The sequence below is a fragment of the Bos taurus genome, chromosome 16 (genome assembly GCF_002263795.3).
Source record: "Bos taurus isolate L1 Dominette 01449 registration number 42190680 breed Hereford chromosome 16, ARS-UCD2.0, whole genome shotgun sequence".
In the NCBI taxonomy this organism is placed as follows: Eukaryota; Metazoa; Chordata; class Mammalia; order Artiodactyla; family Bovidae; genus Bos; species Bos taurus.
Window position 1 is genome coordinate 57,200,929 of NC_037343.1, and position 406,485 is coordinate 57,607,413.

The window sequence follows — 406,485 nt, forward strand, 5'->3', positions numbered from 1 at the left end:
TGGACAAGAGAATGGCTACCCACTCCGGTATTCTGGCCTGGAGAATTCCATTGACTGTATAGTCCATGGGGTTGCAAAGAGTCAGACATGACTGAGTGACTTTCACTTTCACTTTAAGGCCTTATGGGTGACACTTCAAAGGCAAAGACAGAGACAGCTGTCACAGACTGATATCCCCTTTCTGTCTGAATGTGGCCTCAATAGGTCAACGTGGTAGACCCTTGGCCAGATCCAGAGGAACTGAGGAATATACTACTTGCTGATGATACAACTGGTCAGAGGATGAAGACAAAACTTCATAAGGTGAAGTTAATAATGTCCCCATTGATTGTAAACATTAAATTTACTGAAAAGAATCCATATGCTTTACATTTATGTTGATATGCATAATTCCAAAGAGGTAGGAAATATGGATCTTACAAATTATTCACCAGTATATTGTAATTCAGGTGTGCTATGCTTCTTAAAAAGACAAAATTATCTTTTGCCACATTTGACAAAAAGTTTCCCAGCTCAGCTGTGGCTCAATAAACTTTTATTATTTTTTTGTTATTTATTTTTATTCAAAAGAATTTGTTTCCCTATCACAAAAATTAGATAAGCATACCACCAACAGCAGCAAAGTCCGTAGAGTTACATTGATGGTGGAGAGTTCACTGGGTATTCCCAATGTCCCGAAGGTCAAAAGGAGGAAAAACAGGGGGAAAAAAATACTCAAAACAAATCCAAAACCCATGGTGACTTTGGGGAGAGACACTGCAGGATCTGTCTTCTCTTATTGTCGGCTGCAGATGTATTTCAGCAGGATCTAGTACAATTTAACTTGAGCAAACCCTTCATACCAACTCTAGCACCTAATAGGGAGAAAAAAGAATCAGTATAAAAAAACAGTTTTACAATATAGAAAAAGTTTAATCAGTCTTTATTAAATTGTAAATAAAGAACCAAACCCAGTAATGGTTTCCCAATTGCTAAAATGCCAAACAATTTGAAGGGGTTAGACATTAATCCATTCTTACTTTCAATCTGATAGCTGCATGAACTCTTTCAGGTTAGTTATCTCTACAGTTAGCTAGGGTGCCTTTGAGATAAACTACATAAAAAATAAAGATAAATGACTGACTGATGCACAGCGTGAATATGATGTTTTTGGAATATTATGTTGGTATCTTTCCACAATCATAAGAAAAAATTTAACTATTACTGTTTAGAATTTTAATCTATTTCTTGCATTAACAAGTATCTCAAAATGATCAAGGTATTCAAGACCTAAAATTTAATCTTTCCCTATTGCTTCTTTTATTTTCTAGTCAACTGTCTGGGTGTCAAGATATTTTGTCAGCTATTAGAGTAGCACCTTATCATACAAAAAAAAATTGTGATATTGCTAAAACTAAAAATAAGAAAAAGCAATGATCAGTTATAAAAAGAGTAGAAGAAATGACTGTGAAAGGACACTGAATGTGAAGACAATTATGAGTACTGTCAAAAAGGATCATGTTAGGTAGAGACTGTAATTCTAGGTGGCTAAGAATTAAAGGAGCAACTTATAGCCTGCTGTGCTAAGGCTTGAGTTATACCTGTGTTTCCCTAATGTCTTTACATTTGGCAAGCACGTTACTTTACATAAGAGGTCAGGGCTGCTGAACAGAAATCTTAGATTTATCACTGAGATTCTATAAGTATGTATGTAGCTTTGAGCTTTCTGTAGATACATTAGCGATCCCAATTGCCTCAAAGGCCAAACATGTAGAAGAATAAAGTACAGCTTTTTCAATACAAGCCTTGCCATGAGAATAAAGAGAAACTGAGAGACTATAGAATCACTTAAAATGGAGAGTCTAAGATCTTCTACCATCTTGTATGAGGCTTCCATAACATAGCACTGGCTTTTGTCCATGACTCTCTAATAAGGCTTCCCAAATAAAAGAAAGCAGATACATAAAAGAAGTATGCCATGTACATTCATTTGACCAGCTGATGGTGCTGTCCTGCTTTGCGTTTGCTCCTTTCATCTCTGCAGGACAGTGTGTGAGGCTTGGATTTGCTCTCTTGATTACTGGGTCATTCTCCACTCAGGGTGAGTGGAAGGAAGCCATGGCAAAATTAATGTTAAGTGGCAGGGAAATAGATACATCTTATTTAAAAAAATGCATTTGGATACTTCTATATCAGCAGAGATTATGTGGAAAGAACTGGTACCCACAGACTAAGTGCTAGTCAAACCCATGTAGTAAAAACCCTTCTCCAAGACGACGTTTTGTTTAAAAGCTCGCTGCTTAGCTCAGGGTTTATTTATCCAATGTACTGGGCCTACGTGCTGAGCATCCAATGGTGCAACTAGATAAACTTTTTTATTTCCTTGAGCCCCTAACTACCAAGAAAAGTATGTGGAATACTGTATCTGAATTTGGGAATGAGACGTGAGTGAAGAGACTAAACGTGAAGAGGCTAAATCAAAGTTTTCAGATTATACCAATGGCATGATCACATGATCAATCAACTTTCAACAGAAAAGAAGAATTCCTTTTCTTCCCCTAGCAATTGAGGAAAAATCTACTTGTCAAGATAGAAAAGGGAGAAAAACTCGAGGAAGAGAAGAATACAATAAGAGTTAAAGACATTTTAACATTTGCCAAGTGTCTAAGCATCTGTTGCTGTATCCTGGATCCTGTCCCCTGAATATCCAGCGGGATAGCTGCACTGGGATAACGGAAGCTGAACAGTGAGCGGCCCATGGTGAGTGCTTAGTAGTCTTCATCTGGTTGTCATTCTGACCGCCTTTCAGGCCCTTCAGCATTTGTATAACATCTAACAAGTACTATCATCTTCTCCAAAGTTGCAAGCTACCTATTCTTTTCCCCTTCAATCAAAGCCATTTCCAAGCAGACAGACTCATGATTTGGCATGCTCTCTAAGGCTTAGTACAACTCTATATTTCCATGTTATAGTTACAGTCTGCTATAGCCTAAAAATGGAGATGTATAAAATAGCTTACCTTAATTGTACCCTGACTGTTAGCAGCAATCAGCACATTGGACTCCTGGAAAAGAACAAGAACTTTTAGAGTACAGAGAAGATTTCCTGCAGGGCAGCCCAGGAGAATAATTTCCTCTTCATCCTTCTTTCTTTCACTATACCCAAAGACACCAATACAATCTAAACTGGAGAACCAACTTTAACATGTTTTTAACTATGAATTATAAAATCAAAATCCCATATTGTGAGGATTAGATTTAATAAAAAAAAAAATACAGTTGGAAGCAGCATAGGAAACTTTCAAATGTAAAGAAAAATAAAAGAGAAACAGACTGTCACTAGGAGGAAAGCCAAGAGAAACAAAGACTGAAACAAAGCACAAATAATAACTTGAGAAAAACAAAGTACACGATTCTTTTCATAGACAACTTCCCCTTCATTCATTTTATCCTTAAGAAACCAGTAATTGGTATACATCTCTATGTACAGCTATTTGCTATTAGGAAAACAAAATAAAACAGAATGTGAATATTCATCTGGAGACAGATGGCTGTCTTTCTTTTCAACTATTCTATCACTCACTATATGCATTTTAAAAACCTTGGTGATTGCTTCAAACAGAATGCATGTGGCAACATATTGTTTAAATATTCTAAGCCTTAAGAAAAAACTATTTCTCTGGAAAGCAGAAAGGATGGAAAAGGAAATAGACACGACTGGGTTTACCAGAGAGAATCTCACTGAGTAGGAAGAGCTGGGACATGCCTTCTGTTGTAAAGAGTCTAATAGGCTTTGAGCTTTGGAGTGTATACAGGTCTTTTTGTTTTTCAGAGCAGGCAGTCAGAAGGAAGTAAACAGATTCAAAACTGCCATAGAGACCATTTGACTGATGTGAAGTCCAAGTCCAAATAATAGCTCTCAGAAACAGATAAAGTGGTCAAACGTCACTGAAGGATGGGATCTGCCTGAATATCCTACAGGTTTCATCAGAAAGTGATGAAAAGAAAGAACACTTTTGATTTGTATTCTGGGAAAGTTACTGCAACCAATCTTGAGTTAAACCTTAGTTTCTTTGATGCAAAGCATCTGTGCTCTACCAACATCTCTATTTCTATCATTTAACTTTCTCCTGGCTTGCAAGTAAAGTTACCTTTGAAAACTGTTCACCTGGTTGCTACTGGTATAGGAGGAAAAAAATCATCTCTTCCGCTAATCCCAAATTTGGGGATCAGACTATTTCTTGGATGCAGTCAGTGGTGACAGCATCAATGGTCAGCAGTATCAGGAAGGAATAGAGAGGACTTCCCTTGGATAGGAATCTGCCTGCCAGTGCAGGGGACGTGGGTTCAATGCCCGGTCCAGGAAGATTTCACATACCTCGGAGCAACTAAGCCCATGAGCCACAACTCCTGAGCCCACATGCTGCCACTCCTGCACTCTGTGCACCTAGGGCCTGCGTTCCACAACAAGAGGAGCCACGGCAATGAGAAGCCACGGCACGACCACCAGAGCGTAGTCCCCACTGCCGTAACTAGAGAAGGCCCGAGCAGCGGTGAAGACCCAGCACAGCCAAAAATAAACAAATAAGACATAAAAAGGAAGGACTGAAGCCATGCTTTTTCTGCAAGTGGGCACGGGCATTGCTGATGACAGGGTTTGGAACACAGAACCCTCAAATATGGCACATTGGCATATTGGATATTTCAAGCTAAAGGATTTCAAGAAAATGGCAGAAGCAGGAAGGCTACTCTGCACTTCCACACCTCCTTCCCTTCTCCCCTAAAACAAAATTCTCATGTGGGAAGTGTCCTCCCTATACCAAGGAAAGGAACATCCTTATCTCCAACAACAAAGGAATGCTAAGAACAATCAGAGTTTCCTGCGGCTTACTACTCCTGAGTACAATTACCTCATACTCCCTAACCTATCACATTGCTTCATGACCCCTCACTCTTCAAAAAAACACAGCAGAGAATACACAGGTCTACTTCCCTGGGTCTTCATTTCCTTATGGAGGCTTTCATGTCATGTAAAACATATTAAATAAATCTATATGCTTTCCCCCTGTTAACTTGTCTGTCAGCATTTACAGACCCAGTTTAGGACCCTAAGAGAGTAATGAAAAACCTTTTCTTCCCTGTTGTTCAATTGCTAAGTGGTGTCTGACTCTTTATGACCCCATGGACTGCTGCATGCCAGGCTTCCCTGTCCTTCATTACCTCCTGGAGTTTGCTCAAATTCATGTCCACTGAGTCGGTGATGCTATCTAACCATCTCATCCTCTGTCACCCCCTTCTCCTCCTGCCCTCAATCTTTCTCAGCATCAGGGTCTTTTCCAATGAATTGGCTCTTCACATCAGGTGGCCAAAGGACTGGAGCTTGGGCTTATTTCCTAGCTGAGCATTTCCCTTAAATCAGCACATAAGAGTTGGACCATAAAGAAAGCCGAGTGCTGAAGAATTGATGCTTTTGAACTGTGGTGTTGGAGAAGACTCTTGAGAGTCCCTTGGACTGCAAGGAGATCCAACCAGTCAATCCTAAAGGAAATCAGTCCTGAGTATTCATTGGAAGGACTGATGCTGAAGCTCCAATCATTTAGTCACCTGATGCGAAGAACTGACTCATTGGAAAAGACCCTGAGGCTGGGAAAGATTGAAAACAGGAAGAGAAGAGGACAACAGAGAATGAGGTGGTTGAATGGCATCACCAAATCAATGGACATGAGTTTGAGCAAGCTCTAGGAGTTGGTGATGGACAGGGAAGCCTGGCGTGCTGCAGTCCATGGGGTGACAAAGAGTCAGACATGACTGAGTGACTGAACTGAACTGAACAGCACATATATTCTTGAAAACAGTAACATAGGAAAATAGCATTCACTATCAGAATTATTTCAATATCCACTTTGGGGAATTATCGGCTATCACTGGGACTGAACGTGCACAGAGTTAATACATCCATATGGGGGGCGGTGGTTGCGATAGGGGGTATTCCCAAATCCCTCTTATTTATCTACTCTTTTAGTAACTAAGTTCAGAAATTGGTTGGAGTGAGTTTTAGGCATCTTTAGGGAATACAATAAGTCACTGTGAGCTTCTCAAAAGGCGGAATTTCTGTATGTGCAGCAGAAAACAACAAAAAGAGGCACTGTAGTATAATGTGATTTCTTCCTAGCAAGAACTTTAAACAAGCTGCTTAAAGCTAGATGCGGCAGTCACCAAGAATTGCTCATAACATCAGGATAATGAAAAATTTATGGCCCAAAGCTACCTCTCTTTCTGCCATTTTGGTTCGAGTCATCTTTCAATACAGAAGAAAGTAGAAAAACCTGGTGGAGATGAAGACTCATCCTGAGGGAAATCCACCTCCGCCAATTACAGAGATTATTAATTATACAACATAAATTTGTAATTCTTCAAAGGCTGGAAGAACCTCTGAAAAAACATGGTATATTACCATACAGTATGAAATTGTATGCTCAATATAAGAAAGTTAACTTGAAACACTTTTTCCTGTGGAGACAGATGAAATATCTCATTTACAAATAAGCTAACACAGAGAGTGACTGCCCAGTTGCAACTGTCTTTCAGGACTAGTATATAGGTAACTGAGTCCTAAGAACTTTTAGAAACACTCAAAACTATTAAACATGACAAAAAATAAAAGAAAAATAATAGGTTCACTTCTCAGTATGCCCCTCCCTCCAAAGCAAACAAATGTATTAAAAAGGGATTTAGGATTAAACTGCGGAGAAGGCAATGGCAACCCACTCCAGTACTCTTGCCTGGCAAATCCCATGGACAGAGGAGCCTGGTAGGCTGTAGTCCATGGGGTCGCTAGGAGTCGGACACGACTGAGCGACTTCACTTTCACTTTTCACTTTCATGCATTGGAGAAGGAAATGGCAACCCACTCCAGTATTCTTGCCTGGAGAATCCCAGGGACGGGTAGCCTGGTGGGCTGCTGTCTCGGGTCGCACAGAGTCAGACACGACTGAAGCGACTTAGCAGCAGCAGCAGGAGTAAACTGTCTTTTAGAAAGGCAGATAATAGCTTAAGATAAATGAATTTTTACATGCAAAAGAAAAATAAAACCAGGTATTTTACTTCAGCGTAGAGGTACAGAGGTGATAAGTACAAGGTTATTACTTAGCTTCTGAGTAATTCTTGTTTGCATTTTGAATGACTAGTAATTCTTGGCTGTAGCCTACCAGAGCGCTAATGTAAATAAATAAGTTCTGGCTCAATGTATTGTTTTTACTCGCTAAATAAAATAAAAATGCCAGTCAGTAGTTCTCATTATTTTCTCCCTCTTAAAAACTGGCAGTTTTCCTATAAAGACTTCCTCAAGGTTAAGATAATAACGCTTCTACTATTTTCTTCTTAAGATAAAGAGATTAAAAAAGACAATGGAAAAATCAGCAGCAAGTCTTTTACAAAAGTAGAAGACAAATACATAAGCATATACCAACTTACTGAGAAAGCCGGAGATAGATACCACAGTAACTTACACTGCAACAAAACTAGCATCCACTGGAACTGTTTCTTCTTTGCCAGCTTGCCTACGAAAGAGTTACTAGCTACTACATTAAAATCCTGAGCAATTGAGAATTGACAATTACTTATTTAGCTTGAAACTGGAGGATATAGTCCTAGAGATAGTCATAATTGATTTTAAATGTGAAGTTGCTTACTAGATATATAAATATGTGATTAAGAAACTTCTATTTCTGGCTGGTAACAGCCTTCTACCTTAAACAGGCAGAAAACTGAACAAAATATAAAAGACAGCACTGGACAACAGGCAGAACAGGACTGTGATTACAAGAGGAAAAACGAAAAAGGTCATCCTCCAGTCACCTCAGCTTTCTGCCTGGAGGCCATTTCTGGACACAGAGCAAGGGAGGGGGATCCAAATAGAACAGAGAGGAATCTCAGAAGACCACAGCAGAGTACGGTGAGGAGACAGAGGTGTAAGCATGGGGTATCTGTGAACAGCTGGAATTTGTAGGGCACAGTACCACAGAGGAGAAAGCTACTTAAAAGTACAGTTCCAGGAATCTGTATTGGGTGCCCTTGATTGTACATCAGAATGTGAGCACTGTGTGCTCACAGGGTGAAACTACACAAAGCCAGAAAAATAACAATGGAAAGCGAAAGTACAACTACTGAGAATATGCTAGAATTCACACAGGGTTAGATGTCGGAGTTTAGACAAACCAGAGTGAAGACAACATTCAATGCCCCCACTTAATAGAGTCCTCAGAGGGTCAGGCCTTATCAGTAGGGCTAACCTAGCCTTAAAACAAATGTTCCTCTAGACCAGGGATTAGCAAACTGACCCTATGGACTAAATCCAGCCCAAAGTGCCTGCGTTTTAAGCTTCACTTTTAGTAGAACCCAGCCGTAGGCATCAGTTTACAGTTGACTCTGGTTCCACATCTGAGGATTTAACCAACAGTGGATCAGAAATATTTTTGGGAAAAAAAATCTAGATAGATCCAAAATGCTAAACTGAATTTGCTATTTGTGGCATCATTTGATTTACAAGTATTTACAAAGCATTTACATTGAATTAGATACTATAAATGATACAGAGATGACAAAGTATACAGGAGGACGTGCTAGATTACATGTAAATACTATGCCATTTTATACAAAGACTTGAGTGTCTATGGATTTTGGTATCTGTTGGAGGTCTTGGAAGCAGTCCCCTGTGAATACCAAGGACTGTAGGTAAGTACTGTCTATAGCTGTTCTGGCACTACAGTAGCAGAATTGAGGAAGTGCAACAGAGACCATATGGCCTGTAAAGGCTAGAATCTTTGTGATGTGGTCCTTTAAGAAAGAGTTTTGCTAACTGCTACTTTAGTTATCCTGCTGCTGCTGCTAAGTCGCTTCAGTCGTGTCTGACTCTGTGCGACCCCATAGACGGCAGCCCACCAGGCTCCCCCTGTCCCTGGGATTCTCCAGGCAAGAACACTGGAGTGGGTTGCCATTTCCTTCTCCAATGCATGAAAGTGAAAGTGAAGTCGCTCAGTCGTGTCTGACTCTTAGCGACCCCACGGACTGCAGCCTACCAGGCTCCTCCGTCCATGGGATTTTCCAGGCAAGGGTACTGGAGTGGGTGCCACTGCCTTCTCCGTTATCCTAATAAAGTTTAAAAACCAAGTGTCAAAAGAATCAACTTTGTCTCCAAAAACTCAACTTTCGGTCAAAACAAACTTCAATACTCTTAAAAGAATTAAACAAAATCTAGACACTCAACAATAAAGCATTCACAATATATAGCATTTCAGAGGCAAAAATAGTCAGGAAAAAATTTCAATGAGTAGAACCAGATGTAGAAATGAAAATATAATAGAAGTAACAAATGAAGACTTTAAAGTAAGTATAATTATATTCAAATATTTAAAGGAAACAATGGTCTTAATGAGAAAAGAAATGAAAGATATAATATAAAAATCAAATGGAATTTCTTCACTTGAAAAGGATAGTATCTGAAATGAAAAATTAATTGGATGGGCATAACAATAGATAAGACAGTGAAGATTAAAGTAACAATAAATGTGGCAACACAGGAAAAAAGAATCAAAACTGACACAAAGGCTGGAAAGAAAGAAAAAAATATTAGTATTTACGTAAACCATAGGACAATATGCAATCTAATAAATGTGTAATTGGAATTTCAAACAAAGGAGAAGGGACCGAAAAGGTATATGATGATATAAAACCAAAATTTTTCCAAATGTGAAAACCCATAATCTTGGAAGCTTAATATTCAAGTAGAAAAAGGCACAACACTAATATATTAAGATACATCATAAACTACTAAAAATGAGTAAGAAAATCTTGAAAACTGCCAGAGGAAAAAAAGGACATGTTGTATAAAATAAACAGAGTAGGAGAAGGCAATGGCACCCCACTCCAGTACTCTTGCCTGGAAAATCCCATGGACGGAGGGGCCTGGTGGGCTGCAGTCCATGGGGTCGCACAGAGTCAGACACGACTGAAGTGACTTAGCAGCAGTAGCAGCAGCAGAGAGATCAGAAAGGGGAGTGTCCACATCCTATCAAGATTCACACAGATCCCTTGGAGCCTCTTCCTCATATTAAAATGATGACAGCATTCTGACTCGTGTGAGGTGTGACAGCTCATCGTAGTTTTGATTTGCATTTCTCTAATAATGAGCAATGTTGAGCATCTTCTCATGTGTTTGTTAGCCATCTGTATGTCTTCTTTGGAGAAATGTCTGTTTAGGTCTTTTTCCCACTTTTTGATTGGGTTGTTTCTTTTTCTGGCATTGAGTTGTATGAGCTGCTTGTATATACTGGAAACTAATCCTCTGTCAGTTGTTTCATTTGCTGTTATTTTCTCCCATTCTGAAGGCTGTATTTTCACCTTGTTTATAGTTTCCTTTGCTGTGAAAAAGCATTTAAGTTTAATCAGGTCCCACCTGTTTACTTTGTTTTTATTTCCATTACTCTAGGAGGTGGGTCATAGAGGGTCTTGCTTTGATTTATGTCATCAAGTGTTCTGCCTATGTTTTCCTCAAAGAGTTTTATAGTTTCTGGTCTTACATTCAGGTCTTAAATCCATTTCTAGTTTATCTTTGTGTATAGTGTTAGGAAGGGGTCTAATTTCATTCTTTTATATGTAGCTGTCCAGTTTTCCCAGCACCATTTATTGAAGAGGCTGTCTTTGCTCCATTGTATATTCTTGCCTCCTTTGTCAAAAATAAGGTACCCATAAGTGCATGGGTTTATTTCTGGGCTTTCTATCTTGTTCCACTGGTCTATATTTCTGTTTTTGTGCCAGTACCACGTCTTGATGACTGTAGCTTTGTAGTAAAATCTGAAGTCAGGAAGGTTGATTCCTCCAGCTCCATTCTTCTTTTTCAAGACTGCTTTGGCTATTCAGGGTCTTTTGTGTTTCCATAAGAATGGACACTGGTCAGAATGGCCATTAATAAAAAGTTTACAAACAATAAATGCTGGAGATGGTGTGGAGAAAAGGGAACACTCTTGCACTGTTGCTAGGAATGTAAATTGATACAGCTACTGTGGAAGATGGTACGGCGATTCCTTAAAAAAAACTAGGAATAAAGCCACCATAAGGCCCAGCAATCCCACTCCTAGGCATATATCCCAAGGAAACCAAAATTGAAAAAGACACACGTATCCCATTGTTCACTGCAGCACTATTTACAAAAGCTAGAACATGGAAGCAACCTAGATGTCCATCGACAGATGAATGGATAAAGAAATTGTGGTACATATACACAATGGAATATTACTTAGCCATAAAAGGGAATGCATTTGAGTCAGTTCTGATGAGGTGGATGAACCTAGGACCTATTATACAGAGTGAAGTGAGTCAGAATGAGAAAGATAAATACTGTATTCTAATGAAAATATACAGACTCTAGAAAAATGGTACTGAAGAATTTATTTACAGGACAGCAATGAAGAAACTGTGTGGGTCACAATAAACTGTGCAAAATTCTGAAAGAGATGGGAATACAAGACCACCTGACCTGCCTCTTGAGAAATCTGTATGCAGGTCAGGAAGCAACAGTTAGAACAGACATGGAACAACAGAGTGGTTGCAAATAGGAAAAGGAGTATGTCAAGGCTGTATATGGTCACCCTGCTTATTTAACTTATATGCAGAGGACATCATGAGAAACACTGGGCTGGAAGAAGCACAAGCTGGAATCAAGATTGCCGGGAGAAATATCAATAACCTCAGATATGCAGATGACACCACTGTTATGGCAGAAAGTGAAGAGGAACTAAAAAGCCTCTTGATGAAAGTGAAAGAGGAGAGGGAAGAAGTTGGCTTAAAGCTCAACATTCAGAAAACAAAGATCATGGCATCCGGTCCCATCACTTCATGGCAAATAGATGGGGAAACAGTGAAAATAAATAAACAGACTTTATTTTTGAGGGCTCCAAAATCACTGCAGATGGTAACTGCAGCCATGAAATTAAAAGACACTTAATCCTTGGAAGGAAAGTTATGACCAACCTAGATAGCATATTCAAAAGCAGAGATATTATATTACTTTGCCAACAAAGGTCCGTCTAGTCAAGGCTATGGTTTTTCCTGTGGTCATGTATGGATGTGAGAGTTGGACTGTGAAGAAAGCTGGGCGCCGAAGAATTGATGCTTTTGAACTGTGGTGTTGGAGAAGACTCTTGAGAGTCCCTTGGACTGCAAGGAGATCCAACCAGTCCATTCTGAAGGAGATCAGTCCTGGGGGTTCATTGGAAGGACTGATGCTAAAGCTGAAACTCCAATACTTTGGCCACCTCATGCGAAGAGTTGACTCATTGGAAAAGACTCTGATGCTGGGAGGGATTGGGGGCAGGAGGAGAAGGGGACGACAGAGGATGAGATGACTGGATGGCATCACTGACTCGATGGACATGAGTTTGAGTGAACTCTGGGAGTTAGTGATGGACAGGGAGGCCTAGCGTGCTTCAATTTATGGGGTCGGAAAGAGTCAGACACGACTGACTGAACTGAACTGAACTGAATGAAGAAACAGACATAGAGAATAGACTTATGGACATCAGGAGAGGGGAGGAAAGGGTGAGATGTATGAAAAGAGTAACATGGAAACTTACATTACCATATGTAAAATAGACAGCCAACGGGAATTTGCTGTATGGCTCAGGAAACTCAAACAGGGGCTCTGTATCATCCAGAGGGGTGGGATGGGGTGGGAGATGGGAGGGAGGTTCGAAAGGTGGGGACATATGTATACCTATGGCTGATTCATGTTGATGTTTGGCAGAAAACAACAAAATTCTGTACAGCAATTATCCTTCAATAAAAAAATAAATTAAAAAAAAAAAAGAATGACGACAGCAAAGCCACAGGAAGACACCCTCTTCTTCCCTGGTAAGAGCTCAGCCAATGAGAGACAGGCACAACTCAGCTAAGAAAAAGTCATGGACTCTTGTCTACTGCAGCTCTCTCAGCTTCCTCTCCCCTCTCCAAGAGTTCTCCTCTCCATTTTGCTGGACACTTGCACATGACTCAACATAGCTGCAGACGCTAAATTGCAATTCTTTGATGATCCTGAAAAACTCATTTTTGCTGGAGAAATAGCTGTTTTATGTTAACAATTACATATAGAAGAACAAGGGCACCAACTGTCATCAGAGGTAATTTAAGCCAATAAGACATAGCTTTTTTAAGAGGATGAGGAAAAAACCTATCAACCTAGAAATATTATATAAAAAGAAAGATATTTTGACAACAACTAAAGCTAAGGGAGCAGCATAGATGCACTGTAAAAACTGTTTCAGGAAGTTCTTATAAAACATGAAACCTTAAATCTAAACAAAATGATGGAGAGTGCTAGAAATGATCGATATGTGATAAACATAAAAGATGTTTGCTTTCTTGTTTTTTAATTTTAACAGATAATCACCAATTAAAGCATAAATAATAACAATATATTATGCTATTAAAAATAGAAGCAACATGTCAGCAAAAGTACACAGGATAAAAGGGGTAAAAAACAGAAGTACACTGGAATGGTTTTCTGTAATATAAGTGGTATATCTGATGACAGATTGCGATAAGTTAAACATGAATATTGTAAACCTTAGAGAAACCACTAGAAAAGGAAAAGAAACAGTACAGCTAATAAACTTCTAAAGGAGATAAAATGAATTATAAAATATTCAATTAAAAAATGAGAAACATGGGCACAAAGAACAGATAGGCCAAACAGACAACAAATAGCAAGATGGTAGACAATACCTAACTAGACTGGCAAGTAAATGCAGATGGTTTAAATACTACAATTAAAAGGCAGAGATGATAAGACTTGATAAAAGAGCGAGTTTATGTTGCCCACAAGAAACACACTTTAAAGAAAAACAGATATTTTTAAAAAGAGAAAAAATATACCATGTAAACATTAATCATAAGAAAGTCGGGATGGTTCTACTAATATCAGAAGTAGACTTCTGGGAATTTCCTGGTGGTTCAGCGGTTAGAATTCAGTGCTTTCATTGCCATGGCCCACGTTCAACCCCTGGTCAGGGAACTAAGATCCTGCAAGTCACAATGCACAGCCAAAAGGAGAGGGAAAAAAAACAACCAAGCAAAAAACGCATAGAAAGTAGACTTCAGGACACGAATATGACCAGGAATTAGAGAAACATTCTATAATTAAATAAGAGTCCATTAAAAAAACCCTCAATATGACATATAAATAAAACGCAGCTTCAAGACATATGAAGCAAAAACGGATAGAACCAAATTGAAACGGGTAGCTCCACACTGGCGTGTGCAGATTTCAACACTCATCTGTCAATAATTCAAAGAGCAAGGAGATGGAAAATAAAAAAAATATATAAAAGACTTGAATAATACTATCAGAAACAAATTGAACAAATTAATATTTACATAAAATCTTAAATGGTAAAAATACACATTCTTAAGCTACCTAAAAAGTATATACCAAGACAGACCATGAGCCCAGACTATTAAACATATCTCAGCTCATTTAAAAGAATGAAACCATGTAAGTGTGGACTCTGACCAAACAGACCTAAAGCAGAAATCAGTAACAAGAGACACCTGGAATATTTGGAGATTTTTAAACACTCTTATATGACATAGGGATCAAAAAAGAAATCACAAGGAAATAAGAAGCAATATACTGAAAGATACTGAGAAAACAATATGTTAAAATTTGTGTAATACACTTAAGGGCTTCCCTGGTGGCTCAGTGGTAAAGAACCTGCCCACAGTGCAGGAAACGCAGGTTCAATCCCTGGATCAGGAAGATCCCCTGGAGAAGGAAACAGCAACTCGCTCCAGTATTCTTGACTTAGCGACCAAACAATAACAAATACACCTAAAACAGTGCTTACATAGAATTATATCTCTTTATCCTTGTATTGGTAAAGCAGAAAGTTTAATATAAATGATGTAACAGCTTTTGGCTTAAGAAGCTAGGAAAAAAGCAAATTACATACAACAGAAGTATAAATATGGTAGTAATAAAAAGCAGAAACCAAATAAAATAAAAAGACAAAAATGGGCAAAAATTATTAAAAACAAAAGTTCTGGAAATAAAATTGAAAAATTTCTCCAAAAGGAGAGAAAGGGTAAGGTAATAATATCTGGAATGAGGGGATATCACTGGATATCCTACCGATATTTAAAGAAAAAGACAGTATGAGTAGAAAAAACTTAATGCTAATAAAGTTGACACACAATAAAATAAATGAATTACATGAAAGACAATTCAATTCCAAAATATGACAGAAGACCAAGTCAGAAAACAGAGGAGGAAGGAACACTTCCAAATTCAGTTTGAGTCAAACAAAGCAAAAGATATTATTAAAAAATTACAGACCGATTATCTTTATAAATAGATGTTAAAAACTCTTTAAAAATTCCAGTAAAGAGAATTCAGTCATGTATAAAAAGAATAATACACCATGCCCAAGTGGTTTTAATCCAGATATTCTAGGAGGCTTAAATATTTTTTTTAAGACAATGAATGTAATTAACATTTTTAACAGAAGAGAAAAATCATATAATTACAACAGACATGGAAAATGCATTCAACAGAATTCAATACATATTCATAATAAAAACTCTTAGAAAATTAAGAATAGAAAAGAATTCCTCAAGGTGATAAGGAATACCTATGAAAATCTTCCAGCTAATGTCATACTTAATGGTGAAATGTTGAACTAATTCTCAGACTGGGAGCAAGGGCAGGATGCTTGCTATCATCACTTGCATCTAACCCTGCATCAGAGGTCCTACCCAATGGGCAACAGTCAAAGAAAAGAAAGGAAAAGCATACAGATCAGAAATAAAGAAGTAGAGCTGTCTTTATTTGTAAATGACATGGCTGCCTATGTAGAAAGTCTTTAAAAATCTTTAAAACAGCTGCTAGAACAATATTTTGACCTAGTAGGGCTATCAGCTCCAAGGTCATTATATTAAAATTTATTTCTATAAACCAGCAATGAATACTTAGCAAAGGGATTTTTCTAAAAATATCACTTATAATAACTGCTTAGAGACAACTAAAATATATGTAAGATCTACATGTTGAAAATTATAAACTAACACTGAGAGATATTAAGGAACACCTAAATAAACTGACAGAGATACCATGTTCATGGAGAGATACTCCCATAACATAAGGATGGATTTATGTGCAAGTCTTGGTACACAGGATGACAAACAATTTCTTTTTAACCCGAAGACATAGGTCCCTATTAAACAAAATCAGAATATATCCCTTTCCTTATTTAGTCTCCAAATGTTAAGCATGTTAAACTGATTTCTCCTTCGCTCAGAATAATAATTTTGCAGAAAAAATAGAAGATTTTATATTAACAAATCAAATATATAAACCAAGTGGAAAAGTTCCTATTAAAACTTGACCAAGAAGAAATAGAAAACATGAATCATCCTGTAATGTAAAACAGGCATTACATTAAAAGAAAAAAAAGAAACTGAATCAACTGTCAAAAATTTTTTCTACCTCAGGCTCATATGATTTCACCTACACGTTCAATCAAATATTCAAGAAAGAGCAATTCCAATCTTACACATTTTTTTCCATAGGAAGGAACATTCCTTAACTTGTATTATGAAGCTAATATAACTATGAAATCAAAATTTGACAAGTACGATGCAAGAAAGAAAAATTATAAGCCTATGTTATTCATGAAAATAGATGGAAAAATGCTAAACAAAATAGCAGAAGTCAATTTTAACAATATATTGATATAAGGATACTATATCTTGAACAAGTTGGGCTTATTCCAACAACAAAAGATTGGTTTAACAGTAGGAAAAAAAAATGTTACCTGTTACATCAATATTTCAAAAAGAAATATTACATCAATAGGTACAAAAGAAAGCAATAATACACTTTAGCACTCATTAGTGACAAGAAAACTTGACAACTGAAAATGAAACTTCTTCATAAGGGTATCTACAAAAATCCTAAAGTAGAAATCATATATAATAGTGACATAATCAAGTTTTCCTCCTGGCAAGTAACAGGATAAGGATGCCATATATCAAAACCTCTATTTAATATTCTACTAAAGTACCTGGCCATTGGAATAAGTCTAAATGAACAAAATGTACCAAGGTATCAAAATTGGGAAGGTAGATTAAACTTTCTTTACTTGTGGATCATATTGTTGTATACATAAAAAAATCTGTAACATGAAGAAGTGCATAATTAAAATTGATAAGAGAGTCTAGCGAGTCTGCTGGATTGAGAAATGGGAACAATAATGTGCTATTCTTTAGGCACTGTTGATTCTCTCTTAAAATAAGAAATTAGTTTAGTTGAATAGGTAGAATGTGTGGTAAGAATCGAGAGGAAAAGTGAGTGTCTCCCACCTCTCTGTTCTGAGTTCCTGGAGCAATTACTATGATTGGAAATGATTAGATGTGAAATCTTTCCAGATAAATTAGCACCATTACTGTGAATTTCCATTGTATGGCAAAGCTTTCTTAAGATGTAAGGAAATGTGAGTTTTCTATCAGCTGATTCTTTTCTTGTTTGATTTCAGGATATCAAACAACTCTACCCCCAATTTGGGATCTCACGTTTGTAAAAGTGACAAACTGCATTTTATACTCAATTTTAAGTCCCCTGATCACCTCAGAGAGGTCTTTCAGCTTCTCTTACAAAATGAAGCACCTCCACAGAATTCACTTCTGAGTTCTGGGACATGTTAGTAATTGGCCTTCTGAGTGAAATGGACCTAAATCTCTATCTCTAAAATCAAATTGACAAAATATGCAGGCAAATTATGCTACATAGAGTGAAAGTCGCAGAGTGAAATAAACAGTCATTGTGGTCGGAAACACTTGAATTCAAAGCTCTAACATTTCCAAACTATGTCATCCTGGACAAGTTACCAACCTCTCTGACTCTCAGTCTCTTCAAATATCAAATAAAACTAAGCTAATGAAAACTGAGCTCACAGAGCTAAAGGAAGGAAAAAGGAAGGGGACGGATGGGGTGGGAAGAAAACTGAGCTAAGTGAGTTGTCTTTATGAACAGAGACACTTAATGTATCTGGCATATAGTATACATCCTATAAGGAACTGTTTCTAAGTGAGCAAGGTTTTTTTTCCCAAATAGAAAAGTCAGAAGTGTCCAAAATCATGAGAAAATGAATAAATTGTTTAATAGTATGTTATTAGATTTGGGCATTAGATGGTATTGGTGAATTCTTGCTTCTCAGGTGGCTCAGTGGTAACGAATCTGCCTGCCAAAGCAGAAGACTTGGGTTTGATCTCTGGGTCAGGAAGATTCCGTGGAGGAGGAAATGGCAATCTACTCCAGGATTCTTGCCTGGAAAATCCCATGGACAGGGGAGCCTGGTGGGCTACAGTCCATGGGGTCCCAAAGATTGGGAAAGGAGTACAACAAGGCTGTATGCTGTCACCCTGCTTATTTAACTTATATGCAGAGTACATCATACAAAATGCCATTCTGGATGAATCACAAGCTGGAATCAAGATGGCTGGGAGAAATACCAACAACCTTAGATATGCAGATGATATCACTCTAAAGGCAGAGAGTGAAGAGGAACTAACAGCCTCTTGATGAGGGTGAAAGAGCAGAGTGAAAAAGCTGGCTTGAAGCTTAATACTCAGAAAACTAAGATCATGGCATCGGGTCCCATCACTTCATGGCAAACAGAAGTGGAAAAGTGCAAGCAGTGCAAGATTTTATTTTCTTGGGCTCCAAAAATCACTGCGGACGGTGACTGCAGTCATGAAATGAAAAGACACCTGCTCCAATGCAAACTAGTCCAGCCACTACGGAGAACAGTGTGGAGATTCCTTAAAAACTGGAAATAGAACTGCCTTATGATCCAGCAAGCCCACTGCTGGGCATACACACTGAGGAAACCAGAAGGGAAAGAGACACGTGTACCCCAATGTTCATCGCAGCACTGTTTATAATAGCCAGGACATGGAAGCAACCTAGATGTCCATCAGCAGATGAATGGATAAGAAAGCTGTGGTACATATACACAATGGAGTATTACTCAGCCATTCAAAAGAATACATTTGAATCAGTTCTAATGAGGTGGATGAAACTGGAGCCTATTATACAAAGCGAAGTAAGCCAGAAGGAAAAACATAAATACAGTATACTAACACATATATATGGAATTTAGAAAGATGGTAACAATAACCCGGTGTACAAGACAGCAAAAGAGACACTGATGTATAGAACAGTCTTATGGACTCTGTGGGAGAGGGAGAGGGTGGGAAGATTTGGGAGAATGACATTGAAACATGTAAAATATTATGTAAGAAACGAGTTGCCAGTCCAGGTTCAATACACGATACTGGATGCTTGGGGCTAGTGCACTGGGACGACCCAGAGGGATGGTATGGGGAGGGAGGAGGCAGGAGGGTTCAGGATGGGGAACACATGTATACCTGTGGTGGATTCATTTTGATATTTCGCAAAACTAATACAATTATGTAAAGTTTAAAAATAAAATAAAGTTTAAAAAAAAAAAAAAGAAAGCTATGACAAACCTAGACAGTGTATTTAAAAGCAGAGACATCACTTTGCCCACAAAGGTCTGTATACTCAAAGCTATGGTTTTATCAGTTGTCATGTATGGATGCGAGAATTGGACTGCAAAGAAGGCTGAGCACCAAAAAATTGATGCTTTCGAATTGTGGTGCTGGAGAAGACTCTTGAGAGTCCCTTGGGCTTGAAAGGAGATCAAACCAGTCAATCCCAAAGGAAATCAATCCTGAATATTCACTGGAAGGACTGTTGCTGAAGTTCTAATACTTTGACCACTTGATGTGAAGAGCCGATTCACTGGAACAGACCCTGAGGCTGGGAAGTTTGGAGGCAAAAGGAGAAGGAGGGAGCAGAGGATGAGACGGTTAGATAGCATCACTTACTTAATGCACACGAAAATGAGCAAACTCATGTCTGTTGAGTTGGTGAGGCCATCCAACTGTCTCATCCTTTGTCATCCCCTTCTCCTGTCCTGGGGTTACATAGAGTTGGACCCAACTTAGCGATTGAACAACAACGGTACTGGTGACCTCAGAAACAGCTCTACCTAATGTTCAAAACCTTTGCAAAAGTCCCTGGAGCTAACTCAGCTTCTAGAACTTCATTTTGACAGAAGCTTCTGGAAAAAGTTTTTCCTTATCTCCTAGGTGACAGGGGACCTCACCAAATTGCTTCCATAGAGAGAATAAATGTCCATTATCCCACTTTCAGAAAGTGGCTTCACCATAATGTTTATTATTTTCATGCCATTTATAGTCATCTATCACTATCCATTTATCATCTTTAGGTGGGAGATAATAACTGTATCTTCAAAACAGCTCTAAAGATTTTTTTGAAGTGAATTATATTGAAATACCTTTAAATAAACAAGCTTATAATATGTGAGGGCAACTTTATCATTTTTAAAAGGAAATATAGAAAAATACTGATTAAATTATTTAATAATCTAACTGAACTCTCTACTTCTAATCTCCTCTCATTATAATGCATTCTATACACTGCTACAAAAATATTCTCATGGGATAAGCTCATCTCCTGGTACACTGGGCTTTAGGAGCTTACTAATTCCTACAGAATAGAGCCCAAACTTCTTTTCCTTGGATTATTCTAGACTGTATACTCTGGTACCTCTCTGGCCTCATTCCCCAAAAGAGTTTCTAATTCCATGGACAGAGGAGACTGAAGGGTTATAGTCCATGGAGTCGCAAGAGTCAGATACGATTTAGAGACTAAACCATAACCACCACCCACCTTTTTACGTGTACCACTCTATTAAAAGTGTTCCACACTTGCATTACAGTTTCCCTCATCAACATCTTTGTTCACACTTTCCTCTAACTACACAGAAGGCAGTGTAGCAGAAAGAATATGCATTTTGGAGTCAGGTAGACCTGGGTTCAATTTCCAACTCTATTTCTCCTTATTTGGTTGTGTTGTCTTGGGTAAATCAGTTAACCTCTCTGAACCTCAATTTCACTTTAAACAGACATCAGACAGACCTCAAAAGTATGTAACTTAAAAAGATTTCTAGTGATGATTTTGAATTCAGATAAAACTTACTGTATAATGCCTGGGTGGTAGTAACCAGATGCTGGTTTACAGTCTTCTGTCCAGGTATGGTCTTTCCACTGCCTTAAGCTTTCTGAAACTCTTTTAGTATTTATGAAGACCAGCACAGAAGCCAATATTCTCATAAAGTCTTTTAAAATTCTCCCTATTAGAAGTAATCTCTCCCCTCCAGGGCCAATATTTCCTGGGATAATTCTTTTTTAAGGATGTCTTTCATTCAAGCTTATACCACAGTTATTTGTTTATAAATATTTTGTGTTTACTAGGTTATAAATCATTTAAATGCAGAGAATATGTTTTGCATGCTGCAAAATTAATATCTGATCAATGAAAAACAAATAGTTGTCTAGCTATGTCAATTAATGTATACCATATTGAAGATGACAGAACACTTATTATTTATTGATTAATCATTTACCTTGAGTTTCCCACTTATCTCAATACTTTCTATGTATTTTCTAATTTTATTCCTAAATATTATGTAGAAGATACCATATTCTGATTTCATAGAAGAGGAAACTGAGGCATAAAAAGTTAGTAACCGCCCCCTCCCAACCCAAAGCTTTGGGGCTTCCTTCACAGCTCAGTTGGTAAAGAATATGCCTACAATGCAGGAGACCCTGGTTCAATTCCTGGGTTGGGAAGATCCCCTGGAGAAGGAAATGGCAACTCACTCCCGTATTCTTGCCTAGAGAATCCCATGGACAGAGGAGCCTGGCAGGCAGTCTATGAGGTCACAAGAGTTGGATACAACTTAGTGACTAAACCAACCAACCAACAAATCTTTGCAGCTAATATTTACAGTCTCAAGGAAGGAAACCTAGCAACCATATTCCAGTAATCTTAATCACAACACTACCCTAAGACAGAAGTTAGAAATGACACACACTGCCACTCACCCTTTAGATGTTTAAATTAAAAGCACAACCTTGCCAAATTAAGGATCTAAAAATTTCAGAAACATTTTCTCCCCACAAACAACTTTATGGTCTGTGTTGTAAAACTAAGGAAAGAAAGTTCCTCAAAGATCTTTTCTAGGGGCGAAAAATGCCCAGACATGGGATCCTTAAAATTGAGTCTCGTTAGAACACTATTAGTGACACAGCAAGTGTGAAGTGCACTGAAATACTAATCACATCTGTCCTCCAAAACAAGAGCTGCCCTTGAGGTCACCAGCAACAAGTAATGTAAGTGGTCTGTCCTACACACACTGAATTTTCTTACTGCAGTGTTCACTAAGTTAAAACTGAACATTCATTTCAGTCCTTCAGATAAGAACCTGACATAATGACAAAGATAAATCACTATGTACAACGTACAGTACCTGCAAATACAGTTCCCTAGGGGACACACAATAGTGGGGAGGATGGCTGAATTTAATAGTCTACCTTAAAGATATATATATATATATATATATACACAAATATATATCTTTAAAGACAAATATTAACTATATATACAAAGAAATAAGTATATAAAAATTTGAGATAGTTAGGCTTTAAACAACCACAAAACAATAAAAACAATCTGCTACATTACAATCTTCATTTTATCTGTCAATTCCTTAATATTCTTTCCACAGAGGCTTGTGTCTTATTTGGTGTTTTCTTTTTTATAAACAGAGATATCTTTTTTCAGTTCAGTTCAGTCGCTCAGTCATGTCCAACTCTTTGCGAACCCTTGGACTGCAGCACGCCAGGCTTCCCTGTCCATCACCAACTCCCAGAGCTTACTCAAACTCATGTCCATTGAGTCAGTGATGCCATCCAACCATCTCATCCTCTGTCATCCCCTTCTCCCCCCGCCTTCAATCTTTCCCAGCATCAGGTCTTTTCCAGTGAGTCAGTTCTTCGCATCAGGTGGCCAAAATATTGGAGTTTCAGCTTCAGCATCAGTCCTTCCAATGAATATTTAGAACTGATTTCCTTTAGGACAGACTGGTTGGATCTCCTTGCTGTTCAAGGGACTCTCAAGAGTCATCTCCAACACCACAGTTCAAAAGCATCAATTCTTTGGTGCTCAGCTTTCTTTATAGTCCAACTCTTACATCCATCCATGACCACTGGAAAAACCATAGCTTTGACAAGACGGACCTTTGTTGGCAAAGTAATGCCTCTGCTTTTTATCTTGTTTGCTTGTTGCTCAAAGAGTGTTAATTTCGAGTATGACTGCAGTGTCACGGCAAATAAAAGACCACTCACACTTTAGGTTCTTTTCATACCAAGCTTATAAACACAGAAATAAAAGTTAGGGGCTTTTGCCTCATTTTTTTTCTTTCTTTGAGGTGGGGTGAGAGGGTGGGTAACATCCTATTCAAAATGCATCTTGAAAATTAAAATGGCTTTCCCTGGTCAGGGAACTGAGAACCCACATGCTGTAGGTGCAGCCAAAATAAATTAAAAAAAAAAAAAAAAATTAAAATGGCTTTTGTCCTCAGGTAGGAGTTCATGGACTCTGTGTGGCTGAATTTGGTTTTCCTTCAGGATCCTACAGCCCATGTGCAGTATGGACGAGTATCTCACGTTAAGGTAAATGATCACTCTGGGTAAACTGCAAGACTCTCGATGAATCAGATCCAAACAAAAGTGAAATGGATATAACTCTGAGATCCCAAAACAATAGAAACTCGATAAAAGAGAACCTCTATAAGTGGGTTTAATAGAAAAATACTTTCAAATGAATTTGCCCTTTCAGTTTTTCTGTTTAAGCATGACCCACAGTTGCCTTATGAACATCCCCTTCCTTTCCCGTGAGATGAAATGCAAATATGATGATATGCAGAGATTCTGAGGAGGCTCTCTCCCATCAATGTTCTGTTAAGTGGTATTATTCAATTCTCCAATTTTTGCACTCTTTTATATTTCCTTCATATCATCCCAAGGCAGTTATATACTTTCCTATGGTAGCCTCTGATTTATATACAGAGAGAGAAAATACTCAAAGTGCTAACATTTCATTGCTTTGTCTTATTGAGCTGTAGTGGATTTCCTGACAGGCACAATCATTCTTCCATTAAAACCCATTTATAGAGGTTCTCTTTTATCAAGTTTCTGTTGCTTTTGGATTTTGGAGTTATATCCATTTCACTTTTGTTTGGATCTGATTCATCAAGACAGTCTCCCAATTTGCCCAGAGTGATCACTTACCTTAATATAGACTTTTGTCTATGCTGCATGTGGGTAGCATGTGAGAGCCCACACAAATACAGGCAAACACTGGCTCCAAGATGATCTCCAGTGGTTTTTAAATAAGTGCCATTGGTAAACCAGTTTCTTTTGACCCTGACCTTCCTTTCAGCATGTGGTTTTTCAGAAATGACTTAGTAAAAAATATGTAAATATGTCTGAGAGAATGAATACAAAAACACAATCTATCAATAAGAGGTCCTGCTCTTTAAATGAAAATGTTAACAGTCAGCCTTCCCTGCATTCTATGAAGGATCTAAAACTGAGTGAATTAATTGTTAGAACTGTATTTTCAAGACAGACAATTAATAAAATTTGTTTTCTTAGACTCTAAAGTTCTCATTTTACAACTGTCTCACTTTCTCATTTTACTATCTTATAGAGACAATGAAAAAAAAATTCTATCATCATCACATAACTAATTGTTGAGAACTACAGGCCAGTTACTGTGCTAAGGACTATATATTTCACTTAATCCACATACCTTCCACAGAGGAAGATAAGAGATAATATTTTATCTTCAATTTAAAAAGAATAAAACATGGTCTTAAAGACACTTAATAACTTGTTCAAAGCCATACACACAATTATGAAATAGCGAAGCCATGAATCAATACGTGGAGACTGATAGAATATGTTAATTTTTGGTTTTAGGCATATTGCTTTGTTAAGTTTATTACATGACTGGCCGTGACTTGAATCTATTAACTTAGAAGGAGAAAGGGGTCTTAGGTGAGCATTTGATATGTATGGGAGAACCTCAGCTCTCAGACATTATATATGGATATTACACCTCAAATCTCATATGCCTAGATTCCTAACCATAAGTATGATTTCAAGTATAATACTATATAAAATTATTATATATTTTATATTTATTTATATATTTTTTAATAATATACAAAATTTCAAGTAAAATACCATCTGAGAGAAGGACTTGGCCACAAAAATAAGGCAGAAGGAAGTATACCATAGTCAGTATATGCAGTGGCTGTGCCAGGCTAATAGCCACCCCGCCAACCCAATTTAAGATCTTGGAGATTAGAGTTTATCTATCATAGGGAATGCTTTCAAGACTACTCAGTTAAACACAAATCCTCTCTTTCCCCCGCACTGGTACCCTTGCGTAGGATGATACTGGGTCCCTTTTTAATCCCAAACTATAAGGACTATTATGAACAGAAAAATATAGTCATAATGTATGATTAACAGAATAAAGGGTTATTGCTTTAATATGTTACCTTCATCACACTTTAACTTTTTTTGATTCAGTCAAATACCTACTCTTACAACTAATTTACCTAGCAGGAGGAAATGAATTACACTGCTAATTGAAAGAACTTCTACATTGGTTGGCTTATTACATTTTCAAATCTAAAATTCTTAAGCTTTATAAATGAGTTTCCTAAATAAATAATGAAAATATCCATTAATGTTGAAAATTCTTTACTATCATTCTAAGACAAGGTGTACCAGATATTTTTAGGGCAAAGAAATGGTATTCTAGGTGCTAGATATCTCCTATACTTCATGATTAGATTTAAGAAAAAGTAGCATTAATCACAGTGAGAGTAGCATCAGACATAAGTGTGTATGAAATTCAAATTTTATCTAATGATAAAAGAGCCTAAGGTGATCATGAATATAAATACAAAATAGTAGCTCACTAAATTTTTACCACTGGAATCTGTCTCTACCAAACAAGAAAATTAGCATTCTTTAAACATCATTTGGTATAATATGCTTCTCTCTCTGGGAATATGGCCATGCACACATATATATATTGGTCTAGTAGTATAATTTCTTGGTAGGGCTTCTTTTAAGATGTTTTACCATTTTGAAAGTCTAACTTAATACAGTAAGAAATTACTCAAATTTCCAAGTAGTAAAAAGTCATGTCTCAAGTCTGTTTGGAAAAATATGTGTGTATAGATAGAAACACAAACACATCAGGGAGGAATCACCTAACCACCTATACCAGAGTCACCAGATTATCGTATATCCTCCCTACCTTCAACTTACTTGCTTTCTGTTAAGACCTAATCTTTATATTATATAACTCAACATTGAAAAAAATACCAAACCTGATTAAGAAATGGGCAGCATACTTGATATTACATTTTTCCAAAGATGGCATAAAAATGGCAAACAGACACATAAAAAGATATAAACACTAGTCATCAAGAAACTAAAAATAAAAATCACAGTGAAATATCACCTCATACCTATCAGAATAGCTATTATTAAAAAGAGAGCAAATAACAGGACTTCCCTGGTGGGCCAATGGCTAAGATTCTGTTCTTCCAATACAGGGGACCCATGTTCAATCCTGGTCAGGGAACTAGATCCCACTTGCCACAAGTAAGAGCCAGTGCAGAACAAATAACAATTGTTGGCAAGGATGTGATAGATGCCAACTGTGTAGATGGCAATTCTACACAGTTGATGGGGATGTAAATTGGTCCAGCTACTATGGAAAACAGTACAGAGGTTCCTCAAAAAAAATTTAACAATTTAATTACCATATGATTTAGCAATTCCACTTCTAAGTATATTCCTGAAGGACAAAAAAAACACATATGACCACCCCCCCCCGCCATGTTCACTGCAGCATTATTGACAATAGTCAAGATATGGAAGCAACCTAAGTGTCCATCAAGAGATGAATGAATGAAGAAGATGTGACATACACACACTCACACGCATACACAACGGCCTTGGCTGAGATGTCCTAGAAAGTAAATAAAGAGTGGTGGGGATACCTCTCAAATATATGTGTAAACATATGTTTAGACAGGGTCAGTCAAAAGGCATTCTTTTCCCTTTCGAATTAGATCTGAATAATATTTGTGTTCATGATTCTTAGTTACAGACTATTTTAGTGAAGGGTCTTGAATCTAGATTTGAATTTATCATGCAAAGAAACAGAGCAAAAATAAGTGAGTAAAAAACCATGAAATGGTTCATTACACTGTAGACCAAGGACTTCTAAAGAGCCTAGAAAAATAAGACTACTTATTCAATAACGGTCTGATACAAGAATCAGTCAGAATAACAGATTTGGGATTTCAGAACCACAAACAAGGATTCTCACACAATTAGTTACAAATAAACCCAGCAGTGGCTTGCATACCCTGGTGCTATACACCACACCTCAATGTATTAGAAATGCCACCACAGTTCTTTCCCCTGTTACCATACCCCTCCCCACAACTTACTGCAGAACACACACAATGAAAAATTTAGTACTAAAAATTTAGATTTCAAATTTAGTACTAAGCTAATAGTAGCAAGCTTTTCCATGAAACAGTCATTCCTGAAATTTAGTTATAGACTTACAAGATTACATAAACTATATTTTGGAAAAATCACTTTCTTAATGACAATCAATTCTTAATGATGCATGGAAGCTAACTCTGAATAGCTTCTTCATATCCAAAATATTGACTGACCTTTACTGATAACCCTGGATTAGTTAAGCCGATGTGGTCCCTCAGAAAAATCACATTTCTGTGTTCATTCTACTTCCTGGTTGTGGTTTCCTTAATCAAACAAAAAAGAATCTATTTTTAAAAACTGTAATATACCTCAATCACTGGTTAAGACGGATGCAGAAGTAATCTCACCTGGCAGTCTATTAATAATCTAGTACACTTAATTAGCAGAGATAGTAAACAAAATGGCCAGGAAAGCAGTACTCAGGAGTGCTGGTTTTAAAGGCTGTATGGAGGGGAACGATCAGACTTAGCCAGCTGTCCTAAGCCAGACAGAGACCTCCATGTTAATGTAGGATCACTGCAATTTGTAGACAAAAGGCATTCTTTCATTTGTCCACATGGTTGGTTGCTGCAGGTTCCATTTTTACTGTGTTTCATTATTAAGAAGCGTTTTGTTATCCAGCCTTTTCTATACCAACTTCCAACTGCATCAAATCCTCATTTAAATACACTTCAATACATTCAAATGAGTTATAGAACAAACAACCATGATTCAGAGAACAGAAAAAGAACAATTAAGAAGGTACACTTAGCACAGAAGCTCAAAATGACCCTTACTCAGCAAGAAAAGGTATAAAAAACACGTACAAGGGAGAGAGAATTGAGATACACAAAAATATCACATCATTTTCACCACCCTTCCTTCATTCCAAATGCTTTCCAAAGTCTTCTCCCTTCTCGCCAAGCAAGCCACACCAGACAACTTCTCTCACGTATCAATACCTCTTGAGACAGCTCTTCTGAATAAAGTCTGAGAACAATGTGCTTACAGTGGCATATCTGACAGGGAAAAATGACTCTTTATTGCTGATTAACATAAAGGAGGGCTTCCGAGTATGGAACTGTTCATTTCTAACGGTGCTATTGGATAAATTCCTCCAGGGTACTCTGGCAAAGCTGTTTCAAGAGTTCTGTATTATTTTAGGGATACCATGTAACGAAGTAGAAACAGCAGTTAATTTAAGACAAGGAGAACTAGACCTGCATTTTGGTTCTGCCATAGTACTGGTCAATCCTCCTAGAAACTCAATTTCTTCAAGTATAAAACAGATAATCTTAAGAATTTCAGAGAATTTTTATGATGATTCAAAGAAAACACAGCAACGTATCTAACCAAAAAAGAACTTGCATATTTCAGGCACCAAAAAAATAAGTGGTAGTTATTCTCATTGAAACACTATAACTGGGACTTCTCAGGTGGTCCAGTGGTTAAGACTCTGAACTTCAAATGCAGGGGCCAAGGGTTCAATCCCTGGTCAGGGAACTAAGATCCCATATGCTGTGTGCAGTGTGCCCAAGAAAACAGAAAAAGACACTGTAACCTAAATTTCTTTACAATTAAAGGGCAGTTTTCTCAAATATGAGTATATTACTGTATTATTTTCAGCATCAGATTTATGATCTTATAAAACTGATTAAAAACATAATGCAGGCTTTTCAGATTAAGACTAAATTTTACCTTAACTATAACTTCCCCAGAAAATGAAGTAGCTTTTATCATGGCAGTTGCTGGTGTTGATACTTTTTGCTCTCAAACTAGAAGCAAGAAATATAACTAAGGCAACACTAACGAAATACAACCTTGGAGAAAAATATACTTTTTCACTGGTACAGTGACACCACCTTTATGGCAGAAAGTGAAGAAGAACTAAAGAGCCTCTTGGTGAAAGAGGAGAGTGAGAAAGTTGGCTTAAAGCTCAACATTCAGAAAACGAAGATCATGGCATCCGGTCCCATCAGTTCATGGCAAATAGATGGGGATACAGTGGAAACAGTGTCAGACTTTATTTTGGGGGCTCCAAAATCACTACAGATGGTGACTGCAGCCATGAAATTGAAAGATGCTTACTCCTTGGAAGGAAAGTTATGACCAACCTGGACAGCATATTAAAAGCAGAGACATTACTTTGCCAGCAAAGGTCCGTCTAGTTAAGGCTATGGTTTTTCCAGTGGTCATGTATGGATTTGAGAGTTGGACTATAAAGAAAGCTGAGCGCCGAAGAATAGATGCTTTTGAACTGTGGTGTTGGAGAAGACTCTTGAGAGTCCCTTGGACTGCAAGGAGACCCAACCAGTCCATCCTAAAGGAGACCAGTCCTGGGTATTCATTGGAAGGACTGATGTTGAAGTGGAAACTCCAATACTTTGGCCACCTGATGAGAAGAGCTGACTCATTGGAAAAGGCCCTGATGTTGGGAAAGATTGAGGGCAGGAGAAGAAGGAGACGACAGAGGATGAGATGGTTGGATGGCATCACCGACTCGATGGACACGGGTCTGGGTAGACTCCGGGAGTTAGTGATGGACAGGGAGGCCTGGTGTGCTGCGGTTCATGGGGTCACAAAGAGTTGGACACGACTGAGTGACTGAACTGAACTGAACTGAACAGTGCCTTCAGTATGGACCATCACAGAAACCAGAAACCAGGGAGATGAAATGGGTAGGAGAGGGATAGAAAAACAGGGTTTGGAGCTGGGACAGGATGAAAGGATTTAGACAAATGGCAGAGGCAATATAGAAGACAAGGCAATATAGACACTTAAGGAACAGCATCAGCACAAGTCTAGAGGTAAAAATGGAAATAGTCTGGGACAATGAAGAAACCTTCCCAATAGATGCTTTGTGCTACAAAACAAGCAAACAAAACAAAAACAACAACAGAAATAAGGTTGGACAAACAGAATTATCCTAGATTCTTGAAAACCTTGAACACAAATAACAGTTTAGATAGGATGCCTAAGATCAAACACTTGAGGAAATAAGAGTCATTAAAGGAGCAGAAAGAGGAGTAACAATTAAAAACTATGTCTACCATTCCTCTATACTATTTTAAAGGCTGACTTCCTAACTAATTACTACTAAATTTGGTTTTGAGCTACCTTTGAATCAGTTCCTCTACTATATTTTTTCTATAATTAGAATCGGATTTTTTTTTTAAGGATCATATCTAATAGTGAGGGTAAAATATAATCTTTAAATTAGATAAAGGTATTTGAAGTGAAAAAGATTAAAAAAATGAACATGTTCAGATAATATATTTATCAAATTTTCCTCTAATTTTTAATGATGGCCAAATATACAAGCTGAGTTACACACAAATACTGAGTTTGAAAGAAACTTTTCTGGGTTAATTAAAGGTAACAAGCAATGTTTAACTCCATCTGAATTAAAATAGAGAAATGATTATAAAGATACAATGGGATCAGAAGTAATCTATGGTGGGGGTGGTGGGGGGGAGTGAGAAGAAACAGGAATGAGGAGACTAAATGCACAAATGAATGAGACAAATATATGACACCAAAAGACAGCTTTTCTTTGATGAATAATTGGAACAAAAAAGATTAGACACAATTTAATTTGTGAAATTCAACAAATACTTACAAGGAAAATAAACAAAGAGAAACAAAGCTCAAAACTTGGTATCTCACAGCACTCAGAGGCTTGCCCAGAGAGGGTATGGAGGAAGCCCCTTGCCCCACCACTCCGGCCTATGCCTTTCCCTATGCCTTTTTCCCATTTGGCTGTTCCTGAGTTGTATCCTTCATAATAAATTGGTAAACACCGAGTCAAACCAGGCTGATTAAACATAAGGATGCCTTTGGGAGTCAGATCTTTGACTCCAACTTTAAGACTCTGATTTACCACAAGCAATACAAGAATGTTGTAGCCTTTATTTTTGCAGTGAGAGATCAACTAGAACCTCAATACCCAATGCTTCCCTCACAGTTGGTCTTTATAGTTTCTGAAGTAACCAACTTCCAAAGGAATCCCAGAAGGCCTCCTAATGTGGCTCTTGGAAGGGTGTGAGATGTACCTACTTACTCCTGGGAGATGAACAAGAGGTATCTGGTGGCCACTGTCAGAAACACTTTAAAAACACTTTTTCCCCCTTTCCCAGATGAGAACACTGTTGGAGCTCTATAAATTTCCACAGGTGAGAACAAGACTGATTAAAAGAGGGAATGAAAAATGTTTCTCCCTATAATTCTAGGTTTTTTTTAATAAAATGAAAGAGAATTATGCATTCCATAAGAAAAAACAACAGCAAGTAATGGAGGTTCCTGGGTCTCTCTCCCTCAAATTCTGGCTTAATAAGTCTGGGGTTTAGAAATTTGCATGTTAAATACATACACCAGGTTATTAGTAATTCTGAAGTAGATGATCAGTAGACCATACCTTGAAAAACACTAGTACAGATACTAGAAACTGTCTATACATGTTGAACTCAAGAGAAAGAAGAAATCTGCATCTTTCTATTTTTGGTCAGGGGGCTGGGGAGAGGGGAGTAGAGAGGAAAGATTTACTTGTTTGTCTGTCTCTTTTCATTTACTGAGTGTAAGGCCAACGTAATACCAAGATAAACAGGACAAGACTTTTTTAACCTATGGAAGCTTTTGAGTTCAATAAGAATGATTATACATGTAAAGGTTATTGGTAATATTTTTTACCCATATTATATACATTTATTTGGTTGAAAGATATATTCCATACTGGTATTTGAATTACACTAGTGGCTCACAGAAATTTAGTTAGTTTTAAGTTCACTTCACAAGTGGAAATCTATAAGAATTTAAAATAAGTAAAATGTAATGGGAAACTGAATATGTAAAATACTAGTGTAGTTTATGTATACTAGTAATTGCCTTATTCTTCTCTTTTCAGTCTCCTATTCCCATATTTTAAACTAGTTCATGAAAGTGTAAGTAGCACATGAAATCAGCAGTTTTGAACTGTCTACAAATTCAAGTAACATTATACCCCCAGAGGATTCAAGTAAGTCGGAAGTAAAGAGCAAGTTAGCACAACGAAAATTAATACAGAAAATGCTGATCTTTGCTATAAGCAGAGCCACAAGTTCTTGAACATTACACACTTAGAGATATTTACTGTTTATGAGGTGATGGGGAAAAAAGAGCTGTTCTTTTACCAAAGTTGCTCTTTTACCAAGTTTTACCAAAGTCAACTTGGTAAGATTTTGAGTTAAGGAAAAATATAATAGACTTCCTTGTGAATCATAAGCTCTCTGTCATCAAATGTTCAAAAAGCCTGAAGGATATTAAATATGATATAAATCATTTCACCAATGGGCAAAAGGTAGGGCTAGGCAGTTATCACTCCACTACTTTTGTGATTACAAAACCCAGCACTTTAGTAAAAGGACCTCCAGTCTAATGACATTATAAGATGGAATAAAAAGAGGTATATGAAAGAATAACTGGGCTCAGTGAACTGCAAGGTCAAAGGCACAAAGGTTAAATGCAGAGAAATAAACGTAAAAACCCATCAGAAGTGTTGGAGGATTTATAAGCAATTTGGTGTTGCTGAAGTATAAAATATGCCTATGCAAGTGGTAGGTGACCATACTGGAAAGGTAGGTGGGAAGTCTGAAGAAGGAGGGTGTTGTTAGACATCACATCAAGCTTAGATTTTATTTTATAACCACTGGGACACTACTGAAGGATTTCAAGCAGCACAGGTACTACTGAGAGCTAATTGCAGGGAATGATGAAAACTTGAACTAGTGATAAGTGGAAGAGTAGTAGGAGTAGAAATGGATGATGGATTCAAGATGCACTGAAAAGAAAATGAGATCATATTTGTGCTGAGATTACATACCGAAACTTATTTTACATTTGTAAGACTCCAGTTTTAATGGTTAAAACTTTATATGTGAATAAATTTGATTTTAAATTTACAAAATGCCAAAGAATAGAACTGTGCTTAATAAAACTTAAAAATTGATCCAACATTTTCTATGATATAGTAAATCATAGCAATAGCCTATATTATCGGAATTTCTACAGCAATTCATAAGTAGAATGCCAAATTGGCATGTCTTCATACCTGTCAGCTACATATAAGAAATCTGGCAAAATTTTAGAAAAACTCAATATATGAGACTAAATAATTAGAAAGTCCCTAACTGTTAAGATCAGGTAATGTCACAATTTCTGGATAGCCTAAATATTTTACTCACACTTTTAAAATTCCTGCCCTTGGCTAAATTTATACTGAGACTTTTATTAGAAACTAATTTCAAACAGATGATTCCATTGCCACTACCGATTCAGATACTAAATCATCTTTTTTAATTGAGATACTTAAAGTCAGATTGACTTTCTATACAAAATCTATCCCTAAAGCTTCCTATTTTCATTAGAATCAAAGATCTTGAAGACAAATACAAACATAACTAACTACCTATTCAATTCTCAACAATATGTACATACTCTGTCATTAAAAACAAATGATTTATTTTCTGCCTTGTCTTCATTTTTGGCTTGGCTATCACAGTTCAAACAAAAAATCTATTTTCATCAAAGCTGATCTTCTTATATACAGTTAAAAAAAAAAAAAGACTAGTATAAACAGGCACAAAATTACACGGCTTCTTTACAGCAATTATAATGAATGACTTTTCTACATAATCAAATTATTCCTATGTTCAGCAGTTAATTATTTTTCTACCATCCTGGGACTAGCCAATGTCAACTTCTGATAGCTTTACTTGGAAGAAATGTTGCATAAAATGGGATTTAAGATATAATAGAGTAAGAGATATGGAAGGCACAAACCTCCACAAGGATCACATCAGTATGGAAGACTATTCCAAGAACAATGGAAATTAACGTGGGACTGTGGAAGTAAGATATAAAATCACATATCTTTTCCTCGGATAAACTGCAGGAAACACTTTCTCTCAAACAGTTGCTGTCTTTGGTTAACACTGCTTTAAGTAATTGTTAAATATATTTTTATTCAGTTAGAAAAGAATAATCTTTTTTTTATACTGTCTACACTTCAGCATATTAAACCAATTCAAGCAGTATTTGTTAAAAATGTTTAAGTCAAGGAAATGCTATCCAACATTCACTCTCTTTCCTTCTACTAGTGTTATAAAAATTTATAGGAAATAAAAGATAAACATTCAGAAACCCAAGTTAAATTTTTTCCCATCTTAAAATATTTTTGACACTTTAAAACATGGTGGGGTAATAATGAAAATTATTACTAGGCTAACAGCATCATTCAGAATGCACTCTCAAATTAACATTAATAAATTTCTTTTAAAAAAGCAAAACAAAACCCATAATCAAGTCGCTTAAAAATCTGTGTGATTCTACTCTTCAAAACTGGCATATTTTAGAAGGAAAACCACTATTTTTAAAGAAGCATTTAATGAGAAAAAGAAATTATAAGAATCATTCTAATATAGGTCAAATTCCATTACAGTACATATAAAAAGGAAAATAAAATATTTAAAATATCACCATAGAGACCCACCACATTATTTTGTTGATTTCATTACATTTTCATCATGAAATACCTAATGCAACAAATGTTTTCATAGAAACTGTCCATACAGTAGTGGACACTAAGGTTAAGGAATACTGACACTTAATATAATTTAGAGAAGAAATAAACTACAGGTTTGCTTCCATTTTCCACAGCCTTCTGGTCTCTATTTTCTACTTTCCCACCCAAATCTAGTCTGAACACTAAGGGATGAGTTGGGCACTTAGGAGAGACGGAAGCCACAGTCTTCCTGGAAGGCAGGGTCCCTGCTCAGAATCTCCTTTCCTTCCATGCCCAAGACAGACAAGGATCATTCAGATTGGCCCTCTTCCAGTCAGGAAAAAATTTTAAAGTGTTATAAACCATCCGGCTAGAAGGAAGAAGAAAGGAAAGATAAAACGGAAGGAAAGAAACAGAGATGAAGAAAGGAAAGAAGAAAGAAAAGAAAGATCCCATGTTGTCTTCTCAGTGTTCATTGAAGAATTTAGGATGAGAAATAGTTTGTAAAGTTGGGAAATCAATATATATTAAAGGTAGCTTTTTAAAATTGAATAAAAGAAAAAAGACCACATCTTATTCTTTTGAGTGTTTCTTCGTGAGAAGCATAAGAAGTAGCAAAATCTAACAGACATCAGGTATTCATAATTATAATTATTCCCTCTTTAACAGATGCTTGAGAACCATTAATGCCTCCTGGTTACTATGCATACAAACCTTCAGTGGTAACATACATCATCTGTTTCCAAACCTGACTGTTCATATAATTTTCTATAGAGACCTGGGGAACTTTCCAGAATACGAATCTTTACTCTCTTTCCCACCTCCCCCAAGGTACAGACTCAGGGGTCTAAGAGGAGAGCTGTTCTGTTACATACATTTTTTGAAAAGATTCCAAGGTGATTCTGATGATCAGTCAGGTCTGAGAATCACTGTGATAAATAAATTTTTATCATAGATGCCTTCTGCATTTTAATGGACATAGACTGGCTTTTCATACATGCTTTAGCTTCCCAAGTTTAGTGGAATTTGGTGCTCTATACATAGTGTTTACTAAATCGGAGAGGGAATGCCTATCTCTTGGATAAAAGCATATATAAACTGGAAAATAGATATATTATGTAAGGCTTTTTTAGAGAAGACTGAGTTGTGAAACACTACAAATGCAGTGGAGAAAGGGAAGGACGAATAATAAATACCAATTCCTCCATAGCTGCACGCACTCTAATGTTTTCATTGTTTTTGAAAATGTGCAAGAGCCTGGAGATTATATCCCAAGGACAACATGGTAACTATGAAATAATTATATAGGTATCCAAAATGTTAATGTCGAGAAAACTATTTTTCTTAAACTGATACAGTCTTCATACTACCATTGAGTTTTAAGTATTAGAAATATCTCTCCCCTTTACTCCAGTATCTCCTTGGTTTCAAAAAACAGTATTTAATTAATTATGCAACAAACAAGTGAAAGGACAAGGCTGAAGAACTGTATCATTCATTACAAAAATTATATATTAATTATACATTATGTGCACACCATCTGTTCAGTGCTAGTGGTTTAAAAAAAATTTAATTGGAGGATAACTGCTTTACAATGTTGTGCTGGCTTCTGCTATACATCAACAGGAATCAGCCATAAGTATACATATATCCTCTTCCTCTTAAGCCTCCCTCTCACTCTGCCCCTCATCCCATCCCTCCCCTCTAGGTTATCACAGGACACTCTCAAGCTGAGCTTATGTGCTATACAGCAACTTTCTACTAGCTAGCTACTTTACACACGCGAGTGAATATACGTCAGTGCTACTCTCTCGGTTGGCTCCACCCTCTCCCTCCCCTCCTGTGTCCACAAGTCCCTTCTCTCTCTCTATTCCAGCCCTGTGAATGGGTTCACCAGTACCATTTTTCTAGACTCCACATATATGCCTTAATAAATGATATTTGTTTTTCTGACTCACTTCACTTTGTATAACAGGCTCTAGATTCATCCACCTCACTAGAACTGAATCAGGTAAATTCCTTTTTATGGCTAAGTAATATTTCATTGCACATATGTACCACAACTTCATCCATTCATCCGTCAATGGACATGTTAGTGATATTTTAGAAAACAAAAGCTACTACTAGCAAACATTCATATAATTTGCACTATTTAAAACCCTTTATATACATTAACTTATTTTAACATTATAATGACCCTAGTTGAGTTCAGTTCAGTCGTTCAGTCATATCTGACTCTTTGCGATCTCATCAACTACAGCACACCAGGCCTCCCTGTCCATCACCAACTCCCAGAGCTTACCCAAACCGATGTCCATTGAGTCGGTGATACCATCCAACCATCTCATTCTCAGTTGTCCCCTTCTCTTCCTGCCCTTAATCTTTCCAGCATCAGGGTCTTTTCAAATGAGTCAGCTCTTTGCATCAGGTGGCCAAAGTATTGGAGTTTCAGCTTCAACATCAGTCCTTCCAATGAATACACAGGACTGGTCTCCTTTAGGATGGACTGGTTGGGTCTCCTTGCAGTCCAAGGGATTCTCAAGAGTCTTCTCCAACACCACAGTTCAAAAGCATCAATTCTTCGGCGCTCAGCCCTCTTTATAGTCCAATTCTCACATCCATACATGACCACTGGAAAAACCATAGCCTTGTCTAGACAGATCTTTGTTGACAAGGTAATGTCTCTGCTTTTTAATATGCTGTACAGGTTGGTCATAACTTTACCACAAGGAGTAAGCATCTTTTAATTTCATGGTTGCAGTCACCATCTGCAGTGATTTTGGAGCCTAGGAAAATAAAGTCAGCCACTGTTTCCACTGTTTCCCCATCTATCTGCCATGCAGTGATGGGACCAGATGCCATGATCTTAGTTTTCTGAATGTTGAGCTTTAAGCCAACTTTTTCACTCTCCTCTTTCACTTTCATCAAGAGGCTTTTTAGTTCCTCTTCACTTTCTGCCATAAGGGTGGTGTTATCTACATATCTGAGGTTACTGAAATTTCTCCAAGAACACTTGATTCCAGCTTGTGCTTCTTCCAGACCAGCATTTCACATGATGTACTCTGCATATAAGTTAAATAAGCAGGGTGACAATATATAGCCTTGACATACTCCTTTTCCTATTTGGAACCAGTCTGTTGTTCCATGTCCAGTTCTAACTGTTGCTTCCTGACCTGCATATAGGTTTCTCAAGAGGCAGGTCAGGTGGTCTGGGATTCCCATCTCTTGAAGAATGTTTCACAGTTTATTGTGATCCACACAGTCAAAGCCTTTGGCATAGTCAATCAAGCAGAAATAGATGTTTTTCTGGAACTCTCTTCCTTTTTCAATGATCCAGCAGATGTTGGCAATTTGATCTCTAGTTCCTCCGCCTTTTCTAAAACCAGCTTGAACATCTGGAAGTTCACAGTTCATGTCTTGCTGAAGCCTGGCTTGGGGAATTTTGAGCATTACTTTACTAGCATGTGAGATGAGTGCAATTGTGTGGTAGTTTGAGCATTCTTTGGCATTGCCTTTCTTTGGGATTGGAATGAAAACTGACCTTTTCCTGTCCTATGGCCACTGCTGAGTTTTCCACATTTGCTGGCATATTAAGTGCAGCACTTTCACAGCATCATCTTTCAGGATTTGAAATAGCTCAACTGGAATTCCATCACCTCCACTAGCTTTGTTCGTAGTGATGTTTCCTAAGGCCCACTTGACTTCACATTCCAGGATGTCTTGCTCTAGATGAGTGATCACACCATCGTTATTATCTGGGTTGTGAAGATCTTTTTTGTACAGTTCTTCTGTGTATTCTTGCCACCTCTTCTTAATATCTTCTGCTTCTGTTAGGTCCATACCATTTCTGTCCTTTATTGAGCCCATCTTTGCACGAAATGTTCCCTTGGTATCTCTAATTTTCTTGAAGAGATCTCTAGTCTTTCCCCATTCTGTTGTTTTCTCTATTTCTTTGCATTGATTGCTGAGGAAGGCTTTCTTATCTCTCCTTGCTGTTCTTTGGAACTCTGCATTCAAATGGGTATATTCTTCTTTTTCTCCTTTGCTTTTTGCTTCTCTTCTTTTCACAGCTATTTCTAAGGCCTCCTCAGACAGCGATTTTGCCTTTTTGCATTTCTTTTTCTTGGGGATGGTCTTGATCCCTGTCTCCTGTACAATGTCACGAACCTCTGTCCATAGTTCATCAGGCACTCTATCAGATCAAGTCCCTTAAATCTATTTCTCACTTCCGCTATGTAATTATAAGGGATTTGATTTAAGTCATACCTGAATGGTCTAGTGGTTTTCCTCACTTTTTTCAATTTAAGTGTAAAGGTAGTCATTATTATCATTAGCACTTTAAAGATGAAGAAATTGAAGCACAATGAATTAAGGCACTTGAGCAAGGTCAAAGATCTAGTAAGTGGAAAATCTGATTTGAACCTTAGTCGTTGACTCCATGGTCTTTGCCCTTGTTCTGTACACTATGTTTGTTTCCAAAAACGTTACAGACTAGCAGGGGACAGGAGACATGAACACAAATAATAGTACAAAGCAGTGTATTTATTCATTCAGGAAATATTTTAATGGAGAGCAATTATGACAGATTTAGGTAAAGAAAAGATTTCCATAAGAACACAAAGTTTCAGTTAAAAACATTTTATAATAAATGTCTCATTATATAAAGTTTTATTTGTAAGAAGTAAGAATATATTTTATTATATAACTAAAAAAAGACGCCTCTTCCTAATATAGTTATAACTTTGCATAGTATGGGTGATTAACACTGTTAACAAATTTCCATGCCAAGTCTTGCTGGACTTGGTTTCAGGAAGGGAAATTAGGGATATCATTAGTCTGACATCCTTTACTACTGAGTTATAAAAACTTTCAATATGACTCCTGGTGTTTTAAGCTGCAAGAGGAAAATCCACCCTTAATAACCCTTCAATAACTAACTAAAGCTTTTTCTGAGGATATAGTATATACATACATTTGTCACTTTTGAAGACCTATGAGAGTCTTTAAGTATCCTTTACAAGCTTTGTCTTTCATTAGTAGATATCTATTTATAACTGGTGACTCAAGACTAGATAATTATATATGACGTACAGCCTCAGCAGGAGTCACCGCGGACTCAAGGTCTGCCAAGGTCAACAAAAATATAGTGTCCCTTTACACAGATACGATTATTTAACAGAAAATAATTTGCCTTTTGTTAAATTATATTCAACATAAATTTGAAACAATTTATATTTCATACCAATTGTTTCAGATAAGAGATATGCCACAGAATTGATCCACAGATATAGAACATATATAGTCTCCTTTACCTAACTTTCAGTGTCTGAATAAAGCAGTGATGATAAAAAAAAGATACAACAGAAATAAAGAATAAGACTATCATTCCAAATTTACTTTCACTCTATAGCATTAGTTTTAAGGTAGATGTGGGATGTAGAGGATAATGGAATAGATATAAATTACTAACATCAAATTGCCACAGGACTATAATTATAAAATATCTCAGTTGTATTGAATTTCCTGTTCAAGCAAGAATTTCTTAAAAAAAAAAAGAAAACTTTTCAGTACATAAACGTGAAATTTGTAAAAAATCAAAAGCTAATGTTTTAGAAAACTGTTTATGGAAACAACTAATAAACATTCTTTTACTAAGAAGATTATTTTCTAACTGGCAAAGATACTGGCATTACAGTCCATGTTTTATGGGTATGGTCAAACGCAACACCTGGACTTTCTCTGTGTAAGACCAAACGAAACTGACGGTACTATAAGGCAATCTACTAATTTTAATCAAAAGCCTTAAAGCTATTCATTTCCTTCAAATTAATAAATCCCTAAAGTTCGCTCCTAAAGAATTAATTAGAAATTTAAAGATTTACTAAAAAATATTCAGAAGCATTATTCACAGTAGTAAAAAGTAAAGTATCTTCAGCAAAACAATAGTATACCAGTTATGGTAAATCCTTAGAATAATATGGAACCACTGAAAACTCTCTTTTCAAAATATATTTAGATTTGGGAACTGTTCATGACAAAGGCAAAAGGTAAAGAATACATGATAATATATAAAATATTCACTGCTATTGGGGGAAAAAGTTCCTATGAATGGAAAAAATTACATGTTAATTATATTAAAATGCCCATATTAGTTATTTCTGGATAAAGTGATAACAGATATTTTCTCTTTTTGTTGTTATTCTAAATTCTCTAAAATATACATGTATTCATTACTAACGGTTTCTTTCAATAATAAGCTACTGTAACTATTTGGGGAAGAAAACAAAAATCAAAACCTATGCACAGTTTCAAGATGGTGACAGTATTCTCTGATGATGCGCTTGCCAAGGAAATTCACTGACTTCACACTCTCCTAATATTCAGCTGCAAAAGAACTTTCTTTGGAATCAACTCTAAATTAGTTTAAGGATAATTATTTAAACTAATCATATCACTACTGCCTTTTGGGCTTCCCTAGTGGCGCCTTTTAGGAGGAAGGGAACAAAGAAATAAATGTTATGTTAGTCCATATGAATACTTACTAGAAATTGTGAGTAAATAGAATATTTTAGAAGAAAAGGCTGAAACTAGAACTAACATGAACAGATCCAGGTAATGGCTTGTCCAATAAGTATCAGACAGCAAAAATTACTACACTGGGATACAAGAGGTTAAAATAAATTATGCGATACTTTTCAAGGAAGAGTCACAAAATGAAATTATAGTCCACTAGCCCACCATTCTCTATAATCAAAAGTACATAGCTGACTGCTATACATGGAAATAAAGCAAACCACACTATTTCATAGATTGTGTAATTATTCAATGGAATGTATTCAGATGTTCAATCATATATGGATATACTACATTCAAGTACACAGTTTTAGACTTTACAATTGTTTTTTCAAATAAATGGATAGTAATTTTTTTTTATTACAGCAAGTTAAACATATGATCAAGCTCACTTCATTTATATTTAAAAACCAACCAATGGGGAAATTAAATTTCAAAGTCTAAATAAAAGTAGAGTGGTAAGTGGTAGTCCAAGCAGTTATTTCATACAAATTCCCTCCTTTAAAAAAAATCACGACATTAATACTGAAATAGGCAATACAAATAAGATTAACTCTTGGGGGTTAAAATCCTAAGAATCTGGCAATAACAGAATATTCATATGTCAATAATTCTAAATTACTAAAGTTTAATTAAAATATCTTCAAATGAATTAAAATAATAAAGTAAAAACAAAATATAAAATGAAGACTTCTGCATTCTTTATTAGTATAGAATAAATATTACCATTTCTAAGTGTCCTAGAGAGGACCTATGTTGTATAATAAAAAAATTCTTCTTCTAAAAAAAAGAAAAAAGTATTTTTGATACAGTTCAAACTTATCTTAAAACTCTTGAAAATTTAATGTGGTACAAGAGGTTGTGGCACTCTAACAGTAGAAATGCTAAAGCCACTAACAGAAGAACAAAGGACAGAAGACTCTGACGTGCTTTTAGACATGCTAAGTCACTTCAGTCGTGTCCGATTCTGCGTGACCCCATAGACGGCAGCCCACCAGGCTCCCCTGTCCCTGGGATTCTCCAGGCAAGAACACTGGAGTGGGTTGCCATTTCCTTCTCCAATGCATGAAAGTGAAAAGTGAAAGTGAAGTCGCTCAGTCGTGTCCGACCCTCAGCGACCCCATGGACTGCAGCCCTCCAGGCTCCCCGATCCATGGGATTTTCCAGGCAAGAGTACTGGAGTGGGGTGCCATTGCCTTCTCCAACTTTTAGACACAGGGAAGGTATTAGGAAGATAGAAAAAGAGAAAGGACAAAGTACTGTCCCTCAGATGAAAATAAACAATTTTAGACATTTTCTGACTTTAAATGGAAGGAATTAAAAAGCAAATATTATAAGCCTAGAAGAAAAAGTGGACTTTAAGAACCTACTTTGGAGGTTATCCTATGAACTATAATATGCACCCTTTCTGTCTAATATTAATTAGTTCTTTTGCCACCTTCCTTGACAAAGCAAGGGCTTGAGACAGTTTAACCACATTTATTCTTCTGACTTATTATTGTCAAGTACTTAATTCTATGTGTGTATTATGTCCAACAGACATCATTGCTTTAGATTTACTGCATATTTACCATTTCTATTGCTTCCCATTCGTTTCTGCAACTATGACCTTCCATCTTCTGCATTTTTTTTCCCTTCTGTCTTAAGAATATCCTTTAAGATTTTCTTTAGTGTAGAAAATTTTCTACTGGTGGCAAATGCTTCATCTTATTTATCTAAAAAAGTCTTCATTTACTGGATACAGAATGCTAGATTGGCAGGTATTTTTCCTTTACACACTTTAGATCTGGCTCCATTATCTTTTGATTTCTATTGTTTCATTGAGATGTTGTCAGTCCAATTACCCTTTCTTTGAAGACAGCTTTTCTTTGCTTTCTTTTAAGAATCTCCCATTGTATTTTTTCAGCAGTTTTAATGATGTGTCCCACCACCAGCAAGGGTCACAGGAGCAGACACAATTAGTTTTAAATCTAGCACTTCGTTAGCTTTATAAAAGGATATAAGATAGGATATTCAGTATGCACAGCATCTTCAAAACCATGCATAGCTTCTTGGATCTCTCCCCAAACCACAGAAAGTGAGCACAATTGCCAAGGACAGCTGAGATGCAGGTGGTTCACTTCAGCAAGAGAGGTGCCTTGGTTTCCTGCCAGTCTTATATTGTTCACACTGCACAGATGTAAGGCCAGTATGTCAACTCACAGTTCTCTCAGTTCAGAAGCAATGTAACAGATGAGGTTTCAGAGTAAAATTAAGAGATAACTAGCTCCTAACACATAACATTCCCTATTTGTCTCAATACAGCTTATTTCCACAGCAAAGTGCTATGAGAAGGTGGACCCAAGGTCAGATTTTCATGTAGGTCTATGTATGTTCAGGGTCCAGATCTGATATTAAATCTCTACTCACAATGTAGGTTTCAAGTCATTTATTCTCTGGGGTATGAAAGTTTACTGAATCTCTGCCTTAATGTCTTTCATCAATGATGTAAAGCTTTATCAACAATAATCCTTTCTAATATCTGCTTTGGGGCTTCCCAAGTAGCACAGTGGTAAATAGTCCACCTGTCAATGTAGGAGGTGCAAGAGATGTGGGTTTGAATTCTGGGTGGGGAAGATCCCCTGGAGGAGGAAACGGCAACCCACTCCAGTATTCTTGTCTGGAAAATTCCATGGGCAGGAGCCTAGCAGGCTGCAGTCAATGAGGTCACAGAGTCCAACGTGACTGAGCGTCAACTTTCTTACTTCAACTTCCACCTCCTTTTTTCATCATTTTTTGTCTCTCCATGCTTACTTTTGTATATTTTCTTCTAACTATACTACAAGTTCATTACTTCTCTTTTCAACTGTGCCTCATCTTCCACTCAACCCATTCACTAAGTTCCTAATTTTGGTAATTATATTTTCTTAGTTCTAGAATTTTCATTTTAAAACTACTTTTTATTTCCCAATTGAAATTTTCAACCTTGCCTTTCATTTTGTCAGTATGGTTATTTCCAGGCTATGTCTGATAATACCCAGAGTTGCTGTGATTTTGTTTCTATTGTCCAATTTTTACACTAAATTTATTCATGTCATCTTGCCTTTCCTATGTCTGTTTACATTTTATTGTGCCTAGTTATTACATTTGCAATTTTGAAAAAGAACAAAATTCTTAGGTGATCTTCTTTTGAAGGCCTTCTTGCATAGAGGATTTCATTTTACATCCTGTGAACCCTAGAAATCCATGATAACCTCAATTTACTCAGGATTGATGTGACCTGAAATAGAGTCAGGGGGGCTTATCTTCGACTGGTTTACTCTAGACTAGAGCCCTTTGGGTACCAAGACCAAAGTGAGTTCACCCATATGGTGGCGAGCACTAGACTGCATTCCTTGTGATCCCATGAAGCTACCATAAGTATTCTCAGACATTCCACCAAAACTGGCAAACGTGCCCAGCGGAGAAAGAATATTCAAAAGCCAGGCTCACATTCCTAGACTGCTAATTCTTTTCTATCTTGTTCATTTTCCAATGACTTAAAATAGGTTTTGGTTTTAAAATACATATACTTCATCTAACTTTCTAGTTATACTCAGAGGAAGTATATACTCCAAATCATCTTGAGGAAATACATACTCCAAATCATCTTGTCTGCCACTACCAAAACTGAAGCTGAGTAACAGAACTTTAAACAAGATAGCCTGAATACATCTATTTAAACTGTATAAGAACTCAGAAGTCTTAAAGTACCTATCAAGTAGAATTTTTTTTTGTTAAAAATAAAACTAAGTAAATACCTAAAAAGTTATTTAAAAAAAAGAGACATTAACAGATGACTAACATTTACAAAATCAAGATAATAAAAACAATCACTTCTTCATATAACTTAGGAGAAAGCTTGTACTTTAAAATGCATAACTGAATGATAAGTTTGAGGAAACTTTTTTGGGCAACCTGGAAATAAAACTTTGTTTAGAAATCAAATGTGTTGAAATATTCTCATATAAATGTATTTTGTATAGAGAAATTCTGCCCTGAAATAGTACTTAACTAGGTATGCATATAGGCCACTCTCCTTTATCCACATCAAACTTTTTCCTCCAAATATAATACCAGGTTCAGCTGAATGTTTATTTAGCCTATACTGCAAGTGATTAAAAAGGGAAATGAGACACAGTATGTTTCCTGGATAAATTTCCAGTCCTGTAGGAGAGATACAGAGATAATCTGATAATGATGTAACAGAGGTATGCATATGATGCTATGGGTACACAGGAGAGACATCATGTCAGCATGATGTAACATTTCAATTACTGTTCCTTTAGTGACAATTCAATTACTACTTTCTAAAATGTCTATTTCCTTTGGTGATGTAATACTAAGCAAAAAAGAAAATATATGCAACAATTTATATCTTAAACTTACAAGGCTCACCTGTGTATATATAAACACAGTGCATCATATGAGACACCAAGGTGGAAAAACGGATACAAAAACTCACCCCATCTGGAAGTGCCCTCCAGCACACAGCACTAACAAATTCATTTGTGTCATCTTCCTTTCGGTCTTTGTCCAGAACACTTTTGACTGTGTCGAACTTAAAAGTTAGCAAAGTCTTAGAAAGTCCTTTATAGTACAGGTAAAGAGAGTTGTTCTCACTTCCTAAAACAAAAAAATCCAATAATTATTTTAAAATATCTTTTTTTGTTTAGAATGGAAGAACTTAGTATTAGGACTTCATATTCATAAGTTAACTATTACTCAACATTTAAGTTCAGAGACTAATAATCTTTTATAGTAAAATATGAAAGACCAGAGCACAGGACTTCTTGGGAATCATGTGAAAAAAGGATTCCTAGGAAAAAAATGTATATTTTCCTAACCTAAAGACATTATCATTGTCAAATGATTTAACAATATTGATATAAAAATCATTTTTAGCAGAGGACACGACTTAAGTGACTTCACAGCAGCAGCAGAGAAGAACCAGAAATTTGTTATTACAGTATAATCTTAAAGTACATTTAAAAAGATTTCTGCCTAGAGGGGGAAAAAAAAGTTGTAGCACTTATAAACACAGATTTTAATAATCTACAAAACTCATTTCCCATTTCCTAACAAAAGCTAAGTGGTCTACAAACCTATAGTTTGAACAATCTGTCAAAGTAAGAGATTTGCTTTGACAAGGTTTAGGTTCATACACATGTTCAGTTCAGTCACTCAGTCATGTTCGACTCTTCACGACTCCATGAATCGCAGCACGCCAGGCCTCCCTGTCCATCACCATCTCCTGGAGTTTACTCAAACTCATGTCCACCAAGTCGGTGATGCCATCCAGTCATCTCATCCTCTGTCGTCCCCTTCTCCTCCTGCCCCCAATCCCTCCCAGCATCAGGGTCTTTTCCAATGAGTCAACTCTTCACATGAGGTGGCCAATGTATTAGAGTTTCAGCTTTAGCATCAGTCCTTCCAATGATCTCCTTCAGAATGGACTGGTTGGATCTCCTTGCATTCCAAGGGACTCTCAAGAGTCTTCTCCAACACCACAGTTCAAAAGCATCAATTTTTCGGTGCTCAGCTTTCTTCACAGTCCAGCTCTCACATCCATACATGACCACTGGAAAAACCGTAGCCTTGACTAGATGGACCTTTGTTGGCAAAGTAATGTCTCTGTTTTTCAACATGCTATCTAGGTTGGTCATAACTTTCCTTCCAAGGAGTAAGTGTCTTTTAATTTCATGGCTGCAGTCACCATCTGCAGTGATTTTGGAGCCCCAAAAAATAAAGTCTGGCACTGTTTCCACTACTTCCCCATCTATTTGCCATGAAGTGCTAAGACCAGATGCCATGATCTTCGTTTTCTGAATGTTGACCTTTAAGCCAACTTTTTCACTCTCCACTTTCACTTTCATCAAGAGGCTTTTTAGTTCCTTTTCACTTTCTGCCATAAGGGTGGTGTTATCTGCATATCTGTGGTTATTGATATTTCTCCCGGCAATCTTGATTCCAGCTTGTGCTTTTTCCAGCCCAGAGTTTCTCGTGATGTACTTTGCGTATAAGTTAAATAAGCAGGGTGACAATATACAGCCTTGACGTACTCCTTTTCCTATTTGGAACCAGTCTGTTGTTCCATATCCAGTTCTAACTGTTGCTTCATGACCTGCATATAGGTTTCTCAACAGGCAGGTTAGGTGGTCTGGTATTCCCATCTCTTGAAGAATGTTCCACAGTTTATTGTGATCCACACAGTCAAAGGCTTTGGCATAGTCAATAAAGCAGAAATAGATGTTTTTCTGGAACTCTCTTGCTTTTTCCATGATCCAGCAGATGTTGGCAATTTGATCTCTGGTTCCTCTGCCTTTTCTAAAACCAGCTTGAACATCTGGAAGTTCATAGTTCACGTATATATATGTAGAGATAGTTAATTTTACTGAATAAAGGCCAAATCATTTAAAAATACTAACGGAAGTTCATATACTCAGGAATCAAATGTATTAAAGCACTTCAACAGTACCAAATTTGATTTTCATATTTATAATTTAAATTTGTACAGATTATCAACAATGAGAGTCCTAGAATAACAGATCGAGACTACCCAAACAGACTGTTTATTGAAGGGAACATTATACAGGGGGAAATGAACATCAGACTTAAGAACACAACTGTCTCCAAAATTAAGATATCAGCAGAAATGTCTTCTTATAATACAGTTAACAATCTTATGCTGTTTCACATGGTTGGGGCTTGTGCTCAGTGATGGAGAGAAGGACTAATGCTTTTCTAATCCAAAGAAAATTCAGCAGGCTACCTTCTGAATGTACAGATCATTTCCTGAGTTGGTATGTCATCTATTCCACTGAATGCAATTTTGGTGAAAGATACCTATTTAAAAGTTCCAGGAGAAAGTAGTTTCACTTACCACAAGCTATATAATCTCCATTGGAAGCAAGGCCTACGAAGTTTTTTTCATTGATATGGCCCTTGAAGGAGCGTAGGCAGTATGGCTTCCCTACATTCCACAGCTTTAGCTGGCTGTCTGTTGAACTGAGAGAAACACAAGAAGTTAGAACACCTCTAAGATTTCATGACATGAAACGCATCACTACTACTAATCAGAGGCAATCCAGTTTGGTGGTAGGGAATGCAGACTCTGGAGCCAGATTGTCTGAGTCAGAATGCTCAGTATGCTATTATTTGCTTTTGACCTTAGGAAAGTTAATACAAACTCTTTTGCCTCAATATTTTCATCAGTTAAATATGAAATATAGTTTTTCCTATTTTACATGATTAGACGAATCCTAGAAGAGATTGAAAAAAAATTACATTAATTTATTTAAATGCTTTCAATAGTCCCTGGGCACGTAGGAAGTATAACCATTAGCCATCAATAACACCATATGACCACCATCAAACAATAAGAAAGCTCTATTGGGAGTTGTGTTCCCAATTTCAGTTGATTTATTTTTTCAACTGTTCAATTATATTAGTACATTAAATATAAACTATCTTCACAGCTGAGTTGTACCTACAGGCAAGGAATACTATGAGTGTTTGGTCTATACAGTTTACCTTACTATTATGCAAATGCAGCTGTTAATCAAAAAATAATTGAATATAAAAATCAACACTAATCCTATCATGCAAAGACAGTCTGAGGATTTGAATAAAATACTCAATACTCCTGACTTTTTATTATAAAAATTGAATCATACAGCACATTATTTTTGCAAAGTGCTTCTTCCTCATCCAACAATTTGTTTTACATTTTGTGTGAAATAAACACATTTCTCTATTAATGACTATATAATAAATCATCTTTTCTCTAACAGTCACAGACTAGGGCACCATGCTAAATGTTTGACATACAATGTTTTATTCAAAGAATCACAGCATATAAGTAGTATTCTCAGTTCCATTTCAGAGGTGAGGGAACAGATATTGAAGGTTAAGAATATTTTTAAGGTAACACTGCTAGTAAATAGTAGAGCCAAGATTGAAACTCTTATTTCACAGGCCACATTCCAAATTTCCAAAACTCTATTGCTTCTCATTATTTTTCAACATAGATTTATTCTCAGACATTTATGCTGTTTTTTGGTTTTGGGGGTTTTTTGGCCATGCCATGCAGCTTGCGTAGTTCCCCGACCAGCGTTCGAACCTGGACCCTGGCAGTGGAACTGCAGAGCTATAACCACTGGACCGCCAGGGAATTTCTGACATTTATGTTGTTTTAAATTTTTTTTTCTGCTAGTCAAAGAATTCAGAGGCTGCAGCAACATGTATGCGTAGGATTGTTTTAATATTACTTTTTTCATATTTCCAAATATACTTGTGGGTAAACTTGTCTCACATACTTTTAAACACCAAATATGTTCAAGAGGAAAATCATCATGATTTATAAACACCAAAAAGGAAAAAAGACTGGTGAATATATATACCACAAATCTACATTAAAAAAGGTCGACTAAGATTTCGAATTTATACAGTTAAGCATACATATACTTCAACTTCCTGGCTTCCCTGGTGGCTCAGACAGTAAAGAATCTGCCAATCTGCCTGCAATGAAGAGACCTGGGTTCAATCCCTGGGTAGGGAAGATCCCCTGGAGAAGGAAATGGCTACCCACTCCAGTATTTTCGCTTGCCTGGAAAATCAGACAGAGGAGCCTGGGGGGCTATGGCCCTTTGGGTTGCAAAGAGCTGCACACAACTGAGCAACTAACACTTCACTTCTTACTTCAACTAGTTGAAATCAAACTAACTGATTCAACACTTATAAGTCTGAAATTTAAGAAAGAACATTTTTGCCATGTATCGTTCATATTTGAATCTGAATAAAGTTTTCGTTATTTACTGCCCATTATTACTTCTAAAGAAGGAGACTTTTTGACTGGTCATCATTTTAATATACATTTGTGAACTAATTTTCTGTTAACTCCCCTTAGAAATTCAGCTCTCATTTTCTTTTTTCCCTTTTTTCTTTTTTTTAAATAACAATCAAATTACCTTGTTAAATCAACTCAAATTACCAAGTTCTTATCTAGAGCAACCAGTATGGAGACAGATGTGGTGGGAGATCCCAAGTATTTCACCATGAAATCATAGGGAGATCAAGTAACATGGAATCATAAAATACTGATTCCAAGTTTAAAACAATATTCAATCAAATATTGCTTTAAACCCCAAATTATACTACTGTGCCACAATACAAATATATAAAAACATACAGTGCTCTTTAGTAAATGAAACTCTTCTCATTATTATATTGTAGCAACTGTTGTTTCTCTGTTTTTTAAGGAGCAGGGGCTGAAATTCAATCTGAAGTTCAAATGTTTAAGGGGGCAACTTTAAAAAATATAGCATCATCTGGATTTTCTTCACAAATAACATATAAAAGAGAGCAATACAGATGAAAATACACATGTATTTTAATTAAATAAGTTATAAAATTCTACTATTTTAAGAAAAAGTACATATACCACAGTGTTACTCTTCAGAAAACCCATGGTGACATTACAAACCAGTACACGATGACATGTTAAACTCAATTTCTGAAAAGAGTAATACTCACGCAGAGACGATTTCCTCACCACTCACAAACTTCGCGTAAGAGACAGCTTTTCGGTGTCCTTTGAATACCATGATTGGCTGTTTAGTGTTACGAAGATCATAGTAGTGAACACAGTGATCTAAAAGAAAAACAAACAGAAAAGAAGAAAAAAATGCAGTAAATGAAGAAATGGAAAGCAAAGCTAATTTTAACTTTGAGGGTTATTTTTGAGGGTATTTCATCAATGTTTCAGAAACAATATCCAACCTATAATACTCAGAAAACTAAGGGTAACGACTCATTTTCAAAGATAAGCAAATAGAGTAAGTTTTGTTTCGCAGCTAGGAGAATACGGTTAGTACAAAACAGTGTATACACATATGCCAATGTGAGTGTGAAAGGGAGTCCCACTGATATTTCTTGAGATCCTGGCCCCAGAAATAGTATTAAGAGTTCCAAAACACTGGAAAAATTTTAATGTATCCTTACGTTCTGATGGCTTTAGAAAAGTAATGTAAACATTTTGGGCTTCAAGTTAAACAAAATGCAATACAATTTTGCTTCCCACATTTGCTTTTTAAAATATACTTTCTTGAGATACATTTTCCATATCGTAAAAATCTACTCACTGCAAATACATGGTTCAATGATTTTTATTAACTTTACCCAGTGGTGCAAGCATCATCATAAATCAGTTTTAGAACATTTTCTTCATTCCAATAAGACCCCTCACGCATATTTACCACCCACTACCCTAGGCAACTGCTATATTTTACCTCTATAAATTTGCCTTTTTCTGAAAACTTTTATACAAATGGAATCATACTATATGTAACTTTTATGTATGGATGGCTTCTTTACCTAATGTTTCTACAGTCCATCCACAGGTTTAACTGTGTTAGCAGTTCATTCTTTTCTGTTGCTAAATAGTATCCACTGTGTGGATATACCACATCTTGTCCACCCACTCACCAGTTTATGGATATTTGTTTCAATTTTTTGATTATTGTGAATAATGTTGCTATTAAACACTCACATTCAAATCTTTGTATAGACATTTATTTAGGTCTTATGCAAATACCTGAAAAGTGCAAACTCTGTATCATGTTACAATCTTGTGTTTAACTCTGAGAAACTGACAAACTGCAGGATATCATTTCACACTCCCACCAACACATGACAGTTCCAATCCCATTATTGAGTTCTTTGAAACTCTTGTATACACATCGGAAATGCGTTTTGCAAATATTTTCAACCATTCTGTTGCTTATCTTTTCAGATAAGTACAGAAGCTTTTGTACTTTGATAAGTTTTTAACTTTATAAGGTTCATTTTAACTTTTTTTATAGAACACTCGGTATTGTAAATATAAAAACTGACTAACCCAAGTTCTTAAAGATTTTTCTATTTTTTTTCCCTAAGTTTTATTGTTTTGGTTCTTACATTTAAGTCTGTGATCAATTTTAAGTTAATTTCTGTGTATGGTGTGAAGTAAAGGCCTTAGTAAATATTTTTGCATGTGGATGGATATGAATCCAGTTGTCCCAGTATCATTTGAGACAGACTACTTTTTCCCCAATGAATTGCTTGGCACCTTTACTGAAAATGAATGGACTATAAATAAGGATTTGTTTCTGGATTCTTAATTCTTAATCAATTGATCCATGCATATCTAATCTTCTGCTAGTACAACAATGTCTTAATAAATAGAGCTTTATAATTCTGAAATAGGGAAGAAAAAGTCCTCAAACCTTATTCCTTCTCAAAATTGTTTTGGTAGTTCCTGGTCTTTTCCATTTTGAGTTTATTTTAATTTGAGTTCGTTGAGCTTCCTGGATGTGTAAAGTGATGTTTATTAAACAATTGGGAAAGATCTAGGCTATTCTTTCCTCAAATTTTTCCTGGCTCTTCTCTCTCACCTTACCCTCTGTGAGTCTGCACTGTATGTACTGGTATGTCCGATAGTGTCTCACAGGTTTCCGACGCTTCATTCATTTTTCTCTTCATTCTTTTTTCTCCCTGTTACTTAGACTGAATAATCACTATTGATCTGCCTTTTGAGTTCACTGATTCTTTTGCCAGCTCAAATTTGCTCATGAGTCCCTCCAGTTATTTCTTCTTTTCAGTTACTACACTTTTCAACTACAGAGTTCTGATTTGATTTTTATTTCTATTTTTAATACTATTTGAAAAGATATATTTGTCATATTTCCCCTTAACTCCTTAATTATGGTTTAATTCATTGAATATTATCTATAAAAGCTGACTAGTCTCTATCTAGTAAGCCCAACATATGGAATGGAGAAGGCAACGGCAACCCACTCCAGTACTCTTGCCTGGAAAATCCCATGGACGGAGGAGCTTGGTAGGCTGCAGTCCATGGGGTCCCTAAGAGTCAGACATGACTGAGCGACTTCACTTTCACGCATTGGAGAAGGAAATGGCAACCCACTCCAGTGTTCTTGCTTGGAGAATCCCAGGGACAGAGGAGCCTGGTGGGCTGCCGTCTATGGGGGTCGCACAGAGTCGGACACGACTGAAGTGACTTAGCAGCAGCAGCAGCAGCAGCAACATATGGGATAGTTTTTATCGATTGAATTTTTCCTGCTTCTTGGTATATATCATAAACTTTTTTCTCAAAAACTAGACATTTCAGAGAAATGGATAAAGAAGATGTGGTACAAATACACAATGGAATATTCCTCAAGCCATTAAAAAGAATGAAATAATGCCAATTCAGCAATATGGATGGACCTAGAGACTGTCATACTGAGTGAGGTCCAGTCAGAGAAGGAGAAGAATTCTATGACATCCTTTATATGTGGAATCTAAAAAGAAATGATACAAATGATCAGATCAGATCAGATCAGTCACTCAGTCATGTCCGACTCTTTGCGACCCCATGAATCGCAGCACACCAGGCCTCTCTGTCCATCACCAACTCCCGGAGTTCACCCAGACTCACGTCCATCGAGTCAGTGACGCCATCCAGCCATCTCATCCTCTGTCGTCCCCTTCTCCTCCTGCCCCCAATCCCTCCCACCATCAGAGTCTTTTCCAATGAGTCAACTCTTTGCATGAGGTGGCCAAAGTACTGGAGTTCCAGCTTTAGCATCATTCCTTCCAAAGAAATCCCAGGGCTGATCTCCTTCAGAATGGACTGCTTGGATCTCCTTGCAGTCCAAGGGACTCTCAAGAGTCTTCTCCAACACCACAGTTCAAAAGCATCAATTCTTCGGCGTTCAGCCTTCTTCACAGTCCAACTCTCATATCCATACATGACCACAGGAAAAACCATAGCCTTGACTAGACGAAGCTTTGTTGGCAAAGTAATGTCTCTGCTTTTTAATATGCTATCTAGGTTGGTCATAGCTTTCCTTCCAAGGAGTAAGCGTCTTTTAATTTCATGGTTGCAGTCACCATCTGTAGTGATTTTGGAGCCCAGAAAAATAAAAGTCTAACACTGTTTCCACTGTTTCCCCATCTATTTCCCATGAAGTGATGGGACTGGATGCCATGATCTTCGTTTTCTGAATGTTGAGCTTTAAGCCAACTTTTTCACTCTCCACTTTCACTTTCATCAAGAGGCTTTTTAGTTCCTCTTCACTTTCTGCCATAAGGGTGGTGTCATCTGCATATCTGAGGTTATTGATATTTCTCCCGGCAATCTTGATTCCAGCTTGTGTTTCTTCCAGTCCAGCATTTCTCATGAGGTACTCTGCATGTAAGTTAAATAAACAGGGTGACAATATACAGTCTTGACGAACTCCTTTTCCTATTTGGAACCAGTCTGTTGTTCCATGTCCAGTTCTAACGGTTGCTTCCTGACCTGCATACAAAGTTCTCAAGAGGCAGGTCAGGTGGTCTGGTATTCCCATTTCTTTCAGAATTTTCCACAGTTTATTGTGATCCACACAGTCAAAAGCTTTGGCATAGTCAAGAAAGCAGAAATAGATGCTTTTCTGGAACTCTCTTGCTTTTTCCATGATCCAGTGAATGTTGGAAACTTGATCTCTGGTTCCTCTGCCTTTTCTAAAACCAGCTTGAACATCAGAAGTTCACGGTTCAATATTGCTGAAGCCTGGCTTGGAGAATTTTGAGCGTTACTTTACTAGCGTGTGAGATGAGTGCAATTGTGCGGTAGTTTGAGCATTCTTTGGCATTGCCTTTCTTTGGCATTGGAATGAAAACTGCCCTTTTCCAGTCCTGTGGCCACTGCTGAGTTTTCCAAATTTGCTGGCATATTGAGTGCAGCACTTTCACAGCGAACTTACTTATAAAACAGACTCACAGACTTAGAGACTTATGATTGCTGGGGGGAATAACGCGGAGATGGGATAGTTAGGGAGTTTGGGATGGACATGGATACACTGCTATATTGAAAATGAGTAACAAGGACCTACTGAATAGCACAGGGAACTCTGCTCAATGTTATGTGGCAGCCTGGATGGGAGGGGACCTGGGGGAACTATGGCTTCACTGTGAATGATGACTGCAGCCATGAAACTAAAAGGCACTTGCTCGTTGGAAGGAAAGCTATGACAAAACTAGACAGTATATTAAAAAGTAGAGACATCACTTTGCCAACAGAGGTCCACATAGTCAAAGCTATGGTTTTTCCGGTAGTCAGATATGGATGTGACAGTTAGACCATAAAGAAGGCTGAGCACCAAAGAACTGATGTTTTCTAACTGTGGTGCTGGAGAAGACTCTTGAGAGACCCTTAGACTGCAAGGAGATCAAACCAGTTAATCTTAAAGGAAATCAACCCTAAATATTAATTGGAAGGACTGGTACTGAAGCTGAAGCTCTAATATTTTGGCCACCTGATGTGAAGAGCTGACTCACTGGAAAAGACCCCAATGCTGGGAAAGATCGAGGGTAGGAGGAGAAGGGGATGACAGAGGAAGAGATGGTTGGATGGCATCACTGAATCAATGGATGTGAGTCTGAGCAAACCCCAGGAGATAGTGTAGGGCAGGACCCCAGCACCCTGGAGTCCATGGGGCTGCAAAGTCAGACAGGACCAAGCAACTGAATAACAACAACAACATGACTTGTTGGTTTTAATTACCTCTGGTGGGAGAAATGTGTTTTCCTTAAACTCTTTCCCTTAAAAGTGTTTCTCAGACTGGAAATAGGGAAAATAGTGTTTAAATTTTCATACTCAGTAATAGGACCTAGTACATGTTCTATGCATAGATATTAGCGGCTAAACAATGATAACACTGTTAAGTTTTATCATTGAAAACAAACAAATTTGTATCAAATATAGAAAAGTTTTAAAATTTGTTTCTGGTATTTGAATTCACTTGAAAGTATACACAACAAATTACTTGTGGAATATATAGTTTTATTATCATACTACTGTAATATGGCACAACACACAATCTAGAATATTCAGTGGCTTATAAAATACTAAATAAGCACAAAATGCTAGCAAAATTTCCTGGTTTCACAGTTTACCTGCTTTGGAATCAGTTCCTGTGCAATAAACTGTGTGTTAATCACCAGGGAAATTCAAGGATCTGTTTTCCTCTTCAACTTAGTAGGTGACTTTTTTTACATTAAACTTTTATAAAATTATTCAATCATAAATATAAATTCAGAGGCAATGCTCTGCAAATCTTAATGGCTTTAGAAATACAAAATCAGCATTGCCACAAGAGAAATAAAATGGAGTAGTAATCTATTTCCTAGATTGCTAAGTTTACACACAGGCAAATAAACACCTGCAAAAATATGTGTTTATTCTTTGAGAATGAATTTGCTTCCATCTTCACTGATCTGCTTTACTTCAATCTCTTTTCAAACACTTTTGCTTTAAGGAATCAATGTAAACAATGCTTAAGTAATAACTAATAAACACTGGGGATACTTTAAACTATTTTCATTACTAGAAAGGCAATAAAGCCAAAGTAAAAATAAACCATATGGACAAGTAAAGATTGTAAATAAATCTACTGATTTATTTCAAATATCTAGAAAATAGTTGTCTAAATTAGTGATAGTAGGAAAGAACCAAAAAAGCTTAGACAGGGTTCTTATACATACAGCATTTAGCTGATCATTTTTAAATTTTTAGTAAAATAACCCAATCAGGGGATTTGGTTTTTCAAATGGTAAATTCAATCTGTTTAAATTTACTGTGATCAGATTAGTCAAATGTTTGGATTAACTCTCATCATTATTTAGTTTTTTACTTTTTTTATCCTGGCGTTTTCTGTGGTTCTTCATTTCCTGCCTTGTAGCTGCTGCTGCTAAGTCGCTTCAGTTGTGTCCGACTCTGTGCGACCCCATAGACGGCAGCCCACTAGGCTCCTCTGTCCTTGGGATTCTCCAGGCAAGAATACTGGAGTGGGTTGCCATTACAAACTGAGTTTTCTCTCTTATTGTAGGTTTGAAAGTAGAGTTTCTACTTCTATTCTTTAATGATTTAAAATTTGAGAATGCAGGCATGACTTTAAGGACAAAGTTAATTAATAGTTATACAGACTATATAAAAACCTTACATTGTTTCCATTTCATGAATACTCCTCCAAAACCTAGGTTACATTTTAATTGTCCAAATTTTTACTTCCACCTTTAAAAAATCCCCAAAAATGGCACCCCACTCCAGTACTCTTGCCTGGGAAATCCCATGGACAGAGGAGCCTGGCAGGCTACAGTCCATGGGGTTGCAAAGAGTTGGACATAACTTAGTGACTAAACAACAACAACAACAATAGATGTTAACTTCGGAGAAGGCAATGGCACCCCACTCCAGTACTCTTGCCTGGAAAATCCCATGGACGGAGGAGCCTGGTGGGCTGCAGTCCATGGGGTTGCGAAGAGTCGGACACGACTGAGCGACTTCACTTTCCCTTTTCACTTTCATGCACTGGAGAAGGAAATGGCAACCCGCTCCAGTGTTGTTGCCTGGAGAATCCCAGGGACGGGGGGGCCTGATGGGCTGCCGTCTATGGGGTCACGACTGAAGCAACTTAGCAGCAGTCTTATTTTTCTATTATTGTTGTTTTATAGACTCAATACTAGCTAAGATTTACCCACATATATGAATCTCTTTGCTCACAGGATTTCATTCCTTACATTTTATTCAATTCTTGATATAATTCTCTTCTTTTGTTTATTTCTCTGTGATGGGGTAGGAAGAAGAAGCATCCCATACCATGAAGGCAGTGGTTAGAATTCTCAGAGTCAAATCCTCTACACCACTCAGAGCCCAGGCTAAGATGAAGTTTCCAGAACTGTCACCTTGCAAATAAGCAATTACAACACTCTAGGTACACAGTTCCCAGGTCCACACCATCTGTTCCCTCCCTACTAACTCTTCAACATCCAGAGCCCTGGATTACTGAGGCCAGCAACTTCCCATCACCAGCAGGGAACAGAACTTCAGCTCACATGTCTAATTCTCTGGTTTTTATATTCTGCTTTGTTTGTGACCCTTCACTATTTCAATACTCTGTAAGCTATGTATCTAAAAGAGTATTTTATATATTTTACCTAAAGTAGTGTTTAGCTAAAATATAAATGTTCACTGACAGAGGATTTTCGGTTTATCTAGTCTATCACACGCTGGGCTGGAAGAAGCACAAGCTGGAATCAAGATTTGCCAGGAGAAATATCAATAACCGCAGATATGCAGATGGCACCACCCTTATGGCAGAAAGTGAAGAGGAACTAAGAAGTCTCTTGATGAAAGTGAAAGTGGAGAGTGAAAAAGTTGGCTTAAAGCTCAACATTCAGAAAACGAAGATCATGGCATCCGGTCCCATCACTTCATGGGAAATAGATGGGGAAACAGTGGAAACAGTGTCAGACTTTATGTTTTTGGGCTCCAAAATCATTGCAGATGGTGACTGCAGCCATGAAATTAAAAGACACTTACTCCTTGGAAGGAAAGTTATGACCAACCTAGATAGCATATTCAAAAGCAGAGACATTTGCCAACAAAAGTCCGTCTAGTCAAGGCTATGGTTTTTCCTGTGGTCATGTATGGATGTGAGAGATGGACTGTGAAGAAGGCTGAGTGCCGAAGAATTGATGCTTTTGAACTGTGGTGTTGGAGAAGACTCTTGAGAGTCCCTTGGACTGCAAGGAGATCCAACCAGTCCATTCTGAAGGAGATCAGCCCTAGGATTTCTTTGGAAGGAATGATGCTGAAGCTGAAACTCCAGTACTTTGGCCACCTTATGCAAAGAGTTGACTCATTGGAAAAGACCCTGATGCTGGGAGGGGTTGGGGGCAGGAGGAGAAGGGGACGACAGAGGATGAGATGGCTAGATGGCATCACCAACTCAATGGATGTGAGTTTGAGTGAACTCCAGGAGTTGGTGATGGACAGGGAGGCCTGGCGTGCTGCGATTCATGGGGTCGCAAAGAGTTGGACACGACTGAGCAACTGAACTGATGCTGTTTTTAAAGAGTCATAATGAATCATAATATCTCAATAATAATAGTTCATTAAAAATACTAGTTCATAAGAAAAAACAATTTGGCTTTTCTATTTTACTAGACAGATTTGGTCCTTATGTTTTGCTAAACGATATTAAAACAAAGACAATACTTTAATGCAATGAAGTTCATCAAACAAAGATTTCTATGACATATAAAATATCTTCATTATTTAGCCTTTATCTGCATTTCCATATTCTTGTTTCACCAATTCAGTAACCAGTAAATACTTTTAGCAAGAATAGTTATTCCTGTCCCAGGAGAAGTCAGAGGGGTACACATGAAAACAATCTGAGGAGCAATTCTGAAATGCAAATGCTTGGTCTCCTCTCTTAAGAGTCCAATTCAGTAGGTCTATAATAGGGCCCAGACGTAAATAATGCTTCAGCTTTTTAAAAAAGACTGATACATTTCAGATTTTTAAAAACACTATTTTATTACTATTTTTTTTACAACATATTATATAACTTACTTACTTGTCTACCTTTCTGTGATTTCCTGAATTTTAGGATTATTTTTTATTTTACTTTAATTTTTTATTTTATAGATGGTAACAAATACAAAGTTATTTTAAAAATAAGTGTTCCCCTGCCTTGTGACCTCAGCTCTCTGAGGGGATCAGGAAAAGTTATAATTTTGTTTCTCATAAAGTGTTTTTTGCTTTTAAGATGAAGGTAACATTTTTTTCGGTAGCTTTCTATAAACTAAGCCAAAGTGCTATGTTTTGACAACATTTCCTCATCACATCTATAGAGCACACATTCTTGCACACTTGTAAGAAAACTACACTGACCTGGCCTGGTGTAGTGTTTCTTCTCATTCACACCAGCCTACCAGAGTAACAGCTCAGTCTTTCCTTATTCACTTTGCAGTAGCATCTATAAGTATCTTGGCTAGAAAATTTTAATATGTAGAACAATTTAATATATTTAATAAAAAATTAATATAATTTAATATATTGGCAATCCTGGTCTCACAATCAGTTGTCTCTGTGACATAAGTATCACTATATACCCAGTTAGAAATAAAGTCTGACAAAATGACTCATAAAAGGAATAAACATAGGGAAGTCAATTCTAAGCTGATAGAAGACAAATAATTTATTATTTTGTCAGCAAAATCTCAGATTTCTGCTTGATTAGTAGTCTGAAAAAGGCATTTACTCAATTTTTCTGGCATGGCAGAAGAACTGTAAAACAAAGAGATAACAAGAATTGAAGAATGAACTGGTGGCAATGAAAGGAAATCAGGAAATGTATATGTAAGAGACTCAAGCACGGGCTTGAGAGCCACTGGTAAAGGGGGCATAACACATAAGACTAGAGGAAAACAGGAGAAGGAAGAGGAACAGGACGCAGGGGAGAAGAAGAAGGGCACTGATAGAAGAAACGGAGGCTGGTAAGGGAGGAGAGAGGAAAGGAGAATCACAAGAGTGAAAGATCAGGGAAGAAGGGCAGAACGGAAAAGGGAAAGATGGAGGGGAAGAAGACAGAGGAAGGAGAGAAGGAAACAAAAGAGAGGGAGAGAAAAGGAAGGAAGAGAAGGAAGGGCAGCTGAGAGAGAGCACTAGAGAACATGAACAAGCAAGAGGCAACACATCTATAGGCAAGAAAAAATTTTCTCTGATTCTGAACTACAACCACAGACAGTTCTATAATGGCAGTGTTCTTTTCACACTCATGTGTGAACTTATGAAAAAACCCACATCTTACTAAAACTTCTTCATTTATATCATAAAAATACATATTTCTTAATAACTACAAATGTTCTTTTCATTTAACGTTGTGTGATAACTCATTTAAAGACTAACCAAAGTTAGATTCACTGGTGGTTCAGAGTGGAAAGAATCTGCCTGCAATGCAGGAGACCTGGGTTTGATCCCTGGGTTGGGAAGATTCTTGCCAGGAGAATTCCATGGAGTGAGGAGCCTGGCGGGCTACAGTGCATGGGGTCACAAAGAGTTGGACACAACTGAGTGACTTCCATTTCACTTTTCAATCTAACAATTTTAAAGCATTTAGCACCTGTTTTTTGACAGGTAATAGCTATGAGTAATAGCTACTCATTGATTCTTTGCTGACTACAACTATCTACCTATATCTGTCCCCAAATTAACTAACCAAGTAGACTTCTATGTTTCCTAAATGAATACTGAAAACTATAGCCTCATAAATTTTAAAATCAAAGTCTAAAATTTTTCATCATAAACTTTCAAGAGCTGCCGTCTACAACATATTTAAATAATAACATTTTAAAATATGAATTAAGTATATCTAATGAAATCTAAACATCACAATAGTTTGATGTTGAACATCACCCATTAAAAATACACATAAATTATTATTTAATAATGGAAAACTTTGTGTAATCTTTTCTTTGAATTTTGTTTCATTTCCTTTGCAAAATAAAATGTATCCAGTCGATTTTATACTGTCTTTTTAGACTGTCTTACTTAGCATTCTCTCCTTTGAAAAAGAAAAATGTACACAATACAAACATTAATTTTCTGTGACCAAAATGCTCTAATTGTAAGACATTTTTTCCACTTGAGTTACGATTAAAGTTATCAGTAAACAATTGATAAAAAACAATAAATTTTGATAATTATTAAACAAAAGTAGTATTTTATCAGGGCTTCCCAGGTGGCACAGTGGTAAGAAACCTGCTAATGCAGGCGACACAAGACATGTGGGTTGGGTCCCTGGTTTGGAAAGATCCCCAGGAGTGGGAAATGGCAACCTGCTCCAGTTTTCTTGCCTGGAAAATTCCACGGACTGAGGAGCCTCGTGGGCTACAGTCCATGGGTTCACAAAAGAATTGCACACGACTGAGTAACTAAGCACACAGCACACAATATTTTATTAGAAATACATGTCTTCGTAAGACGGTTGTAGCACAGCCTCTCCCTCTGCTTTTTGTCTTGGTAACTACAAATGAGTTTACCTACTCTTAGAATTCCATTTTTATTGTTGGTATTAATTTTATTCCTATAGTTTCATTTATAAATTTATACAGATACAGTCATAAAAGATGGAAAATGTCATAGTAATGTCATTCAATTTTTTAAATCCCATGTCTGTGCCCCAAATCACAGTCACCTATTGTTAAAAATATTTTTAATGATTTGACATCTTGATTGGACTGTGCCTTAATTTTTTATTTAACACGAGGAACTACAATCATCTACCTTGTTACCTAGTAATTGAGAGTATTTTACAAATCACAATTTTTGCAAAGTAATAAAATGGTTTTAACAACATCAAACCAATGTGCAGAAATACAATACCTTATCCCAAGCACTTGGGACAGATAAGCTTCATAATTCTAAACTTTTCACTTTTTGAAAGGAAATATGAAACACTCCAAATAAGGGTTGTGTCTGCACTCTGTAACCAAATACATTCATGTTTCTACTGGAAAACTTGTGAACAATTACACGAAGTGGGATATATAAAGATAAGCAGATATCTAATCATGCCATCAAATGAAATGAATTTTTGGTATTCAGAACTTCCAAGATTTTCAAATTGCAGATAATGGACCACTGACCAGTATTAATTGTATCTGTTTATTATCCAACTGAAGTAAGAAGATCTACATCAATACTTAGTGCTAATGGCTACTTTGATTTGCTCCCATGGAACTTGAAAATAAGGAACAATGTATACACTTTTTGACAAAACTGAAGAAAGAAGTCCTTTAAAGAAAAAAATAAATTTCACACACTTTCACTGTTTCAAGAAATATCTAAAGTAAAAGAACTAAAACAAAGTACAAAATATACTTTTTCTAACACAATGTTTCACTCTTAACAGAAATATTTTTAAGACAAAGGATGACAGCAAGTTACTCAGTAACATTTAGGAAAAAAGAGTTCTTTGTTAGGTAATCCTGAGGTTTTTACAACCTGGCAAAATGTATCATCTTAAGACTCATAATAATGAGTATGCCTTTCTTCTGTAAAACAGAAAAAAGCTATTATAGAAGCTGAAGAAGACAAGGAGGCACTGGCATGGTATCTTAGGCTTCACTGCCAGGCATACCAACTTATATATGAACTTTGAGGATCTACATAAATTCTGAATGCCTTCTACATAAACCCTGAATACCTCCAGTGTTCCATCAGGGTTTTCTTACTTCAGTTTGGAGACCTTTGCTTCAGATTACATGTCATGTATTTAAGTATGCATTTTCACATGTGAAGATTATAAAGCATACACACAAAGGTAGTAGAGTATTTTTATGTAAAATTTCCCCTGTGATTTCACACAAGGGGAAGCCAGTGAAGGTAATATAATTAGCTAACGTACATTGACACTCAATAATTAACAATTCTTTCATAAACAGAAGATGATTAGAGCCTTGATAATTATGTAGCCTTTATTCACTCAGTATCATAAAATTTCTAAGAACAGAGCATTAATTAGTCATTACCACAAAATTGTGGTATAACAAACTATTCTAAAATTTAATAGCTTAGAGCCATCATTTATTTTCACAGATCTGAGAGACAGCTTAGTGTTGGCTAATTTCAGTAGCACTTCTTTATGAGGCTGAAGGTTGAATGATTTGGCTGGGGCAAATCAGCGCCACTCCAAGTGGCTTTCCTCCTCTCACTGGGACCAGCAGCTGGTTGATCATGTTCTCTTCCTGGTGATGGCAAAGGGGCAAAAGTAAGCAAGCCCAACTGGGAAAGTGCATTTCAAACTTTCTGTCAATTTTATATCTAACATAACTGGAGCCAAAGCAAGTCTCATGGACAAGTTCAAGGTCAGGGTGGGGTTGGTTCTGACAGTGGGAAAAAACTGTTTCATATCAAAGCACATAAGTACACAGAGGAGTAAAGAGCTAAGACCAATAATGCAATTTAATATAAATATTAAAATCTGAAACAAATCTTTCAGCATTAACAATAGCTTAATATTTAAACAGGCCAATTTAATTGGCTCTGCTTTTAATGTAAAATTCGTAGAGTTTAAAACACAGTTTATACAGCTTAAGAGTAATTCAGAACCACTAGAGGAAGAAATAACACTTGAAATATTAAGAGGTACAAGCACTACACATTCATATGTTGAATGGTCACAAAAAGATGAAATAATAATCACTAAACAGAAAGAAAGCTAGCTTAGTGAAACTTTGGAGCTCATGGCTTGTAATACTGACATGGCAACCTATATATGTTTCAAACTAAGATCTCTAGGGGGAAAAAAGAACAATCACATTTTATGTAATTCAATTATGTCCTTTAAGATAATATGTTAACCATGGTCTCTGTCTAATGATATCTGGAACTAAGATACTACTAGCTAAATTTTATTGTCTAGAGCAGTCTTTTGTAATATAGCCTCTTCTCCAATACTTATCCAAATTTTCCCACTAAAGAAATAATATGTAAATTACATGATTCATTACTCTACTGTATTTAGTATATCTAAAAAAACTAACCTTACAAACAAAATGTAAAAACACCAAATAAATGTTCAAGTTCAGAAAAATGATTTCAACTTTTAATGTAAGTATTTCAAAAATATTTAAAGTATTTCATTTGACAGATTTACAATAATCTGCAACAGTAAGCCCTATTCAGAAATAACTTAAAAAAAACAAACAAACAACAACTTCAGGAAAACACACTTTCTGGAACCCATTAAGTAAATCACAAATAACAGGAAGTAAAAATCTTTCTTATTGAGTGAATATTTGAATAAACAATGATACTCATATTTAATCTGGAATTGTTGCTGTTTAGTCACTAAGTTGTGTCTGACCCTTTGCAACGCCATGAACTGTAGCCCACCAGGCTTCTTTGTACATGGGATTTCCCAGGCAAGATTATTGAAGTGAGTTGCTACTTCCTTCTCCAGGGGATCTACCCAACTCAGGGATGAAACCTGTGTCTCCTTCTTGGCAGACAGATTGTTTACCATTGAGCCACCTGGGAAGCCCCATTCTTGCATTAAGCTTATTCTAACAATTCCCTTAAACATAAATGATCATGTCTTTGATGGCGGTTTAGTCACTAAGTCATGTCCGACTCTTGTGACTCCATGGACTATAGTCTGCAAGGCTCCTCTATCCATGGGATTCTCCAGGTAAGAATACTGGAGTGGGCTGCCATTCCCTTCTCCAGGAGATTTTTCGGACCCAGGGATTGAACCAGGTCTTTCTAGTCAAGACAGTAACAGGTAAATTTGGCCTTGAAGTACAAAACGAAGCAGGTCAAAGGCTAACAGAGTTTTACCAAGAGAACGCACTGGTCATGACAGCAAACATCCTCTTCCAATAACACAAAAGAAGACTCTACACGTGGACATCACCAGATGGTCAATCTGAAATCAGACTGATTATATTCTTTGCAGCCAAAGGTGGAGAAGATCTATACAGCTAGCAAAAACAAGACTGGGAGCTGACTGTGGCTCAGATCATGAACTCCTTATTGTCAAATTCAGACTGAAATTGAAGAAAGTAGGGAAAACCACTAGACCATTCAGGTATGACTAAATCAAATCCCTTAGGATTATACAGTGGAAGTGACAAATAGATTCAAGGGATTAGATCTAATAGAGTGCCTGAAGAACTATGGATGGAGGTTCATGACATTGTACAAGAGGCAGTGATTAAGACAATCCCCAAGAAAAAGAACTGTAAAAAGGGAAAATAGTTGTCTGACGAGGCCTTACAAATAGCTGAGAAAAGAGGAGAAGCTAAAGGCAAAGGAGAAAAGGAAAGATACATGTAGTTGAATGCAGAGTTCCAAAGAATAGCAAGGAGAGATAAGAAAGCCTTTCTCAGTGATCAGTGCAAAGAAATAGAGGAAAACGATAGAATGGGAAAGACTAGAGATCTCTTCAAGAAAATTAGATACTAAAGGAACGTTTCATGCAAAGATGGGCACAATTAATGACAGAAATGGTATGGACCTAACAGAAGCAGAAGATATTAAGAGGTGGTAAAAATACACAGAAGAACTATACAAAAAAGATCTTCATGACCCAGATAACCACGATGCTGTGATCACTCACCTAGAGCCAGATATCTCAGAATGTGAAGTCAAGTGGGCTTTAGGAAGCCCACAAAGCTAGTGGAGCTGATGGAATTCCAGGTGAGCTATTTCAAATCCCGAAATATGATGCTGTGAAAGTGCTGCACTCAATATGCCAACAAATTTGGAAAACTCAGCAGTGGCCACAGGACTGGAAACGGTCAGTTTTCATTCCAACCCCAAAGAATGGCAATGCAAAAGAATGTTCAAACTATTGCACAATTGCACTCATCTCACATGCTAGCAAAGTAATGCTCAAAATTCTCCAAGCCAGGCTTCAACAGTACCTGAACTGTGAAGTTAGAGATGTTCAAGCTGGGTTTAGAAAAGGCAGAGGAATCAGAGATCAAATTGCCAACATCTGCTGGATCATTGAAAAAGCAAGAGAGTTTCAGAAAAACATCTACTTCTGCTTTATGGACTATGCCAAAGCCTTTGACTGTGTGGATTACAACAAACTATGGAAAATTGTTCAAGAGATGGGAATACCAGACCACCTTACCTGCCTCCTGAGAAATCTGTATGCCGGTCAAGAAGCAACAGACAGAACCGGACATGGAACAACAGACAGGTTCCAAATCGGGAAAGGAGTATGTCAAGGCTGTATATTGTCACCCTGCTTATTTAACTTGTATGCAGAGTACATCATGCGATATGCCAGGTTGGATGAGGCACAAGCTGGAATCAAGACTGCTGGGAGAAATATCAATAACATCAGATATACAGATGATACCACCCTTATGGCTGAATTAAAGAGCCTCTTAATGAAAGTGAAAGAGAAGAGTGAAAAAGTTGGCTTAACACTCAAGATTCAGGAAACTACGATCATGGCATCTGGTCCCATCACTTCACAGATGGGGAAATAATGGAAACAGAAACTTCATTTTGGGGGGCTCCAAAATCACTGCAGATGGTGACTGCAGCCATGAAATTAAAAGACCCTTGCTCCTTGGAAGAAAAGCTATGACAGACCTAGACAGCATATTAAAAAGCAGAGACATTACTTTGCCAACAAAAGTCCATCTAGTCAAAGCTATGGTTTTTCCAGTAGTCATGGATGGATGTGAGAATTGAACTGTAAAGAAAGCTGAGTGCTGAAGAACTGATGCTTTTGAATTGTGTTGTTGGAGAAGACTCTTGAGAGTCCCTTGGACTGCAAGGAGATCCAACTAGTCCATCCTAAAGAAAGTCAGTCCTTAATATTCATTGGAAGTACTGATGCTGAAGTTGAAACTCCAATACTTTGGTCACCTGATGTGAAGAACTGACTCATCTGAAAAGACCCTGATGCTGGGGAAAATTGAAGGAAGGAGGAAAAGGGGATAACAGAGGATGCGGTGGTTGGAATGGCCTCACCAATTCAATGCACATGAGTTTGAGTAAGCTCTGGGAGTTGGTAATGGACAGGGAAGCCTGGAGTGCTGCAGTCCATGGGGTTGCAAAGAGTCGGACATGACTGAGCGACTGAATTGAACTCCCTTTTTTAATGGTCTGCTCACATTTCCTATGGTCAATGTACATATTCCTAAACAGTGCAGTCTGTTTTGCATGCTCATAAATAGAACTGCAGTGTGTTTTTCTGACACTCTTTCATTCAACATTTATGCTCATTATTCATCCGCATCATTTCATGGAGATGCAGTTCCTTCATTTTCAGTGCTGAAAATGTTCTACAATGTGAATATGCAAACAATACAACTATGTACATTAATTAAATACATGTTTCCCTGGGGTGAGGTTTCTCAAACTTCAATGTGAATAAAAATTATATGGGGAGCCTGTTAAAATAGCTGTTTCCTGTGTCTACCTCTGGAAACTGATTCAGTAGGTGTAGGTCAGGGTGTTAGAATTTGCATTTCTTACAAGCTCCTAGGTGATGCTAATGTTTATGCTTTGAGAAGTAAAGCTGTAGGATATATTTATTATTTCCTTATTTATTTGAAGAGTTTTTCATGTAATATAGACATGAAGATTTTATCACTTATATGTGTTCTAAATATCTTCTCCCAATTAATAACTTTTAAAGAAATTATGTTTTAGGTATTATTTGGTAAATAGAAGTTTTTAATTTTGCTGCAGCCAAATTTATCCACCAAACATTTCATACTTCTCAGTGTTTGCAGTGATTGCTCAATTAGTTTCAAAAAATGAATGATCATGTGCATTATATTAGTAACAGCTGAATAATAAATGCCTGACTTTAAAATATTTCTGCATTTAATGTGAATATAAAATTTCTTGTGAAGTGTATTTTTAATAAAAACCTAGCTAAATGCCACTTACAGGCTGGAAGGCAAGACAGATATAAATAGGTGAAAGATTTACTAGGTGCCTCAAAGTTGCTCTTAAATTCTAGACTATCAAAGGTAGATTTTATGACAAAATAACAGTTTGTTCTTGAATATTGGTGTTAATGCATGCTACTTCCATTTGCATTCACAGAAATTACTTAGAAACTTGAAAACAAAATGTCCTTGACATAGTATAAATAACTGAAACACATGTTTATGAATGCTGTGATGCTAATTAAGATTAAGTAAATATTCAGACACTTAATTTATTTAAATGTGAAGGAAAAGACATTCCCACTGGCAACCACTATATAAAATAAAACACAGACTCTTAGTCTTCAAAAGAAAAAATAACCTTTTTGTTATTTTGTCCAAATCACAAAAATTAGAAAATACTGAAAATGGGGAAACAAATGGTGCATGTTTATATGTATGAAGTGTTTAGTTTGCTGACAGTAACATTGTTTACAGCAACCAAAACTGAAAAGTCTGTTGAAAACACAGTTTAACTAGAATATTTCAGAATTGCTATTTGTTCTAGAAACATTACTCTTTCCCAGTGAATATGTTTATGAGTATAAATATCACTCTTGAATCAGAATAATATGAATTTTACCTTTGACTTACATTAATACCAGTAATTTCTTGGGGTAGGGGACGACACAACTTTAAAGAGTATTACTCAGGAGTACCCAAATTTCCTACCTGTTATCATAATTACAGCTTTAAAATTTGCAAAATGCTTCAAGTTAGTAGTAAGCAAGCAGGTCTACCATTCTATTAAAACCACAGAGTGTTAAGAGTTCTATTTACTTTAGGGTAACAGTGCTCTCTCAAACTGGCTTTAGAGAGGATGAACCGGAGGAAAAATAGTTTTCCTTTTTCTACTCAATAAGAAAACACCATGTAGTAATCTAGTAAAAAGACAACTAATAAATGCCTTTACCCTTATGTCAAAAATTGTGTTCTCTCCTCTGGCAAATGCTTCAGAAAATCTCAGGGCTTAAAAACAGATTTTAAATGGTTTAAAATAAAATCTAAAGCCTTTTTCTCAATATTTAATACAAAAAATATAGTTTAAAACTCTGTAGTCTACTTTTTTCAAGGGGACCATGACCTAGAATTCAATATTTTAAAAGAAGTACTTGCAAACATTTAGTCCACCTTAAGAAATTTTTCATGCTCTAAGTTCTAGTAAAAAAAAAAAAGAAAAAAAAAACTAACCAACCAATCAATGCCCCCCAAAAGCCATCTTTTTATATTATGTTAAAAGGTGAAAGAGCAAAATGATGAGCACAAAGAGAGAGATGAACTCGTTATCAAATGGAAATATAAGATCTAAAAAGCTTAGAATTAGCATTAGGCATCATTACCCAAGTAGGATCCACAGTGCCCTTTCAACCAGGAGTCAATCTGTAATTGGTGGGGAGTTCACATACTAATTATGTATTATCATAACTTCAAAAGCAATGTTTAAAAATGTACAGCCCGTTCCCAACGTCGAATTCATCATCACAAATGATATTTAATAAGCAACCTCATGATAATGATTCTCTAAGTCTCTCAGGGGCAAAATAAATGGTACAGCTGAAGAGAGGCTGATGTTTTATAGTTTAAGGAGAAACATCTAGGTAATAGCCTGCATTCTAAGAAATATTTCAATTCTAAATGAAGATGATTCAGTATCAGTCACTGTCTTCCAGTAATAGTTTGTTTTTGTTTTTTTTTTACTATGATTAAAGGCATTGATTCTAACCCCTATTTCAAAGCCAGGAAAAGTAAGTCCTTAACTCACATCAACTATTCAGCATTATGAAGGATGGGGCAGATGACATTTAGTATCCGTTCCCAGCACCTTATAGAATTTACAGCCAATGGAAGATGGAAAGTAAAAACTATATTGCCCAGATTCTCATGTAGCTATGCTTCTAGATGTGAATCAGATTTCACAATGGGATGCACTTATGTATGATTTGAAAGGTTGGAATTCTGTGGTCATTCTGCGTTGGAAATATCTGTTGCAAGCATCACTGTAAAGATGTGGATGTTCTCTGGAACAGATGCAATACTGTGGCAATTACAGTGTCTGCTACAGAGTCTGCGGCTCTGTGGCAATTACAGTGAATTTTTGATCCTTTGGTTACAGCCATGGCATCACATTCTCGATCTCAACAAACGTTGATCACAACAGTTCCAATGGCCAAGAAAGAAAGAACAGTTCTCCTAGCTTACGTATACTGAGAGTGAGTTAAGAGTCATTCTAGAAGGTTCAGTTTGCATATCTCCAACTCTTCTAATAATCAAATTTGCATAAGAACATTAAAAACAGTGGGAATGTGTGGTGTTCTGGCCCCTGAAGCACCACCCACCACACACAACCCAACATAAACACACACACATACATGCACTTTGAAGAAGGTAACAAATATTTAGCTAGAACAACGAAGAAGAAAAAAGACAGAAGACAGAAATGACCAATCAAGAATGAAAGAAGGAATATTACAACTGAAACTACAGAACACTAAAGGAAGAGGAAATTTAAAGGAATTAGATCACAAGAGAATGTTATGAACAACTTTACGCCCACTAATTAGAAAAATTAAATTTACAAGTTCCTAGAAAGGCAATGACTACCAAAAAGAACTTCAAGAAGAAATAGACAATCTGAATAGACTTATAAAAAGTAAAGAAACTGAACTAGGTAATATAAAATTTTTCCACAAAGAAAAGTCCAAGTCCAGAGGGTTTCACTGATACACTCTGCCAAGTATTTAAAGAAGAAATAATAATAATCCTTAACAAACTCATTCAGTAAGCAAATGAGGAAACAATTTCCAAGTCATTCTATGAGGCCAATAGTACTTTAGCAAACTAAATCCAGCAACAAGTAAAAAGAATTTCACAATGTGATCAAGACGGATTTTTCCCAGGAATGGAAAGTTGCTTTAACATTAAAACAACAACTCCCCCACTTCATATTATTATAATAAATAACATAAAAAACAACACCCCCCCCACCTCATATTATTATAATAAATAACATAAATCACAAGATCATCTCAATATAGGTAGAAAAACCTTAGACAATATCTAATAATATAATAATACATACTTTTCACAACTAGGAATAGAAGGAAACTTAACCTGATAAAGGGTATCTACAAAAACTCACAGCTAACATCACACTTCATTGTGAATGAATACTTTCCCCCAAGATAAAGAAATCCTTTCTGCCAGTTTCATTCAGTATTATATAAGAGCTTTTAATTCATACAATAAAGCAAAAAAGCATTAACATAGTAAAAGAAGAATTAAAATTATTCTTATTCACAGATGATACAATCCTAAATATAGAAAATCTCAAGAAATTCACCTTAAAACTATGAAAAAACAAAACAAAACATGAGTACCAAGATTACAGGATGCAAAATCAATATGCAAAAAACTGATTGTATTTCTGAAGCCTCGCAACAAACAATCCAAAAATAAAATTAAGACAACAATGCCATTCAGTAGTAAAACATTTAGGAGTAAATTTAACAAAAGAAGTTCAAGACTTACATACTGAAAGTTATAAAATACAGATGTTAAAAATGGTTAAAAAGGAGACAGAGGATTATAGACCAATTTATGTTTACAGGTATTAAAAATATAAGCCAAAAAGTCTAGCAATTTATCAAAAGAATTCCACATTAATGCTAAACCTAAATTTTAGGTTTACTCTAGAAACACAAATAAGGTATCAGAAAATGTATAAGCATATCTCAACAAATTAAACCATATGATTATATAACATGATGCTGAAAAGGCACCTGATAATATACTGAATTTGCTCTTAACTAAGAAACAGTTAAATAAATGATTTGAATTTAATGAATGCTATTCTTCAGGGAATTCCCTGGCAGTCCAATGGTTAGGACTCTGCACTTCTACTGTCAAAGGCCTGGGTTCAATTCCTGCTCAGGGAAGTAAGATCCTGCAAGGCATGTAGCAAGGCCAAAAAACTTTTAAAAACCCACAAAACTATTCTTCAAAAGGGGATATCATGAACAGAAAACCACTAAAGCTGATTCAACTAAAGGAAATACATGGGAAAAGTACCTATAATTGTATCATATAACATGCCTTTTAACAAAAGAGAATGTAAAAAATCATTACAAAAGAAAAAAATACAATCATCATTTTTGGCTACTACCAAATATAAACAGATAGCCCAAAGGCTATCTGGTAATAAAAAGTTACCAGATTTAATAAGAACAATGCCTAGATATAATACAAATATTCAAATATCAACAGTTTTTTGTTTTTTACTCTCAGCAAACAGTAGTTAAAGGAATGGAAAAAAATAACAACAAAATTATAGAAACAGAAAAAAATTAACCAGAAAGACCTAAAACCTAAGCAAAAAAAACTAAAACTAAAAATCTCTTTGAAAGATAGAAAATAATCCAAACAAACAAAAAGATATCCCATGTAACTATAGTAAGATGAACTATCTTAATACCACTGGTTCCAAAATTAACTAATAAATATAGGGTAATTCAGATGAGAATACCAGAAGAATTTTTCTAGAACTGGAAAAATATAAATCTTAAAGCTTACATGGAAATGTAAAAATTAACTAAGAAATCCATGATAATTTAACACAGTGAGGACAAAACTGCCTGCCAGACAGTTGAGGCATTTTTAAAGTAGATCCTTTCCAGGAAGGAGAAATTTTAAAGATGTTCATGTCTGGCATTTGTACATATTTTATATTGATTATAAATATGATCATCATTTTTCTATTAAAAATGATGACTAATAGTGTGTTTATAACATTAAAAAACTCAAAAAACTACTTTATCTAAATGACTGATAAGTATTAATTAATGAAAATACCTTAGCAATTATTGAGCATCATATTCTAAGAGCTTTACAAATAGCATCTTCCTTTCATAATCCTCATAAGAGTCCCAAAAGATGTATCTCTATTTTAAGGATAAGGAACTTGGGGAGAGAATTTAATCAACTTGCCCAAAGTAACATTTCTAGTCAGTGAAAAAGAAGGATTTAAATAGAGAATACTAGTTCCCAATGGAAAAGAGCAGCATACTGGGGGGAAAAGGTATCTGCTAATGAAAAGGAATTCTACCCACATATACATGTTCTCCTGGAATTTAACTATGAAAGTATGTTAGTATCCAAGTGAAATACACAGTAAGTTGGAATAAGGAAAAGATGTAATGACAAATTAAGATTTAAATTTACCTTTTAAAAAAGTAATTACTGTGTTCATGATATTGTGCTGCTGCTAAGTTGCTTCAGTCGTGTCCGACTCTGTGTGACCCCACAGACGGCAGCCCACCAGGCTTCCCCGTCCTTGGGATTCTCCAGGCAAGAACACTGGAGTGGGTTTCCATTTCCTTCTCCGATGCATGAAAGTGAAAAGTGAAAGTAAAGTCTCTCAGTCGTGTCCGACTGTAGCGACTCCATGGACTGCAGCCTACCAGGCTCCTCCGTCCATGGGATTTTCCAGGCAAGAGTACTGGAGTGGGGTGCCATTGCCTTCTCCGTGATATTGTGCTAGATTATGTTTATTTTTTTAACCGAGATTATCAATAAAAAAAAAAAATGAATCAAGAATCAAGGAGATTTAGCAAAGCAAAAGTTAAAATACAAGTGTTCACAGAATCTCACCAATTCCTCAATAGTATTGATAAATTGGAGTTTATCAATTTATCACAAAATGCTAACATGATTTATTAATAGAGCTGCCAAACAAAACTACAAGATGCCTAGTTAAATTTGAATTTCATGTAAATAGTAACATTTTTAGATCAGCATGTTCCAATATTGCATGGGATATAGTTTTACTAAAAAGTATTTGCTGTTTAATCTGAAATTAAACTTAACTGGATGTTTCTGTATTCTTATTTGCTCAATCTTAGCACCCTATTATCTAAGAAAATACACAGATTTTCCAAATTTAAAAAAAAAAAAAAAATACAAGTGTTCACTGTTTCAGTAAACACTCAAGGTAGGAAATCAGATAAGAAGACAAAGGAATTAAGAGTAGAGTGATCACATAATTAACCATTCAACCCAGAACAGTTTTGAGAATGAAAGAAGGGCCTAACAGTTATTATAATGGTAAGACAAATATAAACTAGGACTTCCCCAGGCAAACGCAGACATTTGGTCATCCTAGTTAAGAAAAATACTTTTAACAAAAAATTCTTTGGTATGACTTTTTTTTAGTACTTACTATGTTAGCATGTACTCCACAATATAAGATTTAATCTATCTTATTCACTGTCCCTAGATGGGTGCTTTGTACACAGTAGGCACTCAATAACTGTTCAAGGTTTTATAGTAGGTTTCCTTTCATTTAAAAACAAAAGGTTTCCTGTGTCTATACAATATTTTAAGCATCATTATGACCTAAATTTGTAAACAAGCATAAATCCAGGTATGCAAAGACTTAGAGGAACAAAAATAATCAACAAACACATCTTTATGTATTAAACATGGGAGATGCAATGCTAAAATTAAAGCACAGCAATTAATGAGTAAAAATGGTATACTACATACTTCTAATTTAGAGTGCAATAATGAAAACAAAGTTTAAACCTACAAAGAAAGGCAAAACTAATACAATATTGTAAAGTTTAAAAATAAAATCAAATTAAAAAAATAAATAAATAAAGTTAGTCATGAAAACTGACACCAAAAGAAGACAAATCTTTCATTTCTTACCTGCACAGCCGAAAGCCAAATGGTATCTAGAAGAAGGACTGAATTTAACACAGCACACATTAGCCTTCGCCTCAATGCTTGCCACTGAGTTATCCAGGTTGGTAGACCATAGCTTCACTAAGAATAAGTAACAATAAAAACGAAAATAAACAATACATTAGCCAATACTTCTACAAACTTCCTGCTACAGCTGTCTTTTCATGGTAATCTAAGTATTTTGATTTAGTAGGATCAAAAATATTCAAACTAAATGAATAATGTTCAATAAAACAGTATATTTAAGCCAACAGAGCTTAGTTTCAAAGTCAGAAAACCACATAGATAATATATAATGAGAGAAAATATGATCTATTAACTAAAGCATACAAGACAGGTTAAAAAAAAAAAAGTAGTCTGGAAACACGTGTATATTTGTTTTAGCATTCTTTAAGTTGTGTACATGTATGAGCAGGGAAACTAGATGGCTTATCTTCCAACCTATCTAACTTCTGAGAACTTCACACACACATTTTCACATGTATGATATATATATATACGTGTGTGTGTGCATATATATATATATATCACATTGTATATATGATATATACACAAATGTCACTTAAAGTACCTAGAAGCAGTTCTTATTTTATCTTTCACTTAAGAATTCCATGATTTTAAAATTTTATGTGGGAAACAGAAAGAGACTCACAGACTTAGAGAATGAACTTATGGTTGCTGGGAGGAAGGGAAACTTAGGGAGTTTGGGATGGACATGTACATACTGCTATATTTGAAATGGATAACCAATAAGGGCCTACAGTATAGCATATGGAACTCTGCTCAATGTTATGTGACCGCCTGAATGGAGAGGAGTTAGGGGAAGAATGGATACACGTATATGTATGACTGAGTCCCTTTGCTGTACACCTGAAACTATCACAACATTGTTAATTGGTTATGTGTGTGTGCTCAGTTGCTCAGGCATGTCCGACTCTTTACAATCTCATGGACTGCAGCCTGTCAGTCTCCTCTGTCCATGGGATTTTCCAGGCAAGAATACTGGAGTGGGTTGCCATTTCCTCTTCCAGGGAATCTTCCCGATCCAGGGATTGAACCTGTGTCTCCTGCATTGTCTGGTGGATTCTTTACCACTGAGCCATCTGAGAAGCTTTTAAAGTCAGTACTATCTCAATCAATATCCCAGCAGAATTTTCTATAGATACTAGTAACTTGATCCTAAAATGTTTGTGGAAAAACAGAAACTGAAGAGTTAAAATAATTTTCAAGAATAAAGATGAAGGGCTCACACTAAATGATTCCAAGACTTAAGCTACAAAGCAAGACAATGCAGTACAGTAAAGAAGAAATACAAAGATCAATGTAGAATCAAAAAAGTGTCATACTCCTGTATCAGAAATGGACAGATCCAGGAAGCAGAAAATCATAAGAATGTAGTTGAACTCAATAATAAATCAAACTGGATATAACTGATATCTACATATTACTTTAACAACAGTAGGATACACATTCTTCCCAAACTCACATGGATAATTCATTAAGACAGATCACACTCTGGGCCATAAAACACCTTCACACACACACACACACACACACACAAGAAACCATGTATTGCTCAGACTACAACGGATTATATTTGGAGATCAAACAACATACTTCTAAGTAATACATAAGTCAAATAAGAAACCTAAAGCAAAAATTAAGAATATTTTGAACTAAATGAGAATGAAAATATAATTTAAAAAAGAAATCTGTGGGATGCATCACTCAGAGGAAAATCTATAGCACTGAATGCATATATTAGCAAGAAAAATGATCTAAAATCAATAATCTTCCAATTAAGGGAACTAGAAAAAGAAGAGCAAATTAAATCCAAAGTAAGCAGAAGAGAAGTAATACAAATCTGAAGAAAAATCAGTAAGCTAAATCAGAAAGTCAATAGAGAAAATCAATGAAACCAAAAGCTCATTTAAAAAGACTAAACTGACAAGCCTCAAGGTAATCCTTAACAAAATCTCAATGAAGTTTTTTGCAGAAATAGAATAAAACACATTCTAAAATTCATATGGAATCTCAGTAGGCCTAAAAGAGCCAAAACAATCTTGAAAAAGAAGAAAAAATAATGGAAGACTCACTTCCCAACTTCAACACAAAGCTACAGTAATCAAAACAGTGTGGCAGTGGCAGAAAGACAAACAATGGAAGAGAAGAAAGTTCAAAAATAAACCCTCACAGATATGATCAAATGATTTTTAACAAAGGTGCTAAGATCTTTCAATGGGGAAAGGATAATCTTTTCAACAAGTGGTGTTGGGAAGACTGGATATTAGCACGTAAAAAATGAAGTCAGACCATTACTTTATACCTTATACAAAAGTTAACCCCAAATGGATCAAGGCCACAAATGTCAGAGCTAAAACTATAAAACCATTAAAGAAAAAGCTTTATTGCATTGGATTCAGCAGTGCCTTTTGAACATGATGCGAAAAGCATAGGCAATAAAAGAAAAAATAGGCAATCTGCATTTCATCAATATGAAAAAGCTGTGTAGATCAGAGCACACTATCAACAAATAATATATCTGATAAGGAATTAATATCTAAGATACTGAGAGTATGCTTGAAATTCAATAGCAGTGAGAAAAAAATACAATCAAAATGGGCACAGGGCTTCAATAAACTTTTCTTCCCTGGTGGCTCAGATGGTAAAAGCATCTGCCTACAATGTGGGAGACCCAGGTTCGATCCCTGGGTTGGGAAGATCCCCTGGAGAAGGAAATGGCAGCCCACTCCAGTATTGTTGCCTGGAAAATCCCATGGACAGAGGAGCCTGGCAGGCTGCAGTCCATGGGGTCGCAAAGAGTCGGACACGACTTCACTTTCACTTTCTCAGAAGACATACAAATAGCCAATAAGCACATGAAAAAATGCTTGACATCACTATCATTGAAGAAATGAAAGCGAAACAAAACCACAATAAAGTACCACTTCACATCCGTTAAAATCATTTTTAAAAAAGAGGGGAAAGAACAGGTATTGGCAAGGAAGTGGAGAAACAGAAATAGTTGGGTGCTGTTGGTGGGGATATAAAATGGTGCAGCCATTTTGGGAAACAGAATGGCAGTTTCTAAAAAATTAAGTATATATATCATATGACCCAGTAATTTCATTTCTGAGAATATGCCCAGAAGAACTTAATACAGGGATATGAAGAGATATTTTGCCATTCATATTCATAGCAACGTTATTTATAATACCCCAAAAGTGGAAGCAACCCAAGATCCATCCACCAATCAACAAATGAAACAAAATGTGATATATCTATACAATAGATTATTTTTCAGTCTTATTAAAGATGGAAATTCTAACATAAGCTACAACATGGAAAATTCTAGAAGACATTATGCTGAGTAAAATACAACAGTCACAAAGGACAAATGCTCACATACGACACTGAAGAGTGCTAGTAAATTTCACAGAGACGGAAAGGAGAAGGGAGACTGCCAGGAGCTGGTGAAGGGGGAAGGAGGAGTTACTGCTTCAGTAAAACAGAAACAGTTTCTGAAACAGAGTTTCAGGTTTGCAACATGAAAAAAGTTCTACAGATTGACAATGATGAAGACAAATTGAAGATAATTAATGCCACTGAATAGTATACTTAAAATGGTTAATTATATGTGTATTTTAAAACAATTTAAAATCAATAAGTAATTTAAAAAAATCTCTTCCTAATTAAAATTGTTCTGCTAAAATTACTTATATTTTCCTGAGGAAACTAGCCAGTCACCACCTTTGAACAAATATTAATCTTCAGTACAAAAACACAGTACTCTCAATAAAGGCTACCCCATTACATTATTTTTAAAAAGTATTTAACATTGATTAGTGAAGCTCTGTATTACAACATTAAAAAAAAAAAATCAATTATAACACAATGCTCTATTTTAGAAATTCAAAGATAATTTCTTACAGCAATCATGAAGGAAAATGTTACAATCCATATATACTGTGGATAAACAACTTGTTACCTCTCTTTGATCCAAAACTTTCTGAAGGGCAGTCCAGTCACATCATTTCTCTTTTACAGAATAGGACAGCTCTATCATTCAAACTACTGCACAATTGCACTCATTTCACATGCTAGCAAAAGTAATGCTCAAAATTTTCCATGCTAGGCTTCAATAGTACCTGAACTGAGAATTCTGAAATGTTCAAGCTGGATTTAGAAAGGGCAGAGGAACCAGAGATCAAATTGCCAACACTGCTGGATCATAGAAAAAGCAAGAGAATTGCAGAAAAACATCTACTTCTGCTTCACTGACTATGCTAAAGCCTTTGACTGTGTAGATCAGAACAAACCATGGAAAATTCTTAAACAGATGGGAATACCAGACCATCTCATCTGCCTTCTGAGAAACCTGTATGCAGGTCAAGAAGCAACAGTTAAAACCGGACATAGAACAAAGGATTGGTTCCAAACTGGGAAAGGAGTACGTCAAGGCTGTAGACTGTCACCCTGCTTATTTAACTTACATGCAGAGTACATCATGTGAAATGCTGGGTTTGATGAAGCACAAGCTGGAATCAAGATTGCGGGGAGAAATACCAATAAGCTCAGATATGCAGGTGACACCATCCTTATGGCAGAAAGTGAAGAGGAACTAAAGAGTCTCTTAATGAAGGTGAAACAAGAGAGTGAAAAAGCTGACTTAAAACTCAACACTCCTAAAACAAAGATCATGGCATCCAGTCATAGATGGGTAAACAATGCAAACAGTGACAGATTTTTATTTTCTTGGACCCCAAAATCACTGCAGATGGTGACTTCAGCCATGAAATTAAAAGACCCTTGCTCCCTAGAAGAAAAGCTATGACAAACTTAGACAGCATATTAAAAAGCAGAGATATTACTTTGCCAACAAAGGTCTGTCTAGTAAAAGCTATGGTTTTTCCAGTAGTAGTTTATGGATGTGAGAGTTGGACCATAAAGAAAGCAGAGCTGAAGAATTGATGCTTTTGAAATGTGGTGTTGAAAAAGACTCCTGAGAGTCTGTTGGGCTGCAAGATCAAACCAGTCAATCCTAAAGGCAATGAGTCCTGAATGTTCAATGGAAGGACTCATGCTGAAGCTGAAGCTCCAATACTTGGGCCACATGATGTGAAGAGCAGACTCATTAGAAAAGACCCTGATACTGGGAAAGATTGAAGGCAGGAGGAGAAGGGGACAACTGTGAATGAGATGGTTGGATGGCATCACCAACCCAATGGACATGAGTTTGGGCAAACTCCAGGAGATGATGAAGCACAGGGAAGCCTGGTGTGCCACAGTCCAAGGGGTCACAAAGAGTCGGACACAACTGAGAGACTGAACAACAAAAACAACAATCATTGTGAAATAAAGTTTTCAATGCTAGAACTACCCCTGCCTATGTATTCACTAGTCTGCAAGTTACATATTGAAAAGAAGGAAAGGGCCAAGATAAAAGAAATCTGTTACCAGGGCTTTATAAATCTAATCTTGAGAAGAAACAGGCCAAAACAAGACAATAACAGAAAAGAATGAACAGTAAAGACAGATATACACACACATACATACACAAAAATAGAAAGATCAATTAAATGGCAGAAAGAAATATAGAATTTCTGCCTTGAAACATGATGAACTTCATTAAAAGATTTTGGTATACACTCAGAATTTAATACAATTCAGAATGCAGTGATGTCTAAATATTTCAACGAAAAAGTTCACTTCACAGTATATATAAAGGAACTGGTTATAAATACATCACAGTGTGGCATGAATTCAGAAAAAATTATTATAATGAAGATGTAAAATATTCATTTTTCTTTCACTCCAAGAAACATAGGTTTTTGTGCTTATTAGACTATTTTTAGAATAATCAGTAATTGCAAAGGATCACTATGGGTTTCAATAAATATCTGTATTTCTGTTAGGTTTTAAAAGGAATTAAGTCAGGGGAGGAGACCCAAATAGTACCTTTTGCATCATCAGAACCTGAAGCCAAGAGTTTAGGATCCATCAAATTAAAGTCAACACTCCAACATCTCTTCTCATGCTCCTAGATGTAGAAGGAAGACAAAGTAGTCTCAGAATATAGATCTTAAATAAAGCAAAATAAATAAACATAGTTGATACCAATTTATCACTATGGTGGGAGGGAAAAAGAACTGGCTATGAAAATAAAGGAGATGCAAAGTAGCTCATAAACTTTTTAAATATACATTTATATAATTACCACTTTTGGAAATTTATTTGATATATCCTACTGCAAAGAGTCTGAAGAGATGCATCAGAAAAGCATTACTGGAATTACATAGGTAGATGTTGGATAGCATTCCTGACTAGATGGACATGAGTTTGAGCAAGCTCTGGGAGTTGGTGACAGACAGGGAAGCCTGGCGTGCTGCAGTCCATGGGGTCGCAAAGAGCAGCTGAACTGAGGAACTGAGGAAATGCTAAATAATGATTTTAAATTTGTAATTATAAAATGCATGAAGCTCTATAATTATTAAAAAGTACAAATGTGATTCTTGCAACAAGCTCCAATATTTTGGCCACCTGATGCAAAGAGTCACTGGAAAAGACCCTGATGTTGGGAAAGATTGAGGGCAGAAGGAAAACAGGATGACAGAGGATAAGATTGTTGGATGTCATCATCGACTCAATGGACATGACTTTGAACAAACTCTGGAGATAGTGATGGACAGGGAATCTGGTGTGCTGCAGTCCATGGGATTGCAAAGAGTTGGATACAACTGAGCGACTGAACAGTAACAACAACAACAGGTAAGTAGTATTCTTATTTACCTGATAGACCTTTGACCTCTGTCCTGTGAATCCATCCCATAGAATGACGGTGCCTTCATAATCACTGCTGGCTAATAGATTCTTATGATAACTACTCCAACTGATACAGCTGAAAGAAAGGGATATTAAGTTAAGCCTTATTTTACATAAAAATAAACAGCAATGGATACAAAGAATTTGGATGTGGTCAGAAAGATTAGAACCCTTTCAAAATGGTCTACATGAGTTCACAATAATTATTCTGCCCACAATCCATCAAGGAAGAAGGCATCAAATAATTCCCAGATTTTTCAATTGAAACTACCCAGTTACAAACCATAACCACTCTTCACTCTCATCACCAGTTAGAAGACAGATATGGTGTGCCTAAAGTTGCTACTGGCCATCCTTGACACATGAAGAATACACGTGTCGATACGGTAGGTGGAGATAACAGAGGCCAGGGGGGCACACATGTCACGGCAGAGACCAAATCAGACCCTTCAGGCCCCTACATCCAGTTGTGTCAGATCATACAAGCCAGTAAACTAGTCTGAATTGAGTCTCTGTGTTTACAGACAAATGTTGACTAATGTAAGTGTATGACTCAAATTTCAATAAAATGCATTTAACAGAATTAAACTTCTAACACTTATGGTTTCGGCTATTCTCAAATGTTCCAACATTGAGAATGCAACATCTAAAAATATATGCTTTTGGTTAGATATATATGTGCATCACACATACAGTAAAGCTAATGTATATTAAAGGAAAAAGTCACTTAGAAAGCAAAGCAGCTGGCCTAGGTGATTTCCAAGCACATGAACACAAAGCCTTTTTGCTGTCTTCTAGCTGTACTCGTGCTACATTTTAGGCTTTGAAGAGTTTATTTGCAACTTTAGATGTACTTATTAGAATTTCTGGGAGAAATTACATGGAACAGTCAAGAGCCTTGGATTTAGTCAGACCTGAGCTTAAATTCCAGATCTGCAACTTACTAGTTGTGGCTTTGGGTAATTCAGTTCACTTTCACAACTGGTGTGCTCCAAATGGGTTTCAGGGAAGCTTACATATTGACCCTTTCAGCCCCAAGTCCATTGTTTCCAGATTTGAACAGTTTCCTTCTCTTTATTCCAAGGTGCATAAAATACTACCACATTGCTTTATATCTGTCAAGACAGACAAGGTAAACCCTCTAATCCATATTTTCATTATGGTAACATTTATTATGAATTCTTGATATGGGTCAAGTATTGTGCTGAGTGCATCATGTGGATTTAAGTATAATCCTATGAAATAGGTATTACTATTAGAGCCTCTATTTTACAAATTAGTAGCATGATACGGTTAAGAGCAAGATTCTGTTTGAATCTTGGCTACTCCAGAGACGAGCTGTACAACCATCAACAAGTTAATGAACCCTTTCTGTGCTTCAGCTTTCTTGTGTATAAAACAGGGTAATGATGGTCTGCATAAGACACAGAACTTATGATAATGCCTGCCACTGAAGAATTCAATAAAATTATGTCTCACTCATGCTGCATTCTTTTCACTTAGGAATAAAGTATATAAACTAAGTAGATAACCATTATACATTCTCAATGATGAGCACCAGTTATATCAGTCTACCATTTTTATATGAATTAGGAAACAGAAAAGAAAGTTATACAAATAAAGACTACAGTACTTGCTATATTATTAACATTATTAAAGTGACCATATATATTATGTGTCATTCATCCAAATAAAAAAGGGATAAGAATGACTAGAAAATGTTCGAAGTTTTAAACAAATTTACTATTAGTTTCTTGATGTCACTCCCTTTGAAGCCAGTGCCTATGAAAATAGCTTAGGAAGTTTGTTTTAAACATGAAGATTCTAGCATTCCTTTTAGATTTTGTGGGGGCAGATCAGAAGTTGGGTCTAGTTTCTGCAGTTTGAACAGTACTCCAGGTTTAAAAAGCACTCGCTATAAACTCTAACCCTTAATACATGAAACTTAAACATTATGCCCTCACAAAAAGACACATACCATTCTTGTGAAAAGAATTCTTAAAATTATAAACAATTATAATAGTTAGAGATATGTGCATGCTAGAGGAAAAATTCCAGACTTTGAGATACTATTCACTGGGCATATAGTAATCCATGAAACATCATCTACAGTAGAGACATTTATTTGATTGAATGAAAGAAGATTTTCATTTGGCAAATAGAAAAATAGAAAAACTACTAACCCCCACAGGGAAAAAGTGATCAATATCTATAAAAAAGATATTCTGATGTATCTTCTATATATAATTAATAATGTTTATCTCGAACGAATAAGATGTCACATGAAAAGGTAAAAATAACAAACAAACTAATCACAGATACTGCTACATACACACTACATTATGCCAAGTAAATAATGTAAATACCTGATTTTGGAATTGCAGGTCATTTCATTTTCAGGGTAATGAATATCCACCGCATCCTGAATGACCGTGCCATACTCATAGACTTTGATCTTCTTTGTAACTCCAGCAATTGCAAAGTAGTCACAATCCCGGTCAAATTCAATACTAAGGAACGAAGTACATACTTGGGTCAGTAAGACTATTTACCTATCCTTGTGATGTTACGATGAAAACATTTCAAATTTGGTTTTTTCCTTCCCAATTTCTAAAGTGATTCTATCTACAATGATACTAGATCTACTTGAAATGCCTTCAAACTGTATTAGACTTATGGAGATTAAGTCATTATCAAGACATGTAAAATTAAGAGTGGCGGAGAACTGCATAGCTATACAATTCTGAACCACAGATGGTTTTTTGGTTCGTAGAAACTTGACATGATTTTCAATTCATCTTTAGTAACCATATTACAACATACCAAACTGTCAAGGCTAACAAGCTACACTGTAAAAGTAGTGAGGGAAGATTTAATGGTTTGGTATATTAAAAATACATCAAAAGAGAAGAGTCAATAAGCCTTTTCCTTAATTTTAGCTTTTTCTCTATCTACCATTCTGTGTAGATGACAGAATTTCACAATATTTAATGTTGTTTTAATAAATTAATGAGTACACAAGCTGAATTATGACACAACTAAGAAGGTATAACAATAAAGGATAAAATATACATATGAATGGAATCATTAAATAATCATTATGTTTCCTCCAATCATTTCTCACCTTCCAATCTCTGACTTATGAACCACAAACAAACAGAGGAAAACTTAAGTAAAAATTTTTCCTTCTTTTCAAGTTACTTAAGAGAATTCACCTCTCTTACTGACTTTTTATACAAGTTTCAAAATAAGTAACTCCAAAGCACAACACAAGGTTTTATTCATCTTTAAAGACCATAACTTGGAGTCCTGAAAAAGTTATTATATAATCGACAAGAATGTTAAGTAACCTAATGGAATTAAGAGTAAAATGAATCATCACACACATTATTTCTCAAAGAGTTAAATATCCTTTCTAGAAGCTCAGTCATAAAGTTAGAGAATACATAAGAATTATTGATCTTTAACTAATTACATAATAATACCAATAATAGATAATATTCATTGATCACTCACTCACTATAATCACTACACAAACTAACTCCTTAAATTCTCATAATAACCCTATGAAATAGGTATTAATCTATCCACATTTTATATATGAGAAAACTAAGGACTGGAGTTGAGTAACTTGCCCAAAGCATCTTATAAGTTGCTAAAATGATATGGTAGTGCTCCGCATATTTTAAGCATTCACCAAGGGCATACAAATAACTACATGACATATTTTTCTTTATAGATTAACTGTGACATCTTTTTACCAAAAAGTATATGGTTAATTAATAATATAGTAAGAAGCTTTGCTAAGCTGACAATGAATAAGGAAAATAAGTACACATCAAGAATAGTTCCCATAAAAATACATGTTGAGATGCTCACTTTTCATTACAACTTTAAATCCTTGCTCAATTTTATGCAATTTTTAAAGACATTTCATGAAATGTCATTGACTATTGCGGCTCAGACGGTAAAGCGTCTGTCTACAATGCAGGAGACCTGGGTTCGATCCCTGGGTCGGGAAGATTCCCTGGAGAAGGAAATGGCAACCCACTCCAATACTCTTGCCTGGAAAACCCCATGGACGGAGGAGCTTGGTGCAGGCTACTGTCCATGGGGTCGCAAAGAGTCGGGCACGACTGAGGGACTTCACTTTCATTGCAAAATTCAGCAAACATTCCCTTCAGTACAGTATGACTGTGTAGCAAAGCAATAAACTGACTTGCACAACCATTTCAACCTAACTGCTGTCTCAGCTAATGTTATCTGCCCTGTGGACCCTAATGCAATATAACTGTATCGATGGCCACTATTCATCTATCCCAACTCAATTTATACTCACAACCTCACACCACTGAAGAAGAAATATTACTGTGTCTGGTAAAGGACAGAGTTATTGGAACTGAAATTCTGTCCTTAACTTAGGAAATTTTGTTATGGCTGAGAAGTCAAGGGAAAACCAGTTATATTATCTCTAAATATTTTTTCTTCATCTACAAAAACACATGGCTAGTAAATCAAAAATATTCCAAAGGTTGTACTAGTAAAAGTTAACACACTACTTCCAGAACTATTTGTTTTTAATATAAAAAAGTTTAAACACTAACTTATTAAAGACACTACAGGAAGAAAACTGGCACATAAATTAAAATACTGTCAAAAGAATGGATTTGATGATATAAACAAGTAATTAAATCTATTTCCTCTGCTGCTACCCTGTTATTCGACCCAGCTCTCTTTTTTCAACAAAGGTTATTTTTTATCTATATCAGATCATTATTAACTCTTATACATTTTGTTTTGTATAAAAGTTGTTAACTTTTTGTTAATAAAAGTTTCATCTCATTATTAACTTTTTGTTTTGACTTTACTGCTATTGTTTTCTTACATTCTGGTTATGTTTTCTTCTTAATACATTAGTATAACAAGGACCTAGATAGTATCTTTATTTTAATATTCTAAGATATAGAGCCTCTAGTTTAAAAACAAGATTTTAATAGAAATACTGATCAAAAAATATAAAGAATAGCATTATTTCTGATTAAAAGGGAAAGGAAGAAAAACAGCTACCTTAAAAAAAAAATGCAAGCACTTTCACATAATTAAGACTCAGAATTTAAGTAGTTCCAAACATGAGTCATTTGTTCCCAATTTCAAACAGATTTAATCATATCTGTTCCCAAAGACAAACAAAGTCAGACTCTAGAAACCAATCATGGAATAACTCAAAAGAATAATGTAGTTTTCAGACAGAGAGCTTTTCAGAGCTAATTCAAAATAGATGGTCTCTCATTTCACAATACAATATTTCAGCTGCCTTAATTTTTGAAATCTGATAAAACAAACAAAAGTACTAAACAATGACTAGTTAGGCTGAAATAAAAACAAAATAAAAGGTAAACAAATTAAAACACATTTGACGGTGCAATTAAATTCAAAAAAGAACTGCAAGAAGTCTTGTGATACAAAATTCATTTCTGCTATCCACTATCACCAGTAAGAAAACAAGTAGTTTATGAAAGTTAATCAGTTTCACAGAATTTTTTAAATTTAAAAAATAAACATTGAAAAATTATCTGAATGGGGACTTACATGAAAATAAACTGCATTTTTCTTTCACACTTCGAACGTTTCAACTGTTTTTTAAAAGTGATTTATTTAAGCAGCTGTAAAATGAAACTCAGCTGTTTGAAACTGGCTATATTCTTTGTCAAAAGGGCCATCAGTCAAGTGATGAAGCATCAAGGCAACAGACCACACAGGACACCTGATTAATGCACACATCTAGCTCAGAGTAGCACAGAGCAACGTCAACACAACAGTATCTCAAGAGGGGAATTTTGTCAGGGTTCCCACTGTCTGTCATATTTTTTTTGTAATTATAAAATGTATTAGTGAACAAGGTGGATTAACATCCCTGAACAACAGAATCCAATTTATCAAAAGAAAATGTAAAGTAAACAAAATTGTTAAAGGTCCAATTCATTACCATGTTAGTTTGCCCCAGGAGACAGGGGCTGCTATAATTTCAAGGAAACAAAGAAAGGCTCAGAAATGGCCTTTTTTAAAAAATGAAAACAGAAGAGTAGAGCTTTACATAATACAAAAAGGATAAGTAAATGATAACTGAAGATATTCAACTGTGACTTATTTTCAACTCGATCAACAGTATTGGCAAAAACTTCCATAACATACTAAACACTCACTATGTGTCAAGCATTGTTTTAAGCACTTTACATTAAATATATTTAATCTTCAAATCTCCACTGCATAGATAAAGAAACCGAGGTATACTAATGTTAAGTAATTTGCTCAAGGTTTACTGGAAAATTCCAAGTCATCAAGTTTCAGAGTCTGTGCTCTCAATCACTATGCAGAAGTCTTATTTTAATGAGAACAGAAGGGTTAGTCTATAAGAAACACATACAAAGGCAAAATAAACAACAATCATAACATAAAAATGGTATCTCATGGCATACATATGACAGTAGTAGTAATAACATCATAATTCATCCTGTACAACAATTCAAACAGAGAGAGAAAAAAGTAGCCTGGCAGGGTTTATAATTAGTGGGCAAGGTCATTTATTACTAAAATAAGCAAATGCCAAACAATAGGAACAAAACACAACACAGGAATTCAAGAGTCAATGATTACTAAGACTCACTGGGAGAAAATGTACGATGCTTGGATATTCTCATCCATATGAGAATATTCGTATGGGTGTGCCTGCTATCTGCTGAACATTGACCAAGCTGATGGAAAACCAGGATGTTGAACCAAAACACATTTGAGAAATGTGCATTAATACAAACCTGGGCTACTGCAACAGCCTCCTTACAAGTCCGCCAGTCCTGACTTTTATCTTTTCTAATCCATTTGAAGGATGGCTATTAGGGAAAATTTCCAAAAACACAGCTCTGTTCACATAATTATCATTACTTTGTTGTTGATGTTGTTGTTCAGTGGCTAAGTCATTTCTGACTCTTTGTGCTGCCATGAACTGTAGCACGCCAACACTTACTACCATATAAAATTCAAACTTCAACCATTAAGAAAGGTTTGTCACAATCTGGCTTGAAGCTTTTCTTAAAACTTATTTTACTTTTTAAAACTACGTATATAGGCAGTGGTTCAAAAACTGTACAGACAAAAGCAAGTCTCCCCCCCAATTTTACCAAATAAGCACCTGACTGGCCTCCCTAGAGACAATCAATAGTTACAGGTCGTGCATCCTACTAGACGTGAACAAACATGTGGGTATTCACGGTCTTTTTTTTTTTTTTTTAAACACATGGGATGATATAATAGTATCTTGTCAATCATGCTATATCAGTACATATTAGGGATACCTCATTTTTTTCTCAGTGGTTGTACAGAATTCCAACATATGGGTATATCATAAATTATTTAATAAGTCTAATGAGGAACACTTACTTTCTAGTTTTTTTTTTTCTACTGTTAACAACAATACTACAATGAAATAAATACCTTTCTATGCATGTCATTTTTCACATATGCCAGAATATCCCTAAATATACCTGGATTATGAAGGGCTATGTCAAAAATCATACCTTGTTAATATAGTTAAATAAAGCTAAACCTCTCTCCATCCAGATCAACACCACTAATAATTTTGTCTCCAAATGTTTCATTATCTTCTAAATCTAACTAAAACCCAGCTCTTCTCTGAAAATGCTGATTCCTCTGAGGTCCTCTCACGTTCCACATTAAAACACACTTAGATAGAAAGTCAGAGTCCTCCTTGCTATGCACAACTTCCCCAGGTATTCTTCCTCCTCCCTAAAGCCTCCCAGGTCAAAACATCCTGTTAACTTTTATCACATAATACTGCTCCTTATTACTCCTTCTACCAGTCCATGAGTTCTTGGAAATTTTAACTTTTAGCTCAATATCACTCTCTCCAAATCTACCCTTGTCATAATTCTTAATAATTTCAACAATCCCACAGATTCTAATATCCTGGTCTATCAGTTGGACTTTCCTTTCTCCAAAGATCTTTTATTGTGCTCACCTCCACCTCACACAACCATGATTATGCTTTTTCATTACCAATAATGTCATTTCTCCATAACTGCATTTTCACTTTCTGACATATTGCTTTCTGACAACCACTTCCATTCGCTCCAGCTAACTCACTGTTAGCAACAATCCTTCAGGCCTTCAGGCCCATGAGGAATCTAAAAATTCACCACTGTCCCTCCCCTGCCTTGTATATTCCCTTTTCCTTTACCCACCATAGGTTACACAGTGAATAATTAAGATGCCCTCACATATAACTCTACTCCTTTAACATTTTTACATCTCTTTTTCCTTATACCTAACTTCCTTGGTAAAACTCGAGTTAATCTAACTCTCTACTCACTCTACACTTGAAATGGCATGGCTGAACATGGCTAGAGAAAAAAAAATGTTCTGATTATGACCACTATCCTCAAGTGGAGCTCTCACACTGCTCAAGTTTATGATAAATATTCCCGGTCCCATAAAATTTGCTAAAAATTTGTCCCACACTATTTGCTTTAAAAAAAAGGTACATAATTTCTCTATTCTTCTCAAACTTCCCATATCTCTTTCCTCTTAATAACTCTCAGCAGATTATTTTGCTCTCTACAGTTTATCATACACACACACACACAAAGAAGAAGCAGGTAACTTACAATGGCTACCACCATCACATCCTCCACTTACCAGCATATACCCACATACTTTGATATACTGTGCCACCTCTCTGGTCACTGAGTGAAGGATCCACACCCCTAGATGGATCCAACAGGTCTACTTGTACACTGGATCCCAGCTTTGCTTGCCTACTCTAGGACTGCTTCCTAGATTGACCTCCACTGCTCTCCTATATCATTCATTTCTTCCATTCTCCTGGATCTTTTCCACGAGCCTTTCAATTTCAACGTTTTCTTCCTTTAAGTGAAACACAAACAAAACAAAACACCTCTTAGAACCCTAATTCTGTTTTAGCTATCATGCTATTCCTTTCCATTCTGATCACAGAACTTCACCAAAAAAGTGGTCCAAACACATCAATTCCTAATTCCTCTCCTCCCTTTCTCTTTAACCCAATGGAATCAAGCTTTCACCTTCACCACTGAAAATGCTGTACTAAGGTCAACAATGACCTGCTGTCCACTAAATCTGAATTTTTATCTTACCCAAATATCAACAAGAGCTGGTTTAAGCTCATATAGCTCAATATCAGCAAAACAAACAACCCAATCAAAAAATGGGTGGAAGACCTAAACAAACACTTTTTTTCCAAAGAAGACATATAGATGGCCAACAAACACATGAAAAGATGCTCAACATTGCTTATTATTAGAGAAATGCAAATCGAAACTACAATGAGGTATCACCTTACACCAGTCAGAATGGACATCATGAAAAAATCTATACAATAAATGCTGGAGGGGATGTGGAGAAAAGGGAACTCTCTTGCACTGTTGGTGGGACTGTAAACTGATACAGCCTCTATGGAGAACAGTATGGAGATTCCTTAAAAAACTAGGAATAAAACTACCATATCATGCAGCAATCCCACTACTGAGCATATACCCTAAGAGAACCATAATGCAAAAAGACAGATGTACACCAATGTTCACTGCAGTACCATTTACAATAGTCAGGACATGGAAGTAATCTGGATGTCTATTAACAGATGAATGGATAAAGAAGTTGTGGTACATATATACAATGGAATATTACTCAGCCATTAAAAGGAACAAATTTGAGTTAGTTGAACGGAGATAGCTAAACCTAGAGCCTGATATACACAGTGAACTAAGTCAGAAAGAGAAAAACAGATATTATATATTAACAAGCACATATGGAATCTGGGTTTCCCAGGTGCACTATGCAGCTCACCCAAGAGACTTGGGTTTGATCCCTGGGTTGGCAAGATCCCCTGGAGAAGAGAATTGCAACCCAATCCAGTATTCTTGCCTGGAAAACCCCATGGACAGAGGAGCATGGTGGGCCACAGTCCATGGGGGTTGAAAAGAATGGGACACAATTGAGTACTTACGTGCTTGTGCATGTGTACACACACACACACACACACACACACACACAGAATCTAGAAAAATGGTACTGATGAACCTGTTTCCAGGGCAGGAATACAGATGCAGACATAGAGAACGGACTTATGGACACAGTGAGGCAAGGGGGAGGGTACAAATTGGCAGAACAGCATTGACATACATATACACAGCTGCTGCTGCTGCTGCTGCTGCTAAGTCCCTTCAGTCGTGTCCGACTCTGTGCAACCCCATAGATGGCAGCCCACCAGGCTCCGCCATCCCTGGGATTCTCCAGGCAAGAACACTGGAGTGGGTTGCCATTTCCTTCTCCAATGCATGAAAGTGAAAAGTGAGTGTGAAGTCGCTCAGTCGTGTCCGACTCTTTGTGACTGCATGGACTGCAGCCTAACAGGCTCCTCTGTCCATGGGATTTTCCAGGCGAGAGTACAAGAGTGGGGTGCCACTGCCTTCTCCCATGTATACACTACTATGTGTAAAACAGATAGCTAGCAGGAAGCAGTTGTATAGCACAGGGAACACAGCTCAGTGCTCTGTGATGACCTACAGATATAGGATGGCGGGGTGGGAGGAAGGCTCATGAGGGAGGCTCACAGGGAAGAGGACATACATATACTTAGAGCTGATCCATGCTGGTGTACAGCAGAAACCAACACAGCATTGTAAAGCAATTATCTTCTGATTAAAAATAAATTAAAAAAAAAAAAAAAAAACCACCAAGAGCTGACTTAAATGATCACTCCCTCCTCCTCAACACTTTATTTTTCTCCGACCTCACTAGCAGCTCCATCTTAGCATACACTGTTCATCCCTCCTCCTGTGTCCACTTTCATACTCGTATCCCCTAGTTCAGTTCTGGCCCCTCATCTCCTTTGAATCTCCATGGACTTCTTTGGGAATCTCATCTAATCTTTAGGTTTTAATCTATACACTAATGATTACCAAATGTTATCTCACGTATCAGATCCCTCTGTACTACTGGCTCATGCCTATTTGACAGCTCAATTTTAATCTAACAGGCATCTTAATTCATACTAAACTGAGTTTCTGAATCCCCTATCAAGCACTTCCCTCATCTTATTTACTAACCTCGTTTCTCTTTTAATTAACTTTAACGTCAACTCTTTCAGCTCAACCTTCAAAATACATATAGACTGTAACCACTTTTCACTAGCTCACTGCCACCACTCTCATCCAAGCTACCATTATCCCATGTCTATATTATCAAACAGGCTCCTTACTGGCTCCCCTGCTTCCATATTGGGCCCGTACAGTCTGTTTGCAAACAGGTCAAATCACCATTCCTTTGGATCAAAATTCTTTAATGGCTTCTGATTTGGTCTCATGAAAAAGGCAAAGTGAATATAAAACAGTGTAAGTGATTTCCTCTCCTTCTCCCTTGTTTTGGTTACACTGGCCTCAGGTAAAACTAGGAAATTCCAAACCTACTCCCACGTCAGAGGCAGTGCACCTGACAAGCCTCTGATCCTGAAGTGGCCGAATATTTTCCAAATGGAAGCTTTCTACTCTCTATCCCTTACTTCCCTGAATTATCTCCCTCTCTATTTTGCTTTCATAGGATTTACAGAACTTATATCCTATACTTTCTTCTAATATGTTATCAGTTTCTTTTCTTTTTATTTAAATATTCATCCCACCTGGAATTTATTTAAAACCATGAGAAGAAATGTAAATTTGTATTTTTCTACATCATTACTAAGGAAACCCATTTATTTAATAATCTCTTTCCCACATTTATTAGAAGTGCAGAAAATGAAGAGGAACTAAAGAGCCTCTTGATGAAGTCTGTCATGAACTGAGATCTGATCTAATTTAAAGTCTCATACAACTTGTGTTTTTATTTTGTCTTACAGCTAACTAAGGAATTTTCCAATGTATAATGATATTGATAACTACTTAAACGTCATCATGGACTGAACCCTCATCATTATGAAGTGCCAGGGCAGGAGGAAATATGAAGAGAAAATGAAATTTAATGCATCTAGCCTGAATTAAACCTTATTTTCAACATTTACAGCTCCAAGTTTTTAGAACTCTTATATACAGAACAAATTTATGCTTCATACTGTGATCTAATGTGAAAATATCTCCCTTTTGATGGGAGGTTTAGCCTATTTACAGTTATTTATCAAGGACACATTTGCTTTCAATTCTCTTTTATGTTGTGGTATGTATTTTTAACTGCATTTTTAATTAAAAATGTTTTTCACTATTTGATTTCTTTCTGCTTTCTATGTGCTAGTTTCATAAATGAGAACTGTAGTATTTCTGTCTAGTGTCTATTTTTATGACTTGAAGAGTTACCATAGAAAGAAATAAAGGATTGAATGCATCTATTAAGTCTCTAGAGGAAAACAACAGAATGGGAAAGACTAGAGATCTCTTCAAGAGAATTAGAGATACCAAGGGAACATTTCATGCAAAGATGGGCTCGATAAAGGACAGAAATGGTATGGACCTAACAGAAGCAGAAGATATTAAGAAGAGGCGACAAGAATACACAGAAGAACTGTACAAAAAAGATCTTCACGACCCAGATAATCACGATGGTGTGATCACTCACCTAGAGCCAGACATCCTGGAATGTGAAGTCAAGTGGGCCTTGGAAAGCATCACTACAAACAAAGCTAGTGAAGGTGATGGAATTCCAGTTGAGCTATTCCAAATCCTGAAAGATGATGTTGTGAAAGTGCTGCACCCAATATTGCAGCACATTTGGAAAACTCAGCAGTGGCCACAGGACTGCAAAAGGTCAGTTTTCATTCCAACTCCAAAGAAAGGCAATGCCAAAGAATGTTCAAACTACCACACAATTGCACTCATCTCACATGCTAGTAAAGTAACGCTCAAAATCCTCCAAGCCAGGCTTCAGCAATACGTGAACTGTGAACTTTCAGATATTCAAGCTGGTTTTAGAAAAGGCAGAGGAACCAGAGATCAAATTGCCAACATCCACTGGATCATGGGAAAGGAAGAGAGTTCCAGAAAAACATCTATTTCTGCTTTATTGACTATGCCAAAGCCTTTGACTGTGTGGATCACAATAAACTGCGGAAAATTCTGAAAGAGATGGGAATACCAGACCACCTGACCTGCCTCTTGAGAAACCTATATGCAGGTCAGGAAGCAACAGTTAGAACTGGACATGGAACAACAGACTGGTTCCAAACTGGGAAAGGAGTACATCAAGGCTGTATATTGTCACCCTGCTTATTTAACTTATATGTAGAGTACATCATGAGAAACACTGGTCTGGAAGAAGCACAAGCTGGAATCAAGATTGCCGGGAGAAATATCAATAACCTCAGATATGCAGATGACACCACCCTTATGGCAGAAAGTGAAGAGGAACTAAAGAGCCTCTTGATGAAAGTGAAAGAGGAGAGTGAAAAGGTTGGCTTAAAGCTCAACATTCAGAAAACGAAAATCATGGCATCTGGTCTCATCACTTCATGGGAAATAGATGGGGAAACAGTGGAAACAGTGTCAGACTTTATTTTTTGGGGCTCCAAAATCACAGCAGATGGTGATTGCAGCCATGAAATTAAAAGACGCTTACTCCTTGGAAGGAAAGTTATGACCAACCTAGATAGCATATTCAAAAGCAGAGACATTACTTTGCCAACAAAGGTCCATCTAGTCAAGGCTACGGTTTTTCCAGTGGTCATGTATGGATGTGAGAATTGGACTATAAAGAGGGCTGAGTGCCAAAGAATTGATGCTTTTGAACTGTGGTGTTGGTGAAGACTCTTGAGGGTCCCTTGGACTGCAAGGAGATTCAACCAGTCCATTCTAAAGGAGATTAGTCCTGGGTGTTCTTTGGAAGGACTTATGCTAAAGCTGAAACTCCAATACTTCAACCACCTCATGTGAAGAGTTAACTCATTGGAAAAGACTCTGATGCTGGGAGGGATTAGGGGCAGGAAGAGAAGGGGACGACAGAGGATGAGATGGCTGGATGGCATCACCAACTCGATGGATCTGAGTTTGTGTGAACTCCGGGAGTTGGTGATGGACAGGGAGGCCTGGCGTGCTGCAGTTCATTGGATCACAAAGAGTTGGACACGACTAAGCGACTGAACTCATTAAGTCTCTAATCTGAGCAAAGAACAAAATTGCTTTTGCCTTTCTTCTTCCTAGTCTATTGATTACATTGATTATCTTAAAATTTACTTTATACATTCAAAGATATTTTTACCACTCATTTCTGTGCAAGTAAAAAACCTACAAATAATTATCTGAGCATAGAAATGAATCTCATTATACATATAAAGACAAACTAGCCATGGCATTTCTGACTGCTCTACTTATTCATTATAAGTAGGTTCAAGTATCTGACTACTTCATTATATCATCTAATGCAGCCATATCAAATAATTTACATACTAAATATACATTACATTTAAAATTATTTTCCTTTTATCTCTCTCATATTACAGCTAGGGCACTATAATTTTTTAATGTGTATATAGGTTGTAATAACTATTACTTTTACTTCAAAATAGCATCAATGTTCAGTTGAAGTTTATTTGTGGATGCTGAACTTTGAATTTCATATAATTTTTGTCATAAAATGTTATTCTTTATATTTTTTCAATATTATTTATTTATATTTTTTATATTTTCTTTTTAAAAATATAAAGACTATTCTTAGCTTTTTGGTGTACAAAATTAGACAATGAGTCAGAACTGGCTTGCAGGTCTTAATTTACTGACCCTTGTCTTGAATGAATGGATAAACTTGATTCTACAGGCACTAAAGTGAAGCCACATTTAAATTCTGTGTGTATATTTGTATGATTATTTATATTAACCGGCCTTTTTGGGTTTTAATTCCACAAAGCTATAAGATGTTGCTTTAAAACAACTACTTTAAAATTTTTTCTTTTTCTGTTCCCTCTGGCTATCACAGAATAGCTAGGACAAATATGTATACTATCTGACATATATTCTGTAACACTTGTGTGAATGCCAAGTGTTTCACACTGTGATAACATCTTTCTGGGCTTCCCAGGTGGCACAGTTGTAGAGAATCTGCCTGCTAATGAAGGAGATGCAAGTTTGATTCCTGGGTCAGGAGATTCGATCAAACCCAGTTTGATTCCTGGGTCATTCCCTAGAGTAGGAAATGGCAACTCACTCCAGTATTCCTGCCTAGAAAATTCCATGGACAGAGGAGCCTGGCAGGTTACAGTCCATGGGGTTGCAAAGAGTCTGACATGAATGAACACAAAAATACCTTTCTATTCAAAGTATTTAAAATTAAAGACACAACTGGAGGCCCTTTAAGATCAATGTACCAATTATTAAATTTTTCTCATTTAAGTCTATAGCAAGTTATAACTTATACTCACTTAAATTAACTTAGTTATAGATTCTTCATCTATCTTAAAACACCTTTCTATGTACAATATAACAATATCTTATAATAGATGGTGTTTATTAGAGAACTTTGGAAAACTAAGAATAACTTCTGAAACAAAGATTAACAGAAAGATAGTATAAAAACATCTACTAGAGAAAAAAAACCAAGAGTTAAAAAGCGAAATATCTTTTTGTTCCAAAAGTTACTATGATACTGTGTCCTCTTTGGAATGTGTCTGTATTTAGGAAAGTGGAGGGAACCATAGGCAAAGAAAAAGTTTCAATTCTTTACTTTTGAAATTGAAGTAGAAGATACATCTAACTGTTTAGTATCCTCAGGTAGCATTTACAAGCAACCAATAAGAATACAATATTAAATCATTAATTTTATTAATGCTGTGATGCTTCATCAGAAAACAACACAAGTATCATACAAAGAAACTATTCAATACTGCTGCTGCTACTGCTAAGTCGCTTCAGTCATGTCCGACTCTGTGCAACCCCATAGACGGCAGCCCACCAGGCCCCACCGTCCCTGGGATTCTCCAGGCAAGAACACTGGAGTGGGTTGCCATTTCCTTCTCCAATGCATGAAAGTGAAAAGTGAAAGTGAAGTCGATCAGTCATGTCTGACTCTTTGCAACCCCATGGACTGCAGCCCACCAGGCTCCTCTGTCCATGAGATTCTCCAGGCAAGAAAGAGTATTGGAGTGGGGCGCCATTGCCTTCAACACTACAGACGGGTAATCTAAAGTGAAAATGTATAATCTAGGAAAATTTTCACATATAAAATATATGAAAGTATGTTCCCAAAACAAGTTAGCCAGATAGACTTCAATAAATCAGAAATCTACCTATTTCTTACAGAAACAAGTGGACAAAACTACTGAGAAAAAACTAAGAGAAAATGTTTATGAAATGTGACTTTTATTAGATTAATCCTTTCAATTAAAGAAAATGTGACTTTTATTAGATTAATCCTTTCAATTAAAGGGAGGTGGGGGGAGTCAGCCTGCCTTTGGACAGATGTCCACCACCCTCCCCCTCAGTTGCCAGCATCTGAAAATAAAGCAAACCTTCCTTTCCCCCAACCTGGCCTGCTTATTAGCTTCTGAGCAGCAAGCAGGTGGACCTCCCATGCATACCTTTTGGTAACAGATTCGGCACCCAACATGGGGCTGGCCACTGCTGGGTCTCCTGGCTGGCTCTCCTGGGTCTTCCAGGAGAGAGCTGTGGCTATGATAGTGTATTAGCCTGCTGCTTATGGCTAGCTAGCTGTAGGCAGGGGATCTGGGGACATTCCTACTGCTGCTGCTAAATCACTTCAGTCGTGTCCAACTCTGTTCGACCCCATAGACAGCCTCCTACCAGGCTCCTCTGTCCCTGGGATTCTCCAGGCAAGAATACTGGAGTGGGTTGCCATTTCCATCTCCAATCCACAACTAAGACGCTCAGTCGTGTCCAACTCTTAGCGACCTCATGGACTGCAGCCTACCAGGCTCCTCTGTCCATGGAATTTTCCAGGTCTTCCAAAGGAGAGCTGTGGCTATGATAGTGTATTAGCCTGCTGCTTATGGCTAGCTAGCTGCAGGCAGGGGATTTGGGGACATTCCTAGCAGCTGCCAAAACCATCTGAGGATCCTTCCTGTTTCTCCCCTGCTCAGCACTGGCTGCCAACTTAACGCTTTTTCTTGGCGGGATGGAAACTTGCATTTGGGACGAACCGATGAGCTCCAAGACTGGGTAAGTCCACCGGTGTGCATATAGGCAACTTTCCCATTTGTGAGTGGCTAGTGTTATATGGGCATTTTGCCAATGGGTTCTGAGTGCAGCTGAATACTGTTTGTGAGTGCTCATGCTATTTGGGTATTTTTGCCAGTTGGTTCTGATGTTGAGAACTGTTTGGGAAACGGGGTGCTTCCCTGGTGGCTCAGATGGTAAAGAATCTGCCTGCAATGTGGGAGACCTGGGTTCAATCCTTGGGTTAGGAAGATCCCCTGGAGAAAGGAATGGCTACCCACTCCAGTATTACTGCCTGGACAATTATATGGATAGAGGAGCCACGCACAGAATGTTGGGGGGTCGGGGAGAGGGAAGAAAAAGAGAGAGAGTTCTTGTTCTAAAATTTTTATAGAAATGCAAAGAATTTAGAATAACAAACAACTATGAAAAAGTGTATCAAAGTTGTAGGATTTACATTACCTGATTTGAAGGCTTATTATGAAACTACAAAAAATAATCAAGAAGAGTGTAGAACCAGTCAAAGAGCAGACATACAGATTAACACAACAGAACAGAGAGTCAAGAAGCACATTTATACATACTTGCTCAATTGGTTCTAAAGACAGAAGCCAATGGGAAAGGTTCACCTTTTAAACAAATAATGCTTGGAATAAGTGGATATCCATACTGGGGGAAAAACTGATTTTAACTTTTACTTCAAAATCTAAACAAAAATTAACTTGAAATGGATTACAGATTTATACATAAAAGCTAAAACTATTAAAATTATAGAAGAAAACAGGGGATAAAAATCTTCATACTTTGGGACAGGCAAACATTTCTAAAGGAAAGAGCCTAAATCATTTAAAAAAACTAACTAGAATTCATAAAAATTAAATACTTATGTTATTTGAAAGACAGCATTAATTAAAAGGCAAATCACAGACTGGGAGAAAATACTACCAAGACATATTCCTAGTACATAAAAAATTCTCACTACTCAGTGATAGTAAAGGCTGATTTTTAAAAAATGGGCAAAAAATTTGAATAGGTGCTTCATAAAAGATACACAAAATGGTCAATATGCACATTAAAAAGCATTAGTCACAAGGGAAACACATAATAAAACAAGCAAATATCTATATATCCACAAATCAAAAGACTGACAATGCCAAGAGTTATTGAGGGTTTGAGACAAATGGAACTTTCCTACACTGCTGACTGGAATGTTAAAATAACTCAATCACTTTGGAAAATAGTTTGGCAGTTTCTTAAAATGTTAAGCACAAACTAATCATACAACCCAGCAATTTCAATCCCAGGTATTTACCCCAGAGAAATAAATATGAAAATGATATCCAAATAACTAGTATGTGAATATTCATAGGAGCTTTATTCATAATAGTCAAAAATTAGAAAGAACTCAGATGTCCATCAACACATGAAGGATAAACCAACTGTGGAATATTCATTAAATGGAATACTGCTAAATAATTAACTAACTAACAACTGATGCAGAAAACATGGATGAATCTCAAAACATGCTGAGCTAAACAAGCTAGACACAAAGGAGTACATTCTGCATGGTTCTATTTATAATAAACTCCAGAATGACTAAACTACTCTATGATGACAGAAAGCAGATAGCCAGTGGCCTGGGACAGGAGTCTGGAGAATTAAAAGCAAAGTGGCAGTAAATAAAATCTTTTGAAATGTTCTCTATTATTTATTTTTTTTGAAATGTTCTCTATTTAGATTGTGGTTTATACAACTGCCAAAATTAAACACTTTATTGTAAATTGTACTTCAACAAAGGTGATTTTTAAAACTACCCAGTTTGTGATCCTACATATATTAAACTTAAATTATGTAAATAATAGAACAACAAATTTAGTCCTCTCAAGGATGGATCAAAGAACAATGTTTTATAACTTCAAGTGCTATCAACAAAAATTACCTATGCATGTGCGAGAGGAAAGGGGGAGAGAGAGACAACTACTACCAGCACTGGGAAAGCAGCCGTGTAAAGCCGAGTGTGATACAGCTAGTCAGAGCGCAGGCCTGGGTCTTATTTCAGGGCATTTTCCAGCTCCACTCAATAAATCATTTTTAAAAGACACAAACAGGAAACCTGCTGCTGAACCAGTTAGAATTGGTTATTACAAGACTACTAAAAACCGGTGAGGAAGCAACAGTTAGAACTGGATATGGAACAGACAGGTTCCAAATAGGAAAAGGAGTACATCAAGGCTGTATATTGTCACCCTGCTTATTTAACTTATATGCAGAGTACATCATGAGAAATGCTGGGCTGGAAGAAGCACAAGCCAGAATCAAGATCGCTGGGAGAAATATCAATAACCTCAGATATGCAGATGACACCACCCTTGTGGCAGAAAGTGAAGAGGAACTAAAAAGCCTCTTGATGAAACTGAAAGAGGAGAGTGAAGAAGTTGGCTTAAAGCTCAACATTCAGAAAACTAAGATCATGGCATCCGGTCCGATCACTTCATGGCAGATAGATGGGGAAACAGTGGAAACAGTGGCTGGTTTTATTTTTCTGGGCTCCAAAATCACTGCAGATGGCAACTGCAGCAATGAAATTAAAAGATGCTTACTCCTTGGAAGGAAAATTATGACCAACCTAGATAGCATATTAAAAAGCAGAGACATTACTTTGCCAATAAAGGTCCGTCTAGCCAAGGCTATGGTCTTTCCAGTGGTCATGTATGGATGTGAGAGTTGGACTATAAACAAAGCTGAGCACCGAAGAATTGATGCTTTTGAACTGTGGTGTTGGAGAAGACTCTTGAGAGTCCCTTGGACTGCAGGGAGATCCAACCAGTCCATTCTAAAGGAGATCAGTCCTGGGTGTTCATTGGAAGGGCTGATGTTGAAGCTGAAGCTCCAATACTTTGGCCACCTGATGCGAAGCGCTAACTCATTTGAAAAGACCCTGATGCTGGGAAAGATTGAAGGCGGGAGGAGAAGGGGACATCAGAGAATGAGATGGTTGGATGGCATCACCGACTCGATGGACGTGGGTTTGGGTGGACTCCGGGAGTTGGTGATGGACAGGGAGGCCTGGTGTGCTGTGGGTCATGGGGTCGCAAAGAGTCGGACACAACTGAGCGACTGAACTGAACTGAACTGAACTGAAAAACTATAGTTATCACTCAACAATGATGGAGTGCTTACAGGCTGAGTGATAGGTCATTTAGGTTAAGTAACGATGAAGCATATAAAATAGTCAGCCAGTCACCCCTAGGAGATCAGAAAATCTGACACAAACCCCCTTTTCTTTCATAGACACTAAGGCCCCCAAAAGATGACAGAGCTTTAATAAAGTGGAGTAGTACATCTTTAGAGCCTAAGCAAACCCACTAGTTCAAGAGTCAGCAAAACTGTTCTGTAAAAGGGTCAGAGAAGCTGTGTGGGTCTCTCTTCAAACTACTCAACTCTGCTGCTGCAGTTCAAAATCAGCCAGAGACAATATGGAAAGGAATGAGCAAGACTGTGTTCCAATTAAACCTACTTATGGACACTGAATTTAAATGTCATATAATTTTTATGTCATTATTCTACGTCATGTTACTGTACATCACTATGTTATTATTTTCCTTTTGTTTTTTTCAACCAATTAAAAATATAAACACCATGCTTAGTTCCTGGGTCATTCAAAAATAGATGATGGCCACTGCTATATCTAAAATGGATAACCAACAAGGACCTACCTACAAGGACCTTTGCCTTGCCATGGGAAGGAAACTTCCCATTGAAGTTTCTACAGAAACTGTGAAAGGAAACTCTCCCCGACGTTATGAGGCAGAATGGATGGAAGGGGAGTTTGCAGAAGAATGGATACATGTATATATGGCTGAGTCCCTTTGATGTTCACCTAAAATTATCACAGTATTGTTAATTGGCTATTCCCCAATACAAAATAAAAAGTTAAAAAAGAAAATAGGTGAAGGACCAAATGTGAGTCCCATGGGTCATAGTTGGCTGATTCCTGTACTAAGCATAAAAGTCCGTATTTTTCTTATTCATAACATCTTCTTTTATATAAATAAAATCAATAAAATCAAAGCTTGAAACTAAAATTTTTAAAGCCATTACAAAGAAATATGAAATTTCATATTACACTTATGCAAATGGCAGTATGTATATTTAAAATTATTTTTAAAAGATAACAGAATAGTATTATCTGGACATATCAGTCTATTGCTCTAAGTCAGAGTACGTGCCCAATAAACATTAGTTAAATAAATTTTAGAACCAACTTTTGATCCTTTATGAATACAATCTATCAAATATAATATACTCCTTACTATCTTTATATGAACACACTGAGCATAATAAGGTGAACAGCCCTGATGACATTAGCTACCACATTCTATTACACCTCAGTGATCTCTCATATGGCAAACCACGTAACCTCATATTAAATAGAAAACAACCTGCTTTACTTTTTAGCTCCTATTTGCAGTTTCATCGTTTCTTCCCCTTGTCAAGCTAGGTAGCTATCACTTCTTGCTGCTATCACTGAACCTATCTGGAGAAGCTGCAAACCAAGCTTTATTTTCCCCCAAACTTAAGCAAGTACAATGACAACCAGACTTCAACAATTACCATTTCCATCGCAGACTGCAGCAACACATTACAAAAGAGGGGATTTTGAACACAGTGAAGAAAATAGAAGTATATTAATGTCACTTCCTATCTTAAAGACCAAGTAGAGAAAGAATAATCTACAGAAATTCAGAAGAAAAAAATTAAAAGAACCACCTCCAATACCTTCAGGAACCTGAAGTTCAGCCTAAAGTGAACTTCATCTTTAGCATTTTATCAGATTCCTACAAGCATTTATTATTTACTTTTTACCTTGCATTTTAGTTTATTCTACGATTGGGTCAACAAACAGGACAGCCCATTAGATATCAGGCAAATTACCCAGTGTTACGAGCACAGAGATGAAAAAGAATTTCCTGCCAAAAATGCAAATAATTCTCAACCACAATCTCCATACCAACACTCCCTGACTTGCTGTCTATTCTCACAATCCTTTATTTTCAGCCTCCATACAGCTGATTCCACCACTTTGCCTCTTTCTCAACACCTTGCCTATCTTTATTTCCCTCAGTATGCCTTTTAAGTTCCATGGTCCATAAATTTAATCATTTTAGTCATATAATATCTTTTTCTTTTACAGCCAAACATATACGCTAACCACCCTTTCAATGTGTCACTCTGAGATGACATGGAAAAAATATAAACTCTTAAGAGAAGAACTCTCTTTCTCTCCTTGTCACTAAATACACAAGCATACCTGTCTTTGAACCCATTCTCTTCTTTCCCTACTATTATGGAGGAAGTGTCCTCCCTTTAAATGAAGGCAAAGTCTCACTTTGCTTTGGATGCAATCCTGCACATGATCTAATCCTACAAATTATCTCACCGTTCCTCATTCATTAGTTTGCATGGCAATAACCTCTCTTAGTTTTTGTTTTCACCTAAAAACCTCCTTGATCTGCTTTACTGGTTCCTCTTCGTCTACCTGAGCTTTAAATGTTGGAGCTCTATGAGTTTACAACCACAATTACCAACTGTACAAATCCCCATATTCACAGATCTCGTCTCTGTATAATAGAGCCTAAGCATAAGATCCCATGTGCCTCATTACCTTTAAACCTACCCTTCTTCCAGGATCCCTGTCTCTGTAAATGCACCCAAATTTTTCTGCCCAGCTACTGAAGCCTAAAACCTGGAAGTTATCATCCTCTGCTTCAAAGACAACATCATCCATCAATCATCAAGTTCTGTCTACCCTAGGGCCCACATATTTTTAAAACACTTCTTCACCCAAGCCTCACTGACCTCACCCACATAAGCAAGCATCATGTACTATGCCTGGCCAATTTCAACAACTATCTACATATTAGATCTCCCTACTTCCTACTCTTGCTTCTTTCAAGTCCATTCTCCATACTGTACCCAGTAAAGCTTTCCTAGCATTTACTACACTTTATTCTATATATTTGCTTATAAGTTTGCCACTATGTTGTATATCACTCTTATCTGTACTCTCAACATGACAGTATTCATTATAAATACATACAATTAAAAGTAAAACAAAAACAATACCATAAAAAATACAGATAAATATGTATGACTGATCTAAGGATTGTAGAAAAATTTTCTAGATTAAAAAAAAAAAAACCTAGAGCTTAGTTTTTAAAAAATTCAGAAGAGCAAATCTTCCCTGTATTAATATTAAAATGACTAAAATGTGGCTTCCAGTGGGTTATAGCGCACTGGGTCGCAAAGAGTCAGGACCGAATGACTAACCCTTTCACTTTCACTTTCTGGCCATTAGTCCTACTTTTGTCTCTTGGTACCAAACAGAATCATTCTAATTCCTTATCTACTTTGATAATTTGAAAACAGTCATTAGTTTAACAAACTCTATCTAGTCTTTTCCAGGTAAGTAATTTTATCATGAATAGAAGGTAGGATTCTTTGTTGCTGGCTTTTTGTTGATTAGTGACAAAGTTTCACTAGCCTATTAAAATCTCAAATGCTAGCCTAATCAATACTTTATGGTAATAAGCATAAAATGATTTGAGTGTATTGCTTCACTGTACTATTGACAAGCCTCAGCCTAAGCAAGGGCAAAAGAAAATAAACAGGAAAACCAAGAGGAATTGAGATGAAGAGGAAAAAGTTAGGACAGAGGCTTATGGGGTAGGGAGGGTATGTAGCAATTTCTAAAGCTTAAATGTAGACTGTTCCTTATTTCGTCTTTAGACTGTGTCTTGAATTATCACAGAACTAAAACTCATTAACACTTGCTGACAAGCTTGGATGTCTCTATTTTAAGTTGTTAACATTAACTTATTTTTCTGTCAAGTGTCATTGGTGATTTAAAGACTTCTTTTTTAGCCTAGAGATACTTTATTCAAAGGAATACTTATCAGCAAGCAAATATATAAAAGCAGGTGAAGGTTGACAACGGCTGGATCCTTGCCTGCTCTGAGCCCTTCTAGGGCCTGCAGACAGTTTTCCATTCATGCATGCATTCATTCAACAACTATTTACTAATGAGTACCTACCATGTGCCAGACATGGAGATGCAGCAGGGAATAAGGCAGATAAGATCCCTTCCCTGATGAAGCTTCTAGCCTAGAATACAATGTTTTAAATTACTGCTTCAAAAAACTGGTCCCGGGCCAAATTCTGAAGGGGAAAAAAAAAAAATCCTTTGCTCTGCATTTCCACTCCTCTCATTTCTCACCAACCCCAGATGGCCCACTAACTCTTAAGACAGTAACAGAAATATGGTCTGAAAAACAGAGGAATGCATAAGCAGCCCTAAAAATCATACTTCTTCCCCAGGAAACAAGTCACTAATTACCTGGAGACAACCTATTTTTAAGCACAAATTTAAAACTCACAGTATTCTGCAATAAAGAATATATTAAAAGGTATCTTAAATCTGGATCAGCACTGACTGTCATTAAAAACAGAAGTTAAAGCAATCCTTATAACCGGCTACTACAAAAAAAATAAGTATTTAATTTGAATATTTTCAAACTAGGGCAAAAGTGACATTGGAACATCATATCTACATTAAATTAATAATAAATTTTCATTATTAAAGCCAAGTTAGATGTAATTGGGATACAAAGTATCAGAAGCTCACAAGAACTACTTCTTTTGGCTGTCTCAAAAGTAAAGCGCTTTCAGAAACTTGCCCAAGGTTTCAGCAGATCTTGAAGGGACACTAGAACAGCAGAACCAAGGGCCCCGAACGTCTTAGTTCAAATCTTAGTTCCGTCATTTCGTAGCACTGTGTTGACCTTGGACAAGTTAGGAAATTTCTATCTCAATTCCTCCAGTGTAGAATGAGATTAATGACAATGCCTTACTACAGAGGGCTGATATAAAGATTAAAAGAATTAGTGAAACACTTACAATGTCATGTAAAATACTATAATGGTGTCTGAAGAAAAGTAATCAAACACTACATCGCCAGCAACAAAAAAATGCCACGATATATAACCATTTTCTTATGAATTTACTAATGCCTCATGTAATTCTATTTCAAGAATTTGAGAAAATATAAACAAAAATGTTAAAATAATCTCTAAACTACAGATGGAGAATATAACAATTTTAACCAAAACAATCTAGGTATGCATAATTCAAACCACGAATTCAACAAAGAGCCACTGCCACCAAGTATTCAGTAAGTTTAAACAATGCAGCATCAAAGCATTTCCTCTCGGGGCCGCTGAATACCTAATTTAAGAAAAAATGCAAAATGTACCATTATTGCTGTGTGTCAGAAAAGTTCTCTGTCCTTTATATTAACTGTTGATGGTAACCGAGGACTATCTAGTATTCATGAGAATGAACTTCACTTATAAGTCACTAATTTCCATACCTTGTCCATTGTCTAATAGTTGAGATATTGTCAAAGTAAACAAATGCTGCCACCTTCTGGACTAATGAACATGGTGTTACTTTATTTATTTATTTATTTTTTTGGTGTTACTTTAAATAACCCAATGTGATCCATAAGCAAAGGAGGACAAATTTTAAAAGCAAAAGTTTTGGTTCAGCTTTTATTCTCAGTGAGATTTTCACTGCAATAAATGACCAAACACTGGACGCATTTCATGTAATTTCACAGAAAGAATAATTTCTTCTGTAATGCAATGAATTAATGTACCAAATTAACATTATTCGTCATCTCTAACATGTCTCACCTCTCTTTCCCAAAGAAATTAAATGTCCTAATTAGCAAGGAACTGAAAGCTTTTAAAATGAATCTGTTATCAGAATGAATCTTATCAATGATGTGTTTGAATGTGAGAAACTAGAAAAAAACAAAAACTACCAGTGTTGTGAAAGTTTCAAAACCCCTTGATACTATGGATTGTATGTTTCTTTGTATGGATTGTATGTTTCTTGTACGGATTGTTTTATAGTATTTATCAGTTCTGCCTTATGCACTTTTGAAATTGGAAATTTTTCCTTCAGAAAATTAATTCAATGTAAATATGAGAAAAAAATGGACATTTACATGCAAGATGAAACAAAAGCAGCTTTAAGCTTTTTGCTTGAAATATTTTGATTGAAATATTCTGATACAACTAATCTCACTTTTAGTGAGATATTTCCAAACTGAAATCTTAAATTTTCCTATGTAAATGTCTGCCTCAGAAAACACAGCATTCTATGTAAGTGTCTTTCTATGATCAAGGTTTACTTATTTTTTAAAAAACAGAATTACATTAAATCAAGCTAAAATGGCTTTCAGGAAAGAACAGCTTTTATTCTTTTTTGAATACCTATGCAGGTTCAATCCCGGGGTCGGGAAGATGCCCAAGATGCACTGGAGGAAGGCATGGCAACCCACTCCAGCATTCTTGCCTGGAGAATCCCATGGACAGAGAAGCCTGACGGGCTATATAATCCATAAGGTCACAAAGAGTTGGACACAACCGAAGCGATTTAGCATGCATGCATGCAGAAGTGAATAACCAATCCTACATTTTCTAACTAGAAATGCTGCTTTTGTAATATGAAGTTAAGAAGGAAATTTTTATTTTGTTTTTGGTTTTTTGTTCATTTTTAAATGGAGAAGAAAATATAATTCAGGATGAATTCACGATGGTCTGGGACACTAATCAATATTACAACAGATTTCTAACCTGCATTACATTTCAGTTGGGTAGAGCCATATAATTATAGGTAAATGTATACACAACAGGTCAATATGATTTATTGTATAAAAGCACTGAAATAAAACTGAGAGTTCTGAATCCAAGCATCAAAGCTGACCTGTTCATGGCTATATGCCTAGCCTCGCCTATACTAGGTGGTCAATGAATTTTTGTTAAATAGGTTAATTACTATTTTAATTAATTAGTTAAGCAAAACCCACAAACTTCTACATTTTTAAACTTTAATCATTCCAGGGCATGAAAAGGAATGCTTCTATTTTCAACCTATAGAAAAATAAATAAATGTATGATTTTTGTCTTATTTGTTACCAAGTTAAACAAGCTTGAATACAGTAAGATTTAATGTAATCATCTTTTTAGCTATTGGCCTGAATTTCAAGATGAATATTCATTACATAAATAAAAATCTGAGTCATGTAAATGAAAAAGCACATGTAGTTTTACTAATTTCTAAAAAGTTAAAACTTATCAAATTCCTGAACTGAATCAAAAATATCTTTTTTAAGTCTTGTCTATTCTATGAAGAAAATTTGAACATACACTAGCAATTTGATACTTCCAAGGGGCTACTGCTAATTGTGTTAGATGAAATACAGCCCTGTAGTTATATAATGTCCATATTTTAAGACACAGATATTCTTAGGACTGTATTGTTGAAATGACAAGATACCTGGCATTTGCTTCAAAATACTTAAGCCAAGAGAGTAAGAATAAAGAGTATAAACAAAGAAGGTAGAGCAAAATTTGGATCACTGATGAGTCTGGGAGGTGACTGTTACAAAGGATTCCATTCTCTCCCATCTTATGTATATTAGAAAATTTTGCTGAAAAAAATTTAAAGAATGGTCATCAAGATGATGACAACAAAAATAATATAATAACAAAAAGATAACTAGAAAAACCCAATATTTGAAAACTATTAAGTCTCACCACCCTTATGGCAGAAAGTGAAGAGGAGCTGAAAAACCTCTTGATGACAGTGAAAGAGGGGAGTGAAAAAGTTGGCTTAAAGCTCAACATTCAGAAAACGAAAATCATGGCATCTGGTCCCATCACTTCATGGGTAATAGATGGGGAAACAGTGTCAGACTTTATTTTTTTGGGTTCCAAAATCACTGCAGATGATGACTGCAGCCATGAAATCAAAAGATGCTTACTCCTTGGAAGGAAAGTTATGACCAACCTATATTGAAAAGCAGAGACATTACTTTGCCAACAAAGGTCCGTCTAGTCAAGGCTATGGTTTTTCCTGTGGTCATGTATGGATGCGAGAGTTGGACTGTGAAGAAAGCTGAGCGCCGAAGAATTGATGCTTTTGAACTGTGGTGTTGGAGAAGACTCTTGAGAGTCCCTTGGACTGCAAGGAGATCCAACAAGTCCATTCTAAAGGAGATCAGCCCTGGGTGTTCTTTGGAAAGAATGATGCTAAAGCTGAAACTCTAGTACTTTGGCCACCTCATGCGAAGAGTTGACTCATTGGAAAAGACTCTGATGCTGGGAGGGATTGGGGGCAGGAGGAGAAGGGGACGACAGAGGATGAGATGGCTGGATGGTATCACCGACTTGATTGATGTGAGTTTGAGTGAACTTCAGGAGTTGGTGATAGACAGGGAGGCCTGGTGTGCTGTAGTTCATGGAGTCGCAAAGAGTCGGACACGACTGAGCGACTGAACTGAACTGAACTGAGTAAGTCTCAATAATCCATGAGTCAAAATAAAATCAAGTTTGAAATTCAAATGTGTTTTGAACTGAGTAAAAATAAAAAATATCATATCTTTGATACAATTACAATGAACAATCTAATAAGAAAAACACCAGCAACAAAAAAATATTTAGCAATTAACAAAGGTGATGACTGTACAACAGTACTACTAAACATTGCTGAAAGAAACGAAAAAAGATATAAATGAAAACACATCCCATGTTCATGGATAGGAAGGTTGAATATTGTTATGATGTCAGTACTACCCAAAGTGATGTTCAGATTTAATGCAATTCCTATCAAAATCCCAATAACATTTTTTACAGATATATAAAAACCCATCCTAAAATTCACATGGATTTCCAAAGGACCTGAAGTAGCTAGAGAACTCACACTTCCTGATATCAAAACTTACTGCAAGTCTATAGGAGTCAAAAAACATAGATCAAAACAGAGATATGCACTAGTGGAACAGAAGAGAGAATATAGAAATAAACCTTTGCATATATGATCAAAGGATTTTTGACAAGAGTACCAAGCCCATTCAATGGAGAAAGGACAATTTTTTCAACATATGATCCTGAGAAAACTAGATATTCACATGCAAAAGAATGAATTTAGATCCTTCCTTAAAACTATATATAAAAATTAACTCAAAATGGATCAAAAACTGAAATCTAAAACCATAAAATTCTCTTTACAACTTTAGATTGGCAATGATTTCTTGTATGCCACCACAGGCACAAGCAACACAAAAGAAAAAATATGACAAATAAGACTGTAAAATTTTTAAAATTATGTGTATCAACAGACAATATCAACAGAGTAAAAAGGCAACTCACAGAATGAGAGAAAATATTTACAAATCTGAGAAAGGATTAATATTCAGATTAGACTGATTTGTGCTGCTCTACAGCAGAAACCAATACAACACTGGAAAGCAATTATCCTCTAAAAATTCAGAATGTATCAGAAATTCCTGAAACTCAACAACAAAAAAACAAATTCAATTCAAAAATGGAAGAAGCACTTGAACAGACATTTCCTCGAAGAAGATATACAAATGACTAGTGAAAGTGAAAAGTGTTAAGTGAAGTTGCTCAGTTGTATCTGACTCTTTGCAGCCCCATGGACTGTAGCCTACCAGGCTCCTCTGTCTGCGGGATTTTCCAGGCAAGAATGACTAGTAGGCATATGAAAAGACCATCACTAATCATCAGGGAATTCAAATTAAATCTAATCTCAAACTCAATAAATAGCTATGATCAAAAAAACAGAAAACAAGTCCTAGCAAGAATGTGGAGCTAAGTGGTATAGCCCCAGTAGAAAATAGTACGGCAGTTCTTCGAAAAATTAAAAATAAAACTACCATGTGATCCAGCAATTCCATTTCTGAGTATATGCACAAAAGAACTGCATGCAAGGTCTCAAAGAGATATTTTTACACCCATGTTCATAGTAGCATCTTCACAGTAGCTGAAACATGGAAGCAACACAAGCATTCATTGACAGACAGATAAATGTGTGGTGTATATATATATATATATATATACACACACACACACACACATACACATACAACAGAACAATATTCATCTATAAAAAGGGAATTCTGTAAGATGGATGTACACTGATGACATCACCCTAAATGAAATAAGCCAGTCACAAAAAGAAATGTATTGCACCATTCCACTTATATGAGATACCTGAAGTAATCAAAATCACAGACAAAGAAAGCAGAATGGTGCTTACCAGGACTGGGGGGCAAGAAAAAACAATGAGTTATTTGTTTAATGGGTACTGAGTTTCAGTTTTATAAGATGTCAAGTGTCAAGGAGATAGACAGTGATGATAGGTGCACAGTATTATGAATGTATTTAATACCAGTGAACAGTTCACTTGTTAAGATGGTAAATTTTATGTCCTGTGTATTTCCCCAGAATAAAAGAATTTGGGGAAAAAAGAAAAGATACCACACAAAATATTGTGGGATGTACTTAATACAATGCTTAGAGGGAAATTTACAATACAAATTATATTAGAAAAGAAGAAATGTTTCAACTCAGTCACTTTAGTATCTACCTTAAGAGACTAGAAAGATAAGAGCAAAGTACACATAAAGAAAGAAGAAAATGGGAAATAATAAAGTTAAGAGTAGAAAATCAATGAAATAGAGAACAGAAAAATAGAGAGTATCAATAAACCAGAAGCTGGTTCTTTGAGAAGATAAAAATTGCTAAGCCTGACTATTAGGTTGGAAAAAAAAAAGAAACAAATTTCTAAAACCAAGGATGAAAAAAGGAAAATCACTATGGAATATAAAGATATTAAAAGGATAATAAAGAATACTATGAATACTAGTATGCCAATAAACTAAACAACCTAGATGAAATGGACAAATTTCTTGAAAGGCACAAACTAATGTTCAATCCAAAAGAAATGGATAACTTGATTAGCCTTAAATCTCTTTTAAAAATTAGATTTGTATTTAAAAATCTTCCCTCATAGAAAACTCTAGACCAAGACAGCTTCAATGGAGAACTGCACCAAATATGTAAAGAAGAAATAATACTAATTCTTTACAAATTTTTCTAAAAAACTGAAAAATAGAAATATATATATATACATATGTATATTCTTATATATTCTTATAAGGATATAAGCTTATATAAGAATTATAAGATAAATTATAATATTATAAGACTATAAGAACTATATTCTTATAAGAATTTAAGAGTTCTTATATCCTTGTATTTATCTTAATTCTTATATCTTAAGAATATAAGAATTTTTATATAATAATTATAGGCTTATAATATATAAGAATATACCTTGTTATCAAAACCAGACAAAAGAATTATAAGAAAACAAACTGCAGCCCTATGAGGTGGATACTAACAAACATTCCATTTTACAGATAAATCAAGGACTAAAGAGATTCAGAAATCGCCAAAGACCACAGAGAGAAAAATTGGCAGGCAACCTGGATTTCAGAACATAGGCTCTTAACCATAACACTACTGCTTCTCAAATTCAATTAAATTCTAGATACTTCTGCAAAAGAAAATAATACAGAGTGCTGCCCAATACTTACCTAGAAACTATGCTGGAACCATTATAGAGATCACTAGCATATGACAATGTAGCCAAAGGTCGTACTGAATTATATCGAGTGAACTTGGACAAGCATTCCTGAAATTCATCCAACTGGCTTGCAGTTCGACTGTCATCTATATGAAGAAAACAAAATAAACAAATAGAACTGCAACGTAAGTCAAAGAGCAATAACCACAGATTAACAATTATATTCTAAATATAAACAACAACTCATATTTAGAGAGGACTAATGTATTAAAAAGCAGGGACATTACTTTGCCAACAAAGGTCCGTCTAGTCAAGGCTATGGTTTTTCCAGTGGTCATGTATGGATGTGAGAGTTGGACCTTGAGGAAGGCTGAGCACCGAAGAATTGATGCTTTTGAACTGTAGTGTTGGAGAAGACTCTTGAGAGTCCCTTGAACTGCAAGGAGATCCAACAAGTCCATCCTAAAGGAGAACAGTCCTGGGTGTTCACTGGAAGGACTGATGCTGAAGCTGAAACTCCAATACTTTGGCCACCTCATTCAAAAAGTTGACTCATTGGAAAAGAACCTGATGCTGGGAGGGATTGGGGGCAGGAGGAAAAGGGGACGACAGAGGATGAGATGGCTGGATGGCATCACCGACTCGATGGACATGAGTTTGGGTGGACTCCGGGAGTTGGTGAGGGAGGCCTGGCGTGCTGCAATTCATGGGGTCGCAAAGAGTTGGACACGACTGAGCGACTGAACTGAACTGAACTGAATGTACACAAATTAATTAGCTGATCTTTCAGTTTTCATAAAAATTTCTTAGTGGTTCTTGAAAGACACTGTCTCTTTGAACACCAATAAGACCATACTATGAATTCTCTTTCTTTTTTAAGCAATCATTTCTTGCAAAACAAAGGAAAAAAAGTACCTATGATCAAGAAAGGTTAAATTATTTATTAAAATAAAATCCCTTATCAATGGAGAAAGTGAGAGTTTTGTTAGTTTGAAGGAACATATTTACAGGGATACATTATCATGCTCCTGTTTACTAGTCAAAACACAATTTAGATTAAAAAATGAATTTTTAAATAAAAAGCAAATGAAGTATTTGTTCACATAATACATTGAAGTGTTTCAAAACCAATTATGGGATGGGAGTAAAACTGCAACGTATTAATCCTTAATTTTCAAAGTCAAATTTAAAATAGGTTCATGCAAATATCTTGGTGGAACATGGAAAACAGTAATTCCATCCAACAGAACTCTACAAATACTTTGAGTAAAATCCATTTCAGTAAGCTATTCATAATTAAATGACGTAGAATTTAAATCACAAAGTCAGGTTATGAAAGATCTAATCTACTCTTCTAATGAAGAGAGCTAATCTACTCTCCAATGTAGAAACAGGCCTACAACGAAAAAGCATAAATAAAGAACATTGTTTTCTAAAATTGATTAAAGTTTGGACTTGCATTTTCCTTCCCAAAGAAAGAAAAGTAAAGCACACAATTACGTTAGTTAGCCTCCTATATGGAAACTTGAAATAAGCCTGTTACAACAATGTTTTTTTTCATAACTTCCTCCTTATTCTTAGCTCATATACATACATAAACACACACACAATCTTTTAAAGTTTTGTGATTTTCCTTCTCAAATGTTCTCTGAAAATAACAGTAGGCTAAAAGAAATTACACTGTAAGTATCATTAAGCGAAAAGAATTATTTTACTTTTACTATACTATGTGATATATAATTAAGAATTTATTTATCTGGAGATTTCCAGTTATCTTAAATTCTTGACATGAAGAAATTTATCTAACAATTATTATAAAGGAAAATAATTGAGGAAACTAAGCTTCTGTCTGCAATATTTTAAATGTTAAAGATTTAAAAGCTAACTTAACACAGTCATCTAATGACCTACATTAAAAGGGTTCAATTTTGTAGTGTTTCCATTCTGGGAAAAGTAAAAGGAACAAACCTAATTAGCATGCAATATCAAAATGTTATTGGGCTGAAGCTCTTAGTTGACAAAAATTATTCTCAGGAAGTTCAACAAATTATAAATAAAACATAGGTTATTACAGGGAAAAAACGGCAGGGGGGGAAGATATCAACTGTACTACAAAGTAGTTTGGATACAATAGCTAACTGGTTCTTTTTCTAAATTGCTGCTGCTAAGTCGCTTCAGTTGTGTCCAACTCTGTGTGACCCCACAGACGGCAGCCCACCAGGCTCCCCCGTACCTGGGATTCTCCAGGAAAGAGCTCTGGAGTGGGTTGCCATTTCCTTCTCCAATGCGTGAAAGGGAAAAGTGAAAGTGAAGTCGCTCAGTCGTGTCCGACTCTTCGTGACCCCATGGACTGCAGCCTACCAGGCTCCTCTGTCCATGGGATTTTCCAGGCAAGAGTACTGGAGTGGGGTGCCACTGCCTTCTCCATTTCTAAATTAAGACAACCCTATTACTGTGAGCTACTTAATATAATACTAAAAAGACAGTTACTTTAGATATCCATTTAAAATTTGGTTTAATGTTAATCTATTCTTTCAACCTTTTGACATCAATCTCTAAGTACATAAAATCCACAAGCATTCAAAAATGTATATTCTGTAGAAGATTATAATCTTTTTCTAAGGTAGCTGAACTTCTGGCCATCATACCAATTATATTGAAATAATTGTTTTTAAATTTTTTTTTTATAACTTCTGTTGAAAGTTGGTGTTAAACTATTGGGTATGATGGCCAGAAGTTCAGCTACCTTAGAAAAAGATGGTTCAATGCAGGATACAGGATGCTTGGGGCTGGTCCACTGGGATGACCAAGAGGGATGGTATGGGGAGGGAGGTGGGAGAGTGGGTTCAGAATGGGGAACACGTGTACACCCATGGTGGATTCATGTTGATGTATGGCAAAACCAATACAATACTGTAAAGTAATTAGCCTCCAATTAAAATAAATAAATTTAAATTTAAAAAAACAATTATTTCAGTATCTGAAAGCATAGATTTCACTTATCTGGTTGTGAAAAGGTAGGATTCTGTTTGCTTGGTTGGTTTTTGATCAACATCCATATATATCTTCTGGCAAATCACCTCTCCTATTCTAATTACAGATTATTCTGTAAAAGTGTATTCAGTGTCTCTTTTCTGTCTTCTAATGCTTCATAATTTAGCTTCTTTTCCAATTACAATTAAGAATTCAAGATATTAATTTCTTAGTTATCTCTCATTTTCATAGATGAAAATAGAAGCGGGGATGGGGAGTGGGTTCTCAGTTGAACATAGACAAAAGGACAATCAAACTCTTAGGTACCCATTACAAAGAAGTTTCAAGGTCTTCTTCACAGCCAAGAAAACTAGGAGAAACTTCATATTCAGCAATATGTGTCATCAGTGTACAAATTTGATAAGTTAAATTCGAGATTCCTAAAAACTAAGACAACCATGTGTGGAGTACAATACAACCATATCTATTAAGTATAAAACTAAATTAATCTTCCTCCTGATTTTAACTTACTAGTCTATCTTCCTATAAAGCTATATCGCCAAAATAAATTAGTTTGTGATTACCTTTACTATCCCATAGCATGCCTATGTTATAGTTACTTAAAATTATGAATCACTAGCCTTTTCCAATCTCTCTTTACTATCTCTCTCTTTTTAATGTCTGCCATTTACCTGTGGTTGTATTTCAACATCATACCAACAAATAAAATCTGGAAGGCTTAACATGTACCCTCTGCCAGCCAGAATGTAGGTCTCAGACCACTTTCAAATTTACAGCTTCATACTATAGTTTATAGATTATTACAGAAGTTTAATAAGAGGCTTAATTCTCAGACAATACACAGAAAACTTTCCATCTGAATGAAAACTATTGACTACTGACTATGAATTTCAAACACACTTATAAACAAAGCTTGGCTTTCTTCTAGTCTTCACAGGAAAAACGCCATGTTGAATCTATATATTTTGCTTTTGTCCACCTCTAAACCTGAGGCAAATGTGTCCAAAGGTTCTCTCTCTATAATGTGTAGATTATAATACAACCATGCTTATTCAAGAGAAATTCAAGGCCAAATTTTTAACAATTAATAAAATATCATACATTTCTTTCCTTGGTAATGCTCATTTTGAGCAGGTGTATTAAAAATAACATCAACTAATTGAGAATCTTATACAAAGCACTATATTTTATGTGCATCATAAAAAAAAAAAAAAAAAAAAGACAAAAATTGTGCAGGGTTGGTATAAATGTCCCCTCCTCAATGGTGAGCAGAGACACCAAGAAAGGCTAAAGATCAGAGAACTAACAAAAAGGGCACAAAACTATCCTACAGCAGTAAAACTATTCTATCCTACTGTATACAAATCTGCGCATAAGTTATTTCCTCTACTTTGAATATGTTTCTATTATCCTTTTTTAGTTAATTAATACTAGCTTTGATGAAATACAACTTCTCTGAAATCCCTACAGGAATCTTTCTCTTACATTTCCCCATTTTCAACTTGGCATGGCTTTTTCACCTCCAGTTATATTAGTCAATTATTCTTCTCTATTCCCTTAATGCCCTTGGCATATTTATATAAGACCATGTAGCATTAGGTAAATAACCTATTAGGCTATTAGCAAATTACCTGTTGCTTCCCTTCAATAAATTTATAATACTCCTGGACAGTAAAACAAGTTCTTTCATCTTTTTATTCTTAGCACAGATGATAGTGCTTAGAACTTAACAAACATTGAAAAATAGAAGGCAACTGAATGGAATTTATTTTTGCTAGCTACATATTCATGGCTGATTTGTTTTTAACTTTATACAGCTAAGTATATACAGATTAAAAATTCCCAAATAGAGAAAGAGAACAAAAATAGTTATAGAAGAGCAAAGTAATCCAAGATGTCTAAGAACCTCCAAAATGCTGTGCTAGACTATGTTGAAAATAGACAGTTTTGCTTTATGAATAGAACTTTTCATAAATCCAGCATAAGAAGCTAGACATGGACATGAAACATGAACTTGAGATATTTTAAGAATTCTTGAATATGTACCTGAGATACGAGACATCCTTGTAGAAAAGTAACATTGCTCTAAGTCTTCAAAATGAGCAGTGAGTCGTTTTCGTCTTGATGCTAATGTGCTGTTATACCAGGGCTGTTTCTTTGTCTAAGGTGATAACAAGAAAAAGACACGTGTAATTCTGGAACGAAGCATACTATTTTTTCTGCGGAGAATATCTAGATGCTTGAATATTTAATTTCAAAAGTTCACATTAAAATAATTACAAATGGCAAAATCCTGTAGTTCCTAAGACCATATTTTCGAATTCTTATTTTAAAAGGAAAATAGGCCCATTTTACAAGAATAAAATGAGAAGCATCTTTCAACTCTCCAAATTAATGAAGATAGAATCCATTATAAATGCCAAACTTAGAATTTTAAGAATTTGAATATGCATCAACTGTTAGGAAACAATTACCAAAAGGAAACTAATTACTTTTCAGAATTATAGTGCAGCCCTATATATTTTGAGTAATAGGAATAGTGCTTAATTATATAGAATAGATATTTAAATTAGTATTTATTATTAGGTTAAGGGATAGTCAACATGTATATACTAAATAGTTTGATATATACATTAGAAAACCAAAATAACTAAATCTTGTATATATATTTAGACAACAAAAGCAAATCTGAAATATACTAGCATATGAACTCTATTAAAGTCTATAATCCTAAATATATATCCCAGCACTATGTTAACTAAAAGGGTATGAAAACTCTTCTACAAATGGTTTCTATCAATTATGTGTGCGGCACATTAAGAGACAGAAATAAGCTACATACTGAGATCTTTGGATGATACAAGTTAACCAATAAGAATAAAACAACTGCTAATGTATTAAGAAATACTAAGTTACTACCATGAACAAGACACTTATCTAGAGTGAACTCCTGCTACAAGTAGATGGCTATTGTCCTCCAACTAAAAATAAATACTTTTTTTTAAAGAAGAAGTACATTTTAAAGCAGTGTTTGGATCACAAGAAAAAAAGGCTATTTTACTAAAAGATTAACAACCAAACAGGAAGCCAAACTCAGAGAAGTAAAGGTAAACAACACAGAACAATGTAGAAAGGGGGAAAGAAGAGGACAGTCTGAGGACAAATATGAACGAAAGGGCAAATACTAGATCTGGAAAATAAAAAGAGAATTTGAAAACTGGAAGACAAATCTAAAATAATTACCCAAAATGAAGGATAAAAGTCAGGAAGACAGAAAAACTTGAAAGAAAAGAAACATGAAAGAATAATAAGGTTTAAACATGGGCACCCAGAGACCCAGAAGAGAGTAACAGACAGAAGAACACATATTTGAAGAGCTAATGTTGACAATTTTCCAAAACTGAAAACATACATGAATATAGACAGGGAAATTATTCCTATCAAGGAAAAATAAAAAGAAATCCACAATTACATATACTAAAGCAAAACTGTGTTTCTGTCCAAGAGAGAAAGATTTTAAAATCACAAAAACAGAAAAGATAATTCACTTAATAGGAACAATCAAAGACGCAAAACACTTCTCAAAAACAGTAACAGCAGCTAGAACATCCTAAGCTTTGGTTATACTTAAAAAGTTGAAAGAAAATAACCTCAAACTAAAATTCACATCCAACAAAACTATCCTACAACAACAGAATGCTGAGCAAAATGCTTTTTCATCTGAATGAAAGCAAGGATTATCATCAATAAGCCATTTCTTTAAAAATGTCTGAAATTTTATAATTGAAAAGTTCAGTAAAACAAACTAGAAGACTGGAGACACAGAATGAAAGAGAAGCAAGGATACAGTAACCAAGCAAGTGATTTCAAATACTGTTTGTATACATCAGCTATAATATCTCATTTATGGGATTTAAGAATAAGACAGAATAAGTACACCAAAACCCAGCATATAACTCTAAAGAGAGGGCCCGGATACTTTTATTTGAAAATCCTACCAAATATTCATGGAAGATATAACATCAATCTTGCACAAACCTTTCAGAAAACACCTCCCCATTTGTTTCATGAGGCCAGCATAACTGTAATACCCACACCCAATGAGGATACTGGAGGAAGGGAAGGAAAAAAGAAGGGGAATAAGAACCTTCATGAAAACAAGCATCTACAGCAAAATAGCAAATCAATTCCCAAAACATGTAAAAAAAGTAACTCATCATGACTAAATGGAGTTTAGTCCAAGAATGCAGGGTTGTTTTCATATTTGAAAATCAATCAATGCAATTCACCAAATGGCCAAAATAAAGGAAAATAACCATATAATAATTCCAAGAGATGCAGGAAAGACAAAATTCAACACCTATACATGTTATAATTTCTCAAAAAATTAGGAATAGAAGGATACTTCCTCAAGGGCATCTACCAAAATGTAGAGCTAACATATAAGTTGAAGTATTGGGAAAGGGAGGGTAAAAGGAAAAAGAGAGAAGAGACGGGAAGGAAAGGATAAGAAGGGAGAAGGAGAGGAGGGGAGAAGAAGTGAGGGAAGGAAAAGAGAAGAGAACACAAAAAGATTAGAAAAGGCAAAAATAGTTTTGCTGATCACATGATTTTACACAGAATTTCATAAGAATCTACAAAACAACTAGAATTAGTAAGTTTAGCAAGGACTTCCCTGGTGGTCCAGTGGTTAAGAATCTACCTGTCAGTGCAGGGGACATGAATTTGATCCCTGATCCAGGAAGGTTCCACGGGCCAGGGAGCAACTAAGCCTGTGCACCCTAGAGCCCAAGCTCTGCAACAAGAGAAGCCATCACAGTAAGAAACCCATGCGCCGCAACTAAAGAATGGCCCCCACTTGCCTCAACAAGAGAAAGCCCAGTGGGAAAGCCCAGAAGACCCAGTGCAGCCAAAAATAAATAAATGAAAATGTTTTCAAAAATTTAGCAAGATAATAAGAAATAAGGTTAACATACAAAAATCAATCATATGTTTATATATTCACAACAAAGTAGAAAATTTTAAAACTGGATCAATAATAGCATCAAAAAAGAATTAGAAATTAATTTAACAGAAGCATGGAAGACCTCTATATTACAAACACAAACACTGCCAAGAGAAATTTTTAAAAGACCAAAATAAATGGAAAGATATTCATGGACTAGAAAGTTCATTATTATTAAGGTGTTATCACTAGGGTTACTGGGCAAATAGGCTCTCTGATTTTGTTTGTTTATGCTTGTTTTGTTCTGACTTTACCACCTAGCTTTTGAGATCTTAGTTCCCTGACCAGGAATTGAACCCAAGCCCCCATCAATGCGAGCACAGAGTCCTAACCACTGTACCACCAGGGTATTCTCATGCGCTATCTCTGAATTATTTTTTTAAAACTGCATGTGAATCTACAATTACCTTGAAATTTAAAAATCTTTACAACTGTAAAAAAAACTTAGGAATAAACTTACACAGAAGTAAATAAAACCTAGACTCAACTCAATATCATCAACATATCAGTTCTCCATAAGGCAATTTATGAGTTAAAGGCAGTTTGAATAAAGATACCAAGAAGCTTTTTTATGCAGCTATAAAAACTGATACTAAAGTTCATGTGAAGAAACAAAACAGGAAAGAATTTCTGTAAAACACTGAAAAAGAGAAGCTAGGGGGTTGGGGGAATTAATTTCTATCAGACATTAAAACATAAAGAGGTGACAGTGAAAGATGAAAGAGAAATATGTCAGTAGACAGAAGAGAAAGACCAGAAATAAATCCATATACACACAGAATTTTTGATATAAGAAAGGCTGCATCTCAAAACACTTGATCAAAGAAAGACTTTTTAAGAGCACAGGGGACTTCCCTTGTGGTACAGTGGATAAGAATCTACCTGCCAATGCTGGGGACACAGGTTCAATCTCTTGTCCAGGAAGATTCCACATGCCTAGAGCAACTAAGCCTGTGCCCCACAGCTGTTGAGGCCATGCTCCAGAGGCGAATACTGAGCCCATGTGCTGCAACAGTGTAGCCCCTGGTTGCCACAACTAGAGAAAGCCCACGGGCAGCAACAGAGACCCAGTGCAGCCGAAAATAAAAATAAATAAATAAATAAATAAAAAGTGAGCTAGGACAACTAACTAGACATTTGGATAAAGATAAAATTAGGTCCACACCTCAAAACATATACCAGAATAAACTCCAAAGAGAACAAGAGTCCAAACGTAATAAATGAAATGAAACAAGAAAATGTGGATAAATTTCTCTACATCCTAGTTAGAGGTAGACTTTTAGAACTATGACTCAAAACCCAGAGGCAACAAAAGATTGCTAACTTTAAATAATGATTTAGAAATTTTGAACAGTTTAAACAAAAACAGAAGAAAATATAGGCAACATTTATCACAGATAAAGTGCTAATTTTCCTCATATACGAACTACCAAGTCTTAAAAACTGAACAAAACAAATAAAAAACTTTATAGAAAAAAATAGGCCAGAAATATGAATACATAATCTACTAATAAGTATATTAATATACCAGCAGTCATATGATATTTGTTCAATCTAACTCATAATTACAGAAACACAAAACTATTCTGAGATACATTTCTCTCTTGACAGATAAGCAAAATTTTTAAAGTAAAACTCATTCTATTAGAGAAGCTCTGAGAAAGATTCTAGGAGAGCAGACACATTCATCTACTGCTGGGGAAAGTATTCTGAGATATATTTCTCTCTTGACAGATTAGCAAAATTTTTAAGAAAACTCATTCTATTAGAGAAGCTCTGAGAAAGATTCTAGGAGAGCAGACACATTCATATATACTGCTGGGGAAAGTGCAAACTGGTACAATCCTTTGGGGGAGGGAGATGATTTGGCAATATCAATCTCTCTGTCTGTCCATCTATCTATCCATCCACCCATCCATTCATCCGTCTTTGACCCAGAAATCCCACATCTAGGAATTTACCCTGAAGATACTACATCCAATGATATGAAAATATGTATGTACAAATTAATCACTGCAGCACTACTTTGTAATTACAAAATAATGTAAACTATCTCTCTTTAACAAATTGATTAAATAATCCTATGCAGCTATAAAAATAAGGAAGAATTCTATGCACTTCTATAGATTTGTCTTCATGATAAACTGTTAAATAAAAGAGCAAAGCACAGAAGAGAATCACTAGGAAACCCACCCTTTGTGTAAAAAAGAAATAAGAATATGCATATGTATCATGATATACTGGTTACCAACAAAGGGTAAGAAACAACGTAGTGGGAAAAGATAAAGGATACGGAAATTGGTAGAAAGGTTAGAGGGGTGGTATTTATTGAATATGACTTTCTGTAAAGCTCTGACCTTCAAAATCAGGTTAATATTTCATATTTTCAGAAAAAGTTTCTATGTAATAAAGGTAAGGGTTGGTGATGGCACACAAACGGAAGCAAATGAACTCAACTGTATTTCAAAGAAATATTACAGCTAATACTGATGAAAAATTAACAAATCAAATCCAAGTAATTTTTGAACACACTGAATTTTTGTAACTGTATTCTCAGACTAAAGATATAAAGGAATTTAAATAAATATTCACCACTAGTTAGTAGATCTGCTTTCTTAGTAATTTCCATACTAGTTTATGTGCATATATATATACACACACACTAATAAGACTATGACAATAAGTAAAATGTATATTTTGATATGAGAACTAGGTTTCTGTCAGAATAGGGAATTAAAGATATGGAAAGGTTCACTAAAGCTACAATGAACCCTGTGATAGTAAACTGTAATGGGAGGTCATGAGCATGAATCCATAGCTTTTATGACAGATACAGAAACACAGATATGTTACATACATAGATGATTATATACATGATGTTCATCAACTGAATAGTAGAGAGTAATCTCAGTTGGTCTGGGTTGCCCACATGGTTATTTACAGAGCTACTGACTCTTAACCTACACTGCAAAATGTATTGAAATAAAGATAAATGGTATTCCATAACCACAGGCCTGAGAGTTGTTTGGAAAGAGATTGCATCACTCTGTCAGTATTGTTTAGTAATAATAATTGAATTTATGATTCACCTATTTCAGTGAAGTCTGTGAGTTAATAATTGGTCACATAACTAGAATGCACTGCCCATGGGACTAGCTTAAAATAAGAGATCTGACTATAAGCCAAATCTGCACTTCCCATTACTAAGGTGCTTGAGAATGTAAGCAAGTAGTCATTCTGAACCTGGAGACAAAGCAGTTCCTCTGTGACTCAGTGGTACCAGGACAAAGAAGACTGCCTGAAATCTCCACATCCTTTTCAATGAGTGCCCTTCTTCTGCTTGGTTGTACTGTATCCACTGCCTATAATCAAGTTCCACAAGTATAAACTCCTTGATTCCTGTGAGTCCTTTCATCAAACACTTAAGGTGATTAACATGTAATTAATAAATATATAATATGTTATATATACAGATAAGCGTGCTTCCTAGCTCTGTCGACCAAGAAGGCCTACAAGCAATGACACTCTACGAGCAATGAGCATACTTAAAACCCAGGTCTCTGTTTTGAAGTATCATTCTCCATTAAAAGAAAACAGGACTTCTTGGATACATGGCTGATTACAGAACTTGGGCAAGATAAGTACAAGATGATACTGGTACATCTTATTATCTAAGAATGTAAGAAGGTACTTAAAAAATGATAAGAACTTGAAGATCAGCTTGGGGGAATTCCAACTAGCCAAACAGGGAACAGACTGAGCTTCAAAATGATTAACAGAAAAACTTTTAAATCCATGATTCCATAACCATATAAACAAAGAGACAGAAGGAAAGATCTCTCTTAGAATGGAAATCCTAACTAGTAAATGAGGAATTATTACTCAGGCATTAAAAAAAATGAAATAATGCAATTTGAAGCAACATGGACGGATCAAGAGATTATTTTAAGTAAATTAGAGAAAGAAAAATATCATATGACATCACTTACATATGGAATTTAAAAAATGGCACAAATGAACATATTTACAAAAGAGAAACAGATCCCAGACTAGAAAGCAAACTTACAGTTACCAAAGAGGACAGCATAGATGTGGGGGGGCGGATAAATTAAAAGTTCGGGACTATCATATACACATTACTGTACATAAAAAAGGCAAACTACAAGGACATACTGTATAGCACAAGGAACTATGCTCAAAATATTCAAAATAACCTATAATACAAATATATATATACATATATATGAATCATTTTGCTATACACTTGAAACAAAAACACTGTAAATTAAACTTCAATAAAAAATTTAAAAATTAATGTAGAAAAGAAATGAAAAATTATCATTTGGGCAAAAAAATTTATTATTATTTCAAGTAAAATTCATTAATAAATGCTCATATGGGAGAAAAATGATAAATTTATAGCAAACAAATCTGGCAGGCACCACCTTAATCAAATGATCAGAGGTAACATCACCAAAATTGAGCAGATACACCATATCCAGATGTGACAGACTAACAAAGGATACCACACTGGGGGCTGTAGCATTTGTGATAAAAATGGGTAATCAGAATCCAGTTACAACGAAATATCAGACAAAATCATACTGAGGAATGGTCTACAAAATTAATAACTGACACTTCAAAAATGTCAACCTCATGTACAACTGAGGAACTAAAACAATTTAGAGGAGATTAAAGAAACATGACAACTAAATATAACCAGTGATTCTGGATTCACTCTGGACAAAGAAAATTTTCCTTTTGTTATAAAAGAATATCAGTGGCAAACCCGCTGAAATTTAAATACATTGTCTCAGATAATCATATTATATTAACATTAACTTCCTGATTTTTTACTAATTGTACTGCTGCTGCTGCTGCTAAGTCACTTCAGTCGTGTCCGACTCTGTGCGACCCCATAGACGGCAGCCCACTAGGCTCCCCCGTCCCTGGGATTCTCCAGGCAAGAACACTGGAGTGGGTTGCCACTGCCTTCTCCAATGCATGAAAGTGAAAAGGGAAAGTGAAGTCGCTCAGTTGTGTCCGACTCCCAGTGACCTCATGGACTGCAGCCTACTAGGCTCCTCCGTCCATGGGATTTTCAGGCAAGAGTACTGGAGTGGGGTGCCATTGTTATATAAAGACTCTAAGACAAAAACAGGCAATTATAAAAATTCAGGGGTATAAAATAATTACTTCTGGCTTCACCTACATTATATTAACTTTTTATCAATTCCATTTCAACTATAAACATTATTTTTAAGAGTAGCAAAATAGTATACTCAACAGCTGTACCAGTCTCTGAAGCTGTTCTACTATGACTGGGCATATTTATTTTTCCAGAATTTTTGCTTGTATAAATAATATTGGTATATAACTTTTAGATAGTACTTTGAATCATTTCTTATAAGAAATTTCTATGTTTGTCACTACCAAATCACACAGTAGAGTATTATTTTACATGTGAGTGGGCCATTTGGATTTATCTTTTTCCCCATGTTCTTCATCTACTTTTTGCCTGCTGGTGCTTTCATCAAAAACATGGAATTGGTATAAGAAACCTTATTTATTTTGAAGCAATTAAACCATTTGCCTATCAAACTGATAATACCTTTCCCAGTCTGGGTATAAAATTTTGTTTGTGGTACTTTCTTATATACTGTCTCTTTCTTAATTTCAACAGTTCTATCATTATCTAAATCATTATTTAGCTGATCTGAACTCTTACAGTAAAAGATAAAATAGAAAGCCAATTTCCAGCAAATGGTTTCCTGGGTATCGCAACATTTACTTAATCTTCCCTTTTACCACTGATCTGCATAACCACCTTCACCATAGGGTAAACTCTTAATTACCTTTCAGTTAGATTTAAAATTTTTATTGTGCCCCATTTGTTAGAGCAGTGTTAGAATACATTAAAATAACCTGTTGGGTAAATGCCCTTGTAATATACTTCTGAAGCATTCATTCTACAAATAACCATTTAAAGTCAGTTGGTCACACTCTCTACAAACCCTTAAAAAATATTCTTGAGGTTTGTTTTTTTTTTAATTGGAATCACAACCAATTATGGTTACTGGTCTATTCAAATTGTTCAATTTATTAAGAGTTCTATTTTTATTAGTATGTACCAGCACCAAGTTTTTTAATCTACTCAATACTATAACAGTCCATTTCAATTATATATTGAAACATCTTATATATAATCTTCCTTTTTTAATCTCTCTACATTTACCATCTTAAGTTTTTCCCAGTTTCTTGAGTTCAATGCCTGGTTCATTTTGTTTTATTCTCATCTAAAAATGAATCCATTTACTAATATAATTTTTAGGATACTTCTGACCAAAATTTCACAAATTTTGACATATAACATTTTCAAAGCAGGAGTTTTTTAAGTTGTTTGTAGCAACATTTGTATACTCTTTGACACAAAGGTATTCAGAGGAGTCTGGTTACTCTCTTCCAGATTGTCAAAGTAGCTGTTTACTCGAGGTTCTGATTCTGACAATGTAGATGGTGTAATTTATCTTGTTTTAGAATCAATCCAGTTTTCTCAGTGCTCCAAGATTACTAATAATATGTATATCCCTTGATACAAAGTATAAAGTAAGGCAAGTACCCATTAAGCTAAGTTTGACTCATTCAACCAAAGAATAAAAATCCAGAGTCTTTATAATGACTAAGAAAGTTACACACTAAGTGACCTCTGTTATTTACATTTCTTACCTCATTTCTATTTTTCTCCCCCTTGCTCATTCCTCTCCAGTCATAACAGATATCTGGGCTATGTCAGGCAGGCTTCTAGCGCACAGCTTATGTACTTTCTTTCACTCAGCTTAGATCTGCCCAGAGATATTCACATAGCTTGCTCCCTTACCTCCTCTTTGCCAAAGATAATCTGTCTTTATTACTATTAGTATACCTCCAACTAGACTGAAAGCTGGAGAAGGCAATGGCAACCACTCCAGTACTCTTGCCTGGAAAATCCCATGGACGGAGAAGCCTGGTAGGCTGCGGTCCATGGAGTCGCTAAGAGTTGGACACGACTGAGCGACTTCACTTTCACTTTTCATTTTTCACTTTCACGCACTGGAGAAGGAAATGGCAACCCACTTCAGTGTTCTTGCCTGGAAAATCCCAGGGACGGTGGAGCCTGGTGGGCTGCCGTTTATGGGGTTGCACAGAGTTGGACACGACTGAAGTGACTTAGCAGCAGCAGACTGAAAGCTGGGTTATAGCAGTAATTTTTGTCTGCCTTGTTTTTATTCAATAACCCGAGCCCATCATAGTGTCTGGTAAATAGAAAGTACTGGGGAAAAAAAGCCAAAACTGTTGGCTTTATAAGTTAATATTTAAAAGCACAGGTCCTGAAGCCATAATGCCTGGGTTAGAATATCTTAACTTCTGCTTAACTTCTTTGCCCTAGTTTCCTCCTTAGTAAAATAGAAAATAATAATAATAGTACGTATCTCAAGTCCTAAGAATTAAAGTAGTTAATGCTTGTAAAGCACATTGAGCAATGTACATGCAATGCATAGTAGGTAGAAAATAAATGTTCCTAAATACCAATATTACTACTTTAATTATTTCTTGAGCTATACAGTCGGAGAAGGCAATGGCACCCCACTCCAGTACTTTGGCCTAGAAAATCCCATGGATGGAGGAGCCTGGCGGGCTGCAGTCCATGGGGTCGCTAAGAGTTGGACACGACTGAGCGACTTCACTGTCACTTTTCACTTTCATGCACTGGAGAAGGAAATGGCAACCCACTCCAGTGTTCTTGCCTGGAGAATCCCAGGGACGGGGGAGCCTGGTGAGCTGCCGTCTGTGGGGTCGCACAGAGTCGGATACAACTGAAGTGACTTAGCAGCAGGAGTGAACTATACAGTAGGCCTTCCATATCCACAGGTTCTATAAATACAAATTTAATCAAACACAGAAAATATCCACCCCCACCAAAGGAAGAAATTCTGGAAAATTCCAAAATGCAAAATGAATTTGCAGCTGCACTGGCAACTATTTACATAGTATTCACATTGTATTTAAATTTTTTTACATAGCATTTATGTTATACTAGTTATTATAAATAATCATAAAGATGACAAAGTATACAGGAGGATGTGCTGCAGAGGTTTTATGCAATTATACCACAATTCATGTAAGGAACCTGAGCATCTTTGGACCCTGGCATCTGCCACAGCTCTTGGAACCAATCCCTCATAGATACTGAGGGATGAGTATACTTTAAAATCTCCTACCATGTTAAAGTTTTAATCAATTTTTTAAAATTTCTAATAAAGTTTTGCTTTATATAAATATCAATCCTTTATTTATGTCACACAAATTACTACTAGCTTGTGGGATTATATGTTTTATTATGTGAAAACATGTATCTGTCTTCTAATGATTTTTCCCTTGAGTTCTATTTTGATCTGTACTTTACTTTGCCGTTGTTTTTGTCATCTTCCTTACCATTCTTGCATTTGCCAGGCTTATCCTCATCTACTCCTTTGTTTTCAATTATTTTTATGTCAATTTGTTTTAAGTCTGTGTTTTATAAAGAGTATTCCTAGAAACGAAGGGTAAGGACTTCCGCACAATATGTCATATTAGTTCTGTCCCAGAAGCCCTAGCAGGTTTTCCTCAACAACTTCCCCCTCCTCCGGCAGATGCTAAGGTTGGAGTCTCCTGGGAGACCCAGACGACTTCACCAAAACACTCTTTTACTCTGCACATGGTGACTCACGTTAGGCAGACTTCTTCAGTATTCTTTTTATCATCTATAAATTCTTTTTAAGTTTTCCGTACGAGGACAGCTATACGTCAATGGGATTTCTAGTGGGTGGAGGTTGGAGAGACCACAGGCTTATTGTACCATCTCAAACTAAGTCTCCTTTATTACATGCAAAGAGTAAAAACTAAAAAATGAAAAACAAAAACAAAAAACCCACACACAGACAAAAACACTATTCTGAATGTTTTTTTTTCCCACCTAGGTTCAGTTTCTATAATTTCTAACTCATGGAATTTGCTAGAAATTCCAAATCAACGTCCTATAAATGACAATAGGAAAAAGGCTTTCCTTGTTCCTCTATGTAGAATTTGTGAAAGCCCTGCAACCAAAGACCAATAGGAATACACCTGTAGCTGAATAAGTTTTATTACTGCTCATTGCAATGAAGAATACAGCATACTATGGGTTAAGGTAGGAAGATGTTATGTACTACTTATAGGATACAGGCTCATGTTAAGTGATTTGGGGGAGGGTTCAAGGAAGTAAGGCTATGCTCTGGATTGGATACTGTCAAGAAGGGGGAAAATCCTGTGATGGGGTATCTTAATGAATCGTACCTGGGCAAACAGAAAACTACAGTGAGATTAAGGCCGTAACTAGTAGAGATGCAGCAACTGCGTGCATTAGTCAGGACACGGGTGTGTTTGGTATTTTACGTATTTGGCATAGTGACTTTTTCAAATGTGCTCAGTTAAGTTTATGAACTGATCTTGATTTTTGTTTCATTTCTTCCTAGGCCCAGAGTGACTGTGTCCGATGCGGATGTTCTGTGAGATTACATTTGAAAGGAGAACACCAAGGCCTAGCTATGAGTGCCAAGCCTATTTCCAGATTCTGCTTTCCCTCTTCAAGTTCTTAAAAATGTTTCCATTCAATTCTTAAAAATTTCTCCTGAGGGACTTCCCTGGTGGTCCGGTGATTAAGAATTCTTGCAATGCAGGGGACATGGGTTCCATCCTTGGTTGGGGAACTAAGAGCCCATAGGCCACAGGGCAACTAAGTCCATGCACTGCAACTAGAGAAATCTGTGCACCACAGGAGACAGGAGTTTGCTCCCTGGTCGGGGAACTAAGAACCCACAGGCCAGTTGGCAACTAAGTCTGTGTACTGCAACTAGAAAATCCGTGCACCACAACTGCAACTAGAAAATCCGTGCACCACAACAGAAGACTCCACATGACACAAAGAAGACCCGACACAGCCAAATAAATAAATATTAAAATAAGAGAGAGAGAATGAGAAGCCCATACACCACAACGAAGAGTAGCCCCTGCTCATCATGACTAGAGAAAGCCTGTATGCAGCAACAAAGATCCACCACAGTCAAAAAATAAAATAAATAAAACTTAAAAAAAAATTTTCTCCTGATATATCTCATTACGTCTGACAAAAACACCTAGATCTAGTGCATTTGTGGCTCTTCAGGAAGAGATACAAACAAATCTATGAACTTGCCAAATCTAAGCACGCAAATGAAGATAACACGGGATATGTAGAGGCGTTATGCAATCTAATCATAACAGTCATAGAGGCAGTCATCTAAGCAGTTGGAAAAGAAAAACACAAATAAAAGCTGTATGATATGAAAGATTTTCTTTCCACTTTGATAAAAATAACTGCACTATCACATAAATGAATATACAAAAATTGCCTTATTATTTCCTGTTATGAAAAAAAGGAGGTAAAGGATAATTGTAAGAACAGTTTGTAAAATCTGAATAAGATATAGAAATTATATAAAGCATACCAACATTAACTTCTTGAATTTTAAAATTATCTTGTGATTACACAGGACAATATTTTTGTTTTTAAGGAAACACAAATTGAAGTACATAAAGGAACATTATGTCTGTACCTTCTTAAACAATCCAAAGGAAAAATTTTATGTGCATATATGTAAAAGAGAGAATGAGAATGATAAAGCAAATATGATCAAATGTGAACACCTAGATTACCTGCATACAGAATGTAAAGGAATTATTTTTAACATTCTCATAACTTTTCTCTAAGTCTGAAGTTATTTCAAAGTGAAAATTTAAAAAAAACACAGTCTGGCCTCAAAATTAGACTTGACAAATACCAGCATCCCCAAGTCCTAGATGAAGAGAGTAAAAATCAAAATAATCATACAATTAATTAAAGAAAAGGAGAGGCCAGAGTCGATTTTAATAAAGCCTGTAGTTTACCTCCCAGAAAAAAGCTTCATGTTTCAACATAATAACAGGCAATTCATCAATAAATTATAACTTTATCTCCGAGAGAAACAATGTCCTGATTACTCATAATTTGCTCTTACAGTATTTCCTTCCTCTCAAGGCCTAATGTTACTAGCATGCTAAAAAAAATTTTTTGACTCAATCAGTAACGAGCAGATATACAGCTGATTGATTATTCACCAGAGCTATTCAAGCACTAATCAATGCTACAGCACACCAACAGCTGTCTCTAGGATAGGACTCATCTGTGATTTTATAACTCAGGTGATTAGATTTATGGCACCACTAGAACAGATCGTTAGATACATCATTTACCTGAGAACTGCCACTGAAACCTGGAGGTTGGCTGTATTCTGTGGAATCAATAATACTACTGCAAAATGAAGAAAAAAAAATGTGATTTCAGTTTTTACATTCTCTTTAGCAACAGAAAAAGTAAATGTAAAATATATCATATATAAATCCAATATTTGTCAATAATTTATAAGTCAAACAAATACATATTCCATAAATTAAAAAATTAGGAAATAAACAATCTACCCCTTCATCCCACCACCTTAAATATACCCATCTTGAAAACATGTCAATAGGGAATAATCACAAGACAGGCATATACAATTGAAGTATTTGCTACAACTTCATTTTCAGACAGTTGTTTCATTTTCAGTTAAGTTGTTTGAACTCTAAGGAAAAGAGTACTTAGAATACTATAAAAAGAGCACAAGTATGCAATCAAAAGCTATGATGAACAGATCGTGTCATGACACTAGAGCTATGTGCCCTTGGACAAACAGCTTATAATCACTCTGTTTCCTTATCTGCAAAACGAGAAGACTGGAGTAACTAGCTCTATCTATAGTCACTTCAAGCTCTAAAATGCTATGATAACCATCTCATGTGAAAGAAAACTATCAAAGGAATGGAACAAAAAATGGTAGAATTCCAATAATCTTTCTTTTATAACCCAAAATCTATATTCTAATTTCCTCTGCTCTAGTCAAACATAATTTGCTTTCTCTATTGGTTGTTTCTATTTGATTATATTTTCTGTGCATTCTCCTACTTATCTTAGTAAACCTTTTTTAAGTACAGACTACCTTTTCTTCCTAAGAGTTCTACCTTACCATGTCTATCTTTTCACTTCACTCTTCTCCCCCTCCCATCTTTAAATAAATTAGCCTGAGGACTACTAACATCTGAAAATGGTATTAACATATACATCAACAATGACAGATCAACAGCTACTACATTTTTAAAAATTCTTCCCTATTTCTACTATAGAAATGTCTGTATTTGTCCACCTTAATGAAATTTAAGCAATTGAGAGCACCAATTTCAGTGTATCTCTTTACATAAATACACAAAATCATTATTCACTTTAGTCCAATAATCACAAAGGTTATAATATAAGAGGTACTCTTAAAGAGTACAGAGAGGGTGTGAATTTCACCTGTTAGCAGCTAAATGACTCTGGGCAGCTATGGATATTATCTGGCCTCTACCTTCTCCATCTATTAAGTGAGCAAGATATTTGAGAGAGGTGTAAGATTTATTGAGTTAATATTCCTCAGTACAAGGCCAAAAAATGGTAGGTATTCAATAAATTTTATTCTATTAATAAAATTTGTCAATAACATACAAACTTAAATTTTCAAAAAGTTAATGAATCAGAAGGAACTGTTCTCACAGTACTCCAACACATAATAATAGACACTAATTTGTTGTGTTCTTAACCATTCCTATAAGACTCACATAAGACCCTCAAAGCAGCTGCACCATAAATTAAAGAATTAACAGGATCTGGTAATTAATTTCTTCTGATGAAATATTACCAATGCCTACTTTCCTTGAACAGGGTCATGAACTGATATGACAAGATCACATGCTATTTTCAGAATACTCTACACAGGGACTAATACGGCTAAAAATGAGGAGATGCCAGGTATTTAAAATCTGTGCTCCTTCCACTAATGAAACCCAATCCCCTATTTGTATAAACATTAACGAAATTATAAAGCTTCACATTTAGAGGTTGATAGAACAGAACTTTTTCATTTTATGGGAATGTAATTCAGACTTCTTTGATTGCAAGCTGGAACATGATACTGATATCTTAATGTACATAGTGAAATAACACTACATTTCAAATACATGTCTAAAACTAGTACTGATCAGGGTTTCCCTGGTGTCTCAGAGATAAAGAATCTGCCTGCAAATGCAGAAGACACGGGTTCAATCCCTGATCCAGGAGGAAAGAAGTAACTAGGTCCATGTGCCACAGCTACTGAGCCTGTGCTCTAGAGCCCAGGAACCACAACGACTGAGCCCATGTGCCACAGCTATTGAAATCCATGTGCCCTAGAGCCCATGCTCCGCAACAAGAAAAGCCATGCAATGAGAAGGCCACGCACCACAACTCTAGAGAGGAGCCCCCACTCGCTGCAAGTGGAGGAAAGCCCACAGAGCAATGAAGACCTAACACAGCCAAAAACAAATAAGTAAAGTGAAAAAAAAAATAGTACTGATCAGAAAGCATTGAAATTACAGGTTTTAAGTGAAAAGTTGGTAACAATCATTGCAGAATTTGAAATTTAATTTATATTTATATTAATTTATATTAGATCTTAACTTTATTCACTAAGAAAAATTTATTAATGCATACACAACTGCAACAGAAGCAATCTGAAGAAATAAATCCCTTTAATTTTGCTTTTTAAATGTGTCTGTGTATACGTGTGTATAAAGTAAAAGTGATTAGACGACAATATCAGAAAGCATTGACCGGGCTGGTTCCTCTTGATTTTGGTGCTCTTCTACTTCTTATCTCTGAGTTAGCCATAATCTACAGATGGTGATAAAAACAACAAGATTTCAAATCCCTTATGATTATACAGTGGAAGTGAGAAATAGATTTAAGAGACTACATCTGATAGATAGAGTGCCTGATGAACTATGGATGGAGGTTCCTGACACTGTACAGGAGAAAGGGATCAAGACCATCCCCATGGAAAAGAAATGCAAAAAAGTAAAACGGCTGTCTGAGAAGGCCTTACAAATAGCTGTGAAAAGAAGAGAAGCCAAATGCAAAGCAGAAAAGAAAAGATACTCCATTTGAATGCAGAGTTCCAAAGAATAGAAAGGAGAGATAAGAAAGCCTTCCTCAGCAATCAATGCAAAGAAATAGAGGAAAACAACAGAATGGGAAAGAATAGATATCTCTTCAAGAAAATTAGAGATACCAAGGGAACACTTCATGCAAAGATGGGCTCGATAAAGGACAGAAATGGTATGGACCTAACAGAAGCAGAAGATATTAAGAAGAGATGGCAAGAATACACGGAAGAACTATATAAAAAAGATCTTCACGACCAAGATAATCACGATGGTGTGATCATTCACCTAGAGCCAGACATCATGGAATGTGAAGTCAAGTGGGCCTTAGAAAGCATCAGTACGAACAAAGCTAGTGGAGGTGATGGAATTCCAGTTGAGCTATTTCAAATCCTGGAAGATGATGCTGTGAAAGTGCTGCACTCAATATACCAGACAATTTGGAAAGCTCAGCAGTGGCCACAGGACTGGAAAAGGTCAGTTTTCATTCTAATCCCAAAGAAAAGCAATGCCAAAGAATGCTCAAACTACCGCACAATGGCACTCATCTCACATGCTAGTAAAGTAATGCTTAAAATTCTCCAAGCCAGGCTTCAGCAATACGTGAACCATGAACGTCCAGATGTTGAAGCTCGTTTTAGAAAAGGCAGAGGAACCAGAGACCAAATTGCCAACATCCGCTGGATCATAGAAAAAGCAAGAGAGTTCCAGAAAAGCATCTATTTCTGCTTTATTGACTATGCCAAAGCCTTTGACTGTGTGGATCACAATAAACTGTCGAACATTCTTCAAGACATGGGAATACCAGACCACCTGACCTGCCTCTTGAGAAATCTGTATGCAGGTCAGGAAGCAATAGTTAGAACTGGACATGGAACAACAGAGTGTTTCTAAATAGGAAAAGGAGTACATCCAGGCTGTATATTGTCACCCTGCTTATTTAACTTATATGCAGAGTACATCATGAGAAACGCTGGGCTGGAAGAAGCACAAGGTGGAATCAAGATTGCCAGGAGAAATATCAATAACCTCAGATGTGCAGATGACACCACCCTTTTGGCAGAAAGTAAAGAACTAAAGAGCCTCTTGATGAAAGTGAAAGAGGAGAGTGAAAAAGCTGGCTTACAGCTCAACATTAAGAAAACTAAGATCATGGCATCCAGTCCCATCACTTCATGGCAAATAGATGGGAAACAGTGGAACAGTGGCTGACTTTACTTTTCTGGGCTCCAAAATCACTGCAGCCATGATTTTAAAAGACAGATGGTGATTGCAGCCATGAAATTAAAAGATGCTTACTCCTTGGAAGGAAAGTTATGACCAACCTAAATAGCATATTAAAAAGCAGAGACATTACTTTGCCAACAAAGGTCCGTCTAGTCAAGGCTATGGTTTTTCCAATGGTCATGTAAGGATGTGAGAGTCAAACTATAAAGAAAGCTGAGTGCCGAAGAACTGATGCTTTTGAACTGTGGTGTTGGAGAAGACTCTTGAGAGTCCCTTGGACTGCAAGGAGATCCAACCAGTCCATTCTAAAGGAGATCAGTCCTGGGTGTTCACTGGAAGAACTGATGCTGAAGCTGAAACTCCAATACTTTGGCAACCTGATGTGAAGAGCTGACTCATTTGAAAAGACCCTGATGCTAGGAAAGATTGAGGGCAGAGGAGAAGGGGACGACAGAGGATGAGATGGCTGGGTGGCATCACCAACTCGATAGACATGGGTTTGAGGGAACTCCAGGAGTTGGTAATGGACAGGGAGGCCTGGCGTGCTGTGGTTCATGGGGTTGCAAAGAGTCAGACACGACTGAGCGCTGAACTGAACTGAACACACGCTAGCAAAGTAATGCTCAAAATTCTCGAAGCTAGGCTACAATAGTACCTGAATCAAGAACTTCCAGATGTTCAAACTGGATTTAGAAAAGGTAGAGAAATCAGAGATCAATTTGCCACCATCCACTGGAACATAGAAAAAGCAAGAGAATTCCAGAAAAACATCTACTTCTGCTTTATTGACTACACGAAAGCCTTTGACTGTGAGGATCACCTGTGGAAAATTCTTAAAGAGATGGGAATACCAGACCACCTTATCTAAATCCTGAGAAGGATTTATTTAGATAGAAGCAACAGTTAGAACCAGAAATGGAACAACAGACTGGTTCCAAATTGAGAAAGTAGTATGTCAAGGCTGTATAATGTCACCTTGCTTATTTAATTTATATGCAGAGTACATCATGAGAAACGCTGGGCTGGATGAAGCACAAGCTGGAATCAAGATTGCCGGGAGAAATATCAATAACCTCAGACATGCAGATGACACCACCCTTACAGCAGAAAGCAAAGAACTAAAGAGCCTCTTGATGAAGTGAAAGAGGAGAGTGAAAAACCTGGCTTAAAACACAACATTCAAAAAACAAAGATCATGGCATCCGGTCCATCACTTCATGGCAAATAGATGGGGAAACAATGGAAACAGTGACAGATTTTATTTTCTTGATCTCCAAACTCACTGCAGATGGTGACTGCAGCCATGAAATTAAAAGATGCTTGCCCCTTGGAAGAAAAGCTATGACAAACCTAGACAGCATATTAAAAAGCAGAGACATTACTTTGCCAACAAATGTCCGTAAAATCAGTTACAGTTTTTTCAATAGTCTTGTATGGATGTGAGAGTTGGGCCATAAAGAAAGCTGAATGCTGATGAACTGATGCTTTTGAACTATGGTGTTGGAGAAGACTCTTGAGAGTCCCTTGGATTGCAAGGAGATCAAACCAGTCAATCCTAAAAGAAATCAGTTCTGAATATTCATAAGAAGGACTGATGCTGAAGCTGAAGCTCCAATACTTTGACCACCTGATGCAAAGAAATGACTCACTGGAAAAGACCTTGATGCTGGGAAAGACTAACGTCAGGAGGAAAAGGGGACGACGGAGGATGAGATGGTTGGATGGCATCACCAATTCAATGGACATGAATTTGAGCAAGCTCTGGAAGCTGGTGATAGACAGCAAAGCCTGGCATGCTGCAGTGTGTGGGGTCACTAAGAGTTGGACACAGCTGAGGACTGAACTGAACTAAACTAAAACCAGGTTAGAAATAATACTCATGATGAGGAAAATAAGATGATAAAAAAAAAATTTAATGTTCTTGCTGATGACAAGGAGGAGCTCAGCTAAAAACATATGAAAACTAAACTGCTGTTAATTCAAGTTACAAAGGAAATTCAGTTATGCAAGCAGATGTCACAAAACTACTCTCACTTAAAATTGTTTGCTTCTAAAAACAAGGATATACTTTGTAATTAAAAGACATACTGTTACAAATGAACTTATACACAAAACAGAAACAGGCTCACAGACATAGAAAACAAATTTATGGTGCCAAAGGGGAAATGGGGCAGAGGGATAAATTACAAGTTTGGGAATTAACATATACACACTATATATATAAAACAGATAAGCAACAAGGACCTACTATATAAGTACAGGGAACTATACCCTGTATTTTGTAATAACCTGTAAGGAAAAAGAATCTGGAAAAGAGCATATGTATATGCATTTATGTATGTATTTATGTCTATATGTATATGTATGGATGATGTGTATATATGTGTGTGTGTGTATATAGAAACTGAATCACTGTGCTGTACACCTGAAATTAACACAGCATTGCAAATCAATTGTCCTTCAATTTAAAAAAGAAATTTTTAAAAATCTAAATAATAAAAAATAATAGACTGTTAAGTCAATTTCACATGTAAGATACACATATAATAAATAGGAAGCTAAGAGAAAACAGTGATTCACCCTTGGCAAAAATACTAAGTAACTAGTTTTAGACAGCTTCTTTTGAAAACGGAGGATTCACATTTAAATTACCAGTAGGTACAAAATCAACTAATTAAATTATAGAGAATTTTAATATGTAAGCAAAATAAAGTATATTAAGATCATTTAAGGGTGAACATAAAGAAAATAAACTAAATAAATGTTTAAATTAGTAAATTGAATGAATAAAAAAAACAAAAAAAGCTGCACACACGTATGAAATTAGACTAAGTGCTGTCACTAATTTGTTTTTTCATTAGTATAAACTTAAGACAGAAGAAAATAAACTCTACATTTAGTAAACAATATGGGCCTACAGCCAAACCCTGTTCCTTTTCCAGTATAGTTTTCCTGGTAAAATTATTGAATCTGTTTTCTCAAAACAAACACATACTGACCAACATGTAACATGAACATAATCTGACTTATTTTAATAATGATTAATTAAAACAGAATATGTTTTTAATGTTTTTCAATAGCAAAGTCTGTTACTATTTTATTTCCTTCCTACCAACGCAGTAATCCCTAGTATTATAAACAGATCAAAAGCTAAACAACTTGCTTTCTTCAAAATAATGGTCTTCTGTCAGTTATTTAAAACAGATGCACTGAATTTCAAATTAAGGGTAAATCCCATTTACTAACAACCCAAATTTTCACGGCCCTAATTTTTCAGGCACCTTAGGAGATACTAGAAATCGCTCTTCATTTTTGAGTTTTCCTTTCTAATTTCACATACTCCTACATTTGATACAACTATTCAGACAAATCACAGAAAATCAACATGACTAATCTACTGAGTGCCACCATCTACTGAGTGCTTAGTATGTGTCAGGTGTTATCTCTCATTTCTTTAAATGTACTATTACATTGTATTAGTCAAGATAGGTATTATTATCCTTATTTTACTAATGAGAAAACTGCAGTGTACAGAAGTTAACAATAAACTTGCCTAAGGTCAAACTGCTAATAAGGTGTGGAGCTGAAATTTGAACCCAGGCAGTATAATTACAGAATCCTCACCAAAGACTGCCGAAGTAACATGTTTTCTCTTCTTGCAAACTCACTACCCTGTCATTTTTGAACTGTAAGTTTCTACTGATTTTCTTTTTTGACCTTTATTATCAACTCGATGATCTCTAAAACTCTTTTACCTCCCAAGGCTTTATAGGCTCTAGAGTAAGGATGCCCGCTTTAGAATACTGATTACGCTACTATAACTGTGTGATGCAGCACAAATGCTTCATCTCTATGATTCAATTTCCTCATTTGTCAAAGGAAAAGGATATATGGCATCTATTCTGAGGGCTGTATGAGATAATACATAAAATTATAAAACAGTACCTAATACACATATGCTCTACTACTCTGACAGTTACAACTTTTGCAAGTACAAGTCTCCTCTAGGGCAGAAATAATTTCCTGATTTTGCTGCAAATTCAACTGAAAAATAACATGAGATATTTTCTTCTACAGTGTCTTGGATTATTAGAATAGGCAGTACTACTACTACTCATTCATGGCATTTATAAGAATTTCAACAAGGTATTTTACAACAGATTTTATATAAACAAACACTGGTGATTACAATGGCCTTTTCAGCAATATATAGTCTGGATTTTTTAAAATATTGGGCTTAAAAAGATTACATAAAACTTCAATTCCTAAAACCCAGAACTATGAAAATCAAATACTTTGTGTTACTTTTTTGAAGTGAAAACCTGATCAGACTACATTTCATACCATTTACCTCACTGTTAACGTGTATGTTTCAATGGGGAAATTTTAATTTGCTTAAGGAACTGCCTATTCCTCCTCCATCAGTATATGTGATATATGGCATACATACTGTGTTACCTTTCTAAAACTGGTGAAGGTATACGGGCACAGACACAACATTATATACTGAAAGACATCTGACTTCAAAGGGCTCCCCAAAACTCATACAAGCTTTGGATTTACTTGAGGAACACAAAGGTAGTTCGATAATAAAAAACACTGGGCTCCAGAATGCACATCTATAATCTTTAGGGAACAGAGATTCAATTTACTCTTCAAAGAACAGAAGTTATCAGAGTATTTCAGATATACAGGAAAAACTTTTCCCAACACCCTCTGTTCCCTTTTAATTGTAGATGGTTAGAAAGAGTTGTAGTTATACAGTGCATAGGAAGACTGCATGAATCTAATATTATGTTGCCTTTTAAAAGGTCTGTAATTCCACAATATCGCTAAAGTTTAAAAAGAAAAGCAAAGGGGAAATTCACTTTAAAGTTTTCCTTACAAGAGCTTTCTCAGAGAGAAACTTATTGCTGCGGATGTAAAAAGCAAATGTGAAGGAAAATTTCTGAAAGATGGAATAGGTATGAATCTACTGCATTACTGCCTTTGAAAGTAAATAACTTCTTCGGAAATTTTTCAAAAACAGTATAATAAGCTCAAAAGAAAAAGACTGACAAGACAGATCTGCCTCCAATGAAACTAGCAGAAGTCCCAGTTCGTTAGGCTAAGTGCTGCATTTGATTTCTTTATATTCTATTACCACTTATCAAAGAGTGGGAATAGATTACAATTTAGTTGTAATTCATAGGGGAGAGATTTGTAATTATCAGATGATATAGTTACCACAAATCTTAATGTTACAAAAACCCAGTTCTCTGAAATAATCTCAGAAAAAAGTTTTAAAAGCAAAGAAAGTAGAGGAAGCGTTCCAGAAACAGCAACAAAAGATTCACGGGTGGAGGATCTGGAGAATGGGAAAATACACTGGAACTTGGGGACGGGAGAGACAGGTAATGCAGAAACAGAACATGGGGACAGCACATGAAATTCTCTCCTTGCTTCCAGTGATACTTACATCTAAGACACTGTTACAATGTATACTTTGGTTTTCCCAGCCTCTCCCATCCGTGACCTTCCAGAATCAAGGAAAACCCATAATAAGCAAAGGGGTGCAAAGTTCCCTATATGACTCTAACCTGAAAGGGCAAAAAGCCATCAGCAAGAGGCTCTAATCAGAGTAAAATCAGGAATGCCAATAGAACAATTTGCTTCCAATTTTTAAACTTTTCTGGTTTGCTCAAGCCAGGAACATAACTTGAGGCATTTTTGAGACATTATAGAAAGATATGTAACCTAACAAAGTAGACACTAAAATAAACAGAAATCTTTACTCTTTCTCAAGGATGAAATAAGCTTAAGATAATTTAAAAAAATTAAAAAAAGAAAAAAATTCAGTGTTGGACAACAGAGATTTCTTTTATGAAAAAGAAAATAAGCATATCTTACTTAGAGATTTTTAAAACATATCAGTAATACAGAGATATTCACTGCCCACTAACCATACCTTTTAAAGTATAATCCTCCAGGCTAGCATTTGAAATTCTGGAACTCACCTCAGACCTAATGATCAGATTTCAAGGGCATGGTTCAAAAAACTACATGTCAAACAGGAGTCTTGGTTGATACTCAAGCACATGGAAATCTGTCCTATTCACACCTCAGCTTTCAGAATTAGAAAGAACTGCTAGTATCTTCACTAAGCAGTGGCAATTAGTTTATAACAAGAAGCCAAAGATTTTTTTTTAAAGTCCTGACATACCTACTCTACTAATGGTCCTTAGGAAGCATCACTACAGACAAAGCTAGTGGACGTGATGGAATTTCAGTTGAGCTATTTCCAATCCTAAAAGATGATGCAGTGAAAGTGCTGCACTCAATGCCAGCAAATTTGGAAAACTCAGCAGTGGCCACAGGACTGGAAAAGGTCAGTTTCATTCCAATCCTAAAGAAAGGCAATTCCTAAGAATGTTGAAACTACCACACAATTGCACTCATCTCACATGCTAGCAAAGGAATGCTCAAAATCCTCCAAGCCAGTCTTCAACAGTACGTGAACCATGAACTTTCATATGTTCAAGCTGGATTTAGAAAAGGCAGAGGAACTAGAGATCAAATTGCCAACATGTGTTGGATCATAGAAAGAGCAAGAGAGTTCCAGAGGAACATCTACTTCTGCTTTATTGACAACGCCACAGCCTTTGACTGTGTGAATCACAACAAACTGTGGAAAATTCTTGAAAGAGATGGGAATACCAGACCACCTTACCTGCAAAATCTGTATGCAGATCAAGACAGAACAGTCAGAACTAGATATGGAACAGACTGGTTCCAAATCAGGAAAGGAGTACATCAAGGCTGTACATTGTCACCCTGCTTATTTAACTTATATGCAGAGTACATCATGTGAATCACTGGTGATTACAACAATAAACGCCAAGTATAGCAGAGATTTCTTAAGATCTGTTCATAACCATCTAACTTTGGAGATACGGAAAATAGTGTCAGGCTGTGTATGGAGAATTTTCTATATTGTAGAATTCTCCTCCTGGATAAACGGAAATGTTACGTTAAAAACTCTTTAGATGCAGCTGGAAAAGCTGCTGCCCCCTCACTTGTCACACGCCGCATGTTCATGGGGAACCTGGTGCTAAACCACCCACAGACGACCTGCTTCGGTCAGGCTTTCGTATATAGTACAGCAGCTCCCTAGCTGTGATCTGCTCAAAGTCAGCCTTCAACACAAGGGTTCGTAAAAGAAAAAAAAAAAAAGAAAATTTTTTTAAGAAAAAAAGGAAAAATAAGAAGAAATACAAAAAATTAAAACAAAAGAAACTTCTAGATTTATGTAGAAGAGTTGTTTAAAATATATAATAAATTAGCGACCAATCTGTAAGGCACTGAGTTAGACTTGACCATAAAAACATTTTAACTCCTACATTTTAATAAAAAGTTTTCTTGGGGAATTCCCTGGCAATTTAGTGGTTAGGAATCCATGCGTTCACTGCCAAGGGCCCAGATTCGAACCTATCTGGGGAACTATTTATATCTCACAAGCTCTGTGGCACAGCCAAAATAAATAAATAAAAATTAAAGTAAATAAAATTTTAAAAAGTTACCACCCCAAGTAAAATAAAAGCAGTTGAACCAATAATAATTGCAAAAAAGTACCAAAAATGTAAGCATTATTATGTGAATAATAATACCATTGATACTACTCTGGTTGTGGGTCATCTTCCAGTCAAAGACCCAATATGCAGTAATACAGAAGATGAGATCATTTTCATTCATTACACCAAAGAGCCATTATAACCACCATCCACCCTTTCCCCACCACACACACATTTTTTTTTTAATGACCCTGGAGAAGGCAGGGTGTCACTGGGGTAAGCAAAACTACATAGAGTTCTGTGTGAGTTAAAGAGTAATTTCTTATCCTGGTCCAGGAGCCATTACATAATACCAAATTCCTTGAACTTTATCAGTTTATTCAATCAAATTATGAAATTTACAAATTCATAAGGTACTGACCCACAAGTGTATGTCTGTGTGTGTGTATCTATCCATCTATATATATATATACACACACATGTAAGAATATTCTTAATAATAGTTCAATAATTCTAGCATCTCTAAAGTGACCCCTGGCTTTTCCCTTCATTTTGATTTATCTGGACCTTTGTCAAAAATGACAGACAAATGAAAGTTTAAGTCTTAAAAATATCTAATTAAAGTAGTTAAATAAAAACAAAAGTGTCTTATATAAAAGTCTTACCTATAAATTTTATTCTGTTCTATACTACAGAAAACTTAAATAAGCAATTCACAATTTAAACTTACGAATGTGTCTTTAAAAAATGAATTAAATATGATCAATAGCAAGTCTATTACTGGCAAAAGCATTTGAAAGATCAGAGATTCTAGATAAATCTTATTTATTATTTGTTTTGTATTTATTTACTATTTTACCACAAGAAATCAAGAGTTATCCTGCAAATTTAACTCTAGTAACTATCTGGATCATATTAAAGCATATATTCACCTCCAAGCAAACAGAGAAGCTTCAACTAATACATTATCTTTAAACCAGGTTCTTTGGAGTTCTAAAACCAGAGGTTAGCGAATAATAAACAACAGTTCTGAAATACTTGCTTGATTAAAGACAAAGAATGAAGCAATTATGAGACAATTATTTCTAAGACAGAAATCACGTCATTGAGACGCATTTTAAAAATTACAAGCAAAACCACTGGCAATAAATGGCTTTGAAGAAGACTAAAATCTAAACTTTAGACTTTAGGTTTTTTCAGTCTAAGAATATTTTAATCTAAACCAAATTATCACTGTCATTGTTGAGAAGAAGATTTGACTAAAATATTTCATACTCTCGGATTAAAAAAAAATGTCATTTGGCAAAAGCTAAACAGGACTGTGCTTGCCTATCACTCTCTAATTTACTCATAATTTAATACAAAGAGCCACGTAACAAAGAAATATAAGCTATAGTTTATCCTCTGAATTGTGAAGACTTCTTTCCTCAGAATCTAAAGAACTAAAAATGCCCTAAAAGCAGCAATCTTCAGGTTTGAACTAATTCTAATAAGAAAAATTTGCAATGAATGAAGGCTTAAAAGTTTTACTAAATTTAAACTGATTTTATTAAGGAAATAATCACATACTCACCTCCAACTTCACTCACCCCAATGAAGCCTGAGTTTTTTTTTTTAAAGATTAATTAGTTTACTTATTAAGTATACTAAAGATCATGCTTCAATCAAGTTTTCACAAGCTATGAAAATTAAACTACATTCTAGGTGACACATACACTTACTCAAAAACCTATTTTAAGTTCTATTATGTATAAATGCTCATATAAAAATGTGGGAGTGTAAGAAAATCCCAGTGTTAACAGCATTATAGTACAGCACGGAAAATCTACCCAAACTAGCACACACAGTGCAGAACAGGAACAAAGTAAATAGAAAATGTTTTTAAAAACTGGTAGTTAATTCTACCTTGCACTTCCTTCCTCCACTTCATTTTCTAAGGGAACTGGTGTATCAAAAAAGAATAAAGCTCATCCTTGGCTGGATTGTTGGGGATGGCTAGAGGATGAGGAGCTACTTAAGAGAGGAACAGAGGAGTTTCTCAGCAAAAAAATAATATATAAGTAAAGTTACCCTAATAGCCCACTTGGGGAGTTAAATTCAATTCTAAAGCACAAAAATAGTAGGCAAGGTAAAGGGGATTATGGAAGGCCATACAAAAGCGATCTAAGCCAATTTAAATACAATGGAAAGTCACTTAATGATTTTAAGGAAAGTAACATGATGCGATTCCTCACAATACACTGTAGGAGTACAGTTAAAAGACTATTGCATGACTCTGTGAGATACCTGGGGTCTAAACAAGGCAGCTGGAAGAGAATAGACAGGATATGACAATTAAGGTATACAGAAGACAAATTCCTGGGGAGGGAGGTGTAACATCAATACTTATATGTCTTCTGTTTCTCTTTACATTAAATACATAACCCTCACCATAAACCCAAAATCAATGTAAGGGATTTACCCTGAATCCACAAAAAATGAATGAATCCACAAAAACTCTTTTTTAAAGTAAACCTCTTAAAAAGAGACCAAAACATTACAATGAGGAATAAGAACAAAATCTGGCATTTATATAATGATGATAATAATTATTGGGGGGGATTATATTTCAATTGTATACTATTTCTTAAAAATAAAACAAACTTCAATATTGATAGCATAACATTCTTCCCATGTTTAATTCCACATCTTAAGGGTCATTTCCCAAGAATATTCAAAGCTACCATCGTTTTCCCAAGTGTCTCTCTCAAATCTTGTGATAAAGAATGTATTTTAAGAAAAAATCAAAACACTCTTTTGAAGAAAATCATGTTTGCCTGTTTTTCCATCTTTAACTGTGAACCAGTCTAACTGACCACATCATCTGACAATAGTGTTCCATACGATTTTAGTAATTCAACAAAGTTTTCACAGACATCATGAATTCCTACATCTCTCATGGGACTGGCCACTTTATAATACAACCACTTCTCTTCTCTTCCACCAATAAAATCCTATAAAATCCAATAAAAAGTCCACCATTTCCTCTTTACGGATTCTTGCAATATTCCTAACATTCCTCCTAGCTTCCAATTGCAGGGGATTGGGAGAGACAGAAAGTCTAGTCTCTGTCCTCTACATGTGAACCCCATAAGTATTTTATAATCTAAAACAGACCCTACTCAAAACTACCCCGTGACTTTTTATTATCTCTTCTCTTCACTTCATTCATGTGTCAGCTTTCTAATACGTCTAACTTCCTTCCTAGGATACTACTTATATGTCATGTACAAATATTATATTTTAGTTTTTCTTATTTAGCATCTCCCTCAACCTCCACACACACACAGACACACACACACCCAAAGGGAAGTTCCATAAAGGGAGGGACTTTCCAGCTACATTCAACACTTAAAACAGTGCCCAGTGCATCAGAGGCATTAAATTTTAAAAAGCCAGTTAAATGAACATAATACTATATTGTTAATATGTTATTAAATGTCACCAGTGAGAGATTAACAAAGATCAGTGAGAGATTAACAAAGACCAGGGGCTTCCCTCATAGCTCAGATGGTAACAAAGACCTGGCCACAACAGATAGAAAGAAATAAAGTGATATTTATATAGAAATAAAGTGACAGACTTAGTCATAGACATAGTCATAGACAGAGAGTGATATGATAATGAGAATTATCAGTTTATTAGAGAAGACATTGTGATGTGACAACTTTTATTTGCCTGGATGCACTATAATAAATATTCCTTTTACACAGATCCCACGTATGTCAGGAAGTGAATGCTAAGCTAAACTGAATCATTCCCAAGTGTAAAGAAAATAAAATATGGACAAAAACAAACTGAATTACACAGGTAAAGTGACCCCAGAATCACTCAGCACTCATGCGGATTCTCTATAAAACAGTTCATGAAATATATTAAACACACCAGGAATGTTATTTTACTAGAATATTCCTTGTGTCCCTTCCCCATTATCACCCCAAACTAGATGTAAAATGGCTTTCCTGATCTGGCACCGGCCGTGAAGTTAGTGTTATCTCCTGTACTGTCACTGGACTGCTTGAAAATCCATGTGTTATCCTAAAACTATCTGTCTAAAAAGCTTCTGTTGGACCACAATCGTGAATGGATTAGCAGTGGATTAAAAACACGTAAAATTTCTCTTGCTCTGAACACAACAAAAAAATTCAAATTCAAATGTTAGGCAGTAGATATTTCATAAATAGAACTTTAAATTTACATAGAGACCATAGACATTTACCATATTTTACAAAAACATACTGAAGGAGGCCAGTCACTACCACTACTTAAAATCTAGGGAAACAGTCATGAGCAAGATATACGTAATTCCTGCTCTATAGAGAATACAGAAGGGAAGACTTAATTAAATTAATAATGGGGAGTTATAAAGAAACTAGCAGAGATGTCTAAACAAACAGATCTACCTAATTCAACAGGAACAGTGGCAAAGACAAAGGTATTAGTTTAACTAACTTTTCCCTAATATTACCATTTCATTTTCTCAAATTATAGATTTTCAATGTCATCTGATTTTAATTCACAATATTATTCAAAGCTACCATTATTTTGAGAAATCCACCAAACTATTAATTCATTACTGAATTCACAGTATTATAATATTCTACTAACTATCCCTGGCATGAAATTTAAAGCATAAAGGAAATAGATGGGCCATCTGAATCTCATTTCTACATCATGACCAAAAGTAATTTCTCAGGAGTTGTGTTCATTACATGGAAAAGGCTACCAAGGACTAATACCATATCTGCACTTTATAATATAAATCCAAAGCAATTACAGGTTTCAAGCTTTGTACCTGTGTGATGGAGAAGGAGCTTCAAATTGAGGCACTGTGCTATCCTCACTGACAGGAGAATATAAGCCGCTCATTTCCTGGAAGCACAATTATTAGAGTTATAGCCACTCCAAAGAGACGATGTATAAGTCAAAAGGAGCTATTTATTTCTTTCCAATCCCAGGTTTTATCAGTTCCTTTTTGTCTCAACATCCAAATTTCTCAAGGTTTCCTCTCCATAGAGTACAAAAGCAAGGATATCTGAAACTTACGAGACAAGTCTTTTTCATGACATACATACTTAAAGAACTAGAAATTCTTTAATAAATATTATTCATTACTAATGAAGCCATCAAATGCAGAAAAAGACAAATGTAAATATTTTTAATGAGACACACTGTACATTATGTGAACAGTGAACTAGCTAATCATTTTTAATCTAGGTGAGAACCTACTGATAAATATTAAGTATGGCAACTGACTAAACAGACCTTTGTTGGCAAAGGAATGACTCTGCTTTTTAATACGCTGTCTAGGTGTGTGTTAGTCAATCAGTCATGTCCAACTCTTGGCAACCCCACAAACTGTAGCCCTCTAAGCAAGAAGAGTGGAGGGGATTGCCATTCCCTTCTGCAGAGGATCTTCCCAACCCAGGGATTGAACCTGGGTTAGTCATAGCTTTTCTTCCAGGAGCAAGCATCTTTTCATTTCATGGCTGCAATCACCATCTGCAGAGAGTTTGGAGCCCAAGTAAATAAAATCTGTCACTGTTTCCATTTTTTCTCCATCTATTTGCCATGAAGTGATGGGACTAGATAGCATGATCTTCGTTTTTTGAGCTGAGTTTTAAACCAGCTTTTTCACTCTATTTCACCTTCATCAAGAGGTTCTTTAGTTCCTCTTTGCTTTCTGCCATAAAGGTGCTGTCATCTGCCTATCTGAGGTCATTGATATTTCTCCTGGCAATCTTGATTCCAGCTTGTGCTTCATCCAGCCCAGCATTTCGCATGATGTACTCTACACATAAGTTAAATAAGCAGGGTGATAATATGCAGCCTTGACGTACTCCTTTCCCAATTTTAAACCAGTCCATTGTTCCATGTCCAGTTCTAATTGTTCTGTCTTGACCTGCATAGAGGTTTCGCAGGAGGCAGGTAAGGTGGTCTGGTATTCCCATCTCGAAGAATTTTCCACAGTTTTTCGTGATCCACACAAAGGCTTTAGAGTAGTCAATGAAACAGAAGGAGATGTTTTTCTGGAATTCTCTTCCTTTTGCTATAATCCAATGCATGTTGGTAATTTGATCTCTGGTTCCTCTGCCTTTTCTAAATCCAGCTTGAACATCTGGAAGTTCTTGGTTCACGTACTGTTGTAGCCTAGCTTGGAGAATTTTGAGCATTCCTTTGCTAGCATGTGAAATGAGGGCCACTGTATAGTAGTCTGAACGTTCATTGGCATTGCTCTTCCCGGGGACTGGAATGAAAACTGAACTTTTCCAGTTTTGTGGCCCCTGCTGAGTTTTCCAAATTTGTTGACATATTGAGTGTAGCATTTTCACAGCATCATCTTTCAGGATTTGAAATAGCTCAGCTGGAATTCATCATCTCCACTAGCTTTGTAGTGATACTTCCTAAGGCCCACTTGACTTCACACTCTGAGATGTCTAGGTCTAGGTGAGTGATCCATTGTGGTTATCCGGGTCATTAAGATCCTTTTTGTATAGTTCTTCTGTGTATTCTTGCTGCCTTTTCTTAATGGCTTCTGCTTCTGTTAGGTCCCTACTATTTCTGTCCTTTATTGAGCCCATCTTTGCATGAAATGTTCCCTCAGTGTCTCTAATTTTCTTGAAGAGATCTCTAGTCTTTCCCATTCTACTGTTTTCCTCTATTTCTTTGCATTGATCACTTAGGAAGGGTTTCTTATCTCTCCTTGCTATTCTTTGGAACTCTGCATGCAGATGGGTGTATCTTTCCTTTTCTCCCTTGCCTTTCGCTTCTCTTTTCTCAGCTATTTGTAAGACCTCGCCAGAAAACCATTTTGCCTTTCTGCATTTCTTTTTCTTGAGGATGGTTTTGATTACCACCTCATGTACAATATTATGAAATTCCGTCCACAGTTCTTCAGGCACTCTGTCAGATCTAATCCATTGAATATATTCATTACTTCCACTGTATAATTGTAAGAGATTTGATTTAGGTCATACCTGAATGGTCTAATGGTTTTCCCTGCTTTCTTCAGTTTAAGTATGAATTTTGCAATAAGGAGTTTGTGATCTGAGCCACAGTCAGTACCCAGTCTTGTTTCTGCTGACTGTATAGAGCTTCTCCATTTTTGGCTGCAAAGAATATAATCAATCTGATTTCGGTGTTGACCATCTGGTGATGTCCATGTGTAGAGTATTCTCGTGTTGTTGGAAAAGGGTGTTTGCTATGACAAGTGCATTCTTTTGGCAAAACTCTGTTAGCCTTTGCCCTGCTTCATTTTGTACTACAAGTTCTTCATTTTGTACTACAAGGTGAAACTTGCCTGTTACTCCAGGTATCTCTTGATTTCCTGCTTTTCATTCCAGTCCCCTATGACGAAAAGGACATCTTTTTCGGGTTCTATAAAGTTCTATAAAGTCTTGTAGGTCTTCACAGAATTGTTCTACTTCACCTTCTTTGGCATTAGTCAAAGTTACGGTTTCTCTAGCAGTCATGTACTAATGTGAGAGTTGGACCATAAAGAAGGCTAAGCACTGAAGAATTGATGCTTTTGAACTGTGGTGTTGGAGAAGACTCTTGAGAGTCCCTTGGACTGCAAGGGGATCAAACCACTCAATCCTAAGGAAATCAATCCTGAATACTCACTGGAGGGACTGATGCTGACGCTAAAACTCCAATACTTCGGCCACCTGATACAAAGAGCCGATTCACTGGAAAAGACCCTGATGCTGGGAAAGATTGAAAGCAGGAGGAGAAGCAGAAGACAAAGGACAAGATGGTTGGATGGTATCACCAACTCAATACATATGAGTCTGGGCAAGCTTTGGGAGATGGTGAAGGACAGGGAAGCCTGGTGTGCTGTAGTCCATGGGGTGACAAAGAGCTGGACACGACTGAGTGACTGAATGGCAACTGGATCATTACTGTTCAACTCACCAAAGTATAGAAAAACAGGATATATCAGTCTCTACTTTGAAAATATTCTTTGCAAACATTAAGAAAAGTAGCTTTGTTTACTAACTGCTTAAACTCTAACTTTTGATCATTAACTCAGAGGAAAAGGGCTCCTAATAAATTATTGCAGAAATTATGCCTGTTACTTTCTATGTAGCGGAGACCAATCCCATTAACTTAATGCAGCAATTTAAAGGAAAAGCAAAATTTTCATGAAATTGAAAAGCTACTCGAGATGTAAGAAATTCTTGATCTTACTTCCACTCTTTTGATATCCTCTTCCAAAACACTTAACTCCTTCTGAATCTGCTCCAGTTGCTGTAGATTAGAGAGGGGGAAAAAAAAAAAAAGCCTAAACCAAACCACACTGGCATCACCACAATCATAAAGTAATTTTACATTTGGAATATGATTTTTAGGAAATTGTGCACTAATGGTAAACTGTAGGGGTGAAAAACTGCAGATAAAAAGCAGTTTTTATGTTTAAAAAAAAAAAAAGCAGTTTTTATGCAAGTTCCTATGTTAAAAAGTAAATGTAAAGACTTAATATTTAAGAAAATCGTTCTTTGTTTAATAGAATAATTGGCTTTATAATAAAAATATTAAAGATGAACAATAACAATATGATTTAATAAAAACAGATATCCAAAGAACTTTCAAATCACCTCATTTAACTGTCAGCAATTAATATCAGCATGTCAGTTGTTAACCTCATTTTTAAAATAAAAATAAGTCTTGAAGATTAAATTCTACCACCCAAAAGCAATCACAAGTTACCCTCTTATGCATTTTTTAAAACATATTTAAGATTATGCCTCATCTTTGACATTTTGCCTATTGCACCATAACTTTTCTCCATGCCTTTAAAATGCAAACATTTTAATTATTATATTTAATGATATACTTGACAATCGTAAGTAATTCTGAACCATGAGTCTGCATTTTAGATTATGAGTCTGCATTCCAAATTTTATTGAGATTATTAAAATGAAATCATTTGATCAAGAGAAATAGCAACTCTTCACTACATGAAACAAAACTGCTTTCCAGAAACACTATCAGATTTAAATTTCTATAATTATTATATATATGTGGCTGTCTTAATCTAAGCCAAATATATTGAGGCCAATTTTATTTTTTGGCCATTTATTTTTTGTGCAGCATGCAGGATCTCAGTTCCCCAAACAGGAATCAAACCCATGTTCCCCTGTGTTGGGAGCTGAGTCTTAACCACTGAACTTTCAGGGAAAACCCCTGAGCCAGTTTTTAGAATATAAAATAATGATAATGAATATATTTATATAATACTTATTGCTAGGTGTGCAACAGGAAGTATTATACAGGAAAATAAATCACAGAAAGATTAAGTGACTTGCCCAAGATCGCAGTAAGTACACAGCAGAACTGGAGTTGAAATCAAGGCAGCTCCACAATTCATGCCGTTAACTACTATGTTATAACACTACTACTTGAAAATAGGACCTTATTATTTACCTTTATTTTACCTGATAACTAGTAGGGATAAACAGATTTTTAAGCATGTTTTCTTCTGAGGCAATATATAGACAGTTGATAATATATTAACTCAAATATTGACCAATCTTAAACATTTTGCTAAGTACTGTGAAGAACGGGATTTAGAAAACTGTAGCCCTTGGCCTCATGGAATTCAGTCTAGGGAAGAGCTTCTGGGTTGGTGAACATGTAGGTTGGGGAGTATATGAGGATGCTGGGAGAACGGCACACCTGGAGAGGGTATGGACGCTCCATGCCCCTTCCCACATATCTCAGTTCTATCCTTTTACAATAAACTGATGATGCAGTAAGTAAACTATTTTCCTGTTATGTGACCCATTTTAGCAAATTATCACATTCTTGGAGGGGGACATGGGAACCGCCAATTTATAGCCAGTAGGTTAAATATACAAGTGACTTCTTGGACATGCAATTATAATCTGAAGGGGCAGCTCAGTCTTATGGGACTGAGTCCTCAACCAGTGGAATCTGGGGCCAACTCCAAGTAAACAGTGCTAGATAGAATTGACCTGAATTGATTTCCAGGACACTCTGCTTTATCTACAGAGAACTGGAGAACTAGCTGGTGTAAAAAATCACCTACACATTTGGTGGCCAGAAATATGGAGAGAGGTAATGAATAAAGGAAACAAGTGTTGTCCTTTCAGGCATCAATATAAGACATTATAGTATGAGGAAATAGAAGATAAAGGATAACTGTTTTAAAAAGCAAAAGGAACAACTAGGCTAAATTCACTCTGCAAATGTGTTTCATAAACCAGAGAGGCAGAATCTAGAATAAAAGCATAAAGCAGAGACCAAGAATGTTTTGGAAACACATGAAGAAAGTTCATAAAGCTGAACTGTCATTATCTAAATGAAAACAGACCACAAACGGGAATGAAAACTGACAAATTTCTGGATCAAATCTGCCTTAACATTATAGTGACTTTTGGGGGTACTAAAAATAATAATAATAATAAATACAGAAGATGGAGAAATGCTACTTGAGAGCACAGTCCAAGTCATCAATAGCAAGCACTCTCAATACAGTATACTGTATTACAACCCAAAGAAATTATTTAAAAATTTGAAAAGGGAAGAACAGAAGTCTCTGAATCCCTTAAGACTAAAACATAAAAGAATTCAAAAATAGAACCCCCTTTAATTGACATTAGCTTTGGTGCAGTTAGGTATCATTGGCACTCATTTATTTGACCTTCACTATGACTGAATAAGTACTCCTGCCTGGAAAATCCCATGGACGGAGGAGCCTGGTAGGCTGCAGTCCATGGGGTCGCGAAGAGTCAGACACGACTGAGCGACTTCACTTTCACTTTTCACTTTCATGCACTGGAGAAGGAAATGGCAACCTACTCCAATGTGCTTGCCTGGAGAATCCCAGGGACGGGGGAGCCTGGTAGGCTGCCTGTCTATGGGGTCGCACAGAGTTGGACATGACTAAAGCAACTTAGCAGCAGCAGCAGCAGCATGATTGAATAAAAACATGCTGAAGTATTAAATTCAGTATCTTAATTTTGTTTTTTAGAGCTAATTAGTAAATTACAGTTGCCAAGACCTCGTCAATTATCTGAAATATTCAAAACTGAACAAAAGAATACTGATAAACTTCCAGAAAAAAGAAAAGCTGGTTTAAAAAAAAAGCAGTAAGATTAATAATACTATATATATATAAACAAAAAAGCACTAACAATAAATTTAAAAAAAAAAGCACTGTATACTAATTAGAATAGCCAACATCCAGAACACTGACAACACCAAAAGCTGAAAAAGATGTGTAGCAACAAGAACTCTCATTTATTCTTGGTAGGAATGAAAAATTGTACAGCCACTCTGAAAGGCAGTTTGGCAGTTTCTTTAAAAATTATACATATTCTTATAGAAGCCAGTAATCACACTCCTTGGTATATACCCAAGCGAGTTGAAAACTTCAATTCCAAAAAAACACATTGATAGCAGTTTTAGTCATAATTAACAATACTTGAAACAACCAAGATGTCCTTCAGATGAATGGATAAACAGTGGTTCATAAAGACAATGGAATAATATTCAGTCCTAAGAAGAAATGAGCTTTCAAGTCATAAAAAAAACAATGAGGAAATTTAAATGTGTATTACTATGAGGTATATGGAAAATCTCTGTACCATCTTTTCAATTCTTCTGTGAACTTAAAACTGCTCTAAAAAATGTCTTTAAAAAAATAGAAATACAATGAAGTAACTCCTAAAGAAAAAACATAATAACAAAAAATCAAAAGAGAAAAGAAACAACAACATAATAAAATGGCAGGCTTAAACTCTTTTACATTAAATGTAAATGGTTTAAATACAAAATTATAAGACTGAGTCCGGCAGGGTGAATGAAAAACCTCTGCTGTATACAAGAAATTCACCTCAAATAAGTTAGTGATACAACAAAGAACCAAAGATTCAACAGGATGCAAAACGTTCTTACCACACTGCAACTGCAGGAAACACATTCTTTACAAGCACAAATATTTCAAAATTTAATGAACTAACATGTGACAGTGCAAATATCATACTATAAAAACCAAATTATTTTCTGATAACAATGCAATTATAACAGAAATCCATAATTTTTTTAAAAAAAAGGTCTCCATTGGTAGTACAGTAGATAAGAATCCACCTCCAAATGCAGGGGATGTGGGTTTGATCCCTGGTCCAGGAAGATTCCACATGCCACGGGGCAATTAAGTCCATGTACTATAACTACAGAGCCTGCTCTCTAGAGCCCATGAGCCACAATTACTGAAGCCTGTGTGCCTAGAACCTGTGCTCAGCAACAAGAGCAGCCACCACAATGAGAAGCCTGTGCACAGCAACCAAGAGTAGCCCCCACTTGACACAACTAGAGAAAGCCCACAGGCAGCAATGAAGACCCAACACAATCAAAAATAAAATAAGTAACCTCTTTTTAAATGAAAGAATCCCAATACCCAAGTAACAAGTTTATCTATAAATAACCCACATGCCTAAGAAAAAGTATAACGAAAATTAGAGACTACATTGAACTAAGGAATAACAAACAAAATGCCATACCAAAATTATTAGATGCAACTAAAAGAACTATGGCCTGAAATGTGTCTATTATTAAAAATAAAGTCTGCCTACTAATATGTATATCCAAGTTAACAAATTAGAAGAGAAACAACAAAATAAAACCAAAAGAAGTAGAAGGATGGACAATGTAATTCTAAGGAGGGTAATTAAGAAAATGGAAAACAAAAATAAAATAGAGAACATAAACAAAGCGAAAAAGCTGGTTCCTGGATAAAACTCATAAAAGTGATACATCCCTGAATCCCTGACATGACCTGATCAAAACAAACAAACAGAAAAATGTACAGCACCAATGAGCAGAGTCAGGAATGAAAGACATCACTAAAAACTCTAGCATATTAAAAGCTTAGTATTAAGACCAATCTAATACTAAAAAATTTGAAAACTCAGAAGAAACAGACAACTCTTAGAAAAAATATAACATGTCAAAAATGATATCTAAAACAAAAATCTGAATAAGCAGTAAATGAATCAACAAAGTTTCTGCAAACAACAGGTCCATATAGCTTTTCCAGCAAAATCTTTAAATATTCAGCAAAGATATTCATCCTAGATTATACAAATTCTTCCAGAAAACAGAAAAAGAGGAAACATTCTCCAACCAATTTGATAAAACCAACTTTATAACAAAACCGGACAAGATCAGTGTATAAAAAGTTAAAGAACCACCTTATTAGTGAATATAGATGCAATAAGGGAGCCAAAGAGGGCAAACAACTGTCCTACTTATCTAGAATACAGAACATTCAGTGATAAAACTAGAACACTCCTGGGCAAATCAGGACAGCTGGTCACCCTAGGTGCAAAGCTGATAGAGTTTTTAATGTTAAACAAATAATGATCCATTTTAATATAATGAAAAAAAATTATATCATCTCAACTGCACAAAAATTTTGGAGAATATTCAACCCCCACTTATAATTATAAAAAAAATTCTCTTAGGAAACTGGGAATAGAACTTAGCTCCTTGAATGATTAAAAAAATACCTACCAAAAACCTACAGAAAACATCATACCTAATGGTGACACGTCGAAAGCTTTCACTTTGAGATCAGCACCAAGACTAGGATGCCCCGCTATCACCACTTCTATTCATCACTGTACCGGATATCCTAGCCAGCAGAGTAAGACAAGAAAAATAAATAAAGGATATAAGGATCATAAAGAAAGAAACTAAACTGTTATTATTTGCAGATGATGATGTGTGCAAAGAAAATACAAAATAATCTACAAATAAATTATTAGAATCAATGAGTTTAACAAAGTTGCTGGATACAAAAAAAAAGTATGTGTCAAAATCAATTGCATTTCTATATGCCAGCAATAAATAGTAAGAAACTGAAATTAAAGACACAGACATCACTTAGAGTAGCATAAAAACGATTGAAGACCTAAGGACAACTCTAAAATAGATATGTAAGAATAATATCCTGAAAAATATCAAAATTTTGGAGGCCATTTTTAAGGAACTATATATACAGAGAGAAATACCATGTTCAACGGCTAGAGGGCTCAGTATTGTAAAGAGAGCCTCCAAAATTGATCTATGGAGTCAAAGTAATCCCAATAAAAATCACAGCAGGTATACCATGGAAATGTATCAGCTGGTTTTAAAATTTATAGAGAAATACAAAGAGCCATGAATAGCTGCAACTTTCCTAAAAAAGAATAGTAACTTACTTCAAAGTTCTAGTATTTAATACAATGTGGTATTGCCAGAAAGACAGACAAACAGACCAGTGGAGCAAGAGAGATCCTGGAAATAGACCCATGTATGTATGGACACATGATGTATGAGAGACGTGGTATTTCAAAGCAATGGGAAAAGGATGAATTTTTTAATCAAGGATGCTTAGACATCTGGATATTCATATGAAAAATTCCCAAGTAGATTATAGATATATGTATGGAAAAAAAAAATAAAAGATTCAAGCAGACTTCAGGTGGAGAAGAATTCTTTACCTAATAGAAAAGGCACTAATTATAACAGGCAAGACTAATAAATTTGACTCCACTATAGACAGAAACTTCTCTTCATCAAATAACATCATTAACACAATGAAAAAAGCAGCCCAATTAGAGGGGGAGAAAGATCTGCTATAGATAAGTAGATAGATAGATAGAACAAAGAACTTTTATCTAGAATATATAAGCAAACCAGAAGGAAAATCAATGAAATAGAAAAGATGCACAAAGCTTAAACCAAGTACTTCATACATACACAAAAATCCAAATGGCCAATTTATAGTACTGAGTACTCAACCTCATTATCCATCAGGGAAATGCAACTTAAAACCACAAAGAGATACCAATACATATCCCAAGATGAGCTAAACTGGAAAAAGTCTACTGATAACAAGTACTGGCAAGAATATAGTACAACAGGAACATTCCTACAATTCCTGCAGGAAGAGTAACCAATTCAACCACTCAGGCATTGTTTGGCATTATCTACTAAATTTGAAGATGTACATACCCTATGACTTAATAATTTCATTTCTACATATGAAGCATTGAGATATACATTCTAATATATACCTTGATAAGATATATATATAAGATAGTAACATTGTTTACAATAACAAAAATGGTGTGTATTCAATTAATAGAATACTATACAACAACAAAAGGGAATCAATTATAGCCATATACAACACTAGGGATGAATCTTAACACTGAGCCAAAGAGAAGAACAAAACATTACATAAGGCAGAAGTGCATTTATATTAATTCAAAAGAAGAGACTTATAAATTAAAAATACTTAGACTTTAAAACAATAAAGAAAAACAGAGACGTCAGAATACTGACTACCTAAAGGCAAGGGAAAAGACTATCATCTGGAAAGGGTAGGCAGAGAGTTTTACGAGTCCTAGCAAAAATCTATCACTGGATCAGGATGGTGGTTACATGGATGATCGCGCTATGAATCTTTAAACTGTAATTTGTTTTACAAACTTTTCTATGCTTTATTTCGTATAAAAATATTAAAATGCAATATATTTATATTCAAAATAAAACTTCAAACAAAACCAAAAGGAAACCAAGGTCCCTCAAAACTGTCCTATTACAAGGAATTAAAAAGGTACTACAAATGACCAAAAGTATATTTTAAAATTAAATTGAATGAAATGTAAGGCAAATTGTTCAAATGCTGGTACAAATTTGCGCCAAGGAGACTGGTTTTTACATAGAAACTGGAGCCCTCTTGTTCAATCTAACTTTGAAGAAAGAATAGCATGTTCATTTAAAAACATATATTTGTTGAGTGCTGTGGCAGGCTGGCTCTAAGACAGCCTCCAAAGAGTCCTACCTCAGAATCCATAACCTGTGTAATTCCCTATTTGTGTGGGCTAGACCCAAAAATTTGCTTCTAATAGAAAAAACAAAACATTTCTTGAGATGTAACTTTCAAGATTAAGCTACAGAAAGCATGTGACTGCTGGCTTTCTCACTCTGAGGAAGTCAGCTGCCAGGGAGTAAGTTATCCTATGGAGAAGCCCATGTGGTAAGAATTTGGTATCTCTTCCCAACAGCCAATGAGTTAATTTGGATGCATTCCTATCCCCATAGAACCTTAAGATAACTGCTACCCTGGCCAACACCTGGATTGCTTCACTTGGTGAGAAACCCTGAGCCAAGGCACTCAGTTATTCTACACCAGGATTCTTGACACTAGATAGTAAATGTTTGCTGTTTTTAAGCCATTCATTTTGAGGGTAACTTGTTACACAGAAATAAATAATTAATGAAAATGCCTACTCTGTGCCTTGCATATTCCCTTCTCTTAATACTCAAAAGAGAGTCAATAGAAAAAAAATTTTTTTAAATTAAATCTACAATTCTAAAAGCAAGATGTGACACCTGAACAAGTAAGTATGTTAACTCTGAAAAGCAGATTCAACTGCCCTATTGGAAGTTCTGCATAAAATCACAAAGCTAATTTCCAGAGTCTGCAAACTAATCTTGAGGGAAAAAAATCAAAAGCAGTAACTGACCTTCTGGTCAATCTGTATTATTTTATAGTTATATGCTATATCCTTCTTGCCTGAAACAATTTCAAATCTAAATATGTTGCAAGCATCAAGACACTCTAGAGAAGTGTAAAAAATCTCAGAGAGAAAAGAAAACCTTAATAATTCAGATCATAGATAATAATCGGCCATTTCATTTAATCCCCAGTTATCCTTATGCAATGGCACTCCACTCCAGTACTCTTGCCTGGAGAATCCCACGGATGGAGGAGCCTGGTAGGCTACAGTCCATGGAGTCGCTAAGAGTCGGACACGACTGAGCGACTTCACTTTCACTTTATCCTTATGTTTGGACTGTTCACTTAACTGATTCATTATCAAGTAATTTCCTATGTCTTAATTTCATTCAATGAGTTCAAAGTCTAATATAAAAAGAACCACATAAAACTACTGCAAAACAATCTGATGTTGTTTTAGGAGGGCAGAAAGTATATATGAAATAGAAAAAACTATCACTTTTCCAAAGAATTTGCTATAGCAATGATGGCTGGGTACTGAATTAATCATTTTGCTTCCATATGTCATAAAATGTTCAACTTTATTACTTAAACTATGGTTCAAGGACCAAGAGCATCATCATCTGGAGCTCGCTAGAAATGCAGATTTTTAGGCTTCCAACACACACCCTCTTCATCAGAACTTGGATTCTAAGAAGATCTTCAGGTGATTCTTAAACAAATTGAAGTTGAAGATAAAGTACCCACCAAAAAAATAAATTAAAAGTCTTTAAGTATATATAAATCTTGAATTCACAATGAAAATAATTTTAATAGATATTAAAACATATTAAAATCACAACTACTACTTCAGCAAAAGTTAAAGGAAAATACAATCATAAACCATGTGAACAACATTTAGCTATAAAGAGAAGCATAATGTGGAAAAATCCAATCTGAACAAAGTAAAAAAAAAAGCTAAAAATAGACATCATGAATAGTCAAAAAGAAGTGGAAATATCGAACTAAGATAATATAAAGTTCTGGCAATGCACAGTTATCAAAATAAGTTCTCATCTTTTTATTTTCAAAAAATAATAAAGACTGCCTGAAGCCTAAAATACATGGTTATATTTTTTTGAGTGAAAATGACCTAATTAGACAACTGAAAGTAAAAATGTAAGATTTGAGTCAGTTAGGAATTTAAATATAAAACCATTTTCAAAGTTATTTTAGCATGCTACTGAGAATATAGGATTTTGTCTTTGGTTTTCCCATATTTCGTACTATTATGAAATGACTTTGACATGTTAAAATGCTTAGTTAGCATACTATGGTTCTAAAATTGCTAATAAAAAGTTATTTTTTAGTTATCCTGCATGGCTTACACTTTCCAAGTTCTAAATAGGTAGCTATATTTTTACTTGTTTTTCCTCTCCAGCATGCATTTTAATCATAGGAAAACTGTAACTCCTATGTTTTCTTTTAAGGGTAAAAGTTTGAGCCTAACTGTCATTTGAGCCTAACTTTCATTCTTTGTAGCTATTCTTTATAGCTGTGAGGTAATGTCATTATTTTCAAATCTACAGAAAATGTTTTAACTCATGTCTAAAAAGGGATTTTTAACATATCAAGTTGCAAAGGTAAAAGAAGTTAAATAACAAAGCTTAAAAAAAAAACAAACACAACTCCTGAAAACTCAAATGCTTTCAAATATTTAAATAAAATTTTAAGCCTGATGTGCTTTCACAAAAATGGGGACAAAAATGTCAAGAATCAATAACAGTAAAGAAACATTATGTAAAACACACAAAATAATATACCTCTCTCTTATTTCTTCTTGCAACCTTGAGGAATTCCATAAGGATCTGTAGTTGGGCTGCATGTGATTCCTATAATAGAAAATTATAATTGTTCTTTTAAAATACAACTTTGAATTCAAAGTCTTCTTTAACACCACAGCATAATCAGTATGAAGCAACTTTATTCATCCATTTAAGTTAGTCTCATTTCTATTTTGTCAGTTTCCTACTTGCTAATTGGTATTTTTAAAAGCAAGCCATTACAGGCTTCCCTAGTCACTCAGTGGTAAAGAATCCTCCTGCCAATGCCAGAGACACAGGTTCAATTCCTGGTCCAGGAAGATCCCACATGCCATGGAGCCACTAAGCCTGAGCATCACAGCTACTGAGCCACAACTATTTAGCCCACACACAATAGAGCCCATCACCGTGACAAGAAAAGTCACCATAATGAGAAGCCCTCAGACCACAACTAGAGGTAGCCCTTACTAGCCAGTCAAAATTTGAAGCATCACTGAGGTATCATACATACTACAAAAAAGCATGGCCAGTTTGGCTTGCAGGATCTTAGTGCCCAGACCAGGGACTACTCAGCCCCTTGGCAGTGAAAGCAGAGTCCTAACCACTGACAGGCAGGAATTCCCCACTTCACTCTGAATGAACTGAAACTAGCTCAAGCAACAAGTGAGCTCCAACTCAGCTAAATTCCTGATCAGACCAAAGACGTCAACCTCTTATCCTTGCTTCCTGACAAATGAAAAGACAAGACCATTCAGGAAGAAAGTATTAACCAGTTTAGTCTATATATACTGCTCTGGAATATAGAACATCTAAGACATAATTTTAAAATTACAAGACATGAAAAGAAGTAGGAAAGTCAAGAGACATAAACAGGCTAAAAGAATATATTATTCTTTAATATTATTTAATATTTTTATATTATTTAATATATTATTAAAGAAAAGAAAAATGGACATGAGTAAAAAAACAGACAATTAGAAAATAACTGAAAAATCAAAGTGCAAAGAAATGAAGAATACAGTCTGAAATAAAAAAAATTAAAACAAAATAACTTCAGATAAAGTTAGGAACAGATGGACAGAGCAGACGAAAGAAGTAACGAATTCAGACAGGTCAAAAAAAAAAAAAAAAAGCAGCACCAGAAAAATGTGGGATAATATGAAAAATAAAACATATAATTGAAACCCTAAGGAAAAGCAGAGAGTACAGGGCTGAATAATGTTCACATGTTCAACAAACAGATCCTCTTGTTCTGTGAAACACAACCAGAATAAATATTTTTTAAATGAAACCAAGGAATACCATAGTCAAACTATTGAAAACCAATGTCAAAAAGAACATCTTAAGAGCAGCTAAAAAGGATACACTATCTTAAGGGGAAGAACAGTAAGAATGACTGAAAACTTCATCAGAATCAAAGAAGCAAACAGAAAATGAAAATATATCAATAAGGTGCTAAAAGAAAAACAAAAAACTAGACTTCTATGAAGATCAAACCTATCAGCTCTACAAGAAACAGAAAAGAAATCATACAGACAAAAGGAAAATGACTCAGACGGAACCTCAGGTTTACAAGAGAAAATAAAGACATCTCAAAGGGTAAATATATTGGTTCAAAAGGGTCCTTTTCTATCCTTTTTTGCAACATATCTTCAAAAGACTAGTGACTTTTCAAAGCAAACATAGGTGGAGTTTATAACATTTATAATTTGAATCACAAAAGGCAGGAGCTTGGTAAATTGAAATACTATGAGATCTTATATTTTCCAGAAAATGACCTATAGTTGACCCTTAAACAACACAGGTTAGAACTACACGGGTCCATTTATGCACAGCATTTTTTCAATAAATACAAACTATAGTACCACATGATCCACAGTTGGCTGAATGCACAGATGGTGAACTATGGATGTGGTGGGCAGATTATAAAGTTAGATTCAGATTTTCAAATTCACAGGGGTCAGCATGTCTACTTACTGCATTGCTTAAACATCAACCGTGTATTTAATGTTGATTTGAATAACAATGTCCTGGAACTGTTATACTATAAATTCAAGGTTGATTGTGAAAAGTAAAAGAGGAATTCTATAATCTTTAGAGAAACCACTAGAAATATAATAATTGTAAGCAACATGCAAAAAGCAGAGAGGATAATATGCTAAAATGAAATCCTGGAAACACAATGCTCTCTAAAGAAAGCAAGAAAGAAGAAACAGGAAATAAGGAAAATATGGAAAACCAGAAAAATACAAATGTGGTGAGCTCAAACCTAGCCACACCAATGATCATATCACATTTAAATGAACTTAAACACTTGAATTAATGAGCTTATTCAGTTCAGTCGCTCAGTCGTGTCCGACTCTTTGCGACCCCATGAATCGCAGCATGCCAGGCCTCCCTGTCCATCACCAACTCCCGGAGTTCACTCAAACTCACGTCCATCGAGTCGGTGATGCCATGCATCCATCTCATCCTCTGTCGTCCCCTTCTCCTCCTGCCCCCAATCCCTCCCAGCATCAGACTCTTTTCCAGTGAGTCAACTCTTCGCATGAGGTGGCCAAAGTACTGGAGTTTCAGTCCTTCCAAAGAAATCCCAGGGTTGATCTCCTTCAGAATGGACTGGCTGGATCTCCTTGCAGTCCAAGGGACTCTCAAGAGTCTTCTCCAACACCACAGTTGAAAAGCATCAATTCTTCGGTGCTCAGCTTTCTTCACAGTCCAACTCTCATATCCATACATGACCACTGGAAAAACCATAGCCGTGACTTAGACGGACCTTTGTTGGCAAAATAATGTCTCTGCTTTTCAATATGCTATCTAGGTTGGTCATAACTTTCCTTCCAAGGAGTAGGCGTCTTTTAATTTGATGGCTGCAGTCACCATCTGCAGTGATTTTGGAGCTCCAAAAAATAAAGTCTGACACTGTTTCCACTGTTTCCCCATCTCTTTCCCATGAAGTGATGGGACCGGATGCCATGATCTTAGTTTTCTGAATGTTGAGCTTTAAGCCAACTTTTTCACTCTCCTCTTTCATTTTCATCAAGAGGCTTTTTAGTTCCTCTTCACTTTCTGCCATAAGGGTGGTGTCATCTGCATATCTGAGGTTATTGATATTTCTCCTGGCAATCTTGATTCCAGCTTGTGCTTCTTCCAGCTCAGCATTTCTCATGATGTACTCTGCATATAAGTTAAATAATTCAACTACATACAGTAAAGAGACACACTTTTATTTTTGTATTTTTTTACTATATAAAAAGCTTTTTTAGAATACAAATTTATTTTAATTGGAGGCTAATTACTTTACAATATTGTATTGGTTTCGCATACATTAACATGAATCCGCCATGAGTGTACCTGTGTTCCCCATCCTGAACCCCCCTCCCACGTCCCTCCCCATCCCATCCATCTGGTTCATCCCAGTGCACCAGCCCCGAGCACCCTGTATCATGCATCAATCCTGGACTGGTGATTAGTTTCACATATGATAATATACATGTTTCAATGCCATTCTCCCAAATCATGCCACCCTCGTCCTCTCCCAAGAGTCCAAAAGACTGTTCTATACATCTGAAGAGACACATTTTTAAAACATTAAGGCAACAATAAAACAGAGGTACAAAGATACAGAAGAATATATCACAGAAATGCTAGTCATAACTAAACTACTTAAGCTATATTATCAATAACATAAGAAAATATAAAAACAGACTTCAGAACAAGGTGTATTTCCAGCATTAAATGTATACAATCCATAGTAACAAAGGAGATGATACATCCAGAAAACATCACAATCCTAAACATGTATGTACCTAATAATGAGCTTCAAAATACATGATCCAAGAATCATAGAAACCAATGAAAAATAAATAATCAAAAATACTTCTAAAAAATCCCTGGCAACCCACTCCAGTATTATTGCCTGGAGAATCCCACCGACAGAGGAGCCTAGTGGGCTACAGTCCACAGGGTTGCAGAGTTGGACACGACTGAAATGACTTAGCACACATCAATAACCAATGCAGCAAGGAAAAAATAAATATCTGAATAAGAGTTCCAAAGAATAGCAAAGAGAGATTAGAAAGCCTTCTTCAGCGATCAATACAAAAAAATAGAAGAAAATAATAGAACACGAAAGACTAGAGATCTCTTCAAGAAAATTAGGGATACCAAGGGAACATTTCATGCAAAGATGGGCTCAATAAAGGACAGAAATAGTGTGGACCTAACAGAAGCAGAAGATACTAAGAAGAGGTGGCAAGAATACATAGAAGAACTATATAAAAAAAACCTTCACAACCCAGATAATCACGATGGTGTGATCACTCACCTAGAGCCAGACATCCAGGAATGGGAAGTCAAGTGGGCCTTAGAAAGCATCACTACGAACAAAGCTAGTGGAGGTGATGGAATTCCAGGTGAGCTATTTCAAATCCTAAAAGATGATGATGTCAAGGTTCTGCACTCAATATGCCAGCAAATTTGGAAAACTCAGCAGTGGCCACAGGACTGGAAAAGGTCAGTTTTCATTCCAATCCCAAAGAAAGGCAATGCCAAAGAATGCTCAAACTACCGCACAATTGCACTCATCTCATATACCCGTAAAGTAATGCTCAAAATTCTCCAAGCCAGGCTTCAGCAGTACGTGAACCATGAACTTCCAGATGTTCAAGCTGGTTTTAGAAAAGGCAGAGGAACCAGAGATCAAATTGCCAACATCTGCTGGATCATTAAAACAGCAAGAGAGTTCCAGAAAAACATCTATTTCTGCTTTATTAACTATACCAAAGCCTTCAACTGTGTGGATCACAATAAACTGTGGAACATTCTTCAAGAGATGGGAATACCAGACCACCTGACCTGCCTCTCAAGAAACCTGTATGCAGGTCAGGAAGCAATAGTTAGAACTGGACATGGAACAACAGACTGGCTCCAAATAGGAAAAGGAGTATTTCAAGGCTGTATACTGTCATCCTGTTTATTTAACTTATATGCACAGTACATCAAGAGAAACACTGGGTTGCATGAAGCACAAACTGGAATCAAGACTGCCAGGAGAAATATCAAAAACTTGAGATGTGCAGATGACACCATCGTTATAGCAGAAAGTGAAGAAGAACTAAAGAGCCTCTTGGTGAAAGTGAAAGAGGAGAGTGAAAAAGCTGGCTTAAAGCTCAACATTCAGAAAACTAAGATCATGGCATCTGGCTCCATCACTTCATGGCAAACAGATGGGAAACAGTGGAAACAGTGGCTGACTTTATTTTTTGGAGCTCCAAAATCACTGCAGATGGTGATTGCAGCCATGAAATTAAAAGACGCTTACTCCTTAGAAGCAAAGTTATGACCAACCTAGACAGCATATTAAAAAGCAGAGACATTACTTTGTCAACAAAGGTCTGTCTAGTCAAGGCTATGGTTTTTCCAGTAGTCATGTATGGACGTGAGAGTTGGACTATAAAGAAAGCTGAGCACAGAAGAATTGACGCTTTCAAACTGTGGTGTTGGAAAAGAGTCTTGAGAGTGCCTTGGACTGGAAAGAGATCCAACCAGTCCATCCTAAAGGAGATCAGTCCTGGGTGTTCATTGGAGGGACTGATGTTGAAGCTGAAACTCCAATACTTTGGCCACCTGATGCGAAGAACTGACTCATTTGAAAAGACCCTGATGTTGGGAAAGACTGAAGGCAGAAGGGGATGACAGAGGATGAGATGGCTAGATGGAATCACCAACTCAATGGACATGAGTTTGGGTAAACTCCAGGAGTTGGTGATGGACAGGGAGACCTGGCATGCTGCGGTTCATGGGGTCGCAAAGAGTCAGACACGACTGAGCGACTGAACTGAACTGAATATTAACAAACGCTACATTCACAAAGCACAACAGGTAACACACTGTTTTTAAATGAAGGTGAACATTTAACAAAACATAGACCTTATACTGAGCTATAATAAAATCCCAATAAATTTCAATGGACCAAAAGCAAGCGAATTGAACTTACAGGCCTAAAATGCAGTGAGAAAGATAAGAATTCCTATTTCAAACAACAAAACATCAGGCTAGTTATATGAATGGAAGCATTTCAGACAAAGGACCAGAAATAATACATTATCCCAGGAGCTAGGTGGAAAAAACCTCGAAATACACAGGCATCAGGAGGAATACTCTGAAAAAGACTGCCTCGCAGTGAGGCAAAATTAGCTAGACAAAAATCTATTATAGGTCTCCCTACTACTACTACTACTAAGTCACTTCAGTCATGTCCGACTCTGTGTGACCCCATAGACGGCGGGCCCACCAGGCTCCCCTGTCCCTGGGATTCTCCAGGCAAGAACACTGGAGTGGGTTGCCATTTCCTTCTCCAATGCATGAAAGTGAAAAGTGAAAGTGAAGTCGCTCAGTCGTGTCCAACCCTCAGCGACCCCATGGACTGCAGCCCACCAGGCTCCTCCGTCCATGGGATTTTCCAGGCAAGAGTACTGGAGTGGGGTGCCATTGCCTTCTCCGATAGTTCTCCCTAACAGAACTTAAAACACAAGCTTTAAGAGAATCAAGCTATTTTGAAAATACTTAACTACATGCCAGAACAAAGCTTAGGAATGTGTAAAGGAATACAAAATTAACAATATTAAACATGGTAAAATGTACAATTTCTGGCATCCAATCACAAAATTAGTAAGCATGCAAATAAGGAAATGCTGCCCAAAATAAGGCAGGGGGTGGGGTAGAGGGAGGAGGGTGGAATCCATCACTTAAAACAGAAACAACAATGTCACAAATAATAGAATAAGGAAACACAGTCATAAAAAAGTCCTACAAGTTAGGACAAAGCATAAGGAGAGACAATGGAATATAGAAAAAAGCAGTGAACTTGACAACAGAAATAGAAACTATACAAGATGAACGAGATGGGGTAAAATATAAAACATAAGCAAGCAGAGCTCTTTAGCCATGAGCTGTGACACAACTTCAGTCAGCCTAAGAGATGCGTAATGGGAGTTCCCAAAGTAGAAAAGGTGACAGAAAAGTATTTGAAGAAATAATAACTGAAATTTTTCCAAATCTGGTGGAAACTATATCACCATCCAAGAATCTCAAAGAACCTCAAGAAGAAGAAACATGAAGGTAAAAAAAAAAAAACTATACTAAGGTATATACCAAAGTCAAAATACTTAAAACTATAAAAAGAGCATACACTGAGAGAAATACAGTTCATTTCGAGGATTAAGACTTCTCATCTGAAACAATGCAAGACACTGGATGATGGAACAACATCCCTAAAATACTGAAAGAAAAATATTAAATCTATAATTCTATACTTATTTGGAAGTCCCTTTCAGATACAAAGGATAAATAAAGACATTCTCAGATATAAATGGTGAAAGAATTTATCACCAGCAGATCTACACTAAAGAAAGAATAAAGGCTGTCTTCCAGGCAGAAGGAAAAGTTACTGATGGAATTCAAAAGAATGAATGAAAGAGTGAAGTGAATGGAAAACAAAAGAATGAAGTACACCTGAAATGATCAATATATGGGCATATATAGAACTTTTAAAATATATCCATAGAGTATAATTTACTATTCAAATTAATAAATTTATTAGGGAGTTATGACATACACAGAAGTAAAACAATTGACAAAAACAGTACAAAGGCTGAGAGAGAAGAAATTTAAGTATATTGGTGTAAGGTTCTTATACTACCAATGAAGTCAGATAATATTACTTAAAGGTACAACATAATGTAATGTAATATAATGTATAATTATCTTAAAAACCCAAAAGCAATCACTAAGAAACCAAACAAAATGTTATATCTGACAAATAAAAGTCAACAAGGCAAAATAAAATCATAAAAAATACTAAATCTAAAATCATATAAACCACTGTCTGACCATGATACAATTCAAATGAAATTCAATTATCAAAATACCATTTGACAAAGTAGCAATATTCAAAACACACACACACACTTCTTACAAATCAATAAAAAAAGACAATCTATTAGAAAAACTGGTATAGGCTATGAATAAGCAATTCAAATAAGAAACCAAGACAGTCAAACAAATGAAGAAACTGTCCTCACTAGTAATTAAAGAAATACAAAATATACAAAACAACAGAACACACACACACACACACACACAAGCATTTGGCAACTATCAAACCAGCAGAAACTAAAAAACAGTATCAAAGGTTGATATGGTACAAACTCACAGAAGAGCAATTCGGCAACATTTAATACAGTTAAAATGTACATGTAAACCCTATGAATAGCAATTACACTTCTGAAATCACTTTAGTATTTATATATGAGCACAAGAAGACATGAATAACAACACTCAATGCATTGCTGACAATCATAAATACAGAATAACTTAAATGTCCATCAACAGGGGAATAGAAATGTTCATGCAATGGATAACTATAGAGAAGTTAAACAAACTAGATCTATATTCATCAGTGGAAACCTCAAAAAGTAAACAAAAAAGGCATATGTCAAAGGATAAACACAGTCTGAAACTTCTAAATCATACAAACAACACTATATATGATTGTAGATACAAGTATATATTTTATTAAAAAAGGGTTATACACACTTCAGAAGGATCCTTGCAAACTTCATATGGTGATTACTCTGGGAGAACAGAATGAGAAGAGAGGGTGTTAAGTATTAAAAAAAAAAAAACGTAATTCTCAAAAGGCAGATCTAATAAAAAGTGTTACTATTTATTAAAACTAAAAAAGGATAAGTTAAAAGTTGCATTATTTACTGCATTTTTCTGTATGTTGGAAACATTCATCAAGTTTCAGTTCAGTTGCTGAGTTGTGTCCGATTCTCTGCGACACCATGGACTACAGCATCCCAGGCTTTCCTGCCCATCACCAACTCCCGGAGCTTGCTTAAACTCATGTCCATTGAGTCGGTGATGCTATCCAACCATCTCATCCTCTGTCATCCCCTTCTCCTCCTGCCTTCACATCTTTCCTAGCAACAGGGTCTTTCCTAAGGAGGCACTTCTTCGCATCAGGTGGCCAAAGTATGGGAAATTTACTATCACCATCAGTCCTTCCAATGAATATTCAGGATTGATTTCCTTTAGGATTGACTGGTTTGATCTCCTTGCTGTCCAAGGGACTCAAAAGTCTTCTCCAGCACCACAATTCAAAAGCATCAATTCTTTGGCACTCAGCTTTCTTTATGGTCCAACTCTCACATTCATACATGACTACTGGAAAAACCATAGCTTTGACTACACAGACCTTTGTCGATAAAGCAATGTCTATGCTTTTTAATATGCTCTCGAGGCTGGTCATAGCTTTTCTTCTCTCTTAAATGAGCAAGTGTCTTTTAATTTCATACCTGCAGACACCGTTTGCAGTGATTTTGGAGCCCAAGAAAATAAAATCTCACTGTTTTCATTATTTCCCCATCTATCTACCAGGACGTGATGGGACTGGATGCCATGATCTTAGTTCTCTGAATGAGTTTTAAGCCAGCTTTTTCACTCTCCTCTTTCACTTTCATCAAGAGGCTCTTCAGTTCCTCTTCACTTTCTACAATAACAGTGGTATCATCTGCATATCTGAGGTTATTGATATTTCTCCCAGCAATCTTGATTCCAGCTTGTGGTTCATCCAGCCCGGCATTTCACATGATGTACTCTGCGTGTAAGTTAAATAAGCAGGGTGATGAAACAGCCTTGACGTACTCCTTTCCCAATTTGGAAACAGTTTGTTGTTCCATGTCTGGTTCTACTGTTGTTTCTTGACCTGCATACAGATTTCTCAGGAGGTAGGTAAGATGGTCTGGTATTCCCATCTCTTTAAGAGTGTTCCACAGATTGTCATGATCCACATAGTCAAAGGCTTTGGCATAGTCAGTAAAGAAGTAGATGTTTTTCTGGAATTCTCTTGCTTTTCTATGATCCAACGGATGTTGGCAATTTGATCTCTGGTTTCTTTGCCGTTTCTAAATCCAGCTTGAACATCTGCAAGTTCTCAGTTCATGTACTGTTAAGCCCAGCTTGGAGAATTTTGAGCATTAATTTGCTGGCATATGGAGATTATTGCAATTGTGCAGTAGTTCGAACATGCTTTGGCACTGCCTTGGGATTGAAATGAAAACTGACCTTTTCCAGTCCTGGGGCCACTGTTGAGCTTTTCAAATTTGCTGGCATATTGGGTGCAGCATTTTCACAGCATCATCTTTTAGGATTTGAAATAGCTCAAGTGGAATTCCATCACCTCCACTAGCTTTGTTTGTAGTGATGCTTCCTAAGGTCCATTTGACTTCACACTCCAGGATATCTGGCTCTAGTGAGTGATCACACCATCATAGTTATATGGGTCATTAAGATCCTTTTTGTGTGACAGCACACAAGCACAGTGGCTGCGTTTGTATAGTTCTTCTGTATATTCTTGCCACCTCTGCTTAATATCTTCTGCTTCTGTTAGGTCCCTACCATTTCTGTCCTTTACTGAGCCCATCTTTGCATGAAATGTTCCCTTGGTATCTCTAATTTTCTTGAAGAGATCTCTAGTCTTTCGTGTTCTATTGTTTTCCTCTATTTCTTTGCACTGATCACTGAGGAAGGCTTTCTTATCTCTCCATGCCCTTCTTTGGAACTCTGCATTCAGATAAACATAGCTTTCCTTTTCTCCTTTGCCTTTTGCTTCTCTTCTTTTCTCAGCTATTTGTAAGGCCTCCTCAGACAAGTCTGCCTTTCTGCGTTTATTTTTCTTGGAGATGGTTTTGATCACCACCTCCTATACAAATCACAGAACTCCATCCATAGTTCTTCAGGCACTCCATCAGATTTAATACCTTTAATCTATTCGCCACTTCCACTGTATAATCATAAGGCATCTGATTTAGGTCATACCTGAATGGCCTAGTGGTTTTCCCACTTTCTTCAATTTAAGTCTGAATTGGCAACAAGGAGTTCATGATCTGAGCCACAGTCAGCTCCTAGTCTTGTTTTTGCTGACTGTATAGAGCTTCTCCAATTTTGGCTGCAAAGAATATAATCAATCTGATTTTGGTATTGACCATATGGTGATGTCTGTGTGTAGAGTCGTCTCTTGTGTTATTGGAAGAGGGTGTTTGCTATGACCAGTGCGTTCTCTTGGCAAAACTGTATTAGCCTTTGCCCTGCTTCATCTTGTATACTGAGGTCAAACTTGCCTGTTAATCTTGGTATCTCTTGACTTCCTACTTCTGCATTCTAATCCCCTATAATGAAAAAGACATGTTTTTTTTGGTGTTAGTTCTAGAAGGTCATGTAGGTCTTCATAGAACCATTCAACCTCAGATTCTTCAGCATTAGTGGTTGGGGCAAAGACTTGGTTACTGTGCTATTGAATAGTTTGCCTTGGAAACAAATAGAGATCATTCTGTCATTTTTGAGATTGCACCCAAGTACTACATTTTGGACTCTTTTGTTGACTATGAGAGCTACTCCATTTCTTCTAAGGAATTCTTGCCCACAGTAGTAGATATAAAGGTCATCTGAATTAAATTCCCCCATTCCGGTCCATTTTAGTTCACAGATTCCTAAAATGTCGATGTTCACTCTTGCCATCTCCTGTTTAACCACTTTGCTTTTACCTTGATTCATGGACCTAACATTCTAGGTTCCTATGCAAATATTATTCTTTATAGCACTGGACTTTACTTCTATGACCAGTCACATCTATAGGTGGGAGTTGTTTTTGCTTTGGCTTCGTCTCTTCATTCCTTCTGGAACTATTTCTCCACTCTTCTCCAGTAGCATATTGAGCACCTACCGACCTGGGAAGTTCATCTTTCAGTATCATACCTTTTCACCTTTTCCTACTGTTCATGGGGTTCTCAAGGCAAGAATACTGAAGTGGTTTGTCATTCCCTTCTCCAGGGGACCACATTTTGTCAGACCTCTCCACCATGACCTGTCCATCTTGGGTGGCCCTACACGGCAAAGCTCACAGTTTTACTGAGTTAGACAAGGCTGTGATCCATGTGATCAGTTTGGTTAGTTTTCTGTGATTGTTAGAATGCAAAGTAAAACAAGAAAACAATAATGTAAAAATGCTGTAATACCTATGATACCTTTGTTTCTGAACTGCCTCCCTCTTCAAAAAGATCTGAGTTCTAAAACTAAGATACCAGTATTTCTTCAGTTCTAAGAGACGAAAGAACACAAAGATTAATACTGACAAGTCAAATGGGGAATAAGGTTAACAGTTCTCACATTCAGTATGAAACTTGTCTATCTTCAGTACAGAAGCCCCCACACACCCTTAAATGTGCCTGTAACTTCTAGTGTTCTCTTAGGTCAATGGCTATAATTATACACGAAGGGATCAGAGATTCCAATTGCTCCTTAGTCAGATTCTGAACAAATTACTCTGCTTCCAACCTTTACTCTATGAGGTATTTCGTGCTCCCAAACCCAAGGAAGGCCTTTTTTCCATAATCTAAATAGGGTTGGTTCCTACCAATTCCCTACCGCCGGCTCAATTTTCTCAGATCTAATCTATCACTTTTCATCCATCTACTTTATAGCTTAAAAAAGTATACTGTCTCTTCTCCCATTCTTTTGCCTTTTAAAAATCACTTTACTGTCATTTTAATGACATTAAGGGGGCAAGATAACTATATATATTCAGTCTATCATTAAAAAGTATTTTTATATCATTTACCACTATGTGAAAATATTTATTAATTTAGTTTATCTCCTCAGCTATTGTGCCCTGTTCCCCTCAACACAACATACAGAGCAGAATTCTGTCTTTTCCACTACCTTTAACACAGCATCTAGCACACAGTAGATGCTAATAGAAAACTATGTTAAAAAGCACAGAAGAGTTTTGGCAACAATTTCTGGGATATGACACCTAAAGCAAAAGCAACAAAACAAAAAACAAGTACAACTATATCAAATGTACAAGCTTCTGCAAACCAAAGACATGGTCAACAAAATGAAAAGGCAACCAAGAGAATGGGTGAAAATACTTACAGATCATATATCTGATAAGAGGTTAATATAAAAAATACTGTACATAAAGAATTAATATAATTCAATAGCAATTAAAAAAAAAAACCCAAATAATAAAATTTTTAAATGGGCAAGGGATTTTCCAAAGAAGATATTCAAATAATCAACAAGTATATGAAAAGGCGTTCAACATCACAAATCATTAGGGAAATACAGGTCAAAACCACAAGAAGACGTCACTTCACACTAGTCAGAATGGTCACCGTCAGAAGGACAAGAAAGAACACATGCGGGTGAGGATGTGGAGAAAAAGGAACCCTTGTGCCCTGCTGGTAGGAAAGTAAACTGGTATAGCCACTATGGAAAACAGAATGGAGGTTCCTCAAAAAAATTAAGAATGAAACTATCACGTGATCCAACAATCCCACTTCTGGGTATATATCCAAAGGAAATTAAACCACTATGTCAGAGAAACACCTACACTGTCATGTCCAATGCAGCATTACTTATAACTGCCAGGATATGTTGATAACCTAAGTGTCCATCAGCGCATGACTGGATAAAGATGTGGTGTGAAAGTGAAGGTCGCTCAGTCGTGTTAGACTCTCTGAGACCCCATGAACTATACAGTCCATGGAATTCTCCAGGCCAGAATACTGGAGTGGGTAGCCCTTCCCTTTTCCAGGGGATCTTCCCAATCCAGGGATTGAAACCAGATCTCCTGCATTACAGGCAGATTCTTCATCAGCTGAGCCACAAGGATGGTATATGTACATATAACAAAATGCTATTCAGCCACAAAAAGGAAGGTAATTCTGCCATTTGTGACAACATGGATAGACCTCATGAGCAGTATAATGAAATAAGTCAGAAAGAGAGACAAGCACCATATGATCTCACATACATATGAATCTTAAAAGAACACACAAAAAACACCAAGCTTACAGAAAAAGATCAGATGTGTGGTTACCAAAAGCAGGGAACAGGGGAAATTGAATAAAGGTCAAAAAGTACAATTTCCACAACCTAAATGTCCACTAACAGAGCAATGGATAAAGAAGAGGTGATAATACACACAATGGAATATTACCCGGCCACAAAAAGGAACAAGATGGAGTCATTTGTGGAGACATGGATGGACCTAGGATGTCATACAAAGTGAAGTTTAAGTCAGAAAGAGAAAAGCAAATATCGAATATTAAAACATATACATGGAATCTGGAAAAATAGTATAGATGATCTTATTTGCAAAGCAGAAATAAAGACATAGATGTAGGGAACAAATATATGGATACCAAGGGTGAAGGGAGAGGGGGAGAAATTGGGAGAATGGAATTGACACATATACACTATTGATACTATGTTTAAAACACGTAACTAGAACTTCCTTAATGGCTTAGAGATAAAGAATCCATCAACCAATGCAGGAGACATGGGTTTGATCCCTGATCCAGGAGGATCCCACATGCTGCAGAGCAACTTGGCCACAACTATTGAGCCTGTGCTCCGGAGTCCAGGAACCGTGACTTCTAAAGTCCGTGTGCCCCACAGTCCATGCTCCACGAGAGAAGCCATCACAATGAGAAGCCCTCTCACTGCAAGGCCCCACTCATCACAACTAGAGAAAAGCCTGGGCAGCAATGAAGACCCAGCACAGCCAAAAGCAGATAAATGAAATTATATTAAAAATGTTTAAATAAATAAAACAAATAACTGTGAGAATGTACTGTATAGTACAGGCAACTCTACTTAATGCGCTATGGTGACCGGAATGGGAATGAAGTCCAAAAGGGAGGGGTTATATGAATATGTGTAGCTGATTCATTTTGCTGTACAGCAGAAACGAATACAACATTATAAAGCAACTATACTCCAATAAAAATAGTTTTAAAAAAATAAAAAGGGAAAAAACAAACAAAAAAGTACAAACTTAAAATTTTAAGATAAGTAACAAGGATACAATGTATAACAAGATAACTATAGCTAACACTGCTGCTGCTAAGTCGCTTCAGTTGCGGGACCCCATAGGTGGAAGCCCACCAGGTTTCCCCGTCCCTGGGATTCTCCAGGCAAGAACACTGGAGTGGGCTGCCATTTCCTTCTCCAATGCATGAAAGTGAAAAGTGAAAGGGAAGTCGCTCAGTCGTGTCTGACTCTTAGCGACCCCATGGACTACAGCCTACCAGGCTCCTCTATCCATGGGATTTTCCAGGCTAGAGTACTGGAGTGGGGTGCCATTGCCTTCTCCAATAGTTAACAGTAGTGGATGGTATATCTGAAAGTTGCTAAGCAAGTAAATCCTAAAAAAGCTCTCATCATGAAAAAAAAAAAAACCTTTTCTTTTATCTATATGAGATGATGTTAACTAAATTTATTGTGATAATCATTTTACAATATATGTGTGTCAAGTCATTATGCTATACACCTTAAACTTATGCAGTGCTATACATCAATTTTGGCTTCCCAGGTGGCACCAGTGGTAAAGAATCCTCCTGCCAATGCAGGAGACACAAGAGACACGGGTTCAACCTCTGGGTAGGGAAGATCCCCTGAAGACAGGAATGGCAACCCACTCTGGTATTTCTCACCTATAAAATCCCATGGACAAAGGAGCCTGACAGGCTACAGTCCATGGGGTCCCAAAGAATCAGACACAACTGAACAACTAAGCAATGAGCAATGATATATCAGTTACATCTCAACAAATCTGAAAGAAAGAAAAGCAAATAAAAGATAAAGCCATCCCACTCTCCCCGCCCCCACAGAAAAAAACCACCGGAGAAACTCCCACCATGAAAAAAGACACAACAGGGAGCCTCGTTTTAGTCGGCTCAACCTCAACTACTCCTTTCTTCCACTAAGAGATTCCCATTCTACTCAGTTTCATCCAGATCTAAGCTATGTTAATCAGAATCAATCCACAGAATTTCTTAAAAATCAAGTTGAGAGGCTCTTTTTCTTCTTTTATCAAAAAACATAAATTCACAAGTACAGGTAACCACATTATCTCCCATGGGATAAAAATCCAATAAAAGAAAATCAAACCTGTCCCAAAGAAACAGTCATGAGAAGTAAAACAGAAACTCTCCTGACAACATTCAAATGCCTGATTTCATTTCCTTATATTCACCAAAGAAGTGATGGTTCCAATGTTCCTAACGCTTGCTTGTTAAGCTCTTCCTTTTTATGTGTGTGAGCTTCTCACTCCCTTATTCTGTCCATTTATATCCCCTTTGTGTTCAAAGTAGTTAAGGGTGGCTATCTGCTTATATTAATGTATACAGTCTTTATTCAAATGGAGCATACTCAATTCCTAATTAATACATACAAATTCTCATTTTATATGTTTTACCTTTATTTACCTGAAATAAATGTAACTTTTCACTTATTTAGATTCCATTACATGAAAACAGGACATAATTTTGTTTCAGTTCCCATCTTTCTAAATGCCCTTAGCTAAGCCATCGACTACTGACTGCTACTGTTAACCCACACCCACTGGAAGGATTTTATGTAAATTAAAATAATCCCTATTTTCTCCTCCAAATCCCACATGTGAAGAGGTGAAGATTCATTAGAAGAAAAAAGATCAATAATAATTGTTCCCTGTTAAAATGAAGCTGTACTTTCTCATGATCTGAACACTCAGCTTTTGTTAATAAAAACTGGACACTGCAAGTAAGTTGTATTATAAGAATTTGTTCTTTCTTTCAATTGAAAAAGGGATATAAGTGATAGTTTACAGATAACTCCTACTGAATAAAACTGGACTGACTAACACTACCCTATTATTTTAAATATTTTTATATCTTTTTAAAACAAAAATTTTCAAGTTCAGGGGCCACTTACTGCTTCCAGTTGTTTCTTCTTCTGCACTAGTAACTCCAGCATGAGGTTGACATTGGCCAAATCAAGGTTATCTTGGTCAGTTCCCAACAAATCCTGAAATATTTGCCACCTGTGGCCATTCTAAAAACAAAGAAGAAACCCAACTTAACAAAACTGTTTTAGAGAGTCAAAAACAAATGCTTGCTATTTTCTAATGTTTACTACATATCAAAAATAAACTATAATGTTCCAACCTATTCCTTCCCAGCTAGTGGCTCCCCAATGCCTTCTAATTATAATTTAATCACTATTTCTCCCTTAAATACATTTAAATAACATGAAAGGCACATTCAAGATACGTCAAGTCATCTTCTCCAAAGGTATAATTCCCTTCAAAACAAGTGCCCAGATTTTAATTACCTGTCTAACCATCTTTTCCACTTTGTATTTGGTAAGGTAATAATTTAAGTTCATTTGCTTCAGTAATTTGGGGTTAATCCTCTTAAATTGAGAATTTTCTCAAATGACCACCCATAGTTTCATCCTGCCATATAATTCTTTAAATGCAATGTGTTACAAGCCAACTGACTCAGTATTACCCCACCAGACCTTTCAAAAGGGTAAATTCTAGACAATTCAGACCAAAGAAAGCTGTTTATTGAATAGGATAATCCTAGATCTCCTTTAAGAAAAAGCAGTAATATGCTAAGCTTGCATACCCAATTAGTATTAAACCAATGAACAAAGCAAAATGAAATGTATTAAAAATAGTAATAAAAGAGTTGAAACATACGGTGCTACTCACTGAGTGGTCCAATTTGAACCTCTTTTCCTCAAATCTTTGCTTCTGTTTGAGAATGAGCTCATTCACTGAAAACAAAAACAAAACAAAAAGCACAAATAATCTGTATTTTTATTATTTATATTTATCCATCTAACTTCTATTTAAATGGATTCTATTTAACTTTAAAAAGTCTCAAATCTCAGGAAAAAAAAATGCTAAGCAGAATATGCTTTTTTTTTTTTTGAAATTAACAGTTTTGCCACAGCTACTACTACAACTTCCACTATTATTACCATTACTATTACTGCAGAAGGAAAATTCTTCAGAATATGTACTTTCTCTTACATGTGTCAGTGATGACACTATAGCATTTGGAAACAGTTCTTGACTCTAAGAGACCATTCCACACTCTACAGGGTAACTGGCAGATTCTATGAGGGAGGCACTAAAGGTTTTCATTTGTTGTTCTTTTTGCTTGTGACTTTTCTATCTAAAAGCCATTCTAACCCTTTTTAAAAAAATAAGAACATGAGGGCTTCCCTGGCCCTCCGGTGGTTAAAACTCCGCACTTTCCCCGCAGGGGGCGCCAGCCTGATCCCCGATTGGGGAACTAAGATTCCACACAGAGCTCAGTGTGGTCAAAAAATTAATACAAATAAATAAAAATAATAAATAAAGAATAATAAGAATATTATTTTCTCCCAAATGTCAGAATGCCAACTGTCATATACTTTCAGAGAGGCTAGATCCCTCCCTGGCCCTACAGAATGATGCTTGACTTAACCTAAATCCATCTAGTCATATCCTCTTGACAGTGACTGACAAAATGGTTAACTACTGAGACCTCGTTTTGCCCAATAAGGGTATGCTGTCTTTCAGAAGAGAAGGCTTGAACGAGTTCTCTGTCCGCCTTCGTCTAGGGATGGTACCTGGAATCACGCTGAGCCACCCTGCACCTCTCGTGAGGGGAGCTAGCCAAAGGCCCAACACACCGCTGGGGAAGGCAGGCCGGAAAGACGGAAGGAACTGATCATACCACTGAGATGTCAAATTAACTCAATCTAGAGATTCTTTCTGTGTAAATCAATACATTTCCCTTGATGTTCCAGCCACTTTTAATAGATTTTTCATCTTTAACACACAACTGATTAAAAAAAAAAAAAACTGATAAAAGAAAAGAGCAACTAGCACTAAGCTAGTTTAATGTACTAGTCTTTAATTTATAGACATTATCCTATGGGTTATTCTTTGCATTCTAGAGATGAGGAAATACTAGAAAGAGCACAAGACAGTTACTCATGGTGACATATAATACCAGACAAAGCTAGGATATAAACCTATCTAATACTTCCCACCATACCACAATTTACTAAAAATATTTTCTAAAAAATCAGATACCAGGCCCACACTAGAAACAAAGGTTTAAAGATAAGACTCAACCTAAGTAAGACTTAGAGACACAAGCAACTAAGAACAAGCAGACAAACCCATACAATGCATCAGTTATGATATGACCATCAGGACCATCACTGATGTGGATTTAAAAAGAACACAGGACAAGGAGTTATTAAAATGTTAACGAGTAGACTTCCACAAAGAAGGTAACATTAGAACTGGACAATAATAAGCACACAGAGACTCACTACACAGGAAAAGAAGTGGAAAAGAATTCAAATAAGGGTGTGTGAGAAACTCCCTGGTGATCCAGTGGTTAGGACCCACTGCCATGGGTCTGCACTCAATCCCTAGTCAGGGAACCAATGTCCACCAAGCCACATGGTGTGCCCCCAAAATGGGGTAGGGTGGGGGTGGGAGGGAGTAGAAGGGTAAAATCTCAAGAAATCTCATTTAACACTGGCCATGAATGTTCCAAACCCTTAATTGTAATTCTCTGGATCCTTATAATAACCATAGTACTAAGAACAAATAATGCCTTTCTCAGACGTCCTTGGTAGTCCAGTAGTTAAGAGTCCACTGTGCAGTGCAGGGGACACAGGTTTGATCCTTGGTCAGGGAGCTAAGTTCCCACATGCCATGGGGCAATTGAGCCCACATGCCACAACCAGAAAAGACTACATGTTGCAATGAAGAGCCCACACTCCATCACAAGGACAGCACAGCCAAAAACAAACAAACAAAACGCCTTTCTACTGCTAAAGATTTCATTCTAGCAACTGTCATTTTAGAGGCAAGATAGCAAAGTAAAAGCACGTAATTGAGTCAGGACCGAATCCCAATTCCACCGTTTACTGGGGCTGTTGAACTTTACACAAGTTACTTGCCTTCTCTGTGCCTTAGTTCCCCCACGGAAAGAATGCAGATGACAACTACTACCTGTGTCATAGGACTGAGAATGTATCAAGTGCCTGGAAAAGTACTTGGCAGTAGTAAAGACATTACATGTGTTGGTGACTTTTTTAAAGCAGAGATTTTAAATTTTGCATGTATGTTGTCTTTTACATTAAAGAGTAAGAAGGTCATTCATTAGAGAGGTAAGACCATTCAATTTACAAATTTTATCCACAGAGAACACTAGAAAACAGATTGCTGGTGGGGGGGGGGGCGGTGGTAGGGGCAGAGGGGTGCTGGAGGTGGATCACGCATCATGGAAGGACAAGGAGAGCTGGAGTAAGCCCTCGTAGGAGTGCAGGAGAGCCACTGCAGAGGTTGGAGGAGACACACCCCCTGGCCCTGCATGAGCCTCCCAGCAACAGGAGTGAAAGACAGCCCAGTTCCCGCAATCCCCAGACTCACTTGCCCACAGGCCCGCTCTGTAATTTCATGTTCTCAGTCACAAGCTTCAACACTGCTTCCCAGTCCTCGCTGGTGGCCTGGAACAGCTTCAGGCTAAACAGGGGACCTAACAGGTCCCCATTCCTGAACACACTGGGACAAAGAGCAGCCTGGTAAGGGGAAGGGTCCCCAGAACTCCCTACATGTGAGAGGAAGAAGCTTCTTGATGAAAGTGAAAGAGGAGAGTAAAAAAGCTGGCTTAAAACTCAACATTCAAAAATGAAGACCATGGCATCTGGCCCTATCACCTCATGGCAAATAGATGGGGAAACAATGGAAACAGTGACAGACTGTATTTTCCTGGGCTCCAAAATCACTGCAGATGGTGACCACAGCCATGAAATTAAAAGACGCTTGCTCCTTGGAAGAAAAGCTATGACAAACCTAGACAGAATATTAAAAATCAGAGACGTTACTTTGCCAACAAAGGTCCATCTAGTCAAAGGTATGGTTTTTCCAGTAGTCATGGATGGATGTGAGAGTTGGACCATAAAGAAGGCTGAGTGCCAAAGAATTGATGCTTTTGAACTGTGGTGCTGGAGAAGACTCTTGAGAGTCCCTTGGACTGCAAGGAGATCAAACCAGTCCATCCTAAAGGAAATCGGTCCTGAATATTCATCAGAAGGACTAATGCTGAAGTTGAAGCTCCAATACTTTGGCCACCTGATGCGAAGAACTAACTCACTGGAAAACCCCCTGATGCTGGGAAAGATTGAAGGCAGGAGGAGAAGGGGATGACAGAGGATGAGATGGTTGGATGGCATCACTGACTCGATGGACATGAGTTTGAGCAAACTCCAGGAGCTGGTGATGGACAGGGAAACCTGGCATGCTACAGTCCATGGGGTCACAAAGAGCCAGGACACAACTGAGCAACTGACCTGAACTAAAGAGCAAAGAGGATAGAAAGGCAAAAAGTGAGAGTTATGCCCCTTTTGGGGGAAGGGGGAAGGAAAGAAGAAAGATAGAGGAAGAAGAAAAAGGAGGAACTGTAGTGTAGGGCTCAGGGCATGCAAGGAAAAAATCGAAATACCTGTCTTGACAAAAAAATGCATGAGTCTAAAGACCAGAAAACCAAATCCGCTTGTGTTTGGAGTGTATGACTTCCAATTCTTTGCTCTCATTAAAAGTGAAGAAAGAAGTGGATTTGTTCATGATTATGGCAGGTAAAAAAAATTTTGTTTTTTTTACTAAATGAGTGCTTCTGTTTTTGAAGCATGTAATTCAGAAGGAGGTCAAAGAAATAAGTGACAGTGCTGGAACAAAGTTCCTTCCATCCCCATCAGAGTATTTACATAAGCCGAGTTTCTCATGACTTACCCTTTTCAAAATAAAAAGGAAAAGTCTTAAACTTACACAATGTTATATGTCAATTATATCCCAATTTTTTTAAAAAACTGTGATGATCCTAAATAAATTAAGAAAATATACATGAAACGGAATCCCTGTCCTAGTAATAACTATCAGTGGCAATGGAACTGATTGAGAAGAACATCATCACACATTAAGCACTTTCAATAAATTTTTGTCTAATATTTTACAAAATTTGTAGATATTTATTTGATCAAATGCATGTCAAATAATTACAAATCAGGAAAACCACACTCAAAAGTTCAAAAGAATCTTCAAAGTCTGTAATTTCTATTTTCTGTTACAGAAAAGTACGACAGATAAATCAGTAAGAATTTCAAGCATGTGTGTATATGTGTGTGTGTGTATTTTTTTGGCCACTTTGCGCAGCATGTGGGATCCTAATTTCCCAACCAATGATTGAACCTGTGCCCCCTGCATTGGAAGCATGGAGTCTTAACCAGGGAACTGCCAGGGAAGTCCCAAAAATACATAATGACAAAATTATGTGGGCAATTTTCAATTTGTGCCCATAACTGCCCACTTCTCTTAAGCAGAAGTTCAAAGGGACAAAATACAAAATTTCTCATTGTTTTTTTGAAACTATGGTAAGTATCAAATCACTATACTATTCAGTTTCCACTAGATACATTTTAAAAAGAGATAAAAGCTTATTTTTAAATAACCATATTTATAATACTTTTTAAACTATATTCTTTACAAGCACTAAAACTTACAAAGAAAAAATTTGGATGCTAATTTAAATATGGCATCAATGCGGGAAGTACATCATTTTTCAGAATTTTTATGTGTCATCCAAGCAAAAAGGTTTGAAGATCTTTTTGAAAATGTGTAGCCCTCTAGCCCTCTAGCCATGACTCAAGTAAATGCAAAGCATTAAAAGCGAAGGATCCTTATCTATCAATAAAAATATTAGAATACTTCAGAATCATATAACTTACACTTATTTTACAATGCTCAAGAAGAAATCTCATATTACTTTTAGAAGGCTCAACATTTTTCTAGTCCAGCGAAGAACTACAGGCATTATACAAATCATGTAATCTCAAACTAAATCAATGGGAATAAATTGTGTTTTTTTCAGTACAGAAAAAACAAGTGATATATCACTTTCAGAAACAGATCTCAGTAGCTTCCTGAGTGCACAGGAACCTAAGGATTTGACTGTCACTGTATAAAGGTAAAGACTGGAAAGGGTGACAGGCAGTGAAACAGAATAAATGTATCAGGATGACATGTTATTTCTACGGCTGACATAAATACTCATATGGAAGCTGCATTATATCCAAGACTTCAAATCTGGGCATAAAATACTTAATGCTTAAATTACCTAAAACCAAAATTCTTTACCCATATAAAGAGAAGATTAAAAACTAGATCATAATGAAGATAATGTCTAGCTAAGGAAAACAGTAATTATGACTTCACTATTCACTGAATGTATACATTTGAGAATATATAAACTATGAAATTACATCTTAGTGTTAATATTTTCACACTCCTTCTGTATGGTATTCTCACTCTATTTAGAAATTTACGTAAGAGAATTTCTAACTTATAGTTTCATTAAGGAATACTGCCTGAAATTTTTGGTAAATACCAAAATCTTAAGATCACTGATTTCCTTGCTGTACTTAACCATTCCAAAAGAAGGAGTAGCTTTCTGAAGTTATAAGAATTCAAAGAGAAGTGATTCTAAAACTCACAAACTAGCATCAATCCATGTTCATAAGTTCAAGGACAAAGGCGTCTGCTTTGCAGGACTTCAGTTTCCCTAACTCAGCTCATGAAGTCCAGTCCCACAGAGCATCATATCAATTAGTATTTCTTCTTTTCCTAAGTTCATTCTCCTAGTTTGTTATAAGATTTTATCTATCTAGAAGAGCTTGGTATTTCAACAGAAAATCATCAAAATATTTTCTTCAGGGTTCCTTTCTGCTATGCAATCATCCAATGATTTATTTTCCTTTATGAAAAGACATTGGAGTGCAATGAAGAATGAAAGAGAAGAAAGGGTTGAAGTCAATGGAATTTTAGAACAGAAATAAAAAAGGAAAGCCATGGCTAAACAGGTTCCATGTCATGATTTAGTATTATAAAACACCAAACAAATCAAAGTGCAACTGAAGCACAGGGAGGTCAGAATCTATATATCCTTACCTCCAAGTATGTTACACTTTAGAAAGAATTATCCTCTCTGATATACATAACCAATAGTGCCCTACTTCCTGCCGATCCACACCTGAAAATTAATCTTCATTCACAAAAACTCAAGCTGAAGACTTTCCACACTACCTAAGGCTTTTCAACAAGCAGAATTTCTAGATTTTTCATAACTGGTCTCTGACTAGGTATTATTCCCAACTACTTACCATTTACCTTAAGGTTCCCTATTTGTATCTGTCTTTTCCAGTCACCATTCCTCCCTTAAATGTTCCATATTCACGTCTTGCTTTTCCCAGCTTTACTTTTCAGTTGCCCCTCAGGCCATAACCTCTTGTTCTCTCATCCAGGAGTGCTCATACCCAACTTTTTCCCCCCTTGCCATTCTCCATTAACTTTTCCCTCCACTGCTGCTGCCCCAAAACAGAAACAAGAATGCACAACAAGATACAGAGACAGGGATCTGAGACTCTGGTATTCTCCTACAGCCTCACATTCTACCTAGCTATCAGTGTAAGAACCTAAGAATTGTACCAATGTTTTTTTAATGAAACAGATATAATATGATATATGGTATATATAGTACAGAATCAATGTCATAACCCAAGGAAGACAGGGGAAAGGACTCTGGTGACTAGGACAGAGAGACATGCTTAACTCTAAGTTATGCTCTCTAAATAAATTAGTGCTAGCACAACCTTTTGTGGACTGAATATTTTTAAAAATTAAAAATCATTCCAAAGACTCACCCAAGAAATTAGGATACAGATGGTCAATATTATCCACAACATAGTTACACTTGGGACATCTATTATTATCCTCCAAACTCTGATGAATACACTTGTAGCTATTAACAAAGAAAAAATAAAATAGGCTTCATTAAATCAGTGACTAATTAGCAAACTGGTCACAAAATAATGCCTATTAGTTTTCTATTCCTCATTTTCAACATAAGTAATCTAGCAGTTATCAACTTTATTACAGCTTATACTTCTGTATCATAAAAAAAGTACATAGGACATTTATTAGATAATAGTATATGAAAGTTATTTAAAAATAAACTCAAGTAACAAGCCTACAGGATATAAAATTTAAAATGTAAGTTTATGCAATTTAAACGGTACATAACAATAGGAAGAAAAACAAAAGCCTACAATTTAGTTAAGCAAACAAACTGTGTTCTTGGAGTGCTGATAGCCTTAATATAACAAGAGCTCATTCAAATAAAAAGAAAATCAGAGAAGAACAGAAAAATCAACAAACCAAAAATTAGTCAATAAGCATAGGAAATACCATCTTCACTAGGATGATAAAGTGATTTAAAATTATATACTTCCTTTTACCAATCAGAATAGAAAAATAAACAAAAGGCTATCAGAGTTAGGAGTACATGTACAAATGAATACCTTCATATGCTATTGCAGGAAATTTAACTACCATAACTTTCTAGAAGACAAATTGTATGGAAAATTCTTAAGGCTGTGAAACCTCTTTGATGCAGTGATATTACTTCCTGGAATTTATCTTTAGGAAATAAGCAAATATATATAAGTATAAAAATGTTCAATTCAAAGTTATTTGTAAACAGCAAAATAAGTTAGAAGCAACCAAAACATTAGGAAATTGACTACATAAATTTGTAAACATCAATCCAATGTATAGAGCCAATAAAATTCATATCATAATATGTAACTATAAGCCATGAAAAATAATAACTATTATAGGCCTAGCTAGAGAAATAAGATTATGATAATTTTTCCCTTTTCAGATTATTTCTTTCTATAATGCTTGGCTTTTGACAATTGTATATTGCCTTATAATAAAAACTTTGAAAATGTCATTCAACTAAATAGAAAAGAAATATCAGATTGATATTATGAAAATAATCATTACATTACTAGGGCTTCCCTGATAGCTCAGTTGATAAAGAATCCACCTGCAATGCAGGAGACCCCAGATCGACTCCTGGGTCAGAAGATCCACTGGAAAAGGGTAGGCTACTCACTTCACTATTCTTCGGCTTTCCTTGTGGCTCAGCTGGTAAAGAATCCGTCTGCAATATAGCAGACCTGGGTTCGATTTCTGGGTTGGAAAGAACCCCCGAAGAAGGGAACACTACCCACTCTAGCATTCTGGCCTGGAGAATTCCATGGACTATATAGTCCATGGTGTTGCAAAGAGTCTAACATGACTGAGCGACTTTCACTATGTTACTGAATAAAAATAATCTTTAACACAGTGGATACAATTCCACTGTTTTAAAAAATTGTGTATGTGTACATTTTTTAAAATTTGTTAATTAAATTGTAGTTAATTTACAATGTTTTGTTAGTTTCACACGAGCAGCTTCAGATTCTTTTCCATTACAGGTTATTACAAGGTACTGAATATAGTTCCGTAAACTAAACAATGGTAAATCCTTGTTGCCTATTTCATATACAATGCTGTGTATCTATTAATCCCACACTCAATTTATCCCTCCCAGCCCTTTTCCCTTTTGGTAACCCTAAGTTGTTTTCTAGGTCTGTCAGCCTGTTTCTGTCTTATAAATAAGTTGTGTTATTTTTCTAGATTCTGCTTCTAAGTGGTATTTGTCTTCCTCTGCCTGACTTACTTCACTTCGTAGGATGATCTCTAGGTCCACCCATGTTGCTAAAATGCCAATGCTTTACTTTTAATGGCTGAGTAATATTCCACTGAATACATACCACATCTTCTTTATCCACTTATCATTGGTTGATGGATATTTCGGGTGCTTCCCTGTCTTAGCTACTGTAAATAGTGCTGCTGTGCACATTTGAGTGCATGTATCTTTTTGAAGTAGCATTTTCTCAGGATATGTGCCTAGAAGTATGATTGTAGGGTCATGTGGTAACTCTGTTTTTAGTGTTTTCAGGAATCTCCAGACTGCTTTCCACAAGGGCCGCACCCATTTACCTTTCTACCAATAATGTAGGAGGGTTCCTTTTTCTCCACACCCTCTCCAGCAATTACGTATTTGTAGACTTTTTGATGATGGCCATTCTGACCAATGTGAGATGATACTTACTGTAGTTCTGATTTTCATTTCTCTACGAATTAGCAATGTGGAGCATTTTATCACCCAATTGATGGCCCTCTGTATGTCTTCTCTGGAGAAATGTTTATTCAGGTATTCTGCCCATTTTTTAATTGGGCTGTTTTTGTTTTTTTGTTTGTTTGTTTGTTTTACACTGAGATTCATGACCTACCTGTTTATTTTGGAAGTTAAGCCCTTGCTGGTCACATCATTTGCAAATATTTTCTCCCAGTCTGTATGTTATTTTTTCATTTTGTTTATGGTTTCCTTTGCTGTGCAAAAGCATGTTTGATTAGGTCCCATCTATTTATGTTTGCTTTTATTTTTTTATCTTTTGCCTTGGTAGACTGAACTAAGATAACATTGGTGTAACTTATGTCAAAGAATGTTTGCCTATGCTTTCCTCTACAACTTTTATGGTACCATCTCTTATATTTAAGTTTGTAAGTCATTTTGAGTTTATTTTTGTGTATGGTATAAGCGAGTGTTCTAATTTCATAGATTTATATGCAGCTGTCCAGCTTTCCCAACACCACCTGCTGAAGAGACTGTCTTTTCTCCATTGTATATTCTTGCTTCCTTTGTTGGGATTAATTGACCATATGCATGTGGGTTTATTTCTGGGCTCTCTATGCTGTTCCATTGATCCATGCATCTGTTTTTATGCCAACACCATGCTGTTTTGATTACCGTAACTTTGTAGTACTGTCCAAAGCCTGGGAGGGTTATGCTTCCAGCTTTGCTATTTTTCCTCAGAATTGCTTGCCAACACCATGCTGTTTTGATTACTGTAACTTTGTAGTACTGTCCAAAGCCTGGGAGGGTTATGCTTCCAGCTTTGCTATTTTTCCTCAGAATTGCTTTGGCAAGTCTAGGTCTTTATGGTTCCATATAAATTTTAGGATTATCTGTCCTAGCTCTGTGAAAAATGCCATGGATAATTTGATAGGGATCACATTAAATATGTAGATTGCTTTGGGCAGTGTGGCCATTTTAACAGTATTAATTCTTCCAATCCAAAAGCCGGGAATACCTTTCCACTTCTTTGTATCATCTTTCCTTTATCAATGTTTTATCATTCTCAGCATACAGATCTTTCATTATCCTTTGTTGTTGCTGTTCAGTCATGTCCGACTCTCTATGACCCCATGGACTGCAGTTTGGTTAAGTTTATTCCTAGGTATTTTAATTTCTTTAATGCAATTTTAAATGGGATTGTCTTGTTTTTACTTTCTCTTTCTGACATTTCATTGTTAGTGTAAAGAAACACAACAGATTCCTGCATACTGATCTTCTACCCTGCTACTTTGCTGAATTCATTCATTAGTTCTAGTAGTTTTGGTCATAGCAATCAGACAAGAAAAAGAAATAAAAGGTAAAAGTAAAGGAAGAGGTAAAACTATAATTGTATGCAGATGACATGATACTCTGTTAAAAAAAAAATCCTGAAGACTCCACACCAAAACTGTGTGCATTTAAATGTGTACATTTAAAATAAATCAAAAAAGACATTCACCATAATGTTAACAGTATGTGCCCCTGGGTCATATAATTATGGGAAACTTTTTCTTTGGCAGTGTCTACAAGTTTCTATAGTAAACATGTACTGCTCCTAATAATCAGGAAAAAAAGTTACTTCTAAATTTTTATTAGAGTGATTTATGTATAAAGATGATTCCTAAAAAAAAGACAATATCTCTTTTTTTTAACATTTTATTTTACGTTGGAGTATAGTTGATTAACACTATTGTGTTAGTTTCTGGTGAACAACAAAGTAATTCAATTACACATATATATGTATCTACTCTTCTTCAAATTCTTTTCCCATTTGGGTTGTTATATAACATTAAGCAGAGTTCCCTCTGCTGTATGGTAGGTCCCTGTTGGCTATCCACTGACAGTACCTGTTTTATTCTGGGTCCAAGTTGCTATAAATTGACTTCACCTTCATAAACTGAAGGAGATTTTTGTGTCTGCCTACTTTCTTCCACCTTATCAAAACAAAAACCTACAACTATCAGGTCGCTCTGTTCTCGTTATTATCTACTTTCTCACCTCACATGTGTTACTGGAAGACAAGCAAAAGAGGAGGATGTGACAGAGAATCACTGTAACGGTGGTCTCTGGCATTTAATAGGTACTCACACACTGAACAAATGCCTTGCACAGTGTTCCAGAAACAATATCATCACCCTCCTTGCAACTATGACCAGGCTAGGAACACCATATTACCACAAGATAGATTCCATACAGGAAAAAAATTCCTACATGGAAGTTTCAATGAAAGAAATAGTATTTTTTTCATTTTAATGTTAAATTGTTTTTATTTTTATTGCAAGGGAAAAGCATAAAGAAGATATGCAAATACAATAGATTAAAAGTTCCAACATGGAAACATTTATAGTCTGCTTAGGGGAAAAGGAAATGAATTAATATTACCGGAATACTTGCCCACATGACAAGATTTAATCCTTACCAAAAAAATAACAAAACTGCAGGGAATTCCCTGGAGGTCCAGTGATTAAGAACTCTGCACTTTACTGCTATGTCCCAGGTTAGATCCCTGGTTGGGGAACTAAGATCCCACAGGCCACTCTGTGTGACCATGAGGAAATAAAAGACACCTGCATGTTCAAATAAAGCAAGTCAAGAAGGAGAGAATCTGAGAAGGTTATTAAAGGTGGGAGACAGGGGCTAACAGATAAGCAGAAGAAGGACATTAGGGGTTATAGCAAATAGCTTTTGAAAAGAAATGCTAGTTGGAAAATGAGCAAATAAAATGATGAGAATAAACTAAATTGTTTATTTAGTTTATCAATAAAGAGAGTTTGTCAATATACAAATTTAGAGAGTTTGTCAATATACAAATTATTCCTGAATCCAGTAGAATATTCTCCTCTCCTTTCTTCAACCCCCAAATCATATCTCTTGTTATTAAGCTTATTACCATACCATCCTCTCCCAGAAGGAAAAGAAAGAAGTCTAGGACACAACCAGAAACAGAAGCTCAAATGACTTTTCTGCACTGTATTTGATAATACCCATCTAAACTGTAAAATTTAAATGTATCAAATTACATCCCACCATACAAAAGCGGAGTGATAACAAAATGAATCAATTTCATTTTATAACATCTACTACCTGACTACCACCTCAGGTAGTTCCTCTCTAGTTTGAGAAATAGTAACTGTCTTATTCTGTACTTAATCTGTGTATATGTCTCAGCAGCTCTATTTGCTAATTAAAAGCAGAGATTTGTTTCATTTATCTCTCTACCCTCAATATCTAGCCTAATATCCCACTGAAGAGTTGGAACTCAATAAATGCTGAATACATGAAAAAACAGATATAAACAAAAAAGAGACATACTTCTGTTGCCTTCCGGGTCATATAAAATACTTCAAGAAAGTTTGCACGCATTCATGCTAAGTCGCTTCAGTCGTGTTCAACTCTTTGCAACCCTATGGACTGTAGGTGCTGGGCTTCTCTGATCATGGGGATTCTCCAGGCAAGAATACTGGAGTGGGTAGCCATGCCCTCCTCCTGGGAATCTTCCCAACCCAGAGGCTGAACCTGCGACTGGTATCTACTGCACTGGCAGGCAGGGTCTTTACCACTAGCATTGCCTGAGAAGCCCTATCACAGTGACTCTGATTCATTCTCATTCATCTATCTACCTGACCAACACAAGTCCAAATGCAGTGTTGTGGATTCCAAAAGAAGAGCAAGTACCTAAACTAGCAATCGAAATAGGTGAGCATAAAGAGATAAGAAGGATATATATATTTGGGGTCCACCTGAGAAGTTTTCAATAGCTACTCACACTGCAACTCTTAAAAAAGACTTAGTACCACAGTGTGCTGACATAAATGGTCACCTGTGTTCCCTAACAAGTGTAGATCTGGTCACAAAGAATGACCATTTCTCCACAGATGTATATAGTTGTTCTGTTTCTCCTATTAAGTACTTACCTACCTACAAAATATAATAGATTTTTCTGTCTGAATCAACAGGGATAAACAGATAAAGAAAACTGAGTAATTAGAAAATTCTCAAAAAAAGGGGGTACAGAAAGAACAGATTAGTACCAGCGCTTGTATATAACAACCTGGTACTAGTAAAGTACAAAATGGTCGATTAGTCAAAAGTCCCAACAGACAAACTGACCCTCAGGCTTGATCACAGGTATGCTGTGATGACAACACTGAGGGACCCTATTAATTATAACTAATTTGTAATAAAGCAAAATAGTAAATCAGCCACTGGTATACATGAGGTCAGAGAAGCAGGGGACAGGGGACAACCTGGAGACAGCAAGAGGGAAAGAAAGAACAAGCCTTATCTCTATACCATACAGAAGCCAGTTTTTTAAAATGATATCACTGAGTTTAAGTTAGACTATAGCTAACATTAATAGCAGGTTCACTGTGAAGTGGCAATGAATAAAGAGAAAGAACTTCCTGCTTTATGGTCTCCAACGTGTTACTAGGAAAGACTTATCATTTATAAGTGGGACCAGGGATAAACAGTTAATGTGACTCAATTTGATTTAGTGTTAATACTCTGGATTGAGCCTTCAGTTGGCATACAACTTGACTCCAGGTTACCAGCCCCAGGGTTCAAGTTAGCAAAGAGTTGATATAACAGGCTACTGTTCATGACTAAAGTTCCATAGGCCTCACATAATAGATAAGGTAAATAATTATGAGCTTTTGCTTTAAACAAAAGTTCAAAATATTTAGGGGCTTCCCTTGTAGCTCAGTTGGTAAAGAATCTGCCTACAATGCAGGATACCCAGGTTCAATCTCTGGGTTGGGAAGATCCCCTGGAGAAGAAAATGGTAACCCACTCTAGTATTCTTGCCTGGAGAATCCCATGGACTGTAGCCTGCTAGGCTCCTCTGTCCATGGTGTTGCAAGAGGTGGACATGACCTAGCAACTAAACCACCACCACCACAAAATATTTCATAGTTTATCAAGCCTGGGGGTGGGATTGTCAGACTCCAAGTTTATTGGTTCCTGTCAATGTTATTATCTCTATCCTACCAAAAACTGCTCTCTGGTAGGTATTTTAAAACATAATCACATCAGAGTGTAACACAGTAACTTGAACTGTAACAAGGATCTAAACTTTATTTTTATTTGAAAGAAAAAAAGGGTATTTAAGAAACTAATGGGGCTTCCCAACAATGACCTAAAGACATATCATGAAGACTACAGGACTCACTGAAAAGACTAGGACTGTCTAGTTATAAAGTCAATCAGTAATTTATTATATTTCACAACTCAGTGAAACAAGATCTCTGAACTGATTTAGCACACTCTTAAGCTTTTTTTAAATGCCACAGTAAATTATAAGTTAGAGAAGGGCAGTTAGGAAAAATGAAAACCTCACCTTACAATCTGTTTTCACACTTTCCTTTCAAATCTGTGAAAGAAGAAGAGGTGACAAGACACGAAGACAATGGGGGTTGAGAGTTGGAGAGCAGCAGCAGAAGATAGGCTGAATGACTTGACAAAGGTAAATTTTAGACCCAGAACCCAGAACTAGATTCCTGGTCCATCAACTTCAAGACCGTGCTCTTTCAGCTTTACATCAGGATGCTCAACTAAGGGCAATTTTGTCTCCTAAGGGATATCTGGAGAAGGCAATGGCACCCTACTCCAGTACTCTTGCCTGGAATATCCCATGGACTGAGGAGCCTGGTAGGCTGCAGTCCATGGGGTCGCTAGAGTCAGACATGACTGAACGACTTCACTTTCGCTTTTCACTTTCATGCATTGGAGAAGGAAATGGCAACCCACTCCAGTGTTCTTGCCTGGAGAATCCCAGGGACAGGAAGCCTGGTGGGCTGCCGTCTGTGGGGTCGCACAGAGTCGGACACGACTGAAGCAACTTAGCAGCAGCAGCAAGGGATATCTGGCAATGGCTGCAGACATTTTTGCTTGCTACAACTGGGAGCAAAACGATTGCTACTGAGTTGTTAAAGAAGCAGGTATGCCTGTTGGGTATAACACAACAGAAATATTAAATAAACAGTGTAAATAATTTAGGGAGTTGGTTGGAAGTAGAATATATCATCTTGAATCAAACAGATAAATAAATAAACTAAAGGAATTAAACATACAGAAATTACATACTCATTAGGATGACCATTATTTAAAAAAAAAAAAAAAAGAATCAAACCAGAAATAACAAGTACTGGAGAGGACACGGACAAACTGGAACCCTTGTGCACTGTTGAGGGGATGCAAAATTGTACTGCAGGCAGGAAAAACAGTATGGCGGTTCCACAGAAGATTAAACACAGATTCACCACATGATCCAGTAATTTTACTTCCAGGTAAACACTTGAAAGAACTGAAAGCAGGATTTCAAAAAGCTAGTTATACATCAGTGTTCAAAGCAGCATTATTAACCGTAGTTTCAACAGATGAAAGCAACGCCAGTGTCCACAGAGAGATGAACGCACAAAGTGTGATACATGCGGTCATCCCTTGGTATCCACAGGGAATTGCTTCCAGGGCCTCCAAGGATCCAAAATCCAAGAATGCTCAAGTCCCTTATACAAAATAGTACAGTATTAGCATATAGCTTACTGCACATCCTCCTGTATACTTTAAAGCATCTCTAGACCACTTATAATATCTAATATGATGTAAATACTATGGAAATAGTTGCCAATGAGCTGCAAATTCAAGTTTCTCTTTTTAGAATTTTCTGGAATTTTTTTTCAAATACTTCTGAGCCCTAGTTGGTTGAACCCACAGATGCTGAACCTGCAGATATGTAGGGCCAACTGTACATGCAATTAAATGTCATTCAGCCTCAGAAAGGAAGGAAACTGTGACACACGCTACAACATGGATGAAACCGGAGCACACTATGCTGAGTGAAATGAGACAGTCACAAAAAACAGATACTGGTTGATTTACTTATATGAGGTATCCAGGGTAGTCAAAAGTCACAGCAAGTAGAATGGTGACTAGCAGAGGTTGGGGAAGAGGGATATGGGGACTTGTTTAATAAGGACAGTTTCTGTTTTACAAGATGAAAACATTCTGGAGACTGACTGCACAACAATGTGAACAACACTCAACATTACTCACTTAAAAATGACTAAGATGGTACATTTTACGATATGTGTATTTCATCACAACTGAAATGCTTTCAAAATACACAAATTTATGTGACATATAACCTAAAGACAGCACTGAGTAGTGTTAAAGGACCAGAAATTTTTAATCCTCTAATATCCTTTTTCAATGACCTGCTAGCCTGCTTTAACGACCCTCACATTTGACCCCCAGGAGTGAGTTAAAGGTATTTCATGCTTCATTCTGATACCCAGCACCCTCCAGTTTCCTAAAACAGCAGTCAAAGCTCTTTAAACAATTAATAAACCCAGAAGTTTATTAATTATAATTTCATATTTGATTTCATGGTAAATCAAAGTATTTCACAGAAACTACACCATTAACCACATTTGCCTTGAGACGTCAAACCTATAAAGTCATATCAGTCAAGGAAATATGATTCAAAATAACCAACAGCAACTATAAAAATGCAACTTCTCACTGGCTACATTTACACACAAGTTAAAAACTGCCAGAAGACAATTTCACTAAATAAAATCATCTTACCAAAAGCTGTGACCACACTTCGTCATGTATGCTTCCTCGATCATATCAAAGCAGATGGGGCTAAAAACAAATAGAAAAATAATTAATACATTTTTTAATTAGACTAATTACAAATTGGAAAAAGTCATAACAGTATCAACAAAATCATATTTCAGTACACAGGTAAGTCTTCAAATTTTTTACTGATGAGAGATGAAATTTCTATTGGGCTGAATGAACTTCAGTGGATTGCTGGTAAAATAATAATCTGTGGGCCATCAAGTTCTAACATGAATGAAATGAATAATTTAACTGACCCCAATATTTTAACTTGCCCGTAACTTTTTTCAGTGTGGTGCAATCACAAAAGTAATTAAGTTCTACCATCTTTTCGATCATCCCTGGTACCAGAGACAACACCTACTCATCTAAATGCTCTTCTATTTTCTATTTCAAAGAAAACTAATTTCCTGAGTGATAAATTTACAGTTACAATTTCAATAACTCTTCCAGGTGGTGAAGATGCTAATGATAACTAATACTTAACACAAGCTATGCATGTCCACTTAAATAATGACATATATTAACTCAATCCTTTATAGATAAGGAAATCAACACAAGTGATGTTAAAAGTCACAGAGCTAGCCAAATTTTCAAACTCAAGTGCATGTTCTCAACCACTATTCTATACTACTTTCACATACGATAAGTTAAATATCAAGTCACGCCAACTATGCCACATGTTCTGGCCAAGGAAAGGTGGTTATCAATCTCTTGAGAGGATACAGTCTATCAAAAATATGCAAAGCCTTACAAAAAGCAATTTCCCTTTATCCTTCCCCATTCTTCCTTCCAAAAACTCCATGAAGTCTCCAGAGATACAACAGCCACCTTGTGATCATAAAGACAACAACTATAGGCTAAGAACACAGGATATGAGTTCCTTGGTAACATTCTTCAGCAGTTGCATCAGCCATGAATTGTCTCTCTCTGGACTTCACATTACATGAGAAAAGCAAATCCTCATTTGCTCAAGCCAGTATTTATTGAGTTTTCTGTCACTGGTATACAAATCCAGTCCTTACTGATGATACATGACAATTAAACTGCAAATGAAAATTCTTCCACTCCCTTCAAGCAAAGTTTCCTGGGCATAAGTACCATCATAGAATGTGAGATTTGAAGTAAGTTATAAAGTCTCAATGTCACACAAGCTCGGCATTTCATCACCTATAGTATCCTGGCAAAGACTGCACTGGATTTGTCAAGTCTTTACTGTTCCAGACTCAGAAGAAGGAGAAATCTTTTAAATGTGGGGATTCGGTAGTTCTTCTTTTGGAACGAAGTCTATCTTGCTCCGTCTGATGAAGAAGGAAGAGGGGTGGGAGTCCCTCCTGAGGACACATGGATGAGCTGCCCAGGGTGCTCTGTGATCCCAGTCTGTGACTGAAGGATGCTGAAGAGCAGATCCGGGATAGACAAATTTTATTTTACACTGGTACAGCTGGTCACTGGGTGCTCAAGCAGGTATCTTAAGGCCAATGTTTGTTTTTGTTTTTTTTTTACAGATAGACATATTTACTCAACTGTATATGAACAGTATATAGCTTTCAAATTTTCAACATTTTTTAATTAATTAATTTGGGTCTTCATGGCTGCACACAGACTTCTCATTGTGGTGGCTTCTCTTCTTGCAGAGCACAGGCTCTGGAGTGCAGGCTCGGCAGTTGTGACAGGCAGGCCCAGCAGCTCCACAGTATGCGGAATCTTCCTGGACTAGGGATCAAACCCATGTCTCCGGCATTGGGAGGCTGACACTTACCCACTGTACCACAAGGAAAGTCCTGAAATTTCAAAATTTTGAATACTTCAAACCTATTATGATTACCTATTATGAATCATATTCTACTTTGTAATCTTCCAGTTTTCTAAGCCCATCTCTTAGCATTCAAACTCCAAAAAGAGTGAAAATTATCTTTCTTGAGTGGACTATATATAGTTTTATGAGTAAGAAAAAGGAAGAGTTGCAAGTAATTCTCTTAATCTTAGAAAAGGCTGAGTCAAAGCATTATAGGCTGATTTTGAAGAGCAAATCTTCCTTTGTGTATACAGATCTCTTCAGGTCTACTTCAGCCCGCAAATCTTCCTTTGTGTATACAGATCTCTTCAGGTCTACTTCAGCCCCTAAGCCTGGAATCTTCAAATCACTTGTGTTCTACCCTTTCTCACAACTACCACTTACTCCTTGATTTCTCTGGTCACTAAGTCATACCTTTTCTTTTCTCCTTTTTTCTTTCTTTGATTTTTCTTTTTGTTTCTTTTCCCCAATTTTTTTTTTCTTTTCTCCTGGTCATGCTATGTGGCAAGCGGGATCTTAGTTCCCTGACCAGAGAGCAAAACTGTGGCTCCTGCAATGGAAGCATAGAGTCCTAACCACTGGACTGCCAGGGAATTCCCAACTCTCAGCTCTTCCCAATTTCAATGGGCAAAAACGTACTAAGGGTAGGTTTTGGGGAAAACTGTAAACAAACAGCATAGAACTCCTTCCACTCTGCCTATCAAGAGCCTCCAAAGACAATGAGCTGGAAGACCTAAGCGTAAGTACAAACACAGAAAGTATATGAACTGGCAGACAAGCTAAACACTATACCGATATCTGAAACTTCATGCGCCCCCAAATTTTTATACAGACCCCCCAAAATGTTTAGGGACCATCTCAAACTTTTAATGGACATCTGACACAGTGGCAACATCAAAAACAAGGAAGAAATCACAAATGGATTAAAGCCACTGCTGTGACCACTCATGCCTCCTGCACCACCATAAACCAGCAATTCTTGTAAATCAAGACAGAAATTCCAACAGAAAAAATGGGAAAGGATATCAATTCCTAGTTCACAAGAAGGGAAGACACACTACTTTTCAAGTATATAGAAAGATGTTCTGACTCAGTAGTAATCAAAATATGCAAATTAAGATGATAAAATAACATTACCTCCATTAAATCATTAGAAAATTAGAATACCAAGTATATTAGGGAGGATATGGAAAAACAAGAATTTTCATGAAGAAACATCTGGCAAAGCAACCTACATTGAATTTTCATATACTTATTACCCAGTAATCCCACTCCTGTAATTTGTACATAGGTAAAATGCAGTACTTGGATGCAATCTCAAAAACGACAGAATGATCTCTGTTTGTTTCCAAGGCAAACCATTCAATATCACAGTAATCCAAACCTATGCCCCAACCAGTAACGCTGAAGAAGCTGACGTTGAATGGTTCTATGAAGACCTACAAGATCTTTTAGAATTAACACCCAAAAAAGATGTCCTTTTCATTATAGGGGACTAGAATGCAAAAGGAGGAAGTCAAGAAACACCTGGAGTAACAGGCAAATTTGGCCTTGGAATACGGAACGAAGCAGGGCAAAGACTAATAGAGTTTTGCCAAGAGAATGTACTGATCGTAGCAAACACCCTCTTCCAACAACACAAGAGAAGACTCTATACATGGACATCACCAGATGGTCAACACCTAAATCAGACTGATTTTATTCTTTGCAGCCAAAGATGGAGAAGCTCTATATGGTCAGCAAAAACAAGACAAGGAGCTGACTGGCTCAGATCATGAACTCCTTATTGCCAAATTCAGACTTAAATTGAAGAAAGTGGGGAAAACCACTAGACCATTCAGGTATGACCTAAATCAAATCCCTTATGATTATTCAGTGGAAGTGAGAAATAGATTTAAGGGACTAGATCTGAAAGATAGAGTGCCTGATGAACTATGGACAGAGGTTTGTGACATTGTACAGGAGACAGGGATTAAGACCATCCCCATGGAAAAGAAATGCAAAAAAAGCAAAATGGCTGTCTGGGGAGCCCTTACAAATAGCTGTGAAAAGAAGAAAAGCGAAAAGCAAAGGAGAAAAGGAAAGATATTCCCACCTGAATGCAGAGTTCCAAAGAATAGCAAGGAGAGATAAGAAAGCCTTCCTCAGTGATGAATGCAAAGAAATAGAGGAAAACAACAGAATGGGAAAGACTAGAGATGTCTTCAAGAAAATCAGCGATACCAAGGGAACATTTCATGCAAAGATGGGGTCGATAAAGGACAGAAATGGTAAGGACCTAACAGAAGCAGAAGATATTAAGAAGAGGTGGCAAGAATACACAGAACAACTGTACAAAAAAGATCTTCACGACCCAGAGAATCACGATTGTGTGATCACTGGCCTACAGCCAGACATCCCGGAATGTGAAGTCAAGTGGGCCTTAGAAAGCATCACCACAAACAAAGCTAGTGGAGGTGATGGAATTCCAGGTGAGCTATTTCAAATTATGAAAGATGATGCTGTGAAAGTGCTGCACTCAATATGTCAGCAAGTTTGGAAAAGTCAGCAGTGGCCACAGGAATGGAAAAGGTCAGTTTTCATTCCAATGCCAAAGAAAGGCAATGCCAAAGAATGCTCAAACTACCGCACAGTTGCACTCATCTCACACGCTAGTAAAGCAAAGCTCAAAATTCTCCAAGCCAGGCTTCAGCAATACATGAACCGTGAACTTCCAAATGTTCAAGCTGATTTTAGAAAAGGCAGAGAAACCAGAGATCAAATTGCCAACATTCGCTGGATCATCGAAAAAGCAAGAGAGTTCCAGAAAAACATATATTTCTGCTTTATTGACTATGCCAAAGCCTTTGACTTTGCCTTTGACTTTCCACAATAAACTGTGGAAAATTCTGAAAGAGATGGGAATTCCAAACCACCTGACCTGCCTCTTGAGAAACCTATATGCAGGTCAGGAAGCAACAGTTAGAACTGGACATGGAACAACAGACTGGTTCCCAATAGGAAAAGGAGTACGTCAAGGCTGTATATTGTCATCCTGCTTATTTAACTGCTATGCAGAGTACATCATGAGAAACGCTGGGCTGGAAGAAGCACAAGCTGGAATCAAGATTGCCGGGAGAAATATCAATAACCTCAGATATGCAGATGACACCACCCTTATGGCAGAAAGTGAAGAGGAACTCAAAAGCCTCTTGATGAAAGTGAAAGAGGAGAGTGAAAAAGTTGGCTTAAAGCTCAATGTTCAGAAAACGAAGATCATGGCATCTGGTCCCATCACTTCATGGGAAAGAGATGGGGAAAAAGTGGAAACAGTGTCAGACTTTAATTTTTTGGGCTCCAAAATCACTGCAGATGGTGACTGCAGGCATGAAATTAAAAGACGCTTACTCTTTGGAAGGAAAGTTATGACCAACTTAGATAGCATATTGAAAAGCAGAGACATTACTTTGCCAACAAAGGTTCATCTAGTCAAGGCTATGGTTTTTCTAGTGGTCATGTATGGATGTTAGAGTTGGACTGTGAAGAAAGCTGAGCACCGAAGAATTGATGCTTTTGAATTGTGGTGTTGGAGAAGACTCTTGAGAGTCCTTTGGACTGCAAGGAGATACATCCAGTCCATTCTGAAGGAGATCAGCCCTGGTGCTCACTGGAAGGACTGATGGTGAAGCTGAAACTCCAGTACTTTGGCCACCTCACACGAAGAGTTGACTCACTGGAAAAGACCCTGATGCTGGGAGGGATTGGGGGCAGGGGGAGAAGGGGACGACAGAGGATGAGATGGCTGGACGGCATCACTGACTCGATGGACGTGAGTCTGAGTGAACTCGGGAGTTGGTGATGGACAGGGAGGCCTGGTGTGCTGCGATTCATGGGGTCGCAAAGACACAGACACGACTGAGCGACTGAACTGAACTGAACCCAACATAAAAATATACACATCAGCATTTGTGTACATATATGTAAATATATATATACATGTTTACATTTGTGTGTGTATGTGTGTATATGTGTATACACAGCTAAGAGAAAAACACCCACATCTGTCAATAGGGAATACCTTTGAGGATACTGGCAACAAACTGGATACTTCTTACAGTAGGGAACTACAGGCAGCCTTAATGATCAAAATTACTAGAATGGAGAAGTAAAAATGTGCTTAGATATATATATATAGATACTGGAAAACATCTATATAGTATAGATTCTAGTCAGGGAGCACCATGACTGGATATTTTGTCAAGTGAAAACAGAAATGAAAATAAGATCTGTGACACAATAGGATTCACATAAAATTAAAACACTAAAAATATGTTTCACATGTATCGGTTCACAGGTACACATATAATCAAAAACACATATAAATTACAATAGAAAACCAAGAGAAGAGGTTAGGAAAATAAGAAAAAGTAGGGAGAGGAATATAATACCTTATTCAATAGAATCTAAAAAGGACATCAATAGTAAAACGTACCATTACACGCAACTAAAAAAGAAACAACTCTGCTAATTAAACTAAACACTTCTTTATCAGTTAGGAATTTTACCTTTTCTAAAAAAGCTCTTTTAGATTTAAGTTTTATCATACATCACTCTTGTGGAAAACACATACACACACTTATAATTATGTTTTCCAACAAATTCTCATTCTTCAGGGTTTAACTTTTCTGAATCACTTGTTGACTAAGTCACTGATTTCCAGATTTTTCCACATAATACTTTCTGTGGTGAAGTATCATTTACTAGGAGAATTCATAATGGAACTAAAAGCTGTTGTTTCTGGGACTGTAAGCCAAGTTTACATTCAGTCAGATCATCTGCATCTGACTCCAGCTTTAGGAATGTTGCTAAACATGTCTAATTCACCAAATTCTAATCTGTTGAGGCAGGCATTTTCTCTGTTGACATATCCGTGTGAAATGACAGCTACCTCCAAGAATTTTTTTTTAATGCCATTATCTACAATCCAATTTTCAAATTTGCCAAAGAATAAATGAAGGAAAAACTAGAATCAAAGAACATGACAAAGTGAAACAAAGCAAAAGAGGAGCCCTGCGCTGGTTAATGAACAAGGTGAAACACGATTAGTTCACTCTGGACTTGAGGTCAAAATTTAAATGAAGCAGACTTACCCTCTTACTATGCACACTTAGGAACTGGCTGGCGGTCGGGGGGTTGCAGGGTGGCGGCGGGGCTTGGGCAGCAGGGAGAATAAATAAACCAACTGCTTTTAGACACTGGACACTAAGCAACACAGTACTGAGATCTCTGAGGAAAGCAGACAAATGAAACGAAGCTATCATAGATTCAGCTTGTTGCCTTCAAGAGAAAGCTTCCCAGGCCCAAGGAGGGAGAACACAGGCAGAGCACCACAATCTTGCTGGAACAAGAAAGAGGAAAGAATTTACAGCAGGACACCCAAGAAGGAGCTACAAGAAGAAAATCCGAAAAAAATCTACATAGCATTCTCATCAGATTCACTGCCGAATACTAGTCACATGTGCCCAAGGTGAACACTCCACAAGATCATAACATTAGAGACAAAGGATAATTTCCATGGGCTGATTAGTACGTGAAATACAAGTTGAGAAAAGAAGCAGAAAATCAGATCTCAACAGACACTACCCAAGTTAAAACACACAGAGAAAAAGAAAACACAGCATCTATGGGCTGTGGGTCAGTATCAAATCAATCAAAATAAATATATGAAGACACTGGCTGAAGTGCATTTTAAAATAACAATTAACAAAAAACAAACAAAAAAAAGGACACCTCACCACATATCCAAGAAGTTCAGAAAACTCCAAGTAGAATTAAAAAAAAAAAAAAAAACCACCCTGATACATACACTGCATTTAAACCGATAACAGCAAAAATGAAGAGAAAATCTTGACGGCAGTCTCAGAAAAAAGACACACCACATACAGAGGAAGAAAACTAAGAGTACAGCAGAGTTCTCATCAGAAACTGCAGCAGCCAAGAGAGTCTGGAGAGCTTCTGGACTGGTGGGGACCTGGGGAGAATCGCACACGTGGAGAGGCACGGAAGCTCTGTGCCCTTTCCCTGTACCTTGTTCTATGCATCTTTCCCATCTGGCTGTTTCTGAGTTATATCCTTTAATATTAAACCAATAATATGGTCATTATTCCAACTTCTAGAGGTGATGGATCATCTACATAGTGGGAACTGGTTGGTTGCTGCAGTACTCCATACAGGAAGCATCTGTTCAAGTCTTTTGCCCAATTAAAACACTGGGTTGGGGAAAACGGCCAAGATGGTGGAGTAGAAAGATATTGAGCTCACCTCATCACACGTGCACACCAAAATCACAACAATATGCAGAACAATTATCACTGAAAATGAGTGAAATCTACCAGATTAAAAAAAAAAAAATCTACAACTACAGACATAAAGAAGTAACCACATCAAGACCATTAAGAGGGACAGACTTGCAATATAATCAAATCCCATACCTCCCAGGTGGGTGACCCACAAACTGGAGACTAATTATATAACAGAGGTTCTCCCACAGGAGGAGTGAGAGTTCTGAGCCCCATGTCAGCCCCTGCAGCTCAGGGGTCCAGCACCAGGAAAAAGAGCCCCCAGAGGATTTGGCTTTGAAGGCCAGCAGGGCTTGACTGCAGGAGCTCCACAAGACTGGGGAAAACAGAGACATCACTCTTAGAGTGAAGTGTAGTGAAGTCGCTCAGTTGTGTCCGACTCTTTGTGATCCCATTGACTGTAGCCCGTAAGGCTCCTCCGTCCATGGGATTTTCCAGGCAAGAATACTGGAGTGGGTTGCCATTTCCTTCTCCAGGGGGAACTCTTAAAAGGATGCACACAAAATCATACACCCAACAGGACCAAGGGTAAAAGCAATCATCTGACAGGAGCCTGGGCCAGACCAACCTGCTGATCTCAGACGGTCTTCAGGAGAAAGAGGGGGCCACGGCAGCCCACCCTTGGGGCTCTGGAGACATTCTGGCATCAAGACCTTGCCCTGCTTAACATCTGTAAGCTCCAGTGCTGGGATTCCTCAGGCCAAACAGCAAACTGGGTAGGGACACAGGCCCACCATTCAGCAGACAAGCTGCCTAAGACTTCCTGCCTCGACATACCCCTAGACACTGCACTGCTAACAGAGGGCCAAGTCCCAGTTCTACCCATGAGAGGTCAGGCATCGGACCCTCCCGCCATAATGGGGCACAAGCCTTTAGACCAGCCTCACCCTTCAGCGGGCAGACACCATAAACAAGACAACTATAGTTCCACAAACCAAGTCTGCAAAGGCAGGTCAGACACTACCTGGGACCCAGTGACAAGAAGGGAGGGCACAAGACATTTCCTACAAAGAGCCACTTCTCCAAGATGGAGAACATGGTTAAAATGACCATACTACTCAAGATAATCTAGATTCAATGCAAACCCCTATTAAATTATCAATGATATTTTTCATAGAAAAAAATGCATATTTGTATGGAAACACAAAAGACCCTAAATAGCCAAAACAATCTTGAGAAAGGAGAACAGAGCTGGAGGACTCACGCTCTCTGACTTCAGGCTGTACTATATAGCGACAGTAATCAAAACAGTATGGTCCGGGCACTAAAACAGACATACAGATCAATGAAACAGGACAGAAGGCCCAGGAATAGACCCACAACCTTATGATCATTCAATCCACGACAAAGGAGGGAAGAACATGCAATGGAAAAAATGCAGTCTCTGCAATAACTTGCTAGGAAAACTGTACATGTGAAAGAATGAAAGCAGAACATTCTCTAACACTATAAACAAAAATAAACTCAAAATGGATTAAAGACCTAAATGTGAGACAGAATACTAAAAAACTCTTAAAGGAAAACACTCTTTAAGCAAAACACTCTTTGACATAAACTGTAGCAAGATTTTTTTTGGATCTGTCTCTGAGGAAAATTGAAAATCAAAACAAGAATAAAGAAATTGGACTTAAGTCAAACCTATATGGTTGTGCACAGCAAAGAAAACCACACAAAACGAAAAGATAACCTACAGACTGGAAGAAAATATTTGCAAAGGATGCTATCAACAGGGGATTAACTTCCAAAACAGACAACTCATGCAATTCAATATTTTTAAAAAAATTTAAAAATGGGCAGAAGACCTAAATAGACATTTCTCCAAAGAAGATATACAGGTGGCCAAGAGGCCCATGAAAAGATGCTCAATACTGCTAATTATTAAGAAAAATGCAAATCAGAACTATTATGAGGTATCACACCAGTCAGAATGGCCATCATTAAACAGTCCACAGATAACAAATGCTGCAGAGAAAAAGGAACCCTCCTACACTGTGGGTGGGAGTGTAAACTGTACAGCCACCACGGTAAACAGTCTGAAAGTTGCTTAAAAACTAAAAGCAGTTACTACATGATCCTGTAATCCCACTCCTGGGCATATATTCAGATAAAACTCTAATTCAAAAAGACATATACACCCCAATTTTTACAGTAGTACTATTTACAATAGCCAAGTCACAGAAACAACCCAAATGTCCATTAACAGATGAATGGATAAAGACGTGGTGTGTGTGTGTGTATATATACACAATGGAATATTACTCAGCCATAAAAAAGAATGAAATAATGCCATTTGCAGCAACATGGACATACCCAAATATCCTATGAGAACACTTACATGTGGAATCTAAAAAAAAAATGCTACAAATAAACTTATTTACAAAGCATAAAACAGACTCACAGACATAGAAAACAAACTTACAATTATTAAAGAGGATAGCAGGGAAGGGGCTGGGGCAAACCAGGGTGAGATAAACTAGGAGTCTGGAATTAGCAGATACAAACTACTATATATAAAATAGGTAAACAACAAGAACACTTAGTATAGCACAGGGAACTATAATCCATACCTTATAATAACCTAATATGGGAAAGAACCTGAAAAAGGATACATATATGTATAAGCGAATCACTTTGCTGTACACCTGATACTAAAACATTATAAATTTACTATATTTCAACTTTTTAATGGTTTAAAAAAAAAACTATATAGCAAAAGACAATCGACTGATATCTTCAAAATAACTAAAAGAAAAAAAAACTTTAAACTTAAAATTTTATATCCAGCAAAAATAAAAAATTCAAATATAAAGACAAAACAAGTAATTTCCAAAATAAACAAATAAATAACTTAGAGAATTCATTGCATACAGACTTCACTATCTGATATATTCACGTAAGTTCTATGAGGCACAAGCTGGAATCTAGATTGCCGGGAGAAATATCAATAACCTCAGATATGCAGATGACACCACACTTACCGCAGAAAGTGAAGAGGAACTAAAGAGCCTCTTGATGAAAGTGAAAGCAGAGAGTGAAAAGGCTGGCTTAAAACTCAACATTCAAAAAACTAAAATCATGGCATTCGGTCCCATTGCTTCATGGCAAATAGATGGGGAAACAATGGAAACAGTGACAGACTTTATTTTCCTGGGCTCCAAAATCACTGCAGATGGTGACTGCAGCCATGAAATTAAAAGACGCTTGCTCCTTGGAAGAAAAGCTATGACAAACCTAGCTGCTGCTGCTGCTAAGTTGCTTCAGTCGTGTCCGACTCTGTGCGACCCCACAGACGGCAGCCCACCAGGCTCTGCCGTCCCTGGGATTCTCCAGGCAAGAACACTGGAGTGGGTTGCCATTGCCTTCTCCATTGTGTAAAAGTGAAAAGTGAAAGTGAAGTCTTTCAGTCGCGTCCGACTTGTAGCGACCCCATGGACTGCAGCCTACCAGGCTCTTCCATCCATGGGATTTTCTAGGCAAGAGTACTGGAGTGGCTTGCCATTGCCTTCTCCGTGACAAACCTAGACAGCATATTAAAAAGCAGAGACATTACTTTGTTGACAAAGGTCTATATACAGTCAAAGCTGTGGTTTTTCCAGTAGTCATGTATGGATGTGAGAGTGGGACCATAAAGAAAGCTGAGCACTGAAGAACTGATGCTTTTGAACTGTGGTGTTGGAGAAGATTCTTGAGAGTCTGCAAGGAGATCAAATCAATCAATCCTAAAGGAAATCAGTCCTGAATATTCATTGGAAGGACTGATTCTGCAGATGAAGCTCCAATACTTTGGCCTCCTGATGTGACGAACTGACTCACTGGAAAATATCCTGATGCTGGCAAAGACTGAAGGCAGGAGGAGATGGTGACGATAGAGGACGAAAGATTGGATGGCATCACCGAATCAATGGACATGAGTTTGAGCAAGCTCCCGGAGTTGGTGATGGACAGGGAAGCCTGGCGTGCTGCAGTCCATGGGATCGCAAAGAGTCCGACACAACTAAGCAACTGAACTGAACTGGAATAAGGAATACAAAGACAGCAAATATACACAAAGACAGAAAGAGCTCTAAAAGTGGTAACAATGAATATAAATATGAAACATTTTATGTTTAATCACTCTAAACTATAAGCAGCAGGAAGAGTTCACAATTGAATATAGAGCATAATACCATGCCTAGAAACAAGGCAAGCACAAGAGGAAAACAGTAAGACAAATGGAAATTATAACCTAGTATTTTAAGATGGACTAAAAAAAATAAAATTACAAAGCATTGAAAGATAAAGAAAATTCTCAATTAGGCAACCTCAGAAATTAATTATTGGGAAGAAAAACTTATTTTAAAAGAAGTTAAAGAACTCAGGAAAACTTAGAAATAAAGAAAAAGACATAAGAGCAAAGAAGCATAACGGATACTGATTTAAGAGAAAACCAGATGGCTATTTTAGGTATCTGATTTTGCAACCTTACCACAAAACTTTTGATAGACCATGGAGTGAACCACACTAGTAGTGATTATCTGATCTTTTCATCTTACCATTGTTTAGTAAAATAATGATCTTCAGTTGAATCTCGTGAAGAAGATAAATTCATAGCAGCTGTCAAAACTAAAGGTAGATATTATACTGCACAATCCTTAAGCTTGCCAAAAGGTTATGTGCGTCATTTAACCACGTTAAGAACCAACAGAGCAGAACAGATATAGATACAGAAAATTATTTTTTAGTTCACTATTTTGTATTTAAGTTAATACATCATCTCAGTTAAGCAAGGGTTTCATAACAACTGGCCTGACACTCAAGTTAAATTTTCAATCAGTGCCTTATTTATACTCTTCCTTTTATATGTATTATCTGCTTCAAAACCAGCATCCAAACTTACCAAACGATAATAAATGGTACAATAAGGCCACTGCTCAATCCATACATATTTTGATAGCAACACTAATTCTATTATGCTTCCACAAAATGTGTCAACTGATTCTAGTAGCACTGATTCTAACTAACCAAGCATTCAATTTTTCAAATTTTAAGTATTATACAAAAAAACATTATCAAGATAATCAGGACCAGGCACAATTAAGAATCATTTAGGAAAATAAGGACTGGTTACACCTTATCTTACCTAACAGGATCAAAGAACCACTTTCGTATTTTGGTACCAAACGTGAAATCCTGGCAAACACCACCTGATCCCTTTCAGTGATTTGTATGTTCCAGTGTCTTCATACGTGTATTATATAATCTGAACCTCACAATCCTTTAATGGGATACCACTACATCTCAATTTATAAATGAAAATAAAAAAACACACTCAAACATTCATTTGCCCTGAGTTAAATCTCAGGGCTTTTAATTCCAAGTCCAGTGCCCTCTGCATCAGAAGATAAAGGAAACAAATACATGTATCACTGTGACCATGAAATTTCAAATCACTATCAGCATTGAGAAAACCTTGGAAAAATTATTTTGAATATGCTGAAATTTATATACATCTTTCAAGAGTGAAAGACACCCAACAAAAGTCAGCCACAGAAGTGTTTCTTCCTTCCCCTCAAAATGTCCAAAACTTGACACTTCCCTAGCTTCCTCCTTCCCCTTAAACCAGCTGCTTTGTGACTATTCCCAAGCTACCCTTCATTTTCAATTGGCCCTAAGTGGATTCAGGACTGAAAGACAAGGAAATAAATGAAAAGGAAAATAATACTAACTTCAAATCATTTTAACACCTATACAGATAACACTAGATCCCAAGCACCAATTTCCACAGACAGCAGTTAAGTTCTAGCCTCTGTCCATTCATCTCACTCCTTCCTAACTTCATTTGATATGATAAAAGCCCTAGAAAACTTAAATGTCCCTTTTAATAGAGATTAAATTTATCCTGTATTTTATAAAAGAGATTCCTTTCGTATCTCCAGGTTTAACTTTGTCTTATATCACAGGATTATCTAAATAAGGACAGGAAAGGTAAAGAAGAAAAGAAAGAGAAGGCAAAATTTTTAGACTCTAATTTAACAATGAAATCTTAAAAAAAAAAAAAATAGAGGCAGGTAGGGCATTCAAAATAGCTCTGGTAGAGTCTCAGGAGCAGAGTTTTTATTTTTTTGCCTTTTTTTTTTTTTAATGAGACCATGTAGGCTGAGGGGAAAAAGGACACCGTGATTAACACAAGAAATGATAGGCATGAAAACATAAGCAAGGGAGCCAAGCTCGGGTGTTCCGTCCACCGCAATCCCCTAAAAAAAGCAGACGGATCAGGAAAGCAAATATGGCCAGAGTGTCACTATTGATTCCTCCCAGTATGAAATCACCCCAATACACTCTCAATTTCCTCCTGGATCTTATTTTATTCACACATTCCCAAGATTCCACTTCTCAGGGTAGCAGTTCTAACCAGGAAAGGCTTACAGTTAGAGAAGAATTTCAATTAGGCTTGTGAATTATAAGTGGAACAATTAAGAGAATTGTCTCATAGCAAACAGCATCACCAGGGCTCACAGGATCTGGTGTTAGATTCAAGGTGGATCTAGGGACTTCAGTGCACTTACATGGAATACAGATCTTCACCAGAGCTCTGCTATTAATGTGACTAATGTTTCTTTTTCTGCGTATCAAGGATATCTCAGCTTGCAATATACAACTGACTCTTGAACAACACAGGTTTGAATTATGTGGGTCCACTTACACACAGATTTTTTTCAATAATAAATACTTACAGTACAACACAATCTCCATTTGGTTGAACACACAGATGTGGAGGGACTGTGGATATGAAGGGTTGACTTAAGTTAAAGTGGATTTTCAACTGGGCAGAGGGTGGGCATCCCAACTGCTGTGCTGTTTAAGTCAACTGTATAGCCCTTCAAGCATCAGAACTACTTTAAGAACTTTAATATTTTTAAAAAGTAGGCCAATTCAAGTGTTTTTCTTTTTAAATTTCAAATTCCTGAGACAGAAAATATGATTGATACAAAATAAATACTGTTTCATGCCAATACCAACAAAATGCAACTGTTATATTTTAGTCATTAATTCAGAAAAGCAACCATCACAGACCAATGAGCTAGGAAAGACAGCAAGTTCACACATTAGAAAAACACGGATGCATATGCAGGAGGGGCTACAAAAGTATGGACAGGGGAGATACCATACCTAATATGTTTCATTAGACAATGAAGGAAAGTGAAAATGATTCAGTCCTGTCCCACTCTTTGCAACCCCATGGACAATATAAGCCATGGAATTCTCCAGGCCAGAATACTGGAGTGGGTAGCCTTTCCCTTCTCCAGGGGATCTTCCCAACCCAGGGATTGAAACCACATCTCCCATATTGCAGGTGGATTCTTTACCAGTTGAGCCACAAGGGAAGCCCAAGAATACTGAAGTGAGTAGCCTATCCCTTCCCTGGTGGATCTTCCCAACCCAGGGATTGAACCCACATCCCCTGCATCACAGGCAGATTCTATACCAGCTGAGCCACCAGAGAAGCCCTGATACCGTCAGTCCCATCATCGGGAGAAAGAAACACCCATCCACGTGGAAGATGTATTCCTTATAGCCATGTAGAAGATGTCCTCCTTGTATTTCCACCTGGAGTTTTTAAAGTAACTTTTGAAAAAATATTGCTTTGGGGACTTCCATGGTGGTCCAGTGGCTGAAAATCTGCCTTCAAGGCAGGGAACGCAGGTTTGATCTCTGGTCAGGGAACTAAATCCCACGTGCCGCAGGGCAATGACTAGTGGTGATGGCTGCACAGCACTGTAAATGCACTGAACTGTACACTTTAAGTAGTGAATCCTATATGGCACGCATTTTACTTCATTTTTTTTTTCTTTTAGAAAAGGAAATCAGAACTTATGACTTCCCAGGCGGTGCAGTGGTAAAGAATCTGCCTGCCAATGCAGGAGACACAAGAGATGCGGGTTCTACCCCTGGGTCAGGAAGATGCCCTGGGGGAGGAAATGGAAACCCACTCCAGTATTCTTGCCTGAAAAAATTTCACAGAGGAGCTTGGTGGGCTACAGTCCATGGAATCACAAAGAGTCGGACACAACTGAGCACGCGTGCACGCACACACACACGTAGAACTTACACTTCTGGCCATGAGGGAGTAACTGGGGTGGATCCTACAGAATGGAGGCATACTATTACAAAATTCTTACACTGTTTATGAAGTGACATTAAGTTGTTTGAAGGCAGACTATAAAAAATTAAAAATGAGTATTATAAACCCTAGGGCAAGCACTTCCCCCAAAACACACACACACACACACACACACATCCCATACAAGTATTACTAATAAGTCAACAGTAGCAACAAAAGAGAAATCTTAAAAATACACAATTAATCCAAAAGAAGAGAGGGAAATAAGGGGAAAAAAGAGAGAAAAGGAATAGAAGAAGAGAAAGGACAAATAGAAAACAAAGAGCAAGCAAGATGTATACATAAAACCAAGCATATAATTATGTTAAAATGCAAAAAGTCTAACCAAGCCAATTAAAAGGCAAATTGTCGTAGTAAGTAAAAAAGACTCAACCATAAGCCATCTACAAGAACCCTACTTTGAAACAGACATAGAGGTAGTGAAGGACAAAAACACATACCATGTAAACATTTAAGAAAATAAAGTTGGAGAATCTATGTTAACAGACTAAATGGATTTCAGACCAACAAACATTCCCAGTAATAAGCAAGGACATTTCAAAATGATAAGGGGATCAACCTACCAACTCTAAATGTGTGTGCCCTACTACTAAAGTTTCAAAATACATGAAACACAAATTGACAGAATTGCAAGGAAACATAGTAAAACCCACAATTACACCTGGCATGGTTAAAGATTTTAACACCTCTTTCAGTAACTGACAGAACAAGTATACAGAAAATCAGTATGGGTATACAGAGCTTAACACATCAACAAACTTGACACTTATAGAATATACCAGTCTACACACAGGAGAATACTCTTTTTTTTTTTCAAATGCATATGGAACATTAACCAAGATAAAGCCTATGGGAGAAAATGAAAGAAGTCGGTAAATTTAAAAGGACTGAATTCATACAAATCCTATTCCCTGAACAAAGCTACATTGCATCAAGAGTCAATAACAAAATGATATCCAGAGAATTCTCATTTAGAAATTAAAATACATCTAAGTAACCCATTCTTCCAATCACAATGGAAAGGATAAAAAAAATATATGGAACTGGGTGAAAATTAGTGCAATATTAGTAAGGGAAACTACTAGAATTAAATTTTTCTCAGAAAAAAATGTAAGCTTCTGTATTCAAAGCTAGAAAAAGAAGATAAAACTCAAAGTAGAATTAAAAAAACAAAGCCAAATATCAGTGAAATAGAGTTATTTGAAAAGATTAATAAAACTGACAGTCCTCTGGCTAAACAGTTCAAGGCAAAAAAAAAAAAAAGAGAGAGAGAGAGAAAACAAATGATCAGCATCAGGAATGAAAGAAAGAAGGGACATCCTTCCAAATCCTACAAACATTTAAAGCATAAAGAAGTGCTAATATTTATGAACCTTATGCCAACAAACTCAATAGCTTGGGTGAAATGGAGAAATCCCTTAGCAGACAAACTAACAAAACTCACTTGCTCACTTAAATAAAAAACCTGAACAGTCCTTTATCAGTTAAAGAAACTGGTAGTAAATAAAACCTTTCCACAAAAACTATGGCTTCACTGATGAATTCTACCAGACACCTAAGAAGAAATATACCAATTTCATAAACTCTTTCAGAAAATAGACATTTCTCATCCCCTTTTAGAAATCCAGTATTATTCTATGTGATGGGCTAGACTGTGTCCTCTCCCAAATCCATACATTGAAATCCTGACCCTCGGTACCTCAGAGTACTCCAGACTGTATCTGGAGGTTGGACATGAAAGAGGTAATTACAGTAAAGGTCGGTCATATATGCAGGACCTAAACCCACTATGACTGGTGTTCTTACCAAGATACAGACAACACACAGACCAAAGCACAACTGTGTGAAGACACAACAAGAGGTGGCCATCAGCAAGCCCACAGGGAAGAACCCAAATCTGACAACACCTCGGTCTTGAACTTCTAGCCTCTAAAACTGAGAAAGTAACTTTCTGCTTTTTAAGCCACCCAGTCTGTGATTATGTTTCAACAGCCCTAGAAACTAATAACCCTGATACCAAAACTTATATATAAATACATAAAGTAAATATATGTGTACATTATATGAAAACAACAGATCAATGTCACTCATAAATAAAAATGAGAAATATAGCTTTAAAAAATTCGTGTATGAAAATTGCTCAGTCATGTCCAACTCTTTGTGAGGCCATGGACTGCCAGGTTCCTCTGTCCATGGAACTCTCCAGGCTAGAACACTGGAGTGGGTAGACGTTCCTTCTCCAGGGGATCTTCCCAATCCAGGGATCAAACTCAGGTCTCCCACATTGCAGGTGGATTCTTTACTGTCTGATCTACCAGGGAAGCCAAAGAATACTGCAGTGGGCAGTCTAACCCTTCTCCAGCAGATCTTCCCAAACCAGGAATCGAACCAGGGTCTCCTGCATTGTGGGTGGATTCTTCACCCTCTGAGCCACCAGGGAAGATCCCAAAATAAGACATAAAATTCAAAAAGAAAGAAGTAAAACTATATTGATTTTCAGATGACATGACTGTCATCTTAGACAATCATATGGTTCTACCAAAAAACTGTTACAAGTAATAAGTGAACTTAACAATTAAAAAAAAAAGTCAATACACAAAAATAATTTGTATTTCTACGTATTAGCAACATTAGGAAACTGAAATTAACACAAGAGCATCAAAAACATGAGCCACTCAGGAGTAAGTTTAACAAAATATGCGCAAGATCCAAACATGGAGAACTATAAACTCTGCTAAGAGATGTTCAGGACCTAAATAACTGCAGAAACATATTATGTTTATGGCTCAAAGATTCAATATTGTTAAGATGTCAAATCTCCCCAAATTGAGTCCGAGATTCAAAGTAACCCAAATTAAAATCCTAGAAATCTTTTTTTTAAGAATTGGTAAGCTAAAATATATGTGGAAATGCAAACTTCCTAAATAACTAAAAATAGAGGAACAAAACTACACTATCTGATTTCAAGATTTACAACAATGATACAGAAATTAAGACTGTGGTATACACATAAAGATAAACACTTAGATCAATGGAACAGAATAAAGATTTCAGAAATAAACTTAAATATATTAATTTTTGAGAAATACTCCAAGAAAACTTAATGAAAAAAGATGGTCTTTTCAACAAATGGGTGCTTCAATAACTGGACATCTACAGTGGAGGGGGAAAATCTTCAAATCTTACCACAAACAGTATATACAAACTAACATAAAATGATTGTACCTAAGTACAAAAAAGCTATAGTTTCTAGAATATACAAGAAGATTTAGACAACAATTTCAGTAGAACATAAAAGTCACAGACCACAAAAGAAAAAAGTCCAATAAACTGGACTTAAATTTTAAACTTTTGCACTTCAAAAGACTGCTCAGAAAACTAAAAAGTAAACAATAGACTGGGAGAAAACATCACAATATACAGACTAACAAAAGACTTGCAGCCATAAGCCTTACAACTTAACACAAACATGAGAAATATACGCGAGAGATTAGAAGACACACTGTGAAAGATATGCAAGTGGAAATAAGCACATGGAAGTATGCTCAACATCATCAGTCATTAAGAAAATGCAAATTATGACAATAAGATACTACTAAACATACCACTAGAATGACTGAAATTTGAAAGACTGAAAGCAGGCGTTGGCAAGAATGTGGAACTGAAACTCAAACATTGCTGGTAGAAATGCAAAATGATAGTCACTTTAGAAAACCATTCTGCAGTTTCTTATCATGTTAAACATACAGTTGGCCACACAACCCAAGAATACACTCCTATACATTTACCCAAGAGATGTGAAGATGGGTCTACACAGAAACCTGAATATGAATGTTTACAACAGCTTTCTTTACAATCACTGGAAACTTCAGAAACAAAGAAACTCAGTCTCTCTCAACAATGCATATATAAAGAAGTCATGTTATATACCTGGTGGCTCAGATGGTAAAGTGTCTGCCTGTAGTGCGGAAGACCAGGGTTCAATCCATGGGTTGGGAAGATCCCCTGGAGAAGGAAATGGCAACCCACTCCAGTACTCTTCCCTGGAAAATTCCATGGACTGAGGAGCCCGGTAGGCTACAGTCCATGAGGTCCCAAAGAGTCGGACATGACTGAGTAACTTCACTTTCACGTTATATCCATGTAATAGAATACTACTCAGAAGTTAAAAGAAGAAAATTAGTGAAACATTCATCATTATTAAGGGCTTCCCTGGTAGCTCAGCTGGTAAAAGAATCTGCCTGCAATGCAGGAGAACCCAGTTCAATCCCTGCATCGTTAAGATCCCCTGGAGAAGGGCATGGCAACAACCCACACCAGTATTCTTACCTGTAGAATCCCCATGGACAGAGGAGCCTGGCGGGCTACAGTCCATGGGGTCGCAGAGTCGGACACAACTGAGTGACTAAGCACACACAGCACAGCACTTACCATTACTAAATCTCAAAAACATTACTCCAAGTGAAAGAAGTCAGCCACAAAAGACTGCAGACTGAATGACTCTATTTACATAAAATCCTAGAAAAGGCAAAACTACATTGAAGGAAAACAGACTGCCAGGTTATCAGAGGTGAGAGAAGACTGAGTGCAAAGCTGTGGCACAGTAAACTCATGAGCGTGATGGAAACGTTCTGTACCTTAATTAGGGTGGTAACACAGATATATTCATTTGTCAGGCTCGCTGAACTATACACTTAAAACTGGTGACCTTTATTGCATGCAAATTCTATCTTAATAAGGTTGATTGTAAACAAAATCACTGGTCTCTGAAAGGCAAGGTAATATAGTGGTTAAGAACTTGAGCTTTGAGCCAAAACATCTGGATATAAACACTGTTACCACCATTATTAACTATATGAATTGAGACAAGTTACATAACCTCTCTGACCTTCACTTCCTCATCTATAAAACGGGAATTAGGGACTTTCTGCTGGTACAGTGGACAAGAATCTGCCTGCCAATGCAGGGGACATGGGTTCAGTTTCTGGTCTGAAGATTCTACATGCAGTGGAGAAACAAAAGCCCATGCACTACAACTACTGAACCTGTGTGCTACAATTACTGAAGCCTGTGCACTAAAACAAGTGAACTGCAATTAATTTTTTTCAATGGGAAGTATCTGCATCAAATAGTTGTTGTAAAGATTAAGTCATGTCAAACCTTTAGGATAGTGCCTGGCAAATAATAATAATTTATATTGGAACTCAGTCAGTAAAGAATCTGCCTGCAGTGCAGGAGACCCGGGTTCGATCCCTGGGTTGGGAAGGTCCCCTGGAGAAGGAAATGGCAACCCACTCCAGTATCCTTGCCTGGAAAATCTCAAGGACAGAGGAGCCTGGTGGGCTGCAGTCCATGGGGTCGCAAAGAGTCAGGCACGACTGAGCGACTAACACTTACTTACTTATATTGCAACACATATTATTATGTGGGCACCTCTAATAGATCAGTTGGTAAAGAATCCACCTGCAACGCAGGAGACTCCAGTTCAATTCCTGGGTCAGGAAGATCTTCTGGAGAAGGGATAGGCTACCCACTCCAGTATTCCTGGGCTTCCCTTGTGGCTCAGCTAGTAAAGAATCAGCCTGCAATGTGGGAGACCTGGGCTGGGAAGATCCCCTGGAGAAGGGAACAGCTACCCACTCCGGTATTCTGGCCTGGAGAATTCCATGGAATGTACAGTAGTGCATGGGGTCGCAAAGAGTGAGACACGACTGAGCGACTTTCACATTATTATTATGTATACCGAACCAACTGTTAGTACTTTTTAGTGAACTTGGCATTTATGAACTTTGAGTTTCAAGCATGTACATGAGCCTGTAACACAGTTATCTGAAATTTTCACTAAACCCATTTTGCTTCATTATCTCTATCTGAGCCAAAAGCCCATCCTTAAACTAAACTGAGGTCTCATACTCAGTAAGACATGGGCAACAGGTCTCATCTTTAGCGCTAAATATGATTAATAGGTAGTGGCTGCCCAGACTGCTATGTTGAGGACTGTGAGACAACATTTGAATTCCAAAAGAGTGCTTAACATCTGTCATGACACTAAGAGAAGCAGTGATGCTAGGGTGTGATATTATAATTATGTGATTAAAAGTTTTTCTTCCCATAATCGTGAACTCCTTCAGGACAGTCTGTTATTAACAGTTTGACACAAGAGGCTGTCTGTCACATTTATTAAACAGTAGATGGACTTAACATAGATTCAACCTACATCTGATCAGGCAAAGTAAATTTTCCCATAAGGGCTTACTGCTGCTGCTGCTGCTAAGTCGCTTCAGTCGTGTCCGACACTGTGCGACCCCACAGACAGCAGCCCACCAGGCTCTGCTGTCCCTGGGATTCTCCAGGCAAGAACACTGGAGTGGGTTGCCATTGCCTTCTCCATTGTGTGAAAGTGAAAAGTGAAAGTGAAGTCACTCAGTCATGTCCGACTTGTAGCGACCCCATGGACTGCAGCCTACCAAGCTCCTCCATCCATGGGATTTTCTAGGCAAGAGTACTGGAGTGGGATGCCATTGCCTTCTCTGAAGGGCTTACTATCGACTTAAAAATACTTATTTCTGCTACAACTTAGAGAATATCTGGGACTTAAAGAGGTAGAAAAGGTCATTTCAGGGAGCTGGAAAGGCTAACACAGAGACAGTCATAATGTGACAGTGTAAAAGAAAGATATTGTCTTCCAAACAGAGGATAGACTCATAATTTAACAGACCATGTCAGAAAATTTTGAAAAGTAAGGCAACACAGACTTCCTTTAAATGTCAGAGACTCATCCAACTTCAAGCTATATATACCACTCTCTACTGTACTACAGACTCTTCATCTATAAAACCAGAATTTACAACTTGATGGTACTTTCAATCCTTTGAAAGAATTATTAAAGTCAAAACTATAAATCCCTAAAATGTCCATCAATTCTACAATAAGATATAAGCTTACTTTGAAATATAAGTAAGGAGAGACCAATACATGTTACTGACAATTCAGCATTTGACTTTAAATCAACTGTTCTCAAACAGGGTGAAAGGACAAGTCATTATCACCAAGGGAGCTTTTGCAAACTACACTGCCCACTCCAGCCCTCAATTCTGTTAAGTCCTCTTAGGATGTGGGCAGATAGACAGGCAAGGGGAGGGAGTAAGAATAAAAACACGTGTCTCCTGGACTTCCCTGGTGGTCCAGTGGTTAAGACTCTGAGCTTCCACTGCAGAGACCTCAGGTTGGATTCCTGGTCAGAGAAATTCCGCATGCCACAGGGTGTGGTCAAAAGAAAAAAAGAGTTATCTCCTGTGATTATGAAACAGCTGTTTTCCTCCAATCCACCACATTTAAGAACCATGAGGCTAAATGCATATAATTGATCTTATAGATCTGAAATTTTAAAATTCCATAAAAGAAAGCACTAAACTGAGAATCGGGAGATGTGAGTTGTAATTTTGTTTCTGAACAGTCCAATCTGAAACAGTTACTTAACTTCTCTCTACCTCTATGAGAATACAATTATATTAGCATTACATTAAAATTGGAAGTTCTATACAACTTAACAGTTGTTCTAGGATAAAATGAAACATGAAACATAAACATCTTTAAAATGTGAATGAGGAATTATTATCATTATTCAAACGTAAGCCTCATTAAGATGTAATAGCTTAGAATAATTTGGACTGGTTCACAGTTTAACCTTGAAGCGACAAGACCAACCACCCAGGGCCAATTAGAAATGAAAAGGATTCCTTGGGCTTTGCCTAGTGCTTTATCTTCCTACCCTAAACACTTGGCCAAATCAAATCTAGCTTGAGACTCAGGAAAATTGATTCCCATTAATGAATTCTTCTGAAAAGTCAACCTCACCAGCAAGAGACCAAGGACTATCACATTCTTAGAAAGTGAAATATTCAGAATTTTTAACTAAAGACTCTCACTGGACACTTCCACTTAGAATATAAAAGAAAACAAACAAACAAAAAAACCTAAGCAACATGGTTAAGATTCAGAGACTGGATTTAAATATTTTTTTTTAAGTTAGGTGACAGACTAACAAAAATTTTAATAATTTTACCCCTAAAAAATAAAAATTAGTGCCAGTGGCTTATATTCCCCTATCCCTCTCCAATTCTCTATAAAATGGCTTACAGTAAGTATAATAAGTAAGTATAAGTGCATACAGTGCCTGGCAGACAGTGAGTGTCAAATATCTGTTGGATGAATGATGAATTCCCTTCTTTCACCTTGTATTTTAGTGCACCTACATGGATGCTAGCAAGTTTGTTTCCTTTAACCTACTTATAAGTGAAATGGAAATGGTGGCCAAAAAGACAAGTTCTAAAAATCCTCACTTTTGTTTCATTACTTTCTACTTTTATCACATTGCATTCTCTACCAGGTACAAACACTTAGACCTAAACATAAACTGCTTAAGTTATTTATTTAAAAAAAATTACAATTCTAGTCCAGCTTCAGTGAAAAATGAATCAATTCTCAATCCAGAATAATGTATGACAAAAGCAAAAATATAAAGCCATTTTCACTGCAAGAACTAGAAACTGTAATCAATAACTTTCTTATACTCCCAACTTCTAGCCCTACTGTATTTAATGACAACTTACCATCTGCAACCCTGAAGTGAATCAACTTACTCTCTAATGATAGTGTAAGCCAATTTCCCGTATCACTAATACACTAAGTCTGTCAACAATTTCCTCCAGAAGAAAAGCACAAGATCCTACCAGTTCGCACTCAGCTAACAGCAATTCCTTTCTTCTAATCTTACCATCTGAATTGGACAAAACCCAGTGAAAACTCAAAACACTCTCAAGCAAGACAATCAACTCCATCTTTCACTTAATATGAATAAGCCCCTTATGCCAAATGTCATAACTGAGTACTGCTGTATACTATCCACGATGACACGTCTAACTCCAAGCGTTTCTCAAATCAGAAGTTCTAAAAAACTCTGATGTGTTAACACAAGTGCCAAGTGCAGTGCAATTACATCTGACCCACGGATGGTATTTAAAAATGTGGCCCCCCCTTTCAAGACATTCAACTGAGAGGTGCAATTTTTTTGCGAACAGACTTTCTTGACTACAGGAGCCTCAACAGCAGATTTAAAAGTAAATGACCTAGCCTTTGAAGTAGGAGGCGATATTTACACGTACACACAACGGATATTTACCTCAGAGCACACACGACGGATATTTACAGCAAATACTACTTCTCCTTAAAACAGCCATACCCATGTTTAGAGTACCATCTACCACACTTTCAATAAACAAACTGTGACCAACAACTCCCTCCCTCAGCATACCAGGAAGCTTAATTCTCTCCTTTTACAAGTTTAATTCACCTCCAAGAGCAATGCGGACTGACAGGGTACCTAATTCACCAGACGGCCAGAAAATTCAAGGCCCAACCTCCGTGCCCACCTTTTCCCTTTTATGCACAGCCACTTATTTGACCTTCCATCTCGTCCTCTTATTATTGCCTAAACTCCCTTCACATCTCCCCCGCAACACTGTCCTCTCTAGTACCCTCACCCTGCGTCGGGATGCCAACATTTCCCCATCCCACCCCACCAACCCCTGCAAACGCTCGAATCCCTCTGCAGACACCGCTACAGCGCCCTACAGACCGCCCTCACCCCGGAGCCCAACAGCCCCAACAGCAGAAACTCCTAATGCAGAGACTTGGCTGGGGGGGGACTGCTGGAGGCTGCTCGTCCAACCCACCAGACGAAGTCGTTGCTTTTGTCCTCGTAGGAGTTGATGAGCCCGTTGCACAAGGGGGCGAGCGGAGGTCGCTTCCTGCTGCCGCTGCTTAGGCTGGAACTGCTCCCTCCTACGCCGGCGCTGGGCCTGGCCGCGCAGCTGAGCCGGGACAGGCCCGCGGACACCGCCCCGCCGCCGCTCCCGCCGCCGCTGCCGGACACCGCGGCCGCCACCAGCACAGGCCGCGCCGGGCCCCCGAGACCGCCGGAGCCCGCGGCCTGGGCCGCCCCGCCGGACCCCAGCGCCGCCGCCGAAGCCGCTACGGAAGGGGGCGACGGGGAAGAGGATAAGGACGAGGAGGCGGAAGTCACCGAGGAGGCCGCAGAGGAGCCCGGGCTGGTGCCGGCGGAGCCCGATCCGGCCTGGCGGCTCCCAGACATCGTGACTCCCTCCCCTCCGGCTGGGAGCTCGGAGGAGAGGGACCGCGACCGCGACCGCGACCCGCCGCCGCCGCCGCCGCCGCCTCCCTCCCCTCTGCCTTCAGTGCATCCTGAGGACGCGCGCCGCGTCGGGAGGTGGGGCTGAGGAACAATAAAGTTGATTTTTGTAAAGGCAAAACCACACAGCAGCGTCCGACGGGAGGGGGCGGAGGGAACTATTAAAGCAAAGCAGGAACCACTGCCGCTCTCGGGACCGCCGCCGCCGCGATCGCCGCAGCAACCAACCCGAGCGCGCCGTGGGCCGGCCGTGCGCGCGCGCGAGCGGCGGAAGGGGCGGGAGCGGCGGGGGATACAACTTCAGACGCGGCCCGGGCGGCGCTCAGACGCGCCGAGCGCGCCCTGGGAGACGGCGGCGGCCTAGCAACGACACCGCCCTACTGGAGAGCCGGTTTTCTTTCGTAACGTGCCCGAGGGTAGGGCCGTGTGAGGGAACGAAAGGGCAGCGGAGAGAGAAATGGATGGTGGCGGAGGGCTTGGGGCAGGGGGACGGGGGAGAAAAAGTGCTGTGAAAGCAATTGCGCACGCGCGCCCGGGGCGCAGACCCTCCTGCTTTACCTAGGGTCCCGGCTCCTGGCGGAGGGGAGCGGCGCCGGCGCGGGGGCTGCCGCACCGCGCATGCGTGGGGGTGAGCCGCATTCCTGAACATGAACTGGGAGCGGCGGCTGGTGGCTTGGGAGGCAGGCAGTTTGACCCGGTGGCCAGGGTACGACAGGTACTTCGGTTCGGATATTGAAGGCTGGGACACAGGGAAAGAACCTGGAAGCCCCGAGCCGCTGAGAAGAGTTCTGGACTGACAGGACTCCAGGCGCCGCTGCTGTTAGCCATTCCACAGTACTGAAGTCAGTGAACAGTGCTTTGTACAGTGTAAGCGTGGTAGCAGGTGTTTCCAATTGTACGTGCTCCACCGTGATCTCACTCCTTTGAAAAGTAATTTACCAAGTTAAGCATCATAATAATGAGAAAACAAGTTACATTTAATCGGAACATAGCTCAGTTAAAACCTCCGTCTGATGTGTGTCTGATACGATTTTTAGCACAAAACAAGGAAAATCTGACAGTTAATGCTACCAGAAGTTGCAGTTTCTGGTAGGCTTTTTGAAATACGGAAATTTGTTTACAGATTTTCATTTGCCATTTTGAGACCCCCCCCTCCCCCAGATTCTGGGTGATGTAAATTAGAAACAACTAACTCTGATTGTCGGTATACTTTCCCATACTCATGCTATGATTCTTAGAGGGAAGGATCTCAGTTAATTCTCTTAGGTGCAATTAGAGGGCCTTTCTCTAAGAATACCTGTCCATGCTGAGGGGACAGGGCCAGGCGAGGGCCTCGATGCAGGCCCAGCAGCAATACCTAGCCATTCACCTGGCCGTGAACCACCCATCCATCTTAAGTCTGCCTTAGCTGCTCACCCTCATATTCCTAGCTCAGGTTTCTGCTCAGAATAATGATACAAGGATGGGCATATCAGATTTCTAACAACCCTCTTCTTTTCCTGATTATTCTGTTATACAACCCTTTGTTTAAATTTATTTTCCAGACCCAATTAAAATATCAAGCCTTACTGACTTCTCAGCATAGAGAGTTGCACTCTCATTTGTGTCCCTAGAATATTGTGTTTGCACTTACAACATTGTATTTTATACTTTATAATTCTCCTCCATTAACCTATCAGCTTCAGCTTTATATTCCCAGCCAATTCATGTAACCCAATACCTGGCCTATGATCGGTGCTTATTAAGTATTTCTGGGCAAACAAAGCAATTGATCTCATTTTTATTTTAATTATTTGCTTAAAGTCTGTCTTTCCAACTAAAATTTAAGCTCCATGAAAGAAAGGACCAGACGAGTTCTCAGTGGGCATTCAAATAATTTTTTATGAAGGAATCCATAAGTAAATGAATGTAAATAATTTGATGAATATTCCCCCCCTTTATTTAATTGTTTGACAATATTATGTTGGTTTCTGCCACACATCAGTGTGAATCAGCCATAGGTATAGGTATGTCCCCTCCCTCTCAAACCTCCCTCCCACCTCCCTCCCCATCCCACCTCTCTAGGTTGTCACAGAGCCCCAGTTTGAGTTCCCTGAGTCATACAGCAAATTCCCACTGGCTATCTATTTTACACATAGTAGTGTATATGTTTCCATGCTACTTTCTCCACTCATCCCACCCTCTCCTTCCCACCCTACCCATCTTGTCCATAAGTCTGTTCTCTGTCTGCATCTCCATTGTTGTTCAGTCTCCCAGTTGTGTCTGACTCTTTTTGATCCAATGGACTGCAGCATGCTGTGCCTCCCTACCCCTCACCATCTGTCAGAGTTTGCCGAAGTTCATGTCCATTGCAATCCATGCTGCCCTGTAAATAGGATCATCAGTACCACCTTTCTAGATTCCATATATATGCATTAATGTACGACATCTGTTTTTCTCTTTCTGACTTACTTCATTCTGTATAATAGACTCTAGGTTCATCCACCTCGTTAGCACTGGCTCAAATGTGTTCCTTTTTATGGCTAAGTAATATTCCATTGTATATATGTACCACAGCTTTATCCATTCAGCCATCAAGGGATATCTAGGCTACTTCCATTTCCTAGCTAAAGTGAATAGTGCTGCAGTGAACATTGAAGTACATGTGTGTTTTTGAATTATGGTTTTCTCAGGATACATGCCCAGTAGTGGGATTGTGGGTCATATGGTAATTTTATTCCTAATTTTCTTAAGGAATCTCCATACTGTCTTCTATAGTGGCTGTATCAATTTACATTCCCACTAACAGTGCAAGAGGGTTCGCTTTTCTCCACACCCTCTCTAGCATTTATTGTTCGTAGATTTTTTGATGATGGCCATTCTCACTCGTGTGAAGTGATATCTCATTGTAGTTTTGAGTTGCAGTTCTCTAATAATGAGTGATGTAGAGCATCTTTTCATGTGTTTATTAGCCAAGGAATCTGATGAATATTTATTGAACATTTATTACACATAGCCCTTGACTAGGCAAGGAAGAGATAAATATATGTTCATGGAATGATTGAAGAGTTAGAAAAATATGTAAAAATAAGTAATGTTACCAAGGTGTACATTCAGTTCAGTTCAATCACTCAGTCATGTCCAGCTCTTTGTGACCCCATGGACTGCAGCACGCCAGGCCTGCCTGACCATCACCAACTCCCTAAGCTTACTCAAACTCATGTCCATTGAGTCAGTATTGCCATCCAACCATCTCATCTTCTGTCATCCCCTTCTCCTCCTGCCTTCAATCTTTCCAGCATAAGAGTGTTTTCCAATGAGTCAGTTCTTCGCATCAGGTGGCCAAGGTATTGGAGCTTCAGCATCAGTCCTTCCAATGAACACTCAGGACTGATTTCCTTTAGGATGGACTGGTTGATCTCCTTGCAGTCCAAGGGACTCTCAAGAGCCTTCTCCAACACCACAGTTCAAAAGCATCAATTCTTCAGTGCTCAGCTTTCTTTATAGTCCAACTCTCACATCCATACATGACTACTGATGTACGTGCTAAATGCTTAATCAGTAAAGCAGAGAATCAACATAGGAACTGGAGCAAGTGCTTAGGGCCAGCCATGCTGATTGTGGTGGGGGTGGGGGTGGGGGTGGGGGGCAGGGGTAGGGAGTTGTTAGGCCGGAAGAGAAAAGCATGTCTTGGTCAGTTAAAGTATAATTAAACTCATGAGCCCAGAAAATAAATAAGTAAAAATGCTTACATCAAGTTCAGATATCTATTTGATAGAGTTCAAAGAGTTCATTTGACAAAAATTCATTTGGGGGCCATATTGTAAAGAGCCTTGATTCTACTTTGAAAAATAGGCTACAAGCAGTTGGAAATAATGAAGAGATTAAGTAGGGGTAAAATATATTTGAAGTGGTGTTTTGAAGATTACATTTTCAGCAGATTAATCTTTGAGGAGAGGTGGGAGATTAGGAGCAAAGAGACTAATTGGAAAAACATTAGAGCAGTCCAAGCATAAGTGATGAGAGGTTAGGATGTGTGTGTGTGTGCACACTCAGTCATATCTGACTCTTTGTAGACCAGGCACTCTGTAGACCAGGCACCAGGCTCCTCTGTCTGTGGGATTCTCTAGCCAAGAATACTGGAGTGGGTTGCCGTTTCCTAGTTCAGGGGATCTTCCTGAATGAGGGATCAAACCCGAGTCTCCTGCATTGGCAGGCAGATTCTTTATCACATAGCCACCAGGGTAGCCCTCTAGGTTAGTATACTGATAAGGAAAGTAAAAGGGTATTCTGAAACACACACACACACACACAAGAATCTACAGGATTTAGTTACTCTCTGTAAAAGAGTCTTCATTGGACTTCCCTGGTGGCACAATGGATCGGAATCTGCCTTGTAACAGGAGCCATGAGTTTGATCCCTAATCTGGGAAGATTCCCCATGCTGCAGGGCAGCTAAGCCTGTGTACCACAACTATGGAGCCAGAGCTCTAGAGCTCATGAGCCGCAATTAACGAGCCCGAGCCCTACAACTACTGAAGCCGGCTCACCTAGAGCCCATGCTCCACAGCAAGAGAAGCCACCACGATGAGAAGCCCAGGTACTGCCATGGAGAGTAGCCCCCATCACCGCAACTAGAGGAAGCGCGCTTGCAGCAACGAAGACTTGGCACAACCAAAGAACAGAATCGTCAAGATCCTTGAGGCATGACCTGTGTCTGTCTTAAGGTCATCACTGTCTTTCCCTGTGCTTGGCACAAAGGCCAATTAGACGATTAAGTAAAAATTAGGAAACACAAGGATGAAGGACTCTAATGATGACTTCAGGTATACCAGCATGACAGAATTAGATAGTGAATGATTTGATTGTGGATATGTTAAGTGTTCATGAGGTGAAAATACATTCAAGTAAGCATATCTAGCCAGTAACTGAAAATTCAGGCAAGACACAGGAGAAGATTCAGCACATAACGAAAATAAAACTGCTGATTTCCTGAGCTCTCTCTCCAGAGATTCGGAACGTATGGTTCTAGGCTAGGACCTATGAATATGCATTCTTATCCTCACCCAGCTGAACTTGACGCAGGTAACCTTTTAAGAAATACTGTGATTAATATTATAGGCAGTTCAGGAGAATATGTAAAACAGTCTCTTCCTTTCAGGTATCTTATTCAGAGGACAGAAAGTGCTATGACCCTGGCTGAGAAATCTCCTGGGGGAAAAAAATCATCAGCTCTTAGTATTATCTCTTTGAAACCTATCTTCAGTATAATCTGAACTCACAAAAGGAAGCTGAGGCGATGTGATGCAATAGAATTTCCCTTTAATACCAGATAAATGTATGAAGACTATTCTGAAAGTACACAGTTCTTTCTAGTTTCTGGTGGCAAGATCTTCTGGGAAAGCAGAAGAGAAAAGAGGAAGAATGGCAAACACACAGACAGGAAGTCAGCCGATTCAGAAGTAGCTAATAGGAAAAGAGAACATTAATGAAAAATAAAAGTAAACATGAAATAAAAATTAAAAATAATGTTATCATGTTTGAAAATATTAGTCCTGACAAAAGTGGATGACAAAAGTGACAAAATGAAACCCCAAGTCTTCCACAAAAACACTTCTGAAGTAAAATCTCATGTACGTGCACAAGCTAAGTCGGGCGTGTCTGACTCTTTGCAACCCCATGAACTACAGCCCTCCAAGGCTCCTCTGTCCGTGGGATTCTCCAGGCAAGAAAACTGGAATGGGTGGCCATGCTCTCCTCTAGGGGCTCTTCCTCCAGGGGATCTTCCCAACCCAGAGGTCTAAACTGTGTCTTTTGTGGTTCTGCATTACAGGCAGATTCTTTACTGCTGACTCAGGGAAGCCCAAAATCTCATGTAGTTAAAATGGAATGGAATTGTCAACAGGACTCAACTTCCCAAATATATTTCTAAGGTGTCTTAGCTAAATATGACATTTTAGGGAAATAAGGCCAGTGGTTTCCATCTTCCACTAACCCTGCCCTTTGGTAACCAATCTCCCCAAAAGATTCTCCCTGAAAAACTTTTCTGCCTGACTCACCTGGTGGGTTTGCTTCCCTTTAGCCCTGTCTGCTGTCTCAATCAAACCTGTGGGTGAATGGCTGTTTTCTGTTAATTTTTTTTTTAATGTGGTTGCCCTGTTATAACAACATAAGGAATGTGAAATAAACACACTACTGAAAAGCTAAATTGAGAAGGAAAAGGAGTCAAATATTTTCGGTCCAAGTGAATGGACAGGAAAAAGTAGAAAAATTTTTGAAACTCAATAGCATCATAATACATGTAGCAGAAAATAATCCATAATCTACTGGTAAAATTAAAAGCTCCAATTTATACGTTAAAACCAGAGGTAGTTACCTGTGGAGCACTGTAATTTCTTATAATTTGCGGGCAACTCTTTTCTGAAAATGTCTACCATGCTGTTTTCATTGCTAGAATTGCATCATTAGCTTTTATTCCCTTCTAGTCTTTCTATATGAAATTACAAGAATTTTTTAGAGAAGGTAAACTAAGAGTATTAATACCTTAGTAGGTCACTCATCCTATTAAGAGGAGTTAATTTCCTTTTCAACCTACTGCTAGCAATTTCAGTCAAAGTCCTTGTAAAATATCGCCCAAGCCAATAGAAACATTATTAACAATGAAGAATTATAGGTGTGGCTGTATGAATGTGAATGCAAGTTACTGAGTAGGGTTAGTCAGCTTAATAAAAAGAAACCCAAGTGCTTCCCTGGTGGTTCGGTGGTTAAGAATTTGCTTTGCAATACAAGGAACACCGACTTGACCCCTGGTTCCGAAAGATCCCACATGCCTTGGAGCAACTAAGCCCGTAGGTCACAATGACTGAGCCCATGCTCTAGGGCCCACAAGCCGCACCTCCTGAAACCAGCATGCTCTAGAGCCTGTGCTCTGCACCAAGAGAAGCCACCACAGTGAGAAACCCACACACCACAACTAGAGAGCAGCCCTGACTCGCTGCAGCTAGAGAAAGCTCAGGCTCAGCAATGAAAACCCAGCACAGCCAAAAATAAACACATACAATTTAAAAGATCCAATGCAGACAAATAAACAAATATTAAAAAAAAGAAAAGAAACCAAACATTAGGAAAAGCTGACGTTGACTAGAGAAACATATACTTGTTTTATATGTGGTGAATGTGTACAGATTTTATGTATATATGGGTAGATTTAGATCTACTTAAAGACCATAAACCAAAATAAGATGAGGTATAAAGCATTCTACAAAAACAGAACAATTGAGGTCATCAAGAGGTGGAGACCAGGTAGTATTAAAGATCCAGCGAAAAACACTTGACCCTGAAATGGAAGCAGGTAGCGCTGCAAGTCATTTGCCCCTTGGAACTTGACCAGCCATGCATGTGGTGTCGCATACCTAAGTGATCTGGGAGAGTGTGTACGGCTAGGATCAAGAAACGTTTAAAACAGTACATTGTCCATTGTAATTTGCATCGTCTCTTCCTAGATCATGAGTGATATTTCTTTCTGCCTGGTACCCTGAGTGTACTAGGATGTAATTACTGGCAAATCATGCTACCATATTGTCTCCAATACCTATTCCTGTCATCCATTGAATTCTGTAAGAATTTAAAATTCTTACAGAATTCTGGGACTGCTAAAGTAGCACTAAATTATGAATTTGTGTAACAACCTAGAATGAAGGAGGAAGAACATTTGGATATAATCATTATAATTAGACTTACATCAGGTTGGAAGAGAAGTTAGTTTGGGAGCCTATTCTTAACATTTGAAGAGGATATCAAGTAAAACAAATATTCCATCTGCCAATATGTTTCCTCTTTTTCCTGAGTTTGTATGGTAATTTTTGTATTCTAAATGTGAATACTCTGCTCAGATAGAGCGGGTTTTTCCTTTCTCACCCCACACTGAGTCCTCCCACACAGAGCCCTGGGCATCTCCCATTGAAAGCAATTTATCAACTGCATTTGCACTTATCAATTTATTGTAAAATAGTAGAAACTGATACTATCTCACCTTCTGTTTAGAAAAATTAGGTCAAAGCAATAAAGCTGCTGGCCAAAATCTCAGGACTCCACCCTATGTTTAACAGCTAAGGTTTGCTAAATCTGGATTATCTCTGTCTGACAATAGTTTACCCAATACAAGAGCATATAATGGTTTTGAGTTAGTTAAATCCAAGTTGTAAAGTAAAACTAACTATCATGTGCTAGTCTTCATTCTTCCTTTGCTGTGTGCTAATACTTAACTCTCAAACTCTTGGTTGGTACCAAGATGAACCAGTGTTAATAATTTGTTGTTCATTTGCTCAGTTGTGTCCGCTTCTTTGCGATCCCATGGACTGCAGCAAGCCAGGCTCCCCCTTCTCCTCCTGCCCTCAATCTTTCCCAGCATCAGGGTCTTTTCCAATGAATCAGTTCTTCGCATTAGGTGGTCAAAGTATTGGAGCTTCAGCTTCAGTAGCAGTCCTTCCAGTGAATATTCAGTTTTGATTTCCTTTAGGATTGACTAGTTTGATCTCCTCACTGTCCAGGGGACTCTCAAGAGTCTTCACCAACACCACAGTTCGAAAGCATCAAGTCTTCAGTGCTCAGCCTTCTTTATGGTCCAACTCACATCTGTACATGACTACTAGGAAAACCATAGCTTTGACTAGACAGACCATTATCAGCAAAGCGATGTCTCTGTCTTTTAATACACTGTCTAGGTTTGTGGTAGTTTTTCTTCCAAGGAGCAATCATCTTTTAATATGGATTAACATGAAGCAAGTCCTTCCACATGAAAGAACTGAAAAAATGGGCACACTAAATGAAACAACACTTTTAGATACTGGATGTCAGGTGGCACAGAACAGTGACCCCTGAGAAAGGGGAAAGAAATGAGGCAAGCCCTACAACTGCCCCAGCTTAATACCTGAAGAACATCTGCAAGCCACACTACAGGGAGGAGGACCTAGGCCTCAGATAAGGAAACATATGTGAGAGGCTGAGAAGAGGCTGAGGATCCAGTGGCTAGAGTTTTCAGGGTAGAGTTGTAGAGAGGAAAGAGGTCTACAAAGAGAACTCCATAGATCTCAAGAGCTTTTTCCTCAAGTCCTCAGCTCAACACTGAACAGGGCATGATGAGTGTGACGAAACTGCCTGAGGATCGTCTGCCTGCATTGCAAGAGACTGGGTTTGATTCCTGGGTCAGGAAGATCCCCTGGAGAAGGAAATGGCAACCCACTCCAGTATTCTTGCCTGGAGAATTTCATGGACAGAGGAGCCTGGCAGGTTACAGTCCATGAGGTCGCAAGAGTTGGACACAACTTAGCAACGAAACCACCACCACATAGTTAGGGAAAGAACCACCCAAAGTTGCACGTGTGGGGAGGTGAGAGTAACCACTCCCAAAGCTCATGCAAAACTAGAAGAGTTATTGATATGTGAAAATTTGTTTGTTGCAGCAGCTAGTGCATATTACTCTAGCTAATAATTCTCAAGAATTTCAACATCCTTTTCAAATTCTTAGCAAGCACTGAAAAAAAAAAAAAGATATATAAATATTAGAAACAGTACTAATATTATTCAATAAATCATGCTGGGGATATTGTCCATTTAGAAAGATTATAAATCAAATCCTTACTTGACACCATGCAAAAAATTTTCCACATAAATTTAAGTTTAAATATAATTATCAAAAATATCAATTATATTTTTGATATATCACATTGAGTGTACTGTAGCCTTTTTCATAACCTTATGGTATCAGTATACATTTAGGTCATAATGAATGGGATTCAGACTTTTTAGAATAAAACTGCCTGCATTTGCATCATTCTTACCTTCCTCTCAGGGAATCTTAGTTCCCTGACCAGGGATTGAACCTGGGCCCTGGTAGTGAAAAGTGCCAAGTCCTAAACACTGGACCACCAGGGAATTTCCTCTCACCCTATTTTAGTATTTAAATCTGAGATCACATCCTTTTTTCTTATCTCTTTGTTTGCCACTCAGTGGACCTTATCAGTGTGCGTTATTTTATTTTTCCTTAATTCTGGGAAATTAATCATTGCATATTTCATCATATTATTTCACCATGTATTTCCTCCTTTTCTCTCCTGAGATTTCACTTAGTTGAAATTTCAATTAAATACTTTAATTTCTATCCTTTCTACATCTACATCATATATATATATATATATATATAATTTTATATTCTCTTACTTCATTTTTTACCTCCTAGTAGAGTTTCTCCCTGGAGAAGGCAATGGCAACCCACTCCAGTTCTTGCCTGGAAAATCCCATGGACGGAGGAGCCTGGTATGTCATCCATGGGGTCACTGAGAGTCGGACACGACTGAGCGACTTCACTTTCACTTTTCAGTTTCATGCACTAGAGAAGGAAATGGCAACCCACTCCAGTCTTCTTGCCTGGAGAATCCCAGGGACAGGGGAGCTGATGGGCTGCCGTCTATGAGATCACACAGAGTCGGACACGACTGAAGCGACTTAGCAGCAGCAGCAGAGTTTCTCCCGGAGAAGGCAATGGCACCCCACTCCAGTACTCTTGCCTGGAATATCCCATGGACGGAGGAACCTGGTGGGCTGTGGTCCATAGGGTCTCTAAGAGTTGGACATAACTGAGCGACTTCACTTTCATTTTTCACTTTCATGCATTGGAGAAGGAAATGGCAATCCACTCTAGTGTTCTTGCCTGGAGAATCCCAAGCATGGGGGAGCCTGGTGGGCTGCCATCCATGGGGTCGCACAGAGTCTTACATGACTGAAGTGACTTAGCAGCAGCAGCAGAGTTTCTCTAACTCATCTCACTAATATGCTTTATGGCTTCATCCATCTGCTGCTATCCTGTCAATTATTATACTTTTCCTACCAAATATTTTCTTGGTTCTCTTTTTTTTTTTTTTACAACTTTTAGTCCCTGAGATGGATATAATTAGAAGATAACATCTGATCATAAATTAATTACTCATTTGTAGGAGGTCAGTGGATCAGTCTCTTGATATTGATATTCTTCGGTAGTTACATACGTTCATTCAATAGACATTCACTGGACACTTGCCATGTATCAACAACTGTTCTGAAGATGCAGTACATACACAAGCTTCCTTCTTCATTTGTTTTATGTGCTAATAGGAAAAGAATGTTCAAGTCAGTAGGTAAGTTCTTAAGGCTTCCCAGATCATTCAAGAATCTGCCTGTCAAGCAGGAGATGCTGGTTTGATCCCTGGTTCAGGAAGATCCCCTGGAGAAGGAAATGGCAACCCACTCCAGTATTCTTGCCTGGGAAATCCCATGGACCGAGGAGCCTGGAGGACTACAGTCCCTGGGATTGCAAAAGAATCAGACGCTCTGACACGAATTAGCGACTAAACAAAAACAGCAGCAAGTTCTATGAAACAAAGTTGACAATAGAGGTTGCTATTTTGATTGAGTTGGTCAAACCATCTCTGAGACTATTGTTAGAGCAGAGACCTGAATGAAAGGAGAAGTGGGCCAGAGCAGGAGGATCATTCTAGGCAGAGTATCAGAGCATGTGCAAAGGTTCTGATCAGGGAAAATGGTTAGTATTTGAAGCTCAAAAGTCAGTATGCTGAAGCAGCATGTTAGGGTGGAAAAAGAGAGTGTGTGTGGGAGAAAGAAAGGGAAGAAAGGAGGTCAGAAAGGAAATATTATAGGCTACATTGTATTCCTCCCCAGTCCAATTCATATGTTGAATCCCTAATCTATCAAAATATGACATTCGGAGACAGCGTCTTCAAAGAGGTAATTAAGTTAAGATGAGGCCTTGAGGGTGTATCCCAATCCAATTTGACTAGTGTTCTTATGATGTGGTGAGAATTATGAAGAATCTGCCTGAAGGTCCTAGATCCTCTGTAATCTATATTGATTATGTTTTAAATTCCACCACTGATTTGCCCTGGTGGCTCAGTCAGTAAAGAATCCGCCTTCAATGTGAGAGACTGTGTTTTATCCCTGGGTTGGGAAGATCCCCTGGAAGAAAGCATGGCAACCCACTCCAGTAGAATTGCCTGGAGAATCCCCGTGGACAGAGGAGCCTGGTGGGCTACGGTGCATGGGATCGCAGAGTCCGACATGACTGAGAGACTTAAGCACACACATCCCTTTGCCCTACCTCTGGTGACATGTGGGGATCTGTGCCCTTTCTCCTCTTCAGTCCAAAGGAGACTCCATGGGGGAGAACCAAACCTCAAAACTTCAGCAACTTTAGCATGTAACCCAGACTTAAATCAGTGAATCATATTCTCAGTGCCTCCCGCACCCTTCCCACCAGAGTTATCGGTTCAGGAATGGACAGATTATTCAAAAAAAGGGGCTTTTCCTGGGACATTTAGGAAGGAGAGCTTGTTTGTTTGTCTTCCCCCCTTTGGATCTGAAAGCAAAGAAGTCATAGCTATTACCACCATGTTGGTACCATCTTGCTGCCATGTAGAATACAAGAATGAGACCAACTTAGAGGAAAGTAGAATTAATACATAGAAAGGAAATTCTAACCACATCATTTCAGCCCTAAATCTTACCATTTTTGATATCAGCTGCTGCTGCTGCTGCTAAGTCGCTTCAGTTGTGTCTGACTCTGTGCGACCCCATAGACGGCAGCCCACCAGGCCCCGCCGTCCCTGGGATTGTCCAGGCAAGAACACTGGAGTGGGTTGCCATTTCCTCCTCCAATGCGTGAAAGTGAAGTCGCTCAGTTGTGTCCAACTCTACGCGACCCCATGGACTGCAGCCGACCAGGCTCCTCAGTCCATGGGATTTTCCAGGCAAGAGTACTGGAGTGGGGTGCCATTACCTTCTCCACTAACCCAAAATATTTAGTTACACAGGCAATAAATTTCATACTGCTCTTATTGCACTTAACATTGTAATCATCAGTATCTTTTGACTAGACTGACATTGATCGCAGTGACTATATCTTCTCTGGTCTATTCCCAGCATCTGGCAAAATGCTTGGTATACAGAGTTGCTGCTGCTGCTAAGTCACTTCAGTCGTGTCCAACTCTGTGTGACCCCAGAGATGGCAGCCCACCAGGCTCCCCCGTCCCTGGGATTCTCCAGGCAAGAACACTGGAGTGGGTTGCCATTTCCTTCTCCATACAGATATGGGGTTCATATATTTTTATTAAATAGATATTGAATTAAGATGCTCCCATATTTCAAAGATGCCTTAAAGATTAATCCAACTTCCTTTGTGATTTTGAGTTTTTATAAAATCATGAAGATATTTTCTAGTCTAGGGTGAATGCATGACTCACAGAGAACTCACTAATATCCTCCTAGTACTGTCACTCCATATTTTTGGTGGGTGATGTATTTGATATACTTCCAAACACCCCCATAGTAACTGAAGTTTCAAAAATACACTCAGATAATATTTTCATCCTTGCCAGTTCATATACCGTATATCATCTCAGACCAGAAGCCCCAGTTGCAATCTGTTTGGGAAGTCCTTGTTTGCCTTCTGCCTACTTAGGAAGAAAATCAATCTCCAGAATGACGTTATTCATTTGTTTGTTCATTCTTCCATTCATGTGTTCAGCCAACCTATCATCAATCTACTACTGCATAACAAATGCCTACAAACTTAGAGGCTTGAAGCAATACCACTGATAGTCACTCGAGTCCGTGACTCTTCGGTTGGCAATTTCTACTGAGCTCCACTGGGAAGCTCTTTGGATCTCACTCAGACTCTCTGTGGCTGCTGGATTGGCTGGAGGCTAGATGGTCTATGATGCCCTTAGCTGGGACAGCAACAATCTTCTCTACCCCATGAGGTATGTCATTATTTTATACCAAGCATTAACTCAAAGTTAACCCTAAAACGTAAAGCCATATGTTTGGGATGTCATAGGGTAGGCAATACCAAGAGAAATCACTGACCAGACTAGAATAAAAATCAGATCTGGATTTAGTGAAGTTGAGACTGCATTCAAAAGGATTATTGCAAGAGAGGGAAATGAACTATTGCAAGTTAGGGAGGAAGGTTATTGCTACAGGAAGAATGCTTTGACCACAAGGTCTGTAGCAACAACTCCAGAGTTAGGCAAAAAGAGTAAACAAAGCTAGAAAGAACTAGGTGTGGGGGAGGGGTTGTGTGTGAATGGGTGGCACATTCAAATAGTAGACCAGAGAACATTTTATTTTACACTGTGGCCTGTTTACTCTCAGAAGGGGGTCTATGCTGGCTTATACTGAGGGTGAGCCAAAGTTTGGGGTGGGGGCTGGAGTAAGGCGACAGGTTAACAGGAGGAAAAATAATGATCTTAATAATATACTTATGGGACTCCCTCAGAAATATGAGAATCAAAAGTCAGCCAGAGGATGGAGGTTTATAAACCATCATAAGCTCAGGAAAGTTTTTGGGAGGGATCTGGGGCTTCAACTATGGGGCTTGATCAGTTCCAGAGATTTTTATCCTGTGACCCTGGTACACAGCTCCACACCTGTGACCTTGGTGTAGGGCTCCACAATAATCAGTTCAAAATAATCCTTATGCCAAAGAGATATATTTGGGGATGGCATATTCTGCTACCCTTCAAAATATTAACTTGCTTTTATGGTAATAAATCTCAGAAAGTCCTAGTATTGTCAAACACAAGTGCGTAAGTCCAACACACAGTGAGGCCAAACAAATGGAAACACCAGAGTTTGGATTATTGTAAAAGCCAGACAAGGAGAATGAATGGCATGTGTGCAAAGACCTGAACTCCCAAATAGATTTCACAGAAGAGTTTTTAAAGGCAAAATTTGGGGTGAGGGCTACTGAATGTCTGGCTTTCTTCTCATTGGTTGATGATGAAGTAACAGGGTGGTGTTCCAGAAATGTTGTCCTTGGCCTGAAGTTAACAACCTTCGTTTGGGTGGAGGCCTCAAAGATCCATTGTTGTGTATATTCCTTGAGGAGGAACTAGCATTCTCTTTCATTGCCGCACAATTTTTTCTCGACAGCTTTTCCTTTGTTTCTGCATTCTCTCACTTACCTAATGAGTAACTGTTTGAATCTGCCCTTCAGAACTCAGGGAGAGTTTAGGAGGCTGAAGCCTATAAGCAAGAAACCTGGGGACATGGAAAAGCTTTTGTATCCAGGAGGGCCCCACAGGGTCCTGCTCAGTTTCACCCTCTTTTAACAATGGGTAAGTATAATAGAGTCTGGGGAGAAAGTGATCTGTCATTCTGATAAGAAGTCTTTCATGTCATAGAAGATTATTTCATACTTTCTGATGGAAATGTTGGGGCAGTGTGTAATTTCTTCAATTCTGTCTCACCGCAGTAAAAATTTGAAGTGACAGACAGACCAGTGTTACAGCTCCATGTGACAGCTCAGTTTTATTAGAAAGCAAAGGAAAATACATTCTTGAGGCGTGAGGGTGGGTTGACCCAAAAGATGCAAAGAGAAGAGAAGCCCCAGTCCTCTAGGCTTCCTCCTTTTATATATTTGTCTCCTCCCCCTGAGTCTGCCCTATGTAAACTGGGCTAGCCCGGAGGGCTGTTTGTTTTACCTGAGGTCCTCACTTGGGTCCTTGGGCCTTCCTTTTTTCTATATTCATGGGCTTTCCCCTTCTTTGTCTTTTAGCCACCACCATTCTGGACTCCTTTTCCCTATTCTAACTACCTAACAGAAAGAATGGAGAAGGCAATGGCACCCCACTCCAGTACTCTTGCCTGGAAAATCCCATGGACGGAGGAGCCTGGCAGGCTGCAGTCCAGGGGGTCGCTAAGAGTCGGACACGACTAAGCGACTTCACTTTCACTTTTCACTTTCATGCATTGGAGAAAGAAATGGCAACCCACTCCAGTGTTCTTGCCTGGAGAATCCCAGGGACAGGGGAGCCTGGTGGGCTGCCGTCTATGGGGTCGCACAGAGTCGGACACGACTGAAGTGACTTAGCAGCAGCAGCAACAGAAAGAAGCAGGAAAGACAACTTCCCACAATTTACACTAACTTAACTGAAGAATTTTTGGTTGTTAGGAGGGAAAAAATTTATAAATGTGGACATCCTGATGGCAGTAGGCAGAAAGAGAATGATCTGAGATATTCTATTAATATCAAAGGAACATGTGTAGGTGTCTATGGTATGCTTGCCAATGACGTATTAATGACTTAAATGACTGCTGACTTAGGAAGTAGGGGCTATTGTGTGAGTTAAGAGCAATCCAGGACCTTGGTCACAGCATGCTGAGAAGACTGGGGACCAATTGTCCTTGCCACAGCTTGGGAGCAATGGTTCCATGCCAAGCGAGGCAAGCTGAGAGAACCAGGCTGCTGCCTTCTCTACCCCCCCCCCCCCACCACTTCACTGAGTATTCAGCTTTTACAGCTGGGGTGTCACTCAGAGAGAAACTTGCCATTGTTCCTGAGGCCGAAGACAGATGGGCCCCCTGAGCAAATAGTTGGAGCTCTTTCTCTGTGGACCTGTAGACAAGACAAAAATAGCAGGACAATGGAGGGAGGAGGCTGAGTCCTGCAAAGACAGAAGATAAAAGACTACCTATTTTTCATTCTCAAAGTCTGGAGACCTCCTCAACTACACGTGCACAGTGTAGAGAGAATCCTTAGAGGTCAAAAGGCAAGTGATGCTAACTATCCATAGGCCTCTTAGGTAAAACCTGTGTTCGCTAAGATACATGTGCACACATGGGAGGATCCTGAGATATACCAAATGTGGATTCACAGCCAGGTAAATAAAAATGATTGGCCAAAGGAAACCTGGAAGAAATGTTCCATAGAAGTCATTCAAACTACTGCGATTCTGAAACACTCTCTCTCTCTGAGTCTGCCCTTGTGTTTTATACTCTTTTTTCCTCCTAATACTTTACTTGTTTTACTACTTTCTGTCTTTGTGAAAATTCTTCTTCTGCAAAGTCAAGGAGTCAGGGCTTGTCATCCACCACTGGTCTAGCAGTTAGGAGTTGGTACTCTCACCCTGAGACCCAACCTCAATCTCTGGCTGAGAGCCAAAGCCCTGCTTCAAGCCACTGCAGGCAGAGGCCACCCAAGATCATTCCCAACCCCAGCTCCAGAGCTTGGGCTCAGAAACTTTTCTTGGAAAGAGAAGTGGGCTATACAAAAGATAATTTCTAACCTTTTCCCAAAGGACTGGCCTCATGGGTAAAGAGTTTGGAGAAGTTCAAGCCAAAGGGCCTGAACAGTAGACACTGTGGTGAGAGGCAACAAGAAAGAGTTTTGTGGATTTAATAAAGATATGGACTAGACTGCAGGCTGGATAGTTTGTGAGAGAGGACTGAGGAATAGGATACCTGGGAGGATTCTTTATGGAGTCAGAAAAATACACAGAACACTAAGTTAAGAAACTATTTTTTAAGGGAGGTATAGTTTGACTGGATTAGCTTATAGAGCAATTAGGCACCAGGACGCTGATGAAAAAAAATAAAGCAACTGACCAGCAGTTAGTGAAGTTGAGCATCTGGGTGTGGTTAGGGAAAGAGGAAGAGAGCACTGTCACCTCAGGGTGACTGTGGACATACCCGAAACTGTCACTTCTTATGGAGCAATATGATGTGAGTGTGTCTGTGTATGTGTGTGTGCACGCATGCATGTCTGTTCACGTGTGAGCTGGCAAGGAGGCTGCTGCTGCTGCTGCTGCTAAATCGCTTCAGTCGTGTCCGACTTTGTGCAACCCCATAGACGGCAGCCCACCAGGCTTCGCCATCCCTGGGATTCTCCAGGCAAGAACACTGGAGTGGGTTGCCATTTCCTTCTCCAATGCATGAAAGTGAAAGTGAAGTCACTCAGTCGTGTCCAACTCCTAGCGACCCCATGGACTGCAGCCCACCAGGCTCGTCCATCCATGGGATTTGCCAGGCAAGAGTACTGGAGTGGGTTGCCATTGCCTTCTCCAGGCAAGGAGACTTGACTTCACTAAAATAATCCAACCAATCATGAACAAATTGAGGGGGATGCACTTACGAGACTACTGTTGCTGCTAGCAATCTGGACCGGCGCAGTGACCAAACTTAACGTCCCTTCCAAATGTGGAAAAGTTCGGGTAAAAATAAACGACAGATGAGAGGAGAAATAATAGAGTATAAAGGATTGTATGGGTAGGTTATGCGATGAAAGAAATCCAACCTTAGGAGAGGTTTAGAGCAAGGGAATAATATTATCTCTTAGTATAGTTATACCAGGTGCCCAGAAGGGGCAAAACTGTTTGCCAAGACCACTTCTGTTTTTGTTACCTGAAGTGCTACCAGTTTGTTTGGGCAAACTTCAGCATTTGCTACGATGTTTATGCCTTCCTTCTGAAGACTCCTCTCTCAATTTCCTTATCTGTAACATGAGGTTAATAATAATGTGTACCTTCAGAAGTTGTATGAGGAGTTAATGTATGTGAAGCTCTCAGAAGAACACAAAATTGCCTCACTCTCCACCCCCAGCCATAACGGTTGGTCTAAGGATGGTCAGTTGGCCCGAGCATGGCCAATTACAGTCCTTCCCTGGACATTCTGGAGTTTGAAATGAGAGGGACCAGCCTTTCTTTGAGAACTTGGACTGTGAGGCGTAACATGCAAGTTGTTTCGGCAGCCATGTTTCCCCTCATTTGGAGCAGAGAACAGGGAATTGATATGCAGGGAGAAAAGCAAGCATTTATATTTATAATCCTTTTTTTGCTTAAACTAGTTTGAGTTGTTTTCTGAGAACTGCTTCCTACTGGGATTTAGGCCAGTGGTGGGTGGCTCCCAGCAGACCGATTGCCATGTAGCTATAAACCTTGACAAGCAAATGCTTAGAAAGGTTGCTGGTTATAGTGGACAGAGTACAATGGCAGCATGCCCAACATGCCACAGTGTGCTATGTGCAAACACAATCACCCTGGCCTTTGTGGATGGAAAGCTATAAGCAGAATGGGAAAAGAGAGTGGCTTCCTGTTGGGATTAAAGCAGTAGGCATCATGTGATGGATTTGAGATTCCCTGGGGAATAGCCCCATCCTTAAAGAGGAAGGCTGTGAGAGGTCTTATGAAATACTTAACCTAAATTATAGCTGACTTTGACCAACCAACCCTAGTAGAAGGTGCCTAACATTTTTGGGTACAAACTATGTACCCTAACTGCACTCAGGCTGTTAGTCCATGATGGCAACAACATGTACAGTGGATTAAACAACAGTGACTCACAAGACAGAAAAGGGCCTGAGGGGAAATAGATGCCAGTAGGTATTCTGGGACAAGTGGCATTTGCTTTTAATGAGGAGCAGCATTCAGAGGAAGAAGACATATTCACTAGAACAGACAGATTAGAGGGAGTTCTCTTCCTAGACGAAGGTGAAGGATAAGAGGCGGCTTGGAGAGATAAAGAAGCACTAGCAAACTGGAGCAGGCAGATTCAACAATTACTGCTGCACAATGCTAGAACCCAGAGTTGGGAAAAGTCTGCACCCTGACCTGAGAGGTTCTCTGGAAATTTTAATGCACATGGAGGCTAAAGTGTATGGAAAGCAATGACCCTCTATCCTATTCCTGAGGCTTAAGAGAACACACCTATGGAAATCTTAAGGCCTCCAAGCTTATGGAAGTTCTCTGTGGGTACTTGTAATTTACACCAAGATCATGAACTCCTTATTGCCAAATTTAGACTTAAATCAAAGAAAGTAGGAAAAACCACTAGACCATTCAGATATGACCTAAATCAAATTCCTTATGATTATTCAGTGGAAGTGAGAAATATATTTAAGAGACTACATCTGATAGACAGAGTGCCTGATGAACTATGGACAGAGGTTCGTGACATTGTACAGGAAACAGGGATCAAGACCATCCCCAAGAAAAAGAAATGCAAAAAAAGGCAAAATGCCTGTCTGAGGAGGCCTTACAAATAGCTGTGAAAAGAAGAGAAGTGAAAAGCAAAGGAGAAAAGGAAAGATATTCCCATCTGAATGCAGAGTTCCAAAGAATAGCAAGAGGGGTTAAGAAAGCCTTCTTCAGTGAGCAATGCAAAGAAATAGAGGAAAATAGCAGAAGGAAAGACTAGGGCTCTCTTCAAGAAAATCAGCGATACCAAGGGAACATTTCATGCAAAGATGGGCTCGATAAAGGACAGAAATGGTATAGACTTAACAGAAGCAGAAGATATTAAGAAGTGGTGGCAAAAATACACGGAAGAACTGTACAAAAAAAATCTTCACAGCCCAGATAATCACGATGGTGTGATCACTGACCTAGAGCCAAACATCCTGGAATGTGAAGTCAAGTGGGCCTTAGAAAGCATCACTACCAACAAAGCTAGTGGAGGTGATGGAATTCCAGTTGAGCTATTTCAAATCTTGGAAGATGATGCTGTGAAAGTGCTGCACTCAAGATGCCAGCAAATTTGGAAATCTCAGCAGTGGCCACAGGACTTGAAAAGGTCAGTTTTTATTCCAAACCCAAAGAAAGGCAATGCCAAAAATGCTTAAACTACCGCACATTTGCACTCATCTCACACGCTAATAAAGTAATGCTTAAAATTCTCTAAGCCAGGCTTCAGTGGTACGTGAACCATGAACTTCCTGATGTTCAAGCTGGTTTTAGAAAAGGCAAAGAAACCAGAGATCAAATTGCCAACATCCACTGGATCGTGGACAAAGCAAGAGAGTTCCAGAAAAACATCTATTTCTGCTTTATTGACTATGCCAAAGCCTTTGACTGTGTGGATCACAATAAACTGTGGAAAATTCTGAAAGAGATGGGAATTCCAGACCACCTGACCTGCCTCTTGAGAAACCTATATGCAGGTCAGGAAGCAACAGTTAGAAATAGACATGGAACAACAGACTGGTTCCAAATAGGAAAAGGAGTACGTCAAGGCTATATACTGTCACCCTGCTTATTTAACTTCTTTGCAGAATACATCATGAGAAAAGCCGGGCTGAAAGAAGCACAAGCTGGATTCAAGATTGCTGGGAGAAATATCAATAATCTCAGATATGCAGATGACACCACCCTTATGGCAAAAAGTGAAGAAGAACTAAAGAGCCTCTTGATGAAAGTGAAAGAGGAGAGTGAAAATTTGGCCTAAAGCTCAACATTCAGAAAATGAAGATCATGGCATCTGGTCCCATCACTTCATGGGAAATAGATGGGGAAAGAGTGGAAACAGTGTCAGACTTTATATTTTGGGCTCCAAAATCACTGCAGATGGTGATTGCAGCCATGAAATTAAAAGATGCTTACTCCTTGGAAGGAAAGTTATGACCAACCTAGATAGCATATTCAAAAGCAGAGACATTACTTTGCCAACAAAGGTCTGTCTGGTCAAGGCTATGGTTTTTCCTGTGGTCATGTATGGGTGTGAGAGTTGGACTGTGAAGAAAGCTGAGCACCGAAGAATTGATGCTTTTGAACTGTGGTGTTGGAGAAGACTCTTGAGAGTCCCTTGGACTGCAAGGAAATCCAACCAGTCCATTCTGAAGGAGATCAGACCTGGGTGTTCTTTGGAGGGACTGATGCTAAAGCTGAAACTCCAGTACTTTGGCCACCTCTGCGAAGAGTTGATTCATTGGAAAAAATCCTGATGCTGGGAGGGATTAGGGGCAGGAGGAGAAGGGGACAACAGAGGATGAGATGGCTGGATGGCATCACCGACTCAATGTACATGGGTTTAAGTAAACTCCGGGAGTTGGTGATGGACAGGGAGGCCTGGCGTGTTGCGATTCATGGAGTCGCAAAGAGTCAGACACGACTGAGCGACTTCACTTTCACTTTTCACTTTCATGCATTGGAAAAGGAAATGGCAACCCACTCCAGTGTTCTTGCCTGGAGAATCCCAGGGATGGAGGAGTCTGGTGGCCTGCCGTCTATGGAGTCGCAGAGAGTTGGACATGACTGAAGCAACTTAGCAGCAACAGCAGCAGAACACAGATCATATATGTGTGCTTGTAGTTGCTCAGTTGTGTTTGACTCTTTGAGACCCCATGGACTGTAGCTTGCCAGGCACCTCTGTTCATGGAATTCTCCAGGCAAGAATAGTGGAATAGGTTGCCATTTCCTATTCCAGGGGATCTTCCTGACCCAGAGATTGTCTCTTGCGTCTCCTTCATTGGCAGGCAGATTCTTTACTATTGTGCCACCTAGGAAGCCTATATATATGAGTCCATCATTCAAAAAATAAAAATACCATGGAGAAAGGTGTCTAATAGGCCATTCCAGAGGGATGTTGAGAGCACATCTGGGAGGTTTCAACCTCAGTCCTGCCTCCAACCAGCAAGTGACTGATTTGTCCTGTAATGAAGCTGTATCGCACTGACAATGACGATGTGGTATTGTTGGAAAGATTCAACTGCCTCATGTCAAGGAGTTCTATAATACTATAATACACTGATGATCAAGTGTATTGGGAGATTGAGTTATAGCCTCCTCAGGATGTAATATCTAAGGAAAGTGACTGGCCTGAGGAGGATCTGGATCTAGCAAACCATCAGTTGATTTCTGAGCTAAATAGTTATCATAAGGTATAAATAGTAGTAGATCAAGGGGGAAAAAAGAATAATCAAACTAGTGCCAGAATATGAAAATATCTGTAATGGCTTTATAGGACAAATTAGTTGTTTCTTTAAATCTGTCCCTACCCCACACTGGCTTCTTCAAATGTTAGGCATATTTGTGTTGGTTCTGTTCCAAAATGGAGTCACTTGTGTTAGGCCACACATCAGCAAACCAAGACTTAATACCTAACCTAATTGCAGCTACAGCCTCCCCCAGGGATGTAACCTTTCATGAGTCAACCAGGAATTACCTGGTTAGCACTGAGATACTTGGCTGGTAGGCTCCTTCTGTTCCCATTAGGAGAGTGGCCTTACCTAAAACAATGCAATTCTTCACTAATAACTTTCTTTCTCCTGCTTACTCTCTGCTTTAAAAATACTAATATCCAAGACTTCCCTGGTGGTCCAGTGGCTAAGACTCCATGCTCCCAATGCAGGGGGCCCGGGTTCGATCCCTGGTCAGGGAGCTAAGATCCCATATGCTGCAACTAAGACCTGGCACAGCCAAATAAATTCATGAAATAAATGAAAAGATTTTCTAAAAATACAAAAATCTTTTCCTTTTTTGCAGCTAGAAAGTGAAGTTGCTCAGTCGTGTCTGACTCTTTGCAACCCAATGGACTATAGCCTACCAGGCTCCTCCGTCCATGGAATTTTCCAGGCAAGAGTACTGGAGTGGGTTGCCATTTCTTCCTCCAGAGGATCTTCCCAAGCCAGGGATGGAACCCAGGTCTCCTGCATTGTGTCTCCCTCAGATGCTTTACCATCTGAGTCACCAGGGAAGCACTAGACAAAGCTCTTTTCATTCACTAGGTTGGATGCTGCTCATTTCATGAGTCACTTAATGAAGCCAACTAGATCTTCACATTTCCTCATTTGAACTTTTGTTATTTAACAGTATTATTTCCAGATCTGTTCCATAAATGCTACACAAAATGTATGTACTTTGATAGGTATTATCATTTTGCTGTAAGGGTTCTATGTTCAAAAAACAGAGGGTGGCCTGTGATAGAATACAAAATTTGGTCTCATTTATCGGTTCCTGCTTCTTGGCTCTCAAAACCCTTTTTGTTTCCTATGTGATTAGAGTAGTAGGGGCATCTTTTATGTTTGCTTTTTTGTTTTTGATTCCTGCAATAGTTTTAGAGTGATAAAGGCAAAATGGGTGTGTTTGGTTATTTACAGCAAACCCTTTCAATCACACCTGAGTTCATATTAGTGAGGAAATTTTTGGAAAACCTCTAGATCAGGAGCCCCCAACCTCCAGGATCTAATGCCTATTGAGTATGTGTTTGTAGTCTCTCAGTTGTGTCTGACTCTTTGTGACCCTATGGACTATATAGCCTACCAGGCTCCTCTGTCCATGGGATTTTCCAGGCAAGAATACTGGAGTGGGTTGCCATTTCCTTCTCCAGGGGATCTTCCAGACCCACGGATTGAACTTGGGTCTCCTGCATGGCAGGCAGACTCTTTACCCTCTGAGCCACCAATAATAGAAATAAAGTGCACACAATAAATGTAATTAACTTGAATCATCCTGAAACCATTCACCCAACCTTGGTCCGTAGAAAAACTGTCTTCCATGAAATTGGTCCCTTGGGCCAAAAAGGTTAGGGACTATTCCTCTAGATAAGTAGAGCATCACCTAAGGATGGGGGCTGGTTGCCAGGGGAACCAACTAGGGTGATTAGAGGGTTGGAAAGCAGGTTGATAAACAAGAACCCCTCCATGTGTCACATATTCTATGAGTAGTGAGAAAAGGAAAGAAGACTTCTCTTTATGTCTTCACTTATTTATTCATTTGACTGCACAGGGTCTTATTTGCAGCATCCGGGCCTTCAATCTTCCTTGTTGCCTGTCAGATCTTTAATCCTGGCATTGGGGTCCAGTTCCCTGACCAGGGATTGAATCCAGGACCCCTGCATTGGGAGCCCCAAGTCTTAGCCACTGGAAGTCCCCAAAAGACTTTTCTTTGCATAAATTAAAAAAACAAATTACAGTCTTCCCTGGACAGGCACCTTGATTTCCTACTTCAACAGTGCTTGAAGGGAACCTACCTCCTCAAATTCACTCCAGCACCATGCGGCCCCAGGTCTTAACTCATCGTGAAGATAGTGGCCATCACGCTGGTGTACCAGAACTACCACAGGGACTCAGAGACTGCCATCAACCACCAGCCTGGAGCTGTTCACCTTCTATGGCTACCTGTCAGTGTCATACGACTTTGACCTTGATGATGCGCCTTTGAAGAACTTTGTCAAATACATTCCTCTCCAATTTCATGATGCAAGGGCACTTACTGAGAAGCTGGAGAAGCTTGATATTCTTCAGGATATCAAGAAACCCAGTCACGAAGAGTGGGCTAAATGCAATGGAATGTGCGCTACTCTTCGGAAAAATTGTAGATCCATCTCAACTGGAACGGGCACAAAATGCCCACTGACAATAATGACACCATCCCCCACCCCACCATTTGACTTCTCTGGTGGCACAAATGGTAAAGAATCTGCCTGCAATGCAGGAGAACCAAGTTTGATCCTTGGATTGGGAAGATTCCCTGGAGAAGGGCATGGCAATCCACCCCAGTGTTCTTGCCTGGAGGATTCCAGAGACAAAGGAGCTTGGCAGGCTGCAGTCCATGGGGTCACAAAGAATCAGACATGACTGAGTGACTAACATGTTTCTGTGTGACTTGCCTGAACGAGTAGATGAAATCCATCAAAGATTTGAGTGACTATGTAACCAACTTGTGCCAAGATAGGGGCTCCATGAATCTAGCATGACTGACGAAGTATCTCTTTGACAAGCATGTCCTGGGGATCAGTGACAACAGGCTAGCCTTAGGCTGGCTTCCTGTAGCCATGAGGATGACTTCCTTGGTGACCAAGGCAGGCTGGGCATGTTTGGCTTATCTCTGCCTTTTCTATAAGTTGTACCAAAACATCTACTTAAGTTCTTTCTTGGTACCATTCATTCAAATAAAGTAATTTGATACCCCCTCCCCTCCTCAAAAAAAAAAAAAAAAACCAGATAGCAAAAACATCCTTGGAAAGCGGGTAGGAGGATCAGTATACCAGTTGCTGCAATATACAGGAAAAATGTCTATTTTCTAACAAAAAACTTTGAGGCTTGCACAGAAACAGGAAAGTGTGACCTATACATATGACTGAAACTGTGAGAGTAAGTAAATAGATGTCAGATTTAAGAGAAAAAGACTTCAAAGTAGCCATTATAAGTATGCTCACAGAACTAAAGGAAAGCCTGATTAAAGATGTAAAAGAGATAGTATGACAGTGTGGCATCAGATAGAATATCAACGAAGAGATAGAAATACAAAGAAAAGTCAATATGCAAATTCTGTGGAAGTTGAACGTGTTGATGGAAAAACACACATGCAAAATCTAAAAGTTTAGAATTATGTTTTATTTGGCTGACTTGCTGAGGACTTAACTCCTCTGAGGGACTATTCCAAAGAGATAAGGGAGGCGCCAGGATATATAGGAGTTCAAACAAACCTGGTAGTCCGACATCAAAAGATTACTGCTAATTAAAGAAAAGCAGACACTGGAAGTGAATGAATTTTGTACTTTTCTGTGTATCGGAAGGTACAAAAGTCTGGGCTTATTAAAATCATCCCTTTGATACGCACCTTAATTATTAGGGCCAGTATCCTGTTTTTCTCCATCCTGAATCCCCTCAAGAGTGCACAGAGCAGGGCAGCTGCCTTGGCTAACAGCAACAACATCCTTTGTTTACTGACGTGGAAAGTTCAGTTCAGTTCAGTCGCTCAGTCATGTCCGACTCTTTGCGACCCCATGGACTGCAGCACGCCAGGCTTCCCTGTCCATCACCAACTCCAGGAGCTTGCTTAAACTCATGTCCATCGAGTCTGAGATGCCATCCAACCATCTTACCCTCTGATGTGGCGAGTATAACGTGAGTATAAAAAGTATAACAACTAGAATTTAAAAATTCACTGGAGGGACTTGATAGTAGATTTGAATGGCAGAGTATAAAGAATTAGCAGACCTTGAAGACAGATTGATAAACTTTCTCTAAGTACACATTACCTCCCTCCAAAATATTTTGATGTATTTTTATTTAGTGTTAAGTATTTATTAATTTTTAATGGTTTCTTTGGTTATTTAGAAGTTTAATTGTTTGAGGCTTTTCTAAATATCTAATTGTTATTGATTCCTGATTTAATTTTGTTGTAGAAATATGTAGAAAACATATTCTATAGAATTTAAAATTTTAAGTAGAAATTTGTTTTATGCCCCAGCATAAGATCTGTCTTTTTAAATGCTCTATATGAACATGGAAAGAGTGTGAATGCTGCAGTTTATTGGATAAATTGTTCTATAAAGGTCAGGTTAGGTTAAAGTGGTTCATATTTTTAGATCTTCCACATCCTTATCGATTTTTATCTAGTTATTAAAGAGGAGATTGATATTTCTACTTGTAAATTTGTCTATTTGTCTCTTTATTTCAGTCAGCCTTTGCTTCATCTATTTTTAAAACCAGTTATTAACCACCTACATTTTAGGTTTGCTATGTCTTCTTCATGGATTGACCCATTTATCATTATAAATGTCTCTTTCTATCTGTGATAATTCTTCTTGTCTTGAGGTTCATTAAGTCTAATATTAATAAAACTCTTTTCAGCTTTCTTTTGCATTCACATGGTGTATGTTTTTCATTCTTTTCTTGTCAACCAATTTTTCGAAATTTAAAGAAGTTAGTGTTACGGTTGAATTTAGCTCTGTCCTTTCTGTTACTTGCTTTTCTTAGATTGAAGTATAGCAGATCCACAATATTGTGTTCGTTGTGGTGTACAGCAAAGTGATTGATATGTGTGTACATATATGTATCTATATTATTTTTTAATGATTTTTTCAACTACCTTAAAGTCTTCTTTAATTTACTCTTGGCTGCACTGGATCTTTGTTGTGTGCGGGCTCTCTCAAGTTGTGGTGCTGGGGCTTCTCCCTGCAGTGGCTTCTCTTGCAAGTCTTTTCCAATGAGTCAACTCTTAGCATGAGGTGGCCAAAGTATTGGCCTTTCACCTTCAGCATCAGTCCTTCCAATGAATATTCAGGACTGATTTCCTTTAGGATGGACTGGTTGGATCTCCTTGCAGTCCAAGGGACCCTCAAGAGTCTTCTCCAACACCACAGTTCAAAAGCATCAATTCTTCGGTGCTCAGCCTTCTTCACAGTCCAACTCTCATATCCATACATGACCACAGGAAAAACCATAGCCTTGACTAGATGGACCTTTGTTGGCAAAGTAATGTCTCTGCTTTTGAATATGCTATCTAGGTTGGTCTTAACTTTTCTTCCAAGGAGTAAACATCTTTTAATTTCTTTGCTGCAATCACCATCTGCAGTGATTTTGGAGCCCCCCAAAATAAAGTCTGACACTGTTCAGGTGATAACAAACTATATCACCTACATATAGGTGATATCACACGATACTAGATTTTATCTGATTTAGTTCCTTTAGTACACTAATCTCTAGGTCCATCCACGTTTCTGTAAATGGCATTATTCATTCTTTTTTATGGCTTTGTGGTATTCCATTGTGTGTGTGAATGTGTGGGTTCCCTGGTGGCTCAGACAGCAAAGAATCTGCCTGCAATGAAAGAGACCCAGGTTCGATCCCTCTGTCGGGAAGATTCCCCTAGGGAAGGGGAATGACTACCTCCTCCAGTATTCTTGCCTGGAGAATTCCATTGACAGAGGAGCCTGGCAGGCTACAGTCCATGGGGTCACAAAGAGTTGAACACAACTGAGTGACAGTACACACACACAAACATGTATATACATATACATATACATATACATATATATATGAATGGACATTTAGGTTGCTTCCATGTCTGGGCTATTGTAAATAGAGCTACTATGAACATTGGGGTGCATGTATGTTTTTAAATTAGAGTTTTCTTAGGACATTTGCCCAGGAGTGGGATTGTAGGGTCGCATGGTAACTCTGGTTTTTTAAGGAACCTCCCTACTGTTTTCCAAAGCTGCTGCACCAGTTTACATTCTTATCAATAGTGTAGGTAGGAAGGAAGATTCCTTTTTCCCCACACTCTCTCCAGCATTATTGCTTGTGGACTTTTTAATGATAGCCATTCTGACTGGTGTGAGGTGGTACTTCCAGGTACTTTTGATTTGCATTTATCTCATAGTTAGTGATGCTGAGCATCTTTTCATGTGCCTATTAGCCACCTGCCTATCTTCTTTGGAAAAATGCCTATTTAGGTCTTCTGTCCATTTTTTGTTTGGGTTGTTTGATTTTTCTGATGAACTGTTTGTATATTTTAGAAATTAAGCCTTGTCAGTTCTACTGCTTGCAATTTTTTTCTCTCAGTCCATAGATTGTCTGTGTTTTGTTTATGGATTCCTTTGCTGTGCAAAAGCTTGTAAGTTTGATTAGATCTCGTGTGTTTATTTTTGCTTTTATTTCTTTTACCTTGGGACACTGATCTAAGAAAATATTACTAGGATTTATGTCAAAGAGTTTTGCCCATGATCTCTTCTGGGGTTTTTATGATGTCATGTCTTATATTAAGTCTTTAAACCATTTTGGGTTTATTTTTGTTTATACGTGAGGAAGTATTCTAACTAGCTGATTTATATGTAGCTGTCCAGCTTTCAAAAACCACTTGCTGAAGAGATAACATACTCTCTTGACTGTTACTAGCGTGTGAGATGAGTGCAATTGTGCAGTAGTTTGAGCATTCTTTGGCATTGCCTTTCTTGGGATTGGAATGAAAACTGACCTTTTCCAGTCCTGTGGCCACTGCTGAGTTTTCCAAATGTGCTGGCATATTGAGTGCAGCACTTTCACAGCATCATCTTTCAGGATTTGGAATAGCTCAACTGGAATTCTATCACCTCCACTAGCTTTGTTCATAGTGATTGATGCTTTCTAAGGCCCACTTGACTTCACATTCCAGGATGTCTGGCTCTAGGTGAGTGATCACACCATCGTGATTATCTGTGTCATGAAGATCTTTTTTGTACAGTTCTTCTGTGTATTCTTGCCATCTCTTCTTAATATCTTCTGCTTCTGTTAGGTCCATACCATTTCTGTCCTTTATCGAGCCCATCTTTGCATGAAATGTTCCTTTGGTATCTCTGATTTTCTTGAAGAGATATCTAGTCTTTCCCATTCTGTTGTTTTCCTCTATTTCTTTGCATTGATCACTGAAGAAGGCTTTCTTATCTCTTCTTGCTATTCTTTGGAACTCTGCATTCAGATGTTTATATCTTTTCTTTTATCCTTTGCTTTTCGCTTCTCTTCTTTTCACAGCTATTTGTAAGGCCTCCCCTGACAGCCAGTTTACTTTTTTGCATTTCTTTTCCATGGGGATGGTCTTGATCCCTGTCTCCTGTACAATGTCACAGACTTCATTCCATAGTTCATCAGGCACTCTATCTATCAGATCTAGGCCCTTAAATCTATTTCTTACTTCCACTGTATAATCATAAGGGATTTGATTTAGGTCATACCTGAATGGTCTAGTGGTTTTCCCTACTTTCTTAAATTTAAGTCTGAATTTGGCAATAAGGAGTTCATGGTCTGAGCCACAGTCATAATTCTCCAAGCCAGGCTTCAGTAATATGTGAACCGTGAACTTCCTGATGTTCAAGCTGGTTTTAGAAAAGGCAGAGGAACCAGAGATCAAATTGCCAACATCTGCTGGATCATGGAAAAGGCAAGAGAGTTCCAGAAAAACATCTATTTCTGCTTTATTGACTATGCCAAAGCCTTTGACTGTGTGGATCACAATAAACTGTGGAAAATTCTCAAAGAGATGGGAATACCAGATCATCTGATCTACCTCTTGAGAAATCTGTATGCAGGTAAGGAAGCAACAGTTAGAACTGGTCATGGAACAACAGACCGGTTCCAAATAGGAAAAGGAGTACATCAAGGCTGTATATTGTCACCCTGCTTATTTAACTTATATGCAGAGTACATCATAAGAAACACTGGACTGGAAGAAACACAAGCTGAAATCAAGATTGCTGGGAGAAATCTCAATAACCTCAGATATGCAGATGACACCACCCTTATGGCAGAAAGTGAAGAGGAACTCAAAAGCCTCTTGATGAAAGTGAAAGAGGAGAGTGAAAAAGTTGGCTTAAAGCTCAACGTTCAGAAAATGAAGATCATGGCATCTGGTCCCATCACTTTATGGGAAATAGATGGAGAAACAGTGGAAACAGTGTCAGATTTTAATTTTTTGGGCTCCAAAATCACTGCAGATGGTGACTGCAGCCGTGAAATCAAAAGACACTTATTCCTTGGAAGGAAAGTTATGACCAACCTAGATAGCATATTCAAAAGCAGAGACATTACTTTGCCAACAAAGGTCCGTCTAGTCAAGGCTATGGTTTTTCCAGTAGTCATGTATGGATGTGAGAGTTAGACTGTGAAGAAGGCTGAGCGCCAAAGAATTGATGCTTTTGAATTGTGGTGTTGGAGAAGACTCTTGAGAGTCCCTTGGACTGCAAGGAGATCCAACCAGTCCATTCTGAAGGAGATCAGCCCTGGGATTTCTTTGGAAGGAATGATGCTAAAGCTGAAACTCCAGTACTTTGGCCACCTCATGTGAAGAGTTGACTCATTGGAAAAGACTCTGATGCTGGGAGGGATTGGGGGCAAGAGGAGAAGGGGACGACAGAGGATGAGATGGCTGGATGGCATTACTGACTCGATGGACGTGAGTCTGAGTGAACTCCAGGAGTCAGTGATGGACAGGGAGGCCTGGCGTGCTGCGATTCATGGGGTCGCAAAAAGTTGGACATGACTGAGCGACTGATCCGATCTGATCTGATCTGACTGTTACAGCTTTATACTAAGTTTTGAAACTGGGTAATGGGAGTCTTCCAACTTTGTTTCACAGTATTATGTTGGCTCTTCTAGGTGCTTTGTCTTCTTTGTATGTTTTATAATCATTTTGCCAGTATCTACAAAATAATTTGGGGCTTCCCAGGTGGTGCTATGGTAAAGAACCTCCCTGCTAAAGCAGGAGATATATGAGGAGTGAGTTTGATCCTGAATCGGAAAGATCCCCTGGAGGACAGCATGGCAACCCACTCCAGTATTCTTGCCTGGAGAATCCCATGGACAAAGGAGCCTGGTGGGCTACAGTTCATAGGGTTTCAGGATCAGATACAACTGAAGCAACTTAGTGTGCACACACAAAATAGCTTACAGGGATTTTAATTGGGATTACATGGAATCTATAGATCATGATGGGGAGAGCTGACATCTTAATATTGAGTCTTATAATACATGGACATGGAATATCTCTCTGTTTAGAGCCTCTTTCAATTGTTTTAAAGTAAGATTAGTTTTAATTAATTGATTCTTGGCCAAGCACGGGCTTTCTCTAGCTGTGGTGAGCAGGGTCCACCCTCTAGTTGTGCCGCATGGACTTCTCACTGTGGTGGCTTCTCTTGTTGCAGAGCATGGACTCTAGGTCCACAGACTTCAGTAGTTGCAGCATGCAGGTTCAGTAGTCGTGGCTCTGGGGCTTAGAGCACAGGCATAGTAGTTGTGGCACATGGGCTTAATTGCCCTGCAGCATGTGCAATCTTCCCAGACCAGGAATTAAACCATGTCGCCTGCATTGGCAGGCTGATTCTTACCCACTGTACCACCAGGGAAGACCAAGCCTCTGTGATTTTTTCATTAGAATTTTGTTGTTTCTACGTATAGATTTTGAGCATATTTTGTTAGATTTATATCCAAGAATTTTATTTTGGGGTGGGTGTTATATGTGGTTTAATTTTTTAAAAAAATTCCAGTTGTTGATTGCTGATGTATAAGAAAGCTATTGACTTTTGTATATTAGCAGGTTATTATATATCCTGCATCTTTGCTGTGATTGCTTTCTAATTCCAGAAATATTTTTTGTCAGTTTTTTTTTTAATTTTTTTTTGTAAGCAATCATGTCATTTGCAAACAAAAATGGTTCTATTTCTTTCCTTCCAATCTTGTGCCTTTTGTTCCTTCTCTGGTCTTATCGTAGTAGCTAGAACCTCCAATATAATATTGCTAAGGAATGAATATTTGTGCTACTCCCAAATTTGTATGTTGAGACCCTTATCCTCAATGTAATGGTATTTGGAGGTAAAGGCTTTGAGAAATAATAAGGTTGTATTAGATTATGAGAATGGAGCCCTCATGATAGGATTAACGTTCTTATAATGAGGAAAAGACAGAAGATGTCTCTTTCTGCCTGCTTACACCAAGGAAATTAAGATAAATCAAATTAATATTGAACGCTGATGTTGGAAAAATAATTAAGTAAACCTAACAAAAGCAGAAGGAACAAATAAAAGTACTAATTGCTAAATTAGAAACAACAGAGTAAATATATAATCCAAGAGCTATTTTCTTGAAAACAACCTTTATGAACCGGAAAGCTCACTGGTTTAGCCTGTCAAGTTATGAGGGTGAAAATGCAAATGATAAAACTCATATGAAGATGGAGAAATGATAGATGTGGGGAAAAAATGAAATTATAGGCAAATACTTTGTAACTTAATAAATTTGAAAAATGTGGAATGATTATAATTTATATACTGTGCTTCAAGTTTTATAAAACTTGGAAATTATAGTTTCTTTATTTTCTGTAAGTGGTCTGAGCATTTTCATGAACTCATATACCAGTGAGTGATGGAAAAATAAAATGTATATTTGCATTTAGAAATATCTTAATAGCTTCAAGAGTCTCTTTTCTTTAAAACTGTCCATTTCGGATAAAGACTGAGTCTTCCCAAGTTTCTTACCTCTCTTCTTCTCAAAGGCAGTGCCTAGATATAGTGGACTGGAAAACTGTGCTTCGTGATGGTGGAGCAGGGAGGGCCCTGCCCTGGCTCTTCAAGGGACTCTGCTGTTGAGCTCTGCTTCTGGTGAAACTCTGTCAGTGTGAGGATTATTTGTGGGGATTTCTTCAGGCCTTTTTTCAGCCTTTACTGGTGCTGCTGGCCCTCTGAGATCTGGCTAGGACTTTCATGTGATTCCTCTTGGAATCTGCCTGCAGGTTCTCAACCACATTTGTTGCTCATCTTTTCCATTAGCAATCCCTTGTCAACTTCACTATCAGCTACATTTTAAAACTTTCTACAGGGCACATAGCATCTCTGGATTCTTTAGGATATTAGCACTGTCTCTGGCTTTCTATCGATATGGTGAATTCACTCTGCAGATTTCACTCTGAACTGGCTGTCCCATTTTGATGTGGAAACATCTGAAAACATATCCCATCTGCTACTGCACTGCTTGAGGACAATTCAGCTTTCCACTGAATCCAGAGCTGATGTTTTGGGAGGAGGAGCAGAAAAAGGTAAATGACATGTTTAAGCTGAAAGAAAAAATGTTAAGGGAGTTCTCTGGTGGCTTAGTGGTTAGGACTCTGGGCTTTCCTTGCCAAGGCCTGGGTTCAGTCCCTGACTGGGGAACTGAGATGCCACAGCCATGCGGTGCAGCCAAAAAAAACTTAAAAGAGAATGAACTACTCTAAGCTGGCTAGTTTATCTTCTCTCTGCTTTCCTGTACCGCTCAGCAGAATGGGTACCCAAGAGCAACATTGGATTAGTTACGGAAAATAAAAGAAACTTGCATGTTTTGCACATCTCAGTGGTAATTATTCCATTTTTTTGAGGTTACTACATTTGAGGTATTTTCAGATGTAATCTTACTGATTGTAAACCTTGTTGCTCAGAAACTGTTTCTGTTCAGAAACAAGGAAGTTCCATCTAAAACGAAGTCAATCAGCTTGAAGATCCAGAGCTGGGTTTTTTTTTTTTTTTTTTTTTTTAGTCTCTGGAAAAACACTAATCTGATGGCAAGAATTTATTGTGTCGAAAGAGATTTCTAAACAAACAAGCAAACACTTCTCTTTTTATATCAAAAGGAAAGCTTGGAGCACTGGGTAGAAAGTCTTATCAAAAGGGTAAGATGGAAAAAAGGATTTAAGGCTAGAAGCATACAACAGTCAGGAAGAGGAGGAATGTTTCCACTTAAGAGATTTGGAGAGGAAAAAAAGGCTGAGTGAGGCCAGAAGTTAGCATCGTCATATATCCTTTCAGGTCAAATCTTGGGAATCAGAAAACAGGGTGGTACATCTAGGTGGGTATAGGGAAATCAGAAGACATCAGAGTGACTAGCTTTTCTAGTCATATCCAGTAGATGAGGGATATGTCTTCACTTTGACCCACAGTCACATAAGGGCCACACCTGAATCGATTCAGGAGCAAGAGAGCAGCACTGGAAAAGACAGGGGCTCCATGACTTGTGTATAGTACAGAAGTGTGAGAAAACCCAGTGTACTTCATGTAGGAAATACAGAAGATAGCCAAGTAGGGGACAGGTGGCCCTGCTATGGGGCTGTCTTGACAAGGAACAGGGTAATGTTACAGCGGAGGCTCTGGTTTAGTGATCGAATCTGAGGGCAAGATGGAGGATGTGGCTGAGAACCAAGAGCATCTGCAGCCCCCAAAAGAGCTAAGGTGGGGCCATCAGACCCCAACTATGTCTAGAAAAGACACCAACTGATTCATTACCCAGGGATTACAGTAAGTTTCGGAATCTAACTGAAAAGTCACACATGTCAACTTAAGGCCCTTCCCTCATTTCTTTTATAAGGATTTATAATCTTCCAAACATACCTGACTACATCTTGGGTACAAAGGGTGATGAGAAATCTTAAGGCATTCAATATTTACCCCCCAAGACAAATTTTTTTCTAAAAGAGACTGAATTTACTGTTTTAAAGCCAGAAACTAAGATGCCTTTAGCTGGAAAGTTTAAATTACTTCCCCTCACTACCTAGTATGACAAAGGCTCAAAATCAAGATGAGTTTAATCACAGGCAAGAAAGGCCAATAATGCTAGACTAGATAATTTGGACAAACCCTCCCATTGAAGACGACTAAAATATATATAGGATATATGCATATATGAATAAAAGCATCATCTAAAAATATAAAACTAGCAACTATGAAAAGTGACATTTTGTAACTTCTCTGTGAAAAGTCTAGATGTGTATTTCTTTATTAGCTAGCATGGGATTCATTGAACTTCTGTGTATTCACGTCTTTCATCAGTTCTAGAAAATCTCAGCCATTATCTTTTCAAATATTTGTGTTAAACAGAAAATCTTCTAAGGCAGTTAGAGAAAAGAGAGATTAACTGAAGGCATAACAGAATTGTAGCTAATTTCTCAAAAGCAAAAACAGAGACCAGAAATAGTGGGAGGATATCTTCAAGGTGATGAAAAATATGACACCCAACCTAGAAGACTCTACAGAGTGAAGGAATTCTTTGGATCTGAGGAAAAAATATAGAAAATTTTGAATAAACAGAACTGAGTTAATCATGCACAAAGGAAATTCTAATGGGTATTCTTCAGACTGAAGGGAAATGACCATGGATGGAAGGTCAGAGGTTTAGAAAGAAAGAAAGTATGTGTTAGTCTCTCAGTTGTGTCCAACTCTTTGCCACCTCATGGATTGTAGCCCACCAGGCTCCTCTGTCCATGGAATTCTCCAGGCAAGAATACTGGAGTGGGTTGCCATTTCCTCCTCTAGGGGATCTTCCCAATCCAGGGATCAAACCCACATCTCTTATATCTGCTGCATTGGCAGGGGAGTTCTTTACCACTAGCACCACCTGAAATGAAGAGCGATAACATGTTCATTAAATGAACATTGCATAAAATAATAATAAAGCTATCTTGTTTTTTGGTTTGAGTGAGCTATCTAGAGAAATGAAATATATGCAGAAATAAGCTGATACATTGAACTGAAGATAAATATAGTTATATAGTTAAAGCGTTCTCAGGTCTTTGCCTTGTCCTGGAAGAGGTTAAAATGATGAATTAAGGAGGCATGTGGTAACCTCCGCTGTAACTATTAAATATTAACAAATACAGAAGCAATATATAATTTCCAAACTAATTGGGAGGGTGGAATGATAAAAAAACTGAATAATGTTCAAAAGAAGGATACACCTTTTGAAGTTTGTGTTATCCTTAGATACAAACTTTTATTATTAACATATACCTACATTCCTTGATTACACCAACGGAAGGGTGTGTTACATGAGCACAAAGGAAAAAGTCTTCAAAAACATTGAGAAGTAAGGAGAACATGAATTCTACATATGGTTTAGGGGATTGTGGGGGTGTTACAAGCACCCATTTGGGAAAGATTCAAGAGAAGAAATGTCCACGAGGAACATTCACTGTTTATAATGTAAAAAAGGTTGTTTTCCATGGTGTGGAGATTTCAGAGGGCACCATTGAAAGGATAGCAACAGGCATTGGATTAGCGGAGAGCAGTATAGTAGGAAGGCATAGATGACCAGAGCAGCTTCAAGACAGAATAAGAATAACAATAGAAGGCATGCTGAATTTGGCTAACTGATAGATTTTCTAGTTAATCAGTCTCATAAATCTTCTGGCATTTCTAAGGCCTGTCAGAGGCATCAGCCATGGGTAGGGTGATCAAGTTTCTGAAAGATCCCTGATCTTGAAAAAATGACCTTCAGATGGTCTAGTTGGTTCCCATGACTCACACTGAGAAAAGGACAGCAACTGTTTGATGTTCAGGTGACTTCAATAATATCTGCCTTGAAAGTTCGCAAAATTGTAATTATTTTCTAAAACTATGTCTGTTAAATTGAATTTACCCTTTCTCAAAAGCTACATATTTTGGGGCCATGTAAATTCAAAAACTCAAGGTCATCTTTTCAAAAAGAACAGAAGAGTTCAGTAACCAACCAGCTGAATTATGTGGCTCAGGACAGCCATATAAATCAATACAGAATCCTAAAAGTAGGCATGCAGAGTAGTAAGTATCTTATCATCTCTTTCTTCCTCTTGAAATTCTGGTTTGTGCTCTGTGTTCAGTAATGATGGACTTACCCTGACTTCCCACAAGTCATCTAATAATGCAGTATTTTAATAAATTCATCAACATGGTTCATTTTAGAACATACATATTCAATTCTGTATGTATTCTATATTCTATCAGTGGCAAAAAGTAGACTGTGAACTTTATTCCTTTCAAGTTTGACTCTCTATTGCAATAAACGGTAAGACTCTAAGGTAGTAAGGGAAACAAGAAACTTGCTCCTCTAGTCATTAAATGAATTGGATGTGGCGGGAGTGTTGCCTTGGGAGTAATGGCTCTTATTTCAATGATCAGTCATTATCACCAGCTCTGCAGTGAAAACCTCTGAAGAATTTTAATGGTTTAAAATCATTATTCTATGATAGAAAATCTAATTTGAATTCTAGAATCAGAAATTGCTTTGGAAATACTTGATAAAATATTAAGGGTCTGGTTTATCCTGGTGTATTACATCTTCTAAGTAGAAATGGAGCCAAGAGGTGATGCATGGGAAAATCATTGATCATACTGCTCCTTTCGGAGAAGGCAATGGCACCCCACTCCAGTACTCTTGCCTGGACAATCCCATGGATGGAGGAGCCTGGTGGGCTGCAGTCCATGGGGTCGCTAAGGGTTGGACACGACAGAGCGACTTCACTTTCACTTTTCACTTTCATGCATTGGAGAAGGAAACGGCAACCCACTCCAGTGTCTTGCCTGGAGAATCCCAGGGATGGGGGAGCCTGGTGGGCTGCCATCTATGGGGTTTCACAGAGTCGGACATGACTGAAGCAACTTAGCAGCAGCAGCAGCAACTGCTCCTTTAATGCAGTTTTTATTTTCTGCCTTTTGTGAATCCTAAAACAGGGGCTTTCCAAAGGCAAAAAATCATGGGTTAGGGAAAGGATTTATCTAAAATTAGGAAAAAGGTTATGTATGCATAAAAGAAGCATATACTTGTTCTGTCTATCTCTATACTTACACCTATGTATTTATCTATTGATCTGTAATTTTTGGAATGGCTCAGTAAATTAATCTAATTCCAGTGTCTGGATCAATGGAAGAGAAAACACACAAGCAGGTAGCTGTTAATCCATAAACCGGCGCGTGGTGAAGAGATGTTTCTATTTGAAGGCAAAGATTTACTCTCTCAGGTAACTTGTTTCACTCTGAGCTGCTTTTCTGGCTCTATTGGTCTAACGAGCTTGAATTATTTCCTCATCCTTCTTTAATATTAAAAATTATTTTGTAGAATATTAAAAATAATACATCATAGAAAATTGCAAAAGTACATAAAAATATATAATGCATTGGAATGGATATAACTATCTTAACATTTAATTATAGCTTTCTTAACATTTTAGTGTTCTTATATGTTAAAACACAAACACACACGCATACACACACAGACGCACACACACCCCTATGTAGTATACTGATAATTCTCAGTCCTGGCTTCACATTAAACATTATCATCAATACCACTATATATGTAATGATAATAATGAAAGTTTAAAAAAATATCAGTTTGTTCTATGAAAGAGGAATTGAAGCTCCAGTCATTTGAACAGTGCTTAAAGAAGGATCTTTACCCCTACCTCAAAAGATTGATTAATAATATACACTTATTTTTAAGTTAAATTTTAAAGGTTGTATATATGTAAACATATGTTTCTAATTTTTGTTATTTCACTTAATATTATAATTATTTCTATGCCATCAAAATTCTTAGTAGTTGTCGTCCTTAATGACCAGAAAAATTCCGTCTTGAGAAAACATCAAAATTGTTTATTATTTTTCTTTATTCTCCAGTAATTAAACATTAAGGTTATTTCCAAAAAAATATACAACGATGAACAATATGAGCTAAATCTTTATATATACATATGATTATTTCCTTAGGATAGACTCCCTAGATATGGACTCACTAGATTGAAGAAAGGAAAGTGACACCACTTGGACTAAGAAAACAATTCATTGGAATCCCACAACAGATTTCCAGTAGCTAGAACAGTGTCAAATGGCCACTCCCAACTAGAAGTCAGGAAGAGAAAAAGTCTGCTGAGCCAACAAATGGAGTCCATTCCTATGGTTTTACAATTTTTGTACACACCTTTTATTCTTTTCCAGGGAACATAGTCATCTTTTCTCCAAGTTCAACAACCCCAAAGTCTTATGCAAGTATTACTTCCAGCCTGAAAACATTAATCTCTGGGTGATAAACAGTTTTTTTCTATCTGGAATATGGTTCTCAGGGGTTCAGCAACATATAAACAAAAGCAATGGCTGTTAATCTTTCACGTTCATCTGAATCAGCTAAGAGCTTATTAAAACAACTTGGTTGCTCCCACACCAGTGTTTTTGATTCAGTAGCTCTAGCTGCTGCTGCTGCTGCTGCTGCTGTTAAGTCACTTCAGAGTTGAGCCCAGACTTTGCGTTTTTGACAAATTGTTGATAATGCTACTAGTCCAAGGGTCACATGTATTACCTATAGTATGATATCACAACCAGAAAGCTGACATTAATATAATCTATCTCATTTAGATTTCACCAATTTAATATGCAGTCATTTGTATGCATATGTGTGTGTCATGAGATATGCAGTTTTATTACATGTGTAGACTTGTGTGATTACTACCCACAGTCAAGATACAAAATAGTTCCATCCATGAATCCTTTGTATATCCTTTATAGTCACCTACACCTCTTTCCTTCACTTGATCATTCAAAATCTGGCAACTGCTAATCTGTTCTCCATCTCTGTAATTTTGTCATTTCAAAATATTTTGTAAATGATAGCCTTTTGAGATTGGCTTCTTTCACTCAGAAAAATTCCTTTGCGATCCATCCAAATCACTGTGTATATATCAATAGTTAACTCTTTTTTATTGCTCAATAAAGGTCAGTTTTCATTCCAATCCCAAAGAAACGCAATGCCGAAGAATGCTCAAACTACCGCACAATTGCACTCATCTCACATGCTAGTAAAGTAATGTTCAAAATTCTCCAGCCAGGCTTCAGCAATATGTGAACCGTGAACTTCCTGATGTTCAAGCTGGTTTTAGAAAAGGCAGAGGAACCAGAGATCAAATTGCCAACATCCGCTGGATCATAGAAAAAGCAAGAGAGTTCCAGAAAAACATCTATTTCTGCTTTATTGACTATGCTAAAGCTTTTGACTGTGTGGATCACAATAAACTGTGGAAAATTCTGAAAGAGATGGGAATACCAGACCACCTGACCTGCCTCTTGAGAAATCTGTATGCAGGTAAGGAAGCAACAGTTAGAATTGGACATGGAACAAAAGACTGGTTCCAAATAGGAAAAGGAGTACATCAAGGTTGTATATTATCACCCTGCTTATTTAACTTATATGCAGAGTACATCATGAGAAACGCTGGACTGGAAGAAACACAAGCTGGAATCAAGATTGCCAGGAGAAATAACAATAAGCTCAGATATGCAGATGACACCACCCTTATGGCAGAAAGTGAAGAGGAACTAAAGAGCCTCTTGACGAAAGTGAAAGAGGAGAGTGAAAAATTTGGCTTAAAGCTCAACATTCAGAAAACGAAGATCATGGCATCTGGTCCCATCACTTCATGGGAAATAGATGGGGAAATAGTGGAAACAGTGTCAGACTTTATTTTTTGGGCTCCAAAATCACTGCAGATGGTGACTGCAGCCATGAAATTAAAAGACGCTTACTCCTTGGAAGGAAAGTTATGACCAACCTAGATAGCATATTCAAAAGCAGAGACATTACTTTGCCAACAAAGGTCCGTCTAGTCAAGGCTATGGTTTTTCCTGCGGTCATGTGTGGATGTGAGAGTTGGCCTGTGAAGAAAGCTGAGCACCAAAGAATTGATGCTTTTGAACTGTGGTGTTGGAGAAGACTCTTGAGAGTCCCTTGGACTGCAAGGAGATCCAACCAGTCCATTCTGAAGGAGATCAGCCCTGGGATTTCTTTGGAAGGAATGATGCTGAAGCTGAAACTCCAGTACTTTGGCCACCTCATGCTAAGAGTTGACTCGTTGGAAAAGACTCTGATGCTGGGAGGGATTGGGGGCAAGAGGAGAAGGGGACGACAGAGGATGAGATGGCTGGATGGCATCATTGACTAGATGGACATGAGTCTGAGGGAACTCCGGGAGTTGGTGATGGACAGGGAGGCCTGGTTTGCTGCGATTCATGGGGTCGCGAAGAGTTGGACACGACTGAGTGACTGAACTGAACTGAACTGGATATTCCTTAGCATAGATGTACCAGGATTTGTCTAACTGCACGTGTTATAGAACAGTTGGGTTTTTTTCAGCTTTGAACTTTTACAAGTAAAACTACTATAAACATCCATGTACAATATATGTCTGTGAATATAATTTTATGTTTACTTAGGATCCATTCCTGAGAGAGAAATTTCTGGAGTATACAATAATCGTGTATTTAGTTTTATAAGAAACCTATAAAATTTTTTCCAGAGTGGCTTTACCATCTTACAGTCTCACCAGCTATGTATGAGTGACCCAGGTTTTTCACATCCCTACTATCATTTGGTGTTGTGACTCTGTAATATTTTCATTTTTCTGGTACATAATACAAGATATCTCATTGTGCCTTTAATTTTCATTTCTTTTATACCTAAGGTGTTATCAAACATAAGATTTATTAATATTTTCTCCCATTCTATGGATTGCTTTTTCAGTCTTGATAGTATCCTTTAATGCACATAAGTATTAAAATTTTAATTTATTTAAATAAATTTTTATGTGATCATTTTTATATGTTTTTATTGAATTTGTTACGGTATTGTTTCTGTATTATGTTTTGGTTTTTTGGCTGTGAGGCATGTAGGATTTTAGTTCCCTGATCAGGGATCAAACCTACACTCCCTGGCAGGTTTTAACCACTGAACTGCAAGAGAAATCCCCAGAAATTTAAATTCTGACAAAGTTAATTTATCTATTTCTTTCTTTTGTTGTTTATTTTTTTGGTGTCATATCTAAGAAATCATTGCCATTCAAGCTCATGAAGATTTATCTCCATGGTTTCTTCTAAGAGTTTTATAATTTTGACTTTTATGTCTAAATTTTTAGTCTATCATTTGGTATGTTTGAACCTAGTTTTTGTGTGTTCAAAAATTGTTTTCATTATCTTAAAATACAGATAACATAAAATTTCCCATCTTAATCTTTTTAAAGAGTAAAGTTCAATAGTGTTAAATATATTTGCATAGTTGTACAACCAATTCCTGGAATTCTCTTCATCTTGTAAAACCAACATTTATATGCTTATTAAACAACTCTTCATTTCCCCCTTCTCCCAACCCCTGGTATCTGCCACTATAATTCTTGTTTCTGTGAATTTGACTATAAATATTTCATATAAATGGCATCATATTTGCCATTTTGTAATCAGTTTAGTTCTCTTAGTATGATGTCCTTTCATTTCACCTACATTGTAGTATCAATATATGTCAGAATTTCTTTCCTTTTTAGAGTTGAATAATATTCCACTGTATTATAACCACATTTTGTTTGTCTATCTGTATGTCAACAGACAATTTGGTTCCTCCATGTCCTGGCTATTGTGAATAATGCTGCTGTGAACATGTGTGTTAGTCGCTCAGTTGTGTCTGACTCTTTGCGAACCCATGGACTGTAGCCTACCAGGCTCCTCGGTCCATGGGATTTTCCAGGCAAGAATACTGGAGTAGGTTGCCATTTCCTTCTCCAGGGGATCCTTCCAACCCAGGGATCGAACCTGGGTTTCCCACATTGTAGGCAGACGCTTTACCATCTGAACTATAGGTGTACAAATAATCTCTTTGAGACTCTGGTTTCATGGCTTTGGGGACATACATGCAGAAGTTGAATTGTCAGGTCATATGGTAATTCTATTTTTAATTTTTTGAGGAAACACCATAGTGGCTGCATCATTCATTCCCACTAACTGTGAACAGGGTTCCAGTTTCTGCACATCCTCATCAACACTTGATAGTTTCTGGGTTTGTTGTTGCTATTGTTTTGTTTTTTGAAAGTAGCCATTCTAATAGGTATGAGATGGTATCTCACTGTAGCTTTGATTTAGATTTTCCTAATAATTATCATATGAAAAAGAAGAGATATTACTTTGCCAACAAAGGTCCGTCTAGTCAAGGCTATGGTTTTTCCAGTGGTCATGTATGGATGTGAGAGCTGGACTGTGAAGAAAGCTGAGCACCGAAGAATTGATGCTTTTGAACTGTGTTGTTGGAGAAGACTCTTGAGAGTCCCTTAGACTGCAAGGAGATCTAACCAGTCCATTCTAAAGGAGACCAGTCCTGGGTGTTCATTGGAAGGACTGATGCTGAGGCTGAAACTCCAATACTTTGGCCACCTCATGCAAAGAACTGACTCATTGGAAAAGACCCTAATGCTGGGAGGGATTGGGGACAGGAGGAGAAGGGGATGACAGAGGGTGAGATGGCTGGATGGTATCACCGACTCGATGGACATGTGTTTGGGTAATCTCCGGGAGTTGGTGATGGACAGGGAGCCCTGGTGTGCTGCAATTCATGGGGTCGCAAAGAGTTAGACACGACTGAGCGACTGAACTGAATGATTAGTGATGTTCACATTTTTTTCATATGCTTGTTAGCTATTTATATATCTTCTTTGGAGAAATGTTTATTCAAATCCTTCAACAATTTAAAAATCAGATTGTTTTTTTGTTGTTGTTAAGTTGTATGAGTTCTCTATATATTCTGGATCTTAATCCTTTTTGAGATAGATAATCTGCAAATATTCTCTCCCATTTCATAGGTTGCCTTTTTTACTCTATTGATTTTATCTTTCACTGCACAGCAATTTTTAATTTTGATGCAGTCCAATTTATTTTTACTTTTGTTGTGTGTGTTTCTGCTATCCTATCTAAGAAAACATTGCCAAATTCAATATTATGAAGATTTCCCCCTATGGTTCTTTCTAAGAATGTTAATGTTTTAGCTCTTATATTTAGGTTCTTTGATCCTTCATATAGTATCTTTGATATGTGAATGTATCACCTCTAAAAAAGTCAAACAAGGAAACTAATAAATTAACAACTTTAAGGCTTTTATTGGGTTAGAATTAAACTCATACAGTTATTTGGGGAAAACTGACAGCTTTGTAATATTCAAACTTCAAATATAGGACATTATTTTGTAAAGTCATTTATTTACAGAATTTTTAATGTCTGATTTAATATTGGACATTTTCTTCAGTATGCTTTTCAGGTTTCATGTATTATTTCTGGGTACATTATATTTTAATGCTTACTCTAAATATCATATGTTCCTACTATTATTTTTTCACTTTATTATTGACTTTGAAGAAAACTGGATTAATTGTATATTTCACTTTGTTCTTTTGTATGGCATTTGCCTTTCCATAAGAAAGGGAGAAATAAGAATACATATTTTTATTTTCTTTAGAAAACAATGGAAGATTTTCACTTAAACAATGGATGATTTCACTTAAATTCCCTTTTTGTTATACTAGTTCTAATGCATTTTCTAGTTGTTTCTCTAGAACTGTCTGTGTGGGGAAAAAATGCATGCATTCATCTCTATTTCTAGATGTTTTTATCTATCATTATAATCCTAGAACATCAGCTTAAAATTATTGGAGACATCAGTAAGATGGTTATCTCTAAATTAAAAATACATTGTTTTCCTTCATGTCTAGAAAATACATGAGAAAAACTCCCTTCAAGTTGCCAAAAAAAAAAGTGTAATAACCAAAAATAAAATATTGTCCCTCTAATGGAAGGAATGTAATGCAAGAAAGATTAATGATTTTATTCACTTATCTTACCTGCATTAAAAGTACAAAGAAAATGTATTTTAACACAGACCTGACATTTACTAGTCATGCAACTTTGGGCAATTAACAACTACTGTAAGCTTCAGTTTCTACATGTGAAGAGTATTATAGTCCCTACTTCCTGAGCTTGTTACAATAATCCAGATGAAATGCTTGGAACAATCCCGGTGAAATACCTAGTGTCATGCATGATACATAATAAGTATTTAATTACTGACATTATTGTTACTTTTTGGATAAGATATCTAGGGCAAAGTTATCATGCCTGTTTTTACCTAATTGAGCACTAAAGATTTTAGTTTTTGAATAGATACAGACAAAGAGGAAATAATAAAGTAGAGAAATAAAAGAACATGGCTATTTGTGATTTTGGCTTTGGCTGATATCACTGAGGAATGATCATTAGTTTTGCCACTTATCATATTCACTGTGTCTCGGAATTGGAGATAAATAGAAGGGAGAGGTGAAGGTTTGTCTCCCTTTTGGCGGGGGAGGGGGTGGTTTCTCTGCCATTTTATTTTGGTTGTAGAAATGTGATTTGTAGTCTAAAAATGTTTCTTAATCCCTTTTGATTGACAATGCAGGTGTTGGAAATCTTCCTTGGGTTTGTCATACGGCCTTCTCATTTGACAAAGTTGTAACTAATTTTTGTCATCTTGTATATTGTCATAGATTTTTAATGGTGAGATGGGTGTGAGTTGAGTTGTATTAGGCAATGCTGTTATGTTGCTATGCAGAGAAGCATCCCAAGGTTTGTAGAGCAACTCATATAAAGTCACAGGGCATGTAAATGTGAACATTTGTATTTAAATTTAGATTTGTTTACTTTAGTGTGTAAGTTTCAAAAGTCATAATGAAGTTTAAGAAAGGGGTCAGTAAAAGTGAGGGAATAGAAGCCATATAGAGGAAACCAGATTTTATGAACTTGGAGGTGGAGCATTGCTGTATGATAAAATCCAAAGTGTGCCTGTATCATCTTGTAACTCAAGTGAAGTGTTAGTAGATGTCATTGGAATTGAGGAATTCTATGGCCAGGGTACTAGGTGTTAAGTCAATAAGCATGGGAATGGGATTGGGTAGGGGACTGGATGAATAGGAAGATTAGCTCATTGACTGAAGTCATCAAGAATGGTGGCATGATCTGCAAGTGTAGTGACCTGTAGTAAGAGTGGTAAAAAGCTGTCTTGAATTAATAGAGGAGTTTGGAGCAAGGAGCATTAAGAACTATATAACTCCTTATGCCCAATTAATGAGAGGGACTTCCACTGGTTGAAAAGATTCATGATGTAGTTGTATTATCACAGCAAAGCCATGTTTCAGTTGAGGCAACAGCTGTGGAAAATTCTGAGATGATATAGACTAGTTTGTCTCACAGTTTGAGTATTCTCTTGTGGTGTCTTCGGTCTTTGTGGGAGTGTACCCCCTTGGCTTCAGATTAAAGCTGTCTCTGTGTCAATGGAATTCAGCACTCATTTCCTGTCCTCACATGATTCTGTCAACACAGATTAAATTTCTTTCCATTTCCTTGATATGAAAAAGCTTAGATCCCAAGAATTCCTCTATTTTTGTTCACTCTGCTTTTGGTTTTCCCCAGCTAGTTTTCTTTTTCTGAATTATCTTGAAATTCTCTCATTTTATCTTGGGAGCAATTTTCCCTAGCCTTTGATTCTTTTTAGATTAATGTAGCATAAAATATATCCATCTGCAAAGTCAATTACAGATAGATATTACAGACTTTGAATACTGTGAATTTACAGTCTTCATTCTGCAAGAGGAGAAAGTGCATTTTCTCTCCTTCCAGAATGAATAATACCCTCCCAATTTACAAAAAGTTGGTGGAGGTTTTTTTTTTTTTTTTAAATTCTTATATATTTAATTAAAACTTAACCATACCTCTTGTCTTCTCTCCAGGAAAGAAAAGAGGGGAATAAAAATCCATCTGTTCTACTTTCTAATTAGTTGAGAATTCACATAGTGATATACTTTGAAAATATTTTTCCAGCTTTATTTATGAGTATGTCCTTTAACACCAGGATTAAAGTCTTTTTCTACCTTTCTAGCAATAATGCCTGGCATTCTGTCATGGAATGATATTACATAGGTCAAACTGATTTATCCTTCCCAAAGTCCTGCTTACAATTCTCTGGTATCTTGTGATCTTTTAGTATTTTATAAATGGAATGATTGATTAATTTGGTATATTCAGGTATTGAAGTTAAGGTGACCAGGTTATAATTTTTAGGGCTATCACTTTATTTTCTACTTTAGAAGTAGGCCCTACCCATGTTCTTTCTGTGTTTTTAAGCTTCATAGCTGTCCACCATGTGTTCAGAAAGATTGTTTATATGATAAATTCAGGACAGGCCTTAAATATTCCTGGATCTACCTACCAGGGCATGCTGATCTGAAAACATCCACTATATTTAATCTCTGACTCATTTATCTCCTATTGTGGATGAACTTTGTATCCTATTGCAAAGGTGGTAGAAACTTGTTTATCTGACCACAACTGAACCTTTTTACAAGCTTCCTACTCAAGTTCAGCTTTAGAAAAAAATAAAAACAATTATCCACACGGGAACTCTATAGTTCACAGGTCACAATCTCCCTGTCCTGAGATTAAATGATAGAAAAAAATTAGTGGTATATGGAAAAACTCAGGAAGATGCCCAATAGTGGAGTACATATAATTACTTTCCTATGAATCTCTATCTTTTGTTGCTGTAGAGTATTTGGAAATTGGCCAAGGAGGCTTTGTTTAGCTTCACTTTTCATATCAAAAGAGTTCACAGTTACGTTACTTTGTTCTCCCAGTAAGTCTAACTCAGAAGTTTTCCTAACTGGGATTTCTCCCTAATATGACAAGTTATACTTATTTAATTGGTTTACTAAATGAGCTGCACTCAGTAGAATGAAGCAGAAAGCACCTTTATTTTTTTCCCTTGTTCTTTGGGTTATAACACATATTTCTAGCCCCTGGAATAAAATCGCAGGCAGGTCCCAAGTTTTTTCCATCTCACTAAATGATTAACATCACAGTATAGTCAAATATCGAAAGTTCAAAATCCCATTCCGTTTAAAATCTTTTCTTCCTCAGTTTAGGTGTACATCAGGCTTGGAGGAGGGCTTCCCTGATAGCTCTCTCAGTAAAGAATCCGCCTGCAATGCAGGTAGACAGGGTTCAATCTCCAGGGAAGACCCCCCAGAGAAGGAAACAGAACCCACTCCAATATTCTTGCCTGGGAAATCTCATGGACAAAGGAGCCTGGTGGGGTACAGTTCATGTGTTTGCAAAGAGTTGAACACAAACAGTGACCAAACCCCCACCACCACCAAGCTTAGAGGACTGAAGGGATGGGAAAGGGAAGGGCTTTCACCTTTTTCCTTTCCTTACTTCATTGCATTCTCCACTTAATAGTTGCTATTTTGAGGCTCTTTAATATTAAAATAGGGGAAAGAAAAGGGGTTAAAGTCCTTAACTTTTAACAAAGTGATGCTGCTTCTCTGTGGCCAGTTTCATCCCTCCTCCACTTCTACATCCATGAGGCACCTTTATCCTCTCATTGTTGAGGCTGCCTCATTCTAGCAGTGGATTTTGGTAGGACTCCTGGCCAGCTAATCAACTTGACCTTGTCACTCCACTTCGTGGGGTTTGTATCTGATCCAAGGAAGACAGACCCCCTGCCCTGCTGTCAGTAGATGTATAGCTTACAATTAATACATTTTTTTTCTTCTTTAGGCAACTCCAGTTGCCAGCAAAGTCCCATGGACAGAGGAACCTAGCCTGCTACAGTCCATGGGGTTGCAAGGAGTCGGACACGACTGAGTGACTGAGAACATGCAAACACACACACACAATAATAATCACAAATTGCTTTAATTACCTTTTAGACAAGGTAAATTAATAATTCACCCAAGGGCACATAACCAGTAAGAACAGAGCCTGGATTCGAACCTAGACAGGGTGGCTCAGCAGTAAAGAATTCACCTGCCAATGTAGGAGACATGAGTTCAATTCCTGGGTGGGGAATATCCTCTGGACAAGGAAATGGCAACCCACTCCAGTATTCTTACCTGGAGAATCCCATGGACAGAGCAGCTTGGTAGGCTAGAGCCTAGGGGGTCACAAAAAGTCAGACATGACTTAGTGACTAAGCAACAACAGGCGTTTTATGCAGAGACCACTTCAGCCTGTTCTGCTGCAGACAGCCAAGCTTCCTAGTCTTCCTCATGTTCTGGTTCACAGAGAAACTGAAAAGTATTTTTATGGCATGATGGGAAATCGAAACAAGGCTGCTTGCAGAGCAGCAGACTGAGGGCTGCATCAGTCTTGACTAAGGTGCCCCAGGGACTGAGGGGACTAATCTTTTGGTACATCTGTAACTCGTGAAGGTCTGCCTACCCTATATTACCTCTAGACAAGAGTACAGTCTGCATATAGATTTTTTTAATAATATGGGAATTTGATGGGTGCTAAAGGTAACATTTCAAATCAGTGAAGAATATATTATTTACTAATGATATAATATTAAAATATTTTATTTTATAAAATTTATGTTTCACATAACTATAAATATGTATTTTAATATATATTTTATAAATAATAAAAAATAAATTATTTATTGATGTATTGAAACAACTGAATTTCCCTTTGGGGAAAAATATAGTCATGTACAGATGTGAGAGTTGGACCATAGAGAAGACTGAGTGCCAAAGAATTGATACTTCTGAACTGCGGTGCTGGAGAAGACTCTTGAGAGTCCATTGGACTGCAAGGAGATCAAACCAGTCAATTCTAAAGGAAATCAACCCTGAACATTCATTGAAAGGACTGATGCTGAAGCTGAGGCTTCAACTTTGGCCAACTGATGTGAAGAGCCAACTCAATGGAAAAGACCCTGATGCTGGGAAAGATTGAAGGCAGGAGGAGAAGGGGGTGACAGACAATGAGATGGTTAGATGGCATCACTGACTCAATGGACATGAGTTTGAGCAAGCTCTGGGAGATAGTGAAGGACAGGGAAGCCTAGTGTACTGCAATCCGTGGAGTCACGAAGAGTTAGACACAACTTAGCAACTGAACAACAACAACAACACTTCCTCCCCACACCCACCACGTCGTTAACCTGAATTTTCTAAAGAAGATACAAAAACAAACATAGAAAGAAAAATACTGATAAATGCCTATAGATCAAAGAGAAGAAGCTTTCCGAACAACAACAAATATTCTAAACAAATTCAAAAGACAATTGGAAGATTGTCTATCAAATATATATATATAACATGTCAGGCAAAATACTCATTTTCTTAGTACACAACTATTATAACAAGAATTAACAAGAAAAATGCAAGCTTATAAACAAAAAGAAAAAATAATTATCAAATAATATAAATAGGTATTTTACAGAAAAATAAATACAGATAGATTATAAACATATCAAAATATGGTCTACCTCATTTATAAATGAAAAAAAAATGTACATTGAGTGAATTCCCTAGGATTCTAATGGCTAGGACTTGGTGTTTTCACTGCCATGGCCTGGGTTTACTCCCTGATCAGGAAACAAAGATCCTGCCAGCCACATGGCATGGGCCTCCCCCTACCACCTCCCCCAAACTTATTGGAACAAGCAAAGAAAAGAACACAAAAGAGGTTATTTTCTACCTATCAGCTTATTAAAAAAGATTAAAATTGGATAATATAATACACACAAATTTGTACAAATTACCCTGTGGAGGACATTTTAGCAATATCCATTAAAATTCAATATACACAAAGCTTCTCATCCAGGTATTCCACTTCTAGGAATTTATCCAGTTTTATACAGGTCTGAAAAGATGCATATGCATGTTGTTGCAGCATTATTTATAAGGAGGGGGAAATTGGGTGGGGGACAACCTAACCATATAACAATGGGGAAATGTTACACACTTCTTAAAAAGATAGATATATTGTTAACAAATACAGGATAAATCATATTCCTCCATTTGTGTACAACAGTAGAATTAGATATATTGCTATTAAAGCACATATATATATATAAATACATGGAAACTCTGCAAAGGTAAGTAAGAAACTCCAGATGGAGGAAATGTTGTGTTGCAGAACTGGCCAAGGCCTGGAGTAAAAAGGAGCTTCCTTTTGTTCTGTTTGAAGTTATTTCTCCCTGCATGTGTGCTAGTTTATTTTTTTTAAGGACTGATAACAAATTATTCTTTTCATTAAATTTTACTTATTTATTTATGGCTGTGCTGGGTCTTCGTCGCTGTGCACAGGATTTTCTCTATTGTGGTGAATGGGTGGGGGGCTCCTTTCTAGTTGCAGTGCGTTGGCTTCTCCAAGTCACCATGTGGCTCAGATGGTGAAGAATCTGCTTGCAATGCAGGGAACCTGGGTTTGATTCCTGGGTTGGGTTCATCCCCTGGAGAAAAGAATGGCTGCCCACTCCAGTATTCTTGCCTGGGAAATCCCACAGACAGAGGAGCTTGGCGGACTACAGTCTATGGGCTTGCACAGAGTCCAGGATAGGACTGAGTGACTTTCACTTTCATCCTACCCTAGAATTATTTACACAGAGGAGATTATTTGGAGTGAAGTCATAGCGTAGAGTTTGGAGTTGAAAATCCCAGGCACACTCTTTGTTCATTTTGTGGCTTTAGGTGGGGTAGGAACCAGCTAGAACTAGTATCTCCTTGAAGCCCAAAGGTGGCTACACCTAGGAGGGTAGGGTTGATCCACAGATGTGAAGCTAAATAATCTCTATCAAGGTGCTTTTACCTCAGTAGGGGGCTAGGAATGGGCAGGAAGCATTATTGGAGCTGGATGGAGTTATTGCAAATGGAGGACTTATTAGCAGGTTTCAGAGAAATGAGGGGATTAGCCTGCTTACCATCTACAGAGGCAGTAGAGCTTACTCTGTGTCTTTGCTGTCCCAGAGGAAAGGTGGAGTAGCCATCACAGCCTACTGTGGGATTGGGCAACCAGGAGATGATTTTGGACAGGTTCCCTTTTTTAACCAGGCCAAGGATGGAAATGATCAGGTAAAGTTCACCACTGTGAGGATTCAGAAGAGAGCACTCCAGGGCTAGTTGATGAACTGCATCTTAGAAAGAAACAAGGACCTTCTCAACTTGCATCAACAGGAAGAAGTTCCCTGGGTACTGACTGTGCCATAGCACTGAAGCAGACGAGAATGGCCAGTCACAGTATAATCTCAGCAAAAAGGAGAGTTCCTTTTTGGATGTGCGAGACTTTGGTGCAGAGAGGCTCTGCAAATCCGTCTTAGTGCTGGGAATGCGAGGCATCCGCTGGCTTGCTCAAGGTTCAGAGTCTTGCCAGTCTGGCAGCAGGGCTCACATTCTGACCGGGATGTCTGTGTCTCTATCTCTGTTCACATCTGCCTCTATGCTTTTCGTCTTTCTTATCTATCTACCACTCTGACTGTCTATCTGTCTATCTGTCTGCCATAATTTGGGCCATTGTTCATGCGCACATAGCAAACTATCATGGGCGCTTGCTCTCAGTGGTGTCTGACTCTTTGCGACCCCATGGACTGTAGACCAGCCAGGCTTCTCTGTCCATGGGATTTTCCAGGCAAGAACACTGGAATAGGTTGCCATTCCCTTCTCTAGGGGATCTTCTCAACCCAGGGATCGAACCCGTGTCTTCTATGTCTCCTGCATGGCAGGTGGATTCTTTACCACTGAGTTACGTGGGAAGCAACAAACTATATTGGGATGTAAAATGCTTAGAACATCTTCCCAATTACCAAATAACTAATGGTGTTGTTAAAAAAAAAAACTTGCTTTGTTTACATGCTCTACCATAAACTTTATAGTCACAACAAATACTACACAACTATAAACTGGTTACAAAATGCAGACATAGTGAAAAACAAGGCAGTTTTTTTATAATGAACTGCTACATTTCAAGTAGATATCTGATTGTAAAAAGTGAGAAGATGAAATGGAAGGAGAGTTGAAATAGTCATTATTTGTCCCTGGTCACAGAAGGTGATGATGTGAATGTATTTAGTGACAAAGGGACAATTGCAAGCAAATTGCACCGATGCGGTAAAGTCAATCTATTCTTGGAGGCATTATTTTTCCTCCTCCTGCTGGATAAACATACAGGATCATATGTGCTTCCAAAATAACCCAGTCTCATCTCATTTCTTTGAAAATTGTTTTAGTGAAATAGCTTCCTTAACCCACAATTTTATGGATGAGATGGATGAGTTGACAGATTCGAGATTGTATGCCTTTAAAATAACGGGAGAATGCATACACGTATATGTGTAGCTGATTCCCTTTGCTATATACCTGAAACTATCACAATATTGTTAATCGTCCATGTATGCGTGCTACATCACTTTAGTTGTGTCTGACTCTGTGCAACCCTATGGACTGTAGCCCCTCAGAATCCTCTGTCCATGGGGATTCTCCAGGCAAGAATACTGGAGTGGGTTACATGCCCTCTGTCTCCTGCATTGACGGGTGGCGTTGGCAGGTGGGTTCTTTACCACTAGCACCATCTGGGAAGCCCATTAATTGGCCATACTTCGATAGAAAATAAAAAGTTTAATAAAAAAGAAAAAAATAACAGGGAAATGAGCACAGTAATAGAAAACCCACAACTTCTTTTTAAAAATGTAGCTAAGGTATTTCATCACACTGTCTAGGACTTCCAATACAGTGTTGAACAGAAGAGATGAGAGATGTCTTTGTCTTATTCCTGAGCTTATGAGGAAAGCATTTAACATATCCTTATTGGATTTTAGCCAATGTCCTTTTTTCAGACTGAGACAATTATTTTTGATTCCTAGTTTCTGCAATTTTTATCAGGGATGAGTATTGAATTTGTCAAATGCTGGTCTGCTTTTTATTGAGAATATTATCCTTTTTTCCTTTCTTATTATTGTGTCAATGTGGTAAATTACATTGATTGATTTTCTCATGTTGACCTAACTTGCATTCCTAAGACAAAACCCCACTTGGTCACGGTTATATTGTCCTTGTTCTATGTTTTTGGATTCCATTGGCCAGTACCTTGTGAGGATTTTTGAATCTGTGTTCATGAAAAATATTGGCCTATAATTTTCTTGTTTTTAAAGTTTGATTTCAGGTTTTGGTATCAGAGTTAAGCTGGCCTCATAAAGCAAGATGGTAAGTGTTTCTTCCTCCCATGAAAGAGTTTATGCAAGATTGGTATTCCTTTTTCCTTGAATATTTGGTAGAATTCAAGAGAGTTCAGCCATCTGAATCTAGAGTATGTGTGTTTTTGTGTGGGGGGGACAGTTTTAAATTACATATTTAATTTCTTTCCAAGAGTTCTGCCTCTACTTCTTACTCTCTGCTCTACATGGACCTTATTTGTTTATTCAGCATTTATCTTTTCTGGGGGAATCACCTTTCTTATTCTCTGGGGTCATAGAAGAACTGTCAATCACTGTGCTTTAGACCTCTACTTTCTTGGAGGTCGTCAGTATGTTAGCCAAACTGACATAGCAAATTGAGACCTTTTTGCTAGAAAAAGCAGGCAAAGACTCTTTCCTTTACTGTAAAGGTGCTAGGATACTGTGAGTTTAGGGCTGCCAGTGGCCATTTTCCCCAGTCACAGGGAGGAAGAGTGTCTGTAGTTAGAAGAGAGGACCAATTCATGGAAGGAAGCAGAGTTAAAGATGGAAAGAAGCCTGATTGCATCACTTAGATGCCCAGGGCAAATCATGTCTAAAACTAGATCTATTTTTAGACTTTTCAGAAACATAAGCAAGTAGATTCTTAAATTTTTTAAATTATAAATTAAGTTAATTTGAGTTGGGTGTCTACATTTGTAATGAAAAGAAACTAGACTAAAACAGTCATAAGAATCTGCACTCTTGGGCTTTCAATCTTAATCTGTGGTTTGGTGTTAAGGCACTTCCTTCTGTTTTTGCTCATTAGGTAGGAGGTGAAAAAAGGAGGAGCAGGTGTACAGATGGTTGAGAAATATTCCTTAAAATAAAGTGCATTGAAAGACTGACTCTGATCTTATTTTGGAGGTCAGTGGGGAAACATGTGACCTCAAAATACTAAATGATTGCTAAGAATGTATTTTACATGAAATAGGCCACTTTCACCTTCTGAGATGGCCCACACTCTGTGGAGTGTGTTTCTCTGTAAATAAATTCACTTCCTACATGTCACTTTGTCTGTCACCGATTTTTTTCTGAAGTGAGACATCAAGAACCAGAGCTTCATTAAGTCCTTAAATTAGGTGTGTGATTTCAGTTAAAAAACTGTGGGTTCAAGTTCTGATCTGGGTTTTGGCTGGGTTCAAGTCCCAGTTTCAGTATCTTTTCACACCAGTGGACTACACTCTAGCCACTCTGATCTACCTGGGTCTTGTGGGGCTTAAGGATATTTCCTCCCAGGGGTCTTGGGATTCTTGAATAAACTGGTCAGCTTCTCTTGAGTGCTACATACAAAGGGGTCTAACCTGGAAGGACCTTTATAAAGCTTCACCAGTTTCCCCCAGGACTTGGCTGCCTGCCTACTTTTTACTTGCATACATAAAAAAGGCTACCATTCAAATGATAACCCACTTAACAAGAGTGTGCTCCTAGATAAGTTATGCCTCAATCTTGGATGAGGAGGCGGCTGCCATAATTTAAATTTTTCCTCATCTGAGGCACCAAACACCTTGGCCATGTGCTACCACTAATAGGGGATTTGAGGGCATACAAAAGGAGGTATGAACTTTTGTTCATGATTCTGTGTGTTCATGTCGAGTAGGATTTTCTCCCAGTTCACCCCAAAGCAAATTGGACCTCTGTCCTCTGCCCACTCCTGTTTATTTCTGAAGATGTTCAAATCAAACTGACAAGCAACACATCAGCAAAAGAAAAAAAAAATGCATACTTACTCATAGGAGTGCTCAGAATGAATAACAGAAATGGGTAGTTAGAAATTGAGGCTTATATACCATGTTGATAGGGGAAGGGAAAAAAAAGAAAAAATATTGTAGTAGAGCAACTAGATTTACTAGAAGCATTTGCTCTTGGCTTCAGGAATGCTGCGACCGGCGCGCTAAGCGCAGGCGAGAAGAGCTACCCCACGTCCGAGGTCAGGGGCAGAAGCCGGGAGGACCCCATGCCCGAAGGGTGGCGGCCAAGAGGAGTTACCCCACATCCGAGGTCAGGGGCAGCAGCCGAGAGTGCCAGACTGCCACGGTGCAGGAACGGCTGAGAGGAGCTACCCTGCATCCAAGGTCTGGGCGGGGGTGGGGGTGGGGGTGGGGCGGCCGAGAGGAGATATCCAGCGTCCGAGGTCAGGGGCGGCGGCTGGGAGGAGATATTCCAGGCCCCTAAGCCCAAGGCCAGGGGCAGTGGCCGGGAGGACCAACCCCATGTCCAAGGAGCCCTGGCTGTGTGGGCGCAGGAGGGCCTAGAGGAGCTATCCCACGTTGAAGGTCAGGAGGGCGGCGGTGAGGAGATACCCCTCGTCCAAGGTAAGGAGCAGTGGCTGCGCTTTGCTGGAGCAGCCGTGAAGAGACACCTCATGCCCAAGGTAAGAGAAACCCAAGTAAGACGGTAGGAGTTGCAAGAGGGCATCAGAGGGCAGACACACTGAAACCATACTCACAGAAAACTAGTCAATCTAATCACACTAGGACCACAGCCTTGTCTAACTCAATGAAACTAAGCCATGCCCATGGGGCAACCCAAGATGGGTGGGTCATGGTGGAGAGATCTGACAGAATGTGGTCCACTGGAGAAGGGAATGGCAAACCACTTCAGTATTCTTGCCTTGAGAACCCCATGAACAGTATGAAAAGGCAAAATGATAGGATACTGAAAGAGGAACTCCCCAGGTCGGTAGGTGCCCAATATGCTACTGGAGATCAGTGGAGAAATCACTTCAGAAAGAATGAAGGGACGGAGCCAAAGCAAAAACAATACCCAGCTGTGGATGTGACTGGTGATAGAAGCAAGGTCTGATGCTATAAAGAGCAATATTGCATAGGAACCTGGAATGTCAGGTCCATGAATCAAGGCAAATTGGAAGTGGTCAAACAGGGGATGGCAAGAGTGAACGTCAACATTCTAGGAATCAGCGAACTGAAATGGACTGGAATGGGTGAATTTAACTCAGATGACCATTATATCTACTAATGTGGGTAGGAATCCCTCAGAAGAAATGGAGTAGCCATCATGGTCAACAAAAGAATCCGAAATGCAGTACTTGGATGCAATCTCAAAAATGACACAATGATCTCTGTTCGTTTCCAAGGCAAACCATTCAATATCACAGTAATCCAAGTCTATGCCCCAACGAGTAACACTGAAAAAGCTGAAGTTGAACGGTTCTATGAAGACCTACAAGACCTTTAAGAACTAACACTCAAAAAAGATGTCCTTTTCATTACAGGGGACTGGAATGCAAAAGTAGGAAGTCAAGAAACACCTGGAGTAACAGGCAAATTTGGCCTTGGAATACGGAATGAAGCAGGGCAAAGACTAATAGAGTTTTGCCAAGAAAACACACTAGTCATAACAAACACCATCTTCCAAAAACACAAGAGAAGACTCTATACATGGACATCACCAGATGGTCAACACCGAAATCAGATTGATTATATTCTTTTCAGCCAAAGATGGAGAAGCTCTATACAGTCAGCAAAAACAAGACCAGGAGCTGACTGTGGCTCAGACCATGAACTCCTTATTGCCAAATTCAGACTTAAATTTAAGAAAGTAGGGAAAACCACTAGACCATTCAGGTATGACCTAAATCAAATCCCTTATGATTATACAGTGGAAGTGAGAAATAGATTTAAGGGCCTAGATCTGATAGATAGAGTGCCTGATGAACTATGGAATGAGGTTCGTGACATTGCACAGGAGACAGGGATCAAGACCATCCCCATGGAAAAGAAATGCAAAAAAGCAAAATGGCTCTCAGGGGAGGCCTTACAAATAGCTGTGAAAAGAAGAGAAGCAAAAAGCAAAGGATAAAAGAAAAGATATAAACATCTGAATGCAGAGCTCCAAAGAATAGCAAGAAGAGATAAGAAAGCCTTCTTCAGTGATCAATGCAAAGAAATAGAGGAAAACAACAGAATGGGAAAGACTAGAGATCTCTTCAAGAAAATCAGAGATACCAAAGGAACATTTCATGCAAAGATGGGCTTGATAAAGGCCAGAAATGGTATGGACCTAACAGAAGCAGAAGATATTAAGAAGAGATGGAAAGAATACACAGAAGAACTGTACAAAAAAAGATCTTCATGACCCAGAGAATCACGATGGTGTGATCACTGGCCTAGAGCCAGACATCCCGGAATGTGAAGTCAAGTGGGCCTTAAAAAGCATCACTACGAACAAAGCTAGTGGAGGTGATAGAATTCCAGTTGAGTTATTCCAAATCCTGAAAGATGATGCTGTGAAAGTGCTGCACTCAATATGCCAGCACATTTGGAAAACTCAGCAGTGGCCACAGGACTGGAAAAGGTCAGTTTTCATTCCAATCCCAAAGAAAGGCAATGCCAAAGAATGCTCAAACTACCGCACAATAGCACTCATCTCACACGCTAGTAAAGTAATGCTCAAAATTCTCCAAGCCAGGCTTCAGCAATATGTGAACCATGAACTTCCTCATGTTCAAGCTGGTTTTAGAAAAGGCAGAGGAACCAGAGATCAAATTGCCAACATCTGCTGGATCATGGAAAAAGCAAGAGAGTTCCAGAAAAACATCTATTTCTGCTTTATTGACTATGCCAAAGCCTTTGACTGTGTGAATCACAACAAACTGTGGAATATTCTGAAAGAGATGGGAATACCAGAACACCTGATCTGCCTCTTGAGAAATCTGTATGCAGGTCAGGGAGCAACAGTTAGAACTGGACATGGAACAACAGACTGGTTCCAAATAGGAAAAGGAGTACATCAAGGCTGTATATTGTCACCCTACTTATTTAACTTATATGCAGAGTACATCATGAGAAACGCTGGACTGGAAGAAACACAAGCTGGAATCAAGATTGCCGGGAGAAATATCAATCACCTCAGATATGCAGATTACACCACCCTTATGGCAGAAAGTGAAGAGGAACTAAAAAGCCTCTTGATGAAACTGAAAGTGGAGAGTGGAAAATTTGGCTTAAAGCTCAACATTCAGAAAACGAAGATCATGGCATCTGGTCCCACCACTTCATGGGAAATAGATGAGGAAACAGTGGAAACAGTGTCAGACTTTATTTTTCTGGGCTCCAAAATCACTGCAGATGGTGACTGCAGCCATGAAATTAAAAGACGCTTACTCCTTGGAAGGAAAATTATGACCAACCTAGATAGCATATTCAAAAGCAGAGACATTACTTTGCCGACAAAGGTTCGTCTAGTCAAGGCTATGGTTTTTCCTGTGGTCACGTATGGATGTGAGAGTTGGTCTGTGAAGAAGGCTGAGCACCAAAGAATTGATGCTTTTGAACTGTGGTGTTGGAGAAGACTCTTGAGAGTCCCTTGGACTGCAAGGAGATCCAACCAGTCCATTCTGAAGGAGATCAGCCCTGGGATTTCTTTGGAAGGAATGATGCTAAAGCTGAAACTCCAGTACTTTGGCCACCTCATGCGAAGAGTTGACTCGTTGGAAAAGACTCTGATGCTGGGAGGGATTGCGGGCAAGAGGAGAAGGGGATGACAGAGGATGAGATGGCTGTATGGCATCACTGACTTGATGGACGTGAGTCTGAGTGAACTCCAGGAGTTGATGATGGACAGGGAGGCCTGGCGTGCTGTGATTCATGGGGTCGCAAAGAGTCAGACCCAACTGAGCGACTGATCTGATCTGATCTGATCAGTAATGTTATGTATTTCCCACGTAGCATTTTTGGACTGACTTGTCCTGTTATGGATCTCATTCTTATCTAAAAGAGCATTTCAGATTCCAAAATACTGACTTGGCTGTGACTTTTTTTTTTTTTTATGGCTACTTTAAGAGGGAACTTAAAGTTAAGTTGGTACATTGGACGTCTCAGCCTGAGAGTGGATGATAGTACTGAGAAAGGACAGAGAGTGAGGAGAAAAAAGGGCCTCATTCAGATTCGTGAGGAACATAAATATTTGAAAGATGAAGAAAGGAGGAGTCTGCAAAGGTGGCTGATATAGAGCAGCTAAAAATGTAAAAAGAAAACAATTTCTGGGAAAAAGAAAAGTTATCTTTATGAAATGATTGAGTGAACCAATCATGTAAAAACTGAAAAGTGTCTATTAGATCAAAGCAAAAGAATGGTTCTGGTGGTTTAATGAGAATCTTTTTTTTTTTAATATAAATTTATTTATTTTAATTGGAGGCTAATTACTTTACAATATTGTATTGGTTTTGCCATACAATAACATGAATCCTCCACGGGTGTACACGTGTTCCCCATCCTGAACCCCTCTCCCACCTCCCTCCCCTTACCATCCCTCTGGGTCATCCCAGTGCACCAGCCCCAAGCATCCTGTATCATGCATCGAACCTGGACTGGCGATTTGTTTCATATATGATATTATACATGTTTCAATGCCATTCTCCCAAATCATCCCATTCTCTCCCTCTCCCACAGAGGCCAAAAGACTCTTCTATACATCTGTTTGATTATGCTCACATAGCTAGTTAGCCGCAGACCTGAGATCTGAAGCCAGGTCTGTCTGTCTTTAAAACTGACATTTGTAGTGCCTGGGAGGGAACATCTCATTGTACTTGACTTTCAAATTCAATCAGCAAATGTCATCAGACCTTCAAGAGATTTTTTAACAAAAGTAATATTCTTTAATATTAAGATGAAAATAGTTTTCAAACCAGTAAATGTCACTATGTCTGAAAATAGAATCTTTATTCATGTATAAGGATGAGTAATGCTGTAATTTGTTTCAGGATCCATGTCATGGAGACATCGTAATGCTGAGTCTATTACACATGAATTTCTTTTTGTTATTTGAAGCACAGAGGTCCAAAGCAGATTCAAGTAACAGTCTACTGCAGCCGGGAAAAGGATGGAGAGTGATGGGAGGAAGGTACTGCCAGAGGAGATGATGTTTGAGCCAGGACCTGAGTGCAGTGAGGATCAAAGCCATGGACATAATCATGGATTTCTAGCAGTGGGAATGCAAGCACAAAGGCCCCGAAGTGGAAAGGGATTTATCAAGTGGAAGGCAGAGCAAGAAGCTTAGAGCCTCAAGACTTGATACTATAGTAAAACTACTTCAAGGTCTCAAAGAATGCAATCTCTAGCCTGTTTTTTATCCTTTATCCATATTTTTAAAAAATCTATTTTGCAAAAGAAATCCCACAGAGAAAAGTTCAAGTATAGCATGGTAATTTTTTCCTTTGAAACATTTGGGAGCAAGGAAATTGATGTGGCCAATTCCCTTAATTTTTTTTTCCACACTGTGTGGCTTGCAGTTCCCCGATGAAGGATCAAACCTGGACGGTTGGCGGTGAAAGCCCAGTCTTAACCACTGGACCATCAGGGAATTCCTACCTCAAATTTTTTAATGTGTATTTTTACAAAGAAAAATTGCTCCCAGAGACATTTTGAGAGAACTATATGGAATTTTTTCAGAGTTTCATAATGGAATTTATTAAATATATCCAAGAAGAACAATGTTTATCATACTTGTAGTAGACTATATGCATAAAAATACAATAAATTAACATTAATACTCATCAAAAGTTGATAGTATAACATATTTTACTTTTATAGGTACTCAATTTAAATATTTGTAGAGTAGGGCTTCTCTGGTGATCAGACAGTAAATATCTGTTGAATGAATGAAATGCATTTATTTCCTCAGAAAGATTTTATAACATTTTAGTTCAGGCAGTTTAATCTAGATGCACTGTCCCTCCTGTCCTAATTGTAATATCCTATAATTCAGCATTATTATTACCTTTAAATTATTTTTAGAAAGAACTGTATGTTGGAATAATGGCATATAATCTTAATAAATTGTAATAATAAAATATTATTGTTTAATACTTTCATTAGTTTATATAATCACTGACATGAGCAACTTAGTAAATTCTGCATACTGCAGCTGAAGCTTTATTAAAAATAATAAAGAAATGTAATTAAAATATTTTTATTGAAGTATAGTTGATTTATAATGTGTTAATGTCGGGCTATACATGAAAGTGACTTAGTTTTACATATATCCTTTTTCATATTTCTTTCCATTAGGGTTTATCGTGGAATATTAACTATAGTTCCCTGTGCTATATAGTTCAAAAGCATCAATTCTTTGGTGCTCAGCTTTCTTCACAGTCCAGCTCTCACATCCATACATGACCACTGGAAAAAACATAGCCTTGACTAGATGGACCTTTGTTGGCAAAGTAATGTCTCTGTTTTTTAATGTGCTATCTAGGTTGGTCATAACTTTCCTTCCAAGGAGTAAGCATCTTTTAATTTGATGGCTGCAGTCACCATCTGCAGTGATTTTGGAGCCCAGAAAAATAAAGTCTGACACTGTTTCCCCATCTATTTCCCATGAAGTGATGGGACCAGATGCCATGATTTTCGTTTTCTGAATGTTGAGCTTTAAGTCAACTTTTTCACTATCCTCTTTCACTTTAATCAAGAGGCTTTTTAGTTCCTCTTCACTTTCTGCCATAAGGGTGGTGTCATCTGCATATCTGAGATTATTGATATTTCTCCCAGCAATCTTGATTCCAGCTTGTGCTTCCTCCAATCCAGCGTTTCTCATGATGTACTCTGCATATAAGTTAAATAAGCAGGGTGACAATATACAGCCTTGACATACTCCTTTTCCTATTTGGAACCAGTCTGTTGTTCCATGTCCAGTTCTAACTGTTGCTTCCTGACCTGCATACAGGTTTCTCAAGAGGCAGGTCAGGTGGTCTGGGATTCCCATCTCTTGAAGAATGTTCCACAGTTTATTGTGATCCACACAGTCAAAGGCTTTGGCATAGTCAATAAAGCAGGAATAGATGTTTTTCTGGAACTCTCTTGCTTTATCCATGATCCAGCATATGTTGGCAATTTGATCTCTGGTTCCTCTGCCTTTCCTAAAACCAGCTTGACCATCTGGAAGTTCACAGTTCATGTACTACTGAAGCCTGGCTTGCAGAATTTTGAGCGTTACATTACTAGAGTGTGAGATGAATGCAATTGTTCAGTAGTTTGAACATTATTTGGCACCTTTCTTTGGGATTGGAATGAAAACTGACCTTTTCCAGTCCTGTGACCACTGCTGAGTTTCCAAGTGTGCTGGCATATTGAGTGCAGCACTTTCACAGCATCATCTTTCAGGATTTGAAATAGCTCAACTGGAATTCCATCACCTCCACTAGCTTTGTTCCTAGTGATGCTTTCTAAGGCCCACTTGACTTCACATTCCAGGATGTCTGGCTCTAGGTGAGTGATCACACCATCATGCTTATCTTGGTCATGAAGATCTTTTTTTGTACAGTTCTTCTGTGTATTCTTGCCACCTCTTCTTAATATCTTCTGCTTCTGCTAGGTCCATACCATTTCTGTCCTTTATCAAGACCATCTTTGCATGAAATGTTCCCTTGGTATATCTAATTTTCTTGAAAAGATCTCTAGTCTTTCCCATTCTGTTGTTTTCCTCTATTTCTTTGCATTGATTGATGAGGAAGGCTTTCTTATCTCTTCTTGCTATTCTTTGGAGCTCTGCATTCAGATGCTTATATCTTTCCTTTTCTCCTTTGGTTTTCGCTTCTCTTCTTTTCACAGCTATTTGTAAGGCCTCCTCAGACAGCCATTTTGCCTTTTTGCATTTCTTTTCCATGGGGATGGTCTTGATCCCTGTTTCCTGTGCAATGTCATGAACCTCCGTCCATAGTTCATCAGGCACTCTGTCTATCAGATCTAGTCCCTTAAATCTATTTCTCACTTCCACTGTATAATCATAAGGGATTTGATTTAGGTCATACCTGAATGGTCTAGTGGTTTTCCCCACTTTCTTCAATTTATGTCTGAATTTGGCAATAAGGAGTTCATGGTCTGAGCCATAGTCATCTACTGGTCTTGTTTTTGCTGACTGTACAGAGCTTCTCCATCTTTGGCTGCAAAGAATATAACCAGTCTGATTTTGGTGTTGACCATCTGGTGATGTCCATGTGTAGTCTTCTCTTGTGTTGTTGGAAGAGGGTGTTTGCTATGACAAGTGTTCTCTTGGCAAAACTCTATTAGACTTTACCCTGCTTCATTCCGTATTCCAAGGCCAAATTTGCCTGTTACTCCAGGTGTTTCTTGACTTCCTACTTTTGCATTCCAGTACCGCATAATGAAAAGGACATCTTTTTTGAGTGTTAGTTCTTAAAGGTCTTGTAGGTCTTCATCGAACCATTCAACTTCAGCTTCTTCAGCGTTAATGGTTGGGTCCTAGACTTAAATAACCGTGATACTGAATGGTTTGCCTTGGTAATGAACAGAGATCATTGTGTCGCTTTTGAGATTGCATCCAAGTACTGCATTTCGGACTCTTTTGTTGACCATGATAGCTACTCCATTTCTTCTGAGGGATTCCTGCCCACAGTAGTAGATATAATGGTCATCTGAGTTAAATTCACCCATTCCAGTCCATTTCAGTTCACTGATTCCTAGAATGTCGACATTCACTCTTGCCATCCCCTGTTTGACCACTTCCAATTTGCCTTGATTCATGGACCTGACATTCTAGGTTCCTATGCAATATTGCTCTTTACAGCATCAGACCTTGCTTCTATCACCAGTCACATCCGCAACTGGGTATTGTTTTTGCTTTGGCTCCATCCCTTCATTCTTTTTGGAGTTATTTCTCCACTGATCTCCAGTAGCATATTGGGCACCTACCGACCTGGGGAGTTCCTCTTTCAGTATCCTATCATTTTGCCTTTTCATACTGTTCATGGGGTTCTCAAGGCAAGAATACTGAAGTGGTTTGCCATTCCCTTCTCCAGTGGACCACATTCTGTCAGACCTCTCCACCATGACACGCCCGTCTTGGGTGGCCCCACATGGCATAGCTTAGTTTCATTGAATTAGACAAGGCTGTGGTCCGTGTGATTAGATTGACTAGTTTTCTGTGACTGTGGTTTCAGTTTGTCTGTCCTCTGATGCCCTCTCGCAACACCTACCATCTTACTTGGGTTTCTCTTACCTTGGGCATGAGGTGTCTCTTCATGGCTGCTCCAGCAAAGCGCAGCCGCTACTCCTTACCTTGGACGAGGGGTATCTCCTCATGGCCACCCCTCCTGACCTTGAATGTGGAGTAGCTCCTCTCGGCCCTCCTGCGCCCGCGCAGGCACTGCTCCTTGGATGTTGGGTAGCTCCTCCCGGCCACCGCCCCTGACCTCGGAGGTGGGTGTAGCTCCTCTCTGCCTCTCCTAAGCCGTCACGGCCTGGCAATCTCGGCCGCCGCCCCTGACCTTGGACGTGGGGTAGCTCCTCTTGGCCACGCTTCTGCAAGGTCCTTCACAGCCGGCGCTCTTAAAAACGGTGCTGCGGTTCATGGGGTCACAGAGAGTCAGACACGACTGAGCGACTGAATTGAACCGAACTGTGCTATACAGCAGCACCTAGTCCTTATGATTATAAATATAATAGTTTGCATCTACTAATCACAAACTTCCAGTCCTTCCCTCCTCCACCTCTCATCCCCCTGGGCAACCACAAGTCTGTTCTCTATATCTGTGAGTCAGTCTCTGTTTTATAGATGTGTTCATTTGTGTTATATTTTAGATTCCACATATAAATGATATCATCTATTTGTCTTTATCGTTCTGATGTTGCTTAGTATGGTAACCTCTAGGTCCATCCATGTTCCTGCAAATGGTATTATTTCATTCTTTTTTAGGATGAATAATATTCCATTGTAAATATGCATATATATATGCAAAGGCAGATGTCATTTTCATCATAGGGGAGTGGAATGCAAAAGTAGGAAGCCAAGAGATACCAGGAGTAACAGGCAAGTTTGGCCTTGAAATACAAAGTGAAACAGGGCAAAGGCTAACAGAGTTTTGTCAAGAGAACGAAGTGGTCATAGCAAACATCCTCTTCCAAAAACACAAGAGACAACTATACACATGGGCATAACCAACTGGTCAATACCAAAATCAGATTGATAATATTCTTTGCAGCCAAAGATGAAGAAGCTCTATTCAGTCAGCAAAAACAAGACCAGGAGCTGACTGTGGCTCAGATCATGAACTCTTTATTGCAAAATTCATACTTAAACTGAAGAAAGTAGGGAAAAGCACTAGACCATTCAGGTATGACCTAAATCAAATCCCTTATTATTATACAGTGGAAGTGAGAAATAGATTTAAGGGCCTAGATCTGATCGATAGAGTGCCTGATGAACTATGGGTGGAGGTTTGTAACATTGTATAGGAGGATGTGATCAAAACCATCCCCAAGGGGAAAAAATGCAAAAAAGCAAAATGGCTGTCTGGGGAGGCCTTACAAATAGCTGTGAAAAGAAGAGAAGCAAAAGGCAAAGGAGAAAAGGAAAGATATACCAATTTGATTGCAGAGTTCCAAAGAATAGCAAGGAGAGAGAAGATCCTAAGTAATCAATGCAAAGAAATAGAGGAAAACAATAGAATGGGAAAGACTAGAGATGTCTTCAAGAAAATTAGAGATACCAAGGGAACATTTCATACTAAGATGGGCTCAATAAAGGACAGAAACGAATAAGCCTAACAAAAGCAGAAGATATTAGAAAGAGGTGGCAAGAATACACAGAAGAACTATACAAAAAAGATCTTAATGATCCAGATTAACACTATGGTGTGATCACTCACCTAGAACCAGATATCCTGGAATGCGAACGCAGGTGGGCCTTAGGAAGCATCCCTATGAACAAAGCTAGTGGAGGTGATGGAATTCCAGTGATCTATTTCAAATCTAAAAGATGATGCTCTTAAAGTACTGCACTCAATACACTAGCAAATTTGGAAAACTCAGCAGTGGCCACAGGACTGGAAAAGGTCAGTTTTCATTCCAATCCCAAAGAAAGGCAATGCCAAAGAATGCTCAGACTACCAAACAATTGCAGTCATTTCACACGCTAGCAAAGTAATGTTCAAAATTATCCAAGCTAGACTTCAACAGTATGTGAACCGAGAACTTCCAGGTGTTCAAGCTGGATTTAGAAAAGGCAGAGGAACCAGAGTTCAAATTGCCAACACTTGATGGATTGTTGAAAAAGCAAGAGAGTTCCAAAAAAACATCTATTTCTGCTTCATTGACTATGCTAATGCCTTTGATTGTGTGGATCACAACAAACTGTGGACCATTCTTCAAGAGATGGGAATACTAGACCACCTGATCTGCCTCCTGTTAAATCTGTATGCCAGTCAAGAAGAAACAGTTAGAACTGGACATGGAACATTGGACTGGTACAAAATTGGAAAGGAGAACATCAAGTCTGTATATTGTCACCCTGCTTATTTTACTTATATGCAGAGTACATCATGCGAAACACAGGGCTGGATGAAGCACAAGCTGGAATCAAGATTGCTGGGAGAAATATCAATAGCCTCAGATATGACACCACCCTTATGGCAGAAAGTGAAGAGGGACTGAAAAGCCTCTTGATAAAAGTGAAAGAGGATAGTGAAAAAGTTGGTTTATCAAAAACTAAGATCATGGCATCTGGTCCCATCACTTCATGGCAAATAGATGGGAAAACAGTGGAAACAGTGAGAGACTATTTTCTTGGGCTCCAAAATCACTGCAGATGGTGACTGCAGCCATGAGATTAAAAGACACTTGCTCCTTGGAAGAAAAGCTATAAAAGTCCTAGGCAGCATATCACAAAGCAGAGATATTACTTTGCTGAGAAACATCCATATAGTCAAGATATTGTTTTTCCAGTAGTCATGCATGGATGTGAGAGTTGGACCATAAAGAAGGCTGAGCATGGAAAAATTGGCACTTTTGAACTGTGATGTTGGAGAACACTCTTGAGAGTCTCTTAGTTTGCAAGAAGATCAAACCAGTCAATCCTAAAGGATATCAGTCCTGAATATTCATTGGAAAGACTGATGCTGAAGCTGAAGCTCCAATACTTTGGCCACGTGATGCGAAGTGCCGACTCATTAGGAAATGTCCTGATGTTGAAATGATTGAAGATAGGAGTAGAAGGGGACAACAGAGGACAAGATGGTTAGATGACATCACTGTCTCAATGGATATGAGTTTGAGCAAATTCCAGGAGATGGTGAAGGACAGGGAAGTCTGGTGTACTGTAGTCCATGGGATCACAAAGAGTCAGACATGACTGAATGGCTGAACAAAGCAACAATATAATATGTAGGATAGACAACCCACTCCAGTTTTCTTGCCTGTAATATTCCATGGACAGAGGAGCTTGGCAGTCTACAGTCTATGGGATCACAAACAGTTGGATATAACTGGGGAACTGAGCACACACGTACACACGTACACACACATATATATGTATGTATGTGGCTATAGTCCATGAGGTTGCAAAAGAGTTGGACGTGACTTAGCAACTAAACAAACATGCATCTTTATCCATTAATATTTTGATGAAAAATTTTTGAAACGTAATTTTTATTTGCAACTCATGGGCCATGGGCAAGAAAGTTATTTGAAATTATTACTAAATGTTCTCTATATCTCCAGGTGTCATAGTACTGCTTCTAGATGAATAAATATGTTTATATCATTTATTTTCTCATTTGCAGGTTTACTTCAATTTTTACTTTTGTGTTTTTTTTAATAAAAATAAATCAATATTAATGATATACTTGTAGTTCTTAGATGCCAGAATTTTAATTAAGGCTATGTAATTGTCCAAGTGATCTGCTAAGTAATTGAATAGATTAGAAATGATGCCTTTTATATGATCTTTTCATTGACCACAATATCAAATCTGTATCTCATCAGGCAAGCATTTCATTTCATTCATTTTACTTGACACAGTACAAAAACAAAGAATGTAATTAACTAGTAACAGAGCCTTACTCTTCCTTATAGCCTCTCACATTGACTGACAGAGGTTTTGTGGTGGACTTGTGGTAGGACTTTATTCTTAAGAAATAAATGACTTTGAAGGAGTAATGAAGATACTTCGAAAGACCTCTGTTGCCTTCATGATCATTGTGACATTTGTTCAGTGATGCCTAATGGTAATACTTGACATTTGTTCATTTTCTTTCTAGCATACTTGTTTGCAGCTGACATGCTGAGAAAGGTGTATCTAACTCCCCCTTATATATAACTGATGAAAATTCATCATTATAGTATTTACCAAGCTTCTTAGTAATTTGATTTGTCCACAACAAATGCATGTTTTTTTCTGCGTGGTTTTATATGGCTTCTTATTTTGGTAATTGTGGAATGTCTTCCCTCAGTGATGATGCAGGTATTGTACTCTTCGTGCTAACGTTAGTTTGGCCTAGATTAGTCTCCTGCAGCTTTGAGGCTGTTAGCAAAAATGCAACCTCTCATGTATAGGGGCAAGTTGCTTATTCTTTTTGTGTCTGTTTCTTTACTTGTAAAATGTTGAAAGCAATAAAAGTAGCCTAGCCCCTACTATCTGCTGGGAGACTTAAAGGATTAACATGTTAAATGACTTTAACAATTTCTGGCACATGCTAAGTACTGAATAAATACTAAGTAATAAGTTCTAAATATCATCACTCAACAATCTCAGATATGCAGATGATACCACTCTAATGACAGAAAGTGAAGAGGAACTAAAGAGCCTCTTGATGAGGGTGAAAGAGGAGAGTAAAAAAGCTGGCTTAAAACTCAGCATTAAAAAACTAAGATCATGGCATCTGGTCCCATCACTTCATGGCAAATAGAAAGGTAAAAATGGAAGCAGTGACAGATTTTTTTTTTCCTTGGGCTCCAAAATCTCTGCAAATGATAACTGCAGCCATGAAATTAAAAGATGTTTGCTCCTTGGAAGAAAAGCTATGACAAACCTAGACAGCATGTTAAAAAGCAGAGATACCACTTTGCCGACAAAGGTCTGTGTAGTCAAAGCTATGGTTTTTCCAGTAGTGATGTATCAATGGATGTGAGAGTTGGACCATAAAGAAGGCTTGAGTGCCAAAGAATTGATGCTTTCAAACTTGGTGCTGGAGAAGACTCTTGAGATTTCCTTGGACAGCAAGGAGATCTAACCAGTCAATCTTAAAGGAAATCAACCCTGAATATTCATTGGAAGGACTGATGCTAAAGCTCTAGTACTTTGGCCACCTGATGTGAAAAGCTGATTCATTGGAAAAGACTCTGATGCTGGGAAGGATTGAGGGCAGGAGGAGAAAGGGGTGACTGATGATGAGATGGTTAGATAGCATCACTGACTCAATAGATGTGAATGTGAGCAAACTCCGGGACATAGTGAAGAATGGGAGCCTGGAGTGCCTAAAGTTCATGGGGTCACAAAGAGTCAGACATGACTTAGCAACTGAATAACAACAACAGCAAGTGTTATTTGTGTTGAGTGTACTGGTACCAAGCAAAATACTTCCCAACTCTATGCATGTACATGTGGGACTGAGGCTGTGCAAATAACCTTTCCCTCTCTCGTCCTCTTGTTTCTAATTCATGTCCCAATTTGTATAGGATGTTTTCAACCATGTTTAAAGACAGTCTTCTGAGTAAGCCATAGTCATGTCTCACTCTCACCAGCATGAGTAAAATCGATTGGTTTCAATAAATATGTATCTCTCTATCTTGACTACAAGGTAATTCTTGTACTGTTTTTTAATGTTAGAAAGCCAGCTTAAAGCCCAGGAGTAACTTGGTGCAACTCCTAATCATTGTCCATGTAGCCTTCCCACACACATCAGGTTTCTAATTCCAAAGTCTTAAAGATGAGTAAATATTTTTATGTAAAAAGACTTTGAATGCAACAAACATGAATTCAGTAATTATCATCAGAACACATCTAAACTTTGTGCTTAGTAACCAATATTCATGAAGTGAACTGAATCTGTCTCTGAGAACAATAAATAGTTCTGAATCTGTTTGGAGATAGAACGACTTTGTTATGTTTTGTGTCAAGAAATGCTATTGTTCCATATTTACTCCAGAAATTTAATGGTAAATCCAAATTAATTTAGTTTTGAGAATTTTATGATACCTTTTGGGATATTACAACTGGGATATCACAAAATGAATCTTGGGAATCATTGGCAATTTGTAACACACACGTCAAAAACCAAAATATACTATGTTATCATCTGCAGATTACATTTACCTCTATACCCAGCCAGAGATCTTACACAGCAAATAAATAAAAAGGACATATTTCTGTGTTATAAGGCAAAGAATGAGCATAGAGGTAAGAGAAAAAGATGAGATTAAACATTGACTTTCTCATAGTCAGAGTACTCACTGTCATTGTAAGTCCTGATAGTTCTTAGAGTGTAGTTGAAAAAACATATTATTGAATAGGCTGTTAGACTGTGTGTGAAGAAAGAGGAATGAGAAAAGAGAATCTGGTGGTTGGAAAAATGAGTGGGACTAGCATGGCCGACCTGGTAAGATCCTTCAGTCCAAGAGATGAACACATGTGTTTCTCTTTCTGCCTTTGTAAATCACGACTGACCTATTCAAGCTGGATTCTCTAAGCAGGGCAAAACAGAGGTCAGCCTGACATAAACCCATGACAGTAGACCCCTGAAGATTTATGTAGATTTGGGAAGATTCTGGTTTTTCTTCTTTCCAAACTCACATGCAGTGCCATGGGAAATCCTGGATACATCCCACGAGCTGGGCAGGGGACAACTGAGCAAAGGTTTATTAACTGATGACCTAAATTTAAGTCAGACTTTTGCCAGCCGTGCTGTTTCTGTGTGGATCAAGCATATATAATTGATATATTTCTCCTGCCGTGCCACAGCACTAACCAAATGATGGCTTCACTTTTCTTGTTCTATTTCTAGCTAAGATAAAATCGCATTCAGAATTTGAATGTTACATTTGTCTCATTAATTAATGTAATGAATGCTTCCTAAGCTGAGTGCTGAAGAATTGATGCTTTTGAACTTGGAGATCCAACTAGTCCATTCTAAAGGAGATCAGTCCTGGGTGTTCTTTGGAAGGAATGATGCTAAAGCTGAAACTCCAGTACTTTGGCCACCTCATGCGAAGAGTTGACTCATTGGAAAAGACTCTGATGCTGGGAGGGATTGAGGGCAGGAGGAAAAGGGGACAACAGAGGATGAGATGGCTGGATGGCATCACTGACTCGATGGACGTGAGTCTGGGTGAACTCCGGGAGTTGGTGATGGACAGGGAGGCCTGGTGTGCTGCGATTCATGGGGTTGCAAAGAGTCAGACATGACTGAACGACTGAACTGAACTGAACTGAAGTGATGCTGTGCTAGTTGTGTGTGTGTGTGTGTGTGTGTGTGTGTGTGTATGTGTGTGCATGTGTGCTGCTGGGTCTGTGCATGTGAAAAGAACACATCAATTGGTGATTCCTTAAATATCTTCCATTCTTTGAAGAGAGCTGAAGCTTGCACACTGTCACCTCCCACACAGGCCTGAGTGCTATAAAACTTTAATTGGACCATGAAAATGTATAGTGGAAGGAAAGTACAGGCATTCTTGATGGAGGAAGTTTTACATGCTAAGACACAGAGGCAATGAAGTTCAGATGTTTATAAGAAGTATTTCATTCATTCATTCCATAAATATTTATAGAGTACATACTGTGTGACAAACACTGTCCTAGTCCCTGGATACTCAGCGCTAAACAAGGAAAAATCCTTCTTCTCATGTGACTTTCATTCTGAGAGACAAGGGATAGATCATAAATAAATTAGGTAATTTCCGACAGTGTTAAGTATTATGAAGGAAACAGGATAATATAAGGCATAAATTGAGTGGAAGACATTAGACAGTGTGGTCAAGGAGAGGTTTAGTTTTGCTGGAGAGTAGGTTCTGTGATAGGATTGTGAGATAGTAAACTAGCAAGATCTGTATGTGGGAGTCCTTGGAACACCATGTGTGTCAGGCCTGGTAAGTTCTTTCAAGGCATTTCTAGAAAACACTAAGTACTTTAATTCTTCAAGAAGTGAGATCTGTGCTCACTCTCCTGAACAATAGTCTTTTTAGTACCCCATTTGCATGCTAAATCACTTCAGTCCTGTCTGTTTGCAACCCTGTTGACTGTAGCCCACCAGGTTCCACTGTCCATGGGATTCTCCAGGCAAGAATGCCGGAATTGGTCGCCATGCCCTCCTGCAGGGGATCTACCTGACCCAGGGATCAAACTTGCATCTCTTATGTCTCCTGCATTGGCAGGCCGGTTCTTTACCATTGGCACCATCTAGGAAGCCCAGTACCCTGTATAGAGGAACACTTAATATCCATGCTTGGCAGCTAAGTGGAAATGGTCATTCTCTAGTTAGTCAGTATTACATCTTGAGTCAATTAACTTTATTCAATGTCTAAATGCCCAGGAGGTTAATCTTGACAAGTGTATCTGAGAGAGCTGTAAGAATTTTTCTTAGTTGCTCATAAAATATTTCCAAATCACATTTAACTTCAGCTTATTATTTTTCCTGTTTTTCATTAAAATTATCTCACACTGAAGTCTACCCACACAGAAATCAACAAAGTTCCACCACTTTTGTAAAAATGACCAAATACAATTTTGAACACATAAATGTTATTTCTTTACTTCGTCACCTAAGGAAGAAAAAATGTCTAAGTGGACTTTCCTCAAATATTCCAGTAATACAAATTTTTATTCAGTACAAATACAAAATATTTTAACTTATAGAGATAATGAAAAAAAATTTTTTTTCTTTATTTAGTTTTGGCTCTGCTCAGTCTTGATTGCTGCTTGGACTTTCCTCTAGTTGTGAGTGGGGGCTATTCTCTAGTCGCAATGCACAGGCTTCTCATTGTGGTGGCTTCTCTTGTTGCAGAGCACAGGCTCTAGTGTGCTCAGGCTTCAGCAATTGCAGTTCCACGGCTCTAGAGCACAGGTTCAGTAGTTGTGGCACTTGGGCTTAATTGCCTTGAAGCATGTGGGATCTTCCCAGATCAGGGATTGAACCCATATTTCCTACGTTGGAGGCAGATTCTTTACCACTGAGCCAACAGGGAAGCCCTAAGGAGAATTTTCAAAGAAAGTTTTAAGCATGTGAACTGTAGTGGAAACTTGTTATCTTAATGATTGTATTTTTTTGGCACAAAAACTATTAGTCGAATACTACTAGCCTTGCTATGCTCTAAACATGTGTACTTCCCTTAGAAGATTGCAGTTCATAAGGCTTACAGGCTATCTGGAGTATGTCTTAGGAGAAGAAGACAGTTTTCACAGATTAAGTTGAATGATATCAAAGATACAGGCAATGCTGATATCATTTGCTGACTTTGTTAGGAGGGAAAATCTTGAGAATGGTGGAGTGGGGCTAGGTGGTGGATCATATTAAAAATTAGGAAAAAAAAAAGAAGCACAGGAAAACATGAAAAGAAAATAGGATAGGAGTAACACACCATCCCATGAGATCAAGCCATAGTATCATACTTGTCAATTTTGCTAGTTTTACACAAACATTACTTATAAAACTGGACACTATAAGAAAAAAAAAGGTCATATTGCTTTTTGCAAAGTTATAGAAGGACTCTAGAAAAATAATAAACAAGGTTGATTTTAAGTTTGCGAGTATGGTTTGTGGGTAGACCCCAAATTACTGTGCTGAGTTACTATCCTTAATTTCATTCAGTTTATGAAATATTTTTTTTTTCCAAGTTTTCATGACTGGTAGATGGATGATGGGAGATGCAGCCCAGCAGAGTTTATGGTGACCAGGAATGAGAGACAGGGTTCCAGGTAAACAGTGAAGAGTCAGATAAAAAGAGAATCAGTTCAGTTCAGTCTCTCAGTCATGTCCGACTCTTTGTGACCCCATAAATCGCAGCACGCCAGGCCTCCCTGTCCATCACCAACTCCCGGAGTTCACCCAGACTCACGTCCATCGAGTCAGTGATGCCATCCAGCCATCTCATCCTCTGTCCTCCCCTTCTCCTTCTGCCCCCAATCCCTCCCAGCATCAGAGTCTTTTCCAATGAGTCAACTCTTCGCATGAGGTGGCCAAAGTACTGGAGTTTCAGCTTTAGCATCGTCCCGTCCAAAGAAATCCCAGGGCTGATCTCCTTCAGAATGGTCTGGTTGGATCTCCTTGCAGTCCAAGGGACTCTCAAGAGTCTTCTCCAACATCACAGTTCAAAAGCATCAATTCTTCGGTGCTCAGCCTTCTTCACAGTCCAACTCTCACATCCATACATGACCACTGGAAAAACCATAGCCTTGACTTCACAGACCTTTGTTGGCAAAGTAATGTCTCTGCTTTTCAATATGCTATCTAGGTTGGTCATAACTTTTCTTCCAAGGACTAAGCGTCTTTTAATTTCATGGCTGCAGTCACCATGCAGGCATCGCAGACATAATAGTCATCTTGAGTATACTGTAGACTAGGTGGCTTAATCAACAGAAATTTTCTTATGGTTCTAGAGGCTGGAAGTCCATGATCAGGGTTCTAGCTCATTTGGTTTCTGGTGAGAGTTCTCTTTCTGGCTGGCTTCTTACAGTGTTCTCATATAGCTTTTTCTTGCTGTGTGTGCAGAGAGAGTTATAAAGGGAAGGAGAGTAGCCATCTCTCTAGTGTCTCTTCTTGTAAGGACACTGATCCTATAGGATCAGGGCCCCACCCTTATATCATGTGACCTTAATTACAACAAGGGACATGCATCCGGGCCCATCACTTCATGGCAAATAGATGGGGAAACAATAGAAACAGTGACAGACTTTATTTTCTTGGGATCCAAAAATCACTGCAGATGGTGACTGTAGCCATGAAATTAAAAGACGCTTGGTCCTTGGAAGAAAAGCTATGACTAACCTAGATAGCAAATTAAAAAGCAGAGATATTACTTTGCTGACAAAGGTCTATCTAGTCAAAGCAATGGTTTTTCCAGTAGTCATGTATGGATGTGAGAATTGGACCATAAAGAAGGCTGAGTGCTGAGAACAGATGCTTTTGAACTGTGGTGTTGGAGAAGACTCTTGAGAATCCCTTGGACTGCAGAAAGTTCAAACAAATCCATCCTAAAGAAAATCAGTCCTGAGTATTCACTGGATGGACTGATGCTAAAGCTGAAGCTCCAATACTTTGGCCACCTGATGTGAAGAACCAATTCATTAGAAAAGACCCTGATACTTGGAAAATTGAAGGCAGGAGGGGAGGGAGATGATAGAGAATGAGATGGTTGGATGGCATCATTGACTCGATGGACATGAGTTTGAGGAAGCTCTGGGAATTGGTGATGGACAGGGAAGCCTGGCATACTGCAGTCCATGGGGTTGCAGAGTTGGACATGACTGAGTGGCTGAACTGAACTGAACTGAACCTTAATTATATCCTTAGAGCACCCTATTTCCAAATACAGACACACTGGGGGATTAGGACTTCAACATGTGACACTGGGGAGCCACATATTGTCCTTAAAATTTTGAAAAAGGGATGGGCCTTCTAACTGAAGCAGGAAGCAGAAAAGTCTTCAGTTAAGTTCAGTCGCTCAGTTGTGTCCGACTCTTTGCAACCCCATGAACTACAGCACGCCAGGTCTCCCTGTCCATCACCAACTCCCGGTGTTCACCCAAACTCATGTCCATTGAGTTGATGATGCCATCCAAGCATCTCATCCTCTGTTGTCCCCTTCTCCTCCTGCCTTCAATCTTTCCCAGCATCGGGGTCTTTTCAAATGAGTCAGCTCTTCGCATCAGGTGGCCAAAGTATTGGAGTTTCAGCTTCAACATCAGTCCTTCCAATGAACACCCAGGACTGATAATACTACAACTGAATAATAAATTTGACTCTGAGCTTCCTGGCAAATAAGGCACAAAGGGAAACATAATGCTGCTGCTAAGTCGCTTCAGTCATGTCCGACTCTGTGCGACCCCATAGACGGCCGCCCACCAGGCTCCCCACTCCCTGGGATTCTCCAGGCAAGAACACTGGAGTGGGTTGCCATTTCCTTCTCCAATGCATGAAAATGAAAAGTGAAAGTGAAGTCTCTCAGTTGTGTCCAACTCTTTGTGACCCCATGGACTGCAGCCTACCAGGCTCCTCCATCCATGGGATTTTCCAGGCAAGAGTACTGGAGTGGGGTGCCATTGCCTTCTCCGAAACATAATAGGCAGAGTGAATTTAAATCAGTGGATAATTCCCTTTGACATCCTAAGACTATTCTCTCTTGTTACGTGTTTCTGTTTGATATAGCAGTTTCAGATATTTACTGATAAGGGCAGGGGGTGGGAAGGGAAGCATTTTGGGGGTTAGAGATTCTGTTGCACTTCATATCACACTATAGACTTTCTTCTTCTACATAGAAGGCTAAATTTCAAGCACTGTTTTTATCTCTTGGAGACTGGATGGAAGATGTCAGGAAATACAAATTCAGACTAAAGTTGAATTTATTGCCACTGGAATTAAAGACTGGGCTTTTGAACCATCAATATACATGCAGGAATGAAGGAAAACAAATGGAAAAGTCACAAATCCTGCAAACAGATTGTTTCAAATCTGAGGGGGATTTGTAAACCCTCTGGCTAGTTCAAGTTAATAAAATACTTTTTACCAAAAATTCTAAAGAAGATCACTTATGTTAAATGTTTTGTATTGAAGTGAGTTTAAAATAATTTTATCCTGAAAGTTTATGGAATAATTAAAGGCTCTTTACTGGTTACAAACTAAAGTTGGCATCTTTATTTTAGATGCTTGGGGTGGTCAATATAATATACACACTGAAAAGGGTCACAAAATCATTTGAATGATGATTGTATTAATAATTAGTCACGCCACATTATCTTTTTTTGAAGTCCCAACTTTTTATTTTGTATTGGAGTAGAGTTTATTAACAATGCTGTGTTAGTTTCAGCTGTACAACAAAGTGATTCAGTTATACATATACATGTATCTATTCTCTTTCAAATTCTTTCCCCATTTAGGTTGTTATATAATACTGAACAGAATTCCCCTTGCCACACAGCATGTCCCTGCTGGTTCTCCATTTTATTTTATTTTTAATTTTTTTTAATTGTGAAAATGTGGTAACACATTTACAGGAGACTTGGAAAATGCAGGACAAGGTTACATATAGTTCCACTATATAGTACAATTAATTTTTAAGTAGATAAATTTTTAGTTTTAGTTTCAATATCAAACTCAAAAATTAATAGAATAAATATACAGAGAAGTAGAAAGATATAGTAGACCTGAAAAGAACCAATTCAACATAACTAAGATTTATACAACTTTCACACAACAGCAGGATACAAATTCTATTCAAGTTTCCATAGACTGTAAGCTGGGAGACATATCCAGAGACATAAAACAAGGTGCAAAAATTTCATGGTCTAAAGGTATTGTAGTCATATAGAGTCTCTTCTCTTTCCACTGTGGAATTATGTTAAAAATCAATTATCCAAAGACATTTGAAAATAACCCACATATTTTCAAATCATGCCATATTACCTTCAATTAAGTATAAAGATCTTTCCAATCACATAACCTAGAGATCACTTCACTGTTGACTGCCAGTCTGTTATTTCTCTCATCCAGCAATGGTGGGATGGATGCCTTTTCCTTGGGGAAGAGATGTCTGTGGTTTGTTGCCTTTGCCAATAACAAAAATGTTAGTGAACCGGATGGCAAAGCTGTTGCCTTTGGCGTCTTTCACATGAACCATATCAAAGGAACCAGGAGGTCTCTTTCTGTTGGTGATCACACCAATTCTTCCCAGGTTAGCACCTCTGGTCACCATATACTGGTGGAATGGGTAAATCTTGTTTGTCTCCAAATCAGTCTGAACGGTGTTATTCACTTTGATGAGGAATCAGGGAGGTAGGTGGTATGAGCATCATGAGTTGCCAGATGAGGGATTCCTTTTGTGTCCACAAAGGTCTTTCTCACTTTGCGCAACTTGTACTTGGCTTCCTCAGGTGGACTACAATGAACAGCAAAGTGACCCTTGGTGTCACAGAAGAGAGGGGAATTCTCTCTGGTCTTGTTAAGGCTGATGACATCTATTAATCCAGCAGGGTAGGTTAGGTTACATCACTTTGGATCTCTGCCATCAGTCTTTTTTTTCTTTCTCTCTTGTATTTATTTATTTATTTGGTTGCACTGGGTTTTAGCTGTAGCATGTGGGATCTAGTTCCCTGACCAGGGATAGAACCAGGGCCCCATGTGTTGGGAGCATGGAGTCTTAGCCACTGGACCACCAGGGGAGTCCCTGCCATCAGTCTTAATAAACTGTCGCACAAGCAGATCTTCATCTCCTGTCAGAGCATACTTAAGTCTGTTCCTTAGAAAATGATGAGGGGGAGACTTTCCCTCAGGCATGTGGGGACTGGTAGATGGGCAAGGAACAAGCACATTGATCAGTTTTTCAGTGTCCAGTGCTTTGGAGTTGCTACATGCTTCAGATGCTTCCTGAGACATTGAGTCATGGCGGTGCTAACCATGAAAAGAGCATTCTTTAACCCTTTTCAGCTCACCTAAACTTTCTTTGGGGTCAACTTGGTTCTTAAATTTACTTTGTTTTCTCAAACTGTAAAAATGAAAAATAATTTCTGATAATTGAGATCCATTCAAAATAGCAAATTCAAGATTTCAGTGTCTCCAAGTATAACCAGAAAAACAAGTGTAATGTAAACCCCTAAATTGTATTCCTTCATTCATCCTTTTGCTCATAATTTGATCAGTTTTCATTGACTACCATCTACCTGCTGGGATATTTGTTAAACTCAGGATAAACTGTGGTCTCTTGGGACTTCCATGTCATTAAAATGCAGTGCTGTGTGCTAGCTGTCGGTCATCCTGAAGATATGAGCAAGTGTTACTAAAACTCTTTTGGAGGTCACCCTTGCTGGGCGAGAAAATTTGCGTTGGTTTTTGGAGAAAGTGGCCTATGAGTTGTAAGCTGAGTAGGAGCAAGCCATGGAAAGAGCAGGGAGTTACTGTAGTGACATTATATGTTTGGGAGCAGCTGGTTCAATGGTAGAGAGGCACAGCTGAGTGAAAATTCAGGCGAGTAACATGTATACAGTGGAATATTGAGTAAGAATAGTGTGCGGCAAATGGAAGACTAGGAAAGAGCTTTGTATGCCACACTAATTTGGCATTCTCTCCTAAAAGTATTCCTAAAGCCTTTGAAGGGTTTTAACCATTGGATTGGCGTGATCAGATTTGTTTTTTGAATGACAGTGCCAGTAGGAGTGTGGCAAATAGATTGAGAATAGGGTATGATAACTGTGATGTAGAATCAAGTTAGAATTGTTATAGTAATCCAGGCAAGAAGTGATGAGGTCCTGAGCTATACTGTTAACTATTTCACAAAGACATAAAAATAATTTTTTTAAAGAATAGCAAGAAGAGATAAGAAAGCCTTCCTCAGCGATCAATGCAAAGAAATAGAGGAAAACAACAGAATGGGAAAGACTAGAGATATCTTCAAGAAAATTAGAGATACCAAGGGAACATTTCATGCGAAGATGGGCTCGATAAAGGCCAGAAATGGTATGGACCTAACAGAAGCAGAAGATATTAAGAAGAGGTGGCAAGAATACATAGAAGAACTGTACAAAAAAGATAGTGATTATCTGGGTGAATGACCCAGATAATCACAATGGTGTGATCACTGACCTAGAGCCAGACATCCTGGAATGTGAAGTCAAGTGGGTCTAGAAAGCATCACTATGAACAAAGCTAGTGGAGGTGATGGAATTCCAGTTGAGCTATTTCAAATCCTGAAAGATGATGCTGTGAAAGTGCTGCACTCAATATGCCAGCAAATTTGGAAAATTCAGCAGTGGCCACAGGACTAGAAAAGGTCAGTTTTCATTCCAATCCCAAAGAAAGGCAATGCCAAAGAATGCTCAAACTACTGCACAATTGCACTCATCTCACACACTAGTAAAGTAATGCTCAAAATTCTCCAAGCCAGGCTTCAGCAATAAAAAAAAAAAAATAAATAAATAAATAAATAAAATTTTTTTTACTCAATTCTGGGCCAGATATTTTAAACTGTTACTTAGAGGAAAGCAGAATACCTATTTATAGGCAAGGCTAGTTCTTTTCATTTTCTTTCTCATTAAAAAAAAATTAGCCCATCAATGCAATTTCAAAGCCATATGGTATATTAGAACTTCCTAAGGAAAAAAAAAAATGGACAAGTCGATATTAAATCATCCATGCTTACAAATGGACTACTCTTTTTTCATGCAACCCTCTGTAGTTTACAGTGAAATGGCTTCCCTGTAGCTCAGCTGGTACAGAATCCGCCTGCAATGCAGGAGACCCTGGTTTGATTCCTGGCTCAGGAAGATCCACTGGAGAAGGGATAGGCTACCCACTCTAGTATTCTGGCCTGGAGAATCCCATGGACACTGGCAGACTACAGTCCATAGGGCCGCAAAGGGTCGGACGTGACTGAAGCGACTTAGCAGAGCAATCTGTAGATTAACTAAAACCAAACCTATACATTTCAATAGTAACATATGTTCTGTTATCTGCCAATCTATTTTCAAGTCTATATGAGTATGACTGTATGCCACCATGAACGAATGAACAGGAAAGATCAAAGTCATTTGATCTGGTTCTGTGGTTTATAAAATTCAAATCAATATGAAGAGAAAATGGCGGGCATCAGACATCCGTCTCTGCTTGTACCAGGTCACACACTGTAATTCTATCCAAGTACAAGTTTCCATGGTAAACAGGGCAAGACTTGCCAACACTTCACAGGCTTCCAAAAAGAAGCTACGTCCTCCTGGGGGAACTTTGTAACTGGAAAAGAAAATCTTCACAGATGAAATCTGCAGCAAAATCAAGTCAAAGACGGTATTTCTGCAGCAGGCCTTTTGCCAAATGTCTCATCAACAAATATGGCACTGGCAGTGACCCGTCCTAGGGTAAAGGTGGTTTATAAAATGCTCCTGCCAAACCTTGTTTTTATTTGCGCACAGCTTCCTAGGGGGGAAAAAAAACAAATATCTGACTTTGAGTTGAAATTTTCCACGTTTCATCCCAATCCAAAGGTTACTTAAAAAGTTTTTTTTTTGGAAAGTTGAAGTAAAGTCAAGTGAAATTTGTAAAGTTTAGTCATCTGAGGAGGTATGTGTACACAAAGATCTCAGTGAGTAACACAAAAAAATTACATTTTCCTTTTGCTTGTGACTTTTGAAAGACTAAATCCTTTTGGCTTTTTCTTTTGAAACCCTGTCTCAGTTACAAGGACAGGAAATCAACCATTTTTCTTTTTCAATTTATTCCAACAGTTTTTCTCCTAGGAAGAACTAATAAAATTTGTTGTTGTTTGTCGTGCTCAGACCCTCAGTCGTGTCTGACTCTTTGTGACCCCATTGACTGTAGCTGCCAGGCTCCTCTGTCCACGGGGTTTCCCAGGCAAGAATACTGGAGTTGGGTGCCATTTCCTCCTCCAGGGATCTTCCTGACCCAGGGATCGAACTCTTATGTCTCTAACATCTTACATCTCTTATGTCTCCTGCATTGGCAAGCAGATTCTTTACCACTAGGGACACCTGAGAAGCCCCATTAAAATAAGACTTTACATATTAAATCCACTAGTAGCAAAAAAAAAAATTTAGAATGTCCTCACATACACATACATTTGAGAGAAAAATGTATTTTCAAATCATGAGCATAATTCAAATGAATTCGATAAATCTGCTAAGTACCAGGCACTGAGAGTTCAGTGTTCCAGGTATATAAAGCTGAATAAGGCAAGTCCTGCCCTCCAGAAATATATTATTTGGTAGTGGAGATAAAAGTAATAACAATGGCAATAATGCAAGGCAGAATATAGTAAGCGTAGAGGTATAAGCAAAGTGATATAGGACCACAAAAATGGAGAAATTAATGTTGATTGGAGGATGGGGATGGTTTATTCTGAGTTTTGAAGGACTGAGAATGACAAAGATCAGTGAGTCAGGAAGGACATTTCAGACTAGAGACCAGTGTGAGCACATGAATGGAGGTTAGAGATGGGACTAGTCAAGGTGGCTGCCAAGTTGGATATGACAGAGGATGGAGTAGAAAATCAAGTTACGAAAAGTTGAAAAGTTAGGTTCAAAGTTTCTCAGTGGGTGTGCTACTGGTTTTAGGGGGTGAATGGGTCTTTGCTTTCTTAGGGAGTGTGTGTCTTCTAAAAGTCATCAGTGCTCCATGGCATTTTGACCAATAAAAAGAATTCTCAAACATTTTCAAACCCATCCTGGGGACAGGCAGTATCAACCCTGCAGAAAATGACTGAAGGTGGCTTGGATTCCAAATCTGGGGGCAGTCCTTAGCCCTGTATGTAGGTGCTGAGTATCTACTAAACCAGTTCTGACTAGAGCAAGGGCCTGAGCAGGCCTGGGATTCAGGACAATGATCTCTGGAGATTGAATCAAAGAAGAGAAAGAATGGGATAATCAAGTCAGTCTATTGCAATAGTCTAGAGAAGAGTCAATGTGGACTTGAAGTTAAGACTCTCATCACTTTCATGCTTGAAAACATTAATATACATCAGTATTATTATTATTAAAATCTTCATTGAATTTGTTACAACATTGCTCCTGTTTTATGTTTTGTTTTTTTTAGCCACAAGGCACTTGGGATCTTAGCTTCCTGACCAGGGATGGAACCCACATCCTCTGGATTGGAAGGTGAAGTCTTAACCACTGGACCACCAGGGAAGTCCCTATTACTATTTTTGCCTCTGCTACTCCATAGCACTGCCTTGTAGAATTCTCGGTGCTATAGCTGCTTTCCTGTTATTTCTCTTTCCCCAAATTAATATCATATGGTAAAGTCAGTATTTCATAAACAAGATTTTTAGAGGGTGATCAAAACACCCTCTCTACAACACACTTTCTAATTATAGCATAAACACGTGGGGGTGTGGAAAGCTCTATTTAAAAAACAAGACAGAAAGAATGCTGTTTCTCTGTTTTGTTTTAGATAGTGTTTGGATTCTTTCACTTCTTGAGAGGTTTTTTTTTTTTCTTCTTCTTCTTTCCCTCTCTCTTTTTAAAAGAAAGGCTCTGTTGACAGTAGACTGAAAAGTTTTGAATCCCAGATGTCAGTCCAATGGAAACTCAAAGTGGATAGGCAGATGGAGTCTCTCAGAAGCACCACCAGTTGCCAGAACAGAAGACCGTGCCCAAGGCAAGGGAGGCAAGTGGGTCATGTTGCTGCTTGGATGTGTGCAGGTGATGGCGAGGGGTGGAGAGCACGGCTGCCCCCACGGAAGCCCAGTCTGCACGTCTCTAAAGGGCGTCCTGAGTCAGCAAAGCGGCTGAAATCACACCCTCTAACAGGTCCTCTCTCATCTACATTGCTGCCTTCTTGTTTCCCCAAGGGACTTTGGAAGGGACCCACTCCAGTATTCTTGCCTAGGAAGTCCCATGGACAGAGGAGCCTGGTGGGCTATACAGTCCATGGGGTTGCAAAGAGTTGGACACAACTTATGGACTAAATAACAACAACAAATATTTACAGAAGATCACCCACAGATATGTTATGCTTAACTTTTTTTTTTTTTTGTAAAAAACCCTCTTCAGGAAACTTTCAGGTGTTTTTTCGTGGGAAACAAAATGGGATTTCAGGCCTCATTAAGCAACTGAAAACTTGTACCAAATCTACGAGAGGCTTGAGGACTTGAAATCACAAATTCGAATCTGATCCGAGTCATTAGTGAGGCTCTCATTCTCCAAACCTCATCTGAACTTTCAACTAGGTTCCTGTTAAGGGTCTCTGAAATGGGCTTGGGCCCCCACTCATGTTTTCCAGGGCTCTATTCCCTTCAGTTTTTTTCTTGTGCAAAATTGTTAATTTTTCTCTTCATTGAAGAACATACTGAAAAAAAATGATTATAACGTTTTTTTAATCTCCTGATACTTTCTATGTTATAAAGCATTTATATATATATTAACCAAGGAATGATGCTAAAGCTGAAACTCCAGTACTTTGGCCACCTCATGTGAAGAGTTGACTCATTGGAAAAGACTCTGATGCTAGGAGGGATTGGGGGCAGGAGGAGAAGGGGACGACAGAGGATGAGATGGCTGGATGGCATCACCGACTCGATGGACCCGAGTTTGAGTGAACTCCAGGAGTTGGTGATGGACAGGGAGGCCTGGCGTGCTGCGATTCATAGGGTCGTGAAGAGTCGGACACGACTGAGCGACTGAACTGAACTGAACTGAACTGAACCCATTAAATACTTTGAAGCTCAGAGGATTAAGGGACTTACCCAAGGTCACAGAATGGAAATCCCAGAACTCACATCCAGGTCTTTTTGACTCTGAGCTCATGTGTTCCCCTCAACAGTTTGCTACTCAGTTACCAGCACTTTGATCCCTGAACTGATGCTAAGGAGGGCCACAGTTTCTGAGCAGTATGATCTCCCAGTTCTGACCCAGGAATCAGTTGCTTCGAATAATGAGAATTGGTTCCATTGGCAGTTTCCAAAACTGTCTTTTAGAAATTGCTATTATGGCAACAGCTTTTGTGGTTCCTGACCCTCAGTGGCAGAAAAGGCCAGTGGCCCAGCTCCAGGTGCCCCTTCCTCCCTACATGGCTGCATTCAGTGACTCCCAGCAGCATGTTCTCCTGGCTGTGGTAAACTCCCACTTGCTCCTGTTAGCAGCTTTTGAAAGGTCCTCTGGGTCATTCCAGAGTTTCTTGCTTCCTGGCATAGCTCCTTGGCAAGTAGACAGTGCAGCGTCACCACCTCAGCACCACCTCTAAGAGCAGACCTCAGTTCCGGTGTTCGACAGCAACTTGTGTCTTCAACTAAGCCCCCGAAGTGACTTAGGGGAAGCAAGGCTCCATAAAGGTCCACAATGTCATGCTGGGATTTGCTGGACTCTGAAACAGATTTAGGTCTCCTGAGTCTCCACTGGTTCGGAGTGAGTGCCTTGACATTCTTCTTTCAGAAGTCACATGTGTTGCCTGTAAAATTTTTCTCTACATGATCAGTCCTCCCTTATTGTGTGGTGAAATGAGCCCCGGAAACCGCCCTAGGCATCTCCAAACGGTTTAGCTCTCATAATTTTCTAACAGTGACCCTGGGTTATGTAGAAACTCAAAATTTCTCTTCATAACCAGTTAGCAATAAGAGTAGGGTGAGGTTTATTTAGGGCTTGCACCATGCCAAACCCTAAAGAAAGTTAGTTTAATTTAGTCACTCAGTCGTGTCCGACTCTTTGCAAGCCTATGGACTGTAGCCTACCAGGCTCCTCCATCCATGGGATTTTCCAGGCAAGAGTACTGAAGTGTGTAGCCATTTCCTTCTACAGAGGATCTTCCCAACCCAGGGATCAAACCCAGGTCTCCCACACTGTAGGCAGATGCTTTACCGTCTGATCCACTAGGGACGTCCCTAAAGAGCTGGACCACAAAGAAGGCAGAGTGCCGAAGAATTGATACATTCAAATTGTGGTGTTGGAGAAGACTCTTGAGAGGCCCTTGGACTGCAAGGAGATCAAACCAGTCCATCCTAAAGGAAATCAACCCTGAATATTCATTGGAAGGACTGATGCTGAAGCTGAAGCTACAGTACTTTGGCCACCTGATGCAATAAAGCCAACTCTTTAGAAAAAGACCCTGATACTGGGAAAGACTGAAGGCAATAGGAGAAGGGGGCTGCAGAAGATGAGATGGTTAGATAGCATCACTGACTCAATGGACATGAATCTGAGCAAACTCTGGGAGATAGTGGAGGACAGAGGAGCCTGGCAGCCTACAGTCTATGGAGTTGTAAAGAGTCTTGCTAGGACACAACCTAGCAAATGAACAACAACAAATCCACGCCAAGCACGTAAGTGCTTTCTATTAACTTTTAAAATCCTCATAGCACATTCCTGATGAAAGTCCTGTTTTAAGCCCCATTCATTTACTATATTTTAATTTATTAAAAAGACTTATTTTTGTATTTGGCTGAATGGGGCCGTGTTTGTGGCATGTAGGATCTTTGATCTTTGCTGTGGTATGTGGGGTCGCTTGGCTGCAGAATGTGACTTCTTAGTTGCAGCAAGTGGCATCTAGTTCCCTGACCAGGGATGGAACCTGGGCCTTCTGCTTTGGGAGTGTGGAGTCTTAGCCACTGGACCACCAGGGAAGTCCCACCCCTTTTAAAAACAGGGAAAAGGAGACTTACAAAGTTAAAAAAAAATGTGCTCAGGAGGTAATAGATGGGAGATCTGCCTTCTGGTTCTTTCTGAATTCCAGAAATTTTTTGTGGATAAAGAAGAGTATATCACATTAAAGAATTTGAGTGCCTCCTTTATCCTTGCAGAATGTCACATTTTCCCCAAGGACAGATATCTTTAAGCCTCACATGGTCTGAGCAGAAGATGTCTGTGGCAGATACGTCTTTTCTCACCTAACAGTCCTTCCTGGTTCTTCCGTGTCAAAATGAAAAGTTAGTCGCTCAGTCATGTCTGACTCTTTGTGTTCCCTCCTCTGTCCATGGGATCTCCAGGCAAGAATACTGGAGTGGGTATTCCAGTATTCCCAGGTTCCCCTTCTCTAGGGGATCTTCTCAACCCAGGGATTGAACCTGGGTCTCCTGCATTGTGAGCAGATTCCTTAACTTAAGGCACCAGGGAAACCCCCTCCTTGCCAAAGTCTCTGGTTTTGTTCAAATGGCAATGTGCTCTGGAGCTTCAAGGGATTGGATCCTTGTTGGCCTCATTCAACCACAGAGCTCCCATTCTTCTTTGCATATTGGGTATAAGAGCAGGTCTGAATGAGTTGGGGGATCTTTGGGGCTCTTCTAGACAAGACATTCCTGTTTGAGTGAATACAGAGCCAGGTGAGGAGAAAGCACTTTTGTCCTTATTCTTCCCTTCCTGCTTTGGATAACGTTGGGCGATGAGGTGATGCCTGGGGCTCAGAGAGCTTGCGGCCATTAGACAAGCCTGAGGATAGAGACCAATGACCTGTGGCTGGCAAAATGGGATAATATAATAATAATAAAAGCCTGGTTCTTTTTAAATGACATGGAGCCTTCAAATTGATCCTGGAATCACTTTTGATTTTCTCATGAAGTTGACAGTAAATATCCTTTTATTTGTGCCGAGGCTTCACAAAATGTGAGAAGTATGTGCCAGTCTGCAAACTGTTTCTTACTGCTCTGTAAAGAGATAAGAACAGAAAATTGAGAATAAGGGCTTCAGTGCTACTATAGTACGTTGCTGTTACACTGGTGACGGTAGACTTGTTGAACAAGGTATTGACCAGTCCAAGGTGGATTGGAAATTAAAACAACAGCAATGCCACAGGTCACTTAGTTACCTGATAATTCAGTGGACTTTTTTTTTTTTTTTCTTAGCTAAGAAAATTCGCTTAGCTAAGAGTATTCTTAACTCTTAAGAAAAGAAGTCTGTGCTCACATGACTGATATACTCTCAAATTTAAACAGATTTATGTCACACGGTAGAGACCTAGATACAACTGAACTTTTTGCTTCAGTTCAGTTCAATTCAGTTCAGTTGCTTGGTCATGTCCGACTCTCTGTGACCTCATGAATCGCAGCACGCCAGGCCTCCGTGTCCATCACCATCTCCCGGAGTTCACTCAGACTCACGTCCATTGAGCCGGTGATGGCATCCAGCCATCTCATCCTCTGTGGTCCCCTCTTCCTTCTGCCCCCAATCCCTCCCAGCATCAGAGTCTCCTCCAATGAGTCAACTCTTCGCATGAGGTGCCCAAAGTACTGGAGTTTCAGCTGTAGCATCATTCCTTCCAAAGAACACCCAGGGCTGATCTCAATCAGAATGGACTGGTTGGATCTCCTTGCAGTCCAAGGGACTCTCAAGAGTCTTCTCCAACACCATAGCTCAAAAGCATCAATTCTTCGGCACTCAGCCTTCTTCACAGTCCAACTCTCACATCCATATATGACCACTGGAAAAACCATAGTTTAGGGGCTGTCTTAACAAATGTGTTGTTCTGTGTGATCTAATTCTTCTGTGGTCATCATGCTTTGAGAGAAAACCAAGCTACTTCAGGTAAAGCAGGGTGGTATAGACTGGTCACTTATAAGTATAGCAAAAGTATAATGTTGACAACATTTAGTTCGGGGCTCTGTCATGCGGTCCTTCAGGGTCCCTACCAACCAGCCAGTCTGTCATTCCTCCTCTTCTCTTTCCTATTCTTGTTTTTACTCTCAGCTTGACATGAAGTCATCTTTAAGAAGTTTTCAAAATATTTTTATTTTTTCCTGAAGTATAATTGATTTATAATATTACATTATTTTCAGGTAATCACTACAGCATACTAATCCAGTATTTTTACCTGAGGTCATATCCATGAAATATAGTCTAAAATTAATTATACGGATGTTAAATCAACTCTAAGATTTAATGCTCAACCATTGTGTAAAAGAAGTTAGAAAATAAAGAATTTCCATATAAAAAAGTTATTACAAGATAATGTCTATAATTCCCCATGCTATACCATGTTTTCTCATTGCTTATGTATTTTGTACATAGTAGTTTGTGTCTCTTAATCCCTTACCCCTGATTTGTTCCTCCCTCATCCTTCTCCCCTTTGGCAACCACTAGTTTGTTTTCTTTGTGTGTGAATCTATTTCTGTTTTGCATTTATATTCATTTGTATTTTTATTTTAGAAACATATTTATTTATTTCTTTGACTGCTTTGGGTCTTAGTTGCAGCATGCAGGATCTTTCATTGTGGCAATCAGGCTCTCTAGTTGTGGCTCACAGGCTTCGTTGTCTTGCGGTATGTGGGGTCTTAGTTCCTCAACCAGGGATTGAACCCACATCGCTTGCATTGCAAAGTGGGTTCTTAACCACTGGACCATCAGAGATGTCTCTATATTGTTCTTGTTTTTTAATTCTTATTTTAAAATCTTTATTTGTATAATTTAAACAAAATTTTATGCAATTTTAAAGGTAACTTTCCATTTAGTTCTTACAAAATATGGATTATATTCCCTGCATTGTACAATACATCCTTGAATCTATCTTATATACAATAGTTTAAACCTCCCATTCTATCTCCTCTCTGTTCCCCACTGCCCTGCAGCTGGTAACCAGTAATTTTTCCTCTATATCTGTGAGTCTACTTTGTTTTTGTTTTATTCACTAGTTTGTTGTATTTTTTAGATTCCACATACAAGTGATATTGTGATATTATATAGTATTTGTCATTCTCTGTCTGGCATTTCATTAAGCATGATATTCTTTAGGCCCATCCATGTTGCTACAAATGGCAGGATCTCATTTTTCATGGCTGCATAATATTCCACTATATATATATATATATATATATATATATATATATATATATATATATATATAAGTCACTCAGTCATGTCTGACTCTTTAAGACTCCATGGACTGTAGCCTGCCAGGTTCCTCAACCCATGGAATTATCCAGGTAAGAATACTGGAGTGGATGCCATTCCCTTCTCCAGGGGATTGTCCCCATCCAGGGATTGAACCTGGGTCTCCTGCATTTCAGGCAGATTCTTTACCATCTGAGCCACCAGGGAAGCCCCTTATACATATACACCACAATCTTTATCCATTTGTCTGTTCATGGGCCCTTGGGTTGCTTCCTTATCTTGGCCATTGTAAATAGTGCTGCTATGAACATTGGGGTGCCTGTATCTTTTCAAATTAGAGTTTAATGAGATTTTAGCAAATAAATTTCCATGAAGCCACTTAAAACTTTGCAACTTTAGGAAAATCACTGACCTCTTTGAATCTCAGTTTGTAAAATGAGAATAATATGACACCCCTATTATATAAATAACAATAATAATACCTAGCACTTATTGTGTGCTTGGTACAATTTCAAGCCCTATATAGGTATTACCACATTTAGTTCTCTTAATGACTTTACGATGTATGTGCTACAACTTTATCTCACTACACAGAGGAGAACTGACGAGGTGACAGGGCCATGGTTTGAATCCTGATGTGCCCACGAGAGCCCTCTTGCGTGACCACTATGCCCTAGCTCCTTATTGTAAGAAATTTTAATATTATCTGATGAAAATATTTGGATCAAAAAATAGCTTATCTAGTGATTTTGTCTGTGTGAACCACCCATTCATGTAATTGCATATTAATATGATTGAATGTTTAGAAATGAACCGTTTCAGAGAATCCAAAAAGGAAAAGAAAAAAGAAAAAAAAGAATCAGCTGGAATATCTGGTTTCTGATTGATTTCCTGTTCAGAAGTTTCCTAAAAGTAAACTTAATTATAGTGTTGATCTTGGTAGATTAGAACGTGAATATCTTGGAGTATTTTGCCAACTGGACCAACCTTTTTCAGGTTGATCCCTCAGCTGCCAGAGGCAGTGGAAAGATCTACTTCATTCCTTGGTAATCAGCCTGTTTGATGGAAGGCAGGGCTAAGTCCAGGAAACATATAAGACCTGGATCAGAGGAGTTGGCCTCCAAAGCTGACTCTTTCACTGCCTGGCTAAGTGACATTGGGTAAATCATTTCACCCTTTCAAATCTTTCTTTGCAGTGAAGTTCAATTTGAAATAATAGAGGTGTAAGTTGCTTGTCAACCATAAAGCCTTGAGAACATATTTTTATATTTTCTATTTATAGCGGTGCATAATCCCTCATATTGACACTGTGGTATATATGGAAGCAGTAGTATTCTTCATTGAAAATTCCACTCTCTCCAAGACAAGTGATCTGGGTTCCAGTCTTACTCTATACCCAACCTTCTGCAGCAATATTTTCTTACCTGGAAAATGAGGGATGTGTGTGGATGGAGGGTTTCTAAATGATCTTGGGGACCTTGTGCCATTTCATCATCAAAAGTACTGAGATATTTTCTCTTCCTTCTTTTTTTTATAATTTTATTTATTTTTTGGCTGCACTGGGTCTTGGTTGCTGTGCACAGGCTTTCTGTAGTTGTGGAGGGCAGTGGCTTCTCTTCTTTGCGGTGCCTGGTTGTCTCATTGTGGTGGCTCCTCTTGTCACAGTGCCTGGACTCCAGGCGCATGGGCTCAGTAATTGTGGACGCCTGCCTCTAAAGCACAGGCTCAGCAGTTGTGTCGCCCAGGCTTGGGTGCTCCTCGGCATGTGGGGTCTTCCTGGACTAGGGATCAAACCTGTAACTCCTGCATTGACAGGTGGATTCTTCAGCACTGAGCCACCAAGGAAGCCCTGAGACATTTTCTTCAGTTATTTATTAACAGAGGTTGCTACTGTTGCATTTCCACGTAGCTGACACACATCTACAAAAGACACCAGAAACTGTTCTTTTGACTCATAGGAACAGACAGCACAGCTATGGATCAAAAGGGTACCACACAGACACCCTTCAGATGTAGTCTACCAAGGGAAGGAGCTTGTGTGTGTGTGTGTGTGTGTGTGTGTGTGTGTGTACTTGGAGAACACCCCAAATGCCTCACTGGGGTGGACGCTGCATGAACACAGAGCTGTGAAGAGATGTTCAAATCCCAGGATGCAACTAAGGTTGGCAAAATCTGCCCTGCTTAGACTATCAGAGCTACAAAGGTCAGCATGGACAAGGAGGAAACTGACATTCAGAAGGAACACATCAATTGCCTAAGGCTCCAGAGAAGATCAGCAGTTAGCAGGCTGGAACCCACCTCACCTAATTCTCAGGCCAGGGGTCTTTCTATTGTCCCATGTGGCCTTATTTACAAAGATGCCATTGACAAAATTATCCTAAGGAATCACTCAAAGAAATCATCGCAAAACACCAAAAGAAGACAAAACCCTTGACACACTCAGATGATTTATGTTTTCACTCTTCTGAGACATGTGGACATTTTAGCAACACCTTTTTTTTAACTGACTTAAAATATGCACACATAATCAATAACATTCCCTGCATCATTGCTGAGAGTTACACATTATTGTAAAGAAAATATTGTGATATCAAGCTGATGAAACTTTATATTTGAAAGATTTCTCTTTTTGATGTTCTGATTCATAGACATCTGCAGCAGTTCTCTAAAAGAAGTCTTTTATTTTGTGTGAAACATAATGTAAACATTTATTCCAGATCAACCAGAAGGAAAGGCGTAGTGGTAAAAAAAAATAATTGAAGGGTAATGGCATGTTTAGACCCAGTGAGACATGAGGGTCATGATGAGCTATTAGCCAAATATGAGTCTACAATAGTTTATTATAAAAGCGAGTATTATACTTGGACATTTCCAATGGAATAAGCTGTATTATAGCCAGAATTATAGTATTATACTCAAGAGTATAATAGGACTGTTATAATACTGCTATTATACTCCTAGTATATCCAGTGTTTGTCAGTCCTTTAATTTAGCATTGAGTCTACTTTTGTACTTCTCTTCAAGTAAATTCAATAAATGGCAAAGGAACAGTAGAAAAGAAGAAGCTCAGTGATTAAAGCATTGAGAATAAAACCTTTGAATTATGTGATAGATTATTAGGGAAGATGTTATTCACTGCAAGAAGAAGAGGGACAGTCATAGGAGGTATCAGAAAGAATACCTAATTACAAGATTCAGTGAGAATTAGATGGTAAACCAGTAGCTAACATTTATTGGGTACTTAAGTTTCAGACACCGTGCTAAATACCATTCATGAACAATCCCATTTAATCCTCATAAAAACGTAAGTGGGAGTATTGCCCAGAAGTATGATGAGTTTTAATTATAGAATTTGTCTTTATGACCAGTCATAGAGATAAGAGGATTAGAAACTTCAGGATTTTGTTTTAGCTCTTTAAATAAAGCGAAAATCTGGTTGTATTTCAATTTCTTAGGAGCTTGCCAATGGCATTGGATGCTGGAGGTATAATTTCTTCCTCTACCAAGTGGCCAAACTGGACTTCTTTACAAAGAACCTTTCAGCTGAAGGACTTTTATTCTTTATTGTAATGTTTTCAAAGCAAGGATTCCTTACTTTTGAAGGATGCACAAAAACTTCGTGAAAATGAACGGTTGACTAGGAACTCAAGTTTATTATTATTATTCTTCTTAAACTTTTTATTTGATACTGGAGTTTAGCCAATTAGGAATGTGTGACAGTTTCAGGGGCACAGTAGAGGGACTCAGCCTTACATACACTGTATCCACTCTAACCTGACCTCCCCTCCCATCTAGGCTGCTGCTGCTAAGTTGCTTCAACTTAGTAGTTGAAGTCGTGTCCGACTCTGTGCGACCCCAGAGACGGCAGCCCACCAGGCTCCCCTGTCCCTGGGATTCTCCAGGCAAGAACACTGGAGTGGGTTGCCAATTCCTTCTCCAGTGCGTGAAAGTGAAGTCTCTCAGTTGTGTCCAACTCTTAGTGACCCCATGGACTGCAGCCCACCAGACTCCTCTGTCCATGGGATTTTCCAGGCAAGAGTACTGGAGTGGGGTGCCATTGCCTTCTCCACCCATCTAGGCTAGGCACTCCTAAATTGAGAGAACAGGATATAAATTATTTAGGGCCTCACAGCTGGCAGAAGAAAATGCAAAACCTCTCTGGAGATACACTTCTTCAACCTAGGGTACACAAGATTTCCATAGATAAATCCACAATGAAGAGAAGTTCACAACCCAAAATTATAAAATACTAGAAATCCTTATGAGTGACAGTGCATCAATTAATAAAGCTATCAGGTGGAGACTATCAAATCTGTACGCTTAAAGTGACACAAAAGAAAGGATAATATCATAAAGCATAAGATTCTGAAAAAAGAATCAGTTCAGTTCAGTTCAGTCACTCAGTCGTGTCCGACTCTTTGTGACTCCATGAATTGCAGCACGCCAGGCCTCCCTGTCCATCACCAACTCCCGGAGTTCACTTAAACTCATGTCCATCGAGTCAGTGATGCCATCCAGCCATCTCATTCTCTGTCGTCCCCTTCTCCTCTTGCCCCCAATCCCTCCCAGCATCACAGTCTTTTCCAATGAGTCAATTCTTCACATGAGGTGGCCAAAGTACTGGAGTTTCAGCTTTAGCATCATTCCTTCCAAAGAAATCCCAGGGCTGATCTCCTTCAGAATGGACTGGTTGGATCTCCTTGCAGTCCAAGGGACTCTCAAGAGTCTTCTCCAACACCACAGTTCAAAAGCATCAATTCTTCGGCACTCAGCCTTCTTCACAGTCCAACTCTCACATCCACACATGACCACAGGAAAAACCATAGCCTTGACTTCACAGACCTTTGTTGGCAAAGTAATGTCTCTGCTTTTTAATATGCTATCTAGGGTGGTCATAACTTTTCTTCCAAGGAGTAAGCGTCTTTTAATTTCATGGCTGCAGTCACCATCTGCAGTGATTTTGGAGCCCAGAAAAATAAAGTCTGACACTGTTTCCACTGTTTCCCCATCTATTTCCCATGAAGTGATGGGACTGGATGCCATGATCTTCATTTTCTGAATGTTGAGCTTTAAGCCAACTTTTTCACTCTCCACTTTCACTTTTATCAAGAGTCTTTTGAGTTCCTCTTCACTTTCTGCCATAAGAGTGGTGTCATCTGCATATCTGAGGTTATTGATATTTCTCCCGGCAATCTTGATTCCAGCTTGTGCTTCTTCCAGCCCGGCATTTCTCATGATGTACTCTGCATATAAGTTAAATAAGCAGGGTGACAATATACAGCCTTGATGTACTCCTTTTCCTATTTGGAACCAGTCTGTTGTTCCATGTCCAGTTCTAACTGTTGCTTCCTGACCTGCATACAGATTTCTCCAGAGGCATATCTTAAAATAAAACTATTAGAGATAGAAGCATATAGACGCTGAAGTTAGTTGATAGGTTAACAATGCTGGCTTATAACTGAAAAGAGAATTAGTATACCAAAAGATAAATCTGAGGAAATTTAAAAAAAAAAGAAAATGTTGGAAAATATGAGACATCAAGAGACCTTGATGATACAAAAAGATGAAACATATATCTACTAGGGGTTTCAATAATAAAGAATAAAGAGAATGGGGTAGAGGTAGTATTCAAAGATAGAGAAATTAAGAATTTTTTCATTGATTTTTTTTTGTTGTTGTTGTGGTTGATTAAAAACATTAGTCCTAAGACTCAAGAAGCTTAACAAAATTCTTGACAAAATAAGTAAAATAAATCCACATCGAGACCCATCTTAATGAAATTACAGAATATAAAAGACAGAAAAATATAAAGGCAAATTTAGGAAAAAACCCAAATTAATAAAGGAAAGATAGTTTAACTAGCTGGAGATTTCTCAACAGGCAACGATGGAAGTCAAAGGACAGTGGAAAAATATCCTCAAAGTCTTAAGAGAAAATAAATATTAACTTAAATTATATAGCAAATTAAACTTTAAGAATAAAATCTCCTCTCCCTCTAAAACAATATTTTCAGACAAAGTAAAGCTGAAAGAATTTAGCACCAAAGAACCTCGCCGAAGGAACTACTGAGAGATGTAATTCAGAAGAAATAAAATTAAATTAAAAAGTGTAAGGAACAGTAAGCAAATGATTCTGTGTCCTCTAACTGCTGCTGGATGTCCAGTGGCTTCCATAGGGTTATTGGCAGCACCTGAGTGTGAAGATAAGGAGATAGGTTGCTATTGCTGAGCGTGTATTTTTGTGTATGTGTAACACATTTTCCTGTAGGCACAGCATTGCAGATAGTGATGAGGTTCCCATGCGGGCCTTTCAAAGCCTATTGAACTCAAATGCTACCAACACGGAACACTATCTGAAGAAATACTTGAGTCCAGAAGGAATCAAGCAAAGAGCTTAATATCCCTAAATTACCAAGTCTAAAGCCCTAGAGTGATGGCAGTCAGTCATGGGGATAGGAGCGGTGAGTCCATGAATATCGGATTCCTAATGGAAATTCTAGATTCTTTCCATGAGGAAACATGCATTCTTCTCTGGACTCTAATTAGAATTTGCTTTTTATTTAGTGTTTACAGACAATAAAAATGGAGGAACAAGAACTTTGGGGGAAAAAAAAAACAAACACATCACCAAGGGTGACATGATTGCTAATAAGCCTTTGGATTTCACATAAAGGGTCCTTTTAGGCAAATACTTCTTTAAAGGCCTAGCTGAGTTGCCTGAAACACGCTTTAGTGCCCAATCGTTTCTCTGGAAAGAAACTCACCCTTGGACTGATGATTGGGTGATTATGCAAATACGCAAAGCCCAGAAACCCTCTGGATGGAAGGAATGCCTGAGCCCAGCAGGAGGTGGGCACTGACAGTCTCGAGAAAGGCAAGGAAACAACAGGTGTTCTTGGTTGGCACCAAGGGTCGCTGCTGACAGTCTCATAAAACATTTACAAGTTTGGCCAGTGCTGGGGTATTGCCCAGAGCCAGGGCAGGTGCAGTGAAAAGGCAAATTCCAGGGCAGCTGAAAATGGAGAGATTGTAGCAAAGAGACAGCCAAGTAGGAAAACTAAAGTTATCCTGTACCCGCCTCCACATAGACATGAAATACGGGGCTCAGGGTTCTGCAGGGCAAAATGGAAGTCTGAGAGCAGTAAGTTAACCTGTTTGGTGTGAAAAAGACCAGAAAACAGCAAAGGAACACAGAACCAAGAGCTATAATGTTAGTGTAGTTCTAACAGAAGCTTTTAACAGAAATGCAGTTACTTGACTGTAGAAAAATTAACTTTTTGATCAGATTAAAGCTATTGTTTAGTATGGTGTCATCAAATGGAATGAGAGATCAAGAAATCATTAGAGAGAATTCCCAGTGGTTAGGAGTCCACACTACGGGCTCCATCCCTGGTCGGGGATCTAAGATTCCACAAGCTGCATGACTGGGCCAAAAAAAAAAAATCATTACAGCATGCTTTTCCATAAAGGATTTCAATTTAAAAAAGCCTAGCTTTCTAACGAATAAAATAGTTAATATTCTAGAAAGATGTCGACAAGCCTAATAAGCCTTTAATTGAGAAATAGAATAAGGATATTATAACTAAGGAGCATAGCAGAATGAGAGCTGAAATTCTGGCTAGAAGGGTTATGTTAACTTGAAAAGTAATTTATGCCACATGATAATCTTACCTACTGAACTCCTTATTTTCTTTTTGTTTCTTTTTGGCTCAGAAAATGTGGACAATAGACTACTATTCCGTCTTTTTTCCTCCTTCCTATCTTTATCATCACAACTATCACATGAATATAGTTTAATTATTTTCCCCACTCGGAGTCCTTCATTCCAGCAGGAATGTTTGCCTGAAAATCCAGGGAGCTACATCAATTCAGTTTGACAAATATTTACTGAATGTCTGTCATGCCCAGTGAGGTCCCAGAGACTGCAGCTATAAAGACAGGATGCTATAAAGGTGAAGGACAGAGGCATGCAGGTAATTATTATGAGCTGGATGATGGACGTGGCTGAAGCGAGTACTTTGTGCAGCCTGGGATTCATTATTAACAGGGGTCTAGTGCTTAGGACTCGGAGAAGGCAATGGCAGCCCACTCCAGTACTCTTGCCTGGCAAATCCCATGGACGGAGGAGCCTGGTAGGCTGCAGTCCATGCGGTCGCTAGGAGTCATATACGACTGAGTGGCTTCACTTTCACTTTAAACTTTCATGAATTGGAGAAGGCAATGGCAACCCACTCCAGTGTTCTTGCCTGGAGAATCCCAAGGATGGGGGAGCCTGGTGGGCTGCCGTCTCTGGGGTCGCACAGAGTCGGACACGACTGAAGCGACTTAGCAGCAGCAGCAGCAGCAGTGCTTTGGATGGGAGTTTTCAATACTGACTGTTTTCTAACATTTCTAATGTTCAAACCACCTGAGGATATTTAAAAAAAAAATGTGTTCTCCAGTTCTTACTACCTTAATAATGGGCTAATTATCTGGGTGAGGCTCAGGCCTAGTCCTTTCCAAAGGTTTCTCAGCTTAACAGCTATTGATTTAACAATGGGCAGTCTTGGGAATTCTCTGGAGGTCCAATGATTAGGACTTTGCACTCCCACCGCAGGGGCTGTGGGCTCAATCCTTGGACAGGGAACTAAGATCCCATATTTCAAGGGGCAGGGCCAACCCCTCTTCCCCCGTCCCCCCTCACCTGAACCAAAACAAAACAACAAAAAGGGCAGTCTTACTCCCAAAGCCTGGTATCAGATTGAACCAGCCAAGGCCTCAATTTTCTCATTGCCAAATAGGGATAATGTTAGTTTTTACCAATGGTGAACATGTGCCGGGCAGCTTGCTTTCCACTGGGAATGGCCCTCCCTGACTCATAAGGTGCCCGTGGGGCTGCCAATCCCATTACCTACTGACCTCTGATGGAAAGGGATGTCTACAGGACTCTAGGCCCTTGCAGCATTTGGTCTGCGTGTTGTGCACGTGATCCACTGGGGCCATCCAAAGCCTTCCATGATGGAAAGCAAGAGAGGGAGAGGCAGGGAGAGCAAGAGAGGAGCGAGCAAGCCAGGAAGATCTGTTCCTTTGGACCTCTGAGTATACACATGGAGGCAGTTAATCTCCCCAGGTATACCGAGAGTGTCCGGCTGCAGACGAAGCCTACCGTCAGAGTGAAACAGAGCTGAGAAACGAGAACAGTGACAGAATCCCAGTAACATCACCTGGTCCTCTGGATTCGCCTATTTCTGAAGCTAGGAATATCTGTCCCTGGGCTTTCCAGTTGTGCCAGACAATTATTCTCTAGCGCTCAGCTATTTGGGGTCAGTTTTACGTTATTTGTTACCAAAAATATGTCATGAGGCTTCTGTGAGGATAAAGTGAAATAATGTAGGGAAAACACAAATCCTAAGATATTATAAACACTTCTCATCCTCGTAACCATGGCAACATTGTCCTCGTTGCTACCATCACCTGTTGTTCTTCTTAAGTGGACTATAGAATGGGCTGCAGTTATGATATTTTTTGACTTCTGTACTGTTTATTAGAAAGAACTCAGAAAATTTTGACATGCTCTATAATTTTTTTTTAGGTTATCCTAGCCATTGCTCTCAGTTCCATGAAGGAATGACGATGCTTCAAGCTTTGTGGCCTTTGAATATACCCAACCTTCAGAGTTTCATGCTGTAATATGCAGAGGAATAGATGCTACTTGGAAGACATCTGTTCTTTATTTTTTAATATTTATTTTCTTTTTTGGCTGTGCCAGGTCTCAGTTGTGGCACTCGGGGGAGTTTTGATCTTTGTTTCATTTTTTTTTTTTTTAATATGCTATCTTTTAATTGCGGCATGCAAACTCTTACTTGCAGCATGTGGGATTGAACCCAAGTCCCCTGCATTGGGAGAAGGCGATGGCACCCCACTCCAGTACTCTTGCCTAGAAAATCCCATGGTCAGAGAAGCCCAGTAGGCTGCAGTCCATGGGGTCGCTCAGAGTCAGACAGGACTGAGCGGCTTCACGTTCACTTTTCGCCTTCATGCATTGGAGAAGGAAATGGCAACCCACTCCAGTGTTCTTGCCTGGAGAATCCCAGGGATGGGGGAGCCTGGTGGGCTGCCGTCTATGGGGTCGCACAGAGTCAGACACGACTGAAGCGACTTAGCAGCAGCAGCAGCAGACCCTGCATTGGGAGTATGGAGTCTTAGCCACTGGACTACCAGGGAAATTCCCAACTGTTCTTTACATTTTCACCATTAGAAAAATAAGCCTCACTGTCCACTCTGAGGTTTATTTAATGCTCCTCACGTGCCCACGGCATGTTCCACTTCTGCAAGTTTTGCGCTTCCACTTCTGCGCCAATTCAATTCAAAGTCCTTCCTCACCTTTACTTTGTCCATATAATCCAGTTGCCCCACAAGACCCAGGTCAGGTTCCTTGGGGCTTATCTTGAACACTGTCTCTGAATTCACTCCCTTTTCCTTAAATTTTTAATGTCATATTTTGGTTTGTTTTAGATGTATATTGCTTTATCTCCTCAACAAGATGGTGTTTTCTTTGAAAACAAGGGAATTCTCTGTACTTTTCTGAGTTTCCCTGCACATACCAGATTCCTTATGACTGCTGTTCAAAGAGCATACTTCAAATTCGGCAATTCTTTCAGAGGCAGATGAGGAATTGCATTGGTTGGTTGTAATGCTGCTTAGTAGACTGACATGCAAAAAAGTCGTAGCAGTCTTTATAAGCCATAGTTCCAACTGTAGGGAATTCTAGGTGCCAATTCCTAACTGCCTTTGCAGTTTGAAGTCAAGTCAATATTTCTTTCCCTATTGTCTTTTCTTCTACTTCTGGCACAATTCTGCCTTGGAGACTGGCATGGAAATTTAAGCTCCATTGAGTTAAACATGAAATCTCGCCATTTATACTATAATCTGGTCATATTCTAAGAGTCTTTGTCAATTTAAGAAAAAAAAGAAGTTTTCTCCTGGCCTTTTTCTTTATTGTTATGCTGAGCAGCTACACGTGCTGTCCAGTGAGGTCATCACACCCTTCTTGTGTGTGATGAGATTCCTCTTGCTTTAGACTAATACTGATGATTATTTAATAAATAAATGAACATATCTGGCTCTTCTCCCAGCATAATTAGACTTGCTTTGTTAAAGCCATGGTTGAAATGGATAACCAGTCCCACTCTTTCCTTCTATTTTGAATTCTTAGTGTTGGCTTTTGTGTTCTTCTGGCAGCTCTTCTACTAACATGCTGGAACATGCTACTACAGGCTGCTGCACCTTGAATTCAAGATTATACATTGGCCAGTGTCCACCAGAAGATGCAATGCATTTAAAAGCCCTTTGAAAATTGTAAAACCCGGTAAAAGCAAGGGCTGCTCTTACAATGAGAAGGTTCTTGATTCTGGCAGCCGCAGAAGAGATGTGTTTAACTTTAGTTCATCAGCTTAGCTTTCTCAGGAATTTGATTAACAACATCACAGCATGCCAACATGGAAACGGCTTACTGCACATTCAGATCTGGATTCTTTACTGATTAAAGAAAAAAGCAAGAGAAACCCTAACACACACACACATGCATATACCCCTATATGTACAATTCAAGGCAAATACTGAACGCATGGAGAAAAATTGCAAAAAAGCAACTCTACCAGGAAACTAACTATATATTACCACATTACATAAAAACTATGAAATAAGTGATTATTATTCAATAATCTTAGCCACCTACAAAGAAAGGGCTGTTTACTTTGAGGACCATTAAAACGAGCACAAATGGATATGTTTTCAGTTATATCCAGTGAATCGAACCTTAAGCATGGGGAATCAAGAGTATTTTGTCATGTAGAATTAACACATATTATAAAATACATGGTATTAATAAATAAATAATTAATAAAATTCATAAGGAATGGACCCACCAACCTTGAAAAGAACAGCTTTATTGACTAGACAGTAAAGCCCTCTCTCTCTATCATTACATGCATAAGTGTCAATTATGAAATCAGAAAAGAAGTTGTATCTTTTTTTAATTAAGACTTTCCAGCACAGCAGCATACCACTGAGATCCAATTATAAGTGAGTGTCAACAAATCACAACTTTCTGATGTTTCTCATAATTACTGGTACTGTTTAAAGTTGTAAAAATCTCTGCCGGGTATTTGAAAAATTGTGCAGATAGTTTAATAATAAAACAAAGCTCTTCTCACCCAGAGATTACATCCAAAGGGACACAGGCCAATGTTGTTGTCGCCAAGTCGTGTCCGACTCTTTGCGACTCCATGGACGGCAGCATGCTAGACTTCCCTGTCCTTCACTATCTCCCAGAGTTTGTTCAAGTTCATGTCCATTGAGTCAGTGATGCTATATAACCGTTTTATCTTCTGCTACCCTCTTCTCCTTTTGCCTTCCATCTTTCCCAGAGCCAGGGTCAGATGCACACAAAATAATCTCAGTAGACATGGTGTTCCATAAACTTAAGTTCAGTTCAGTTGCTCAGTCGTGTCTGACTCTTTGTGACCCCTTGGACTGCAGCACGCCAGGCTTCCCTGTTCATCACCAACTCCCAGAGCTTACTCAAACTCATGTCCATTGAGTCAGTGATGCCATCCAACCATCTCATTCTCTGTTGTCCCCTTCTCCTCCTGCCTTCAATCTTTCCCAGCATCAGTGTCTTTTCCAATGAATCAGTTCTTTGCATCAGGTGGCCAAATTATTGGGAGCTTCAGCTTCAGCATCAGTCCTTCCAATGAATATTCAGGATTGATTTCCTTTAGGAAGGACTGGTTGGATCTCCTTGCAGTCCAAGGGACTCTCAAGAGTCTTCTCTAACACCTCAGTTCAAAAGCATCAATTCTTTGGCACTCAGCTTTCTTTATTGTCCAAACCTGTGTCTCTTACATCTCCTGCACTGGCAGGCAGGTTCTTTACCACTAGTGTCATCTGGGAAGCCCCAGTGAATGCTAAAACTAGTGGAGTGAAAAGTGAGATTTTACAGTGTCTCCACTTATTTTCTCATCTGTCAAAGCTAAAAAGTAACTTTCCTATAAACTTGGAAAGCACCATCTCCATCAATTGATCAAAATTAGCACCACCATCTGTTTGCATTTTGACTTGAACATCTGGGTGGATGCAGGGGCCATGTACTGAAATCAGAAAGTTTGAGACAAAAGTCAGTTGGGAGTAGAGACTGGAAATTGAGAGTTCTGTTCAGACCACATTGACTTTAAGATCTATATGTAGTAAAATTTATTGAAGCTATCTAATAGGCATTTGGATATATGAGCATAGAGTTGCTGGGAAAGGTAAGAGCTGGAGACACACAGCCTAGTGGTCACCAACATATTGGTGGAATAAAATAGGTCACCTGGGGAAAGCATGAATTCAGAAAAGAATGGGGGCTCAAGGCAAAGCGCTGGATACTCCAGCATATGGGATGCCAGTGGAGGAGTCTGAGCGGGGAGAAAACCAGAAGGATTTGGTATCATAAGATTCAAGAGAAGAAGTAGGGTAGTCAGCCAGTGCTGTTGCGAGAACGAGTAAGATTAGAACAAAGAATTGGAGATAAAACCAGTCAATCTTAAAGGAACTCAACCCTGAATATTCATTGCAATGACTGATGCTGATGCTGAAGCTCCAATACTTTGGCTACCTGATTGGAAAAGACCCTCATGCTGGGAAAATTTGAGGGCAAGAGGAGAAGGAGACAGCAGAGGATGAGATGATTAGATAGTATCACTGACTCAATGGACATGAGTTTGAGCAAACTCTGGGAGATAGTGAAGGACAGGAAAGCCTGCTGTGCTGCAGTTCATGGAGTTGCAAAGAAGTGAAATGAAGTGAAAGTCATTCAGTTGTGTCCCACTCTTTGCGACCTCAAGGACTGCATAGTCCATGGAATTCTCCAGGCCAGAATACTGGAGTGGGTAGCCTTTCCCTTCTCCAGGGGTTCTTCCCAACCCAGGGATTGAACCCAGGTCTCCCGTGTTGCAGGTGGCTTCTTTACCAACTGAGCCACAAGGGAAGCCTGGGATTGCAAAGAGTCAGACATGATTTAGTGACTGAACAAGAACATTCACCAAATTATACCAACTTTCTATTGAATGCCAAGCATTATGCTTGGCCAAAGGAGAAGAAACACAAGTAAGAGACAATTAGTATATGGTGTGATGAGTACTATGATAATAGCAACCACAGGGACCCATAGGGGAGATGGAGGTAAGGAGTGAATGGAGGCCTTCAGGAGGAATACATGCTGGTGTTAAGCACTGATGTGTGGGTAAGGATTAACCAGAAGTGTGATGAATTCGCTTAGGCAAAGGAAACCCATGTACAAAGTTATGGAAGCAATCAGAGAACTACAGGTAAATTGATTTGAATGGACTGAATGTATATATACATACATATATTGTTTAGTTGCTAAGTCATGTCCAACTCTTTGTGACCCTATGGACTGTAGCCCACCAGGCTCCTCGGTCCATGGGATTTCCCAGGCAAGAATACTGGAGTGGATTGTCATTTCCTTCTCCAGGGGATCTTCCCAACCCAGGGATCAAACTCTTATCTCCTGCATTTGCAAACGGATTCTTTACCACTGGGCTGCCATAGGGCTTCCATACACACACACACACACACACACACACACACACACACACATACACAAATATGAAGGAGCAAAGTCAGACGTGGCAAGAGAGGTAGCCAAGGGCCAGATGATGAAAGCCCCAGGTCCCTTACCAGGAACTACCTGGTAGCCTACAGAAAAGGACAGGAAGTATCCTGTCATATCAGAGATGCCAGGGAGATGCCAGGCTGATTCCAGCCATGTTGTGGAAGGTCTATTCGAGTGCTTCAGGCTCTTGCAGATCCCTGCTGGAGGCCATGGGAAATTGTCCTTGGTTTCAAAGTTGGGAAGTGACCTGATGAACATAGCTGTTGGGATTAACAGGAGAGCAGGTGGCAAACATAAGAATGTACTATTGAGAACTTTTATTGGGGTATAAGATCTGCATATATCTGGTAAACCATAATGGCTTCTCTTAATTATATAGTACTTTACTGAGTTCCCTGGTAGCTCAGCTGGTAAGAATCCCCCTGCAATGCAGGAGACTCCGATTCGATTTCTGGGTCAGGAAGATCCCCTGAAGAAGGGATAGGCTACCCATTCCAGTATTCTTGGGCTTCCCTGGTGGCTCAGATGGTAAAGAATCTGCCTGCAATGTGGGAGACCTGGCTTCGATCCCTGGGTCAGGAAGATGCACTGGAGGAGGGCATGGGAACCCACTCCAATATTCTTGCCTGGAGAATCCCCATGGACAGAGGAGCCTGGTGGGCTACAGTCTATGGGGTCACAAATGGTCAGACACGACTGAACAACTACGCACAGCACAAGCATTTTCATCTGATCCTCATGTTGGCACTGTTTTCCTACTGTTAGTAGTGGAAGTGAGACTGAGATAGGTGACTAGGCCAGAATTGCACACTAGGAATAATAGTGTAAGGCCCTGGACCAAGACCTTATAACTATGATAACTTGAGTTGTTATGCTATCAAAAGAGATCTTGGGACACCTTCCATCTGGAAGAATTTATGGTTGAGCCCCGTTAGGAGACAGTGTACCTCCAGAGATCAGAGTGGCTTGGCCACAATACAGATATTTACCACCAGAGGGTGCTCTTGCCCAAGAGAAAATTGGCAGTTCTTGCAGTTTAAGGACATTTGCTAACGTGTTTCTTTTCTGAGGTTCTTCAGAAAGGGCAGTATGAAGACTCTGACAGTAGTAGCCTGTGAACTGAAGGGCTGACCTGCAGCCTTCCATAGCTTGTGTCAAGAGAGATTGGTAGAAAAATGCTTAATTCTTTCTAAGAGAATTCTATACCTTATTTGTGTGGAAGGGAGGAACAGATAGTTCATAAATAAAGCTGTTACAGTGACTGAAGATGGATGGAGTACTTCCTGCTGTTCTAATGCAGGATTTAGTTCCTCAAGCTGTACTGTGCTTCCCAGGGATGATTCCTAGTTAAGGGGTTGTAAGTACTTTGATATGATGAAGCTATACAGGTGACCCATCATTTTCCTTTCTGTGCCCAGGAAGGCTTGGGGCATGTTATGGGTTGAATTGTTCCCTCCTCCCCGACAAAAAAAGATAGGTTGATGTCCAAACTCCTCATACCTGTGAATGTGACCATATTTGGAAATAAGTTGTTTTCAGATGTAATCAAATTATGATGAGGTCTTACGGAATTAGAACGGGCCCTAATCTAAAGGCTGGTGTCCTTATAAGAAGAGGGAATTTGGACACGGAGACACACAAGAACAACATGTGATGACAAAAGCAGAGATTAGAGTGATGCATCTTCAAGCCAAGGAATGCCAAGAATTACTGGCAGGCACCAGAAGCTAGGAGAAAGGCATGGAACAGGCTCTCCCTCAGACGGAACCTTCCCGACACCTTGATTTTGGAATGTTGACCTCCACGCTGTGAGAGAGTAAATTTCTGTTGTGCTAAGGCACCCAGTCTGTGGCAGTTTCTTATGGCAAGCCTAAGACTCTAGTACAGAGGTCAAGGGTCTGTCCTTGGAAAAGAGTGAAAAATGTTGGCGCTTCGGCTTTAGCATCAGTCCTTCCAATGAGTATTCAGGGTTGATTTCCTTTATACTAAAATCCAAATCCTCCAGTGGCGTGCCATAGTTTGTCCACAATAGAAGCAGACCTACAAAGCACTGCCAGACATGGACACTGTCCAGCTTTATAGCCCTTTCTTGTCTCACTCATTGTACTCGTGTGTGTGTGTGTGTGTGTGTGGTGTTAAGATGCTAAGTCATCTTGTCTCATTCATTGTACTCGTGTGTGTGTGTGTGTGTGTGGTGTTAAGATGCTAAGTCATGTCTGAGTCTTTGTGACCCTGTGGACTGTAGTCTGACAGGCTCCTCTGTCCATAGGATTCTCTAGGTGAGAAAATTGGAGTGGGTTGCCATGCCCTCCTCCAGGGAATCTTCCCAGCCCAGGGATCGAACCCTCATCTCTTATGTCATTAGCAGACAGGTTCTTTACCACTAGTGCCAGCTGGGAAGCCACAGTGTACTGATAGTCCCTTACAACTGCACTTCTTTTTCACCCCTTGGTGATTTCATGCAGATGTGTCTTTGTCAATGTAAAGATTCAACTCAAATATCACCTCTCTAGGAAGCCTTCCTTCACCTCTGTAAGTGAAGAATTTGTCTGATTTCAGCACAGAGCCTCAAAACTCTTGGACTTTCCTGAGTGACAGAAGTGTCTTTGTTATGCTAATATTGTGATTCTAGGTAGGTCCCCAGATAGCTCCAGGTCAGCAGAAGGTTGGAACTTTTAGTCACCAGATCTTCAGGGAGTGAAGCAGGACTGGAGATTGAGTTCAGTCATGTGGCCAATGACTTAATCGTGCCTATGTAACCCCAATAAAAATGCTGGGTACAGGACTTCCTCATTGGCCCAGTGGTTAAGAATCTGCCATCCAATGCAGAGGATGTGGGTTGGATTCCTGAGTGGGGAACTAAGATCTCACATGCCACAGGGCAACTACAGAGCCCTTGAGATTTAGAGCCCATGCTGTGCCACAACAGAAGCTGGTGCACCCAAACAAGAAGCCCTTACACCATAACAAATGCCCACGCACCACAGCTAGAGAATCTCCCACACACCGAAAATATAGAAAGCCCATCACCACAACAAAGACCCAGCGCAGCCAAAAAATAAACAAAAACCAAAACCTTGGATCCCAAGCTCAGGGAGTTCCCTGGTTGGTGAAGACACTGATGTGCTGGAAGGAGATGTACCCTGACTCCCGCAGGACAGGGTGTGGAACCCCTGTACCACCTCCTAGGACCCATCTCCTGTGTGTATTGTGTGTGTGTGTGTGTGTAATAAAACTACAATCAGTATAGCACTTTGATGAGTTCTATCAAATTCTCATACCTGATGGGATGGATAATGGAGACCCATGAATTTATAGCCAGTCAAAAGATCAGGTGAGCTGCTACTGCTGCTGCTAAGTCACTTAAGTAGTGTCCGACTCTGTGAGACTCCAGAGATGGCAGCCCACCAGGCTCCCCAGTCCCTGGGATTCTCCAGGCAATAATACTGGAGTGGGTTGCCATTTCCTTCTCCAATGTATGAAAGTGAAAAGTGAAAGTGAAGTCGCTCACTCGTGTCCGACTCTTAGCGACCTCATGGACTGCAGCCTACCAGGCTCCTCAGTCCATGGAATTTTCCAGGCAAGAGTACTGGAGTAGGGTGCCCTTGCCTTTTCCATCAGGTGAGCTGGAACCCCTCAAAATGCAGCTTGCATGTGAAGCAGGCAGTCTTGTAGAAGACTGACCCTTTAACTTGTAGAGTCTGACACTGCCTCCTAGTGGTTGGTTTCAGAATTGCATTGTAGTATGCCTGGTCAGTCAGTTCAGTGGCTCAGTCCTGTCCGACTCTTTGTGACACCATGGACTGCAGCACACCAGGCTTCCCTGTCCATCACCAATTCCTGGAGCTTGCTCAAACTCATGTACATGAAGTCGGTGATGCCATCCAACCATCTCATCCTCTGTAGTCCCCTTCTCCTCCTGCCTTCAATCTTTCCCAGCATCAGAGTCTTTTCCAATGAGTCATTTCTTTGCATCAGGTGGCCAAAGTATTGAAGTTTCAGCTTCAGCATCAGCCCTTCCAATGAATATTCAGGACTGATTTCCTTTAGGATGGACTGGTTGGATCTCCTTGCAGTCCAAGGCACTCTTGGAGAGCCTTCTGCAACACCATAGTTCAAAAGCATCAATTTTTTGGTGCTCAGCTTTCTTTATGGTTCAACTCTCACATCCACCCGTGAATACTGGAAAAACCATAGCTTTGACTTGATGGACTTTTGTTGGTAAAGTAATGTCTCTGCTTTTTAATACATTGTCTAGATTGGTCATAGCTTTTCTTCCAAGGAGAAAACATCTGTTAATTTCATGACTCCAGTCACCATCTACAGTGATTTAGAACCCCCTTAAAATAAAGTCTCTCACTGTTTCCATCTATTTGCCATGAAGTGATGGGACTGGATGCCATGATCTTAGTTTTCTGAATGTTGAGTTTTAAGCCAACTTTTCCACTCTCCTCTTTCATTTTCATCAACAGGCTCTTTAGTTCTTCTTCACTTTCTGCCATAAGGGTGATGCCATCTGCATATCTGAGGTTATTGATATTTCTCCTGACAATCTTGATTCCAGCTTGTGCTTCATCCATCCTGGCATTTTGTATGATGTACTCTGCATATAAGTTAAATAAGCAGGGTGACAATATACAGCTTTGTTGTACTCCTTTTCCTATTTGGAACCAGTCTGTTGTTCCATGTCCAGTTCTGACTGTTGCATTGCTTCCTGACCTGCATACAGATTTTTCAAGAGGCAGGTCAGGTGCTCTGGTATTCCCATCTCTTTCAGAATTTTCCACAGTTTTTTGTGATCCACACAGTCAAAGGCTTTGGCGTAGTCAGTAAAGCAAAAGTAGATGTTTTTCTGTAACTCTCTTGCTTTTTTGATGATCCTGCGGATGTTGGCAATTTGATATCTGGTTCCTCTGTCTTTTCTAAATCCAACTTGAACATCTGGAAGTTCATGGTTCATGTACTATTGAAGCCTGGCTTGGAGAATTTTGAGCATTACTTTACTAGCATGTGAGATGAGTGCAATTGTGCAGTAGTTTGAACATTCATTGGGATTGCCTTTCTTTGGGATTGGAATGAAAACTGACCTTTTCCAGTCCTGTGGCCACTGCTGAGTTTTCCAAATGTGCTGGCATATTGAGTGCAGCACTTTCACAGCATCATCTTTTAGGATTTGAAATAGCTCACCTGGAATTCCATCACCTCCACTAGCTTTGTTCGTACTGATGCTTCCTAAGGCCCACTTGACTTCCCATTCCTGGATGTCTGGCTCTAGGTGAGTGATCACACCATCATGATTATCTGGGTCATGAAGATCTTTTTTGTACAGTTCCTCTGTGTATTCTTGCCACCTCTTCTTAATATCTTCTGCTTCTTTTGGTCCGTACCATTTCTGTCCTTTATTGAGCCCATCTTTCCATGAAATGTTCCCTTGGTATCTCTAATTTTCTTGAAGAGATCTCTAGTCTTTCCCATTCTATTGTTTTCCTCTATCTTTTTGCATTGACTGCTGAGGAAGTCTTTCTTATCTCTCCTTGGTATTCTTTGGAACTCTGCATTCAAATGGGTATATCTTTCCTTTTCTCCTTTGCCTTTTGCTTCTCTTCTTTTCTCAGATATTTGTAAGGCCTCATGAGACAACCATTTTGCCTTTCGTTTTCTTGGGATGGTCTTAATCACTGCCTCCTGTACAATGTCACGAACCTCCACCCATAGTTCTTCAGGCAGTCTGTCTATCAGATCTAATCCCTTGAATCTATTTGTCACTTCCACTGTATAATTGTAAGGGATTTGATTTACGTCATACCAGAATGGTCTAGTGGTTTTGCCTACTTTCTTCAATTTAAGGCAATTAAATTCTTCAATTTTAGGCGATAAGGAGTTTATGATCTGAGCCACAGTAAGCTCCTAGTCTTGTTTTTGCTGACTGCATAGAACTTCTCCATCTTCAGCTGCAAAGAATATAATCAATCTGATTTTGATTTTGCCCATCTGGTGATGTCCATGTGTAGAGTCTTCTTTTGTGGGTTTTAAAGACAGTCTCGTAGAGGTCTTTCCTGGTGGCTCAGTTGGTGAAGAATCCACCTGCAACGAGCGAGACCTGGGTTTCATCCCTGGGTTGGGAAGATCCCCTGGAGAAGGCAAAGGCTACCCTCTCCAGTATTCTGGCCTGGAGAATTCCATGGACTGTATAGGCCATGGAGTTGCAGAGAGTCCGACCGACTGAGTGACTTTCATTTTGTAGAGGACTGACCACTTAACTTGTAGAGTCCGACAGGCAATGGCACCCAACTCCAGTATTGTTGCCTGGGAAATCCCATGGAAGGAGGAGCCTGGTAGGCTACAGTCCATGGAGCCGCTAAGAGTCAGACACCACTGAGCAACTTCACTTTCACTTACATGCATTGGAGAAGAAAATGGCAACCCACTCCAGTGTTCTTGCCTGGAGAATCCCAGGGACAGAGGAGCCTGGTGGGGTTCCCTCTATGGGGTCGCACAGACTCGGACACGACTGGCGGACTTAGCAGATAGCAGCAGCAGCAGACCACTTAACTTGTAGAGTCCGACACTGTCACCTAGTGGTTGGTGTCAGAACTGCATGGTAGTATGCCCAGTTGGGTTTTGACAGCACAACCTCCTAGTCCTCTTCTCCACCTCTTTTCCAGTTGGTGTTAGAACCTGTGTTGTTTTTGCCTGTCCGCAAGAAACCGTTCTCCACAATTAATCTACGTTGTCTGAGTGGAGCTAATCTCAATTCTTCGGCTCTAGAATAAGCATTTGATCCATTTCTGGCTGATAAGTGTACTCTGTTTCACCTTGTTGCTTTAGACTAGGCATGGAACCCAAGTCAACCCCATAAGATCAGTTTGACAGAGGAAAACTCTCTTTCCATCAGGGTTGTTAAGCTGATAATAAGCAAGACCAGAGCTTCTTAATCCATCCTTGGCACCGTTTGCAGAGAATCTGCCTGAGAATGATGTCAACACACATGAAAAAGAAAAGTTAAGAGACGATTGTCCTAATAGATTTTTTGAAACCCTGAAATGTGGCTGCGTTTGAAACCAGAAATAACCTTCTGAGCCTCCTAGTTATGTTAATCAGTAAATTCTGGCTCTCTTATGTTTTTTTTTTAATAATAATAAAGCCATTGGATTGTAAGATTTTTATTTATTTATATTTGGCTGCATCATGTCTTAGTCGTGGCACATGAACCTTTGTTGCATCTTGCAGGAACTTTTGCCATGGTGCACAGACTCTCTAGTTGTGGTACACAGGCTTAGTGGCTCCACAGCATGGGGGATCTTAGTTCCCTGACCAGGGGTTTAACTCAAGTTCCCTGCATTGCAGGGCAGATTGTTAACCACTGGACCACCAAGCAAGGCCATAGTAAATTCTTTTATTCAAGCTATTTTCAGGTAAGCTTTCTGTCACTTGCAACCAAAAGAACTAACGATAGACAGTCCTTCCAGAGCCACCTGTGACTCTCATTTCTGCCATAACACTCCTTATAATTGTTTGTCTGTCTAGATCAAGAGAAGAGTGATGTTTTGTTTGTTTTCAAAGTCTACAATACCTACCTCAATGCCTAGAATTTGCTCAATCACTCTGTTGTGTCTGACTCTTTGCCTGCCAGACTCCTGTCCATAGGATTTCCCAGGCAAGAATATTGGAGTGGGTTGCCATTTCTTTCTCCAGGGGATCTTCCCTACCCAGGGATCAATTCTGTGTCTCCTGCACTGCCAAGAGGATTCTTTACCACTGAGCCACCTGGGGAGCTCAATGCCTAGAATGGTAATGCCCAACACATATTTTTTAAATGAAAGTTGGGTAACTAACCACCTCTTTCACAAGTGCTCATTTCCTCCCTACTGGCGTTCCTCTCTCCCTCTCACCTTCACCCCCAGTGTAGTCTCCTTCACAAAATAACAGAGGGGAAAAAAGGCACCACTCTAGACATGGAAAGAATTGAATCATAGCACTAGTTCTTCTTTTTCGAGACATGTAACCTTAGCTAATAATAGATAACTAGTGGGAACCTACTGTGTAGCACAAGGGGCTCAGATTGGTGCTCTCGGATAACGAAGAGGGGTGGGAAGTGGGTGAGTGTGAGGGAGGTCTAAGAGGGAGGGTAGATATGTACACATATAGGTGATTCACCTCACTGCACAGCAGAAACTAACACAACAGTGTAAAGAAGCTATACTCCAATAAAAAAAGTAAATTAAAAAAACGATTCTCATTTCTCAGTCTAGCTTCAATAAAGTGAGTGATATATGAAGATTCTCTGAGAGGAAACTTGCATGACTCCAGTATCTGCTAAACTATTAATAAGAAGTCAGGCAAAACCTGGCTTCCATGGTGGCTCAGATGGTAAAGAATCTGCCTGCAATGTGGGAGACCTAGGTTCAATCCCTGGGTCAGAAAGAGCCCCTGGAGAAGGGAATGGCAACCCACTTCAATATTCTTGCTTGGAGAATCCCATGGACAGAGGAGCCAGGTGGGCTACAGTCCGTGGAATCACAAAGAGTCAGACACAACTGAGCAACTAACACAAGACAAAAGCTGTTAAGGACTAAGCTATGAGCTTTTGCTGGAATTGCTTATTTTAATAGACGATTCCTGAAGATTGAGAAATTTTAAAGGATTTAAGAGGTGAAACTGCCAAGGTGGAATGGTAAGTTACAGATAAAATGATCTGATAGGTGTGCCCAGCTCAATGGCCCTGTACATCACATCTTTCTTGGGTTTTGCTATTGAAACCACTATTGGAAAGATACAGGACAGGACTAACAGCAAGAGATGGAACCTGGCCAAATCTCTTCAATATATGCACTGTCTCACTTGCAACTCAAATCATCAGAACCAGATCATAATCCAGAACTTGCCCCAAACCCACCAACACGATAAATGTCTCATTCTATGACATTGACACCATGTCCCCAATCTCAAAAGGAAAACATCTGCTATGAGAGAAAGATAGAAGGACTCAATGAAGAAAACAGGCTAAATAAATCTCTCAACTCTTACCAAACAAGAATAGGAGAGACTGGGAGACAGTCCTAGCCTCTGGGCTTTTATGGACAGCAATGTCTTTTTCTCCTGTGGGTATGAACTTACATGTCTTTATTTGGGGCCCAATTCCCCTCAAGGGGAAAGCGAGAAGAGTTTCAAGAGAAGAGCCATTGAAAAGGACATATGCAATGAATCTGGTGTTCCCCACCCCCACCTGCCCACAGACTGAGTCTTGACAAGGCATTAAGAAAGAGAGCTTTGACTGGACGGAGTCCACTTTTGTTCCCACCAAGCCCGAGGCCATGCCTGGAAGAACAGAAGCAAGTGGAGGCAAAGAGGATCATCTCAATTATTCAGAAAGGCCCTAGATTATTCCCAATACCTTCCTCAGGGTTGAAAGAGAATAGCTATCGTAAGTGTCTTCTCTGGTATCTCAGCTGGTAATCTGCCTGCAGTACAGAAGACCGAAGTTCAATTCCTGGGTCAGGAAGATCCCCTGAAAGAGAGCATGGAGACCCACTCCAGTATTCTCACCTGGAGAATCCCCATGGACAGAAGAGCCTGGTGGGCTACATTCCATGGGGTAGAAAAGTCGGCTGAGCAACCGAGCATAGCACAGCTATTGTACAGGAAGGGGGAGGGTGATGGGGGGCAGACACAAAGGAAAGAAGATGTTATCAAATTGTCCAGACCAGATTACTACACACTTCTTACTCTCCTCCTGAACAGAAAACAAATGACTCTACTAGGAGATTCCCAGGGATAACTGTAAGGTATGGGCTTTGGGCTTATATATCCTGAACAACCAGGAAGTGAAGATCCTAAAGATCCCTTGGAGAAGGGATAGGCTACCCACTCCAGTATTCATGGGCTTCCCTGGTGGCTCAGATGCTAAAGAACCTGCCTGCTATAAGGGAGACCTGGGTTCGACTCCTGGGTTGGGAAGATCCCCTGGAGGAGGGCATGGCAACCCACTCCAGTATTCTTGCCTGGAGAATCCCCATGGACAGAGGAGCCTGGCGGGCTACAGTCCATGGGGTTGCAAAGAATTGGACATGGCTGAGTGACTAAGCAACAGCATAGCACATGGGCCAAATACAAGACTGATCATGAAAAAAAATGACTTTTAAAACTCCAGGGAGAAATTACTATCTACTTATTACACCTCTGCAAAAAAACAAAAAACTTTCCCAACCTGCTCCATGTATCTTTAAAGCTTCAATTCCCTTGGGTTAAGACCTTAATCTCTGTTATAATGCATGTTCTCCTAGGAAGATAACATTTTAAGTCAGTCAGTTCAGTTCAGTTGCTCAGTCATGTCCGATTCTTTGCAGTCCCAAGGACTTCAGCATGCCAGGCTTCCCTGTCCATCACCAACTCCTGGCATTTGCTCAAACTCAAGTCCATCAAGTCCGTGATGCCATCCAACCAGCTCATCCTCTGTTGTCCCCTTTTCCTCCTGCCTTCAATCTTTCTCAGCATCAGGGTATTTTCCAATGAGTCAGTTCTTTGCATCAGGTGGCCAGAGTACCGGAGCTTCATCTTCAGCATCAGTCCTTCTAATGAATATTCAGTACTGATTTCCCTTTAGGATTGACAGGTTTGATCTCCTTGCAGTCCAAGGGACTCTCAAGAGTCTTCTCCCAACACCACAGTTCAAAAGCATCAATTTTTCAGTGTTTAGATTTCTTTATGGTCCAACTCTCACATCCACCCATGACTATTGGAAAAACCATAGCTTTGACTAGATGGACCTTTGTCAGCAAATTAATGTCTCTGCTTTTTAATATGATGCCAAGATTTGTCATAGTTTATCTTCCAAGGAGCAAGCATCTTTTAATTTCATGGCTGCAGTCACCATCTGCAGCCCAAGAAAATAAAATCTGTCACTGTTTCCATTATTTCCCCATCTATTTGCCATGAAGTGATGGGACTGGATGCCATGACCTTAGTTTTTTGAATGCTGAGTTTTAAGCCAGCTTTTTCACTCTTCTCTTTCACTTTTATCAAGAGGCTCTTTAGTTTCTCTTTGCTTTCTGCCATAAGGATGGTGTCATCTACATATATGAGTTTGTTGATATTTCTGCTGGCAACCTTGATTCCAGCTTGTGCTTCCTCCAGCCCAGCATTTTACATAATGTATACTGCATATAAGTTAAATAACCGGGGTGACAATACACCAACTACCTTAACCTTAAGCTGAATGAGTTCCTGGTTGCTCAATATTTGTTAAACTAGGTTCTTTCAGTGTGTAAGCTATTATATATCCTGGGATCACTAGAAACCTTTAGGGAGTCAATTTGTTAAATGGTACTCTATTGCTTCAAAGAGGCCCGGTGTACCACAGGGAGAAACTAAGTTTTTAAGATCATGAACATTGATGTGTTTTATCAAAGGTGACAAATTTCCTGTGTCTCTGAGCCAATGCTCTGGGATCAGATATAAATGACATCTCTGTATTCTTTTTGAAAGATTTCATGCATTTTCCCCCTCCTATTGGATATGGATTACTGTGAATTAAAGCAAAAAAGTTAAAATTTAAAATTATTTTTAGAGTTGGTAGAAATGAGTTCTATGTAGATGAAGTGAATTTCCCAGACTCACTGCATATAGTGGCTAACTCCTCCTGGTTTGCCCTGGATTTTCCTGATTATAAAAGTCAAGGTCTTAAACTAAAAATCCTAAACTAAACCTGAATCCTTTCAGTCATCCTACCTTTTAAACAAGACCACAGATTCCTCAATGGCAGAGATTGGTTTACCTGTCCTATGTATCCACTGTCTTCCCTCTTCTTTTCCCGCATCACAATATCCAGTATAAACTGTACCAAATATCTGCAGTCCAAAGGAATGTCATCTAAGAAGCCAGAACTAAAAGCAGCAAAGGAAGATCACCCAGTTTTCTAGTACTTGGCTTTATTTTCTTAACGTCCTGAATACTGGAGGGACTGAGAAGACCAGGAGAGAGAAAGGAAGATGGAGGATACAAAGTTAGAATGCTATTTATGGTCTAGGAAGAAGCTTTGGTTAAGTTATTGGCTTTTCCCCAAGGGTCAAACAGCTCCAAATTTCCAGAGGAAGCCCCTGGAAGGAACTTTTCCAGGAGAAATCACCATGTAAGTTTCCTCAATGAGATCAAAGCAAGTGTCCATCTGGTGATTTCCTGTTCCATCTCCCTTCACTTCTGGGGATCATCTCTATGATGCGATTTACGGACTGTGATCAACCAAATACTTGTCACAGTTTCAAAGCTAAAGTATATTCACATGCTTATTGTTATAGTAACCATCAATAATATTAATAAAATCCTGTCTGGTTGAACCAGATGAATGGGACATGTAAACACAGACAAGAATAGCCATATCAGATGTCAACACAGAACAACGTAAGCATAACTGTCTGTATGTTGGTTATCATATTCCACCCCACCCCAGCAGCTACATCTGTCTTGCTTGTGCTCGAAACACCAATTGACTTCTGTGTAAGGGCTATATAAATAGGTAGACAGCAGAAAAACAGTCTTCTTTGACCTCCAAAATAAGACAAAGAGAAAGAATTTACCACGAGTTTAGTATTCCATGAAACTAGGAGTTCCCTGTGTAATATTCGTACATTGTTCACCAATTATTGTCATCATAAAACACATTGTCCATGAAGCTTGTTCTTATTAAATATTCACTTTGCACATGTAAGTTACTGAAATAGTGGTTGATTTTAGCTGGAGGGTCAATAGACAATAACTTGATGATTAGTGCATTCTTGTTTTGCAAAATGGCATTAATATAATCAAACCTTATTGGCTGTTGTGGTAATCTAATGAGATGAGGTAAGCAAAGCTTGTAGCACAGCGATAGCATATACCTACTTGGCAAATGAAATATCATGGGGGGCTATCTAACATAGTGGTCATGGGCTTTGAAGTTTGTTCAAATTCCAGGCTTTTCACTTTCCAGCTGTGCATCTTTCGACAAGTTTCGTAAATCTCCTTCAGCCTTAGATGACTTTCTTCATTTACTGAATGGAGAACTTAATAGTACCTACATTATAGGTGGTTACGAGAATTAGGTGATATTATGTACCAAAGGTCGGAGAAGGCAATGGCACCCCACTCCAGTACTCTTGCCTGGAAAATCCCACGGACAGAGGAGCCTGGTGGGCTGCAGTCCATGGGTTCGCTAAGAGTCGAACACGACTGAGCGACTTCACTTTCACTTCTCACTTTCATGCATTGGAGAAGGAAATGGCAACCCACTCCAGTGTTCTTGCCTGGAGAATCCCAGGGACGGGGGAGCCTGGTGGGCTGCTGTCTATGGGGTCGCACAGAGTCAGACACGAGTGAAGCGACTTAGCAGCAGCAGCAGCAGCAGCATGTACCAAAGGTACTTCATTGGTTAAGACTTGGCCAGTACTCAATAAATAGTAGCAATTGCTGACATTACTAGTAATGGTGGTATTATAACTGTGAGTTGCTTAATAATGTGACAGAACAGTGTTGCCACAAAGACTTGGGGAAAAAAAGTTCTTGGTTGTGGTTGGGGAGACAGGATGGGATTATGCAGCTAACGATTACAATCTTTTGCTGTCCCTGTTTACCTTGATACATACTGGAAACGCTACTCTTTGAACTTCTATTTCTAACTTTTAAATTTCACTTTCAAAATCCTAGGTATAAATTAGTGCTATAAATATGCTCTCTATTGTTTCTCTATTATGTTCTCTATTGGTTCTAGATTTAAAGCCCGTTTCTGACCTATTTCTAGGTTTCTTTTCTCCCACCTTTCTGTACTGTCATTCCTCATCTTTGCTAGTTCCCTTCTGATTTTTGTAGTCTATGAGACCAGAATTTTGGTAATATATAGTCTTTATCACTTGGAAGACTTTGGTATCAGGAATAAGAATGAGAAGTTCATTTCCTGACATCATCCAACCATGGTGTTTCTGGTCTCAGAGAGATATTTAGCCCTTAATAATCCTCTTTCCAACATCTTTTTTTTTCTTCTGTTTTTCTTGTTCAGTCATAACAAGACATCTATTTTTAAGAAGATTCATTGGAGCAGTCATGCCATGTAGAGCAGTAACATTTTAGAGATTTTCTTTCAATCAAAGAGGAGTATTTGTTTGCTAGTATGATGCTTAGTTTCCTCCTTTTCTTTTTATGTCAGCAAACAATACAATAAATTGATTGTTTTCTCAGCACTCTGCTCAACAACTAGCTTAATGGACTAAAAAAAACCCAAAAACTAGCAAACAAAGTAATTCTAGTAACAGAACTTCCTGGTTGTCTTAGAGTCACGTTAGGCAAAGCCCTAGACTTTTTGTTTGAGGCGACAGGGACTTGAGGCCTGTAGTTAATCTTTTATTGTCCTCAGTAGTCTTTGTTTACTGCAACTGTTTCATCTTCCTAACTAGATGTGGATTTCCTTTACAGAGAAGCTTTTTCCTAGTTTGCTTTCTTTTCTCTAAGAACTGATCTCTACTCATAGTACCAAAACTCTGTGGCTATAATTGTACCAAACAACTTTATTTTCTCCATGGCCATAGCAGTTTGTACCAATGGTAGGCAGCCAAACCAGTCTCTGCCGATCAGAATCTTTCTCTTGGGAATTTGGAAACCAGATTCTGGGACACTTATTAGTTGATGGTGCCAGAGCAACAGGTTCAGGGCTACAGGGCTGGGCCACTGTGTTATTTATTTCTGTACAACAAATCACCCCAAAGTTGACATTTTTAAACAAGAAACATTGATTATCTCATGGTTTCTGTGGGTCAGAAATCTAAAGGCTTAGATATCACCTCTACCGTATTATCTCTCACAAGTCTGCAATCCAAGTCTGTGTATTGATATGTTGATTGACCAGGGCTGTGGTCTTATCTGAAGGATTGACTGTGGTACAATCTGTTTCCATTATTAATCATATGGTTGTTGGTAGGATTCAGTTCCTCATGGACTGTTGGACAGGTGGTCTCAATTCCTTCCTGGTTGTTGATTAGGGGCTTCCTTAAGTTCCTTGCTTGATGGGGCTCTCCATAGGGAAGCTGGCTTTCACCAGAGGACAAGAGAATGAAAGAGAGAGAAGCACAAAACGGAAGCCACAATCTCTTTGTAACCTAATGTTGGAAATGCCATTTCATAACTTTTGTCATATTCTACCCATTAGAAGGAGGTGACTAGCTCTGTTCCAGACCCAAGGGTAGATGATTACACAAGGATGTACATATTAGGAGGCAGACATTGCCGATCATCTTGGACTTTGCCTGCCTCTAAGACGTAGGGTCATCTATGTCAGAGCATAGCCTGACGTAGGGTCAGTCTATGCTCTGACCCCCAGGGACTCTTGTCTCTCCTATGTGCAAAATAGACTTATGCCTAACCGGAAGTATGGCATTACCACATCAGTTCAAAGTCTAGAACCTCACTAAGTCAGTTCCAGGTTTGGATGAGGAACCTTAAGAATTGTTCCTTAAATACTGCTCTTTGAGTATGTTTTCTCTCAATCAGTAGACATGTAAGGCTAAAAAGAAATTATCTGCCCTCAGTATGTATAATACATAATTATGATACAGGCATGGATTAACTAGTCCATTTCTATTCAAAAAGACATGAGAAGCCACAGAAGATTTACTAGTTAACAATGACTCTGAAATTTGGACAATCAAATGTTGGAAATTCCTTGATTGTGTCTCAAGGCCTGAGAAGAATATTTTATGGCTCTTGGCTCTGCTCTCTGGGTATCTTGGAGGCGACCTGTGAATCATCCTTTTTTTTTTAATATATGAAAGGTAACAAGTTTCAGCTGAGTAGTTTTCTCAGCCTAATTCCTACTTGTTAAATTTTGGGGTCAAACTCCCTCTTTTCATTTGTACTGCCTCTGCTCTGTTTAGATGGCAGTGTTTCTGCTGATTTAATTCTCTCAGAAATATCACGCACTTTTTATGAATGTCATTGGAGTTAGGATTGCCGTTAGATAAAAGTCCATACTCATAAATCTCTTTGGGAAAAGCCCTTCTTCACATTGAGCTGGTGCTTAAATAAATAAGGGATGATGCATTTAAGCTTTTAGAGCACCTGTTGTTTGAGAGACTCCTTAATCTCTGTAAAGGGACTTTTGTGTGACTGAATAATACTATTAGGCATCACCTATTTTTTTTTTTCCTGAGGTCTGAACAAAAAGTTTTACAGTCATACCCTGAACTTTATCTTTCAACCAAATTCTCCCAGCCAATCTCTTTATTTGCTCCTTACTTGAAAACCATTTTTTAATTTTAGAATTGTTTGCCATTTGAAGTGGCTATGAATTTTTTAAAAAGCTGTTGATTCCTGGTTTCTTTTTGTTAAACAGTCCTATTTATTTCTCTTCTTTCACATTTGTAAGAAGAAAACCAGGAAGCACCTTCAGCATTCTACTTGGAAATATTCTTAACCAGATCATGCATTTTATTAGGAACATTTTCTGCTTTCCACACAACTACAGATGACAGTGTTGCTGAGCTTTCTGCCCATACATAATAAAGATCCTCCTTTTTTCAGTTTTTGATAACTTGCACCTACATTCTTTTTTTGAGCCCTCACTGGCAGCATCCCCAAAGTCCAGATTTTGACTAGAAATGTGCTCAAGGCAATTTAGGCTTTCTCTAAGCATTGCTCCTTATAACCCTGTAACCTTCATTCACCTTCTGGCCCTAAAGACATTCCTATATTTTTAGGTATTTGTTATGGTACCAAAATCTATATTACTTACCTGTATGCAAACATACCCCACCACCCCTGCAATTTAATGGCTTTTAACAATCAGCATTTATTATTTCCATTTTTGTGGGTCAGGAATCTCTGAGTTATTTAGATGTCTCTGCCTTATGATCCCTCACAAGGTTTCCATTGGAGTTTTGGCTGTGGCTGCAATCTCATCTGAAAGCTTGCCTGAGGTCAAATCCATTTCCAATCACTGTCACTTGCGTTGTCCTTGACAGGCTTCTCTTCCTCATGAGCTGTTGGACAGAAGTTCTCATGTTCTTAGGGGTTGTTATTTGGAGGCCTCCCTCAATTCCTTTCTCTGTGGGACCCTTCGTGAATCAAATCATAAAATAGCAGCTGGTGCCACTCACAAAGAGTGAAAGTTTGCAGGTTAGATCTCTTTAACTTAATCTTGGAAGTGACATGCTATTGTTTAGGTTGTATTCTATATTGGAAAAGAGTTACAGGGTCCAATCCACACTCAGGTATAATAGATTACACAAGAGTGTCAAGGTGAAGATGTGATCACTGAGGGTCATTTTGGAGGTCACCTATCACAAGCTGCCATCTTATGCTATAAGCAGGGACAGAGAAGAAACAAAATATACAAGAAAGGTGGAGATAAGGACCACATTCTGCCTTGACTCTAATATCTTTCCAGTTCCTAACTATAGCCTTCACGAGGACCAATTGCATTACTTGCTCTTGGCTTCCATAATATATCCCTATAATCTGTGCAGCAAATTCTCATTTTTTTTCTTCCCCTTAAGATAGTTTAAATGACTTCTGTTACTTGACACTGAAAAAGCCTTGAGTAAGGCAGGATTGTACTTCATCAGTATGGGTCTAGACCCTTATTAGGTTTTCAAACCACATTTGCACTAATTAAACAAAATGTTCATCTTTTCTAGAATGTTCCCTGTGGGACTCTGGTGTCCTCTTAAACATAAACCGTCACCAGCAAGAATAACTCCTATTTCAGTGTTTGGTGTCAAGCATAACTTCTAAGGGATAGAATTTCACACAGACTGAGGGGTTAGATCAGGGCCTGGTGGGGTGCGTTGTTTGTCATAGCTGTTTTTATTCAGTTTTACAATATTTGTGTGAGGATCAAACTTCCTGTCATATGCCCTTGCATTCCATGCATAGACAATAGTGCTGAGGGGAGATGCCAAGACTGTAATAACTGGGAAAGGAGAATCGAAAGTTGCCCACAATACATTCCTTGCTCCAAATAGTCTGAGGCAGGGACCTTTATCATTAGTCTTCGCGTGGTCCAATGTGTTTGAGAGTTTCATTCTTTCAGCTTTTCACCAGTAACCCCATGCAAAGGGCTTGGCTCTGTGGTAACGTGGACTGACCGTGAAGTGCTCAAAATGTCATGTTTTGGCAAAACGTGGAAATTCCTTTGAGGACGACTGTGGCTCATTGTCAGAGATAATCCTTTTAGGAATTCCATGTCTGGCAAATGTGGCCTTCAATTTGTGGACTCGTGTGGTAAACTGGTATTGTTCAAGCTTTCCAGTCCCGAGATTCTTGTTGTCGTTGTGCTCTTTAATGATATATTCTCTGTTACTTTTTCTTCCAGATAAACATATTGGTGCCAATGTTCTGCTGTGGTCTGGTTGAAACTGGGATATCATTAATTAACAAAAGAAAAAAATATATATACATATATACTATACACCTTTCAATTGAGATTGGACTTTGCTCATGAGTCAGTTTATTTACTATTGAAACTACTGGACTGAAAGAATAGGCTCTTGATGGCATTTCATATTTTTGCTGGGACCGTGACAGAATTTGAAAACTTCAAGAGACCAAAGAGGTTGTCTGCTTCACAACTCTCGGTTCAGAATCAACCTTAACTGATCCTGGGCTTGAAACCAGAGTTCTTGACTCTTTCCTTTCACTGTGCTATTTTTAACTTGATCAAGTCCCTTATTGTTCAGCAGCTTTATACAGCCAAGAGAAATGGAGCTTAACTTTTTAATGAACATCTTATGTCGTTATCTCTTTCTTTCTACGGTTATTCTACTTTTAGAAAACTTCCAAAGATAGTAAACTCACATTTACCTAGAAGCCAAATGTAATTTAACATTCCTAAGTTTTCTAGACTCTGCAATCTTTGGATTTCTTTGACACTGAATGACAATAATTGGATACTCAGAGTTATGTGGCTGTAGGAAGTCCAATTCTCTCTCTAAGTATTCTGAGAATGCTCGGTTTGCAACAGGAATGATAGAATATCGTATGGTTACTCATTTGCTTTATCCCACAATACACACACACAACAGTCTTGGAATAATAATACCAGTCCTTTCACCAACAATGTGATTTGGAGTCTGTTTTTAAAGTTCCTTTGGTCTTTCTCTCCATGTGGTTATGTGACCAGCTGGATACACATTTAGGTTCTTTAGTTTCATTTTAACTTTTTTTGGAATGAATTTTTTAATTTAACTTTTTACAGCCATGTAAAATATGTGCACAAGTTCAAAGTTAAATTTATAAAACAAAATATAGAGAAGTCTTGAATTTTTCTGTGCATTCCACAATAGTCTTGACTTACAGTTAACTATTTTTTAAAATTATGACTTATCTTTTCATTTTATGTTTTCTATACAAATCTTTTATATAAATAATATTTCACTATGTGGTCTTTTATTTTTAATCTCTCTTTTTTCTTATAGTGTACATATATGTTAATATTTGATATTTAGAAATGTTTGCTTTTCATTGTAATCATGAATAAATGCATTTCATATTTTCCTTTTCAATATAAATATTGTTTCTTATCTAATTATAGTGGCCAGAACTTTCAATACAATATTGAATAAAAGTGAGAATATACATGATGTTCTTATTCCTAATCTTAAGGAGAGCTTATTTAGGGTTTTCCATAGATGCCCTGTATCAGGTTGAGGGAATTCCTTTCTATTCCTAGTTTGTTGAATTTTTGTGGTTTTTTTTTTTTTTTGGTCAGAAAAGAACTTTGGTGTTTGTTAAGTATTTTTATGCTTTCATTGAACTAATATATGGTTTTACAATTTTAGAATGTTAATGTGATATCAATAATATGCTACTGATTTTAAAATGCTAAAAACATTACATTCTGGGTTATGCTATAATATCATTTTTATATACTGTAAGATTCAATTTGCTAAAGTTTTGTTTAGTCTTTAGGCATCCATGTTCATAACAGATATTTGTTTGCAATTTACTTTTCTTTTAATATCTCAGTCTAGGCATTTGGAATTGGGAAAATCTTGGCTTTTATAGAGTATGTTGGGAAGTATTCTCTTCTCTTCAGCTTTCTGTAATGGTTTGTGTAAAATTGGTGTTATTTCTTTCTTAAATATTTGGTAGAACTCACCAGTGAAGCTATGTGGATTGAAGTTTTCTTCGTGGAAAGGCTATAAATTCAATTTAAAAAGAGCTACAGGGATATTCAGTTTTCCTACATCTTCTCTTTTAAAATTTATTTATTTTTAATTGGAGGAGAAGTGCTTTATAATATTGTGTTGGTTTCTGACATATATCGACATGAGTCAGCCATATGCATTCATATGTCCCCTCCCTTTTGAAGTTCCCTCACACTTCCCACCCCCAGCCCACCCCACCCCACCCCTCGAGGTTGTCAATTTGCAGGGCAGCAGTGGAGATGCTGGTGGCTGAGATGGTAAAGAATCAGCATGGGATGCGGAGACCTGGGTTCGATCCCTGGATTGGGAAGATCTCCTGGAGAAGGAAACGGTTACCCACTCCAGTATTCTCACCTGGAGAATTTCATAGACAGAGGAGCCTGGCAGGCTATAGTCTACGGGGTCGCAAAGGGTTGGACACGACTGGGCGAGTTTCACTTCACAATGGAGACACAGACACAGAGGAGAGACCTGTGGACACAGTGGGGAAAGGAGAGTATGGGACAAATAGAGAGAGTAGCAGTGAAACACGTACATTACCATATGTAAAACAGATAGCTGGTGGGAAGGCTATCTACATCTTTTGTAGTGAACTTCGAGTTTGTGTCTTTCACAAAATTAGCCCATTTCATCTAACTTGTCAAACTTACCGGCAGAAAAGTTATTTGTGCGTGTGTGTGCTCAGTTGTGTCAGACTCTTTGCAAACCTATGGGCTGGAGCCCACCAGGGTCCTCTGTCCACTGGATTCTCCAGATAAGAATAGTGGAGCGGGTTGCCATGCCCTCCTCCAGGGAATCCTTCCAACCAAGGACCAAACCTGTGTCTCCTGTGGCTTCTGCACTGTAGGCAGATTCTTTACTGCTGAGGCACCCGGGAAGCCCAAAAGTTGCTTGTAATATTTCTTTATTATTCTTTTAATATTTATCAATTTTGGAATGATGTTACCTCTCTCATTCCTGATACTAATCATTTTTTCCTTTTCTCCTTTTCTCTAATCAGTTTGGCTAGAAGGTTATCAGTTTTATTTATTTTCTCAAATAAATTGCTTTTCATTTAATTGAATTTCTGTGTTGTTTTTCTTCTGTTTCACTGGTTTTCATTCTAATCTCTATTATTTATTTTATTTTGTATACAATGGGTTTAGTTAATTTCTTTTTTTCCAGTTCCTTCAGGTGGGAAAGTGAAAGTCGTTCAGTTGTGTCTGACTCTTTGTGACCCCATGGACTATATAGTCCATGGAATTCTCTGGGCCAGAATACTGGAGTGGATAGACATTCCCTTCTCCAGGGTATCTTCCCAACCCAGGGATTGAACCCAGATCTCCAACATTGCAGGCAGATTCTTTACCAACTGAACCACCAAGAAACCACCAAGGAAGCCCAAGAATACTGAGTGGTAGCCTATCCTTTCTCCGGCAGATCTTCCTGACCCAGGAGTCTAACCCAGGTCTCCCTCATTTCAGGTGGATTCTTTACCAGCTGAGCCACCAGCTGAGACAGTGGGAGGTGTCATTTAATTGAAACCTTTATTACTTTTTAGTAAAGGAATTTTATTATAAAGCAGAGACATTGCTTTGCCAACAAAGGTCCATCTAGTCAAGGCTATGGTTTTTCCAGTGGTCATGTATGGATGTGACAGTTGGACTGTGAAGAAAGCTGAGCTTTGAAGAATTGATGCTTTTGAACTGTGGTGTTGGAGAAGATTCTTGAGAGTCCCTTGGACTGCAAGGAGATCCAACTAGTCCATTCTAAAGGAGATCAGTCCTGGGTGTTCATTGGAGGGACTGATGCTAAAGCTGAAGCTCCAATACTTTGGCCACCTCATGGGAAGAGTTGGCTCATTGGAAAAGACCCTGATTCTGGGAGGGATTGGGGGCAGGAGGAGAAGGGGATGACAGAGGATGAGATGGCTGGATGGCATCAATGACTCGATGGATGTGAGTCTGAGTGAACTCCGGGAGTTGGTGATGGACAGGGAGGCCTGGCATGCTGCAATTCATGGGGTCGCAAAGAGTCAGACACGACTGAGCGACTGAACTGAACTGAAAGGAAATTATTACTATAAATTTCCCTCCAATTCCTGTTTGGCTGCAACTTACAGACTTTGGGATATTTTTTCATTGCCATACAGTTTAAATACTTCTTAACCTCCCTTTTGATTTCTTCTTTTACCCATAGGTTACTTGGATAGTTTCTGTTGTATATTTTCTGTGTTTTACTTATAATATAGCTCCATTGTTGTTTGAAAAAATACTTTGAGTAGTTTTAAATTTATTGAGATTAGTTTAGTAGCTTAGAATATGATTTATACAATCTGTTTTTTTTTTCCCTTTCCCTGACATCTTTTGGACTGATTATGTTTTATAATTCTGTTTAATCTTTTTTTGTTGTTGATTTCTCATCCGTTGTTCTTTGTTTTCTTTCTTGTTATTTTGGAGATTAATTTAGAGTTCATAGTACTTATTTTTAAATTATAACTGTTTACCTTCAAGTCATTTTATGTATTTTAAGTATACTATAAGAAACTCATATACAGCTCCATTTCTTTAGCGTCAGTCATTAGTTTCCTTCGGTGGTGTCATGTTTCCTTGACTTTTCCTGATCTTTATGGTCTTGGACTTGTTTCTGTGCATTTGGAGAAGTAGGTACCTCTTCTAGGCTTTGCAGACTCCTTTGGAAGGCAAAGTCCTTCACCGGTCGGCCCCTCCAGAGATTCTGGGTAGGCTAGCTGGTGGTGTCTGTGGGCCAGTGGTGTCTAGGGACTGCTGGAGTCCACAGGTGGGCAGATCTAGTGCTTTGGTCAACAGGTGAGCCAGCCTGGTGCTTGGGTCCATGGGGACCCCCCTTGTGCTCAAGTCCTCAGGGGGAGTCCTGGAGCCTGGGTTCCCTAAAGTGGGCCTGGGACTTGAATTTGAGGGAATGGGCCTGGGACCTGGGTCTTTGTGAGTACAGCTGGCTCCTGGCTCCATACGAGCCATTCAGATGCTGGGGACCACTAGGGTGGGCCCCAGTGTCTTAGTCTGTGGGAGTTGGTCTGGTCCTAGCACAGTCTTGTGCCGGGGTCCAGCCCCGGCTGATCCAGGGTATTCGAAGCGGGGACGGCATCGGCGAGGGTCAGGATACAGTAGCTTCAATTAGATATTAATTAAAGATGTAAAGAGTAATAGAATGAGGATAGCTCAGTAGGAAAATTCAGTGGAGAAAAGAGGCTGAGTAGCTTGGTTTACGTGGGAGACCAATAAAACTTCAAGACAAGAAGCTTGCACCACTTATGTAGGCCGCAGGCGTCCTTCCGTTTTCCCGAAGGAGAGGAGACACTGAGGCCTCCCCAGTCGGATCTTAGAAGCCCAGGCATAATTAGTAAGCATGGCAGGTTCCGCGCTCCAGATGGAGACTCAGCTTGAGTGAGAGAGAGAGCGACATGGGGAGACCAGTATTTCGAGAAACTGATCCCAATTCTTTATTTTCCAGAGTCTGTTTTTATACACTGAGATGTTATACAAAAGTCACGTGGGGACAGCAGTCCTGACTTTTATTAAAGTCAGGTGCTTCACACAAATGTATACAGAGGTCTTAGGGGTGTTACATCATCTTCTGGCCAGGGGGGCTGCTGACAGTTTACAACCCTCTCCTTGTGACAGTGGTCAGTCAACCAGAACACTTTTTTCTCCAAGGGTGATTATTCTTAAAACAGATGCCACCCAAATAAAGTTACATTCCTATAGTGTGAGGGTGTAGTGGGTTTTAGTTAAGGAAAGAATTTACTTAGCCTAAGGTCTAACGTGATTAATATCAAAGGTTAATACTTATTTCTTCTATATATTCATTAATGTGTGTAAGGGCAGGGGATATGGAGACTTAGCAACAAACATTGGCTCAACAAATGAAAAACCCTTCACCAACACAATTTCTAATCAGCCCATTGTACTTATACTAATAGTTTTCTAACTTTTCTAAGGAACCTGTTTTTAGAAGGTTTAAAGCATCTCGTGCCTCTCACGGTTGGGAGGCTGTGAGCAATCACATGTGGCCAGACAAGCCTGTCAGGCAGGCCAGAGAACCTTCAGAGGAGTTTATAGGTTAAAACACTCTTGTCACACCCAGGAGTTTTGATTAACTGGAGCTCTAGGTTAACTCCTTCTCCGAAAGAGGTGGTGGGGGACAGCCCCCCGTAAGGTCAGAGGTGTAGGTGAGAGCACAAAGTAGTAAAGTAGGCAGGCTCTGGTTATGGGGGTAGATGCTTGAGGATTTCCAGGAGGACTCCTGAGGCTCGATCCCGCCTTTGCATATGTTGAGCCTCCTTCCTCATGACCTTTGCCACGGGCGGAGTACCTCACTCTGGCCCCCAACAGTCTTGGGAGCCGGGTTTCACTGGAGTTGGCCTGGAAGCTGGTGCCATGTGAGGTGACCAGGCACTAGGACAAGCCTGGAGTTTGGAGTCAGCCTGTAACCTGGTGTTTGAGCATAGCAGGATATTAGCCTGGAGGTTGAGTCTCGGGGGCTGGCCTGCTAGGGTTGGTTTGAAATTTGGGTCTATGGGACCCTGTCTGGAGTTAGGGGCCAGCTTGGCACTGGGATGGGCTGGGGACTTGTGCTCCTGGGAATCCACTGGGAGCTGTCTAGGACTGCAGGTGGGGGCCTGCTGCTCTGGTAGCCATGGTGAAGGGTGCTTATTTCACTCTCTTTTTCCCTCAGGGACAGTGCCTCTCTCTGTGCAGACTCGCTGGGAAAGGGACAGTGGGAGTAATGTGAATCTATCTTTCCTACTCTCTCCAATGCCTCTTGGCTTCTTTCTGTGCTTCATCCATGTTCCCTAACCCCTCACCTGGAATCCTTAGCTATTGTGAAGGTATTTTGACATGTGAATAGTTGTTCAAGCTGGTATTTTCTTTTGGGAAGGAGAGCAAGAAATTCCTATGGCACCATTTTCTGATGTCACTCCAAAGTCTCTTCCTTTGAAAGATATTTCTACTCACTAAGAGAATTCTAGGTTGAAAGGTTTCTTCCCTCAGTTACATTGCTCCATTGTCATTTGAGCTGCATTATTTCTGACAAGACTCTCTTCCTCTGTATATAATGTGCCAATCCTCTTTGACCACTTTTAAGATTTTACTGTTATCATGAGATTGAAGCATTGATCATGATGTCCTTTGCTGCCTTTTTCTTTATGTTTTATGTACTCATGGTTCTGTGAGGTTCTCTGGCCTCTGAGTTTCAGTTTATATCAAATGCGGACAATACTTTGGCCACTATTTCTTTAAAAATTTTTCTTTCCTTTATGCCCCTTTAAGAGTTGAATCACACATACATTAGGTCACTTGAAGTTGTCCTTTAGCTTACTGATGATGTACTTATTTATTTATTTAAAACTCTCTTTTTCTCTATGCGTTCTATTTTTGATAGGTTATATTGTTCTTTTCCAGATCACTAATCTTTTCTTCTTCAAAATCTAATCTAATCAACTTCTATTTTTATCCGGTATGATTTTTATCTCTCAAATATCTGTATTTTATCTATCTATCTGTCTTATCTTTACATATTCTGTGTCTCTACTGAACATGTTCCATATTTTCTCTAGCCTCTTTAACATAGGGTATACAGTTAAAATTTATATGTGGTGGCAAATATTTAACAACTGGCTTTTTGGCCAAAACAAAAAACAAAAACCTCACAACATCTCAGACTTTATTTGTCAATTTGTAAATTTTTGTGCTTTAAATTATCCCACTCTGGCTAATTTCAAACTGCTGCTGCTGCTAAGTCGCTTCAGTCGTGTCCGACTCTGTGAGACCCCATAGACAGCAGCCCACCAGGCTCCCCACTCCCTGGGATTCTCCAGGCAAGAACACTGGAGTGGGTTGCCATTTCCTTCTCCAATGCAGGAAAGTGAAAGTGAAAGTGAAGTCACTCAGTCGTGTCTGACTCTTAGAGACCCCATGAACTGCATCCCACCAGGCTCCTCCATCCATGGTATTTTCCAGGCAAGAGTACTGGAGTGGGGTGCCATTGCCTTCTCCAAACTACCAACATGTAATCATTGAATGTAGAGTTGAGGAGAGATGCAAAATAAGAACACAGTATTTCATAATATCTTTACCACATGAATATAATAATCTTAACCTCAGAAGCATAGATCATATTAAAATGTAAGAAAATAATTAGCAAGATGAGTTTTGGTATTTGCTACCTTTGCTTTGACTATAAATTATTTAATTGTGAGTCTATATAATTTTAACAATGGTCATATTTAACAACTGACTTGTAAAATTCCCAGTAATTGAGAATAATTGAAAAATTGGCTCTCCTGAGCCAGTATGACCTGATTTCAGTACACCATTGGATAATAATTTTCTTAATCTCTTTATCTATTAATTCTATCTGTGTCATTGCTGGGTCAGTTTGTTTGAGTTTTCCCCTCACTATGGGTCATACTTTCTTTTGTTGTTTGATGTCTGGTAATTTTTAATTGTAAATTTTACCTTGTTGGATACTGGATATTTTTGTACTATTATAAATATTAATACCTTTTTTGGTGACACCATTTGATTTCTTGGAAACAGTTTCATACTATATGCTTGATTTTAAATTTTTGTTTGTTTTTGGTGGGACATAGCAGTGTTTAGCATAGGGTTACTTTTTCTACAATACTGTGGCAAAAACTGTTTTAAAGAGTACTGTACCCCATGCCCTGTGTTGAATTCTGCACTCTGACTGGTGGGAATAGAAACCATTTCCCAAGAGCCCCCAAGAACTGTTTCTTCTAATCTTTTCAGGCATCTCTTTCCCTGCTTATGTAGTTTTCTTACATGGAGGAATTGATCAATATTCAGACGAAGACTCAAGAAGGACACTTTACTGATCTCTGTCTCTCTTCCTCTTTCCCTCTTCATCCTCTTTCTCTCCCTGTCTCTCTCCCCTACCACTCACTCCACCTCTCTCCCTCTCTTTCCCTCCCTCCTGTCTAGCATGTCCCCCTGTGAACTCTGGCTGCCTTGACCTCCCTAGATTTCCAGCTCTTATCTACCCAACCCCCCGAGAAAAACTCTGGGATCTTCCTGAGTCCTCCCCACCTGCCCTGTGGTCTGGATCCTGTCCCTGGGCAGTACACTGGGACAGTAGTAGGGCTACTGTTGGTTCTCTCTTTTTCAGAGAATAAAGATGCTAGATGTCTTTCATTGCTAGATGTCAATGCCCTTCATTGCTAGATGTCTAATGTCTTGATAATCATTGTTTTATGTATTTTGTCTTTTTCTTTTACCTGTTCATATGACATGGTACATTTGGCCTCTGTTAATCCATCTAGGCTGGCATTGAAATTTCTAAACTTTTTTTTTAGTTTAAAAAGTTCACTCTTTTAATTTTCTATTTATCTTAAGGCATTATCTATTTTATCTATTCATTTGCCCCTTCTCGTTTAGTTGTAATTACTGATATTATATATTATTTTATTTATATTCTTTTCTGAGTTCTATTTTTTCCTAAGGATTCTACTTATGATGTATGTGTTCTTTCAATACTTTGATAATTTTCTTAATTGATTTTTAGCTTATTTTGAAACATTAGGTTACAGTTTTTATGTTTTGTACCCATAACCTTTTGGAGCACTTTATTGTTTAAAAGGATGGTATTCTGCTCTTTATTTCTTTTTAAAATAATCTTACATGGGTTTTGATTATGATCCTTGCTTGGGCCTTATTTTAAGTAAAATGAATATTTCTCTGTTTTCAGGATCATAGGATGGGCCAAGATAACTTCTCAAATTTCATGACTCGAGCTTCCACATCTGTTTTTTCACAAAGAAATTGACAAATAGACTCATGTTTTCTGTTATTGTCTTTCCCTAACCCCTCTCTCCTTTTGCTTTTGTTTCTCCTTCATTCTGTATTTGAATAGTCTTAGGAATTTCTCCTTTCTGTTGAGATTTATCCTGGGTAAGTATTTTAGATTGTTAATTTCAAGATTTCACGCAGCTTAGATGGATCCAGGTTCTTCATACTTTACTGTGTACTCCCTGTACTCTGAACAGTGGACCTCTCCCAGTTCAGCTACTGACCTTAAGTTGGCCCATCGCCCTTTCCAGCGAGCATCTATTGGGGATTTTGGAGTTCTCATATTCTCAAGTGCACTAGACACTCTGCTGTTTTCCTCTGTGTAGATCCTGATGCCATGCAGACTTTGTAGTTGTTAGTTCTCTCTCTCTCATTTCTTATTTAGTGATTTGTGGTGTTCCCTAACTTCTAGTTTTGTGATGGATTTATCCAGAGACCCATTTGCACTCTCCCCACCCCTAAGATATCTCCATCCTAATCCTGGAACCTGTGAATCTGTTACTTTACATGGTAAAAGGTGCTTCACAGATGAAGTTAAGGATCCTGAGATAGGGAGGTTATACTTTATTATCTGGATGGGCCCAGTGAAATCATACAAGTACTTGAAAGTTAAAGAGGGAAGTAGAAGAGTCAGAAAAGGAAACATTGGTAGAAGCTGGGGTTTAGAGCAATGTGATATAAAAAAGACTTGACTGCTGGTTCTGATGATGGAGGAAGGGGATTGTCCTGGGTAGAAAGGAAAGGAAGACTTGAATCTTTGAAACTCACCTAATCCAATGCTAAACTGATATATTAGCTTCAACTGGCTACTGCAAAAAATTATCACAAACTTAGTGGTTTAAAACAATAGAAATTGATTCTCTAACATTTTTGCAGCCTGGATGTCTGAAATCCAGGTGTTGGGAGGGTTGTGCCCCTTCCAAAGCTCTAGGGAAGAATCCTTCCTGACCTCTCCCAGTTTCTGATCACTCCAGATGTTCCTTGGTTTGTGGCTGCATAATTCCAACCTCTGCCTCTGTCTTCACCTGGCATTTTCATCTGTGTCTTCTCCTCTTTTGTCTCTTATAAGGATACCTGTCATTGGATTTAGGGCTCATCTGGATAATCTAGTGTGAACTCCACTTGAGATCATTAACTTAGTTTTATCTGCAAAAACCCTTTCCCTAAATAAATTTACATTTAAAAGTTCCATAGTTTAGAATGTGGAAATTTAATACATATATGATATATAATTTTATTTATTTTAAAAATAGACTTTATTTTTTAGAGTAGTTTTGGGTTCACAGCAAAACTAAACAGATACCAGACATTTCTCATGTATCTCCTGCTTCACATACACATAGCCTCCCCTATTATCAACATTCCCCACGATAGACAGACATTTGTTACAACTGATGAACCTATGTTGGCACATCTTTATCACCTAAAGTCTATGGTTTACATTAGGGTTCATCCTTGGTGTTATATATTATATGGATTTGGATCAATTTATAGTAATGTAGCCACCATTATAGTGATACAGAGTGGTTTTCATTGCCCTAAAAATCCTCTGTGTTCCACCTATTCATCCTTCTTTTCCCCCTAATGATTGGGAACTACATATCTTTTTATGGTCTCCATAGGTCTGCCTTTTCCAGAATGTCATGAAGTTAGAGTCCTATAGTAGCCTTTTCTGATTGGCATCTCTCACTTAGTAATATACATTTCTATTTCTTCCATATCTTTTCATGGCTTGATAGTTCACTTCTTTTATATATGATCTTTTTAAAAAATTATTTATTTATTTTTGGTTGCACTGGCTCTTCATTGCTGTATATGGGCTTTCTCTAGTTGTGGCCAGTGAGGGCTAGTCTTCGTTGCAGCGCGCAGGCCTCTCATTTAAGTGACTTCTCTTGTTGCAGGGCACAGGCTCTAGAGCACATGGGCTTCAGGAGTTGTGGCCCAAGGCCTCAGTAGTTGTGGCTTGTGGGCTCTAGAGTGAGGGCTCTGTAGTCGTGGCTCATGGGCTTAGATGCTCCACAACACTTGGAATCTTCCTGGACCAGCGTTTGAACCCATGTCCTCTACATTGTCAGGTGAATTCTCATCCACTGCACCACAAGGGAAGTCCTCATTTGTTTTTTTTGTTTTTTTTGGTACTAAATAACATCTCATTGTGTGATACACCACAATTTACTTATCCATTCACCTACCAAGGGACATCTTGATTGCTTCCAAATTTTGGCAGTTATGAGTCAAGTGCTATAAACATCTGTATACAGGCTTTTTTTTTTTTTGTGGACATGAGTTTTCAATTCCTTTAGACAAATATCAAGGAGTGTGACTGCTGGACTCTATGGTAAGAGTATGTTTAGTTTTATAAGAAACCACCGAATGACCAAACTGTCTTCCAAAGTGACTGTGCCAATTAGTATTCTTTCCAGCAACAAATGAGAGTTTTTGTCACTGTATATTCTTCTCACTATTTAGTGCCACTTGGTTGTAATAATTTATTAGTTCCAGGAGTCTATTATTTTTTTTGGTTAATTCTTCTGGATTTTTTACATATATAAATGTTCTCGTCATCTGTGTGAAAAAAGATAGTTTTCTTTCTTTCTTCCTAAAGTGTTACTTTTATTTCCCTCCTAATATATGTTCTATTTTTGGTCTTATTTCATTAGCCAGGACTCCACTATGATGTTGAGAAGCACTGGTGAGGGAGGGCATCCTTGCTTTGTTCCTGATATCAGTGGGAAAACTTCAAGTTTTGCACCATTAAATATGATGCTAGCTGTAAGATTTTTGTAGATATTCTTTATCAAGTTGAGGAAGTTACTCTTGATTCCTGTTAGTGGTATATCCTTTGAGGGTCCACAAAAACTGAGCACAATTGTATAAAATAGTTTTGTGGAAGAAGGAAATCCCTTTTGTCAGATTGTAATTCTTCTACTCTGTAAGAAGATAATTTATTAGAAATCCAGGTTCCTCTTTTATGGTTATTGCTAAAGATGATGAACTTGGGCCTTTATTTGTATATTTTTTATAGGTTACTTGTATAACACATGGGTTTTGATTAATTAATTAACAAAGCTATTTATCCTACTTTGGGAGCAGTGTAAGAAAAATCAGTATCAGTTCAGTTCAGTTCAGTTCAGTCGCTCAGTCGTGTCTGACTCCTTGCGACCCCTCAGCAGTGGCCACAGGATTGGAAAAGGTCAGTTTTCATTCCAATCCCAAAGAAAGGCAATGCCAAAGAATGCTCAAACTACCACACAATTGCACTCATCTCACACGCTAATAAAGTAATGCTCAAAATTCTCCAAGCCAGGCTTCAGCAATATGTGAACTGTGAACTTCCTGATGTGCAAGCTGGTTTTAGAAAAGTCAGAGGAACCAGAGATCAAATTGCCAACATCTGCTGGATCATGGAAAAAGGAAGAGAGTTCCAGAAAAATATCCATTTCTGCTTTATTGACTATGCCAAAGTCTTTGAGTGTGTGGATCACAGTAAACTGTGGAAAAATCAGTATAAACTAGCAACATTGGTGGCAGCCTGGGTGGGAGGGGAGTTTGGGGGAGAATGGATACATGTATATGTATGGCTGAGTCCCTTTGCTTTTCACCTGAAACCATCACAGCATTGCTTGTTAATTGGCTATACTCCAACACAAAAAGATAAAAAAAATAAACTAGCTATATTGTTCCTCTTGGGTTGAGGGAAAAAATTAAAAATTTGGAGGTCCTTGAATAAAATATTATAGCTCTTCACTTTCTATACAGCTAAGTGGTCCAGAAAAATAATGACTCACCTTAAAAATAAAAAAATCTGGCATCAGGCTGAAACTCTGTTGTGTTGCTATTGTTCAGTCGTGTCCAACTCTTTGCCACCCTATGGACTGCAGTACGCCAGGCTTCTCTGTCCTTCACCATTTCCTGGAGTTGCTCAAATTCATATCCATTGAGTTGGTGATGCCATCCAACCATCTTGTCCTTTGTCGTCCCCCTCTCCTCCTGCCTTCAATATTCCCCAGCATCAGGGTCTTTTCCAACAAGTTGGCTCTTCACATCAGGTGGCCAAAGTATTGGAGCTTCAGCCTCAGCATCAGTCCCTCCAATGAATATTCAGGATTGATTTCCTTTATGATGGACTGGTTTGATCTCCTTGCAGTCCAAGGGACTCTCAAGAATCTTCTCCAACACCACAGTTCAAAAACATCAATTCTTCGACATTCAGCCTTCTCTCTAATCACAGGCATTTAGGATCAGAATGAAAAAATATACCTTGTAGATGACTGCAATTATTTCCCAAGTGGTGCTAGTATTAAAGAACCCTCCTGCCAATGCAGAAGACTTAAAAGAAACAGGTTCAATCCTTGTGTCGGGAAGATCCCTGAAAGAGGACATGGCAACCCACTTCAGTATTCTTGCCTGGCGAATCCCATGGACAGAGGAATCTGGCAGGAGAAAATCCATAGGGTTACAAAGAGTTGGACACGACTGAAGTGACTTAGCATGGCACAACATAACTGCAATTATGGTGCTTCAAGAAGAAGAAGACAGTAAGAAAATACAACCAAAACCTATCTAAGTTTTTGTGTCTTCTTTTGGTTCATTGCTGTCTAATCTTTTGGTTACCAAATAGGAATCTCACACTCTTCATAGTTAACTTCTTTGTGACAGTGAACTCTTTAGAAAATGAACTTCTCCTGGGAATTATGCTTGCTTTTTGCACTGTTACAATAGATTATTTATTTCAAAAAATGATTTATTTATTTACTTTTGGTTGCACTGGGTCTTTGTTGCTGCGCTCGGTCTTTCTCTAGTTGCAGCTCCTGGGGGCTTCTCTTCCTTGCGGTGCATGGGCTTTGCATTGTGGCGACTTCTCTTGTTGTGGAGCAGAGGCTCTAGGTACATGGGCTCAGTAGTTGCAGCGTACGGGCTTTGGGACATGTGGGCTTCAGTACTTGTGGTGGGCAGGCTCAGTAATTGTGGCCCATAGGCTTTAGTTGCTCTGCAACATGTGGGATCTTCCCAGAACAGGGATCAAACCCATGCCCCCCTGCACTGGCAGGCAGATTCTTAGCCATTGTACCACTGGGGAAGTCCTAGATTATTAATGGAGCTTGTTGAAAGTAGGCTAGACTCTGTGCAGATCTTTATAAATGAGTAATAGAGAGCCAGGCATATAACACTAGATTGTATCATCCTGTGGTTTTTCTTTTATATTAAGATATCTTTGTTAAATATATGACATAATTTGATTTTATTTGCCCTTATAAATTAAAAAAAAAATCTCAGAGCAAAGATGAAATGAAACATGAATCTGGTTGTTTTTCAGAAGAAAGGACTAAATTGCTTTTTAAATGCCTGCCCATCTGTGAGAACTTAAGTGGATTTAATTTCTGGTAGCCACATGTCTTTATTGGTCTGCCCTCTGAAGCTCAGCGCCTCTGTGTGGTTTAATCTCCTGGGAGCTTCTCTGAGGACTCGGAAATGGCCTTCTCAAACAGCTGCTGGTCCTAATGCTTAGAGTTCCTCCTTTCTGCCTGATGGCTCCTCTGCTTTTCAACTTGGCATCTGCAAAGTTAGTCTTTTTCTCACGCACATCACCAAACAAAAGATCATCCTATCACAAAGGACCTGAAAGGGTAGCATGAAGATTGAAAAAATGGAATTTGGAAGCAAGAAATATATTAAAAGATTATTCGATTGTTTAAAAGTAGGTGAGGCAATGTTAATACAGGATATTAACAGAGGATAATACAGACCTGCCTAAGTCTTATTTTCTTCATTTTTCTCTTTTAAAGAAAAGGATTAACAAATTGAAAGATAGAATGAAGAATTCAAGAATGAGATGAATTCAAAAGGGCATCTGACTACTTTAGGCCAAGAGGAGATAAAACATGAACTTGGAAATGTGTGCCTGTAACTGCTCCTAATGATCTTTGAGAAAAAAAATGGCAAAGCAGAGCATTGCCAGACACTTGAGGGAGGCAAACATTTTAACTTTTATAATGGAGCATATAGACATCAGAAATTACAATGGGAGGCTTTGATGTCAATTCACATGATTACCTATGCTGAGATCTGTCCATGCCCGTATTCAGGGCTTGGCAGGTAAGCGGCCCCATGCCTATGCCAACTCCCAGAATTCTTGAACTTCAGTCCAATATCAGAGTCTCTTGATTTCCATTTGCCACTGAGAGGAGATAGGACTGCAAGCAAATAGCTTTCGGAACTTAGGAAAGTATGGTGTTTTCACTGGAAACCAGTAGAAGTGTGCTGGCAACAAGTAATGCCAAAGCAATATCTTTTACTTTCTGAGGGTTTACTAGTGTTGAAAGCAGTATATTTTACCGAGATACCAGGAATTGTTGAGTTGTAGAGCTAGTAGGGATCTTAGAGATCACTTAGTTCAAGTTCCTCATTTGTTTGAATGGATAAAGACCAGAAAGAAAGACTGTATTGCCTAATTTCACACAGTAAGTTCAAGGCAGCTAGAACTTGGAACAAACTCAAATTTCTCAGGCTGAGTTCTTTCTAGAACATCAGGTTCTTCTCGTTGTATCTTGTTGACAAGAAGTAAGGACTGAATGAAACACAGTTACGTGGATTTATAATTGGTATAATAGCCATAACTCAAAAACAATGTTTAAGAGCTTTGTGTCATTTGAAGAGAAGTCTCTAATGACATACTTCAGGTCTCTGGCTCTGTCACTGTTATTTTTAATATTTTATTTATTAAAATTGGAGATGAAGACACAGAAAAATCTCTTACTAAATTTTCAGATGACAAAGTTGGGAGGAATATCTAATACACTGGATGATAGAATCAAGATTCATGAGGCTTTTGACAGACTGGAACAATGAGCTGAAAATAATAAGATGAAGTTTAATACTAGTAGGAGAAAAGTACTACGATTCATTTAAAAACTCAACTGCTTCTATTCAAGGCAGGGTGGTTTGTAGATGTTTTAGATGAACGTAAGTGCAGTGTAGGCCAACCCGTGACTGTCTTCGAAGCATTCTCATATTCTGCTCAAGGGAGGTAGCTGTTCCCTGCACCGACCACACGTGGAAGATGAACTGGACTTCAGAGACCACGTTAAAAATTTATTCATTTATTTTTGGCCATGTTGGGTCTTCTTTGCTGTATGCAGGCTTTCTTTCTAGTTGCGGTGCACAGGCTTCTCAATGCAGTGGCTTGTCTTGTAGAGCAGGGCTCTAGACAAAAATATTGACCACTGTAGTGCGTTAGAGGAGAGTGACAGAATTATGAAGGGTCTGTTGTAAAGAAAACTAGATGCATTGATTCTGAAAAGGGAAAGACCTACAGATAATTTGTCAATGATAGCTATCTTTAAAATTTTTCATTCACTTTTTTTTCATGTTCAGTTTTTTCATTCATTCAATAAAGGTTTATTCAGAACCCGCTACTAAGTGCTAGAGATGCACAAGCAAATATGAAAAGATCTCTACTCTTAAGAACCTCATAGTCTAAGCCTGTGTTTCTAGAAGTAAGTTCTTTGGACACCTGGATATCTGTCAAATAGAGTCCTAGACTTCACATCAGATCTACTGAATCAACCCATGGAGTGAGGTCTAGAAAACAACGTTTTTAGAACCACACATATTAGCAACATAATCAGATAGATATTGTCATGGACATTTATCCAATGTGCTTAGGCAGTGTATGGGAAGGAGAATCAGAGTCTGTTTGGTAGAGACTGCTAGATAGTAGAGGGAACACAGATACTCTCAGATATCCTAGACAGCAGAATTGGCACAAGTGAGAAGTAGAAACTAAATGGGACCAATTTGCAACTCAGAATGATGAAGAACTTTCTAACAATAAGGGACGTCAGTAACAAAATAGGTTTCTTACTGAACTGTGCACCTCTCATTCTGGAGATGATTAAAAAGTGGCTTGACAAGCAACTGTCCTGGGGTTTGGGGAAGTCCATGCCTCCCATCTATGACCCATGTTAGAATAAAGAGGGACATTTCTACCAATACTTCTATCCCCTTTCTCTTAATTTGCTTACCTCTCCTCATGGAAGAGACCAGTCTGCTTTGTTTGAGTCTAGGGTAGCAATGGCACCCCACTCCAGTACTTTTGCCTGGAAAATCCCATGGATGGAGGAGCCTGGTAGGCTGCAGTCCATGGGGTTGCTAAGAGTCGGACACGACTGAGCGACTTCACTTTCACTTTTCACTTTCATGCATTGGAGAAGGAAATGGCAACCCACTCCAGTGTTCTTGCCTGGAGAATCCCAGGGATGGGGGAACCTGGTGGCTGCCGTCTATGGGGTCACACAGAGTCGGACATGACTGAAGTGACTTAGCATAGCATAGCATAGGGTATTTTTGAGGCCTTGCTTTACTAGGGGCAGGTCATCATGTAAAACTTTTTGAAAGAGGCTGGTGATTACCATATGTGTCAGACATTCAGGCTCTTTGTCCAGATGGGTGTGGGACTCCAGGGTCTGCTCTGTGGGATCCCATGGCACACGTGAGTGTGTAGATTCTAAGGTATATATTGAAGATGGAAAATACAGGCCCCAGTTAGCCTCAGGAATAAGCTATCCTCTCTGGCACAGTTATCAAGACCCCTGCTTTGCAAATCATTGAAATGCTTTCCAGGCCATTAAGAAGCTGATATTTGGATCTCTGTTAGGTTAAAATTTCCATTATCAGGCAGAGTTCTGAGATGGAGAGCAGGTGAGTCATAGGCCCATGAATCCATACTTTTTTTTTCTTCACGGAATGATGTAAGAAAACTAGCAGTTGGGCTCTTCTGGCACTCAGACATCTAGTCTCTAGAGGTGGAAGGTTGGACTAAATGACTCTTTTAACCTTTCAGAGTCTTAATGGAGCCTGGATGCTTTAAGTCCCCATTTGTTTATAGACTCTAGCTTATACTACTTGAACAATTTGTCCCACTAGTGTCAGCTGGGAAGCTCATAAAGGCCCACCCCTTGCCCCAATTCGGGATCACTCAGTGGGCCATCCTAGTTCCAAAGCTCCCCATGCAATCAGCTGAGGATTTTGTTGTGACTTCCCACAAGCTCATTTTTCTCTCTGTTCAATGTTGCTATCATCATCTGCTCCTGTAGATATCTACAATCCCAAGAGGGCTCCGCAGCAAAGATCTCTCACACAACTTGCTGTCACAGAAGTCTTCTTCCTCCTAGAGAACCCAACCTGCAACGTTAACAATAGCTGTCTTATTTTAAGCATCAAGCAAGTGCTAAGTGTGTGGAATACGGCAGCGAGAACGCTTACAATTAAGTAGTGTATCTGCTCCAGCTACTGTTGTTCCCTGATCTGGGCTATGACTCGGTTAAAACATCTTGCTGCTCTCACAGGTCAGCCTTGCTGCTAATATGGACAGAGTGCTGCTGCTGCCCATCTCTTAACCCCTGTAGTTTGGGTGTGTCTAATCACTGCCTCTGGCTGTGCCACTAGCCACTTTGATGCTATCAGCTTGGCTCTGCCACAACAGCTATGCTAGATGCCAGCTATGCACTTCGCACAGTTATGACCTGTTCTCAACCTCCACTTCCCTCGAAATGTCTATTCTTTTTACTGCTGTCTGATGGGAGCTTCTCTCCATCTCTGCTCATGTTTGTTCTCTGAGTCTTTTGCTGGTGAGGAAACCTGTTTCCCTTCTTGTGTCTTTCCCCTTTAGAGGGGTCTTTCCCTCATGGTAAAATCTTGTATTTTCATCATCCAGCCCTCCGGGGAGGTCATTTTCTTGTCAGAAACGCAGATGCCTTTGAGTGATTGATTTCTTTTGTGTATTTGTTTTCCTGTAGTTCTCTTCTGCCTTATAGACATCCCAGGGGGCTGGTTGGGGTTAGATGGAGAGTGTTTTAAGGATAGTCTCATATTGTACCCAGAATAACAGCTCCCTTTTCTACACTCAGGCCTTGATACTAAGTCTGTCCCTCCCGAGACTCCTCCTCACTTATGGTAACTTTTCCTTCAGTGGCCTGGTTGTCCCTGTTTGGAGCATAGCTTCCCCTGGGACCTCCCCAATCTATCAGAAATGTCTGTATTTGTCTGGACCTCAATTATGAACACAGTTCAAGTTCTTTCCCATGGGGGTCCTAGGCCCATACCAGTAAAAGGATGCAGCAAGATTCTTATCTAAGTGTCCACAAACATTCCATGACAGTTACCCTTAATAGCCTGGTGCACATAGATGACCTCTGGACAGGAGGGCGCCTAGTTCCACATGCTAGCATATCTGAAACTCGGCCAGAATGCATTGCTATGTACAGCTTTGGGATCCCATGAAGTGATAATGTGCAATAGGAAGAGAACTGAGCCTGGAGCCAGGAGATCTGAAGTCTTGTTAGTGCTACCGATCCAGGGCTTTTTTGCCTTTTTCTTTTTTAGCTCTTTCAGTCTCAGTTTCCACCATTAAAAATGAAGGCATTAGACTAGATCATGTCTAATCACTCTTTCAGTTCTAACACTTTGTGATTTTTTTTTCTGACCATTTGTGTCATCTTTCCACCCTTCATTATGATGAGTTTAATTGGCTCTGGCATGAAATCCTCTGAGGGATGACATTTCCAAAACAGTTTGCTGCTGGAATGCAGATGATACTTCTGCAGGGTTGACACATATGCATTTCTTTGCATGACCTCCAAAACTCGGCACAGAATTTTCCATCACAGTCTGCCTGGGATTAATCAAAGGCTTCAGGAGAGGCCCATCCAGGATAACTCCTTTGTACCAGATTTTTGGATAAAAATTATTAGGTTCACTTTGTGACCAGATAATATTGAAGGCTGGAAGGAAAAATCAATTGGTTGGAAGTTTTTTAAACATGTATTTACTCCCCTAATATGAAATCCCCGAATTTGGTATGCAATAAAAAGTAAGGAGTAATGAGAAAGTCAATGATGAGAATGGCCATAAACCAGTTCTACAGGATCAAATGCTGTCAGTACATAATGTGAATGTTGTAATGTAGGGTGTAAATCCCAAAGACAAAAATCAAGACTAGAAAAAACTGTGTGAAGTTACGTACATTTCCTTTTCTGAAGGGTAAGTGGGCCCCAATTAAGCCAACTTCAGTGAAAGATCATCAGTGTTGCACCTAATCCAAAGCCAGCAGAGAATCTACAGCCCTCAGAAAGAAACAATGTCTCTTCTTCTTCATAGTAATTCAGTGTCTGGAAAGCCTTCCCTTCACCACTGTTTCCATTTAACGCAGGTATTAGGCAGGCGGCTTCCCAGGTAATGCGGCGGTAAAGAATCTGCCTGTTAATGCAGGAGATGCAGAGATATGGGTTTGATCCCTGGCTCGGGAAGATCCCTGGAGGAAGGAATGGCAACAGTATTCTTACCTGGAGAATCCCATGGAAGGGGGAGCCTGGCAGGCTACAGTCCATAGCGTCACACAGAGTCAGACATGACTGAGCAGTCATGCACTGCTGATCCATTAGGCAGGTGGTATCTACAGTCAGCCTTCTTCTTCAGTTTCTGTTACCCATGAGTTTTGCCAATTCTTTCCTTAAAATGCCACTTTAATCTGTTCTCTGTCTTTGTCACACCTAATCTGCCTTGATTTAGGCTCTTGTTTCTAATTTGGATTCCTGTAGTTGTCTCTTCATTCAGTAAACTCCAGATCCACGATAAAAGTAGAAAAATGGGATCCAATGCAAGACAGATGTTCTTGAAACTACACAATTTCACATTCTCTTGTAAGCATAGGAGGTAAGATTGACCAGCAATGATCTAGCAGACACCTACAAATTGAGAGTAGGGGTGGGAATGTATAGTCTTGGGCATATCTGTACCAAAGACTTGAAGGAAGATACCTAGGTACTGTGAATGATATAGTTTCTGTATTCCTGGGCACTTGTATGGACTTACCGGAATGTGTGAAGTTAACTGGGTTCTGATCAGAGGCTGTGACCCATCTTGCTGGCTCCTACACTGGCCAGGTGCTGCTGCTTCCTTTTCCTGTCTATTTTTCAGGATTTTGCCTTGGCTCTGGGCTTGACCTCACACAGTCCTGCCATACTTCTCTACATCAGACGCGTTAGAAGCTTAGTTTTTCTACTACTACAGTCTCACACTCCTTTAGTCCAGCCTTTATGTTATTGTTGAAGCCATTTCTTTTTTTCTGACATGCAAACATTTTCAAGTATTCTTCCACTCAGCATCCTTCGGTGGTTCCCCACTGTCCTCACAGTACCATCCAATCTTCTTGTTGGAAGGGACATGGCCTTTTATTATCTAATTCTTGCGTATTTCTCCTGTTCTTCCTTCCTTATGCCTTCTTGCCCTTGTGCTTGGTGGCATCTCTGCCTTGTATACCTGTTAACCTCCTAGGATTGACTCAGTTCCTCCCAAGAGTCTCCTGTACTGGAAATCCATTTCTAATCTCACTTCTTACTCGTAAGTATGCTGATCTCAGTGAGGTTCCATTCTTTACTGCTGTGAGTTCCCACAGAGTCCTGCACTTATTTCTATCACAACATTCATCACACAGTGTTATAATTATTTGTCTCATGTCTATCCCTGGCCTGATTGGAAGCTTCTTGAGGCCTAGATATTTGGCTCACTTTTATAGTTCCTGCTATAGCACTAAACCTGGCCCATAGAGGATGATCAATAAGTGTGGGTTGGATAAATGAGGTCAAAGAGCTTCCTAAAGAAGGGTGATCTACAGATTTCTTCTTCTTCTTCTTTTTTTTTTTTTTACTGGGTATGGGTTTAACTAGACAACCTCTGAAATTCTTCTGAGCTCCTATATACATGATTTTATGTTATACTGGGACATCGAGATTAAAATGCTCAGGACATAGCTGCTTCTACATAACACACATTTCCCATGTTTGGATGTTAAATTTGGTGATTTTGACCTTTTATGTGGTTCAGTTCACAGCATGGATCCTTTTTTCAAAAGAGGATCCTCAGTCATTTAACTGACAAATAATTTAATTATCTCTGCTCAAATAACTTGGTTAGATTTATTGCTCAGTGATTTATTCTGTACCTCCAAGATCCTACCAACATACCTGAAGTGTCAAAGAGTTTGACAGGGAGCAGGAATTAGGTGTGGGTTGAAAAGACATAGGCAGACTTAGGTGTAAACCAGATCTAAGGATCCAGTGTCAAGGGCCAGAATCCAGATAAGCATGTTATCATATGTCACAGACAATGTTATCATATGTTGTAACCTAGCAATGGAATAAACCTGGGCAGAGGAACAGAAGTCAAGAGGTCATAGAACCAACAGTGTAGAGTGAAGCAGGACCAATAGCCTAAAGTCTCGGCAGGTAGAGAGAAAGAGAGGAGGGCCTGGGAAAGGGCCAGAGGCAAGAAGGAGGACCAAAGCAGGAGGGGGAACAGGCTCAAAGAAGAGAACCTTGATTCTGAGGTAGAATCTGACCGAGTCAGAAGACTCTTGGTGCTCCTTTTTAGAGTAGAAATTAACATCAACTTTTTTGGAGGTAATCTGAGGGTAGAAAAGAGGAGCAGAAATTGACTGTTGGAGTCCTGTGACATTTCTTGTGGTACTTTGATTTGTTTTATAGTCTCTTAGAAGCATATCTGCTGTCTCTTGTTACACAGTGAACTCCTTGAGAGCAGGGACCGTGGTTTTCTCTCTATTACACTTAGTGTAGCACTTTGCATGTATCTGGTGCTCAGTAGTATGTAATGAATTAAATTACAGCAGTTAGGAATTATGTTATTAATGCCCTCTGGAGAATATTGAGTGGCTCTAGCAATTCCCAGAATGTTCATTTAAGCCATCTGTAGATTCAGTGTTTCTAATGCCAGTTTCTGTGTTGTTGTTGTTGTTTTTTTTTCTGGTAATTGAATATTTAAGGTCTGTGTGACCCTGGAAAATAAGTAATGCTCTTAGGAGAGGTATTGAGATCTCTAATGAGTCAAAAAAAAAAAAAAAAAAGAGCAAGTTTTCTTGGGACAAGATTCCTGTCAGAGTGCCTCCCTTTTGAGTGAGAATATCAGATTGTTTGTTCATAAATGGATCAACAGCTGACACCAATGGAGTAAGTTTAAGATTCAAATTTATCTCAATGTCTCACAATTGAAAAAGAGTCAAGTGTTGAAAACTTTGTAAAATTCAGGAATTCAATATGGTGCATTGGTTTCTGCTTTCTTGATAAAGTATCCTTCTGCTTTTAGGACTGTATACCTCTGTAGCCAGAAAGATATTCTAGAAGGAACCACCATCTTGGGAACTCTGAGTTTTCAGAATCTTATGTAATACACACTTAGGATCTGATATCAAATTTAACCCTGACAAATGAATACTGGAGCCTCACAAGGGAGGGCTCACATCTTCTGATTTTTTTTCTGCATCTATTTCTACACCAGCTGGAGTCAAAACATCCTTCTACTTGCTTGACCTTTTTATTGTTTTTAGTTTTTTTTCCTCCTTGCTAAGTGATGAAAATGATCCAGCTCTACAGTTTCCCAAGGTCAATATGGTAGCCCTATATGGAGAGTGAGTTTGAGATTAAGAATTCAGTTTTAACTCTGGGAGCTTGACACAAAAATGATTTAGCAATCTATTTGATTCCAGTAGTTTCCTCCTAAAGGAAATTTAATTTTCATCTGCTGGATTTTGCTGATTATCCTTTGCCCTTCCTTGTGCTAGACAAGATTCCAAATGGATTTAGAACCCAAAGTGTTGGATTGGAGTCTCAGTTCCACCATTCATTAGCTGTGCAAGTGTGAGTATCATCAGAAGCTTAGTATTCTCACTTGTAAAATAAGAATTAAAAACTCCTTGCCTTAGGTGGATTAGATGAAAGACTGTATGTCAAGATATTTTGACCTAACTTTTTGCTTTATTTCTTTATAAATGAAAACTCTCAGAAAGTTAGTTCCTCTACTGTCTTAACATTTAACCTGCAATCCTTAAGGTAAAATTCAATATCAACTAAAGACAAATAGAAAATAAAAATCAGCAGCAGCATCACCACCATCAATATCATAGTACAAGGAATACAGGGATGAAAACAGTATCAGGCCAGAGAAAGGCCCTCTACCGCTTGGAAGAACAAGTAAGATGCAGTGTTTTTTGCTATGCAGAATTGATTCAGTAGAAAACCACCTACTTTGGTATGATTTGAGGGGCAGTGAAAAGCATTTCTGTCCTAAAATAGAATCCTGTTGATGATCCACAGTGGAAAGTGGAAAAAACATGGAAACTGGGCTAGTTTCACATACTTTGTAGGACTTCCAATTGTCAGGGATCTATGGGGTCTGGGGACAATGTCAGAGGTGAGTTTCAATGATCAGCAACATTTTGAAAATGAGATTTAAAATTTCTGGTTGTTCTCTTTTTTTGCATTTACATGGAGGTGGTGAAAAATGTGGGGGAAAGCTACAGGAAGAAAACAGAACTTTAGAAACTGTGTGATCAAAACACTCTTTTCTACATGTTCTGTTGATTAGGGATTGACTGTAGATGAGTAATATGATAAGACAGAGAGTAACCTGGCCTGGGGTCAAGAGATCTGGGTTCCAAGCTTGTGTTTATCATAGAAAAATTTTGTTTTGTCTTTTAGTCCTTCATAACTCTGAGGCTCAGTTTCCATATTTTAAAATAAAGGGTTTGAATAAATAACTTCTCAGTTTCTTCCTTCAGAAAACTTATTGAGCTCTTGTTCCTTGCTTAGTAGTATAAATGAGTAAGTGAAGTAAGTAAGTGAAGTTGCTCAGTCGTGTCTGACTCTTTGCGACCCCGTGGACTGTAGCCCACCAGGTTCCTCCATCCATAGGATTCTTCAGGCAAGAATATTGGAATGGGTTGCTATTTCCTTCTCCAGGGGATCTTCCCGACCCAGGGATCGAACCCAGGTTTCCCTCATTGCGGGCAGATGTTTTAACCTCTGAGCCACCAGGGAAGTGCTTAGTACTGTGATTCAAAATAAATAAGACACAGGCCTTAATCTCAAAGAGCTTAAAGACTAATAGGGAAGATAGAAGGGTAGACAAGTATGCATAGTAAAGGAATGCTAATATTAAGTTAGATGTTTGTCTTGTCATTGTTTAGTCACTTAGTCGTGTCCAGTTGTTTTGTGACCCCTTGGACTATAGCTTGCCCGTCTCCTCTGTCCATGGATTCTCCAGGCAAGAATACTGGAGTGGGTTGCCATTTCCTTTCTCCAGGGGATCTTCCTGACCCAGGGATCGAACATATGTCTCCCATGTTGCAGGTGGATTCTTTACCACTGAGCCACCAGGGAAGCCCAGATGTCTGTCTATATCCCTTCTAATTCTAATGTTTTAATTATTTTAAATTCTCTTATAAAATACCACACACACTCCCTGAAAGAGTCAATTATTCACAATTACCAGCACAGTTTGACTTTCTTGTAATTTTTTCAGGAATTCTGTTGTCCGGTGATCTTCCTGTTCATTGAAAATCATTTTTGACAATTCTTTACTGCCTGTTTTAGGTATTTTTACATAATGCAATGAATTTTCTAACCTAAAAAGGGAGTATTTTAATGTATTTGACCCATATTATTCATACCATTATGTGTCAACCCAGATTCACCAGGGTACAACAGAACAATAATGATTATTGCTAATGTCACATTAATTATTCATGTTAGTGTCATCCGCTAAAGTCACTCCAGAGTTCCCCAAGCAGATTTAGGCAGTTTCTTTTCCACTACCGTTTCCTTCTTTATCTTCCTCTTCCTTCTTTCCTTCCTTCCTTCTGTCTTTGAAATTTTATTACATTTATTTATTATCTTATCTCCTCCACTAAAATATAAGCTCCTCCAGGGTGCAGGCTTCTAACCTATGTGAACATCCTGGCCTTTAGCACAGTCTCTGGGCACAGAGTAGATATTCAATGCAGGTCAGTTGAATGAAAGAATGAATTTTATTATCTTAACTATAGCTCAATAACAATGCAATGGCCTTAAGAAGCATCACTACAAACAAAGCTAGTGGAGGTGATGGAATTCCAGTTGAGCTATTTCAAATCCTAAAAGATGATGCTGTGAAAGTGCTGCACTCAATATGCCAGCACATTTGGAAAACTCAGCAGTGGCCACAGGACTGGAAAAGGTCAGTTTTCATTCCAGTCCCAAAGAAAGGCAATGCCAAAGAATGCTCAAACTACCACACAATTGCACTCATCTCACACGCTAATAAAGTAATGCTCAAAATTCTCCAAGCCAGGCTTCAGCAATACGTGAACCATGAACTTCCAGCTGTTCAAGCTGGTTTTAGAAAAGGCAGAGGAACCAGGGACCAAATTGCCAACATCCACTGGATCATCAAAAAAGCAAGAGAGTTCCAGAAGAACATCTATTTCTGCTTTATTGACTATGCCAAAGCCTTTGACTGTGTGGATCACAATAAACTGTGGAAAATTCTGAAAGAGATGGGAATACCAGACCACCTGACCTGCCTCTTGAGAACCTGTATACAGGTCAGGAAGCAACAGTTAGAACTGGACATGGAACAACAGACTGGTTCCAAAGGAGTACGTCAAGGAAAAGGAGTATGTTAAGCTGTATATTGTCACCCTACTTATTTAATTTATATGCAGAGTATATCATGAGAAACACTGGGCTGGAGGAAGCACAAGCTGGAATCAGGATTGCCGGAAGAAATATCAATAACCTCAGATATGCAGATGACACCACCCTTGTGGCAGAGAGTGAAGAAGAACTAAAGAGCCTCTTGATGAAAGTGAAAGTGGAGAGTGAAAACATTGGCTTAAAGCTCAACGTTCAGAAAACTAAGATCATGGCATCCGGTCCCATCACTTCATGGCAAATAGATGGGGAAATAGTGGAAACAATGGCTGACTTTATTTTTTTGGGCTCCAAAATCACTGCGGATGGTGATTGCAGCCATGAAATTAAAAGACACTTGCTCCTTGGAAGAAAAGTTATGACCAACCTAGACAGCATATTCAAAAGCAGAGACATTACTTTGCCAACAAAGGTCCATCTAGTCAAGGCTATGGTTTTTCCAGTGGTCATGTATGGATGTGAGAGTTGGACTGTGAAGAAAGCTGTGCGCCGAAGAATTGATGCTTTTGAACTGTGGTGTTGGAGAAGACTCTTGAGAGTCCCTTGGACTGCAAGGAGATCCAACCAGTCCATTCTGAAGGAGATCAGTCCTGGGTGTTCATTGGAGGGACTGATGTTGAAGCTGAAACTCCAATACTTTGGCCACCTGACGCGAAAAGCTAACTCATTGGAAAAGACCCTGATGCTGGGAAAGATTGAGGGCCGGAGGAGAAGGGGATGACAGAGGATTAGATGGTTGGATGGCATCACTGACACAATGGACATGGGTCTGGGTAGACTCTGGGAGTTGGTGATGGAAAGGGAGGCCTGGCGTGTTGCGGTCCATGGGGTCTCAAAGAGTTGGACACGACTGAGTGACTGAACTGAACTGAATGTTTAAAATCATAATTTCTCATTGGATATCCAGCCACATTCTGCCTTTAGGTACTTAGGCATTATTCCATTGGAGGATTTGCGGACATTATGCATCTGTTTATGTTTAAAGAAAGGGACTTCAGTTGAATGTCATTTAACAGAGCTGGCTTTTTTTTTTTTTTTTTTTTTTAAGTATTTCTTTCTCTTTTTGAAAGAACCCATTGTCTCCATAACCTGAACCATCCACCCTGAACTCTCCTCTTTCCCACCCTCACCCTCCTTCACCAGCACACATGTGAGGCAGCACCATTTTAGGGCAGAATTTTGTAAAGAGGAGGGATACTGGATCTATTTGGGTGGTAGAAAGGTGGAAGAAGAGCTCATGTATTCCTTTATTTTCTGTCATTTCCCTGTTAAGGACTGTAAAGACAGCTCTTATGAAAGAATCTGAAGGCTAAATATGACACCATGGCATACCCAAGTAGTGATGCAGTGGCAGGGAAGGGGCTGGATGTGAAAATGTGAGGAAACAATTTGGATCCAGAACCAGCTTCCGCTCAGTTGCCAACTGATCACATGTCCCTTTCATTCCCTGAACTTACCCATGAAATTTGTACCTTGGAAAAACTGCATTTGAAGGTGGCAGGACACAAGTTTTATGTTTACCAGAGTTGAGTTTTAAGTGTTTTGTGTTCTCTTTCCCCTAGTGCGCCATGTGTTCTGAATAATCCTACCTTCTCCCCAATCCACAGTAGTGAAGAAATGCTACTTGGAGTATGAAAAGATCAAAAAACATTCACTTTCAGAACTTGTCTAATTTTTGCTCCGTTGGCCAGGGGCAGTGCCAGATTTCCCATCCATTCTGGACACCGATGAGCTAGTAACATCCACATTAATCTAGATTATGTTGACTTCGTCCTGTTCTGACAACATGTAATATGATGTGTCTTGTTTAATCACACAATAGAAGGACACTTCTCACTGAGTTATTCACTTACCATATTCCAACTGCAGAACATTTGATCACGCTCTTAATATTTATTTGGTGCTATGAATGTACATGGCAGGGAAATCACACTTGGAGGAAAAAAAAAAAAAAAGGCTGTGCTCTCAGGAGACTATTGTGAAGGAAGGAACTCTCTCAAGCAAGTAGAAAAGTTTTAGATCAACTCAGAAGAGTGAGTAGGCAAATTTAAAATTCACCCTGGGGCAAGGTGTAGTTGAGATTCATTAAATCATGCAAAACATATTTATTAACTGTCTATCTTTGTGGGAACTGTGCTATGGTCTGGGGCATAAATTCTATGCCCTTATAGAACTTAAGGGAAATAGTGAACAAGTGACTATGAGTGTGAAAAGGGTCATAAAATACATGATATATAGGAAGCATATGGGATATAGAAGTATAGATTAGGAAGAGCTAACCTCCACCATGAGGTTAGTATCTTTCTGGAAGTGATATTTAAACTGAACCCTGAAGGGCAAATAGGACTTATCCAAGGTTTGAGGGCACGATGTGTGCATGTGTGTGTGTGTGTGTGTGTGCTTGCCTACCTGCGTGTGTGTTAATGCAGGGGAGTGGTTCTGGAGAGGGGTTTTTAGGCAACAAAGTTTAGAGGTTGCAAATGACTTGAAGAAATGAGAATGGCTTATTTGAGGAACTAGAGTCCAATTTAGCTGAAGTACAGCAAGTGAGAAGAGATAGGTAAAATGATGGGCAGTGCTTCTTTTTTTTTAAGATAGAGAGCAGTTTTCCACTGACTAAGAAACTGTTTCCAGTGCAAGAAAGAAATCTTATGCCTGAGAGCAAGGTCATGGTAGTAATAAATAGGGTGGGCAGAACAGGACTTCTGGTAGAAAGGAAATGAACTCATATGGTTGGAAGATTTCAATGAGCATTTTCATTGCTTTAGGTATCAGGACAAGGTTTTGAGAAGCCATCAAGAAGTACCCTAGAAAGTATGTGATTGGGGTAAGTTATTTCCCATATTCATGGAAACTAGACAATAAAGCTCCCTGAAGGAAGAATCAGGTCTTTCTGCTAACCCACAAAGCCCCCAAGCTTACTGAGTACGTACGTCATATTTGACTTTTAATAAGAGGATGAATGATTATCCTGAAAATTATCTTGGCTGTGCCTTGGCCAGATTTGCTTTGCCATTCCCCCAAAAGTTGCTTGGAGACCCTTGGAAGCTCTGTAAGTAGCCCTGCTTGGCTCAGCTTGGTCCTAGAAGTGATCTGAAGCAGTTCTGAACTTCCTGAGTCTGTTTCCATTCTGACCCAAGTCTTTGGAACACACTGAGTGCAGATGTCTAATCATGGAATAGCAAAAAGTTCTGTTTAGGGCTTAATGTGATAGCAGTGAAGAGATCTGCCATCATGATTGGTCCCTTGTGAATTCTCTAAATTTTATTTCCAAGGGTGACCTTTTAAATACTATAGATCTTCTTAGATTATAAAGACTCATTCTTTCAAGGGGGTCATGATGGTGTATCTCATTATGATGGTGAGAACTAACATTTTTGTGGAAACTTTCCCTTTTCAGACTGTACTAATATACAGTTTAAATACTTTGTTTCCTTTTGGTATTGTTACTTTGTCTCTTGGACTGGTAAGGAAACTGATGTTCAGAGGTAATTTGCCCAAGATCTGTTGTGGATGCTAAGTCACTTCAATCGTGTCTGACTCTTTGGGACCCTATGAACTATAGAACTGCCAGGCTCCTTTGTACATGGGATTCTCCAGTCAGGAATACTGGAGTGGGTTGCCATGCCCTCCTCCAGGGGATCCTCCCAAACCAGGGATCGAACTCACGTCTTTTATGTCTCCTGCATTGGCAGGCAGGTTCTTTACCACTAGTCCACCGGGGAAGCCCTTGCCCAAGATCACGAAGTAGCAAGTCATGAAGACAGGACACACACTTTGTTCTTCAAGGACCTTTTCTTCCCCACAACTAGTGTTTAAACAAACTTCTACTTTGGGACCTCAGGTGATTTACATCTGAATCTTAAGCTTTCTTGTTTGTAGCTACTCAAAGATAACAATCAGCCATGTTAGAACTATTTCTGATGATTATGCCTTTATGTTTTATTTCTAGTGACATAATACTTAAATTTAAAGAAATGGATAATTCTACCATAGCATAATTTCAGGTGTTACAGTACAGTTCTTAAAGGAATGTCCTTGTGCAAGGGGTCTTTCATGCTCCTCAAGTTCTATGAGAACATAATACAGTGGAAAAAACCAACTAGAAACCCAGAACAATCCTGAACTTTCTGAGTGTTTTCCTTCATAAAATAAACTCACCATTGTCCCATTTCATCACAGGGTGGTTATAAGGATTAAGTGCAGAAGGTTTTCTGAAAGTAAATACTTTATAATACAATGCATATTACAATGCCATACTATCATACCCTAGGGTTGTTTAAGTAGTATAAAAATGCATTAAAATGTGTCAACCTACCTTAGTAAACATTTGTTTTGAGAATAAAGAGTTTAATTCAGAAGTATTAACATGATTTCTCATTTTCCTGCTGGCTAACTGATCATGTTATCCAAACTGTTCTTCTCTCTGTCTACATACATGGTTAACAAGAAATGATCCCTGTAACTTTCATGCACAATATATGGACAAATGAGAACACAAGCTGGAAAAGGCTTTGAGGAAGTCTGTGCTGTGGGATTATGACTGGTCTTTCCAGGTTCCTTTTGGTGTTCACAACATAATTCTGCAAAATTTAAGGAAACTTTTCTACCTTCTTTCCAAGGACAAGGGGCAATGAATCTAGTCCCTTTTCTTCTAGGGTTCAGAAAGGTAAATAGGATAGATATTCTAGAAGACGACATTCCTAAGGAGGGACAGAAAGTACGTGGATATAGGGAGGTGGCATTTAGAGAATAGACAGTTTGGTCTTCCTACAGGCCAGGATGGTAGAATATAAGGATTAAAGCAGAAAGGAGAATGAAAACATAGTTACATAGGAGAGGAAGTTGGGACAATAAAGGAAATGCAGTTAGAAACTAAGTGGTGTAGGGCCTTCACAGGGAGGGTAAGTAGTTTAAATTGTTTCCGGAAAACACTGAGGAGCCAGGGAAGGGGCTGATTCAATTAGCATAATAGAATAAGAGTATAATAAGCATAATAGAATGTCGCTATGGTAAAGGGTGGGGAGCAGCAAGTGTTAAGTGTAACACAGTCTTATAAAGCTTCAATTTGGTGTCTTTGTTTTATAAAGAACTTATTTTTCTTCTCCCCGCTCTCTTTGACTAAACCTCCTTGAAGAACAAAACTCACAAATACACCACCAAGATGGAATTTAGAAAAACTGGACATGAGGGACCAGATGTTATTAATAAGTCCTGTCGTAGGTACTTTTGTTATTGTTGTTGTTGTTGTTTTTTAAATCAGATTAATGTCAAACGAAATGATATCCTTATAACTGCAACTTTGATCTGTCAAAGAGTGTTTTCTCAGTGCCTGCCCACCACACGTCCAGTTGAAAACCAACCCAGAGCTGAAATAGAGGCTGTTTGGGAGGCAGGGACTGAATGTAAAGTTCGGTTCCTGTGACCTCGGGCCTCCAGGAGGTGTTGAGAGCTACTTGTCTACACGTCCGCGGAAGCCTTCCCTGTTAGGTCCTATGTGTCAGTGCTAGCCACCAACTCTGGGCCCCCCTCCTTCCTGGGAAGCAGATCCTGGCGGGCGGCACCTTGCTGAGGCCACAGGCGAGCTTCGCCGCACCCGCCCCACCCTTCCCTGCTGCGGTGGGAAGCCCTTTAGAAGAATGCTGAGGTTTGGGGCCTCCACCCCGAGGTACCCAACAGTAACTTCAAGGAACTAATGAGTAATATACGGTAACAAGAATAAATCCCAAAGAGCTTATTAAAAAAAAAACAAAAAAACAAAAACAAAACGAACCACAACTTTGGCAAGGGCAGGGACTATTGTTTGTTGATTTGGAAAGTGCTGCATGCCTTCATATATCCCTCCCCCAACCCTTTCAGAAAGGAGAGATTAGCAACAAAAGATAGATCTTCAAAGCGCCACACAGCTCTGATTTATGCTCCACTTTGGAGACCTTAGGAAGGCTTCTCATTGGGATTGAAAAGGGTTCCAACCAATCTCTGTTCCAGTGGTCCTCCCGGGACTTCTGCTGTGGTGTATGTGGAAAGCGGAAGCGCTGTGATCCAACCCCCATCTCTTTTGCAAAAGCTTCTTCGTAATTACTTTGGAGTTTATGAAACTCTCCCCTCACCAAAAGCAACAAAACAAAAAACAAAATGGTTTCAAGGGCTGTAACTCTTGTATCGTGGGAATATCTATCACAAACAACATGGGATTACTGTCAAATTGCCTTTTTCCCTCCCTGGGGGAAAACCGTGTTTTCAGAGCTCTCCAGGGGTTAAGGTAACTTTGAGAATGCTGAAGTATTCATGCTCTTCAGGGGCTACCCTCAGGAGGGGTCGTAGTGCAGTCCTTTTAACTGGCGGGTTCTGGTCAAGTGCCCTGTTAATGAGGCCAGTGTTGGAGGGTGAAAAATCACAGGCGAAAAATACATAGAAGAAAATCACAGATGAAATACCCTCTTGGAGAAATGTTTGGTGGTATCTCCTGAAGCTGGATACATGCCCACAGTGTGATCCAGCAGCTGCTCTTTCCGGTGGTACCCAACAAAAAAAGCACCAAAAGTCTTATTTGAGAATATTCACAGCAGCATTAGTCATAACAGCCAAATCCTGGAAACTATACAAATGCCCATTGACAGTAGAAAGGGTAAATAAATTATGGCATTTTTTACACAATGGAATTAATATACAGCAATTAGAATAAATGATCTACAACTAAATGCAATAACATGGATGAATCTCAACAAGTAATGTTGAGTAAAAGAAACAGCACAAAAGAATACACACTGTAGGATTCCAGTTATGTAAAGTATAAAACAGGCTAGACTGATCAATGGTTTTTACACACTCCCCCACCCCAGGTGTAAATTTATTATAATTCCACAAAAGGTAAAATAAATGACTGGGCTGGTTAGTTTCACTCTGTTATAGGATCCCTTGGTTAAACCCCAACCTTGAAGGTACACTAGGTAAGGCAGTGCTGTTGATTGCAAGAGAGAATGGAATTGGGCATTATCTCACAGCAAATCTGGAGCACAGTTCAAGATGAACAAACACCCAAAAACTAAAACAGAAGGTTTTGAAGTCCCTATTGATTGGTATCTGTATCCGCCTCACCCGACCCATCTGGTCTCCAGACCTTTTACCTGTGTGTAATCAGAGGGCTTCAAGTGTATTCCAGTGACCCAGGAGAAAGATTATTTGTGGTGTTTGCTCAACATGGCATCACAGGTGCATCAATGAAACCAAATGAAGATATCTGTACTTTTGCACAAAAAGGCTTGTTGGCTGAATTTGGTGATCTCCATATATCCTCTCCATCATCACCTTTGATAAAACCTAATTCTCACCTTCTCTTTAAACCCAAAGTGCTTTCCCTGGAATTGTCTCTACAAATTCACTTGAGTTCTATTGAAAGGAGAAATAAGCCTAAAAGCTTTTGGTTTGGGTTTTTTCCACACTTCTGTGGAACAATAAGCAGATATTCCATCATGGAAAGCATTTTATTGGACCACTCCAGAGCAGACATAAAATTTCTTTTATTCCTATCTTTTCAGCATCTTGGGACTTAGATTTGTTTGCACCCAATCTATAAATCCCCATTATGGATCACAGCCTTCTTGTGGTGAAAGGGCTTGCATAACTCAGTAAAGCTATGAACCATGCTGTGAACCATGTTGAGATAACCATGATATCAAACATCAGATATCTAGGTTCTATTCACCTAGAACCAGACAACCTGGAGTGTGAAGTTAAGTGGGCCTTAAGAAGCATTACTACAAACAAAGCTAGTGGAGGTGAGCTATTTAAAATCATAAAAGGTGATGCTGTTAAAGTCCTGCACTTAATATGTCAGCGAATGTGAAAAACTCAGCAGTGTCCATAGGACTGGAAAAAGTCAGTTTTCATTCCAATCTCAAAGAAGGGCAGTGCCAAAGAATGTTCAAACTGACAATCAATTGTGCTGATTTTGCCTGTTAGTAAGGTTATGCTCAAAATCCTTCAAGCTAGGCTTCAGCGGTTCGTAAACTGAGAACTTTCAGATGTACAAGCTGGGTATAGAAAAGGCAGAGGAACCGGAGATCAAATTCACTGGATCATAGAGAATGCAAGGGAATTCCAGAAAAATATGTACTTCTGCTTCACTGACTATGTGAAAGCCTTTGACTGTGTGGATCACAACAAACTGTGGAAAATTCTTAAAGAGATGGGAATATGAGACCACCTTACCTGTCTCTTGAGAAACCTGTATGCAGGTTAAGAAGGAACAGTAGGAACATTACTTGGAACAACTGACTGGTTCAAGATTTGGAAAGGAGTATGACAAGCCTGTATATTGTCATCCTGTTTATTTAACTTCTGTGCAGAGCACATCATGCAAAATACCAGGCTGGATGAATCACAAGCTGGAATCAAGATTGTCAGGAGAAATATCAACAATCTCAGATATGCAGATGATACCACTCTAATGGCAGAAAGTGAAGAGGAACTAAAGAGCCTCTTGATGAAGGTGAAAGAGGAGAGTGAAAAAGCTGGCTTAAAACTCAACATTCAGAAAACCAAGATCATGACATCTGGTCCCATCACTTCATGTCAAATAGAAGGAGAAGAAGTGGAAGCAGTGACAGATTTTATTTTCTTGGGCTCAGAAATCATGCAGATGGAGACTGCAGCCATGAAATTAAGAAACCCTTGCTCCCTGGAAGGAAAACTATGACAAACCTAGATAGCATATAAAAAAGCAGAGACATCACTCTGCCGACAGATGTCCGTATAGGCAAAGTTATGGTTTTTCCAGTAATCATGTATGGATGTGAGAGTTGAACCATAAAAAAGGCTGAGTGCCAGAGAACAGATGCTTTTGAATTGTGGTGCTGGAGAAGACTCTTGAGAGTCCCTCGGACAGCAAGGAGATCAAACCAGTCCACCCTAAAGGAAGGAAATCAACCCTGAATATTCACTGGAAGGACTGATGCTGAAGGTGAAGCTCCAACACTTTGGCCACCTAATGTGAAGAGCCGACTCATTGGAAAAGATCCTGATGCTGGGAAAGATTGAAGGCAAAAGAAGAGGGCAGCAGAGGCTGAGATGGTTAGAGAGGATCACTGACTCAATGGACATGAGTTTGAGCAAACTCTGGGAGATGGTAAAGGATAGGGAAGCCTGGCATGCTGCAGTCTGTGGGGTTGCAAATAGTCGGACATGACTTAGTGACTGAACAACAACAACACATCTATGAATATCTTAAGACTGCTGTATGGAGAAGGCCCCTGCATTATAGTCACTTCTTCACTTATTAAATGGATATTTACTGAGTATCTACAATGCTAGAGGCACGAAGGGGATGAGTACACTTGGGCAATCAATTCCCTTTCTATCAATGTCTGTCTGTTTAGCCTAGTCTCTTCTCCATGATGCTAGTAAAATTAAAAGAATAAATATGTATTGACTTATAGAATAGCATTCAGAAGCTTAGACTCTGAGAAAGATAAACCAGAGTTTGAATCCTGGCTCACACACTTAAAAGCCGTGTGTTCTTGGGCAAGTCCCATAATTTCTTTAAGCTTTGGTTAAGATTGGAATAATAGTTGCAACTACCTCACATGTTTTTTTGGGCAAGGATTAAATGTGATCAGATGACAGTTTCATCTCATCCTAAATTAGAGGCATGGCTGGATTTGAAGAAGCCAGAGGCTTTTTAAATTTTATTTTTGAAAATAATTATTTATTTCCTCATTTGGCCATGCTGGATCTTAATTGCAGCACATGGTATCTTTAATTGCAGCATGTGGGATTTTTTTAGCTGCAGCATAGACACTTGTAGTTGCGGCATGTGGGATCTAGTTCCCTGACCAGTGATCAAATCCCAGGCTTCCTGCATTGGGAGCACAGAGTCTTAGCCACTGGACCACCAGGGAAGTCCCTACATTTAAAAAAAAATTTACTTATCTTTAATTGGAGTATAATGGCTTTACAATGTTGTGCTGCTTTTTGCCATACATCAACATGATCAGCCATAGGAATACATGGGTCTCCTCCCTCTTGAACCTCCTTCCCACTTCCTACCTCATCCAGCCCCTCTAGACTGTCACAGAGGAGAGTTGAGCTCCCTGCATCATACAACAAATTCCCACTGGCTCTCTAGTTTACATATGGTGATGTGTATGTTTCAGTGCTACTCTCTCAGTTTGTCCCAGTCTCTCTTCCCCCACTGTGTCCACAAATATGTGATGGTATTGCTGCAGAGGCTTGTGTCTTAACTGTACATGCAGTGAAACCAGCGTTTCTTCAGAATCTCAGGTCTTCCTACTGATTCTTTGTGGCCTGTGTACCACAAAAAATGACTAATGACTCACAGATCCACCTCCTTTAGAGGACTGTCCTTGGCTTTCTAGAGCTTCTTGGTCTATATACCAGTTAGCCAATGGCTGACTTCATGGAGTATGAAAGCCGAGATTTCTGGTCTTGAGGAGAGACAAACTTTGAAGTTGTAATTCATGCTCCTAATTTCCCTTTGGGTTTAGATCAAGGCTGGGACTTTTCCTGGTTACACTCTTGCTTAACTACTGTTGATTCTCTTTTCATACAGAAAAGAAATTTGCAATGGTTCTCAAGAAGGATTAGTTAATATAACTTTCACAACTATAATGACATATTATTAATGGCCATTAACTCCAATTATGCTCTATAGGGTAACCCTTTTTCCTCTTAAGAAAACCTTTATTGGTATTTCCAAAAACATATAGTCCTTGATTTCCAAACTGTCAGTGTGTTTTATTTGGTCTTAGAAGATTCATCAAGGACCTGGCATAGTCAAATAATGCTGTGGTCTAGATCTGGAGAGCATTTGAAAGAAATAACTGATGTTAACTATAAATTCAGATCAAAGGAATTAGAAAAATAATGAAGAGATCTATGAATAGAGTTAAGCATCTTGCCCGAACAGCCAACTCATTGGAAAAGACCCTAATGGGAAAGATTGAAGGCAGAAGGAGAAGAGGGTGCCAGAGGATGAGATGGTTGGATAGCATCATGAATTCAATGGACATGAACTCTGGCAAACTCCGGGAGATAGTAAGGGACAGGGAGGCCTGGAATGCTTCAATCCATGGGGTTACAAAATGTCAGACCCGACTTGGCGACAACAACAACAACCCTGCCTGACACTTAATAGGTGATTGAAAAATCTGTTGCAGCTGTGTTGGAGGAGGTCATTGAAAGGAGATAACCTCTCGTTGGCCTGTGAGCTGGACCTGGGCAAGCAGAGGCTCCTCATCCCTTCCTCTGTCCTTAAACTATATGTCCACTTACTGTTCTCACACTAGCATTGTCTCAAGGACAGCCTTAAGAGAGTAAGATGTTGTTGAAACCATCTGGACAGAATATGTAACTGACTCCAGCGAAGGCCTCTGTATAAACTTTTGAGATTCTGGCAGGTGGGGGCCAAGATCTGCTTGTCTTGCAGCCACCCAAGATAAGCTTCATATGTATGTCCCCTTGGTCATTAAAACTTCCATGTACCAATCTGGAGTGGTATACCTCTTTGGTCTCTCTTTGCCCTCAGTGTATGGGGACCAGTTTTGAATCTTGCCCAGGGAACTCCCAAGGTTGCACACCAGAAGGGAAAGATTTTCTTATAGCCCACTGCAGATACTGGTTGAGGTCCTTACATAATTCTCTTTGAAAATATCATAACAACTCTCCAGTGTACCTATTAGTCCCATTGTGCAGAAAAGAAATTGTGGCCCCAAATGGCTAAATGAATCAAGTTTTAATAAGTCGCAGAATTAGGATGGGAATCAGGACTGTCACTCTCTAATTAAAACTTTGAACCACTGCCTTAGACTTCCTCTTACAAGACGTATCAGGTCACTGGGAAAGTTGGTGGAATTAACTGTTAGATTTTATATCTATGTGACAAGAGGAGCCATGATCCCATTTCTGAGGTTGACCTCTTGGCTTTTTAAATCCTAATTTAAAGGGTTTGATGCAGTCACTGTTGTTTCTTCTCTCTGCTTAAGATGCAGCCTAGCCCTAACTACTGTTCCTGGCATCCTTTCATTCATTCACTTTCTCAAATTCCGTAGATGTTTGTTGAGTGCCCACTATATAAAGACTCTTGACTAGGTACTCAGGCCTCTAAGGTGAAGAGACACATGACATGCCCTCAAGGAGCTTATGTTCTGGCAGGAGGAGTCAGGTAGGAAAAAAAAAAAAATTCCGTGCGATGGATTGTCACAGTGGATAGTTAGCCTTCATAGGTTTTACCAGCCCTTGTGGGGCGCATTTCAGCTTTTGTTCATGGAAATACTCTTTCCCTTCTACTTCACTTGTGTCATATGGGGCTGATCCAGTGGTTGGCAGGCAAAAGACATGGGCCTGGCCAAACAGAACCTTCTAAAGTCTGGTTACATCAGTTGTTTGAGGATGGAGCATGTTTCAGGACAGGGAAGGATGGGGCATGAGAACCCCATCCAAAACTCTGATGAAACTCTCAGGGAGGAACCATCTTCTTTCTGCTTGGGTGGCTAGCAAAGTAAGATGTAGCTAGGGACCTACTCCTGGAGAACTTTTGTCTGTGATGGAAGCCAACTAAGAAGAAAGTAGAGTCAAGAGGCAGAAGAAAAGACAAAGTCCTGATGATATTGTTTGAACACTTACTGCATTATTATTATTGACTTAAATTGCTTTCAGTTGGGTTTTTATTAACTGCACGACATAAAGGGCTAGAGTGGAGGAAGTGAAAGCTCATGTGGTCTTTCAAGACAACAGAAGTGACTTGGAGCTTATTGTACAGTTTGTATAGATTGACAAATGTCCATGGGATGCAAAGTCAAATTTGAAAAGAAGAGCAAAGAAGATTTATTCCACCAGACAGGGAAACATATTAAGCCATAGTAGTAAAATCAATAAGTAGTAAAAGCAAGAAAAAGCAAAAATTGTGTGAGAAAAAGCATAGGACAATAAATCCATGTTAAAGGAAACAAGAATTAAAAGTAGACTCATGTTTCCAAATGATTTGACATACAAAAGATAGGGCCCTACAAATGTGTAATATACATCATTGGATTGTTAAATATATGATACTAAGGAAATAAAGTCATTATATGGAAACCATTAAGACAGATTCCTATATGATACTAAAAATTAATCTTCTAGAAGGATTAAAGACCTAAATGTGAATGGAATTATAAAACTAGTGGAAAAGTATGTCTTTGTGAATTTGGAGTGAGGGAGGCCTTTTAAAATAAGACCAGCAAAGCATAATTCATAAGGCAAATTGTTGATGTATTTGACTACAAAACATTAGAGGAGTTCTCTTCAATGAATGTACATGGATCAAGTTAATAGACTGATAATGACTGGGAGAAGATATTTTCATTCACCAATATAACAATAAGGGATAGATATCTAGGGTAGAACAGGAATTCTTACAATTCAGTAAGACAGATTGGGGAACTCAATGAACAGGAGTAGGTAATTTACCCAAAGGGTGATCTGAATAGTTAATAAGTATATGATGATTTGCTCAAACTCTGAAATCAGAGATATGATAATGAAATACAATTTTACATTCAACTAGAATAGCAAAAATTAGAAGTTATTGGTGAGGACCTGGGGACACTAGAACTCTTGTGCTGGTGAAATGTACATTGGTATAGTCATTCTAGAGAATAACCTGGAAGCCACTAGCTAAAGTGATGTTTATGGGTTCACCTTATGACCCAGGAATCCCAGGCCTGAGCATACACCCCAGAGAAGCTTTCACACATTACTAGGAAGGGGAATATGCAAAGATAGTCATAAAGGATCTTTGTTTGTGAAGGCAGAGAGCCATAGACGTGAAAGAGAAGAATGAAAGAAAATAAGAAGCACAATGAAATTTCCAGCAAATACCACCTATGTCAATTTAAAACACATATACACACCTCATAATGTACATTTTCAAAGATAACCCTCCACATATGTATACATTCAGAACATATACACATATATATACACACATATATATACCCTAACTGTAACATATATATACACACACACACAAATGCATGTGCATATGCACACGTATCTATCTCTGCCTATCTAGATCAAACACATCAATGTGGGTGCCTTTAGGGTTGGGGAGGGGCTAAGAAGTAAGAGAAAGAGAGAGAAATGTGACTGAAATCAGGTATAAAAGAAGAATAATAAAATAAAATAAAATATGACAGAAGCTCTGCACGTGCTGATAATGATAGTGTGCTATGAACTGGAGAGTATAATCAACTCACCTGTCTATCAAGTTGAAAATAAAATTATAATTAAAATTAAAAAGTTAAAATGCCTTAGGTTAGGAGAGGGTCAAGAATATTTCATATGAGCTCTAGTCTCATCCTACCTTAGAGTATCATGTGGCCTTAACTGTTCTTAAAGGGACATGGAGTAGATACTGTACTCTTCCACTTTTGTGTGGCAAGAATGAAATTAGATCTCAGTTACAAATCATTTTCCCTGCTTTAAAAAGTAACATAATATGAACTTGGGGTTTTTGCTACTAAGATTAGATAGAAAGCAATTTCTGTTAGAGAAATGTAAGTTAAAACCACAATGAAGTATCATCTCACGCTGGTCAGAAATAGCTATCATCAAAAATCTACAAACAATAAATGCTGGAGAGGGTGTGGAGAAAAGGGAATCCTCTTACACTTTTGGTGGGAAGGAATGCAAACTGGTACAGCCACTATAGAGAACAGTGTGGAGATTCCTTAAAAAACTGGGAATATTTTTGAGATTAGTTGTTTAGCAAATGAAGCAACGGACAAACAACTAATCTCAAAAATATACAAGCAACTCCTACAGCTCAACTCCAGAAAAATAAATGACCCAATCAAAAAATGGGCCAAAGAACTAAATAGACATTTCTCCAAAGAAGACATACAGATGGCTAACAAACACATGAAAACATGCTCAACATCACTCATTATCAGAGAAATGCAAATCAAAACCACTATGAGGTACCATTTCACGCCAGTCAGAATAGCTGCGATCCAAAAGTCTACAAGCATTAAATGCTGGAGAGGGTGTGGAGAAAAGGGAACTCTCTTACACTGTTGGTGGGAATGCAAACTAGTACAGCCACTATGGAGAACAGTGTGGAGATTCCTTAAAAAACTGGAAATAGAACTGCCTTATGATCCAGCAATCCCACTGCTGGGCATACACACTGAGGAAACCAGAAGGGAAAGAGACACATGTACCCCAGTGTTCATCGCAGCACTGTTTATAATAGCCAGGACATGGAAGCAACCTAGATGTCCATCAGCAGATGAATGGATAAGAAAGCTGTGGTACATATACACAATGGAGTATTACTCAGCCATTAAAAAGAATACATTTGAATCAGTTCTAATGAGGTGGATGAAACTGGAGCCTATTATACAGAGTGAAGTAAGCCAGAAAGAAAAACACCAATACAGTGTACTAACACATATATATGGAATTTAGAAAGATGGTAACAATAACCCTGTGTACGAGACTGCAAAAGAGACACCGATGTATAGATCAGTCTTATGGACTCTGTGGGAGAGGGAGAGGGTGGGGAGATTTGGGAGAATGACATTGAAACATGTATAATATCATGTATGAAATGAGTCGCCAGTCCAGGTTCAATGTACGGTACTGGATGCTTGGGGCTGGTGCACTGGGATGACCCAGAGGGAGGGTAGGGGAGGGAGGAGGGAGGAGGGTTCAGGATGGGGAACGCGGGTATACCTGTGGCGGATTCATTTCAATATTTGGCAAAACTAATACAATATTGTTAAGTTAAAAAATAAAATAAAAAAAAAAAATTGGGAATAGAACTGCCATATGACCCAGCAATGCCACTGTGGGGTATGCATCCTGAGGAAACCAGAATTGAAAGAGAAACATGAACCCCAATGTTCACTGCAGCACTATTTATAATAGCTAGAACATGAAAGCAACCTAGATGTCCATCTGCAGACGAATGAATAAGGAAGCTGTGGTACATATACACAATGGAATATTACTCAGCTATAAAAAAGAACACATTTGAGTCAGTTCTAATGAGGTGGATGAACCTGGAGCCCATTATACAGAGTGAAGTAAGTCAGAAAGAGAAAGACAAATACCAATTATTAACTTATTTATAAGGAATTTAGAAAGATGATACTTATGATCCAATATGCAGGGTAGCAAAGGAGACACAGATGTAAGAAAGATGTAAAGAATAAAGCTTTGGACTCAGTGGGGAAAGGTAAGGGTGGGATAATTTAAGAAAACAGCACTGAAACATGTTCGTTACCATATGTAAAATAGATGGCCAGTGCGAGCTTGATGCATGAGACAGGGCACCCAAAGCCAGTGCTCTCGGACAATCCAGAGGAATGGGGTGGGGAGGGAGGTGGGAGGGGCGTTCAGGATGGGAGAGGACACATGTATACCTGTGGCCAATTCATGTTGATGTATGGCAAAACCATCACAATATTGTCAAGTAATTATCCCCCAATTAAATTAATTAAATTTAAAAAGAAGGGGACATATGTTCACCTATGGCTAATTCTTATTGATGTGTTGCAAAGCAATCATCGATCAATTATAAATAAATATAATTAAAAAAATAAAAAAGCAAACAACTTGTTGGAAATCATTATGTTTATTGTCTAAAATCTTTGGCCTGAAATCAATACTTCTGATTTAGTAGTAACCTGCAGTTTGGGGTTTCCTAAAATATTCAGTTCAGTTCAGTCACTCAGTCGTGTCCAACTCTTTGCAACCCCATGAATTGCAGCATGCCAGGCCTCCTGGTCCATCACCAACTCCCGGAGTTCACCCAAACTCATGTGCATTGAGTCAGTGATGCCATCCATTCATCTCATCCTCTGTCGTCCCCTTCTCCTCCTGTCCCCAATCCCTCCCAACATCAGAGTCTTTTCTAATGAGTTAGCTCTTCATATGAGGTTGCCAAAGTATTGGAGTTTCAGTTTCAGCATCAGTCCTTCCAAAGAACACCCAGGACTGATCTCCTTTAGGATGGACTGGTTGGATCTCCTTGCAGTCCAAGGGACCCTGAAGAGTCTTCTCCAACACCACAGTTCAAAAGCATCAATTCTTCAGCGCTCAGCTTTCTTCACAGTCCAGCTTTCACAATTTTCAGTGATATGCAAATTTTGACTGTCCCTATTAGCATATGTAAATTGCACTGTTTTCCTCCAGGTTTGAGATAAAAGTCACACATCATGAAGGAAAGTATCGGGTTCTAAATTACATCTAACATTCTTTTCTGGTTTTTGTAACCTGAATCTAAGTCAAACATATTCTCAAAGGACACATACACGTTTTCTTTACATGAAACAAAGCCAAACACAGCATCCCTTTTTAGCCACTAAATAAACTTTACAAACACACAAACAGTATGAGGCTCAAGGACCTGGCAAAACTATATTGAATGAAGTCCTTGGACTTCCCTGGTGTTCCAGTGGTTAAGAGTCCACCTGCCAGTGCAGGGGACATGGGTTCTATCCCTGGTCTGGGAAGATTCCACATGCTAAGGGATGACTGAACCTGTGCGCCACAACTACTGAAGCCCAAGCGACTAGAGCCTGTGCTCTGCAAAAAGAGAAGCCGCTGCAATGAGAAGCCCACACACCACAATTAGACAGCAGCTCACACACAGCAACAAAGACCCAGCACAGCCGAAAACAAAATAATGTAAAGAAGTCCCAAGGAAGCGTTGTTCTGGGAGCTCAAGGACTTTTATTTTTCTTGTTCTTTGCTGTATCCCTATGCCTATCACAACACCTGGAACGTAGTAGGTGTTCAACAGATACTTATGGAATGAGTGAATATACAAATGAACTCACACCCATATGCAAACATACACCTCTTTGTCTTTGTTCTATCACAGTTCACTTTTTCTTTTGTTTCTCCCTTTGAAAAAATTATCCAGTCAACCAGCTCTTTACAAAAACATCTTAATGTACTGATATCTGTGAGAGTTGATGGGGAGAATAAAAAGGAATTACAGAATATAGTTCTTATGGCTGAGAAACTTATGATCTAATAGGGTGAATACATACGAGAAACCATGAGAATAAGAACAGGAAGTGTTTTAGCACTATGGAACCCTGTTGGAAATTTATGAGAAAGAGACAGAGCGGGTGGAGGGCTGGGAATTGGGAAACCACCTCCCAGCTGGCCTATACAAAGCGCTGGCCTCCCAGCACAGTCTGGGGCTTTTCTAGGGAGAGCTGGCCTGGGGCAGAATCTTCACAGAGGTTTCTTGGAGAACCAGAGTTTGAGCAAGTCACTGGTGGAGGCCTTGCTGTTCTAACCAGCTGCTAATGAGAAGCTGACTCTCTGATGCCAGGAGAGGCTGCTGAGGAGGCATAAGTACTTAACAGGTTTCGAGAGCTTCTGCAGATACATCCTCTAAGGAGTGGAAAACTCCATTCCAGACCTGAGGGAGGCCGACATGGTGCCCATATATGTGAACAGGAAAATTGTGGCAGAAAAAGCCAATAACTCAAGGATGGAAATCCTCAGCTTTGCGTCCAGGGAAAGCTTGGTTTAGCAATCACTGTGAGCGAGTGGAACCAGCTCAACCAACGTCAGCAATTTGAAGACATCTGGTCTTTATTTTTGGACTTTTGTACACAGAGGAGGATTATGGTTATATGATGTAGAGGCCATTTAGTTTTGTCAATCTACAGAATTTCTTAGAATAGGAATCCCTCATACTTAGAATAGAAACTCGATGTTCTCCAAAGTCTCCTTGAGATTTTCAAATATTAACTCTTCATCCCCCAGAAGGATGTTCTGAGGGGCATTATTTGAAAGAGATGCTTTTTAATCAGGAAATTGAATCATGGAGTAGACATGTATTTTGCCAAAGGGTAACTCATAGTCAGTGGAGCCCCCAGTAACTTCAGCATCCCACGACTGCCAAAAATAATGCTTCTATCTCATTGGCCTTCATTTCTTCTGTCTCTGCTTTGCCTTCTTATCTGACTCTTGTGTATCTTTAATCATCCCCTAGCTGGACCTGGTCTAGAAAGAGTTATTAATGTGAAAAGTTGATGGTCCAGTATTCACTTTCCACCCATTGTCCTTCATATCTTTTGGCCAAGCCCAGTGAGGTCTCTCCTCCTCCTCCACTTCTTCCACCCTCCTGCCCCCAACATTCCTGACCTTCCTTACTTCTGAGATTAGTACCTGTGTTGAGTTCCATTGCCCCTGGCTGTAATGGGTGATTGGCTATTTTAGACAATTTACAGCAAAGCTGCTAATGGCCTAAAAATGGCTCAGAGGCTTCCTCTACCAGATAACATTTATATTTTCATTGGGGATTTCAATGTCAAAGAAGTCATGGAGCATTGCTGCACCTTGGCAGTCTTCTCTCCTGATTTTCTCCCTTCTGGCTTCCCCCTGAACCCAACTGCCGCACGCTGGTACCTGCTCTCAGACTGGTGGCTCCTGCAAGCTGGTTGGGCTTCTCTTTTTCTCATTCCAGTGTTTTCAGTTTAAGGGGTGTTTTTCAATATCCTAGGAGCAAAGGACACAAGAAAAGCCAGATAGCCTCAAGCAGGAGAAGGAATGTCCCACGTTGAATAAAGGGCCAGGCCCCTGGGCTGAGGTATTTTGTCTATGGAAAGGCCCATTGGCTTCCAATGATATTGTTGTCCATTAAAAAAAATCCATAGGCCTTTTAAAATGCATTTTCAACTTAATATAGCAGGAGCAGCCACTCTGCCGTGCAATTCCTGAGGATTTATGGCTGGTTGGGGTTAATGGTTTGAGGTGTTATTCCTTTCTGTGCCTCATTAATCCCCAGGAAGTGCCTGTGCTGAGGTAGCTGTTTGGCTCAGGCTGGCCGCAGAGGCGCCCCAGTGCCCTCTCCAGCTCTGCGATGGTAGCCAGCTCTCAGCCCGTGCTCAGCTTGTTGTCCTTTCTAGCCTGGACTATTGACCCCCACAAAGGCGGGCTCTAGACTACTTCTGGGACAGATGGCAGACATCCTTCTTAGATACTGGCTTCCCTGGTATGATTCAATCTTGGCCTCACCATCCTCCTACATTGCAGAAAGTTTGAAAAAGACAAATTATCCCCGTCTGAAAAAGAGGAGGGTGAACATGGCCTTCCTCATGTTGTCAGTGACGGAGGATCAATGGTCAATGGAGGGGACAGAACTGGGGAACAGGGCAGAGTCTCTCAGCAACACAACATGCTTTCTGATGACCAGAACTTATTATACTTCGGGGAAAAAAACATCATATCTTTTCAGTCAAAGGTCATGTGTTTATAAAATATTGTGTATACTTCAGTCTCAGGCTTCCCTGGTGGCTCAGTGGTAAAGAATCTGCCTGCCAATGCAGGAGACCCAGGTTCGATCCCTGGGTTGGGAAGATCCCCTGGAGAAAGGAATAGCAACCCACTCCAGTATTCTTGCCTGGAGAATCCCATGGACAGGGAAGCCTGGCAGGCTACAGTCCTTGGGGTCATAAGAAGTCAGACATGACTTGGTGATTAGCAACAACACCAACAATCCTCTGTCCCATCTCTCTTCCTTCTACCAGTGCTAACTGGACACTTCCTTACTGAGCTACTAATGTAGATATTGGGGATACACCAGGAACAAGAGTGACTGGGCTCCTGTCTGCGGGTTTTCTACATTTTAGTGTGTGTTTAGGTGTTGTGTAAGAGGGCCTGACAACGAAACAAACATTTGGTCATTTTACAACCTTGTGATTCAGTCAGGACAGGTGTGCCTACACCTATTTTCACAAATGGGACAGCTGAACCTTGGAAGAGGTCATGGGACCTGTTTCAGATGAACTGGTTTATGCATTCATTTGCTCATCTATCAGATAGATTTATTGAGGGGCTTCTATGTTCCAGATCATCTCCTAGATTTTTGAGATGTAAAGTTGACTAGGCAATGAGCCTTGCTTTCTGGGAGTCATAATATAATGGGGAAAGAACCCAGAAACAGCTTGGAATCTAGTGACTGCTCTGATGAAGCCTGCACTTGCAAAGTTGGGGGCTTTGTGTGAAGAAGCCCCAGGTCTGCCTGAGGAAGTCAGGGAAGCAAGAGACAGAACTGGGCTCAGAGACAGTTAAGGGCCCCTTCCTGGTGGCAGCCTGAAGAGAATATGTGCAATAACACTTGTGGCACTGAATTGAGCCAGCTCCTCAAGGTCTAGCTACACTCCCTGGTTTAGAGAGTCCCAGGCCAGTGGACACAGAGGGGGAAAGGGAGGGTGGGATGAACTGAGAGAGTAGCATTGAAATATATATACAGTACCATGTGTAAAATAGCTAGCTAGTGGGGAGCTGCTGTACAGCACAGGGAGCTCAGCCTGATGTTCTGTGATGACCTAGACAGGGGGGATGTGGGGAGTCGGGAGGAGATGGGAGGGGATATATGTATACATATAGCTGATTCACTTTGTTATACAGCAGAAAAGAATACAACATGGTAAAGCAATTAAAATTAAAAGGGCCCCAGGCCATTGGAAATCCTATATTCACATTTAGCAAAATGCCCTCTTCTCATTCTAAACTGAAACAGAAATTCCTCATTCTACTTTTGATCAGGCTTCCTGCTTTTATGAGATTAATTAAAAGCTGAGTAGCTGCTAAGTTGCCAGACAAATGGCACAGTATTTCTATCTTATTTATCAAGGCAAAATGTTCAGAAATTCCAGTGAGAATCTGCTGCACCCTCCCTTGTCTTCCCCGTGTCCCTCCCCTGTCTCTGCTAGACTGGTCTCTGTTAAAAGGACGTCTACCCAACCCCCACCATAGCAGTCCAGAAGGAGCTAGACAGCAAACACAGGAAACCAGGACTTGAGTTCTGGCCCCACCATTAGCTAAAATTCTGAGCATGGGTAGATCATTTAATCTCTTGGTGTCTCAGTTTCCTAAGCCAAAAGTGGTCATATAATACCTGTCCTACCTCATACATGAGTTCTTCTGAGGATCAAAATGGATTCCAACACGTGGCAGTGATTAAGAAGGAACAAGAACACTTAGAGCATTTAAAGGGACAGCAATACTATTACTACAGCATGTCTGTTGATGGAGGAGACGCTAGACATTTGCAAACTCGGCTTGTTTTCTGATGTGAGCGAAGGGGTGTTAGACTTCTCATATTTCTTTAATGTTCGAGGGCTGGAATGGGGCCCTGGCAACAGAGGCCAGGCATCCTTCTTTAGCACTGTCCCTGCGCAAAGGTCAGGTTCCCACTCAAGCAGCTCAGTTTCCCCAGTCTAATCAGCTGTAACAAATTGTCTCATTTCTCCTTGATAAGTGACAACCCCTGGCTGCCATGACTCCTTTTAGGCTGCAGCTGCTTCCATGAGCTGGCAGCTCCAGTTCTCCTGGGCTTGGGCCAGGCCTGGGCAGGAAGACCGTGGAGGAGATTAGGAGCGGGTTATCCACACCCTCTGCAGACACCCTCTCAGGCTCACTGTCTGCTTGGATGGCATTAAAAGCAGAGGGAGCGCTGAGGATCAGTGTGTAGGGGGTGCAGGAAGGAAAAGATGGGTCGGGAGAGTTCTGTTGCCAAGCTTAAAGGGTTATGAGAGGAAAAGTGGGTTGAGGGGAAAAACAGTGAGGGAAGTTGTAATAGCCAGAGCCAAATATCTTATTTGAACAGATAAAAGAGAGACTATTCATTTCTTTTGTAGACAGAGTGATCGTGTCATCCAAATACAAAATTGTGACTACAGATTACCATCAAACAGTTATATTTACAACAAGAGGAAGCGTAGTTCAAATATAGGCTGTCTGGGAAAATTCTGAAAGACTGCTTCCTTCTTTCTATGACTTCATACCCTCCTATAACTTCAAAATCTTATTGTTTGTAGTTTTGCCATGAGGCACCTTCGAGAAGTTTGTATTTGGGATCCTCCTAGCTTTACTTTCAACAAAATTTATTGAGTACCTACAGTGCATGGTGTGGGACCAGCTTCATGAATTTTGAGATTTAGTTGCACAGGGCCTCCACTTAGGAAGCTTCTGTGCTTAGTTTAATGTACCACTGATGTTGGTTTGAAATTTGTAGTATTTCTTGAACAAGTGGTCCTCGTGCAAGGAATTTTCATTTTGCACTGTTCCCATAGAGTGCCATATTATGTGCTGGAGAAGCAAAGATGAAAAGATACAGGCTTTCCCCCAAATTTCTCCCTGGCTGTGACCAGCTCCCTACCTAAGCAACACCTCAGGTGTTAAAGATGGCTTTTCATATGGTCATCAGCTAAATACTGTCTTAGCTAACTGTGACTTTGAAAAGCTCCTTCATAACTAATTCACTATAAAACATTATTAACAACATAAACATTTTTCTTGATATAACAGTGGTTGAAATCACTGTATAGAATTTGAACTCTGCAGAAATATATAAGGAAGAAAACATGAAATAATCCACAGCTTATCACCCATTAAGCAAAGGTCATCTCTGGGTGGTGGATATTAGATACTTTCAATTTTAATTATTCCTATTTATATTTTTAAATGTAAGTAGGAGCCTACTCGGAGAAGGCAATGGCACCCCACTCCAGTACTCTCGCCTGGAAAATCCCATGGACGGAGGAGTCTGGTAGGCTGCAGTCCATGAGGTCGCTAAGAGTCGGACACGACTGAGCAACTTCACTTTCACTTTCCACTTTCATGCATTGGAGAAGGAAATGGCAACCCACTCCAGTGTTCTTGCATGGAGAATCCCAGGGACGGAGAAGCCTTGTGACCTGCAGCCCATGGGGTCCCACAGAGTCGGACACGACTGAAGTGACTTAGCAGCAGCAGGAGCCTACTGCACTTGCATTTTTATAATCCTGTTCTTTCCACTTGAAATTTCATTTTTGCCATTTCCCATGTTATTAAATAATTTAATTTTCCAAAATTATTAAATTTAAATAATTTCCCAAAATAATTTATGTTTTATGGGCTTCCCTGGTGGCTCAGTGGTAAAGAATCCTTTGCCAGTTTAGGAGATGTGGGTTTGATCCCTGGGTCAGGAAGATGCCCTGGAGAAGGAAATAACAACCTACTCCAATATTCTTGCCTGGGAAATCCCACGGACAGAGGAGTTTGGTGGGCTACAGTCCATAGGGTTGAAAAGAGCCAGACACAAATTAGTGACTACACAATAACAATACAAATTGTTTTTTTATGTTGGTAGCATTCTGTCACACGGATGTGTCATGACATATTTTCTTGCTTTTTGGGGATACGTAGGTTGTTTCCAGTTTTTTGCCAAGGTGCAGTATCACGTGGATGAACATCCTTGCATATAAATCTTTGTCTGCTTCTTTGGTTATTTTCTTGGGATAAATTTCAAAAAGCAGAATTACTGGTTAAAAGGTATGGAGAGTCACATATGCAAATTATTGGCAATTTTCACTCTCACCAGTAAGTGACTGAGAGAACTTATTTCACAAATCTCCCTATATTGGCTGTTTTTATTTTCTAAAACTTTATTTGTCCAAGTTTGCAGGTAAATGCATTTCTTTGATTACTCATTAGACTGAATGTATTTTTCATATATTTATTGTACACATATATATCTTTTATAAATTATCTAATCACATCTTTATTTGCTGTTTTATCAAAGTGCGCTTTTCCCCCTGGTATCTGTAAGTTAGTTATCTATTAACTATCTTAGTTTTTTTAAAAAAATATATGAGAGAACATGCAGAATTAGATACAAGTGGCTGATGAATGCATATTTAACATGTTATCTCTGCTAAAGTTACCTTTAATAATCCTTTGGACTTTATTGTTTTCTCTCTAAAAACTTCAGTAATGTTCTTAATGAGAATGAGTTACTGCAAAGGAAATGAAATTCTTATAATTGCAAGAATTTCTGCAAAGGCTGAATGAACATCCAGCAAGAGTGATGTGGAGGGGATTCCTGTACTAAGGTGAGAGGTTGGACTGATTAGGTGACGACCAATCATTTTTTATTTTTTTCCTCTAATTTTAATGGTAAAATTTTTAGGATCATTGCCTGTCAGCTAGAGCCCTTCTAATTCTAATCTATGTGTAGTTGCCTCTAGGTACCTTCAGGCTTTCCTGGATCAAATAAGTTATCTCAGTAAATAACAGTATACTATCTGAGATAAAGTGAGATTAAGTTCCCAATAGTATGATCAAGAGGACCACACTTTACTATTATGAGGTGTCAAAAAGGACTCCTTATTGCACTATAGAAATCAGGGAAGTCCCCGTGGAGGGAGGCAGTCTTGAATGAACCAGTCTGCAGCAGTAGACAGGGATGTGATGGTTTTCCAGGCTCAGAAAAAAGCAATGTGGGTTAAAGGTTATGAACCTGGCCTAGGAGTGGCCCTGTATGTTTATCACCAGTCAAGCCATGACAAAAGGGGATTGGTCACCTTGGGAACATGAACTGAGAATATTTTTTCCCCCAGAGCTAAGGGCAACTCTAGTTGTGGATTCCACCATAAAATTCTGGTGTTAGGTTCAATGTTTTGTTTAGAAATTCTAGGTTAAATCTTGTAGCTCTGAGGCCTTGGAGGTCTCATCATTCTGGAATAAGTCCAAGAGGGCTGAGGGTTTTTTTATTCTTTTCCTTTCCCAGTTGTTTCCTCCTAGTCTTCTATTCACGTTTTTAAAACTGCTGGCTGATTCGAGACTGCAAATGGAGAGTAGCAGTTGCCTTGTAGGAGATGATCTTCAGCTTCTCCATCTGAACTTTGAGAAGCTGCTCGTACAGTTGGAGAACTATCTCACCATCACAAAGATGGGTGCTGTTGCAAAAGGAGGGAGGCTTGGCATGGGGGCTACCTGGTGAATCAGGGGCAGCCTGTACCTTGCTAACTCAACTGAGTTAACAATGGAGCAAGGTGCTGGGTTCAATTCTCACTCAAGCCAGTTGACTTCAGTCTGTTCCACAAGTGGTCCTAATTTATCCTCCCCAATCAGATCTGTCAGTTTACAAAGTCACTAGTTCATGGGGAGAGGTGTAGGTGCTTCAACACACACCACTTTCTCAGTTGTGCTTCATATAGTTGATGTACCATGAGTCTATCAGGTGAGTATTTATGGAGCCACTACAATGTACCAGGAACTATGCTAAATGCTGAAAAGGCAAGCTTGATTAAGGTGCTCTCTATCTAATTGTTATTTAGTCACTAAGTCATGTCTGACTCTTTGGTGACCCGATGGACTGTAGTCCACCAGGCTCCACTGACTATGGGATTTCCCAAGCAAGAATTCTGGAGTGGGTTGCCATTTCTGGCTCAAAGGGATCTTCCCCACCTAGGGATTGCACCCATGTCTCCTGCACTGGCAGGCATTGGCAGGTGGATTCTTTACCACTGAGCCACCAGTGAGGCCCTTGCTGTCCAGTGGATTTGACAAATTTGTGAAAGACAGCATTATACATGAATGGCGGCTGGGAAGGATAAGCGGCAGAAAAGGGTGTGAGATAAAAGGTAGCCATTTTAAAGTGGACAAAAAGCAATAGATAGGGATGATCTGAAAGGTCCAAACTCCATTTATCTCAAGGTTTGTGAATTCAGGTGACTTCTGAATTAGTTTCGCTGACTTAACTTAAAGTGATGTTTAAGATAAGCCTCTGAGATTTTCCCACCCTGAAAATCTCTGGGCCATCACATTCCTCCTTGTATGCAGACCTTCAGGCTAAGTTTTTCCATTGCACTCAGAGTTAGTTTTTTTTTTTAATTTTATTAAATAACTTTTATTTTTTTAAATTGAAGTATAGTTGATTTACAATGTTATGTTAGTTTCTAGTGCACACCAAAGTGATACAGTTATGCATGTATATATATTCTTTTTCATATTACTTTCCATTATCAGATCAGATCAGATCAGTTGCTCAGTCGTGTCTGACTCTTTGAGACCCCATGAATCGCAGCACGCCAGGCCTCCCTGTCCATCACCAACTCCTGGAGTTCACCCAGACTCACATCCATCGAGTCAGTGATGCCATCCAGCCATCTCATCCTCTGTTGTCCCCTTCTCCTCCTGCCCCCAATCCCTCCCAGCATCAGAGTCTTTTCCAATGAGTCAGCTCTTCGCATGAGGTGGCCAAAGTACTGGAGTTTCAGCTTTAGCATCATTCCTTCCAAAGAAATCCCAGGGCTGATCTCCTTCAGAATGGACTGGTTGGATCTCCTTGCAGTCCAAGGGACTCTCAAGAGTCTTCTCCAACACCACACTTCAAAAGCATCAATTTTTCGGCTCTCAGCCTTCTTCACAGTCCAACTCTCACATCCATACATGACCACAGGAAAAACCATAGCCTTGACTAGACGAACCTTTATTGGCAAAGTAATGTCTCTGCTTTTGAATATGCTATCTAGGTTGGTCATAACTTTCCTTCCAAGGAGTAAGCATCTTTTAATTTCATGGCTGCAGTCACCATCTGCAATGATTTTGGAGCCCAGAAAAATAAAGTCTGACACTGTTTCCACTGTTTCCCCATCTATTTCCCATGAAGTGGTGGGACCGGATGCCATGATCTTTGTTTTCTGAATGTTGAGCTTTAAGCCAACTTTTTCACTCTCCACTTTCACTTTCATCAAGAGGCTTTTGAGTTCCTCTTCACTTTCTGCCATAAGGGTGGTGTCATCTGCATATCTGAGGTTCTTGATATTTCTCCCGGCAATCTTGATTCCAGCTTGCGTTTCTTCCAGTCCAGCGTTTCTCATGATGTACTCTGCATATAAGTTAAATAAGCAGGGTGACAATATGCAGCCTTGACGAACTCCTTTTCCGATTTGGAACCAGTCTGTGGTTCCATGTCCAGTTCTAACTGTTGCTTCCTGACCTGCATACAAATTTCTCAAGAGGCAGATCCGGTGGTCTGGTATTCCCATCTCTTTCAGAATTTTCCACAGTTTATTGTGATCCACACAGTCAAAGGCTTTGGCATAGTCAATAAAGCAGAAATAGATGTTTTTCTGGAACTCTCTTGCTTTTTCTATGATCCAGCAGATGTTGGCAATTTGATCTCTGGTTCCTCTGCCTTTTCTAAAACTAGCTTGAACATCAGGAAGTTCACAGTTCACACATTGCTGAAGCCTGGCTTGGAGAATTTTGAGCATTACTTTACTAGCATGTGAGATGAGTGCAATTGTGTGGTAGTTTGAGCATTCTTTGGCATTGCCTTTCTTTGGGATTGGAATGAAAATTGACCTTTTCCATGGATATTACTTTCCATTATACTTTCAATGGATATTACTTTTAATGGATATTACTTTCCATTATAATTTATTACAATATATTGAATATAAGTCCATGGATTATATGGTAGATCCTTGTCAATTATCTATTTTATGTATAGTAGTTTGTAGGTGCTAATCCCAAACTTCTATTTAGCCCTATCCTGCTTTCCTCTTTGGTAACCATAAATTTGTCTTCTATGTCTGTGAGTCTGTTTCTATTTTATAAATAAGTTCTCTTGTATTATATTTTAGATTCCACATATAAGTGATATCATGATATTTGCCTTTCTCTGGCTTACTTTACTTAGTATCACAATCTCTAGGTACATCCATATTGCTGCAAATGTCATTTCATTCTTTTTTATGGTCGAGTAGTATTCCACTCTGTGTGTGTGTGTATGCCACATCTTCTTTATCCACTCATCTGTCGGTGGGCATTTAGATTGCTTCCATGTCTTGGCTATTGTAAATAGTGCTTCTATGAACATTGGAGTGCATTTATCTTTTTGAGTTAGAGTTTTGGCTTCCCTGGTTGCTTCACCAGTAAATAGTCCATCTGCCCACGCAGGAGATGTGGGTTCAGTCCCTGGCTGGGGAAGATCTCCTGGAAAAGGAAATCGCCACCCATTCCTGGAAAATCTCATGGACAGAAGAGTTTGGCAGTCTACAGTCCTTGGGGTTGCAAAGACTCAGATATGACTTAGTGACTAAACAACAAACCAGATATATACCCAGGAGCAGGACTGCTGGATCACATGCTAACTCTCAGTTTTTAAAGGAACCTCTGTACTGTTTTTCATAGTGACTGCACCACTTTACATTCCTCAGGGACTTTGTTGATGCAGGAAGAACATTTGGGTGTTTCACCAGCACCAGAAAAAGCAAATCTCCTTGTTAGTCCCTATGGTTTCTAGGTCTGGCTTAAAACTCAACATTCAAAAAACTAAGATCATGGCATCTTGTCCCATCACTTCATGCTGAATAGATGGGAGGGGGGGGGGGAATGACAGATTTTATCTTCTTGGGCTCCAGAATCACTGCAGCTGTGAAATTAAAAGATGCTTGGTCCTTGGAAGAAAAGCTGTGACAAACCTAGACAGTGTATTAAAAAACCAGAGACATCACTTTACTGACAAAGGTCCATATAGTCAAAGCTATGGTTTTTCTAGTAGTAATGGATTGGAGAAGGCGAGGGCACCCCACTCCAGTACTCTTGCCTGGAAAATCCCATGGACGGAGGAGCCTGGTGGGCTGCAGTCCATGGGGTCGCTAAGAGTTGGACACGACTGAGTGACTTCACTTTCACTTTTCACTTTCATGCATTGGAGAAGGAAATGGCAACCCACTCCAGTGTTCTTGCCTGGAGAATCCCAGGGATGGGGGAACCTGGTGGGCTGCCGTCTCTGGGGTCACACAGAGTCGGACACGACTGAAGCAACTTAGCAGCAGCAGCAGTAATAATGGATAAATGTGAGAATTGAACCATAAAGAGAGCTGAGTGCCGAAGGATTGATGTTTTCAAACTGTGGTCCTGGAGAAGACTCTTGAGAGTCCCTCAGAGATCAAACCAGTCAATCCTAAAAGAAATCAACCCTGAATATTCATTGGAAGGACTCATGATGAAGGTGAAACTCCAATACTTTGGTCACCTGATGCAAAGAGCCGACTCATTGGAAGATTCTGATGCTGGAAAAGATTGAAGGCAGGAGGAGAAGGGGGCGACAGAGGATGAGATGATTGGATGGCATCACTGACTCAATGGACATGAGTTTGGCCAAACTCTTGAAGGACAGGGAAGCCTGGTGTGCTGCAGGCCATGGGGTTGCAAGGAGTTAGACATGACTTCATGTCTGTGTAGGTTAAGTGGGATTAGAAAGAATTAGGAGTTTCAGCAGCAATATCTTCTGCATAGGGCCCTTTCCATGTTCTCTTGTCCCTTCTCATCCTTTATGCCTCATAAAAAGGTAAACTGATTTTAAAATCTGTTACCCATCATATTCATTGAGTCGATGGAATCACCAACTCAATGGACATGAGTTTGACCAAACTCTTGGAGATAATAAAGGACAGGGAAGCTTGGTGTGTTGCAGTCTGTGGAGTTGCAAGGAGTCAGACATGACTGAGCAACTGAACAACAATAACACCCATTCATCACAAGGGTTTAGTTGACCACTTTCATGCCTGTTTCTCTTTTTCTCTCCTGCTTTCAGGTATGACCTGGAAGGAAAAGTTTCCCTGATGGTGGGATATATGAAGAATGTGGATCTCCAGCTAATGCTTCTCTTTATCACTCATGGGGACATATGTTCTTTGAAAAGCTTTACCCTAGTAAATAATAATAATGATAACATTGTATTTATGGAACATAAGCCACCTATTAGGTACTCTGCTTGGTAATTTAAGCACATCATCTCATTAAAACTCACCAGTCCCACAAAGTAGGAACAGTTATAAATATTATCCTGTTTGTCTCTGTGCTTTGCGTTCAGTCATGTCTGACTCTTTGCAACCCCTTGGACTGTAGCCCACCAGGATCCTCTGTCCAGGGGATTTTCCTGGCAAGAATACTAGAGTGAGTTGCCATTTCCTCCTCTAGGGGATCGTTCCAACCAGGAATCAAACCCATGTCTCCTGTGTCCCCTGCATTGCAGGCAGATTTTTTTTACCGCTGAGCCTTTGGGGAGGTGAGTAAAGTGAATTCTAAAGAAATTA

General features: G+C 38.5%; 1 protein-coding gene, 2 long non-coding RNA genes, 1 other non-coding gene and 1 pseudogene across 13 annotated transcripts; 2 read left to right on the plus strand and 3 right to left on the minus strand.

The window, feature by feature from the left end:
• Positions 1–518: 518 nt before the first annotated feature.
• COP1 (COP1 E3 ubiquitin ligase) lies at positions 519–224,975 on the minus strand. Of its 5 annotated transcripts, none has more exons than XM_005217087.5 (20): positions 224,270–224,975; positions 198,200–198,259; positions 188,247–188,344; positions 181,192–181,256; positions 180,408–180,527; positions 163,581–163,649; positions 153,432–153,491; positions 150,037–150,113; positions 133,630–133,687; positions 119,346–119,460; positions 114,316–114,451; positions 84,960–85,103; positions 82,561–82,669; positions 81,730–81,811; positions 75,736–75,852; positions 51,226–51,343; positions 48,575–48,699; positions 46,157–46,317; positions 2,999–3,043; positions 519–854 (listed from the first exon to the last, which is right to left on the minus strand). In XM_005217087.5, the coding sequence occupies exons 1-20, from the start codon at positions 224,686–224,688 to the stop codon at positions 837–839; spliced, it is 2,196 nt and encodes a 731-aa protein (XP_005217144.2). In that variant the 5' UTR covers positions 224,689–224,975; the 3' UTR covers positions 519–836.
• Positions 28,028–28,168, minus strand: LOC112441902 (small Cajal body-specific RNA 3). Its single transcript, XR_003029865.1, has one exon. It is a non-coding gene; the product is annotated as a small Cajal body-specific RNA 3 (non-coding RNA).
• A 94-nt stretch (positions 224,976–225,069) lies between the features above and the next one.
• Positions 225,070–281,244, plus strand: LOC101902053 (uncharacterized). 6 transcript variants are annotated; one of them, XR_009490885.1, is made up of 5 exons: positions 225,070–225,161; positions 238,298–239,891; positions 258,474–263,315; positions 279,116–279,167; positions 281,051–281,244. It is a non-coding gene; the product is annotated as an uncharacterized lncRNA (long non-coding RNA). The 6 variants fall into 6 exon arrangements; XR_009490883.1 differs by lacking the exons at positions 279,116–279,167; positions 281,051–281,244 and having other exon boundaries at positions 258,474–258,611; positions 263,208–269,395; XR_009490884.1 differs by lacking the exons at positions 279,116–279,167; positions 281,051–281,244 and having other exon boundaries at positions 238,298–238,532; positions 239,771–239,891; positions 258,474–269,395.
• Positions 281,245–303,545: 22,301 nt separating this feature from the next.
• On the minus strand, positions 303,546–304,717 carry LOC100848409 (small ribosomal subunit protein eS4, X isoform-like; annotated as a pseudogene).
• Positions 304,718–371,034: 66,317 nt separating this feature from the next.
• LOC132342482 (uncharacterized) lies at positions 371,035–406,193 on the plus strand. Its single transcript, XR_009490887.1, has 4 exons — positions 371,035–371,421; positions 378,346–378,404; positions 400,365–400,485; positions 401,163–406,193. It is a non-coding gene; the product is annotated as an uncharacterized lncRNA (long non-coding RNA).
• The last annotated feature ends 292 nt before the right edge of the window (positions 406,194–406,485 follow it).

Bases quoted from the DNA above. Each gene is read 5' to 3' on its own strand.
- COP1 (XM_005217087.5), bottom strand. From the start codon at position 224,688: ATGTCTGGGAGCCGCCAGGCCGGATCGGGCTCCGCCGGCACCAGCCCG. The intron at 153,492-163,580 runs GTATATTATTTT...TCTAATCTACAG, and splicing joins CAAGAAGAAATAAGAGAGAG to CAACTGGAGCAGATTCAGAA. The intron at 75,853-81,729 runs GTACTATTTGGG...ACTTATTCTTAG, and splicing joins AGGTTCTGATGATGCAAAAG to TGAAGCTATGGTCTACCAAC.